The sequence below is a fragment of the Lonchura striata genome, chromosome 4, assembly GCF_050655825.1.
Source record: "Lonchura striata isolate lonStrDom1 chromosome 4, ASM5065582v1, whole genome shotgun sequence".
Lineage (NCBI taxonomy): Eukaryota > Metazoa > Chordata > Aves > Passeriformes > Estrildidae > Lonchura > Lonchura striata.
Window position 1 is genome coordinate 16,488,744 of NC_140706.1, and position 487,587 is coordinate 16,976,330.

A 487,587-nucleotide genomic window follows, 5' to 3' on the forward strand; every position below is an offset into this window, starting at 1 on the left:
GAACAAAATGTATTTTTAATGAAAATAGCTCTCTTTAAGGATTTCCCTTTTCAATAAAACCTTTTCTTTGGAAAATCAACAGATGCCCTTAAGAATTGAAAGGTATTTACTTGCCATAAAAATTGTATTAGAATATGTCAGTATTCTGTGTTTTCTAAGTATCTCTCTTCATGGCAGTTTTGGTGCCTTCTGTAACTAAAGAAATAGTGAAATTTAAAAAAAAAGTCACTTTCCATGCAGTAGCTGCATTATGTCACACATTCAGAGAAAGGTTGTGAAGGAACACATTTCTCTCTGGATATATATTATTAGACCATCCAAGGTCTGTAATATTTTCTTTCCATAAAATTTGCCTTTCCATAGATATATCTGTAGTACCAGAGTAAAATGGTTTTAAAATGCAGCTTTCATAGTACTTAAAAAGTCATAGAGAAGAACAATTCATTACTATTGTTTTGTCCGTGAAAACATGACCTTGTTTTGTTCATTTTGATTCATGGAGTATTTTTAATCTTCAGTCTGGCTGCTTCTTTTAAATGACATAGCTTTATTTAAAAGCTTTGCAAAACAGGAACCAGAATAAGACATGCCTCTGGACTCAGGCTGTTGGCATCAACAGAAAACCTGAAAAGATGTAGGAAGATTTAGAGAACTGAGGCAATGAGACAATGGTCAGATTCTCACATTATAAAAATTAACAATATGGGTTCTTCAGAAAAATATTTAAAATTTAAACAGTTGGGAAAAGGTTAATAAAGGGTGAAGCAAATAGCAAAGCCCAGAAACATGAGCTGAAACTAATGTACACACATTCAAGCATTTTTCAGTCCTGTCCAATCTAGTGTAAATAAACCAAAAGTAAGAGTATATGAATGTTTGTGGAATGAAAATTAGGTACTAAAACTTGGACATCAATAGCATTGCGTAAATCCTTTTACATCCATGTAAATTCTTAAAACATTCTATTAGTAGAGCAGATATGCAGTGACTTTTTAGATTAAATGCACTACAGATGTGGCTGCTGTAATTTCACAGTTTAAGCCTTGGGCATATGGAATTTAAAACAGAACTTCACCACTATAACATTACACATTCAGTTCTTTCTTCACTGAAAAAGCCATGAAGTAGGTACATTAACTCCAAACAATCATTACTTAGCACAGTACTTCTCAGTGCTAGCATTTCTATTTCCTTACTGAAGCATTATGGACTTACGTGGCCCCTATTATTGCAGCTCTCTCAAGCATTTCCTATGTATTTAGCTGCCAAATTACCCTGTGAGACAGAATAAACCCACTTATTCCTGTTTTATGAGATGAGAAAACAGGACTCGGAGGACTGGTGACTTATCTAAGGTCACACAGCAGCAACTTAAATGGGGTCTTCTAAAGCAAAAGGCTCAGTGCCTTTATTTCTGAATGGACCTGATATGCTGCTTGAAATAGTATGTGCATGGTATATCACTAAATACACTATGAAAACAAAGAGCTTACTACAAAGACTAGAGCCTTTTCTCACAAAATATTGATTTCAGAATCTCAAATCTTTCAGAAAATGAAAAAAAACTCTCAACGGTCAACGTAAACCAGGTTGTCTTGGTTCGACAAGACAGGAGTCTGTGAAGGAGGGCTAAAGCCTCCTGTGCAATGGAGAAGGTAAACCCCCTCCCTCCGAATTACCAGGAGTTTTAAATTAAAAGGCTCTCAGGCAAAGATATGGGAATGGGAGTAACAATTCTTTACTAGGAGAAAACTAGATAACAATTTAAAAAGGCAAATGCAATTGGTACAAACAAAAAAACTAGTGATAATGTCCACAACCTGAGGAGTCGGGGTGCTGGTAGTAGTCCGGTGGCAATGATAGCTGCTCCTCTTGCAGTGACTGATGAATTGCAGCTGCAGTGGTGATCTTTAGAAGGGTACAGTTTTCCTCTGAAGATCTGGTGGCAGTGGGGCCGGTCTTCCTCTGCGCCGGGGTTGCCTCCGAGCTCCGCCGCCGTCGCCTCAGCGCGCTCCGGCTGCTTCTCTGCGAGTGCCGCCGAAGAGAGCTGCTTCTCTGGCAATCCCCCAAAGTAAAGAGCTGCTCTGTCCCCAAAAAGGTACCCCCTTATATCCAATAAAAGAGTGCTTGGCTTCCCCCTCTGGGTGAAACATCTCACAATAGGATGGTGTTACGTTACCAGCCCTGCATTGAATCAGACAATGGCCCACTAACAAACCATTACCTCTTCGGAGCAAAACTGGTTATTGGAAAAGATAACAAACCTGCCCAACCTTCAACAGATGGCAAATAGAATACAAGCTTATCTTACAACCCAGGACACAGGTATATCCAGTTTACTTTTCCTTAGAGAAGTAGTTTTTATATAATTGCAAGTCTGCCATGACACATAACACACTAATTATTATTTAAAATATTATTCCATATTTTTAAATTCTTAGTGCCATTCATATCAATACTAAAAATGGGTGCACCTAAAACACAGCTCAGCCCTGAATGGGCAGTACCTTTTGCCTGAGCAGTAGCAGAAAAGGGATTTCCCTGGATGTCCCTAAAACTACACTGCTCTGTGGCACTACAAAAAGCAGTCCTTTACTATTGGCCAGTTTCTCCTCTTTTCCAGTGTACAACAAAATGCTTTATGTGGTCAATTTTTTAAAAAAATTATTTTTCTTGCTAATTAATAACATGCTGTCTATGACTTTTACAGTACTGCCTTAAACCTCTGCTGTGTTATAAACACACACAAGCTGACACACAGAGACAAACACAAACACACACACACCCACTCACCCTTCTGCTACAAAAATTTCCTTTTGAGCTCTGCACCAGCTAAAACCTGTAGAGGTGCCATGTATGTGGGAAAAGCATGGTATCACATAAATTGGTGAACCTGCACCTGCTTTATCTCTGAGAACAAGTCGATGCAGTCAGTGTGCAGTGTCTACTCACGCAGGTGCTCATACAATGCACATGCTCACTGGCCTTTGGGAAAGCATCATAACTAAATCTTTTCATAGTCACTACAGAAAATAATTTGTGATCATTTTTGATAGTTTAGGAAGCGGTCTGCATCACATACATTCTTAAGACTGCTCCAATTTCCATAAATCAATTACTTTCAGCTTAGAAAGTATTTTTTATCCTAGAAACATTAATATAACCAGAATAGACAGGTGCGGTGGTGTGACAGACAGGCAACTACAAATGTCCTGTACACTGGGTAGGATCTACAGTCCCAAATCTTGGCCATAAGAGGAGAAGTTGGAAACAAATATTTGTCCAAAATGTCCAGAAATTTTCAAGGGAGGGTGAAAAGTTCACTCCAAGATTGAGGCTAAACTTCCAGTTTAGCTATCTCAAAAACATGGAAATGAGTTTCACTGAGTAAACAGAATTGAAGTATAAATCTGCACATATAAAAAAATATGTTCTCATTTTATGAAAGTAATACACATTATACTTTTAGCAATCCAAGGACAGAATCAGATACAGTTTTTCTAATAAACAAATGTACAAATTGCCTAAACTTTTTACCAAAACTTTCTAGTTATATTACTATATTTTCCCCACTTAAGATGTTCAGGAAGTTCTCATTCTGGCAGAAGAGAGGTAATAGAATTAAACTGACTTAAAGTAGAACTTGGCTTCCCTGAGATGCAAAGAAGGTGAGAGGTTTTCTATGCAAGTGTTGCCACTGTTCACACAGAGGTGGTGTAAAACTCCCTGAACATAACAGTGCTCAGGAGGTGTGATTATAGATTAAATTCTCATTCCAGGTTACCCTCTATAATCAATTCTCTAAAGACAGCTGGTGCTCAAAGGAAGAAATGTTAGGTTTTCTGACTATCTCTTGCTGAAAACTAGCAGGAAATTAAGTAATCCAAATCTAACTTTAATTTTAGATTGCTAAAGTGAAATTACAGAAAAAGAGGGCAACTATAAAACTGCCAAGCACTTCATTTTGTATTGGGTCCTCTTTTCATATCTACAGTTGACCTACTATGCATCCTTAGTCCAGATACTTCATTTCATCATGCCATTTTGACACCACATCTCTCAGTGTTCTATTAGTGTTTGACCGGCTTCATAGTGCAAATTTGTAGAAGAAAGAGGGTTTCTAACATTTCCCTTTGTTTTATCCTACCTTGAAAATGCAATGCTTAGTAAAAGATTATAAAAAAGCATGAAAAGCAAGATACAGCATAGCATATCTGTTCTGCTGTTTCCTTCCCTAATGAGTATTTTCTGAACGTGCATCATGATATGATTCCACACCAGCAAGAGCTGGTTTCAATTTTTTGCTGTTATGAACACAGTACCCTTAAAAGACATTGTGAATTAATGAAAATTTGTTGAGAGATCAATTAAATTTAGACAGTGTTCAGAATTTTAATTTCCATAAAATAATAGGCATATAATGTTTTCTGTTCAGTGTCTTGCACCTGACAAAACAAATAAAAAAAGAAAAGTAGAAATCATCAGATCTCAATAAGCTCACCCAGCTCTGTGAAGATCTTCAGGGACTAGTAAAATTCATTAATAGGAGAATTATCATGAGAGCACATTCATCCCAAACAAAGACATTTAATTATACCCTGACGTTTTGAACTGTTTGCTTGAAGCAGATTCCAAATCCACTTGAGACTTGGGTATAAAGTTCATCCTGTAAAATAAAGTAATTTGCTAAAAGGTTTATTTTCCTGGGAAAGATGCTTTGCAAAGAGCCTTCCTCCAAAACAAGATTCCTGCAGGGCCAACTCCTCTCCCCAAGCCTCAGGAAACCACCAGTAGCTCTTTGCAAAGTGACATCCAAAAGGCCACACATTGAGTTGGTGACAGAGCCAAGATTGCAAACATGGGATATCCTTGTGTGTTTGTTTTCATTCTCCCAGAATAAAACTTAAAAGAAAGCCTAAAACTGAAAACTCTACTTTGGAAGGGATGAGTAACCATGAGACAAAACTTTCTCTAGCACAAAACACTGGAAGAAATTCAACAAATATTTTAGCTTATGTCTGCTTTGAAGCAGAGGAGGATGTCAGGATATACAGAAGCCCTTTTTGTAGCTGAATCTAAAGTAGGAGAGTACAGGTAACGGGGGAAAGAATTTTACAAAGAGTCTCAAATTTGAATTGTTTGAAACCTATCTGCCTGCTTGAAGTGTTTGTACTGGTATTTTTCTTTTCAGTACTTTACAAATCTATTGAGCTGGCATCATTGTAATGCTAGGAGTGTGTTTACGAATCCATTGCAATGACATTATGTTATGAATACTTTTGTATTAGTTCTATTCTGGTCTCAAAATGTGCATTTAATTGGAGAGGTACTGTTGCTTGCAATACAATCCTTGTAGCAAATACACTTTCGTAAATGTCAAATGAAGACATAAGATGATGTACCTCCAAAATGAATAGAACACATTAAGTTACTGTGGCAGAGCCTTTCATTAATCACTACTGATGGTTAATTAATGTTTTAGTGCCAGTGCTGCATTTGTAAGAAGATGGAGCATATGTAAGGCAATGTCTTGAGACCCCATGCCCACAGTGTTCCAAGACAGACACAAGAAGAGCAGCTCTAGGCAGTCTGAAGCCAGACGTTGCCTCTACCACATTCATTTGATCACCCAGTGGTTGCAGACTGTTTGGTAGGGAAGGGCACCTTGTCAATGGCATGTGTCCTGCAGGCAGTCCCCTGTCATGTTCATTACTGTTGACAGCACCAGTGAGTGCCCTTGTGCTAACGAGAGGGCAGGTAGCTGGCTCCCAGGCATCAGCATGCTGCGCTGCAGGAGGGATCCCTGCTGCCCAGTGCTGACAACTTCTGTGCAGGGCATTTTGTCAATGTTACTGACATCTTGCCTTTTAGGAGTACATCTGGTGTTTGGGAGAATGCTGAAGAGTCATCATAATCTGGGAAGTTGCCTGATGGATAATGAATAATCACAGTGAATAACTCAATGCTTCCCAGGCACTTTTTAACATGCAGGTTCCATATGCAATAAAGAAATAATTAATATCCTATTAAAAAATTCTCAGACAAATACAAGGATACAATAAGGTCTTTATAATTATCAATCACTACTGCTTTGCCCTTGGAGTCCAGCCCAGCTCCAGCTGCCTTTTGCTTTCCTTGCTCTTCTCTCACAGCTTTGACCGACTTCTATTCAGCCCTTGAATTTTAACCCCTGAGACCCCTCTATGTTTTCTAATGGAAATGCTATGGCTTGGTAGCTGTATGTCTCCGTGGTCCTTTCATAAATTTACAAATTATCCAAGTTAGAAAACACAGTGAAGTTCTGTTTGTTACTCTCAGGTGACCTTTCAAATGGGCTTTCAGAGACAAATCTTTCACTCTAGCCTGTGTTTTTTCTTCCCTGAAGGCAGAGTCAGGGGCTGTGTAATGATGACATTAGCATATCCTGCAAGTGCTATCAACTAAGGCAGAAAGGCAGAGGAAATGGAAAGAACAGCTCTACAGTCCTGAATGCATCTCTCACATGCTCCTGCATAGGTGAGTCTATGTTGAACTGTTTTGCTTAGGCCAAACTAAGTCGAAGGGATTTTGTGTTTACTAAAATAATCTGAGCCTAATTAATGCCCTGTAGGTCAATTCATGTAAGTTTACTTTCTCCACTCTTATCAAGCTGAGATGTGCTGCTTAAAAATGGGCCATTTGTGAAAAAAACCCCAAACATATAAATGAAGCATTCAAACAGGTAGAAAACTAAATCCATGACTGTCCCTTTGTATTATTTGGAACATTAAACTACTTTGAAAACTGCAGACGGTCAAATCAATGTTGTCCTGAAGTTTGCAGGGGTGAGAATTATTCATAAATGCTATAAGCCCACATATTATTAGAATAAATACCCCAGTTATTATTAACCAAACTCAAAAATCCTGTAGTGAAATCTCCTGACATGGGAAGAGTAAAACAGCAACCTTAAATCTTTATGTAGACAATAAAGCAAGATTGCGATTTGACTTATCAATCTCCTGCCCTCAGTTTTTTCTTTCTCCAGCAGAAAGAGCTGGGAGTGGAAATCCTGCTCTGTACAGGGTGTAGGACAGGATTTAGCTATGTAAAAAATAGTATTAGCTGATGGAAAGATGCAAGGTCACTGGTATGAGGCTATTTGTCCTTTTTTAGTAGAGGAATTTAGGGTCTTGAAATATAGGTACCATTTTAAGAACTGTTTTGAGGCTCTTGATGAGTCTGAACATGGTACTGAAACTTCATTTCCTAATCCAACTACTAAACAGTATGGCTCACTTTGTTTATGGCTTTTAGGGGCTGGACACCTTCAACTCCATAAGTCTACTTTTCTTCTCCAGGAAGTAACTGTTTGGAGTGGAACTTCAATGACTTTTTTTCAAAAAGCAAGAGTCTGACTTGTCAGATATGACAGTTGGATTGACATGAAGACTTCCCCACCCCAGTAACCTATATGATTGATATTTAATGTCTGTATTCCTACACCTGTCTCCCACCAATCCCTATTTCTTTATGAGTTCAGTAGACATTTCATTGTTACTTGGTCAAAAATTGCTTTCCTAAATTATGTGTTTGATCTTATTTTATAATATGCTGATTTGTGGGTTTTGTTTTCTTTTTTTCATGTGTTATAACCTTTCCTTCTTATGTAGAGTAAATAGAGTAAATAGAGTAAACCTCTAAATAGATGAACTTGGACATTACTAGCCTGAAACTTCCTGCAGATTAGTCATGAATCTTCCTGGCCACATTGTTTTCTATGCAAATTAAAAAATAAAGAAAAAAAAAATCAAAAGCACAAGCATCTTTCAAAACAAAAACGTTTGAAAATATCATAAAAGTGATGTTATAAATCCAAGTTGAGGATACATCTGTGAAATACTTTCTTCAGTGTTTACTGACTAGTGTCAGCTTAGCAGTCATCTCCCAGCAAGCTGTACTGCACTGAGGTTGCTTGCTGTAATCCCAAATGACCTATAAACTTCAATTTTGCTCAGAAACACAATCATCTTTTGTCTCGTTCACATTTTGGTTGCTCTATCAGTAATTGTACAGGCACAATCAAAGAATTATCGTGCGTTCAACTTCACAGGCACAGCGATGATGGTTGCTCTTAGCAATGTGGCTTTAATAGATTTATGGAATGTGTTGTCTTTTTGCGTATGTTGAAAAATAGTAAGAAACAAGGAATTGCATCTTGAAATCATTGTGAAGGTGTCCTCCAGGGTGACTGGGGCATAAACATGAGATATGTTTATTCAGCAGGACCTAATAAATGAATCTGGAAAGTATTGTGTACAGATGGGGGAAAATAAAATAGCAGCACATATGTTGAAAAAGCTTTCCCTGGGCAGGTGTTACTGGCTCCTACCAGGGTGTGATGAGCTCCTGTTCAAGGAAGAGAAGGAGTGGTCTACAGCTGGAATCAAAAAAGTAAACTGTGGCCTGAAGTTGCAAGTGCCTTAATCTTAACTGTATCCACTTCATCCCTAAGGCAGGTGACAGCTTCTCCTGTTTGTCCAAAGTCAGTTCTGGTGTCACTGGCATCATGACCGCCCTGGCAATCCCCCGAAGGCAATTTGCTGTTCAACTTACAGATAAGCTTCACAAGGACTGATAAAGAGTCTGCTGATAGTTCCTGAGATGCTTGGGGATGCAGTAATAGAATCAGCATTGCCTTTTTCTAGTGTTATTTACTGTTCTGGATTTCACTCATTTTGTTTAGTACCTGTAGAATTCAAGAGCTAATGACATGTGGAGGGAGTACTCTTGTCATTGGATGCCTCACTCCTGATCCTCTCAGTTCCACTGTTTTATCCTGGTTCCCTCCCACCTAACAATTCAGCAACCACAAATCAACCTGTCTGTCTTGTACCCAAATAATCTTGATGGTTGTGCTTGGAGACAAGTACCATGGCATATTTCATCTAATCAGTGGGTAGGTATAAAATAGATGTAAATATATTAGAATAATTCCTCTGTTTCTGATGTCTTAGGCAAGTAATGTTCCTTATTCAGTCCATGGGCTAATACTATCCAGTCTGATGTGTTTAATCTTTACTTATAAATCAAACATAGAAAATTAATAAAACACGTTAAGCAACACATATTCCATTTATGCTCATGATCTCTGTTATATTACTAACTTACTAAATTGAGATATTGAAAAAATATAACTGTTTGTATACTAAAATTGAGATAATGAAAAAAGATAGCTGGCACTCTGTTTTCCCTTAATAGAAATAATTCTTTTTCCAATTTTCTTCATACGTTTAACCACCTAGTTGATTTTTATAATATGGTTGTTTCTTTAATACTTGCATAATATAAACTAGCACATATATTTAGTGGATATGTACATATCCAAGCACCAAATAATTCTATTATAACAGACCTAGGCATTAGTTCAGCAAGTCCAGTAATGATGGTAGTGTGAAAACTGGTCTTTCGTAGCTGCACTGGACTGGAGAATCAAACTGATGTGTTTACATCAATGTGCAATCCCATGATTGCTATTAGAGGAAGTACAAACCAATTTAAATAAAAAATATTTCTGGCAATTCTATATACTAGCATGTAGTTCTACAAAGCCAAACTCCCTTCATATCCTTATTCTTCTTTCTGGAAAATATCTTAAAATATATTATTAATATATTAATAATATATTTGGAATTCCTATATCTGATTTGTAATATAAATAATTTTTAATAGACTTGAATGTATGACACCACATTTTGGATATGTCTATTAAGTTTTTTTTTGTCTATTTAAATTCCAGTCAGAAATTATTGCAATTTTAGCTAAATGAAGATAAATTCTGTCAATGAGAGTTCTTTTGTTACTTGCCATAGGCATTTTTTTCTTCATCTTCATAATTCAAATGACTTATCTAAGCATATGAAACTATTTCATACACAGATTCAGACTTTAAAATACAGGAGTATCATGGGAAGTGAGCCTCTGATCCTAAAATGATAACTTTTAGATATATGTGGTTTTCACATTGATAGCAAAAAATTATGGCTGAAATTCCAAAATGCTGGGAGCATTTTTCTGTTTGAGTCTCAGAGGTGTTATTCCCTGTGTGTTCAGTTAGGGCATAGCCAGAGAAAATGAATAATTTCATTATTCTGTCTGCAGAGGCTCTGGGTTAACCCAGAAGTAACCTCTCCCTTGGTGCTGCAGGTTTAACTATTCAGCTACTCACTACAACCCACTCTCTGGCAAGTGGGTTGAAAACTTGTCTTTCATCATCAGTGTTCACAGATTTGTTGGTTCTGTGGTTCATGATGTTCCCTCCTCTGGGTTGTCACCTCACCTGTCCCTGCCAAAAGCAACACACCCTGCCCTGCATTGCACCAGTGCACACCGTCATGAAACTGCTGCAACACTGATCAGCACAATGACAAAAGCACACCAAATACTCTTGGGTCTGGCTATTCAGATCACTGCTGAATGTTACATGGCCTGGGTTTGAAGATTTTGATTGAAAAAGAGGCTTTTCATTCCTTTTTTTCTCCTGATATGTGAAGAATAACAGATATTCTTCTAAAACAGCATTTTTGATAATGAATTTTATTAAACAGAGTCCTCGTACAACTCGTCTTGAAAGAAATGGTATCTTGTGAATAGCAAGTAACACTTTGGGCCAAGTAGAGCTGTATTTAGACCTTAAAAAACACTATCCATAACACAGGATAGGAATGGCAGGTGATTTTGGTTATAGGAAAAGATTAAGCCAAGGGCACGCTGAGGCAAGAAGAGTTCTGACTTCAAGGGCAGGGCAGATTGCCAGGTGGAGTATGTAACTGAGACTAAGAAAGGAAAAATAAGGAATGAAAAAATTCAGTAGTTATATTAAGGCTAGGATACACAAAGTAAAGGAAGAATGCCAGCAGTGTAATGTTAAAGGCAGTCTTCAGTAATTCAGGAGAGCAGTTATATGTCATCTCCCTCCCCTGTACTGAAGGGTCACTACCATGGCCTCAGATTAATTCTTTTATTTCTTTTTGCTGCATTTCTTTGGACAATAAAATATCTTTTCTGGACTGTGAGGATAAATAAACTGAAGATTATGAGGAAGACAGATACTCTAATAGCAGGGCCAATATGGGTAACTTATACACACAGGAGAAAAAAGGCATCCATCAACAGAGCTTGAAGTGGAATCCAACCTGCAGGTATCTATTTCCAAATTTAGCAGTGCAGCTAGTCTAGCTGGGTAATATGGATCTGAAATATATAAGAAGGTAGATTTTGGTCAAAAATCAGAGGAGACACATCAGTGTGACACTGACTTAAAATTATACCTAGAACTATGTTTTCATTATTCAAGATTCCTTTGAGATTCCTATTTGAGAGAGGAATTGAAGGAAAAATATTTAGAAGAAACATTGCATTGTATTTTAAAGTAATAAGCAACTACATTTTGTAATTTGTTAATATATTATCTGCCACTAAACCATACACGGGAAATTGAATTTTTCTGATTATAACAGCAAAATATGCTGCTTCATGAAGATAAATATGTCACTATGTTGTGTGAAAAATGATCAGTAGACACAGATATTAAAGGGAGATTCTCCTCACTTTCTTGTGAGAAGCCAGAGGGTTTTCATCTCATTGTTATAGAAGCTCCCATGAGATGCTTTATGTGATCAGCATATTCACAGTCCCTTTGGGATAACATTTATTATTAGAAAAAGTATTGCAGTATTGAAATCAGAAATAAAAAATTTATAACAGGATTTATGAGTAGAACATGAATCTCTAGTGAATACAAGTACACAGAGAAGTGAATTTATAATAAACTGTATAAAGAAGTACTGTCTTGAATACTTAACATACTCTGGCAAGTTTTGTAAGTAAACTTTTTTGTATTAAATTCCAAAATCAAGGGATCAAGCTGACCTCTAAGACCTAACCTTCCACTATATATATGAAATATCGATTATCCATCTAGGCCTTGACTCAGCAAAGTATTTCAGCGTGAATGTAACTTTTTAAATTCTTCTCTGAGCTCCAGTAAGAACAGCATAATGCAGAATCTTGTTTATTGAACGAGGTAGTAAGTAGTAATTTAATCTGCTTACTTTTGACATTTTTGAAGAAAGAAGTGCTTATAACAAATTTTGATGCTAAGATTTTATTTTCAGATTATTTGTAATAAGTCCTATGGCACTTCTTTAATAAATAGTTAGTCAAGAATATTTCCTTAAATGAGTACCTTCTGCAAATCAATAAAATTGTGCATCTAAATAATCATAAGAAATTACTCATTGAAGCATATTTCAAGGATGAACATGTAAATCCACACAAGGAGTTAAAATGTGTACAAAAAGAGACTGTTCTTCTCTTTACATATAACAATTAATTCTATAAAGAATGGAATGTATTCTATATCTATATAACATATCTATACAGATATAGAAGCTATATCTTCCTGGCAATATTCAAGGGAAGAAAAGTGTTAATCAAAAAATAATCTGCAAGAAGATTATCCTGACAGTTATGAATGACGATATTGTCATAAGAACTTGAATAAAAATTAATTAGGAATAAATTACATAACTAATTATAGTACATTAAATTGTATACAATTTTCTATTATATATTATATAATTATATTAATTACAAGATTAGCAAAATATTATTAAGTTTCATATTTCTTCCTAGAAGTATTATGCTTACAGTGGCCACCAGCTTAATTTTCTCAGTGTTCCTCAGCTCCCTATACTGTGCATCTAAGAAAAATTTCTGCCTTTATGGAAATCAATAGCAAAATGCTAATTGCTAGCAGTGGAGACAGGATTTTGCCCTGGATGAAAAAACTGCATCCAAGGCAGACTTAAGTCCTGTCCCTAGGAAAAGAAAATAGAGGAACCATTTCTGTGGCTCACAGTAAGTCTAACACCTCATGAGCAGATGACTCTATGCTTAGTCTTTCATATACATCCAGCTACACTGTTAAAAGGAAAATTCAGGATATATGGAGCCAGATGTGCTGATGACATGAACTAGCAGCTGCTTAGGAGTCTGAACTGCCATGCCAGACAAAATCTGTCCCATGGAGGTTAGCACAACTGACCTCTGCATGTGTGTGGCTCAAAGTTCCCAGTGGTGAAGCCATCAAAGAAAGCAGGCAGAGCAGCAAGAGTCAAACCCAGAAGAGAACATGGTGCATATCTCAGTCTTCTCTCACTTTTCTGATTCCTTCCCTCTGAATGGCACAATCAATATTATTTTAAACAGCAGCACAGTTAGGAAATGCAGAAGAAAAGAGCAACGCAGTAAATTTTACATAATTTTAACATATTGAGTTTGAGTTACTTGTGGATGAAACAAGAAATATGCTAAAAATACAGGACTAGAAAAAGTAATCAGGAACTGTGCTTTTGTTGCAGAAGAAAATAGTACGCCAGCCACTACATGCTCATCTATTGAAAGTAAAGGATGTCTCACATCATGATATTACCATACAGTGGTAGGCATTTATTTTTGCACTGGTGTTTTTGGTTTTGAATTGAGGTAATTTCAGTTCTGTTGAGGGTGAAACTTAAAAAGGTTGGCAAATGGACTGTTTCAGTGAAAGAACTCATAAGTTATTTTGCTCTGCCAACCTCTTGATTGTAAACAACCTCTGGGAGATTTCTGTAATTCTTTCTGGTCAGCTGGTAAATACCATAAAATCAGCCTCTCACGGTGTTTTTCTGACCTGACTTGTTTGTGGTCCCAAAGAAATCTCAAAAGAGCAAAATGAATAAACAAAATTACTAAAATTTTAGACATCAGGAAAGATATCCATGAGATTAATTTAGAAGACATATTTGGTGTGTGGAGGGTAAATTGCTGTTTTGGCTCTAATATTTACTAGTAATGGAAAGGAGAATTTATGAACTTTTTGGAGTTTTAAGGCTGGTTCTTAAGGTTTTTGGGTAGCTGTTACTGGATCTTGTACATTACTTGCATGAGTTTCTGATTTTTTAGCATTCATCTTTACAACTGAAAATTCCCTTCTAGAAAAGAAAACCCACCCCCGTGGCAGGAGGGTCAGAACTTGATGGTTTTTAAGGTCCCTTCCAACCCAAAAGATCCTAAGATTCCACAACAAGCAATTTTGGAACAGTCCCTCAATTCAAGTGTGTAGCTGCTTCTATGCATCCAGGCTTCTCTGAATAGTGGCCAGAACCTATATTTTGATTCATTCTTCAATTGTTTCCTTTCTCTTCTGTAATCCACAGTTTAGCCTCTGCTGTGCTGGTTTATATTTATTCTGCAGAATAGCTAAACATTCTAATTCTAAAAGAAATCTTCCCATTCTCAACCAAACTGTATGCCAGAGAGGTAAGTAATGAAATAATATACCTTTGCACAGAAGCCAAACATGTGGCAACCACCTGAGAAAGGAGGCTATGAAAGCAAAAGCATGTCCTGCTACTGTAACAAGAGCTTTAAAATATTACAGTTGCCTTCTTGCCTGTAAAAATAAGGCAGGTTTGAGCAATACCCTACAGTAAATAGTTGCTTATTTTCCCATGGAAGTTTTATAACTTTCCTTTGTTTAGGACTTCAAAGACCCCATTTGCTTACTTTTCCAGTGTTTTCATATGCTATAATTTGTAGAATAAAATGAGATTTTTGTGCTTAATGCAGTTAATAATGCCTTGCTAAAAAAAAAAAATCTATACTTTTAGTGCAATATTCATGATTTTAAAACAATATGGATGAATGTACACTTTCAGTTGATATTAAGGATTACATATTACATTAACATGTCTCTATATAAGTATACTGTAAATCAAATAAATTGCTGGTACTGAGACTATAACCTGCTTTGAAAATAAGGGTCATTCCCTAAATCTTACATTACCTCATGGGTAAATTTTATTAAGAACTTTTGTAATTGTCTTTATGTATGTGAAATAAAGTATAACATACATTGCTGCATGTTAAACTGTTACAGGCATATACTGTTACGTTGCTATCTCTTTGTTTTGAGAGAAGCAGAGGTGCACTAAGCTCACCAGGATGACTTTTTGAGGATCACATGATGTAATTTGCAGTCTGATTATAATTCTTTATTGATTCTTGAACTGGTTGACCCTTAAGTTTTGTCTACCTTTTGATTTCCTGCTTGTATTTTAAATTAAAATCCTAAAATCATCTAGAAAAAAGAAAATATTTGTACTGGTCAGACAAAGCCTAAAAAAATAGTAGTAGTGGTATCAGTCAGAGCAGCAGTAATATTAATACTAATTCTATTAGTATCAAAACTTGCTTTAGTACATGAACTATTTCTTTGCCTGTTGTCACCTAAAAATAATCTATGAACATCAGTTAGTGCTGATCAGTGAGAAAACTGATAGAATGATTCTTGATGGCTCAAAAAGGAAGTTTGAATATTTCAATAGAAAAAAATTTAATAAATAGAAGGCACTCTTTCTAATATGGTCTTTCTGTGACCTGAAAGCAGCAGCGAAGCATTAGGCAGTCAAATGGACTGAGCTGCCATTACAGTTAGGGCATTTCCTTCTACTCTTGGACAACATCCTTCTTTTAACAATTCAACTCATTGCTTCCTGTCTTGTGCTAATGGACATGAATGACTAATTAGACCTTAATACAGATATTTGTAGAGGATGTTGTGAGCTCCTGCCTAGATGATTTTATACCTACTTCTCTCTTCTTCCCTTTGGAGTGCTTATGTATCCATTCAAGGGCCTTTCCTGCATCAAGTTATCACAACAATCCATAGACTGTATGGAAGAATTTATTTATTATTATGTATTTTCTTCCCAGTGTCTCCAGGACCTTTTGCCTCTTTAGCTCATTGCCACGAACAAAGCAGAAAAAGAAGGGTTTTATTTAAATGTTTACAACCTCACAATGATTTCTATAAAATGCTCACTTCAAATATGTTGAGCCATTCTTGTATAATGGAGCATTTTTTCTTAGTTTCTGTCTTTTGTTATTTCATTGGAGACAGTGCTCTTACAGAGATAGTAAGTCACTAGGATTAAAAGGATGTGTTATATGTACACATGTAATGAAAAATGGACATTTTGTGTTGAATTCAAAGGGACTCATTTGACATGTAAAGAGGATGGATAGGCCTGACTTGAAATGTATTTCCAACTGTGTATGTTAAGCTTATTTTAAAAACCTTTTTCTCTAGAGAAAACAGCTATACCACATAAAGCAAGATGGCAAAGACATGACAAGTATGCAGAGAGAGCACATCACTAATTAAATCTTCATGGAAGGTTAATCATTTTTTTTTAAATCCATGTTTTAAATATCATGGTTTTTGTCAAGGGCTGAAATATAGGGAGAAGGATTGTACACAGCAATATTTAGTTGTAGTATACAATTCTGTACTTTTCAGCTTTTCAGATTTTCATCTTTCATCTTTCATCTTTCATCTTTCATCTTTCTGTCCCCCATCCCTCGCATCTTCAGTGTAAAAAATTTGTGCATATTCTATTCCATCTTCATACTTGATTGATACTATGGAAGACATAAATTTACTCAAAATATGTGTAGCCAGCAACACAAGGCTGCTTTCCTGAAGAACTGTGCCAAATCAATCAGCTATACAAAAATGTGTTATTGGGCAAAAGGCTGAGATCAACCCACTATTAGTAGAAAGGATACATAAAATACCTCTTGGAAACAAGTCAAACCCAACACCAGCTCCAGCCTATTTCTTAGTCTAGATACTGTGCAGCATTCTAAACTGACTGGGACAATATTTCAAATAGAAACTCCCTTCAGAAAGTGTGTATGTAAAGGAAGGGATGGGTTCTCATATTGTTCCACTTTGTTTATATTTTTTGGTTTTCTGCCTGATTTGCAATATGAAATTAGAGATTTTTAATGTCCATATGAATTACTTATTACTAGTGATAAGACAAACAGAAAATGCAATTGAAAAGTTGGAGACTTTCATTGTACACAATAAAACATGCTGTCAGTTCTTACCACCCTTAGCATCTGTTAAAATTATTACAACATGTCCTATGTAGACAGAAGAATTGTAGCTTTTTATTTTTAATGGAGAAATTGGGGGAAGGTATTCTGTCTTGTTCAGTACTTAATTAGCTCTCTAAAAGTGAGAAACTTCATGTATCCAACTGGTATGAAAAACCATATTGGTTATGAACCAATTCCAAATCACAAGTTCCATTTGGATAATGGCTTAATAGTAAATCAAACACACGTGACATAAACAAGTGTTCTTTATTACAAAGGCTTTGAAGTATAACTTGCATCATAAGCCAAATCTAACACGATGCACAATTTTGCAGACCATGAAAGACAATATGCTCTTTATTCATTTTCCTCATTTTGAACAATGTTATTTTAAAAATTACATGAGAAAACCCAACTATTACCTAATAAGTTTGTTTTGTCCCCTCGAGTGTGGATGTTGAATTGCTCTGAATAGTTTGGTCAGAATTCCAGATCTTAGATAAGATATCTGTATGCAGCTAGGCACTAACTTCTATTTGTCCTGTTTTGACTATGTCCTCTGCATATTGTTAAGTGACACATCTCCTCTAAAGTGCAGAAAATCTTAGATCTTTATCTCTGCTCCTGGGAACTTTCTATAAATATACTTGTCTTATGTTGTGTTGTTTTCTCATCTAGTCTGCAACCAAGATAATAGACAGTCAATATTCAGCATTTAAGCTGGAAAAAAAAAAGTCAAAATTCTTTGGTTAAGCAGTCTGTAAGGTTAAAAAATCAGAGATTCAATACTGGAAAGTTTTCTCAAACTCTCTGGCTGTGGAAGGAGTATTACAGCAGATGTATGTTGTCTGCATGCCATTAATTTTATATTTCTTTCTTTCAAAAATTTGTTTACTTAAGTAAAAACTTCCTCTTGAATGGTCAGGCTTTCCAGACTTAAAATTTGTGAGGTCTGTGGGTTTGCATTTTATCTGTGCTGCATTATCCTTTTAAGGCCTTTTCCAAAGAGGCTAGTTTCATGTCTGTTAATAATTTTTCTTTGCGTGACTGAAGCTAAGAATCACCATTCCAATGCAGTGTGAAAAATATGGCTATGTTTATTATTACCAAGACTATCTTACGAGATAATCTTGTTAATAATGCAAGTCACACCAGTGCACAAGATCTTCTTCCTGAAAAACTTTATTTCCTCTGATGCTTTTTCATCTTATGGGACTACCTTACAACTGTCACTTTATAAATTACTATTAAATTATGCAGAGGAGCTTCTAGACAGGCTTACTGAAAAGTAAATTTTGCTTAATCATCAGTTCTGTAACAGCTTTTATAAAAACTAGGAAAACATATTTTATGCATGTTAATGATGTCACACAGAAAAACCCCCAAAATTGTAGTTATAAAGAGGATCACATACCCTAGGGGAATTAGGAGTCCTAATTCCTCCCCTGGTGCAGGATCCTGCATTTGCTTTTGCTGAATTCAAATGGATTCCTGTCTGCCCATCTCTCCAACATGCCCAGGTCCTTCTGATGGGCTGCACAGCACGCAGGGGTGTTGTCCACTCCTCCCAGCTTTGTGTTGTCAGTGAACTTGCTGAGGAGGATCTGGACCTTCATCTCAGTCACTGATGAAGAAGTTAAACAATAGTGGGCCCAGTACTGAACCTTGGGGAACCCCACTCATGACAGGCCCCCAGGTTGATTACCTGATTACGACCCTCTGGGATCTGCTGTTCAGCCAGGTCTCAGTTCACCTCACTCCCCACTTGTGCAACCCACACTTCCTGAGTTCGCCTATGAGGATGCTGTAGATACAGTGCTGAAGTTGACGTAGACAATGCCCACAATTTTCCACTCATCCATCCAGGTGATTTTTTTCATTCTAAAAGGCAATCTGGTTGGCCAATTATGATTTACCTCCAATTAATGTATGTTGACTACTCTTAATCACCTTATTGTCATCCCCATGATTAGAAATGGCCTCCAGAATGAGGCATTCTGTCACCTTTCCGGGGATTGAGGTGAGGCTGACTGGCAGATAGTTCCCTGGGTTCTTCTTCTTGCCTTTTTAAAGACTGGGGGGACATCTGCTTTTTCTTCTTTTTCTTATCAGAGAGAAAAGGAACTAGAGTTACTACAAAGGGAAAATTTAATAGAGGATTTTTGGAAAACTGAGGTGAAAAAAACCCTAATTTGAGGTATGTATAGTAAAGAAATAAGGAGGGTACCCTTGTGCCCTAGAAACTGTGCAGCATGCAAGTAAGAAATGCTCAGTTCTCCAGGTAATGAAGATTTAGGGCTTTGAATATTCTTTCATCAACAGTGTGCCAGCATTATACAAAGCAGTTCCAAATCAGATTGCCAAGGGCAAAAGAGAATAATGCCTTGTTGTGCACCATTCTAGTCTTTCTGAGAATTTTGATATAACGTGTGAATTTGTGCTTTCTTTGGCTAAGTGATTCATTCACCACAGGAGAGATAGTAAAGGCACCTTTGGCTACTGGAATTCTTCCACAACTTTTAATTTTTTCATATTCATTTTGTTTCAACAAATTGATTCCTGTTTAATGATTCATTTATGGTAGTTGCTTATCAGCAAAAACAATATTCTGACAAGAGAAGCCTTGGATGGTTCTTCCTAACATGTCAGTTGTTACAATACATGCATTGGTTTTATTCCAGCTCGGCTTCCATCTGAACACAACAGGAAGTAACCCTTCCAAATTTTCTTAAACCAGTAATTCTTACTAATGACAGAACTTCCTAATACTGTTTCTGTATGTAGTCCAGGACCATTCAATTTTGTTTCTCAGCAGTTACAGAAAACAATCATAGCTTATATAAAGATCAAGGTGAGTAATGGATATAGCCAAAATCAGCTATGCCCTGAACATGCTGCAGTCAGTGTGAACACAACATAAAGATGATTTAACTGGGCTTATGGGCTTAGCCATTAAATGGAAGGATCAAAGAAGGAGAAGAAGTGTTACATTAGAAAATCTCACAAGGTATTTACAGATGTAATTAAAAAAATTATAGGTAACCTGCAGTCTGTCATTTTGAAAATGTGGGAGAATGAACATGTGAATATCTAGTAGAGGAGTAATACAGAAATAATGGCAAAGAAAGAGTTCACTGATCTCTATAATGACACTTTCCCAAAAACAAAACCAAACCAAATCAAAATACAAAACAAAACAACCACCCAAACAAAAAACTCCCACAAGCAAACAAACAAAAAAACCAAAACAAAAACTCAAACCCTAAACAAATTTACTGAATGTGTATAAAATATATTTTCTTTTCAAAACATATTATCAAAGAACAGGTTTTCATATATTATGTCAATCTTTTATTCTCCCCAGATACTCTTTATTCATAAATGCTTCCAGCATTAAGAATCCTATTTCTTCCTCAATTCCTCATACAGCCATGAGTTTTAAGAGAATATTTTACAATTGGTGTTCAGAAACTGGAGCTCCTGTGTCATTTTGATTGTTTCATTAAGCTGTAGGAAATGAAAATATTTTTTCTTTTTCCCCCCCTTCAAATTCTATTAATGTTTTCTTTCAAAAAATCACAAAAAAACCTTCCTGTGTTTGGAAGCTTCATTCTACTCAATAATATTTGGAGAGAACCAAATCTTCACTTAGTAATGGAGAGAATGTTAACTAATATATACACAAGGCATGCTTTGCCCTTAGGCAGAACATACCCTTCATTCAAAGAAAGAATAGTTGTGAGACATAGTAAGTATATTTGGAGAAGAAGCTTTACAGTCCCCTATAAAAATCACTAGAACAGAAGTGTTCACAAAATGCTGCCTGTAAGCTGACAATGCCCGAGCTAATTCTATCAATTTTTGCTTTTGTATCTCTTAGCAAAACTGATTTCTACCTGAAAATGGGCCACTAAAAATGGATCATCTAAACAAAAAAAATGTGGAAAAACATGCCACTATGACTCCATTTTCCCATCTACCCCATAAATTTCATTTACCAGGTGAATTTTTTAGGACTATTGATTGTCTTTCATTACATGCATATATTTAATCTCATATAATGGTAAATTGATATGGTTATAGTTTTTAGGAATCAACATTATTAATTAGAATTTATTAGCCTTTACAATTATATATTTACAAGTACTTCCAATTAAACACAGTTTATGATTCTACATCCCCATAAATGAAAAGGCTTATCTAGATTTGTCTCTGAATAGATGTGGAAGGCTTGGGATGTATTGTGCCTCAAAGCATGTATCATGCTGTTGTCTCTGATGCTGTCAGCTACTGACACGTCATTAAAGCACTGCTGTCACTTCCTAAGAACCTGGTCTTTAGGGCCTGTCTGACTGTATGTGTGGGCAAGAGCAGTGGCTAGCACGTTGTGGGTGTCACTGGAATACAAATGACTGTGATTCTATTATACGTGGCTCTACTTTTGCTCAGTAATGCAAAATGTTGCATTTTTCGTTATGATTAAGGCTACAGATGTTCTCCATAGCGAGTATTGCATAGGGGGAGGCTGTGCTGAGGGAGTCTAGCAGCTACCTAAAATCTTGTTTTCAGCTGATCATAAAGGACTTTCCAGGGTTATAAATACCACAGGATTCATTGTGCAAATGGGGAAATTGAGGCAAAGAAAGAAGAAGTCAGTGTCAGATGAAGTCAAAAGAAAGTCTCCCTTGTTAGTATAGTGTTGGAAAGAGCAGGAGAAAAAATGGGAACTCTTTCAGTTTAATTTAGATATTTTAAAAATTTCTATATTTCAGCATCAACTGTTATTAGGTCATTCCTACTAGCAAGCTGTATTAAATTTTCTAATTGTTTTGGTACAAATTAGAGTGCATTATTTTTTAAATGTATTTTAAGCATAGTTTTTTTGCATCAAATACATAAGATTAGAACTGATCTCTCATTTTCCTTGTGTAAATCTTGTTGTTTGTTTTAGAAAACAAAATGAAGAACATAAATCTCTTATTCCTACAATAATTTTAACATGAGCGATTTTCAGAATTTAGAAGTACTGAAATAAATGTGTTCTTTACTGGTTTTCCTCAGTCATAAATTTTCACTCATTTTTCTATAAGCGCCACTATTTCTTTTGCTTTCTTCTACTTTTGACATAAATTTGCTATCAATTTGGCTGCCCTCAGTTCAGTAAATGCAAAACTATGCCTCAGTTAGGAGAGGTGTTTTAAATACATTCTTAGCTTAAAGCATGTGTAGGTGGTTTATAGAATATAAAATCGAATTGCAGACTTAGGGTGTACATGTAGATTTGCTTCCTGCCCTGGAAAAAAAAAACTCATTGCTAGTTTCTTCTTTCAAATTCCTTCTTTAAATATATTCCAGCACTTCTCAAATTATTGAAGTTATCAATTTAATACATTCAGAGATTAAAATTGTGTCTGTGAGTACCTTACAAGTTATTTCTTAAAAATACCATATCTGTAGTCTTTTGGGTCCAGACATGTTATATTTTGCAGTATTATAAAAGCCTGGCCACCTGATATAAATGAAACAGAAATATTTTTTTCTACTTTTTTCAGTTGTCTACTACTTGAACATTTTCAATGCACCTTCCTTATGTATATTATAACTTTATCTTTCCTTCTGAAATATTTTGTGCTCAAAATAATATTTTCTTATAGTATTGTTGTCATGAAGTATTCTTTTTAAGACAAAATAATCTGCTGCTTTATTCCTTGGAATGAATTAATCTATCTATGATATGAAATGTTATTTTTTATACACCTGTTCTTTCTTTGCATGGTGGCACTGTAATGCAAATGTTGCTGGGTGACAGGGTGTGGGATAGAGATGGAAAAAGAAATAGTTACTTTATCTATTCCTTCAAGAAAAATAAGTCTGATTTTAATCTGATTTTAATCATTATGTTTTAAAAATTCTTTACATTGACTGGGTTACCATCGATGTCCTATTCCAAAGCCCATTAGAATCCTGTAAGAACCTGTACAGTAACTTTAATAGCTATTGATTAAACCTTTAATAGACAGTATTTTACAGAACTATTTCTGTTTGGTATTCTGAAAATATATTCCTTATTTTACTCCTTCCAAACTGTTTATTACCTTAGAAATAACATGTGATTGGCATATTTAAGATTGCTATTTGAATTACCCTTTTGTACAGTTATAGGCTGCAGAGAGATGTGTCTATTATTGACGTGTATGTTGCTCTGTGGCTACATAATTTGGATATTCTTGCACTAATTGACATAAGTCAGCATGTCTCCTTTCCCCTGCAATATTCAGTGAATGGTAAAAATAATCTTGAAGTAAACAGTAACCTCCAGACTGCACATGAGAATAATCAAGTGGTGTCTGTATGAACATATGCAGAAACAAACATGCAAGTATATCTCAAAGGTTGGAGCCCTTATTAGGGATCAAGATGGCATAGCTTGAGATAGTTACAAGCATAAAAATGGAGCTCTGCCAAACATCTCTATGATGAGCTGCTGGACAACTTGGTGATCTACAAGCTCGTGATAACATTTGCTCATTTCGTCAATTCTCTGTGAGCATTTATTTCTGAGACAAATTCTTATATTTCAGATTTCTTACCATCGCTGAACAAAAGAATGTTTCTGATAATTAACATTACAAAATAACTTTTTCTTCCTTTATTCCAAATTCACATTGTTTTATCATACTAGTACACTTGATGTTGGCTGAAAGATAGTCATAGACAAGTGTGATTTTCTGCATACATGAAATCCTTGCTTTAGAGTCCAAGCTCTAAAACATGGTTATATATAGCAGAAAACAGATGATATGTGGTTCACCTATGTGAACCAGGACTGTATTTAACTTTTGGAAGGGCCCAAGACATTTGGTATCTTAAATACTAACATTAATAACAACATGACATGAAGTTTGGGATAATTTGGGAGATTTTTATGTTACAAAGCTTGTTTATTCTGTCTATTTGTCTCACTCTTAATGAAAGGAAGTGGTTTTGCAAGCATAAGGATACATTAAACAATTCCCATAGAGTCTAAAGACTCTCCCAAACAGTCCAAGACAGTTTTTCTGTAGTATATGTAGCATGTTCTATAGCCTTGCTGATGAACTGTGAAATGAAAATTGTGACCTAAATGTGGTCTTTCTGAAATGCATTTTGTAAAAGAAATAACTGCATCATTGTGTTAGATATCCTGTGCACCAAAATTCATGTTGGCACTGGCATTATTTTGGCATCACAAGTGCCAAAGACTTTTGCTATCTCAGCTTGCCCTTACCTATATATCCTACTCTGAATGTTCATGCCTTGCCCTTTGCCTTGTGAAATGCAACCGCCCACAGTCCCTTGCTGAGGACCAAATCCACAGATGAGTTCAAGCACCTTATTTAACATTTTTTGTGGTTTGGATTTTAAAGCATCATCTGTTTTCCCATTACTAAGAATAGCATTATTTTTGCCAGCAGCATGACCACAATGACTTTTATACTAATTCCTGCTTAAGTCTCATTGCTGTTTAAGCACTTTGCTGATGCCATTTAGTAGTTACAGATCGCTGTTTTCTGAAATGTTCTAGGAGTACAATGGGTCATAGCTCTAAACAAATGCACAAAAAGGAATCTGCATGAGTTATGTATACTATATTGCTCTGTGCAGCTCCCTAAGTGTTTTTATATTATAAAATAATTATATATAGAACTGCACATGTAAATCTCAAGTATCATAGCTTAAATCAAAAGAAAACAATTTTTGAGAGGACAAAACAGTCAGACAACCCATGTCCCAAAATAAATGACCCAGAAACAACTCCAAAACCACCAATGCAGCAGCATCTGGAAACCTGTGAAGAGCCAGATGCTGCTGCAAAAATATCTTCCACAGTTTGACATTTGGTGCTGTGACTGACATCCAACCTACTGTTGTAAATGTAAGGGAACTTACCACCAGTTTACTGCTACTTCTTTTTTGGAAGAGAAAAACACTATATAACATGATTTAAGGCTTCCAAGTAGTTTGTGAGCAGCGGAATGACAGGCAAAACGAACATCTGTAAACAAAAAAACCCAATAATTAAAGCATCTTGCTGTGTACTTCAGCATTTTCAGTCATTTTAACATGAACTCCCACAAAAACTCGAGATCTGACCCTAAGACTTGGCATTAGTTCTCAAGTTTTCTCTGAAGTGCTGTAACAGCATTTTAAACTACACTTGTCAAATTTCAGAAGACCTTGGAAAATGGACTTTGTTTATTGTTACATTTACTAAACCTGCAAATTTACTTACAGTAAAAGTCATTGATTAAAAAAGAATTTTTTTCCTCAGCTTACAATATGTATCACTGGTAATAATTTTTAAATTGTCTTTCTAATTTCACTTTGTTCCCTTGGAAATACTTGCTTTCCCTTACCCAGAAGCAGATCTCTTAGTGAGGCCTTCTCTCTGATCTCCTTTAATTTTACTCATTCTCCTTTCTTCTGAGTTTTTTCTTCTATTATAGTCACCAAAACGACACATCAAGTAGAGAAGAAAGAGACTGACCTTGTTCACATATTGCAAGCAGGGGTTTAGGTAGAAGAGGGTCAGAGTAGGATGAGGAAAAGCAGGCTAAGATGAGTAGGATGAGATAAGCAAGTTAACAGCTGATGTTTTGCTATTAAAAAAAAAACAATGAGCATGCATACAGGAACATTGAGCCAATCTTTTCTGAACTCATTCGAACTAAGATTTAATATTAATTAATAATTTTCTACTTGTTTACAAAATTGCTATGAGTTAAGTAGCCTTGGAAGCCCCTGTGTTTGTTCCATCACCCAACAACAACTATGAAATAACTAAAATGGTTTAGGAAAAAGAATTACAAGAAATCATATAGTCCTGCTTTTGCTCCTGGCAAAAATGTTGCAAATGTGCAGTTCCTGTGGCTCAGCCAAATTGCTGTAACTGGTTAAGCTACAATAAATTCCACAAATGTGTGAGCACCTCGGCTAGCTTGTGTGTGTGGTACAGACACTCACAAGGAGAGGAAAGTAAGGCAAATCCTTACTTGTAGGCATATCAGGAAATTACATTGGCAGATTCTTTACTTTTTTTCTTTCTTTACTTTCTAATTCCCAGTTTCTTTAAACCATTTTAGCCTTGAGTACATGCTCAAAATATTCTGAATGGTGTCCTGAATAATTAGGGGCCACTTATTTTAGCAAGAGGAGGACTGGCAAGTTACTGTATTTCTAGGTAGCAAGGGCTGTACTGAGACTGAGGCTTACTTCATCAAGCTCAATTGTCTTGCTGTTACTCCGTATTTTCCCCATCTGTTAGTAGCCACCTGTTATATCTCATGCTGCTTCCTGATTAGGGCTTCTTCACACCACTGAAATAAAAAATAAATGGCAGTCAAAATAAAAGCAATGAGTTTTTTAGATGCAATGAATAGATACATTATGCCTGCATTCATTTTCCGAGTTAAAAACTAGACAGAACCAAACCAAACCACAGATTTGAGAGACTTTTTTGATGTTTTTTCCCCCAGAACATGAGGTGTCGACAGCCTTACATATTCATTCCTCAGAGCTGATTGTGCTTGGTAAAAATTATGCTAAGATCTTAAAAACTGGCTAATGATCTTTGGTTTCTCAGTTGAGATCTTTTAGAGAGACCTAAATATGCCTTGGAAGAGAAGAAAAAATTGTCCTATAAAAAATCTGAAATCACTAGTCTTTTTTTTTTGAATAATCTTGGTCAAAGAAAACACCCAAAGTAGCAAAAGTCTTAATTAAATGGTTTGGTTTTTAAGCAAAACCCAAATGTTTTCACTGATGAAATGAAAAACAAGATGTTTTCAGACATTCCTGGGACACTAAGATATGAGGGGAAAAAATGGAACTGACCTCATAAACCCAGTTTATGTGGTTGCTTTAATCCAGGGAATGAAACTGAAAAAATGACCCGCCTCCGCACTCTCTACAATGTGCTGTGACTTAAATGCATAGCTGAGTTATAAGTTTCCCAACCAAATTCTCAGAAAAAATACAACAGTGCCAAGAACAACTCCCCATCTCCTGTCTGAACCACAGAAACACATTAGAAGTTTACTTGGCTTTATTGCTTAGATTTTTGGCATTTTCCTTTCTTGTTAAAAAATAAATTTGTTTGTTATTTGACTATACACTCATTTTTGTTTCATTTTTTCAATTTTCTTATGACTGAAGTAAACACACCAAAACAGAACCACAATGGACATTTTTATAAGTACTGCAAATGCACCCTGTGATTCTTTCCTATCTGCAATTTGGAAAACTCCAAGTGGTAGTAAAGAAAGAGTGCCCAGACCAAAAATATGACTGAAATTGGGTAAGATTCATTTTGTACAATGGCCAGCATGGGTAACCTGGGGGTGAAGACTCACCTGGAGGTGAAAGCAGTGGTAACTGAGGCTGCTATTACAGGAACATGCAGAATGCTTCAAGGCCCAGGGAAAACGGGATATTTTGGCCAGTGGACACAGATTCAGGTTTAGAATTTGAAAACTCCATAATGATCACTTGAAGGGCATGAATCATCTGTCTAAGATGCTCAGCAGCCACCTAGTAGGGAACAGGTCTCCTTCCTTGAGACTCAGCACTCCACATGTGCTCCAGTTGTTTGTCGCCACCTGGCAGCTTTCATAGCACTTTGGATATTCCCATTACACACCTTCATGCATAAACTTCCCTGCAACCAGCATCTGGAAAGTCCAAATGCACTGGCTCAGAGTGTGGCTTGGAAAAGTGTTTGCATTGTTGAATTGGAAGCTTTAACCATGGCAGCTGACTGCATGTATCAGGCCAGGCTTTTTCTCCCAGTTGCACTGCAGTCTTTGCTCACATAGGCAAATGCAAAGTCCATGCAAGGACCCATGGATTACTTCCTAGTCACTGCATCTACAAACTGAAATTTACTATCACACCTAGCAGTAAAAACCTTGCCGTCCCAGGCATATTTCATGAAAGTAATATGATTAAAGTCTTCATTCTACCTGAATGTGGCGGAAAAGCATATAGCTTTTGTTGTTGAGCATGGAGTCATAATACTAATATATAATGGAAAAGTCAAGATTGTAGTTCATCATCCTATTCCCAGCTGCCTACATACAGTGCACACAACATTATCATACTTATAATTTATATATTCCCATGTGTCTGCGAGAGCGCTACAGGTCAGAAAAGTTATTGCTCTCCCTCTATATTCCTGCTGGACTGTGTAATCCAAGGCATTTATCTCAATATCATTTTGCAAATTCAGATTCAAACAGGTAAATAGTAGCCATCTCTCACATTAGCTCTACTTGTCTTATTATCTTTTCTAGTATCTTACTTTATCAAGAAACCCACTGCAAGGATGTGTTTCACATGGATGGGTGAAACTGCTACATAGACGGATGGATAAAGAAATTTAATCAATGCTCCTTCATTCATAATATTCATCTTCAAATTAGAATAGTCAGAGAAAAGTTGAATTTAGCCAAACCAATCTGGCTTGAAAACCAGCCTGTGTGAGCCGAAGTATTTTGAGGTACTTCTGATACAATCCCTGCCAAAATTTGTAGTTCATGAAAAATGGAAAAAAAAAAACCCAACCAAAAATCTTGAATCTGAGGAAATGTCAAGTAATTTCTTATTATATCCAGATGGGATTGCTATTCCCTAGTCACTGTCAGTGAACACTAAAAACACAGGGTAGCTAGATGATTGTAAATTAAAATCCTTGTATTTGGGGAGCCAGATTTTCAATTCCTCATAGAGAATCACCTGAGTTTCATTGAAAAAAAGCTGTAAAAGCTGATCTTCCTTTAGGGTCCTAAGTTCTGACTACTAAAGCTTGCTTGTACTGAAAGTCAAATTGGGCTGTGAGGTCCTGTTTGCCCATCCCCATGCAGTAAATACAGTCCAGTGCAGCTGCTGTCTGGGAAGACATCCCAGCTACCTGCCATTCATCCCTCTAGTAGGATCTTGTATTTAGCTGTAACAAAAGGTTATCTTTCTTTTTCTCCTTTTGTGTTTCTGAATTTGTTAGTTTATTTGTCCTCCAGGATGTTCACAGATTTTCCATTCTATGGGTGGGTGGCATGAAAAGACTCAATAAGACCAGTTATTTTACAACATCTTGTCACACAGGTTCATGAACACCTTTCCCTATCCACCAGTTTTACTAATCTACTTATTGAAAAATTCAGCATTCATTAAAGCAGTTGACAAGATAATGTAGAAAAGACAACAGTCTGAGACATTCCAAAAACCTGGGGCTAATACATCAGAATGATTTTGCAATTGGTTGTAGTCTAGCTGATATCTTTGGAGAAAAAAAAAAACCTCAATGACAAACAGATCACATTTCCTAAGAATGTTACTAACAATTAATACAGATTTCAAACCCCTCAAATGCACTTACACACTGAAAGTTAGTACAATACAGCAATTAATAAAATAATATTATAGAAGAAATAAAAAAATCCAGGAAGTTGAGTGGTGAGGAACAGAATGAGAAAAAGGACAGGTACAAGTTACAGCAAGTAGAATACAAGACTTTGAAAAATGAATGAAAAAAATCCAGAAAAATATCAAGAGGAACTTTTACAATATTTTAATATTCCATAGGAGTCCTCAGAGATAATAGGGTAATGTGCAGGATGGCATGCTTAAGGGATGTGGGGACCTTGTTAAGCAACAAGGTTATTGTTTTATGTCAGCCTTCAGCAAATTTTGATGCACCATTAGCAAATCCTTGAGCAATTTTTTTGCAAATATTTAGAGTGAGGCTTTGTCAGATATAAGACGATGGTATGGGAACAGTACAGTTACAACTGTTTTGTTAAACAGACTGATGCTTCAGGACAAGGCTGACTCTGAATCCTTCCTGCCTTATTTTATATTGTGAATATCAGCAAGAGTCTGTGTATTCCAAGCTGTCATGCATGTATTGCCATAGCTGCTCTGTGGTATGGATTTCCTCTGACTAAGAATGTTTTCAGATGACATTTTTCAGGTCACCTTTTTTATCTGATCATATAAATTCCTGAGGGTTTCTTCCTATTAAAAATTCCTGATGTGTCACTTATCCTCTTGGAATAAAAATAGAAACAGGGAATTCTGGTAAATTTATTGCCCATTACTGCTTTTTATTTTTCAAAAATCTTCTGGGTTTGGGTTGGGTTTTGATTTCCAGAATTTGTATTTGGATGAACACTGTAGTTAAGGTCCTAGAGGTTCAATGAATTCATAATTGAGCCCTCTATGAGCAGTTAATGTTACAATGTGAAGACATCACTTCACCTTCAGCTTCCTTATTACTTGTTGTCATTCTGAGGTATTTACATTTTTTCCACCTTACATACTCTTTGTGTACTGTGCTAAGATGATTCTCAGCACACACACTTTCCCAGGTGTGAGTCACATCTTTTGGTGTTGGTTGTCATGCTGGATAAGTATTAGAAAGAATTGTGTTAGCAAAGTCATTTATACCAGCATTTAAACATACAAAAACAGGAATAAACAATGTGTAATTCAAAGATGCATGTAGATACATTTGTCAAATATGTCTGAATTGCACCATTCACTCAGGAGTTGCCTTAATTTAATTCTGCAAACTGCTGTGCTGTATGGAAAGCCTTGACCTCAAACACTTCGTAGTACTCCTTCCCTACATTCTTGGATATTTTTATGCTGTGCACTCTCTTTAGAACAGCAAATTTATAGTGAATGACTGTGCTGCTACACATTAACAGAAACCTTATACAAGAAATGATATTGCTAAAACAATATGCAGTGAGTTATTGCAATAAGTCACCAGGACTCCTTAATATCCATCTGAAAGTCCTGAGCCTTGCTATGCCCTCAAAATACTCTGATCAAGTGCTGTATCAGAAGGCAAGAATCCCACTTCAAGGCACAAAACTCTGAAAAAATTAATGAATAGAATAGAATAGAATAGAATAGAATAGAATAGAATAGAATAGAATTCATTGATTAGTTTTCTTTATAATGAGGTAATAATTGAAGAAATTTTTTCTTCAATAGAACTCTTACAGAACAATAAGAGATGTGTAAAAACTGCAAAGAAAAATTATTTCTTTTGAGGAAATGAGCTCTTTTGAGGAAATAATGATTACCGTATATATTTAGACTAAGTAATTATAATGTGTTATTTCAAATTCTCATTTGTAAAAATCACTCAGATATTTGTTTCAAGCTCATTTTCACAAAAAGGAGAGATAAACTGTATCTGTGCATTAAAAGCATTGATGTATGTGAAGAATTTGCATTATACTGCCAATTACCAGTGTGAAAATATATAAGGGAACCAACTGGGCAGCAATAAGGATAAGATTGTGTGAAATTAAGTATGTGTATGCAAGAATTTGAGATCATGAAGCAGCAAAAATCATAGCTGAGTAGCAGTATTTAGCAGAAGGACTGAAAAATTCAGAGAATTTTGATAAATTAATTGGAGTAAGTGCGGAGGATCAAATTAACATCATCACTGTTCATTGTAATGAAACAATGGGCTGCGCTGATGTGAATAAGGCCTAAATTAAGTTAAATTTCACTAAATAAAAAATTTGCAAAGAAAAACTTTTTTATGGACAGTGCAGTGAGATATTGTATTAATAAAGTGACTCAGGAAAAAACATAGAACGAAGAAGGAAAAAGGGAAAAAAATAAAATTAATGGGAAATTTGAAAATAACAATCTTAAGTTATCCCCTAAAGATAACTTGGAAAGAACAATGTACATATTAATTAAACAGATTAGATTTGTTAAAAGAGTGCCATGTGAAGAAACATTTATCAAGAATAATAAACTAATAAATTGGACTCATTAATCATAGAAGCATAGAATGTTATGGGTTTGAAAAAGACCTTAAAGATCACCTTGCTCCAACTTCCCTACTAGGGGGACACCTTTTATTAGACCAGGTTGCTCAAAGGCCCTTCCAAACTGACCTTTAACACCTCCAGGGATGGGGCAGCTGTAGCTCCTCTGGTGAACCTGCTCCAGGGCCTTACCACGTTCACAGTGAGGAATTTCTTCCTGATATCTAATATTAACCTACTCTGTCAGTTCAAAACCATTCTCCCTTGAGCTGGCACTACATCCTGGTAAATAGTCCCTCTCCCTCTTTCTTGTAGGTCTCTTTTAGGTACTGAAAGACAGCAAAAAATGTCTTCCAGAACCTTCTCTGCTGCAGGCTGAGCAATGCAACCCTCTCAGACTGCTGTCATAGGAGGGCTGTTCCAGCCATCGCATCAGCTTCATGATCTTCTACATATATGTTCATAATAATTATGGATGAAAGATCTATTGTGTGGCTCTACTTTACTTCCCGTCTTTCACTCTTTTGGAAGAAAATGCCTAACAGAATAAAAATTGTAGATATTTTGATGTAAATTATCAAATTAACTACATTTTCCTACTGCATTTTAATATGTGAATGTAGATTTAACAGTGGTTTATTGAGACAAATTGTTTAGAATTACAAATACCCCTTTTCGGAGGGGTATTGTATATATTTCTATGTACAGTGAAAATAAATACATTAGGTATAAATTCTGGTGTTTATGTAAAAAACAGTGATAAATATCTTAAATTTTTGGAAAAATTTTAAGCAAATAAAATCACTGTATAAATCCATATTATGCTATGTGAAGTATGACTAGGAGGAGCATGAGACCAGCATGATAATTCGGCTAGGATAGTATTTATATTTCCCTAATGACAAAGTGGAAGAATACAGTCAATTAAAGGTGTGCCTTCAAGCAAGAGATTAGGTAGATTTTCGTATTTGCTGCATTTAAGGCAATTGGAAGTGTAGCTCTTTCTGTGGCAAATCCTTTTAAACATGGATTAGTTTCAGAATTAAAGAAATTAGTTCTTTCAAAAAGCACTCAGATACAACTTATTTCCTTGATTTGATGGGTTTATAAAATTTTGTAATACTTAGTAAGCTCCACTTAGTTTTGAATCAAAACAATGCAAAATTAAATGACCATGTAACTTTGATTTTAAAATGATAAATACCTTCATGGCTTGCTTAGACCTTCACAAGTGTTTGTATTATCCTAGCCTGAATGTCAAGTTGATAGTAGATCTGGATTTATTGCAAATATTTAAGACAATTTACACAGTCAAAATGAAAAGCTTTTCCAAACACAGAATCTATTTTTAACAACTTGTTGTTTAGCTTTAGCATTTTACACTGCTTAAGCATGTTCAGTGTATGAAGAAGCAAAACATCCCAAGATTAACAGACCTGAGGAGGATCTGACTGTGTTTGCTCCTGATAAAACATGAAAAGGCAGCACCTCCATTGCCCCAGCTGCACAGCACTGCTGTATCTGGCCAGTAACCAGGAAGCCCCAGATATAGGGCAAATAATTTAATTTTTAAAATTTTTGTTTTCCTTTCTTTTTTTTTTTTTACTTTCCTCTTTCAACTTTTTAATTTTTTTCCTTACTTTTTCTACTTTTTCTGCAGCTGTATTTTTAAACAGGAATTAATATTTTATAACTATGCTAGGATAATCCATCATAGTTTTTCTATATTCTATATTAACTCTTTGCTATAAATACAAAAATCATTAATATGACACTATGAACAAGTCCAGGTCCAGAAAGACTGGACTGAAAACTGCAGCAGTATTATACAAGATTATACATTTTCAATAAAGACAACAAGAGAAGGGTTATAATATAACTGCACTTATAATATAACTGTATTTATATATAATATAACTGTATTTATGCATTGTAGACAATCAAATAAGAATAGACATAGGTTTGCTTCATGTTCTAAGTTAGGTAAATCATTTTGTTGACCTTCATTAACAAAATCTGTTTTACTTTTTTGTCATCCTCTATTTTTTTAAGATAAATATTTGGTTTCACCAAAGCTTGTTTGAAATCAATAACTAATTATCTGTAAAAGAAATTTGTTTTGAATGAGTCCCAACAGATGTGGTTTATCATATTCAGTTTTGATTGTTTCTATTTCACATCATAACAGAATGAGATGCCTACAGATTGACTTTGCCAGGTGTAACCATGTAAACAAATGACATGACACAATAGCACTCTGAATAAAAAAAAAAAATAAAAAAAGGAAAAAAAAATAGGCAGCATAATTATCCATATAGTGTTTTGTGTGGTTCTTGTGCTAGGAGTCTCTGATTAAAATAATAATATGACTGCAACATTTACAGCAGAACTGAGTTGAACACAGTCTTGAAAGCCTCACAAGATAAATGCAGGGTTTGGTAACTACACTTACACCGTTACTGATCAAACCAGGCACAGGTCTGTAAAGATGTTGGTACCTGAGTTTCAGCAACACCCATTGAGTAGACCACACAGATTTATCCCAAAAAAGAAAATCAAATATTAGTGCTGTCAGTGAGAACAAGCGTGCGCACTGCAGTTTTCGTAACTGCAGTATCTCCAACAGCCACTGAGGATTTAATCCTTTTTATCAGTGTTTGCCAAATCCTCTGACTTTTGTTGCTCATACAGGAAATTAAAAAGATAAAACTGAAACTAATAAGAGAGCAAAGTATGACCACCTTCTATGATCAATATGCTTAGTCTTGTCATTCAACAGCCAACAACAGTGGGTATTTTTTTTTATGAGATCTGGACTTCTGGGATTTAAGGCACTCATTTCTAAATAAAGTAAATTATATGGGAAAATTCTTTACTCGTCTTATTAGAGGATAAAAAAGAAATGTGAGAAATTCACTGAGCACAAAAAAAAAAAAAAAACCAAACCTCATTTGATCTGAACAATCTTAAATGCTGTACCTGCAATTTTTTTGTGGATGAGATGTGATGTCCTCTTATCTAAATAAGGATTTTTCACACCTTAACACTATCTTTTGGGATTTTGTTTTTATTTTTCCCACCAAGGGAATCTAGACATTGCAAGTCAGAATGACCCAACAGTTTGAGTAGCTCAAAACACTGCAGCTAGATGTTGGCTGATTTTTATGTTTGAGCTACATTTAGCAAAGAAAATATTCAGCAGATTCACACACTTTGTGGATAGCATGGGAAATTAGTTTTTTGTACTTTGTTCTAAAAATTCAAACTCTCCACAAACAAGTTGTTGTTCCTAAGATTAAACTACTCCTATTTCTAGCAGTATTAGTGCGAAGAAACGATACTTCATCCAACTATTATCTATGAAAGTGCCTGCTAATATTTTCACAGAATTCATCAGAATAAGCTAGATAAGAAAGAAGTGTCTTTATTGCTGTCATCTTTAGATAGTATTCAGACTAGTCTTAATTTCTCTGCATTTGTTACCACTTAATTTGCATTTAGACCCACTGGATTTAGGTGGCAAATTCCCAAGAGACCAGAAAAATGTCCTCCAGCGAAGGCACGCCATGCACTTCAGTTCCTGCTGTCTCTGGTGGGTCTGAGAAAAGGCTGGTTTAGATGAACCAGAGAATAGTCACTGGAAAAATAAAGAAATATTCCTGCTTGTCATTCCACCCTCACTTTATTTTCTGAACATAACTAACTGTAGAAGTAAACACATGTTTTGCAGACAAGCTATTTTTGACAATTAGTTTTTTCGGAGTTTAAAATTCAACCCATGGGTCAAACCAGACACCAACATATTGCTCCACAAAGTGCCTCATTGTCCTAGATGCACAGGAAGAAAGCTAAGGTTCAAAGCATGAGTTTAGGACATAACTTTATTAATTTAACTGCTATGCAAACAAGCAGCAATAGCCTGTACAGTATAGGTCATGAATTCTTCTGTAACTATATCCACAACCTACTAGATTCACATAAAACTCTGTCACCCTACAACTGAACCCCAGACCTGTTGCTTCCTTGTCCATTTCTTCCTCAGCATTTTGATATGGACAGAGAGAGGAAAAAGGACTTTCTTGCCATTCTATGTATCAAGAGCCACAAGAGCATCCTCTCTTTTCCTTTAGGGCTGTTTCCAATTGAGCCTGTTCTAGCAATTTCAAATTGTCAGGTAAAAAGACATGGAACAAGTGCAAATTTCACACCTTCTACTCATAAAGTGGAAACTTTTGAAGCTGCAAGTGCTGACTGGAACATTGGGTTCAGGCAGCTTAAAGAAGGCTGCCCATTGGTGTGTGAAACAAGGTACTTCCTTCTGCCAGGGAGAAGCAATTAGTGAAAAGTAGAAAAGATCCAAAGACCCTATGTTGTGGCAGGACAAAGAGTATAAAAGTGCATGAAGCTAGGAGGAGGCAGCTCATGCACTCACTCTCTCATGCAGGAAATGAGACATCCCAGCACAAAAGCATCCATTTCAGTAGGAATTAAAATTGTAGGTATTATAAAGAAAAAATGTTGCCATAATCTTTCCCATAATAAGACATGTAAACATTGCTGTAACATCATATGAAATTAAAATTATAATACATGTAAATTTCAGACCTTTCATAGCTACAAAGCAGTTAAAACTGAGTGACAAGTGCATTGACAGTAAATGATGCAGTTTGTGTTCATGATCTAGTGTAACTATCCAACCAAATTAAAATCCATTGTTTTATTTGACCTTCTTCTATTTATCTGTAAAAAAATAAATTAATATTTCTCACCTTAGTAAAGACTTCTTATTTTGTTTCTTGTCCTGGGAAAAGTAATAATGAATAGACTACTTACCTTTGGGCAGTGGTAATGAAAGGCTGACTTGTACCCACCCATTTCTGTGACCCAGAACTGCAGAATGCTTGCTAATATGCTAGGTCTAATTTTTACCTCTATATTGTCAAATTAAAACTGGATTAAGTACATTTTTATAATTTAAGACTTGCTCCAAAGCATAATATAAGGGAAATTAGTATCTCAATTGATGTCATTAAGCTTGCTCCAAAACATAATGTAAGGGAAAAGAGGCTTTTAATTGATGTCATTCACCTTGGGATCAAATGCAATGAGCAAGCTACAGTTTGCACTTCAAGCATATAATTATTCATATATATATAGCTTAGATAACATCAGAAAAAATATGATCGCAGTTTATTCATCTTAAGCTATAATTGGTTACAACAACAGGTGATTTACCAGTACTATCTAAGCTTTTCTTGACATAGTCCAGAATATATTAAAGTGGCCAGCCTATGTTGCTTCAAAAGAGTGTTAATTATTCCTTAACATTAATATTGCAGAAAGTAGTTAAAAATAAAGTGAATACTTCAGACTTGAATTATAATATGAATGGTATTCCTAGATTATTCCTTATTGTCACATTCAGAGGAAAGATGTTTACACAGAATTGAGACTATGGCATCAATTCATCATCATCTAAAATGAAAACTGAATATGATCTGACAAGGAATTGAAGAGGTAGGTTGGAATATTTGCTCTCTAGAAGACAAGAAATAGATTGAGGATAAAGGCATCCTTTCTCTCCAAGCACAGAGTTGAACCATAAATCTGAGAAAGAATGTCATTATGTCTTATTAGTACTTCTTTGTTCTTAAAAATGAGATTTAGATGATGCATTGAAGTTAGCACAGGTTTCTATTGAGCTGTCCCATTATCTCATGAATATATCATTGCAGTATAGAGAGGAATATATCTAATTTGCCTGAGAAAGGAAAGGGTTGATCATTCCCAAGTGAGCACAAGAGAGAATGATGGAGCTGGTAATAACCAACTAAGTATGTCCTAAGAAATGGCATAATCTGAATTTGGGAATACATTAATTTTGGATATTTCCAGTGTATGATATTTGCCCATTAATTTTAAGACACTTACCCAGCCCAAATAGAAGAAAAAATTTGTGTTATTATTTAAATATATTTTAATTTTATAGCAATTAGATTACTACATCCAGCTGTCTATTTATTAGCTATAATGATAGAATGCTGTGAATTGATAGCTATTTTTATAAAGCCGTGTCTTGATTCTGGCCAGAACAGAGTTAATTTTTGCAGAAGTCAACAGTGGGGGCATGGATAGGACCTGGAGGTTTTCTGTACAAGCTCACCTCATTTCCAGGGGCAGGGGGAGAAGAGTCTCTTTTGAGAAGGGGCTCCTTCCAGCAGAGCAAACGTGTCAGAGGGAGGGGTTGGGTTTGGTAGGTTTCCCAGGTTTGGAGCTGGAGGGAGCAGCTGGGGTAAAGTGTCTGCAGGTGGACGGGGTCAGGTCAAGCTCCACAGTGAGCATTTTGCACGTGAATCACTCTGTCTTTTGTCTTCTTTAATGAATATTGTTGCTGTTACTGTTAATTTTCTTATTTCTTTTTCCAATAAATTCTCTTAATCCATGACCTTCTCTTTTTGCACCCCAAATTCTCCTCTCCAGTCTGCCACAGGGGAGCAGGGAGTGAGAAAGCAGCAGTGGTTTGTAGAGTCTCAGTGGGAACACTAAACTGAGGAGTATCACTCCTAAACCTTGAGCTGTGAGGTCATTGTCCCATCTCAACACATAGAGATTTTAAAGAGGGTAAAAGCCTATATTTTACTCCTCTACAGTGACTCTGCTCAAAGAATTAAGTTCTCATGCATCTTGATAGTTGGGACAGTGAAACTGTGTTTTTCATTTACCTGATGGCAAGTCAGACTTGCGTCAATAATATTAAATGTCTACAAGAAAACTGTTAGAGGTGATGCAAAGATTTTAAGTACTATTAATGCATTCATTCAATTTCTTTATCAATTTCTCACATTTCTAAATATCAAAGCCAAATATTTCATATGCATTACACTGGTGGCAGAACCTTTGAAGAGTAGCTGAGTGTGTCTCAGTCCATCTTAGAGACTGATGAATTATAGCTAGAGACAAGAAAGAGGGAAACCTGTGGAAACACTACCAAAACCAGGTCAAGTGGAGGGCATCTTCCACAGAGCAAACAGTTTACAGTCTTTCAAATCCTGTTGAAAGAGCTATCAGGTCTCAACTAAAATCATCAATGTCTTCATTTATTTTCCATTATCAAGACCTTAAAGAATATTAATCTCCATGAACTCTGGTTTTCTCCTAAGTCTACTTGCTAAAAAAAAAAAAAAAAAAAAAAAAAAGTTGATCCAAACTCTTCCAGAAGAACTTTCTCCTGAAAGCTCTCTCTGGCTTTTGTGCATCTCCTGGATGTAGAGCTGCTTATTAAGACATGGAAAGGTGTTTCAGTACTATGTAGGGTATTGCAGACAAGGGGTCAGTTCTCACACAGCAAATATCACACAAGCCAAATGTTAAACTTAACTGACACATAGAATAGATCCAGCATATCTTGGTATTCTAGACATGTGAGTATCCTAGCCTTGTCTGTATTATGCATTCAAATGGATGGAGATTATAGACAAACAGATATTCTCTAAGTCAAGACAAATTTTCTGGCTTGAAAGATTATATGTTCATGGAAGCCCTATAAATGTATATTTACGCAGCAGAGGAAACTGAAAAGAATAGCTCTTTGGGAAGAGCCTCACATTTCATTTCTGCTAGAAAGTTATTTACAGACAGGGCAGAGAAGAAGAGTTCAATATTTTGTAACAGAAATAGTATAGAACTGATTGTGCAGCATGATCAAATGCATACTAAAAGCAGATGTATATAATATAAAATTACTGCAGAAATTAAAAGGGAAATAAAAAAATCAGTCAAATATTAAGTCATTTATCAGCAGATATTTTCAGTTTTGAGGTAATTATAGTTAAAGGTGAGGTTAGTCCACCATAGAAATTATCCTTATACCTTAAAATCCTTGATTAGACTTTCAGTGAAGACAAAAAAGAACAGAAAAGAGTGCAAAGAAATTCTCCTCCATCCTAGGCAACTAATCTTCATATCAATAAAACAAAACCTGAAATTAACATATTCTTCTATTTCATAGCTGTAAGTGGCAAAACTTGGGAAGATTATCTCAATTTGTTCTTAAATACTAAAGTGAAAATGAAATTCAGTATTCAAAGGAAAATACATAATGCAAAGGAGGAAAAAAAAAAGAAAAAAGTTATCTTTTTACATGCCTCAGTTAAAGGAAATGTCACTCACATTTCCATCCAACATGCTTTGAATCCACCAGGCATTAACTTTTCACTGCAATTTTACCTGCGGCTTTAGTCCCAAGGAATAAAACTATATGAAGATACTGGTTGAAAAATATTCAGTTCAAGATATTTTAGGCATTTTGTGCATTGCTGAAGCATTAAATAGTATACAAAGAAATGTGTGGGATTGTCTGTGTTCTCTCTTTATATAGTTGGACATTTTAAAAAATGACAGTTTCCAGATTTATACTTTTTGTGTAACTGTGTGCAAAAATTAAAAGAAACACTAGTACTGATGTATCTGAAAGAATTTTATAACTGGTGGTCATACATGTTGTAGCTACATTTTTTTGTGGATGAGATGTGATGTCCTCTTAAAGAGTGCATATGAGAAACAGAGCTATTGGGAGGCTCTCCACCACTCTAAGGATTCAGCTGCCTGTGTCCACTTCTCTCCTGCTTTCCATCCTGCCCTCATATTCTCCTCTTGCTTCAGCCATGCTCTTTGTTCTTCCCTGAATATCCTACAATATTTATTGAAAAATATTGTCATTTAATTTTCATTCCTTTCAAGTCAACTATGAACTAAACCTAAAGCTAAACGAGGCAGCTCTGTCATAACACTAAATAAAATTAGATCTCCTGATTACATTCTTTCTCATATGTACTGTTTTAGATTAATACAGCATCTTACATCTCTTAAAACAAAAATGCATTTTTGTCTCTATTTGAAGAGTGCCATTTGGAAAAAAAAAAAAATAGAAAAAACTAAATTACCACAAGATATTTTGGAGATCTGGTAGGAATAAGTAAAAGAAATGTTTACTACTTTGTACCAGCAGAGGTAAAATTCTCTTAAATTCTATTTGTGTCAAGTTTAAAGAAAGTTCACGAGCTTTAAACTAATTTTTGCATATGTCACTCTAATACATAGAACATTATATTAACCAGCTGATCTTTACTTTGGCTTTTCCAGACCATCAGTATTCACTGTTCTAGTTCTTAGTTTCCCTTTTCTTCATCTAAGACAATTTGTTTGCATACATAATATTTATTGGTGGAGTTAGGTCTAATGCCAATATCTTAAAAATGTATAAAATGTATATCTACATTACCACTGGAAAATAGTAAAAAAATGCCCACAGCTTTCATTTATTCTACATGAATCCATAACTTCAGAACATCATGTATAGGACTTCACATTCAATTACATTTAGAAATTTTCCATTTATCTCATAGTTGTCATCAACAAGCTTTGGGTAGAGTAGATTACAGTCATTAAATTATAATTTATAGCTATTAATACTTTAAAACTCAAATATTTCTAAAATGAAGAAATATTTTGAAGGAATAGTCTAAACATCAAAATCTGTACTCCAAAATCTTTTGTAATATGTCACTATTATATGATCAGTTTTGTGAAAATATGAAGAAGAAAAAAAGCATCAGATTAAAACAATTCATCAAAATTTAAAAATGTTTTCCAAACAGACCTCTATATCAATGTTTCAAGTGAAAAAAACACTGGATGAGGATGTTAATAAATTAAACAGAAAAAAAATTTGAAATTTTGGATGCTTTTTGGAATAACTATTCCAAAAGCAAAGTAAATAACTTTGTAGTCATTTATATCTTCTCTAAAACACTGAAATTGATACAGTATACACAACATTTGTTTCTAAAATATTTTAAGGCAGAGGTATTTTGACAATTTGTTGCCAGGTTTTTTAGTAAAATCTAAATGAATCAGAAGCAAACAGATCACTAGATCATGAAAGGGACAGATTCTGAACCTAATTTGGCAGGTATCTGTAAGGGATTTTATTGTATCTTCTAGTGTGAAAACAACAATGATTCACTAAGTAGGAACATCCCAGAATAAGATTAATCAATTGCCAGGGCTGATGGTAGCAACAGTCTCTATACAAACAACCAAAATTATTCTACTTAAAATGTGGATTTTCTTCTTACTACTGTTGTTACGATCACTACATTAGCATCTGAGTGAATGGTCTGTGATTTAGACAACATTCAGATTTTTTTGTAACTCTCTGATCTTAAATGTTATAAAACTATTAATCCAGCTGTTGTCTATACTTTTAGACACAGATATATTTTGATTTTAAAGTTTAGAATATCTCTTTTGAATGTGTAAAAAGTATGAGATTTCAAAATAATCTGTTTTTAGAGACATAAATCTTTCTTAGTCATCTGCATTTACATTTTTGTTTAGGCCGTATTTGTTATTTAATCTGCTAATGTCAGAAGGAACCGCAGTTCCATGAAGCCATGCAGTGATGAATAACACCCCTAATGGAGTTATAAATCGAGACTAATTGGTTTACGTGATTGTTATTAAGTCCCATTTCAGCTAGTTAATGGAATGTTGTTTGGCAAGGGAACAGAGCTAATGTTATCAGATAATTTTCTTTTGAAAATGGCTTAAATTTCAGTCTTCCAGATCCACAGGTTCTAAATAAGTCAGAGCCATTCCTGCAAAAAAAATATCTCTATAATGTGCCAACATAAGTAAATTCCAATGTTATCAATAATGTGGCTTTCATATTTCAGGGCATTTTCACACCCTATCCCCATATCTCACATTGCCTTCAAAAATGGCCAAAATATTCCAATCAGTGAAATATTTCATCAGAAACTTTAATCCCATCTCACAATCACTTGAATGGTTTCAAATGTCACATAATGAACAAATAAATTGACTTTCATGAGAACCAGGTTTGGCAGGAATGCATGAGTGCCTAGTTAAATAAGCAGACCAGGACCCGAGGTGTACTTCTACCCAATTTGCTGTTTTTCAAGTGTAATAGTTACTAAATTAGTATCAAAACATGGACTATTGAAACTTGAAATCAATACCCCAGTGTGATTTGAAATTTGTAGGCTTGCCTGACCATATTAAGGACTTTTTTTTTAATTATCAGTGTAATCCATGGTTACAAAAATATATTGCCAAATCTAATATCTATAAAGCAATCTGTTTGCATCACTGACTGCTGCTTCCTTTCAGTCTTGTTGGTAAGTCTAAGAACACACTGCTTTAAATAGTATAACAAAACTCATGAAGATTAGCAGCACTAACATGGGTTTCCCTGTTTATAAGCATTGACAAGCTTATACTTTATAACACTTGAGTACAAACACCACTAGGATGTAGTACAACGAACACAGGTTTCTTAAAAACCAAGAGTTTAATTATTCCTATGAGCACAAGCAGTAATTAGAACTTACATTAATAAAACACAGAATTAGCTTTTAGGGAACATATATGGTTGTATCTGTGTAAAATGAAGGTGTTCAAAGTTCTGTGTGAGCTGCATGAAAGTATGTCCTGATGGGCAGCTATCTTTGATTGTGGCAGCAGTGTACAGGGAGAGTAGAGGTTCTCAGACAATACATACTCAAACCTAGAAGCTATTTACAGACCACAGCAACATCCTGAAAGCAAATCTGGAGCCAAAGTTTTACATTCTCTCTATAGACATCATCACCAAGCAACCTGGCCTCTGCATGGCACAGCAGCTGTGACTTCTGCTTGGCCTTCAAGTGTAATCCCGCATCGAGTGCATTACAGTGACAGAATTTGGAGGTTGCAATGGCATGGATAACTTTGGAATGGTGAGCACCACAGAGGTAGTTATAACTGTCACAACACACACAAATGCAGGGTGAGGACTTCACCCATGCATGGAATTGGGGGGCACCAGCATTAGGGAGGCATGGAGGAAGGATGACATGAAAGGAATTACTAGAATGGTGACAGGTACTGGGAGAATATTGTAAAATGACACTGACCTTGAAAGATGTTACAATTTCTCCCACAGAAATACATTATAAAAATGTCAGCATCAGCTCAAAACAGAGGGTTCAGTGTTAACTGAGATATACCAGGCCAATCCAACACTTGTTTTATTGTATTTCTATTTATTTAAACCCTGCTTGTTCTTCAGTAGGTCTTTATCCCAATCCCAGTACATGTGACTTGAAATACTCTTATCAATCCTAACATTGTTATATCATTTCAAATTACAAAAATGTGAACTTAATATCTGAAACAATTTGATTGAGAGCAAGAATGGTAAGTATCATGACTGTCTCATTGCCCTATCACACTGTGCTTTTGTATTATGACTTTGTAGATAACAACATTAATTTTTACAAATACAGACACATTAGCAAGAAATGAGTATTAATTTCCTGAGGTATTTTATCCTAAAGACAGGTGTCTTTTACAAAATCTTAATTCCAAACAAATTCAAAGGAACACAGTGCCAAATCTTAACTAAACATTCTGTTCTCAAATCTCAGTTTAACACTCCGTTCTGCTCTATGTCTGATTGTCATCTCCACTTCTCCCAGCAATCAACCAGCATGAAGACTGGCACAGATTCTTACAGAAGGAATTGAGGAAATTATAACTGTTGTTTTTTTTTTTCTCTCTCTCTCTCCCCCTGTTATTGATTTTCACAACTATTTGCAAAGAGGAAGGAAGAAGAAAGAGAGGTTTACATTGGTTCACCAATGAAATTAAACAGAAGGGTTATAAATTTTGTCAACAAATATTTCAAGTTATTCAAGGTTTATGTTTAACCTGTTTTCCCTCCCCCTTTTCTTCGCAGGTTTTCTATTTCTATTATTTTAAATAATTTCTGGATATTTTAGCCATGTCTTCTCTAGCTAAGATCATAAACATTCCTCTTAACTGCCTTGAAACTGAGAGCAACTTCCCAGTTCTCAGGGTAGTATCAAAACTCATATTGTGAAAAACAGCAGAGGATATGGATGAGGAAAGGAGAAAAAGAGATGAGTCATAATAGCTCACACAGGAGGGGAGATTGTTCAAAAGGCTGGGAATTATTTGGAGGAGGGAGGAGGAAAGGGAAACAAGCAATTTATACCACCTTTCTGATTTTTCCCCCGGTACTTAAAAAAAAAAAAAAAACAAACCCAAACAAATAAAAAACCACCACCACAACAAAATCAATCTAATCAAAAATACAAACTCAAACTCTGGAGATGGATTAGAGAGCTCAACAATTTTAATAGTATATTTTTACTTTCACAGATTTATTTTTGTACTAACAATTCCCAGATTATTTAAGTGCTCCTAAATTCCTAATTTTTCCTGAAAGCTACCATAGCTTTTTTATCACAAGTTCATTCATTTGATTGGGTGAGATGACTGAACCTCATTCTTTAAGATACATAGTACCAATATCTTGATCACCACATAACTAGATTGTTGTAGTGCACTTTACATTAAATTGCCTGCTGTCATTTGGAAGTAGTAGGACATATTTCCCATCATTTCCATTTAGCAAATTTACCTACTCTGCAGTGAATGCCACAGATTTTTTTCTAGCTGCAGTTTAGAGTCTTGATATCAGATTTCACAGACACAGTAATTCTGATATTTGCTTATGTGGGTGATTGTGCTTCTTTTTGTGTGATTCTGCACTTCAGTTAGAGGAGATAGGAAGAAGAAATATTTTTAGTGTCCTCAACTCTGTAGCTTCCTTTTGATCCAAATCTTTGATTTGCTGAACCTGAGGAATGTGCTGCACAATTAATCTTTACCTTTTTAGTAGGAACTTGTGCCATGGATGAGTTTGTAAAAAGCAGGGATTTTAGCATCACAGGAATGTCTGTCCTGAGCAAAATAAAACAACAAAAAAAACTGTTTAATGAGTCAACTGAAATTTAAATTTGCTTTTATTTTTAATATTTTGTAACTAAATTTTTAAGCATTCAGAGTAATTTAAAAATATTTTAAAAATCAAAAATAACAGAATAATATATTTTCAAATACTATATTTGTTTCTTCCTCTCATTGGAAGAAAAAATTTATTTAATTTTTTCTCCTCCCTCCCTTGACTCCTGTCCTGAAGGATATTTTGTTTTTCACCTCTGCATTTCTGGATTTTTACTTTTATTCTAGTATGGATGTCATCATCAAATGTTTTCCATTTATTTATGTTAAAACTATTATACTCAGATATGAAAAAGACATGTTGCTTTAATCTATAAAATTTTATTTATTCCTTGAAATTTTTTCTGTTTATAAGTAGAGAGCGAGACAAAAGCACAGCATGAATTGGCAAAATGGGAATGCAGAGCTCCTGGATTTTCTTTTTGTTTCCAGCTATGGTCTGTAATGTTTTGGAAGGACAATCACATATTGCTAGGAAATCAGGAATTTCTGCTTCCTCCTCCCTTGGTCACCTCTCAGCCAACTCCAGTTGCCTCCTGGTCTCTTTTCTGTGGCCCTCCCAGAGGTGGGTGCTCACATTCCAGCTGTGATGCCAGGAGGTTGGCAATGGAAGAGCCAGATGTCTGCAAGTGCCTGAGAAGCCCCAACTACCCCTGTTTGTCCAGCCTCATTCTGTGCCTTGGGGCAATGCTTTAGGAGACATCAGATTTGTGGGACCTGCAAGGGAAAAGCTGAGGTCATTGGATTGTATCATACAACTTGTAAAGATTGGGCTCTAGAGAAGGGAAAACCTGGTTATCCTAAACTGACATAAACTCACCCTGATGAACCAACAGCAACAAACCAACTATGATGGTGCAGCCACAGTTTTCAGCTATGGGGCAAAAACTCAAACAGATGCAAACATGGAGCTTTGAGGGGAACAGAAGTCAGTGATACTTGGAAGTGAAAGTGTGCTTCACTGAAGCTCTACTACCTATGTGTTATTTCCAATAAGTGCACTGCCAGAGAACATAGAGCCTCTCTAAAAAATTAGTTAAAGTCATAAATAAGTCATAAACCTTCCAGCATTGACTGGATCACCCTATTTCGTTGGTTCCTACTATTGTTCCTTCAGAGAATTTTATTATTTAAATGAAATCAGAGAAACTGAATATTTTGCAATACTCCACATTTCTCTGCCAAATTACTGGGAGTGTCTGAGGTCTGGCTAGGAGGAACTAGTAAGGAATCTGGTAAGATTTCTTACAGCTGGTAAGAAATCATACAAGTACAGAAGATGTATGTAAATAGTTTACATCTTTAGTCTGCCTTTATGGACAGCTTGCTGTTACCAACATTATTGTTAGCCATGCTTCCATAAAGTGGAACCAAGTAGGGATATGAAGTATACTGATATTACTGTCACTTGCTAACACAACAGAATGACATTCAATGTAGCAGGGAGCTAGACAGATTAGAGCTGCATATTCAGGAAAAACTGTGTCAGTCTGACTCAGTATTGTAAGTCGCAGGATCAGTTTGAGAATTTAAGAATGTGTGGGAAATGAGATGACATTTAGAACATGGCAGAAAACTTTGTGGAGTGACTGACATGTCTTCAGCAGCAACATTGCCAGTGATCCACACCCACTTCTCTTTTAAGGTATTTGAAGTACACTGAAACTCTTTCTTTATCCCTCAACAAGAATAACCAAGTGAGGGTTCCCTGCAGTCTTCATAATCCTGAAGGGCAAGAATGTCCTCTAGTAAATTCACCATACTGCAACAATGCCAAGAGCCTCTAGAAAGTGAAAAGCTTGGGGGTAGTTAATGGATCAGACAGTCCATGATCCCAACTGACAAGTGCAACTTAGACTTTAAAATATGATGAACAAACAATCCCAGATTAAGCACAGTAATGGCTTGCCTGTTCCCATATTTCCCTGCTGTTGTGATTTTACATGTTACACCATGGCAGCCATGCAAATCGATTACAACTGGAAATGACAACTTTTCCAGTAATGCATATCACCATTGTTTAAAAGATGCAAAAAGCATTCCACAAGTAATATAAAATCTCTTGCTTCATCTCTTTGGTCTCCACAAAGAAAGTAAACTCCCCATGCACACAATTAAACCCATGAGAACCAAATATGAGTACTAAGACACATCATTTAAAAATGTTAACTGTACTGTGTTAGAAATATGGGTACATACAGAAATAACGTTGAAGAATAAACCAGTGAGACACAAACCCTTATACTAACATGAGAAAGGAAATACTAGTATTAGTGGAAAAGAATGCTTTTCAGGTAACTGGGGAGACAATAATAGTGGTTGCATATATAAATCCCATTCTGATCACAAGTATGCACACAATCCTCAGATGCACTGCATTTTGAATGAGAGCCTTTATTAGGAATCAATGGGCAACCCCTAATCTTGTTTGATTTTTCAGTGTATAAAATGAGCCACTGAGTATAGTTTACTTCTTGTAGAGTGTACAAGACATGGTCTACTGCAGGCCTGTTGTTCAGCTATCTTTTCTAATGTAATTAATAAAGCTGTACAGTATTTTCTTTATGAAACTTGTCTTGCAAAGTGTACTATGTGATCTTCTATGATTTGCAAATTTTCTGAGCTTTATTACAATTTTATTGCTATAGAATTAGGCAAATTTAAAATTTTTCACTATTTTTCCCTCCAAAAGGGATATTTATTTCTCAAAATTAGACGGATTTTCATTCTAAAAGAAATCATCTGTATTCTCAGAAACTAGAGGTTTGTTTTTGCTTCCAATTGTGAAAATACATCAACATTAAAAAATGTGTTCACTTCCAAATCATATAAATGGACAAAAAATCCTCAGATTAAACAATTTTTTATTTTATTGCTATATTTTTGTATGCCCAGTAGTCAGAACTCATACAAATATGTCTGATAGGAAACCTTACTGTGACATTACATAACATGACACTCAGCTGTCTTCAAATAAGGCCTTGTCATCCTTATTTCCCTATTCTTAAGCCAGAGATCTAGTAGGGGGCTAGATTTTTTCAGTGACAGGTTTGGAATACATAATACACAATTTTCCTTTGCACTCCCACAGAAGAATCTCATGCCTGCAGTGAACCCCTGGCATATGTAAATATTTAAAATAAATGTACTTCCCTCCTTTAGGCATTTCTTGAAGCTATGGTTTCCAGCCCTGATATCTAATATAAGTTATGATGATTAAATAAATATATTGTGTCTCACCAGTGGATTTCACCATGCACTCTCAGAGGCACCTTCTGCTTATGATGACTATTTAACACACTCTAAAATTCAGGATCCAAAAGGTCAAGTAGGAAAAAGTATTCTCTTCCATCTCCACAATAAACAGTAGGATTTAATCTGCTGACACTTCAGGTGGCCCATAGCTCTATTTCTTTTTTACCTATCCCAAAATAACACCTTTTGATTTTTTTTTTTTTTGTGTAAAGTATCTGTGCCTGAGAATAAAGAAACAAAAACTTTGCTCTGACTTTTCCTGAAACATTGAGGAAAAGGGTTGAGAGCCAGAAAGATTACTTCCTATATTTTACAGAGTGTTACATTTCCCTTACTTGCCTCTATTCAAAATCAGATTTTGGGTAGACAAAACCTATTTTCAGTCCTTAGAAAATTAGAGAACTCTATTTCTCAGGCAAAACTATGGTTGATTAAGATGCCATTAATTTCCATGGCTGCTCTGGTGTTAGGGAATTGATTAGGTGAGATATGACTTCTAAGATCATCTCAGCAAACTGCTTTCAAGGCTGGAGAAGAAGGTTAAAAATTCCAGCCTTGGAAAAAATTTTGTGTGAAAGTCAGCTGCACAGAAACAATCTCATAATCCTCTGTAAATGGTCAAATGTGAGATACTCACTGCTGAGTCTGAGGAGAGATCTGCTTTTAGGGCACTGTTTCTCATACAGTGTCTTTGGTGTGGTTTCAATTTTTTTTTTTTTTTTTTTTTTTTTGTTTTTGGGTTTTTTTTTGTGTTGTCCTACATGCAATCTTGTAATAACTCATAAATAATGTTTTCTGCGGTTGCTCTGTGATAAATAAAAACTAGATTTGAAAAGTAAATGGTCTAAAAAGTTTTTTTAAGCAAATACCTGTACAGGAGCTAATTAGAATAAGAGCTCACTTTTTCTCCTAAACACAGGGTTGAAATTCCCAGGTTCATTTCTAAATACATATGGAGAAACTGCAACAGGGAGAAAGAAAAAAAAAGGCTGCATCACACAGGAGAGATTATATAATTGTAGAGGAAATTTTAAATCACAAATTTTCACAAAGACTGATACAATGCCTGTAATCCTGATCATAATTCATCTTCTATCCTATTAACGACATATTGGTTATGCCATCCTTTCCAAGCTGTGCTGCAAAACAAACTGGGATCATGCTTCATTTGGCAAAGAGCTGGGCAGATTAATTCATAACCAGTGAATCCTACCGTGTCTTGATCATATTATTTTGATACTTAGAAACTTTCAGATGCTTTTTTTTTTTGTTGTAGGTTATAGTCCATAGCTGGGATACATAGTGGGAAAATATATCAAAATAATTTGCAAGTCCTCCTTGTGCTACTTACTACTTTGCTGCTCATTTAGCTATTTGTGGGAAATATGATTGCCCCACCACCAATTTACTCCAGAAGCAGAGTAAATTGCATGAATATATGAATACATTGTTGTACCTGTGATTTTAAAACTATCTGCAGACACAGTCACAAACAAACAAGAAATCAAAATAGCATAACTAGGAAGCGCCATGATATGAGGGCAAAAAGCTGCAGAAAACATAAGAACTGTCAGATTAGGTCACATTAAAAATCCATATAGCCTAGTATCCTTTTTCTTATTGTGGTCAGAAATGAATGAATAGGGAAAGTTTATATGGAATGGAAAATAAAAACATTCCCCATGACTGATGCTAAACCTTCAAGAAATCACTCATCAAAGATCTGGAGTTTTATCCAGACCATGAAGTTTAAAATTTTACCACTGTTTTCTCTACCACATTTTTGAGTAAATTCATATTTTGCCCTTCATAGTATCTCATACCAATGGATTCCTTCATTTCATGACCATTCCTTCACAGTTCTTCTCCATACTATCAGTTTTTCTCAGGTTAGATCCTGAAGAGTATACTGAATAAGGCACAATGGTAGCTTTAAAATGTCTACTTAGTGTCCAGAAGCAGTCTCTGTAAGAAAAAAAAAAAAGCTATAAGCTACTTTGTCACTCTCTCTTTTAATTCCTTCTAAATTTTCCTGGGTATTGATCCTTTAGTAAAATTATTGGAAAAAGTCCTGATTTTATTATTACATTATTGGTTTTATTATTTTATTATTATTACACACAATATGATTTCAAGTGGGAAACGTGTCCCATTCACCCTGATTTTACAGACAGAACAAAAGGCTCTTGCATTTCTATTCAAAGTCTACTTCCTGGGTTTAACGAGGGTTTAAAATCCCTTTATTCAAACAGTATTTTGCAAACCTAAATCTCAAGGCATGAAATTAGTGAATATTTCTCGTAAATCCGCTAATATCCAGACATCCCTTTTCTTTCAAACTATTTGTGAGAACTGAGTAGTTTCCACAGGAAATTATGCAAATATACTGTATAAGCTCTCCAGCACAGCCAGACAGTAAAAATCCTGACTTTCACTCTGGCTGTTCATGTTCTGGGCTTCTCTTCATCAGGCTGCCAGTCTATCCTACAAAGCAAAGTTTTGCAGTGCTGCTAAGTGTCCACTAAAAGCCAAGATAACATCAGTGAGCTTCTTTTACACAAGAGGACTAAGCCCAGAACCAAAAACTCATAGCTATAAGAAGTTTCTGGATTGAAATTGTCTAAAAGTGGTAGCTAAGACTGATGTGAGGATAAATAAATAACTGTGCAGCCATGTTGTGCAGATGTTTCAACTGGATAGATTGTTGGGTCAACAAAATTATGAAATGTCCTAACTTCAGCTCCTTGACACCTTTGATTAAGAAAGAACCCCAAATTATCAAATCTTAATTTAATCTTTCCAATAAGACATGTCTTGAATCATTGTATCACACAGTGTTCATGTAGTAGCACCTGAGATCAAACTGACCATCAGAAGCCAAACATGCATCTTCAGGGTTGTTGTATTTTTAAAAATAAATATTCTTTTTGCATATATGAATGCATTTGTGCTCTCCTAGGTAAATAACTAGAGGTCTTGTAACAGCACAGGAAAAAAAAATAACAGCTGTCCCAAAAGTAACTGCTGACTGTAATAGTCAGTATAAAGGTCATTTTCCCTGGAATTCTTCATTATATTTCCTATTCCAATTGGAAAAGAAATGGGATTTTGTATTGATTTCTCCTGGATAGATGACAGGAAGACATAAATTTTTTACAGTGCTATGTAGAGTTTAAATTTTCTAAAACACAATGTGCAAAAGGATCTATAGAGATCTTCAAAATTTATATATTATACTATTGCTTTCATTCCATAGAAGGCCAAGAAAAGAATCAGTGAAAAGTCTAACAAGGCATTTTTGATTCTTTTTAAAGGTATTCTATTTCTATTTCTATTTATTTGCATTCTTTCTTATCCTTTTTGAAGAATGTGCGGAGAAATGCTTTGTCTCTTTATGTGTTTATTATCTACTTAGTCCTGATAGATGCTAATCTGTAGATTTTCTTTTCCTGGCTTCAAAGATACTTTAGAAGTAGGGTTCTTTTGCAGTGGTGAAAATAAGTTATTCTGTCAATAAGCACATATCACTGAGAGAATTGGAATACTTACTATTCAACATCTTAGTTATTTCACAGGAACCTGGGCAAAGAAACTCCTGAACACTACAAAGATATTTTAATTTAGAATAGCATAGTATATAAAGTAAAAGACATACTGAAAGGCTATCTGGGCCTCAGGGACATTACAGAATCCAGAGTAAGGTTCTTTTTGCTGTGCATGTGGCGAGCTAATCAGCTGAGAAAAAATATCTAAAATACCAGGAGGGCAGAAAGGCAAACTGCTGTTAAGCGGTAGAGAAGTACTGAAGTCAGGTGTGTCTAAATTCCCCTTCTCTGATTTAGATTGTTTTCTCAGGATTGTAGGGAAATTATTTTTTTCTTTAACCCCATATCTTGGTTCTATTATAGCTGTGTAGTGGAACATTGTCGATTCCTCGATTCTATGAGAGAATCAAGCAGGGTGTCCTGCAAAAAGGGCCCAACTTGACTACAAAGGAGCCACGTAGATGAGTAAGAGATTTACTGAACCCTAAACTGATCCTGATCTAGCTTTCCTATCTCTACTGGTTCCTCCCATTTCAAACAACTTTTACCACAGCTTAAAAACTCTGTGTAAATTAATTTTTGTTCTGTTGCTGTTACAAACTTGACGCTGCAAAGCAACAAGCCTGAAATATATATTACTATCCTTGGGATGGCACCATCATTTTTGCTTACTTTCCAGAGCAAATTGTTCGAACTGACTCTCATTGCAATTTATTTCCCTTTCTTGAACGTCTAGGACTAACCTCTGCAACTAATCTCTCCTTGAACCTATTGCCTTACACGCATCTATAGATAAATGTGAATGCAAAATACTTCCATGATGGAGCTCTCACATTCTGACAAAACTTATACAGATTAGCTGCAATAGAAAAAAACCACAAGAAGTAGCAAGATTCCTTAGAGGTAACCCATTAGGTGAAGAAAGTTCCCAAAACTGAGGGAACTCTGAAATTAATCCATGTGTAAAATTCCTTACTTCCATTCTACTCACATGCTCTAAGGCAAAAGCCATGTAGAAGAGTATTCTCATCCTTTCCTCTCAGCTCACAATCTTTCTACACTGAACCCAAACTTTAAAGAAATCCACACAAGAGCTGCACGTTTGGAATGGATCATTTCATGATGAGTACTGTTTTCCTCAGGGAAGTGTTGAAATGACATTTAATCCTTTAAGATAACAAAAGGATACATGACATGGAACTTCCACACCTGTATAAGTGCTGAATCTAACAGCATGTAAAAGCTGATGGTTCAGACTAAAGCAGAAAAAAAGTAGTTTAAATACCTCATCTGTTGTAATGATCCTCTCAAAAGAAGCAGCTGGATGAGGGATCAGGATCAGAACCAGAGCAGTTGGGGTATACGATAAATATTGAACTTCTTGACTCTGAAATACTGGACTTGGGAACTTCAAAACTGTGAAAAGAAAGGCATGTAAAGATAGAATTTTTAGACCATTGTTCTAAACCATCTCTAAGATACTGAACTTCAGTGCATGTCCCAATTTATCTACCTGTCTTTTTTAAAAATGTTTAAGGTGCTAGAGTATCTGAAAACCTTTTTCGTGTTATAATGTGCTATGAGGATCAAATGCAACTTAGAAGCAAAACATTTATGTTAAGAGTAAGAAAATTGTTAATTTTTTCACACCTCTGCAACTTTCAACTGACATGTTGCAACAAACCGAGGACACACTTCATTACTGAAAACCTCACAGATAATAATCTCATTCTTCTCTCACTCATTTTTATGAATTGGCTGCAGAAATTCCTTTTTATGAATTGGCTATGTTCTGCATAGCAAAGCACAAAACTGGCAAAAGCTATTTTCAGCTTAGTCTGTACCTTTGGGTCTGACTTGAAATTATCCACCAGGTGTTTGCTTTGTGTCAAAGTGCTTCCAAATGTGGGGCAATTTACCTTCACATCTCTTTTGTAATTCATCGTTTCATTTAATGTGACTTAGTATTTTCTTTCAGTAGGTTCTGTTTTGAGTATTGTGTTAGCTTACAGAGGAGAAAACTAAAAAGTGCAAGAAGGATCCATTACTTCTACATAACATTAATGATTTTAACTGCAATATAGAAAGGATTTTTTTTTCTGTTTATGTAAAAGAAAAATACAGATGGTGGTTATGTCTAGTAAGTTCACTTATAGATTGTGCTTCCAAAAGATGGCACTTAGCAACTAACTGGAAAACTACTTTTTATTATATGTTTCTGTGAGACAGATAAACATCTCCACAGTTTAAGACCATAAAGAATGTTCAAAAAGCAACACACTTTGTGACTGAGCAGTTGTTTTGTACTTTAATAGTGCTGAAATATAAAAAGGCAATAGCTCTCCTTAAAAATGCCATGCAGTTTTCAAGAATGATAACTGTTCTGCTTGGGTTTTCTTTACTTATGCTTGACATTTTAAAACAGTTATAATTGACATTATAACTGACTACCTGTCAGAATTGAATTGCATTTGGCTGCTAAACAACATTATCTCTATTGATAGTATTGTTCATCACTGACTAACATTGTGTTTGCACTGCTTGAAAACTCATTTAATTAAAAATGGCCAAATGATCAGAGTTTGAGATTTGTTCAGATGTGAAAAACAAGGAAGCTTCTTCCACTGTTCAGCTTAATTTTCAAATTAATTTAGCATGTATGCCCAGCAATTTAGCAAACAGTCTTCAAGGAATATCGGGTCTGGGCTTCTTTCCCCTTTCAATCTTTTCCAGTCTCATCCCATCCTGAGTCACCCTATCCTGAGTTCCCATACCTGTTGACATTATTTCATGCAGCTCTAGAAATTTTCTTTGTGATCATTGCTAAATATTTTAATGAACATTGCAGTACCTGTGGGTAGGCATGTTCACAGTAGAGATCAAGTGTGTAACAGCAGCATGAGAGAACCAAGGCATTTTTATAAGTAAGAAGATACTGGGGGTTGTCCCTAAGGTTGCTCATGTATGTCCTAAAATTATACATGACTGGGGCAAAACAGGATACGCACTGACTTGTGATTCTTGTGGAGGAACAAAATATGAGCAGTGGCTTATCCAGCTTGTAGGAATTATCTTGCTTCTCTCATAGATTGCTGAAACTGCAGCCAAGATCAGGAGTGTATGCTCAATGCTAGGGGAAGAGAACAGTCTGAAGAATGATTTGCATTCAGTACAGACAAAATGAGAAGCTCATGTAAGCTTTACAGACTTTTCCTTCTGGATTTTGTTAGGTCTTGGGTTTTTTGGAGAAAGGTTGTGCTTCCATCACTAGTGCCTCAGAAATATTCCTGCTCTCTGAAGCAGCCTTTTTTCACTGTGGCAAGAGAGGAAGGGCAGGAATTGGTTAGATGAGCAAGCACAGCCACACTGGGTAGTTTTCCAAGTGGTCTGATGGTGACAGAAGCATTCATGTGTGCAGAGCAGCCAGCTGGAGCACTATGCCTGGCAAGGCAATCCTAGGCTCTCCCTATGGCTTATAGATGGGAGATTTTTATCTGCTGGCAGTTCTTGTCTTAAGGACTTGCCAGTAGCATCAGAGAGACTTCAAGTGAAAGAAGGAGCTGCGACTGAAAAGCCAAAGGGCCAGCACTATTTGAGAGCTATAGCTGTGCTGTTCATCATTTGGGCAGTTCTCAAGCTATCCTTGGGAAAATGAGAGGGGTTCTGACTCTGGTCATGGCTGAATATCTGTGTTTTATAGCAGTTTTGTATAGGGTTCCTCTGTGGCAGATGGAAGACTTTCCTGTTGCTTTGAGACAGTGCACTTAACCCTACAGACCCCAGCGCTCCCCACCACTGTCATTTCACAGGTGGCTTCACACAAGATTTTGAGACCCATGCATGGTATTCCATCTCATCAAGTAATAAAATATATGAATTACAGTAATGTCTGCATGAGAACAAAGTAGAGTAAAATATAAGTCTTTCTACCTTAATTTTTTTTTCTATAAACACTCTCTAGGTTGCTATTTTTTCCCCCTCTGGGGCATAGAAATAACTGATCAGGTCATTAAGTTCAACTTAACTGAAGATTATAAAATAATAGCAAAGGTGGATTAATTCCCTGAAGGTGCAACATTTAAGGATTGCTAGACCATAGCAGAATTTATTCATTCAGAAAAAAGTATTTGCTAACAGTCCCAGCATGCTTCCAGTGTTTTAGAAAACATGTTAAAGGAAGCAAGAGCAAATCAATGTTCAGATTTCTATTTCTCACAGATTCTTACCAATTTTTATCTACACGTGGTGCAAAACCCACAAAACACCAAATTTAGCCCAGTTTTCAGGAAAAATACTTTCTTTCTGTATTTTCTCAAATGAGTAAAACAGTAGTATGGCACTAATTTGAGTAAGACTGCGGCTTAGAGGACAGAATTAACTCTTCAATTGATCTTGGAAAATGTGTTTGGACATAAAGCATGAAAGTCTTCTAAAATTATCTTCTGACTTGTAAATGTTTAGAACTACCTCCTGGAATTTTAAATCACTTGGCTCCCTATAGGACTATCTGGTCAGAGGAATTTTGTATTTTCTTCTCACAAAGTTCAGCAAAGGGCTAAGGTTTCTTTGGAGTTCATGAATACTTGCAGGACAAAATAGAGAAATTGCTGCATATTTTAAAAATAATTTCATGTAGTAATTTACTCATTCAGATATACAAATATAAACTTTTTTGATATACCAGCCATTGAGCTATTTTCCTGACTATTCAAAATGAAAAGATTTGCTGCATGTATGGTGGTATTGCCTAGAAAATTCTCTATTTTTTTCTCTCTGCCCAAAATATGCACTGCTTCTGGAGACTACAAACTGGCAATACTTATCAACAGCCCAGAAATTATTATCAACATGTTCCAGGCTGACCATATTATAAGGCTCCAAAAAGTCCTGACTTCTCTGGTAATATGATTGAACTTTCAGAACTTCAGAGGAAGAGCACTTCAGAAATAATAGACCCTCAGACGACAGAGTACAAAAAATAATTTGAATTCATAAACTTGCCATGAGAAATATTTTGAACTGTAAAACAAACAGCAGCAGAAAGTGTATGAAATGCCAAAATGGCAGCCTTCCGATAGAAAGTTTTGCTGGAGGAAGACAGACACAGACTGCACAGCAAGCTGCCACTGCATTATCAGTGTCATTATGTTACTGCTCTGTGGACCAGAGTAACCCCAACCATCTCACAAACAAGGGCAAGAAGGAATAAAGACTATTGTAGTTGATGAAAAGATATTTTTTTCCTTCCCACCCATTTATTTTTCATCTCTCTTCCCCATAGCATCTGCTTTGCAAAGCATTTTTAGTGTTCTTCCAGTGTAAAGAGCCCAGAGGTTTTTTTATGACACCAAGGCCCAGCTATATTTGGCCCAAATTCTTCTCCATTCAGATTCTTCTTTTCCCAAGAGTTTTTTTCTCCTTAGTCATGGACTTGTAGCTATTAAGACTCTCCTCATAAGAGTATTCCTTCCTGATTTATCTACCACAGAAAAATACAGTTAAGATTATATTAAAAGCATGAATTAAATGCCACATTACTAGGCAGCTTGCATCCATGTAGATACTGGCACATGCTGTTACTGTTCTCATTGCAGAACCTTTGTTATTTTCAGTATCTCTCCATCATGCTGCAGTCTGACAGTGCAGACATGCCCTGAGATTGATTAGAAACGGCTGCCTCCACACTTAATTCTCACAGATGTTCCATTCTTTAGCTTCTTCCCTGCCTCTGCTGCAGCCGAGATATCTGGCTATGGCTTGAAGACAAACCTGAGTTACTTTTAAAAATGTTTGAGCATCAATAGCAATATAGAGAGCAACATTAGCTGAATGTCTCAGCAAGTATAAGGACTTGATATGACTCCTGAAATCAACAGCTCAGACATGACCTGCAGGGGCTACAAACACTACCCTGACTTGGGTGATCCTCAAGGTAGATATGTTTTCAAGAGAATTAAATTGGTTTAGTTTGATTTTATTTTTAATCCAGGTGATAGTGAGCTTTCTCTCAGAATCCAACAGATTTTCACTGTGTTCTTGTTCTCCAGGGCACTATCTGTGGGAAGGAATAAGTTACTGTCAGATCATCATCCTCATGTCTTCCTTTGATTATCCTTGCAATCCGGCCGAGTGACTGACATTTGCATTAGAATGGAAACATATATTTTGTTTCTTTACCTTAAGGTTCTACGTTTGTTAGAATTAAAATCCAATTTATTTGAACTCTGCAGTTTTGGGGTAAATCCATTATATTAAAAATCAAGAATTTTAGCTGTTCTAGTGGCTGTCTTTACAAGGAAGATATTTATTTACAAAGGTATGCTTTGAGATAAAATTGTATCAGGCAGCAAAATAAAACCAGGCAATGGATAAACTTGTTTCAAAATGTATTGGAAATTATTGATTTCTTTCAGGTACCAGAAAAACAAACATGAAAAGAAAGATAGTAATCATATACAACATAGCAAGCCTGTACCTTCCCTGATAGTTAATATTTTACCTGAATATTTTATATTAAAGTTGCACATTGTTGTGGTGCAGAGATTTATGTCCTTAATATGCTGTTGGCTTTTTCCAATGAAGAAATGGATATTGGGAAAAAATTATATACTTTATTGATCAGTATTGATTTAAAACACTTTACTATCTGAAAATATCTTTTTATCTCCATATTGATTTTCATGCATGTTAAATAAAACTTTTAAACAATTCAATTGCATAAAAAAATATTGGAGATATATTTTTGGAACCAGCTACTTAAAGCACATAGATAACGAATTTAATTAATTTATTTTAATATTAGATGGCTAATGCACAAGCATTCTTTTTTTAATCACTGTTTTTTAACAGAGAAAAGACTGAAATACCTTTTAAAATATTTTTATGTAACTAGTCTTTCCATAATTCTCTGTTATAATGAATATGAGATATTTTCTGTCCATGCAAAGTATTTAAAATTATTTAAAAATATTGTATTTAAATATATTGTGTAAGACCTTTTACAAAAAACTTCTGATTTTAGCTGAAAGCAACAAACATATTTTTTCTTTTTTAAATCTGAGAGCAAGAATTCGTTTTGCAATTGTGTTTAAAAATATTTCAACAAGAAATAGGAAAAAAAAGTAGACTCTGATTTGCCTAATGCAAATCAGAGGAAAAATACAAAGCCAAACAACAATTAATAGCTATTTAACTATACCAAAACTTCATCCAGCAAAATTTCAGCATTTGCACACTGTCTGCCCAAATCTTAAAAAATTTTGAAACTACTAATATCATTTTTATAAAGTGAAAAATATAACCAATCAGTTTAGTTCAGATGTGAAACTATGAATCTACTCTCTTAGCCAATAGCAGACCATGTTTCACAAAGCATTAGTCAAGATTAGAAGTCACGGCCTTCACTGAATTCCATCCACTGAATTTTTTTTCCCATTGGAAATTCTGCATCTGCTTTGTATATGCAAATGCAGCTGTATCTAGTGAAATATTGTAACAGATTTGCATAAGTGACCATATGAAGGTCTTGGAACAGACTGTTTCATAGTATTTACTCTTCTGAAAGCACAGTTATGTGAATAAGAGGAATGTCTCCAGCCTGCATTTTTGTGTACTTCTATCCTAGAATCAATATCATAATTGGACCACAATCATGGTTCAGGTATGTAGGGCAAGTGAAAAAGTGTAAGAAACAATCACACTGAAGTTCTGTTTCATATCTCTAGTCATCATTTTTCCTTCTACTCATTTAATTGATGCTAAATAAGATTTCTTTTCATATCTTCAAAATCACCTATATAGCTTCATAGCTGATTTTTATAATTGACTGAAAAACTACTAGATAACATACACAGTAGAAACACACACAAATACAAAAATGTTTATTAACTAAATTGCTGCAGGTAGCAGAATGATCTTAATGTACTATGTGTAATACTATGCTACAAATGCTGAGCCAGAAAGCTGGGGCAGAGAGAGATCTAAAGAGCTGTAATTCATAGCTCCTTATCAGTAGACATCCAATATGTACTACATGGTGATGTACCTGACTACTTGTATAAAATAACGATCCTTGACTAAATGTAAAGTTCTTAGTGTTGTGAGAAAGCTGCAGCATTCAAAGGATCTCAGGCAAGAAATGAATCTCTGGCAACAGGAAAATTATAGCTACCTCAGATCTCATTTCACAGTGGAGAAATATGTGAAAATTTATGGCATTTTGCACCGAGATGCTCTGAAAAAAGCATTGAGGTGCTCTGTGAGCTCTAAAAATAATTTTAAATGAGTATCCATAAAGTTCTCCAGATTTTTTGTAAAATCTTTTAATGCAGCATGGTAATTCCAAATAAATTCCTTCAAAAATAGAATAAATAAAAAATTAGCTCCTCAGGTTAACAGTAAGTGGGACTTCATAGAAGCCTATCTATGTCTCCTGGAGAGTAAGAGGTTTTTTTATAGCTCTCTTTCCTACATGCACAAAACCTGGTCTCTGAGTTTTCTGACTTCAATATTTATTTATTTTGCATGCTGTCACAGCACTGAAATATAATGAGATGTATTCTGTTAAAACATTTATACTTGCAAATACACACACAGGACTTTTCCCTGTTAGAAAACCAAGAGTGTAACAGCATCACCAGATCAGCCACAGACCAAATTTGGCTATGAAAATACAGAGTCTTGTTTGATATGCCCAAAGAACTCCATGGCAATGAGTGGACAAATGTCAGCAGCTCCAGCAGACATTTCAAGGGACAGACAGCATCCTCTGCTGCCCTTATGCAGCATGTCCAGAAATGCTCAGAGCGGAAGTTCCCAAGAATTACTCCTCCCCATCTGTGACTCTCTCATGCAGAACTCTGAGAGCAAAAGTCATCTTTATTAGGTTTGGGTAGAACATTAAGTAATATGCATTTGCCCTTGCTTCTCTTCACTGTAGACAAATGTATTAAAAGTAGAAAATAATAAAACAAGTTACTGTAGATATTTCCAAGACAAATTCATGTCAATTCATGGGGCCAAACCAAGTATTTGTGGCAAAATATATAACACAAAATCCTGTCATGCCTTCAGAATATGTATGTATTACCACATGGACTGAGCAGTACTTGAGATGATGAAACTTTTCCACTAAATCCCTGTCTTAGTATGTAATCATGGATTGTAAATGAAAAACATTATCCTTTGGAAGAAATATTATTCATGAGTCAATAGTAGGCATCTCATTTAATTTTAACCTCTTTTTTGTGCTCTTTGTCTTTTCACTGTTTTCAGCAACGGTCTCCTTGGTAATGCCAGTGGTGCTGTTTGCACTGATGTCAGTGGAATTATGCTGATATAAATGGGACCAGGATTAGTTCTGTGACAGGCCAACTATGCTGCAGAACCCTCCAAATGAACAATTATATTGTTGGAACCACATATGCTTTTCCTATGATCATTTCATTTGGTAGACAGTTTCAAACTGTAGCTCTCACTGACAATATTATCAGGAACCTTTCCTTCCCAAATTAGGGAATTTGGAAGAATTCATTAATTTCTGTAAAAATTGATCCTAGGAATTTTTGAGGAAGAGATTAGGTCAGTTATGTTTTTAAAGTGGGGACTTCAAAGAAATAAAAATCATCATCTGAATAAACAGCTAATCACATGTTAACAGAAAGAAAATTGCTAGCAAACTTTTATGAAAAAGGAATCTTGACTTTTGACAACATCTAACAAGCTCAAAACAGAATGCTGCATGGCTAGAATTTTTGCAGTGAGACCTCTGAGGCACTTAGAATTAAGCAAGTGCTAAGAGCTTTATTGGACCTTAGCCAAAATGCTCAGAAACCATGCAGTTTCTCTTAAGACTTGAATACTTTAGAGATATCTTCTATTATATGTATATATTTTATTAGTCACTATCTTTCCCTGATGCTTGTTCAATGTAACAAATAACATTGTACTTAATACATAAGATTTCCCACTGTCAACCTGGAAATGGATAATGAGTTGGAAATTAATAATGGGTTTTTAGCCTGTGAACTTGATTCTTCTCTTCATTTATAATTTTTATGTTATTGGAATTACACAGAAGACTTTTTTGTTCAAAAGGATTTTGCAAAATACATTCTGAAAATTGAAATAAATCATATTGACCTTAGCTTATAGCCTCTGATAATGACTTTTAAATATGTTTTTTCCCTCTGTGCCAATACATTTGTAACCATTTGCATGGTTAATAAACTATTCTTCTTGCAATCTCTGTAATGCTAATATGGTCTATGAGACATGAAAATTATCTAAATATAAGAAGCAAAGTTAGAAAAAAACCCACACCAAAACCCCAACTCCCACCTCCCTGCAGAATTTGTAGTTATAGTGGTAGTTGAGTAGGAACAGGTTAAAGCAAAATCAACATGTCTGTTCATTAAAACAATCTGAATAACTAGAAGTAACCATGGTATCAAATTGGTAATTTAATGCCAATTTCTCTTATCTTTAACAGAAAAACAAGACCAAAAAACACCTACAATTTTTTCTTTCTAATTTATTGTGGATTCACATGCTAGTTCAATTATCCAGGCACTGTCAAGACTGAAAAAAAATACATTTCTCTTTCTTGGTAACCTTTAGCTCAGCACTTCAGAATAATATGTTCACTCTAGTGCAATTAGGCACAATAAATACATGAATGACTATTCTGGTACATTTTACAAAAAGAGAAAGATATTTTTCAAATGAAAAATACTATATTATATGGAATTATCTTTTCTAATTTGCATATGAAAAGAATTTCAAAAGTTTTGATGCATAAACTATCATAGGCAAATCACTCAAAATGCAGACAGATTAAATGAATCTGCAATTTGAAAAAGAAATCTCATGAGGGACTATCTTAGGTGATTCCCTGCCCCTCTACTTGCCATGAATAATTTGAATTGCCCACAGTTACTACTCAGTAACAGGATACTACATTTTGTTCTCATGTTTGGAAGCAGGAGGTTGTCACCACAAAAAATTCCATGACCAACACTTTAACCTATTCCAGATGCTGAGGAAAGCACTAGCTCTCTGATGCCTTAGTTTCCTTAAGTCCATGGGAACAGTGGTAAAAGCTGAGAGACTGGAAATTATCATAGAATCTTTAAGGGCAGAAAAGACCTTTAAGATCATCAAGTTCAACCATCAACCCAGTACCACCACGTTTACCATTGAATTATGTCCTCAAGTCTCATTATCTACATGTTTTTGAACATTTCCAGGGCAGCCTGTCCCAATGCTTGGCAGAACTTTTCATGAAAAGAATCTAATCTGAACCTCCCCTGGAGCAGCTTGGGACATCTCCTCTCATCCCGTCACTTGCTACCTAAGGGAAGAATCCAAGCCACACCTTACTACGACCTCACTTGTCACAATTTTGGAGAACAAAATTGTTTGGGAGTCTTGGGAAAACTCCTCTCAGCCTCCTTTTCTCCAGGCTGAGCACCCCCAGCTCCCTCAGCCACTCCTCCTAAGTCTTGTGCTCCAGATACTTCACCAGCTTTGTTGCCCTATTACTGTCTTGTAGTGAGATATGGGACTGTGAATGGAGAAACTCTAAGTCTTGGCAAAGAATTTAATATTGCCCAGGCTTGGGCAGCACAGTAGCTTCCTACAGTTTAGGAATAGTTGCTGAAAACTTGTCTGGAGAAGTCAAGCTGATAAGGCCCCAACTGTATAGAAAATTAACTATGAACATTTTAAATTAACTTTTTAGATATTAAAAATTTGGATGTATATGTAGCCAAAGATTAAATCATAGAAAAGGGTATGGCTGGAGAGTGTAAAGACAGTTCACTGGAGATTGGCCAGCACAAGAAAATAGCTGGGTAACTGTTCCAGTGCCTCATGTATAGCCCCCTGAAGTCAGTGGGAATGCTTTAAAGGGATTTAAAGTCTGAGAAAGCAAATTAAAAGCACAAATCTGTAAGCAGACATACACTGTCAGTGTGATGGTCAAGGGGTGACACTGTGAAAGAGAATGGTAGACTTTCAAGTGGCCCCAAAAGGAGTGGGTGTAGAACATACATGTGGATTTTCTTCAATTTGTCCTGTGAAGATTTCTGCAGGGAGGACACAGGCCACCTCACAAACCAGGGTCTCTGGGCTTTCACTGGAAGTGAGGAAATCTGCTGTGCCATACACCGAGGGTGACAGCTGCTATCCTGGCTGTCATACAGGGCACTGGAAGAACAGCTCCAGCACTCAGAGCAGAACCTGCTGAAGCTTGTAATCAAGCTTTCTGGTATGGATTAGTACAATCACGTCCTGTGGAGAGTAGGCACAGATGGAGACCTGTAATACATGTTCACTGGTGAGTTACACACACTTGGACAGGGTGCAGCCGACATTACGGTCTTGGATTTGTCAAGAACCACTAAAATTATTATCAATGCATTTCTGTGTCTGACTTGTGCCATATGAAAGAGGAAAACTCTTCAATCCTCTTCACCACTATGAAGCGTATTTTTTAATTCCACAAGGATTTAACCTTTGGGTTTAACTGTGTGCCATACATAGATGTTTGTGGGAATGGACTCCAAATATTTGTCATCAAAGCAAAATAATATATTCTGGTGGAAAAAAAAAATAAAAGATACCCCATGCAAAAGAAGGACCACAATTCAGCACTGTTAACATGGTCTCCTTTTTTTGCAATATAAATGTTACTGGCAACAAAATTTGATTTGCTGGGTAGTATGAGATACAAAGAAGATGGGTGGTACTTCCTCAGAACAAAACCTTGCACAAATGAATTTTCTCTGACAGAAGCTCTGTCTTCCTTGCTAATTTGCAGGAGTATCATTTATTGTACGTCAGTCTCTTTTCCTTTTGCTTTGTCTTTAGGGGAGTTGGGGGGGCAGTATAATACTGCACTCTGTGCATACTTGTATATTTTTAATTGCAATATATTTTAATGAAATATATTTTAACTTATTAGATAGCAGAGAGGAAGCATTTATTTCATTCTAGGAATCAGGATGCACTAAATATTTAGTATTTTCATTTTGGTGTGTTCGTATGGATGAGAAGAAAATTAATATCTGGCTTTAAACTGGTGTGATATATCTGTGAGAAAACTTGCTGAGCTGATTTATGCAGAAATGTGTAAATACATATAAAACCACCCAAACATTGACATGACTAGGCTTGTAATTTTCCTGAGTAGTTCTGACTAGTGGCATGGTTCAGTTTACTGTGACTTCATGTATGCTGATCAAACAAGTAGGAGATTCCTCCTTTGGAGGAAAGAGATCACAATATATTTACACTTCAGCAAGGCAGAAGGACAAGGGTAAGCAGGGAAGAATAGCTCTTCAAGGTTTTGGGTTTTTTCCCTGTCTGTTACATTTGAGATACTCCAGCATATCCTACCAAGTGTCTGGCTGCAGTGTAGAGCTCAGATCTTGGACAAGTACTGTACTGGACCTGCCAGCTCAAGCAGCACTAGATGCCTGTTTAAACTATTTCAATTCCATCTATTTCAATCATAGCTGGAAATCAATATATCTCTCCCCTTGGAAACATCACAGCTGGGTGTTGGCTCAAGGCTTATCTTCCTTCAGAGGGTGGTGGAAAGCTTCAGCCCTGGGCTGAGGGCAGGGTTTCAGTAAGGTAACTTTTAAAAAGAACTTTAAGCAAAAAGGATTTCCAAGTTAATATCCACTGAACACAATTATATATAGCTATTTAGTTCTCATTTTTTCTTCTACAGCTAAATCAAAACCTTTACATAGTTAAAATGCAGCTGTAGAATTTTTTTTTTTCATTCTATCCTCTCCAGACTCAAGGAAAGATAGGTAACAATGTTAGGGCATTTTTCAGTGAGATAGTCTTCAAAACATCTTGGTAAGATGTACTTTGAAAAGGTACATTTCATCTGCAGGATGGGCTGTCGAGAGGAACTATGACTATTTGACCAGCTGGAGTCCTGCCTAGTTGGTCATAGGAAAGAATTATGTGAAGTTATGGGTTACACACAGGAAAATATAAGTATTGCCACTTCCCAAAGCTCTGCTAGAAGCCATGAGACATTTTAAGCTTCTGATACAGACACATCTTACTTAAGGAACACATTTTTAATATGGATTTATTAACAAAATGTGAATAGATTAATCATGTTCAAAGTAAAAATGTTGCCTCTGGGAGTTAAATGCTTTCTGTTCTCAGCCAAATCTGACCTGTATATGGTGCTTGTGTGTTCCAGATACCTAAGAATCACTGCTTTCTGGTGGGAATTCTTTGTAACATGCAGCTTTTATTAAGGTTAGGAGTTCTTGAATCAAATACTGATGTAAATTCTCATCCTAAAAAATGATTAAGAATGCCTGATTTTTTAAAAACCACAATATTTATTTTACTGGAAACATTTGTTTCTCATTTTAAATGTTTTTGCTTTCAGATTGTTCTGCCTTGTGAAGTTTATTTTCTTAGTGTTGATCATTTAATCTTCCATTTTAGGTTTTGTCCCTGAATAGATTGAGAAAAACTTATATGGTTTTTGTTTTAACCAAAACCACAGAATGTGACAGGGCTTGTTAAAGTCTAGTTAACAGACGTGTGCTAATCTCACCTTTTAATTAACTTATTAATCTAATAAATGTCAAAGAAGCCTGCTATTAAATTTTATTTTATGCATAATAATTGAGAAAAGAATAATTTTATATGAGGTTGATAATATCAACCATTTCAAAGTCTAAAGCTAACCAGACATAGAAGTGCATTCTAACAAGGTCCAGCATGTGAGGTTCCCATTCCAGCATCATAAGCAGAGTCAAATTTTCTAGAGCAGATTTATCTGTTTCTGATTGCTATACAAAGTGGATGAATTTAGGGCATAATACCACGGAGAAAAATGAAACTGAGATGCCATATGCATACCTATCTGAAAATGCAACTAATAATTGTTTTTAAAAAATAATAATAAGGGAGTGTTTCCTTTGTGCATTTCTGTATACATTTCTGAATGAGAACATGGTACTTATATTGAATTAATCTAATATAATTTACACTGAGGATTTTATCTTTTTCTTAAGTCATGTAATCTATTTATGAACTACTGAGGCAGTACAAGACCAGCAGGAATCTGCACAAAACTACTGTGGAGAAAGCTGGTGTTTGAATTTGCAAGTGAAGATACAATCAAAGAAGAAAAATTAATAGACCTATATTCAACTCTAATTGATCTTCCTCATGTGCAATATCATGAATCAGTTGTATAGGTAACATTAACCTAAAACATGCTCAAAACATTAAGATAAAATATATTTGCAGAGCTGTTTTGATCCATCAATAAACACAAGTGTTCCATTATTGTTCAGATTTTTTTTATAATAATAATAAAAGTTCCTTTTTTTGAAGGAATATATCATATCATATATATAATAAATTATAATTACCCTTTTATTACATTAATTTGTCCACCCGCCCTTGATATCTTCTTTCACATAAGAACTTCACTGGGCATGAAAGCATAATGAACCTCTGCAGACATCATCTGAAATGTATTAGCCTTAACTGGTGGGTGGTTCTAACTAATAGGTAGAAATAAACACTTTGCCTGGTTTTGGCCTATTCCTCTGGGAGACAAGGACTGATAAGATCAGTAGCAAAATGCTACAATATGTGAATCTGAACATATGCTGCTTGTTTCTGATTAAGGCACAAAGTATAGGGAAGAGAGCAAATATCACTCATCAGCAGTCTGTATATACTTGTATGTGCAAAAACCTATCTATCTCTGTGGATGTATGTAAAATATGTGTGAATCCTGAATGGGGATTAAGGTGAAATCCATGAAGTACCACATATAAATATGACTCACAAAATCATTATGCAGGAAATTACTCTAATGCATATGAGAAAAGATATTAAAGAAATAACTTGCACCTTCAGGTATAGTCCTTGTGATGCTTCCTAGGAAACAGCTCCATCCAAATCTTCTTTGGTTTAGGTCTCTGATGTTCAAGGTGAATGAGTCTGAAGTGGATTTACATTTCTCGAGCGTGACTGAGCTCGTCCTTCGTTTGTTTTTGCACTCTGAAATAGCTTATACAGTGCAGGTTTTTGGGGGTCTTGATAAAACCCACTATTATCTCACAGATATAGTAAGATATATGAGCAACAAAATGGCAACACCCTGGGTTTGTGGCCAGTTCCTTGTCAAATAACTGGAATACTCTCATCTCCATACAACCTTGAGGCATGATTTGCAGAAGAATGACAGTTTTTCCTGTTTGAGGACTTCAGGCCAGATCTGACATACCAAAACCACAGTGCAAGTCATGTTGAAGAAAATAAACAAACAAGGAAAAAGACAGTTCCTACCCTATACTTCTTAATCTGAGCACTCCAGTTTGAATCTGGGAGGTTACTCCTCTTACAGCAGAGATGAAAATCAGATCTAAATTTCTTCAATGCAGCTGGATCTGGTAATTTGATTGAAAATCTTCTCTATCTAATGCTAAAATGCATTGCATTTTCTATGACCTTTTTTTCTTTCAAGCCTGCCAAAGTCCATGGAATCTGCATCAATATAAACAAATGAACTGAAACCAGAGACTAGGAAAATTAGTTACTATCCAGACTCCACACAAGGTTTTTTCAAAAGGCCGGGTAGGTGAGGACTATTTCTCAAGCAGAATATGAGAGGAGGTGAATTCCAGGAAAATCAGTTATACCAAGATTATGAAACCTTCATAAATAAACATAAATAACACTATAGTGACTGATGAAAACAACTGACTGAAGGATAGTTTGCCTGAAGAAAAAGCTCACACAGTTTACAGACATCAAATGAAAACATTTCTTAATACATTCTACGTCCTCTGTCAAACTACATGATCCCTGTTCTTATCAGCATGGATCCTGTAGTGTATCATGGAAAGAGCAAGAAATGGAATGCGATTCTTATCTCTATTTGGGATTGAAAAGCCAATAAATCTCAGAGAAAAGACTACAAGTGAATTATGAGGGCCTTACTGTCCTATCTATACAATACATTTTTCTTGTAAGAATGATGGTGTTGATTTAGAAGTGTGAAGAGAAAAAGAAATGGAAAATACGAAAAAGAAAGTGGGGTGTTTTTATCTCCTACCACAAAAAGTATGCTTACTGTTTTCTTTTCACCTTTCAGGGAAAATTACAAAAGCGCCATTTTATCATTTGTGGAAATTATGATTGTGGTAGAGCAGGCAATTTTTTAATGTGTTTTTGCAGCTTTTTACTTTATAATCATGAATATATAAAATACTGTGTCTAAGCAGGGAGCTTTCTGATCTTCCTGTCCTTGCCACTGTCATAGACATGCTGTGGGTTTGGGCATGAGAATCCCTAAACTCTAGTTGTCCACAAAATCTTGATTATGAAACACTTTGATTCACAGGTCTTCCCAGTCTAGTCAGGCACGTTAAGTGTCCTGCCATGAGATACTTCCTTTGGTCAGTGGGAAAAAGAGATAGCCAGGCCTTCCTAACAAAGAGAAACTTTTAAGAGTAATATTCTTTTATAGTTGCCACATATAAATTTACTTTCCTTTAAAAATACCAAAGTTTCTCATCATTTACTGTCAGTTCAAATATGGAGAATAATCACAGCTGATATAATATGATATAATCAGTACTTACTAAAGTTCGGATAAATGTAGCTGTACCTGTTGAAATGTAAATGTACTTGTTGAATTCCAGAGCCCTCTATGCAATACCCAGGTTACCTATAGCCTTGCTGCCATAAACTTGGATGTCTGCTCAATTACGTAACCCTCTTCTGCCAAATTTCTTCCTTAACAGCTCTGTTATTGATTTCTGAACACAATAAGGATGAGGAGCACAGGTAGTGATTTCCTTGATCTTTCTGGTAACAAGGAACAATATTGATAGGAATAGGCAGATCTCATGGCTCTGAGGATGGTGTAAGGTATGCCTTGGAGAGAGACCCAGATAAATCAGAGGGCTGGGCAATCACTACCATGCTCCTGGGAAGGGCTAATCCTGGATGCATGTACAGACTGAGATGGAATGAGATGGATCCTGGCCAATGGCAAGTTGGGCATGAGCCAGCAGTGCCCTGGCAGCCAGAAGGGCCAGCCCTGTCCTAGGGAGCATCAGCACAGCATGGCCAGCTGGGCAAGGGAGGAATTGTCCTGCTCTGAGCTGGGGCAGCCTCACCTCGAGTCCTGGGGGCAATGTTGGGTGCTGCAATAAGAGATAATAAATTATTAGAGAGCATCCAAAGGAGAGCAAGCGAGGTGGTGAAGGGCTTTGAGGGAAAGATGCATGTGGAGAGGCTGATGTATGTGGAGAGTCTTGGGCTGTTCAGCCTGGAGAAGAGGAGATTGAGGAGACCTCATTGCATTCCCTAGGTTCCTTGTGACAGGAAGAGGAGTCGCAGGCACCGATCTCTTCTCTCTGGTGACTAGGGCCAGATGTGAGGGAATGGCCTGAAGTTTTGTCTTGGGAGGTTTAACTTGGATATTAGAAAAAGATTCTTCACCCAGAGGGTGGTTGGGCACTGGAACAGGCTCCACAGGGCAGTGGTCACAGCACCAAGCCTGACAGAGCTCAAGAAGCATTTGGACAATGCTCTCGAGTACATGGTATGATTCTTGTGGTGGTCCTGCACAGGGACCTGTGAGGTCTCTGAGTTGAACTCAGAGAACCCTTCCAATTCAGCATATTCTGTCATTCTGTGAACTACTATACTTGAATGCCTAAGTGACATTCACGTCTCATTTACAAAAAAAAAAAAAAACAATTACATTTCTGTTAAGTGTGATACTGTGGCTTGTTTTAGTTTAAGAAAAAGCCAGACAAATATTTTTCTAAAGGATTCAACTTTCTTATCAACAATAAAGTACTCTAGAGATGTCCCACAAAATCCTATTATGTTACTAAAATTGCACATTATAATATTGGGATCGGTTCAATTTAGCCTTTGGACTGCAGCTCCAGCATGGGTAGAAGGATTCTGAGATCCTATTTCCATTATTCTCTGTCCAAACCCTTGGGAAATATGCTTAATTTGCAACTTTCAACCAACTTTTCACTGATGCCAGGAACCACAGCAGGATGTTTTCAGGGGGCATGTGAGGAAGGGCTGGTTGAATGTGAGGTCATGATATGAAGTATGTAATCAGCTCCTTTCCAGCTAGAACTCTATCCATTTAAAACATAAAACCTGTGGTTCTGATGACTTTTTTTTCTTTTTATTTTATTTTAAATTGATCTTTTGCTGCAAAGCCAAACCATCTCTCTGTTCTACTTAAACACTCCCCTAGAACAAATGAACATTTTTGCTAAAGCATGAGGATGGTGGAAGAATTATGATTCTGTGGGATAAAATCTCTTTGTTTAAAATAGTTGCCATTTTTTAAAAGAGAAATCAGACACCTTGTTGGTGTTTTCTTATAGTAAACATAAGGTCACTGAGAGGAAACAGGCTAGATGGAAGATCATCATGGTATTAAATTACTTCCATCTGCAAACGCTGTAAATTTTGTAGACATAAAAAGAGAAGTTATGATAAGAACTCTGAAGTGTTGTGTATCTGGACTTTAAAAGTTATTCTGCTAAAGACTTTATTCTACTGCCAAGATTAAGAAACATGAAGTAATGATTCAGGAGTTGGGCTTTGTCAAAGGAATTCTGCTCTAAAAATGTGCTCCATCCTCTTGGATTTTTTTTCATTCTTTATAGGAAATATGATCTTGGATTATTGACTATTTATTATGATTTTGTATATACTATTTTCTTAGTTCTTAGTTTGACACTAGTTCTAAGATCAAGGCTGAGTAAACTTTAGAAAAGTACAAGCTTACTTGCTTTTTCTATTTGTTAATTGTCTCTAAATAGACATAACCTTTTTTGTAATATATCTGAGGCTATGAACCCAAACAATCTGGTTTTTATATACAGATTTCTGCATGTATTGAGTACTCCTATGTGCAACTAAGTTTTCTAAATTTTCTCTCTGTTTCATCACAGCTGTTGGAATCACTCATTTCACGTGGTATTGTCTAGCTTCATGGTTGTGCTTCTAAAACTATATATTTTGAAATTTTCTGGAAGGACTTTTCTGCATTGTCCCATGAAAATAAGTGTTAATGGCTTCTCCAAAAATTTAAAGACATAAAAACACAGGATGAAATTAATGTAGTTCAAAAATTTCGTAGTTCCTGTAGTATTTATTGGAAAAAGATATATGCAGAGCAATAAATAAATTTCAGTTCTTCGAGCATGATAAAAAAATATTTAATCTCAGCTGTGACTTTTTCTTTCTTTGTTTCCTTTGAAGGAATTTACTTACAATTTTTCAAAGGTATCTTTTTATACAAAAGGATTATATGTGTTTTTTTGATTTTTATCAATCAATGAACAACTGCCTGTTTGTTGCAGTTCATTACATGCCCTGAGAAAAGTTGATATGTGAATTAAAGTTTTTTCTCAAAAAGGTCTTGCATACTTGCCTAACAAAATACATTACAAGTATAACAAAAACATATATTCACAGACCACAGATATAAACATTTTACAAGGGCAACTCCCATTCCCGTCTGTCTTCTCTTGTGTATCAAACAAATTACTGCAATGTAACAAAGGAAAGGCTGTTCTTTAAGCTGCTTTTCAATTGGAGCCTTGTCTTTATCTATGCACAGAGAGAACAAAAATGTTTATTTACACATGTGGTTCTTTATAGTCGTTACTCAAAAAGTGCTGCGTACAAACATCTAGGATTTCTCCAGCGAAAGTAACACAAACGCACACATTGAAGATAATGGCTATAGGTGAAAGTTCCATTTGGCAGTTGTCCACACAGCCTGAAGATATTAACAAGGAGACTTTAGAGAGACATGCCAGATTTCTCTTCAACACTACCCAAAACATTGTTACAGAGATGTCTGGCTCCAGGTCCAAGAATTTCCAGCTAAAAAGAACTCCAGGAGTTTTCTTTGATTCTTCTTTGGAGGGGCCCTCAGTAGCCCTCCCAAGGAGATGATGATGAAAGACAGTGATGAAGAAGGTTAGAATTTTTTTTAAGGAAGACCCTCTCCAAAACCTTCAGTCTTGAGGACTAAGCTAAGAAAAAAAGAAGACAATATGTAGACCCAGGAGGCCTTAAAATTGGTGACTCTGCTGCGTTGGGAAACCAGCAGAACTGCACAGTAGGAAAAGAACCATGATTTTTAGTCAGAATCTTTCATTCAAATTTGGCCTTCTTCCTGAAGTATTTTAGGAATATAGAAGATACATTCTGTCTTCTGATTGAATTATTTTATTCTGGCAAACTTCTCTATATTGGTATATGAATAGTTGATCAGATAACAACATTTGAAAAATGCTTACAAGAGAGAATCCCTGAATCTCAGAATATCCAAGTAATTTGAAATAATTTAACACATACCTCCATCTCAAAGTTACCTGTCTCCAAGTTACTATCACCCCTTACCAGGCATGTGCTGTATATTTTTTTTTACTGTGTCTTTAAAAGCAAAGTGAGATGATAGTACAGCAATCAGTATCAAAGCTATGTATGCCTAGAGTCCCTCAGGTTCCACCTGAACACAAAGAAATAGTATAAAAGTTGAGAATGGGGGAAAAGTTAGGGAAAACTCCCCTGTAACTGCTGGGGCTGGTCGATGGGCTGAACCTATCTTCTCCCCCACAGCCTTTTGGGAAAGAATCATACTCTGTGCAGGTTGAATATTTTATTGTGGATTAGAGATTGTCTGTACACTGCTTTGAATACATTTTTGCAATCAGATATTATCACCAACAATCCTTGAATCTTAACCTGCCTCGATTTTATATTAAGAAGGAGTCTTATTCCTTAAACTGTGAGTCCTTCATGGGCGGTAACAGTTGCTGGCAGCAGATACCATACTCAAACTAAAACTAAGACCTGCTGAGGACTCTCCTTTATGCTCAGGGCAGAGTCCTCCCAAAAGGATGCTGACACTGGTTGGCTGCAAGGGTCTCTGCTTATCTTGAGGCATTGACAGACAAATTAAACATTATGGGTCAAGGAAACCTCCCCTCTTCACATGACAAAGTACAAAGTGAAAACTTATACTGAAAAAAATTTACACACATAATTAACTACTTCTCAGAACAATGATCTCTGTATTTCTTTTGTCTTTCCTTCCAGTATCTAATTAATTAGTACAGGTCTTAACATTAGTCAGCTTTCATATATTCACCTTCAAATATTTCTTAATGACATTTCCTCAAGACTAACCTAATTATTGATTGGTACTCAGAAACTGGCAAGCATCAACTATCCCTTTGTAGTGTTTGTCTCCCTTATTCTTCCCACTCCTAAAAAATTAAAAATGTTCTTGTATCTTCTTCAAAACAAATAAAAAATTATATAAACAAGAACTAAAATGTATTAAAAAAACACTAAATATGCACAGAACTGTTCCTGTTTTTCCTCATACCTGCCTTCATATTTATACCCTCATCATCTAGACCTTATTTCATTTTTATTTTTTGAAATCCTTGCTGCACAACAGAGAGTAATTTATCATCCAACTCTTGGAGTTACAAAGCCTTTATTGCAGTCCTCACTCACTATCATGATATGAACATTTAGTATTAACATTTCTTTAATGATTGAACAGCAATTTTAGTCTCCAATCAGATAGAGAACTTTGTTATCCAGAGTTGTCAATGCAGTATCCTAAGTAAAAAGCTAACAATCGGTAAAGCTAACAATCAGTAAATTAATCAATCAATAACAAGTAATCAACACTTTAAATAAACAATTAAAGTAAATATTTTCTTTCTCCCCTAATATCTTAGGCACATGAATACCATAGGCATGCAAAGGCAATAAAAGTTTATTATTAATATTCATGGCTGAAGGGCATTAGGGCATTAGAAAGAAAATGAATGAAAGACATGAAGTGTTTTCATTGCTTGCTCCAAGTCACTGCAGAATTTCACTTTCTGTCTTATTTATTAAGCAAAAGACAAATTACCCTGATGTTAGAGAAATATAGCAGGGGGCATAATGAAACAAATGCCAGTGTAATAAAGTATTTAATGTTGCTTTCCTGTAGATACAATGTAAGTTTTGCTATCACATTTTAAAATAAATAAATAAGTAATTAAGTCAGACTTTGTGGAATCACTTCAGCAATTAAAACTCCTCTTTTTCCTGTCATCTTTAACAATAAAGGTTTACAGCAGCACAAATGTCAGCTCAGTCTTATCACACCTTTGGCAATCTGTGTTTCCTAACTTCAGAGAAATGTAATAAAATGGATGGTTATTATATTTTCTTCATTTTTTAGTAGATTCTAGATATTAATGCTAGTAGAAATCAAAAGATCATCTTGTCTGACCTGCTTTCCATCATAAACCATTACCTTTCATATAGGGACATTATTTTCAACCCTGCTTCTTCACTTTAGTTAAATTTCATTTTCATAAGGCATCTCATCCAGAAACACATCCTCCCTTGATCTGAAGACAATAAAGAAGTCCTGTACAGAATCCACTGTTTCTTTTGACAATTTGTTTATATGTAACCACAAATTTTAAAATTGAGAAAAGGAAGACCCTCGACCAGTCAGACTCATCTTGGGGCCTGGCAAAATCATGGAGCAAATACATCCTACTGTAAGCTGTTCTAAGGCACACAGGAAGTAGGGAGATGATTGGTGACAGCCAGAATGGCTTAACTATGGGTAATTCATGCCTGACAGACTTTGTCACCCTTCTTCAGCATGGTTCTGGTTTTGTTTGGTAAGGGACAAGAAAGTGACACCATCTACTTGGACTTGTGCAAAGCATTTGACACTTTTGTGCGACATCTTTTTCTCTAAACCATAAATAAAGAGATTTGATTGATAGACCACTCAGTGGATACAGAACTGGCTGGATGTTCACACTTAAATCTTGAGGTCAACAGCTCCATATCCAAGTGGAGAGCAGCAATGAGCGGCGTTCCTCAGGTGTTGGTATAGGGACTGAAACTGTTTGACATCATTGTTGGTAAAACAGGGTGACACTGAGTGCACCCTGAGCCAGTTTGCTGATGATACCAGACTGTGTGGTGTGGTTGACACTCTGGAAAGAAGGAACACCATCTAAATGGACCTGGGCAGGCTTAAGAGGTGGGTCTCTGCAAGCCTCATGACATTTAACAAGGCAAAGTGCAAGGTTCTGAATCTAGGACAGGGCAATAAAAGGCATAAATACAGGCTGGGGTAAAGAATGGATTGAGAGCAGTCCTGAGGAGAAAGACTTGGGGTGTTTGTTGACAACAAGTTCAACATGATCTGGTGACGTGCAGTCACAGCCCAGAAAACCAGCCATGTCCTGGGCTGCATCAAAAGCAAGGCAGCCAGCAGGTTGATGGAGGTGTTTGTATCCCTTTTCTCTCGTGGCATCAGAAGCCATCTGGAATACTGCATCAGGCCTGGGGCTACTAATATAAGAATGTGGACCTGCTGGAACAAGTCCAGAGGAAGGCCACAAAGACGATCAGAGGTCTGGAGTGCCTCTCCTATGAAGACCACCTGAGAGTTGCATTGTTCAGACTGGAGAAGAGAAAGCTCCAGGCAAATGTTTTAATGACCCTGTACCTAAAGAAGACTGACGAGAACGCTGGAGAGACATTTTTACAAGGACCTAAAGTCATAGGACAAGGAGTAATGGCTTTAAACTGGCAGAGGATGGGTTTAAATTGAATTTGTAAAGAAATACCTCACTGTGAGGGTGGTGAGGCACTAGAACAGGATGCCCAGAGAAGCTGTAGATGGCCCATTCCTGGAAGTGCTCAAGATCAAGTTGAAGAAGGTATTGAGTAATCTGGTCTGGCAAAGGGTGTCTCTGCCCATGGTCAGGGGGTTGGTATTAGGTGATATAAGATCCCTTCCACCCCAAATCATTCTATGATTCTTCTCTTCCTCCTCTCTGTTGGAGAGACCACATCACCCCTCAGTAGACCAACTTTTCAAAGCAAGTCCCATGGTCTAAGTAGCTGAAGTCCTGTTTGCAGCCCCAGTCCTGCATCCATTTGTTGATTTGCTAGATTATGTTGGCCTTTTAAACCCTTATCTTTGACTGGGAGGTTTGATGACAACACTTCCTACATTCTAGAGTCTGTACCTTTCCCACCCAGAATTCTTCTTGCTATAACTCAGACTCTTCCTGGCTGTATCACCGGTGTCTATGTGAAACAACAGCAACAGATAATGACCAGCAAGCTGTGTGACCCTTCATAGCTTCTTGACAACATCTCTGAAACAAACCCCTGGTGAACAGCACAGCTCTCTAGATAGTGAGGCATGCCATCAAATGGGGACTTTCACACCTTTCAGCTATCACCCATCGCCCTTTCTTAGTTGGGCTACCTGTAATGTGGGGAGCAGATGGGGCTGCTACAGCTTCTCTTCTGAAATGAAAAGTTTTTTGTCTTCCTTCTGCAGACCAGTGAAGTGAGTTTGCAAGGGCATCTCAGGCTTTGGGAGGAAGTTGCTCCCTCGTGAAGGTCTTTGCCATTGCAAGTTTCCATTCTGCAGGTTATTGTCCTGGGTGTGCTGGTGGGAGAGGAGAGTTTTTGGATGTTTGCTGCTCGTGGAACTGCAGGTTCCACAAGCTCGGAACCTGCTATCTCAGTCCTTCTCAGCCTCCCTGTTGCAACATTCTTCTCACCACCTCCTGCAGTTCAGTCATCTGCTGGTCCTCCATGTGTCCCTGACCCCAAGAGAAAGGTTTTGGCCCAGGTCATCCTACCCGGCCATCTCAGAAGAATGATGGGCACACGTCTGAGATCAAAGTCACTGTTCTATCGGGCAACTTTGCACCATCTACCTGGCCATGGCTGATGTCTACGTTCAGATAGACGTACTGAAGGAAGAAGCTGATGGTCAGACCTCATCCTGCAGAAGTGCCCTTGACCTGTGCAGATGGTCACAGCATGGTGTTCAGCTACTGGGTTGTATGTACTTCAAGTCTTTCCTACTGCACTTGTACCATGGAATGTTCCTTCTTCATAGAGGTTCCCTCTTACTCAAACTGCTGTGTGAACCTCCCTAGCTGATGTGCCACACCATTTGCCCAGTCTGGTCATGGTGGTCCTGGTTGCTTGTGCTCCCCAGGGCTGCCTCTGTAGGAGTGAGGGGCAGCCACCATCACTCTTGACCACACAGCTTGACGGCTTCTCTTGTGCATGCTGCCAGTTCCTGGCAGGTCTTGGCACTCCCCTAGCATTCCCTTGGCTCAAGAAGCCCACTTTGGATTCCCAGTTCTGCTGTAAAACATGCCTTCACTGAAGTTAAATTACTTGAAATTCATCTTGAAGTCATATTGAAAAATTCCTACTTCTTATTCACGCTTTTCCATTTAAGTGATCCTCTGCATCAATTATATTCCTAATTTTCATCAGATGTGGTAATCTGCCTTCGAATCGTGGCCTATTTCTGCTATTTCTGCTGATTTTAATTTATTTTCTTACATTAGAATAGAAGTTTTGACCACTATTCAACCATCAATTTCTATCTGAGTGATTATTACATTGTCATTATCTTTTGTGATGGAATTCAATACCATGTGATCCATGCAAATACCTTACAATACCTTTTGTGTTAAAAAATTATCCTCTATAATATTTAAATACTTTAATGCTGTTTTATTACTGCCTGCCTGAAACCTTCAATATTTTCCTGAATGCGAGTCCTCCATTAAATATTTTTTTCTTTCTGCACAGTCTGGACAATGAATAGATCATGGTTTCCATATGAGCGTATGGTCTGTCACAAACTCCTACAGATCTTGCTTTCCAGGCAATGATCATGAGTGTGCTTATTTGCAATTATTCTAGGATCCAACCACCCAAACTATTCATAGTTTTACAATAGAGAATGCCTGTTGTAAGTAATGCCATCTGTTATGTCCTCTGTACATTCCATTTTTTTCTATAAAACTTACATGATTTTAGAATAAAAACTGAATCAGCCCCCCCCAACTGATTTCACTGGCCCCATTCATGTATCACTTTTCTTGCCAATAAGAATTCCAGTTTGCCTTCTTTGTTACCCATTTTCCTACCATCTGGAGACTAAAATCTACCCTTTTCTTTGCGTTCATCATTGTTCATGATGATCCACATCTCATTTTGCATGTTGCCTGCCTTGCTCTTAATTTCATATTTAGCTAGGTCTTTGTGGAGTTTACAGCATAATGGTGCTTGAATGTGACCACAACAAAGATGTGAAATTAATAAGGATGTCCTGAAAACATAATTTCTCTATTCTCTGGTAGAGAAATAATGGTAGTAATGCCCACCTTTTGGATATGAGACTAGCAGCTAGCCCCTGCTGGACTGGAGAATGAGGCAGCTTACTTAAGCCAGAAATCTGCAAAACATGTCAAACAAACATGAGCAGGGAGGTTGTTCCAGATGACACATCGCAGTGCCTTCTAACTTTACCCATTCTGTGTACCATGGCAGAACCTGGTCTGATGCAATTAGGCACTGACTTCCCACCTGACCACTGCCAAGAGCTGCAGAGAAGTAACAAAACTGGGAACATGATTCCAGTGAGTGGGAGGTCAACACAACATCCGTCTTTCTTATCTTCTGCTCATTTGTGCATGACTGCACTTTTTTTCTTTTGCATTGGTCAGTGTCTCAAGCATTTCAGTAATGCTTGCTTCACTGCATGTTTTGTTAGGTTGTCAGATTTCTGTAACTCATTCAGAAATTGTTTTCTTTTAAATGAAGTGGATAAAGTGAATGCAGACTTTTCAGCTCTCATAGTTAAAAGCATGTCTAATAACAACACTAAGGAAAAGATGAGTATGTACATGTTAAGCTTCATTGATAATTACCTGGTATATCTTTTTCCTTAAAGCCTTATAATCTGTCATTGGTATGAACCAATAAATTAGCATTTGATAACACTGTATCAGAGGAATCTGGGTAATATTGCTCACATCTCACCATTAAATATAATGAGAGGCCTAAGTACCCAGTGTTAGAACAAAAAACTGCTTCTGAAGATAATTTCTGAATTCTGCATGTTCATTAAAATATGAATTGAAACCATTGAAGTCCAGGTATTAACAAGTTTAATTACCATTTTTGGTGCTTTAACCCGTGAAACAATCTACCATTCTCTTCCTCTATATTACCCCCACAAAGCACAGTTTTAAGGATGTGGCAAGTGCCAGAGATATGTTTCTCTCTGTGAAACATTCAATGTCACTGCTCCTTAGTAGTCTCTCAGAGCAAGCTGAGATATGGGTACATGGGGCCATCATATTTACAAGAGAGCTCACACAGCAGCAAAATGAGCAGAAACAGGGGATGAGGATATGCTGAGGACTTGCTTCTTCCCAGGCACACACATGCATTGCATTGCAAAAGTACATGGTGATAATGATCATTCAATGAATTAATGAGATCCCTTGATCTTAAACACATACATTTGTGGGTGACAGAGAGTTGTGAGAAAAATTTGTAAAGAAAAGGTGGAATAATATGTGATTATTTGGGTTTTTTAACTGTCAACCTCTACATGATATTTGCATTACGTTATCAAATGAGCAGCAATTAAAATTAAACTATTATATTTTTAAATAGTTATCAAAGCAAACTTAATTTCATGCAGCTAAAAAATTTCACACATTCCAAAATTTCTTTAGTGTGCCTTAATTTACAGGCATTACAATACCTGTAAAGGAGAGGAAATGCTACAGGCAAAACTGGGATTGGAATGGCAAAAGTTGGTAGAAAATAAAGACTTGAAAAAAAGTAGATCTGTCCAAAGAATGATGAAAGACTAAGGAATGAATGGAATTTCCCAGAAACATAAGAGATTATTTGAAATCATTTTGAATGAAAAGCAAAAAGAAAGAGAGTTATTCTATTGAGTTTGCTTAAAGAAACCAAAACAGCTTTCAATTAAAAGTCAGAGCAGACAGGAATTTCTCTACTAAATATTATCCAGCTATTTCTACATCTGGCTTTTCAAATCAGCAAGCAAGGGAATCTACAAGCAGCACATTTTTAACAAGACATGTTAAAAATATGGTTGTGGATGATGTGCAGAACTTACTTTTCCAATGAGAAAAAGAAGAAAAATGCAGAAAACAAAAATTTATTCTCAATACCTGGGAAATATGAAAGCATGATGTGATTCTTTAGTTGCAGAAAAGAGTTCACCTGATAGAGGATTTCAAAATTCCATTGAAAATAATAAAGAGATTTTTGATTAATTCTAACTAGTTTTGGTTATGCTTTAAGCAGGATTTTTAAATATGTTAATAAGCAGGGAAAAATTTACATGGCATAAAATTGGAAAATATGTCCAATACAAAGTGAGAGAGAGACTAATTCCAAATTAGCTGTGTAGGAACAGAAAATTGTCTTTCACAACAGTCTGCAGGAGAGGGAAAATGAAGGAAGTAACAATTCTTTCAATGGTCACCAAAGATGTAGAGCAGAGACCAGGAACACTTCAATTGTTGCACTTTTTTTAGGGCTTCAGATTTCTAAGGTAGTGTATAAGACTGATAGAAGTGAATTATGTGAATTTCTCTGTAATTTTCTTCACAGAAACATCAATGTTAAACTTTGTTTAAACCACATCCAATAAAGACTTGTGGAAACTAATCGACTGTGAAGAGAAGGTTGTAAGATTTTACTGAGGTGCCAGGATACAACTTTGATTAATTAGATATTAAATGACACTCAGTGATTTGACTGGTCATGAATTAATGTCTTTTCTTCCTGTTGATAGGTCTCATACCTCACTTATCACTATGTCAGACGTTTGATATAAGGTATTAAATCATTTTGAACATTTTTTAGATTACTCAATTATAAGCCTTGTGACTGTTTAATCTCATATCATTTGTTTGATGACAGCCCGTTACATTAAAAAGTCTAGAGGAATCTAATGACTCAGTTATGAAAATTTTGCACTTAGTAGCAATTAGCAAGAACACCTGGTTGTAAGTAAAAGACAGAAAAGCAGTTTCTTAGAGATGCCCTCACTGCAGAATAGAAGAAACATCAGGGTTTACAGTGGGCAAAAAAAAAAAAAAATGCAAATCTAGAGATACCAATGAAAAAGGTAGAAAGACACATTGGAGGACAGATCATATTTTATCCTGCTGTGCTCTGTTATGACAAACCATGAGCAGAAATAGTAAAATGACAAAACTATTTGTCCATGGAAATGTCCAGAATTCGCCAGAGTGGATACATTCCCATTCTAAAACAAGTCCAAAATGGTATTTAATGGAGGAGTAAAACCACCAGTGAACATTTTTATTAAACAGGTTATGTGAACACACTAATTTTTCAAGTAGGTAGAAAATTTTCAGCTGTATTAAGGGCCACAGAATTTTGCTTCACTTTGGGAATATATTTTCTTAAGCACAGCTTAGAAATGCAGCCTTTAATCTTGTATTTTAATTGTCTTAAATTGACTAGCTGTGTGCTTATAGATCACCACTGATACCAGTTAGGCCTGCAAGTATTTATGTAGAATGAATGGAAGTACCATGGCTTTTCTGCCAAAAGATGAAAGGCAGGAGAGGAGAAAGAGAGAAGTGTGGTGAGTTCTCCTTATTTTTATTGCATTGCATTGTTTCTGTGAGGGGTCCACAAGGGATCCACAAGCTGCTCCCAGAGGAAAAAATGAGACAAGGAGACCCACACTCATCTGTTGTCCCTGTAGGCCCAGGATCAGCATGTCATGGTATTAATTGCCAGTAAAAAAGAACAAAAACATGTAAGACCATAATTAAATAGGAAAAGTAAAGTAAAATACAATTAAAAATCCGTAATATTAATGACTAATGCAATTGACATCTGGCATCACTTTACATTTATAGAGAGTGATTAAACTGACTAATTGAACTTCTGTTTCTTAATTTTTATGGCAAGGCTTAATAAGTAACATGAAAGCAAAAGAGGTTTTGTTTTTTTAATGTAAATCTACCTATTATTTCTATTATAATTTTCAGGAACTGCTGGAATGATTCATGACCTCGTGAGCTCAGTTGTCCTAAAATATGTAATTTGACTACAAGAACAGTAAAATTGGAGACCAAAATTGTCCTTGATTTTATCCCATTTCACCATACAAACTCAGAAACTTTTTTTCCTTTAATATATTCTTTTTTGCTGCCATAGGATTGATTTCACTTTGTCCAAGTAAAGCCAAAGAGAGGATCTAGGTTTGAGAAAATATTGTGGTAGACCATAGTGTCCAAATTTAATTTCCTTATGTACTGCCAACACAGATCTATGTTATACTATTTTAGAGGCAGACTCTGATTTTGAGCTTTTGATTTCCAGCTGTTCTACTCTTCCTCTCGAGAAAATGTGGTAATCCATCTTGGTGTGCCTAATCTTGAAACAGTTTGAGTTGCAGACTGATTATGATAATCAGAATCTGGAATTAACTGTTTAATATGTTAGGCTAGCAAATGAGATTATAGTTTGATGGTGCATTACATGCATGATCTTCATCCAAGCTGAAGAGGAAATCTACTGTAAACACCACTTAAAATCTCAGCTAATCATGGCTGACCCTGAACTGAGAAGTCCATAACTACTACATCCACAGATAACTTCCTGAAGTATCTTTCATGTATGTAGCTTTGTCTCTGTTTAGATAACTAGGCCAGACTACTAATTTTTACAATAAAAAATTTACCTCCACCCAAATAATGCTAAAAATACAGCTAAACAAATCTTGAGGATTTTTGGCATTCAGCCAGTGGTGAAGGAATACCAAGTAGCACTTAAACTGTGATTCAAAGAGATGCTTCTTACACCAAATACCTGCAAACACAGAGTCCATTACTTCCCTCAGGCCTAATAGGAGACTCTCATTCATTTCCAAACTTCCAGACAACACACGTCTTGCACAATCTCAGAAGAGTACTTTAGAATTATGTAGGATCAAAAAGTGCACAAATATGTTGATATAAAAGGAGAACTGACAAAGCTTTGGTGTTTGGGCTCTATACCACTTCAGTAGTATGGAAACAGGAGAAAGTCTACTCCTTAGGCTGTGTACTTTATACATCATAGCAAAACCAGTTGCTGATGGAAAGATACCCAGTTTGGATACCAAAACATTGTGTTATGTGGTCACATAGGAATCCTTAGCTCAAGCTAAAGATGGTGCATTGCAGAAGAGCATAAAGGTGGGAATGTTTTGAAAACTATATCTCCATGTTGATTTTTTCTAGTCTGGCAATAAGGAAGTCAAAGATAATATGGTAAAGTTATGTGACTGTCTGGGTTCGACAAGACAGGAGTCTGTGAAAGAGGGCAAAGCCTCCTGTGCAATGGAGAACGGCAAACCCCCCTCCCTCTGAATTACCAGGATCTTTAAATTAAAAGGCTCTCAGGCAAAGATATGGGAGTGGGAGTAACAATTCTTTACTAGGAGAAAACTAGACAACAATTTAAAAAGGCAAATGCAATCGGTACAAACAAAACCAGTGAAAGAAAAAGTCCAGAACCTGAGGGGTGCCAGTATCAGTTCTGCTGGGACAATTGCTTCCCTTGCAGTGACTGATGAATTGTAGCTGCAGTGGTGATCTTTAGAAGGGTATAGTTTTCCTCTGAAGATCTGGTGGCAGTGGGGCCGGTCTTCCTCTGCGCCGGGGTTGCCTCCGAGCTCCGCTGCCGTCGCCTCAGCGCGCGCCGGCTGCTTCGCTGCGAGTGCCGCCGAAGAGAGAGAGAGAGAGAGCTGCTTCCCCGGGAATCCCGCGAAGAGAGAGAGAGCTGCTTCTCTCGGAGTCCCGCCCAGAGAGCTGCCTCCTCTCCCCAAAAAGCTACCCCTTTAAACAACAATAGAGTGCTTGGCTTCCCCCCTCTGGGTGGGACCCCTCACGGTGTTACATTTACCAGCCCTGCATTGAATCAGTCAATGGTGTATAAACAAACCATTGCCTCTACAGGGCAAACCATTGTCTCTGAGAGAGAAAACAAAAACCTGTCCAACCGGTTTGCCTTCAACAGATGGCAAATGGAATACAAGCTTATCTTACAACCCAGGACAGTGACATATTGGAATTTCCAGTTAGAAGCTCCAAAAGCTGAAAGATGTATTGCACTGTATCTTCATTAAAAGCAGCAGAGAGCTGTCCTGAGTTTAAATTCTTTATGAAAGGCAATGTAATCTCATATGTCTCCTGCTTCTTGAACTACTAAAGAGAGACTATATTGATCTTTGTCCCAGCAAGCCCTGATATGAAGAGATGACAAAGTAATCCAGTATAACTTCATGCAATGATAAACAAAGGGGTCCCAGGTCTTTTTTCTGGTGTGCACTTACAAGACATAATATTGTGAATAGGGCCAGATTTCTTATTGATGATACCCATGGCAGCATTCAAGAGATAGAATGTTGCTGGAAATAACAGAATATCATGGACTGGCAGGCCATCTCCCAAACAATGCAAGATCTCAACCCTGTTGCAAGGAAGAGTGTTTGGCATAAGGTTGTGACATACATGTGGTTTTGTAGCAATAGAATTTAGTAAGGAATACAAATTCTCCCTTATAAGGCTTGTGACAAATTCTCAACTGAAGTATATGTGGTCTATTTCAAAATAATTATTCTAGGTACTTATATGCAACTCCACATTTAAAAGATGATTCACATTATAGTATCATTACATTAAGAAGAAAAGCAATTCATTTGAAAATAGTTATACAGAGTACATAATTGCCACTCCAGCTGAATCAACACCATCTCAGTATAGTCGTCAAATCCCTAGTGATGCTGGTAGAATGTTAATGTTTGATTCTTGTCTTCTGCTTCTCCTGCACAGGCCCTGAGCCTGGTTTCTCACCTTGCTGTTTCTGCTGTGGACCCTTGTGCCTGGCACCCTTCTCTACCCATCATGCTCAGATGTTTCTTGCAGTGGGCACCACTTTGGTGGATCACCCTTGGCTTCTGGCCCATCTTCCCTCACTGAGCAGCCTGGAACTCATTCTCCCTGGCACACTAGTCCAGGTCCTTTGAAGCTACCAGGAGCAGAGATGTTTATCTACTTCACTTCAAGTTGCCTCTGTGTGAACTTAGAAAAATCTTTTGAGTTTAGGGCTGGGTATGCAGCCACTAAACCTCACACAGACCTTAGTTCTGCAGAATTTTTAATTTCATTTTGGCTTTCTGGGGTTGTTTAACTACTAATTTTTGACTAGATACAGAAGTAGGAAAATTTGGGGGTTTTAACCTTTCTTATGTTTTATTAATGAATTTATGTTTTAGGAAATTAAGTTATTTACATCGCACTTACTCTTCCACCCAAGATGCATGTTCTCTACACAGCAATTCACAATAAAAACATTATAAACTGAAAAAATGCAGATCTGACGAGGTAGTTTATTGCCTTTGGTATGTGATTGCTGAAGTGAAGGAAATATTTGTCACAAGTGTTTCTGCTATAGTTGTGAGAAACCTTATGGGATATTTTCTTAAATGAGGTTAAACTACAGCATGATTAAGATGAACTGTTACTTCATAAATATTCTTAGATGTAAAAAGTGTTGCTTGATAAAAAGGTCCAAATGTATGACAGAGAAATTATGAGGGAAAAAGGAATGTCCTTACTTCAAACAGCTTCCAGCAGCTGTTGAGCAATGATCACCCTGAAGCCTTGTCCTTCAGCAGACCCTCAACTGCTAATCTTGTAGAGCTAGAAATAGGAAAGGCCCCAGAAGAAGAGTGAATGAGACTTCACTTCAGCCGAGAATAACACAGGCAATGTACAGCAGCATCAGTGACTTCTGGATAATTAAGCACCAAGAGATTTCTTACCACTGAGCTGCATGAATGGAAAAAGAGAAGAAATTTCTCATATTGCAGAGCAAGGATAAGAGCTCTTAAAAATGCCAAACCATTTCCTCACCTGGCCTCTATACCATTACACTCACTGAGATGAACAGAGGACATTCCTATTTTGATAAGGGAATATTTCTCCACTGCTGCATCACCTCTGGGTCGGCAGTAGGGCAAGTGTTCAAGAACTGACAGTGAGGATTCTGTGTTTCAGAAGTGCAGCTTTCCATGAGTGCCATAGAGCTTCCTGCCTTTTCTTCTCTTAATGGCCAGAATACAGGACAAGCAGATAAAAGCACACTTTAAAAAAAAATGCTACTTTTTTGTTTTGTGGTTATCTAGCTGACTCCTTTTGCTCTAAACTCTCTTCTTTGGTTCTTGAAAAACCAGATTAGCTGCAAATGTATCATATAATGGTTAAAATAAAGAGCAACAGAATGATGAGTTTAGCAGGGTTATAATGGTGGAAGGGGGATCATCTAAATGTCCTGTATATGTTTCCTTTCTTCTTGTAGTGCTAAGATTCAGAAACCACAACCTTGGCTTGATGATAAAGGGTAAAAGGAAAGAGGAGAACTGTGAAAAAGCTTGCTGGTATTACAATGAATGATATTACAGTTTTGTGACCCAGTTGTGTTTGTTATTTATAAAGGATAGCTTTAAAGTAGTGTTTTAGAAACAAACACAACTGTTGCATTAAAAACATTAATAATAAGATAGCCTTTTTGACTTCTAGTTCACTCCACAAGATTTTGTAAACATGAGGGAAAATATATTATGCCTACTTTTTACTAGACAAAGGTGAAATTTAAAATGAACAAATTAATACCATCTGTTTACAGCATCTCACACTTTGTGTTTTTATCTGTTGGTTTATAGTCATAACAGAATGTTAAATACTCATAGAATGCTGGACTTAACATCTTTGCCTATTAGTGGTTATACCAATATACTTGCCTTTGCTTTTTTAGGAAATATTTTGTTGCCTGTAAGGCATGGAATATGAAATATTTACTGTTTCAAACATTGTGAACTATTAATATATTGCAATATAATTAATAATTAATATTATTAAAAAATTAATAATACAGTGATTACTGTAATGGAACCAGATTTGGTATTCCTATGTTCTGTTCCATTCCTGTGCTCCTGTTTGCTATTTTGGTACACTAATATAGGTAAGACAGGTTTACTGAAGTGTAATATCAGAAAACCATAGTCATTCATTTGTTGATCCATCTTAGAAGGTAGACACCACATTTCCTCTTCAAGAAATGGTAGATTAAAAATTTATTCAATTCATAAAGTAATTAAATAATTTTGGGGAATTGGTGTAGTATAATTTGATTTATATTAGCCTTTGTTTTCATAGTAGGAACAGACAGGGATATTTTGAAAGTTTTTCTAATGGAAATCAGCTATAAATTTATTGTTAGGACCAAAATCAATTGCATGCTTTACCAGAGCCAAAATTTCCATACAGAGAAAATAAATCCTTCCTTCTGCATAAGAGTTACAACAGCACTCCAAGGTCATTTCTACAAAAGAATGCACAGGGAGACACATTGATAGTCATAGTTCAGAGAGGGATTTTCATAATTAGAAAATGCCATAGCACAATTGGCTGCCTTGTCCTACATACACTAAACCCGATGGCAATAAGATGATTTGGACTGGATTTATATTTTAAAATCATTCTACCAGTTATGGCTTTGACAGTAGTATAATTTCATCTTTTACTAGACTATGTTTGTTCATTTGTTTGTTAGGGTTTTTTTCCTGAACTGGTGGGCTTATTTAAAAGTAGTACTGTTAGTAATAATAATATTCTAGTTTTGTAGAGAGGCTTCTTTCAGAACTCTGCTGCTGAAGATGCCAACATTAACAAATGTTTGCTTAATAGTTGTTCGATTTATGTAGGAACACAAGATTCTTTCTATACCCTGGGATTCAACTTTAAAGTTTTTGGTCCTCTTTATATCACAATCCCACAACATTTCTCATGAAAATGGTCTTTTGAGCCTGATGACTTAAAAAAAGAGACAAACTCTTTCTACAGAGGAAAGAAGCTATGTGTACTCAAAACAACAAAGAAATTCTTGTTTTATTTTTTTACTAATAACCTTGCATATATTTGAAGGACTGTGTGTTGAATAAATAGGAATAGACATAATTTTAGACCTCCCAAGAATATGCCCAGCCCTGGTAAAAAATACTGGGTTAGGTTCTGTGACAAATATTTATTGTTAAAATATTTATTATTTTATTAATATTTTTAAATTACAGGGATATAAAAAATTAAAATATGCATCTAAGAACTTATCAGATTATTTTCAAAGTAACTTGAAATATATTTTTTAAATGCTATATAATTTTTCCTTCTTTGGTAATGATTTTGAATGTTTGTTTTGGAATTTAATGGCGCAACATATGCTTCTGTCAGTGATAGATCAACAAACTGTATTTATTCTGAATTGTATGTTCTCCTAGCCCACCACAGCTGAGGTCTGATTGAGACTATAGCCTCAAGTGACTATAAACCAAACAATTATTTTTGAGACTAATGTGTATGCTTCTTAATGATTCACAACATTAAACTCTCACTTGGAAAGACAATCAAGACTCCCTTTTCATTGCTCAAGGCATAAAAATTCTGTGGAACATTTTTTAACATAGTCGTGGGTGACCAAAATGCAATTTAAAACTTCAATGATCTTTGCTCAGGGTTACTTGCTTACTTGTAATTGTTTCCAGAAAGTTTGTTTGGAAATTTGTTAGATTGCATATCACATGCAATAACTCTATATGCCAAATTCACTGCTGTAATACTTGGCACAGCAATTGGTTATGCTTATTTCAACACCACTTAAAATAGCTCTTTATGTAAGCAAGAATAAAGGTGATTTCAGTCTATGGTTCTCTTTTCCACATGTAATAGCATTAAATGAGTTATAGCAGGAGATATTTCTAACAATATATTTTGCAAAATAATGTGGTCATTTTTTCCTCCTTGCTAACAAGAGTAAGCATATTTCTTTTAATTTTGTCTTTCTTTCTTTATTTTTTTTTAAAGTAACCTTTTCATACCTGCAATTGACTTCAGATTATTTGAACAGTTTATCACTTACACATAGAATATATGTGCGAGTTTTCTTACAGCTGAATCTAAAAAAGCTTGGACAATATTTTTTTTTTTTTATTTTAGAGAACAACAATAACAGCAATATAAATATTAAATTTAAATATTAATTTATGAAATAAAATTTATGTTCTTTATTACTGTTCTGAGGCAACAATTGCATGTCTATGGTAACTCCTTCTAATGTCTGAATTTATAGAATCAGACAGTCATTTAGATTTGTACATACCTCTTAAGATCATGTAATCCAAACCTTCTGCTGTCCAAACAAGGACAACTAATGTAGGCTGTCGAGGAGTGTGTCCAGATTGATGATGAATATCTCCATGGCTGGAAACTCCACATCTCTGGGCAACTTGTGCCAGTGGTAACAGCCCATTCAATTTAAAAAACCAAAACATCCTAGTGCACAATGGAATCTCATATATTTTAATCTGTGTTTCTTGCTACTTGTCCCTACTGAAAAGAGTCCAGGCTGAACTGCCAGTACTCTCAACCAGTGCCAGTATCAGTCCCCATTTTCTCAACCTCTCCTTATCTGACAGATACTTCAGTTCTTAACCATATTATCAGCCCAGTCAAGTCTTTCTTGTCCTGGGGATCCCAGAAAAGGGCACAGCACTACAGATGTTTCCAGAAATACTGAGCAGATCATTTCCCTCAATCTGCTGACAACTTCCTTCATCAAGCAGCCCAAGACACTGTTGTTTTCTGTGTTTCGGGTATGTGTCTAAAACAATCTTAATGTGCCACGGCTGTTTTGGTGTTGAGCAGTACTTGTACAGCAACAAAGTTTTCCCCTTTTCTCACACATCCCAGAGAATAGGCCAAGAGTGGACAAAATGTTCAGAGGGGACACCACCTGAAGAACTGATCTAAATTGGCCAAAGTATTCCATGCCATATACTGTGATCCTCAGCAATAAACACTGAGGGGAGATGGTTTCGAGGTAGGTAAAAGTTACTTGGAGGCTGTTTGGGTGTCAGTCTGCTTATGGAGGTGACTACCTTTGCACAATAATTTTCCTTCCTCTTTCCTTCATGTATAAAACTATCTTTACCTTGACTTTATTTTGCTCTTCCTGTCTCAGTGACACTGGGGATGTGAGCAAATAGCTAGGCCATGCTTAGCTTGCTGACCTGAATTCTGAACACGCTGCAAATGTCCATGCTGTTAAGTTGGCATTTCCCATCCCTGCTACAGTTCTGATTTCCAGGTAACAGAAGGTTTAGATAGCCAGATTCAATGGTTTTCTGATACACTGATAAAATACTGCTAAGAGCAATGTGTTTCCAACTGTATACACATTTTATACGAAAATACCTTTCAATAAGGAAGATCCAGATCTTTTAATTAAAAATAATGATAAAGATTTAGTGTGAGCAACCTGCATATCAATTTTGTGCGGTAACAGCCAAGACAATTTACCTTCTTTGTCAAAACAAGTAAAATTGTAGGCAATTTACTAATGTGATTTGCATAACTTTTCAGATTTTGCAGAATAAGTTAACTATGTATTATTATGTATTATTCATAATAATCTAGTGCAGAAACATTATTGTCAGCTAGACACTCTGTTGATCGAGCACTGTCATGTTCACTTCCAAACTAATATTTCTAATTCAAACCTCAGAAATTATTGGTTCAGAAAGAAGTTATAAAAGAAGCCAGGATGGGAAACTTGCCTTTAGAAATCTAGAACTTCTGTAACCTGGAGACACAAATTTAGTTAACCAGTATTACTATTCCCAAAGCTGTACAATAAAAGTTTTGAAGGAAATAAACAAAATTTATATGTTTTTACTGCAAGAGAAATCTGCAAAATTTTTTATCACTTTATTGGTGAAGGAGTTTTATCTGACAGAAAGTATTTCAAAAGAATTTTTAGCTGAAGGAAAGTAAAACCTATTAAATCCAGAATCCTGTATGTGTAGCCAGTCAGGTCAGGAAATTTTAAAAGCAAAGAAAGACAAGTTTTAAATTACTCTTCTTGAAAGTTGAAATCGGGGCAGTTCATCTGAGAATGGCCCTTTTTGAACAGATAAACAATACATTCAAGAACTTTTAAAATAAAATGGTATAATTTAGAGTTATCTACACCTTAAAATAAGGGAATTTAACATAAAAATTAACACTTTTTACAAAAACACAGACGAAACAGGAGTAGAAGCTAAGCCAGAGTTACAAATAAGTAGTGCAAAATCCTTATTGTGAAATAAGGTTTAACAGAAGACAGTCAAGTGCAGAGTAAAACAATTTGATAAGTATTCCTCTGAATAACAAAGGTGAAAGTTACTCTTCGTTTGATGTATTTTATTTCATGACATATCCATTATAAACAAGTTCACATTCCTTATTACATTTCTACAAAGGATTTGGTTTCCAAAAATTGTCTATATATGAGGATGCATTTATTCATACATAGTATTTATTTATACATTTATTTATTTATAGTATTTATTTATTACATTTCTGTGGGAGCAACTGTAGTAGAATGTACTCCCTTGTTTATCTCATATAAAATGGAAAAATAATATAAAAATTGAATATAAACTATGTCTAGTTTCCCCCTTAAATGAGAATGCTTTGTTTGAATATGAAGTATGAATACAATTGTAACATATTTCTGCCTAAAACAAGGAAGACTGGAACACATTTTAAATATCTTCAGTTACAAGGGCTGCATATCACTTGCTGTGTTACATCTTCTAATGAACTCGCACTTGCAATACTCTTTATAAAGATTAGGTCCCTTTCTTACCAATCTTAAAATTTCTGCTATTGACCATAAGCTTTAAATTCCATCTACTCAAAGGTGACAGGGAAAGAACATTTTTCTTAAAAACAATGAACAAATACATTTATATAGAAATAATCTGTTAATTCCTAGGTATAGAATACGTGATTACTTCAAGCACTTGATTTCTAATGTTACTGACACAAGTCCTCCTCTTCTCAGGACTGTGCTGGCTGGAGGATTTACTCTGTGCTACTTGTGTGGCTGGGACTGAGCTCATCTCCATCACAGCACTCTCTATGGTGCTGTGTTTTCTACTTGTTGCCAGAAGAGTGAATATTTTCTGAATATTTAACCCAAATATTCAGATATTCTCTTTCTCTACTAAACTTTCTTATGTCAATGCGCAAATCTCATCTTCTACCTTCTATTTTCTCTTGTCCTCAAAGAAGAGTTGCTTGGTGCAGCTGAGTGGGTGTTGGTCAGGATCAAACTACCAGAGTTGCATGATTTTTAACTGATCTGCAAATATTCTATGGTGGAAGAAGAGCAATACCTCTATTCATAAACAAAGTACAAAAAAAGGTTCTTCAAGTTTTAAAGCTTTTTTTTTTACTTCAACGTTATTTTAAATCACAATGAATTTTTTGGTAAAGAGTCATTCAGAATACGATGGTAAATAGAGCATGACACATTTTAAGCATGATTTTATGGAGTCTACATTGTATCAAATAGCATAACTTTCTCTGACAAGATGTGTTAGAAAGCTTAATGCTGTGTAATCAATCTATTTAAATTTAGTTACAGAAATTAGTGTCCCATAGGACGTTCTTATTTCAAGTTTCAATGTCAGCCTTTATATGAGTGCTACAAAACAGAGAAAGGAAATAGGTGAGAGTTTTTGTAATTTTGGACTATACTGGTTAGGACTTTCCTCTAATATAGCAAATGACAGGATCACTGAATAGGATGAATTAAATGCGAGTGTTGAACAGTGCAAAATAGAATGAAATTTAATAATACAAAGTGAAAAGATGTGCATTCTTTCTATTTTGTGGAGGGAGATTTACAGGCTTCCATGGGTTTGCTTCTTGTAAGAAGACATTATGATGACATTTCAAACAATTTTGGAGGATAAATACCAAGATTCAGGTGAACTACTTATGTTACAAAATAACAGCACCACAAGATCAAAAACATTATGAATAAGTCCTGAATATATTTTGATGACAAATTGGAAGACAGTTTCTAACAATGTGAACAATAAGTGTTTCAACTACATAAGAAAAAATCTTAATGAGCTCAAGACAAAGTTTTATATGCTTATGAAAAGGATGAAAAGAGGTAATAAATAAAGTGTAGAGTCAATCCTCAAATAGAAAATGTAAGTCAAGGGTTTAATTTGAAGTATGGGACACTGGTGTCACAGTCAACAAATATTAGAAGATGGTATAAATCTGTGTAGAGCATAGTCTACTTCCTCAGTTAGTCTGCAAGATATGTTAACAAATTCTTCACCTTTTCTGGGATCTAGAACATAAATTATAACTGCCATCTACTCTGTCTTCCTAAGATACATTAGAGTTCTGATTTTGGTCTTTTATTGTAGGTTTAAATTTGTTATAGGATATTCAGCCTTGCTTCATGGCCAATCTTGTTTGATGCTAAGTGAAGTATATGTTTTGTAGTTCTTCCTAAGTTAGAAATATTTTACATTGTTGCCTATGACTGATAAGTCCTTTGATGCAGGTTCTCTCTTGTGTTCTTTGCCACCAAAGTTCAACTCCATAATGTTAATCATCTATCAAAAATAGTGTCATGTGAAGGATTTTTTCCCAGATAAAAGGAAATTAAATATGAAATAAAAATATAGTGTGTTTATCCTAGATGAGATTTTGTGAAATACTCATCAATATAATACTTTATAGATATTATTATTATTTTTAATGTGGTAATGAAGACATGAGAGGTATTATCAGGAATTCTCTTTACTACATGTGGAATAAGAGCCTAACATAGTCCTTCTTCAAATTTCTAAAAAAAAAATAAAAAATATGAGCACAAACAGCTGAAAAAGTGGTTCTGTGAGATATTGCCTAGTTCAATTTTGGTGTTTTTTTCAGGTTTCCCAGAATAGATGTCTCTTTGGAAAGCCTTACCCAGTTGTTACCTAAGGGACAAGTAGATTTTGGAGTTTAAGTATGACAGATGATTTTACTCATAGTCTAAACAATTTAAAAAATGCTCTAATCACTCAGAATGATTACATATTTAAATACTTGAAAGGTAAATCATCTCTGAGACATAGAAGCTATTAATTTCATTGAATACTTCTTGCTAACATTTAGATACAAATAAGGAAATATGTTTCTTTTACTTGAACTTAACACTCCAGTCAGAAGAGAGAAACCAAAAGGGAAAAAGTACGTCCTAGAAATGCATTCACAGAAGTAAATATCTCTCTGTAATGCTATGCAGAAATTAAAAGAAAACTTTACTTACACTTTCTGAATTTCCTTTTTGTTCCTAAAATATTCCATTTTATACTATTACAAATGATAAATTAAATGTATACATCTTCAAAGGTTACCAGCCATTAAAAAACCCACAAATACCCTTGGCAGTCCTCACAGTACTCTTCAAGCCCAATACAATGCCCCACAAAAACAAACCAACAAAACAAAACCAAACAACAACAAAAAAAAGGCATAAAAATCTTTTATCATTTAAGTTTTGTTCAAACTTATAATTTTTTTTTTTTTTTTTTTTTTTTGGTTATAAGCACAGATTTACAAAGGTAAATATTTGGCATTCATAAAAAAGTCTGCATCAGATGTCTACTCTCCAGCAGGAATACTTAAACAGCTACACAATAATTACTGAATTTGTGAGCATGCGCATCACTGGTCTCAGGACTGCTCAAGCATAACACTTAGGCTTGTCAATAGTTTGAAATTCCCTGAGACCAGTGCTATAGATCTGTCTGTCTGCCTTCTACTCCAGTTTATGACATGAAATTACCTGTCTCCCTGCTCTGCTCAGGGAAGTAGTGGAGTTGGGAATGAAGGAGTGAAGTCAAGCCTAGTAAAAAAAGCAAAGAATGAGGGAATGTGCTTTGAAGTTTGTCTTTTGTTTCTCATTATTTTTTCATCTATTTTAAATGGCAGTAAATTAAATTAATAAGGCAAGTCTGTTTTGCCCATGACAGTAATTGGCAGGTGATCTCCCTCTCTTTATCCTGATACACAGTTTTTCACGTTATTTTCTCCCCCTGCCTTGTTGAGTAGAGTGAGTGAGAGAGCAGCAAGGTGGGCATCTGGCAGCCAGCCAAGGCCAACCCCTTTCAAACTTCAGCTCAGATGTGACTGATTTGTGAAACTCCCAAGAGCTGTGGGTTTGGGTTTTTTCCTGAAGAGGGACAGAGCAAAGGCCATGAAGCTGTTAAATGTTATATACATAACAAACCTTGCACAGGATTCACATGCCAGTGTTTATCAAAGGTATTCAATAGACTGTTAATTGTACTGTGTAAGAGTAAGCATTCTGGATTGACTGTCCCAGATATGTTTTTCCTAAAATAAAAAATTCACACTCATGGCATAGTAAAAAGAACTGGAAAATGCATACTTGTATTTGATCTAACCCTTAGTTTACCTAAAACCACATTTTTTTTATTTAAATAGATGTCTAAAACTTTTAAGTGCTTTTGGGAGAAAAAACTTGGCAATCAAAGAATTTTCCACAGCAGGAAGATCCATCACTCTGAAATAAAGAAGAGAACTGATATCTATTTAAGTGAACAGCCACTTAGACCCAGATTTGCAACAGTATATGAGAGTAGTTTCAATATATTTTGTTTTGTACTTAGTAGAGCCTGAAAATATGTTCTCTTCCATGAGGCATAAAGATAAAATATATACATTTTAAAATAAAATCTAGACATCTATATTAAAAAAGCTATATTCATGGACCTGGAGCTTCTTATCTAAAAGGATTATATTAATTCTCCTTAGCTAGAATTTAAGAATAAATGTGGCAAGACACTAAGTGTAAATGATGGGGTGAAGTAAAAAGCAAAATGCTCTCATGGTAAACTTTGTCACCCTAAGGAAAACATGAGAAATCCAAGTGTTACTTTAATAATTTTATTCCTTCAGATAAATTGATTTTTATTTTACACAGCTTTCAGTATGACAAAATATACTTTAAAAAATATCTTTCTTATTTGTGTTATTATAGTAAACCCACAGGAAATATCTATTAATTTGGGTTTACATTTTTACCTTTTTGCTCAAAAAACAGGTTTGGGTTGAATATAATTTTCTTCGGAAATAACACTCTCAATGACTCACAAGTGATAGTGAACCTGCATTCATTTGAGCTTTTATTTCTATGTCTTAATCTTGGGCAAAAGTTATGCCTTTGGTTTTAACAAAGTGAAGTAATTGGAGTATTAAAGGCACAACACTGGAAAAACAAGATCGCCTGTGTTAATTTTTCTAGTTCAGTTAAAGCTTTGTAGCAAAACTGGTGTTGCACTACACGACACCAATCTTTTTCTGATCAGAAGTTTCTAAGCTTTCTATTTAATAAATTTTTTTTGTGGCTTTTAGTCTTAGAAGAATATGAAGAGCTCTCCTGGGAACTCTCCACTATCCTGAGTTCAGCGAGTTCTTAACTTCTGTTAATGTCTTTGCTGTCTTTCTCTTTTCAATCTTTTTATCCACCAAAAAAAAATTCCATATCCTGGGTTAAATTCAATACTTCTGGTAAGAAAGTTTACAATTCACTATATTCACCTATATCCCATTGAAAAGTCGTCTTCTGTAATGCTACCCTGCACTGTAAAACTACACTGAAGGGCAGGTGAAGGAGTAGGCTAGAAAAGAAACCATTAACAGAAAGGAAGACAGGAAGAAAATTAGAAAATAGTAATTTGAACTACAGACAAAACATAGTTTTTGTTTTTATTGTATGTTCTAACCCATTAGACAGTGATTGTCCTGAGCACTCGGCAAGGGGGAACATTTAGATTCAAACTCAGCCTTGGAGTTTGACCCTAAGCCCATCTCTGTTCCGAATGGAGACTTCAGTCACCCTTCTGTACTGTCCTGGATTCTCCCACTATTCTTACAGATGCACAGAGTACAAAAGTAAATTTTAATTTTCAGTCCTCAAAAGCCTGCCAGAACGAATGCAATGAACTCCTGGGCAAACAGCTGTTGCACTCCTGGTCATGGCAAGCAGGAGTGACGCAGGGCTCACTTCCCAAGGCGTGCTGCCATTCCCTCAGTGATACCTGCAGCAGTGGGGGGAGGAGGGCTGCCCAGCCTGCCAGCAGGCTTTGCCCACTCAGCCCAAACCCAATGCAATTATTTGAGTGAAACATCACTGATCTAAGAAGCACATCTGTATCTGCAATTACTAACATGGTAAAAACAATAGAGACCATATTAGTATGCTGGCTGTGGAGACATAAATGCTCATTATAAAATGTTCAAATGTAATAGAATAAAAACTAAGAAGTGGCTTGTGGTTAAAAGGCTTCCTCCAATCTATTGAAATCAAAAAGTAATAATTTATCTTGGTGGAATTCATTACTTCCCTTCTTTTAACAGAAATGTTGCTTATTAATTTGTTAATCATTAATTAATTAAATTTTTTGTAATAGATGTTTAATATATTTCCAAAGAGTGAAATTTAACATAAACTAGAGGACTTCAGTTTGTATTTGTGCATATGGGTTTTTTTCCACCAAGATGTTGAAATACACCTTTGTAATTTTGTTAGTATTGTCATTGCACTTGCTTTTGTTTTTTATTGTCTGGCGATGCTGCTTCTCTATGTTTGAGGCAATGACTATCCATAGTAAAAAGATATGGACTTTGCCTTCAGAAGAAAATTTAAATAAAGATGATGAACTCAAATGAAAGGCTTTCCTAAGATACAACTTCTGTGAATCTCTGAGGGTCTAAAAATGAAACTTCTAGAATGAGAGATATATGATCCTACAAATGTTGGAATTTCAAGGGAGAAAGACAGCAGGACTGATATTGAGTCAATGCTATTTAAATTCATTCATACCTGTTGTCTTCCCTGAGTCATGTAGTTCTAGTGATTTCTTTTATGTCTTCATTTTTCCCTGCTATGCCATCATATGCTAGGATGATTTTTCAATAAAGAACCCAGCCAGCATATATGAAGCTTTAACTACCACAAGTCCTCAATAGGATTAGAATACTTTAACAGTCACTGCTATGCACCACCAGATAAGGAATATTCAACTCTCTCCAACTTCAACATAGATATAGATTTACTTTGACAGTATTCATAATAATATATTTAAAATATTACTTATGTTACTCAGCAGGCCCACAAAATTAGGGTATTTATTAATAGATAGCTCCATCAGATCCATTATTGGTCATAAAAATCCTATATTAATAACATCTTGATTTTGTGAATGAAAATATAGTTTACATTATCATGTCCACATAATTGCTCTGCAATTTGGTGAGCATGACAATTGATATGTATATATGTGTGTACTCATAAGCATGTCTGTAGATAGATAAACACACATAGAAGCCTTTCCCAATTCCCCAGAAAATACCTGACCTAGCCACTAGACACCAATTTTTGATCTTTCTTCCCTGTCAAGTCTGAACAATATCTGTCTAAAATCATTATCAAAAAACAGTATGACACAAATCTTCTCTCAAACCATTTCATTATACTACAGAATTAGACAGCATTATCTGAACCCTGTCATATTTATTATTAATAATATTAGATATCCAAAATAGGTATTTGAATGTTCTTATGACACTTAACACCTTTCCTTTCAACAAGTGTGCAACTATAACTTTTTTTTCAAAGCACAGTGCACTTAGAGGGTATCCAAGAAATGCCTAATTTTAACCTGTAAAAGGAAGAGTTCAGTTGAGTGAAATGCTGAATTCATACCAATTTTACCTGAAAGTTTCATTCAATGAAAAGATTTAGAGGAAAAAAAGTCAAATTGCTTTATTTTTTTTAATTAAAGATCTAGATAATTTATTCAATTCTGGTTTTATCTTGCTCTGTAAATAAATAAGGAAAGAATCTAGTTCATTAGGTGATCCAAGAAAGTAATATAGTTTTGTCTTTTAGCTATACAATTCACTACTTCATCACAAATCTGTGCTTCATTAAGATCAAGTTGTAGAACATGTGATTTTTTTCCAGAAATGATGTTTTATTTGCCAGCTCACACTGGAGATGTTCTGCACAAAACTGAACTAAAGAGACCAAATCTGAATCCTTGAGGTACCTTTTCTGTTCTTTACTAAACTAGAAGTAACCCAGTGTAACAAGCCAATCTGCTTCCTCTTCATGGATACTTTAGCAATTAATGATTCGTGTTATTTTCCTCAACCTTTTTGGGAATTTCAGGCAACTGAAGGGTATGATCCATCTTTTCATGTCGCAGCCAGGTAAAATAGCAATATTGTATTACATCCCATTGGGGATGTTGCTAGAGAGAAATGAGAAATTGACATGTGGCTGTAATATATGCCAAGGCAGAATTTGCAGCAGTCAATGGACAGAAGATTAAAGTATAGAGAGCTGGAAAGATACCAGCTTTCACAGGTCCTGTTAATAATTCTTGCTTCTTGTCACAGCATTACCACTCTGCAAGAATTCCAGGATATGACTGCACTAAGACCTTGTCCCATCCCTTAAGATGCAGACTACAAAAAATCATTCTTTCCAGCTCAGCTTGATGGACAAATTTCCTCTCAATCTCTTTTTCTTTAACTTGCTCTAACTTGTACCAGCCTTATAAATATGGAAGAGACTGGTAAGCCTAAAATTAAGTCTACCAACTTCATCTGGTTTGCAAGCAAGAGAGAGTGCCCCTCTGCTCTCTCTGTCTGCTCTGTTGCTGTGAACAAAAACAAAAGCAATGTGAATTGTGAGCATCCTTCTCTTGAAACTTGGTGGTGTCAGTGTGGTGCCAATGCAATCTGCATATCTGAGGAACTTCAAAGGATTAAAAAGTGAGTAGAGTGTCTTTCAGTCTTAAATCTGTCACATTAACATCAGTCTGCTTTAGGTTCCCATCTTTGCCTGCTTTTTCATCGAATTCCAGGTAGGACACATCCTATTCTTTCCCCTTTTCCCTAAAAGCAACAGCATGAACACTGAAACATTCAAGGAAAACATCCTCTTTCTTGTACCAGAACAAAAGCAACCTCTAGAAAGTATGAAAAATCACTACAATTAATGTTTTAACTAAAGCTTTCATGTCTTGTAGAGAGCACATTAAATTTCCCAGAAGGAAAAAAGCATTAATAATCTTATTTCCATGTAGAGAAACCCACAATAGAGAACCCAGGTGTAAATACTCCATTGACAAAAATTTAGTCATCAGATTTGAAGAAAAATCTATTTACTAAGAAAATAGAGATTCTTCTAATAGAAAATCCCCTGAGATTCTTCAGGGTCTGGCATTTCAGCAAAATTTTGTTGCTTGCTTGAAGTTAGTAGTAACCCCAAATGTGTCCTCTGGCATCAGAGTAAAACCAGTGTCACACCCCTGTGCTGTGGCACAAATCAATGCAGGAATGTCTCCATAGAACTGTTGCAGTAACAACCACATAATGTAATAAACATGTAATAAATATTTTATAAATAATACTAACTTAGAAACTCACCACCCCCCCCCCCCAAATCTTCTCATTTAAAACTTTCTCTAGAGTATTTATTTTTTTATTTTATTAAAAATCACCACATCTTACAGAATGCTGCAAAAATTGGAAAGGTTCCATAATATCTATTAAAATGTCCTGTACTGGACAGCTTTATGCAAGCTGGTTTTAATTCAACCTATTATAGAGGGGCTTGTCTATAAAAAAATCTTCATGATGCATACTCTGGAAAAACCTGACCTTCCTCTCAAATGAATCCATGCTGCAAGTCTTCCCAGCAAACTTCACTACTTGTATGTGTGGTGGTATGTGTTTAAAACAATTTACTCAAGGTGGTCCTTAAACAAGGCAATCTCAACTCAGAATAAAAATATAAATGTAGTAAGCTGCCTGTAAATAACAAACTAGGGAAAAAAAAACTGAACAAATTCAAAGAGAGGTTTCATTGAAGAAAGTCAGCTAGTTAAAAGCAAAAAGTAGCTTAATGAATACTTATATGCAATAAATTGAAAGTAAATAAATGTCAACTTTATTATGGGAAAGTTCCAAGATATATTTGTGAATCTGGAAATTTTGTGATATTTTATAATCTTTGTTTTTAAAACAGAATATTTTTAAATTTATTAATCTCCTTATTAAAATTCTACATAAAGCTGGAAGCAGGATTTTCTTTACACATTAAAACTAGGCTGCAAATTCTAACCAGAAGACGTCTGGCTAGTTGCAGTACTTCTAAGTAGTCTGTTTTGTGTAGATTCTCTAGTTTTTAATAATACTTGAAAGTGGTATAATGCCAGTTTTCCATTAGTTTGGAAAGTTGTGTTGGAGATTTACAGAGTTTGCCTAAACACAAGTATCTAATGCTCTTTGGGATATCTTTATACCTGATACAGTCAGAGAGGGCCCTTCTGTACAGCTCTAGGATAGCACAAATATTAGTACAGTCCATGCTCAGGCAAGTAAATCGTGCCCTAAAGCCTCTCTCCTCCATCTAATCAAGGTTTTTTTGAAACTTGCAAAAACCTAATACATCTGAAACTTTTGTCTGTCAAATTTTGTTTAAATCTGTCAACAGTTTCAAACACACAGGCATGATGCTGTCGCAGGACTCATTATGAAATCATCTTCAAATGCCACACTGAAATAAAGTCTAAACACTCCAACCCACAAATGTTAGGTTAGCAACAAGCATGAGGAAATAAGCTCTGTTGAACTTCTCAGAGTTCATCTTCAGATGCCCCTCTAACATCTCATTAGTCTTAGCAAGCTGCAGATGCTCACCTAGAACTACAATTGAAGCCCAAGCACCAGTAGGAGTTTCATGGGGTTTTTCTTGGTTTTCCTTTTCATTCTCTTTACACAGCAGTGAATAGTTTGCACTCAGTGTCTGTCCTTACACCTCTTGTGACTCAGACAAGACTGCCTGAACTATTAAAAAAATATGTAAAAAAAACCAAAATATGCTTGCCTTTTAAGGGTTCTTGCTCCTGAAAAGCTCATGCCACATATCTTTTAATATGTTGCTCTTATGTATGGAAAATAGACCTTCACTTCTTTAGGTCCCCAGGTCAACAGTACATCTTACAAAAGGTGGTGGTTATATCATCATCCATAATTTTGTTTTCACAAGGCATCCATGCCTTCTGTTCAGTAACACCTTGTAACATAAATATCAAGTGCCATAAGTTGCTCACTCTCCATGATCCTCAGCAAAACTATGTGGATTTGCTATCTGAGCTAAGATATGTTATTCATTATTTGATTTGAAGATTTTTTTTTAATGAGATATTTTAACCTACCTTGATATGTGACTCACTTGTCTTTCTGACCTAGTCAGCATGACTGGTGCTTGTACATGCTGGTTTTATCAGAGCATTCACACAGAAAGAGGTAATTATGTCAGTACATTACCAATTAATTGATTAACAAGAGCTATTGTGATTAAAAAAAAAAAAGAAAAAAAACCAACAAAGACACAAACATCAAGCCAAAAAAATAAAACAAACTAAACCAAACAACAACAACAACAAACAAACAAAACACACACACACACACACACACACACACACACACACACACACACATTAAAAAACCCAAACGAAACAGAAACAACAAAAAAAGCCCAACATCCAAAACAGTAATTTTGCCATAGTTCCAGTTCTCTTCCCATGATTTGGAAGGTGAAACTAAACAACATACAAGAAACCTGACTGTTTTTTAAGCTAAAAGCTGCAGCCTGTTTTATGGGAATCTTTAACCATAAGCCACATTCTGAGCCCTGTAATTTACTTACACTACTTACTGGGAAGATGGTGTCCCAGGGATTTTAACCTGACATTCAAAGGGTTCCAAGGACTCTTTAATTATTTCCAGAATATTGACAAAAATATATATGGAAGCAAATTGAACAAGAAAAACAGAATGCCCAAACACACTAGTTATTTTACCAACAGGAGGAAGTATGACTTTTTTTTATCACTGGTTTGAAAGATGTGAATGACACTCATTTTCACTGGACTTTCTGTAGTTTAGTTTAGGCTGACAAAGTGGAACAGAAAAATCTCTAAATCTTATTGCTATGTATGAGAGGCTTAAAATTTTAGTCTTAGATTTTATAACAAGAAAGCAAACAAAAGGCCACAGATTTCTTCACTTTGTGCCAGTGAGATCAACTTCTGTTTTCTACACAACAAATTTTTTTCTATTTATTTTATTTTTCTTTTTTTTTGCTGTTAACAAATCCTCTTTATTCTTCTCCCAGGCTTAAAGATCCTATATTTTATTTTAAACCTTGCAGTCTTACTAGTATTTGTTTAAAAAAAATCCATATTTAATTTCCTTTTAAAACTCTGAAAAGTCATCAACACTCATTCTGTTTTTCCCAGGCTGTTGTTTCAGACCAGTTCACCATAATGAGTGCTTGGTACCCAACTCTATAGAGAACCATTTGGATAATTTATGTAAACAGACATAAATATTATATAACATTTTAAAATATTATAATAACAGTGGAACTAGAGGGAGAGATCCTAAGTCAACTGACTTGCCCTCAGGAAATTCCCATCTCTTTCATAGAACCTTGGATAACTGGAAGCACTCCAGCTGCCTCAGTTGAGTACTTAAGAGTTAAGTGGGATGAATCCTGTCCCTATCCTAAGTTTCATACTGAAACACAAAAGTTTTTAAAATAGTCTTTAAAAGAAGAGATATATAATAAAATCTTTCTTACTTGCTCTTTTCTGGGAAAAAAATAAACAACATTACCAGGTTGAGAAACACATTAGAGCATGTAATTAATGGGGCACAATGAGGTCCCAAGTCTTCAATGACCAATTTACACAGTTAAAGACTGGATCTTTTGTAATTAGATGTTTCCTGAATTGATATTTCTCAAGAATAAATTATATTAGCAACTTTTTCCTATTATTTGTCAGACAATATTTTAGTCCTTTTTTTGATACACAAAAGAAAACACATTTTTAAAACAATAAGGTAATAATCTCTGACATTCTCTGCAAATTAAAGCCATATTGTGCTGCGTCTAAGTTGATGCTCAGAACATAGGGCACTAATTTAAAATACTCTGTCTCTACCAATTCAGTTTGGGTTTTTGGCATCTGATTGACAGTGGCACTTTGGTCAGCAGCATGTAAGAAAATGTTTTCTGGACAGACTTCTTATGCACAGATTCTAAACTTATTCTGCAGTCCAGAAAAGACTGCATAAATCACATTTTCTTCTTACTTTTCGTCCTCTCTGGCTTTTCAAAAAGATCTGTTCCTCTCACAGACCCAGAGCTTGGGGATTCACATTCTTTATACTGGTTCTGTTTTCTTATGTATTTATTTTCTTTGCTTCTATTGTCTTCTTCACATGAAAGTTTCGTGATGCACAATTATTTTTAAGACCATACTGGATGATTAGACATTAGTATTAATCTTACATTCAGAGAGTTTATACCATTTTCACAAGGATTATAAGAACCCATGAATAGGCTAATCTAAATACACATATTCTGATAAATATTTCATGAGTTTCAAAGATGAGAGACATCTCTCATTTGCCCTCCTGGTAATAGTGGAGTTAAATTTCAGACAGAGATGACAAGATCATACAAGACAAATTGAGTTCCCCAAAGGTGTGACATGGTGAAAGATCATTCACTTCAAGCCAGGTAGCTGCATTCCAGACCAGCCATTAGTGCTTGCTTTTTTTTTTTTTTTCTTTTTTCTTTTTTTTTTTTGGGGGGGGGTGGGGGAGGAGTTTTTTCAGTTATTATCAGTATTTTGAACAGTAGGCAAAGGCAAACTGAAAACTCAGAGTCAAATTTCAAGGGACACATGCATTTCCTCATTATTATTCCCATTTAAATATAGCTGCACCATTTAAATTGTCATGCTCTGCCTAAATGCTACCTGAAAACCCATTCAAGACATCATTTTTTTTCAAGGTATAATTAATTCCCATGCCTGTGTTTGACAAATTAATTCCTATGCGTGTGTTTGACACTGTGGTTAAATCCTAATTATATCTGAACAAAGCAAGCAAGCAAACAAACAAAAAAAAAGAAAAGGTTTAGGTTTTGATTGAGAGAAACAATTCAGTGAAAAGTTAATATCATCCTCTAGAACTTTGTTTACACCAGCAAGATTTTGCAAGATGCCCATCAGCAGAGGGACCTTCAATCACAGCATACCCCTCCAATTCCCATCCCCTCAGCACCTTGTGCTGTGCAGGCCTTCACTTCTGCACTGGGGGATCTTAAAGGATTTTATTAGAGCCTTCATTATTAGAATGCCTATTAAAATGCACCATAATATAGGGGGATATTATTTATGATATGATATGATATGATATGATATGATATGATATGATATGATATGATATATGATATGATATTATCGTAATATCATATCATATCATATCATATTATACCATATCATGCTTCATCATTATTCTAATTTCAAAATAAAAAGTTACTCTGCTGTCATCCTTCTTGGGCTTTGTATATTCTGTGTATGCATAAGATCTGAAATCACTCATTTGATATTGTTGGTGTTTACTGGGTAAATACTTTTAAAAATCTACTGAAGGCACAATAACTATGAACATCCTATCAAGCAAGGAAAGAGTTAAATACTGTGTCGGACTCAAAGTATAAATGATTGTATCAGCTGAAGTCTGTGTCAAATACGATGTGATTTGCAGAGCTGCACGTGAGAATGTCAACCTTCTTTGTTCCCCTTTGTAGTTTAGTGACAGTGACTTTATACAGTCTAGCAGCAGTGTCATGAATATTCTCAGGAGTACTTGGATGGCATATTCATTGAGAGCTGTACAGTGGATTGCATACAAAACCAACAATATTTTTGAATAATGTTAGTACAACTGTGATATGTCTGCCACCACTTTTCATATTTTAAACTCATTTGTCTCCATTTGAATCTTAGCTATGTTTATCAGAAGCTCTTGTTTCAACTATGATGACATTATTTTCCTGGTAAGAATCTCTGAATTTGTTGAAAGAAATACATTTTAACCTGAAATAACCCCCTTGCTATATAAACAAGGGAAATAGCCACAAAAGAGCTTAATTGAACTTACATATATTTTTGTTCAAAATAAGTTGTCCTTTGGGTCAATCAGCAACCTTAAATGTAGCATCCACAGGAACTCTGAAAAAAGAAGGTTCCGGCTAAATAAGACATGAATTGTCTGTCCAATCTGACAATCTATATAAAAACCATTTAGCAAAACCAAAATGATCTAGTTCTGCTGTGCTCTGTAATTTAAGACATTATAACGAGAAATCACTACAGTAGTGGTTTGGCAGATAAGTACAAGTAAGGGCCTCGTGGTTTTAATGTAAACCTGCAACACAGGAAAAGTGCTTTCTATTTTTGGTCTGGGCACTGACTTTTTCAGTATCCATGGGTAATTTACAGCTCCTGAAGGTGAGTGTCCAGAGATCCCAGTGACTTCATCTGGGATGTGGTCACTCACCTTTTCTGAACAAAATGCCTTCTCTATAGTTTAGTTTTTCTGTCAATGAAATGATGCTTTGAGATGGTCAGTTTGGTGTTAAGCACCCAACTGACCTTTTAACTGTTTGCCTGGGGCACATAAGTAGAATAAAATAGAAAAAAATAGTAAGTTAAATATTCACACAAATTTTCACCATCTATTAATGCCCCTACAAATATGAGATGTGCTGTTGATTTCCCCCTAAAAACTTTGGTGTTATTTTCAATCATTTTTCACAGTAGTGGTTTGTTGGTTGTCCTTTCAGCAATCTTGTATTTTAGGAATGAAGTTCTTCTCCCAGCTCCTCAGAGCAACAATTGAGAAATTATGAATTAGGGGTACAATCCCTCTCCTGTAAACATCTTTCATCTTGTACATCTTGGGATAATACTTTTATAAAAACTTTTTAATAAAATTTTGTTTCCAGTGTTCACTTCCTATATGTGCCTTACATATGGTATCCCACACTCATAAACATATACAATCACACACAGAATGTAGGTGCATTTTTAATTGTACACACATATAAAAATATTTAAATTTAGCCAGCCATTTAACCATAAAAAAGGTTTAAATTTTCATTTATCCCAATGAAAAATGGGGGATATCTGGAGTATTTATTCTACCTTTCTTATCAATTTTAATATAGGTACAGCATTATTTAATTCGCTAGAAATTAATTTATATTGCACTAGTAACATAACTTCAACACAGCCACCTATGACAAAAGATGTGTCAGTACTTAGAAATCTTCTTGTTTGATGTGCCTTTCTTAAGATTCTCATCTGATTTTTGAGGTGCCAATGGTAAAATAACAAATATAGAACATTTTACCAGTTTTGATATTTTAAAACTTCCTCATCACCCTCTCAAAACATTGTCACCTGTAGCTACCCTTGCAAGCAAACATCTTAAAATATGGAACAATATTTTTAAATTTGTGAAACATTCACTGCTAAAACATTGTCTAAATCACTTCAGTGGTTGATATAAGTCTCCCTAGAGAAAAATATTATTAATAAATGTAATTAATTTGGTGAGGCAATATATACAAAGATATGCAAGAGTGAACTTATTAATTTATTTTGAAATAATTATTTACAAATATTCATTTCTGTTCCCAAGACATATTAATGAGTTGGAAAAAATGTTTACATTGTATGATTGGCTGAAAAATAGCTATGGGCTTTTTCCTTAAAAAATAGTACTATTTTTTATGCTGTGAAAGAGAAATGTTAACTTGATTGCACCTGAGTTAATGCAAGAACTACAGCTTTCAGTCAGTCCAAATTACCAATAAATTTACATAAAAATTATTAAATAATTTAGTCTAAAAGAATGTCTGTCAAAAAAAGTGTCATTTTGTCATTTCATTTTCATGTAAGGTTACCTACAGCTAATTTTTAAAAGGGTTGAAAGCTGAATTAGGTTTCAATTTGTTATGCCTGAGATATGTTTATATTTGTCTCACCAAGAGGATTTCTGTTGACTCTATACAATGTAAAATTTTTTTTTTCTGTAAATCTTGTATTTTTTTCATGGCTTTGCAGCTTAGGCTATTTTCTGAGAATATTTTATCCCTATTTTCTAGATTTAAACTGCTCCATCAATAACATGCAATAGATGAGAAAGCATTCCTTTGACGAATGCTTTCTTTCAGAAGGTATCAATTTACTAACTCCATAGAGAATTTCTGCATAGATTGAAAATCTCAACACTCTCAAATGTTGAGAGCAACATTTGAAAAGCATATTTTAATTGCATCCTTTCACCACCATTCTCCAAAAGATTCCTTACACATAATTCTGTCTTTCCATACAATGACTACTGTGAGTTGACAGTAAGAGCATTACTTATTTCTTTTTTTTTATCCCCCATTTTTGGCTTCCTGCTACACATTGCCAATTTTCTGGCATTTGCTTAGATAATTTTATATGGGCAATGTTGACCCAAGATCAAATCATGTTAATGGACTTCATCAAGGGTGATATTCAGTTGCCTAAATGCAGGCACCTTATGCCATTTTTACCCTCTAGGGTATCCAGAATATCTGCAAAGAACTGGCAGATAGGCCATGGGCCCCTCAGGATACCCATGCCTTTCTGGAGAGCCTGGTGGAGGTCTGAGACATATCCTTAGAGGAAAACCCTAAACTAAGGAAGAAACAACATTCCCAATTGTTTTCTCACAACATATATTTGTGAATATCTTATTGAAAATGCACAATGCCATAATTTTATCTGTTATGCAATGTGTAATTATATTTTAAGGTTGTTTGCTGATTCTTCGGATTATGGTCTTATTTAAGGAAATTCAATCCTTATGGAAACACTCAGATCAAATTTAATGCTGATGTCAGTGATGACATAGATACTAGAGCAAGCAATAAAATAGAGAATCTCACTAATATGGATTTCACCATGTTTATGAAATAGAACAGAACCTTCACAGTCTCTTTACAGTTAAACTTACCCCTAACATTTTTCAGCATTATGAGGTCATATAATGAGACAGTGCTGTAGGGTTGTGCTCACTAAAACAGAAAGCCACAGTTATAGAAAGGTTTATGTTAGTAAAAATAAAACAAGACACAAGAGAACTGTTTGCAGATAAAGTATCATTAAGTCACTTACTCATAAAGGCAGTAAGTGACAGCAATAGAAGGTAGAAAACAAGAGATCAGGGTGTAATAAAAGTAAGCCACACTATTTTTGTAGAGTTTCAACATATGTACTGTATGTTTTATGAATTTTAAGCATGAATGTAATTCTGTGCTTGCCTAATTGGGGCTTCAGATTGGCTATGGGCCAGTCAGGACTATAGGGACTCAAAGGCTAATAACACTACAAAAAAGCCTATGTTCTGCACTGCTCGCTATCCATTTTTAGAAAATGAACAGAAAATTTGGGACAGCTATGGTGTGTTGAAGTCTTCTCTTGACATTTGAAGCTAGATGCTATATATGTCCTACTTTTGTATCAATTGGTTACTTCAATTTCAAATATTCCTCTGAAAAAGTAATGGATTTTAAATTTTAGGCTGACAAAAGCAAACCTGTATTGAAGAAAGTGGGTATAGATTTTGCCAGAAAATTTGGGATTGGGACTTTAATGAAAATGATGAATAAATAAAGTAGGTTCTTGGAGATGCATTCTGTTTATCCAAAGTAATAAGACTTTAAGTAGTACTAGAAGTATTAAATACTAAAACTGTTGTAGTTGTAAGCTTTTGTAAATGCAGCTATTTCTTAAACTCCATTTCAGAGCATTGTTTTTTTCTTAAATCTCGCTTTCCTTGGAATCAGAGAAACACAGTTTGCAGAAAACTGAAAATTCATACAGTTAGAAACAGCTAGATTATGAACTTTATCAGTTTATAAAAATTGCAAGTATTTTCATGAGCAACAAAGCTAACAAAGTTTCCTGCAGGTTTACATCCTATATATGGCTTATCCATTGTCACACAAGGTTTGATGTTCACAGCAGTTTTCTCCCACAAAGAATCTTTCTGTCTGATAAACTATCTGAGTTCATGGAACACAAGATACTTTCCTGAATTGAATCCTACACACAACACACAAACATGCAAACAGCAAAAATCTCATAACTGTCAAATCCTTAGGAACTTAGTTTTATACATCTGATCACACACATTTGTTCTTCAGTGTCTGACCCTAATTTTAATTCATTCATTGTTACTATAACCAAGTCACTTTTGGGTTTTCCAAGTCAGTCTCTTGAATAGTGTTCTTTAAAGAGCTAAAATAATTTTTTAAGCTATTTGCAGTACTTTTTCTATAGTGAAGATCATAGGAAAGAGCACAAAGGAAGAGGTACACTTTCTTATTTTACTTTTTTTTTCACCAAGATGTATTAAAATAAAAAGTAAAATCTGAAAAAGTTAAAATGCTGGAAAGGGAAAATTCTGAAGGTGCAGCCAAAAGAGTCTCCTGTGGCTCTCAGATGTACAGCTCTTGTCCTAAGGCTGGAGGACTTAATCTCAAAGATCAAAAAAATAATTCTTTTTTCTTGTTGTAGCGTATTGTCAAAAATGCAAATTAAGCTGTATTTTTCCAGTGACTTTGGCTGTTTAGAACAATATAACACAGGCTATGAACTGTACATTGAGTTCCAAAATGAAATCTAGGAGTAAAGAACTATCTTGGAAGGAAGAACAGGCATGGAAAAGTCAATTTTAATTTAGACATTAATAAAATTATGCTGCGGATATAATCTGTAAACACATATCAAGGATATTGCTATGCACCAGGAGGAGCAATAGCAATGAGTAAATCAATATCAGCAGACTCACTGCTGAGCCATTTTTTTGGTATTCAGATACAGCAGGGGCAGGCCAAAGTATAATTTGGGAAATTATATCTCAGCCAGCATACAATGACATTTTCAATATTCTTCCTGCTCCCTCCTGCCTTGAACTTTTCATTACACCTCCCATTTAGCTCTTTCAGATTGTATTACTGGTAATGCTAATATTTCCATATTTCCTCCAAAGTACATTTTAAAGCAATTATTAGAAACTAGCTTCCTATTTCACTTCTTATATCAAAGTACAAAGTCCATCATTTTAATATAATTAAAAAATCCATTGGCAGTCAAGGCGTGCCACAGATGGAACACTAATCAGTTCATATTTTCCTGATGAGAGGTATGTTTCTGCTCAGTTTTGACCTGAAGAAAGTAAGAAAATGGATAAAATAATTAACCCTACCCTGTTTTTTCTGAGACTGCAAGGAGATGCTATGACACAGTATAAGAGATGCAGAAGCAGCACAGTGACTACTATGTACATGGCAATGAAACAGAAGACAATGACAGGATCAATTACCTCTTCTCCACATGAACTCATGAATCTTGTCTTTCTGGAAGCCTCAAGAATTGTTAATTTCAAATCTAAAGGTTTGGTGAATTTTGCTGGTATTTCGAGTTTGGCTTAGAAAGCAAGATAAATCACAAATACTTTAACAATCGCTGATAGCACAGAGTGTTGTGTGGTTTTTGTTTGTTTCTGGGTTTTTTGTTTGTTTTTTTTTTAAGTTTCACTATATTTGCCTTTCAAAATCCCTGTTTATTTCATGTGTGGGAAAATATGCAATCAGGTTAAACACTGAGTAAACTGATACCAGTAATAAATCTTGTGTCTACAGAATGAATCTTAAGACTAGGGTAAAATAGTAATACATTACCTGATCAATTACAGAAACAAGTAGGATGAAACAGTAAAACAAATACTGGAAATACTAGATGAAAAAGGTTATAAAATGAGTTGGTTTTTTTAGTGTCTTGGAAGTCAGGATATCAGTGTTAGAAGATGAATCAGGCTAAAACATCTACTAGAACTGAGATTCCTGGAATCTCTCTGGGCAGATCAGGACACTTGAAAGGAGTGAGCCAAACATCAAGAAAGGAACGATATAGTCAACACCATTAACAATCATGACTATCACTGCCTTCCCACTATTAATTATAAAGAGATAAGAAAATAGTCAAACCTGAAGGAAAAAAAAAATCTTTTGTTCCACTATTTACACAGCTGTAAACCTTCAAATTCATACTCTTAAAGTTCCAAATGAAATACAATTCATTAATTGCTTCCCAATTCACAAGTAGAGCTTCCAGGAGAGGGCTCCAAAACAACACTAGTACTCAAGGGAAACTGCCCAGACGTCACTGTCCCACGTTGAGAAACAGTTAATTAATTTTAGATTAATTATAGGTCTCATGCTCTTTCTGCCTACAAATTTGAGTGCGGCTTACACTAATATGGAAAAATGAAAGCTATGAGCTAACATGGGCTGTTAATGTTTTGACTTAGCAGCTAAAATGGAAATATAAAAAAGGGATAAAAATCATAATAAACCCTCATTACTATTTTAAATAGTATAATATGTATATATAAATAACATAAATATATATAAGTAACATAAAGAATAAGTAATATAAAATAAGAAAACAATTATTGCCCATATATGTCCCTAAGACATATATTTCTGTGTAAACAAAAGCTGTCTAGTTCTTCTAGGGGAATAACAGGTGACTAGACTGTAGTCAACACTTCATCTGGAAAGAGGGAAGACCAAGGGATCCAGATATACATATGAGATATTTGAAGAGTTTTAGCTAATGATTAAACCAAAATAATAGTTAAACCTTCAAATGAAATATACCTTCAAATGCTTCAATACTTTAAACATTTAAATGGGACATAGATTTAACTGAAATGAAATAATTTAAAGCATGCCATTTTTACTCACTAATTCTTTTACCATAGAGTTTAAGATTTGTTTTAAGCATAGGTATTGAATGGCCAAAATTTGCACTAAGGATATTCAGTCTTAGCCAAGCAAATAACATTTAAATTCAAATTTTGTTAGATGTTCAGTGTTTTGATTCTGTATTTAATTTAGGCCCGGCATAGCATCAGATTCAAGCGGAACAAGGATTTAGGTTTGAAATCAGGATCTAGGGTTTGGCTCTGTCTCCAATTAATTGCGTAAAGCTGGTTCAGGGATTTTTAAAAGTCTCTGCTGAACATTGTGAAAGATGGATGAGGTGAAATTCCCAGGCACAAAAAATAGAGAAGTGTAATATGTTACTGTATAATGTACTAAACTCAGAGACACAGCTTATTCCACTCATATGCAGCCAAAAGAGCCACTGATGCCAAAAATCCCAAGGAAATAAAAGGTTAGTTTTGAATTTTTTGGTTTACTTCCAAATATTTTCCATCTTCTGGCACATAACTAGCCAGAGCATATAAAAAGTGCAGAAACCTAAACACTGAGCCTGCCATGATGACCTCCCATTTATAACACCCTTCATGTGATGGGAAAGGTTTCTCCATGCAGTCCCTCCAGCCTCTGGAGCTGCAGGGGGTGACTGTCTGCTGGACCTCACAGTGAATTTGTCACAAGAATGTACATAGCAGCTTGTAGAAGCAGGCCACAGGGCTTCTTATGAAAGCAAAATGGGACACAAAATGTGCATGCCTGTCATGCACTCATCTGTGAGCAACTGCTCAGAGGTGCAAATTTATGTCAGCTGATGCCTGAAGCAAGAGAAAAGCAGAGTCCCTGACCTGGACTTGTGTCCTTCAGGAACAGTATGTCTCTGCCTCTCTAAGGAGTGTTCTTACCCATACACTTCTCTAGTCTTGTGGAAAGTGCTATTTGTATATTCTGGGGTCTTTATGACAGACTCACCTAGTTTTCAGGTGGTTCATTTCAAGTGAGTCAATGTATGTCTGTGTTTTGAAAACTCCTTGTAGCAACAAGTATAACAGCTGTCCTCCAAGACCTATTTGTGAAGCATGTGCATTTCATTAAAGCTTGTCTCATGATTTACAATGCCATACACAATGTTGTGTTACTGAATGGCTGATCAACTATTTGAAATGCTGAATGTTGAAGAAAAAATACAGACATTAACATTACCAAAAAAAAAAAAAAAAAGGCAAAACCAAAAATAACCAAACAAGAAAGCAAAACAAAATCAAAGGGAAAAGAAAGGAAAAAAAAAAAAAAACAAAACAGAACAAACCAACTTCTCCTAAGAAACCCGCCCATCTATGTCTTTCGAAACATATTTCCTGATTCTTATGAATCCCAAGGTTCATTAGTAGAGGCTAAGATACCTAAAGCATGTTTCTGGGAAAATAGCTATTTCTCTTCAGATGCTTCCAGACTTAAAACCTCACTCATTTAAAATGGTTTTGGATTATTTCAATTCTTCCAGTCAACCATCTATAAGGGCTGAGTTAATCCATCTGAACCCTTCTGCTCATTCCAAATACTATTTAACTTTTTGATCTGACAGTTTAATGCTGTTCCATCACAAAATATATGTTCCCACTGAAAACAAACATTTTTCATATTAGCAATAGAGACAACTTCAAGGGATGAGGTTATCATGAGGCAATTACACCCCAGAGGGATTACAGGCACTTATATCATGATAACCTTATCTTTAGTGTGCCTTATTAAATAATTACAAGACTGCCACAGCCAAATATAAATACCCACAAGCTTCCCAGCCACGGGCTTATCACTAAATAAAGGTAAATGTTTATGTGAGTCTGGCAACCTCTACCACTCATGCTAAAGCATCTAAACAAATCAGCTTTCCATTTAAATGACCCCAGATGCTTAATGTTGAGCTGGTCTTGCTCTAGCATGATGCTTGACATCAGAGTGTGACTTGCACAGAAGACTGAGCTCTTTCTCAAAATTTGAAGAATTTTTTAGATTGGAAAAGATCTCTACAGGTTCACTCACTACATTATAAACCCCTGCCCAAGTCTTCTGATGTGTATAGGTCTGTGCTATAGTATTTATATAAAGAATGTCTCTGACTCAGGAAATCATTGTTTGTCATTCTGTTTCGAGCACTGTTTTCAATACCTGTAATGTTGGTTACCCTATAAAAAGTTAAGCCTCCTCATTCCAGTAGAATGTAGAACTGTGGCAGAACTGTGCAAATGGTACTCCTGGAAAAGTAGAAATTAACATTTCCTATGCATACATATTAGAATTTCAAAACCATTGAATTTGTTCATGTACACAGACTTTTCCTCTCCACTTGCAATTAAAATGTTAGTGACTGAATTTACTGGCAAAACTAAATTTTAAGCTTCAGCCATCTAATACTCACCAAAGATAAATTAACAATGATATGTGATAAATTCACCCTGTACTAGTTGACTTTATGAGTGCAATTAAACAGGAAAATAAATTTCTAAATCTTTCCCAACATTGATTTTTAATGCGTCCAACTATGTAGTCATATTTCTTTTGAAAAAAAATACTTCTTACATTATGCTAACAATGTTAATAAAAGGTGATAATAATAAACCACAGTATGAACAATGTCTCTAGGCTACTCCATTTCAGAAGTGACATTCAGAGGCAACATATTTCCAAACTTCTTACAGAAAGAGATAAATGTCATAAGCAAGTCACAAGAACTGGGACTAGTAAATCAATCTGAGAATGGCTGGCACTGAGAATAGATTAAGTAAAAGCTGTTTGCAGCAAAAGTTTCCCATGTTTCATGGTGCACATAAACCAGTAGATTTTACAGACTGTACAATGAGAAGCAGATTAGGAGCAGAATTCCTTTAGCTATCCCACAGGCAGGAGTGGGAAGAAGAGAAAACTATTCTCATAAATGAGGAACATGGAAAGGGAAAATTAGTTCATGTTCTCTTACAGAATATAAGAAGCACAAAAGTGCCAGGAAGTAAGTGTTTTGTTAAATGGAGAAGGGCCTCTAAACTGTGTTTTTATATCTTCAGTGGTTTATATCTGTAGATGTTAAAACAATTAACCATGTAACCCTTGGAAAATTTTGTAAATGGTGGGAAGTTGCCCCAATAAGCTGTGAAAATTTAACCTAGTTGAAATTTAAATCAAGGTAAAATTATTTGACTCCTTTTGATTTCCTGTCAACAGATCACTGCCTTCTGGGCATGTGACATACATGAACTTTTCGAGTAATTCAACATGCTGATACATTTCCCACATCCAGTAATGATTTGAGATAAAATATAACATTTTATCACCTTCCAGGATAGATCCTACTTGTTAAAATGTACACAATTTTGCAATTAAAATCTATTCTGTACCCAAATGTCCATTTCATAAAGTACATATGCTTATTCTATTCTAAAACAGATCTGGTTAGAAGAGGGACACTTATGTATTGTATTTTTTTCTTTTTCATAAATCCACTGTGCCTAGAACTGATCAACATATCCTTTAATTGCTTACAGACTGACAACTACTGGTGTATTAATCATTCAGCTTGCTCAGTACAACAATGCAATTTACAGGTCTGTGATCCCTTGTGTCCACTTGTTTTCCTTACCAAAAATAACTCATAGTGTAACAGCAATAATTCTGTCCAGGTTGTTGGTTTTCTGGGTTTTTTTTTCAGTTTCTTGAATAGATTCTACTGCAAGAAAATCTCAGAAATAATTGATTGCTATGCTTATGTGTTCATCACATAAGGAGGGTAATAAAGTCTTTCTTGCCTTGAAAACAAAAAATTTTCATGTTATTTCTTATAAAGGACAATTCTGTTTGATTTAAACTAAGATTTCTAAACCTAGGTCATGACCTGATGAACTCCATATTTTTTCCATGTATACAGTAACAACATTTCCTTATTTGTGCCATTCTAGAAAGCTAACTTTGCTTAATTCCCTTCAGAGAGTGGGCAGTACTTTTGTACACCGATAGTAGTTCAAGTATCGAGGAATTAGGTGTGATTTTTTAGGCTGTGACTTTTCATGGCTTAACTTTCCTGTGTCTGCAGTTGACCTGTAGCAAGGAATAATAGCTGCAAGGCTTTATATCTTAAATAAAATATGCAGAATTTTTTGTTATGGATTTGACAATCTTCCAAGTCTAATTTGGCTAGTTTATAGTCTGAAGAAGCCGCATCTGTTATGGAAAAGGAAATAGTAATTTTCTGAAGGCTTTTATCAGTAATACATGATCTCTACTTCTCTTGTCTCAGTTAACTCTGGCTAGCAAAGAATTATAAGATAGGGTCTTTGACTGGGATCTGTAATCTCTTCAGGTTGATGATTCAACTCAGACTATACCTGCCCTATATATGTAACCATTTTCCTCAGAGCAGCCTGCAGTAGGTTTAGAAGGGCAATTAACTTAGTAGGGTTATTCATGTAGTAACTAGTGAAAAAACCTCTACAATAAATAGCAAAATACACTTGAATACACAAAAAAAAAAAAATCAAAAAAACCAAATTAGTAAAACACTGCATGGCTACCTATCTGACAATGTCCATTTAATCCCTAAAACTCCTAATGTACATTTTAAGAAACCAGCATTAAAGTAGGACAATTTATTTTGGATGATGCATGATAAACACATTAAACTTTCAACATGGTGCCTTTCACAATTCAGTCAAATATGGATTTTTTTTCTGTGTTAGCTGGATATTTAGTTCTTTAAAGAACATCCAGTTTCAATGTGTTTTCATTTTTACATTCACTAGAGACCTGTGCAAGGAACTGGAGTACATACATGAAACATTCAGGACCAAATGGACCGGAAAGATTACAACACTAAGGAGGACACCTAAATTAAACATTTATTTAGCGATGATGTAATCTTGTCAAACAAACACACAAGAAAGAATGACTTAAAAAGGGAAAAGATGACATCTAATCTAAGTTTTTTGAAATTGAGGGTTGTTAAAAAAATTCAGAATATTTATCAGCTAATAATGTGTGCAGGCATCACAAGATACTTTATGCATTTAGATATCTATTTTGATTTCAAATGCAGTTGTTTATGTAAGGAACTAATCATCAGTGTGAATAAAATGTTTTCCCCTGTCTCTTCAATTTTTGGTCATTACAGTATAACAGCTAACACATTCACTCAAAGGGAGCACTTTATAGAAAATTTATAACAAATTAGTGGTTTTGAAAACATTACCAGATGCTTGCCTCCAGAGCATATATGTGCTGGTTACCTGCAAGGTAAGTAATCATTCTCAGTTTCATCAGTGTGTAGTTCCAAGACAATTCATTGTTTGGCATCACTGAAGGACAGATTTAAGCATATACAATACACATACTTAAGGTCAGATTTTAGGAAGACTAACATTTAAAGTCATAATGATTTTTTTGGCAGCCAGACTTCATTTGAGCTTAAAGTGGGTACTGGGTCATCTGAAGTTTGAGCTTTGAAGAGTTTTGCTAAGAAGTTTTGAGAATCTGGAGATGAGGTTAAATATATATTTTTACACTAGGATATATGGAATGGTGATTGCTGCAGGACCTGTGCCTGAGTTTAATCTAGCTTTAATTTTTAATACATTATGGATGTGACTTTAATATGTGTATTTAAATTATTAGGCTTTTTAAACTTAAGACAGTAAAAGTTAGCTAAACTTGCAATCTCTTTTGCCTTGAATCAATCCTTATGTACCTAATTTTGTTGCACACCTTGTTTAAAGACATAATTCACTGGGACACAAAACTCCACTTAGGCCAGAGCAACATCTTTCAGTGTCCAGAAATATGGGTCCAAACGATTTTAAACCCCTTCACAGAACCAGTGATGTGTTTTGTCATCTGATAGATGAATCACAAATTAAGTGGAAGATGTAAACCTTCCTACTTATTTTGATATCAAGTGTAGTGGCCTGGAGGTAATACTTTAGTGTGAGAAGAGACTCAATTCTATTATTTACAGGAGACTGTCAGAGCCACTATTGAGTTGAAAGCAGAGCCTTAGTCATCGGGTTTTTTCCTTGAATTTGCCAGAAATTTGGCCCCTCTTCCAGGTGTTTGGGAAATATATTTATGTATATTACGATCAAAACTTATTATCTCAGATTAAACCAGAGAGAAATATCAGAACTTTAATGCATCTCCTGCAGTTGAAACAACCTCTCTCCTCAAGGCCAAAAGAGCCAGAACTTACTTCTTTCCACACTGGGAAACATTACTGATTGTTGTCAATTCTTCAGTTCTTTATTTGCTACTAAGCCTGGATTCTTCAATGAATTTCATCCCCTGTGGCCAAAACCTGTTTAATGTTTTAGCATATGGACATAGAGTATAGGGAAAGTGATTTGATTACTATGTGGTGATTCTCATCACAGTACTCATTGTTTATCAACAACCTCTCTTCAGAAAAAAAAAAAAAAGGAACATTTCAAATCTCAGTAGCTGATCAAATTAAAAAGGCATGGAATGGCACTATTAACATGCATTCAAAAAAAAAAAAAAATTCTTCCATATACAGTCCATGGCAATCAGGTTAAAGCATACTTTTGTCTTGAGTACTGAATCTGTTAGTGCAAACATCAGATCTGGTATTAAAAACACTAAGACAAAGTATGACTAAATTATTTTTCTGTGTAAGGTAAACTGTTACTGTATTTGTACTCTAGAGGAAGAAACAGTTGATTCAGCCTTCATAATTTTCATACACTTTTGGATCTTTTAAATACACATGTGAGAACAATACTTCATAAAATTTGCTATAATTTAATGACAATTAAATCCCTTTTCTCTTATTAAAAAAAAATAGAAAAAAAAACCTTGAATCAATTCCTTCATGTTCTACTACTGGGTTTGCAACTTCACACTCATGCAATGCTGTTCAAGCCTTTTCATGCCTCACCTAGCAGTAGTAATTCAATTCAATGACTCTGTTGTACTCCACATTGCAGAATGTCAGAACTTGTTTCATGCAATGTCAGTCATGTGCTAATTTGACAAATCATTTCAGATTCAAATAGTGAGAATTCCTTTGAGGATATTTAAGCCCAAAGCCCAAAATACGCATTTGCTTCCCAAAACTCATATTTTTTAACCCCAGAACTAGAATGAGCAATGCCAATTTCACTACAGATGTCAATCAAGTTATGTGGGGATTTTTGACCTCACTTCCAGAAGAAAAATATACCCACAGCATACAGACTGTATTCTAAAACATCGGAGGACATTACTAGTTTTAGGATACTGAAAACTCCAAAATTTGAAGAAATATTTTCCCTTCATACTAAAACCCATGACATCTGAAAACACAATCCCTACCTCCCTTTAAAAGTTATGTGAACTAAATATGTTTAGGGGTTTTTTTAATATGGTCCAAAACTTACTAAAGTCCAATATAACATTTCTAATTCTGAAAGACGCATTCATAATTTTATAAGAGGAAAGAAGCTTTTTTCCTATTACTAAATGCCAAATCACAATGCTTTTAAGAAGGAGGCAACAAAAACTAGAACACTGCATTGACCTCTAACTTAGCTTTTATCAGTTATTGATAGCAAAGACCAGCATAAATGTTTGTGTCACAAAAAAAGCTTCAGACTTACAAAATATGCTAAATATCTTAAGCCATACACATTTTTTCCAAGGCAATTAAATCTTACAATCATTTCTTTTTCTGAAGATGTGTCTGATATAGAGACAAACTGGGTAAGAAGTGGATCCTACTTGCCAATGGAAAAATCAAATTTAAAAATCAGTGGATTTGTATTATATAGAAGTTAAACAATGCCTTGAGGGCGCAAGAGCAGAAGGGTGAACTACAGAAGGGCAATTTTCAAAATAATAAATACATTTTAACTCGCTCATAGCAACACAAATCACCTTTCAGTCTTTGGCACTACAAGCAACAACTGCACAGCCACAAGCATTACTTCTCCCAGAGCCATTGATTCCATACACAGCACTTATATCATCCAGGAGCATGACCCTGAAACACGTGCCATGGGATTTATATCAGATGTTAACATGCAGGAAGTTTCACTGCATAATCAAAAATTGAGACCTGTAAAACTAACCTTAAACAGCATTGACAGATCTGTTGTCCATTCAGTTCACTCTCACCTCATGAAGCTAAGTACAATCACATATATTTAAAAGATGTTTTAAAGATGATAAACACCACATAAGTGTTAAAAAGCCCACTAGGGAGCCATCAATTTGAAGAAGGGAATTTAAGAGAAAGCATACATGTATATGTATAAAACAATCTCAGCTAGAGGGAGCATATGATATATATCTAGCATAATCTCTCCAGATTTGTAAAAAACCTCGCACATCAGACTGAAGGGAAGTTGGTTTCCTCTAGCAGACAGCACAGCTGGACATGTATAGTCATAGTAGTTCTACCTTTTGTGGATGGAATATATTACCTTATGGGAAATATTTGCTTTTTCACTAATTACTTGAATCTAATTATACTGTGGGCAAATCCCTGCCCCCTAATAAAATCTTATTTTTTTAAATATGGCTCTTTTCAAGGCCATCTTTAAAAGTAATAATAATAAAAGTTTACTTTGACAGAAGTTTTTGAAATGTCCTTTTCTGCTCATCACTATCTATCATATTTTTTTAGGGTCATGTTTTGTCACATATGACATAACTCAATGTGACATTAGAGTTCACAAGTTAATATACGCCTCTGAGTGAGATTGTCCTATGAGTTTGAGTTAGACCTGTAGAGAGCAGTGTACCAAAAAAGTAGACTGGGTAATGAACAAAACCTTCAGAAGTCCTCAGATAGCTGCTTCAAGGTTCCCTGTGAGGACTTGATTTTCATTTTTCTTCCTGAAGGAAAGCAGAAATTCAATATATTCAGAACCACAAGAGGCCAAATTTCCAACATTTATTTAGGCAGCAGTAAGGATAAAACTTTTATAGGAGCATCCACAAATTTTTATTTATTTTATTTTTACTTTTTATTATTTTTATTTTTAGTTGAAAACATCAAAGTGATTTGTTCTGGAATAAAAAAAAGTTTGTTATTTGAAAAATATGATTCATTCAAGGCCTACCCCATGACTCTGCTTTCTAGTATGTGGTTGATTAACTGCAAAAATCTTGTAAGACCTTTCCCAAACCTTTCCACCACCAGGTCATTCTGCAAAAGAGACACAGATTTCCAAGTAAGCAAAATGTCACAGAATATATCCACAGTTGCCTCACGTGTTCCCAGTCTCTTAACTGGGATTCCAGATTTATTCAGGTTGCAGGCAGACAGCATTGGGATGCTTGCCATGCTTTCTATAATTCACCAGCCTATACACTCATCCTTGAAATAAAAGTTTACATTTGGAATATCTCCAAAAGGAGCAAGGAACAAGAAGATGATGGATCATTCTAGAAAATCCCCTCAGAACAAGGAATGTTTAAGTAAGCATTTCAATAACCAGGACTTCTAGGTTGGTCACCATTTTTCTTGAGAGCAGTACTAGAGTTACCAGAGTGATTCTGGCGGGACCCGAGTTACAGTCATGCAAAGTTCATAGCCAGGTTATACAGCTGCAGCAACCAACAGTTCCTACTGCATCACCTGAAGCTACATTTTCCAAAGGTTATTTCTGCTGAGATAGACATTTCTGATCAGGTACCACTAATCTTCTTGTCTAATAAATAACAAAGCATTTCTTAGCTTGCTGTAAGCCATGCTAAACCTGTCCCATTATCGAAGCTTCAGTCATGCATCATCTCCTCCAACCAAAACCACAGGAGAAAGCATAGAATTTATTTGTGATCTCCACGTTTTCTGTTCCTCTGTATGTTTTGTTAAGGAAAAAAAGCTGTCTCCCAAATAATGAAATCATGACCATCAAAACATTGTTTTCACCAACTGGATATTTCTTTGATTTCACATTCTTCATTTTACTGAGGCATGTACAAGTCTAAGGATTGCAGCTTCTGAGATTGATAAAGGAGCAAAAAGGAAATTTGAGGAAAAAGGAAATTTGAGGAAAAAGGAAATTTGAGGATTGAATCTGAAAACATTGATCTAATTCAGTCTCTGACAGAATTCTATTTTGTTTTTGCAGTTTCACAAGAACCAAAAGATCCCAGTAAGAAAAGCTAGCTTGCTGAGTTTCAGTTGGTTTCCCCAGCTAAGATCCCTATAATTAAAGCAATTTTTCTAGATGTAAATAATGTGAACTAAAATGCATTCCATCAACTCATGGTGAAAAATTAATTTTTAGGTACATGCTACAGTGAAATTAAAATTCAGTTCTAATAAATATACTAAGAAAGAACATTAATATATATATATTATTTGTTTTTAAAAAGACAAAGAGTACTCACATGGTGTCTTCAAGCACTGAAAATGATCTGTAAGAAACTTGTCAGAATTATAGTACAAGGGTTCCTGATTTTTTTAATGTCATTGTACAGCATGGCTAGTGAATTATTTAGTGAATCAAACTGCCCATGGATAATTCAAAACTAGCATCATCTGGATACCAAATCCCTTATCCTAAACCTTCTACCTGTTTTCACAGGATATTTTCTGAAGTAATTAAAAAAAAATTGACCAAAGGTGATTTTCTTACTAGAAAATATCTCAAAGTGGGTTTAAAGAGGAATGCTATAGCACAGGTACTATAGACTTTGAAAGCAGCCCAGAACTGCAATAACTAGGAAAAGAGCAAGCCAGTGAAGAAACCAAGAAAGAAGTAATTCTATCACAAGTAAAAAAGCATAGACAGAAAAAGTAAATGTTTGCATGGTAGCATACAGCAAGGTTGTGTCCGAGTCTGCATTTATGCCTGTTTCTGAGCCTGATTTTTTTTTTTCCGTTTAAGAAAGGGCAATTCCCTTCAAATGACTAGAGTAAGAATAGTAGCTTCCCATTCACACTGAAGGTAACTCTGCACTGTCCACAAATAACTCTAAAATCTCATGTTACTTGTGGAGAAATAGAAAGCAATTTCCCTGTTTTCTCATTGCGTCCTGTAGACCCTAGTTGGCATAACTCCTTATTAAGAGCAAAAATTCACATGAACAAACAAGTATAATGAGGATTCTTACTCTTCCTATTAGGAAGCAATTTTTTTAAAGTAGAAGGTAACATACCAGATGTTTCAAAGAACTATAGAATCAGTGATGTATTCTAACAGGGGGAAAACAAGCATGCAAAGCTCTGCAAGCAATAGGGCCATGAAGATGGAGCATTCCTAGCAGAGTGAAATCATTAGAATAAATACCACCCACTAAATGGCAGTGCTTTGGCAACATAAATCCTGTGGGAATTCTTGGCTTTAAATCCATTATTTTGAATGTAGAAAAAAGCATCTATTAAAAATTACAAGCCTGTACTATTTTCCTCCTGGATGGCTGCAGTTATATATCAATTCTAACATTGGCCTCATTTATAAAGCACTTGCAGTTCCTATTAGCTTTCATCAAAATTGTCATTACTCAAGTTGGTGGTGTTTGTTGGTGATGTCCAAACAGATCTTTATGCCAATGAAGCTGAAACTAAAGAAATAGATATATACTGTATACATGAGGAAGGACAAAGGGGTGGTTCTGCACACTGCCATGCCTGTCTAACACTGCAACACCAACTCTTTGAAATGTAAATGTTTAATAGCTCTTTCAAGGAGAGTAAAAACACCTTTGAAAATCCACTCAGTGAGAAAGCAGCGAATTGCCACCCTGGGAGAGCCTATGGGAGGCATGGGGACAGTGCTGGCATTTTGCCTTAGCTAATAGACATAGCAATGAGATTTCCTACAAGTATTCCACTGTAATCATCCACCACAGAAGGAAAATTGTAATAACCTTCACCATGATTTTTTTTTTTCCTATGGGCACTGGAGGCAGCAAGAGGTTTTTTTCTAGTCTGGCACAAGTAAGCTCTTCTCCAGATAAGAGATTAGCATTGTCTTTCATCTTTGCCTTGACAAATTTAAGAGCTCCTTCCTCTCCAAGGCCAGTAACCACTCTCTGATATGTTGTCTAACTTTCACCAAAGTAGGGAAACCACCCTGCAAGTCTCCTATATTCTCAGGAGTTCTGGTTCCCTCAAATTATTCTATTGAATAGATAGTATTTAATATAAACCATTACTGCTCCAGTAAATATTCATCTGCTGAAAGGAAATTTTTGAAATTAATCTACTGATGTCTTCCTTCCTATTTAAGAAATGTCATGAAGTCAAAAGATGTGAACAAAAATAAAGTCAAAATATGGACATAATCTTGGATTTATGTTCCAGCCTCTGATAAGGCAGTTTCTTACAGATTTATAAATTTAAAAATATTTATGTATTCCAGGATTTGTATGAAGAACAAAATAACAGGCTGCAGCACTCACTTGCAAAGGGCTGTGACTTATCCAATAACATGGCAGTACAACTTTAATACACAGTACACCTTCTCTTTATGGACCATCTGCGTTGCACAATAAGTTTGCTGTAGTATGATCATTTCCATCCTGAGGAAGAAAGAGATTTCTAACCTTAGAAAGATGGCTGCTTTCTTGAATCCCATGGTTATGGTGAAAATCTCATTTTAACAGACACATTATCAGTTCCATCCTTCTGATGGAAAATGTGTGAAGAATTTTTTTTCTATATGTATTGCATTGTTCAGCTCTTATCAGGGTGCCTTGCTTAGTTTTTTGTTTTGTTTTTTTTTTCTTTTGTCGTTTTTTTAAGGATATGGAAATAATTTTTTATATTTTATAATAAAAAATAGTAGAAGTTATAATTAAATAAAAAATTAGTAATTGCTATTTAACTAAAATATTTAGCATTACTTCTGATCTGTAGGGTTTTTTACCAGATTGTAGTTATTCAGAATTCTGTAGAAAAATTAGGCTGATTTCTTTAAGAGTCTACCTTAGTACCCTGGCATGTTCCCTCATGCATTGCCACTGAGTAGGTATTTACAGTGCCATTTGACAGTGCACTTGAGCAAACTCTCACCTCATGCCTCTGCTATTATCAAGGCACAGTAAAATTTAAACACAATCTTTTTATCTGCAGATGAAACAATTATTGAAAATTTATTTTACAATATAAATGGAAAGGGGAAAAAAGTATATTTTTGCTAAAGACCACAGTTATAAAATATTAAATATTGCTCACTGAGCTCAGAAATTCAGATATCAGCAAATAGAAACATAGTCATGCTTTATCATTTCAGCTCTGTCTGGGAAAAAGAATAAAATAATTTTTCTAAATGAACAGAAAAAAACCTGAATTTTTTAATTAAAATTTTGATGCATAGCAGAATATAATTTGGTAATGTTTTTTTCTTGTTGCAGTTATTAGAAACCAGGAAACAGGTGTGCAGAAGATACAGGGCTCAAAATTATAACATAGTAAACCATTAGCATGGAACACATTTCCAGAAGCCTTCTCATTTCATATAAAAGACTGATATCTATTTCTTCCTTTTGTTCAACTAGAATGATTTAAGAATGAGAAAAAATAATGCTTCAAATGGACTAAATTTTCCAGCATGGCATCTGCAGAAATTAAAATCTAGATATATTTCAACTGCACCCTCAATATAATCTTCTAGCATTCATTAAACAAGTGTTTTGGGAGTATGAAGCTGAAATAGTAGTCTGAAAAGTTATATTTTTTCTGGGTCTAGTGGACCTCAGTGATGATCAGTGATGGTAGTGCCATTCCCTGCCATTCCCATGTCTCTAGAATGCCATTTACTGTTCCCATGTAGTTTCTTTGCTACGAAAAACAAACACTGAAATGCCGTGTACATTGTATATTGAAAAATTCACTGAAGATGTACATTGGAGCTGAGAGTTTTGCTTCTGGGCTGTGTATGAACAGCAGCCTCTTACAGCCATTCATCATGCCCCCTTCACTGCAGACCTATTGATCAGGCAGATGCAGGAGAGAATAAACAGAAGTGTAAGCTGTTTCCAGTTACAGGTAAATTGATTCTTTAAATCTGTCAAAGAACAAAACATTCAAAGGCATGACAAGATTTGCAGTCACCATTCAGCCCAAACAAGAATGTTATTTATGTTGTATATTGTGGCAATTCAATTTGCTAAACTGGATATTTGACATTAAAATATAACTCAAGAAAGATTTAAAAGGCCACATTCTGGCATCTTCACTCAAAATGAATAAGGATTTTTCTAGAGGCAGTGAGGCAATCTACAGAACAGAACTAATAGTCTGAATAGTCTGAAGGCAAGCAATATGTTAATGAAGAGTATGATAACAGACTGCAAATATTTTACATTTGTAATCACTGTAGAGTGAAATAAATTATTAACTTTGATTAAATGTGTATTTTATAACAGAAGAGTGTATAGCTAGAAATAATGAAAATAAATTAGAATATATCACAAAGAAACTGCTGACAATTATAGTAATTATGTTATGGGAAATTCTTCAAACTGGGTTCTTGTTACAGAGTAATTACAATCTAGATTGGATAACAAAAATAACAGCAATAAACCTACAAACATGGTACTGGCAGTGAACTGGAGCCAATAATTTATTATACTAGATATTTTCCACCACCATTCCATTAAAGGATATTTGATGGAGGAATGAAGTATCAAAAGAGTGATTGAAATACTGAAATATCAATACCATATTGAAAACTTTTTCATTATGTCACTCACTGAATATTTTATCATTTCAATGTATTTACCAAAAAAACCCTGAAAAACTAAACACCAGCTTGGAAACTTTCTTTGCTGATAAACCAGGCTGAATTCATATTTATGTCTTTTATGTATTCTTTTTCAATAAAACCAAGAGTGTGACAACAACTCGCAAATGAGAATAAACAGTGAGAAGAGAATAATTAGGTTTAGTTATTTTTGTTCATCCCTATAGTGGCAAACAGTGAAAAAACAGTCTGAGTTATGAATATGGATGATATTTTAACTTCACAGGAGGTACAGGATGTACTGCAGTAGAAACCCTTATCCAGCCACAGAACCAATGTTACATGTTGTGAGATCAGACAGCCCATATAGGAACTAACTACTTTAAAAAGGATAAAGGGACAGCATAGTATTCTGGTATTCATGGTATTCTAGTCTGAAAATTCAGTGTAGTGGAACTCTAAACCAACAATACTTTTGTTCAAAAAAATTCTCTTAATATGGCCAACAGAGATGGATAATCCAGTGGATGCAGGGAAATTTGTAGTCAAAATAGTCACTGGATCTTTTGCCCTCAAGCTCCCTCCTGCTGCTAGCAAGGTCATTTCAACTTCCCCACAGTGGATTTACTTCTTTCAAGTACTTGATAAAATGAAGAAAAACTGCAGGTGGTCATTTTCTTCTCTCTTCTATTACTTTTCTTGCTTTCACAGGAAAATTTGAGAGATATTACAAAGAAGATGAAAAGCTTTGAATTCAAATTAATCTAACTTCATCAGTTCTGAGTGATTTCTGAAAACACAGGCTAGAGTTCCATTGGTTTGACTCCAAAACACAGATTTATGGCTCCCTAGGTCCAAACAGTGGGTGTAGCCATGACTGCAGCTCAAAACTACAGTCCCAGAGAAGCAGTCAGTTTCCTGCTCAGAACATTGAGATGTTCAAGACAAGCAAACCAGTGAAGTTAAAACTGATTCTTTTGGGGTTGGGATAGAAGGTTTAAAGAAAAGTAGGCACAAACATTGCATCTGTGCTGCTGAGAGTGATGCAGGGGTACTGCTAAGCCACCTTAAAAGCAGCTAGATGACACGCCAGGAGTGCTGAGGCAACATGGACTTCAAATCACATGTCCAGTTCAGCCCATATGAGAAGCAGAACAAATTATCCAGTAATGAGTTTTTTGCTGCCTTGGTTAAACCATTTCTTATTATGTGTAAAATATGTGAGAGTCTGCAGAGTCAACATGCCCACAGGAAAAACGTGAATGACTTAAATTTAAACTTTGAAGGTAAGAGGCAGAAGTACATCTGAGGCCCTAAGAAGGGTGAAACACTGATAATGTGCAACAATACGTGTGCAGGTGCACATCAGGTGATTCTTTTTTCCAGACCTTAGCTATGAGACCTTGGCAAAAGGTTTTTCTTTCTGCACTTTATTTTAAACTGGGATGAAAGCTTAACTATATCCCATAAATGTTTGAGAAAATTATTGGAACGTTTTGATATCACACCACACCCAAAGCACATAGTACAGAGGATTGGTGAAGGATGCATATGGAAAATCAAAAGAACTGGACAAGTTCCCAGAGCTTTTTCCCAGTGAATTAGAGACCCAAGGTAGATGCCAAAGAATAGTTCTTCCATAAAATATTAGACCCATACTTTTTCAACCCATACTAAGTTATTAATATATGTCATGCCCTTTAGTTAAATTAATGTGAAAAGGTACCTCATTTTTAATTTTGATTTGCTTCAAACTGTGCTTTACTGAATTCACTTGATGCCTCCCTCGCTTTAGTAGTTTGGGGCACAAGGAGCAGTCCTTTCCTTAGCCTCTTCTCCATGTTAATTTGTTTTTGAAAAATATGTTAAATTCTTCACTGATTATTTCATTTTCATTCTAAAATAAGAGATCTAGGAAATCTAAATAGAACCCATATCCAGTCAGCTGTTCTTTGTTGTTTTTCTTATTTTCCTTGTCCAAACTTTTTCAATTCTCACACCCACATTTTTGAGATGCAGGATGAAAACTATGCATAATATGCAAGATGTGCATGTAACAATGCATGTACCCAGTGAAATTACAATGTTTACTATTCTGGGAGTTTTTTGCCATTTTTGTAATTCTTACTGATTTTTCATTATGATCTGTATTTTTTCTTGTGCTAATTTTTCACAGAACCATTATAAATCCAGTATTTAATTACTGAAATATAGATCAGATCTGAGACTATTGTGTACATAAAATTGAGATTCTTGTCCACTGTTTTACATAAGAACTTATTTAAAATTTTTATTCCATTTTATGACTCATTGAAATTTGTATATATCCTCTGCAAATTTTTGATAACACCTCAATTTATTACCTTGATAACTTTATATTTCTAGCAAAAATATTTAAATAATTTTTATTTCCTTTTTCCACATTTAGAAGGGCACATACACAGAACAGATCCCTGTGGGACTTCATTCTATCCTCTATGAAAACTACCACTTTATTTCTGCTCTTCATTTCCTACATCTTAAACCAAGCACATTTAGAACAATTTTTACTTGTTGCTATATTCTTTATCATCCCATGACTATTTTAGGAGCAAAATCTCTTCAATATCCTCATCAAAATGAAACAGATATGACTCAAGAGGAGGTATTTTATTTTAAACCAAAGGTATATCTGAGAGTTATTAGTATTAGAGTGATAAAGACATAAGCAATAACATGAAAAGAACATTAACCAGGCAGTCAGTTATCCCATTGTGGTAACGAGGAGTGAAAGAAAACATCAATAGTGATGAGGATGGTACAACACACAAATGCCTTTAGTAATCTTACCCATTGATAGGAATGTTAAGATATTTAGCTAGAGTGGCTTCTTCCAGGCAATAAAACAGTCATGAATAGCTTTTGACTATGATAATGAAAAGTGTTTAGAATAAATGAAATACTTTAGAGTTTGGAACAACACTAAGATGTATGTCAGAACAGCCACACTTCCATTTGTGAGCTCCACAGAACACAGCCATAATAAGCTCCTGGGGACAATGTGCAGACATCCTAAATCCATAATAAGTTCCTGGGGACAATGTGAAGACATCCCAAACCCAGAGACACTGTTGGGTTGTCAGATAGGAGCAGAACCTGGTAGTCAGAACACAATTTTAAAAGTTTATTTGATATTCATGTTCACAAAACCAATGCAGATTAAATTACATGTTGTTACAGTTGCTCTAGTTATAAATTGTTGCATGGTTATACATAAACTGACTACAAACTAATCACGTGCAGCTAGCAAATAAATTAATACACAGGCATACTATGGCACAATATTTCTATTAGAATAATTTTGCAACTCCTCAAGCTTTCATTATTCTCATGTAAAAGCTCAAAAGAGACATAAATTATCCATCTCTTGTTCCAGATCATTCTCATCACAGTGTGCTCTTGAAATGTAAGGAATTATTTCTTTATATCTAAAGTTCAAATATCATTGAGCAACCAAACAAAATATGCAAATCTTTAATTTCATTCTCTGTGACTTAGAAGATATGGACTCCTGCTATATGTTACACATCTACGTAAATAAATCTGACACAAATTTCTTGTGTCCACTTGACCAAAATTCCATGATTATCATTATAACTATGATTATTATTATACAGTTCAATTAAGGTTTCCTAAAATTGAATTTGTGTATACATATACCTTTAGTGCTTATTCAACAGGAAGATACTGTACTCCTAAACTGAGAAACTCAGTTTTCCCTTTGTAAACTCTGTATTACATTTGTCTGTATTATTGCATGTATCTGAATTCCGTCCATGATGAATGAATTTCAGTTCACCAAAAGTGAGAGCAAAAAGATTATATTCTTGCCTTGCTTTGCCTATCTTCTAGTTTTGAAAAGCTCTGTTTCATTATAAAAATCTTGACATAAATGGATCCTTTGAAAAGAATGTTAAGAATAAATCTTACATTATCAAGGGCAGCTGTCTCTTGTTTGTCTGTGAAAGTAATCTTCCTTCATATCCTGATATCTCAGACATAAGGAAATGATTCACCTTTGACACAAGAGAAAAATGTGTTTAAGTTCTAAGGCTGCATTTTTTGTAACACTGGGACATATGATTGAATTATATACACTGGTATCCGCATAGCCATATGGGTCAAATAATAAAAGTAATTTTGTAGATTAACATAACAAATATTTATATATCTCATTGCTTTTGAAAGTGTGAGTTTCACAAGCATATATTCTGTTTTACTTCAAATTCATGCGGTCCTCTTCCCTGATCTCCCAGGAGCTAAAATAAAACAACAACCAAATATTCTAATAATAAAACTTGTCAGAGAAGTGGACAGATAGGTCTTTTCTGGAAAATAATACTGTTTAAAAACTAAATCTAAGCAAAGTTTTCTGTCATTTCAAAGACAGTGTGCTGTCTTTGACACTATCCACTCCCAAAATCACACTTCTCAGAGAGTGAACTGAATTTGATCTCTAGCAAGTCACTAAGTTTTATGGTTGATATCAGAAAATTAAAAATTCAGCAAAACATGTTACTAAATTCAGTTCAAATTCTCACAATCAATTCATTTAGAGAGATTTAGATGTGAATTTAATGCCACTTCAGAAAACAACCCATGTAATTGTTAAAAAAAAATCAAATAAACAATGAATTTAAGGAACATATGAAAATCACATTTATGGAATGACTTGCAGCAAAGACAAAGTAAAACATCCTAAGCACTTGGAGTAAGAATGGTTGTAAACTGATTGTGCATTCCCAGAGTGCTTGATAATTTAAAAAGAGCAAAAAATATAAGTGGTATGGTTGATTCAATGAACCTTTATTCTTTCTCCATTCCATGTGAAGAATGTCTCAGGACTACAGTGTCCACTTTAGCAAAATAATCTGCCATGAGCTTATATGAAATTCATTTAATGGAATTTTAATGATATTTTACTGACATTTGATAATTATTAGCCATGAGTCACCAACTAGAGCAGAGAAAACGGTAAATAACAATATGGTCAGAAATTTTTTAACCTCTGGGACATTTTCATGAGGGGTGTGTGTGCTAACAGTGTTGTATAGCCAGTCAGAGCAAGGCCAGAAGCTCCTGGCAGCAGAGGAATTGTAGCCTCATTCTGATTAGCATCAAGATGGTAAACAGGATGAAGAAAACAAGCATTTATCTGGCTTCTAAATATATGGTGATTGTGTGTCTTCCCAGGCAATGTTCCTGAGCCATTCCACCATCCACTAGCCCATTTTTTCATCACCATTTCCATTCCAACTCAGAACTTCTATATTCAAAGTGCAATATGGCTTCTATCACTTTGTATATCTAGATCTACAATTCAGAAATTGTAATGTTGTCTTTTCTGAAAGATTTGCCATTTGGGAAATGGTATTCTTTCCCCTCTCTTCAGCTGTGTTAAGGGTAGATTTGCATGAACATAAACTCAGCGCTGTGGACTTTACTGTTATGATCCCAATTCAGCAGACTCCATCAGTGATTGCACTGTTAGCAGTTGTATTCATGTCAGCAGTTGTAGTCAGGAAGATACAATTCAGTATTTCACTGCTGATAACAATGCCAAAGGCAGGTGAAGGCATGTGAAGAAAGGATAAAGGGAGGAGAGTGAAGGGACCTCATTACAGGGGTCTTGGAATAAAAAATATTAGCTCCCAAAGCAATGTGAATCTACTCCATCTTAATCTCTATTATTTGAACTGATGATTTCCTCACTAATCATGAAGTATTTCTGTAGTATTTGTTATTTCAAAAGCTTCATATAGGCATGTCATCATTCCTGATGATAATCCTATCACATATCTAAATAAATGAAAAGCATTGCCCTTTCAGCACAGAAACAGGGTAGGAGTTGCTTCAAAAGGAGGGACATGCTTAACTTCAACTGTACATATTCTAACTTTGCAGAATCAAGGCAATCTATCTAAAAATGTCAACTTTCCAAATAATAGCACAGATTTCTTAGTGGAGAGTTTCAACTAGGAGCATAAACTGCTTTATTGTTTGTTTTGCTTCCACTTCATAACCTTCATGACCTTTGGGAGCACACAGATCCTATAGCTCCTTGTCTCCCAGCAATTAAACTGTTTCTCCAAGTATCCCCCACCAAACATTATCAGACACCATATATCCCCTACACAGAAATTATAGATTTTTTCTATGGTTGCTGAGATCTCAAATAATAGTTTTAAACCATATTTTGCTAGTTATTCCTTACAGGACTACTGAGTGAGGAATCATCTATTGTCAGCTTATCTTCACAAAAGCAATGCAATCTATGAAAAGTTTCTTAGGATGCCTAGTAAAGAAGAATATACTATAGCTGTATCATCAATTGGTCTGAAGACAGAGGAAAATAGTTTTCTTCTCCTTGTTTCAAATGCCACAAAAGTTGGAGAATTATATTGCATTTTGTCATGCTTATATGGAAATGTAGAATGGTTCTCTACTTTACAGATGAAAGGATGCTAAAATATTTTCCAGTTATTAGAACTACTTTTTTAGGATTTCTCATCTGCAGCTTTGGATTCCTTATGCATGACAAAAGTGGAGACGCTAGAGAAACATTTTCAGGGTTTAGTATTTCATTAAGCAGCCTGTTTGTTGTAAATTAAAAAAAAAAAGCACAAACCATATAATATTGAATGCATTGAAGTGTATATCACTGTTTTTTCAGAAAAGAGAAACACTGAAAATACTATTAATAAGTGCAACTACTAAATTAAGGATATGCAAAGTCATAGGAGAAAGATATAAGGAATTTACAGTCAATAGTACATATTTTCATCATCTGATTCAGTCACTTTCTCAGTAAAAAGTGTGACTTTTAAAGAAGTCATAATTGTTACAGAAGGGTTGAAGCTTGTAAAAAAGTTAAATATAGAATGCTTGAGAAATATTGTGTCATGAAAGATTTAAGGATGTATGTATGTATGCTTCTTCAGCTTAATGATAGAAATATGCTCTCAATACCTTAAAACTTGTGATATTTATTATATTCACTGCTGTCACAAACTCAGCAGTGAAATATATATAATAGCTACACATGCATACATACATATGTTCCTTATATAAATAGACTTGCTGAGATTGCAGAGACCTGCTAAATATTCTGCTGAAGCTTCTAATTAAAGTTATTTTCCTTCTATCTGAATATGTTAATATATATTTCTACTACCTATTTATGGTAAGGAAAAAAAGATAATTACATTTTTTTTCATTGCAATACTATTGTTTTAAATTCTGAGTTGACTTCACAATAACTGTGTTGGGAAACTGAGGTCAGAAGATGGTTATCCTAAGGCAATGAATTCTATGTAGTTAATAGACCACATTTTGGAGCTTTTATCAGATTTCTTCTTCCACAGGCATTAACTTGCAGGTTGAACAGGAATCATGTATTCAATGGCTCTGTTGATAGCCTGGCTATGGGAGCAAAAGCAAGTAAGTGATAAGGATGTGTGCATCCCTATGCATTAAATTGGTAAGGTCCAGGCTCAGCGACCTGACACACATGCCTTCTTGAATTTTGGAGGTGACAAGGCTGGAGCAGAAACAACCCCACACACTGTGTCTTCAGAGTCATGCTGCAGACAACCATGATTGCTCAATATCTCTAACCCCCCACTTTAGAATGAACAAGTGCTAGAATGCAAACAAGACCTGGTTACTACCTCATGACCCACATTTTATCACTGAACCATGCTGTAACAAATGCTTCTACCCCTTCAAGTCAAACCCCAGAGCACCTGAGTGTGAGAGGATACATAAAGATGACATGGATATTAACCCAGTCTAAAAGTCTGCTTAGCAATTTTGCTCTACAAATGCTTTGTTGCCATCCTTATTCGGAAACAGGCAACTCATTGAATTACTCGAGTCCACCTAGTCCAGCCAAGGTGTACTTCTCAGGAGACCTTTGAGGAATCCACCTCACACAAACTCTGTTCTGCACTGGTGGTCACAGCCCAAATGTCAGACAGGCATGGTAACAGATGAATAGAGGGCTTCCCATCTGCTCAGAGAATGCCTCTCCTGGATAATATGGAATGGCTCTCTGGATATGGGGCTTCATTGGAAGGAGGAACATCTGAGTAGAGTCAAGGTTTGTGGGAACAGTTCCTCTGTACTTTAGGAGCAGTAAAGATTCAAAGGAAGGTAGCAAAGACTAAGTGAGTAATAAATACAACTTTTTTTTTCTCTGAATACAAGATATACAAAACTTGTTCATGGAGTCAAGATATTCTTTACTTTTGCATGCTACAGCTACAAACCAGGATGAGAATAATCAAAAATGAGTGGTCATTCTGGACAATAAGATAATTTTTATAGTACACAGTTTGCTATATATCAGTAGCTTTTTATGTTTTGTAAAAGGAGGATGAGTTGAGCAGCAATAAGAAAAGCTGGACTGACTATGGGACTTGGGCTGCTGCACTTCGGATCAGGTGAGCCATTCTGGCAGGAAGGAAGATTGCTTCCACCTGAGAACCTGAGAATGCTGAATTTGAGAATTGGCCAGACAGGTTAGCTAAGCAGGGTGAAAGAAAAGACAGTTTAGAGTTCATTGGTTGTAGACTTGTTTGCAGTAAAGCCACAGATAAATCTCAGGGCAAGAAAAGAGAAGAACTATTTTTTAGACCCTGAGAAAATTTAAGCTTTATATCTTCAGAAAGTCTTACAAGCCAACTAGAAAAAAATTATTTTCTTGCAAAGGTACAATGGAGAGCATTCATTGGAAAGGAAAAATTTGCATAGCATCTTTTTAATGAGTGGTATTCTCAACTCTAAAGGTTTTGTCAAATTTATTTAATCTTAACCATTTGCTTTAAAAAAATAATGATTAAAGCAAGCATCTATATTTCAAAGTTTCAGCATTTGAAGTCATGTGATATCATAAAATTCACAGACCCGAAACCAAAAAAAACTAATAAAAACAAACAACTTGAAATGATAACTTTAACTATGTTTCAGTTGCAAGCAGCTAGTTAGTACTAAAGCATCCAAAGTAAACAGAAAAATAAAATTAACCTTTGATATATATATAAAAATTATATTATTATACTATAATATATATCATAGACTATAATGTATTATACACAATTACAAGCAAAGGGCAATAGAGTATTTAGGATGGACCTACATTAGTATGAAGTAAGAAGTTTTGGATGCAGCAGTACCACAGATAGAAATGCTTTCATCTTCATAAATGGTATGATATTGTTTTATACAAACAATATTTGAATCCTGTCCCTAAGATTCGCTAGATAGGTAGATAGATGAACAGATAGATTAATAGATAGTTTGTAACAGAAGAGAAACTAGCAAGTGAAGCAATTGTTTTAGCATGTAAGTAGGTTTTAGTAACACAGATGGTGCTTTTTTGTTGTTGAAAGCATGTTAACTAAACTATTTCCATATGTTGATTTACGTAGTTTTACTGCTGCAGATTGTAACACAGCCCTTGACAAGAGACAAAGCAGATCTCAAAACTCAGGGGGAAGACAGAAAATCACAGCTACTGGTACAAACGAAAAAATGGAAACACTGCTTGCATGTCCAGTGAAGATTGTATAGGTAGAGTCAGAATTTTGTGCTTAAGAGCATTACAATATAGAGTTTTCTTGGTATCAATATATCCTCTAACAGTTCCTGCTGCTGATCTTACAGATTCCCATCAAGACTGTTGAATGACAGTTCTTTCATGCTGCTCTGCAGATCAGGCGTCTGCATCATTACAAGCTTAGGAATCTTCATCTAGGGGATGTTTCTAAATTAATGTTTTCTTGAGGTTTTTTAAATAAGAACAAGGTTCCCAGACACATTCTCCTGTTCCCTGCCCTCATTCTGGAGGAAGACACCCTCTAAGAATTGAAAATCGCTTTGAGCTGGCAAAGCTGTTTTATGGAATAGACAAGTTCATATACATTCAGAAAAACGAGTTTATGGCTCTTAGCATGGAATGTTCAGTAAAGCTACCGAGTGGACATGGAGGAGAAAAAAAATGTGGAACCTCTTCTGAGTTCTCTGAGATTTCCCATACTAGGCTTGCAAAGAAAAAAAGTCTGAAATCAATGGGATTTTTTCTTTTTTAAATTCTTGCTTGCAAAATCATATTTGAGAACAGGAACTAGATATCACTGTCCCTTGTTCCACTTTCTAAATTCTATAATGGAATAGTTTATTCTGTTCTGAAAGGGCTAGTGTTGGTTAACCAGTATTGAAGTGTTTTAATATCTACATGTAATCATCTACCATTCCTTATGAAACAGTATTTTAGAATATAGAACAGATACATTTCTTTCTGGGTCTCTTTTAATTTTCAGGTGACAGTAAATGTTACTGGATCTCATTAGGAAGTGAGAAACAAAATACATCCCCAAATATTTGTTATTTATTTAAACCGTAGGAGGAATGATTTAATATAAATCATTAGGATTTGTCACTTGCATATGATCTCAATGTAAATTAGGAGTAAATATTCCATGACTTAACGTAGCAGACATATGTCTAATTTTGAGCCAGAAGTAAAGTCGTGAGTGGAGGTTGAGTAGAGGCTTTTGTCCTAATGGAGAAAATTAATAAAAAGCAATGCAGTCTCATCTATATAATTATATAGTCTCTTTTATGCAATTTGTTCACAGAAGACTTAAAAATTTATTTTAAAATAATTCAATAGCAATTTCATAAGAAACTTAAATACTATGGCAGAAGCTCAAACTTAGAAGGAAGGGGATAGTTCTATTATCAAAATCTAATGATAGTTTCACCTCCCTGTATTACACATACCCTCATACTATATTATTAATTAGGGATATTATTGACCTCTGGGGAGTTTAAAACAGAACCTTTAAACATACATATTGGAGTGGTAGATGTGTCTGAGAGTATTCAAAATTGTGTTTATAAAAAACATGCTCAGACCATTTGATGTGCAGTACCAGTAAGTCTCCCATTGTTCTCTTAGTATATAAAGCCTGTGGCAATTTGTTCTCACGAGTAAATGGAATAGTAACAGTTCTCCTTGGAATTAAGCAGAATCTTTTTGATTAAATATATTTTTCATAAAGAGATCAATCCGCTAAAAAAAAATTCAGAGCTGTGTTCATAAAATCTTGAAACGCAAAAGGTTTGTGGGATCAATGATGGAGACTTTCATTAAAGCCAGGTACAAGTGAGCTAGTGGTTGGTCACTCCCAGTTTTTGTGTGAAATTATGGGTACCGCCTAGTGCCATCATCTCCCCCTTTAACCACCAGTCTTACATTTATGGAATATCAAACAGATGCAAAAGGAGACACTGAAAGAAAAATGCAGAGGCTAAAAACAGAGTAGTTAGAACACATTGTTCCTTTTGTCCCCTACTTTACACTCCCTATGCCCTCCAGTAAAAGCCCTATTGCAGATTTTGTGAAGATAAGAAGTGAGGCTGGCACAACTCCAATAAACAAATCACTCAAAACTCTCCTTCACCCACACACAGTAATAACACATTTAACATGCTCAAAGTTATTCCCAGGATAAACCTTTTCTTGTGTCCCTCTTTTCTTCTGTCCCTAGCCACAACTACACTCCTACAATATAAAACTTCAGCATGCAAACTCAGATTTGTATGCACTCAGGCTGTCCTCCAAATGGTTCAGGCTGTTTCTCTATGAGTACACTATCTATATGTATATGAAATATCTCAAGTTTCAGTACAGCCTACCAATGGATAATTTGAGCAAAAAAGCAAGACATAAGACTTTTTAGCTTTCTTACTTTTATTTTTTCCAGAGGGGAAGTAGCAAAGGTCTTTTCTGCCCAGGCTAAATCCTCTAGTAAATCAGTTTCTGGTATAGAGTGGAATTCTGCATCACTCTCACATGCTGAAGTGCCTGTGTGAGCTGAGGAAAGTATGTCCACTCTAAACCACTGGAAAAACTGAAGAGGATACTACCAAGCAGCATGTGCTGAGAAAATCTATACTGCATGATAGAAAAAAACGCCATAGGGGTTGGAACATTTTATGGCTATACTGCTAAAAACCATGCACTTGCAATGCAGCCTAATATACTTCAATTCCTTAGTTTGGCTTTAAATTAGGATATAAAGGTGTAGTAATGTTGTAAAAAATTCATTATTGACAGGATTTCTTGATGCCAGTGGTGACATCACATCACATGAAGATGATATCACTTATACGTTATTTCACTTTTACAAATTTGCCAAGGGGAGAATTTTCCTTGATTTTCTCATATTTATTTTACTTAATAAACCACTTCTATATCCTGATGGCCAAGACAGTCAGAGAAGTGAATTGTTCTGACAAGGAATGCCATAAAACATGTTGAGTCCACTAAACCTTAGACCAGTTTCATGTTTTTTGTTGGGTTTTGTTGGGGGTTTGGTTTTTTTTTTTAGATTGGCTTTTCTGGAGGGTTTGCAAGAGGGTGGGAGGTGTATAAGTTGTACAACTACAACTGACTGGAAGAACACAGCACCATCACCACCAGAGAGGATAAGATCTGACTAAAGGAGAGAAAAAGACATTTACAAGAGATATATGTACTACTAGGCAAGAATAAGCAAGGGATTCATGTCACAAGGTGCAAAGAGCTAGCCTGGAGCCATTGACACAGACATATGATATAAGGACCGAAATCTAAGATATAGGTCTATTTTACATATGGCCCTTTGTTTAAGGTTGTGATCAATACTCTTCTCCAAACAGACCACAACATTAGCAATAGTTAAAGTACATGTTCAACCATGCAAGGTCAGTTGTAAAGTCAGCAGCTTAAGTCATGTCAATGAATCATGTGAGTGCAAGACTAGGCAATGTAAGGATTGCTGAGGAATAGATTAACTCACTGTGAGCAGGTGAAGGCTTGGAAATATGCAGCAGACAGCTTCCAAAAGAGACCACTCATATAAAGTAGGAGACTTCTGTTAAAAGAAATTATATTACAGCAGCTAGGTTTTGTGCCTAGTGCCTAAGCCAGTTTATAGCAGGGAGGAAGAAATTCAATGTGAGGTACTCATGGTGCAGAATTTTTTTTTTTTTTTTATTTTTTTTTTTTTTTTTTTGATGCTGGTTCTTCTGTCCCTTAAACTGGCCACTGAACCTGGTTGTTCAAATCTGCCATGTGCAGACAGGTAAAGCAGAACAAAATGGAGCCTGAGGATTTAGGCTGAGAGAGCTGAGAGCTGAAATAACAAGACAACTGAAATACTATTATATGAGGGAGGAACTTGTCCTGCAAAGACAAAGAGGAACAAAGCAAGGGATAGTGATGGCAATATATGTTATATCTCAAGAACATTTTGTCTCTGAAGTGCCAAAAAAATCATGGGCAATGGCAAAGGTGAAAGTAAGGTGTTGCTATAATGGAATCATCCACTGTATATCACCAGAGCCAGAAGAAGGGAATGATGAATTTTGTGAGCAAAAAGAGAAGCCATTCAAACCACCAGGTTTACAAATAAATGTGAATTTGTACAGTCCATTGCAGTGCATTGACCCTGTCTGGATGCCAAGCACCCACCAAAGCTACTCTATCACTCCCCTCCAAGTGGACAGAGGAAAGAAAATATAATGAAAAGTTCATGACTTGAGACAAAGACCAGAAGAGATCACTCAGCAAATATCAATGGCAGAACAGATTCAGCTTGGAGATATTAATTGACTATATTACTAATAAAATCAGAGCAGGTAATGTGAAGTAAAATAAATGTTAAAACAACTTCTTACCTCTCCCTTCTTCCTGAGTTCCTCCTCCTTCCCCAGTGGCACAGGGAGTCAAGGATTGGCATTCATGGTCAGTTCATCACACATTGTTTCTTGCACTGCTCAGGGAGAGGAGCCCTTCTCCAGCTGCAGCAGGAGATTCCTCCCATGGGACACAGTCCTCCATTAGCTCCTTTAGTGTGAGTCCATCTCATGAGCAACAGATCTCTGCAAGCTTCTGCAGCATGGGTCACTCTTCCGTGGGGTACAATCCCTCAGGCACAGCCTGCTCCCATGTGGGTCCCCCAACAGGGTCACAAGTCCTACCAGGAAATCTCCAGTGGAGGCTGCTCCTTTTATGGGCCCACAAGTCCAGGCAGGAGCTTGTTCTAGAGCAGGTTTCCCACAGCTCCAAAACCTGCTTTCAGGCATCCACCTGCTCCAGTGCAGGTGTCATCCATGAGCTGAGGGTGGATTCTGCATCCTTGTGGATCTTCATGAGCTACAGTGATGCAGCTGCTTCTCCATGGTCTTCACCATGGACTGCAGGGGAATTTCAGCTCTGGTGCCTGGAGCACCTCATCCTTTTCTTTCTCCACTTACCTTGGTGTCTGCAGAGTTGTTCCTTTCATGTGTTCTCACACTGCTTTTCTCTGTCTGTAATTAAATATTCACAATTATTTTTTTTTTTCCTTCTTAAATATGTTGCCACAGAGTCATTACTATAATTCCTGATTGGCCAGCAGCCAGTTTGCCTTGGAACCAGGGGGCATTGTCTCTGCTGGACATAAGGGAAGATTCTGACAGCTTCCCACAGAAAGCCACCCCTGTAACTCCCTTCCTACCAAAACCCACACAAACCCAATGCTATTGCAAAGCACAGCACTGTGAGGGCTGCTATGGGAAAATTAACTCAGACTCAATATAAACACTCACTCTCTGAAAAGGAAGATGGCAAAGGGGCCAATTCTTGGTTAATTTGTATGCATTTTAACAACTTCTAAATATAAGAATAGGAGACATCAATGGACAGAAAGTACAGAAAATGGTTAATAACACCTAAATAGAAAATATCTATAGAGAGAGTGAAATTATGAAGTTCATGATCTTTAGGAAAAGAAAAGAGGGACTATAAAAAAGCAAAAATGAGGCATTTACAGAAAGTGGGTTTCTATCAGTTCATAGAACTGATAAACAAGGAGTCCTAGGAGAATAAAAAGAAATTAAAGTGAACTGCCAGTTCCATAAAGAAATAATATTAAGGTCAACAGTGTGAAATATACTATAACAGAAAAAAGATTAGAGGTGCAGTAAGAGATGGGCTTGATGAAATCATGGGCTTTTTGTGAATTTCAAACATAAAAAGAAAGTGGAAACTAGGTTTTGTTACTAAGGTCAAATACAAAAAGCAGAATAAGTGTATACAGAGAGAGCAGGAAGATACAACACAAAACTGAAAACCTTTAACTAGGAAGCTAAATTATATAAATAAATCCTTCCAGAAGAGGAAAGACTGGTTGACTACTTGTTGACTACTTGGTATAGTATAGTGTTATTGAAGGCTGATTCAAGAAAAGTGAGGAGTTATTAATTTTCTTGCAACTTACTCCTGAAAATGTCATAGGGCAGTTCTAATTAATGCAATTATCAGAGGGTAAGACATCTTTATCTAATAAAGAAGGAACAGGTCAGACAGTATCTGAATATTCTCAAAACAGTTGAAGCAGCTGGCCTTCACTGTAGTGCAATTAAAAAGCTGGCTGATGAAATCATGGTATCATTAGTTTTTATCTCTGAGAAATTAGAATGGAGACACAAACACAGTAGAAGAAATAGAAATGTGAAAAGAAGAAGGCAGAAAATAACAGACTAACCAGCTTAACATCAGCCTCTGGAAAAGTACTGGAAGAGCTATTTTGTTTTTTTTAACCAAGACAGAAACACAAGAATTAATAACAGCTGGCATATTTTCAACCAGAAATAATACCAAATCAATTTAATATCTCTCTCCCACAGGCTAGCAAACTATATGGCTAGAAGAAAACCAGCTGATACATAGCTTGACTTCAGCAAATTCTCAGCACTAGTAAAATCTTAGGAAGGAAAGAATGGGCCCAATGAAAATATAAGAAGAAAGATACAAAGCCAGTTGTATTAAATTCTGAAAGCAGTTATGATGAGCTCTGAGACAAAACAAAGGAATGCAATTGTGAAATTCTGCTAGGGTCTGTCCTGAGTTAGTTATGAGCTCTCATTAGTTATGAGCTTATATTTTTATTAAATATGTAGATCGTACGTGGGTGGGAAGACTGCCAGTATAGCTGAGGATATACCTAGGACTCACAACAATCAAGACTAAGTGCAAGGTGTCATTTGAAAGACAGCTCCTAGGTATTAATGCAAGAGGAAAATACCAGCTAGGCAGTAGCAGTAAGTAACTGTTTGAAACCATTTTCAGGTTTGCTGTAGGAAACAGCAGAATTGCCAGTATTTGGTGTTCATTATAAATAGAAAAGAACGTAATATAAAAGAGATTTAGATTTATTTAGATTTATTTAGTTATGAATAGTAAAAACATTTAAATTGAATTTGTCTGGGAAGTTTGTATCTTTCCAATTTCATGAAACAGTGTCTTCAGTCTGAACAAGTTTGTCATCACTGACCTACACAATTCTGTCTTGGACATATCAATGGGCTGAAAGATGTTCTGTGGCTTCATGCCTCCAATCTTATGATTTTATGTCTACCCAGAAGCTATTGCAGCCACCTTCAGCAGCTAAGAGGCAAATGCGTATTGCTCTCCTACGTGAGAATCCAGCTGAGATGCAGGAATGCATGACAGGATCACCATATGCTCCACTCTCTCACAGCTCCTTCCTGCCAGCTCTGAAGCATTCTTCATCCCTTCTGTAAAAACCTTCTGCAGAGGGAGTGCTGATAAGGAGACACCCTGCAGCCGGTGTTGGTAGCTTTCAGCAGATGATGCCTTCAGTACTTGCTCAAAATCTGGATATAAATTTAAGATTCTGCAATATACCTGCAAGCACCAAGCACAACACCCTTGCTGGGTAATTTCACCCAGATACAAGGGTCTATACAAAATTTGAAGAGAGAACAATGTAGAGATGAAAGAGTAGGAAAAAACCTGCAGCAATGCAGGATTTCCTAGTTAATCCAGGTATAGACAGGATGTTCCTGTAGGCACAGCATGCATTTTCTTTGGCATCTCAGTAATCTTCTCAAAGCACCTTTTAAAAGCACTAGAACACCAGTAAATTTTAGCACTGCAGAAATATAAGAAGACAAAAATTACAGTAATATGTTTACCTTTCTTTTAAAAAATATTTTCATGCCAAATCTAACAGAAAAGACCCACTCATCAATCGCAATTAGGAGATATATATTCCTCAAGTATTCAAATAATGAAAAATATATTTTAAATAATTTTCTGATAAATTTGTTACAGGCTATCATTTAGGGTGTGTACACTGCTAAGATACAATAATTAACAAGTTCCTGTCTGCTTTTTCTTGCATCCCTCTAATATCTGAAAATTAATAACAGCCAGTCTTAATTTCCTGTGTGAAGAAAATAAACCTCTTTTTCCAATGGTGTTCTGATTTTGAGCTTTAATATACTGTAGAATATTATTTAAAATGACGAAAGCTGAACAACATTCAGTCTAGACAGAATCTCTACACATGCATGTTATGATAATGGTAACATAACCAGAGGGAATATAAATTCACTGCCTGGGACTTTGTCACAGATATAAAGATCTTCTGGAGAAGGTATGCATATCAAGCCCAAGAATATATGACATTTCTCCACCTCTGCAGGAATCAGTTCATCAGATAATCTTTTTAAGGAAATTCCAGCACTGCAATTTGCCTTTTTGCTTTCAAACAACAATGCAGTAATGCAGAAGCCATGTTCAATGATTCAGAATGATTTAGTTTTCAGGAAGCCCATTAATTTAACCATATTTTCCCATACTTTTCATCACCATGTCCTGTCATCTGGAAATAATAGAAACTTTAGCAATAAATTCCAAAAGCTAAAAAAACCATCCAAGTACAGTTCACGTGGTATTTACTGGCATGATAATGTTAACTCAGACTAACCAAAATTAGAGTTCCTTGGTTAACCTGGATTAGCTTTCTAGTGAAAAGGATACTGAAGTGACAATCAAAAGCAAATGTGTTGTAGTTCTATATTTATTTATATGAAAGGCAGATATATAGAACCTGAAAGAAAAATACATAGAGAGGAAGTATTTTTTGTTGCTGAAAAAATGTATAATCATAATAATAATTAATAATACTCTGTGAATGTAAAATAGGACTAAGAAAGAGAAAGGGGTTCATCATAATTCAAGTGTGATTAAGTTTTCAGTACTGCTCACTCTTAAAAGTGTAGATCAGACAATTTTTTTAATATATGTGATTACTACACACCTTGTAGATTTATATGTCGAACAGTCTGAAAGGAAAAATTGAATCTTTCAGTTGTGTCAATAAATTTATTTTCCCTACAATATTTCTCAGTCAGAATGCCAGCCTAAAATAAAGCAAGACTTTCTAGTCAAAACTCATAACAAAGCTCACATGTTGTTTCCTGTAGCTTAGTTATTAGTAAATATTTTAAAGTTTTGACCATTGGAATGTGTTTCAGATGGATTTAATATTCTCTATAGGCAATTATCTAAAAACCTTTTTTTTCATTTTTTCATTAAAGTGAAAAAAAATCTCTTCACACAATAGGTGGAAAAGAAGATGAAAAGGGTGTTTCCACTGTGCTAATTATGGCTTGAGATTTCTAGGAAATCGCATGAATTAAAAAGTCTCTATACACTGAGCCAGTAATTGAAAGGTAAGTAGCTCCTTGTATTCCCTAGTAAATGTCTCTATGTAAATAAATATGTATACATCCACACACAAATATATGTAGATTTTTGTCTATTTATTTGAGGACAGTCAGACAGACAGATATAGACACACAGATGATGTGTATGACAGGGTCAGACCTGGCATAGCTCAGTTTGGGATAGAATATGAAGCAAAGCAGAGGATAGAACATCTCAGAGTCTCAGTGCCTTCCCTAATTACATGAAACAATGGTGAAATGACTCACAGATGTGAATTATTAATATCCACTAGATATTGATTGTATTAGATCAGTCACAAAGTAGCTGCATCACAAACTTGATCACTGTTATACTTTAAAGTAAAAGAACTTTGAATTCCTTTTCAAATTTTTTTCCAACAATGAAAAAGAAAATGCATAACATAAATCCCCAGGATTATTTGGTTTTGTAATGTGTACTCAGTTCTTTCACACCTTCCTTTACTGTTCTCCTAATTGTTACATATGCCTGTGAAGGTGATGTTGGTTAGCAGAGTGGTCAGTGAATCTGCCCTTAGTATCACTGCTTTCATTGAGGAGGGTGCAGCTACTCTGATCAAAATCCAATTTCTGTAATAGAGAATTTAGTTAAGCTACCTCTCCATTTCCATGCCTGCTATACTTAGACTGTTACAATTCAAACCTGAAGCCCCTTATACTGCTGAATTTTAGGCACATAAGTAATCTACTTGAGAAGAGACTACTTAAATTTAAAGTCATTTCCTAGATTTAGGTCCTACCCAAAACAATATGGAAAAATTGATAGCGTTGTGCAGATGAAAAGAGGGATTTTTCCCTCAGGACTGCAAGTTCAGCACCTTAATCAATAAGCTCCCAAATGCTGAAGAGTGAATAAAGATGAGGAATAAAATATTTTATTTTCTTCTCTATTACTGCTTTAATAGTACTCTCTACTAAAGAAGTTTATTGCCCATGAATACATTTATGCTGATCAGAACACCTAGCATGAAGGACAAGTTAATATATTTTTTTATATAATTCAAGAAACTGAACAGAACAGACTAAAGTGTTTTTGGAGGTATTATATATATATTATGGAACTGGAAGACAATGTCAAATCAGAAACACACAGTGACTTTTTTTAGTTTTATTTGTTTTATTTGCATAATCAATGAATAAAAAAGACATATGAAAACACTATGCAAATGTCTGCTATAAAATAGCTTGTGTTCTATAAAATAATTTTCTTGAATATTACAGCATATATTTTTCTAGAAGGAAAAAGTAATTTATCATAATTATTAGTGAACACTGGAGTAATTTATATTTCACTCTTACTCTCCTGATGAACAGTGGAAACTGAACTAAAATGCACAAAATATGTGAAACTCAATCCAAAGATGTAGGATGGCAATGCTCAGATGCAGAATTGCAAACTGCTCTTTGATTCCTTTGACATTGTATTTAGGGAACTACTTTCATGTTTAAAAGGTAGTCTAAGAATTCTCATTAGAGATTATCATCCATTATTTTTAAGAAGCTTAATACAAAATGAGAATTTGATCACGCATATTTCTCTAAAAATGAAAGGAGAAAATATTCTAAATATTTCTAAAAGATTTTAATTTATGCCATGTGAAAAATGTTGTTTACATTAATCTGAAAAAATCTGGTTTGAAAGGGAAAGAAAATACTCAATTCTTAGTTTACATATCGTGGAGGTCCAATGGCCTGGCCTGGCCAGCAAACCAGCCATAGGTGAGATCAACCGGAAGCCATGGAAAGCAACACCCTAAATTTGGGGACGCTGTTTCAAATTAGGGAGAGTTAAAGTTTGTTCAAACAGGATCGTGGGTGTTACCATGCTCATATGGGTTGCATTGCCCCTTATGGTTGGTTGGAATGTTGCCACAATGTTCCATGTTAATGTATATAAGTTGGGATTGCTCCTTGTTGGAGGGGCGACCCTCTCAATCGCTGCCTGTCCGACATGGACAGAGTGACATTACATGTGACAAATATTTACATTATATACATTTAGCTAAAGAATTCTTTTTAATCCTGACAGTCCTAATGTGTCAACAGAAAGAACCAGTCTCTGAGATACTGGGATCATAGGATTATGCTCAGTTTGAGAATTAATTATCAGGACTTTGAACTGGAGGTAGAGAAGCAGGCTCTATGTTGTGCTGATTGCTCCATGGGCTTATAAAATAAGCAGTTGTATTCCTGGGCAGTTCTCAGCAGCTACAACTCCCTTCTTTTTCTGTGAAGGACTTCCCTAGTGACTCTAAATAGCCAAAATTAATCCGAAGAGACATCTTTTATGTAGAATGCAAAAAATTAGACAAGTTCAGTAACTTAGAGTAAAAATGGGAAATACATGCTCCCAAGAGACACTGAAGTGAGGATGTCACATGCAAGACCATCATCATATACAGAATAAACTGAATTTCCCTGTAAAAATTTTGTAATAAATTCTTATAAATTCTCATATAAGAATTTTCTGTTACATGTGCATTAGTATGCCTAGAAAATACCTCAGTCCTGATGCATAAAAATTTACTGTGAGATCAACTTCTGATCAAATCTTGGGAAATAGCAAAGATTCTGGCAAGGAGTAAGTACAAAATTGTTGAATGAAAAAATGATGAATTAATTTCATCCATTCTAAACCGTCTTCATCTGGTAGCACATGTGATAATTTTCTTGAAGACAATAGATAAAACCATGACAGCCTGGTATGCATGATTTGTATCTACATCACTGAAGAAATCCTTCTTCAGCACAGTGAGCATCCCACAGTGAACACTGTCATCAAAATCAATAGTATAGATGTCTGTGGATAGGCAGATTGCAGGAACCAGATGTTCCTGGATTTTACTCATCCTATGTTCTCAGTGAAGACATAAGCATATGATATCTACATTCCAGATAAAATAACAATTCCATTCTTTACACATAGTTTCATCTTAAATTCCTCCTCAAACTTTGGTTCAGAATACTTGTCCGAGCATACATTCTCACACTGACCTCCTTCTGTGAGCCTTTATTCTGGATTGTTCATGATCCCAAACAACAAGTAGCAGGACAAGAGGAAATGGCCTCAAGTTGGTCCAGGAGAAGTTTAGATGGAATATTAGTAAAACTTTCTTTCCTGAAAGTGTAGTCAAAGACAAAAACTGGCTGCCTAGGGAAGTGGTGGAATCACCATCTCTGGAGGTATTTAAAAGACGGGTAATTGTGGCACTTAGGGAAATGGTTTAGTGGTGGACTTGGCAGCACTGGGTTAATTGTTAAACCCTAATATTAAAGATCTTCTCTAACCTTCATGATTACATGATTCTATGAGATTAAAGTGCTTCTGGCAAGACAAGCTGTTTTCCTCCATAACTGTCATACTTTTTCTTTAAAAAGCAGGAAAGCAAAAGAAGTTGTTCTCACTGGGACCTCCATATTTAAGAGATTTTTCTAAATGACAAGATGGAGCTAAAGGTTACAGCCAGGTGTAAAAAACTACTGACTGCTCTAATGATGGAATAAAATATCTGTACATTAATCTTGTGTTTGTACAAATATGTTGGGTCTTAAACAAAATGTCCATAGTTGTTCAAGCTGCTTACTGACCTGTTCACACTTGCTCTATAGAAAAAATTAAGTAATCTGTTTCTCAAGGCCAATAAAACTCCAACACATTTGAGATGGCCTTAAGTACAGCCACCCAGAGCCAATAGAGACAGACAAAATATTCTTTCCAATCAATTAATAAATAATTGCATGAAAATCGTGTTTTGTCATTTGCAAAGTGATGAATTTACAGATCTCCAGTAGTTCTCAAGGGACAGTAGTTACATTTTGCAGACAGTTACATAATTTATTTCTCCTTATTTTTCACTATTTTGTTCTTGATCTATATATATTATTAAACCATGCCTGACATTCAAATGTACAGTTTCTGGTGAATGTTTATTTCTTCCACAGAGGCTGTGATGCTGTTGCAGTTCTCTGATACCCTTAGTCAAAAATAATTATCTTATGTTTGTTTTAGTGTCCTTTCAGTCTCAATCACCAGCATATGTTTTTTAAGCTACTTAAACTAATTTTTTCCATTTTTGCCTGCACAATGCTTTAAAGTGTCACAGCTACACTTTGTTACTTTCTGCAGTTGAGTCCCAGAAAGTTATAGCTGCATTTTTTCTCTATTCAGTCTTAAAAATTCTATAGTTCTGCAGACATTAAGAGCTTGGGACAGCTTGTGTTACAGGATTCCTACAATACCTGCTTTCTTTGCTAACCAAGTCATTAAGATGTGTAGCTGATTATAGGTTTTAACTCCTAATAGAATCTGCCTACTCTTCATACCACCATTCCATTAGGTACTATTGTTCAAACCTCATATTATAAATGGACAAGTCTTTCACTCAGATATCATTAATCCAGTGCTCCCTCAGAAAAGATATTTAAATCTTTTCACCAACATTCAAGTGTTACTGCTACAGTTTTGTAAATGCTATCCTTCACTTCTGTGTTTGCTTCTTTCCTTGCTATCTTCCTAGAATAGATCCTCACCTTCACTATCTGGGATGTATACACCAATTATAGTGTAAGGAAACCACATGATCATATCTGAATTTCAAATTACCATGATTATTAATCATAAACACAGATATAGTTATTTATTAAATTACTGGTTTGCATGATTAAAAATTACAAATATAGTAATTTGGAGTAGAAAATTTTAAGGGACCCAAGATAAAATCCATACACATGGAATGGGAATTCAGAAAAAATATTTTCAACAATATATATGTAGAATAGTTTTTGGACAAAAAAGGTTAATTTTCTATTCAGCAATTGCACAGCTAATGCCATCTTCATAGCTGGATAAATTTATTTATACTCTTTGTCATTTGTTTAGTTCTTTTTCCTCCAAACAGCAAAATGGTTGACTTGGGGTTTGTTCTACTTTCATCCAGAAGAGAGTTAATTTTTTGCAGTAACCATGAGAGGGCAGAGGCTGGGGCCATGGACGTGGCCTGTAGATTATTCCTTACCCCCTCACCTCATTGTTGGGCACTAGGAAAGGGATGAGATCCCCTTCTGGTGGGAGAAAACACAGCTGGGGAGAAAGAAGAGACCAGTTGGTATTTGTCATGGGCTTTCCTTGTCAATTTTTTTCTTTATCTTATACCTTTTGTTACTAATATTGCTACTGTTACAGTTCCTTTTCTTATCTCATCACTGATTTTAGTAAATTGTTCTTATCTCAACCTGTGATTTCCACCTTTTGTGCCTACAGTTCTCAGCTTCATCCTTCTGGAGAAGGAAGCTGGGAAGGGGGGAGCAAGCAAGCAGTGTCTGCTTTGGGAGAATCTGGATGGGGACACTTATGTACTGTCAGAGTGAAAATAACAAAATCAGCTATAGGCCTTTTAATTAGCAAAGAAATTTTACATTACTTATTAGAAAAAGATAACTTTCTGAAAATACTGATTCCCCTCAACTTTAATTAAGTATGGCCAATATTCAGGAACTGATCAAATTTTTTTTCAATAGAATTTCAATAGAATTTTTTTTCAAATTGTGGTAGAAATGGTTTAATTTCTGACGTAGACATATTTGTAGATTTTGTTCTTACCTTCTTTAAATGAAGGTTTAACCAGGCCGTTTCTTTCCAGTTGTATGAAACCATGATGACTATGATTTTCTGTTAATGATTTTATACAGAAACTTTCATAGATAAATGGAATCGTGATTAGTCTGCTTTGTTACAATAAACACAAATATACTATATCTCACATGGCTCAGGATTCAGTTAAATAAAAGAATATTACATGCTTTTAAAATATGTTTGAAATGGTGGTCCTTTTTTGACAATGAAAAAATGTGGGCTCTTTACCTCATTTTCTTACCCAGGGAACATAACTTCTTGCCTCCTACTGCCCTGGACAATTGTCTCATATTATTCTGTGAAGCACCTACAAAAGAACTTGTGAAAACTGCTAATGCATCACAATACAGGATTTTATAACCTTTTTTGATAATGACTTTGTGATCTGTTGAGTTACTTTTATGTTCTCCTACCTGTAAACATTTTACAGGAAGTTAATTTTGAAAAGATTTCCAAAATTGTAAAGGTACGAGATGTATGTAAAATTTTCAGAGCACAGCAACGCTCCTTTTTTTTTTTTTTTTTTTTTTTTTTTTGGTAATACTGTGTAATACTGTGTTTTTTTACATGCTTCAGCCATCTCTCAGACTGAATTTTATTTAAAAAGGAGTTTTTATTGGTTGAGGTTTTTTTTTTTTTTTACTCTTATACTAGCTTTAATATCACATAGAAACCATATAAATTAACATGGAAAAATATTTTCTTTCCTCACTTTACCTTTTCCTAAAATTCTCTTGAATGAAATATAGTGCCACTTCCCCTCCTTACCTTCAAATGCAGTTTTCCATAGTAAGGTGGAGTGTTCTGTTGAAGCAGAGCTCTGTAAATGTAGAGTAGTAAGAGCTAGAGCTAGTACCCTACATAAATAATCTTTTATTCCACTCACAGGCTCACAGTACAAAATAGAACAGATTTTAGAGTTTTTTGGCAAAGGAATTTATTAAAGCATTTTATAGTATTTACGAAACCAACAGGGCTTTTTCATCACATAAGACCACCTCTGCATGGGCACATGTATATCAAATGTTGATAAGAAATTAATGAACATGCTTTCTTGACACACAGGCACCAACTCCTTAGTCTTCAGGATACTTAAAAAATCTTTGTAAAGGAAGATTTTGTACTTAGATCATGCCCAATCCAGCAGGAAATTCCTCTGTTTCAGGGACCTCTGCCTAACATGCATGCAGCCAATTCTAACTGATTGATATTTATCACTGCTATAATTTGTCACTAGTACAGATTATAATTGAAATAATGTAAATTCACTTTATACTAGGTTTATCTCTGAAAAGGAGATAAAAATACATGTATGTATTTACAAAGAAAAATATTTTCTTTTTCATTCTTTTTTTGATCACAATGAGGAAAATGGCTCTTAAAAGGGGATAACAATCAGAAAATATATGACACTGCATATAATATAAATTATTCAGCTTGGTTAATATGACAATGTCTTAAGTCAGTGTGTCATACTGTTGAGGGCACGATTACTTTCTGCTTACAATCAATCTAGTTTTCCCGAAGTCAAATCTGATGACAATTCATGCGCAGGAAACCTAGCCCATCACTCTTTCACCCATCTTTTCTGAACTGTGATCAAGCTTTTATCTGGCAGCCACAAAGAGGAAACATTACAGAGGTAATCACAAGAAAAAATGTGCAATCAGTCTAGCAAGAATACTGGTAAATTCACATGAATCTGAATCACACATAATACTTTCCTGCCATATTTTTAATCAGATGTACAGAAATCTCAAATGTAAGGGAAGACTGAAGATCTAACACGGCTAGATTTAATAGTAGTGGCAGAAAATGAGGTAAGAACTGAAAATAAAATGAATATTTGATGCAGAAAAATTATTGAATAGACTGCAAAGGCTTCATAAGTGCCATGGTCTTGCAAATATAACTCTGTCATTTTTTATGTGTAGCAATAAAGATTTAGACAGCTAGACAGAGTCATTGCAAAATATGCTTTCAACCCTGAGGTAATTTATATCATTAAAGCATTGCTTCTGATAGACATTTAAGAGGTACAATAGTAGTCACACTTCATATGGTAATATATTGCATCATTGCTAGGATGTAATTGTAGAAAACAACTTGAAGATAAAGAACTTCAAACAAGTGAAGCTTTAAAGTGATTAAATGTATGAATTATTAGCATGTTCAGAAAAATGTTATAATTGCTCTTCACAATTGCCATATGTCCCATTTCCCTATCTGTATACCAAAAACTGTTGATGTGTCTACTAAAACACTTACAAACTTATTACTGACAGCTGTTCATCTGTTGTCTGCTTTCAATTTAATTTAACTTTAGATTTAGGGGGGGAAATTGCACAGATTGTAGATTTCCCAGGAAAAGATGTGTTACCATTTTAATTAAGAGACAAGCATAAATACATAGAATAGAATATTTAATTTACCAATAGTTTCAGTGTAGTCTTCAAGACAGCATGGTTCTATTTTGCTTTCTTACTTATCCTGGGACTTAACAGAAAGCAGTCCTGTAATGGGGGATCATTTGGCAGAAGGAATATCAAAGAGTCATTGAAGTCCAATGAAATGAGAACACTCAGGATTCAGGGACAAAGAGGAGAGGCACAGAGTGCAGTAGTGCCTCAGGGGAGCAGAGCAGAGCCTGAGGTCCCAATGAGTGGCTGCTCTTCTGGGCTCAGCCTGGAACAGGGACAGCCTGGTTTTCCTGGGGTTTCAGCTGCAGCAGGCAAATCTGGCAGAAAGGTCCTAACACTGTGACCAGGGGATAAAAAGAAGCTCCAAACAAAGGACATTTTCATTTATTTAAAGTGACTTCTTGTTGTTGTTGTTGTTGTTGTTGTTGATTTTGGAAGAAAAAAGTTTGTTTTGGCTAGCAAATGAAAATAATCTCATAACCCCAATAAGACTGTGGACCATACAAGAACCCAGACACAGTCTTTTTTTTTTTCAGTTTTTTTCTCTGTGTTCAACAATAACAGGTTCTTTAATATGTAACAAAAAATAACTTGTATTCAGTGTTCTCCCAGTCAGAGAAGTAAATCCTTTACAAAGCCATTGTTTGCATAGCTATGCCTGGAGATAAACAGTGTATCATGGTGCAGCATATACCCTCACCAGAGACCTAGAAGGGTATTAACTTCTTTAACAAATTCAGCTGCTGGGAGTTATGGGAATTTAATGTTGGCTGGCAGATGATAACTTTAATATCCTTTTATAACAGGGAGATGCCTTGCTACTGCAACAAGCTGCATATATAAAAAATACAGTCATTATCACATGAAGCTATTCCACTCACACCCACCCACAAATAGCATCATAAACAGTAAAAATAGTAAATACAGCATAATTACCATGTTTCTGCAGAAAACCTACTCACAAACATCCTATGGGAAGAGAGTCTGGCATGCATCTTAGAATAATTTTGTTCCATTTCATAAACACGACTTAAAATGAAAGATTATCATATTCAAATTCAAAGAGATCAAAATACACAAACCATCAAAGACTGCTCTATCACTAATATTTCATAAATATATTGAATTATTTCTTAGTTTTTTACCAGGGGATCATTCAAATTTATAAGCCCAGATTTTCATGTAACAGTGCCTGGATTCATTTCATATTTAAGGTTGTGTGCCAAAGTGTCCAGACTTGAACATTTTTTTATTTATGCAATGATATAGCCTTTCTCAAATGTACCCCTTTAAACCCTGCAACATATTTGCAACTGAAATTTCATATATCAGTATTTGATTCTGAGTGGAAAAAAAAAAAACCCTGGGTTTGCCCCTGAATTGGCTATATTTAGAAGAATCATAAATTGCTATACAAATAGAGGTTTATTTCCTTTTGGAACAATTATTGTTTACTTGTTTAGATGCCATTAACTATTTCATGATTAGTGCCTTAGCAGACCTTAAAAACTTGGATTGTGTAAGTAAATTGACATTTAAAGTGTCTGTCCAGGTTTACTTTCAAAACTAAACCACTTAATGAAGACAATCAGAAATCTGTTGGGCTCTCAGTAAAATCAGACACAATGCCAGACTGTACATTACCATTTTGAGTACCAGCTTTTGGGCATTATATGCATATGTGGTTTTAATTTTTTTTTATTTTGGTGCTGATTCTGAGTGTGCTGATAGAACTGTCTGTATTTACAGTACCCAGGAATTCAGCGCTGGCCTCAGAGCAGTTTCTTCAGTCAGTCTTAGTATCATACACCTGGTTATAAAAGTGTCTTGTTTCAGAGAGGATTGACTCTGTGCAGCACCAAATGAAGCACCAGCATTGTGCTGGTACAGTGAGGACTATAAACAAGCCCTTATCATCAATTTCTGTCTTCTTTCCAATCAAAGAGTGTTTGTATCAACTATCAAACTGCTGACAAATTGACAGAAAATATCCTAGAAATATGGATTCCATCTGCCTTTAAGGTTGAAGGAGTAATATTGTGCTAATAAGCTGATTGCCCATAGCAGGTAGCTGGAAATGCTCTTATGTGCTTGGAAGGCAAGTAGATGCATGTGAAGTTGGCAAAAAAAAAAAAAAAATTACATAGCATCACCTCTTCCTGAGCTTCTTCAGTAAAAGAAGTGCAATTCTGGTTTGCTTCATTTCCCACTTAATCTTATCTACCTTCTGAGTTTGTTTTTGAGTTAAAATTACATATAAAAGGATGCAAGAGACCAACATAACAGCCTACCCTTGAAAATTTAGTCTGGCCGTGTTTTTATGAAATTTGGTGCTTGAAATATCTTATTAATTCTCTTTGTATTTAGTTACTGGTGGACACTTACTTTTTTTTTTAAACATGTACAATAAAAAGTTGTGGGAATATGGCTTAATTTTAAATTTTCTCATTAAATAAGAGGTTCCATACAGGTGACAATATTAACCTGTTCCAGGCTTATAAAACTGTTTTGCAACACAGATAATACAAAAGTTTTTAATAATCAAAAGGAGAAAACTTTTATGATTTTTACACAGAATATAGGACCAAATTGTAACATAAATAAGTAAAAGCTTACTTCTGGCTGCTTGGCCTGCAGCAGACAAATGCTTTTACCTTGCTCAAAATCCAGTGTTCAGACTTCTTTGAAATTTGCTTCTTCTTCTTTCCAAAAATATGTTCTGTTTTCACAAATATACGCTCCTTCTCTACTCAACAGTAGATATTTCTTTCCAGACTATAACAGGTGTGGTATTGTCCCTGATCCTTGGGTGTTCCAGCTGGATACACCTGACAAGCTCTAGGAGAAGAATCTGTTTGCATGACCTTAGAACTTGATATGTCCAGTGTCTTAACCTCCCCATGATGCAGACAATCATGTTTTGATGGATAGGACTAATGAAACATAATTCTGTAGTTATGAAGCCCCCTTGTGCTAATAGGTGGGTTAAATCTCTTTGAAGCTGGTAGGCATAATAGCAGCTTAGAATAAATGCAGAGCTATTGAACTCTTAAATAGAAACAAATAGCTGAAACAATATGAGCCATGACCAAAATATGGCTACAAGGGAAAACTGCCATGGAAGTGAAGCCATCTGTCAAATAGACAATGTATAGGAGATGTGGTTTGGTAGGAAAAAAAAAAATTACCCAAGGACACTATGACAGAAGCGTCCTTTAATCTATTGTGATTCTCATAAAAAAATGCTGCTTTATAATTTGAGCCCTAATTTTAAAGAAAAAATGATAGGAAAAAGAGCATGGAATGGTGGCCATTTTAATAATAAAAGCTTCCTGCCTTTTTTATTCCTGAAATAAAAATATATACAAACATGTTAAGAAAATTTGCTTGATACTAACTAAGAATTTAGCTCAATTAGAAGAGTTACCAAACATGGATATTTGAAAAAGAAAAAAAAAATTATCTCAGCGGAATATAAATTACATGATAGAATTTTATATTTTCACCTAGAAAATTTATCAACTGGCAGCTAAAAATAACCCCCAAAATAATATTTGAAATACTGTCAGAATTAAATGAAAATAAACATTACAGATTTCAGATATACATAACATCAAATTAACTGATCAGCTATAATGCAAACCTTAAAAGCCTACTTCTAGGAAAAGAAAGAGATCTGATCAGCTACTAAAGACAGATATTTTACTTTAAATTCTCATCTTAGTTATTTTTTAGTAACTTTCCGGAATTTCTCCCTTTAAACTAGCACTAATTATAAAAATATTCCCTTTAGTATAAGGTTACTTCACTAACAATTTGCTAAGGCTTTTTTGTTGCAATTTCTCTAGGCTGTTAACCTTTAATTATTGAGTTGCTATTCTGAATATAAATTATAGATGTTCTTTCCTCTGCATTGGTTTTCAGAATTCTTAAAAGAAGAACTACAAGGGACAATATTCATCTCACACAAAAATATCTTGTCCAGGATAAGACACCACCTACCTCAAGGTCAAATTATGGTTTTGGAATATTACTGCAAAGATGTGAAGGTAGATGTTTACCATTAATAAATGAATAAAACCAAATATTTCTTAATATTTCTTAGTATTTTAGGGAGAAACACTGAAGTATTTAGGGAAGCACTTCATATTTTAGGGAGAAGTTACGTTTCTGCATTTAAAGTTTCCTCTCATTTTACTAGTAGAATATTCACCCTTTAATATTGCTGCTTTAACTTTTAGACAGCTGATTTATATGCAAGAATGCATGAATTGTTTTTATTTAATTTTTATCATTATTCATTCCAAGTACTTAATGAAATGGTAGATTAAGCTGAAGACTAGGCAGTCAGCTCTTCTGAGGAAACTTGGACATACTTGTTCATTAAAAACAGAGACTTGAATATTTCCATAGCTTTCCCTGTAGTGATAAAACAAAAATGCCATAACTCATTTACTTCAGTTTTGCACTGAATTTACACACAATGCTTATTGTTTTGTGTCTTTTCTTTGAGAGGCTTGATTGAGAGGTGGAAGCTCTGCTTCACAATGAATCATAATAATTCTTTCAGTCTTGATTTTTGAAATGGAGTGCACATGTCCAAACACAGAAATGGAGTTAACAGTCTGACTTAACATCAGTTTAAATACATGCATGGATTCACCAGGCTTTGAAGTGACCCTATGAAAAATAATAAATAATAAAGAGACCCTGTCAAAGATAGACTCACTGATTTTAAAAAAAGTTTATAATCTAAATTACAAGCTGTAGACTAAGACCTGATCTAGCATGGACAGAATGGCCAGGAGAAGGTGGTTGCACGTCACCATCCTGGCTGATGGAAAGCTCAGATGTATCGAGTTATCACAGCCTGAGATGGGCTTATACATCCTGCACTTTAGGTGCAAGCTTAGAGTACAGAGAGACTAACTGATATAAAATAGAAGGGTCCATCAGCTAAAAAATACAATTGAGAAAGTATTTCACTCTATACTTACATGAATAATCTTTAGTTCATTTACTATAATCATGCAAAAGTTGAACAGTTTGGATCAGAGAGTGTATAAAATAAGCAAATAGCATTTTTTGTTCTGCAAGAGAAGCAGAGCCACTGTGTTGAAATGGAACAAAGGGAACATATTTGAACTATCCAATTGCACAATACTTCTGTGCTGCAGTTTGTGAAGCCTACAGTAATTTAACACGTCATGAAGCACTTAGAAATGTAATAAAAATCCTGTTTATTACCAGTGCAGCTTGGGGCCAAAGCATTCATGTGAGACTCATCTGATCCTTATAGTTGATGACCTTAGAATCTATCTCCATCAGGAAGAACAAGAAGATTTATTGTTCTAGGGATTTCTATACTTTGCAATATTTTCACAGCCAGATTCTATATAAATATGATTGTTTACTAAAGCTTAGACTCCTCTGTGTGCCTCAAATTGCCCTCTGCAGATCTAATATTCTTTAGGAAAATAAGATTCCACTGCAAGCACAACATTCCCCCCACCCTTTGTCCTGATGATTACTCTCCTCCTGAGGAAACCAAATAATGGATAAGGTTGAGTGCCTTCACTCACAGAATTCAGCACAGAAAATTCATCTGTCAGATAGCACAGCTCTCCTGCTTTGTTCCAAATCACCTCTTAATTTGTCTTCACAAGGGGAAGATATCTAGCCAGCATGTGTGTCGGGGGATGACTGAAGGTAAGTGAAAAAACAGATGAATAGAATAGTTGGGACCTCAGCATGAAAGCTGTAGATAAACCCACACTGCAGAATTTGCTGTGTCTCCAAACTTGTTCTGTTCTAGGAGTTCCTACACAGTGTAGAGGAATTTAATTACCTGAAGCTTCTTTTCAGTATTACAGCTTCCCTTAAACTGTTCTATACAGCATACCATAATAAATACTTCAGCAATGCAAAAGCTGTTGCAAGAGGAACTTGGAGATATTTTCTCACAAGTTCATTTCCATGTTTTCCAAAGTGTTCTCTCAGAAAATTTTTAGTTGTTACAGCTCACCCTTTAGGAAGGGATGGAAAACACTGGAGTCAGGAAAATGACAGCTGATCCATCTGATGCACCTGACACCACATGCTCCTTAGAACAGCTTTTCAGTCAGGATCAGACCACTTTGCTGATTAATAATGCAGCTTAAGGCTGAAGCTAAGGGGATGTGATTATGTATGTTTTCTGACCTCCAACATCTGATTCTATATGGATATAAATATCTATGAAAAACAAGTTATTGATGCAGAAGGCAAAAATATACCTGAAATATGTCTTTGAGCTTCCCATCTAGTGCACCACTACAATCAGGGTAGTTGTCCCTCCACCTAATTCAGTGTCATCATTCTGTCACTCTGGAGCTCGAGTTCCTCATGCTTGTTTCCCATGCTGCATGTGTTCCTGTACAGACACCTGCACTATTTTAGACAACTACAATTTCTTGTTCAGTTTAACCCTGGTGTAACATTAAAGGCTTTACCTCAACTTGTCTAGGATAGTATCTTTCCTTTAAAATGCTGGTTTGTTTCTCCTTTGGTATTTTTTCCACCTTTTTATACTGGTTCTGATTGGGGTGGTGTATAAGAAGCTCTACTGTTCTTTTGAGCAGTAGCTGCTTTTTTTTTTTTACTATAGATAGAACCCAAGTGACAAAGCCTATTGAATTCAATTTGTGCTATATCTATTCAGGAATTAAAAAAAAAAAAAAAAAAAAAAAAAAAAAAAAAACAGCTCAAAAAAAAAAAGTATCACTAAATTATTAATTTGCCTTGAAATCTTCCCTAGTAGTGGATTGATAATTTTTAAAATCTAAGCCAATTTTCTAGCAGCAGTGTAAAACAATCTCAGGTGAGAAAAGCTGATTAAAACTCAAAAAGGGAATTAGAAGATTGTCACCTTGAAATGTCATTAGAATGGGCTACATTCTCTAATTGGGTCTACTATATTTCTGTAGTAAACAAAAATGAGCTGAGGCTGGCATTCCACAAAGGTCCAGTTAATCCAATACACAAAGTTTCATTGTTCTAATAAAAATTTATGACCACAAATACTGAAAGTTTAGAAAAGCAATGGCTAAGATATTTAGCAGTCTTATAATACGTTTAATAATTCATATTTCATTCTGCATTCACTCAATCTTAGGTTTGTAAACATATAAACAAAAGGTAAAAAAAAAACAGCTAGAGAATAAACCCCCTGAATAGAAATAGGAAATGCAGTCACTTTTATACTGATGAATATATCATTTGCAGTGATAAGGAGATAAAAATTGCTAAATTATTAGAAAGAAAATAGCTTATAAACTCAGGCACTGAATTTGAGATGGTTTTGCACGAACATTTTGGCCTTTACCGCTCAGCCTATCTTTTTACTTGCCAACTGCAGTTTTTTTTTAAGTATCCCTCACTGGCAGGTAGAAAAAAACCTGTTAAGTCTTTTGAGTGAGGCAGAAAGGCTCTTTTTTTTTTTTTTGTTGGTTCTTCACTCACATGTATTTCTACAGTGGTGATGTAGAGTTAGAAAAAACATTTTTAAAACACCCAGAAAGCTATGTACTTCCTTAAAACAAACTATTTAAGGAATTTAACAACTTTCCTAAGATCTACCTGTGCACCTCTCCAACTTATATCCAAGGTCTGTTAACATACGTTTTTACTTTTTTTTCCAATAAAGATCAAGATTTGGCTTTCAATATTCTAGTTACACTCCATATCTAGAAAGAAAAAAATGTAGCCCAACACGACACCATTCAGCTGCTGAGGTGTTTTTTACAAACTCTATGTTTAATATTTCTATATTAGGTCACTCCTCTTCCTAAACCTGTATTTTTCAAATCTTAAGTATAGCACTTCTCCAAATGTCTATTTAACCCTTCAAGTTAATTGGTTTCTGTTGGACTTCGTCTATTGTTTTCAAGGAAGCAGCTTAGTTTGGAATTTTGGAGTGTTTTTCTAAAGCTAACATTGAGTTCCTAATCTCTCTTGATTGTTAAATATTAATTTATTGACAGACCACAGTCATTGTGTCATAATAATCTGATATTTCCTGTGCCCAGAGGACCAACAAAAACTGAGTTTTAGGAACAAATGTATGCTGAGCCCTGCAGCGATTCTCTTTTTTTTTTCCATATGTGTTTATATAACTGTTGTGCTTAGCCAGGTCAGGACCCAATTACATTAAGTGCTGTATAAATATTAGCATCCACTTCATCCTTCACAAGGTTCTTGACCACAATGAAAGGTGTGAAAGATCATAAAAAGGAGTAGATTAATTGAGGACCTTGGAGTGATGTCATCATGGTGGTATGTGTAATTTACTGAGTAAAGACAGCACAGTATAGATGGTTCAGATACTGAGATCTGACTAAGGGTTAGTCAAATCCCTTTTTGCTTCCCTTTTTTATGGCTATTCTCTCTCATATATAGCTAACTTCACATCAAGTAATATAGCATCTTACCAGATAATTTATTTCTTCTTTATGCTGTAAATATTTCAGTAGTTTCCTACATGACTTTTATTCAATTATTGCAATAAAGTATTTATTCCACCATCCAATTAAAAACAGCTTCAGTCTGAAAATAACAGTATTCATGCCAGGAAAGCATATCTGAGCCTTTGCTAAGTCTTCCAGCTGTAAGGAATTCATAAAGCTTAATTAAACTCAGGACACAAGCATCAGTGGAATAAAAAGTCTTGAAAGAAAACTGAAAAGTAACAGCTACTTTTTAGTCTGAAAATTAAGGTAAATGGAGGAAAAGTTTCGTATGTGAATAAAATACTTCAATGAACTGTTTATTCTTATTATCTCACATTCCAGCTATACTATTATGTATTAATTGAAAGGTCCTGAAGTTTCCCTTCAGCTTTGAAAGTCTGTCTGCACTCTGTTGAAACTTCCTATAACAATACTCCTCAGTGAATGGCAATATCTTTGCCAGCTGCAGTAACCCAGGGAAACGACTTTCTTGTGTTTCTTCAATTAGTGGAACAGCATTTCCACAAACAGCTGACTGAGGAGCAAAGCTACACCTCACTGGCAACTGGTATAATTAATTATTCCTTGCACTGTGCTTTGGAAACCTCAGACTATGCAAAGGTACCACAGCTAGGTTTCTTTTTTTTTGAGATTTAGGCACAGAAGAGGGATTTTTAGGAAAGTGATCTTTATTTTTATTAGCATGGTGTTGGTCTCATAGCCTTCTTTTCCTTTTCTTTTTTCAATATCAGAATGACATAGGATGCTAATACAAGGTTCATTAATATCTTGCATTGAAAATGGCAAAATACAGCTGTGCATCTAAAATGCAGGTTGAAGACAGTAAAATATATTTTATTCAGTGTTCAAAAGCTTTCAGGCTGAGAAAATAAAGGTTGAAAACTGAAACTGTACAAAATTCAAATATCTTGTGAACTGTTCTAACCCTTCATCTTGATGAACTATTAATGTTCCCTCAATGAAACCTTGCCAAAAATTCCACATATAAAACCATCATTTTATTTCCCAGAGGGAATTCAGAGATTTTTTTTCTTTTGCTAATTTGATACATTCACTTTGTGTTCATTGGCTGTAATAACAGGCTTTCAGGTGACGAGGAATTTTTTTGGATGCTTTAAAAATTAGTTGCCTCTTACCTTAAATCAGATGTTATTTTAATTTTTAATAATGGAATTTCTTGAAAACTTTTAAAACAGGCATTTTTGTTATATTTCCAATCTGCAAATAGATAACAAGAGATACAAGCCTTGTCCCAGTGGAGTGACATTTATATTCAGTCAACAGTATACATGGACTACTTAATTATTCTTATAAATTTTAAATCATGTTTTGCATAAAAATAAAAGCATAACAATACTTCTGTTCAGTTAGTTACTTGATTTTATTCCAAAAACTGTAAATGTCTGTCTTCTTCACTGTCATTTATCATTGTAGGAATTACAAAAAGTTATGATATCTAATAAAAAAAAATACAAATTATATTTTAAACATTATGTAAGTTTAGGTAATTCATCATTCTTTCTTTTCTTGACTTTTAATCTTGTGCTTTTTAAATATTTGTGCTCTAAAGCCAGTTGCTCATAGAAGAGAAGTAACAAAATAGTAGATTTAGATTTACTTCCTTTCCTTCCAAAAAAATTCTTAAGAATTGTCTGTTACTTTGACGCATTAACATTCCCTTGCAAGGCAGGAAAATCTGAAACTCAGCAGTGCTTCTTACTCTGCCTCCAATGGCTAGTGTGCAACTAAAGCAATGTTCTCTCCAGGTGGGACAGGTGAGCTTCAGCACAGTGTGGAAAACGCTGGGGCCAGTTCCTGTGAGGTGACTACTGACAATCCCTGCCTCACGCTCCATCTCTGCTGGGCTGCTGCAACACCAGCTGGAGGAATCCAAAGTGGAGGAGCTCAGCTAGGCTGCCCTCTTCCAGCCATACAGCCTTTTCTAAAGCTCTCTACTACTACAAACTGGCCTCTTCCTAGCACAAAAATACTTAATCTTATGGCTATTTGGATCCAAAATACATAGAAGACCACTGAAAGAATTTTTTTACTCCATCTCCTTGCAGACCGCAGACTAGCCCTGGTGCAGTTACTGATTTTGCTTTCCTTCCTGATCATACTCCTCACTGATGAGAAATCGAATTTCCAAGCCTGGTAATGGAGGACAGGAGTGGTTGCTATGAAGCTCTCTTCACTAGATCACCTATGGAGCAGAGCTGGTGCTGTTTTCTCAGGGAGCTACTTATTCTGCCTGCATGACTGGTTGCTATGGTTCAGAGAAAACAGCAGCTGCTTGAGGAAAGGGAGGGGGAAACTCCAACAAAAGGACATGAAAACCATTAGTCTAAAAAAAATTGATTAACTGTTAGGTAGTGATATCCTGGGTGTATTCCTTTGGCAAAGTTGAGAGAGTAAACAAAAATGATAGGGAAAAATAGACAGGACTATTATTTAATTTTGTTCAGATATGGAAACTTATGTTATTGGTATTATATCTCTTTGAAATATAAATGAACAATCAAAAAGTGACAGCAGAGCAGTTTATCTTTCTATGCCCTTGCTGTTGCTAATAAATAAACAAAGGCATTTGATACAAAATTGCTGTTTCCTATTGGTAGCACTGAAAAAGAAATGTGGTATTTTAGATGCAGCTGTATGGTCACTGTAGGGAAATGCCATTTCTTTCAGAGGAAAAGAATATATCTTGTAAATAGATTAATGCATTTAATATTTTTTTTACCTAAAATAGCATGCTTCCAATATAAAAATAAATAAATTTTAAAAATTATTGAGGAATGTTGTGAAAAATCTCAGCACAACAAAATTTTAGTTTGCACTTTCTTCCATCAACAAGTTGAAATAAAAATCCACAGTATATAATTACAAAAAGTTTTAATTAGTCAATTCTACTCTAATACAAATGAGTTTGAATTTTAAAAAGTGGAAAAACTTAGCAAAGCACTTTCTCATGTAGGAAAAGAGGATTGTATAGAGAAACTCATCAAAAATGAGGCACGAAAAAGAAAAGCTTCTGAGAAGAATAGTTCATGATCCAACTCAGAATTTTAGAAATACTTAATATGTTGCATTGCTATTTTCACATTAAAATTGCAAAGTAAGCTCTCTAATAGTGTCTGAGGGATTTTAAAAAATGGTTTTCAAAGAAAGGCAGTGTGGTATAAAATCCCTTGTAATTTTTTCCTATAAAAATTAGTTAATTATTTGGCCAGTAAAGGGCCAGTTGGACAGCATTTGGTCTTGTAATTTTAGTTGATATTACTGATAAAATTTTCACCACTTTTCTTGGGAAGATATTCCAAACAAACAAACATTTGAGAGCTATTTGGAGATCTGTACCTGAAGAACAGAAGTACTAAAAGTAACTAAAAAGTAGATAGATGATATAACTATCTTTGGAATAAACACACGGCATTTCTTCTGTACTGGAATAAGCATTAAGGACTTAATGTACATCCTACAGTTCTATTCATAGAAATGAAATAACAAATATTTTAGGAGCTGTTTATGCAATAAGGGAACAAAAGTTTAACTGACTCACAGATATCAAGAAATATCAAGGGTGTACTAGTAAAAGGGGTATTTTTTAAATTTCTTGTCTTTAATATTTTTAATATTGGTCAAGTAATTTAAAATTCTTTTGTTGTTGTTCTCAACAATTTTGTTCCACTTGGGATTGACAATAAAAATGTCATTAATTTTAATGATAGTAAAATTAATTCTTTAAAATGTTTATATCCTAGAAATGTGAACTAAAATTTTGAGAAATCTGAGCACACAGAGATTAAATCCTAATTTTTGTTGCTTATTCTCAGTTATGTTTTTTTCATTCTTGTGAGAGTAGTTATCTAAAATGTCAAGTGAATTGTGCAAATATTTTGGGAAAGGAAAATCAGCATGAAGAAGGTGACATAGCTGAATGGGAAAGATGCACAATAGAAACATTTGTTTTACCTTCTAAATTACATAACTTCTCCAGAAATACTTTTCTGACCCATGTAATTCTTCAAATGGTTTTGAAATTAACGCAATACAACTACTTTGTAGCAGAAAACAGTATTAAAATAGAGATACCAGAAGCATTATATTAAGATAAATATTTGGAATGTTCTTCTACCACTCTAAGAGTGCACAGTACACTCTTACTGACACAAGCAAGCTACTGTGGCTACCATGAAAGAGTGGAAAATGGTTTTGAAGAAATTCATCCTGGGAGGAAAACAACCCAAAGGATAGGACTGAAACTTAGGTTATTTAAAATGTTGGTAATTCATGTAAATGTAAATTCACATTGGTAATTCATGTAATCCAGTAAATGTTAGTTTGGAACTATTGAATTTACACTTGAGCTACAAGACAATGAAAACTCTGGAAAGATGAGCAGTGTGGTCAGAAATATTGTAGACAACAGAAGAGCAAGGATGAATCTCTTAGAGAGGCAGTCAAATGATTCCCCAAAACCAGGACTATAAGTCTAACTTTGAAGAGTTCCTTATTTTTACTCAAAACCAAGTTATTGAATACTCCTATTTTTCCTACAATTTCTTTATAGCAGATATTATAAAAAACTGTGATTGTGATATGACCATTCACAATTAATCTCTGGTTAAGAGATGTGAATCTTTTTAATACAGTGAAAACTGCCAAAATTACTTAGGAAATATAAAAGCAATCAAAAACTTCTAAAGTCAAGTGGATTCTCTGAGTTCAGTGCACTTGTAACTAAGCCCTGGTTTTGAAGTCTGCAGAAAGTCTGTGTATATAGAATTTAAGTGTTACAGAATGCTTGTGTTTGTTTTATGATTCCACATCCTTCCACTGTGAAAGCAGTTGATGGGAGTTTATATGGAAAAAAGGAACGATATAAAAGTTTTTGAAACTAAGCAATGTTTTTAATATTAACAAGAAAAAATTGTAGTTGTTTTTTTTATTCCTAAAACATGGTTGATTCAGATAGTCACTATTGTTGGAATAGAGAAAGTAGTGGAATGCGAGCTGATACTTGATGAAAAAAGAAACAAAACAAAACTTGAAATATAATTCAATAGTTAAGGAAGATCACCCCTATATTCTCTCATGCACTAGCATTAGGAATTTATGACTGTCAAAGGAAACGTTGAGAAGCAACAAAGCTGGTTGTTAAGTGCTCTTTTATGAAACCCTCCTTTGGCCACAGAAATTCCTTACTCTCTTTAAAGCTTCACCTTTATTTCACTTTTCCACTCTTTACTTTTTACTTTTTTCCACTTTTCAGCAAAAGTTTTCCATCAAAGAAATAATCATTGTCATAGATAATTTTATTTATTTATTTATTATTTATTTTCACACATAATTCAAATTTAAACTGCTATATCAGATACAGTAAAAGTGGAGATTTTGAACTATTATTAAATAAATACACACTTAAAAAATATTAAGTACAAATGCCAAACCAGTCCTTAATCATCTTTGTATCTGCTTGCCATATTTAATACTCTGGCTGCCAGAAGATTTGCCAAAAGGCATATTAAGCCTTAGAGAGAATGGCACACTTGAGAGTCACAGAAATTTAAATAATCTCCTTATATCCCAAAAATAAAGTGAAAGTGGCAATAAAGTAGAACTTCATAGTCCAAAGAAATTGAGATTAGCTCTGAAGGAGCACCAGGGTGAAAGGGGTTATTTTGATTCATATGACCTTAGAACATTTTGAAATTCCGCTAAGAAAATCCATTAGATTACTAAAAATCTGGGAGAGGAAGAGGAAGGGATTTTTCTTGCCAGTTCTGATTTAGGACATTTTTCAATCTTCTAACAAATTAAAATAGGCAAGTTTAATATGGTGTGATTCTAATCTGCTTTTAATTAAAGCACAACAAATATTTTTAAAGCATGAGAAAGCCTAAAAAACTTTGATTTTAATTTTTCCTACTGTCAGAGGAAGCCAGGCAGACTTTCTGTACTAAATAAACAGTCACTGGCTAAGGTGTTTAAGGATGAAAACCAAAAATAACAATAACAAAAATAACAATGACTCTTGCTAAATTAATAGGAAACATCTGTAATTTGATTTGTATTTCAACTCTTCAGCAAGCTTTGACAAGAAAAAGTGCCCAAAGAACTAACCCTTTGGAGTATGCATTTGTTGCTGAAATTTGCATCTCTGAAACAGTCAAAACAACTTCAGATATGATTTTTACATTTCTAGCAAAGCAAAACATAGAGAAAAATTGAAGAAGTGTCAAGCCAGTTCTTTTCAGGATGTTAAAAGTTCCTGAATAGACAAAGGCATGGGGGAATTTTGTATTTTGTAAATACAAAATGAAGGGAAACCAACACAATGGGCTACAGAGGGAACGCAGTGAATCAGGCTGGAATCCAGCTGTGGTTACGTCCAGTTGAGTACTGTAATGATTACATTATGCAGTCATTCATATTCTCTTCCTGAATTAATATTGGTTACAAGAAGTAGAACCTCTTCAAAAGGAGATTGATATTGATATTTACTCATTCCAGAGTACCCTTCAAGCTAGAAGGTATCATAGTCTCTTGAGACCTAAAAAAGCCAAATTCAAGTCTGCTCTAAATCAAATGTAGAGAGTTTTGGTCCCAGCACTTCAGCAGAGCAGATAAGTGCTCCAGTAACCTTATAGGCTATGTGTAGCAACTGCCTCCTCCAAATATTTTGCAAATTATGTTGAAAGCTGAGGGTGAATCCTTCTGTCTCTTTCCCTATTTCTCTATAGGACATCACGTACAATGAACTGTACTTCATTCTGAATCAGAGACCCACAGAATCATGGAATTAACTAAGTTAGAAAAAGTCTTTGAGATCATCAAGTCCAACCTATGATCTAATACCACCTTGACAACTAGGCCATGGCACTAATTACCACATCCAAGTTTTTTTTGAACACCTCCAGGGTCAATGACTCGACCATCTCTCTTGGCTAACATCATTAGTCACTGGGAAAAAATTAGAGATCATTAAAAAAGAAAAAATACATATTGTTTCTGCTTATTGTAGAAAAAAATACTTACATGGAACCATTAATAAGTACTGACATTTTTAAGTGCTGAAAATGACAGGCATAAAGGAATGGGTTTTTTCATTAATCAAGTCCTTTCTCTGCCATATTCTTTATGGGTGCTGTTTTATATGTGCAGAACCATCTATGCCAGACACCTATCTAAATTTGCATATAAACACAGTAAACACTTTACAAATTAGTTTGTCCTATAATTCTCTGTTTATTAACAAGCCACCCTAGCAAAGAAACATGACTTTGGTCTCATTTGACTGCTGTTCAGAATTGTTTGAGAGCATGAGAACTATTGAGTCCTTCACTTAGCAAAATCGGGGGTTTTTTACTGCTAAGAGATCACAATTAACTACATGGAAAAAAATGCTAAATCTTGCCTCTGAAGAAGGAAGGTTAGATGACTCTTTAAAATAAAATAAAATAAAACATTTAACAATGCTAACATGGATTATATAGTTTGAGATGTTGACTTTCTTGGTAACGGTTGCTATGTTAGGTAATCTGATTTGATGCCATCAACTATAATGAGGAAATATTTCAGGATTATTGCACTTCATTAACAAAGGAATAATGCAGAGACGCTAAACAAGAAAGTACAATGAATTTCAGCAGTCCGATGAGAAGATATACAATGGTGACTTTAAAATTGAAAAAGTCTAAGAAAAAAGCAAGATGGGTGATAATGCAAAGATATTAGGAGCAGATTGCATTTTGGAATCTGTTGCACTAAATTTGACATTGAAACCATTATCAAATGATAGATACAAAACATAACAAACAAATAATCATTATGTCCTCAAGCATTGTTCCATTAACAAGAAAAAATTATTTGGTGGAAATTCACTTATGCTTTATTAACAGATTTCTTCAACATTTCATTGTTCATTAGCCTGTGGACATCAGACATTCTCTGTATGAAAGTTCATTAATAGTCTTTCAGTTCTCCAGCAGCTCTTTATTAATGTTCAGTGGATACTGACTTGATTTTTAGAGGATATATCTACCCACATTTACTGGTCCATCCTTTGTATGTACAAAACTGATATTTAGCTATATTTCATAAGCAGGCCATCATTCAACTGTGATTTTTGTAAATATCTTTTATTACAGTAAATTTTAAAAGCTGTATACATAGCTTGGACATGACCTTGAAGATTCTCAGAATCCATTTTTATCTTTGTTCAAACCCAGTATTACAAAAGTATAAATGAAAAATCTCTTAGCAGTAAGCTTTCTTACAAGATGTGTGTGTCCTTATTTTGGCTGTAATATAAAGAAGATAGTCCTTCAGACTCTGATTCTACAGCTGGTGATCTGATATTCTGGTCATGCAAAAACATGAAACTAAAATATTGATTAAAAGAAAAAAAAAAGAAAAGAAAAGAAGCAATAGCTTACAAATTTTTTGAACTTTTAGAGTATTGTAGATACATCTTTGTTTTTTAAGTCTCATTCAGTTCTTTACATTTTCAAATTAAAATCTTTAAAGAATTTAAAAATTCTTACTACTTCAAATTTTTAGGGTATCTTCATTTATAGGGTATCTTCACTTTTCATTACCATTGTCAATTCACATACCAATAGTTTGTCTATATGACTCCTTTCTTTGAAGTAAACAAATAAAGCTTCTGGTCTTTCTGGCTGTTCAGGCAGTACATCTTACAGGCACTCAAATTAGCTTCTTCCATGAACCACTTCATGGTTTCATATTTTTGAAATGTCAGAGTAAAGGAGATCCTTTATTATGGACATTGTAGTGGTTTAACTTCCTAGTTTAGATTGACATTCAGTCCTACAAAGTCTTCAAAATTTCCTCCAATTATTTTCTTGGCATTTCTATCTTTCACTGCAGTGCAAATCGTTTATGCTGGCAGGAAATTTGCAAATATCATTCCTTTCTTCTAATATTCTCCTTTTATACATACAATACCTCATGCCTCAGTCCTCCTGAAGATATAATAGGTTTTATATCTTTATATTAGGTCTCTTTTCATAAGAAGTCAGAAGTAATTTCTATATCATTCATCTTGTTTTGCTTAAAAAAAATACTTATAAAGATTGTTAGTTTATACATACAGTTCAACTTTTGTGTACTCATTATCCCTTCTTGTATCTGAAATGAATGTATAGGTTTTTTTCCTAAAGAAAGATTAAAAAACTCTTTCTTCATGAAACCACCATGGATTTTTTTTTTTTCTACTTGTTACTTTTCTCCCTCTCTACCAGGTTCTGCTTTAACAACACTTACCTGCCATCAATTTGCTGCTGTCTCTTACTTTCTCATTCAGATGCAGTTCCTGTTCAATAACTCTCAGCTTCTACCTCTGACTGGCAGGAAAGCTGAAGGATGAGCTAGGTACAGCTAGCTCTGCACCTTCTCCCCACTGTCTCAAGATGTCTGAACCACATTTTCAAAAGCTCAAATCTCCACTCTTTGTCATTTATACCCACATATATGTTAGCTGCTTTCCCTTGCCATCTAAATTATCTTATCACTGAGCTGTCTAGGACTCTCTTTAGTGTAACAATTTCATTTCACAGCAAGTACTGCACTTTCCCTGTCAGCCCTTTAATTACAACGTCAGGAAAATTGGTGGAGATTGAGGAGGAAACGACTATTCCTCTCCTGCTTCGGGCGTGCAACTTGTGCGTGTTCGACGGGGGGAGAGTAGATGAAGGCTGGTGGGGGTGAGGAGCAAAGAATCTGCCTAAAAAAATGAAGAGAAAACATTTCTTCTTCTTAACAGGACAATTCTATATAAATTATTATGCTCTTTCCTGGATGTTGAGACTCATACCCAGGAATGTCTCTATATGTCTCTAAAACCATCTATAGTATCATTGATTATCCAGGTACTGCCTATAATTTTGTTGTCAGATTTAAACTTCTTGGAAACAGGCTGCACTAACTTTTCTCTGAATACATTTATCCAAATAATAATATCCCATTATTCTCCTAAGTAAACACTTTACAGATTACATATTTCCCTTATGTGAAGGGCTTTGTTATTCTGTTTCCAACTCTAAAGCTTCTGCTTATTGAAATGATCCTAATATTGGTTAGCTGCATGAGCAGGTACTGCTACTGTCCAGATTCATGGTGAGTTTTCAGTGTTGTAGCTTCCCTCTTCAGTGTAAGTAATGGAGGGGAAATACTTTGCACTGTTGAAGACTCAAGCAGCAAAGCTACAAACACAGAAAGATCTGATGGTTTTTCACTTTCTGTGTCACTAAGCAGAGAAGATAATTTGAAAGGCAGATCTTTTGACCTTCCCTGATACTTTTCTGATAATTATTCAGAGAACATGATGCTGTGCAAGACCCTAATTACGGGTAAGAGATCTTGTCTGTTTAATTTGTAAGGGAGATTTGCAAGTATCAGACCTACAGAAGTTACTGGAAAAGTGATGATGGAAGGATAAATCTATAATTAACAGAGATCAGGATTAAAGGCTCAGGATCTTTTTGCTATTGTTTCTTTCATAGATAACCAAAGAAACAAGCAAACACATGCTATATAAAACATTGTTTACCATTTTTTCCCCATGAACATAATAAATTCTCTTTATTTTCTGTTTGTTGATATTCATCTCACTTCTCATTTTGGTGATGATGTAGTGAATTTTAGATATTTTGAAGTAGAACATTATTCTACCAATATATTTATCAAGAATTAGAAGTTTATGTGTGTGATGTATATGTAAGGATACATATTCAAAACTATTAATTGTTTACTTTAAGAATAACAACGGCCCCCCGCACACTGCAGTGGGTTGACCTGTGCTGGATGTCAGGTCACTCTCTTCCTCAACTGACAGAAGGAAAAAATATGACAAAAACTCATAGATTGAGATAAGGACAGGGACATCACTGAAGAATTACCATTTCAGGCAAAGCAAACTCAATCTTGGAAAATTACTTTCTTAACAATCAAATCAGCATAGGATAATGAGAAATAAACCCAAATCTTAAAACACCCTCCTCTCCCTTCTTCCCAGGCTCAGTTTCACTTATGATTTTGCATCTTTCTCCCCCAGACATCACAGATAGATGTGGAATGTGAGCTGTAGTAACTTCACACATCTTTGCCACTCCTTCCTTCTCAAACTCTTCTCTTGTTGCAGCGTATGGTAGATAGTCCTCCATAAACTTTTCCAATGTGGGTCCTTGCCACAGGTTGCATTTCTTCACAAACTGCTGCAGTGTGGATCCCGCACAGCTCCACAGGTCCAGTGTGAACTTCCCATGGGATCACAGTCTCCTTCAGGCTTGTCTGCTCCAGCATGGGGCTCCTCCATGGGCTGCAAGGGAATCTCAGCTCCCTCTGCTCCAATGCCTGCAATAACTCTTGCCCCTCCTCCTTCACTGACCTTGGTGTCTACAGAGCTGTTCCTCAAATATTCTCACTCCACACTTCCAGTAGCTGTTGCACAGCAGCTCTTTTTACCTTCTTTTGTTATCCCAGAGGCACGACCACCTGATGGGCTCAGCCTTGGCCAGCAATGGCCCTGGCTCTACGGGACATGTGGGCACCTTCTTGCAGTTTCTCAAGAAGCCCCCTCTGAGGTCCCCACTTGTAAAACCTTTCCACGCAAACCCAGTACACACACAGAGCTCATGCAAGATTGTGGTATCCTGAACAAGTATATTGACACAGATGTGAGAAAGCATTAGCCTGTTGTCTCTGTTACAGATGTATATGCAGCAGTGGATGTAAGGAGCATGTTTAGTAGTTGCTGTAATATAATTCTTACTTTAATTGGATGAAATGGACAATAACAGTCACTTTAAAAAAGGTTAAATGTTTAAAATAAATAAATAAATACATAAATAAAATAACGTTATACTAAGCCAAACATAGAATGCATCATATATGATTTATGATATACAAAACACATCAGTACAGCAGTTCTTCCCAGGCTTCAGAGATCACTTAAAGAAAGAAAATTAATCCATAGAATACTGATGATGTAGTCCATGTTAAACTTTATCACAAATAAAATACATTTAATATACATTAAGGAGAAATTGGAGAAATTAGATAGGCTAAGAAGATGCATTAATAAAGCAACATTTGAAACAATAATATTTGACCTCTTATAGGATGTTCAATAACTTAAATATATAATAATTATATTAGCTCTGATTCAGATTATGGATAAAAGTATAATGTGAGCTATTTCCTTTCAAAAAGCTGTCTGTTTTGAATATAATTTGAAGCACACAGCCCTTCTTAGAAAGCTCCTCAAAAGCTTCAGTCCTAGTATATTCTGTTATTTCCCTTTCTTATTTCTGTAGTGTATAGGCTATGCCAGATTCTATTCCTTCATGCAGGATAGGTCTCATAACCAAAGTTAAACATCAGTCCATATGAATTTCTTCATACTCTATGGCTGTGGTCCCCAGTGTAAGATGATGCACTGATCTGTTGCACAGCTCTGCCTTCCCAGAGATGTGTGACTATGCTCAGCTGACATGAAAGTCACAGACCTTGGACTGTATAGGTCTGATTATTCCACGTATAAGTCAAACTACAGTATTGACAAAAGCATTTATTTCTATGCTAGCTTTTGCTGAACTGTGACCAATATTTCCAGCAGAATTAAACTGAGACAAAAAAATCTTCAAACTCTGTTTAATATTAAATAATCTGATGGATCTGAGGGAAACTGAATCCAAAATCAAAATCAAAACCAAAACCAAAACAAAACAAAACAACAAAAAAAACCCCAAACCAAACAACAAAACAAGCAAAAAACCCTATAACCCCCCAAGAAAAAATACAACAATGAAAACCAAGCAAACAAAAACCCCAAACTTTCAACTAATATTAATAGCTTTTGAAAAACAATTAGACATGGTTTTCTTTATATCATACCTTTTGTGAAATATTTCTAAAGATCAGTATGTTATTAATGTTTATGCCTAGAATCTTTATCCTGTTTTACTTTCTTTAGGCTATAGAAGAGATACAATACAGACTACTTTCAAAGCCTAAGGCAAGTAGCAAAGCAATCTACAACTCCTTTGTTTTCTTGAGAGAATTAAATGTTTTTGATCCAAGTTTCTTCCAAAGTTTTGCATAAACAAACAATAGTTTGATTTAGTAACAGCCTAATATCAGATTGTGCCTGGAGATCTGTGGTAATGCCTATTAAATTTACAGATCTTGATCCCAATCCAATGGAAAGACTCCTGCAGACCTGCAAGCAATTAAGACTGGTTCTGTTTTCCTTAAAAGTAGGGAACAGAGAATTTTTTTTTCGGGTGTCCTTAAATCCATATCCTACTTAAACACACAGAGTAGAGGAAAAGCACAAGCCCCAAGAGCAGGGGATGGGCCATCAGCTGGGCCACTCAGATCCTATGCAGTTTTATGGAGCAAAAGCATTGTGCTACACCATTCAGTTATTGACAAACTGTTTTTTCTTCACCTATTTTTTTTTTTTCACCTAATTAAATATAAAAATATAATGAATATAAAACATATATGTTATACATATATGTATAAACATCAATATTTATATATGTTCTATATGTATATATATGTATAAAATATATATGTTGTACATATATGTGTTATACATATAAAATATAGAATATCCTGTACTCAATGTTTACCCAGTATCCCGAGGTTAAAGCAGTTGAAAGTCAGGAATTTGCCTTTGCAGTGAAGATGGCCAGCAGCACAGTGGGCTGTAGTGGTAGGAGTGCAGCCAGCACTCAGGGAGGAATAGTCCCTTCCCGGCTTCTGAAGGATGACCTTCAGTCCTGTGCTCAGTTCTGGGCTCTCCAGTACTGCATGGACCATGCCATGCTGCAGCCAGTGCAGTCAAGGGCTCCCAAGAGGGTGAAGGCACTGAAAGATGTACAAGAAGATGCTGGAGAGCTTCAACCACCTGGCTGGGCATAGGGCAGGCAGAGCCTGCTCTCCTCAGAGAGGCACAGTGAGGGGCATGAGGCAGCAGTCACAAGGTGCAAGATGGGGATTCTGCTTAAATATAAGGACATATTTTTTACACTAAGGGTAATTAAGTTTTGGAAAAGGTTGTGGAAACTGAAGATATTCAAAGCTTGATTGGACTTGGCTTTCTTCAGGCCTGAACTCACCCTCAGAGGAAGCTTTCAGGATAGTGTGACTATGATGATGTCAGTAGTGTAAGGGCTGAGAGGAGGAAGAGGATTTCCTGATCCTACTGAGACCATTGCTTCAGAAAGGGGAGGATGAAATATTTATCCTGTTCAAATATTCATCCATTTCTCAAGAGCGTGCCAGGAAATTAGTCTATCAGCTGTGTCTCTTTGTCCATAAAAAATCTCGTAATTCCTTATTTTAAAGGCAAGTGTCACATTATGCTGGGGATAGGTTCCCTAGATAGATCAGCCAGCCACATACTAATTCTAGTAAGTACATAAGAAAAATATAATCTTGTCAGTCTGATAAAAAAAACCTGTGAGTACTATACCAGTTAGAAAACTTTGTTTGAGCATTATCTTAAGTATTTATTTGCTCTCATAAATATGCCTCAGAGTTCAGGTTTAGAATGTATAAAATTCTGAAGTCTACAGCAAATGGCAATAAACTGCTAACTCTTCCAATAGAACAATTTAACACATACTCTTTGGGACATGCTGAAATACTGTATCTAAACTCCAACAGTGACAGCTGCATGGTGCTTAGTTGCCAGCTGGAGCTAAACCATGTTGCACTGGACAGTATTTGAGTTCTCTTCCTCTCCTGCAGTCTTCTATCACTTTTGTAGAAAATAAAATATTATGACATTTCTGGTCTAATGCCTCAAACTGTCTTTATGTTTCTAGTTGTAGGAAGTTCCTGCTTTTATCCATGTGTGATTTCAAATACATACAGTGTTACGCCCCTCATACTGCTTTCTCTGGATGTAGCATAGGTAAGAGAACATTGGCACTGAGTTTCATTTTATAAAACAATCCTATGAAATAAGCAGGCTATTTAAAATCCTGAAAACTATCCTGCTGGTGACAGCCTGAGATCAGATTACATAGAAAAAGATTTCTCTGGTCAACCTCAGTGCAATGACTGGGGAAGAAGGAGAGAAATATTAGTAGGCCAATTACCATTTTCATTACAATTCCTTTTTATTTACTCCAGTAACTTGTTTTAGCATAATGGCAAGCAATACAATCTAAATGAAAACAAGCTTTGAAAACAAAAGGGATAGCTAATGCCTGTGTAAGTAAATATCTATTACAAATTTTTTCTTACCATCCATGTTCATTACATTCATAGCACAACTAATTTATTGATCATTTGATTCAAATGGACTTTACAGGTATTTTTCTCACCTTACTCAGTTTTAGGAATCTCAACTTGGAGTATGACTGCAACTGACAGGAGTAGTGAAACTGGATGCACTGATGTGCTGAATGCTAAATTTTACGTATAATGGATGTATGTTGTGCAAGTGTCTGTGGGCATATTATCAAAAGCTTAAAAATAAAAAATCACTATATGCATGAATACCTGATGGGTGGTAGTTTTTGGTAAAAAAAAGTTATTTAAGAATCAAAAACTAGTTAAACAGGAATGCCAAAATAATTTCAGAAAATATAATACACAAGATACACAAAGTCCATTTTTTATTACATAGTTACCATGTACTTTCTAGAAATGTGACATTCTGGAATACTTTATAAGATTTTAAAAATTCTAATAGAAATAAAAGAATAGCAGTACTGCTTGTAAATCCACACCTGCAAATTCATTGTTAAAATGAATCCAAATTGTAAAAATATAAAGGACTCATAAAGCTTCTTTAATTTACCTAAACTAGCTATTTTCTTCCACATCTTAAATTATAAATTTAAAAACTTGATCAGACCTGAAGCTAGTTTCTGAAATCTCCTCTGTCTCACTAGATAAAATTTCATTTTCAAACCCAGCATGGGCGACTGGTATATGAGTTTTACATGAGGCTGCCATTATGTCCAAAAAAACTCCAACTGGCCCAGATCTGTGTCCCAGTGATGTCCACTGGGTCACCAGCGAGATGTGATGCTCTGTGGTAGACATAATTTTTTAGAAGAAAACTTATTGGAACTGTTGGAAATTTAGACAGAAAACATTCTGGTAAGGAAATTGATATTCAGAGAGAAGATTATGCAGACCATGATGAGGTGAATAGTACAGCACTGCAGTAATTAGAGCTGTATAGTTACTCTTTCCACCTCTGAACTGTAAGACAGTGATTAGTTTAGTAGATAAGCACAATATAATGCTCCATCTTTGATTAAAGAGGGAGTATGGTTTCATTTGGGTCCTTTTTCAGTGAAATCAAACAGTGTGTCCATTCACTGAACAAGAAAGGAAACTGCAGACATAAAATTATTCACCTTGCAATCTGCCTTCCAGCACTATATTGTCACTGTCAGATTTGCACGTCTTGAGTTTTCCTTGGACTTTTGTTGACTTATTTTTCTGTGCTGCTCAAATTGTTACACTTATGAACATGGTATAAAAAGGTTTTGCAGCAGCACAAATGAAAAAATTGACAAAAGCCATTCTTTCATTTTCTTCTATCTCTACAGAGAAGAAATCAGAAGTACAAAAATATTTTTCCAAGTTATGGGGGTGGGGGAGAGGGAAGATCAAAGTAGAGCTCCCATTAGAGTTGTGATTAATGAAACATATGGTGTGTTGAAATGTTGAAGAATTTATTCCATAATCCCTTGTGGGGTCTCAGCAAATTCCTTTGAGTATGTGACAGACAATCTCATTGTGACAAGGGATTTGAAGAATGGTATCCACCATTATTCTACTACTTCACTTTGGCTTTTCCTGTGCCATTTTAGATGGTCTTATAATTTATGGAACCAGGCCATAAAGATAGTTTCAAGTTTTTTAACATAATACTGGAACAGCCAGTTTGAGTACGAGCAGAAAACAGAATTGTTTTCATGGCAATCAATATTAATGAGAATCATAACATTCCAACATGGTTTTAATTTGCTATCAGGTGAATGGCAGTGATGTAGAATGGCCAAATACTTCCCATCAAGTTATATGGACGAGCTGAAAACTGTGAAGTTCAGCTACTTTTGTAAAATTTAAATATATGCCATATTGGCCTTAAGTTTTTGTAAAACCAGCATTTTCCATGCAATCAGTTTTTGTGAGGTTTTTTAGGAAATTTTTGAGTGGTTTTTTTTTGGCAAATAAGAGGTCAAAGACTTGGCAAAATAAATTCACAGTATTTTTTCTCTATGTTAGACCCAAAATAAACTATTTTAATTGTAGTCTAAATTCTTGTCTGATACAAATATCTGATTCTTACTCAGAAGGCCTTATCTTCTGTTTTGATGTAAAACAAGTTTTTAAAATGAGCTGTTCTGGAAAGAAGAGTTGGATGATGGAGATCCTGAGTCCTCTTGTTTAAACAGAAGAAGGGAGGGAGGGAGGGAAGGAGGGAGGAAGAGAGAGAGGGAAAGAAAATGAACCTTTAATTTCTGTTGTATGCTAGCTGGAAATTTTCCAGTGCATTACTTTTTTTTTTTTTTAATTGGAAATGGCAGTTTGTCAAACTCAGAATATTTATTAGAGGCCTACTGCTCTTCTAAGGAAGGATTTTCATATGAAGCACGGTGAGATCTTATGAAAATCAAAACCCTGGTGATTCAGAAATTTGCACTGAGTAACAAGGACACCAGTTTAAGTCCTTTGTAATTTGCAACAGGGATATAAAAATATGCCACATGAGACACAGATGTACTAGACATACTGACATATATTCATACCTTTTTTTTCTGAATTACATCGCATTTTTTAATCCAAATACAACTTAAAAGAAAATATAAAAACAATTAAGTTTGCTAAAATTTTTCTTACACTTACTTCTATGATTGTTTTTGTACACCTTTGTATCTGAGGAGGTACTTTTTTTGTAGCTTCTCACCAAAGTTTGCCATCAAATCTGAAACTCCTGGTTTGTTTTGGGGTTATTCAGTCCCAGATGACTAAAGATGAGGTAAACTCTAGTTTATAGTCAACTTTCCACCATTATTCAATCTTTTCCAAACACAGACATTTATGCACCAGGAGAATTCACACCATATAGGGAAGGCTGTGACGGAGGCAGAAAACAGAAACTGTGGTTTCCTTAAGGCTCTGCTTGTTCCATTCCACAAAGTGAGAGGCTGAGATGTAGACAGTTGTGCTAAGAAATAGCCAACTTCCAGCTGCAGTTGTTACAGTATTCCATAGCACCGTGAAGAAGGCACAACATTCCTCAGAGTGGAACCTGTAAGTTTGCTGTGAGAACTACTACTGCCTGTGAGATAACTGAGCTGTGAGCTCCAAAGAGACCCACTGTAATCTGTGGTACCATCTAAATAAAAAATCCACTCTACATGAATAAGTAATTTTCTTCACTTAGTGCTGACTTACTTTAGTCTCTTGTGGACTGAAATGAGAAGATGGCACGACATGCTTCTCTGACATATGTATGCATCACTAACTTCCTGAAATAATAAATACACTGCACAACTGCAGTGGAATGGATGGTTCTTAAAATGCACATACATATTTTATAGCCTCATTATAGAAGATTGGCTTTATATTTCTCTTTTAAAGTATTGTATTTTTAGTAAGGTATTTTCCCATTGTGACAGTCCATCTAACAAAATTATGATAATTGGATTTATCAACATATAATTTGTTGCCCTCTGGGTAAAATTCACATGTTCTCTAATGAGCTGATGAGATTTGAATGAATCACATATTTCTTAAGTGTGAGGGAATCAGATATTTTCCAGCAGCATAAGTATATACACTCATAATTATTGTACTTGATTTTATCTGAAATTTAGGAAGGTAGAGAAAGAAAATAACTTCATGTAGTATTTAATTTTAAAACATAACTGCATGCATTAGAAAATCAGACTTGATAAGTTCTAGCAACATGAAGAGTGAGGTTTATACATCAAAAAATATTTTCTTGGAAAACTTGTATCTAAATACAAGTTTTGTATTGTCACAAGGTTGTTTTCCTTAAATCACATGTTAAAGATAGAGCTTGCTGTTGGGAAATTTACCTTCTAAATCACATTTTCCCAAATGCATCATAGCAGCAATTCCTCTTCTTGGAAGAGGACCCAATTAATCAGCCACAGAAAGTCACATTAACTGACTGGCCACTCTAAAAAATGAACTAATTGGGCATGTTTCTTTTACCCAGCTGAGAATAAATATCCCACAGAGTGCTTGAGTGATGATCTGGTATGCCTCCTAACATATTACAGGGGGCAAAGTGACTGAAATATTGTTATGCTATATTACTGGAAGGATTTGTCTGTTTTAACTCAGCCAGCTTGATGTAAGCTGTGTGTGTCATAACTGATGAACAATGATGAGAGAAGAGGGATAAAAACTGATGTCTAGGTTGGTGATGTACAGCACCTTTTCTAATTCATAAAGTAGTGAAATTGATGTAGACCTTTAATAGGGTTTCTAAATATAGATTTTCCAAGTATAACTTCAGGCTTTTATCACAAGGCAAGACAGAAGAAGATATCAGGGAAACAGAAGCAAGTGGAGTGATAAATCCTTTGTCCATTGTCAGATCTTTTTTAATCACAAGGAATTAACTGAGAATTGCTGCGCCCTGTTTTAACCATGAAGTAAGTAATGAAACTGGTAAAACTACCCAATATATTTGTATATTAATAAAAAAAAATCAAACTAATGTTTTCTGTTATGAAACTCTTTCTCTGGCACTGTTGGCTTCTGTTTGCAGATATCAGAAAAAGCTTCATTTGTTAGGGCTCTGAATCTTGTCTTTTCTTACAAGCTGAATTTTATGAGACTTTAGGATTTAGGATTTCTTTCTTTAGGCAGGTTGTTTAAACTTCCTTTGTCAATACCAGGGTTATCAGAATTGGATTTTTTTTTTTTCTTATAATTCTCCAAAACTCTGTTAGGGGTTCATTTTTGTACTTTGGCACCTGACCCTGATCTTCAAGAAAAAATTGATATCAGAGCCAATTACTAGAGGCAAGATAGCTGTGTAGCTGAAGGAGGCTACAGAGGGACTTAGGACATCTGGAAAGATTAATCTCATCTATTCCCCCACAGTTGCCATTTCCACTGCATTAGAGAGGAGCAGACAAGCACCTACTGCCTGTGGAGCTGAGCTGACATAAGGCAGGGCTTAGAACACACCCCTTGTAAATTACTACAGTACCTGAAATTCCCTCCACTCGCTTTTCAAAAAAAGCCCTTCTTGCAAAGCTACTTCCCACTGCTGTTGTAACATCCCAAAGTTGAAGAAGAGGTCTCCAGTATAGCTGTCTGGGATGAATTCTGCTCCTAGACATGTGCATCTGATTCACATCGAGGTCATCATTTTTTGAATCTTAAAAGTAGGTAGTGAAGGAATGTCTTATGTACTCTGAATTGAATCATCTCATAAAAAATAAATGGACAGAATCATCATTAAGGAATACTTAATTTGTTATTGAGGAGTACTGGCACAAATACGAGTCCAGCTTGCTGGCAAGTAATTGATCAGGAAAGCTCTATTGTATGTTTCTTTTTTTTCTTTTTCATTTGCTATCAGCATATTGAACTATCAAATGAAGATTTTCTAAATGTAAATGCCAATTCATGATACTAAAAAAAATATTGCACAAAATACATTATATTGTATTTTCATAAATAGGTGGGACACACAAGGAAATGTTGCACAGTCTTAAATACTCCAAGTATTTAAAATTACTCTACAATCTGAAATTCTTATTAATGTCCCAGAAAAAACAAAACAAAACAAAACAAAACAAAACAAAACAAAACAAAACAAAACTCTTGTTTCTGTAAAAACTTCAGAGGAAGAATAATAAGTTGAGTTTTTTCTAGTGAATTTGTACAGAGCAGAAAGAGCTTTGCCTTTAAAACTATACTTATGGCAATAAAATCCATTTTTCTTAAAAGCAAATAGGTAACACAAGTCATGATGCCCATTACTTATTCATAAGTCTTACACACAGATAAAGCTGCATGTGCATGGGTTAAAAAATTCTACCTTTTGAACTTTTTAACTTAGTTCTCTGTATAAGAAAAAGGATGTACATAGGAAGGAGGTATTATTTCTCTGCTTCTTCACATATTGCAGGGTGTTTCTCATATATCCAAATGAAAGTCTTTTATTAAATGTTTGCCTTTTATATATGTATGAATGTGGCAACTGTTTTCATATCTAGGTAAGTTTATTTGTTTAAATAGCTCCCATATACAGATGAATGACTTGAAAGGAAATAGGAATGCTTGCATGATGGGATATGGCTGCTGAGTGATGTCTGCAGGGACTGCTTAGTGTTGATAAATAACTACGGAATTTGTCTATCAACATTTTGCATAAATGTCAGTCACAGAACTTGTGGTTGGGTTGAGGCAGCCCTGAATGACAATGTATTTCTCATTTATGTACAAGCTTTAAAGGGGAAGAATAGGGAAACAGAGAACTTATCTCAGAGCAGCATACATTTTTTAAATGTAGGTGTCCTCCAGCAGTTTTCTGCAGTTGCTTCCTGTGAGATTTTGCAGAATCCAAACAAAACCCAGATGAAATCATGCCTTTGGCAGGTTAGCAAAGTAATATGAATGTATTCCATGTCTAAAATATTACATTTCAAAGACTTCTTTAAGCCAAGTCTAATATCAGATTTGTCAAATCTATAGGCTCTTAAAAATTCTTAAAAACTGTATATTCAGATGTAAGAGAAGGCTAAACAGAAAATGAACTAAGAGCCTTAAGTTTTACTCTTATACAGACAATTAATAAAATTATATTTAAGAATCTGAAATTCTCAGATACCTCCACAGAGCTGGAACAGTTACAAGAAAAATACTATAAGGATGGAACAGATATTTTGAGAGCCTATATGTCTCCTTGTATTTATATAAAAACAGATCTTTTCATGTTAGAGGGGTCTGAATCAGCTCACCCAAAAAACACATAGAGTAGCACTTTTTTTCTACCAGTGCACAGAGCTCATTCTGGTTTAGCTCTGCCTCCAAAGCAGATAGAAGCATGCATATAATCTTCACAAACAGGCCCTGGTGAGTTGATAAAGCCCAGCCTGATATTATTTCAGATTAGGAGGCCCTCAAGCATTTATTTTTGTATTCAACTTTTCCCTAATTAGTCAACTTAAAATGGACTGAGATTGGTATGCATAATAGCTATGACAACATCTTCATTGCACCAAACAATCTCTTTGCTTTCAAGATCCCTGGTAAGTGATATGTACAGCCTTATCTCTCCTCTCTTTGAAAATGCTGTAAAGCAGGGATAACTTCGGGTCGCTCTTGGTTTACACAAAGAGCAATGAGAACAGAACCAGGACCAAAGGTCTTACAAGTATTGTCTGCCAAACTGCAAAGCTACAAAATGCTACATCACAGAAACTGGCCACCACTGGGCCTGAGAAATTTCAGGAGGCTGGAATTTGTCCTTTCATAATTCCTCATTGTGAGAAGGTTTCTGAGCTTTAAATGACCCAGGACTCATCTTTTCTAGGTGAGCCTCAGAATTTCCAGAGAAAATAAGCTGTGACACTTTGAATCTAATACTCTTGCTATTATATACCACTGCACAAACTGCAAAAAGGGTATGATAATTTTTGTTAGATAATTTAGTTACATTCATATATCCTACAATCCCAATAGAAATAGACCAAGTTAAAGTTTTCTTGTGTGTTAAAGAGGGAAGAAGGTTAATAGCAGAGAAGGTGACTATAATAAAACTAATGGTACTGATCTTCTGTAACAAGACATTTTTCCAGTTGAGACAACTACTGCTTGGTGCTCTGCTTGATGTGGAGTAGTATGATCTTCCCTTTACAAAATTCAGAAGTATTTCAGAGAACCTGGACAATGAAAAAATTTAATATCTCTGAGGAAGGATTTTTGAAAAAAAAAGTAATTTAAGAATGCAATATGTTAATTTATTGTGTACATCTTAATAAATACTCTTTTTATTGAAAAATTTCAAATTCAAATGAAGCCATCAGAACCATGTTTTTAATTAAAGATAGTCTCAATATAAAGAACAAAGTGATTCTTGGTTGCTTTTCCCTTGACATCTGGAAGTGTTTTGTTTTTATTTTTTATCCCAGCTTTCATAATCCTCAGACTTTCTAAACTGTTTTTTCATTGATTGAGGTGGAAGTATTAAATTGAATAGAATGATGATATCTACTGAAAGCTTTTACTTTTACATGCACTAACTGAAGAAAGACTTTGGATATGATAAACAGCATTCAATAATGACTTTATGTTCTGTCATCAATTCTTACCCCAAAGTCAAACACCAAAAAAATATCAAAATGTGCACAAACATGTACACTTCAGTTTAGTGTGCACTTTTTGGTCTGGGGAAATATTTTTTGGAGTAATCTGAAGCTTTAGGAGACAAGTGAAAACCACAGAATTATTCAATTAAAATGACAAGGAAAATAGTTGCTTAGGGTCAGATGGATGCAGGACAACAGTTTCATCTGGTTTCAATATCATGAAAAATGAAAAAATAGCTTTTGGAAGAGTGCATAGGGCCAAGCATTTACTGAGACTGAGTAGTTTACTGATATAATAACTTATAAGTGCCAATGCTGTTCTTACGGTATATTTGTATATCACTAGTAATTTTACTTATTTCAGATAAGCCCTGAGACTGGAAATACTGGAAACACTTCACTTACTCTGTTCTCTACTTAACACTGTTAACATACTCAGTACTTTTCTATATTCCAGTCTCTCCTGAAACTCAAACAAACATCAAAGATGAAACAGGAAACCTGTGGAAGAGACTTACATCTCTTTTTAATGAAGTTTATTTTCAGGTTTGTTACTTTTCAAAATCCTGGATTCTACAGTTGCAGACAAAAAAATCTCCTGAGGAAATAACCAATCACATATCTATGGAATATAATCTCAGATATTAGAATAGCTCAGCCTAAAAGAAACTCCTTGATACATGTTACAAACTAATTATACCTATATATGTATATATCAAATTATTAATTCATGTCATATCACTTTCCTATTTTCTATGTATATATCATTGTAAGATTGATTCTAGATGCATCCTCTTCTCTTATCTGATTAATAATTCACATCATCTATGTGTAAAATTTGGGAGCAAAAGAATTATAATTTTCTTTAAACATTCCATCAGTGATTAAACATGTCAACAAAGATAATTTAATTATAACTTGACTACTATTTCAATTTTATTTGCTTGTTTTTCAACAACAAGAGTGGTGTTTTCTTGTTTTTTTAATATTCCCCTGTAGATATTGTGCAGGGTACAAAATTGTGTTACCTCTAGTAACACTATAACTACGCTGCATCATTATATTTAAAAAAAACTTGCCTTATTACTTAACGTTGCAGTGAAGTAGAAGTCGTGTTCTAACCTGGTTAAACTGAAAAATATGTTTTACACAGATGTATCTAATGTCATTTTCTGACAAAAGAATTTGGTTGAAACCTTAAGAATTATACAAATGCCATTCTAGACCAAGAAAAAAAAATTATGATCTTATTTTACTTTTAAAGTTGTTTCTTTCTGCCTTTTGTTTTCCATTTCTAGATTATAGTTGTCATCTTTTATTCCTTTATAATTTTAAAAGCTTTTATTTAATGTTTCCTTTTTTGTCTCACCAAAGTCTTTTTATATTGTCTCAGTATAAATAAAAGCTTTTATTCAGATTGGAGGAATTTTTTAAATTTTCTCTCTACTGATTCCTTCTGAACATTTTTTTTTCCCATCAAGCCTTGAGAATTAACTAAGAATTTTCTAATTTTTAGTTGAAATCAGCCAAGAAATGCTTTTGATTTGCACATTACAATACCCAACACTCAAGATGTTTGCCCAGAACTTGTCCCCGTGAAGCTGCCTGGGCTGAACTACTTTAGCTGCATCACCACTTCAAAATGTTGGAGGACACTGGAGACCTTCTCTTGCATTTGCTGTTCAGCAGAAATTTGGTTTCTTTGTGAAGACAGCCAGCCCATAAATTTCACATACATTTCCAAGTAATATGGCCTTTAACACCAGAATCTGTTATATAGTGTTAAAGGGGCTTGTCCTCACCACATAATACTTGTGCACAAAAACCAGAGAGGAGAGGACATTTCGTGAGGGGCAGCTCGTTTCCATGCAGGTCCATGCAGCAGTAGCTATTAATATTGCTCCATGGACAGAAACACATGCACACATTTAAATTACCATTATTTTAAATATTCAATTTTAAAATTTCAATTAGGATTGAATATCATCCTCTAACATTCCATTACATGATCCTTTGCCCCTGTCAATTCAATTCACTGTGCCCTGCATGGCAGGCACAATGGGCATCTGTGCAGAGGTGCTGGCAAGTGGTGGTCTGCAGGGATGGCCCTTGGGAGGGGGCACTAGGGCTGCCCCAGACTGCACATTCAGGTCTGCAATGGACCCACTACAGGTGAAATACTGAAAAAAGGACAAAAAACATCGGGGGAGAGAGAAGGAGGGAATAAAGAGGGAGAAACAAAAGCATGGATCCCAGGATGAGAGGAAGGAAGGAGGCACTTCAGACTTGGGAGCAGATATTTCCCTGTAGCTCATGGAGAGGACCACTCTGCTTTTCTTTCAAGCCATGGACTATTTGTACTCAAGTCCCAGGACAGCCTAAAATTTTACACAAATTTGCTGTTTGATGGGGCTTAAGGCAAGCAGCCAGTCAGGACAGGTCCTGTAGACTCTCTTCTTTAAATCCAGTGTACCCTCCTTCAGCTGTGACCCAAAATGCTCCATGCAGAAATAAAGCCACACACAAACTGCAGAAGCCAAGGGGCAGCTCCTGGGGATGCTCTGTCCTGAATCAGCTACCCTCACCCAGGAGTGGTAACGTGAAGTGGTGGCTGTGACCCTTCTGAATCCTGTGGGTGAATGAGGGAAAGAGTTACATTCCTAAAACAAGGCAAATAGTAGTGCCAAGAGTGAGAGTCACTGAGATATCCCCTGCCCTCGGAAACAACCCTCCTCTCCCAAGAGCTCCTGCCCTTGTGGATCTAGCTGGGCATTCTGTACAGCCAGAATAGATATCCACACTATGGTCCATGAAGGACCCACCCTGGAGCAGGGAGATGTTTTCTAAGGAACTGCAGCCACTGGAGATGCCACACTAGAGCAAGTTAAAAGTGTGAGGATGAAGTAGCTGCAGTGGAGAACTGACAGATGGTGCCCACTGATCTCCAGTCCCCCCGCACCACTCAGGGCTGAGAAGAGAACCCTGAAGTGAAGCTGAGTCTGGAAGAAAGATGAGAAAAATTCTTATTTTAATGCTTGTCTCCACTTCTCACAATCCAACGCTATTTGAAGTGACAATAAATTGAATTCATTGAATTAATTTTCCTGATGCCAAGTGTTTCACCCACAGTAGTAGCTGTAATCAATCTCCCTGTTTTTATCTCAACCAATGATCTGTCTCACCCTGTTTTCTGTCTCTCCCCACTTAAGGGGACGAGTGATTGGGTCAGTGAGTGAGCAAAGCAACTGACTGAACAGCTGGGTGGGAGTCTGCCTGTTTGACAAGGCTAACCCACAATGCCCCGTTTAAATTAGCTATCCAGACCTCTTTGGGAACCTGGAATAGTGGCAATCCACACTTATGGGCTATTGGATTTTGGTTTTTGTGTGGGTTTTTTTTTATTGAATTGTTTGCTTCTGTTTCAGTTTTGATTACTTCAGATGGTTTTCTGAGAAGGATCCAAAAAATTCTGGAAGGTGAAGCTGGTTGACAACTTTCAGTCAAGCCAGACCCATGATGTCTGAGGGGACAATGCTAGTGCTTGCAGGTGAGTGTAGGAGACTCACAATGTCCTGAGACATGCTCACTTACTTTTGGCAAGTACAGATTTTTAAATATCATAACATTTTTTAACTTAATTACACTGATGAATGAGAGTGTCCTATGATCAATACAGGAAGACTTTGATCCATTTTTCATAAATGTATAGATTTTTCACCTGTCTCGTAGCAATGATAATGGGAAAGTGCAGGGTTTGTAGGAGTTTTTTTTTTTTTTTCCTTTGGCAAAAAAGGAATGAAATAACTTCATATGACTTAAAAGCATGATAAAACTGGAAGATGGGCTATAGTTACATCACAGAAATGTATTAAGGCATTCCTGAAAAAGTACAAAAGTACATAGTTAGATACTATTGGCTAGGAGCATGTCTTATCTTAAAATCCCTAATGTAATTAGGATTAGTTGGTTTCTGTAACTAAGAAACCACATCAAAGTGACACTGTAAAAGAAATTTACTCCATTACAGGTAATACAGTCACAATGAAATATTTAGGCCCAGCTGACTGTTTTAGATTGATGGAATCTGCCTACATGTGCAAAACAAGTAACTGACACTACTTAGAAGTCAAATTTGTAAGAGACCTAATCTTGGATATGACTGGAAGAGATGCTTACAGCAGATGCATTTATTTGCACAGAATCACCTGCAGCCAGGGGATGGGAGGAGGGTCCTGGTGACAAAATGTCAGACAAAATAAGGAGGAATGGTCCTTGGGTTCTAGAGACACACACGTTCAGCCAGGGTTAGAGTTAACAGAAAGGCTAACTCTGATTCTGATTAATGCCTGAACTCAAATAGTCCCATAAGGCATTAAAATAGGATGTATAACAGACAAACAGGTGTGGTAAATTTTTACTGAAAGAAACCTGAGGCAGTGTTAAACTCTGAAAATGGACAAATGATGAAACTGTGGAAGTGTGATTGGGAAACTCAGACATGGAAGCTACAAGGCCTTGCTTAATAACTGTGGCCATTGGCTTCATGGCCTGCCTCCATACAGAGATGAGCAGGAGCCAGGAAGCAACTGTGATCTCTTAATCTCATCAGTAAAATCCAGATCTTGGATATTTTCCCAAACACTTGACATTTTTTCCCGATCTCTGTTTCCACTGGGGAATTGCCCTTTGTTATCATCAGAGACCTTCTTCTCCCCCTTCTGTTGCCTTTCCCAATCTGCTCCTCATTCTTTTAATCCTTCCCCCTCTCATTTCAGTTCTGATCACCTCATTAGCATTCATCTATCTTCTTTTCCATCCTTGAAAACTATAATCAAATCATCAAATTTATAGACAGACTGTTGGTGACATTGGCCTGCTATAATCTCCAACATTTTTTGGGGTTTATCCATTTGTTTTGTTATTTTTATCCCTTGTTCTGGTCTCTTTCTTTGCCCATACTTTCTTTTTATACAATATAAACCTTTTGGTTGGTGGGCTTTTTTGTTTTAGTGTTTTTTAAAGAATTTGTATAATGTTACACCTGAAAATAAAACTTGAACAACAGTGAATATGATGTGAAAAGATGTAATTTGGAAGGAAAAGAGGTAGCAAAAAGTTTGTAGAAAGGTAAGTCATGGTTCAAATACATCACAGATTCCAAAGCTTGAAAAAAAATCCTTGTTATAATTCAGTCTGAAATAATCTCTGATTGCTTGGCAAGAGCTGGAAGATGTTTTAACTCTGTTTTTTAGAAGAAAAAGCTTCAATCTGTTTTTTAAAATGTGTGGCAGAGATGCACATACATAAACTATTCCAATTCTTAATTAATCTCAGTGCTATAATAAAACACAGTTTTATCCTAGTCTGAAATTGACTATTTTAAACTGTAAGCCATATAAATATTTTATGCATTTATCTGATAAAGAACATTCAAATCAATTTCTCTCCCCCATTAAATATTTTTATGTTGCTACCAGTCCATCTTATAAACTTTTCATATTTATATTCTTTTGTAAAGAAAAGATTATCCAATCTCCTTCCCTCCACTTTTTCCTTGCAATCTCCCACAATTTTCCCTTAGCATTTTATTTACCCATATTAATAATTCAACTATTGAAAAAGTTACTTGATTTTTCAATATCTTTCTGTGGTTAATAGAAGATGTGGAGACTTTCAGGTGTGTTTCTTTCAGGCCTGCCATTATCATTAAATCTGGGATTATGAATATACCCTGAGTTGCATATTTTGGAAAGAGACATTTTAGCTATGTATTACATATACAGAGAGCAGTGTTTTAATGTAATTTCACCTGATTTATATGGGACTAATTTAGATTAATTTTTTTTTTTTTAAAGCAAACTTGCAAGCTGTTGCCATTGATCTAATCTCATTTTAATGCCACTATTTAATTAATACAAACTCTTATCTCCTCTGTTTCAGTGGTCTTGCTGTATTATTGTTAGTATTGTTCATGAGGAAATAGCTGATTCTATAGTTGCTTCTACAAAGTAGAAGGGAAAGGGATATTAAGTATTTTTTCCACAAGGTTGCTGTTTCTCATCTAACTCACACAAATACCACATTCCAGTTCTAACCCTAGTGGTGCCCTCTGGATCTGTTTTGTTAATTCTGTTACTGTATTGACCAAACAAAAACACTTAAGTCTGAAGAATTAAATGCTTAGGATTAGGTCAAGATTATTTTCTTTTGGTGTCATTTTGTATTTAGAAACCAATTATTGCATTATCAGATTAATCTTAAAAACACCCAAAACAACCAAACAAACTAAAAATCCAAACAAACATTTCATAGCTCTTCCAAGTTAGTCTGGACAGCATCTGAGCTTTCTGTTGTGTATGATAAATTTTCATTCTTCCTATTCAGATATGTAATAGTAGATATTATATAGACTATCTTTTATCTATGTAGTTTTTAAAATATATACTAAATTGTAGCAGATTTTTTGGGTGTAAGTAGAGCTACAGAAAGAGAAAAATGAGCTACAGATACTGCTATAAAATCAAGACCTAATTAGAGCATGATTGGAACAACTCACTAACAGATTATGGAGGAATGAATACTAATGATATCTTATACAAAATTGCAGTTGTTTTTATGGAGTACTTCTCATTGAACAAGTTATTAATGTAAATGACCCAAATATAATTTCTCTATATATTCACATATCCAAAGGAAGAACGGATATAAGACACTGTGGTTGGATTGCCTTGTTGCAGTGTCTCAAGACAATAAAATGTTCCTCAGAGACCATTAAAAGTTGACATACAGTGGTTTCCAGGCTGCTCTGGTTTATACTGTGGATATTAAATGGTTCCAGGGCTCTGAAATCAGGACGGCAAAACTTAGAACCATTTCTACCTGTGGAGAGACTGATCTGACTCAGAAATGATAATGCTGTCCAAGTTTATGGGATAGCCATTCATATTTGCATGCAGCTGGAAATCTCAGACACTGAATGTTGTGTAGGAGAAGCATCAATTCAGAAATACTTTTGTATCTTTTCTTCTTCATGTTACCTCTGCACTCACGCTGGTATTCACAAATTTGTTCCTTTCTTTCTATGATCTAAGTTATAAAACCCTTTTAAAAATTGCATTCAACATAGAAGCAGAAATAAAAACATTCTGGAATGCTAGTAATTTTCACTCAGGCATTCATATCTCAGGTAGCTTTGCTGTTTGTTTTTAAGGCCACTGGCTCAGTTCTACTCTTAATGGTTTGTATCAGCTACATAGAAGAATGATATATAGATAGATATAAAAATTCTCTGACACATTATAGTGCCAACATAAAGTCACTTTAGTGAAGAACAGTATAAGTAATATCTGATTATTGCTGGGATTGTAATTGTGTTCTGGCAAAAATCTCTTTCTTCATTAGCAATTGACATTTCTTTATGTGTATTTTTGGAAAATTTTCTATAAACAAGAGAGATTATGATAAATATATATTCATATTTTCTAGTTTTTCCAAATTTTATTAGCCTAGGTGAATCACAGGAAAGGATGCTTGTTGTCATTGACTGAATCTTTAAAATTTAAGCAAATTAGGTAATTAATTTCTTCTATTAAAATAGCTGAAGCATGATTTCACAAAGCCTATTAAAATCAAAACAAATCAAAACAAAAACAAAACAAAAAAAAAAAAAAAAAAAAAAAAACAAAACAAAAAAAAAACCACCCAAAGAGAAGTGAGAATGAGTACAGGAGCAAAATTTGTTTAGCCATTTCTATTTATCCAAAACCAAATTTCTTGAATATCAACTCTGTTCCTAAACCAAATAAACTGCAAGAAATTAGACATAATTTTACAAAATCAAGTGCAGCATACTGTAAATGTGAAAACTAAAATCAAACTAGACTATGTTTTGCAACATTTTCCATGTCCAACATTGTCCAGAAAAGGCTACTTAATTCCACACAGGAAATTCATGCTATATGTCCTACATATATTTGAAACCAGAATATAATTCAAGTCAGTAATGAAGAATGGATTCTTGAAGAAATGGATTCCTGGTAAAATACTGTGTCTCTGTGTTCCCAAGGAAGGTGTTCCTAGAAGTTGGATGTAGTGATGCTAAACATATTGTAATAATTGTGATTAAAACAACATATTTTGAAAATATAAGAAATTAACTAAATATTGCTAATTCAGTTCTCCTGTTCATTTTCTCATATGAAACACTACAGGCAACAGAGATTATTCTTTCCATTTTAACAAATGCTGGACTGCTTCCAGGGCAGGGCTAGATACTATCATATGAACATTGTCATGAGTGGATGTGGTACTTGTGGATATGTCTTAATGGTGAATGTGGTGGTGGTACTAGGTTGGTAGGTGGACTTAAACTTTTAAAGTCTTTTCCAGCTTTAATAATTCCATTATTCCATTAAACGTTTTTTGCTTTAGTTCATTGAGTCTATAACCTGTTGTTTTAGCCTCCAGTTGGTCAATGAAGTGACTTTTTATATCATACAAGTATTTCATTCCTTTTACCATGTAACAAATATTAATACAAATGGGTACAAATAAATTAGGAATCAGAAGACTATTTAATGGATTATCTCCAAAGTGATGTAAATATAATGGGAATATCTGATAAAACTGTTAAGAGTATAAGATTATTTTTTATTGCTCTCCTAAAATTTCTTTTTCTTTGTATTCAAGGACAGTTGAGTCAGTTGGTATCAATGTATAAATATCTTTTTTTATGGATTTTCTTTAAATATTCATCCAGTATCTTTCTGATGAACTTAACATGAACTTTTCCCTTGCATGTAAGTAAATTGCTGAGAGAAAGGAGGTAGGGTAAAGAAAATTACATCTCTTATAATACACAAATGTATTATACCAGAATAATCACAGATGCATTATTCTTTCATGAGGTATATTTTCCAAAATAATAATGCATTTAAGTAGTGCAGCAGAGATTAAATTCCATTTTTATTCTCTTTACTTTATAATTTCTTATGCGTTAAGAATAAAATTTCAAAATTCTTCTTTGAAAAGATCAGAATCTCATTACAAGACATTTCTGAGATAATGGCACCTGTCACGTTCATATTTTGGAGTCACAAAGGTCACTGGTCTTATAATACCAGAGAAATACATTGTTACATCATGCTAAACCATTCACCAAAGACTTTGAGAAAGTAAATCTAAATTTCAGGGTAATGAAGAAATTACTGTTAGAAACCAAAATGGTAACTGCATTGACAATCTAACCAGCACTGACCACATCCACTGCATTTTCTGCAGCCTTGCCCTTCTGTGCCAGAGTTCCCAATTCCTCTTTCAATAATCCTTCATCTCTTTTGCCTACTCTTGCTAGAAGTTTGTTTGCCACTCCCAGTTTCCACCTGTCACCTTCTCTATTTCATACCTATTCCATCAAAGCATCATAAAAATGTCTATGTCATTGTGCCTTACTTACTCTCAAATCTTTTACATATCTGCATCTTATAGTTACCCACATCTGTATTCCCTACCCTCCTCCCTTCTTACCTGTACCTCCATTCCTTGCTCGCTTTCCTTTGACATCTTCCTTTCACTGTTTTCTCATGGAAATAAATAATTCAGGAAGTGAAGATCTCTAAAGTGTTTAGGATAATGAATTGCAATTGCAGGTACAATGCTGTTAAGCAACTGGACACTTGCAATTAGCAATTGATTAGCTGACAATTATGCAGGTAGGTGAAACAGATGGCTGTGTTAATCATATGCAAGAGCTGAATACATTCCTTTCTTTCATTTCTGTGTACACCAAAACTGACTAAACTTTTCCCCTGCTATACAGAAAATCCTCTGCAGCTTTAAAATTGATTAGATAGTTTACAATATGTTCCATACTTCAAGTGAAAAAAGATAAATGATACCGAGCCTTAGCTCTCCTGACTTTACTATATCAGATTTTACAGGTAATGAAACTGAGGGTGAAAAGCCATATGTAAATGTTTTGATAACATTCTTCCCTACAACTTGAGAAGGGTTAGGCAGCTGCCTCATCTCAAATCAGTAAGCATTGAATGTGTCCTTATGAAAAATTAAATTAATGTATGTGTTTACCCTAGCAGCTGTCCCTGCTTATGCTGAAGTCCATAAGGAGACTTTGGCCAAGATCTGTGGAAAAAGGGTCAATCTTATCCCTTATAGTAACTGTTATTCACAGCTTTCTGTCATGATTAAATTGTCTCTTAAAAAAGGAAGGAGTACAAAACACAGAAATAATTTTTTTAAAGGAGAAATGCTAATCCAGTATTCTGAACTGTGTATACATTGCTGATGAAATTTTGCAATTAGCTTATTCTAAGTAGTTGGAGTGAAGTAAAAATTACTGCCTGAATATATTTTAAAGGCATACAGATATTTTAATTACATCTAAACTGTACAAGCACAACAACTTAAAAAAAAAAAATCTATAAGTGTTATTCAAATACTTACTCTCAGAAATCATTTTGGTAATGCCTGCTTCTGTAAAAATATTCCTGCACTGATTGGCTCCATCTGTCAAGGAAACCTATTCCTATTGAGCTAAAACACTAACTTTGTTTCACTTTGATAGGTCAGATCAGCTTCTTTAGCTCCTTTCTTGTGCAACCAGCAAGGGAGGCAGAAGGGTCCTTGTAATACCTTCATGCAACATCCACTTTTCAAATAGGCTTGTATAGAAAGAAAAATGTAATAAAGTGAGTGTTTTTTGCAGTTTAATCTCCTGTAACTCAAAAAGCTGTTGAAACTATTATGATGAAAACTTTTTTCAGGAAGATTTTCTTCCTGGTTCGCAAAACTAAGTTTTAGAATTCAGGACTTTAAAACCCTCCATTTTGAATGGAAATTATTACAATAATTTTATTGTTTTGATGTATATAATACAGATGTCTTTCTGGAATGAAGAAAACAACAACAGCACAGAAACTACTTCAATAATGCCCTAACATTAAATATTACAATTGATAAGTATCATTCCATTCAGGTATTAGCCAGAAATTCAAAACTTTCTTTCAACATAATTTTTTCAATTTCAAATGAATTTTTCAATTGAACTTTCAAAACATTAGTTTTTCACGAGCTTCTCAAAATTATTCTGTAATGTGTATTCTGTGATTTCTGTGCTTTAGAGGGGAAAATTTTGGGTCCGATAATAGGCACTTTATCTAGAAAGCCTGTAGTCTACTATTTTTTTGTTCAGGCTATATCCTAAGGTAATTGACCTGCAACTATATAGATGCTGTCTTCAAATATATATAAATTTTCTTCTTGAATTTCATTTGCTGACAGATCAGATATTTGGAACCCAGTTGAGATTCATGGATATATGCAAGTTTATGCCAGCTGAGTAACAGACCATAATCCACCATCTCTCAGTTTATCAGAAAGTAAAAGACTTCTTTTCACACACCAGTAAAGTCTGCTAAGTGACAACAGTGTATTTATCCAGCACGTCATTTACAAAACCCAAATGCTTAAAATTGAGGAAATGAAATGTTAAGGATGCCATAAATCTTAGTGCTCAGAAGGAGTCTAAACCACCTCTTGCTTAAATCCACATGAGTCTTTCCACTTATTTCAGTCAGAGCTGGATTTAGTCCATAATAAACAAGTATTTTGTCAAATGTGTGGCCAGATATGCCACTAAGGGATGCTGATCTGTGCATATGAATAGCCTAATATGACAGGGGCAGTAGCAAAAGGGTGTTGTATTCTAGACATTTGGTGTAAATAAAAACTCTATGGAGACCCCAGGAAAAACTGCTGTAGTCAAAAAGCACTATTTCCCAACTGTGGGTATCAGCTATCTTTTTCTTCTCTGATTTATAGTACTGCAACACTTATTCAGATCAAAGAATCTGAAACACAAGGGGAAGAGTCTGGCACTTGTTTCTTTTCACCCACCTAGAATCCTTATTATGGAAGGTATGAATGGCCTACCACTTTTCACTGCATGTAATCTATGTACTTCATAACCCTCCAATGACATAAAGCTTTTTTCCAAGCATTTGAATAAATTCACAGCTATGTAGTAAAAAATTGTAGTACAAATTTGTAGTACAAAAATTTTATGTACAAGAGCAGTTTGTCTTTCTCAACATATTGAGTATACTCAGTTTATTTAAACCCATAGAACTATAGTATCTCTTAATCACTTTATGTGAAGTGTTCTTATTCAAAATTAGGAACAATGAAGCTTCCATTGTCTCTACAGAGTTTGCTAATACACAGTAACTTGGAGCACCTTACAGTAACTAACATTAACATAATAACCTTAATATTTTAATTGTAGGCAAAAGCCTTTCAGACTTATTCATTCTATTGCCTAGCAAACTCATTAACAATATGATTAAGAAAAAAGAACTTGAAGGACTCCACGCTTACCTCTTCTGAGGGAGCATAATTGCTTTGCAGTTGTTTTTCTCAAGGATTGTTTTTTAGCATGTCATTAACCTTTCTAAATTCAAATAATGAAGATATGATTAAAATAGAGTAGATATATTCAAGCAGGAGTCAATTTAATAGTTAAAAGATTGCTCTGTACAGATACACTAGATATCTAGTGGCAAAAGCTCTTATGGAAAAGAAGAAGTGGGAGAGGTCCCCACAGAAAGATCATTAAAATGCAGCTGGTCCAAGCCTCTGGATTTCTCAAAAACTATATCAAAGAAATTTGTATCAGGCAGTGACAAAATTAGACTACTGTAACTCAAACACACATTGCTAAAATGATTTTTTTTTCTAGGTAAATGGCAAAGTGGTCCAGTAGATTCAGTTTTCATGACCTTTCTTGAAATAAAAGCTAGTAATCAGGAAAGAAACTTATAGAACTAAATATTCTCCAGAAACATTTGCATAGTAGTATAATCAAATTATAATAGAAATGGTATTTTACAGGAGCATTCTACCTGGTTTTATTTATCCAGACAACAGAGGTTGTTTAACGCTATGATTTTCAACACTGAAACTGATCTATCCAAGAGAATAATAGACACTATCACAATATAATGAAGAATTCCTGTTTTTCTTATACAAATGATAAAGATGTTAGATACAGCTTATATCACAGGAAATCCAGTAACTTCCTTAAGAAATAAAATTAATTGAGTCCCTGAACTTCTAATAATCTTAATATTGCTTTGATGCAACTAGCAGGACAAAAAGAGAAGGTGGTGCAATGTGTATATGTTCATTGTATTTCCAATCTGCTTACCTCCCACCCAGCTGGTGGTTTTATATATTCAATATATTAGCTCTGGCTCAGCACTACAGGCTGCATCTGGCTCCTTAAATCCATACCCAACATATACTGTATTGTATGTTAAGCCTGATCCAGAGCATGATAATTTTTTACATATTTGAACCAAAGCTATAATCTTGAAGCACTCATTGGACATGGGGCCAGACTTCTGGCACATTGGGTTGGCTTACTTTTATCATGAATTTTAATGGTGAAAAAATTGCATCCGTTCCTAACTGCCTTTCAGCTGTTAGTCACTGCTGCATACCAGAAACAGATGGTGAAGAGGAGAGATACTCTTTTTGTAATCTGTTTGTGAACTCAGCTGGGGCAACACTTTGTGGAATAAATGGCAATGTTTCTCTATGCTTGACCTCAATCCCAGCCTCAGCATCCAGTGAAGACTATCTGAGATGGCTCTGGTTGGTTGCAGTGCTGCACTTGGGCTGATAAGCCTCAGTGGAGATGGCACAGTTTTGCATGAAGTTAGTACTTTTGTAGCAATTTCTGTATATATGGAACAATTTTTATTCCAGATAAACCATCCACACTGGCTTGTGCATGCCCATACTTGAGGTGGTCTAGATATGCTCATTCACATGTACAGTAGGCAAGACACTAAGTATTTTTTGTATTTAGGTCTTTCTGAATTTTTATCAGATTTAGTTTTTCAGATATTGTTATGGATGATTCTTATTCCACTTATAAAGTCTGTTCACAGACAGCACCTAGGAAGTGAAGAGGAAAGTTGTCTGTTGAATTTTTCAGATACTGTACTCTGTAATGCTCTGGGGGATAGAACCTTCTGCATGGAAGTGAGGGATTAGCCCTGTGCTGAGAGCAAATCAGCATAGAAAATCGCTTTGGGTAAAGAAATTTCTAAAACTTGGTATCATACAAAGTGGAAAAACAAAAGGTTTATGATTATATATTCACAACTTGAATACAAAAACTTTTTCTGTAAGCCTAAAGAAAACTTTGGAATTTTTTAAATTCAAAACATAACTCAGTATCTGATTAGCCTCACTTGCAATGAGAGTGTCCTTGCTTTATGATACTCAACCTGGAGGTTGTTTCATTCTTCAGGCCCTTTTCAGCCACCTCCTTTTCAGCCAGTCACTTCTCAAACATGTGCAGATGCATGGGATTTACTGTGCTGAATGCAGCACCTTAAAAACTTCAAGGGCTTTCCATAAGTGTGGACCACATATTTCTCAGGGTAATTTTAGACTGAGGCTCTCATAATGTTCAAGTAAACTGTTGCCTTAAATTAAAATAATTCATAGGATACATTTGGTTTGATCATCCAGGTAACTGATGAAAATGTTTGTTAAAAATGTATCAATACTAATGTACTCTGCTGATAGTCCATCTGTGCTGATATTATTTTCTTTGATGTGTGTATTACATTTGATAATATTATTATTGGTTTGTCTTTGATAATTTAAAATAAATTTTTTGCAGGCATCTTATTATTAGTTTGTGGGTTGTAGGGGGTGTTTAGGGACTTTTTTTTGGTTTGTGTTTTTTTTGAGGCTGGTTGGTTATTTGTTTTAATTAACTTATTTCTTATCTAGCCAAAGATGTATTACCAAAGATATTTTATCACCTTCTCTTTCAGCTGGAAAGTAATGTCTTCTGCAACTATAAGCTATTTCTTTGCTCTTTGACTTGACCAATCTCTTTAAGTGACTCTGTGGTCTTTAGGATTCAGACACCCTTGGAAGAAACATCTTCAGTTTCTGTGTTCCTCAGTGTTACTCTGTCTGTCTATGCTTGAACTATGTTTTTGAGAGAAATGGTTGCCCATTTGGTCTGAGGTACCTTTTCATCAGAGGACTTAGATGTATGTCATGAGCTTAAAAATGGTATTATGCAGTTTTATGCTTTTTTGGACTTCCTAGTTCCTTGTAAAATAACTTAAATTTTCATTAAAATCATGATATTCCCTTAACTGGTACCTCAGAAAAATCAAGCCAATCTGGAAAATTCAGACTGGATTCTTTGTTTATCTTCCATCACTATTACCTTTGAAGCTTTTGACACTTAGAGAACACCTTCTTGATGGCTGATGCTCACTTGGTAACTTGGTGCATTTCACAATTACACTGTTAAGCTGTTTATCCATTTCCTAGAGTAGTATTGCTTCTGCTGCCCTGAAAAATACTTAAATTAAGGTTTGAACAACGTTTGCACATATAGGGAATTACGAACATGTTCCTTTAAAAGCTCTTTTCAGTGTACAGCATCTCAGTGTATGTCTTTATTTGTCAGGTGACCTATTCCTAAAAATAAAACTTTGGATTAGTGTTTTGTTCAAAGGGTTTGTATTTGAGTTGTATGTCATGTAAATGATTATTAAGTACTTGAGAATTTTTAGATGAGAATTACTATTTGCTTTCTTTACTTTTAGATAATTGGTCATATTGCCTTTGCTATATGTTCACAACATCATATGCTCTGATTGTTCTATGCAATTTTCTTAAGATTTGGCTTAGACTAACAGTTTGACTAAACACTGAATAGATTTTGGTATCTTCTACTATATCACAGTTATGTATACTTTATTCATATATAATATGAAAGCAGTGCAATTCCCTCAGACTGATAACTTTTATGCTGTTCTTTTCCATGCAGCAAGATTCACATTTAGTTTAGGGAAACCACTGTTCCCTAGACCATAAGTAATTTTCCCCAATTTCTTCAGTGATTATCCATGAATTTTGTATAAGATGAGGAAGGGACTACTTTATCCACAGTATGATTCTTAGATGTAGTGAAATGTAAAGTGCTTTTCTGTGTGATTACTGAGTTAGCCCCTCGGTTTCAGGGAAATCTATTTTTTTATAGTTTTTTATTTTGTTTCCTAATCTTTTATGTTTTCAATTTTGAGCTAATTACTTATTTCAAGTCTTCAGAGGTTTGGAGGAGCAAAAATACTTTTGCTATTTTACTTGGGAAATTTCCCCCCCTGTGACAGCTTTATTATGTTCTTTGGATGGTAGAGCATTTACTTGCTTAATGCAAATTTCCTTTCTTTTATCTGGCATCTGTTTACTGTGCAGCAAATAATTTCTTTGATAATAAATTCATATTTGTAATTAAGACCTCTGGAGCCAAAACTTTATAAAAGCACATGAGACAGAATACAGTCCAAACTATACTATTTTTTTAAGACTGTCATGGGCGTGCAGTGCTACTGAACAAACACAGTTGAATAATCTACTTTTATTTCTCTGTCTAGTGATCACATGGAGAAACTCTGATGTTTCACAAAGATCTTCTTCTTTTGCTTGTTATAATGAATTATATTCTTCACCAAATAAAAAAATTAACTATAAGAAATGACAATGGATTGATACTGATTCTTGTTCTATATTTTCCCTTAGCAGGAACCTTTGTTTTGATATACAGTGTGGAGTGAGATTAGTAGACAGAAAGATACTTGAGGTGCCCCTACTGGAGTTAATCTTTGAAAAGAATTCCTGAAAAATTAATATGGCTGCCTTCTATTTGCACTACAGGGAAACCCAACGTCATTTCAGTAAATCTTGTAGAATATGACTGTGGCTTCTGATGGAATCTTTACATCTGAAGACAATGACTTCTTTATTAAGAGTACAATAGGATTGCTTGATTAAAATGCAGGTATATGAGTTTACTTTTAATTGCAAAGTAATTCTTGTGAAGATACTTCCAAAAATTTTAGATCCATTAACTCATTTGCCTGTGAGAACTTAGAAGAAGAAAAAACAAAACAAAACCCCTACATGTTGTACCTGGATGAGATTATGTGCTTTAGGCTTTTAGAATACAAAAGAAATTAGGACTGTGGATCAAACAATAGCTCACTAAAAATTAATTGCTGTGCATTGTAATTTCAAGGTCCTAAATTCCACCTTTAGGAGTATATGAGAAGAGAATGGTAAATAGTGTCAAAATAAGACTCTATTCAATACAATTTTTATTGACTGTGCTTGGATACACATACTTTCTGATTACACATTTTAAAAAAGAGATGTTAAATATTATGGGTCTTATCTAGGCTTTTTCTTCCCATTCACATTTTATGGATTGGGAGGGGCAACATAATATGCAGAGCTGTTTAAAATTTTAATGTACTTTGAGAAGAGAAACTACTTATAACTAAGAACCTGATTTACATTTTTGCCTATCTGTTTAATTGACTGGACCTTCTGTGAGACTCCTGCCTCACCTGTAGATCTATAACTATAGAAATGTGCAACTCATGTTGACATCAGGGACTTAATTTTCACACTTTGAGAACCAAAGATTGCTTTAAAGAGAAGGGATCTGTCAGAGCAAGTGAGGTGAAAGTGTCTTTGCCAATAGGCTAGCCTACCTGAAGAGAGTTTGAAATTGGGAATAAAAAATAATGATGCTGATGCCCAGTTCAGTAAGAAAGTGGTGAACAGAGTTGCTACCAAAGGGTGCAAGTGTGGACAAGAGAAACCTCTTAATCAAAAAAACTACTCTGAAAAGTAGGCCCTCCTAAGTGTTACACACAAAGGAAATATTTCTGCACTTTTCTTGGGAAATTGGAATGGATGGAGGTGATCTGACATGCCTGTACACAAATGCACACCCTTCACATGAACAAGCAACTGAGATGCATCTTCTGCCTGTGGAAGTGTGACCAGGATTAGCCAGCAGAACAGTCAGTGAGAGCTGTCTGCTACCAGCTGCCTGATCAGGAAGAAGCGGATGAAGCCTTCTTCAGACAACTGGAGGAGGCCTCACATTCATAAGTCCAGGTCTTCCTGGGGACCTTTAACCCTGAGAACTGCTGGAGCATTCCCGGAACACAAGCAGCTTCCAGAACATAAGCAGTTCAGGTCTTCAGCACTACATGCTGGGGGCCAACTGGCCAAAAGCAGCTCTGTAAAGGATCTGGGGGTTCTGTAGAGCAAGAGGTCGATCATGAGATTGCAATAGCAATAGCAATAGCAATAGCAATAGCAATAGCAATAGCAATAGCAATAGCAATGTGTCTTTTTGCAAGAGGGGTCTATCAGCATCCTAGAGTCTACAAGAAAGAGAGTTTCCAGCTGGATGAGGTAGATCCTTCCACTTTAACCACATGTGGAAAGCCATGCCCAGAGCTGTGCTCTTTGTCAGGAGAGATGTGGACGTAGTGGACCAAGTCCAGAGAAGACCCATGCAAATGATTAAGGGCTTGGACCATCCATTGTATAAGGAGAGGATGAGAGAGCTAAAACTGCACAGTGTGGAGGAGAATGAGCTCAGGGAGCCTTATCAGTGTGTATAAATGCATCAGAGGATGAAGATAGAGTATGGGATCAAATACTCAGTGAATGGGCAGGAGGCAATGGGCACAAAGCAAAGCAGAAAAAAAGTTGTTTAAATGGAAATAAATGCCTCCATTTCACTTTTTTCAGTGGTCAAACACTGGAGCAAGTTGCCCAGAAAGGTTGTGGAGACATTAAAAACCTGACTGGGAATATTCCCAGACTAACTGCTCTAGATGACCATTCTTGAGCAGAAGGACTAGATAATTTCCAGAGACAGCATCCATCATCCACTGTTTGGTGATTTTATGAAGCTAATTATTTGCAGAAAATGAAAAATATATCTTGGTATTGTTTATTTTGCAAGCTCATAATCTGAAATAAACTTGCTAAAAATTATGCTTGATTTCCCAGAAAAAAAAAAATCTACTCAGAGTGAAAATATTAAATGAATCTTTATTGAAAAGTTGTGAAACCGTAAACTGAAATATGTAAATACATAAATAAAAATATAGGTACAGTTTTAGAATAAATATTAGCAGGCTTTAGTGTATTGTCACCAAAGAATCATGTGGGTTACCATGAATTAATTAAGGCCATGTCTCAAGATATAAATAAGGCAGGGATCTAACTTTGTTTCACAAATAAAACATTTCCCATTCCTAGGAGACTGTGTGCAGAGATTAAGCACCTGCATAATTTAAAGGAGAGGTAGTTCCATTGGTTTATATAGGTTACTTAATTAAAGTCACATCTAGGCATGTTTATAAATGAAAACTTGTTCAGAAGCACAAATACATCATCTTCAACTTTATGCCTTGCTCTGTAAAATTTCTATTTTTTCCTTCTCTCACAAAATTTCTTGTTGCTAATTCTTTAAAAATTCAATTCTACAATTTTTAATAAATCATTCTAAATATATTTTCTTAAAATATATATACCAATTTTAAATACAATAAATCTGATTTCAAGAAGGTAAGATCTTATAAATATCCAGTCTCAGTTGATTATTTCCTTTCCTTCCTTGAGCTCTCTACTGTGTGGAGATTACAGCTTTGTAGAGCTCAAAATTACATGTAAAAGCAAATCACAGACTAATGGTGCAAACTTACACAGTTTTAATATGCTTCATTGACAACAATATTTTTTCCCTATAAGCTAATTTCAATTTCTACAAGCACCATGTATAGTATTGCATCCTTTTTCATTCAAATCTAACATTTAATTAAAGCTAGCAGTGAATTTTAACTTAAGTAGCAGATTGCAATATATTAATAGCACCCCAAAGAGAATAACTTAAACAGATAAAATTTAGAAGAATAAGAATAAAATACAGATAGTCCAAGATATATTTGCTTTGATAAATAAAAACTAAAAAAGAAAAAAAAATGAAAAACATTGCGAGTGACATTTATGTACTTTTTGCATTAAGCTGGTTGACTGCAAAAGTACATATATACATATTCATATATAGAAATGTTTATATGTGTGTGCATTTGCTTTAAATCAGTTAAAACAACTTTGTCTGAAAAAAAAATAATGGGAAAGAAGTTTCCCTTTTATGTTTCTCTTGCATGGCAGTAATATTTATGCACCATTTCGCTCCTGAAAACTACCCATGACCAGTTTTGAAATGAAATCACTGACCTGTATTAAATCATATTTTTTTCTCAAGTAAACTGTGTCCTGTTTGTGTCCTTCAAGGGAAAATTTGCCATTCTGAATGCATATATGTATCTAATTAGTCACTGCCATGTATGAAACTTTGTCATCTCTGTATTTTGCTGTTCTTTGGTTCAAATCTTTAAAAATGCATATTGAGTAAAGTTTGTTTTGTATACTGCTGGCTTTCCTTGGAGCCAGCAGTTGTGAAACCCTGCTTTGCTCTTTACGGTGAACCTTGCCAAAAATGTTAGTCTGCAATAGTGCCAGGGCTTTCACAGCTGATGGACTAAAAATATGTTTTCTTACTGAAACAGAAATAATCACAAATGCTGAATCTCGAGGCTTTAAAACTGATATTACAACTTCATTGTAAGGATCAAAGCAGACTTGCTTTGTAAATTTGATTAAGTTGCATTTGACAGGAAATGATTGTAAATAAAATATGTTTGGAAAAAATATATGGGTGGCATACTTACTTTAAGTCACCTGTCCCTTTTCTTCAAATTCTTTGCACAAGTGGCCATTGGGATGGAAGGAATGAGATGGATTTGCCAAGCATTTAAGCTCAATGCCCAGCAAAGGTTCTTTGGTGACAACAGCTTGCCCAACAGGAATGCTATGAGGATGGTTTGCTTTGCACCAGTGAAGTGTTGAACCAACAAACATTGAACCCCATGTGCTTCTAGCATCCTAACTGAGATAGATGAGATTCCTAGAAACCTTATGTCTAGCAGTAGGTATTACCATATGGCTCAGAGAGAAGTGCAAGAATTCAGTAATGCAGTGATGGAATAATCTGCTCATATGAGATGCTTTCTCTGAGCATTTTCAAGAGAATGTTCTTGGTATGAGTTCCTATGAGTTCTGCTAAATAATTTATTTTAGTGGCATAATCTTGGAAAGGCTTCACAAATTACATGAAGTGAAAAATAAGGAAAAAATCCTTAACAGAAAGATATTACATCTATAAATGACTGAACCTAGAAAAAAAAAAAAAAGGGGGCTACCTGAAGGGAAAAGAATGCTTTTATATTACCAGAGGAAATTCTGTGTGTAGCTATTAAAACATTTATATAACCTATGATTAGTTATGAGCATATTTTTAAATAAAGAAATGCATTTTGATGTGGAGCCTCTGAATAAAGCTGAAGAGTTTGTTTATTCTAAAAAGCATTTATATAGAAAGACAGCAAAAGACTGCAAGAAGACAATTAGCTGATTTAACTCATTGCTCTCTTAAGTGACTCTTATTTCATTTGTTTCTTCTGATACAGTTCTCTGAATTTTATCAGACTTCTTATCATTAAAATTCTGGAAACTGTAGATAAAAACGTTTTTGAGTAATCAAATTTTACTCATAGCATTTTAAAATAAACTCTTACAAGGATCCTTTTTAATTAAAATGTGTTCCAACTCTTCAATTAGTAAATTAGTACAACCAAAAGTATAATAGAAAAAGAAATAACATATTTTTCTGGATCAACTGGAGAATTTGGAAATGGCTTTCTTAACTGTTGCACCCTTAGCTATTGTTACATTGTTTATGATTTTTAGCTATCCAGCTATGAATATTAATTCATACTAATAGGAAAGTAATAGGATTAATTTGTTACATTATAAGCTACCTCAGAAAATTTACACCGATGGGGAAAATTAAGCAGAAGAAATTAATTCTCTCACTGTTATTCTCTTCATCAGCAAAAACCCAGAAAGGATCACAATGTAGAATGTACCCTTCAAGAGAAAGAGGTACTCCAGCAAAGTACTCAAGTTGCTGTCAAATGTCACATAAACCTTAATTAGTCTGACATAATCTAGCCATTTAAATTAGACACCTGAGGTAGGAGATTATTTAAGTGTAGGAGTACTCCTACGCTTCCCCTCTAGTCAATGAAGAAAGAAAGGCATCACTGAAACATGACTCAGGTTTCAGATAAGATGACTCAGTGTGAAGTCATATATTTCACTTTTTGTTAACTATTTAAGGAAGCACCAGTGTTGTAAATTTGCTGTCTGAAAGTAGATGAGAGAAATCCCTTACTTAAGTATCTAGGCAGCCAAAGAAAAGAGCTGAGCCTTTCCACGGGATGATTCCTTCTACTCTGGGAAAGATTTCTAAGACACACTCTAGAAATGCTCAGCTCTACAGTTGTGCAGGGGAGGCCAAGATGATTAGTTCAGGCTCTAGTAGCACTATACATTAAATAGCTAAAGTTAGGTGAGACTAACATTTTCCTTAGACTAGTTTCTTACCCAAGTGCTTCACTGAAGCTGAAGCTAAGGGGAATGAACCTCACATACGGTGCAAGTGCTAGAGTTCAATCACTTTGTTGGAAGAGGTTTGCTTTGATTTAAGGGATCCATCCACAGTGACTGTTGAGTTTCTGAGGGTCATGCATATTCTTGCATTTTTTCAAGTATTCAAGCATGCCTATAATACCAGAAAAGTGCAAGCCTAAAAACAAAGCTATTCAAAATGTTCAGGCCTCTATAAATGTAGCTACTTGTAAAAGACATCCTTAATCACCTCTCTGCTGCTTATAAGTTTTAATGACCTTTCAAAATGTGGTTACATACGGCCAATTAATGCCCTTATATTTTTTTTCTCTACTAATTTCTTTAACTTTATAGTTTTTGAATCAAAATTGAGCTATTATTAGCTGAGTTATACATTACAGAAATAAATCATACAGTTGAGAAACAAAATCTCTCCGTACGAAATTCTGAAATATCTTTTAATTGTTTCCTCACCGAAGGCAATCTTCTTTCCCCTTCTCAGGCAAACAACATAGATATCCTCCTAACACAGCACTGTGACAGGTGTAGGGCTTCAATGTTGTCAGTTATAATCCTTTATATGTCACACCTTCAATCATGCAATGGGCCATGCATTTTAAACAGAAGTCTGTTTGCTAGTCTGTGGCAACAGAGTGCCAGGACATACACTGTACAACCATATGGGTGTCTCTTTGCAGGACATATGTTGTACATCCTTAGGCACTAAAGCAATTAACAAGCAACTGTAAAGTAAATGTGATCTCCTCTGAAAAGCTCCAGAGCAGCTTTCAGTTTTTACAATTATATTGCTAATTTATGCCATGAAGATATTCAGAATGTCAGAGGCAAATATAGAGATCATAAATGAAAGCAAAACTACGAGGTAAATACAGGTTTATTTTCAGCAACAATTATAGTATTTTTCATGTTAGTAAAGTATTCTGAAACTGAAAATGTTCAAAAAATAGTAGCATTCAAAGGACAACTCAACATAAGTATATAAAAACACAGTAGATGAAAAAGACCGTTTCAAATTTTTATGACGAAGCAAAATCCAATAATGATCATCAGAATTTCTTCTTGTTGGCCAGTGTTTATATAGTACATCATGGGAGAAAACTATTTTTATTTTGCATTTTCTACTGCTGTGGTGAAATCTTCTGTTGAACCTGCTGATGGTCACAGCTCAGCAGAGGCATGGCTGCCACTGCTGCCTGTGCCCAGCTCTGGTCAATACTGGGCTGCTTTGCAGTTGACTTGCGAGCTCATGGTGCAAATGGATCTTCCTGGAAGCTGACCCTGGACCAGTCCCTCCAGGACCTCCTGCTTCCTCCAGCAGCAGCTCTCCAACCCTCTTGTCTCTCCAGTGTCCACCTCTTGGAACTTCCTGATGCTAACAGTGCTGGTGAATAATTATGTACTATAAAAAATTAGTTCTTTTGATTGATTTCCAATCTTTACTTGAATATGCTATATTCCTTTGCTAGAAAAGAACCTCACAGCATGCCTTTTTTTTCCACTATTCATTATTTTTCTCCTATTTTATTACAAAAATTTTACACATTATTTTCCATGTATCGGCAATCTTTTCACCATACTTCATGTACATTTTTTCATACTCTTAATTGCTACTGTTAGCCTTCTCTTAATGTTTTCTAGGTTGTAGTTGGGAAGCTTGTGATCAAATATTCTTATCATGTAAGCCGACAGTATCTCACATGCAATTGAGCAGAAAAAAAAACCATTAAAAATTAGAAATGTATCATTTGACCTCTAGGAAAAGCCTGGTATAGCTATCAGATCATTTGAAGATGAAAAGTAAGATTCAGTGACTGATATTATTGCTTGGTGATACAGTAGATGTTATCCACTGATTTGTTCTGCCCATTGCAGGGACAGAAAATGCCAGTATTTGGGCTGTGAGAAGACTTTCATACCCAAGAGGTGCAGAGCACAAAAGGTTAATGACAGGAAAAGTGAGTGAAATAGGTGCTTATCTTTAATGTGTTTGAAGATAAAAAAACAACAGGCTTGCTAGACTCACTAGCTTTGCTCGTTCTGGTACTGGATTTTATTTTTGGAAAAAAACTTTCTTCTTTAAGACTTCTAATTTGTCCTCTTCAACCACAGTATACAGACAAAGTGTTGAAAGTCACTGCTAATGTTAGCTACACTGGCAGTCCTAATGTTAGCTACATTGCAGAAGAACAACACAGATTAGGAACAGTTTATAACTTTCAATTAAAATAACCATTCTTCTACAGATTCTTTTTGCACTTTGAGAAAAACCTCCTTTGTCATGATCTGAGGCTTCTGTGACATCCCTGGCAACACAGAACACTGACAAGTTTCCATGTTTTACTGTCTGTGAGTGTGTAATCATGGCATCTGAAGGCCCCTGTCAGCAGGTTCACACCTCTGGGTGCCCAAACACAATGATCAGAAGAATGGTACTTGGAAAACTAACCTACTAATGACTGCAATAACAGAGACCTGAGTTTATAAGCTTTGCTTTCTAAAATATCTATTTTTCTAGACTTTTCAGATGTAGCTTAGAAATAACTTTGATTCTAACTACGTATATTTAATGTCTAACTGCACAACAAAAATGCTTAGCTTCCTCACTATTTTGAGCCATCTTATGCTATTTCAAGAAAGTACTTCTGTGTATGAGGAAAAACTATTTACTCCAAAATTAAAAACATGTTTCCACATGGGTGTTCCAGGGTTCTTCTAGGCTGCCAGTTTTAAAAATATTTTGGCTGAAAAAATATGCTGTAGCCTCTGTGAGGTTTCTAAATTATTAAAATATTTTAGCATTTTTCCATGTTTTAGTATTTATTTTTACAAGTAATTTGTCATTTAATTTTATTTTACTTTATGGCTTTAATGTAGCTTCTTACAAAGTTTTCATTTAAAATAAAGATTTGGAGTGTGAAAAACTTACTACTACAAAACTGTTTTATAGATTTATCTGCTAGTGAAATATCTGAAATGCACATGAATTTCAACAGCTAGAAATTAGGCTAAGTACTCTGAAGAAATTCTCTTTCCATGAATGATGAGAGTTTTACCACTGACCTCAATAAGGCCAAGAATTGACATCCTTCTATGTTATAACTCTGAAACACTCCTCTTAAACCAAGAAGATAAGAACTACACTGAATTACGGGAAATAGAAGTATGTTGCATAATATTTATGCAATCTTGTGTAATCTTTATTAAATGAGGAATAAAAATTAACTTAAACACTTGCTTAAATGGTCCAGTGACTTTGATTGGTTTGAAATGGGCAGTATGAAGGATAACTGGAACAGGCAAAAGAGAACTAATGGACAAGAGCAGTAATTTCTATGCATTTCCTAAAACCTTGCAACACTTGGATAAGCTTTTTCTTCTTTCATGTTAGTCACTTCTTGAGCTGAGCAAGGAGTTACTATGATTTTTCTTCTGGAAAGTCTATTAAAAATATTTTTCCATCTCCTCTTCCAGCTACATCTTTGCTCTCTCTTCCTTATCTTCTTCTGGTATTTAGCTCTTATTTTTGTTTTTCTGTCCTTCTAATATCACTCCTTAGTTATCAGCCCTGGCAGCTGAGGATTTAATGTCATTGTTTTTGGAACTACAGGGAAATGCATAATTTATATTTATAAGCAAAAACAATGATCTGTTTTACACCATATCCTCTTTCACCTGAAGTTTAATGACTTACTTCTCTTCAGAAATTTGATGCCTTTTTTCCTCCTTAGCTGTATCAACAGTGGTCTGCCAGGACAGCTTGTAAAAGCAAAACATGAGTGGATGAAAAGAGAATGAGGTACATTGATTTTCCATAGGAATGAGATTTAGATGGATTCCATGATTAGCAGATGAAGAGCATGTTGGTTGTTTGGGGATTTGCTTATTTTGTTGTTTATTTTTGTTTCTTTCTTTGTTTTCTTTTTAGGTTTTGGTTTGATTTGGTTTTTTGGGAGGATGAGGGGCAGTAAGAGTGGATCTCTATTGAAAAAATTTGCCATCCATGATTTGAAGAATCATCTTGAATTTCAGTCTTGGAGTTGTCCTTATCAGAGCCATGCCAAGAGTATATATCCTCTGTCTGAATCTGGATGGGAATCAGACGTGATAAATATTTTTAAAAATGGGGGAGGTTTATCCCTCAGACAACACTGAATTGATGCAAATCTTGTCTACTGCAATTTTGAATCTCTGAATAGAAAGGAGGCTGATGAGTTGTGTGGGACCGTAATAAAGTATAGACAAAGTGGAGCACAAGTTGTGTAATAATGACTAAAGCCTCAAGTCATAGGCACCTCAGGTTGGGCACCAAAGATGTAGTGAAAACTTCATACCCTAATTTCTTAGTGCATAAAGAATGGTGATTAAATAATAGCTCCTCATATAGTTGTAAATATTGGAGAACTGTGTTAGATCTTAGGATGACAAACAGCATGCAAAAACTCAGGACAAAATTCACCATTTTCATTTCAGTCTGTACACACAAAAACAACACAGAGACTGAGAAAAAAACACTGACCACATGACAAAAAACATGGGAAAAGAAAAATACTGTTATTGGCTTAATACCACTGATCTTCAGTACTGAAATAAGTGGAGTCCTGAGGAGAATCTCTTTGCTTTTGTTATCACAATGCATATACTTTGAAGAAACACAGGCACTGGAGTTTTTCCTATGATTCAAACAAACAAAACTGTGATGATTCAGAATCTACTGATTGCAGGTATGTTTGTTTTCCAGCTGTTAACCTCTGTGCTGGTGATCTATAATTCATGGGTTCCACTTAGGATTTCTGGGCTAGATAGAATATCAAAGTATTGCTTTCAATTTACTATAAAGTGTTGAATATTTTGTTCCACCTTCTGCTGGCTACTGACAGTGAATTTTTCTGCTCAGAAAAGCTTCTCTTTAAATCAACACTCCTGTACAATAATATTGTCCCAATGAGAAAATTTAATAATACAAGAAACCAGCATGTTTAAATACATAAATCCCACAGTAGGATAGAGAAACCACAACAAACCAGCAAGCTCCTGCAAGAGCAGCAGTTACTGCACTGAGAGAAGGATCAAGGTGAAGACTGACATATAAATTCACCATTTATTAACTTGAGGAAATTATTTAGTGCAACTCAGGCTGCAAAATGAGAGTGAGTGATAAAATACTGTTTCCAGGTTAAAATAACTCAGGACTCTTGGCAGCTTGAAAATAATTTCCCAACTCTGTCTTATTCTTGTTCTAATAAGCTCCATCCTGATCAAAGGCATTATTTGTTCTGTAGATACTAAAAGATTAGTTCTGGAAAAGTCAGCATTTATAGAAATAGTTAAAAATGGTATTAAGGAGCAAATATTTTACAGAATTTAATTTGCTGTATATATACAGTAAATAATGTCTTGCATTTCATAAAACTTTCTTCCTGCTTCAAATGTAGATGTTAAGTTCTTTTCATTCCTCAACATAGTGTTGAATGGAGAGCTAGGAATTTCTCTGATGTGGCAAAAAGTGTTCTGCACTGGCAACAGGAATTTCTTTGCAAACAAGCTGTGTGGTTAAGCTGTACTTGGTTTTGATTGTTAAATTTTATACACTTATAAAGAGAAAATGGAAGTATTTCTTTCCAAGTGATGGAACTCCTCTTTTGTACTTTATATGAAGTTATGTATATTTATGATTCTCTGAATGTTAGCAGGAGAGCCAAAAGAGGAGCCTCTTACTCAGAATTGAATTAGTATTCTGCCTTAGTACCAGGCCCACTGGGCTGGTGGAAGTGATATATTTCAGATGAGACACATTGTTTTGCATAACTAAATTCTGATGAGAAGTGCCCATGTTATCAGAACACTGGAGTATTTCAAATGATGAGTGAAATTATACCATGATCACATTATCAGAACACTGGAGTATTTCAAATGATGAGCGAAATTAATACATGATCTCTAATCCTACATGAGAGGAACCAGATTTGTCTATATTTTCAGGAAAAAAAAAAAAAGGTATAAAATCTAGATTTCTACAAAAGTATTCCTATGTTTAGAGTTATGCAATTATCTTAGCCTTTGAAACATGAAGTGTTTCAATCCTTCCATGTTTAAAACCTATGTTTGAACCCTCCATTCTTACCTAAAAAAATCCCTAAACCCAACAAACAAAACACCCAAACCTAAATAAAATATTGCCGCCTCAAGTGGATGAAATAATATTCATTATTATATCCTACATTGACAAAACTACTTGTAATCCTCTTTGGCAAACTCAGTATTCTTTAGGTACATCTGCAAGTTACTCCTAGAAGTTAACATACAGAGATAGGCAGGCAATATTGTTCAGTCAAGGAGCTTAAGAGTTTTTTCAAATTACCTTTCTCAATGTATCATTGAATCTTTCTTATCTATTTGTTGTTTCTTTTTTTTTCCCTGCACATTGAATTGTGGTTCCACAATCATTCTGGTCCTTTTTCTTATATCTTAAATTCTTTTGTGCACCTGTCTGTTTTCATACCTGTGCTAACCTTTACGTACTAGTATAGACAACTTGGTCTTTTTCTCAAGAATATTTAGTAGAACTTCAGTTTCACCTCACTCTCACTGGAACCTCAGTCCTTCCTCTCTCTTTATTTCATTTATATAAATATTTTGCCCTTAATTGAGAAAAGCAAAACCAGTTGGTTTTGTGTCTCTTCATTTAAATATTTGGAAATTGATAATTCAATCTAAAATTATATTCTATGACCATTTTTTTTTTCTATCCTTACTTTGTAAAATTGAAAACCATTCTAAACCAGCTAAATAGCCACATGGTTGTTTAGGAATTGTTTCACAATTAAATTTGCTCCCATTGCATTCAGGAATATTTCTTTCTTCAGAATACTAGTTTAAAGCTGTACTAGAACCACAAAGTTTTCAGGGACAATCATTTTCATAGTTCTGAAGATCTTTATCCATTTCTGACTAGCACCCTAGGTGATTGTAAAAAGCTCTCACCAATAACATAGTAAAAGTTCACTTTACATATTTCTCCCAGGTATCCAAAGGTTCTGCTTATAGATGCCTCAGGAATCTGGAGACTGGATTTACATGACTAATTAATTTTGCATTCATTGATTATACCAAAACTGGAGCAGATATTTCACATGAAAATTTGGGTCAGTGTGAGCTCTTTGTTTTTTGATTTTTCTGATTCCCTGTTGCTTGCATGTTGTGCTTTTAGAGAACAGAGCGAAGTGCCACATACACAGAAACAATGAGAGGGGGAGAGGCAAAAATATTTTGGTGAGAACACTGAGTCACCAACATGAGCAGGAATATATTTCATGTTCTTCCTAGATAAATGGCAACAAAATCACAGAGTCCCAGAATATTTGAGTTGAAAGGCACCCACAAGGATCATCGAAGATCAGCTCCTGGCCCTGAACAGAACACCCCAAGAATCACACCATGTGCATGAGAGCGTTGTCCAAATACTTCTTTGACAAGCTTGGTGCTATGACCACTACCCTGGAGAGTCTGTTCCAGTGCCCAACAACCTTCTGGGCACTTCTTCTGATAAAAACCTTCTCCTGATGTAACCTAAATCTTCTCTTGTTATGTAACCTGTATCTCCCCTGACACAGCTTCAGGCCATTCACTTGGGTCCTATCACTGGTCATCACAGAGAAGAGATCAGTGTCTGCCCCTCCTCTTCCTTCATGAGAAATCTGTAACTGCAGTGAAGTCTCACCTCTGTCTCCTCTTGCCCAGGCTGAGCAAGCCAAGTGACCTTAGCTGCTCCTCAAAGAGCTTCCCCTTTAGACCCTTCATCACCCTCATTGCTGTCCTTTGGATGCTCTCTAATAGTTTAATATCTTTTATTGCAGTGCCCAGAACTACCCCAGCACTCGAGATGAGGCTGCCCCAGCTCAGAGCAGAGCAGGACAATCCCTCCCTTGCCCACTGGCCATGCTGTGCCTGATGCCCCCAGGACAGGGCTGGCCCTGCTGGCTGCCAGGGCAGTGCTGGCTCAGGTTCAACTTTCCATCGACCAGGTCCCTTTCCTGGCACTGCTTTCCAGCATCTCATTCCCCAGTCTCAACCTACACCCAGCACCACCTTATCCCAGGTGCAGAATGCAGCACTTGCCCTTTTTAAACTTCATTCAGGCTGTGACTGAGGAGTTAAAATTTGTTTCTGAATAGAATACATCCAGCTGAAAATACATACCAGCTTTTATAGCTAAATTTTATTTCTATAGAAAATTTATTTTGTTATCTATGGAAAGAAACTTGTTTCCAGAAGTATGTCCTCACCATAACAATTTTAAGTAATAAGAGAAAACAAAAGTTTAGCAATGTTCTCTCTAGAATTGACAAAATTTCAATCCTAATCAGATATAATTTAAGTACTTTATGCCATCCTTTGTGGTGATAAAGGAACAAAACAAAGATTACGTACATAAGGAAAATATCATGTTCTAGTAAGTTTTTATATGGTTAGACAAAATCAGGTTATAACAACTTCTTCAAGGATAATTGCCAGAAAAGTTTGAGAGAACTCAGTACTCAACTGTGACATTTTACAAGCCTCCCTTTCTCCAAAATGAACTCACCCCTGAAACCAAACCTTCACCTCTGAAATGTCCAGTGGACTTTGAGTTATGGTGTGGGTTTTAGTTTCCTTTTTTTTGGTTGAGTCTTCAGAGAGGCCAGACAGAAGAGCAGGTCTGGTAGGGCCAACAGAAGGGTGATCAGCAAACAGACCAGCTTTCCCTTACAGAGAGGCAAAAAGGAATAACACAAAGTCTGTCCTTGCTGGTTAAAAATATTTTCCACTTTTTTTTTTTTTTAAGAGAAATATTCATCTTATTTGAACTTGCAGAAAAACATCCTTTTTACTATTAACATATCCATCCATTTGATTGTTATACATCCTGAAAGGAAAGAAAAAAAACCTTTAGTCAACGATGTGGTGAACCTGGAGAAACTCTTTTCAATTACTTTGGGGAAGATATGTTTCTACACTACTGTGAGGAGAAGCTCAGAAAGACTTGGAACAGTCATTATGAAAAGATTAAAAAAACCCAAAGCAAAACAGACTACCATATACCTAAACAAATAGTTGCAGCTTATTCCCTTGTGCCAGGAATAAGTATTCTACCTCTGCTGCTAGATGACAGTGAAAACAAGTTGTGAGTTGCATTGTTGGAACAGGCAAAAGTTAATCTCAAGAAGAAAAGCCATTTTACCCTCAGATTCAGTTAGAACAGAGGAAGCCTGACGAAACGAATGCTGTGAGAAAGGATGTGTTGTCTGTTTATAACTATATCAGGGTGGTAATCCCCAGGGAAGGAAAATAGCAATTTAATTTAAAGTCTAGACATTAACACTGAAACAAATGAGGATAAAGTAGCATGACTCTGCTTGCTGTAAAAATCAGTTTTCTGTTTGCAAAAAGCCAAAACAAAGCCAAACCCAACTCATTTAAAGACTGAGTTTTACTGGTTACTTTCCATAGTAAGAGACTAGATCCTTCACCCTGCAAGGATGCTATTTGTTTAGCACAGATTACCAGTCTTCGTGCAGAAATATCAGCTGCAGTGGTCTGCCCCATGCAAAATGTCAGGCTCAATAATTTGAATAATCCCTTTTAACTAAAGTAGAATGAAGTCTAAGAATTTGCACACTCTAAACTGGGATTTGGATTCTCAAATACAAATTCCACTTAAATTATTACAGATAATTTTTTCATTGAAATAATAATTCTTAATGAAAGTTTTTAAACTGCATTAGGTGGATGAGGTCCCCTGTGTCATCACATGCAAGGTAAGTAATATATTGTGTTCATTAATCTATGTCATAGGAGTATTGAACATACAACAGCTATCACATTTTCTGCATTTGATAGCACCTGAGAGGTCACTGCTAAGGGTTACAGACTTTACTAGCACAAATTATGGGACTTACTGCTAGGTGAAGATGCACCACAATAAATAATCACTTAAATCTGGGTTTCAGATAAATAATAAAATTAATTTATTTATTTGTTGCATAAGAACTTGGGGAAAGGATTGGCAATGTTTTCTGTTTTTTTTTTTTTCTCTGCAGCAGCATTTCTTCCATTCTCCCTATCCCATTTCAGTATTCCATTTTTTAAAATTTCCAAATATTATTTGGAAATTTATCTTCTTAATAGAGGTAGATTTATCCATTTATGTAGTAGTCATCAGATGCTGGTTGGACAGCCTTTCATATAACTCCTTCATTTTCTAAGCAAATTTAGCCTAGCTATCTTGAAATAATGACATGCTGCCATGTAATCTAAGCACAAGTGAAGCAAACAGAACCTGAAAAAAGAAGTGTGCATAGTCCAAGTCTTGTGATATGACTGCCTTCACCTGGCCCCAACACTTCCATTTCTTTCCTTCCCAGATTTTTCTAGACCAAGTCATGAGGTATTGTAAATGTTTCCTCTGAAGGGGTAAATTCTAAAGACATTCTTGCTATACAACAGATCTGCACAAAGTACTTGAAATTATACTTCTTTGAGAAATTAATAAATACACCCTATTCCATTAGAATGATAGTGGAGGGCTTCAAGGTTTACATTTTAAGTTCCTAAAACTCAGGAAAATTTTCAAATAAATTTCCAATCGTGATTTATGGTAAAGCATTCTGAGACTCTAGATAGCTTCACAGGAGCCTAAAGGTTTTACATGTGTGAAATCCATGATCTTAAAAATTTGATAGTTTCCCTTTGATATTGGATAAACCTTAGGTCTCTCAGCTTTAGATTAAGGATACATTTCTGAAATATTTACTACCAGTTGTAATGTTTATTATGGGTGCTGTTTCAGAGAAGTCATGAAGTTTGATCCTTAGCTGCCTTGGAGAAGTTCTACAAACACAGACATGGTCCTGTACCCCCTCCCTGCCACCTTGAGTTTTCTTTAATCCTGTATTTAATTTGGAGTCACTTTGGTTCTAAATTTGGCTAGATAACAACTAAAGAAGATTGCTAGCAACTAAATAAAATCTCATGAACGAAAATATTGTGTAGGTACACTTATAATGTCCAAGTTGCTCTTTAGGCTGTGAAATACCAACACATTTAAATCTTGGAAAATACAAGCTCAAATTCATCAAAGAGACTGTAAAAAAAAAATGTTTGGAAGCAATAGAAGCAAAATATTATTTAAATAATATTTAAACAGGGCTTCCAGTGGATTACACCTATCCCTCTGTTTCTGTTTCAATAGAGAGTTACAGAAAAGCATGGGGGTTTTCTTCATGTTTATTTAGCAAAACAATACATAGTTACCCCATTCTTTTGCTGCAAGTTCAAGTTTTTATTCTCACTGCATATGTTTTCTTTTCTCCAGCATCCTTTTTCTATCCTACATTATTTTTGTGTTCTACTCATGACTTTTTTGCACCTATCATAGCACAATATTCCCCTTCTCTTCTTATTTGAGTGCTAGCATCATCTCTGCATTCCTTGTTCCTGAAGATCTCCACTTGCTTACAGGTAAATAATGAATGAACTTCACATTAGCTTGATCGACAAAATTATCTATTTGACAGTTTTAAAAAATTTTATATTTTTGCCTCTGCTTTCATACATCATATAGACATAAAAATGAAAAGCCAGGGGATTGAGAGAATATCTTTGTTGTATCACTTCACTTCCAAGCACAGTAATACACAGAGCCAGATGTACATTTCAACAGTTATTAATACTGCTACTTCTTTCATGCTCATGAAAAATCACAGCTAAAAAGAATGTGAAAAGACAATTATATAATGTCCTCACTCAGACACTAAATACAGCACATCTGGATAATTCTTGTTTAGTATGCGCTGAATCTCTTTTAAAAGTTTCAGTAAAAATTTGTCTTAGGGACAATGAAAAAAATACCATTATCATTCTTTGCTTTACAGACTGTTATTTACTACCAGCTTTCCTGATCTATAAATCTTCCTTCCTGAAAATTAAGCCCTTTACTGGTTGTGAATATTAACTGAACATTTTTCTTCTTACAGAAACCTTTTAATTTGGGAAAGTATTATCATGTCTTTGCCTCTGTTGTTTATTTGGTCTGAAGTATTTTGCTTGTTTGTTTTTAAAATAGGAAACTTCACTTTTTTTCAAACTTCTTTTCACAGTTCATGTTTGCTTAAATTTATACTCTTTGTATTTTTCCTTGAATTGTCTCTGGTATATTTACAGCATATTTTAGGAATTATGTCCAAAACTGAACGCTTTATCCTACTCATGAAAGCTGACAAAAGCTTACATTAAATTTTAGTAATCAGTAGGAAATTAAGAATGCTTACCTTCCTTATGCAATATATGCCTCATCAGAATGATATCTGCTTTTCTGTAATGGAATCTCCTTTATCATAAGTTTATGATGATATGTTTTCATCTCCATATCCACCTCAGGAGTACTGCTGCCCAGCTGGTCATTTTGCTTTTATGCATTTGAAATTCTTTTCTGAATGTAATGTTCACATCTTCCTTAAGATGTACTAATTACACTTTTTCCAGTTTTATCAAAATCATTTTGAATTGTCATTCTGCTTTGCAAGCTCCTTGTATCCCTTTCCATTCTGCTATCATCTGTTAATAGTTATACTTAATTTTCAATCACTAATGGAATAATTCTTAACAGTTTCTTAACAGTCTTAACAGCTTTTTAAAAGAGTGTACTTTCTTTGGATCTCAGATTGACCATACACTGGATATATAGGCTTTGGAATTTTTTTACCCAGTTAAGTGTCCACGTTCCAGCAATTAGATTTTGACTATATTTAAGCAGATTGCTTAGGAGAATGTTAATGTGCATGGTGGCAAATGGCCTGTTAATATCACCATCTATCATACTTTCCCCTTACCCAGAAGCTAGTTACATTGTCAAAGAAGGAAAACAGATTAGTTTGTAATGTTTTTTCTTGATAAACCTCTGTTGGCCATTTTTCTCTCACCTTATTGACCTCCAGGTATTTACAAATTGATGAGTCATTTGGTTCAGTATCTTTCAGGCACCTTGTAAAGCTACAGTGATGTTCACAGAGCTGATTACGCTCGTCGAGCTCAGTCAGATGTATCTGCAGAGCACGGAGCTTTGTGCGCAGCCACAGTCACTGTTACCAACCTCAGCTGGGAGTAGCAGCTTTTTCTTTTTTGATGTCTGGATCCTGTTCTGAAGATGTTACCTATTATTATTGACTTTGATCTCCTTATGCTAATAGTTCTGATCTTCTTAGCTTTTTGAGTATCCCCTTAGATTACCTTTCAAAGAGTGGAATGTTGTACAAAGAAATCCAGAGCAGAGAAAACTGTCAGTATTTTCTGAAATGGCTGCAGTAATATTTTTGCTCTTCCACTGATGAATGTTTCTAACTCTTTTTCTTTTAATATGTTATGTAGTTCTTTTTTTTTCCCCAGCTTCTTCCTCTATGGAAATATTTTCCCTCCAAATTATGGAAGCGGTTGACAGTTAATTCTGCAACCACAGGGCACTCTGCAGGTTCATATTCCAGCAATGATAGTAGAGTGTGTCTGACAGGCCTCGTCTTCAGACAAATCCAGACATTGGGAGCTCTCCCATGGAAGTGTTTAGATCACAAAGGGAGAGTTTCAATATGCTGGCAGGCAAGACACTCAAGAAAATCAATCTGAATGACTGAAAGGTATGTTTCAAAGGTGGACATGTTGAAAATCAATGAACTCCCCCCTCTAAAAAGGAATAAAAATATTATCTTGTTTATACTTAGAATGCTTCTCTTTGAAAACAAAGTATATTAAATTAAGACCAATTTAGATTTTGAATCAGGTCTGCATAAAGTAGTTCAGCAATATTTAATGCTCTAAAAATTGATTTAGATTTTCTGAGAATTACTACATTAAAAAGATTCGCTGTTTCTTCTCTTTCTGTCTTCTGCAGCACTAAGCACATTGATGGTACTTGAAACAAATAATGAAAAGTGTGGAATGGTTAACATTTCTATCTTCTGGTTTTTGCCTGCCTCGAGTTATATTTTTAAAGGATTTTAGTAGAGGTATAAAAGCACTATGTTAGAATAAGCGTTTTTTAAAATTTTCTGCTGCTTACTAGAAATTTGCAAATTCTTTTTGAAATCCTTTGTAAAGACTTAAAACAACCAAAAGGGAGAAAAGAATAAAAAGCATTTATACACAGAAGCTGATGCACTCCCCTTACACTCACTGAATTCTTTTTCCTTCATCAGTGTAAAAACTGGAGTATCTGCATCTCTGTAAGAGGAAAGATGCCATTATCAGCATTTGAAAACAGTGCAATAATCATATTTACTGAGTGCTGTCTCAACAAATGGATCAAAAACTATAAAGCATTTATAGGCATGTGCACCTTTAGCAATTTTCCTTTGGGCTCACATTCTACACTAAGAGAAGCCAGGAGTAACTTTGTTGGCTTCCACTTCAGCAGATTAACTCAGCTCTAGAATAGCATTTCTGAGAACAGAATTTGTCCTCTTGGTAACGGGCAAAAAGACACAGTAAGCCTCTTGCAGGGATTGTGCAGCAGAGACCCCAGGGATGAAGAGACTCAGCTGGACCCAGCCATATGGAAGAAACGATAGACTCCCTTGGGCATTTCCAAACTACACCTTGCTGAAGGCTTAGTCATCCCTGCTGGGGTTTGTCTTTCTAATGAAAGACAAATCACTTTCACCTATTACTGGAGTCTCAAGAGCTGTTATAAATCGCATGGAACTGAATTCACAAGCAAGGAAGAGCAAAATGAGTTAAAATGTTAAGATGCACATAGTATTTTCCTAGGATTGCAGCAGTTGTGCTGATAATAAACAACACGCTGGGAAATTTTATTAGAAACAGTGTATGTATTAAGAATACAATTTTTTTTTTTTTAAATGGAAGATGTTTTTTAAAGGAGAAGTGTTAACGTTGCTACTCGACATATTTTAATGTATGGAATAACGTTTGCCCCTTTTATTTGATTTTCGAAAGTAACCTATGAGAGATCCTGGTGTGATTCACGCTAAATTTGCAACCAAAGAACATGCCACTACAATCCTTGTCCTCTTTCCCAGACAAGAGGACCCTCGTCGAGACTCCCAAGACATTTCCAAGTGCAGCCAGTGGCGTTTCCGCCCCCTCCCTCTCCAGCAGGACCCTGGTCCCGCTCCCTCCCCTCCCTTCTCCCTCGTGGAGCGCCTGACACGCGCAGGCCAGGGCAGCGTGGCAAACTCCGCGTAGCAACTCCACGCTCCGTGCGGCGGGGAGCGGAGAGGCGCTCCCCGGCCGGGCTGGGGGAACCCGCCTCCCCCGCCTCCCCCGCCGCCGCGCTCCCCCAACTTTCACCCATCGCCGGCGCCGCCGCGCACCCCCCGCCCGCGGCGGCGGTGCCGGGGCCGCGCCGGGGCCGCGCCGGGCGGGCCGGGGCGGGCGGCGGCGCAGCCAGTGAGCGGGCGCGGGGCGCCGCGGGCGGGGCCGGGGGGGCGCGGCCAGGCCGGCCCTATATAGGGCGGCGCGGGGGGCGCACCCGGCTCCGTGGGAGCGGGCGAGGGGCGCCGCGGCGCGCAGCGCGGGGGGCGCCGGGCGGCCGCGTGGGGAGCTCTCGGCGAGGTGCCGGCGGCTCGTTCGGCCGGCGGCCGCGCTCGGGGAGCACTTTCGGCGGTCGGCGGCAGGCACCTTGCGGCGGGGAGGAGAGCCGGCCGGCCTGCGAGCGGCGGTGCTGGCCCATTGTTCAAGCGGAAAGACTCGGGGTGCGAGGGAAGGAGCCCGGCGTGTCGCCTCCATTCTCCCGCTCCCCTCCGCGCCGGAGGAGCGCCGCCGCCAGGGAGCCGAGGGCCGGGCTGTTCGGCACCAGCACCGACAGCTCAGGTGCAGCGGTGGGATCGGGGAAAGAGGCGCCAACCCTTCCCGAGGTGCTGTGCCTCGGAGGGCTCCGGGAGAGGAGGAAAGTTGCTCCCTTTCCTGCAGCAAGCCCAGGAGCTGCTGAACTGGCCTCACCTGGAAGGACTGAGCAGTTCCCATCTCTTCCATCAGGTGCCTTTGCCGCAGCAAAGCCACGGTATCCGGGAGACCACAGGGAGCAGAATAACACCCCTCCCCGCCCCTCCCGCTCTCGCCGCACTTCGCTCGTTATCTGCTCTTGTCTCGCCGTGCTCCCGGGATCACAGGAGGATCTATAACTGTGGTCTGTCACCGAGGAGAAGGTCGTGGATGAACTCCCTTTCCAGCAGGGCAACGAATCACTTCTCGACTGCTTGTTATTACCGTGGTCTAGGACCAGCCCTTTCCTGCTAAACTTGGCTTGGGAGCGTACAGCAGGAGGGGGCGCGGGGGGTGGAGAGCCAAGCCCCACAGCATCTTGTGTGTTTGACTTTTTTTTCCCCTCCCTCCTCCTTCCGTGAGACAGTTTGATGAATGCCTGCGAGAGGGGTATGATTTGCTGAGGCGCCTCTGGCAGGGCGGTGTGTGCGCGGTGTCAGCCCCGCCGCCGCCCCCCGTGGGGCTGTGAGCGGCCCGCGGCGGGGGACGCGCGTGGGAGCGGCTGCAGCGCTGCGCGGGCCGCCGCGCAGGAAGCGCTGCTGGGGCGGACGGGGCTCCGCGGCCTCTCGCGGGGGGGTCAGCGGGGAGTCACGGCTTTGAAAGGGGCGAAGAGGAACATAAGTAGCTCGCCCAACTCTACCGCACCCTGAGACCCTGGGTTTGCTTCGCCATCGCAGGGAGCGTGTGAAGACGAGACCCGAGCGCCGCCTCTCCCGGCCACCGACGGGCTAGCAAGGGACGACCCGGGCGCGGTTCTGCGCCTAGCGAAGTTGCCTTCAGCCGCCGATCGGTGCCACCCGCCTCGCTTTGCCGGGGTTGTTTTCTTGACTTGGCTTTGGATAGAAAGGACTTCGCTGTCTCCGCACCGTGAAAGTTGCCCGAGCGCTCCCCGCGGCGAGGAGGAGGGCGGCGCGCCCCGCGCCTCCCCGGGGCCGAGGCCGGTGGGCCCGGCTGGGCTGCAGCGGGCGGTGATGATGTGCGGCTGGGGGAAGCTCACCCTGCCCCTGGGGCTGCTGCTGGCGATGGCGGGCGCGGTGGCGCCGCAGCCGTGCCCGGCGCAGTGCTCCTGCTCGGGGAGCACCGTGGACTGTCACGGGCTGGCGCTGCGCGGCGTCCCGAGGAACATCCCCCGCAACACCGAGAGGCTGTAAGTAACCCGGCCGGGGTGGCGGCGAGCGTCCCTCGGCCCCCTGCTCCCTTCAGGGCTCCGGCCGCCTGTCGGGCTGAGGTGGCCCCCGGCCTCGGCCTGCTTTAGGGTCCCGACGCCCTTTGGGTGGGGGTTTTCTGTTCCCTTCTCTTGCTGCTGGCCGTGCCCGTTTCACAGCGATGCGCGGAGACACGGAAGAGGTGGGCGCTATTCCCAGCCGCTGCCTTTCATCCCGGGAAGCCGCGGTGAGCAGCGCGGTTCCCGCCTCCGCGGGGAGCGGGGGCGGGCACCACCGCGGCCGGGGAGCGCCCCGGGGCGGCGGCGGAGCGGCCTCTCCCCCCGCCGGCGCCCATTTCCCGTCAAACTTGGCTATTACGGCTCGCCTTCCCCGGGGCAGAGCCGGGCCGCGGCCCCGCCGCGCTCCGCGGGCGTGGGCAGGGAGGCGCGGGCGCGCAGCGCTCCCTGCGCCGCGGAGCCGCGGTGGCCGGCGCGGAGCGGCGGGTGGGGGCGCTGCCCCGGCGCCAGCGCGCATCTGCCGGCGGGCGAGAGCCGCGCTCGCAGGGCACCGGGTCCTGCCGTAACGCTGATCCCTCCCTCCCTCCACCCGCGGCTGGGCTGTCTTCTGGATGTGGCCGGTTATTTATTGTATCAGGCTGCCTTCCAGAGGGGTCCTGAGAGTGGAAGTGGTGTGCGCATTATTTCTTACTCTCTGATAAGTCATTTAAATGTTGGCATGTGAACGCGCGTCTGGAGTGGTGAATTTCACTCGGAAGAGTATCAGGGACACTTTACTCCTGGGACTTGTGTGGTTTCTTTACAGTGGTGTTTTGGCCATATGTGGTATTAAAGTGCTTAAAAACATACTACTCTTTTTTTTTTTTTTTCCCCTAGCTACGTTGAGAATGAGCTATAATTTTTAGAATAGCTTCCATATAATACTGTTTCCTAAAGATTTATCTTGTGAATTGACAAGCCTGGTTTTACTTGTAGTGATTGGAATTGAAAGATGTTTATTTCTTAAGCCCAAAAAGTTACGAAAAAGAGGCATATACTCCAGAAGAAAAAGTAGTATAGAAGTATGATCCGAAATGCTAGGGCCTAAATACGGGTTTCTGTTGCTTCTGAACTTGCTTTGCATTCTGCAGTCAGTATAGCTTTCTGTGCAGCAAGTGGAGAGCTTAGTTTTGGTGAAATCTTATTTCCTGTCACTTACTCCAGCAGTTTGAAACCTTAATGCTTATTTGAAACCTAATATTTGTTATAGGTATTTAAACCCTATGCCACCTTTTTAGCCATACTGGGAAATCTGAAAATTGCTTGAAATGGTGAAAATTGGGGTATTTTTTCAGTCACTTAGTTTTTGTAGCAGTCAAATAACAGTTGTAGCATATCTATATGGTATAACCATACATATGTATTAAGTCTTGTGGTTTTTCTAAATGCAGTTGTAACCCCATTTATAGAGCCTTGAACTCTTCTATTGGTAGAGATTGTAGTTAAAGATAAATATGAGCTTTGTAATGGCAAGCGGAACTGACTTTCCAAAACTCTCCTGCTACAAAGTTTCAAACTACTGTTTTCAAGGTAAATTGGATTTCAGCTGCTTGGAAATTAGGGACTCACATGGTGTTAATTGTAACAATGGTTTGTTGCATTCATTTATATCTCCTAACTTTTGAAAAAGCTGTGCCTGTGAAAACAAAACTATTTAAAAATAGCTTTTGAATGTTTTAATTTTGCTGCTTACAAATTATTCTTCTTAGGGATCTTAATGGAAATAACATCACAAGAATCACAAAGACTGACTTTGCTGGTCTAAGGCACCTTCGAGTTCTGTAAGTTTTCTTTTTCTCTCATTGATAACTCTTAGGACTGATGCTACAGGTTGTAGTTACATTTCAGTTCATTAGCTGGATGGGTTGTCACTTTTTAGCTACTGTATCACTATATCTGAACCTAAAACTGCTCTGCCATGTGTAATACACTGTTATGCACAAGTGAGAAATTCCCTCAAAATGTTTAAATTATGATTTAAGATTATGAGAATTGAGGACTTAATTTAGCACATAGCTTATGAGTAAGAGTTGCTAAAATTGGTTGAATAACCATTGGAGTTACTTTAAGGCTGTAAAATTTGTAGTTCACACTCAAAATGGGCACTCTCAACCAGAACTATAAGAGAGTTAATTAACAAAAATGTTATTCCTTTAGTGAATGCGAAAGCAAGTCCTAGGTGGTTTATTATTGCTCTTCAGTAGTTTCTGGACAAAAAAGAAACTTTACTGCTGAAGTTGAGGGAGGAATTGTTTGGTTGGTTTGTTTGGATGGGTTTTTGTTTTTTTGTGTAATTTTTTTTTCAAGCCTTATCGAGCTTTTTAAATGTGGTTGTAGTTTGTGGGGCTTTTTTTTTTGTTTGGTTTTGTTTTTTGGTTGGGTTTTTCTGTTATTTTCTGAAGGAAATATCTAACTACTTAGCTTATTTGTTAAGGCTGGTTTAATTTGAGTGAGTAGTCTTGTAAAATCCTTTTCTCTCTGAAGTAAATATAACATTGTAGTAATTTTAAATTTTGTTACAAAACAGAGATACTCTTACAGTTACAATCTCTGTGCAGTCTTTCGCTGATGTTTCTCCCAACACCACGGTTCAGAGTTTGTTTTGTTATTCTCATGTGAGACTAGTATCACCTTCGTGCTGTTAGACTGGAGTCTCGCAACTTGCCGAAGGGCAGTGATGTGTGTACATGCAGCCTGTAGGCATGTGTATAGCTTTTTAACTTGTGACTCCTTAAGTAAATGAGCAAATCTAATATCTATTCCTGTTTTTTACCTAAGCTTATTTTTCTTCTTTTGGTTATTTGGGCCCATGTAAATTGTTGGTGACAGGGAGACAGAAAGTTAAAGTGGATGTCAGTCTACAATAGCTCTTGGATTGTTTGAAAGAATGTGTCTGCCTTTGTTAATGCAACAAGTTATCTTAGAGATATTAAAACTTACATCTAAAATTTCTGTATTTCAGTCAGCTCATGGAGAACAAGATTAGTACTATTGAAAGAGGAGCATTCCAAGATTTAAAAGAACTGGAGAGGCTGTAAGTATATTTAATTCTAAAAGTATCAACTTTTGGGGGGTCAAATTAGTTGTGTGTAAAGGTATCAGGCTTCAGGTTTTTTAAGTGCTTTTTTTTTAAATTTGGGACTTCTAGCCTTACAAGAGAAGTAAGAAATTCTCAAGCAGTATTTAAGGGACTCGGTTGGGAGGGAGCATTCAAAAGCAGTCTGGATTCAAAGTGCAAACTGCAATTGTCCCGTCGGATATAGTCTGAATACTATCTAAAATTTTAATGTAAATCTTGAATACATAAGGACTTTTGAGAACTCGGATGCACTAAAAGTAGGATGTTCTCTGACCTGTGTTAGATGTTTTATGCAATGCCTTATTGGAGGTAACTACTGGCTATAAAATGTTTTCTTGTTACATAAGTGATTCAGTTCTCCTCCAGTTTTTATATGATGAAAGCTTTTACAAAGGCTTAGAAAAAATATGAACGATTAGTTTTCAAAAATTTGCATTTGGATTGAAGAAAAAGATTGAATACTGTGGGGAGAGAAGTACTGTGGCAAGAGAAGATGGAACAGAGATGAGAGGACCTTATCTGGTGAAGTTGAAGTACAAACACCTGCTTGGTTGCAGTGAGACCTAGAAAATGAGTAATTCTCAAGCTAGTTTTCAATATGTGCCTTCTTATGTTATTACACGTGAAATGAAAACATTTTTAAATGTATTTTACGACTTGGGATATCGGACTTCTTAAAGGCAGGATGCTGCTTGTTGGACATAGTGTGGAGCCTAGAAAGTATTAATATATATATATTTCTGTAGAACTTTTGTCTTCATTATTAGGCATTGTAGTTGTTGCATTCTCACTATATCACCTTTTCTTTAAGCATGCTTCTGAGGTCTTGCTCAATGTTTCATTTGCTGCTGCTTTAACCTATATAAAAGTATTTATACTATTCTCAATTGAAAAGCAGCACTGGTCTGAACATAGTTTGCCTTATAGTTGCTTTGTATCCACAGCTGCTGTGTGTTTAAAACAAAAACCTCTCAAACCATTATGGTTTGGTTGGTCATAGACAAAGCTGTTCAAGAGAATTAGTAACCACCAGTGTAATTATGATATTTCTATAATAGTTAAAATATCATGTACTTGAGATCATTACCTCATTTTTTCAAATAAGCCAAAGAAACTTTTTGACCTAAAAAATGAATATAGTGCAAATTTTTTTTTAAATAAATTTTAATGGGATTGATTGCTCTTTGGAACAAAAACTGGCTGTGCATTTCTAAGTCGTATTAAAACACTTAATTCAGTGCTTTTTTACAATATATTCTCAATTTTGTACAAATTATAGGGACTTAAAGATGTATTGGAATAATATATGCATATTCTTAAATTTGGTTTATGGTGTCTAGATAAAAAATTAAACATCAGTGTAGTTCATATTGCAAAGTAAATACACATATACAAAACATGAAAAAACATTGAGGGCCACACTTTCACTTTGAATGTGGTTTGACACTAAGATACCAAATGCTTACCAAGTTTTAAAACAGTTTATCAGCAGCCTTATTTCTTAATTATTTCAGAGTAGGATTCTGCTATGTGATTTATTAACAAATTTCAAAATTCAAGGATTTTGATTTTTATTTCTGAAGTATAGAATTGTTTACCAGAGAAAAATGAGATTCAGTAGTTATGGCTTACTTGTCTGATGTGTTTGTATTTTGCCATTACATTGTTTCATTTTTCTTTGGTTTTCCCTTGATACTTGGAAAACAAGAGCTCTTTTCCATTTACATAAGATACTAGTTCTAAAGAGACATTGTGATACTTTTGGCTACGTTGTGAGTTGTATTTGTTCACCCTTCAGCAGGCAAACTATACTATCTGAAAATTTAGTTATTTAGACCTTCAAAGTTAGATTATATTTTGTCTTCAGAGTTATATTGCATCTGCTCCAAAGCTTGTCAGTTTCCTTAATTTGCTGGAATTCAGTTTGTGTAAGGTGTGTGGGTGACTTGTAATTTGAATATATATGCAGGATGTCTTTAAACTGCCCAGCTGTTGGCCAAGAGCAAATATTTCATATTTGCGGGGAAAAGCTGAGAAAATTCTTCTTGTTTACAACTGCCAAGTCCATCTGATGAAGGCACATTGTTATCTGGCAGCCAATTCATCTCCTTGGGGTTTTGAAATCCAAAATGATTTCTCAGGAAACCTGTGGGTACTTATTTCAAGTATTTTCTTTTATACATTAAATAGCAAGCACTTTAAAGCTTTTTAATTTCTTTTCAATGTGTGAGTGTAGCGTGTCACATTTTTACTCCAAGTGTAATGTGCCAAGCTGCTGTCAAAGAATACCTGAAACAGACCTTTTAGCATGCAAGCATAGGCTGTAAGAGAACTTCATGGCAGCTTAAATTAACTCAATTTGTTTTATAAGATTGTTTACATGTAATGCTGCTTATGTTGAAATATCTTGTGCTAGTGTATACAGATTTAATATTGAAAGATATTTCCTGTTCTTCAATACTCTTCATGTGAACAACAGGCTTTCACAGTATCTTCTCTTTTGGGAAAAAAAGAAATGCCCATCTCTCCAAGTGATATCCTGGGGGTTTGTTTGTTTGGGTGGTAGTTTGTTGTTTGTTTCTTGGCTTTTTTGTTTGTTTTTAACTGCAGTCTCAGTTAAATTTTTTCTTAGACCAGTAACTCTGATTTCCGAGGAACTGTTTGGTTGGTTAATGAATTACTTGTGAATACTGACTTATAGGTCTCATAATTCAAAATGCTGGATATCCTCTGCTCCCTTTAATGGAAGGAAAGACCTGAAATGCTTTGCAAAATTAATCTCGGAGAAAAGAAACTTTTGACCTCTTCAGAAGCGATCTGCTTAAGATGGAATTTTATTAAATCCATAAAAATATATCAGGTGGTTTCTCCTATAGCTTAAGAAAATTAATACTTTTAGTATAGTTTGTAGGTTAGTATGTGCACAAAACTATTTCTCACCTATAGACCTAATATGCTGTGCAATGGGAATTTGTGTCACACCAGTGTAATTGTACAAGTGAAACAGAACCCAAGTCTACAGTAAATATTGCTGTAAAAAGTGATCATTATTATAGCAGCCTGATTTAAAGTAAAAGTTTTCAGTTTGCAATAAACAGTTCCGTACTTGTCTGCTACTTAAGGAATAAAAGGAAAAAAACAAGGTGGAAATTAGCAACTTGCTAAGTTTTAGGTTTATGGAAACTTTAGTGGCTGGGGAAACACTGGTGAAGTTGATACTGCTGTAAACCTTTTAGATGGATGCTTCTGTGAGAAGTCTTCAAGTCAAATAAATGTCTATACAGTGCAGTGTTCACTTTAGTTCCCATCTCTGACAGCCTTGAAGGCTCTTAAGTACTGAGCTCTTAAGGCTCCAGTCCAAGCCAGTTTTGTACAGCACCACCTGAGCTGGCATGTCTGCATGATTTTTTCACAGACTGGATACTGAACAGAAGAATTGCATGGTCTGTTTTGTTGTGTAGATGCTCTGTCTGCTGAAACAACCCTCTTTGAGAAATGGGCTGTATGCATTGAAGTTCAGTTGGGACAGCTTGTACCTCTGAGTACATCCTGAAGCAGTGCTAAAAACTCTTGGATTAATTACAGTCTTGACATCTGCAATAATTACATTATTTGCCATCTGCAAGACTTCCTTTATTATCTATAACTTGTGTGAGCCCATGTTCTTGAGCAGGGCCCCTAAAGAGTATATGGCTCTTCAGGAAATGGCAAGTGCCATAGAGAGAGGGTTCGATGTGGCTTCTTAGGTTTTGTGAACTCTCTTACAGAGACCACAGTCATGTGTCAGCTGTGGTTTTCAATATGCTTCATGGCAGGAAGACAGAAAGGGTCAAGACATGGAGGATTTTCACAACACTTATGGATTTCCAGGGACCACTGCTTATTATTGGGGAACAAAACCTTTTGAAACAATTCCTTATGAGAGTGAAATTAAACACTTGTTTCTTCTTTCTTCATAAAGCTGTCATCTTGGGTGTGGTGTTTATACTAGTTGAAATAGTATATTAAGACAGCAAGAGATGAAGATAAACTGAAAGTTTCCACTTTATGAAAACTGACACTGTTAGATGCAGCTTTAAAAATAGATTTTAGTAAGTGTAGGCCATTGTTATCCCCAAGTTCACCTCATTCTCTAGTGTTGAAAATACTTCTCAAAATATGCCAGTGTTTTTATAAACTATTGTCATCTGGAGGGAAGTATAAAATTTTGTTGAAGACAGCTGCCATAGACTGTTGAACCAGTTCTGTAAGAAGCCACTTAAATCTAAAATTTCTTTACAGTTCCATGTACTCTAGAAATAGAGGATTGTCAGGTTTTTGAGGGCTAAATATACTCTTCACATATTTACAGAGAAGAGCAGTTACCTTTTCATTTATAAAAAAAAAAATTGGCAGATAGGAAAAGTTTTCAATCATAATTTTTTTAGCATGTTTTTTAAGCCTAGTAGTTGGGGTTCCATCTCTATTATGCTAGGGTTATGACATGGAAAAAATGTCAGAATAGGAGGAATTTACAGCAATAGTTTCAAAACTAGTCACTTTTTTCTTCCTATATTTATGAATAATCCATTGAGGGAGCAGTATGTCCCTAAAATGCTAATTTAGAGTCTGATTCTGCAGACATTTACCATGTGAATAATTTGGTTTGCATGAGTAGTCTCACTGATTACTCCTGTGAGAAAGGTTACTGTGTGGCCTAAAAAGTTTCCAGGCCAGGACTTTCTATTTTTGATAGTTGAATTAGCAAATTTTATTTTTAAAATGTCTATTTATTATGTTAATAGTTCTAAAGTGTTATCTGTGTAGACTTAAAAAGACAAACAAGGGGGGGAAAACCAAACCCCACAAACCAAGGAAAAATAAGCCACCAATCCCCTCACCAAACCTATTTCTGCTGAAAACTAGTGTGTAGATGGAATGTTACTCTTAAAGGAATAACTTCAACTTCCGAGTTGGTGTCTAAGTTAAATACCCCCACCATACCTCCCCAAAAAACAGCCCCCCTTTGCTACATGATATGAGTAAGCTGGAATCATGAGTTCAAGAAAAGAATGCTGAACATCAAGTTAGTACATGAAGTAGTTTTTAAACTGAAATATATTTTTTTTTCTTACAATACCTATTGATGTAGAATAGAATATTTCAAGAACTAAATGTTTTATTAGGGTTTATTGAATTTTCTAAATTTTTGCAATACAGTTCTACGATGACAAACTGAGGAATTGTCCCTACTTGCTATTTATTTGGGCTCCATCTCCATGAATGCATTAAAACAAGTTATTCAAAGTTAACATGAAGAGAACACTTACTTAGGTGTGTACTTAAAGGTGTTTGAGTAGTACTGTAGTAGTACTCTACTACTGTAGTAGTAGTATTGTTTTGTACATGCTGTGGATGAATAATTTGAAATTTATAGACGTGCCATAGCATCGAAGGAAAAGTATATTTCAACTCTGTAGTTTCAAGAAAAAATTTTCTGCTTAGTAAACAAACTGTAGTACTAGGTGAATTTCTTCACAAGATACAAATCAGTATGTGAAATTACTGTGTGCAGCTGCAGCAAGGGTTTAATTATAACCTCAATATAAAGAAGATCATCTTGTCAAAAATATTAAATGGGCTTCAGTAAAATAAAGTGATGTTTAGTTGTATTTCATGTATTGCAGGGTTAGGGTTATCCATTTGAGCTCTAACTTAGGTAAACGTGGTAAACTATTACACTGCATTAGTAGGTTTTGAAATTACAAAATCAAGTCTGACTTGGGAGTTAACATGATCTCTGAATGTATGGGGTTTTACAGAGCATCTCATCTAACAAAGTCATGCATCACAGGGTAAAGCAAGAAGTGAAATGTTCCATCGAGGGTAAAGACAAATAGAGTTTGTCTTGGGCATAACTGCCCAGCAGGCCTGGGCATTTATCAAGGGCATTAGCAGCTGCTTCAAAATAGACAGGATGAACAAATACTATCCTTTCTGTCTAGTCTAGAAAAGGGCTGTGTTATGTGTGCTCTTTCTTAGGGTACAGACTTACTGCACGTGGGAAAGACTTACTACAGACTTACTCTGATGGGAAAAAGCATGCTGTCCAGAGATTAAAATAAACCTATGTGCTAATTTTTCATTCTGTATTGATGTGTAGCATGAGATTAGTTTTATTCCCAATTGACTAACTCTATCAATAAAATGTAAATTCCAAGTAGAAAAATACTTTTAAAAGAGGAATGACAATATATTCTCTGATTCTTTAAATGTGAGCTGTGTCAATAAATTAATCCTAGAATAAGCAGGTTTGGGCTGAACTTTGAGTTTTGAATCTCATAGCATATAGTCAGTTACAGAAGAGAAGTGTTAGAAATATTTAGATTTCACTTCTCTGAAGCTATATGATTAAAATTTAGCAGCAGGTACTTCTGGATAAAATGTTAAATGTCATCTGGTTTTATGATGCAGTTTTGGTTTTTTAGCTGAAGAAAAATATTACTTCCCCCCCCCCCCCCCCCCAGTTTACAGACACTTAGATGTAAAGGCTAATGTGGAGTTTTAGGATCCCTGGCAAAAATTCTGTGTTAGCAGTATAACTACTATTCATTCCAGGAATCATTTCTGTCACTCTGTCCTAAAAGCACAGCTGATGAACAATATTTCATCTTGTGCTTGATTATAAATTGTGTCAATGAGATCAGTTTTATAGGGATAAAATATTGTGTTATATAGTATAGAAGTTTTACTGAGCTCTTAGATTGTGTTCTTCGCTCTTTAGCTGAAAGTTAGTCTCAAGTTTCTTTTTTCACTGAATGCTGGTCTTCAGTGTGGTGTGCAAGTTCCTTACTGAAGTCTGAGAAGTAATTTTTTTCATTTGGGGTACATTGTGAGCAGTTCTGACTACAGCTATTGGGAAAGTCTAGGATGGACTGCCTCAAACCCGTGGGGCTAATCATGTGCTTGCTTTTTAAGGCTGCTTGATGTTAAAGTTGTCCCCTCCCTGTGGTGTTGGTAATTAATTGCCTGTGTGGCTTCAGTCTGAGCATGTGAGCATTTGAAGAGTTAATTCCTTCACACAGGTGTGTCACAGGTAATGGAAGAATAATGAGCTCAGGTAGAGAGACCTGGTTTTGAACAGCCCTGAAGGGGGTGAAGAGTTATTCCTTGTTAATCATGGATGTGAAAAAATCCTTCTTTTACCTAGTTTTATGTAGTTTAAGGGCAATGAACCACACATTCCTTCTCTTAGGACAGGGAGGAGACCACGAAGCCCGTGATGTTAATCACTTACCAGTGGAATGTGGGACTATATTACATGAATTATACTGTCCATGTGGATTTATAATTTTTTAAGGAAAAGAATTAAAAAATACTACTGTAGTTATTTGGTATTAGCAGGCTTTTGCGAAAGCAACATCGAATATCTTCTTTAAAAATGTCTGTTGAATCAGATAGACAAAGGCTGTTTTTGAAGACAGTATATAAAAGCATGCAGTACTCTAATGGATTGTTAGAAAAATAAATTTTAGCTAAATTTTGATTATAGAACACTACAAAATATTTGATAAAACTAATTCCAAGAGTAATGTTCTTCTAAAAGACTTGTCAATTCCCCCTATTTATTTTTATTATATTTTATTTGTCTGTGTCTTTTCTCATGGGACTCCTTTTATAGGTCTAGAAGTCAAATTGCAGTAAGAAGTCCTGTTTGCTCTTTGCAGACCTTTTAACAAATTCCAGGGCAGGAAGGCTGTTTATTTTTCCCACATCTGTTTTGTGCTCATCCTTTGTGGCATTGTTTGCTGGATGCTCTTCTTTCTTGCTTCCTCTGAAATGGGTAATTTGCACTGTTGCAAAATGGTAAAACTAAATCTGATTCTGTAGAGCTGTTGTACCAAGGATTTTGTTTCAAATGGTGTTTTTTGTTTAGAAGCTGTTTAAAATAGATTCTATAGAGCACTGATATTAAACTTAAAACTGCACATTTTAGTTTTGCTCTTTAAAAATAATATTTATTTCTCACAGAGGAAGTTCTATATTTTTTTAAATACTGATTTATTAGGTGGCAACAGGTGAAAATTGACTTGTCATTACATTTTAATATAGAATATTTAAAAGATTATCTAAGATGCTCCCTATTTTGACTGCAGAAATCATGCTTCTATCTGAAGTTTTACAGATAAATTCCAAAATATATGAGGGATCTGGCTGCAACTTCAATGACCCATACTGTTATAGTATGTCATTTACTATGAAGAGCCTGGCTGAAACTTCATCAGAAGAAACATTTTATTTTCCTATTTTCTTTCATAGTATGTGTTCATTGTGCTGGCTTGTCTTTAATAATAGTCTAGACTGATAGTCAAATATAACATGGCAAAGTCTCCCTTCATTTTTTAAGGCACACCAGCCATTCTGATTTAGTTTGGCAGGATGTCTGTACAGGTGCTCTAGAAAAATACTTGAGTGAGAATTTACTGTGGTAACTTCATGCCAGAAAGACAGTTACAAGCCTATCAGTACTATCTGCAGGCCTTTCTTGTCTTTCTAAGGAATCTGTTCAAACCCTAGCTAAATTCTACCTACTAGATCAGCTTCACCTCCCCTCTTTCTTTGCCTTTTTTCTCCTTTCTTGGAAGTAATCCCAGGTGTTGTCAAAATCATTCTTGTTTTGTCAGATACTTGAATCTCTGTTACTCTACGGAGTAACAGGTTTTAAATATGTAGTATGTTTTATAACTTCTGTTTCCTTCTTTATGTTGTACTTTATAAAATAGAATCCTATGAGTGAGCTTCACAAGATTGTGGAGGCTTGAAGTCTCTGTAGATTGACTAATCCCATGCTACTGATGAACTAAGCATCCATCAGAGCAGGTGTCTGAAGGCTGTTTCCAGTTGCCTCTTGTCCTTTCACGGTGCACTTCTGGCTCAGTTTTCCTTACTTGGGAAGGAAGTGCATCACTTATTTATACACAGGAAGTATTTGTACACAATGAGATCTCTGAGACTTTTCCTCTTCAGGCTAAACAGTCCCAGCTCTCTCAACTTCTTCCAATGTGACAGGTGCTTCAGTTTGCCTCCATCATCTTAACAGTTCTTCCCTGGACTTGGTCCAGTCTCTTGTAGTGGGGAGTCCAGCTCTGGGCACAGCTCTCCAGATGACTCACCAGTGCTGATGTCCTTTACGGGGAGGACCATGTGCCTTTGTTGCCTGCTGGTAACAATTTTAGGATTACAGCCCAGGCCTTCTGTGCAAGAGTACATTGCTGGCTTCATTTGAATTTCTTATTCACATGCACACTAACCTGTTCTCTGTGATGGTTTGTCCTACTGGTGGTTCTCCAGTGTGTTCTTCTCCAGGTTCAGGGCTTTCCATTTCCCGTTTGCCTTTCCAAGTTTCTTTTTCAAGCAATTCTCCATCCTGTTTGTGTTACTCTCAGACAGTGCACAGACCTAGTGCATCAGTCATTCTTTCCAGTTTTGTATCATCTGCAAATATGCTGAGGGTGCAATATGTCCCATCTCCCAGATGGTGAATGAAGTTTTGAATAGTACTGGTTCCATTGCTGACCCTTGGAGTATATCACTTGTGACTGTTCTCCAAATGGACTTCGTGCCCCTGACCACAACTCTTTGAACTTGGTACTTTTGGCAGTTTTCAGTCCACTTCACCATCTGCTTTTGTGGTCTGTACTCTATCAGTTTGTCTGTGAGGACAACCATTATGAATGGCAGTGTCAGAATCTTTACTGAAGTCGAGGTAAACATCTACTGCCTTCCCCATATCTGCCAAGTTTCTTATTCATTGTAGGAGGCTAACAGGCTGGTCAGGCACCATTTTATCAGTGTTATATCTGTGCTGACCACTCCCAGCCATCATGTCCTTACTGTGTCTAGAATAGAAATAGCTTTTATTTTGCCCAATCGCTTCCCCAGGTATTGAGATGAGGCTTCCTAGCCTGCAGTTTCCTGGTTTTTACAGTGTTTTTCATGATTTCTAGTGCTTTTTGTAGGTAGAATTAAGGATAATGACTAAATATTTATAGAAATATATTTTCTGTTGAAACAGTAAGGAATACAGAAAACAGCAGCCTTAGTTTCTGTCTTTCCTTTGTAGTGAAAAAAATTCTTTAAAAAGGCAAAGTATAGACTTTAAGTATAGACTCTTGGCAGCACAAAATACTGTTCTGCATAATGTAGGGAGAATTGATTGGAGTAGGAGAGCAGTGTGGTAATTTTGGACTTGACATCAAACTCACAGGAAAAGAAAATGAAGGACAGCAAATACCTTAGGTTTCAAGTACTGCACACTAACTAGTTCAATGTAGTGCTATAATTGAGAAGCACCTTTCACTGCTTCCTACACAAATAAGAAACTGAGTTTGCAGTAGTGTCCTGCTACTGTTCAGAATTTATTTTTTTCTTACTGAAACAAATAACTAGTTTATATTTGAAATTAAATGAGAAATAACTTAGATGTCTTTTTTTAGCTAGTCATTATTTAGCCTGGAAAGTGGAATCCTGTTTAAGTGGTTCTTGACCTGGGGAAAACCTTGGACATCCAAATGATGTAAGAACAGCCTTGAACTTCTCAGATTTCAGTTTTTACTCATGTGGTTGGTAAACTTGATATTGTTAGGCTTAATGAGATTGAGTAGTTTGCTAGAGAAATTTTCTTTGCAGAGAATTCTTAATGGAAAAACTGGCACAATCTTTTGCTTAGCTCTTAATTCTTGGGCTTTCCTCTCACTTGATGACATGCAAGTCACATTCAGAGACAGCAGTTGCCAGATGTGTTGAAGTTCAGCAGATTGTGGCTTTGGATATGGATGTACAAATATTTTCTGCCTCTGGCAGATATAGCACAATGTTTTTTGTAGAAAAGTAGTGTTGCCTTCCTTTCAGATGGAAGTCGAAGTTATAATTTCTTCTGTTGAGGCAGTAGTAATCACTTATTCTGATCTGTTATTCTCACTCTATATATTAAAATTTCTGGACATCATACTTAAACCAGCTGATTGCAATGATTTGGGTGCTGTGCACTAGCTTTCTGTTTTGAAGAACTTGGATAATTTTGTAAGTGGCTCCTGTATTTCCTGAGCTCATATAGCCTCATATAGACCTTTCCAGAGGATGCATATCCCTGGGATGCATCTTGAAACTACTTAAGGAGCTTTGTGGATTCAGTTGTGAGTAGAAAGTCCTCCTGTGAGAACACAAAGATGTTTGATCACTGACATGTTCTTCCATTTTAAATTGAAATGTAATGTAAACAGGCTTTTATGTTTTTAAAGTTTATATATATTTTGCAAATGAGTTTCACTGAGCTGTTGCATGCTATTTTTAAATGAGTGTAGTAGTTATTTCCTCTGCTGACAAACAGAAGGTGTGGATACACTCCTTTGAAGAATACAATTTCTAAGCTATATGGTGCTGTGTGCTACTATGTGCAGATAGTGTATTTACTTCTCTAGGCTAATTTTGAAGGAGGAATGAAAAAGAATGAATTCTACTGTCAATAATCTTTGTGTGTTGGAAGCATTCAATCCTTTTTCCGAAGCAGTGGCAGTTGGATAAAATGCATCTGTGCCTGTATTTAGGGTTTTGGAAGGCTTTCATTCTCTGTGCACCCAATGGGATAGGCTGTTTCTAATTAAAGAGCACAGCTGATTTATAACTTACTTAAAACAGCTTTTAACTTCAATCAGCTCTCAAGTTATCTTTGAGGGTTTCCTTTTGTTCTACAGGGTCTATGGGTAGAATTGCATCTACTTGAACTAAAATCCATTGGAAACTTAGGTGGGACAAAAGAGCAACCTTCCACTACTTGTGAGGTGGTTATGAGAAACCTTAAGCCAGGCTCATTGCTGTCGTGAGCCATCAAGCATAAATCAAAGTGGGAAGTGTAGCTGCATGTAAGGGCAAAACTTCTTCACTGGGAGGACAGTCAAGCTCTGGAACAGCTCATTTTCCCAGAGAGGCCTTACAGTCTCCTCCACCTTCTCTGGCTGTGTATAGTTGCTACAGTGGGATCAGAAACAAGTTACAGTGAAGGCTGCAAGAAGTCTGAAGCAAATGGATGTGAATTATAGCAATTGTAGCTTACTACATTGTACCCAGTGCAATCATGGTTATTGTGGCTTGAAAACTTGAGGGACACATTGGGATGGATTTGTGGCATGGCCAGACTAAAGTGGGTTAGGATATGTTGCTACTGGGAGCATAGTGTGCTCTTCCTGCAGTGTACCTCTATCTGTCATCATCTACATGTACTCTGGCTGCGTGCAGAAGACAATGTAAAACAGATATATCCCAATTCCAACTAAAACAGCTTGTTGCTCAGAACCACTAGCTCAAATCTAGCCACATTTTTTTGCTTAGCTTAATGTTGTCTTCTTCAAAGAGTTACTTGTTCTTTGTCAGGTCTTACTTTTTATCTGCCTGTTGGTATTGAACTTCCTTTAATGAGTGTTTTCACCTGCTCATTTGTCAAAGGTATTTTTTTTCTTTGTCCTTAAATCCTTTTGTATACTTCTGCCATCATTTTACTTTGAAGATGCTTTTCTAGTCTTTACTGTGTCTAGAAGACTGAGCTCTGGGAGTTTGAAACTGAAGTATTTGAAATACTTTGTATACTTTAGGTAGTATGTGGGCTTTGCTTGAATTTGTTGTGAAGAGCTCGAAAATGTACCCATGTAAGTTTGCCCAATCTCTTTCTAAAGATGCATTCAGCAACAGAAGAAAAAAAATATGTATATTTGAATTGCAGCTTGAAAAATTATATTATATTGGTGCCTCATCTGTTTATTTCTGGACATTACAAAAGGACTTTACAGTCCAAGTTAATACAGTATTAGCAGAGATTCTTTGGTGCACTTTCTGTTGCTCACAGCACTAATGCTTCGTCTCCTCTGAGCTCTCTGCTTGAGAAACACAAATATTTGTAGCTCAGTTGGAAAATTAATAGTCATGGTATGGAACATCTCATCACTGTTTCTTCAGTGCTTCAGTTTGAGCTCCATGTAAGTTCTGGGAGAGCAGTTCAGTTGGTGGAATTGAAATTTCTCGCATTGCCCCAGGGGAAACATGGCCTGCTAGGTAACTGTGCTAAGTGTCTGCCACCACACCTTGAAAGAAGGTGTGCTGGAATGTTTATGGCTCTTTTTACTCAAAACAACTGGAGTTCTTTAAAATCTACAGTCTTGGATTCCATGATCCACTGTGCTTACCTTGGATTTCAGCTTGAGAGAGAAAAGGCGTTGTATCTTTTTCACTCACCCTTGTTTCAGTATGTTCCTGCATTCTAGATAGGTATTATTTCAGACATAATGAAGCATCAGATTACCTGAAAAAGTGGACCTGTTGGGGAACCATGTAAAATAGTGAACCATTTTAAAATAGTAATGTATTTTCTGGACTCCTTGTGTGGCTCTTTCCAAAGATTAGAAACTCTTCATGGTGATCGTTGAATGGGAAACTGTTGCGTACTGTGATACCAGGCTGTTGTTTCAGACTTGCTCTGCATATATTTTTCCCATTCACTTACATTTTCATATAATTTTTTTAGACAGAACTACCTGCTGTAGTCTTGAAAAATGTATTTCAGTGAAGTCTAGTTCTTAAAATCTCCATATAGAAAATTTAGCAAATTTACTCTTGTAAAAGCATCTGCTATAACTTGATAGGTGTAAAGAGTAGCTGAAGTCTCTTTTAGAAGTATAGTAAAAGTTGTATTTCCCATTATTGCCTTTATGAAAATTAGCCATGTTTTATCTTCTTGGTCACAGACAATAAGGAATAGTCAAATTCTTGCTAGAGAAAGCTTAGTTCTAAAAGAATATTTAGGGAGTTGGATAAAGCTATTCAAAGTAAAAGTTACAAAATTCATAAGGGATCAGTAATTTGTGTATTCCTTCAATCTATGTAGAGCTCAAAGAACAAATATCAGAACACCAATTTTGAAGTTCCAAGCTCATGGCGTAGAAACTGTTGAGACATGAGGGTAGTGCTGTTTATTGCTAGTTTAATTAGTGCAACTTGATTTACTGTCCATAACTTAGATTTGAAAGTCTATAGAGTGGGAGATGCACCAGTATGTTAAAGGTATACTCAGCTGTGTGGGGTATGTAGAGTAATAACAAACTCCTCATCAAAGGAGGAGTGTAGGATGCTAAATAGCAGAGCAAGCGTTTCACCTGTGAAATATCCTTCTGAGTGATCCTGTGTGTCCTTGTGAGACTGCATTTAGTGAAAGGCAGCCTGCCTGATTAACTTGATCATCAATTAATATTGTCATTGTACTAGAGAGGCTTTTATGTAATATACAAAAGTTCTACAAAAATACAGATACAGGGTAATTTCATTGCCCTTTCAGTAACAGCTCATCATTATGGTCCAATGTTCAAACTTAATAGATTTATTAAAAAGTGTGAACAGAGATTTTTGTCCTGAGAAACTGATTAGAAACTGACTTTTTAGTCTTTACCCTATGTGCTTTTCCATGTAATTTTGGATCTGTAAAAATAGATTTACAGATTTAAGTCTTTATTTAGGGAGGAGAAGCAGTGAATTAACTTTATTTTTTTAACTTTTTTCTTCATTTGTTTCATTTTCAAAATCTTGTTGGATTGCAAATATAGTTTAGTTTAAAATAATTGTTTTCTACTTCAGTTTTATGGTCTTGGCATGTACTTTTATACATAAACTTACTAAAGGCTAGAAAAAGTCTATTTATATATATTTTTTTTAATGTAGTAGATGCAGAAACAGTAACATGTATCACTTTATTTATGTTGGGATGGTTTTCTTTTTAAGTAGTGTTCAAATCTGAAGTCTTCCAGTAGTCATTAAATTATAACTTTTTCTTTTATATGGAAGATTTTCATTCTACTGATTTGGACATGTGACTTTTAAGATCACAATTTAGGTTTTTTTTGTTGCTGGATTAAGATTTTTTTTTCCTAATTATTAAAATGCATTGTCACTCACCTATCTTATCTCAGTAGTGTAGTCTTTTATTTTTTGGTCTTTCATTTTAGTCTTTTATTTTCTTTCACTCTTAGTTTTTTAATCTCTAAGGATGTGATTTAGCTTTCTTCTACTTAGAGAAATCAGGATTTCTGATGGTTGACTAACAGACGAGAACCTGAAGTTAACCCTGGAGAATTATGGATGTCTAGAACTCAAGAAGCTGACTGCTTGCTTATGATTTGAAGTGTGATAGCAACCCTCTGAGTGCATAAAAATATTTCTCAGATTATTTCACTCTCATCAGTAGTCACATTGAGCTTTAAAGGAGAAAAAACTAAGTGAACTAAACCATGGAGCGATGTAAAATTTGATTTTGAATGTCTCTATGTATCTACATGAGAATTTCTGGAAAGACCATTATATGGAACAATATTTAGGGGAAATTAGCCCAGAGAGGCTAAACAGTTAATTATTTGGGTTCAGCTCTAAGAGTAACAAACAGGAAAATCCGAGCCTTTATGAAATTCTAAAACTTAATTTTTCAAGACTGATGCCCAGTGTATTTTTTCACCTTGTGGAATTTGTTGATAGCAGTTTATTGATGTGGTCTAACCACTGTTAAGATTATATTTATATATATGTGTGTGTATATATGTATATATCGGATAGTCCCATGCAGTCTAGTTTCCATGAGTGCCCTGAATTATTGAGGGATAGTACATTGCAAATTGTGACCTGTGATAAATTTTATGGGACACAACAGTTTGTTCTAGTCAGTTGCTTTGCTTGAATGGCAGGTGGCACATGTGGTGGATGCATTTGTTAAAAACAACCAAAAGACTGTTTTGAATTTAACTTCTTGACTGGGATGTCTGTATCCTCCAGGGCTGTTAGACACAGTAGAAAGAATAATCTTTATCGTATGTTTAGAAAAAACCATGAAGATAGAATATATTTGCCTTGGCTAGTGGTTGTTCTGTTGACTATGTGTATAATACAGAAGGCTTTGATCTTGTCACCTCAGTCTGAGCAGCTGTGACCCTGGGCAGCATGCTCAGTGAGAATCTTCACAGACAAATGGGCACCTTCCAGATTTCATTTGCATTTTTTTCTGTTGTACACACTGATCGAGCTCTATTTCTTTATTTTAGCTTCCTCAAAGTTCCTATCTTTACAGTTAAAGAGAAAAAAATGAATGAAAAAACCTCCTTGTAATGCCAGATATAAGCTTGGGGTTTTTTGACTTCTATTTGATCAGGGTTTCTGTAACAGCTTCCTTTGCTTTTTAAAATTTATATAAATAGTTTATATGGGTCATTAGACCTAATATTATCTTGTTACTGAAAGTATATACATTTGATACATGCTCCCCTGAACATTTTCATGCTCCCAAAATGTCTATCTGGTCCATTATACTAAGAGGAACACAGAGTTGGTGGGGAATTGAATTTACACTGCTGATTTTGTATTTTTAGCTTTTCCATTGTTTACACAGGGTGGAGTCCTGACTTAGTGATTGGTTCACACTGCAGAGATTCAAAATCTTTCATAAAATAGGTAATATGGTCGGTTGGGGGAACCAGAAAATGTAATTAGTCCATGGTAAATTTACTACTGGACCATGTCTCCGCTAATGGACCTTTCTGGTCTTTAAAATCAGCTTGTTACAGCACTGGGATTCCAACTCAAAGTGGTTTCATTGCATTGCTGTAGCATTTGTAATTTAACACAACTTTTTCTTTTTCTTTCCAAAGGCGCCTAAACAGAAATAACCTCCAGTTGCTTTCTGAGCTGCTCTTTCTGGGGACGCCAAAGTTATACAGGCTGTAAGTAGGCATGGCCCAATAACTATTATTTGGGAAAATTTGAACTTGGTCTGTTATTGTGTCTTGCATTACAATTTTTATCTTTTGCCTCACATTGTGCTAGAATGTGTCTTGGAACATTGGTATTTAGTTTAAACTGAGTACTTTCTTTGACTGCTTTGCAAGATTTGTTTTTAAATTTTGTGTTAGCATCTAGGTGAGATACTGATACTTGTATGAGAATATTGTCATTTATTCCCACTTCTGTAAGGAAGTTTTTCTGAAAGAATATTTTGATTTTCCTTATCTCCTGTTTGGTTTTTCTAAAAATTGTTTCTGTGTTAAAAGAACTAAAAAATGCCTTTGGAGATTCTGATCCAGAGATGCAGCACTGTATAAGTGCTTTGGTTTTGTGATGTTCTACTTTTGTGGCTATACACATTTGGCCAGAAAAAAAATAGCATTGGCAAATGCTAGGTCTGTACAGGAGTCTCTCCTGTGTCCTTTCACAGAGAAAACAAAGCTAGGAACTCAAGCTCTGGGAAGAAAAAATGATGAAATGCTTTACCTTAAATAAAAATGGCAACAAATTGAGGAATGAGTTTTTTGTTTTGATTGTATTACTTGGTTTGATGATGTTTTACTCTAGGCAATATTTTACCATTGTCCTTTTTAAGAAGCCACTTAATTCTGTTGCAGTTGAAATGTGGAATAAAGTTTAGAATCTGCTTTGAACAAAATAAATTGTAAGGGGCCTTTAAGTTACAGTATGTGTTATGGGAGGAATAACACATGACAGGCTTTTGCAGGGTTGTACCAGTTCAGCCTGTTTTAATTTAGATATATGTTTGATACATTTCTTCAGACTCCAGGTGAGGTTTCTGCTGTCAAATTTGCTGGTAAATACTGGGTTTCCTCACTTGTGTGCTTAGAAAAAGAAAAGTGAAGTTGGAGGAAAGCAGGATTCCTTGTTTCCCCTTAGTAGATGGAATTATGTTTGAGGAAAAATGTGATGCTTTTTTTAGTTGATTTTTATTTTACTATTGTGAAATAAGTTATTTTCTTATTTCTTATAGCAATATACAATAGCAAACTGAAAATTACTCCTATTATTGTAAACATTTATTTTTGTGTATTTTTATTCCACTGGTTTAGATGTATATTTTGTTTCCAGAAATTCCCTGTAGATCTAATGAGTTTTTAAATGACTAGGCCAGAAAGCTGCTGAAGGCTTTTTTCCTGACAAACAAAAATATTTTGCTCTGCTGAAGTATTATAATATATTCAAATATTTTATTGTATATTAACAATTTAGTCTCTTATAATTTCCATCAGCTGGGATAAAGACATTACCTTTAGCAGGAAGGAGATTAAAGGGATTTATGGTCATTTTATTATTCCACCTACAGTGTAATGGTTGCTACCTAGATACATATATAATACAAATGAGACATTATTTGCAGGCAAAAAATGGATACACACATCAGTCAAAATCATATTTGAATATGTTTTTTTCAGAATTGTGTATTTGATAGATGCTAGTCTTAAATCTATAATGTCCTTTGACAAAAAGCACACAAGTGCTCATAGTGGATAGGGAGGAGAGTAAGAGATCACTGGCTTCACAGTATTAAATTTCCTCTGCCTAAGGGTTATTGTTGATCAGACCATGAAAGTGAATGTCTGGTTATAATGTATTCATGTTTAAAAGAAAATATGAATGGTAGTAAAAAATTACAGCTGCTTAACGCTAAATTTGTAATTTAAAAATGCCAGGCCAGCAAAGGCACTGATATTAGTCAAATGTTTGTGGTTAGTTTCCAGATAATATGTAGTTTGTTCTTTTTGAAGTGTATAAAGTGATTTGGCTTTTTACATGTATCATTGTATAAGCTTAGATGTATTTACATCCAAATAAATATTTTTATAAGGAGAATTAAAGTTTGCTAAACATGATCAATTATATATACTTTTTTTTTTGCTTTGGGTTTAGTATTTATTTTTGGCATTTAACAGCTAATCAAACAATGTGTGTACTGCGAGGTTTCAACATACTATTGAGCTTCTGTGAATAATAATTACCATTTGACCCTTGGCTGTAAATGAGATGCCAGGTGAAGAAGCACATATGCTTGTTGTGTAGGCTAAATGCAATATAAAAGGAGGTTACACTGTATATGAATTATGATTCGACACAGTTGGTTGCCGCCAGTGGCCAGCTATGCTTTCCCTTTGCTGTCTGCTCCAATTTCTCTTTGGACGGGTTGAGAGAGCACTGCGTGTTCAGGTCAAGATGTTTGCCTAGAAATAGTAGTACAGTTGCAGCTGTGTTTGCTGGAGCAGGAGACTAGTTTAAATAGCATTACCATTTATCCAGTCCATTAACAGAACTCTGTAAAATAATACCAACTCTGCATAAACTACAGGACAGTGTAATAAAATTACAAGCACTTGTTGACAGATGGGAAGTGTAAGTAAAGGAAAGCAATAGGCTGAGAATTTAAAAGAGACAGTGCATTATTTTCTGTGTCTAAAGACACTTAATTTCAAAGGTAGTTAAATTATTTTTCAGGCTACTTTCTTTCCAGTTTAGCAGCCTTCCAAGAAATCTCCTGGAACTAGTTAAAATGGATAATTTTAGTCAAAACAGAGGCTGATTTTCCCATTAATAGCTATCTACAAAGGTGTTTTGACATAAATATTTCAGTAGGAAGTAGTTAATTCCAAAAATAGTATGAAGAGTGCTGTAAGGTATATTAATTTTACCTTGCAAGCAATCTCTTAAAGCACAATATACATGAACCTCTGTTTTGGTGCAGTATCATTAAAATAAAGGTGCTGTTTGAAATCCCCTGGGATGATAATTTAAGTTCTTGCTCAACAAAGTAGCATTGCTGCAAGGAGGAGCATTCTTGGCTGACCTGTATGCCCACTCATGCTATGTTGTGTAAAGTCAGGGATGGCACCTTAGCACAATGACCACAGCCTAGTGAGTGCTTATCTGAGGCAAATAGATTTTGACTGCTTACTTTGGCTGGTTAGATCACACTTCATTGATTGCTGTTTGCTGCAGGATACTGAGCTGCAGCTTGGATCCAAGCTGTTTGAAAACTCAGTTTTAAAAAATACCTTTATTAATCAGTGGCATGTAAAGGTTATTGAATTACATGCAGAAAGCTTGACCCTTCTGATTTACATTTCTTGTGCTTGGAATGTGGTTAAGTTTCTTTACTGACTAATATACATAGAAGTTAGGCAATGTTGGCCTTGAAAAAAAAAAATCAACCTTTGTAGTGAATGTTGTCTTATATATGTTTTTCTTTTAATACGTGTACTTGAGAGTACACGCTGTGACTATTTCTTATCTAAAGGAAAAAACCTCCAAAACTTAGTGTAGTCTGATTAATAAACATCAATTTTGAGATGTCTGTTAGTCACTAAAAAAATTCCTAACGATAAATAATTACAGGGAAAAGGTACCAAACATCAAAAAAACTTTAAAGAATTATCTTAGGCCAGAGCAACAGTGGCAACAGCAACGACAAAACATGCCGTATGGGGGGCCCTTGCAAAAATTCCTCCCGAATTAATTTCTGCCAGCTATGATTAAAGTGTGTGGTACTAGATGTGTCTCTCCATAGTTCTCTGCTTCATTTTGCTCCTGGCCTCTGTGGCCCTCGCCGCAATAAATCGCAGAGCGCCGGGCAGGGATGGCAGGCTGCCGTTGCCGGGTGACCGCCGCCCGGGCGCGCCGGTCGTGTCCCGCCCGCCGCCGGCCGGCCCGGGCGGTCCTGCCCGGCCGCTCGGGGCGGCTGCTGCCGGAGGTGCCGCCGCATCCCTCGCTGAGCCTTGTGCTGCTTTTACTTCTGCCGAGAGAGAGAAAAACCGAAAAAAAAAAATCGTAAAACAAACCACATCAGATAGGAAGGGAAGTAAGATGGTGCGTGTAAGGCAACAGAACAAGGTCTTAAAAAATATTTTCAAGTGCTGCACTCCCTATTTAGTGCAATACAGCACCTATTGTTAAGGTGTAATTAATGATTTTGTCATATTTCTTTTAACTGTAATAACGGTAAGTGAGACTATGGTTATAATTTTGTAGAAAAGACACTTCAGTCTGAATCCATTTTAACAACTTCATAAAGGAATCACTTATTAGAAAAATGCTCATTAGCTCAAAGCCTCTGAAATATTCCAACTGCAAACAATTGCTCTGGTTAAATCCAATGAGGAGCAAAAAGGAGTTTCCCCTTTTCAAAAGGCAATATTGAAGAATTTTTCTCATGTTGAGATTAGATTGTTAATGGAACTGCTGTCAGGTAAGTGCAGTGGGCTGGTTTCCACTGTGCTACATTTACATTACAGTGTGGTCCACTTTATTGCAGAGGTGGACTGAATGGACAAAACATTTAAGAAACAGTTATTCACATACGAATTATAAAGCTGTCTTGTTGCTATATGCTCCCCATGATAGTGTGTTGAGGTATTTTACTCACTTGTTTGAGTTTTTATGATTTGGTATGGTGTGTTCTAGCAGCATGCACACAACACAACTCCATTTTTTTTTTTTTAATGTGATAGAATTAAGTCTTATCATTTTAGGGCTAAATGGAAGCAAATAAGTCTTCCCTATATGGTGTCAATCTGGCTTGTGTTTTGACTTGTATATTATTTTTTTTAACAAAGTTGCTTAGTTCAACTACAAGAATGTTTGAATTGTTTTTTTCTAGACAATTCAGTTGGCAAGAATGTAGTTATTCTACTGCTAGCTAGTTTTTAAATACTAGCATTATTTTGTTAGCACTACTCTTAAACTGACCATAGATCTCAGAATGTAACTATATTTCAAAATTATTATTTAGCAAAGACATATGGCATATTAAGATAACTATAATGAGTATAGGTATATGGCTTGGTGGTATTGTAAGCCAGTAATTAAAAAGATATTTTTAATATGAGTAATTACTAATCTTATTTGTAGTGTGCAGGCACACTTACTGGTTTGCTGCATCACTGCATTTTTGCTAACAGGAGTTCCTATTGCTCCAGTATGGAAAGTTTTCAGGGTGAATGTGGTCCCTTATGCTGCATGGCCACTGCCAGTTACATTTCCGGGAGTTTATTTTTGTATAATCCAAGTCAGTAGACAGACCTATCTAATAAGTAAAAGAATTATTGTATATTAAAAATACACTTGTTAAGGTTCATTGCTTGTAAGTATAAACCAAAGTAACTGAGAACATGTTCCCTCTGTGCTAGGTTTGTAATACCTAATTTCTGGCATTAATTTCTGACATGGAAGAATTATAAGATAAACTTTTGTGAGACATTATAAAAACTGTTACTTCTGTTACCTGCTCATTTTTAGTGTAAAGACAAAAGAAAATTGGGAGCTCAAATGCTTTATGCAGTTTGACTTGCATGTCCATCTTTTTTCTGGTCCTATGACTACTTGCTTCTACTTTAAGCTTTTATTCTCTGCTATAATGTTTCAAAATTGAAAATTCTGTAATCTCAAGGTACTGAATAAAACAAAAAACACTACTGTTAGCTTTGCTTCAGACATAAGCATTACAAATATGGCAGGATGGCATCTTAGAGATTTTTGGAAGTGTTACAAAAATGTTTACAATTTATCAGGTAATTGATTTTTTAGCAAAGGAACAAGTATTGCATATATGCATTTGGTGTACAACTTGCAGTAGCTATATCCTAGCAACAGCAAACATTCAGCTGAATGGAAATGTTAATAGAACCAGAATTATCTTTTAAAATGTAGTTAGAAAAATAGAAGTGAAATGAGTTATCACTCTGTGCAATTATTAGACTTCAAACTTCACTATGTTACTCTTCCTGCCCTTTGTTATAGAATCTCTTAATCTGTTGGCCTTTCCTGAGCTATGCTTTCTTTAGGATTTGCATGTCACCTGCTATGGTGCTGTGCAGGAAAAAAAAATATGGCGTACCAAATATACAGAAATCAAGTGATTTGTTGTTACTGGAAATAATAGTAGGAGATTTTTGAAATTGGAAACAAACTATTTTTTTGGGAAATGATGTTTTCTATATGGATGTTTATATTTTTTACTTTTGAGATAATTGGAAGCTCTCTTTGAATTGTGGTTGAATTTTCCTTTATTTAATCATAAAAGGATAATTTTGTTGGTATTTTACAAGTTATATTTCTTTTGCTGTGGGATAAAATGGTCAATTGGATGGACTGCTGGGGCTGTAAGCTAATTTTGATCTGGGAAGAATTAGTGAAAGAATTTTCACTCTTTGTGTAAGCTGCAGTAGTAAGTGATATAGTTGACTAATTTCAGCAAAAGGCATCTATAGGGATATCCATGAGTTGGACTTTGATCCTCATGAGTCCTTCCCAACTCCAGAATACTCTGTGATTCTGTGATGCTTATAATTTTTGGGGCTTTTTTATTATAACAAACACTCCAAAACTGTTCCGTCACTTTTAACCTTAATTGGAAATTCATGTTAAACTACAAACAAACAAAAATATGACTTACAGCAATTCTTCTCAAGCAACATAAATATGTGTTATTTAATTTTTTTTATGCTATTAGCTGCTGGCATTTAAATATATGGAAATATTAATCCTATTAATTACTCAATCCATAGCTCTATTTAAATAGTGTGGTGGTATTCAGAGCAATTGAGAGGTCTACTTTAGCTATTGTGGTTTTGGTGCTTTGACACCAAGAATAAATAATTATCTTCTGTGTTTTTGTTGGAATCAGAGCAGTTAAAGCTAAGAATTGTTTGAATATGAAAATGAGAGTGGCTGGTTTTGGATCACCTGTAATCATACTAATGTCCAGTCTGAATCAGTCCCTGGGTTGTTCCTGGAGGGTTGACCTTGAAAGCTTTGGTAAATCATGATACAGGAAATCATTTAGTCAGGAGTTAAGCAGAAAACTGAAACTCAGTGAAAGAAGTAATGAAAAGTAAAAAAGCATATCAGAGGAATTGCCATTATTATGTGGTGCAGAAAAATGGTGTAAAATGTTATAAAGAGGAGAAGTCTTGGCTTGCACAGAGTGGACATTTTAAGTGCAGCCGTGTCATCTTGATTAAAAAAAAAAGAACAGAAAAGAGGAATAAATCAAGCCAAGGGAAAATCTGAAAGTATAGAGGCTTGTCCCTGTGATGGTAGGTTTCTTCTACAAGTGGAAGATTAAAGCCTAAAGTAACTGAATAGCTGAGAAAAGTCCAAAGAAAAGTTGATTGCTTCCCCTCCAAGAGTTCCAATTGATTTGAAAAAGCCTAATTTAAAGTTCTGTTTGTTCTGTGTCTTAAACCATCAGAATTTTCTTTTAAAACTGGGGGAATGCTCTGGAAGAGAAAGACCCCAAGGATAAAAAGTCATTGCAGGCCAACAATTGTTCCTAATCCTCACAAAATGCTGGAGAAATTAAATTTATTCTTTATTGCTCAAAGTGTTACCTAGGTCACTGGGCGATGGGAAAATTGAACTGGAAGTCGAGTAGGCACAATCTTTGTTTTGTGTCTAGATGCTTAACCTTAGACACGACAAGGCATCTTAGTGTGTTGTGGGAACCTGGTTCAGAGTATTAACACCAGGACGTTTATTACCCTGGATTTATAATGGGCTATGCTGTCAGCAGATGAAAATGTTGTGTTTACATTTCAGTGTTAAATGATCATTTAATTAACACCTAAGAGAAAAAAAAAAAAAAAACCTTGTGAAATTCTTAGCAGCCTTTATTGTTGGTTTCCGTGGAGGCTTTAATATCCAAGTTATGCTGTGGTTGCTTCTATAATACAGCTAGAAAAGACATTTATGAAGGCAATCAAGAAGGACAGACAGTTTAACCCCTTTTGACCCTTCATCCTGAATGTTGATTTATATAGCATTTTAAATGCATTGAATTTGTTTTAAAGCTTCTTTAAAGTTACTCACACATCATTCAAACAACACAATATTTTTCCACCCAAAGTATATATTCGTATACAGAGCACAGTTTTTCTCAGAAAATAACTAATGTATATAGAATTTATCAACAAAAATTTTACTTCAGTTAAAAAAAAGTTCTTATTTTGGCAGATTTATCTATGTGTTCTTGATAAGGATATACAAGCTTCTGTAAGAAAAAAACAAAAAGGAAGTTTGAAACAGACATCATACTGTGTTCTGGTTGTAGTAGCTACTGTCTGAGTTCTTCAAAAAGAATAGGAAATTGGCAAGGGAAAGAACATTGCTACAAAATTGCATATCCACTTTACCCAGTATAGATCTATTTCCATATGTTCCATTGTATCAAAGTCAAGGCTATCTAAAAGATTTAATTTGCTCTGGGTCCTTCATATTGCATTTTGTTGTAATGTTGATCTACAAATGCTTTCTGCAATAATGTCACCCTAGAAAGCATGTTTGAGTAGGTTTTTTTTTCATCCTAGATCTAATGTTAGATTAAATGCTCTTTGTTAAAGAGCAGATGCTTTTCAATTGATGTGCTTTTGCAAACACAATGTAGTAAAAAATTGAAATTACATATAGATTTAGAGGTTGTTTTGGGGGTTGTTTGTTTATTATTTGGTCTTTGCTCAGGGAATAAACTCCACAGTTTTAAATCATGTTAAAAGAATAGTAAGAAAAAGCCTGGCACATCTTAAGTCAATTATTGATGATCTACAAATTTTGTTGTGTTCTTTTTGTTTTTTCCTGATGATCATATCCTTCCCACATTTCATTAACTGAGTTAGAAAACACAGATGGAATCTGCAGATATAGTAAATATTCCTTTTTTTTCCATGCAACTGACATAACTATCTAACACTTGATGGAATATTACAGCTGCAGTGAGACTTCTATCTGCCACTGGAATTTTAATGTTTTTCAAACTTTTCTGAATATATTTATTAAGTTGAAATTTGTTATTCAGATAGAGACTTGCATTTTCTTTTGTCTCAAATATTTGAGCGTTTAGAGTTAAAACAGTGTATTGCAATTTCAGTCCTTTCTTTGGTGTTTTTAATTAAAAAATAATTCTGCAGTATCCATTTCTTAATTGACATGTTGGATGAAGGAACCTTAGGATATGCTTAGGATAGATAAGAAAGGCTTACCCTGTCCTATGCAGAGCTTGCTCTCCTCTCAGTCCTGGTAGGGTTTGTAGGTTTGCTGTGCTGGTGAGTGATGAAGGCAAGCAATGTATGCAGGAAGATTTAGGCTACACTTGCTATGCAGACCAGTGAGCTTCAGCTGAAGCACTGAACTGTTTGGGACTCAGAGGGCTGGTGGGAAGGTCACATACATTATCTAAGTACTAATTAAAGGGACTCTCATTATGGTAAGGAAAGTGCCAATATTCAAAGTGCAATGCTTAGTCTTGGAGAAGAACTGAAGCCAGGGCTGCAGGGATGAACAACCCAGACTGTTGTCCCGATCCTTGTAGCTGTTGTAAGGGCCCTTGGAGCCAGGGCTGGTGGCTTTACTTGGGAAAGGCTGCTCATGAATGCTGAGCGGGCGTATTCTCTCCCCCAGACACTTGAGAGGCCTGCTCTGCTAATGGCTGTTCAGACCCACCTCAGCGAGAATAAAGCTGGGACTTGCAGAGCTCTTTTCATCTTTACAGCCAAGCCCAGGTGCAGGCCCTCCCTGGCTCAAGGGTGTTTAAAGGACCACACTCTGAAGGCTTCTTTCCAGGGCCCTTAGTCTTTAGGGGGAAGAAATAAGGGGGCTGAACTGAGGGGGCAATCCTTTCAGCTAAGCACTCCTTGAGGATTTTCAGGGTAACATGTACAAGAGAGAAAATCTTTGCCTCTTTTCATTTCTTCTTCTGTCCAGACAGTTCAATGGTAGTTTTATTTTTGCTATGAATGTGTAATCCATACAATTGTAAGGAAGGGCTGCTCGTACTTTTTAAGTTAGTGTGTACAAGGAGAGGTTTGGTGGCAGTTGTTCAGTGCTTTTGATACTTTAAAATGGGGAAGATAGAAGAAACACCAACTCTTCTTCTTCCACTTTGTAGCTTTTCGTAGGAGTGGTGGATAGCTGGCAGGGATTTAGATAGTTGACCCTGAAACTACAAAGGTTGCATATGGAGTGGGATAAGACCCACAGGGAAGAGTTGCACTGAAGATAGGATAACAGCTAATATAATGAAGGTGGATTTGTAATAGCAGCTTCTCTGAATGCAAATGTATGGCAGGCTTATTAGAGAGAAAAAAAATGTAAATGTGCATCTAAAATAAAGAAAAAAGAATTTGAAGAGCTTAGCAGAGCTAAAGAAAGGTATTTATATGAAGTTAAAAAAATGGCACTGACACACATGTATGCATCATGAAAGCAGTGATCATTTATGTGACTGGAGAAAATTCCTATTTGGTAGGGACTACTTCGGTGTTAACGTTAAATCTAGTCAATGATTAAGTGATTCTGTCATATTCTCTGTGTTCTTTATGATTTGTGAATTCTTTGCAAAAGGCAAGAGGCTTAATTCCCTTCTAGATTTTAATAACGTCTGTAAATTCAATAGAGCAAATACTTCTGTGTAACTCTCCTATGCCATAAAATCTTATAGCAATAATACTATCCTCATCACTTATGTGCCTGCAACACAATAAAAACAACATTAAAAGCATTACTTTTTTATGTCAGAGTCATTTCTAAAAATGACAAAACAGAGCTTTTGTGGACAGCCTACCAAATCTGTAGAGGAATGCTTTGCCACTTGATCTCTATGACAGTGTTCATGTCAGAGGTGCAGAAGCCAAGACCACTCATTTGGCACAGAGTACAGAGATGTCACATGGCAAAATTTTAGTCTTCTGTGTAAATTTAGCAGATGCCAAATTTAAATTTCAACTATAAAAAAAATCATAACCACAGTGTTGCTTTTCCTTGGCTCATCAGTGAGGACAGCCACACACATTCAGATTTCAGCATTACTCTAAATGCCAATCAGATCATCTCCACTGTTCTGGCTGATAACAGTGGCTCTAAAATAAGAATCTTTCACCATGCTGTACGTCTTGGACTAGGAAATAATCAGAAAACTGTACAACAGTTTTTCTGATCTATAATTAAGATTACTGTTAGTAAAATTTGTTCAACTAGTGTGCTATATTAAGATGAAACAGTTTTACAACATGCAGTGCACTATCACCTTGGAAGTTTTGCATATAAAACTATATACTCTGTTCAAAGCTGCTGGGGTATGGCCAGTTGTGACGTATTCCTGAAGTTTTAGGTATTGGGGTGAAGTATTTATTTGGTTCATTGTTTTGTACTCTGTTGATTGCTGATGTAAACTGTTTAAACAGCACAATGTAAATTTTGGTAGAGGAAATTAAGGGATTTAAATTTAAAGGGATTTAAATTAAAAAAAAGTATACCGGAATTATTTCTTCTGTGGATATGAACTGGACAATATGGGAAAATACAAAATATGGCAAACTAAAGATTGTAATCACTGGGGAAAAAACTATTGGGAGAGACTTTATATAATAGCTGTAAATGTGCAGCATAGAACAACAGCATCACTCTACTTCATGTATCAAAGGCACTGCATGAAGCAGAAAAGAAAATATTTCTAACTTTGTTATGGAGTTTTGCAAAACTGGTGGTGATGTGATTTGCTTTGCTAGTTAATCTCATGGGAAGTTCACTTCAAATGGGTATTTTCCATTTTGTTGCAAAATTAAAAATATTTCAGTAACATTTTGTCTAAACTGAAGTTTTTTCTGTTTTTGTGAATCAGGTTGCAAAATATTTTTTCCTCAAATGAAAGAAAATTGAAATGGATTTGAGTTGTAGGGAAGGCTTTAAAATTAGTATGTGATGTTAGCCTATTATATGAATGGAATAGCAGAATACTGTCAATATCATATGTGCATGTATATTGGGAAGAACAAACAGCAAAACTGGGAGAAATGTAGTTGAATTAAGAAGCTGATTGGTCAAGAAAAGATTTCTTCAGGGAGTTGCAAGTTTTTGAGATGGGTGATCTAAGAATGATTGCTTGGTGTATATTCAGCATTGAAATAAAAAAATAATAATACTACCAGATCCACAAATTCTTATTAAAGAAATGGAACTGTACAATTTGCTGGAATAATAAATTCACAAGATTTAACATTTAGGAGTAACAGGGGTGTTGGATTTTCCCTGTAGTAGCTGAAGATCAAAGCATTTTCTGTGATTTGTTTTGTTCATTGCTGGTCCCCATGCCATTGTTACAAGCTCTCTTCATCGTGATTTTATCCACAAAGGTGCCAAGTGGGAAGAGGAGCATAATTTGTTTTTGCAGTATGAATGCCAGCTTGCAGTGTTGTGTTCTATGTGCTGTATTTGACTGGGGTGGTGAAAAGGATTCAGATGGAGCTGGCAGTGCTGGCCATAGACTCTAGACATGAGTTGGTAGTAGGGAGTAAATTCTGAAACATGAAAAAGCTAACTTTTAACTGAAAGTCACAAATACTTGCAGATCTGCTGATTGCTGATTTGTCTTTTTGTCCAGGGAAGAATGTTTTACAAGAGCTGCAGATTACCATAATTGTAGTGTGGGATTGAGGCCTAGAGAGCCTTTCAGGGCTGGCAGAAGAGTGTATTATTTCACATGCTTACTCTAGAGAAATTTAGATTAAGGTGCATAAGAAGTGTTGCATATATTAAACAAAAGTAGAAAACATTTTGTATTAAAAAACCATAGTTTTGTTCCTCTTGCTGTAGAAGTCTTCAAAGTCTGTTTCCTGAAGTAAAGCACTATTAGCATAACCACTCAGTTTTGTGTATTCCATGGAATAGGAATTTGAGCGTTCACAACTCTGCCATTCCTGCACACAGCAAGGCATCAGTGTGTGATGTGTGGGTGTGCAGATGCATTAGCACTGGTAATTGGGCCTTCACTATTACTGTTTAAAATACCAACATTTTAAGATAAACAAAAGCAACAGCCCCCCCAAAGAAATAAAACAAATCCCAGTCTTTGAGAAGCAAAGAGAAAATTCTAATGAAGGTGGAGATGTCTGTCTTGAAAAAATTTCTCATTTTCTCCTAAAGACAATAGTTAAAAAAAATTGGTAACCATTAAATGTTGCATTATTATTTGATGAATTAGAGACATAAATTTGGAACTTAGCTTAATATCTTCATATAGTGAATAAGAATGTGATGCTGTAGTTTCAGTTTATAGTTCTTTAGAAATGTATAGCTTTTTAACTGTACTTTATTGAAAATGAAGCTTAAACTAGATTCCTGTAACAGTGTTCAGAGCCTCCCTTTTTGCATGATTAGCTGTGTGGAATTGTGTTGTAAGAAAGTCTGCTATTAATGTTTTGTTCACTTGCATCTTTTAATTACAGCTGTATGACTGTATTTGTTCATTGTGTTTTATTTTGGCCTCAAAACTTGAGATTAATTTTCAAATAATTTGCTACATGTGAATGTTGCTGAAAAGTCTTCAATGGTGTAATCTCATTCTTCACAATAATAGTGCAGGTCCCCTATAAATTTGGTAAGTATTTAAAAAAGGGCAAGTAGTTTTGATATGCCTAAAGAAAGATACCAACAGAAGATAATCACTGTACTGCTCAAGTGTAAGGTCATCATCATTTTGTCATGTCCTGGTTAATGAATTTCCCTGGGTATGCTAGGAATGTCTTTCTAAATAACGATATGGAAAACCTATATCTTTCTTTTCATATAGAAAGGAGAATAAACACTGTACAGAAAGCTACAACTAGTAATAAAAAAACCCAAACAACTTGAATTATGCGCAGTGTTTCAGTTGGGTGGTCCAGAAGATTGAAAAGATGTTCTGAATTTGGTTTCTGCTCCTTTACTGGAGGAAAATATTGTATAATCAGAAATCACATTTTAATTGATGTTTTGTTTTGCTTTATTTGCTTAATAACAATATCCCGCTCTGTGTAGTTTTTATCAGCAGTGCTTTTGAGGTTGTGTAATGCTTAGAGAGGATTACACTATGTAAAACTTTCCAAATATGAGAATTTTTTTAAAAAGAAAATGTGGCGTAAATTAGCTAGTTTCAAAAGGAAACTTAGTAACTTTTTTTTGGGGGGGAGGCTGGAAAGCAGGGGGTGTGGTTAAACCATTTGTGATAAACATTCTTTTCTGTCTGTTTTCTGCTTTTTGTTTTGTTTTTTGTTGGGTTTTTTTTTTTATGTTTTATTCAAGATACGAATGTGTAGGAACTGCTCCAGAATGTATGAACTGTAAAGGAAAAGTAAAGAAATACATGTTTATGCTGAAGTTTTATATAGAATTTGTACCCTGAAATAAACCTAGGTAGTGTTTGAACACAGGGGAATTTCTTAAAATAAACACAGCCTTGAAGGGAAAATGTGATAATGACTTGATGATGATGAGTGTCTGCTGTTATGGGTCCAGTGAGATGCAAGTGCCAGCACCCCAGCCTCTACACCACAATCCAAATCATAATGAAGGAATTTGGCAGCTCTGATGCCTTTATGTGAACGTATTACTATGGCTATGAAGATAAATAGTTCCAAAATGGAAATACTAACAAATATTTAGTCATTTCCAAGCAGATTAGAAGGGAAAATAGACATACTGCAGGAACCAAGATAAATAAAAATATATCTTTTGTGTGCATATGTTCCATTCCTGTTTCCCTGGGCTGGTTCTTCCTTTTAAAAATCAGTGTATTTAGACAGGTTATATATATTCCCTTTGCAAAGGTCACATCCCCCTTTCTTGATTTGTTTCAGCTTCCTTCCTTTCCCTCTGTGAATCGCCTCTTATGCAAACATCAGCCCTGATTAAAGTCTAAAGCTTTCGGAAGGTGTTCTGTACCAGGTTGCGGGCTGGTGGGCTGTCCGACCGCCGTAGCCGCAGGAGGAGCAGGAGTTCGCTCGTTCCCAAGGGCAGGCTCCCCCTTGTGGACGCTGAGCCAGCCGCTGCCCGCTCCCCTCAGCTTCCTAGCCTTGTGCTAACTTAACCTGCAATTCCACGTGGGGTTTTTTAAAGTTTGTATCTGTATATAATTCAGAAGCTGGTTGTGGTTTTTTTTTTTTTGTCTGTTTGGGTTTTATTTTGTATCCTCAAGTAATTTTCAAGTCAGACTGACCTGAAAAGTCATAACTCGGAAAGAAGGTTTGAGAGTAGGAAAACTATTGTTAGAACAGAAAGGTCTTAACTTTTTTGTGAATCCTGTTTTTGATGCAGCCTTTGCTGCTTCTTTTTGATAAAAGAAATTTCCATATAGACATATTCTGTTCGCTTTTTTAAAATGTTCTGCTTAGCTTCTCTGCTAAATGAAGTTATGTCCAATAGTGGATGTCTAACAGAGGATACTGATACCACTGTGAGCACTGGCAACTAGGAGGTTATTTCCATCAGGTTCTCCATGTAACTCTAGCAAAGATTAGGGCAGCTGTATTGCTGGGTGGAATGATGTTTCTTCTGCTTGTCTTGAATGACAGTGCAGGAGTTTGCAATGGAATGTGGGCTGTGGCACCTTTTGGAATTTAAAATTCAAAATTTCAAGGTTAGAATTTCAAACTGTGGTAAAGGTAATTTTTTTACCCTCTTCATTTGAGTGCCTGTTTCTTGCAAGGTGTTTAATGCAGCTCATTGAGTAGACTTATTTACACAGGCTTAGGAGGCTTTTCTGCTTGCTCACTAGCCCAGGCTGAAAGACTCATCTGAGATCAAACTGTTGACAGAGGAGGTGCTTTTGGAGCTGCAGATGGCACTGCCAGCATCTTAATGAAATACGGTTCCAAGGGAAGCATATGAAAAATGTAGGAAACAATATTGTAAATTGCATGTGAATCTTGAAAAATAGTGATGTGTCTGTAGATGGAAGATGTGTGTTTTTCATAATGAAGAACTCAATCTTCCTCACTCTTCCATAGTGCCAGCTCTACCCCTGAAGATTCTTAATGGTCTACAATTAATTGATCTGATGACTTTATCAATGTCCTAGTAGTTGACAATTACAGTCTTGTTGGAATATGCTTTTTTTGAAATTCAGAAACCTTCTGGTCCTTCCAGATTCCCTTTTTCCTATCACAGTACTAGCTAGTACTGTTATAATGTACACATGGTTTCCTGGCTGACAGAGCTACTTGTTTGTTCTCAGATTATTCTCAATTGCTGAGTTGTTGTTTGCTAATTTCAATCATTTTCTCAGTGTGAAATGGATAAGATGACTCTAAGAAGGAAATTGCAGACTGTTCATGGTGCAGCTTCACCGAACAGTGAAACTGCATCATGAATTAGCACCAAGAAATTTGGCAAATTATGTAACTACTTTTTTGTATATAGTCACTTGAAAATACAGATTATAATTCCCGGATATGTGCTTTGTGTATAAAATGAAGAAATCCTTGCATGTCTGAATTAAGATGGCTATTGCTTACAAAACCATCATTAGATTGATATTGGGAAAAAAAATGCTACTGTTTCTCCTGCTTTTGTGGAACATTATTTTGTTTGGTCAGCTGCAGGTGGTTTTGTTTCTTTGGGAAATGTGAGCTTGCCAAACCTGAACCCAGAGTCACAGGATGGAGTAATTCAGTACAGAAATTTTTATTTCCTCACCAATACAGACACTGACTGCATATTGCAGTCAAACCTGTAATTTGACAGAGTGCTGGATGAACTTTCCTGGGCAGTCAGGAGGAGCTTTATGCTGGTCAAATCCCTGTTTTACACCTCATGGATCAATGAAAGAAATTGTGTGCAAAGAAATAGAGGATCATTTAATAGATATCAACAGTAATTTCTGATGACATTTGTTCGTGTGTAACTTGTCAGATACCAGGGGATATCATGTTTAGTCATGCTTCTTCCATACTTCTGTTATCAAATTCATCCAATTCTTAGATGCAGTGAAAGGTTTTTGTCTTCTCAATATCTTCAGTATGTTATTTCTCATCACTGTCCTGAACCTCAGCATGCCATTACTTGTTGGTGACTTGTACTGTGAGCTCAGCTGATAGACATTGTGATGCCTATATTGCTGTCTTTTCTACAGAATATGGCATTTTCTCCTGAAAATTCATTTCTGCATTCTTAATGAAAAATCTAGTTAGTCTAGCTTTCTTTACTGTAAATGATTCCAAGATGCTTTGTGTTAAAGAGGGTGTTTTCTTATTTCTCCTATGGGAAACATGCAGTGCAGGAGAAAAACAAATTACTTGCTCACTTTGAAATCACACACAATTACACAGGCTTATCAATAAAATGTTTTAAAAATCCCCCAAGACAAATGAAAATAGTACCTAAAAAATAAACATTTATTATAGCTGTATGGGATTTTTATATCTAACTAATTGCCCAAAGGTAACCATGACATTACATTTTGTTCCTTGTGCATGCTAGCTGCTTTAGTTTGGTAGATTTGCTAAATGTGTCTATTATTGTGTTAAAAATTTTAATTACTTAGGTTTGTGAAACTTCTTCCAAATACAAGGGGTATTTGTAGAAAGCTGGATAGATTGACAAGTGATTGGCAGGGTAAACAGTCTCACTGTGTTCTGATGTGCTATGCTGTGGTGCAATGCTACAGACACCTCATAAGCCTCAGGAAGTAGCTGCAATCCAATTTTTATTAAACTTTTATTGCTAATGTATCTTGACATTATTGTTAATTGGGAAACTAAATGTGCCACTGTTGTCTTTTTCTTCATTTCTTTAGAAACCTTCACTGTTATCTTGCATTCCTAGAAAACTTTAGTGTGACATAACTCAAGAGTGATCTATTTGTTTGTATTAGTAAAATACAGTTTTGGCAAGAGGAAGTTAAGACATTGCACTTTCTCCCATGTTTTCCATAACACTTTATTATTTCTGTAATGTGAAAAATCTTTAAATGACAAAAGCTATGTTTGGTGTGATTCTGCAGAATAACACCTATTCCTTCAAAAACAAGATCCATCTAGTAAATGAACATTAATTTTATGTAGCTCTTCATACTCACCAACAGAGACAGTTTTACCTTTCTCACTCTCTCATTTACCCCGCCATCTGTTCTCTGCAGTGCACCAAAGAAAGAAAAAAAACAAATTAAAAAACCCTCTGGAAAGACAGATAACTTCATTTGGTTTGCCCTTGTTTTGTAGCTTCAAGACAATATTGGTAAATTTGAGGATACAAAGACTATAATGACAAATAATTAGTTTTTCAGCTGAAGACTGTTACTGATATTTGAGTAAAGAAAGATAATTCACATCTTTTGAAAGCTTTGCAGCTTTAACATAATGCCTATATTTTTTAGTGGGAGATCAAAGAGAGCTACTGTAAATATTGGCACAATGCTGCAGCTTGGTCTTGAGGTGTCCCATGTGGGTCACACAGGCACATCTATCGCATCACTCACATCTGGGTGAGGTGGCTCATGCTCTTACCTTGCTGACTGGATCTTTTCTGTGAAACAGGCTCTTTATCTGTTCTTAGACTAAGCCTACCTTTCTGACAAGTGGCCCTCTTTTTCCATACTGCCTGGAGATTTTACCCAGTTGTCAACTTACTTTTTTTCTCCGGTTGAATGTGAACCAAATGGACTATGCCAACTGTGTTAAACTATGGTAAGTCTGTGATAAGAGACCTTGTAGTCAGGATGAAAACTTTCATCCTTTTTTTTGGTGCAGTAAAGTCAAGTGACCAGAACCATCTTAGGATGCTACTGTTTAAAAAAAGCCAAACATTATATTTAGGTTTTTTATCTCTATATTAAATATAGTGATTTCATCTTGCTTCCTAAAGTGTCAGTGAGCTGTTGTAACCTTACCGTATAATTTAAGGCATTTCCACCTCCATAGTGGACTTTGCCTTAAAAATTGTAGCTTTTGTGGTTGTGATAAATGATTCAGCATAGACTGGAGAACTCTGAGTATAGTGCAGAACAAATAGCAGCAAAATGTATTGTGAAAATGTAAAAATGTATTTTAAGAGTGAAATAAATTTTTTTCTTAACACAGTATGTTCTACTATCTTCAGTTGGACATGTCTGTTACTTTGTCCAAGTGTTTTGTTAAGCATTGGTAATACCTGTAGAGCTGGGTCAGGGTTGTTCTGCTCATTTTCTGGAAACTGCTGAACAGAACCAGTGTCTGGAGCTCTCTGGAGGGTGGGGATTTCAAGTAGAAAGCAAAGAAATACACTAGAATTCAGGCCCTTTCCACTGCTGGGGAAGCAAGGCTGCTTCTAGAAACTGGAAGAGAGAGGCTGTGGACAACAAGAACAGAGTGGCTTAAATAAATGAGCTCATTGTAGGATGAGGGATTTTTCATAAGAGATGGGAAATAGAAAAGACCAATCAAACTACAAGTGGAAATTACTGAATTGAGAATACACATGGCAGTTAAGTTCTGGGTATATTTTTTGTGGTTTAGCTAGAGCCTCAGCCTCTTGAATACTTTTTACTTTGGCAGTAGATATTTGGAGAATTTTTATTCAAGCGTTGTTAAATCTTTCATGAAAGATTCCAAGTATTTGAATGACAAAATTATTATGCTTCCTCTAATAACCTAGACCTCCAGAAGGATTTTGTATATTTTTTCTGCATTGTGTGCTTTAATGCCTCTATTATCCAAATATATAATTTAATATGAAAAGTCTGCAAAAGGTTTTAAGCCGTATATCCAAAATTATACATAATGTGCCATAAAGGAACAGGAACTAGCAAAATTTAAAAAATGCATATGAATGTAGAAGGTGGAATTAGTATGGGTAATGCTGGAAATACTAGTAATTCTTGACATCACTTGATTCTGATTGCATTGGTTAAACTGGGCATTTAATTGGTAAATGAATCAGAAATTCACAAATTGGATGAAATTTTAAAAATGCTCTCAGAATCTGTTTTATCTGAGTTAGTAGAATCAGGTTGCCTGAAAAATGATCTCAACAGAAGCTGTTTCCTTAGAGAATTAATTTATTTTATTTCTTTTAGAATAGAAGTAATTTAGTTCTAGAATTTGTATGCCTCAGAACTGTGCTCCTATGCTTTTTAGTCTGTGTTTATGCCTGTGGAAAAGATCTAATAGGTAGCAACTGGTATTCTGTTCTAAAAAATAAATTGTTCTTTGTATCACTAGTTCTATCAATTAGATACATCAATATAAAACTGTATTGTCTTATCATGTTCATGTAAATATCTGCCTGATTTTGAATAAAAAATTTATTGTTGTGTAGTTTGAAGTGTTTGGGGGGAAGGTAGCTCTAATTACAATAGTATTTAATTGTCTGATGAATTATGTTAATCTTCTCTTAGTTTATTCTTGGTAATGTAAAATTACCTTTGATAAAACATGCCCTTAAAATGCCTTTTTTTTCTTTTTCTCCAGTGGAGCATTCTAAAATTTGTTTTTTGGAGAAAAATGCCCTGAACTCTATAGAGAGGTGGAGAATAAAGCAGATTGTTACAGTTACCACTGTAGGAACAGCGTAGTTAGAACGGGGTGGGGCAGAAGGTTAAAAAAAAAAGGTAATTTTTTAAACTTTTCTTCGGTTTTAATGGCCTCTCATTTCATTTTGCCTACTCCAGGGGCTAATATACCTGCTACCTTTCTGGAAGTCTAGGGGGTATCCTGACAGCAAAAAATTGTTTGTACCCCTCTAATTTTAGCTTTCCTTGTTCCTGTCTCCTGAGCCACCACTTCTGCCAGGCTGTGCTTTGAGTTAGGTAACTGACTGAAACTATTTTCTGTGTGTATTTGAGAGATCTGTTCTCAGAGATCCAGATGAAAAGGGCAAGGCTGTAAGGATCATGTCATAAAAGCTTCCTTCTGACTCTTTAAACACATTTAAGGAGATGGAAGCCAAGACAAATGAGCTATTCCCTACAGTATATTATTTGGTTGAGCTTTCTTTGCCACCATCTATCTAAGTGATGGTGACATATTTTTAAAATAAATAATGGAACTCAAATAGTTCAAATGAGTTTGGTAGCTCGAGTGTGCTGATGTGGTAAGTAAGTGTGTATTTCTGCTGGAAGCTCAGTAGGGTAGTCAGAATGAGGGTAAGGCTGTGGAGAGCTTGTGTTGTTACTAAGTTTTTCTCCTCAGGGTGATGCAGCCTAATGTTTTTCACGTTTGTCTTAACAGTGCAAGGCCATGTTGCACTCTAGGAAATCAGTGCACAGTCCTTGGTTTATGCCCTACATTTAAGTGTGTATTGTGTGGAAATGGGACAAGGAGTCTAGCCTTCAGGATAAATGTTGAACAACAAATATGACCTGTGTATCTTTTTTTATTATTCTGTTTTCTACTGCATTCTCATAAATTATGTAAGGAAATAGGATTAGATAAATCTTTACTTATCTTCCTAGCTGAAACTACTCTCTTGGCAACTGCTTAACAGCCAGTTCATTGTTAGGCTGAGAAGGTGGCACAAGTGCTACAAGTACCTAGTAGACCTAGGTCTACTCTGCTCTCACTAGCCAGGTATTGGAGTTATTCTACCTTTAACATGTGGGGTTGGGGTAGGTGGTCAGTGAGTGGGTGCTGCAGGCACCTCGCCTGACACTGGGGTTCATGATGTCTTTAGGGTATTACATAGGTAGTCTGAAATCCACTCATAAAATACAGTGAAGACCAGTGTTGAGAAGGATAAATTAATGCAGAAAGCATACACAAGGTAGCATGGCAAAATAGAACTTGTGAGTGGTTTTGGAGGTCACAGCATAAGTTGAGTCACGGTTCTGTTGCAGAAAAGGCATGTGATCGCTCTAAAGCTCCTGTTGTAATAAGGCTGGATCTTCGGTTTGGTGTTTATCTGTGTCAAGTTTGGGAAACCTTTTTTAAAAATTATTATAGTATTATGGAAACTATAGAAGAAAAAGCCTTTAAAAAGAGCTATAAATGACGTCTACAGAGTTTAGGAAATGTAGCTCCCTAAAATCTTAACATGGTTCAGTTTGCTTATACTACGTGGAAGAGGACTGGACAGTAACAGAAGAATGTTACAGAGCTATTAGCAATTAATTGTTGTTGGTTTTTTTTTTTTATTTTTGTTTGGGTTTTTTTTGTTTTGTTTTTGTTGTTTTGCTTCTCTCCAGCAGCTTTATTTGGAATGTTGAGTTTAATTTGATAACTAGGTAAACTTTTTCTACCAAGGCTAACAAAGCTTTTGGAAAATGGATATTTTAAAGACTGGGTTGATAACATCTAGTAGGGGCTTATTTAGCTGTGTGAACTGATTCTGACTCAGTGATGCTTTCACAAGCTAAGCATTTAGAAAGGTCTTGTCAACATATTTTTTTTTAATTATAAGAAGAATGTTGTAATTTTAATAATTGTTACCATATTTAATATTAAATTATATTTCATCATAATTATTGTGAAATGCTTTCTACAAGAAATTCAGTTAATTCAGTAACACTGAGATATTTTGGATTAAAAATTATTTTTATTTCTTTTTTAGTTTCATCCTGCTAAGCTATAAACTAGGTTACAGAAAAAGCTAAATTATTTATTTTACTGTGATTTCATTCTTATTGCTCTTGTTAATAATGTAACAGAAGAACACAAATTTATTTCTTGAGCTTTTAAAAAGTCTTCACCAACATTTCTTCCCTTAATGGCTATTCATTTTTGATCTGCATGTAAGTTACAGCATCACTGTCTTAAGTGCTCGGGTTTGTCATATTTTCATTCTGTTGTTGAATAAATGAACTCTACCTTCACAAAGTAATGATCAGTTTAGTAGGTGGAACATTTCTTTCATTGAAATTGCTGTGAAAAACTATAGAATGGCTTTTGACAAAGCTAAAGTTAGTGTTCCAGCAGCAACATTGAAATTAGGTGGCTTTTCAACCCCTTCATCAAGCTCCTGCTTTTGACAGAGGCAACATCATTAACAAAGAAGACTGCATTTTACTTTGAGTAGTGCGGAAATTAAAACTTTCTGGAGTACTTCAACAGTGAAAAAGAGGGTAAAAGTCGAAAGAAAGGCTTTACTAATATAAAAAAGGCTTTGTATTTAGTAGAATTATTCTTATAAAGTAGAATAATATATACTTCTATACTTTTCTGCTATGCCTTTTATATATATTAGGGGAAAAAAACCCAAACAGATAATATAAATTGACATTAGAATCATAAAAAATAATATCTAGTGTTTTTAATATTTACTGGCCTTTTACTTTTAAAATCTCACTTGTAAGTAATGCAGCATGTACCACTGAAGAATTTGATAATTTTTAGGCTGTTTGAAGTAAGTTCTAGATATGGCAATTTCTGTAATGAGGAAAAAAGTCCCTAGAATACAAAACAACACAACTTCTCGTATTAATTTGTATATAGAGTATTCTGTTTTCATCCTTCAGGATATTTCACTCAGAGACATGCAAATGTATCATGTTCTTCCCCAAGTACTTTTGAACTGTGATATGTTTTGTATCACTGGTTATCTGTTTCAGATTTTTTATGGTCTAACATGTAGGACTGTTTCCAGAAAAGCAGAGAACTCAGTGTTTTCAGATTAATTTATTTTACTTGCTTACAAATTAATTTTTTTAATTAATTTTCCTTTTCTCTCTGTAGCACTTTTATGACCTCTTTCCTTATTGGTTTCCTTGTCCGAGCATGAGATTTTAAGCTTCTTAGGATGATGAGAGGTACCTGTCTTGTGGGCTTTAAGTAACATTTTCTTACAGCAAACATGGTGTAACTTAGATCTTGACTTGTGATGTTGTAATTGCATTGTGATCCTGATATCTTTTGTACTAGCCAGAAGTCAATTCTTCTGTTTTAATTCCTTAACAATTATTTTGGATTATGATCTCATCTTTACATTTAGTCTCCAGAATACCTGGAAAGATAAAATAATCTCTCTGACACATGGCTTTAGCAATAATTGTTTTTAATTTTAGTGGGAGAGTTTTGATGGGAAGGGTTGTGGTTAGTTAAGTAGCTGGCTATTGATGAAACTGTATACAGTATACTGCTGTGATTTGACTTCTTCCCTGAAGTGTGAAGGTGAGGGAGAATTTCTGATCATGGATTGATATGGAGGACATAAACCAGAAATTATGTCACAGAAATGAAACAAATCTGGGATTCATATTTTAGTGTGTAGTGTACAAGATTGGGTCTATGCTCCTCAGCTTTTTCAAAGTTGGGATGATGCTGACATGAAGAAAGGCAGGAGTGTCATTGCATTATATATTACAGGGAATGTAGTGCCTACAAAGTTGAAGTGCCAACTGAGAATGATTAAGGTTTGTAGTTTGCACCTACATGACTTTTTCTGGAAATCCTGTAATTTTATGGATTTAAATTCTCACAAGTCTTGAGTTGGTGCCCAGGTCCCCATGTTTCCTAGAAACTTGCGATCTGTCAGGGATTGAATTTAGAAAGACAGTAGGAAATGCTGAGGCCAGCAGCCCAGTTTTTCTCTCCCTGCAGATAATTGAGTGATTCTCTCTCCTTTGCTTTCTTACTGGTATAGTTTCTTTTGATATTTGGATGGCCAGGCTTTTAAGAGAAATAAGAGAAAGCTAAATAAAAGTTTTCTTAACAGGAGAAATGGCTTAGATTTACTCACAAGACAAATGGAACATTGCCATTGAAGATTTCTTTATAGATATTCTTGTATCTTGGCAGAGCCCCACCGTGTGTGCCTGGACAAGGCTCTACTCACATACTCAATGGTTGGCATCTATGTTGTTGTCATGTTCAGTTTTGCAAAAGTTGTGCTTCTCAGGAGAAATGTACCTGTGGCTGCAAAGTGGTTTTAATCCTTCTCTCTGGCATTTCAAGACTATTGGTATCTCCTTTTCCCCATTCCTTATACTGAGTATTTGCTTGGTCCTAGAGAGTAGTTTGTAGAAAAGGAGAAATTTAGCTCAGAAACAGCCTGGTGGCTAGGGCAACCTCCTGGGATGAAGAGCATCTAATTTTAAATAACTTTTTGAAAACAGCAATGTGAGAATAACTGCATCCTTGAAACAGAGTGATTTTCTTATGCCTAGCTATATTTTGCCCCAGATTGGTAGTTTGGGGAAGAAATTGCTTCATTTTATAAGGCATTAGTGTGGGTGCAAGTGTCTGAATGTTAGAACTTAGGTGGTCTTGTACATAAATGCCCTTGTTGTGGAGATTTTAGCTGTGTAAAGGATTAGGTTGCAGCTGAGTTGGAAATTTGAGGATATCGGTGACATCTGATGTTGGTACCTGGAACTAATTTTGTGGATTTAGCGCCTGGTGTTTCTAACTAATTGATATTATTTTTTAAAGCCCAGTAGTTGCAGTCTTTTCTACCTAAGAGTCTTCATTATTTCATTATTAAGATTAAAATAACTTTTTATGTTTGTCATATTAAAAGATTTAAATAGCTTACCTGAAAGATGATGCCATCTTAATATATTATAGCTTTAAGATACCAGATTTCTGTCTTTCTCATGTTTCTTTTATTTAATAGAATGGTTTTGGTGGCTATGGAATTCATGACTTACCAGACTGTTATCATACATTCATCCTTTATTGGAATATATTTTTTAAAAAAATCTCATGATCTAATAATTTAGATCCAGATTTTTTTTTTTAAGCAGGAGTTTTTTCCCTCCATATTTAATAAGAGCATTTCTCAAAAAAAAAACATATAGAACTTATTTATAATAACAGTTCACTCTGTGTTTTTAATACTACTAGTAAAATGCTGGAATTTGACAGAGAGCTTTCAGGTGCTAGATTTATTAAGAGCTTGCACTTTTTTTTGCCTTTTTTTTTTTAACTACTTTTGGAAGAAGGCCATCTTGAATTTTATGAGGAGAAATTTGTTATAGTCAAGCCAAGATGTAATATCTGTGATGCAGTGTTAGAAATAGAACTACTAGTTAGAGTGTTTTTTAGGTATTGAAAGGGTTGGTGTTTTTTCAATATATGTATAAGAAATAGCTAAATATCTGTGATTTTGTATGAAATTAGGTGTCTGAATTTTTTTATAATGCCTAAGAATTTATACAAAAGGTGTAGTGTTTCCCTCCTTCTCCCCTCAAAACTTTTTAATGCTCTTTAAATAGCATCACTGAAAGACATCAGAAGTCAGAGATGCAGAGGCCAATCCTAACACTTGATTTTTGCTAACTTCAAAAATAGGCAGCAGCTCCCATCTTCACTCGGCAGCAGCTGACAAGTTTTGTATTTAAATTGCAGTTCCTTCTGCTCACATGAATGAGTTAGACCATTATGCGTGTATCTTCATATATAATCACTCTCTTAATATAAGCAATCCTATTAAATGTTATATCAAAGTAATTTTTCCTCCAAAAATTGGAAATTACCATTACCTTGACAAAGGGTAGTGTTTCTAAATATAAGTACTGTATCACATCTGGAATTTTTATGGTGGTGTGGGATAACTTTGCAGAGCCAGTTAATACAGAAATGAGTTGATGTTCACACGTTTCAAAGCAAAATATAGTTTTTCAAAGACGGGGATAGCTTTGACATTGAACACTTAATTATGCTACTACTACTTCACACTTTCGCTGTGCCTTTCATCCCTGCATTTTCAAGCGTAGAAGCAACATTAGCCTCACAGCATCCATCTTATTGATGTAGGTAACAGTAATAAATCACTTTGAGACCTGGTTTACTTATTTTTGTGAAGTAAGTAAATCGACTTTACCAAAGTATGAAGACTTAAGCAACTGATCAAGAGCTCCACACAGATCTGATTCTCAGCCACAATCTGTATAATAGCTATAGTATATAATTATATATTATACTATACCTTATATAATAAATAATGTAAAATATACAAGTATATATATAATATTATATCTATATAATATAATTAACTTTGTAATATATATTCTCAAAGAAAGATTTGTCTGACTTTGTCTCTTCTTGTGTTACCAAGCTAACTTCAGGTATCTTTGCTTCTCAGTTATTGAACTTCCACCTTTAGGAAAATGTTTTTAACTATACACACATGCATTGACTTTATCTATTTTTTTGTTAGTGGAAACATTTGTAAAAAACAGAAACCAATTTAAGTAGTAAGCAAGCTGACAGGTTGCCTGCTTAGACCACCAGAGCTGCCATGGTTAACAAGCAATCCCAGTAGACTCGTACCTGGAAAATGGATACATCTCCTGGAAGGATTTGACAAGTGGTAACTTGTCATAATATTGATTCTCCCCTACTAAAACAGAGATTTTGTATAAATAGATGGTGCTTAGGACCACACTTGAAAATTCAGAATTAATTTAGTCCAGTGATTTATCCAGCTTGCTAGATTAAATGGTAGTATTTTGCAATAGGTATTTCTGGATAAATTGCATTGGCTTGAACTGATCATATTTTGGTATCTTAATACTAAATTTTTAGGTGTAATCCAAATTATGTGGGTGTACATTCGGGTACTATTTGGATACTCTGATGCCAGCGGAGTTGTGTAGTAAATGTCACTCTTAATGATAGCCCCTATTCAGTGCCATTAAAATATGGATTAGTTGCACATTTTAAGCAATTTGAGTTGACAGAAAGGCTGAGAACAGCCTTTCAGCATGGTGTCACTCCAGTTAGCATCCTCAGGTATTATAGGGTGATATTTTCTTGTGAAGTTGTAGCTTAAATAAAGTGTTTATCCTAGCTGGAATTGCATTGCAAACTGACCCTTGGCACCCTTTTCAGTAGGAACTAACTGAAATGATATGCTGATAGGATGCAGTAATTTGGGCTGATTCTGTTTCCTTCTCTAGGGCATAAGATCAAAAAAAGCAAGTTATTCTCTGCATAACTCCCTTACAATACAAAACCTCAAAAAACCCCCAAACAAATGAAAACCCCAAATACCCAGAGCATTGTGGTATAAAATGAGTTCAAATATAGAAGTAGAACAGGTAGAAAAGATGTGATTCAAATCCACTGACATGTACAGAGATCACCATATGAGAAAACATGTCTGGTTGTAGTCAAAGATGAGTGGATTTGGTCTGAGAGCTCATCTTTCTTTCTCTTCCTAAATTAATTCAGAAATTTTGATACTACTTACTTTATTCAAAAATGTTATCAAAATTATTTTCAAGTAATTGTAACGCTTCAGAATAACATGATGGAGCCTGGTTTCCTGGAAGTATTACAAGAAATACATGTATTTTTCAGAGATCACTTTCACTTATATTTGCCAGTGAAAAAATGTATGTACTTGAGGCTTTGCTATAACGTTTTTGGTGTAGTTAAATAAATAATTTGTGGAAGTCTGAGAAATTATAGAAACACTAACTTGTAGTATGACTATTTTCTTATAGCTCAATGTGTGTCCCCCCATCAAATTATTTCAGATTGTTCAATTAGTAGGAAATTGTGCAAGTAGATGAATATTTGCAATCTCAGTAAATATTTGCCATTTCTCTGCCAGGTGAGTCTTTGATCTGCATCTGTTTTTTTGGATGAGCAAGATGAGTAATACCAAAGTCTTTAAGATTTCTGAGAGCAGGCTATATATCTGGTCTGGTCTCAAGTCTTCTCTGCCACATGCTAGGGATTCTAGATCCCTATATGCAGAAATTTTTATGCTTTTTTTTTTTATTTTAATGCAATTTACTTTAAAAAATGCTGACTTCAAATTATGTTGGTTGAAAATCCTCACTTTTGTAGGGATGTAGAGATAACAATTCAAATAAGGACATACATGAAGAGTAATCTGAATTTTTAGAAGGTTTTAAGGGAAAGAAAAAGGGAAATGTCATTCCTATTCCAAAATTTTACTTTTTTCCTAGTTTACATGAGAATTCATTGTTTCTGTGGGCATGAGCACAGATGTGGATGTTTTATTGCTGAAACCTGTAAATGGAAGTATCTTTAGGCCATGTAGTGTTGTGTGTCAAATTGATAAGACAGTTTAATTCCTTTAAATAAAAAAAAAGAAAAAAGGAAAAATAAGTAACTACTGTCTAGATAAACATAATGATTCATTGTCTTTTATTCCAGTCTTTTTCTTCAACAGATTGTTGTTGTGATTACAGTGGTTTTGATTTTACAGTCATAGACAGTGAAGATCTGCCTGGACAGTGGGAACCCAGAAGGGAACGAGGATGGCTTTCTGTGGCTTTCTCTGTGTTTTTAGTGGCTGGAGGTGGCACTTTGTGCCATGGTCTAGCTGGTTGTCGGTCAAATGTTTGACTCAATGATCGTAGAGTTTTTTCCTAACCAAAGTGACTCTGTGATTCTGTCAGTTCTTAACTGACAAATTCAGTTTTATCAGGTGGAATTCTTGTGGAGCTGTAACACAGGAGATTACTTTTGACCATTTGTAGGCTGCAGTAATTTGCATGCCTGGAATATGAATGCAGTTTGTCATTGCTGGATGTGTGTGGCTTGAATCCTTTTGGCTCCGTCCATCGTACAATAACAGAATGGTTTGGATTGAAAGAGACCTTTGAATGTCATGTAGTCCAACCCCTCTGCAATGATCAGGACATTTTCAACTAGATCAGATTTCTCAGAGCCCCAACCAGCCTGATATGAAACATTTCCAGAATCTACCACCTCTTTGGGCTTTCCATTCCAGTGTTTCACCACCATCACTGTAAGAATTTCTTCCTTTTACCTACTCTGAATTTATAGTCTTTCAGTTTAAAACCATTACTCTTGTCCTGTTTCTGAAGGCAGTACTAAAAAGTCAATCTTAATCTTTCATATAAGCTCTCTTGAAGAACTGAAAAGAAATAATTATATCTGCTTGCAGCCTCTCTTCCCCAGACTGAACAACCCCAACTCCTTCAGCTTGGCATCACAGGAGAGGTGTTCATCCCTCTGATGGATTTTGTTGCCCTTCCTATCTAGACCTGCTCTAACAGATCTGTTTTTCCTGTACTGAAAATGCCTGATGTAGTACTGGATGTAGTACTTCTGGTGGGGTCTCACCAGGATGGAGAAGAGGGGCAGAATTGCCTCCTCAAACTCCGTCCTGCTACTTTTGCTGTTGCTTTTCTGGGCTGCAAGTGCACATTGCTGGGTTGTGTCCAGCTTTTTACCCACCAGTACCCCACGTCCTTCTCTGCAGGGCTGCTCTCAATCCCTTCATCCCTCAGCCTGTACTGATACTGGGGGCTGTCTCCACCAAGTGCAGGAATTTGCACAGTCTGCAGATCTGTACACTCCAAATATGCAGATGCGCTGAAATATTGAGAGATGTGTAGTAATTACTGTAACTTTGGAATAGGAGTCTTTCTCTTGGAATGTGTGGCCAGCAGCCAGGTACTGCATTGACTCTGTTGGAATGTATAATTATTTGAAAGAGTCAGATAGTAGTTCTTAAAGGCTAAGAACTTAAAAGATAGTTGTAATGTTAATTGCATGACTAAAATCACTATTACAATCAAAATACTGCCTTTATTTTGATTGTTTATTAAAAGTATGTATAAATCAATAAAATATGTATAAAGTAAATATATATTTGATTTATTTATTAAAAGTATGTATAAATGTATATGCATCCAAACACAGTGTTCATTGTATTTCAGGAAACACGGCATCTCTGAACACTTAAGTGTGGTTTTATGTTCCTTTTTCACATAAGAGTCAGTTAACATGTGACTGAAATTTTCAGGAGTACTAATGACTGAATGTATTGTCACAAGTCAATTTATATGCAGGTTTTATAGCATAAAACTGAAGCGAACACACAAATGGAAGTAGGGAGTTTTTGACAATACACTTCATGTGCAAAGGCTAAGCAGCTCAAAAACAATGAGGGGAAAAATACAAAGGTTGAAAAGGGAAGAAAATAAAATGGTTAGCTCTATCATATATATATATGAAAAAAATCACATTTTCAATCTGACGCAAGTATTTTGATTAAAACCATCTAAGGACTGCTGTAGGAATACTAATACTTGAACACAGTTTGATTTTTTTAAACACTATCCAATTTTTTTGGCAGATGCCTCTGAAATTCAGATATTCTTTTATGTTAAACAGTAGGTGCCTAATTAGAATAGTTTCAAATTGGAGGAGTTTCAGTGTGAGCAAGAGGAAGCTTCAAAATGTTAAGCTATTCATTTTACTTTGTATAATGTCTTAAAGCAGTGAAATTTGAAGATGGAACTTTTTTTTTTTTAATTGAATCAGTCATTGTGGTGAACAATCCTTGCATGAATATTAAAAGGAAAGCACTGGGAATAGCATGCGTGAGCACGTGTTATGTACCTTTATTTATAGTCTAATGATTTACTTCATCTTTTTACATTACATGATAAGTAATCTTGTTTTGTGATTAACTCATCTATTTTAATTAAATGTTTACATTTTTGTCAAGTTGAATCACATTTTTTTTTTGCTTATACAGTGCCATTATAAAGTATGCTTGTAATAATGACTTGTTTTATGAAGGCAAAATAACAAGCAGAGTAACTATTTGTTCACCATCTCTTTGGAGTGTCTGAGTACTATTGTTGTTCAGACTAGAACCATATTTCAGGAGTAATACTTTGTGTTACTTCAGTGGAAATTGTTTTCAGTAAGTATTTTATAATTTAAGACTGATTGCAGAATACAAAATCAAACCAAGAAAGTTTAGGTTTATTAAATGTTGTTGAATCCTGCCCACAAATGTAAAGCAATCAGAGAATTTGTAGGATAAATCACAGGGGGCTTTTGCTTATAGTGGAGCAACATTGAATTTGAAGCAGTTTCCTCAAAGCTGTGCCCAGGCAGGTGCTGAGGACCAGTGCAGCCCCAGCCAGTGTCTCCCCAGAGACACTGTCCATACAGACTTTAAAGATACTACTTGTTCACTAAAAGTTCATGTGCGTGAATTACATACCCTCTTAAGGATTTGTCTTAATTTCCTCTGCCAAGCTATTAATGTATGTTTTGTTACCCTTTGTAATAATTCAGTAAAAAGTCCTAAACTAATATATCTCTAGGCAGGATTTGAGATGAGGCGGCATGGAAAACCTCTCTATTATGAATGCTTCTTTAGATTTTTGGCCAGGACACACTAGGCAGGATGGGGCTGCAGTCTTCTTTTCACCAGGTTCTGAGCTTAGAGTAGGAAGGTGTTCTTGGCTGATGGGATACCCTTTGCTTCCCTGACTTCCCTTCATCCCACAGGACAATGCATGTCCCAGCTTGTATTCATGGTCAGGTGCTAATTGGGATCAACAGGTAAAACTCCTTAGACTAGGGATTACTAAATTCCATTTTATTCTTTTTGGTACCAACTTGTAAGTTTGTTCTGTAGGTACCAGAAAGAGTCATGCTGGAGTTGTTTCTGTTCATTATCTTTATTGAGTTAGTTCAGTGCTTTGTGCCAAGGGATTAGCAATACAAGGAGTTTTTGTTCTTCTGCCTTGCAATCTGTCTTGATTGATTTTGTCTGTATTATTTACAATCTACACAATTCATTTTTTCATTTCAAATAGTTTTGTCATGTAGGACTTGTATTTCTCTATGCTCAGACCTGAAGAGGAGCTTGTTGCTCGTTTTCCAGCTATCAGAAATTGTGTGCTGAACGCTAACAAAGCCCAGTGGGTTCCTTTTCACACTATGGCCACTTCAGCAGATGGAACATTCTCTTGTTCAAAGAAATAATAGGAAATATTTGACAGATACCTGAAAAATAGACAGTATATGTATTTTCCCACAGAACTGTGTTTAATCTATCTCTTTCTGGTATGCAATATGTATACTCACCCACTCTTCCTTCAGAGATGAGCATATTAAGTTCAGTCACACTTCCCTAACATGAATGAAAGTTAAGTTCTGCTTTCTCTTGCTATTGTTGGAAATAGTTTTGGCCTTTCTTCTTGCCCTTGTAAGCAATTAATTATTTAATTAAGGTACAAAAGAGGAGTCCATATTACTCCTGCATGTCAGTTCTACTTCTGATTGAAAGAGATTAGGAAAGAGAAGTATGTTTTTTCATACAAATATTGTAGAAAATTATTTTAAAGAATAGTAGGAACACTTAGAGGAAAAAAGCACCTTAATATGATGGCGTTTTAATGTCAGATAAGTGGAAATTGCTCCAGTAGAAAATTACATTTTTATGTTATTTTTACTTTTAATAAAATTGATTTTTTTCATGTTAGTAAATAACTAAATGATTAATGAATGCAACAGAATTGAAGCAAGGAGGGAAAATAGTGAATTTTAATTACAGGAATGTTTAACGGTTTTATCAGTACATGTATTTTAGCCTTTTCTGTGTTACTTGGAGAAAGTTAGTATGCTGCTTGAAGACAAATGAACAGGACTGCTCAGGTATATTGAAGAGGAATAGTATAAAGAGGAGTATCAAAGAGACAGGCAGTACCTCCCTCCAGAGCCTCTTGCTGTCTCTTGCCATTAGTCCTAATGCATCCTGTTCAGAGGGACACTGCAGAATGGATGTAGATCCCTGGGTGTGAGCTTTTAAGCCTCCCAAGCTACATATGAAAAATTGTTGTGGAGGGAATTACGTTTATTAACATATTAACACTAAAAATGCTATGTAACTGTACTATCTCTTTTCTGTTATGCATGCTTGTGTCCAAAACGTGTCCTTGAAAACCAAGCATAGGTATTATTCTTTTGGAACAGAATTGTGTTTCTGCTCCTCAGCTCCTACATATTGGAATATAGATACTTTATGATTTTTGTTTCATTGTTACTTTTTGAGTTTTTTTGCTTGCAAAAATTTGTGAGTAGCTTTACAACATAGAGTGTATCTGTAATCAGAGAAACGAGGATATTAGTGTCAATGACACATCTTGGTCTATTTGTATGTGTACTATATATGAGATGTCACAGTGGTTCATAGGGCAAAGAATTGATTCTATGTCAGAAAAAATGCTCTTGGCTACTGCAACCAGTTTCTTCTTTTCTGTTCAGTTTTTTAGAAAATGTAGCAAGAACAAAGGAAACATGATAGCATATAGACAATTTTTTCCCTATCACTTGCAAAAAACTTACTAGATCTTAAGAAATCTTTTTTTTTTCTCCTTTTCTTTTTTAAAAAAATTGTCTTCTGTGTATTTCAAGTGTGAGACTGTTCTGAGCCATGAAATCTAAGAGTGAAACCAAATAGAGTGAATGGAATGAAACCAAATCAAAGAGGTTATATTCTGCCTTTCCCATTTTCTTAACTACATTATTCTCACAGTTAATATTTATCTCATCAGTAGATGAAAAGGTAGCTGGGTGCACAATGTATTTTAAAGAAATTTAGTTGCACATCATCTTCCTGCATAACAATTTTTTTCTTCTGTTTGTTGTTAGTATTTTTGCTGTTCTGTTAAATATGTTTTTTCAATTCAGGAAAAGCTAACTTATTTTAAGAAAATATTGAAGCATCCTGAGTGAGAAAAAGGTAGACTTATAAATGCAACTGTATCCATTCCCCTCCCTTAAAAAAGAAAAAAGCCATCAGGCAGAGAAAGGACAAACCTGGTTATATATATTGAAAATACAAAATGAAGATCAGCTTCTAAATAGGGTGAAGGAGAAAATGTAAACAAGACACCTTATCACAGATGGGAGGAGGAAGAATGCTGAGAAACTTGTCCCTGCTCCAACTTGCTAGAACATAAAACTCTGGTGACTGTTGTCTTTTGTCCATCCTTGAGAGGATCCAGAGCCAGAGGTGCAAAATGTTACAGGAGATACCAAGATCATCCTAGTTTTAAGAGCTTTGAAATTGAAGTTGGTATAAAGATCTTCTACCTTTGTTTAAATTAATTGCCAAATTTACAAATTAGTTGTCAGTACTTAGTCTGAGTCTTTCAAATAAACCCCTAAGAACTAACAAAATTCACTGAATTAATTTTTCCTGTTCTAGGAAAATTATTGTTCCATGTGTGAACTTTATTATACTTATATGTGAACTGTTGTAGTCATAAAAAGGATAGTTTAAATAATGATGCTCTTTTAAAAGTAAACATAGAAGACAAATGTAATAAATCCTGTTCCTGTTAACAGTTTAAAAACACTTCAGAAAACAGAACCTGCCTGCAGTAGTCTGCGTCAAGTATGATTAATGTTAAGTATTAGATTTGCACAGCTTTTCAGTAGCTGATCCAATTTCAGTTCATCATGACAGAATTAAAACAAAAGCAAGCTATATTTAGAAAGCTAAACTATGGAAATGTTGAATAATGCTTTCCTGTTTAGGTGGGTTCTGAAGAAGCTTAGCATTGGGGTTTAAAATAAGCTGTTTCATGCTATTAATATAAAACAATCTTCTCTGCTGAAGAATAGGGTTTCTGAAAAAAGTTAGGATGTTTTCTGTAATATAGATAGTGTATGCAGTGCTTTACTCCTAAATATATCCTATTTACTTTCATAACATTAGAGTTACGCTTACTGCTGTGTCAGAAAACTTGAACTCTTGTATTTACAACTGCAAACAGCAATAAGCATCTTCATCCATAGGAGAGTGTTTGAAAAAAGGTACTTGAAACTAGCTGGGGTAGCATTCCAGATAACAAAGCATGCTCAACCTGGGATTTGTTAATTTTTATTTTTTAAAAAAGTGTTCATTTTTAATTTTGTATGATAAGATAAAATTTAGTGGTGGATTCAGAGAGCTTTAAGAGGAAGAATGGAAAAAAGGCCAAAGGATTCTATTAGTATTTTTAAACTTAAATGAATGAGGTTTGAATTCTGACTAGATAAATGAATGTGTTGAGAAACCTCAGCTTCCACTGACCTTAACAGAAATTTACAGCTCTTAGTGCCTTTGAAAGTCAAGCATTGAACTAAAGATCTAAACCCTCAGCTTTTAACAAGCATACTTGATTCTTCTAGCAGTCATTCCTAAATTCAAGATAATTAATTTTGTTGTGTCTAGAATAAAAGAGAAGACAAGTCTTCCTTTATACCATTTGATCACTTACAGTTATCCATTTTGTCCTTTCTTCAAGTTTGCTGATCTTGTCAGGAGTTCATGATGAGCTTTTAGGGGAGACTATTTGGCTATTTTCATGTATTCTGTATGGGTCTGAAAATGTGAGTCTTTATGAAAAGCATGTAGTGTTTGCCTTGTTCTTACATCAGAAGAATTTTTTCTTTTGTCCATTTTATGCTTGTTTCCAAAGGCTTAAAATGCAAGCTTTGTTTCTGCAATAATGGCTTAGTGTAGGCTTACATTGTTGATCCCCTCAGTAGATGCAATGTAATCCACTTTGGTAATGTGAATTTTTAAACAATCATCAGCCTTTGCTATTAACCCTTCTATACTAATGGTAATACCCTAGAAGAACTACAAAGGCATTTGGTGCTCAAGCTTAACATAAGACTTGAAGGACACTTAATGGCATTTACATTCCTTAGTCTAGTCACAGTGAATTGCTGAGCTGATGTTGAACTTGATTTGTACTGTATTCAATATAAAATAGTTGATTGGGAAGTTGATGCTGAAATAAGACTTTGCAAAGGATTTCTTTGGGAAAATATAAAAAAAAAAATCCTTGAAATGCCCTTTGCAATTAAATGCTACTTGAGGATTCTTCTGTCCCTTGCTTTTGTTTGCTATTTAAATTATTTTTATTTGTCAGTAGTAGACTTCTTAAACTGCTTGAGTTTTTCTCTTTAAACTAGGTAACATTACCTACTGAAAAACCTGCTGTTGTTAAAAATATTCAGTCATGATTTTATTAACCTGTGAGAACATTTTTTTGTTTCTAATATAGGACAACTATTTATGGCGTTCATTTTCCTTTAATTAGTTCTGTTATGTCTTAGTAGCAGATAAAAAAATTTTTCTTTGCGCCTAATGCAATTTTTTAAATTGTAATTTTGCTCCATTTTTTTATCCTTACATACTGACTGTTCTCCTTATCTACCTCTGTTCTTTTTTTGGGAAAACTGATAAGCCAAGTAAAAATTGATGTGATTACAGTGTGTATGACCTTTATTATAAAAAAGAACATGGATGATTGAATTTTGTGTGTTAGCAATCAGAATTACTGCACTGTGTATCAATAGTCCCATTGCAAAGATCTATCAAAATTAATCTGTGTTTGCTGTCTCCCCTTGGAGTATTTTGGATATCTCTTGTGTGTCAGTAAGTTGAAGAGCTCTCTTCTGTTTCAGTGCACTGTGTGAAAACTGCTCCATGTTTCGTGAGATCAAGGTTTTATGAGGTATTGCTGAAGGGTTATTAACAATGTCAGTCACTTAGCTAACATTCTCTCTGCAAAATTAGTAACTCAGTTTTGTGAGTTGGCACCACAATAAAAACAAAAACAAAAAACCCCCCACCAAAACCACCTGGCTTTGTTGAACATCACAATTTAGTATGTTTTTTGTGTTTTGGAAGAGATTAGGAGTAGTGCAAGAGGGGGACCAATTCATCAAGAAACATAGTGTTACTTAGTGCAGGCTTTTACAGTGGTCTTACAGCTTAAAGAACAACTCAAGACAACATGCACCTTCAAAAAAATGTAAGAAAAAGCATTATTGTAGTGTTTTTAGAAACGAGTATAAAATCTTCCAAGGACAGTCAGCCTGAGTAGTTCTGGTTTTACAGTTCCTTTAAACCAGCTGGACGATTGAGAAGGCACAAAAGATATGCTAGGAATAAGGCTTCTTCCCCAAGCAGACTGCTCCAAAAAGGATAGTCATCTTGAAATAAACAATCAAGGAGTCTGCAATAGAGTCAACTAATAGGTTTTATTTTATAGTGGCTTGTAATGGAACAGCTGACAGCAGAAAAAGGGAATTCAGTCAGACTTTTTTCCATAATACAGTATTCACAGTTGGAGAATTACTGCCTGGGTGAGCAATGAATTTTTGTCCTTCCATAACTGGGTCTACATGAAGTGACTTGGCTGTTTGCTACTTGCAGTTATTGAAAACTCAAGTTCCATTACAGAGCTGGGTAGAATTAGTTTAGAAGTTCTGGTCTTATTATTTGCTCTAAAGATATGTCTGTGGACCAGTGTAAAATGTTGCTTTTAAAAGGACATATTTTCTACGTAAGCATATTGAATGTTTTTGGGCAAGTTTTTTGAGTCTTGCTTGAATGTTTTGAAATTGTTGTTTCATAGTGATAAATTGAACATTACAAGTGCATTTTGCTTCCTAAATCCAATGGACTGTTTAGGTTTTAGATCCTGTGTAAATGTATAGGGAATGCTTAATAATATTCTGTCACTTGGTTTAAGAAAATAGTAAAATATGGAACTGAGAAATTGTCAAAACAAAAAACCAAAATGGAGTATGAGTGCCAAAGCATAGGTACTTTGAAAAGGTTTTCCTTACTTTTCCATTATTGTATAATGAATAATACTTACTATTTTTTCTGAACTTTAGAACAAAAAATACTTCTTTAAAAGGCATGATTCAGAACATGAGAAAGTCCATTTAGAGAATATAAAGTTCTTTACAATAAGGTAAGTGGGATAAGCTGTGGAACAGGTCACCTGGGGAAGCACTGGGGTCTCCATCCTTGGGGAATTCAATGCCTGACTGGGCCCAGTGCTAAGCAATGTGCTCGAGCAGACTCTGTTCTGAGGTGGGTTGACTGGATGACCTCCAGAGGTCCTTTCTAACTTCAGCTTCAATGCTGTGATCATAAATACAAATGCTTAACTCTGCAATGAACCAAAGCAAGGAGAGTTTATTTCACCTCTAAGAGAAGTGATTTCATATGCTGATGGCAGGCTCTTGTGTGTGCATTGGTAATATAGTCAAAAGAAAAATAATGTTTAAAAAACAGTAAACATTTTAGGTTAAGGTACTAAAAGATCTGGATTTACGAAGATAGACTGCAAAAAATTAATGGAACAGAGGGATCTTAGAGGAAAAGTGCAATAAGCAGCCAAGAACACAATTAGCAATAATTGTATGCTAACACATAAAGTTTTTGGCTTCTGACTACAGTGAGTAAGTATTTGAAGGAGAGAGAATTATTTTTCAAAAAGAAGCAACTGGCTCATCCCTTTGAAGCAGAATTTTCAGAGTCCAAGTTGGAAAGCAAAAACTGTCTGATGGATATGTGCATTACATTTAAACAGCTTTTAAAACTAGTTACAGAACATATTAAAAAATGTCAAGATAGAATTCATTTCTCAGATACCTGGACAGAATAATTTTACAGCTCCTTCTACACTGTAGAAACTGAAAATATATATTAAAAAAACCTGTGTGTGTTTAATGAAAGTGCTGCTGCATTAGATGGTTGTCAGGTGGTTGTGCCCGTAGCATATGCCCATGGAATTTTCAAAAATTAAATGTAATAGAAACCAATTAGGATTTAATGAAAGATTCCACACACACACTCACCCAAAAGTAAGTTCTGTTTAGGACCATATATACTTTCACATTTGAGTGAAACTTGAGCATTCTGGTGATTATGGGAAAGAAACAATCCTTACAGTGTAAATATCAGTAAATCATTATTTCTTTAAATTTTAGTTTCAAGAAGAGAAATAAAACAATTGAAATAAGCATCTGTTCATTAACTGTATAAATGTTATTCTTTTAGCCAAGGATTATTAATGTCAGGCAATTCTGAGTTGTTTGAATCTCATGATTTAATTTCAGGAAACAAGAGTATAGTTAAGAATTTTGCTACTGTTAATACTTTATGATTTTATTTCTGAAAACAGGTGCAATTTGAATGCCAGTTAAGATAAAGATGCCATGCCTGTTTTACAATGCAACCTGAAAGGACATAGGTTATGGAAGCATTGACAGTAGTTGGAAATATTAGAGAACTTCTGATCTGGGTGACACTGGTCCAGAACAACTTAAATATGAGAAAGATCAAACCTTGGAATTTTGTGGTCTGTGTGAATCTCTATGATAGGATTTCTGAATTTACTGTTACTGTAAGCATGGATATTGTACATTTTTTGTCCCTTGTTGCTCCATCCAGTCTATATATTTGAAGTAAAGATTATTTTCGGAGTCTGTTTATTCTGAGTAAAGATTTATGTAGTACCACTCAAAATGGTTTTCAGTTCCTTAAAGTCTTCCAAGTTGCTACAGCCTTTGGTGAAAGATGCAGAAGATAGGGATGTTTTGGAAAGTATAGCCAAGGGTGATGAGTAGTGAATTGTTTCTGATTTTTTATGTATATTCATTAGAAACTCTGTGTGTAAAAGAGAATACAAATAAATACATTACTTTTCTGCTTTTTTTGAATGCCCACTCTTTATTGTGTTCCTAAGGGCAGTTATTCAAAGCCAATAATAGAAATTGTTAAAGTGTGATGAACTTAATTATGTGGGTTCAGCCTTGTATGATTTGCTAGTAACTGCATAGACAGATAACTGCTTAGTTGTTATCCCACACAAACAAAGGATTACTCATGGAGGAAATCTGATTACCTGAAAGTGATAATCTGGGGTTCCATAAGGTCAAAAACTACTGGAGACTTCAGAAATGGTTGATCACTGGCTGGTCTGTAGAATGGGTAAGATATGCTGGGATGCTCTTTAGTTCCTTCCAAGTCCTTTATTTGCATATTGTAGGTATTGCATTATAACTTAGGAATCATACAGTAGGATATTGTTGCAGTAAGGACTTCAAATTATGATTTTTAATTATACAGCTATTTATTATATGCAGTAAAGAATGAGTTTTAAAGGTATTACTCAGGAAGAATATGAAAGGTTTTAAAGCAAATCGGAAAGAGGCCTTCTTAGCTAGCACTGAAGAAGAATTACAGTATTAGAAACATTTGCAAAGCGTTCTGTTACAGAACATATGGATTCAACATCCCTGGTGTTTTTCCAGCTGGGAGCTTGGCATACTTACTGTGAACTGTTTCTAGCTGCATAATCTAGAGGTCCACAGACTGGTTGAAAGTGACTGCTGATCTACAGTGCCCTTCCTTTTTTTCCAAATGAGGCACTAGCAAAAAAGCAGCAGAGGAATAGAATCTAAGAATCATTTAGGTTGAAAAAGGCCTTTGAGATCACCGAGTCTGTTAACCTAGCGGAGAGGTGAAGAAGGCATTAAGTACCTCAGCCTTTTCCTCATCCTTTGTCAGTGTTTCCCTCCACTTAGCCTACTTTTGTTGCTGATGTATTAACAGAAGGATTTTTTTATTGCCTTTTGCACCACTAGCCAGATTGTTTGGGTTGGGCTTTGCCCCTTGTAATGTTTTCCCTGCACAGCCTCACAACATCCTTGTGGCCTGCCCCTTCTTCTAAAGGTCACAAACTCTCCTTTTTCCTTTAAGTTTCTGCCAGATCATTCTTTCCCACTAGCTTGTCTTTCAGAACATGGGTATGGCCTGTTCCTCTAAGATTTCCTTGAAGAATAAGAATTTGTCATCTCAAATAGATGGAATTTCAAAGATTATGTGTATACCAATGCAATGATGTTGAACTTTTTTGAGGGAATAGGAATCATCAGAGCAAATCGTGGACTGGATGTTAGATTTTTTTACTTTTTCTTTCTTTTTCCTCTTAAACTACAACTTTTAAATGTCTCTTTTCTTCCTATTGTTGCTTTAGTCTGGCTACCATGAGATCCTATCTGCTATCACTCTCCTTTTTATCAAGCTTTCTTTGAAGTACAGATGCTGGTAAATTTATATAAATCCTGTGTATTCTGTGGCACTACTCAGTTCATTAACTGCATATAGATTTCTTTCTTCACATGCTGTAGAAATCGATATTCCAGTAGAAAGGATAGAGAATTGTAGCAGTTCAAAATAGGCGCCCATCCTAATATGCCATTTAGAGAGGTTTAGCTTGGTTGAAAGTATTGATGTGCCATTTGTATAGCATAGTCTGTCCAGCATCTTTGAGCAAAGTTAAATTACAAATGGACCAGGTAAAATTGTGTTAAATACAGATGTATAAATATGTGTACTTATATAAACAATCTGCATAGCTTATTCAGTACTATTCTGACACAGTTCTGTCTCAGAGGCTGGCAAGTTTCTGGCAGGTTTCTCTTGCCATTGTTTATCTTGGGATAGGCATGAATGGCATGGAATGGACATGGGAGAGGTTCTTGATTTTGGTAAAGCGTTATAGTGAGAGTGTTTATGGGTGTCCTTAGCTCAGATTGGAGAAAGTGTTAATACATGGAAAAGTCTTGTCTCTTATTTTGCACTCATTTTTATTATAAATCATACAGATGGTCAAAGCTTAAAAAAAGGGCACCTTTTCTGTATATTCCTGTACTGAAGAATTGTGCATTCACAATATTAATAAATTGAAAAATAATAAATTTAATTGAATTTATAAAATGGGTTTTCCATACCTGTCAACCAGAAGCCCAGTAAGAAGCTTGATCATCATTTCAATTCATAATATCTGAATGAAAATTAGTTCAGGAAACTTTTACTAAAGTTGGAAAGTGCCTGTTTAACACTTCTTGTTTATTAGAAATTGAACAATTTTGGACAAATCCCAAATAATTCCATTTTCATTTTTCATCCATCAGGAACTGTTCTTGATCACATCTCTAATCTCTGTTCAAACCAAACCAGGTAATTTTAGACAAAGCATCAGTGCAGGTGATGAAGCAGTGCTATAAATGACCATATGAACACATAGAAGAGAGTTAATTCTTCACTAAGAAATACATACTAAGATAAATTCAAAGTCAGATGATGTATGCTATGATTTTTCTTAAAGAAGCAGCAAATACTAGTAAACTAGAGGATAGCAATGGTTATACTGTTTCTCCTAGCATTCCTTATTAATTAATCATTTTAATGTCAGAACTGTCAAGCAGATTTTCTGGGCATACAAATAGGGAAAAGCCTTATCAGATGGATGGCATATGTACCTGACGTTTCAGAATAATTAGAAGAGAGAATTAAGATCTTCAATGTGCATTAGCTCTTGCATCTGCCAGGGAGAAGAGTTAATTTATGGGGATAATTGTATATCAGGGCTTGAAAAAGAACAATTACTTATTTAGGGCATTTTGTTCATTTATAAATATTAAAAACTACTTGACACTCGCTACATTGTGACTGTTTATTAGGAAGTATAGACCTGTAAGACAGTAACCTATTTAGTGTGCCTTATTCCTTTGATTCCCTTGTCTGGTCTACATTTGTCAGTAAACATGAGTGCGAGGTGAAAAAATTACTGAATACAAAATTTTTACCATACATTTTCAAAACAGTGTTGTGATTTTCTAGGAGGTAATTGCATGTTAATATGAGGTGCAGAAGAATTTCAGCAGTGATTTGCTAGACAGTGGGTATAATCTTTATTTTACTGTCTCAAAAAGTAGGGGTGAAAGTGTAGAGCTGGTGACTGCTCACCCTAGCCAGTAGACTTTCCAAAGAAAGTCTGTGACTCTCACAACTTTAGTAGCTGGATGATTTGGACATGATCCAAAAATTTTTCTGTCTTAGTGGCATACCAGAGGAGACTATGTGTTGGTGACTTGTATTTCCATAAGTACTGCTTTGTCAGATGCAATTTATCTGCAGATACTGGGAATAAATCTCCTCTTGCATTGCAAGAATGTAACCCAGTTTTTTCCCCTCTTTTAAGCACAAATCATTACTATATTATTTGTATTATGCTTTAGACGCCAGTGGGTTTTTAGAGAAAAGTGGTTTTCTAAGCACTTGGCAGCCATACAGTGCATGCATAGATAATATGGGAAGTAGAGCACAGAGAAACATGTTGACTTGCTCAGTGTCATGCTGCTCATTCATGCTGGTCAGAAGTGCTCATGTTCTTCACAGTTTACTACTGTGGAGTCTACTATGGAGTCAGATTTTAACAGGCTGAAAATAATGCAGTTCTGCTGACAAGATGAAATTGCAGTGTCTGAAAAAGAAAAAAAAAAGGTAACACTACATACACAAATTGTTGTAATTTTTAAAAGTTGAGGAACTATATTCCCTTCAAGGAGAAGGTGAGAGTTCATTGAATGGGGTGAGAATTCATTGGTTTTCAAGACACCTGGTAGTGGTCTGCTAGTCAAAAAGTTACTTGTCAGTTCTTGTTTCTTACTCTCTATAGAAACTGAGATACTTTGGTTTTGTCATGGTAAGAATTTTAGTCTTTCTTTTGAAATGCAGCTTGGGATATAGCTGTGTTCCCAGATTTTAGTCTCTGTCTTTCTGCATGCTTTTTGTTTTGACATGTTTTGTAAACCAGTAGTAGCAGCAACATCAGTTGGAAGTGGTCTTTATTGCATCTTGAAGAAGAGGCATTGACTTGAAGCAGATTGGTCAAGTTGGCTTGACATTAGTCCAAAATATATTTAGGCCCATGTCTTGATTTCAAGTGATAAAAATCTGGGAGTAGCAAGTACATAAGTAAAAATAAATAAATAAACCAAACCAACCAAAACTGCCCAGCTCAGAAGGATTTTCTAGGTGTTTGGCATGTTTGAAATACTGTGTTCTTATCACATAATTTTGCAGGAACCTGATTTTAGTCTCCCACAGATGATAAAATCTCAGTGACTGGGTTTGTGGAATGTAGATATTGTAAACAGTAAATACCCCTTATGAATTTATTTTTCTTCCCTTTTCTTTATGCTTACAGATTCTGGTTTCTTTTTTTCTTTGGTATCAACTCTACAGGTTAGGTACATGAGTCTGAATTCTCCACTCCATTATTATTTTTTTATTCTGATTTACTGATCTTTTTATTCTTAATTTTTTCTTTTATGCTACGTGTTGGTCATCTTCTCTCTCTATTACTCTGTCTTTTTCTATATGGAGAAAGGAAGCTCTGATTTTTTTCTCCCTGATTATCTTCTCGGATCTAGCTTTTAGCAAATTATTCAGGAAACAATTTAACTTAACCTAATCTCCCATTCTCCTTACTTTCCAGGTCCCCCTCCCCCCCCCAAAAAAAAATAAATCCTGGTGGTCTCATCAACACAGGATGAGAAAAAGACAATATCAAACATAACTGATTATTAGAATTACTGTACTTTAATGTGTCATTGAAATAGTAATATTTTCTTGTCTGCAACTTAATCATGTTAGTCTTTAATAACCAATTTGGCTGATGTTCACATTGGCTATCACAGCAATCTGAGGAATTTTGCATTTCCTTAGGTGAAATATGCTTTCAGTGCTATGGGTTGACTTTATTATTACCTTAGATTTGTTTTTATAGGTATTAATTGTGACAGGTATGTCAAAATTCCCTCAATTTAAAACCAATGAAGCAACCAGGGCATGAAAAAAACCTGCCCTCTGTAAAATGAAGTTTTGGTTCTTAGAGCAGGAAACTTTTCATCTGATATAAACAAGAATAGTTTTATATAATATTCAGTAATCTATTAATTCTGAAATTGAAGACATTTATTGAGTATCTTTCTTTCTGTTTTGAAAGACAATTCATGAAATGTTCACGATAGTAAACAACCAAATTCTGACAATTACAATTGAGGTATGGTATCTACTAAAGCATTTTGTGTATTTAGGTAATATTTTTTATAGCATATCCTCCTTGACAAATTATGCTTGATCAGTGTACCCCTTCAATAAGGGTTTTGTATTTGATTTGTTTGGTGTGAACTTTCATTAAAAAATGTTGGTGATCAGTCTTTATTACAAGAAGAAAAAAAAATATTGGATTTTTTAAAATTGTTTTTTCTTCAGTAAGAGAATCATGAAGAAGCAGATCTGCTACAAAGGCCCTATGTGGCATAATTTGCCCTCTTAAATGATCAGATTAAAGAAAAATTGTAATTGCCTTTTGAGTGTATATTTATCTCTGCAATTAGCAATGCTATGCTTAATAAATAAGTTTACCATGGATCCAAATACTTGAATTTTTTGAAGGATGAACAATGGTTAGGTTGTAGAAGTAATAGTCTATCTCAGAATCTGGGTTATATTTTTAAGGTAGCCTTTTGAAGTTGATGTCTGGAGACAGACCAACACTGCTGCTGTTTAAATCAAATAAGTGCTACTAGAGCCATTACTGCTGTTTGATTGCATTTATTTGGAGCTTGCTAGTAGCAGGTGCTAAGTTTATAATTTTCCCAATAGTCTTCTTAGTCCTAGATAAACTGAGTCAATTTTGTACCCAGCTGTTTTTACATGCTTGCTTTTAACAGCTTTCATTTTCACTCTTACTTTATAAAATCACCTAACTTGAAAGGAGGTTAAGGTTCTCCTAGTGAGTTGAATATTTCTCTTGATTCAGTTAGAACTACAATAGTTTTTCCTCTTTGATCAAGTGTTCATTTGATCCATGGGATAGATCATCTTATGACAACAAAACATTCAAGCCTAGCTTCTTCAATATATTAATGCTTTTGCTCTTTTTTTAAGCAAAACGAACATACCTGGAAATTGGCTTACAGCATTTATATGACAAATCACAGAGGTGGTGCAAAAGTATCCATGTATGGATAAAAAGTATGGGGCAAGGAATTAGATGGGGCTTTTGATCCATGAATGGTGGTTGTTATTCTCACATTCCCCACCATCACAGCCTATTGCTTGGAAAAGATGCTATGGAAAATGGGCAGAATTCTTAGCTGTGCCAAGAGTCTCTTTTTATGTATTGATAACACACTTAGGCTTTCAAACATTCATCAGCTCACAGCATAGCTGCCTAGTAATACAATTTAGAGCAGAGCTATTTCTGCAAGATGAGCTTTTTGGGAATTATATGGGGGAATTTACCATGTAAAGCAGATCTGTGCCTTCAAAATGCAATTAAATCTATAATAAATAAACAGGATAAATAAATCTTAAGCAATTGCATGTAGTGATTTGACAGAGTACCTGAGATGAAAACAGCTAATTTTAGCATCTACTTCTATCCCACTAATTCTGAAAGTTTTTGCTTGATTGCTGTCAAAAGTTTTTGTTTCCCAAACACTGTGTTTAACAACTTAAGGACACCTTCTGAAAGGGTACCATTCAACTTATACTCTTTACTTCCCATGGGAAACTATTAATACTGCTCTGTTTTGATTTTTTTCATGTACATGAACTTCAATGCTGTATCTCACAGAACATTTGAAAAATTGCTTTCAGTCAAGGTGTTCACTATCAGCCATTTGTACTTACATAGCGGGTTCTAGCCTTACTGGTTCCAGAACTGTTTTAATTTCATAATAATTGCTACAGAGAAGCAGATACATATTATCAGTCTAGAGTGCCAGATACTTTAATACTTTAATATTATAAATATACATTTATATAGATAGAGTAAGGACATACCCATCTCAATTCTTCTAACCATCTGCCTTCAAATAACATTTTATTGAAATTAATTTAATACCCTATTTATAGCTTATGCTTGTAAAGCAACACATTCAAAATCTGACTAGTAAATCATATGGAAGTCAAAGATGATCTAGGTTTATTCCTCCTGCCACAGGAAGAGATGTCTTTCACTAAATCAGGTTGTTCAAAGCCCTGTCCAGCCAGGCCTTGAACAGTTCCAGGGATAGAGTCTCCACAGCTTCTCTGGGCACCCTGTTCCAGTACCTCGCCACTCTTATAGGAAAGTATTTCTTCCTATTAGCTAATCCAAATTTCTCCTCTTCCTCCTTTTTCCAACTTTGTGTTCCCATGTAAAATGTCAGTCTCCCTCTTTTTTCTAAGCTCTCTTCAAGTACTGAAAAGGCTGCAATGAGGTTTTATTCTTTGCTCCAGCCTAAAAGGCCCCATCTCTCTCAGCCCATCTTCATGAGAGAGGATGCACCATCCCTCTGATTATCTTCATGCCCTCCTCTGGACTTGCTCCAATAAATCCATGTCCTTTCTGTGCTGAGGACTCCAGAACTGGATGCAGTACTCCAGGTGGGTCTCACCAGGGTGGAGAATCCCCTCTCTTTACCTACTGGCCATGCTGGTTTTGATGCAGCCCAGGATACATTTGGTCTTCTGGGCTGCAAGCACACAGACAAGCTGGTCCATGACCATGTCCTTCTCCACTGGGCTTCTGCCAATGACTTTTTCTCTCAGTCTATACCCATGTCTGGAGTGCCATGATCTGGGTGCAGCACATTGCACTTGGACTTGTTGAACTTGAGACTCTAATACACCCACTTCTCAAGTTTTCCCTCTGGATGGCATCCTGTCCTTCAATTGTATTAACTGCACTGCTAAACTTCAGGTCACCTGCAAACTTTCTGAGGATGCTGCTTCCCAGACAGAACCTTGAGGGATGCCACTTATCAGTGATATTTTTATCTATCTTGCATATTTTTTCCTACTTTCAAATCTTTAACTTAACCCCAACACTATATTACTGATTATAATTTATTATTTACCTTCAGATTTATCAGTGTAAACTTTTTGCCAAATGATTATTACCTCCTTGGCAAGAATTTCTTTGCAATTTAATATAATTCTTTGCACGAGTTTGGAAAATAAGAAGTGGTCTCACTATTTGTCATTATTTATTTAGACAGGAATTAACTTCAGCAGAATAGCAAGTGGATAGAATGAGCTGTTTTCATCCAGCTGAAAGTTTAATCTAGCGGAACACTACTGATTGTATTAACTTGACAGGGTTAGTAATTATATTTAGAGAAGGCATATTGTTTCTTTCTGCCATGCTGCATAAAATAAAGGTTTGCTGATTTTTGTTGCAAAAATTGGCCCTTTTTTGTATTGTAATAGTCTAAAAACAAAGTTGAAGTTCCTAGTGGAATCTGATACTCTCTGGGCAACCATTATGGTTTGTAGCAACTGATGTCACATAGATTTCTGAAATTATACATATGTGTTGAACACCCAGAGTTTTCAGGCTTTTTTCCATTTTAATCAAAAACAACTGTGTCATTATTCTGTTCCTTCTCCCTTTTCCAACCAATATTTGGTTTTCTGTTGCATGATTTATGAGTACCTTTTGTAGTCTTTTGTGTTGACAGTGTTTACCCATCTGGGCTGTCTTAATTTTAGTCCAGCATAATGTGTCTTTTGGCTGGTGTGCTCTTTGCTGTCGGTCTCTCTTTCCTGAAATCAAAATGTGTAAGGAATTTAACACCTGTGAAGTGATTCCAGAAGGAGGTAACATTAGTGAATCCATTACTTTCTATTGTTGTTGCAATAAAGTAATAGTTAAGATCAAGAAAAAGTCCAAGCACAATGATTTAACAGTCAGTAGAAGTAATTTAAAGGAATCAGAATTCACTTCTTGTGTAACATAAGTAAAAAAAAAATCAAAGCTCCTTTCTTTGCATAAAGCTAAACCCATTTTCTCTGTACATTTTTGTATTTTACTTTTTGATGGGTGTTTTTCTGTTCTGTGAAAGTTCTATTTTACTAGAAAATAGATGAAATTTTATATAAAAAGGCACACTACATTACAAAAGAAGCTTTTCACAGACACATGAATTCAGTAAGCCAAGTTGCATTTTGAAGCAAAGACATTTAAACATATATGTATTTATATATCCCTTAATTCACAGACTTACCACAGGTTCTAAAATGATACAATAAATCACCTCTTCTTCTGTTTAGTTCCCATTGCACATCAGAAGTAATTCCTGATGATTTGGTGATGGATAGGTATCATTTGGAATTGTTGGATGTCAGTTTTGTCTGTATGGGGTTTGTGTGGCCAGGTTTTGGTAGTGAGTGGGATAGAGGGGCTGCAGGGGCGGCTTCTGCTAGAAACTGCCAGAGGCTGCTGCCATGTCTGAGCCAGTGCCACACTGCCCAGGATGGACCTGCTGCTGGCCAGGGCCAAGCCCATCAGTGTCCTGTGAGAAACCTGTGCTGGAGCAGGCTCCTGGCAGGACCTGTGACCCTGTGGAGAGAAAAAGCTGCTCTGGAGCAGCTTTGATGGCAGAACTTGAGCCCCCCATGGGGGACCCACGCTGTTCCTGGAGGACTGCACCCAGTGGAAGGGACCCCACTGGAGCAGTTCATGGAGAACTGCAGTCCATGCAAAGGACTCGGGCTGGAGAATTAATGAAGGACTGTTTCCATGAGAGAGACCCCGTGCTGCAGCAGGGGAAGGAGTCCTGTGAATTGAGTAGAAAAGCAGCAGCCGAGATACCATTTGATGAGCTGACCCCAGCCCCCATGCACTGTTCCCCTGTGTCCTTGAGGGAGAGGAAGAACTAGAATTTCAGAGTTAAATTCAGCCTGTGGAGGAATGAGAGGAAAGTGTATTAAGATTTGATTTGATTTGTCATTATCTTCCTCTGATTCAACTGGTAATAAATTAAACTAATTTCCCCAAGTCAAGTCTGTTTTGCTCATGACAGTAATTGATGATTGATCTCCCCTACCCTTACCTCGACCCAGGAGCCTGTTGTCTTTTCTCTCCCCTGTGCAATTGAGGAAGGGAGGGATAGAGTGGCTCTGGTGAGTGCCTGGTGTCCAGCTAGGGTCAAACCCCCATTCTGTTTTACCTAGACCATAAGGTTTTTCTTCCCCACATTTGAAATCTTTGATAAATGAAAATGTACATATAAATAATATGATTTTGCTTACATTAATAAAGTGAAATAAAGAAAACTAATTTTCCTCTTCCTTTATTTCTCAACTGTCATTCAGTTTCAATAGGTAGAGATGACTGACAATACATGCTAACACCTAATGAAGAGCAGACGACTCTTTCTGGGAGAAACTTAGCATGGATTGTTTTTTCTCCCAAGTACTCCCATCTGACATCTCTTGAGTGGCTGAACATGTAGTCTTGATTCTCTTTACTTGATGTTCTTGAACTAGGTTTTTTTGTTTGTTTGTTTGTTTTCTTTTAGATAACCAACCTCTTTTTGTAAGCATTTTGGCCTTTCTTTTTAAAAAAATATTTTTAAAAGCAGCTTTACACATTCCACACATTTACTTTTACATATAAATGAGATGGAAATAGTACATGTTTATATAAACTATTTTAAGAGGACTCTCAGTATATTTTCATTTTCCCAAAGAAACAGTAATTCTGTGCTAGTGACTACCTTTTCTTCATTTTAGTGTGGAAAAGATAGAAGAATTTTGAAATCCTAAATTTCTTTCTATGAGCAGTTGATTATAGTACATACTACCTGGTGTGTTGGTGTATTTGCTCACTATATTGAAGGTTTGACACCTGGGTGGGGGGCACTGCAGATTTTTGGGGCTAATACGATTAACGGATTTGTTGTATGCTTGAAGAAACAAATAGGTTGTGCATCTGGTGACTAAACAGATTTTAAAATATTCATGCTGCAGTAATCTGAATCTGATTGATGATGTGACTGTTGATCTGTTTCTTTTCATCAGCTTTATACAAATGTCTAATGATGCCATTCATATGGAAATATTACATTTAAGATGATTTAATTTATGTCAGTGTGGATTACCAAAAAATAAACATCTGGGATTATTTCTTTTTCAAAGTTAACAGGATGCATAAGCAAAATGTTTGAACATTTTGGGCATTAAGTATTTTATAAAAACATAGCTCAATATTGTGCATTAATTATCTTTAACATTAAGATGTGCAAACACTCTTTTGTGCTTTTATCAAGTGCTTTGAGTATATGCAGAAATAAAGGCCTAATCATATAATATTTATAATTTATTCTCAAGAAATTAAGCAAATAAGTAGTCCAAAAAACAACTGGTGAAGTTAAGAAATGCTAGAAATTTGCAGTATAAACATGTTGGTAAATGCAATGACTGGAACAGATTTTGAAAGTATGGTAGGAACAGTGCATGCCTGCCAGTCAACTGCTCAAGGAAATATTATAAATTTCCTTAAATTGTATTGAGAAATTGAGTCCCCTCTTCTGCAGCCAGCAGTATTTCTTGAGGATTTAGTACATGTCTTTAAATTTCTTGATTGCTTTGTCTTTTTCTGTTCAGGCCATGAAGCTTTTAAGCAGTAATCCTCCTGCCTGTGGTTGGTACATTTATGCAGTATGCACTCTTTATCAGTGTAGCAAACCTTAATTACTAGAGGCCCTAAACATTATTTGTGCTTTAAAGCATCCTATAATTTCATTTATTATGACTGGTTATTTCCAAATGGAGACTAGCTGAAAAGCATAATCTTTAATCTTACTGAATTTTATTAGTATCTCCTTGGCGGTTTTCCTTTCTGACTTCTACAGACAAGGTCAGTCTGCGTTTCATCTGTTCCACCTCTCTGTTTGGAAATTTTGAATTTGCTTTAAGGAAGAACACAATGCCATTTGTCCTGTGAAAAATAACTGCAATATTTGTTGCTTGTAGTTTTTTTTTTTAGTGAGTGCATTTTTCAAGTACCTAAGTTGGTACTGAATCATCACAATTTGGACATGATGTAGGATGGGGTTTTTGTTTTCTAATTTCCCGTTTGTGGGCTCGTGAATGAATGACTGGAAGTCTGTGAGATGAGGCTTTGCTCTCACCTGAACCCTGGCACACACAGGTAGCCCAAAGCCTTGCCTTGTTCTAGTAAAGCATCAGTGAAGCAGACACTAACTTTGCCCTGAGATCTCTGTAATCAATGTTTGTATTATATATGTAAAATTACTTACTACAAAAATAAATTTTGATTTCTGTCTATACTGTTTGGATTATAGCACAACTTAATGGTGACATTTCTGTCAATAGGTTTTGGAGAAAAGATAATTAACTTTCTATGTTGACATAGCCATTCAAGAAGTTTCTGAAGTTTATTAATTACAGAGAGCATGTTACTTTGGGAACATGATAGTATTATCTATCATTATGTTGTGCTATCACTTTTGTATTGCTCGTATCTTTAATTTTTGTACAAAATCTAAAGGATATAACATCTGCCCATGTTTGCTGACTGGTCTCCCCATTGCTGCTGGCACAGTATAGGTGTCTATGAATGATAACTGTGTGAGATTTTTATTTGCTTGTTCTCTGTCAATTCCCTTCCAGCTTTGGTGCTTGATTGAATTAGTATGTCATAGTGATTGGTACTTCTTGTGAGTTCACAGATCTGAAAAAAGTATTATTGTAGATTGTTTTGTTCTTTCTCTGCTGAATCTGTCTCATTCCTGCTCAGAATGTAGGAGAGATATTTTTTTTCCTCCACATTGCATTTACAAATTCAGTGGATTAACTGGATTAATTTAATGCATAATTCTTCTCTGATGACATTTTTTCCCATTCATAGAGATAGTCACAACTGTACTAGGTAAAAGTCTAAAAGGGGTATGTGATTTTGTAAGTATGTAAAATGAGGTGTAGCGATTGCACCTAAAAATTTTGTGCTATACAAATATGACAAATTAGAAAAAAGAAAATGTGCTGTTCTTTAAAGAAATAGTTCCCATAAATTATAAGCTTAAGCCATTTCTGTGTTTTAATTTTACTTAGAAGCTTGCTGATAGCATGTAATACCTTTATTGACTTCTGAGCACTGTGTTATCTTTGCAAAATACTCATTATTAGAAAGTAACTTTGAGAGGTAATTCTCAATTAGTTCTCATCACTTTACTCTGAGTTTTGACTGGCCTTGAGTACCTTCTGTAAACCATTGACACATGGTGTCAGGTACAAGAAGCACAGTAGCAGGAAAGAAGTTTTTCACAAGAAAAACTTTTCTCTTTTATAAACAATTCAGAGAAAATCTTATTTTATAGTTTGTAGAGCTTTATATTTCTGAATAATTTTGATGACCTAGCACGTCTTCCTCCTTAGACTGAGTTGGCTGCCTGGTGTTTGGTAGGAGGATATAAGGCAAGAGAGTGAAGATTGCAATTCTCTTCTGGGAAAAGAATAAAGAATATAAATAAAACTGATATTTGCAAAATAGGATATAAAACTCAAAGTAAACCTCTGCTCTATTTATTTTGAAGGATCTAAGGATGGAATTGTCATGTTGCCATATCCAGTTCAAAGCAAAGCACTGAACACATTAGATTTGTTTTTCTTGTGTTTTGAATTCAGCTGACATTTTTATGTTTCTTACAACAAAACATTTTTTGGCTTTAATGATTAATTCAAATTCAGTGCTGAAGGTAGTACTTCCTTATGAGTAAATAAAGTAATCAACTATGGACAAAAATTAAAATGTCATGTGTTGTTATATAATGAGAACTGAACATGTCATGTATCTGCAAGAAAAGGAATAGAGCTTTCTCCCTACAAAGCACATAAGCACTGTTTATCATGAAGTATCGGAAATTAATTTCAAGTAGAGCCTACAGCTTGCAAAGAAAAAAAAAACTTAGAAGTGACAAGACTTAGTGGGCAGTATTTCTGAAATAATAGTGATTTTTTTTTTTTTTCTCCAGCTTTTACTGAGGTATTTACAAGCTTATGAATGCAAATACTGGACATCAAGGCTTCACTGAAGAGAATAAAACTGTAAATTAATGTATTGAAAATAGGTATAAAATTTGGCTGAATTTTTACCAAATAGATATATTAATAGAAAAAAAGGGCGCTTCATTGCAGCTACAAGTCATCAGTGACACTTTGAGTAATCAACTCTAATATTTAGCTTGTCAGTTCTGGATATAAAACAATACCCTTGCATCTAAAAGAGCAAACATGAAAGTGTGCAAACATGAAAGTGAGCTTACAGAAAATCAATGGTCAAAGATGCTGTTGATATACCTTATGCAAGCAATAGGGCTTTTACTTCTGAATTTTTTAAAGTAACTAATTAGGCTGATCAGGCTAAATTTGAACTGTGCCTTGTTAATTGCAAAAAGCTCTTTCTGTTTAGATGATGGTTATGGCTTCATGATGGCTTCACACTTCTGTGTTTTCATACCCCCTTAAGTTTTTAGCTGAAATACTATGCAGAGAAGCAGAAAGGACAGGAATGCTATTTTGACAATCATAGAAGATGTGGAGCTAAAGTACCTACAATACCTATTTCTTTCCTGGTTTTCTTAATTTTTAAATGGATGACTAACAGTAAACACAGGTAAACTCTTCCAGGTGGTGCATGGGAAGTAAATTCAGTGGCAAATGCAGCTGTTTAAAGATGGGCATGCAGCTGCATTCCTAGTCTTGTCCATGCTATTAGGAAGTGGCTTTCCTTGGAGGAGAGGATTAGGAAAGCATCTTCTCAAAATTAAAACTAGACACAGACTTTTCTTACAAGAAGCAAAAGTTTACATTGGGTGTACAACCTCCTCATTATTGCTCTGAAGTAAAAGCTTTGAGCAAAGCTATAATGCTGTGTATTTTTATTCTATGCCAGATTTCTAATAAAAACTATGGCAAATTTGCCATTGTATTACTGCAATTTGATAAAGTCAATATGATTTTCTCACTACTTAACATATATTAATTTTAAGATTGTCACAGGCATTTTATGAGTATCAAAGTATGAGTTACAAAGGAATAAAAAATCTGGAGTAAAGAATTATAAATTTTTCCATATATGGAATATAAATAGTGTTTGATAAAGAATGTGATATAATGTAACCCTAGTTCAAACAAGATGTCTATTTATTGCAAAATTGATTATAAACTCATAAAATAATCTCTCATTGACATATTTCCATTATATTGTGTTATTTGTTCTTCAGAACCTGTGACAACAAAATTGCCTTAGGCATCTAATAAATTTTAGAAGTTAAATTGAAGTTGTGAAGTTGTTCCTGATTTTGCTCATGATATCAAAAGTATTTCTATAGGTGTATTTGTCAGGGAGGGGAGAAAATATTTAGCATTTTGCTTTCTTATTGTCTTTTTTTTTCTCTCCTTACAAATAATTAGTGGTCAGCCGGACCCAGCAAGGAGCCGCCTTTTCCTCCAGATGGTTGTGACATTTGAGTAAACCTTGGAGGATTAAAGGCAGTCTAGTGAGCACTCACTGTAAACTCCTGATGCAATTTGACAGTCCTAATCTGGGTCCTGGGCTGATTAGATGGTAAGAGTGCAAAGCGGGGGAGAAACTCAAGTGCAAGATAACCATTTACTCTGATGAAAGACACTAAGAAAAGCCCTGCATCCTAAGTTTAGACTAAAGATTCTGTACATGTACAAATATGTTAAGTTTTCAAGTATAACTTATGAGCTGTCTGTACAATAACTTCAGTTGGTGTGAAGCTTTTCTGTGTGTCACTGAATGAGCAGAGCTTGATGCAAAAGGTTTTTTTCTGTATATTGAAGAGAATTTGCAAACAATCCAAGTGGTTACATGACGGTAGAAAATACAGAAATTGATCTGAATGAGACACTGAAATCTGATTATGCATCATCACCATCTGCTGTAGCAGGATAATAGAAAGGAAGACAAAGATATAGTCTACCTTTATTTGGAAAAATGGAAAAACTTCATTATATTACACTTTCAATGTATATACATATAAGGATAACTTGTTTGCGTAATGGGAAACAATCAGAAATTATGCTCTTTATTATTATAATGCTAAATATCTAAGATAAATTTAATTTATTATTGTTTTGACTTTGTAAAAATAAGGAAACCATTGCTAAAATTATTTGATTTTTTTTTTTTGTTCTGAATTTTTAAAAGCAGAATATTGAACTTTCAAAAAATGGTATGGCAACAGGTGTAAGTATTCAGCATTGTACATCTTTATTTGTTTTGGCTGAATGAATGTTAAATTGTACTGCTCAACACCTCCTGGTACAAGAACAATGCTTTGAGCCTGGCTTGTATATTTGCCTACTTATCTATAGATTATTTTTACTGCACAGCAGTTGAGTAATTTGTTCCCTTTCCAAGTCTATCAGTCCAGTACTTTATTTTCAAAGGCAAATCTGTTATAGATTTAGTTTTATGATTTCCACGTTCACAATGTTTTTTTTTTCCCTCAAGGTATTTTACTGTTGTAGTTAGAGGTATCACAAAAATATCTGCTGAAAATAGGACATATACTTGATGATTTATTCTTGGAAATGTAATTCTATTGATATTATAGGAAATAAACTAGGGTATTTAGTGCTAAATATATAACTCCTGGCAGTACCAAATATACTGTGAATTTTCAGTTATTTGTTTGCTATTACAAGGTTGTGTGTTTCTGCAAAGCTCAAAAAAAAACTTAATTATGGTTGCTTATTTGCTGAAAAGAAAATCAATTGTACAGAAACTATAAGAGTTCAAAGAAGTCCAGTCAGATTAATTTATTTAATGAAATCTACTATATTATTTCCGTACATACTGAATTTCCTTAACAAACACTTTAATTAAAACATCAGGCTTCTTTTTAAAAAGAATGACACAAGCTTTAAGGCTTATACAAATGGGTCATAAATGCTAATGGCATAAAATTGTACAATTTCATTTCTGGTCGCCCTACATAACATGAATCATATGGAGGCAATATTCAAAAGAAAATGCTTTTTTAGCCGTTTCATTAAAAACCTAGCTGTAAGAAATAACAAAAAATATTTTGCCATATTCTTATGTTTTCTACCTATCGTGCAATTTGAAGTCTAAAACCACTGAGTAGCTGTCTGGCATCCAAGATGTGTCTTCAGAACCACCACCAAGTCACTCAGATGTGTGGGCTGGAATTCTTAGATTTTGAGAAAATCCTCTGTAAGCATGTGATAAGAATGTGAAAAAGACCAAGCTTGACCTACCTTAAACTATCCCAGCAAGGATCTAAATTATAGCTTCAAGGGGTTGAACTGGTTAGGAGTTGTGAATGACTAGCAATCTCCCAGCACCTTGTTATCTTTGCTGTATGCCAGGACTGGGCCTAGACCAATACAGCAAATGTATTCCAAATATCACAGTGCAAAGTTTATTGCTTTAAACAAGTTTCTTAGTCCCTTTACTGTATTATGAAAAAATTGGAGTTAAAGTGATGCAAAAATTAGTCAGTCTGCCCTGCCCTCTGCCCACCCCATTTTCAGGTTTGTTTTTATTTTATTTCTTATCCTATTTAATATAGCCTGTATTTATAGCTGCTGGTGGTGGGAATACAATGGTGTTGCTGCAGGCTTCCCTTTAATGGATCCTTGCCAAAGATAGCCATTGTTCCCATTGCTTGAGGTTGCTCAACTGTGCAAGGTTGCTTGGAAACCTTCTACTGAGTAAAACCTTCCAATCATTTTCCTTTACCTCCCAGGTCATACCAGTTGAGTGCTTAGGGATTCAGAGGAGGATCACAGTCAGTGTGGTTGCTTTTTGTGACCTTTTTGATGTTAAACCAATGACCTCTTAAATGCAGCATTGTAGCATGCACGACTGTCTGGCTAAAAAACAAACACTGCGCTAATCCAAGAGGTAATGTCATCCACAAAAGCAGTTACCTGGTGATTTAAAAAATCCTGGACTAAGGAAAAGGCCTAGCTAGTCATTATGTTCTGCTTTAGGTTAAACCATTGAGAAACACATTAAATTATGCTGTGCTGGTTCATCTCACATGCCATGTGATCAATTCTAAACAAACCTGATGCTCAATATGCCTAGGTTTTCCCTAGCATGCACTTCATTTTATCATGCTATTTCCTTTGCTCACATTGCAGAAATCAATTGTATTTGATCAGCATTTCAGAGTGAATCAGTATTAACTTGAACAAGCTGGAGAACAGGATAAATCAAATCCCATGTTTATTTATATCATTTAGTTTGGTCCACAAATAAGTGACCTAAACAATCTTGCTTCTTTGTCTGTTATGTAAAACCAATTACTCTTTTGAGCAGCTAATATGCTAAATCTTTTCAGTTGGTTTATAAACCATGTTATTTATGTATGTGAGAAGTGCTGAGATTGATGCCTTCTTGGTTGTAGGTATTTCCTTAATACAAAGGATACAAACAGTCTGCTGTAATATTATGTGAATCATTGGCTTGTATTGTATTTTCTTGCTGGGGAATTGAATATTGCCATCACTGTTCTCCAAGTAGCATGAGCTAAAGATCTGTGGGGGGAAAAAAGGTTGCTACATGATAATTTAATCTGTTTTCTATTCTGATAGTTTTCAATTCTCTCTCTGCCACTACTTTGAGATAATAATTTAAGTATTACATTATACATTGCCCTGTGTATTGGGATGTCTCTGCTGACTTGGCTCCATGAGATTTTATGAGTAATATCATGTTGGCACAAACCCTAGGCTATTTAGGTTCCCTTGGAATATATTTACCCTGTGCCTTTCTCTTTTGCCTGACAGCCAGCCTTCTCCGTTCTTCTTAATACTAAACTTTTACTGATGTAACTGACAAATGTTTATTTTTTATACATCCCTTAAACTTTTCTGAACACTGCATGATGTTGGACATTGAGTTCTGAAGTTATTAAAAAAATGAATGAATAATACTTGAAGGATTGGCACTAAAAGATAAATTTCATGTACTCTCTCTTTTCATCTGCACCCAATTTTTTTAATTAGCTCACAGAACCAAAGCAATTGTGTCTTTTCCCAAAAGAGTTTAGGCCAGTTTTAAACTTAAGATAGCAAGTTGGACTGAAATAATAAGAGTTCTCTAGGATATGAAGGAGAGCAGAGGGGCTCTGAGACTTCCTAGTCCGGTTATAAGCACTGCGTAAAATGAAAGACAGAAGTAGATTTAGGATGTGCTTGTTTCTTTCCATCTTACTTGATAGAATAAGGATTGTGTGTTTGGGTTGTTAACCCCCAAGTTTACATAGTCACATGGAAAGTCTAATCATATTTAAGCCAATAACTGTATAATAAAAGCAAAAGCATTTTAAAATGCTTTTTTGTATCTTTTTTAAAAGATACAACAGAGCTAACTGTCCCTCTGTCAGCATGCTGGAAGCTGTCTGGCAATTCCTCATTGATGCAATTCAATAAGATAAGTGGGGGTCCCTAAGCAGAGCAGATTCAGTCTTGCTACAGAATGAGATTCATGGCTGTTTCACCAAATACTGCTAAGTTCTCAAATCAGAAGCCTGACTTATAAGAACATCTTTTGTGTCAGTAGGAACTCCAAAGTGGTTTTGCTATCTGAAAACTGGATTTTGCTATCTTCCAAAGTGATTTGCTGGTGATATTGCCCAGAGCATAGCTCCAGGTTACTGGAATAACCAGCAATTTCTGTAAATGTGTATGGATAAAATGCCATTCTTTGGCTTTTTAGGGTCATCTTCTTTTTCTTTTTTTTCTTTTTTTTTTTTTTCCCCTACTATAATTCGGCTAATTTTGAGTATAGATTTTTGTGTTTTCAGTCTATAACTGTAGTAGTAGCATTTTGTTTTGCTATAGATAGACTTGCAAAATCTTTACTCAGGTCTTTTAACTGGTCTTTCAAGCCCTATGAAACTGATAGCTTAATCAGTATTGTATGAGGCTGGCAATGTAACAGGCTGTGCTCAACTGCAAAGAGTAACATTATAAAATTTGGAACCTCTTTGCTCCTGAGTGGTGCCTGTTAGATTCTTAAAAGATTACAATTTTCTCTCTGCTTGTTCTGTATATTTATGAGATCTAGACATATTTACTTCTTCATCCAAATTAATTTAATTTTTTTTTTCCTGCTTCAAATGGACAAGAGTTTTCAGTATTGGAAAATACAGTTTCAGTTTTAGCAAACTTGGATGGATTTTATCACTACTGCTTCAAGAACCCACAAGTGCTAAATTCAGTCTAATACAGAAAATATTCAACAGTAGTTCTAGCCTGTGAACCATCATGGAGCAGCTGAGCTAAATGGGCAGAAATCCACTCCATACTGGGAATTAGGGACTCACTCTTGAGGGGAAAGAAGAAATATACACATGAAATGCAGACCTGGCAGGACTTACTGGGAATGGGACAGGCACCACATGGAAGCTGTATTTACTGCTTCTATAGCTGCTTTGGAGGCTGTGCAGGGAAGAACTGCAGTGAGTGTAGTATACTACAAAAACTGTAATATAATCCTATCAGTCCAACAGGATTAGCTGCTCAACAGAAGTACAGAGGCTGGACCTTAGAGATAGAAAATTTAGTGCAGAATGGGCAAGAAATTTTAAAAGATGGTCAAGGGGCAGTGTACTGTTCACACTAGTCAAGGGAGATAATGCAGTAATGTAAAAGTACACAAAAGAGGTGAAACTAAGAAAAGAAAAATAATTGATGCAGAGGATTATGTGATTCAACAAGGAAACTGTTGAATAGTTCTTGATCTCAAAACATAGATAATATGCCTTTAGATTTGAGGGAGTTCAGAGATATTTTTGGAAAATCAGAAACAGCAGACGTCTCCAGCATTAAATAATAAAGGAGATAGAGATTATTGTTTTGAAAAACAATTTAGCTTTAGTTTTTTGGTGGCGTTTTTTTTTAAGAGTATTCAGTAAATTTATCTTGTATTAAAGCTACTTCTGTTAAAATGAATTATTTTTAAAAACATTTTTTGTCTTCATACCATTTTATGTAAGAGTCTTTGGAAAGCTCAGTGTAGGAATACAGTTTAAATTTTTGTTCTAGTAGCTTTTCTATTTTAATGTTTGTTTTGCTTTTTAGCTTTTCTTAGACTTTGTTGAGGCTTTTTTTCCCAAAAAGTAGTTTGTGAAAAGAGTTAAGCTATAAGTCTAATTCTTCACAAAACCGCCTTACTTTCAGAGTAAATATAGCACAGGAAGCTATTTGTACTTGGACTTTTGTATAAACCCAGCTAAAGTGATAGTCCATATCAAAATGGCATATCTCTTCTCCAGAGTCACTGAAAGTATTATAGACTATATGCATATATTAAATATTTTTGCTTAGAAAAATGCACTCTTGAGTGAGCAAGAACTCAAGGAGGGGATGAAGATCCCTAGTTCTTTAATCAGTCTGACCCATTGTTTATTTTTATATTCTTGAACTAATTGTCAGGATCCATCTTTATTATTTTTAATTACTAAAAGAATATTTGAGAGAACTTGATAGTATAAGTAGCTCAAACTAAGACATTCAGTATTGAGGATTTCAGCTCAGAATCTAGTGGTGACCCAGGTGAGAAGAGAACATGCTTTATGCATCTGCAAGAGGGGTGAGATGGTGCACTGAGCATAAGGTACACCTGATAGGAATGGTACAGGAGGAGAGATAACAAAGGCATTTATATATTAGAATGTAGGAGAGCACAATGGCAAGAGTATGGAGTGTATGAGAATGACATACTGGCATTCACAAAGAATGACAGTGTGGGAAAGAGAAAGGGTATTAAATGAACTAAGGATAAGAAAAAGGAGGTAGTATAGCAAACCACACGACTGCTGGGTGAAGTACCATTTTGTATTGGGAGTTGAGTCACTTACTGTGATTTCTCAAAAGGAAAGTGTAATTTTGAGTGCCCAGACTCACACTTTGAACACTGAATATTATTTCTCATCATTGCTTTGTATGCATGTAAACACATGAGAATAAAATTGTCACGCTCTATAAAAGTGCAGAAAAATCTCTCTTTTTGCCCTGCTTTGTGGCAAATCAGGTGTATTTGCAGCAATCAAGTCATGTTTGCAAGATAAAACATTATTTAAAGGTGTTCTTTTTTTAGTCACAACTTAGTCATTAACCTAAGAATATCTTGGCATTTGGTGATTGTTTTCAGCTATGTCTCATACACTTCTTTTATTTTAAAAATTTCTAGAATTATCATGGTAATATGTAGTATATTACATGATTATATATATATGTGTTCCTGAGTTTCTTTAAGAATTTCCTGTCATAAAGGTTCTTTAGCCCTCTGGCATTAGGTCTTATATGACACATAGGTCCTAGATGAATTTACTTTTATTGTCAAGTACAACCTCTGAGTAGCACTGTGTCTATTCATACAAGCCAGCTTTGTTTCTGATTATCTATCAAGGAAAGTCTTAACAACCTGCACGGAGGCTTCAATGGTACTTTATTAACACTTGGGAAATTCTCATGTGTCATGAGCTTCATGGCATCATCCACAGACAAGCTCAGAGTCCAGGAGGAGTGTGTATGTAATGCTCTTAGTTTGAAGAAGTACAAGTAGATACAAGGAGATTTAAGTCCTGAATGTCAGCAAGGATTGGAACAAGCAAAAGGGTCAGTAGCAGTCTAACATTTTAGGAAATGTTTTGCACCGACGTCTCACAAGGTCTTATTCCGTTTATTCCAACTGGATTACCTAAGCATGACAAAGTATCCCATAGAGTAACAACAAGTAAAATTGGTCAAGAATAAATACAGCAATAATGTGAAAAAAAAATCTAATAAATTTTTTATGTAGTAGAAAAAATCTGCTCAAAACAAATTCAGGATACTTTTGTAAATGAGTCATTTATTATTAAGTGATTTCACTTCCATTTACTAAAAAACCCCAAGTTAATTTTTCTGCCTATTGGAAAGGAAAACCTGCAATAATTTATTCACTGAAAATAGGAGATCACAGTTACTTCATTTTTTTCTGTCACATACATACATATCCTTGAAAATACTTGATTTTGTCAAGGGAAGGAGAATTTACCTCTTCTATTCCTTGCTATTGAGTTTATTCGTGGACTTGACCTACACTAGTGTTTTGAATTCTGAATAGATTCAGCTGACATCCTTGTAGGATAGAATGGGATTAGTAGGAATGCTGTGGGGAAAAAATGACATATAAATGTATCAAACTATCACCAAAAAAAAAAAAAAAAAGAAGAAAAAGTGTGTATTTCATTGCAGAAATAATATCTTGTAAATCACAGACTACTCATTATAAATTTGAAAGAAAAATGAGTCACTCTGCACCCAAAAGCATATAGATTCTGAATTGTTATAGAAGAGGAGTTTTAAGGAAGGCAGTAATAACTGCATAGTTAGGAATGAAGTTCCATTAATGCTCTGTTTTTAAAATACAACTGCAGTTAAAGATTCATTGTGTGCCAAATTAAAAGGTTCGTTTTTAACTAGAGTAATAGATGATGAAGGCCAGATCAAAGAATTGTCATTAAGTATAACTGTATTCAGAGACCAGAATTTTATGAAGTGATTCCTGCGTTAAACTGAATTTTGTACTTAAATGAGATAAAGCAGTAAAAACAGGCCAAGATAAGAGTTTTCAATTAGCCTCCTTGTCTTTTTGTCCAAAGGAAGAGAAAAGCCAGTGTGTGCTTTTAGGGCTGAAAAGTGGTAGTTAAATGTGCACCTCCCCTTTAAACTGTTTCTGCTCTCTAAGCCTCCATTGTCTGAAACAGTGGGAAGCAAAATTCTCAGTAATCAAAAGATGTAAGGAGGAAAAAATCTGCATTAATACAGATTCCAAATAGCAGTGAATAAAAACCAAGCCACAGATTTTGCTCTTGGATTTGGCCTCCATTATTAGCTGGAATTTGAATTTTTTAATGTCATACTTCTGTTTTTATTGTAATATTTGGTACAGTGAGGAAGCTTTCTGATGGAGAATATTGCAAGTACAGCACATTTGTTGGGAAAAATGTATTTAAATGCATATGAATATAAAACAACTAGAAAAATGGATATTATGAACAGTAAAACGAAGTGAAATTTTGTGGATAGCTCTTGCTCAGATGTCATATACAATTTTGAAATGTCCTGTTTAAAAATAAAAGGAAATCTTTGGGATTAAGTTTTTTTATTAAGTGAGAGAGAAATATTAGAGAACTATTAGCTGTACAGACTAAACAATGACAAGGTTATAAAACAGAATCCAATATGTGTGGTAATTTTTTTATAATGTAAAACACTTGCATAATGTATAGCATACTCTGTAGGTTTAAAAAATGGAAGGTATATTTATTCTACCAGTCTGTACATAAAAAATGAGAAAATAATTTGGGTCATATATTTATCATCATTGCTTTAGATTTTGCACTAGCAAAGAAAGTAAATTTGGAAGAATTTGTATCTGCTTTACTTAATTTTATTCTGTTTTTGTCTTGAGTTTTAGTTGTGTCCCAGAGTGATGAATAAAATTGGGGCCACCTGTTTTCCATTGGGCCTTTTTTAGTTTCTGTAACTTAGTTATACAACATGCAAGTATTCTTATCAGAATTATTTGGAAAGCTGTTGTGAGTTAATAAATATTAAATAAAAGAAATAAAAACCCACTATTCTTTCTAGGTGGCAGGGAAAGCCCTACAAAAATGACTGTTTTATGGTGGAAAATAGTGATGTTTTGTGAAGGAACTTGCTCACTGTCATACAAAAGATGCAGAGTGCTTTAAAAATTAGGTTAAACTATGTTGTTTTACTGACCTACTTCTTTTGCGTTTATGTTGCCAAAGCTTTAATGTGAAGCTTCTCAGCCTCCCTAATTTACCAAAGGCATATTCCACAGAATGTCATGGCCAGAATAAAATCTGGGGGAGTTACCAGGAAGGGAGCCAGTCACTGCTCGGGGTCAGTCACTGGGTGGTGAGCAGTGTACAGCAGTTATTTTGCTTCAGTTTTATTCCTCCTTTCCACTTTCCATTACATTTACTAATATTGCTGTTATTATTGGTAGTATTGTTGACTTTGTTTCAATTATTAAGCTATTCTCTCAACCCCTGAGTTTTCCTTTCCAGTTCTCCCCATGGGGGAGGGCGGAGGGGGAGTGAAGGAGTAGCTCTGTGGTGCTCACTTGCCAGCTGGGCTTAAACCTCAACACTCATGTTTTTGGATGATGTTGGGTAAAAAAACAAGCTGGCTGGTTGTGAATGCTGTTGCACTGGTCAGTTAAAAGCCAAAGGATTCCTGGTAGCTCATGGGGCAGTTTGTGTTTCCAGGCTGTGTGAGCTTCAAGTCCGTGCAGGAAAAGGCTTTCCTTGGCACTCTGCAGGATGGGTTGGAGGCTTCTCTTGCCCAACAAAGCGAAGAAATGGCTTTCTCCTCTCCTAGAGTGCCCATGGAAAAGGCAGTCTACTATGAAATCACACAAGAAAAGGAAGACCTTGGTCTGCTTCCAGTAAATGACCTATGCAGAATTAATATAGGATCACATCTTTATTGAAAAGTTAGGGATATGTAAATAAAAACTGTTGAAAAGATTTTTTGGTAGTCTGAAACACAAACCTTTATCTTGAGGAAAAGAAAGGAGGAAGAGTCATGTGCATGTAAGGTTTATGTGAGGAATATTAAGTCAACTGCATAAATGTCATTTGCTACACTTTTTTTGCAGGATAGTTCTTCGTTTACTGTACTTTTTTTGCAGGGTAGTGCTATACCCTGGACATAATTTTGAAATTAAAGAAAGAAGCTCAAGGAGTCAGGTAGTGTTACTCTCACAGACATGGAGAGAAGGATGTGAGGAAGAATCAAAGGTAGAAAAAAAGATAAATCACGAGTTGAGAGAGAATATTTCTATATTTTTTCCTAAATTTAGAAATAGCATTACTTTCAAAATGTTGTTATTACTGTGGTTATAAAGAAAGGCTTGGTTATAAAGGAATACTTGGGGTTTTTCGATAAAAGCACTTAAACTACATCTTATCACATGGAAAAAAGAACTTTGAAGTGTATCTGTCGTATGTTTTGAAAACAGAAATTTCACTGAAAATCTAATTTAGCCATCAAGAACACTCCAATCCTATTTTAAAATAAAGCTAGGTTTAGTTAAAATAATGCTTTTTAAAATGGAACTTTAACTTATGGGCATTTTTGCAGTTTTGTTTCCCATCAGTTATTGTTTCTTGAAGGAGCATGTGTTTTGTAGTGCTGTAGAATCACAGAATTTGGTTTGGGCTTAAAGACACCTCTTATGATCATCTAGTTCTAACTCCCCTGCCATGTGCAAGGACACTTTCCACTAAACCAAGTTGCTCAAAGCCACTTTCATCGTGGCCTTGAACACCTGTAGGGTGGAGTATCCATAACTTCTCTGGCCAACTTGTTGCACTGTCTCACAACCCTCATTAAAAACAAGTTTCTTCCTTCTATCAATCTAAATATGCCCTCTTTCCATTTGAAGCCATTACCTCTTGTCCTGTCACTACGGCCTTGGTGAAAAGTTTCATTCCTCCTTTCTTACAAGCCCCCTTTTGATGAATGCTTGTGTTAGATAAGATATGGGATGTTGTGGCAGTTGCAGATCAGCTAAAAGCAGCTTCAGCCAGTTTTGTATTTCACAAATCCCTGTTCATGGCTCCCTTTCCTGTCCATGAGTAAAGGCAAGTGGATTGTTGCAGGGAAGGATTTGGCCTCAGCACAGCATGTTGTAATTGGCCGTTTTGTTCTGTTTTGTCCATCACAAGTTTGGTTTACTTTCACATATATTTTTACATTTTTAGATCATAATCAAAAATTTCCCAAAAGCCAGTGATAATCTTTGGACTCTATACTAATTCTTATTTGGATGGTAAACTACATTTTTAAAATGGCATCTTCAGCTAATGTTAAAACTGAAAGATCAGTTTTCATTGATATTTATGATCACAGCCTATTTTGCTGAAAATTTTGTTGAAGGGTGGTTTTTTTTTGTTTGTTTCAGTAAAGCATAGATATGTGCATCTATGTATATCCAGGGATGAGAAATTTACTGTCACCACGTGTTTTCTCCCATCTATTTTGCAAAGAGGTTTTTACAGAAATATCTGGGGTAAGATTTAAAGGGTGAGATCCAGGTGCCTTTGTCATGCTGTATTTAGAGAATAACACATATTCATATTTTTTTTTTTTTTTCAATATCTATTTATTTGTACAAAATGTTTTACATTACAGGGGATGTATCTCCTGTGAAGTTAATGAGGGAAGTATCACCGATAGTTATATGAGCTGGAGTTGAGATTGAGCAAAAAATATGTAGGCCTGTCTCCCTCTACTCTTGAAATCTTTGAAGGCTTTGTATTTTTATATTAAAGTAATTGTAGATTGTTTTTCTTTTCATATAGGATAAAATAGCAACCACCTCTTCAGAGATTTCTAGGACATTTTTAAAATTTTATGTCTCCTAAGATTTGACTGCTGCTAAAACAGGTGTGAAAACTCGTTGCATTAAGACATAAATTTACTTAGTAGCTGTAAATTATATTAATAAATATCTATGAGCTTAAATGTTTTGAACATATTAGAATTAAGTAGGATTAGTGCAATGAGAATTTGAATATTTAAGGAATTTCTTTATCTGCAGGTTAGAAGCAAGAACCTCTGGTCATTATAACCTCTTTATTTCTATCATTTAATTTACCCTTAAAAGTATATACAAAACTTTCCTTTAGCCCATATAAGTGGTAGGTAACACCTGATATAAAGGTTGTGCTTCAGTTTTTTTGTTCTTAACACTCTGCTGTATTTGAATGTTATTCTCTGTTTCTGTATGTGTATGGCCCTGAGCAGATCTGGGAGCTGATAAAGTTAGTGGTCCTGAAGTGTGATTGCACTAAGACCCATTGATGTCAAAGTCCTGTTGAAATGGAATAAAAATTTCCTTAGCCAAGTGTTGTTGTACATTGCATCTGAATTTAATTGCTGGACTGGAAAGACAAGCCCCTGTGAAGCCTAAGGACCAGAGCTGTTCTCTGCAACAAAGACATCTGAATTACAGCTATTCATCTAAGCTCCCTTTAAATCAACTGATAGAAAAAGGAGTCAAAGGTATACATGAATAATGGGTATAATTTCTCTGATGCTGATAAAATCTGAAATTGCTTTGATCATTTGCATCCCATAAATTTTTGTTGCTCTCTGACTATAAAAGAAGCATAGATTAGTCTCCTGTAGAAGTGCACATATTCAGTGGAAGCTCAGCAAGCTACCTTTGCTGCTCCCTTGTTTTTGTCACTAAATATTATCTTGAACTCAGTGGTCCGGTTTCCCTCTAAATATTTGTGGTTAGTTTTGGTGGGGTTTTCTTTAGGTGTTTTTGTTTTGTAGGGTTTTTTGGTTTTTTGTTTTGTTGGTTATTGTTTGGGTTTTCTGTTTTGGTTTTTTTGGTTTTAGTTTTTTTCTGATCTAAAGTGCAAGTTTTCAGTTTTTCTTAGTTTTAGTATAAGCTTGATTTTTAAAAAAATCTTTTGCTTCCTGAAGAGAATGAAAGCATTTTTTAAAAAAGAAGGTTTACAGATCAATCTGTATTGATTGCAGAAAATTAGAGTCCACCTAAGATGAGTAAAAAAGGGATGATATATAGTTGTTGATGTCATGGTTAAAATAAATACCATCTAGTATAGCAAACACAAAGAGTTCACTGGAGCATTCAGGTATAAAGAGCTAGTCTGAATGGCTGTTGGAGGACTGAGTACTGCTGCCTCTGGGATATTTAATACATGCCTTGCATTTTCTCATTTCAGCAGTTCATATGAGCTATATCTAACCCCCAGGGTTTACAGAGGGGAGGTTCATTCTAACTATCAAGTTTGAAGATTAACAGTCTTTTGAATTAGTAGACATCCTGAATGCCTTTGCCCTTTATATGAGGTGTTTTTATTGCTCCATAGCTAAAGTTCCACTTCGTTGCATAAGTGATTAATTTACTTAATCGGCTCTTAGTTCTCTGCTCTGTACATTGTGCCAACAAAATCCAGTTTTCTCTAACCCTTGTGTTCCATTTCATGGCCACTGTATGTTGATTTTTCTTACTGACATTTTCAAAACTTTTTTTTTTTTTTTTGTTTAGGGGTTCATATCTGTTAGCAAACAAACCCCTTTACCAGGAATTCTGAAAAGGGAGGAATGTTTAGGAGTGATTACTTACTTTTTGTTATATTTCTGCGTCGTCATCATCAACTTGCTCAGCAGTGAGCAGGTCTATGCTGGTGATAAAAAGCTTACAGCAACTGGACACATTCATTTCACCTTTTTGCTCCAAACACTGTAATGGGGCCAGGAAGCTCTTTCATGGGAGTGTGCTCCTTGCAAGAGGATTTGGCTATTTCTGGTTTTGAAAAGTGGTTTGGGGAGAAAACGAAGGGAGATGATGGCTTTCCTTGTATCCCAGCAGCTTTGTAAGTGAGCTTTCTGTCCTCACAAAATTCAATGCTCATGAGTCACAGAGGCCCAGAACAGAGTCAACAAAAGAGAAAGTGGCCTTCTGAATCTAAAATGGCATTATATTAGTCATGATAGTTCAGAAGCAAACAATCTTAAAAGTGTAGGAATCTGTGCTTTAAATGCAGTTACATGCAATATTATACAGTGGTCAATGGCTGATACTACCTACAAAATCCAAACTGTAAATGGCCTAACCTTGTTCATTTGACATCAGAAAATCAGTGGTACTTTTCAACCTGCTTTTTATTTAGTTGGTAACTGAGGATCGTGGTAGGCCAGAGGTTACTGCTAAAAAAGGTACTTTTAATCTCCAAATACAGATTACTTGTATCTAAGGTTTTTAGTACTTTTCTGAGGAGCTCTGTAACTGTTAGATAAATCATAAAACCCTTGGAGGTTGTAGTAAGCAATCTAATTTTTAAAAGATAAATAGATTTTAACTTAAAATCAGGATTGTAAGTGGCATGCCTCCTTAGCATTAGGCAGTTTGCAAACAACAGAGGACTTCATTGGAAATGAGTGTGTCATGAGAAGATTGGTCCCTTTGGCTTTATAGCATGTAAGGCTGTCTTTCAGGGTCATGGAGAGAATATGGAATACTTGGGATTTTTCGATAAAAGCACTTAAACTACTTATTAACTTCTTTCACTCTGATGAAGACTGAACAGGAAAAATAGTAAAAGCCTGATACCTGAAACTTTTCTGCTATTAATTTGTGGTTCTTTGTCCTATATTTATCTCACAGTCAATTAAGTTAATTTATTTAATGATATTTCAAGGAATGCTTAATTGTCTGAGGGTTGTCTGATCTTCATTTTGGTGTGGATCTGGCAACCTTACAAAACATTATAACAATGTGATGAAATGTTTGGCAGAAGAGATAAAGTCTACTCCAAAAATATAATTTGAGGCTAAAAGCACTTTTTTTTAAAATCTGTAAACTCTTTCAACATAGGGAAAAAACCCTAATCATTAGATTGCATAAATTGACATAGCTCCAGCAAAATCTATGAGGGAAAGGTAAGTCTTCCTATAGGGCTTCATTTTGTTGCCTGACCTGAAGGAAAAAAATCCCAACACATTTTCTCCAATAAAAATTCAATTTGTGCAGTGTTCATAGAGCAATATTAGTTAATTTTTTTAAAAAATATAGTCCTTTTACCAAGCCTTTATATTATCTGCAAACTCAATTGACAAAATATCCTCAAGTTTTATAAAATGCAAAATGCCTCAGATCACCAAGAGGACTCTTCAGTGTCACAGTAACATGAGATGCAATTTTTTTTCCTGCATTATGCTTTGTTTTAACTCTTCTCAGATCATCTGCTCGAATCTTAAATACACTGTTTATGTATTCATAATGCTGTGGAGCATTGGGAGACATGAGTGTGCAAGGTAGATCTGGCAAAGAAATAAAAAAAAGAAGTATAGCAATTTTTTCTACAGTATTTCTCCATTACATAGGTCACTCTGACTTCTTTCAAAACCCATGATGTCATTATTGCAGGAGAGAGGTCAGAAGGAAAATAGAAATGCTTAACCAAAAAGATGGAATTTTTTATCTTTTCTCCTGAAGGCATTCACATGTGCTGTCTAAACAGATATGTCTCTCATTGATGAAGGTTCTTAAAACTTGTAGCAACTTCTCTTCTCTATGAAAATGATACTTTTTTTTGTTCAAGAAAGAAATCTCCTTTTGGTCTCTGAAAAGAGCTCCTTTATGTACAGTCATTCATGTGTCAACCAGTAGCATTTTACTCATGGTCTATCTATAGCATTTCAGTTAGCAAACTGGAATTTGATTCAAATGCATGCTTCAAAATAGAATAAGAGAATATTTCAATATGACTGTTATTTCCAACTCCAAATTCATATATCTTATATTATTAATTTTTTTAGGCACTGAATACTTGCTGCTGAAAGAAGAATTTGATGGCACTATGAAAAAAAAGCCATTGAGCTGCTTATATTTAGGCACCTATAAATATGCTGATGGACATGCATAAAAAATCTTTCACTGCTGTAAGCTAAATATTAATATTAATAAAGATAAAAGGTTAAGATATCTGTGTACCTTTTAAATTTAAATCACAAATTGTCAATATAATCATAGTTAAGACAAGATGAAGTATTTCTAATGTATAGTAATACATATTAACAAAACCCAGATTGTAATTATTAGACGCTTTTATTTACAGGAAGTGATTTTTTGTTTTCCTGGCATTTTCTGGCATTTTTCTGGCATTTTACTACTTGCATCTTATTTTTCATGTCACATCTTGTATGGTTTTATTCATTGCATGCACATGCTCAGCACCACTCAGAATCAAGTACTGTGGATGCAAAAATTTATGTTTACCAATATTCTCATTCTGGCCAGTTGTGAATGTACTACAAACACATTTATATGATTGCTTAATGCCCCACCCCTGGTTAGTCCATATAAAAATTACTCAGATTGCCAAATATATGTTTTTTCTGTGGATGTTCCATTTTTCAGGGTATCAGCTTGTAGGGAGAACAATTACTCTTGGAAAATAAAAAAAAAAACCAGACTGCTTTTTCCATTATACTTTTTGCTTTAAAAAGCAGATAAGGCAGAACTTCTACACATGCTGTCATGTCATCCTGTCTCTAAAAGTGCATAGAAGGCAGAATCCCATGCTTCTGCTGCATGTTTTTGGTCTCCAGCATAATGTTTAAGTAGAAATTGCATCTAAGTTGCTGTTGACAATGATGAAACCTTTAGTACAACAGTGATCTCCTAATTTGAATGGAGATCTTGGAAGTATCTTTTAATTTAAATTTCAAAAAAATCAAAAAATGCTATGTCTAATGAAGTCATTGGGCATATTTATCTTTGCTTTCGCCTCCAGGTTTCAAATGGAGATTTGAAAAAAAAAAATTCCCTTGGATTAACTAAATAAAGAAATAAAAAATTATTTTTAAAGTATGCTATATTCCTTTTCTCTATATACTGAGCATTTGAACTCAGCTACCGTTGTTATGATAGCTGTGTCCCTCATCTGATTTCTAAAGGTCAGTCTGTGTTATCTTTATCTCTGTAGAGATTTCCTAGGAAAGATCACGACATGGTTCAGTGATCACAGTGGGCTTTTTCCTTCTACAATTTGTAATATTAAAAATACCAGAAGATTACTGTATAGACTTTATCTATGTCCCTTAGTATGTACAAAGAATAGCACAATTGTAGTTGTGCATTGATGTGCAGTGATATGAAACATGAGCAGGATTTGAAAAGGTAGCACTGCCACAAGGAATCTATGAAAAAAACTATGCATATGCATCAGATATAGTGTTCTGGTAATGTCCTGTGGCACTAGTTTTCGTCTCTGAATACAATGGTTAATTAACAAATAACTGTGAAAAACTCCGTTAATAATTTCATTTTGTTTGTTCATTGTACTGGGACCTCAAATCATTGAAATACAGTTTGTTAAATCTGTACGTGAGTGCTGATTACATTTGAGTACTGGATATTTCCATTGTACCTCCTCAGGAGTTTAGATCTTTAAATGACAAAAATTGGTAGTGATTGTTTAGACATATGGCGAAAACCAGAGAAGTAAGTATTGTTTTTTTCTAACTCATCCATCTTGTGTAGGTGTTGCATGTATTGGAAGCTTAGCTCTGGAGAAATTACATTGAAGTATAAATAGAATGTAATGTCTTGATTTTGTGTTTATTTTTAAAATTGGCTTCTCCTTTAATAATTTCTGATACATGTTTAAATCCTCCAGAATATTTTAAATATGTAAAATTTAAAATTATTTAAAAGTTCACAAGGATATTATCATTATATGCTGCAGAAAATGTATTGATCTTTTTAAAGAGTACTGAAAAAGGGTACAGGTTGAACAAAAGATATATTTACACAGAAAATGTTCCTGTAAAATGCATTACAGTGAAGAGAAGGGCTTCAGGGACTAGTAGACACCAGCTTTTTTTGCTTCAAGCAAAGCAGCTGAGTTCTGATTTGGGTCAATGGTGACAGAAACTCCAACAGAGATCCCACACTGAGCCTATTAAAATCAATGTAGCTGTGTCACCATTTAATTGGAGTAAGGATGAGGCCTGTGATGCAGCACTCCCGTGCCTGTGTGCTGTTAGGTTCTGACAGCTCATCATGACCTTCCTTTTTTCAACGCTGAATGTACAAAACAAGCTGAGGTCACTACAGTATGTGTTAGCAAATCTAACTTTTTTCAAGTCTGTTATTTTACTTCAGTGTCATCCTCATCTCTATATTTAGACGTTTTTGATGATTATAACCATCCTTCTGTATTTCTGTAATCCGAGTAGCTTTATGAGCTTCTGTGTCATTTCACGGTTCTGTTTTGTATGGATGTTCCAGCAATTATTTTCTGACCTTTCCATATTTGAGAGGACAGTAGTAGCAGCACTGTGATTTGGGTGCACTTTGTTAGTGTCTAAGTAGTGGGCAGAGGTTGGAGCTGGGAACAACTCTGATCAGAATAACGTGATGTGCAAGAAAGTTTAAGAGTTGCTGTGCACTTTGTTAAGAGGGGAATAAATCTGCTCTTAGAGGATAACCTGCCTAGATTGGGAATACGACTTGCTGGTTATTCCTGCAGCAGAACAGACCAGTAGGTGATTATATTGCAGATCACTGTTCACATGGTGGAAGATTTTGAACAGCTGTGTTTGTTCGGTACCTGTCTGAGGCAGAGCATGGAGTACTTAAGGGCTTGCTACTGCATCTCAGCTGGATACCAAAAATTATATTTTATGGATTTGTCTTCTACTCTGCTGAGAGCTCTGTTAAGAGGATGTGTTTTGGGTTTCCTTTTCCACTTTAGTTTTTCCTTTCTTGTTATTGGCATGGTTTTTAAATTGCTGTGTGCCCTCTGTTGTCTCCTTTAGAGAAGATGCTGTGCTGTCTTTTTTGTTTCTTTATTGATTATTCCATAAAGCCTCTCCCATGAGTATACTGACTTAAATCCAGACAGTTGGGGGCTGAAAATAATGTGGTATTTTGTTCTCATTTATTGATATTAACAGCTCACAACATACATTGTAGGTACTCACGCTAAAAAAACACAATCTGTTTTAAGTTCTGGCAGTAAGGCACAAGCAGGGTAAAAGCTGGATCAAGTTAGGCACTCATGGGAGAATTAGGTCCAGCTAACATTACCTGAATAATGTGATTTGCACTTGATTTCAGAAAGGAAAGACTGTAAATCTGTGTGGTCCTGAGGCCACAGGGATGACGTTGTTCTAATGCATGGTTTTATGAATTGCATTTCAGTGGATAATGCTGGGAGCACAGGGTGCATTAGCACATCATTGCTGTTGATCCCATGTTCACATGATTTGCTACCATGTACTTCTGTGGTCACATTTGGTCTGGTTCATTCTTGCTAAGGATATAATTTCGCATAGTGGTAGATCCAAAATAAAGGAATTTTTATTCTAAATGGTGCAGTTCTGCTTGCTTCTTGATCTCTGGTTGAGTTCGTGATACAGAGAAGGTGGCACACACTGAGATGGACCCACAGACAATCCAAACGGAAACATGATTAGTTTTTCTATAGATCACCAGTCTGATGAGCCTATTTGTTACACCTCATGCACATTTGATATACATTTGTGGATGGACACTGGAGGGAATAGTCCACCGTGAGACGGATTAAGCATGGCATGAAGATTTGCTCTCTGTAATTAAATAAAAGCTGCCAACAATTAGATGCCAGTGTAACACTGTCTATCTTTATTAGTAGTCTGTAGACATGCAGACATATTTGTGCATCCTCATGCCTGTTTCTTTAGTTTTGTGTTACTGATGTAAAACCTGAGCTGATGTTGACTGTGGATATCTATATACACAGCTGTATATACAGATCACATATCTTTATATTTCAAATCACCTAGGTAAGAATAAAGCTTCAACACTGATAGTTGAAAAAATTGCATATGTGAAATCTGTCTAGTGAAGGGAGCTCAAATAAGCATGACTTTTATTTTTATGATTGATTAAATATTCTGCTATATAAATAAGATTGAAATATATCTTAAGACCTTTTGTGCTCTCTGAAAAGAGGTTAATATAATTCAGTATTATTTTGCATACTCCTATTTTTACCGTAGATGTATGTGCATTTTTTTCCAGTTTTTGCGGCATAATAGTGAAACATAAATATTGAAAGATTGGTTTTCAACAGCTTGTGTTTTATACTGAGAATTCTTAATGTGTGCATGGTTCATTCTTTAGAATACCTAAAGAGCAAGGTAAAATGATTCTGAATCACCTCTAAATGGCTGTGAATGGTATGATTTGTGTTGCATATTATTAGGTACTTGGGAAAGCAGAATACATAATTTTCACCTCTTTTCACCTCTCTTTTTACAATGTCTTTCATGTATATACATGTGTGCTGCCTTTTTTGATATTTATTTAAAAGTTTTGGGTTGGTTTCAGAGCACGTTACACAGTATGCCGTAATATTTGAACTGAATAATTCCTAGAATCATAGAATATCCTGAGTTGGAGGGGGACCCATAGTGATCACAGAATCATAGAATGGTCTGGGTTGGAAAAGGCTTTAAAGATCACCTAGATGCAACCACTGTGACATAAACTTCCACCTTGTTAAATTTTCACTGTTTCAAGGGAGACCTTTCACTAGACCTAGTTGCTGAGAGCTTTGTCCAGCCCATCATTGTGAGTGCTGTCCAAATGCTTTTTGAGTTCTGTTAGGCCTGGGGAGCCAGTTCCAATGCCCAGCCACCTTCTGGGTGTAGAACCACTTCCCAATATCCAATTTGAACCTCCACTGACACAGCTTCAGCCCATTCCATTTGTCTCTTCCCTGTGGTGGTCCTGTCAGTGGCCACCACAGGGAAGAGATCAGTGCCTGCCCCTCCTCTTCCCCTCATAAGGAAGCTGTAACTGCATTTAATGTAACTGCATTGAATAATGAGCTCTCCCTTCAGTCTTCTCCAGGCTAAATACAGCCAGTGACCTCAGCAGCTCTACACACAGCTTCCCCTTCAGAGCCTTCCCTGTCCTCATGGCCTCTGTTGGATGCTCTCTCATGGCTTTATATCCCTCTTTTATGGTGGCAGCCACCTGCATGCAGCACTCAGGGTGAGCAGAGTACAGAGCAGAGCAGGCACCTTATTCAAGTGGCTGGTGATTCTTTGTGTAAGCACTCATCAGGATTTGTGCTAAGCTAAAGGAAACTGTAAGGTGGACTGACTATGGACTGCTTCTGTCCCACTCTAAATAGAATTTAACCACTGAAATTTCTAACTCAATCCTACCTGAGAATTTTTTTTTTTTTTGCAAGGCTTATGCACTTTTATACTTTAAGATACTTAGTTGTCCAGAGAGTCTTGCACACAATTTTCAACTTTTTATTTCTGCTTACACTTCCTTATAATCCTGCCTAGTACTTTCTGCTATCCATAGTTAGATTTTTCTTTTTTAAGAATTACATCAGTCATGATTCGTATCAGATTTTCCCATTTTCCTGTTCCATGCTGCATTGTAAGCAACAATGATGGCACACAGATAAGAGCACTGGGAGGAGGCTGAACAATGGTTGTTTTTTGGTTTTAATTACTGATCCTGGTTCTGGAGCACACCCTCATAGACCTGAAATTATTATCTGTTGAGAAATCATTACTCTTAGAGGCATTTAAACTACCTTTTGCAGCTCTTAAGAGCTGACTTTAGGCAGAAAGACATGTTGATAGTGTAGAGTGGATTTCTCTGTGTGTTAGAAGTGATTTCCCTAAGTCAGCCACACATGCCTGTATTAACTGTCAGCCAGATGCATGCTGATTTTGTCACTAGGTGAAAGGACAACATATCTTAAAGTAGTGGAAAAAAATTACAGTGTTGGAGAAAAATAGTGAACTTTGGCAAGAGGTAGAACTCATAAAGACAGTTGCCTCAAAGAGCCCACATGGTTGGCAGGTGAATGGGATCAAGCAGTGTTATTTGCAGTTATGGGTGAAAAGCTTTATTCTCTAGTGTGTGTGTGTTTTTTCTCTGTCTCACCTGAGAATACTTGATAGTAATTTTTCAAACCTGTGGGAACCCCGGGCTTGGTCTGGGGTCTCATGTGGTGGTAAAGTCTCTCCTCCAACCCGTGCTTCCAAAGAAAAACTCTGCAGCCTCTTGTTGCTTGGTCTCAAGGCAGTTTATTGTGAGTTATCTAAAAGATTGCCTTCTCTGGCTGCTGTGGTTTGCTCAGCAGCTCAGGCAGAGACACACACACACCCTGACATCCTCTCTGTCTGCTGTCTTCTTCTTCTCTCCCCCCGCCCAGGGCTGCTGCTATCTTTTATATGATATATTATGTATTACATGTTTATAGTTTTCCCCCAATACCTACTACCTATATTACAAAGCGCTTTTCTACTCTAAACCAATCTGTGAGTGCCAACATCACCAAGAACATGGAGGCAAGGAAGAAGAAGGAGGAGGAACAGGATCAGCCCACTTTCTTCCATCTTAGAACTTCTGACCCCCATGTACAAAGTAAAAACCCCCCTGTACAGGTGCTAAAACCCCCCTGTACAATACTAAAAAATTTTCCCCTCTAGCTTGTAACTACTTCTACTATACTATCTAACCCTTTGTGACTGCTTATTCTACCTTCAAAGTTGGTAATTCATTCCATGGCTCAAACTCAAAATCACAGCTGTATGCAGCTGCCTGACAGGATCTAAAATGCTTCTGGCCAGGGCCTGGAACCTGTAAAAATGTCTGAGAGACATTTTGAGTTCCAACACAAACCTGTTATGAAATGTAGTATACAATTTAAGTTTTCACATAGCCAAAAATGATGCATTGACTCTGCACACTTTAACAGATATATATACTTGATATATAGAATACACTTGATAAAATTTTACATGTATTAAAATGCAGAGGACTAGTTTGTAAAACTTATGTTTATTAGTAGAAACTTTATACTATTTTTTATACAAAAGAATATAAGCATGAAAAGGGAGAGGGGAGAAGGTGTCTTATTCATAGACTTTTGGATACTGAGTACTCTTCTGTCAGCTTTTAGAGTGATAATGTGCTGTCCTCTAGCACCTCAAATATCTGCAGCTTTGGAAGTGAAGAAGCACTTTCTAATTGTCCAACTTTAGATGACTTGATAATTAAACAAAATTACTTGAATAAGGTCAAATGGAGTATTTTTTTATTAACTGATGGAAGTGCAAAGACAAAGTTGGTACAGAGCAATAATGGGTGTAGCAGTAAATTTTGATCCCAGCTGCTTAGGCTTAACTGTCAGCAGTCAAAATTTCAAGAGCAAACACAGGTATTGTAGTGTAGCTTCACTGAGAGCCATTTTTGAGGCAATTAAAGGAGCTGAATTGCCAGTAGCTGCAGAAAGTGAGCAGCAAGAAGCTTTTCACAACATGCACTCCCCTTGATGTGGCATCATGGAGCTCTCCTTCATCCCCATTCCTGTTCAGATTAAAGTCAAGGAGTTAGATATTTGTTGTATGAGAGTTGATTGTTGGCTGTGACTAGATTCTAGAACCAATTAAAAGTAGGTTGTAATAATTACTTTCTGTAACATGATCAGTATCCAATGATAAAGCATAAAGACTAAGGTTTCCTTTAATATTTCACAGTTCTCGTTTTTAATATTTGTATATGCATTTATTGGAAGCTCAGGTAACTACAAGAGCTCAAGAACAGAATACTAGATTACTAGATATTTTCCTTTTAATAATTTAAATTAAGATACACTTTAGATCTATCTATCTATGAGATCTGGTGGGAGTTACCTGGAAGAGGTGCTGATCTGGATTTGGGAGAGTCTGGCATTGGTCACTGGGTGGTGAGCAATTGCATTGTGAAACAATTGATTTTCCCTTTTTACTATCATTAATGTTATAACTTACCATTATTATTGTATCTTACTTTATTTTAAATTATTAAACAGTTCTTATCTCCACATACAAGTTTTATTCTCCTCCCCATTCTACTGGGCCAGGAAGAGAGGGAGGGTTGAGTGAGCAGCTGTGTGGTGCTTAACTTCCAGCTGGGCATAAACCATGGCAATATTTAACCTAGTCAAATCTCCCATGGTGTGGAAGTAGAAACCTGAGAGAATTAATCTGTTTTAGCACTAAACCGAACTTTACATCTCTTTTGGAAAAAAACCATTATTATGAAACCATTAGAAATGAAAAGACTGCTTTTCAAACCATTCTAGTGAAGTCAGTTAATGGTTGCTTGAAAAGCTTCTGTTGGTGAGACACTGCAATGTATTTAGCTGAAGTAAACATTACCATTTCATTTTCAATGTCACAGGATTTGGACCTCAAATATGAGAATACACATACATATGCACACAAATATAGAAATAGACTGATCACACAACAAGAATATTAGGATGCATGCCACACATTCTTTGATAACTGCTGGCACAGGGCTTCAGCACAAGAATTTGAGTTTCTAAAACCACCTGGTTGGTTGAGTTGAAAACCTTTTGAAAAATACATCAAAAAGTTCCTATGGCACTGCAGGGGATACTTACGCACAGAATAAAAGAACTGGTGTAGTGTTCTGTTCAGTGATTCTTAACCCACAAACATTTCTGAATTCTAAAAGTATTTTGACAATTCTTTGTTAAAATACTAATTATTACTTAGCATTTTGCTCTAACTCTTTTAAAGTAAAATAAAAGTCAAAAACTTAGTATTAGATTTCTTTCCTTTTACTTCTGCATCTTTAAAAATAGCTTGTAAAAAGTTATGGATAAATGCACCGTTTCCTGTCCTGAAAAAGAGTGTAGGTGCCTCTGAAATGTAGTAATCTTCTGCATTCTTTTAATATAATTCTGATTATATTCTGAGAGAAATGAAAATGCAAGTGTGTATATGAAATCCAAGGAAGAGGGAGGTTTTACCAGTTCCATGTGAAATGGGGAATAAGATATGGCATATTCTGTAAAGCTATCTGAAGATTGTATGGCACCAAATTACATGGCTGCTATCATTGACTGCAGTAGACTGAATAAATCCAGTTTGAGGTGGGTGTGAGGAAGACCTACAAATTTTTCCTGGGGCATATACAGTGGTTCACATCATTCACACTGAAATCATAAAAAGTTATTACTCTGCATCATTGGTAGTTGCAGAAAGTGTAATGATATTGGGGGTTTACTTTGGGTTTTTCTTCTTTTCTCTTCTACTATGACACATCTAATTTTGTGGAGGTACTTCAGGCTCAAAATTTAAAATCTCAATATAAATTTAAAGCATATTTTTAATTTTGACTCCTTTGTTGAAGTTTATTTTGCAAGAATAGGTAGCATGGTAATCATATAACAAAGGCAGATATTTTCCATATTGTATTGTGAAATAATCTATATATTGCAAACTGTCATTTATATCAGTGTTTCAGTTTTCTCTTAAAGTAAATCAGTATAATTTATTGACTCATCCAAGAACCATCACAATGTTCTTGACACATGAAATTACTTGTGTGAACAATAAGAACACTATGTGATGTGGACATGTAGGCAGACAGGAAAACAGAGAAGAGCTGAGAGCACTAAGTGAAATCCCACTTGTCTCATTGCTGCAAAATTTATAAGCATGACAGATAATATATTTTGGCATAATTCAGTTTTACTGGATGTTTTAGGTAATAAGGAGAATAAAGTTGCAGAATTGGCTAGTATGTTTTTCTCAAGCACCTTAGTGGTTCTTATCTTTCAAAAGGGATGTTAAAAATAAAATTTTATTTAAAAGGCTTTTTTTTTCATGTAAAGACATCATGAAAATCTCCTTTTTCCCCAGTAGCTTTTCCAATTGTTTTTTATTGTTTACTGTTAAAAATGTACCTTGCTTCCTGTAGGTTATCTATCTCCATATTCTAAGTATAGGATCTTCTTTTAAATTTTTTGCAGTGTCAGTGCTCAGTTAACTTTCAGAATGTCTGCTGAGTATGCAACATGAGCATCTGAAGTACTGTCATTAAAGAGCCTGCTTTCTTATTTCATTTAGTTTTCTTCTTTCCACTTTTCTAAAGCAGTATTTTTAAGTACTGGAACTAGAAATAATGTATTTTCAGAACAGTTTATTTTATGCTCTAGGTCAAAGTAATATCACTGCCTGCATTACAGAGGTTACAGAAGTAATTTCTATTAATGACGTTGCCTTTGTCAACTGATCTGATGAGTCCATCACGCATCATGTTTTAACAAGAACTTTTTTCCTGAGAAGTCCATTGATGAGAGCATGCTTCATGTTTGTGTTCTTTTAATAGAATTTCTCTGTCTGCTAGACTGAATTTAAAGTCCATAATCAGGTGGAATTGTGGTCATTACTAAGCAGCAAAGAATCTAGGACCTATAGTATTTTCTAATTAAGTACCCAACATCGTACGATTACCTCGTTATTTAGAGCAAGTTTCCACTTGCATGGTTTAGCTGTCATTTAAAATGATGCCAAATGCAATTGAATTGTGGCCTGACATTTATGAGAGATGTTTTCAAACAGTTGTTTGAGTGGTTCTCAGATGAAGCTTTGGAGTGCAGATTCTATTGTAGATAGAAATAAAGCAATCATCTGAAGTCTGGTGAGCTAATAATTGTTAATAGGCACACAAATGTCTTCACATTAGGGCATTAATAGGGCATTAATTAGTGTTCCTGGTGGCTGTCATATGGAAATACCAGTTGAAAAGGTCAGTTGAACATTCCTACAGTGAGGACAGAAGCCTTTTTATAATTTCTGGAATCTCTTCTTCTCTTCCTTGTAAGAAAACTCAAGAGAATTGGTAGAGAACCTGTGGTATTTTTGTACTGATATTTTTTCACTTGAAGAGAAGATCTGGTTCTGTCAGGATTGATATAATTGACCTAAGGTTACTATTCCACTTCCCATCCTTTCTGCTGTGGTCTGTGACAATGAATTAGGTATCAATGTTTACAAAGCCATCATCTGATATAAACTAACAGTATAACCTGCTATTAGCAAGATTTTCCATACAACTTTCTGTGGCATTATTTCTGCTTCTTTGGAAGACTTTACATTGCAATTATGATGCTTTTATTATATTTACATACTTTCTCTTGATTCACATGAGGCAATCCATGCCTATATTCTCAGTCTCACCTGACACACACTCCTAGAGCTGACAGTTGAGCATGGTGCCTAGAAATATGAAAAAAATTGTGATGTCCTATAAGTTTAGTTTGTTGCCTAGCTAAAGTTTACTTTACACTTACCATGTTGTGTGCACTATCACACCAGTCTTCTTGCCAGAAAGTTTTAAAAGGAATTGAAGTCAGCATCTCTTGAATACCTCTTGAAAAGGTAAGAGTTGTTCAAAACAGCAGTCTTAACAGAGATCAGGTTTTCATAAAACGTGATCACTAGCAATTGCTCCTGTAACGTTACTTTATTTTCTAGTTTCAGTGTTATGTCAGAACAACTGGATAATTGATCAGAGCTAGTCATAGTCTGTATTTGCATCAAAATGCAGATTTCTGGGTTAAAATGAGACAATCATGTTCAAAGGTGCTTCTTTGATACCTTCTCTGTATTATGATCTTACTGGCAGCAGCATTAAAATTAATACTCCAACTGCTAGGACTGACTTTACAATGGATCATCATTGATCCATTGAATTACTTTTAGCCACCACTTATATTTACTGTGTAAAAACACGCAAATTATTTCAAGATGCTGAAAATAAACACAGTTCTTTTAAATTATAAAAAACTAATTACAATAAATTTTACAACATCTACAGGACTTAGAAAAAATTGAAGTATTATTTTTAGAAAGACAATATAAAGAATCTTTACCTAAATGTATCAGTGCGTGATTTTAAATTAAAATAAAATTATCCAATTCTCATGAAAATAAAATTAAATATAACAATCTAAGGATAGTTTTCTGTGGGTATATATTGTGGCTTTAATTTTTTCTAAGGAAATGAGAATGCATTCTCTCATAAATAGGCTGTCTTATTGTTCTGTCCTATTTCAACCTACATGGCTAGAGAGAGAGTGCATGATCAGAGTTTCATAAAAAGGTAAACCTTAAATTTTCTCCATGATCTTTTTTTTTAATGCTGTTCAGGATTGAATCCATTAGGAGCCAAACAAAGCACATCTGTGTTGTTGTCCCTACTGACTGTCAGCATAGAATACATTCAAATACTGCAGCCAGAAGGCGTTTTACAGAAACAGCTTTCAAGATGTGCTCTTGAAATACATTTGTCTACTCATTATGTAACGCTATTTTTTGTCAGTGGGGAGTTCTGTAAATAAAGCATCAAGGTCTAATATTGCAGTAGCTGGTAACAATAAAGTAAAGTAGAACCAAATAACCCACTTTTCTTTACACAGCTTTGTTTACAACTGTGATCAGTAAAGGAAAAAAAAAGTATTTATTTATTTTTATTTTTGCAAAAAACTTGGACTATCTAGAGTGGCTTTGCATCAGAAAATGCAATAATTATTTATAAACATAGCAGGGTTGATGGCAGTTTGTAGATTCAGCTGCCTCATGTTTGACCTATTCAAGTAAGACAACTATATTGCAGCAATATATGCAGATGGAAGGAGTACAGCTGTCTAGAATTTATAGTCCTTTCTGTTCCCAAACTGAGAAGAATTGTTAATCCCAGAGTCCTACTGCAAGATTGGTAAAAATGAGTTCTGTAATTCAGATCCTATATGTTGCGGCAACAAAATGGGTGCTTGAATATTTAGGGGACATGCACAGGACTATAGGTACAAGTTGAGAGTTTAAACAGTCTGTGAGACCATCTTTACTTTTGAAGCATATTCTTTAGCATCAGAAGCCGTGCTTGCAATTTATAAAATCACCATTGAAGTATTCAGTTCGTATTCCAAATATAAAGGGTAAAAACTTGGCAAAAGTTATATATTTGCTTGAAGTGGGGCTTTAAAACTATTTAAATGCTGTTGGTTGCATTATAATGTTATTGCATGGTATAGTAGGAAAAATTTCCTGTTAATTATTTTTGCCACAGATTTGTATAACAATACTATGCATTAAGAATGGAGCATGAAATAATACTGAGTTTCCAGAATATCAAAACACTTTAAAAGAAAAATCCAGCAGGTGCAGCACTGCACTTTGACTTTTCAGAGAAAGGCTTCCTTAAAGGTACTTACCTCATCAATAACTAATTTAAGGAGGAAACATTTTGTTGAGATGAACTTCTTTTGTTCAGGAGCATTCATTAGAGATCTTGCAAAGGTGGGCTGCGTCTGTTGCATTCAAAAGAATGAATCTGGCAGGACAGGCATATCCCCATGGCTATTGAGTACTGCTGCCCTGGTTTTATACTCAATATATGTGCTTTTGGCAAGCCTAACAATAATATCTACTGGATACTGCCTTGCAACTGGGCCTTGAACTTCACTTTTTCAAACCATTGTTGGTGGGACACTGGTTTCTGGATTGGCACTCTGTTAGCCTGATGAACTAATTGACCTAGCAGGGCTCCCTGTGGAATTGCAGCTTCTGCTTAGATCATCAGGAGCACAATTTGTTGTTTCATTTCCTCTTCGAGTCCCATCAGGGAAATTGAATTGTGAAAAGACTACCTACTGGGAGCATTCAGCCCTCATGACTGAATAAGTAACTTTATTTTTTTTGGTACTGTCTTAATTAAGAACAAGAAAGAGACTTTGTTAGGAGGGAGTCTGCTGTGATTTTGATGCAGCTGACTGAGCCCGGTCGCAGGAGCGCTGGATCCCACAGAGCCCCGCGGGCCGGGCCCTGCGCAGGTGCGGAGCTGACACAAAGCTCCAGCCAGCTTGGGGTGCTGCACTGGGGAAACTCATCAAGAGTTACCAGCCCCACACCCGGGCTGAAGTCTGCAGGTAAAACATTCCAGGGGAAGAGATCTAGCTTGTCTAGACTTAATTAGTAACAATAATTAATGCTATTTGCTCGGAGGAGTTCGTAGTTATCTGTGAAAAGATACAAACTTTAAGAGTTTTCTGGACTCTGCAATCCTATGACAGTGTAATGGTATTATTAATAATGATATTATTTTAAGGCTGCCTCGTTTTTCTTAACAGGACACACATATTTATAAAACTCTTGTTTTTTCTGTCCCTGAACTATATTCCATCAAAATACGCTGAAAGGAAATATCTAAATTTTTATCTTTGCAGTATTTGACTTATTCTTCATCAGTGATTTTAAGTTCACTTTTGTGTACAGGTGAAAAATAATGATTTTGTTGTGTCAAATCAAAAATTCCTGGGATTCTTTTAAGGAAACGATTGAATAAATTCTCCTTTTTTAAAGTTTAATGCTGACAAGTCTTTTCAGAATAACAAGTTACAAAGCAAAAAGCATAAGAGAAATAACACTAGAAAGCTATCTTAGTGTGGAGGCAGTTTTTTCAGCATAAACATTCTCTGTTTTCAGATACAAAATTTAACATTCTGAAGTAATAATAGCAAATATCAAATAATACCTTTAGGTTTGTTCTAGGAGGCTAAAGGTAAGGAAAGGTCTCATTAGAAAGGACATATCATTGATTTGCAAATCTGTAGTAATAGTAAAAAGAAATTCACAGGGAGGAATCAAATTTTGTTTTACAGAAGTTCATATTGCTAAGCTTATGGAAGGAAACATTTCCTTTTAAGTGAAGGAAAACTGTGATGTTATGTAATTTTGATTTCTGTGTTGATTTTTAGAGGTTATGGGATGGAGACTGGTATAGAAACCAAGATATTCCCTGCAGCTCAATGAGGGAGGATTTTGTCATCATGAAAAAGGGCAGAGCCATCATTTAAAGTTAGTGGTAAACACTTTAATTTTGTTTGTTCTGGTACCCAAGTTCAGTCTGTGGTAATGTGATGTTGAAGTCAAAAGTCAAGTAATGCTTTCATTTTACTCAGAAATCATACCAAATACAGAAAATGGCTCTAGTTTCCCCTTTATTTTCCTGTTTATTCTGTTTTGTTTTGTATTTTTAATAATATTTCAGCATAATTTCTGAATGTTAGATGTGGCCATGCACAGAAATTCTAAAAGGCATCCAGAGAGCCCTTAACTTGTGTCCATCACTGTCAAGGTGATATGTGGAGTGCCAGCTGCTGTGCTGGGGGAAGGAGTAGGACAGTGAGGCACAGGAAATAGGGAAGTGCAGTGGTACTGGTCTGGGACAACAACAGAGAAGGCAGGGGTAGGATGGTCAGCAAGGCCAGCCTCGTCTCTGTCTCCAAAAGGACTGTGTTTTTTGATATTCCTGAGGAAGACAGAATACGCCTTTCTTCAAAGGCAAAGAATAAAGATACAGCTTAGCTTCTGGAACATAGCATTATTTTGCCATGGTTATTTGCCATAGCCTAAAAGAAAATGTGCTTATTTGGATGTTATAGCTTAAGGAGAACAATTTTCAGAAATTTGTAGGTAGCTATCCTGTGGGTTTCTTGATCGTTCTCTTCCTCTTGAATTCCTGGATTTCATCCATAAAATAGTTAGATACTTCAAAGGAGGAGTGTATCTGAAAAATGTCTTTGGTTGAAAAGGCTGGAAAACTGCATGTGGAACAGAAGACAAGATTAGAATTTAGTGATGGCTATGGTCTATGGCATTTGGTTTCTATTTTTTTTCCTTTATTATTCCAAATATATGTCTGCTGTTGAGTTTCAAAAGACTCACCAACTATGTGGTGGGCAGCTTTCTCTTAGTGTTAAAGCAAACTCCTCTGTATTTGAACCTTTTAGCTAAACAGATTTTCATTTTGATTTGTGGTATTTACAAAGATCTATGAATGTCACACACAGGGAAACCTTCTTTTCAAAGAACATCTGAAGAACATAATTGTTGGCCATGATCAATAAATTTTTCCTATCTGAGTTACATACAATATATGGGGACCTAATCATGTTTTTTTTGCTTACAAAAATGTTCTTATAATTTTCTTTTTACTTGAACGAAAATGACATAAAATACGACAATTCTTTGGCTGCCACGTGAGGAATTGGTACTGCAGAAATTACGTGTATTGAATAATTATATTATATTTGTATAGAATAATGATATTCCATTCATATCGTACAGAAACCAGTGGTTCTCTTGTATGAGAAAATTCACTTCAATTTTCTAAATATTAGTGGAGGCTTTCACTCTTATAAAGTGGTACCATGTACTCATCCCCTTCAAATGCATCTTCAAGGCTAAGCAAGTCTATTGTTAAATAAAATCATTGAATGTCTTTTAAGATTTTAATTTTAGGAAAGTTGAGCAAAAACATCCAGAAACTTATTAAGCGAATAAGCCATGGTTTGAGAATGCATTTTTATCAGAGAATCCTTTTTTTCATTTGGGGAAAGTTGCTAATCTAGGCTTTTTGTGAAGAAGGGGAATGTATGTACGAGTTTTTGTGTCTGTTTACACATATATCTAAATATATATATAAAATACACCTTTATAGGCACACATTTTTAACATGTGGAGCAAGAATTTTTTCCTATATCAAGTTATTTATCAGTTTCATTTAAAAAATCATTATCTCTAGGGTTTATGTGGATAAATTAAACAAATTATTTCACTTTTTCGGCAAATAGATTCGCAATCCAAAATGCCCCTTTGGGATCTGCGGATCCTGAGACTCAGTCTGTGGGTGAACCGTGGCACATTTGAATGAGGAATGATGTGTTTGAAACATATTTAATTATACTTGCTGCTGGATACTCCGGGGCATGACTGGTCTTGGTGAAATTTAGGGAAGACATTCCTTAGCATTACGTTGTCTGTGTTTCTGTCCCAAGTAGTTTTTTGTATTGCTGATACATCTGGCTCCAAATGCTGGAAAATGTGAAGTGAGAGAGAAACTGGCTAGCAGTAGCACACTCTCTGATGGAAGTTTTGAACATGACTTTGGCATTTCCCTGATGGAGACACAGAGACCTCCTTCTCGTTGATAATTTGTATGCTGCATTCAGCATGGCTGGATTATAGAGCTGCAAAGAAAACATGTAGTAAACTACAAGAAACCTCTGCACATGTGATGAAATTTCCCAAACTGTCTCTTTTTGCTACTTGGAAAAAATCTGCATGAAATTGTGTTTTAATTTATGCCAGTAATTTTCAGGCACCAGGATAAGAGTTCTTAAAAATTGCAAAGGAAAAGTAAAGGCAAATAGTTGCTATTGTATAAAAACAAACATTAATGTAAATAATGCTATTAAGAAATCCAGTGTTTGTGCACACAGAAATTTTTGTTGCCAAAGTATTTAATGTTCAATTTTCATTTTTTTCTTCTCTTAAATCAGATACTTTGATCAAAGCAGGCAGGTTGCCAAATAGTTTTTTAATTTATAACAGAAATAATAACATAAAATATTAAGCAATTAAGTTTGAAGCATCTCATAATGAGGTGAAAAACTATATTTAAACAGTGCTGTGAAATGAATTAATTGTTGATGTTTGTGGGATAATTGCAGGGCCTTCTGCGATAGGTAATTTTTCCTATAAGGTCCATGCCATTTACGGTAAAACTTTTTTTGTTTCAGGTATTTAGTTTAGGGTGGTTTTTTTCTCCTGTATTGTAAAGGATTGGTATGCTGTTGGTTTGATAAAGGGAAGTAAGTCAAAGAGAAGAGGATCTTTTATGATATGTATAAATACATATTAAAATTGCAACTTCTTTTTTGTGAGACATTTTTAATTCTAATTTTACGTTCCTCACCAACTCATCTATAAAACAGGATTACATTTCTGCTAAAGTAAAGGTATGAAGTATTGTTTTTAAAAATTACAGTTATGTGAGTGTTAGTGTGTCTGAGAGGACTTTTAAAATGTTATATAGCCATTTGTACAATTCATTGAACCCTCCCTCCTGCCTTACTGGCCAATATAAGTTAATATAACATTATGAATAGGTTATATGTAACAAAACAACCTTATTGTTAAATTACAATACTCTTGGGATTTGTTCAATACTCTTGAGACTGTTCAAAATTACTCTACCACAAGCATATTGTCTCTCCATTTAGATGCAATCTTTCTGTAGTGTGAGAGTTTTGTTTCCCCTGGGGCACCATCATTGGCTCTCTTGGAAGACTTTGGTTGCACGGAAGCTCCACAGACTGGGTAATGTTCATAATCTATGTTATGTGTAGGGGCTTCTTGCACTATGTAAGTGTTCGGCCAAACCTCATATATCAAGCCCCAGTGATATGTTGTTTTGCATTAACACCTAACTGCTTAAGGTTTAGGCATTTTGAGTAATTTTAGTCAAGTAAAAAGAAAGTATCTAAGTGAAAAGATGATGAGGCACTAATTTCTTAGAGTTATTCTTGGATCTTTATTTCTTTCTATTAAAGTTGTTTATTGATTTTTAGCAGGGTTGAAGAAGAATAGGTTTAGAAGTGGAGGAGAGTGATATGAAAGCAAAAGGAGCTTAAATCTGTGCTTTGCTAAATTAGCAGCAGATTTTGGTTTAAATAGCATTGTTGTAAGTACAAATAGATTTTACTGCTGTCACTCCTTAGAGTTTACAGCGTGTAAGGCATAGAACTTAAGAAGAAAATATTCCTAAATTCATGCAAAATAGCATGGACAAGCAAAACTGCTCAAATGTTTTTCCATACTTTTAAATTGTAGGAAAGAAATTTATGATGCAGTGCTTATGGTTTTTTTGAGACTTTGTTGGGACTTCATTACATGTTTTGACTTGAACTGAACATGATTCTTTGCTGTCTCTTTCTTCAATGTTGCTTTAACAACTCCTGTTTTCCTTCTGTTCAGTCTCACAAATATTCAGTACTGAGAAGATCCCTGTTGGTTGTCTGGAGGAATATATTTCATATCACATGTCATATCCCCTGTAGCAAGATGAAATTCCCACAGACATTTAAATGGTTCATACAGAAATAGGTAGTACTCACAGATTTTTTTATCTTGTACTTTCTTTAGTTTTGGTAGGTGGTTCTGTACTCATACAACACTGCTATCACTGTTTCATCAATTAACTGATGTTTCCAACTGATTGGGTAAATATCTCAGATAAGCATTTTAACAAGATTTAATTTAAACTCCAAATTACATTTTCATACAACATTAAGTATCAGTTGCTGTATGAAATAATTCTTTGTTGGAGGTTAATTTGTTTTAAGAATGTGTTTTATGGAAATATTCTGAGCATAATGCATTGAAGTACATTTAATTTTAGACATAGTAAACCATGCTACAGCTTTCTGTGCTAATAGAATTTTGTTCTCTCTTTTGCCTTGATTTGCATTTTTTTAGTTGTTGATAAAGCTCTTTTTTGCCACCTAAATTTTGTTATACCTATGTTAATCTGTATATAGACTTTGGACCAGCACTGGAGAGTTATCCAGGCACAGCTTTGATGATGAGACCTGCATTTTGGTCTTTTCCATGCCACCCTGATGTGGGGATCATCCTGGGTTTGAAAGGAAAATTTGGTACCTGGGCCTTCAGGGGAGAAGCATGCAAGTCAGATGAGGGGCAAAGCTGTCTATTAAACAACAGTAACAGCAATAAAAGTAGGGTTGAATTCCTGACCATCTTTGAGACTTCTGGAATGAATAAGTTAAATTTGCTTTGCTTCCTCTTCACTTTTTTTACTTTAGTCTACCTGAGGTCCTTTCTTGCTGTACCTTGTGAAGTGCTGCTGAGCAATTCTGCCTTCCTTTCAGTTTTTGGTCTTCAGATACTACTGGGTTCACATGAAAAAAGAGTCCTAACATTATTTAGAAGTAGGAATGTTAATCTAAGCAGAAGTAAACTAAGTTGTTTCCAATACATTTATACCTGCATTAGGAATGAAGACCACCCAGTGCAGCAATTTTCAAATTCCAGTGATTGTTACTGAATGTTATTCAAGTAAGGGGGGACGAGCTTTGAGGGAAGGCAGATGATCAGCAGAGTATTGATTTGACCTAAAATGTTTTACTGTAAAGCTGTAATGAAGTAGCTAAATGAGTATTTTTATCCGTCTACCAACTTAACTAATAGCAAAGGACTGTAAACCTTAAACTCATATTTGTATTAATCCAATTCCAGGTGCACACTGCATATTTTTGTAGTAATAAATATTAAGTAGTATATATTTTAAAAAGCAGTGTGTGCCTTAGCATTCTCGGTAGGAAAAAGGAACTCATAAATTTTAGTCCTGGCACTGACGTTGATTCACAGCATTGCTATGGGCAAGTCACTTAACTTCTGTCTGTGTTTCTTTAGCCATAAAATAGAAATAACAGTGCTTATTTTCTTGCCTCCCACAGGAGTTGAAAGAAATTTGAACATTTGTGTAACTCTTCAGAGATTGTTAATTTAATGTCCATTTAAGCTTTTGGCCGTATCCAAGAAAAATATATCCAATGTTATTTTTAGGGAAATTATTTACAACACTTTTACAACTCAATTCTATTTGATATTTTTTCCGAGTAATAATCTTTTTATGATTATAAAAATATGGTGCTTCCTTGTAAATAGGAAAGCTAATTAACTTGATGAAAAAAATGGTCCTATTTCAATTATAAAAAAAATTTAGAACATCAATTTTTTGACTATTCCTTATTTGTAGGCATGTACTTCTGTAGATGACAGTACTGTGAAATCAGAAGAGTATGACCATACAGATTATTGTGTGTACAAGAAAGTGGAATACTACCAATGCATTTTAGTATGTTTCAGTAGTTCAGCTGTAAATGGCTGAAAATAACATTTTTGTTTATTCATGCTGATTTTCGAGGATTGCCTACCGCTTACTTCTTTCCTGAAACATGCATAAATAGTGAAGATTAATTTGGCCTGCAGCTGGATATGGAGACAGGTTCAGAAAGAAGATTATAGGAAGTTCATGTGGCTTTTGGCACATGTGCGTAGAGTGGCAGTTTAAGGTCCACATACATATGTAGAGGGTAAAGAAAGGGATCATAAGGTTGCATTAGTAGAGAAGAATTTGCCCTCAAAATGGTTTTGGCTCAAGTACGAGAGCTTGAGGGGGCATGCAGATGCTTGAGGAGGCATGAAAGAGTAGGTGAAGCAAGGAAAGTTGCATCTTGAATGGAAAACCCACCAGATACACCAAATGAGATTATCATAGGTGTTGGTCCAAGAAGAGCCCAGCTGTGTCAAAATTAATAGCTTTATAATTCAAATGATACATACATACATGCATACATACATAGAAGTACAAAAAGTTCCATAATGTTATCCACTGACAGGTTGATTTAAGCATAAATAAACTTGGTGAGATGATCCATGGCAATTAAAAGTTAGATTTTAGTTCTCCATGCTACTAAAACTTGAGAATGTGAGAATAGAAAAACATGGATCCAGTAGCTGAAAATGGGCATTCCACAAAGTTGGCTAGAAGAATACTAACATCATGAGGTTATTAAATTTCAGGAAATAAAATTTTTCTAAATCTTGAGTTAGACACTGAACAGCAGTCACTCAAAGAGTGAAAAATCATGTCTGTAAAAGAAATGCATGCATTTCAAGATTTATTAAGCTGAGTGTGTCAGGAAATAGTTCTACAAAATGCTAATTTCATTGTGGGGATAAAAAAAAGGAGGAAGATATAGTCACCATGGCTTGATGAAAAGGGCTTGGTTAACTTGGAAAGGCAAGCCACTGCATTAGTTTTTAAAAGAAGATGAGGGGTGAGGGGAAAGGAAGAATAATATGTACTTATGATTTTTGTTAAGAAAAAAATTTCAAAAATAATAGGGATTAGGATATTTGAGTGAGGTTTCCAAAGAGATGTTGCATATTTTCTTTCTCATCATTTCCTGTAATTGAAGTTTGTTAAATCATGTCCTGTTATGTCAGCAGAAATCTAGTCAAAAAAGTATTGGTGAAGACAGTTTGTTTCTGTGACAGAAAGTAAAAACAGCAACAGAATGAGAATGCAAGAGAGTAGATTTTTTTTTTTCTGTTGCTGTTTAAAAAAAGTATTGGAACAATTTTGTAGGAAAACTTGCATTAATAAATATTAATGAGTGTGATGTTCTTGCAAGGTTACGTGTAGGAGCCTAAAATTAGCTGCTGTGATTAATCCAGTATAGGTGCTGTGAATCAGAGGATGAAATCTTGGTTCTGTTGAATTCAGTAATAGAAATCCTGTTGAGTGCATACATTTAAATGCTTACAGGATTAGGCCACTGAAAAAAATATTTTGAAAATTTCAGCATCTATCTGTAAGGTATCATTTGATGACACACCTACAGAATGTCAAAATTAGCATGAATTTGAATGTTTTACTATACCAAGGTCTTCATCATCTGCTGTAGGTTGAATTCATCATTGTACAACAATTTTTTGTAGCTCTGAGAATTGCACATTGAAATCACTGCAAACAGGAAACATTTTAATCCACTGTCAGTCACCACTGAAAGTAGAAGGAGCAAAATGCTTTTGATTTATCCTTGTCTGGCATCACTGAAGTGAGAAACTCTAATGACCTTGAAAGTTAAATCTTGGTACATTTCCAGGTGCATGGGAGGAATGCATCATTTGGGGTAAAACACATCTTAAAATCTGCAAAATTTGACAATTCTTGCTGAAAGTTCTTGATGTAATCTCATATAATGTTGGCAAAGGTCAGTCTTATTTAGGGTCAGCCCTAAAGAAGAGCAGGAATAGACTGAAGGGCCTTGTAAGTCCTGCATGTTCACGTTTTTCTGTTTAGTTTCATGACTATAGGTAGTTCTGAGAAATTACTTCTATTTAAGTTGACCCATGATGTGAGAAAACAGATAAAAAACAAATTCCAAAAAGTTCAAATACTGAGGCTTGAGCATTACTTTGTTCTTCTTTTAATGAGATTGTAGTAATTTGTAATTGGTAATAAGTAAATTGTAATTTAAGAATATTAATTTATTTTCTGTTAATATGTAAGCTGACTTCCAAGGAAAAGACAGTTCAAATGTGTTGCTTTCATTATTTGCTTTAAAGTTAATTTATAATAGTCGTGAAACTGGATATAGAAATAAAAAAAAAGCACAGAATATTGTCAATATTGTAAGATCAAAAGAAAAATGAAAGTCTATCCAATGAGAATTTTTCTTACTCTCATGAAAAGATGGAAAACAATTGCTCATAGATCTGTAATAGAACTTGGTTGTTCATGGTAACAAGACCACATACAAAAGATCCATGCAGCACATAATTTAAACTTAATTTTACGGATGCAGGAAACTGGCCTTTGAAGTGATCTCCATAGAGATTTTATTTGGCTTTCATAATATTTTATAGTCATCTTGATGTCTTGCTTATCTAGTGCCTTAAAGATGTCTAACTGGGATTTATTAAAATTCTACTGGCATATTACCATCCATAGCATTGTTTGGAACTGTATTTTTTATGACCACTCATAATATTTCATTCAAAAATTCTAACCACTATTTTAATTTTCTTTATATTAACTTTGAATCTTTGAAATATTTAACTATGAAAATACAATCTGAAAGAGGATGCAGATGTTAAAAAGTTTCTATTAATGCTGCCTTCCTTTTAGAGCATGATTTAAAGCTTTATTTCAGGCAGCACTCTTTTCCATTGTCTATTCTCAAGTAATTTGGTAACTGTGATTAGGTTTGGGCTTCTCCTTGGAGAAAGATTTCCCTGCAGTGGAGGCTGGGGCACACGAGGCAGGGAGATCTGGGTCTGTTCAGCACAGAGCAGAGCAGGTGGAGGCACACCTTGTCACTTTGTCACGTTGTCACCTTGTCACCTGGCTGCTGAGTGCAGCATCGTGACTGGGGGAGAAGACAGAGCCTTCTCCTCTCACAACTGCTCAGCAGTGGAACAAGAGGCAGTAAGGAAGATGAATATATACAATTCTAATTAGGTAATAGAGGGCAGAAATTTACCACAGAGGATGGCTGAACACTGAAGCAGGTGCCCAGATTGATTATGGGATCTCTTTCCTTGGAGGTGTTCCAAGACCTAACTGGATGTGGTCCTGCACCACCTGATCCCTGGTCTGAGCAGAGAATTGGAGTAGAGACCACCGAATGTCCCGCCGTGACCAAATAATTCTATTTCTATAAGCTGAAATAATACAAAACAGCACTGGAGAATGTGTTAAGTCACCTAACTAATTTAATTGTCAGGTGAGGACTTCTCTTTGCTGAAACTAATTTAAAATAACAAATTCCAGGGTGAAATATATTTATATTATGTCAAAACTATATTATGTGTATGTATCACACGACTCTTAGGTCATTAGTATTTCTAAAACTCCTCTCTTTGTGTATATGATTTCAGAAACCCATATGGTCACATCCTTGCTTGTGCTATTCCTTCTAAAATGGATATTTTTCAATATCTTCAGAATTCTGCATTTGTTATGACTTTGCTTGGTAATTCTTCTCCAGGATAAAACTGGCAAGTTACAGAATGGAAAAATCATTGTCTTTGTATTACTTGCCCATTCTCCCCCACACTTAAGTATCTCACATATGTCCATTAAATAGCATTCTAAAGATTGCAGATGCAGTCATAGTATTTTCTGTAGAGAAAAAAATTCTGGTTTCTAATTAAACTCTTTGAGAAGAGGATTCTTTATTCTTCCACAGAAATTGATTTTGCAAACAGATTTTCGTTATTCCTAGCATATTCAATTTGTGGACAGTTGCAGAAGCTTTACTAAACCCCCTCCTTGCAACTGTGTTTGTAGGTAAGCTGTTTTATGGATTGCATCAATTATTATGTAACACCTGAAGTCAAGAATAAGTTTAAAGAAAATTGTAGTGAATGGATTTATGGCTGGAGACTGACTTGGCAAGGACTGCAAAATATTTGAGTAAAATAATTCTTTAAGTACAATCCTGTCTGGATAGATCTGAAATTTATTTAGAATAAGAATTGTAAATTTACAAGTGCATTTTTGTGAGGTTTTGGAATAATATCATGAGGTTTTGGAATAATATCTTTGAGCTATTGTAAATGCATGCATTTGCTATGACATGCTGAATACAAACATACAGATGCATCTGCATTTATAACAAAAAATTCTGCATGACTACATGATGTAGTTTCTTGTGGTCAATTCTAATTCTGTGGCCAACAAGTGCAGCACTTCAGTCTTAATTCTTTCTCACTAACTTAGAAAGCCTATATCCTGTCATGTGGGAAAATATACCATAATGGTTCACAGATTCACAGTCTGTGAACTGTTTGGGGTATGGGCCTTTGGATATCATACAATTGTATCAAACTTCAAAACTATTTTAGAGTGTAGAATCATGGTTTTTAAATATTGAGATTGTGTTGTTTTGTTTTGGGGTTTTGACAAGTCACTTCCTTGTCTTTTGATACCACTTACTCATTTTATGACAATACAAGTGTTGCCTCCTGTGATCTTCCAACAATGCTGTTCCCTGCAGTAAATCACAATAATTGCGCATTCAGTGCCTCAGCAAGGGAGGACCTTTGGAATCTCATTGAATCATGACAGTTTGAGAAGTGCAATGCCTCAATTTGTGTCTTGGAAACTGATGGATCCTGTAGAAACAGGAATATAATCTGGTTTAAAAATCAAATGCAAAGTCAAATTATGTACTACTGGAATTGGTACAGGGCAACTATGAAATTATTTCTAGACTAGGAAATGAGAAAGAAATTTTGAAACCCAAAGTGCAGGTCTCCTTCATTCAATGGAGTAATTGATACAGAAGCACAAAGAAATAACACAGCCTGGGCATTTTTACCTAGTCTTTAATGAAATGGATATGATATTCCTTATTTCCAGTAAATACTCACGTGCCTATTACAAATCTAAATGAGCTAATGAACACTAGTCCAGTTAATTCACTTATGTGTATAAGCAATATAAGTTTCTGAGCCAGGGCAATAGTTCAGCTGTAGCTTCCAGGGACTGGCAATAAAGTGAATACTTGGCGTGGAAATCTTTCCTGTGCTTTGAAGGCACAGCAGTATTCAGTGCAATCCACTCAGATTCTCAGCCTTCTAGTTTTTGGCATCAGGGTTCAGGTGATGAACACTCTGACTCTGGACATGAGGGATGAAGGCTTGTGTTAAAGCCTGACCCAAGCTGCTGCTTGAGCAAAGCTTTCCAAGTGCTGCTGGTAATCATTTGTGTACAGTTTCCATGAGGAACACTGAGAGCCAGATGTAAGATAACCTCCTGGAGACTGACATTTGAGGGGGATGATAAGAGAGCTGTTTATCTTTTTTTGGCATATACATTGGTAGTGATAAAGATGGGAACATATTGTACAAAACAACTTCAAATACAAAGTGAAACAAAATAATATGTGACTTTTTTTCTCCCAGATAATTGAAGGACTGAGGTCTTTACAGCTGCTTGGAAATCTATTTCTAGAACTAATTCATGAAATGTTTCACTAAGGTGTCTACTGAGGTGGGAATTCTATCTTAACCTATGGAAAAGAACTATAAATAGCATCCTTAAAGTAAAAAAAAAAAAATTATTTATTTAAATCTCAAAGCATGTGAATTGCTGAGGGAGAGACAGCTCTTTTCTGAGTTCACTGGCATGTGCATCATATATCAAGTTTTCTTTGAATTCTATCAACCAAAATTTTTTTCAGTCTAAGAGAAGCATGAATCCTCTCTCAGCTGGTATTTTAACTTCTGATGTTCAGGGTGTTTTAAAAAAATACTATATTTTGTTTATCAACTCCAACTTTTCCAGTGTCTTGTACTTGCATAGATATCCTATGAGGAATAATGTAAATTTTAAATATACTAGGGACTTAGAAAAAAGTCTTATTTATAGGCTGGAAACGTCATGCCTTTAATATTTAAAATCTTTTTCTAGTCTCTATAAAGCTCAGTTAAATAGACCATATATAATTAAACCATTTATATAATTGAAATGCATGGTTTTTTCCTGTCAAAAAGTGTGTGTTTTATTATCCTGTTAAGATCCCCTTTGTTAGTCAGCCATTTGGGTCAAGTTAAGTGGCTTTCACACATAAGTGATCTTTGCAAGCAGGGTAGAAGAGAACTTGCCAGTGTGGTAATAGCTTTAATTATAGATACCACTAACCTGTGGCTTTACAGTCACATTATGTGTTGTCTTTTTTATCTTCCCTAGTCTTTTTTGCTTTAAATTCAGATGTAAATTCTCTGAAATAGTGGATTTTTTCTTTTATGGTAGATTTGTGCAGTGTGTAACACAGTAAAAACAGCTCTGATGTAGAGTTATGAAATAGATAGAAATAGGAATTATGGTTTTATAAAAGTTGGGACAAATAAATAATTCCTGGGTTTCTGCACACTGCACAATTTCAGTGTTCTAGAGTGACTTCTTAATTACTGTGAATTTGACAATGATGGTTTCTCCATGGTACTGATAGGCACTGTCCAAACAGGTACAAATTGTGTGCCCAGAGAGCTCACAAGAGAAATAAAACCAACAGGAAAAGGCTTCCAGCATAGTAGAGCTTCTGTGAGGATAAAGTCATTAATGTTTTAAACACATTTGAGGATTATCAGATAAGGGACATGATGTAAGTGTGAAGTAATAACATATGTATGTGTATTCAAAATGTAAAATACATTAGCACAGTTCTGTTTCCATTAACTGTCTTATGTGTGTTAAGTATTTTCCATAGGGAAATTAATACTCCTTTCCACTCTGCACTGGCATGAAATTTTCAAATGTTATTTAAGGTAGGATCTGGTGACTATTCTCCCGAATTAAAATTTTGATTTTTAAATAGTTAAATAAATCCTTGTGGAATATTATTTTTAGAGAATAACTGTGAAGACTGTTAATAATGGCCAGGAAAAGATATTAAAAATCTCACAGTTATTTTTAGGGACACCTCTTTGTAATAGGAAAAGTTATACTAAAAGATGTTGTGTAATTTAGTATGGAAATACATGGTTTGACTCAGTAGGAATTTGTTAGAGAGTTTCTTACTACCTCCTTTCATTCCTACTTTGATGTATGAGGAGGCATTCCAACAGCTTGGAGGGCCAGCTATGCTGAAGTGATTTCCATGGACAGTTTTACAAGGGTACGATGCACAAGGGTGCTTTTCCCAAGTTTTCCTTCCTCCTCATTCATCCTTGGAAAAAGGAGAAGGGAAATCTCAATGGCACTGTGAAATCTGAAGCTGTGGCTTGTTTTGGGGAGCATTGTCAATTTTACAATACTTTCTCCAATTTATTAGATCTTCAACCTTTTGAAAGGAGTACTGAGGCCTTGCAAGCATCCTCCAAAGAGCTGTTCCTTCTGAAGCCCTCCTGTCCATGATCCTGTCATTTTCCATCTCTTGCCTGAGAAGTTCCGTGGGAGCTTAGAAACCACAACCCTGCTCAAAGCCTCCTTTTTGTGTGTTTTGTGGTCCAAAGGAGCCTCTCAGCAGCTGTTTCATTCTATGTCTATGCCTCTCTCCCTTGGACAAATTTGTTTATGAATTTGTTTCCCATGCTTTCCCTTTAGATTCCTCTAAACAAATATAGAATTTATTTTCAGTCAGGCACTTCCAGGAGATGTAATCTAGGCTTAAAGGAGAAACTAGTGAAATGTAGTATACTTGCCTCTTCCTAGTAGCCTTGGGGCTCCTGGAGAAAATGTCAGTGAGGCCTAATGCTCTGCTGAAATGGTATTTGATTAATGACTTTGATTACATCCTCAAAAAAAACCATTGATGTTGGATTGTTCCTCAAAGTTTTATTGTGACAGTGGCAGTCATCTGCTGTCTTAATGCTTTGAATAAGTCCCAAATTTTGTTAATAATACATCAGAATCTAATAGGAGCTCTGGTTTAGACAGGTCTCTTTTTTGGTTGATACAGATAATATGTGTGAGGTCCCTCCTGATTACACATGTAAGCAGTTTACCTGTGATTGCATGTTGACACATAATCAATAATTTTTTCAGTGCTTTTTTCTCAGTTTCTTTGAGCTGGTAAATATTTGTCTAATCTCTTTGCCATTTTGGGGGGCCAGATTGAAGCACACCTTGATTTCAGTTCAATACCAAGAGCTTGTATGATTCCAATTTAGATACTCAGTGCTTTCAAGAGTCGTATGGTGGCTTGTAGGTAAGATGTTTTCCATTCAAGATAATTTCCCAGGCAGAAGAGATTTTTAACAACTAGAATTAGTAGACTAGTAGATAGCTCTGCTTCCAAATTTTGCAATGTAGATTCAGGCTTTCATTGACAATATATGCCAGAAAGGTGTTTCCCTTCAGTCTTCTGCTTTTCCTTCCAAGGTTTTTGTTCATCCCTTTCTATAGCCTGTGAGAGGCAGGGGATCTGTCCTATTTAAGACTTCACACAAATTACTAAAACACTAAAAACTTCTGAAAATAGTATTTTATTCTGGAGGCTGCATCATCTTAATTGTTACTGCTGGTGGACTATGGCATTTATTTGAAATACATATTTTTAATTTCTGTTTCTGAGCCAGTTTTTATGAAGCTACAGAAAACAGTTCAGTCAATATTAAGCAAATCTATATACTTGCATAAGATATGATTCCATTTTAACTAAATAAGGTTCTTATATAAGTAGTTAGCCTAATTGTCAATGTCTCTACATGCAGTAGAGCTTTCGGTTGGTTTTGGTATGTTTTTTAACTTGTTCAGTAAAATGGTGGTCATTTCTAGAAATCAAGCACAAAATTCTATGATGGAAAATTCTGATGTGATTCAAATTCTCATTATCTTACACTTCACAGTGTCATTAATTAATTAATTAATTAATTAAATTCCTGAGTGTGAAAATTCCTTTTTCAGAGACACAGATTCTTGTAATTCATTCTTCTTTACCCTGAAGTACAACTTAAAAACCTCTATTTATTGGTGTTATAGTGTTCTTTAAAATAGAATGCAGTTAGAGAATGAATTTCAGTATTTCCTAAACTTTTGAAGTAGTGAGGCCTATTACAATCATATAGAATATATTTCCTTGAAATTTTTGAATAAAGTATCATCTCCTATAAATTAAGTTTAAGTAAGATTAAAGCTGAGAGACCAGTAGCTGAAGCATTCTAGCTTGCTAGATTACAAATGTTTAAAGACTTTGATATTAATGTTTAGAAACTACTTTTGTTTAACATTTCAAAAACTTTTCCTCTTGACATATGTATACATGATGTCCTTGGAATCACTATCATACCTCAAAACTAGCTTCATTTTAAGGCGTTTTTCCTTAATGTCTCTCAGTTCAAACTTATTTAACTGTATTTTCTTAATTAAAATGTGTTTAATTTATTACAAATTGAATCCTTTAGGCCAGTACTTGCTAGGCTGACTGCTGCTGCTTGACACTGGACTAAATTTGAAGTTTAAAATGTTTTAGCAGGAATACACTTGGGTTGAATTATGTGGGAGACAGGGTTGTAACTGAGCAGACAGAAAGGTGAGAACTTGTACTGATTGCACTTTGTCTCTAGGTCCCTGCATGTGAAAAGTTTATAATTAAGTTAATCTGAAGAAATGTTTGTGACTCTCTGTTCTCTTTGTTGGAGAGATGCTAGGCACACAAATAAAAATTATTAATTTTCAGCCTTTCATTTACCTTTCCAGTTCAAGTTGTATATTTTTCTAAGGGTTTCAAAAATAAAAATGACAAATAGATTTGTTTTATTCTGTTGTAGACAAGAACAGGAAAGCCTGATAAGCATCTTGTGATTCAGAAATGGAGTGTATCAAATCTGCCACAGGCAAAAATTGATGTGAAGTGATCTGAAATTCCCCTTGGTGTAGTTTCCTGTTTCTTTTGCTGTTTTTGTAAAACTTGCACATGCCCTCCTGGCATATATGACATGTTTTTGCTCTCATTTCAAAATTCATCATTGCTTTGCTTTTCAGGTGCTGGACAGATGACGTATCAGAATCTAGAAGAAATTGCTTTTAGTGTTTTGCTATTGGTATTCCATCAAAGCCTTTGTCTGTCTAAGAAATATGTTAAAAAGATAAATTCAGAATTTTGAGTTTGGTTACTGTTATTTATACATTTTTAAAATTTGTATTTCTCTGATAATTTCAGAAAGATCACTTCTTTAAAAATTATGTTGTTTTTCTTTAGAAATAATTCTGTGGACATACATGCCAAAATTAGACTTGCTTTCTTATGAAGCAGAATACCCTTGACAGTTGTTGAAGGTGCTAACATGACTCTGCTTGGTGTTTTCTTTTCCCTTCTCCCTTATAGCTCATCAGTGTACTTCAGGATAGAGCTATGAAAGCAATTTGCAAGAAACAAAAAGTTTGTACTCTATTGCCAACCTGATGGGCTGAGTGCTCCTCATAAGGCAGAGCTCAATTGAAACCATCACGTGGCTTCTGATGTTGCATGTGAAATGTGAGGGCAATTAGTTTAACATTGTGCAGATACAAGGGATAATTATGCCTTGCAGTACTGCTGAAATCTCCAAAGAGCTTTCATACCAGGATCCTGAAAAGTTGATTGCTAACATGTAGTAAGTAACAAAAGAATTTATACATAAGAAAACAATAACTGAAAAAAACCCTCATAAATTTTCTTAATGATATTTACTCATCACCTCTCTGTGAAATACCTTCCTATTGCTTGTTGGAACAGGTAATTGGGCTGCATTTACTCTAAAAAGTGCTTGGCTACCCATAAAATATATTTGCACAATTGTTATAATATCTGTGGTATGAAACATAATACTTGTCCAAGTGACCATGAAGATATGATTGTTGAATAACAGATTTTCAATCTTTGCTTAGTCAGTTGTGTGACACTGTACAATGCTATTGACATCCAAATAAATAGTCTAAACCTGCCTGGTGTTTAGCTGCATGAGATGGAATTAGCATCCCCAGGGAATGGAGGTGCCTGCTGTAATAGTTGCTGTGATTTAAATCTAAACCCAGGAAGCAACACAGAGAAATAATCCATGAAAGAATGCCTGTTCTTTAAAGAACTGTGCTTTCTCATTCAAGAATTGCAAATTTGTACTGAAGCTAAATCATGCACGAATTTAAATATTTTTCAGATGTTCATTAGAAATGGTACTAGTAGTGCAAAATCCAAATGGAAATGTGTTAAGTTCACACAAGTAGCCCTGTGATGACAATCCTATTGATCTGAGAACATTTTGCTCATTATCTTTTTTTGAACATGCACATCAGGACTGATACTTTCCAGGAACTCGTGAATTGTCAACCAGATTATGAGAGCTAATAGATAACAGCCAAAGCAACTTCATAAAAAATTCTGGAAATAGTACTGTATGTTAAGGTAATGGAATGGGCTCTCTAAATTAATTAAATTTGCAATAACCAAACATCAATGTCTGGCTTTCACTGATAAAACAGCTGTATCTAAGCCATGATGCCTTTATTAAATTTGGGTAAAACAAATGTTCCTCCTAAATCACAAATTTCTCCTATATTTAGCTCTGTTACTGTTAAAATATCCATTTTATCATAATATAGAGGATCATGTTGAACATAGTAATAAAAAGGTCTGTTCTGTAAACAAGTCACCGATTTGCTTATTGCATTTTGAATTTGATATTTACTGTAATTAACAAATTCTTAGCTTCACGCCTGCAAGTACGTTTAAAACCTAATATACTTTATCACTGAAACTTCCATGAGAGAGTTAAATCCTATTTAGTTAAAATATAAAAATATTATGAAACTAGTCAAGATGTTTTGCTCTTCTGTAACACTTTCACTCTTATTAACGGTGGCAAAATTAATAGAGAGCTGTGGCCTATTTTTATCAAGCTTAATTAAAATCCCTAAATTACTTATACTGAATAAATTGTAAAGAACTTACTGCAAATACTGACATCCTTTTAGAATAAAATAATTGTGTCCCTCCATAGTCTCACATAGAAAAGCGTATAAAAGCAGTGGTATAGAAAGGAACTTTTATTTTCTTTTTATTATTTTATTTTCTTTTTATTTAGTTAAAAGGTCCCTATTTCAAAAACAGTAAACTTTTAATATTAATGATGTGTTTAAGAAATGTGAAAGGAGATGTTCTACTGGCTAAATCCTCAAAGTATATGGGAAGGAATGCCAGTCAGATATCCCTCCTATGTTTACTGCCTTCATCAGTATGGGAGGGTAGATATAGTTTAATTGGTTGCTTTAGCTGGTTGATACTGCTGTTAGAGAATTACATGAGATTTATTGACAGATTTGAAAGATATTATTTTTTTTCTGTTGGTCACTTATACATTTTTATACATTTTTTTAAATGTATCTTTTTCTGTCTTGATCATGTAAGTTTAGTTTTTGAATGATCAGATGTTGCATTGAACCAAAATAGGGGGAGAGGTGTTTTAGAAATAGAGTATTATTCAGTAAGTGGACTTGTGCACTAATGGATTTCCTGCATCTTTTTTTTTTTTTTTTCCATGAGGACAAAACATAAGCTAGTGGCTTTTTACCACTTCTGAAAATCCACCCTAAATTTTTTCCAAACTGGAAATATTCAACTTATACGTTTGACTTTTTTTGGTGAGAAAGTGGAGGCTCCCATGGCTGCCCTGCTCCAGCAGGCTTCCTGGGCTGGGGAAGTGGCAGCAGGGAAAGCTTCAGGGAGCATCCCCAGCCCTTCCCTGGGCTGAGGCTGCCAGGCTCCTGGCTGTGTGCCAGGGAATGTGAGCAGAGATGGAGCACTTCCATCAACCTCCTGTGATGTCTTTGTGCCGTTAGTGGAGAATGGGGATCCCTCCCTTAGGGGTGCCTCTGTGGAAAAGCTGTGTAATTCTGGAAGTCATGGTCTAAGAATTTATCCAAAAGCCCAATTAAAAAAAGCTTCAGAGCTAAACAAGCACACAAAATCAACTTCATGCACACACTCCACCCCTCCCAGTCCCACCTTAATATTTTAGTGCAATTTCATTAGAAGGTAATGTGTCCGTAAATTAACAAATGCTGCAATATAAGTAATACATAACAGGTTTTCCCTTTTGAGAAGTTTTTTTGGTCAGCTTTAGGTGAAAGTTTATGTGGCTATTCAGTAGCATTGTATTTTCTAAGTCTTAGCAATTTCTTATCACGTTTTTATATGCGTAGAATTCAACTAAAGCTTTAGAGCCTGAAGTGGTAAGCAGATTTGCATGTTTAAGTGCTGTTGATCCAGCTAATAATTTAAATGAAAAAATTGACTCTGCTGGTGGCGGGAGAGCAGGTCTGAGTGGTAAATAGTATCAAAAGTCTGTGGGATGCCTTTCCAGTCACCTCTTGGGAAATAGACTGTGTTGTTTGTAATTACCATAAAAATATATAGAGTTTGTTGACATTGAAAAGTTAATTAAGTCTCTTAGAGAAAGAGGCAGTGAGATATTGAAGTAGTTGACTCTATCTTCAAGCAGTTGTAAGTTTTGTAATACAGGCTGTCTGTCATATTCAGAGCAGACTGTGGAGCGCAGGAAATGCCCACAGATGCTCTACTAGATGCTCTAGTTTGGCTAGAGAATGGAGTGCTGGATTTTTTCCAGAACTCAGAAAAATCCTGGATGAAGCAGTGTTATTAGAGAATGCCATATCCTCATCTACAATTACTTGGAGAACCAACCTGGGATTTGGGAGACATCAGTTCAGTACACAGCTGACATGGGCTGCTCTCTGACCTTGACTAGGCAGCATGCCAGGGTCAGTCTGTGTGGTTTTCAAGCTTACCTTCCCTAAAACTGAGGTGCTAAGTCCAAACTGCCTTTCAAAATTTCTTGTATTGTCAAATGCAGAGACAAAGATACTCTTCTTCTAAAGGCGTCTTCACTTTTCTGTAGATAATTAAGACTAGATTATCTGGTTTTTATCTGGCTGAACATGGGTGAGATGACTCCCACTGCCATTCCCTTGGTACTGATCCCTTTTTTCCCCTATCTTAAAATGAAATTATTATACTGTATTTATGCACTTTGCAGGGTGAATATTATTTTACTATAAGTGTTAAATATGTATAGTATTTAGGCAACATGGTAATGAAATTCTGTAAATACACAGAAAATATTTTTTTTAGTTACTGCATTTCTTCCAGGTCTACAGTTTCATGCCCATTTAGCTAGATATAATTCTTGGTAGTTTTAGGATTATTGCCAGGGATTTTTCTGTAACCTGACTAAAAAACATATCTGGCACATGGAATATTCCTGGATTTTGGGAAGACTGGCCTGGGTTTTAATATATGACATTAAAGCTTATTATGGTAGAAGAGAAAGTGTCCTTGGCTTTTCATGTCATCTCTCCTAGAAAAGTAGTTTGAATTTTTAAACATATTTCTGATTGATGGTTGATTACTTCTTGGGGTATTTGGCTACACTGCAAATGGCAGAACTGTCTTGTATATAAGGCAATTGATTAAATGCTAATATTTTGTTTTCATCTAGCAATCTGAGGAGGCATTTTAACCTTCTGATAAATTAAAATTAAAAAATAAAATTTTGTTGATCCCATGGGGATCCTCCGGTAATTAAGGAAATCTGTGCAGTACCTCTAGAATCTGAAACCTTCAAACCCAGATGTGACACATGCTCACTAACATCTTCACTATGGTGTTAAGGTGTTTTTAGAGAATGAAATGGGAATCTACGGAACAGAGACAGAAGAGTTCAGCAATTAACTGTATTGGTGTGTTTATTCCAGCAAGGTTAAAAATACTGAACATCCATGTCAGGCAATGAATGTATGGTATCAGTACTGGTACCTTTCTTCCTTCAGTGAATAAAAAAAGTTCTCTGGTCTCATGATGGCCCTGTTAATAAGTTTCAGTTAACCAGTGGGTCTGTGTGGAAAAAAGGAGTAAGGAGTTGAGCACACAGCTCTTCGTTCTGCTCTGAACTGGATCACAGAAATGAAAGCTAATGTAAGGTAGACACACATGAGGCTAAAGTAAAGGTGTAATAAACAGTGCTAGCTTTAGCTTTCATTGAGGAGAGAAGGCTTTTCTGTGCAGTAGGCATTTTCTCATGACACGGATTTTTATTGTTATTTAATGCTGGTTTTAAGTGTGTGTGGTGGCTTTTAATTTGTATCCAGTAATAAAGCCTGTTGAGATCCTTTTACCTTATCAGTACCAGTTGTTCCTTTCATTTAAATCAGCTCTTGCCTTTTGGAACACTGTGGTACCCTTTAAAAAATTGCATATATGTATTTCATAACTCTAATGCACTAGAAGATAGAAGTGTTGGTTTATGTGTAAATTGATTTGTATTTTTAAAGTACTGAAGGGGTTTGTTTTTTTTTTGTTTGTTAGTTTTTTTTTCTGTTTGTTTGGATTTTTTTTGTTGTTTTTTTTTTTTTTGTTTTGAGTCTTTACATTGTAGGTTAAAAAAACTGAAAGCATATGGTAGCAATTTTTTAACCTCTCTACATGAGGTGCTTGTCAACGGAGGTCCATACGTCCAAAGCTAGTTAATAACAGCTGCAGGCCAAAGTTCTTTTAAGAGCTATTGCCGTGTTCCAAGATTCTCAAAGACTTTGAACAAGTGAAGTTGGCCACAAGGGAAAGCAGCAGGTCTGCATTCTGCTTGTTAAGTGAACCCTGTTTGAACGGAAAAAAATGTGGCAGAAAGTCAGAATTTTCATGCTATAAAACTTGACCATAAAATATCAGATAGGATTGGCTAGTAGGCTGCTGTAGTTTAGCCTAAACTAGTCATTTGCTTCAATCTAAAACTTTATTTTGCTGATTGCTTCACTGAAAATCTTTAGGATTTTTTTGATAAAAATTTGGAAGAATAATTATATCATTTAAAAAAAAAAATTCAGAGAATCTGAAAATATAGGAATACAGTTACATTTGCATTTACATTTTATATATAAAAAATATAATGTAGAAAGGAAGAATGTATGTTAAGAAGAAAAAATTGCAGTTCTCTTGACCTTGTGGTGCTTTCTCAGTTTTATATTCCTGTCCATTTTTGCCATGTCCTTTTCCAAGCGGTAGTGAATCATAAGTAAGTGAACTCCCTCTAGACAGCTTTTAGACAGTTTGGAAGTTTCTTGGCAGTTTGGAAGAAATCCAGCCTTTAAATCTGAAATCGCTTTCTCAAAAGATACGGTCTGTATATTTTTGCCTATTGATTGAAAATCTTCATGGTATATTAAAGCCTTTATGAAAAAAAGCTCTTTAGAAGCATTTAGAGGGAACAAGGCTGTCTGGCTGGTTATCTGCCAGTAATAAAGTATCAATAAACAATACTCATCATTGTTGTTCAAGTTGAATATAAGGCAGGATGCTTGACAGGAAATATGTTTTGTGTTCTACACCGGAATGGGGCTGGATCAAAAGCTGAGATTTGCAATGGATTTGTAGGACACTGAGTGCCCCTAGGTGGTCACAGCTAAAAGTACAGCAGGAAAAGCCTCCCCTGTGCACCTGGCTCCTGCTGAGGGACAGCTCACCTCTGCTGGGCACTGGGCACACATCCTGCCCATGGTGGCACATTTTTGGGAGGCGTTACAGTTAAAGAAGCACTTTTTTCCTTTTGCTCATGCTCTGCTTTACAGGAGAACGTTTGTGTGGTATTAATTTTAATCAGGCAATTGCTGACATACTGAAGTGGCAGTCTATCATTACTCCCACTTATGGCTCCAATTTAGCCCTTGTCATTGCAGTTGTCAGTATCAATTGGGGATTAGAGTGGGTTATGACATGCAGAGTGGATGGTCAGTGGATCAGTATCACTTTTCATCCCTTTTTAGCATAATCTTTTTATTATCAAGCAATGATGCAATTTTGTTAGTGATTTTCAGGTTTTTTATATACATAAAATGTTTTGGAGATAAATTGCCTCTGGAATTGTTTTTGAATCCTTTGCATTCCATTTTGCTACAGGATTTGAAATATGTGAGTAATTAAATGACACAGAAATGTAACTACTTCTGAAATACACATTTCTAAAGTTATACAGTCAGTCGTTTTGCAAATGCCTATTTATATAGCAGTGATCCCTAAATAAGATGTGCACTGCGAGATGTACAAAAAAATGTGTCATTGATTTGTCATTGTGAGGAAAGCAAGCATTAATAATGGAATTGTAGAGCAAAATCCCAATAGCAAGATTTTAAAACCAAATGATGGAATGCTATGTATTATTACAATTTATTAGAGTTTTCACCAGATAAATGGTGTCTCAAATCTCCAAGTATGGTATGTGAGAAAAGAAACTTTGTATTTTATCCTAAGAGTTAAGTTTTCACTGACATAGGCATTCCTGCAGGGAAGGAGGGTCAAAAAATAAAGGTAAATCTCTTACTTTCAGAATTCTGGTGGATTTGCTTCTATGGTAACCAGTTAGCCAGAGCTTATTACTCATGTAAAAGAGGAACTGTTTGCATTTTTAAAACCTTCATTTGCAAAACAGCGTGTCTAAATGATAAAGTTAAATTTCTTTCCCAAGACCACAAGTCTTCTTTGTAGGTGGAAACAACTAAGTGTACAGTTTAAAAAGCAAGGGAAAAGGCACTCCTAGGCAGCAGCATCCATCCACGCTAAAAGCAAATATTTGTTTTTAGAGCAGAGAATGGCTGTCCCCGGAGCAGCCAGCTTAGCAAAAGCAGGAATGGAAGGGCAGAGCTCATCTTTTATGGAAGTCAGATAAATTTCATGCTCTTTAACATCAACTGTGACTGCAGGCTTTTCACTGAAGTCTGGCTCCTTCCCCAGTGTGAACAAAATAGGAAAAGTGATTAAAGTTCACTCAGTACTGGACGGCAGGAGGCAACTGCTCTGGTACCTTCAGCTGAGGGAGAGGGCAAGAGGGCTCTTTAATAAGACTTGTGAGGCTTTTTTGAAGAAAAGAAGTACGACTCACAGGGCCTAGAGATGCCTACACTAACATTCATTCATTTCCGGTACTTCATATGGCTTCTTTGACACATTGTAATATTGTCATCCCCTTCATTAAAATGTTCATTATGAAAGGGGAAAGAGAGAAAATGTAACTGGTAACTGGAGTCAAGGGTCAGCAAGTTCAGCTGCGAGCAAAAGACTCAGAGCTGCCTTGGATAATAGCGGCACTTCTGGGGCAGACACGAAAGACTGACAGAAAATGAAAATATGGACCTTACAAATTGTCCTGTCTTGTGATGGACGGAAGTCTTGAGCGTCCTGACAAGTCTTGAAAAGCTGAAGTGGCTAGCACATCTTCCCAGATCCTGCCTTTTGGCTTTTTCCCTCTGCCTCTGTCTCTTTTTCTGTTTCTCCCTGTTTTAAGTTGTGCAATCAGTATTCACACATTCTTATAACTAATAGGATTAGAGGCGTTGCAAAGGGATTTGAACAGGATAATTAGTTTACTGCTAGCCCACAATATAACAGGCAAAACCCCTCTGAGAAAGGCGGACAAAATGGGTCAGAAAATGTGTGGGAAATGAGGTAAGGCCTCTCAAACAGGGCTTCAGTCAGCTGCACCATGATGAAAGGATCCTGGAGTGTTCATTCACTGCTGCAGACCATTGACTTTTTTGGCTTGGCCACCAGAGGTGTCAAGGAAAGAGACCGAGCTGAGCAGTGGGAAGCGTTGCTGGATACGAAGGAGCTGGTTTCAAGTGCTTAAGTGCAATTCAAGGTTCTTTGCCACTAAGTCACATAGAGCAACTCCAGAAAAGTGAGGCAGCCTTTAGCAGTTTACGAAGCTAAGGCTGTAAAAGCAAATCTTGTAAACCTTGGGGTGGATAATATTTCAGAAACAGGCTACTGAGATATTGAATCAAAAAACTTAATGTTTTAACATCTCTCTAGGAATTATCTAAAACATAAATTTTCTAGCAGTGCATTTAAATATATATTTTTCTAGTTTAAGATATGCCAGACGGAAAAAGCCCCCACATCCAGCCCCCCACTGCCCCCACCCGGTGATACTAGCATGGTGCATGAATTACTAAGTGATGGTATTTGGTTTCCAAAGGAGTAGCAGGAAATGCCTCAAAGTTCCTGCCTTTTTTTTTTTTTGCCCTGTGAAACTTGTATGAACCACCAGCGTGATCAAAGCTGCCAGAAGTTGTTAGAAGACATGTCGACTTGGGCCTGCCTGTGTATGATAACTTAGAGGTCCCTCCTCTCCAGTGGAAGAAACAGCAGGAGCTTCTCTAATGAACTGTCCAGCAGCTTTATCTTGCAGTGTATATACAACCAGAGGTGAGAAGAGGTTAATCCATAGGGGAACTAGTTAGAAAAGCAAAGCAAAAAATACCAGGGAGCTGTATGACCAAAATTCAACTTGAAGATGGTTGCTGACACATTTGGTTTCTTTTAATGAAACTCTTCTTTCAATCTGTTGCTTTGTGTGTCAGCTTGTAAATTTTAATACACTTCAGCTGTGGTGCAGCAGTGTGCACTGCATATGCAATACAGAACAATACAGAATGTCATCTTGCTTGTTGCAAAGTGACCTCCTATCCAATTTAAATACCTATATCTTATTTCTAATGGAGATTAGATTCCTAATCTTGAGATTAGTCTCAGTTTTATTTCAGCATGGGGATTTACTGCTATAATCTTTATCTGTTCATAAATGTAAGGAAAACAAAGACATTCACTATTAGACATGTACCTACCTGGCAGCAATATTAAATCCTTATACTGTAATCCTGGCTGTTGTGATTTTCATTGTTAAGCACATTTACACAAAAAAACCCCAACATTTATTTAAAAAAAAAAAAAAAAAAAAAAACAAGACAGTTACTTTTTGTTGTTCAAATGCTTTTTCTGTGTTTCTGTGTTCACAACTGCAAGCTAATATGTCATCTCTGCCTCAACTAAGAATCTCTATTTTGTGTTGCTTACTATTGTATGCATGGGAAAGGAAATCATGCATATTAAAAATATTGTGGGAAACAGACACTGTGAGATGTTTTCTGGTTCTTCAGGACAGGGGTTGTACCATACATACGTTTGTTTCCATAGGAGGGTAATTTCCCACTGGAAGTGATATGTCCCTAATTAAAAAAGTAGAATCAAAACATGAAAACCCAACAAGCAGAAAGTGGTAGAGGTATGCAGAAGTCTCTTCTTCCTGATCTGTAAAAAAATACGTGTTAATCAGTATTATAAATATTAAGGATCTATAATGAAATTTCAGCTAAGTTAAAGGAAAGGAGAAAACAAATGCAGGAGAATAAAATACATATGCTAAAGTTCATCAGAACATTTATTTTTTAGCTTAGATGTAACACTTGAATAAAATCAATATCACCAACACACAGATTTCATTTTGTATGTCATGAATGCTGGTTTTGTATCTGGTAGGTCCTATTCCTTAAGGTACCAGTATTTTAAGTTCTATTTAGAATAAGTTTCTATATAATCTTTTATGTTTGTTTAAACTGTTCAATTAATACAGCTCATTAAAGTTCTGGACACATTTTCAATTCAGATATTTATGTAAAACATATCAGTAAGGAAAATTTGGCTTACTTTAATTATTTATAGATATGGATGGGAAGATGGCTAACAGAGGACAAAAGAGATATAGAAGAGAAACTGAAAAAAAAAATACTGCAGATCCAGGGTTTAATTAGATATTCTGTATCCCTACTGAATGCTGAATTTGATCTTTTCATTTTCACAGATTGCAGACCTTTCATTCTCACCCACAGTCTAGTTAAAATTGATACTAAGGGAAAATATTTAAATATTTCCCTGTTTGGAGCCAATGTTTGTAGACATATCCTCATGACACCTTGGCTCCTTTGATGATTTTGGTGTATTTTTAGTTTACATATGTGAAGCACTCAGTAGCATTGCAGTTCAGTTCTCAGACTTACTCAGTTGCAAGTCAGGGATGAATCCTTATCTGTGTTTACTTTTCCAGGAATATATATACTCTTCCAGTGCATATGTTAACTGCTTTTGATTCCTCTTCAGAATGCTGTTCTTGATAGCACAGTTCCTGTGTTGTTCTACAGGGATGCAGAACTGACACATGATTTGGAAGTATAGTATTATGTTGAATGGTCAGTCTTCCTGAAATACTGATCTTCCACCTCAAAGCTTTCATCTACCTGGCCACTGGAAGAGATTTCTATCTCTGAGGAAAATCTCTTGAACTCATAAGGAGTGCTAGGGAGAAGCATGTGAGACTTTGCAGTTTCCGAAATATTTTTTTTACGAGGGTAACTGAAAACTTGGAAAGATTCACCCCCTTTCCTCAAAAAAAAGCTAAAAAAGCAGTCCCTAACCCCTGAGTTTTCTTAAACAGTAAAGATAATTATATTAAGGACTTGTGCATGGTCCAGTTGTTTGAAATACCAGTTTTGGTGTCACAATAATTAATTATGGGGCATGATGAAAATTTATAGATAGATTGCAGAAAACAATTTTCTTATTTTGCTTGTTTTCTTTCCCCATCTGAGGAGAATTTTGTCCCTTTTCAGATATGCTTAAATTAGGGAAGCCTATGATTTAAATGTGTTTAGTGATGATTTTCTGTAAGTAGTTTGTGATTCAAAGATATATTTCTTCACACACTTAACACTTAACTTGTGAGTAGTTGCAGTGAATGTAATGGGATTTAAGCACATACATTAAATTATACATGCTTCAGTGCTCTCCTGAATTGGCATGAGATTATTTGTATGTTTGTGGTTAATAAGAGTTATGTTCAGTTGAGTTAGTGTAATTTTCCGTCCTGTGTCTTTGAAGGTGCTGTGCCACAGACTATGCAATTCATATTGTCACAGGCCATCTTACAATGTGTAATAGCTTTACCTTTAGCTGATAATTGGGACCTTTGAAGAGTAATGCTTTTGTTTATTTTCAGAATTAGTGGGGATGAGAAGCACTCCATAAGTAAACTTAATTCCTAACCTATGAAAATTAGGATTGGTGGTTGATTTAAAAACAAAGAAACAAAGCCCCTCCCCCACAAAAAAAAAACCAGCAAGCAAAATAAAATAAAAACAAAACAAACAAACAGAAACAAAACAAAGAAACAGCAAAAAGAAACAAAACAAACAAGCAAAAAAACTCCAAAAAAACAGGGAATAATCATTAGAGAATTTGGAGATTTTTGAGTTTTGGGCTTAAATACTCCCTGTTTTTGTGAGTGAGGAATGAGAGGCAGAGGATTGGCTCAGGTATGTCTGAAGGGCAGGGTGAAGATGTGCAATAAGTGGTTTTGCTCCCACTGTTGGAACACATGTTCATTGAAAATAGTTTCACTTGTGAAAATCACAGCAAAACTTGACCTTAAACTTTTCTGCCTCTTTCCAGGACACTTTGAAGAAAAAGTTTCTTCACAGGCATAAATACTGTTAACCACCTCTCTCGTAAATCACCTTAAACACATGGGATAGATAATTCAAACAAAGCTGTGACTGGCCTGAATTCTGAATTTACTATAAACTTGGGTTTAAATTAGGGAAATCAAGTTGTGTGTTTCTTGTGCAGTGGTTAGGATTTGAACCAGGAAATCATGCTGACAATGAAGTGAATGGAAACAGGAGACAGAGTTACTTTGTGGCATTATACATTGTCCTAAATACGTTAGATGTAGAATTCTATAGAAATTTTAGCTCTTTACTGCCATAAAGCTGTGACTTAAGTGATATATATTCAATAATTGCACAGTGTTCTGATTCAAAAAAGTTGAGTAGATTGGAAAGATATTAAAAAATGTATCTTAGTAGGCTTTTTGACAGATGTGATTTAAAAGCTTAGAGAAAGCAATGCACCTGTCACTTTTAATTGCAGAAAGCTTTCCATCTATAAACTTTATTTTGCCAGAGCCTTCTAATGAAAAAGTTCCAGTATCTAATTTAATTTAATTTTCATTGGGTTTGCCAGGAGAGCAATTAATTTTTAGAACTTCCAACTATGAAGCTGTGCTTCAGAAAGCACTCTCTGTATTTTACATACCATTAAGTTGCATCATATGCCTGTCATACCTTAGGAACATCTTGATATCTTTGAAGAAATGTGGCAGTGAAATGTAGACATATTGTCTGTAGCACTAGGTAGGGTTTACAAATACAAATGTTTGTATGATTGGGTTATTCCTATCCATCATTAGATTGCATCTCTCTGGAGCTATAAGTACCTCTGTGCCTGGCAGGCTTATGTTATCACTGATGCATATGGGGACCATGTGTCAGTCTTTCAACAAAGATATATAGCTTTGTGTAGGAGCAGGATTGGATATGCTTGTGTTTCAGCCTCTAAATCAATTTCTGGGACCTTTGCTACAGATGTTTGAAGCTGCAGGTCTGTAAAAAGAGTGTACTGTAATATGAACTGAAACAGAAGAATAAGCATGAGAAAGAATTAGCCATATGGTAAGAGATAGCAAGTGCAGTGGAGCCAATGAAGAAGCAAATTCTCACACCTTCTCAGCTATCTGTGTAAATATAATTTGAATTCAATCACCTCAGAGCTGGTCCCATTCTAAGAGGAGATCTGTTCATACTCAGTTAAAAGAGTGAGTACAGATGTTCCTCCTGTTGTAAGATGAGTGTCCTAGGATTTTGAGCGGGTGGAAGTCTTCCTGGATTCCCTAGAATGGATTCTCACTGAATGCTTTAGCAAAAAGCCTGGATGTATAGTACTGAGATCTTGATCTGTTTAGTGGCTATTATTGATACAGGCACAATGCCATGTGTTTTTGTATTTAGCCTTATTTCTTAAACCCCTTTTTAACTTTTATGCTTCAAACAAAATGCAGTCAATCTAAGTATGTAAACAGTATTTAGTATATTTCTGAATTAGTCCTTAAGCAATACAGAAGCTTATGCATTGTTTGCTGGTTTGGGTTTTGGGGTTTTTTTAAGTAAATTCAGTAGTCTCCTACCATAACATTACCATAACTGTTCTCAGTGTGTATGTGGTCACCTGGACCTCTCTTTTCTGAAATTACCCTTTGGCTCCCTGCAGGAGTGTGTAGTACCTTGTGAATGGAGAAATCAGTGTCACCCTTGCTCATCCTGGGTGTGCTGTGCTCTCATTGCTTTCCAATTGCTTAACTCTCATCCATCCCACCTAGCTGCCTTGTGTGCCCTCATATAGCAAAACACAGCACCCATCCTCCTGAACGAAAAAACCCTCAAACAACAAAAAACAACCACACCCCACACACAATCACTCTTTTCCCTAATTATTACAGCTTCTCAGTGAAATTTTCTGGATAGTTACTTGAGGCAAACTTCCATCAGCTACTTGGGAGAGTATGGATATTGGTTGAAGGGAAAGAATTTAGCAATTTGGAAAAAAAAAGGCTTGAAAGCATACAGATGGAGAAAAAACATCTAAAAGAGGCAGGATGGGTTTTTAAAGTGCAGTTAAGAGAAGTTACTTTTTGATGCTGTCAGTGGAAAAGTGCAGTCCTGGAACAGAAAATCAGCTTTGTAGACTTCAAGCTCAAAAAAATGTCTGAATGGAACTTTTTTCTAGTGCAAGCAGCTGAATTTTTTTTTGCAAGTTCGAGGGGGGGAAAGGGATAAATGTGGCAGAAGTAGCAATAAAATTTAAATTTTGCGTGGATTACATTTTCCTAGAACTTTTTAATGTAATTTACATACTGGTATTGTAGCAACAGCATACAGACAGGGCTACTAAGAAGAAATTGGATTTTTCACGCTCTTGAAACATGGAATGGAGCAGTCTGATTCAGTTTCTTACCCATGTTTGTTCATTTTAAGATTAAGAAATTACTTGTGATTAATTAATTCTGGAATGGCATATTTTCTTTTTATTGCTTATGTACATTTATACCATTTTTATGAGGGTTTTCAACTTTAAATAGCCCCTGAATCCAGCTAGGATGCACTCTTGTTTTACAAACCAGTTGTACTGCCTCTGCAATATTCTCAGCTCCTTTTGTTAGAGGAAAAATACCTCTTGAAATTCTGATTATTTGTATGGCACTGAAAAGGAAAAAGTTGTGGTTACAGAAATTTGGGGGGAAGAGGTTGGAGCAGTCACAGAAAGAGAAGGCAGGCTCAAGAAGGAAGAAAAACTTGGAGCCCTTGAACAGAAGAAACCTGAGGCTTGACACTTCTGGGATGTTGCAGCTAGAGTATTAAAATTTAATTCTGGTCAATGGGAAGTTTTACTTCCAGGGTACCTGAATGTATTTATCAGTAATTACCCTGAAGTTTCTCAACAATTAAAGTTTATTTTTTTTCCTATGAGCTTTTAATTAACTTGAATTAACCAGCACATATATAGTACACAAGAAACAGAATAAACAAACAAACAAAAAAAAATCAGTCTTTCCATTACTCAAATAATTGAGTTTGTTATTACTGTTTTATAGATCATTGTCAGTGAAGTGGAGGAAAATACAAACATACATTTCTTGTCCTTTCATTTATAATTTTCTTACAGAAAAGCTCAAAGTCCTAGTTCTTTGGTGCAGAAGCCCAGTGGTGCTAGTCACTGTATTTTGTTACACAGAATAATGAAAACACCAATGAACCAGCACCCAGTAAAACAAAATAGTTTCTGTGAAAGATATCACAGTCTAAGAAATTACATGTGGATATAAGCAGATGGATGAAGACCAGAAAAACAGTGATATCAAATTGGTCATCTTGATGAGCAGCAATGATTGTAGCTTAGCTGTTGTCAGTTTTTTTAAATCATCTGTGGCAATTCTTTTAATAATTTGCTTTGGTTTCTTTCACTGTTTTAGCATAGTTTTTGGCACTGACAGGCAGCAGCCTTAAAGCATCAGTGCTTCATATATGTTATGCACCTACAAATATCATATAAAGCTAAAACTATACAATAAATCTGTCTTATTAAGCAATCAACCCATCTAGAGAGACAATCCCCAAATTGCATCATTCAACTCAAATGCAGGAAGAGTGAGCACAGTGCTATTCAACATTAACGGTCCACAAGATCTTCTCTAGTTTTTTCTCCAAATTTTTCCCTGTCCCTTGACAAATTGTTCAAGGTTAGTTTTACTGCCAGGAAACACTTGAACTACTCAGGTTATTATCAGAGTAAAAGTTTGGAGCTATTCTTCATGAAAAATGTCTGTGTCCAGGGATGTAATTGTTACTTTTCTGTATTGGAATTGCAGCTCTGTATAATGGGATTGGATCAGGAGTCCACTCTGCTGTTTTAAAGAAGCAGGAATTGCCACAGCTTGCTGAGTGATATTTCAGAAGAGAATATACAGGGTTGTAGACTGTGTAGTGAAACTAGACTATGTACCAGACAACCTTTCAATCAGTTCCTAAAAGTGCATACAGTTTCAATTCCAAAGCAGGTGAAACAATATTAAATATTAAAGACATGTTGACAGCTGCAAACTTGTTCTAAAAAAGAAGTTTTGTTACAGGGAAAAGTAGTGATAGATTTTTTTTAGATACTGTTGAAGAGGTCTTTTGGAAAATTAAATATGCCATCTCATCTATTCTTAATGTGAACAGATCCCCAGCCAAGCCAAATGGATGTTTCAGCCATGCATATGCTGAGTGTCTAATGTACCAGAAGAAGTGAAAGTTACCCAGCAGAATCTTGTTTTATTCTTTTAAAGCTCTTAACTTACAGTGCATTTTCAAGTCTGTCAAGTGTAATAGTTGATTAAAGATTAATCACCAAATCACCTATCAGAGACTAGTAAAATGAAAATAGGAGAATCTTCACTCTTTGCCTACTTAGAAACGCTCTTTTGTGGCCTTGGATGAAAAAAATGACACATTTAAGTTATTTTTTACTTTTCCTTCAATTCCAACATGGTTAAAGGAAAAGGAGAGGAAAATCCATGAATGAAACCCATATCTAACCTAAACCTCCCCTGGCACAGTTTGAAACCATTTCCTCTTGTCCTGTCACTTGTCATGCAGGAGAGGAGACTGATCCGCACCCGACCACAGCTTCCTTCCAGACAGTCATAGAGAGCAATAAGGTTTTCCCTTCTTTTTCTCTGGGCTAAACACCCTCAGCTGCCGCTCATCAGAGTTGTGCTCCAGACCCTTCAGCACCTCCAGCTGCCCTTTGGACACTCTCCAGCCCCTCCACGTCTTTGTTGTGGTGCAGGCCAAGAACTGGGCACAGCCTCACGTGTGGGTAGGAGTCCTCTCCACCCCATACAGCTCTGGAGCTCAGCCTCACGTGTGGGTAGGAGTCCTCTCCACCCCATACAGCCCTGGAGCTCAGCCTCACGTGTGGGTAGGAGTCCTCTCCACCCCACACAGCCCTGGAGCACAGCCTCACGTGTGGGTAGGAGTCCTCTCCACCCCGCACAGCCCTGGAGCACAGCCTCACGTGTGGGTAGGAGTCCTCTCCACCCCATACAGCCCTGGAGCACAGCCTCACGTGTGGGTAGGAGTCCTCTCCACCCCATACAGCCCTGGAGCTCAGCCTCACGTGTGGGTAGGAGTCCTCTCCACCCCATACAGCTCTGGAGCACAGCCTCACGTGTGGGTAGGAGTCCTCTCCACCCCATACAGCTCTGGAGCTCAGCCTCACGTGTGGGTAGGAGTCCTCTCCACCCCATACAGCTCTGGAGCTCAGCCTCACGTGTGGGTAGGAGTCCTCTCCACCCCATACAGCTCTGGAGCTCAGCCTCACGTGTGGGTAGGAGTCCTCTCCACCCCGCACAGCCCTGCAGGGCGCGGTCGGCTCGCACAGCACCGGGTGCTGCTGCTCGCCCTGGCAGGGTCCCCAGCGCTGTTGGGGGCTCGATAAGCAGCAGTCAGCAAATGTCACCCGCTGCCTTCCTGTAGCTTGACCCATTTGAGGCTGTATGGAGGATAAAGAATTGTCACGTTTTTTTCTTTGGGAGGTGAGGGCTTCTTAAGAGCTTCAAGTTTTTCTATGAAAAGGATTATGCCAAAGCCAAATTTGAAGTAGTATTGCAATTCTGTCTGAAACTGTGGGTGGTCCTTTCCTCTGTAAGAGCTACAACGTGTAATTTCCTTTGCTGTTTTGTTTTGGGGTTTTTGTAGTCTAAACAAAAGGGAATTATGTGTTAATTTAGTGGAATAGACCATTAAAGAATGCTTTCCTTTTTAAAAATAATTTCTAAGACTCCAATAAAATACATGTGTGGTCCTAATACTCCTATTTTATTGCACAATTAGCATTTACCCTGCTAGGCCACTCTAGAACAGTAAATAAATGGCGAATCTCCTTAAGCAGTTATTTTCAGTAGTATCAGAGCCTGCAAATTGATTTAAGTACACTTTTGGACACACTGTAGAGTGGAATTGATTTTGCAGCCCATGGGTTAACTTTTCTGCCAAGACAGATATTGGAGGTTTTGGCTTTGTCCAAACCCAAAATATATTCCTATTAAAAAGTAAATGGTCTAGTAGTTGTACTCTGTGCTATTTAGATTCTGCAGAAATCATTGATTGCTGATACTAAAATTATAAATATGTTGTGTATTATATAGCATGGGTATAAAAAGTCAAGCTATTTCTCAAACAAAAGAAAGAAGATTAGCAGAATTTAAATTTTGGATGACTTATACTAAATGTTAAGGTTGAAAGTATTGATAAACTCTGAAGATTGCCAGGCTACCAGTACTACTATTGTGTAGTATGTTACTTTTTCTCTTTTGCTAGATATGTACTGTACTTATACATAAATTATCTCTCCTCTTTAATAAATAAATAGATAAAGTGGATTAAAAGATCTGCTGCTGAAATAATACAGATAATAGTATGCCAAAAGCTATAATAAGAAGTACATTTTGATTCCATAACAGATTTATAAATGGATGACATTTACAAAACCTCAAGCATTAAGAATGAAAGAAGCATGAATGATACAATCAAAAGTGCTATCATTAAAAAATGAGACATGAAAGTGGGTAGGGAAATTCAGTCTGAATATTCTTAGGAAAAAGAAAAAATAAAAAGCATTCCTTACCATGGGAATTGCTGTGACTCTAATAATTCAGTCTGTGTTTCAGTGATGATTGCCCTGTGTTGTGAAATGTGAAATATTCACTTGGGCAATGTAGCACACCATGGCCCGGGGAGTGATCCTGCTTTAGCGTGAGAATAGGTTATGTGCCTACTGTATGCAGCAGCTGAATCTCTAGGGAGTCAACAGAGCAAATGGAAATTAGTGATGCAGAGAGAACCTGCAATTCTGTCATCTAAATCATTCTCATCAGTTTTGTGCTCCTCAGCATGGTCCATGCTACTGTTGATACATACTGCCATGGTTTCCCTGTCTGTAAAAGGAGGTTAATAGTAGCTTTCTCATACATGAAATTTTAATCCTCCTATGGGAAGCAGCAGCAATAATGATTTGCAGAACTAATGTTTGAAATTATAATTTATAGGTTTTATCTTCATAAGGGGATATATGTGTGCCGTAGAGACCTATTAGCTACTGCTGGTATTATTGGACACCTTTTGTATCTTCAATATGAAGATATTTCTCTTCAATATGAAGAGAAATATCTGCAATGATTGTTTTAGTAAAGAACAGAAGAAAAAAACTTACTGAAATTAATGATGGGAAGCTAACTAGTTTATTTCACAGTCAAAAAATAATGGTAGAACAGAATTGTTGATTGATTTTTCAGAACAAGACTTTAGACTGAATTTTTAAGTATATATTTTTAAAAATTTCCTTCTTCAATCATAATTGATCTGTAGATCTGCCAGAAAGCTATGCCTACTAAAAGGACATGACAAGCCATTTGGGTATAAGATTATATTCATGAATAAGTGATGCCATCCTGTAACTTGTTATACAGTAACTGTGTAAAGCTAAAGCCAAGCATGTGTCAGTATTCTAACAATTAACTGGCTAAGCCTCGCTTGACTGATGGGAAAGGTACTTAGTTGTTTGCATGCATTAATGTATTTGCTGAACATGGGATTAAAAATGTTATATTATAATTAAAACATTTGTGTTTGTTTAGTAAGCTTGTGTTGCAATATGATATATTGCTGCCATGACGGAATTCCTAATAGGCTTCAGTAGCTCCAGTTCACCTGACCTACTGATTTAAAGAACTGTCTCTGCAGGATGCTCCCCCTCCATTAACACCACAATGTTCAGTAGCATCTGTATTCTTGGTGACTTTGGACTTTGCTTTCATTTTCATTACATAGTTTTGAAAATAATTTTCATATGTACATATTTTATCCTAATACAATAAAACTTGTGGTTGTCAAAGCATATTTCTGTAGCATCCAGAAAAGGTCTTAGATTAAATTCCTAGTCATGCTGGACCTTTGCAGTTTGTTTGTATAGTGATAAGTGAAGTTTAATGAGCAGGGAAAAAGCCTTGATCAGAACTTTCCTATGTTAAACCCAGACACCTAATACAGAGTAGAAAAATATTTATTCAAATTTTGGAAGTAGAAAATTGGCATTTTAGGAATTAAATCCAAATCAGAGATTCATTGAAACATAAAAAATCTACTTTGGCATTTCATTCTCTCTTCTTTGCATTGGAAAGCCCATGGCTATGGCAGCTTTGCAAACAGAGGCAGCTGCCAGTGTTCATGATAACATGAAATAACCTTTTGCCATACTTCTCTGGAAACATTTCAAGACACACTTGAAACTTGGGGCTGTGGCTCCCTTGTCTTATGCTGTCATGTTGCAGCATGTTCACACCTTCCATATCTCAGATTTTACTACTGGTGTTTTCAGTGCCTCCCACTGAGGCACTTGTTTTCCCTAAGATCAAAGCCAGGGGAATAAATAATAGCTCTGGAATAGATTTGAGGTTTTAGATGATCTGCCTCATTAATGTGATTGTGACTAGAGAAGTATCTCAGACCATGCAAGACCTCACTGATATCTTCATGAAGTCCAGGATCCAGTGAGGGTAGCCTGTGCTAGAGCATGTTTCACAGGCCCTTTCTGCAAGGAGCTTCTTAGTGAGTAGGTAGGGCATGCCTTCTCCCCAACACCTGTATTTTTTAATGTGTACTCAAATGCAGAAATACTGTAGGAACACTGAACAGTACTGAAGAAAAAGCCAATGATAGTCAAAACAGCTGAAATGGACAGGACCATAGGATATTCATAAATTTGATTATTTTCTACTGTTTTAGGATAAATGTCTAACTGATATTTGATTTTCCTTAAAAAAAGTTGTTACTTGTTCCATCAAAATAATCTGATTGACCTAGGTGATATCTGTAGGTCCCATTCAACTGAACTATCCTATTTTAAAATATATTGTTCAGTTTTTCACCATCTTTGTATTCCAAGTGAAATCCCCTGTGTCCAAATTCATATATTTGATTTCCAGTCAAATAATATAAATCATTTTCATTCTTTTTATTTCTTTGAATACCTGGTAGTCTCATTATCTATAAGACTTTTCCACTTTATACAGGCATGGATGATTTAATGCAAAATATAGTAACCTAATGTAAAAAGTGTTGTTTTCCAGTAAAAGAAAAGTACTTAGCAAGGCTTCATTCATGTTACTAATATGTAAATAATTATAAGGATGCCAGTTATGAAATAGCCACTTTCTGAGATGTTTTTATAAACCAGCATAAATAAACTAGTAAGCATTCAGTACTTAGCTGAGCTGAGTATTTCTGCCTTTTCCTTTAAATATCGGGGCACATTACTCATTCCCAGTACTCAGTATTTTGCAAAGTACAGAATGGCAGTATAGATTTATGATATCTGTGGTCAGACACAGAGGGAGGTTAAACCATTGAGGAAAATAAAATTACAAGTAATTAAATTTACAAGCAGGTTTGCCATTTCAAAAGATTTAGCGTTTCAGAATGAGCAATGATTCAGCCACACAACAAAACTGTGATACAGCCTTAAAAGTTCATGATGCAGATATTTTATGTGATGTTTCAATTTATATAATTAAAAATTGAGCACTCCTTTTTAAGGGTATATAGGATATTCAGCTGAGAGCCATATATGGTGAGTAATAAAATAACTGCAATGCAGTACTGTTTGCATTTTTTAAGAGCTGAAACATTCCATCAGGATCATTAATTTCAGTTATCTCAGGGCTTTATCTTCAGGTAAGAAAGCAATACTGTATATAGGTCTTCAAGTTTGGTTTTTTTTTTTCTGAGAACAGGTCAGTATCTTCTATTGGTATGAATTTCAAATGTTCACAGGACTCTAAGCTGTGAGTTTTTTCCCTGATACACCTCTATCTACTAACCAGTAAATATGATAAATGTGCCATTTCCATCCTGTTCTTAAGAAGGATTCAGTAGTAACAAGATTTTTGCAAGGTCTTCCTGCTATTTCTACAAGCTAAATACATTATCATTACCAATGTATTCTTGAAGATAAAAAGTCTGCATACACAAAATGAAGTTGTTGGGGGAGGAAGGGTGGGGAAGAGATGTTTGGGCTTTTTTGGATGGTGTTGTTTTTGTTATTGATATTTTTTCTTAGTTCATTGGTTTGTGAAATGCAGAAATCTACATTCTTTTAGCCATAATTTCAAATTAGACAAGTTAAGTTGCTTTGTCAGAATATCCAAATTAAATCTTTAATCTTTGGAAATCGGTTTAAAAGCTGAAGCATATGTGCTTATCAGAATCCATTGCATGTAAATTGCCTTTATCCAGTTTATTTAAAAATAAATTATATTTTACATAAGCACAGTAATTGCAGAACTTACTTCATCACAAATCTTAGAGAATCTATAGTTGTTCTGTTTTTATTGATCATTTGAATACTTGGATAGACTATGTTAATTATAAAAAGTAATTATTTAAATGCAGCATATTTAGTCTTTGATTTAGAAATACACACCTGACCTTCAAAGAGAGAAAAAATAGTATTCAAATTTTTCAAAACACTGCTGCAATTGGGCAAAAATTCAGAAATCTTTGTGCATTCTTTACTGTGTATCTTCACTTACAGTGGAATTCAGCTTTGTTTGCTTTATGGACTTGGTTTTCTGTTTTTACATTTGAGAGAATGGGGTTGCAGGCAGAATATTACAACTCAGAAGAATGCTTGACATATTTACATATTAAACTTATCTGAAACAATCCACTGCTCCCAGGCTGGTTTGTGTATCTAGAGCAGTGGCGATGCTCATTTGTGTCTCCTCTAAAAAAGTGTCTGTCAGCTGCTGCCACTCTTACTCACCCAGGTGGCTTTTGGTGCCAATCTGCTATTTAACCCCTGTACTACCTTTTAACTTGAGGAAATAAATCTGAGAGTTGTCCTTGAGAACATCTGACATTCAGAGAGACTGAAGTTACACCTGGCCCTGAGCACAGATTTGGTGATGCTGGAGCAAGGAGGAGCAGTGGAGGACTAGGAATGCTCTGACCACCACTGAATGACATAAATGTTACACAAAGTTTCACTAAGGAATTTTCTTGAAAGGTCAGTGTCTAAGGTATTCCCCTTCAGACTTAATAATTTGGAGTATATCTCTCTAGGTGTTATGGAATAAAGTCCAGAACAATTTATTTGAAAGAGGCCTCTATGACAGCTAGAATCTGCATAAAGTTGAATTTTTCAGAACATCTCACTAGATCATTGTGCTCTATTTAAAGAAAGAAATTCTCACATAGCCTTGGCTTTTTCACTCTAGCTGTATTTTTTATTCAATTCTGCTGTTCCAGAGGTATTCTGGATTTTAATGTAAGGTCTGTAGGACCTGGATTTTAATGTAAGGTCTGTAGGACCTGGATTTTAATGTAAGGCTGTAATGTTAATGAAGAATAATTTGTTCCAGTGAAAATATCTTGGTAAGATTGCTACTTTCTAATGTGAATCAGGTTCATGCCTTTTTTAAAAAAATACAGATCTCATCTTATAAAAGTAGGATGTTTTGTTGTATCTTGGCTTAAATATTCTTAGCTGTTCTTAGATATTCTTTCATTTTAGGGGGATCAATTGCCATCATAGAGACTCTATTCAAAGGCTGCCTATTTTTGAAATGGAAGATGAGGCCCACATAGTTACAAGTGCAGCAATATAATGACCATCAGGCTGAAAAGGGAAAAGGAGTTTTGCACCTCTCTTCACTACAGAATATAAGTTGCAAAGTCAAATCAATATAATATAATGGCGTGCAAAATTGTCTGGTTTTATATACAAAATAGATTTTTGCCCCGTTTCCTATGAAAGTCACAATGCACCTTGTGCTGCTTGTGGCCTTTTTTTTTTTTTAACAGTCTAAGAATTGCGGTGGAATGATTTCAAAGATCAATAAAAAAGACCACACGCAGCTTCTGAGTTGTGAAATGTAGTTGTAATTTATACAAGAAGAAAAAGTTGAATGTTTGTTTAAGCCCCTCGAGGTTTTTACAAGGAAACCTTTTTACATTGAGCAGATAAAAACTTGAAGCAATCAATAAATAATTACTAATTTTTTTCCTGCTATAAGGAATTTTTTTTTTTTTTTTTTTTTTTTTGTGAGAAGTAGAATTTAGCAGTGGAGAAATCAACTTACACTTTTGTTACAGAAACAGTTCCAAGTTTCCCAAACCAGCTGATGCATTGCAAAAAAATTACATTTGGAAAACAGCATTTGCCAACCTTACTTAGCTCTCCATATTTAAATGTATGCTTTAAACAATGCCTTGTTCAGCAAGGTTGGGAACCTTTGCAGTCAAGTAGTTTACATTTGAAATCAGCTAAAATTACCAGGGAACACTGTACTTCAGTCTACTTGAGCTTGTGCTACACAGAAATGGTGTTGCCTGTGCTGACCCAGCACTAAATCTAGCATGCAATTTGTTTGTCTCCTGTCTTTAGCATTTACATACACACAGACATACCTGTGCTCGATGCCTCAGTGTATTGTCCATTGAGGAACCTGGCACAGTAGCTGTCATTTGTAAGTCCTTGAATGTGTGCTAAGATTTCCCACAGAAACAAAGATTTTGACCACTGACATTTTCTATTAGATTTTTAAAAATAATTCACAATTGGCCTCAATATTACTCATCTTTCACTTTTTTTAAATTATATAAAATGGTGAGTGATGATACTCTATCAAATACCATGAAAAGCTTAATGCACCATTACCCATTATCTCCTGCAGTATATATTTAAGAGTACAGCAGTGGCTTACATAGATATATACATATATCTGTGTTATAAACTAATCATCGATGATACAAATCACTACTGCTAGTTTAGCCACTTCACACACCATTTTTATATAGGTAAAATGTATTAGCCAATTAAACAGAAATGTAAATATAGATATTTGTTTTTTATGCTTATAAAGGATTTTTTTCCAAGCAAGGAGGCTGTTAAATCATGTTACCGTAACAAATGCTGAAGGCTGCTTTTTCATTCATTGCCACTGAATTTATTGTCAGAGCGCTACAGTCATATCCCATTTCAAGATTACTTAGGTGGCTTCAAAATTAAATCACACCTCACAAATTCTCTTTTTTCATACACAATTAATAATACAAAAATTGGGTCTAGTTCTAAGTATACTTTGCAAGATATTTCAGTGCAATTAGATGCATGAACTATGAAAGATTTAGTAAATAGAAAGTGATTTTCCATAAATTAACAATGAATTGGATAAAACAAAATTGCTGCCAATGTATGTGGAATTATTTTCAAAATAATTACATTGATATAAATTTTATTAAAGTTGGGCAGCATGGGATTTTATAAAGTCCTCAAATTATTTTTTGCAAGTTCATAAATCTGAAAGGGATCTTCAGGAGTGATTGCTCAGAACTGGAAGTATGAGCTCATGCTAGATTATGATTTAGAGAAAGAATATATCAAAGCTATGGCTTCTTATGTCTAATGATTCTTGTTCATTCACTCACTTTGAGCTATATCTCTTATTTCTTAGCACAGGTTTGCAATGTTCCTCTGAAAATTCTCTCATAAAGGTCATCCAAAGATGTCTCTTAGGCTTAAGATAGAGAAACTTTACTTCTTCTAGGATCTGGATTGCATTTGGTGTGCTTTTAGAACAAAGGTCCTGGACTGGTTTTAGTGAAATGAAATCTAGTTAACCACAAGAAAACTGATGTGAAAATGGACTTAAAATCCCTCTGTAGAGACACCTGTACACATCTGATTTGTTTGTACATTTTTATTCAGATGTTCAAGAAAACTTCTTCATATTGTGTATAGATAGGTGTGTCTTGGAAGGCTTCCAAAAGAAGATCTGCTCTCGTAATTTTAATACAGCAAGGTAGATGGGCCCCCTTGCAAAACTTCAAATATTTATGTACTACGTATGACAGGTGTTTTTGGTCCAGGGTAGCAAACTATTGTCTGAGGTAAAACCTTGAAGCTTCATGTGGTATAGATACAGCAATAAAGACTTTAATGTATTGGTCTACTTCTATTGCACTGCATCATTGTTAATAGTGCATAGCATAAATGGAAATTCTGCATCCTAGTTAGCTTTTGTTTTTCTCATTTTCCCTGTGTCCTCTACTACTATCCTCAGTTCTCTAGATTTTATTTACAGTATTGACCTGTGAAGGACAAAAATGTGTCTGGATTTCAAAAAAAAAAAAAAAAAAAGGCTGTTAATTCATACTGATAGCAAAAAACCACTACTGAACATTAATTTTATAAGCATTTTAATAATCATTCTCTTTTAGAAAAGATAATAATTTCAGATAACATGGTACAGCTGATTGTAGAGGGATTTTGGGGAGGAATATTAGTCTGCTGCAGAACATATTTTAATTCCTTCTTTTAAAATATATGATGCTTGACACTAAAACTGAAGTCAGAAACACATTGATCTAAGATATTACACGACTCCATTGTTGTTTCTCAGTAGCTTACTATTTGTTCTATTTGCTGGATTTCTATCTTCCTTACATAAAGCTGAATATACTATCAAACATGGATTTGGAATGCTTGAAAAGTAAAAACACTTCTGCTGGTTTTTTTTTTTATTTTTTGGTATATATGTTGCTATTTTCTAAAGGAACTGCTTAGTGTGACAGAAATAAACAATTTTGACTATAATTGCTACTTTTTTTCTTCAATTACAAATCAGTTAATGTAATAAAATAAGCTTCATTGGAAATATTGACTGAACCATAATAGCTGAATCTCTTTTCATTATACACGAAACTAAATATATATAGCACTTTTACATTTATTTTTTTTTCTTAGTGATCTTAGTGAAAATCAGATTCAAGCAATACCAAGGAAGGCATTCCGAGGAGCAGTAGACATAAAAAATCTGTAAGTATTTTCTTCCTTCCATATATTTTGATGATAATGATTTGTAGATACAATGTTCTTTTTTTTGTATCAGATATCTTTTTTCTAAGAACTGTTATAGCTGCTTAAGGAATATCTGCATAAAACTGATATTTATCATTTGTTTTGGCAAAATACTTCAGCATATCGTAAACATCCTCAAATTGCCTTATGGAGATTGAAAACATTTAAATAGAGTTGAAGACAACATGGCATTATTACTATTAGTTTATGAAACCTGAGTATAATATTTGAATGTCAGGTAATTTGAAACATTTTATGGTTTCATGTGGAAAAAATCATTTTGCCTTGCTTTTAGAAGTTTGTATTTTGTTTGTTTGAATAAAAGAAAGAAAAGTCATGCTATTATCTAGTTTTGCTAGAATATGTTTTTATACTTGTGTGACTATTTTACTTGCTCAGTTTTCTTCTGTTCTCTTTTCTGAATGAAAGATGCTTTCCCAGAGATAGTGATTTTGAAGTTCATGGGCAGGTTGTGAATTCTTATGGTTTCTAAATGTGGAAATATGTGAGTTTCAAGACAAAGCAAAGCAGTGACTCTTCTACTTTCTGTTCAGCGTGGTAAGGCAGTTTAGTGGATTGAACAAGCCGAACAACCTGAAGACTGTGATGAACTTCTGTAGTAGGAAACAATAGGTCATGCACACAAAAGCTGCAGCCCTTGCTGTAAGCCAAGGACTCATCACTTATAAACAACCAACAAAGACACAGGACATACAATAGTAGGTTTCAGAAAGACTACAGAGCTTCCAGTATGATGCAACTGTACAAAAAATGATTGCTTAATCTTATGTGGCATCAATAAATATAGGGAAATATTAGGTTATAGGAGGCTTTCATATAATTCCTGCTGAAATAATTTTTATTAATTGAAGTTTCCAGTGCTAAACTAGAAAGACAAGCATTCTAGTTGTACTACTTCGAAAACAGGAGTGCTCTGTGATTGTGAAGGGAGGGTAGTGATGTATCCTCAGTAGGAGAGGATGGGACAGGAAGCCCTTCACTTTTCTGTCTGCCTGTGATGGAATCCACTTCACTTTGCTGCCTGCAGCACTGCACACAAATTGGTGAGGAAAATGTCTTTTTGAAGATTTAGCAGTATGTCTAAGAATTTGGCTTACTATAGTTCTTCCCTGCAGTGAAATTCTATCATACCTCAGTGGAAAAAATAATTATGTTCAACTCTATTGTGTTCAAAAGCATGCAAGTGCTTGTGATTCTCAAAGTAGCTTGGTTACTTTGTTTAATTGACAGTTTATGAGTTTTTATTCAAAACTAGTCCCTTCACAATGCATGGTCAAAAAGTGGTTTGGCTACAAGAAGGCTGCATTTTTCTGCGTGATCTTTTGTTTTTGAAAATTTATAAGCCACTGAAAGGAACTTTGGTAGTAGAATAGCAGCATCATTGAAAATATTTTAGTGGCAAAGCAGTAGTTTAGAATATAGGTGTACTTATATATTCTAAGAAAATTCCAGCTAAAAACTGCATTAGAATGCTAATCTTTATCTGAGACACTATTTTTGTCTTAGTGTGAATTTCTAAGCTAAGTATCCCGAATTATGTCTGAAACTTGCTTAAAACAGTAGTTCTGCCCTTTAAAGTGTTTCTCTTTTCAGGAGATAATTTTTTAAAAAGTATAAAATCATAAACACTGTAGCATTGCCACAAATTCCAAATCATATCTGTGGCATTTTTTTTTATTGTGATAGGAGAAATACTACAGATATCTCCTCCATACTTGTCCCAGAAAAAAAGAAAAAAAAAAAAAAAAAGAAAAAAAAAAGCTATCAAACCCCTCATCTGAAAATTTCATGATCCCTCTAAAATCACTCTGCAGAATGACCAATGAGTTCATAGGGTGAATTGGGCGGATTCTAGGACAGCATTTATGTAGCTAGATCAACTGTTGTGCCTTTCCACAATATTTGGTGCAGAGAGACAAACCCCAGCCTTCCATCTAGCGTTGGCCATTACTTAGAGAATAAAGTTATAGCAAGAATTTTATAATTTGTATTTCATTATTTTAAAAAAATTAAGGAGAATACTGATACGTGATAGGTATAGAAGGCATCGCTATTCAAATAGGAATTGAACTATCTGTCAGGAGATTGTAGCCAGGTATGTGTCAGTCTCTTTCCCAATTAACAAGAGAATAAGAGGAAATGCCCTAGAGTGGCATTAGGGGAAGCTTAGTTTGGATATGAGGAAATAAGTCTATACTAAAAATTATTTTAAGCTTTGGAATGGGTGGCTAGGGGAAGTGATTGAGTCACCATAAACTGGAGGTATTCAAAAACATGTAGATGTGGCACTAATAGACAGGATTGAGCAGTGGACTTGGCAGTGTCAAGTTTACTGACAGGTTGAACTCCATGATCTTAGAGGTCTTTTCCAACCTAAGTGGTTCTATGAGTCTGTGAAGGTGATTAACCTAAGGTCCAGGAACCAAATACTTGCATATCCTTACTAAGAATTGTCATAAGCAAAATACCATATTTTTTCTAGTTTTGGAAATTTGTTCTAGAAATAGCCTAGTAGCTGAGCATAATGTTAAAGATGTAACTCTTCCAAACTCATCTATGAGATAGGTAAAGGTGAAAAGAGAAAAGAAACCTGTATTAGAGCATACTGTAATATATACATAGATATACATATGCATATATATACACATATATACATATACATATGCATATGCATATACATATACATATACATATACATATACATATATACATATATATATGTTTATATTTTTATATATATATATATGTGTGTGTAACAATAGTTGATTACATCAGTTTCAGTTTAAATTACTGAGCCTTTTCATTAAACATGGAATGATTAATAACCATTCAGAACCATAGCTCTCATAAGCTGCTTTAAAAGTGGTTAACCAATATCACAGAATTTGACTAATAAAGTATTTTATGTTCCTGAATGGAGACTCACCATTCTCTCATTTCCACCAAGTACCTTCATTCTGAATCAGGAATTAGAATATTTTGAAAAGCTTTGTATACTTCTTAGTCTTTGCAGAGCAAAAGGAATGAGATGTTAACTCAGGTAATCTGAAGGAAACTGCTTCCTATAAGTTTGATATTACAACTATAACCTCCTGCAGCATGTTAGCTTTAGAGTCCTCTTGATGTTTCTCAGAAGAATCTGTCTAGTTTCCATAAAATACATCCATGGTGCTTTCTTTCTGGACGTCTTCATGCTCATGGTATAGATTCTGTAGAAGATAAAAGGAAAATGGGCAAGGCATTATGAGAATTGGCAGCATGAGCAACCTGCCACACCCTTGTAGTAAAATGAATAGCAAACCCTGAGAAGCATTCAGGCCTCAGAAATGTTATTTACATCTAATTGGAATTACCCAGTTTCCAATTTGTTATGCCTTTTGTCTTATAAATGGGAAGGGTTTGGCTCAGTCTGAACTCTCACTTGGAGCAGTCTTAGGCAGCAATAAGATGCCTCCTTTCCCCTCTCTCTGATGTCCAAACAAATGCATTTCTTGCAAGCCATCTTCATGTTCCCTTCTTCAACCCTCTCATCTTTTGGCCCTGTTTGGACTCTGTCTTCTACTGGGGAGCCCACCCCAGGTGCAATCTCACAAACTCAGAAGTCATCTCAAAAATGCCAGAGTGTCCCTGGCTTCACTCTCACCAATGCAGCCCAGTTGTTTGTAAAGTATTAAGTTCTTCAGTAAAAATGACAAAAATTGAGAGAAGCTTATGTTGTAGCAGCTCTCCAGACTAGAAACCCAGTATCCATTATTTTGGCTGTTCAAATTTAGAAAAACAAAATAGCTACAGTGTGTCAATTTTTATATTCAAGGAAGTTTTCTTGAATTACTTCAAGAGTAATATACTCTATACATGATAGCTATTGATCTGGGACTTGAGAGCAATTAGGGTGAAATTCTGGAAATACATTTCTGAAAGTTACCTCTAACTTGCTAATTTTTCAGGGAGAAAAGTGTCATTAGATTCTTCAGAGAGCACAGTGGCACCCATTTTTTAAAAATATAAACAGAAATTATCATATAAATGGGAAACTAAACAGATTTTTTCAACATATATGTTAATGAATGTTTCATAACCCTCACTGGTGATCTAGTATTCACATTGGATGTGAGTACTGGAAAGATTATTTAACTTTTCCCAACCTCAGGAATTTTGTTTATATTTAAGATGGTAAAAATGCTTTTGGTGGCCAGTTTACAAGTTTAAATGGGATTGTTTTTCAAACTGGTTGAATTAGGAAGAAAAATAACTGACTTAATAACAAATTTAAGGCACCACTGAAGAAAAAATAGTGCTATGCTCTCCTTTTGAGTAGATTTTGGCCTTATGACTTTTCTATTTCAAATATGTAAAATTTTATAAGATTCCAATTTTCTCTTTCTCTGTGTAATTGATACTTGGCAGAGAATGGAAAGTAATATACCAATATCATGGTGGAATTTTGATGCTAAATATGTGCAATCTCAAAAATACTAGGCTATGTTTTCATCATATCTCATGCAAGAATCTTCTGCCCTGTTTTCTGCCATTTGAGATGCTCTTGGCCTTTTTTTTGACTACTCTCTTTTTTGTGTTCATTTGGGTCCATTTCTTTCCAGCAAGTGGGGGAGACTGTAGCTGTTGTGCCAGGGATAAAGGCTGCAGAGCAGTGTAGTGGCTCCACACATTAAATTGCCTGGGAAAATGAAGAATTAGTGAAGAGGGAGGCAGTCACCAACATCCAATCTAAGACCTTCCCATTATACTAAGTTTTGTCCAAAACTTTAATTGATACTACTTGTTGCCCTTATGCCTATTTTATGCTGATTGTGAAACATTTAAAGCTGCCACTAGAGACATGAATTAATTTTGTATTAATTATTTTTGGGAATTATTGGACCTTTTAAATTTCAATTATTAGTAGTTGAAAAAGAGATTCCTGCTGAAGATGTTCTCATTACTTATTTCTTTTCAGATCACGCATAAAATTCCACTGCCACTGGAAGTATAGTTGTCTATTCATCTGTACAAGTGTGTTCTAAATGCATTGCTTGTCTAAGATATGCTTAAATAATCTAGAATTCAATAAGAAATCTCAATTGGACTGCTAGTCTATTCAGCCACCAGCATTTCAAGTTTACATAAAGAAGGATTTTCACAGGGTGTAGTGAATTATAACTAGCTCTGTGTACATAACTGTGTATGTGTACATACAGATAACTGTGTATGATTAAGATTTTTATTACAATAAAAAATAGCCGTGAAGCCATGAAGAAAAAATAGGTACAGTTTTTTAGTGCCTCCTAAACATCTTGTTGCTAAGCAGGTTTGTGACCCCGTGGCCTTTGGGGAAGAAAAACCAACTTGTTCTTACTGATAGTTAAAATAAATAGCATTTTAATACTATTTTTAAAGTTTTGTTTTCTTTTAAAAAGTTATTTCTTTTAAATCATATAACATTTAGATTTTTGAATCTTTGAATCACATAAAATTTTTTATTTTGTATACATCCTCCTGACATGATGACATTCTTCTGTTTCATTTTTACTTTTTTTTAATATTATTTTCCTCCTGTAAGATAATTCTGGTATTAACCAAGTAGAGTGCTGGACAATTTTCAGACGATTGAGCAATTGAACGATGAACCTTTTAGTTTCTAAAACTTCTAGTTTGTTCAATGAGTATGTGTTACTTGGAAGTAAGTATTAATAGTCATGGGAAACAAGCAGTTCTTTGAAGTTTGATAAAAACTGAATAAATTCTGGCATGATTTTTTGCCTATTTTTTAACTAATTCCTCTGAAATTTTGGATTTGTCTTGAAATTGAAATTGAGAAGTAAGAAATAGGAAACATAACTCAGTTCTGTTGAAAAAAAGTAGTTCTCGCACAAGACCACAGTTTCTTCAAACTGTGAAGAGCAGGAGAGCAAAGCAGACAAATGTTTGAATTGTTCCAACTTTCAGCTTTCTAGGAATGAGTAAAGGAGGTTTCCTCTATCAAAAGTCAGATGACAAAATTTTCCTGTATGAGGGTAGTAGTTTTTAAATGTATGCAGCATCTTCTGTTAGCCATTAAATGTTCTTCTTGTGGGATAACAAAAATTATTTTAAAACATGTTTTTATCATTATCTGGTAGACAACATATGCCAGAAGGGAAGAAAATATAAGTTAGCAACATGTTTCCACAGCGTGAGATATATCCATAAGAGCAATAAATAAACATTTTAAAGTAAGCATATTATTAGTTGAATATTTATTATTCTTACTAACTCTTACTGCTAAACTCACATAAACATTGACATTTTAAGCAGCAGTAGATTAATGCTGCAGGTAGGTAATGCTGCAGACACAGGTGTAAAATCCAGTTAATTCTCTGTGATGATAGAAGGATTTTGAATGTGACAACTGTTGTTTGGTATCTTAAAAGCTTCACAGGAATGGCACTGCTGAAGCTTTGTGAATGTTGGAGGCAGAAAGGAACAGCAGCTTTACAAAAGCATGGGGAGATCCCACATAGAAAAGACCCAAAACAGAGATGGAGCAGGCAGAAAGATGATAAACTGGGGAGAGGGGAAGGATGAGAGTGGGCCAGAGTTGTTCGTCCATGTCTGGTCAGATTTGGTCCTTAGAATGTTCTAATAATTTGAACAGAAGAAAAGCAGCTCATGCAGGAAAAACAGCTAAAATGGAATTAGGGTTATTGGTGTACTCAATAGTTTAGTGGTGAGAAAGGTTTCATTATGAATTGGAGTTTTTTATGTGTTGTTTTGAAAATCATACTTAAACAATAGAACATAATTTAAAATTAGATAAATATGTAATTTTTAATTTCTAGTATTCTTGCTTGTGCCTTAAGCCTTGTAGCTTAATACATACTTGCCTTGTAGCTTAATACATACTTGCTATTGAGAACCAGTTTTATCAAAAAACACAATCACATTGCTTCAGTACATCTGCTAGAAGGGCACCATAAGTTAATGTTATATTGGTTGTGAAATATTGTCCACCTTTCCATTTGGTTTGTAAATTTAGTGTGTATCCTTACCCTTAACCTTTACTTTTACCATAAATTGCTATTCAAGCCAGTCACACAGTCTTCAAACTCATGTCCCTTTCATAGCTTAAAAAAAAAAAAAATATATATATATATATCACACCAATGATATATGTACTTCATGGTGTGTGTCTAATCATTTTTATCATGGTTGTAACTGATGGAAGATAATATAAAACATAAAGACAGTAGCATCTTTCAAAGACAGTAATTTTTAAAACTAGGGAGTATTTTTCCTTTCCCATCTGCAAACTTCCCTTCCTCATGCTGAAACCAATTCATTAGCTCAGTGCAAACAGAGTAATCTTTCTGGTAAGAAGATTTAAATGGAAACAACTCACCCTTCACTAAGGCAGTGATCATGGTGACTCATTAAAGGAAGTCCAAAAGTTTTCAGGATCATCACAACTGTTGCCAGTCTAGTGGAAGAAATCTGCCTTTCAGTTTGTGTAGGACAAGATTTGTTCAAGTGCTTTCTCCGCTTTAAAAGATTTTCCTTTGTGTATAATATGGATGATTTAGAAGAAGCTGTGTCAGCACTGATTTATACATTGACAGCTAAGGGTAATAAGATATGGGCAAACATACAGCTCACCCTTTTACAGATTAACCTGCAGACTGCATTAGGCAAATTTGATGGCATTAAAAGATTTTTCCAATTTGTCTGGAAACAAGTTCTCTTTTGTATTGTGTCAAGGGTAACATTTCATGCCATTGGAGTAATTTAAATAGCTTTGATAAATTGTTTGAGAGGTTATACTGTGTATATATTTTACCATTTTAAAATAAAAAGGCTATTAGCTTAATTATTAAATGAAATTCATTACTAAAAATTGAAGAAGCCGTAGAAAGTAGACCTAAGTATTACAACACTGCAGCACTGGTGTTGTAACATTGCACCAAAATGATTAAGGATCATATTCAGCAACTGATAGTTTGCATTTAGCTTTCAATACACAGAAACACAGGCACTGTTACAATTATGACAATATTTTATTCCCTTGTAGTAGTAATTCAGATGAAACTAGAAAAACTTGATAGAAGTTGGTACATTACATTCAGCAGTGGATCTGATGTTTTATTAATGAAGTAAAATGTTACCATAGATTCAGAAAAATCACAGAAAATGCTTTAGTAGAAGTGTCATTAGCCCTGCTAGCTAATATATAATTGAAGAAGGAAGGGCAGAGTTCATTTGTATTTTGTTCATTTTCTTAGTATTGTTCACACACATTTACTCATATATATTATTTGACACTGACAAGCTACCAGCTTGGAGAAGTTTTTAAAGTGAGGTTTTTTATCACCTTTTCTTTGCAAGTCATGCCCTGAAATTCATAAGACGTTTCAGAATTTATACGGAAAGCTTTTATTAGTAGAGAAAATGTGATTTTATATCTGCATGGTTGTTAATTTAAGTAGACATTTTTAATTGAGCTATATGTACTATATCAATGTTTTGAATTGAAAAGGTAATAATCATCTTCAGAGAAACGAATTAAAATTGTTCATAACTTCATACTTAAGGATTAATAATGTATGGGATGGATTGCTGAGTTTTATGTCTAGAATTCAAGTGCTCCATTACAACATACTATCTGCATATAATTGCAGACAGCACAAAGTCTGTAGAAAACCAGATACTGAAGGCTACAGTATTTTCATTTGAAGCAGAACTAAAGGAGATTAGTAAACAGGTCTGTAAATGCCTCGGACACTGTTATTTCCACATGTAGACCTATTCCAGGAGGTAATTACTGTAAATCCCCTGCATACCCAGGGGTAACACCTCCCACCTGCTCCGGGCATGCACACACACGGGGAGACCCCTAAAACTGTCCCTGGTCCCTGCTGCGGCGGGTGGAATTAACATGCAGCTGGGCTGCTCTGATAAATGGATTCTGTTAGGTCACCGAGGGGATGCGTGTGACATTAAGTGATTTACCGTCCTTTACCTTAATGAAATTGTTTCAGCAAGATGACGCTGAGAGCTTTTAATGGATAGCTTTTCTTGATGTAATGAAATTGCATTCCTTTGGCATTTAATATAAGGTGCAGTTATTATTTACTGGAGCTCTCTCAGCGCTGCTGTTGTGCGCAGACAGTTGAGAACAAAAAGGGATTTCTGTGCAGAATGCAGGCCAGCGGCGGCAGCGATGGCCAGAGCCTTTCCCTTCGCGTGGCCGGCCTCTGCCACCCCTTCGGGAGGCTGCCCTTGCACCTCGCCCTGCCAGCACGCCTCTCCTTACAAATGCCTTCCTAATCTGTTTAACAGGCAACTGGATTACAACCAGATCAGCTGTATTGAAGATGGGGCATTTAGGGCTCTGCGTGACCTGGAAGTGCTGTAAGTATTCCTTGTATCTCTTACTTGTAGCGAGAGCTCAGTATCTGGGGAGTACTAATGTAGCAGCTTATCTGCGAGCTGCAGCCTGGTGTCAGGATGCTCTAGTGAAAAGATGTCTTAAAATAATCCACTCTGATGGGCTATAAAATGGTAAGAAGATATGGAGAGGCATAGATACTCCTTTACTCGCCAAGATGGCCATTAAACATAATAATAATAATAATAATAAAGCCATTGACAGAAACTGTAAGAAAAGAATATATTTCATTTTAAAAAGGGGGAGGGCAACAGTATTAATGAACCCACTTAATTTTGTACATTATCCATTACTGTTGATGTACTGCACATTTTCAGAATTGCTTTTGTTGTATACTCAACATCAATTTGATCTTTTGATCACTGAGACTCAGTGTAAGGAACAATATGCTATATCTATTTGACAATCTGAATGTTTTTCAAGAGGCACTTTCTAGCAAACATTAGTGCTATATGTTAAGATACTTAGCATATCCATGTCAATAGCTTCTTTTTAAAACACTTTATGTTTTATGTGCATAAATACATTTATATGTGTAGGAAAAAATATTTTATTGTGTCACAGAAGATTATTATTGCAACACATCTATGCATACTTTTTTTTCACTTTCTTCAAGTGGCTATCAGTGAGGTTAAAGGTAACAGAATTATCATCTGAGAATAGTTACTATAATGAGCATAGTGCCTTAGTTCTCAAAGAATCTAAGGCACAGGACACATTCCTGAAATATTTGCTCTGTCAGTCAAAATGACACATTTTATTTAGATTTTATTCATTAAGAGAAGTGAAAGAATTTGTGTATCAGTGAGTTACCGTGTTAATTTGAATCACACCTGATAAATCACAGCTTAAAGAGGGTGAGGAAATTTGTTTTGTTGTGTTCAGGGTTTTTGGGTATTTCTAAAAATGTTTTGAAGAACAGAAGCTAATCTAGCAATAGTGTCTGCATGTCTAAGAAACCAAAAAATATGTAAGTAGCTGGTGGTAAAAGTTTTTTATTATTAAACACTAGTTGGTTTTACTTATGGGTGAATGAAACTGGCAGCCAAATTTGATACTATTTTTTTACTTTGCAATCATAGAGTAATAAGCCTATTGTTAACTCTCTGGTATAAAGCCATGTAAAATATAGTGTAGGTTCAATACTACATCTAATTGTTAAGTTGATGATTAGTTGTCTATCAGTAAATGTGATGTTCTCTGAGATTTTTATGTTTGGAACTCTTATATTTGAGAGAATATTTTTTCCAGTGATGGCTTAATCTGCTTACTATGGTTTGGTTTTTGTTTTTTGTTAATATGAGCCTTTTTTTACAAGTGCAAGGGTTAAATGGTTATTAAAAAATAAATAAACAAAATGTCTTCTGCATTTTTTAATGCTTGCAATTTTAGTGTTCTTGAAAGGTCACCCTTGCAGTTGAGGTCAGGGTACAATTTTTTCATTGATTTCAATGAGTGGAAAAAAGAAGAAAGAAACCTCTAAAATAATAGTCTGCTGAAAACTAGGTAGAATTTTTGTGAATGAGAATACATAGTCTATTAGAATTGTTCAAATACACAGCTGAATGTTTGCTCTCTTGAAGTATGTTATGTGATAAAAATTATGTTAAGATTTTTGGCATTTTAAGAAATTGAGATAGAAATTTCAAATACTGCTGAAGGTTTTGTATCAAATTAAGCTTCCTTTACAATGTGGCTTAAAAATGAAAGCTGTGTACATCAGACGACACAGTATATGCACTGAGTAGCAAATAAGACTATGCATATTGTTTTCATTTGGAGTCAATTGTTCTAACTGAGCAGAGAAAGTGGATATTACTTCAAACTTCAAATTTGAGGAAAAGCTTTTAAATAGATTGTAATCCTGTTTAGTAGCAGTATGAAATGCTTATATATAGCAAGTCTTATATATTTGGTTAAATAATTATAGAATTTTAGAGGCTGTTAGTCTTAAAGATACAAAATAGCCTGAATATTCCTCCCCATCAATTTCTGTATTAGTTTTCCTTTGTATTTTTTTTTTTAAGGGAAATCTGCTGTATTTGGGAATGTTGCCATGTTAAAAAAATATTGACATGTTAAAAAAAAAATGGAAAGTGTCTACAAAAAGCCAGTCGTCACAGTCTTTGCTATGGTATATAACATTTAGGTAAAAGTATTGAGCCAACTTCTCTGCAATGAAATTAAGCATTTTTATCATTTCAGAGAAATAGTTATAACAATAATTTAATTCCATATGTATCCCTTACATCAATTCCTATATGTAGTTTTCTTTACCCTGAAAAAATTAATATATAAAAAAAGCATAATATATTAAAAAATAGCAAGGCAAACATCAAACAGGTGAAATTGGAAATTAAAACATTTTTAGATTCACCTTTTCCTAGTAGCTATGGAAATACTGGCTGATTTCCCTTTCCTTCATTGAAAATATATTATTTTAAAATCTTGTAAGAAGTTATGCAGGAAGAACTATAGGAGTCATCATTTACCATGTGGACATGTAAGAAAACTCTGCCACAATTTACTGATATTTCTTCATTAAGACACCTTTTCTGTATGTACCCAGTACCTTGGCCATTTTTTGTTGTTTTACTTTGTTATGTTTTGAAAAGGGGCACGGTTCCTCTATTTTACTTGTTCGGGTTATTTTGGTTTGTTGTTTTTTGTTTGTTTGTTTGTTTTTTAATATTCTTCTCTCTGTATATGTATCCCTGAGAACACACAGGGGAGATCTCTTATGCACAGCAAAGGAAAGATTTAGCACATGGAATGAGTAAGCACACAAAGGTAAAATGCTGCACATTGCACTGGTAATTAATTGCTTGGTTAATGTGGAGATATATATCCTGATCTTGGTCAGGGTGCTATGATTTTACCTTTCTGTGTTTCAAGATCAAACAGTACTGAAAAATTTGTTCAAAATAAGAACAATTACAATAAAGGGAAAAAGAAAATACTTTTCAAAAGGGAGAAAAGCTTTCTTTCAGTGAGTGTTATTATTTATTACTGTTCTAGATACATAGAGCTCATTATCCATTCTGCTCAGATGAGTAATCTCTAAGTCAAATCTGTAAATTCTATTGCTTGCTTTCTTTTTTTGGAGTCATGCTTTTTGGAGTTTGCATTTTATTTGTAGCCTGAAGACAATATTTAACTGCAATTTAATTCATAAAGTTTCTGAATCTTTACAAACTAAATATAATTAATATTATGGGCCTGTGTAGCCAAGAATTGGCTAAGATTTGTTTCTAGTTCCTATCTCAATTTCCCAACACCTTGTCTAAAATATAAATTACCAGTTTGCTAGTGTTGCAATTACTGACTCCCCCATTGTTCATGCAGCTCTGGATTATCTGTAGTAACTCATTCCCTGTAAAACTCAAGCTCAGCCCAGAATTAATATTTTCTAATATTCTTGGAAAAAAAACATTCAGCTCTTGTATCATCTGTCAAAAATCAGACTCTTAGAAGCTAGAAAGCGAAATCAGTATCCTAGAACTGAGACATTTTCTCCAAGGACTCTCTTTTGTACCTCAAGATGTCAAGTTTGGCTTGAATGCCATAGATGTTACCAATATTGGTGGAAGTTCCTTTTGGCTGAATTCTAGGCTACTGTGACTCTTACTTTGGATTGATAATGGTAAAACCATGATATTTTGTTGGGGATTCAACAGGGAGGAAAAATATAACTAAAAGCAGGGAGTTTTTTTCCTGATACACATCCCTAAGAACAGTACACCATGACTTTCATTAACTTGCCTTTTTTTAATGTGACAAAACTCTTAAGATGTTAATATACTTCTTCTTGGCTTTGCAGCACTCTCAACAATAACAACATCACTCGACTATCCGTGGCAAGTTTCAACCATATGCCCAAACTCAGAACATTGTGAGTAGTCCCACTGAAACTGGCTGCCATTTTTATCATTTTTATTTTTACTCCTATTAAGTTTTGTCAGGGATCTATCAATACATATACAGGCAAAGCAAGCATAAGCTCAAATAAAAAATCTTGATGTCTCATGAGTTTGACAAGTGTGAAGTCTGTGTGTGTGTGTCTGTGGAGGCTCATTCTGAAAGGTAAACCTAACAAGTGACTCCAAAGCTACACGGGGGGTTCAGGAGACAATGAAGACGTTGTTTCCTTTTCCATCAACTTTTTTAGGATATGAAATGAATAAGTATTTAAATCGGTTTTATGGCTTCTTCCCAAATGGGATTTCCACAGTGCTGCATTCAGTGACAGAAAAGCTTCACCTTTTTACCAGAAAAATGTGAGGGCAGGGGAATTCATCTTACATGTTACAGCTATATAAAGAAGTAAATTGATGTTTTTTGAAAGTCAAAGATTTGTTTTACTTTGAGCTTTTGAATGGGTCACATTTCATTTTGGAACACTGGAGATTCTTTGATTGACTGTCAGATGTGATAAATGGGAAATCTTTATTCTTTTATTACTGTACTGCTAGCAGACCTAATTAAACTAAACTGGCTTGCCAACATTCTTTGTAACATAAAATTATAGCATCATCCGGTAGTGCTATTATAATTAAAGTTGTGTCAGCATTTACAATAAGGTCCCCATTTTTAGAGGTTATGACTTTGTCAGAGGAACACTTCTAAAACGAAGCACAGTGAAAAGACCATCTGTGTATGCAAGTCATACAGGCTGGAATTATGTTTTGGTATTTTTATACTGACTACAGATAAATCTAGATTGTGTGGACTGGCAAAACTAGGTTTAGTCCAGAGACTTCACTTTTGAACAAATGTTCCAGTGAAGTGAGAATTAAGAATGAATGGAATGTTTCAAACAGAGCTCAAGAGTAGCTGTTAGTGTTAAAGAATTACTTTTACAAAAAAATCTGTCTTGTTTCTTTTACCCATGTTGGGTTGCACAACTGTTCTGAAATCAGTAGGACTATTCACCCAGGTTAACATATGGCTTGTAACTGAAGAACTTCACACAGGTGAGTAGTTCTGTTGATTTCATAACAGAATTGCAACTATTCTTGCTTGGACAAATACAAGAGTACTTAAATAGTGCTGACCATGAACTTTTGGTGACCTCAGGTAGAGTTTGATAATAGAATTTCATTCTGTTCTTCCAGGCCCAAGTCTCTACCTTTCTTGAACTTTCAAATGCACTTTCTGTTTTGAACCATAAAGTACAGTTAATCAAATTAGCAATATTTGCATTTTCTTTGGTTAGGATATTTCATTTTCTGAAAATATATTTTAGAAATGAAATTAACTGGACACACAGAATCCTGGATTATATCTGTGACATCTCATTTGGAGTCAGAATATGCTTGTATAACTATATTGATTTCAGTGGTATTACTTCTGATTTGGGATGGTCTTCATGCCTACAGCTGGCCACAGACTGTGGTGGATGAGTTGTGAGTTGTATTTGCAAAGCACCCAACCAAGAATTAGTACAGGAAAATATATTGTCTTTAATTTCTAGCCATTTATGGGGTGAAAAGGTGTTGGTTAATATTTTAGTTTATGTTGGTTGCACATTTCATGTTGCTTTGCAGATTTATTTTCTAATGGATTACTTAGACTCTTTGTCTGCATTCTGAATTTCCTGCACTTCCTTTCCAGTTATTTAGTCAGGATTAAGCACCTCAGCTAAAAAGGACCAAAATGGCATGTCCCTTTTATGGATGACTCTGAGTAATGATTTGATTTATAGCTGTGGACATCCTTTTCGATAGTTTAAGAAAATATAAGAGCCAGAGAAGAGTAATTTACCTAATTTAGTGCATGCATTTGTCTGATATTTTATCAATGGCAAAGTGCTTTTTGCCACTTGGCAAGGAGCCATGGTCTTGTGTCAGACCACACCAACAAAGAGACAACTTTCTTAATTCCATCACTTGCTTCCATTTGGTCTTTAATTAATTTCAGGGATTGCTTAAAGTGTAGATCCCTAGCAGCCAAAAGCAGCTAATCCCATTTTCTGCTATTAAACAACTAGAGAGGAAATCAGAAAAGAGATATGAAAGAAGGTACTTTATATTGAGTTATTACTCTATCTTGTTCAGAAGAAAATGAGTGTGACCTGCTAAAGGGATCTTTCAGGCTGTTTCTATAGAGACTAATAATGGCCAGACTTACAGATATATCTAATTGGAAACAAAATCTTTTATTAACTTTTTTTTTATGACATTATAGTATTACCACTCTAGGGCAATTTTCTTGAGATATTTTTGTCTTACTCAGTATTTATGGGCATGTGGACTAAAAAGTTATATGTCATCTTTCAAGCTTTCGTATATTTAATTCTTTCTTTTAGACAAGGAACAGAAAACTACAGAAAAGTTAAATTATTAGGAAGGCTTCTTTATTCTTCCAGTTAATTAGACCGCAAATAAAAAGTAAATTGTAATTGTATGGTTTTATTTATTAGCTTGTAACTCCCAGCCTTTCGGTGAAAGACGTAAAAAGTTCCTCATTAACAATCTTATTAATAAATGGGGACAGCTCCTTGCTGAAGGGAGGGCTGGGCAAACTGGCCGCTTTGCTGTTGGTTCTTGCTGACTGGCGGGTGTCGCCGTGTTTGGTTCCGTGCAGCCGCCTTCACTCCAACAACCTGTACTGCGACTGCCACCTGGCCTGGCTGTCGGACTGGCTGCGGCAGCGGCCGCGCGTGGGGCTCTACACGCAGTGCATGGGCCCGTCGCACCTCCGCGGGCACAACGTGGCCGAGGTCCAGAAGCGCGAGTTTGTCTGCAGCGGTAAGAGAAGCGCGGTCCTGCCCTGAGCCACACCTGCTGACACCCCAGGGCTGACTGCCAGCGCTGCGTGTTGGCTTTTGCATTATCCCAGCTTATTAAGAGAAACCTAGTCGGTTTTTTATTGATGTTTGTGGGGGTGCTCGTGTCCTTGCAAATTCTGTGTGATTTTTGTGTTCACATAGATTTTATAGCCTTCTAAAAGTATGATTGTGGGAGAGAGACACCAGAAATTAAATAAAAGGTGTAGTGATTGAGAGCATAAACCTGTTAGTATTAAGGATTTTTTTTTTTTTTAACTTTACAGGTGTATACTTGTTGTTACTTTCTGACTTTTAAGTATTACTCTGTGTCCCTAAGTAACTTTCTGAATTTTATTGTTATGCTTTAATGCAGAAGGTTATTTTTTAATATGAAATAATGAAATGACTAACAGTTCATTACTAATCACATTTTCTCTATTCAATTTTTTTTCCTTTATTTCTATCTTCTAGATGAGGAAGAAGGCAAGTTTATCTTTCTTATTTAAATATTTTTACACTCAGATTGAAAATTTTCTGTAAATTTTGTCTAGTTTCAAGTTTTGCCAAGAGCATTAAAAACCAGCTGCAATATTGCTGTCCTTTCAGTGGTTCAGCAGGGTTTCTCCTGCTGGCTGATTTTCTGCAAACCCCAGAAGCCTATTGCCAAGTATGCCAAAATTTTCTCAGATCTATGTTTCTAAAAGAGTTTTATGGAAGGCACAATATTCTGTCCTTATTAAGTAGCCTCTGACATCGAAGTGTAAGGCACTGCCATCTTCACATGGCAAATGCTAACTGTATTCTTGTCACTAATTCTGCCTTTATGTGCATTTAAAAGGGCTCCTAATAAGATAATTTCATATATCTTACATGTAAATGTTATGGCTGCAGAGCCTGGATGTCAAAAACAGTTTTATAACTTGAACATTATAATGCTGACTATTAGCAAGGGGAATAACCATGTTTTCTCTCTGAATCACTGTATTTTTGCTCAATAAAGATAGGTTAATCATTTCCTTCTTGGTAGTATGAAAAGAATAATGTATTATTAGATTTTATTATTGTTTGTACTTTCATAACACAAACAAAAAAGTGAAGTCAAATTATTATATTGTAAAATTCTGTCTCAGAGAAGCAGAGAATGCTTGGCTTGGAAGTGACTTTAAAGATCATCTTCCAATTCCTCTGCCATGGGCAGGGACACCTTCCACCAGACTAAATTGCTCGAAGCCACATCCAACCTGGCCTAAATATCTTTTCAGCAATTTAGATCTTGGACAGTTGTTGTATGAAGTTTTAAGTGGGAATAGCACTGGCTACAATTTACATTATCATTGTACCCTTCCTATATTAATATGTGACATTATTCTGAGAGAGATCTTATGTTAAATTGTGGTTTCATAGTCAAGAAGTTGTTTCTTTTTTTTCCCTTGAAAATATTTAAACAGTCTATAGCTTTTTATAACTTAATGAAAAAAAGAAAGAAAAGGGTGTCGTACCTTTCTCATCCCTTTATGTCATTCTGTATCATTATGAAACAACTGTTCTGTGTCATTTAATTGATAGAAGAAAGAGTGCATGAATGTATTATAAAATGTGCAGTCTATCTATTTGCAGGGAAATATAATAAGGTTTTTAATTTTTAAAGCATACCTAACTGTGAAATTACTAAGTTTAAAAGGATAAGTTTAAGTTTAATTTTTTTTTAATTAAAATTTTTGATTTTAACATAAGAAATCAGGGGAGAACTCATGTAGACTGGCCACCTGAGTTAGTAAGAATGGCAGATTGTGGGAGGAAGAAATCTGTTGAGCTAAAACAGAGTGAGAGATGTGAAGTCAAAACTTCTATGTATCTTTGTGTGACTGAATGAAAATGTCATTAAATGAATGAAAACTCCAAAATTGTCTACAAGCAATACTTATCTCAAGTACCATATTCAAATAAATATTTCCGGAACAGAACGAAACTGTCAGGTCAAATTCATTGCTCATAGCAAAGTTTATTCCTCTCTCTTGACATGCATTTTTTAATACTATACAACATTCTGAAAACTAAATAAATAAGTAATTAGTTTTCAATAGCATACAATAAATAAAATATATCTGAATAATGGATCACAATCTTCTTAAACAAAATGATTTTCAATAGTTGTTGCTAAAGAAGTTGGAAAATTATGTAGTGCTGTCACAATAGTTAAGCATTTGTCTTTCACCTCTCTGGGTCATATCAACATGTTAGTATGAAATGTGTGTTCAAATAAATACAGTTTGAAAGTATTGATAGGCTACAATATTTATTTTAGAAATTCTGCCTTAAATTTTTCAAGTAAGTGTAAAATGTTGTGCTTTCCTTTACAGGTCACCAGTCCTTTATGGCTCCATCCTGCAGTGTCTTGCACTGCCCTACTGCATGCACCTGTAGCAACAACATTGTGGACTGTCGTGGCAAAGGCCTTACTGAGATCCCAACAAACCTGCCAGAAACCATCACTGAAATGTGTGTAATCTCTCTTCTTTTCCATTAGCTTCCAGAAAATATTTTTTCCCTATGTTATTTGTATATATTTATGCATGGTATGGGGTAGGAATTTTGGTATATACTCAACCTCAGGTATAAAAACAAATAGGTAGTTGTATGACATTTAAGACCTTTATGCTATCTTATGAGTTATTTTTGTATGTGCTACTCATCTTTCATGGGTAAACTGCATTCTGAATTGGTTAAAAAGAGTTTGGGAATCCTTGTTCTTCTACAAGTCAATGGCTTTTCATTGCAGACTTTAAAGCCTGTTGCCTTGAGAGGTGCTTTCTGTTCTGATTTTGGCTGAGATACGATCAGTTTTCTTCATAGTAGCTGGTATGAGGCTAATAGTGTTGATGAAACAGATATTTTCAGTACTGTTGAGTGGTGCTTACACAGAACCGAGGCCTTTTCTGCTCCTTATGCAACTCCACCAGAGAGGCTAGAAAGCATGATGAGTTGGGAGGGGACCCAGCTGGCCCCAGATGACCTAAGGTATATTCTATACCTTGTGGTATCATCTCAGCATGTAAACTTGGGGAAGAACAAGAAGGGTGAGGGGTTCGGAGTGATGGTGTTTGTCTTCCCAAGTCACTGTTACATGTGACAGAGCCCTGCTCTCCTGGAGATGGCTGAACACCTGCCTGCCCTTGGGAAGTGGTGAATTAATTCAGTTCTTTGCTTTGCATTTTTCACATGCAGCTTTTGTTTTACTTGTTACACTGTCTTAGCCCATGAGTTTTTGCAGTTTTAACCTTCTGATTCTCTCCCCCATCCTGTTGTGGCAGAGGTGAGTGAGCAGTTTTGTGAGGCTTAGTTGCCATCTGGAGTTAAACTGTGCCACTCACCTTCAGTCTGTTTATTCATCAGACTTCCTACTAGAGAGGCATATCTTTGTATGAACGATCTGCAATCCACACCACCAATAATAAGTGTTCTGCTCCTCAGAGAGTAGTCTGAGAAGGCAAGACTAAAATGTTGTCATTGTGTTAATACCTTGTACTTTTATACGGAAGAGCATGAGCATCGTTAGTGTCCCATGATATGTCATACACAAAAAGTGCTGTCATGTCCTCACTGTAGAGCAGAGTCACAGCAAAGGTGCTGAGGGGCCACAGTCTCCAAAAGCAAGGTGGCTGAGAGGTTGGGTGGGCACAGTAGGTAAGTTACTGCTGCATTGTCATCTGGGCAGGTGTGCAGCAAAAGCAAAACGTGAGCTTGCTGACAAGATGGGCAGGGGCACAGCAACACGAACACCTTTGTTTTCTGGGATTGGCAGGGGCAGTGTTTTGGAAGGGAAGCTGGGAGTTCCCTTCAGGGAAATAGTGGGAAAGTAGCTGTGATGACAACCTGGTAAGTGAGGTCTGACTAGAAGTAAATGAGTTGGAGAAAACATTCAGAATATAAAGCTTTTGAGTATTTTGATGATACAAGATGATCTTTAATGTTGAAAACTAGGGCTTCACAATGAAATTTTAATTGGCTTGTTGATACCTGACCTGTGGTTTTGAACATTACAGGGTTGGAACTTCTGTGGTTTCTTCTTAGGATGTGGATAATAATCACATCTGTCAGTTCATTATTACTGTTCTTAATACTGACCTGGCTGACCCTATGTGATCCAATGCAGTCATTCAGTTGTGTAATACAAACACTTCTACCTTTCACCACTCTCAGAAAAACCCCTCTGCTTGCAAATAAAGTTACTCTTTCATAAAATCCATTCACAGTGACCAGGAAGGCTGCACAGAACTGTTTTGTTTATTTAATATACCAACATTTTTACTTGCATAAAAGTAAAATGTGCGGGTGGAAAAATTTTGCAAGAAAGAAGTAGGGAGTATGTGTCAAATATTCCTCACTATATTTCTGGTGCTAACCACTGGACTACAGACACTGAAGACTGACTTTTTTTTCAACTATACTTTGCTTAGATATGTAAGAAATGCTCTTGGCTTATAAGCATAGAATGCTGTGTTCTTCAGCATTTTATTGTCCTGGAGAGTAAAAGTAAATGTGTAACAACACCTATTAGTATTAGGCTAAGCATTTAACAGATTGCAAACTGGTGTTTCCTGGCAGGGTAGACATCATTTGGTTTCAGAGTGAGGTTTTTTTCTCATTCTGAGATCCATAATCCATTAGAATATCAAGATATATGTGTGCTCATATACATAGGTACAGTGTATATAGTTCATACTGATACAGTGTACACTGTTATCTGTCTGTATTGTGTCTAGTTCATAGGCTCTGGCTAAATAAAATGCAGATCACAATATTTTGCTCAGGAGATGTAAGAAGAGCTTGAACATTAGAAAATCAAATTTTAGTAATCATTTTGTGTTAAACAAATGCACACCAGTGAATGTTGGTATGGTGACAGAACTGAACTTCAGTGATAGATTTTGAGTAAGTCAGGAGAATACAATATGAGGTATGATTTGAACCATTGGGGTAGACTGACCTTACCATAGAGAGAGTAACACTTTCCTGTTGAATGGAAGGTAGGGAAAGAAATCGAAGGAAGGAAGGAGGGAAGGAAGGGCTCTGAAACTGAGGGATAAACTGAGTAGAAGAATTAAAGCATCATGTATTTGCTGAGCATCACAGGATCGTTTCTGCTTTCTTATCAGTATGTTGAAGAGGAGTTAAAGTTTTCACAATACATTTTGCTGGTTATATGGAGAAAGCTTTATGATATACTTACTGGTTTAGTGTGAAGACAACAAATAGTGGTAGCTGTCTTATGAGTCTCATGGATGGGAGATGTATTTAGCTTTATAGGATAAAAGACTATGAGAGAGAGAGAAGAGGTTGGAAAATGAGTGGTTTATGAAGCAAAAAAGGTTTTACCAATAAAGAGGTGAGGGAAGTTTGACACTGGATCGAACCAGCACTCCACCCTGGCCAGTGGCCCTCATCAGTAGTCCCTAAAGAATATTTTGGAAACAGAAATATACAACTGCAAAAATAAAACATCAGTAGAACAAATATTTTCTTTGCTCCCAATATGTGTTGTGGTTGCTCTGAAACTAGAAAATTTGAAAATCTTTTGGGGAAAAGAAGGGTTTTCTCTTAAGTGTCCAATCTGCTTTAAAACAACTATGTTTAACCGTTCATGTTAAGATAATAAATCTGGGGGAGGGAGTTGTGTTCAAACTCTTCCAGTTTAAAATACATTTTTTAAAGTTTCATAATATTTCTTTGTCTTTGTAGAGGGAAGGAAAATGTAGTCACATACATAATTTGCCCTGTCACCTTCTATTTTGCATGCCATCTTCATTCGTCTCTTCTCTGAACTATTGTTTCAACTCCATTCAATCTTTTTGGATGTCAAAACCTTCCATGTCTTAATTAATCTCCTTTTGTTCCTCTGAATTACTTGTTTTGTAACTTTTTTTTTTTATCTTCAACAACCAGAGTTGAATACAATATTTCAGATGACAGTGAATCATCAGGTTCTTATTAACAGAATTTGAGTTTTCTTTCATTTGCCTTTTGCAACCTAATAATCTCTTGGGTTATTTAATTGCCTGTACATGTTGCACCATGTTTTAACTTGAACTAGCCCTGCAGACCCCTAGGCGTTTTTTTTTAGCTGTTACTATTTTGTCAGGAATAAGAAGTTGGTAAATGTAATCCTATTATCACATCCACAGACATTTTTAACATTGAATCAGATTGTATGTCACGTTTTCATTGTAAAGCTGCTCTATGAAAAACTTCAGTCCTCTCTGCTTTTAACTAAATTTAACTTGCAGGAAGATTGTGACATTCCAGCATTGTTATCATACAATAAGTGTTTTAAAGCTTCCTTTTTTTTTTAAGAAGTCCTCTGCAACTGTTGCTTATAGCAACCCCTTGAGATTAGATTGAAAAGAATGATTGTATCCCACAAAATAATCTGGTTTTTTACTTATTTCCTAGGCGATAATGTTGTCAGTATGCCGAGCTTGAAGAGAGGAGCCTGTGTTGTGAGGGCAGCGTGGGGGGCTCAGGGGCTGCAGGGCAGAGGCAGAGCTGCAGTGAGCTCGGTGTTTGCCATGGCACGCCTCAGTCACCGTGTAAGCACACGCTTTGGCAGGAGCTCCCCAGTTCTAGCGAGAGGGAGAGAGAGAAATCTGCTGGCTCCCTGTTGTTTTCTGAAGGATGTACAGGCTTTAACAGCCAAATCATTATTTATTCACTCATCTTTATAATACCACCAGATTCCTTTGCACACTGCAAGAAAATTAGCTTTATATTTCTAATTTGCCTGCACCAAATATTGTCCAGTCTTTTCAGTACTTTTCATTTTTTGCCAGTCTTTTTCTGCATTTTCATATTAATATTTCCTACTTTATTGATAGAGGCATTAGAAAAATCCACAGTACTTTCAAATTCCCTTATTCTGAATATGTTTCTCTGCCCTCTGTCCCTTGTTTATGAGCTTCATTTGAGGAATCCAGTGCTGAGTACCACCAGCCTGTCATATTGTGCTTCAGCCAGCTTCATGGTACACAAACAGCTCTGTTGCTTACATTTTATCATTCTCTTGTCTTTTTTTAATGTATCTCATATAAATAATGTTTTCCTGTGAAGCTGACATTAAACTTTTTTGTCAACTCTCCTTTATAGAGGTGTTTAAAATCTGACAAATTATTTTTGTGAGATTTTGTTTTTCCACCCGTTTCTGCCTCTTGTATTTATATGGAGAGTAGATTATTTTTAATAAGAATGTAATCCATATTTACTTTTAAAATATCTATAATTCTTTTTTCTTCTTTTTTGAGGTTCCTTTGAAGTTTGTCTTCAAAACAAGCTCATGGTTTTGTGATATTTTGCCAAGTTCCCTGTCCATTTCTGCTGTTCTTTCTCTCTCTGGAAACCTTGACCTCAATCAACACCTGAGTACTCTATAAAACACTGATTTCTTAACTTTGAAAAAATGCCTGATCTGTTTCTGCACAAGAATACTTTGAATTCATTACATTGTCAGTCTGTTTGGGACAATGTTGTGTAAAACCAAGCAATACTAATAATGTTGTTATTCTCTGTCCTTTTGATAAATCTAATGAAATCACAGGTTTTAAGTGTATATTCAATGTTGACAATTGTATGCTTTTTTTTTTCCCCATAGGGGTTTGATAAATTAACTTTTATTTAAATAATGTGTTAAAAAAAGAACCCTTTAAATGGAATATTGATTTTTTTAAGTATTATACATCAGCAGTTTCCATTGAGTAAAATTTTGCATGTTGAAGCTCTGAGTTAGCTCTCTATGGAAAAGTACAAGAAAAGGCTTTATGATTAGTCTAGTAGTGATGTGGCTTTACATTGCCTTGATAGCTCTACTGTCTTGGAATGCTGTTTTAAGATATTAGGAGCTGTCTTCTCAGGCTGATGGCTACTGCCTCTGCAGCAGAGCTGGCAAGGGGAGTATGTGCTTGCACTGCACTGGAGCCTCTCTGTCTCTGAGTTTGGTTGCCTAAACCACTGAGAAGAATTGTTAGCATTGGAAGATGAAGTGGTTGAGGAATGAGCAGGCATCCTGTGATGGTGGGAGCAGGAGGAGGCAGAGCCAGTTGCCAAAATGCCATTTCATTCCAGTTGGATTTGCTGGTGACTGTCAGGATGTTGCTGAGCTGATTTTGTCATACTCTGTCTGACTTCTCAATTGATACACGAGTCAGTTGGCTGGAAGCAGCAATTCCCGCTGCACGGAGGCAGTCAGCAGGCAGTGCACTGTCTGCCAAGTGTCTCCTGGGAAGATGCCTTTAGAAGCAGGACTGCTTATCTCCAAGTAGCTGCCAGGAAAATGGAAGAAGAATAAAACCTGTGGTGTCCTCTATTTTTTCCTTCTGTTTGATAAAGCTTGGAGCAAAATTAATTATTCAGCATCTCAGTAAATGTACTTCTTAATCTGTATTGACTTAATACAATTGTATCTGTATTGGTTACACCCTTTCTCCAAAATGATTCCTCACTTTATTATCTAAATGAGCTCACAGAAAATTAAGAATACCTAAACTTTTCTTTTCAGGATTTATGCAATCAATGTGATAATTTTTGAGAAAGAAATAGTTCATATTACATATGTATTTAAAAAAAAAATTGATTGAGCACCAAAACTGCTCCAGTTTTAGAGAACCTATTAATTTCTGTGAATTCTACAGAAAGCCCAAAAATTAAAAGGGTGCACAGATAATACCTTTGCCTCTGGTTCAAATGAATAGATTTCATACTGTAAGTAACCTGTAGGAAACATTTTGGGAACTTAATTTCCCATAGACTTGTTACTTTAATGTCTCTATTGTAACATTGTGAGGCAAAATTCAATGCCCATAAATAATATGAATACTTTTCCAACTTTGGTTATCCAGTATGCCTTACTTCAGCCTTTTTTTCATCAACTTAAGCAACTTATGATACATTATTCTTTAATTGATCTCAAACATCATAATTTGAGTTGGTTTAGATTTTTTGTTAGAACCTCCCTTCTTTTACAGAAGTTTTTAGGAGATGCCCTTTCATGGGCATGTTCAATCTGTAACACATAACCAATTTAAGTGGCCTCACACAACTAGTGCTTTCCTCCTTTGTCATGCAGCACATGTATTAAAGGAATTAAATGTCATTAAGGTTCAAAACTATTACTTTAATTGGTGCTAGAAATTATAGCCTTTCTAATGGCAATAGCATTTTCAGCCTCTGTGCTGGCATTCCTTCCACATTTTAGTTTTTCATCAAAGATAATCTCTTTTGGCTTGGTTTAATTTCAGAAGGATTCACCTTCTCAAAATTCTTTGAGAATGATTGGCAGAAATAATTCTGGTTCCCTTTGAATAGAGACTCATTTTTTGCCACATGTTCAAACAGACTGTGAGAAGCCCTACAAATATCAACCCAGCAGCAATTCTATTAATTGTACTGGTACCTTATCCCACAGTGCTGTGACAGGTTCTTATTTCAAAAAAGGCTGAAAAGCCATTAATGAGTTAAACCTACCTTCATGAAAGTGCTACTCTTATAGTCTTCTGATTTTCTTTTCTCTTCCATGGCTTGAACCTGTCAAAATGGTAATAAAACTACTTTTCTCACTGTGTTATGTGTAAGTGAAAATAAATAGCTCTGCAATAAGTGTTTCTAAGGGGTGGCAGAGGGGAAGCAGGGGAAGGAGTACCTGTACTAATGACCATAAATTTGTACAAGTGATGACTATTTAAGAAAAGATTGATTATTCCTTCACTTTTTTTATATTAACAAAATCATTAGTCAAAGAAAGGGCTTAATTAAATTATTTTTCTTTTTCAGAAGGGTAGCAGTCACTACCATGGCGTTTTGTGGAGAAGGGAGGTTTGCTGGAGGGAGGGATGTCTGGAGGATGGCACTGTTAAATAAGGAACAGTTTTATAGATAATTCTAGTCTTTGTAACAGGCAGAAAAGACCCTAAACCACATAATATTTGAAATGAAAAAAAAAAAAACATATAGAAGTCAGGGGTTTTAACAATTCACTTTCACAATCCAATGTACTGAAAAGCCCCTGACTTCTTATTACTATGGCCTTCAGGATAAAGTTTTTGTTTCGTGTGAATGGAGCTTTATAGTGTTTGAATACCAAAAGTAGAAACTGTACAGTTGTTTCATGACAACTTTATTTACATTTTCCATGAGTTTCCTAATTTTTTCCCTAAGTCTTGTCTTATCTTGCTATTATGATTTCTGGCTATTTTTCTTCCTGTTTTTATCTTCCCATCTCATTCTTTCTTATATGCTTTCTTATATACTTTGTTTTCATAAGTGTTGATTAATGATTGTGTGTTATGCCAAGCACTCAACTACACTTTTGTGAGCTGTGTTTGAAATTAAGCAGGATTAAAAGCTCCTGAGATTGCTTCTCACAGTAACACTCAGATTATATTAAAGGAGATGGAAGAAAAAAGGAAGTGAAAGGAGAGAAAAAAGAAAAAGAAGAGGAAAGGAGGGAAAAGGAAATGAAATCTGGCAGAACTGATTTTGACAGATGGACTTAACCAAGATAAAGTGATCTGATCACACTGCAGACACTGGGGAAGTGCTTTACATACATGAGGAGTTTTATTTGAGTACTGGGACCTCTGTGTCTGTATCTTTCCCAGTGACGCTTGGCATGTGTACAGTTTCACCATTTCTTTTGTCTTTTAATATTAATCCTTAGATAAAAGTCCAAGGTACAGCCATAAATAAGTAGCAATTGAACAGAGAGACTCTTACAGCAAGATGCAAAGATGTAAGGATGACCTTCTACAGAGGAAAGTCACCTGGAGATGGTTTATGTGCATTTATTGAAGACATTTTAAAGAAACTCATAACAGGGAAGCTCTGAAACATCAGTCATAAGGCAGCTTTCTCTATTTAAACAGCTCAAAGCATAATTTGGCTGTCTGTGTAGCAGGACCCTGTATCTTCATAGCTTGAAAAGAATGAGGAATGCTGTGGAGAGGATGCAATAAGTTACAAGGCATTAAACTCATTATTGGTTTTCTGAGTTAGGTTTGTGTCTGCTTTTTAGTTTAAATAAAAACATTCATCTTCTTAGGACTTGGAATGCCAGTTCATACATGTGATTTACCTCTTAAACAGTTAAGCCATCAGCCAGAATGTTACACATCCAGAAGGAAGGGTTTTTCCAAGTTGTTTCTATATATGCATATCTTTATGTAGTCACTAGTCTTTACAATATTGCTTTTTAGTAGTTTGCTAGAGTTCTCTATAACTATGTCCTCTGTTCTTGAGAAAAAATATATATATGTACCTTTCTGATGTTACTTGAAATAGACAAATCTCTCTGGTCTCAACTATAAAATATTTCAAAATAATTTAATTATTTTTATGGCTCTTTTTGCAACTTTTCTGTTCTATCATGATCTTTTCTTAATTGCTCTCGTAACAAAATTATGACAGCTGTGCCACACAACAAAGATATTGTTAATCGTAGATTCTTCACACATGGCTCTTCACCTGCATGTGTCAAGTGAAAAGATGATGTCTACTTATGGATGAAAAATTAAAGTAATTGCTATAGCATTCATTTGCTTTTGAACAGTGTTGCATACTTTGATAGTAGAAAGCCAGAAAATTGTCAGGTTTTGAATTTTCAGAAGGTGCTGGATTAAAATAAAGTGTGTTGAGTGACACATAAGTAACTAAATGCCCCTTAATAAATTCATGTGGTCTGGCTAATATTTTCTCATCTTTTATTCTAACACTCCAAACTTTTGAGCAACATTATATAGTTGTCCTGATATTAGAATTAGCTTTTCTTAGACATGTTCCTCTTCAATTGTATTTCATGTGTCTTTTTCCTCAAATCTTTCCTTAACTTCTGCCCTACCCAAAGGTTTCTAAAGCCAATGTTTTCAAAATCATTCCTGGCTAATGCAATGGACTGGATAATCAGATTTACACCAGTGGATTATGGAGGCATAGTGAATTTGCAGTGACACCTAGAGCTTTTGCTTCTGTTTTGACTAAAATTTAATGCATTTTGATATCCAAAAGCTTATATCAAATAAGAATAGTACATCATCTTCAGATGCAGTATTATTAGTTATAATGTAGTGCTTACATGCTTATGAGAATTCCTAAGAGTAGGCTTTACATATGGAGGAGGACCAAAAAGGTTCCTAATGAGATGGAAATATCTGCTGCAGAATAGCTGACATGAAAATAAAATTTTAGTATCAATATGCACGGCGACTGTATTTTAAAAAGTCCCTGACTCTGTTTAGTTGGCTAAATATTGCAAATAAGGCCATAAACATTGAAAATATTTCATGAAAATAAACATAATAGTATATTATAATTTTACTAGAAAGGTTTTATGATTTGCCACTCACTGACCTCTGTCTAGACTCATCTGTGTATCAATGTATCACAGTTCTCTTGCTGTGCTTTTCTGTGCTCTTGGGATGGTCATTATTTCTGAGTTAAAGCAGTGTTTATGCTCAGTGCAATAGAAAACAAATGGTTTGTGTGCTTAATCAAAAATTTGGAACTATGCTAAAATTTAAATATCTTTAATATGATATATGCATATAAACACAGAATAACTACATGTAAATAATAAAAAATGCATTATCCATAATGCAGTGTATTGAATAAATGTGAAGCAAATTAAAATGTGGTAGTGAAATCTGCTGAAGTATTAATTTCTTCACCTTAATGTTTAATTTACCAATGCAGATTTCTCTGAACTACCTCTAATTTATCTTTGGTAGTCCTACCTTCATATTTCTTGGGCAAAACTTAAACCATATTCCATTTTACTGCTTCAAAAATAGATGATTTTGCTATTTGATAGCTAATCCTGTCTGCTTAGCACACACAAGAGAAATGATTTGTCATGCTTTTACTCAAATATCTTCCTAATCTGAAAATTACTGTAAATCATGTGGCTTTACGCTTTTTGGAAAACAAAAAAAACCAGCTATTTCATTTGAGTTGTCAGATGTTTCTGTATGTTTAACATCCAGTCTGTTCCTTATTAGCCTGTGTTCTGTGCTGCCATTGTTCTTTGGCTTTCTTCATACCCTTGTGTCCTATCTTGAAAACTAATTAAATTCAGACAACAGGATGATTTCAGGAGTCAAGAGAACATAGAGCCACAGAACAAAACAACCAGACAGAAACGTATGAAAACAGTGCTGTTTTCCAGAAACTAGCAGTAGGTACTGGCCAGAATGAGCACCATTCCACCTCTCGGGGTTTTGTGCAATTTTTTCATGGGTTTTAAGCAGAAGAGGCACCTTGATGGATCTCTCTGATGCTGCCAAGGGAAAGAAAATAACTCGAGCATGGAATAAATTAATATTTTAAATTTAGCATAAAGGGAAGCTGGAGAAGGCCCATGTCACTTTTCCAGAGAAACCCTCGTAGATCTCTGACGGCTGTACCACACTCCAAAGGTGTTATTAATCTTAGATTTTATTTTCACATGTGGTTCTTCACTTCTGATTACTTTTCCACAGCAATTATGTGAGTGAAGTAATTTGAAAAGAAACTATGGATACTGACTTTTCAGTATTTTCTGTTTTGTCATCATTCAAATGTTTCTTTATCAATTACATTTTTAAATACACAGTAAGTAAACAACCATAGAATCTCAGTAAGAAAAACTTTTTAAGTTTTGTGGCAAATTCATTTTGTAAGACCATATACTATTTAGCAGGTAATGAGGACTCCTGTCACCCTGTTGGTCTCACACAATGGGAGGATTTTCAAGGTAGTGTTTCTGCTCTTTTAGAACCTTGCTTGTGATGAGACAAGAGTATAGCAGGATTGTATCTTTTTTTTTTTTTTTTTGTGAATTTAAAACACTTATCTGAACAGCTTGACTAGGTTTGGTAGTATAAGATAAGAACTCCCATCAGAAATGGGCTAATTAGCAAGACTAACTTGACTCTGGGTGACTCAAGCTAATTGCACTGGAGCCACACTGACAGAAGCCAAAGTACTAAGCAAATAATTATTTAACAAGTGGTGAATTTTGCTACAACCTGAACCTGTAACAAGGGAGGAATGTCAAGCCCATCATCATTAGTGATGCTCTAGAGTTCAGAGCATGAAATGGCCCTTTCTGTAATGAAATGCAGGTTTGAGACTTCCTTTTGAGTAAATAAGGTGAATTTTTTAATAGCTTTAGAATTGCAGTTCTTGTTACTTTCTTGATGCAATGCAGACTAAGGAGTTGTCTGTCATTTAAAATCAATCCCCTGAGGAAATATTTGATAGAACAATTAGACTGGATGTTAACAGTTTAGCAAGCTTTAGGGCAACATTGACAGTGATTCTTTATATACAAATATTTAGGAGACTGTCAAACAGATTTATTAATACACAGACTTAGAGCCTGAAAGTAAGAAATACAAGTAATGTAGTCATTCAAAATGCATCTTTTGTTTTGTTAGATGTGGATGATATCACAGATTTCAACAGAATTCTTCTGCTGCTAAGGCTAGAAGTGACATTTAATGGATTTAAGCACTCTAGAGGTGCAGTTATGGAGACACAAAAAAGGTACTTTGTTTAGTAGCCTTAAGGATTCCTCTAGCAAGAGAAATCATTACTGTTTCCTTATTTTAAAAACAAATAAAGAAAACCCAAAATCTGGCAGATGTTGCATGTGATGAAAGATGTGTTGGCTGTGTATTGCAGTTCTTCAGATTCAGGGGCTGTACTCAATCCCATCACTGAAATCTATTTTTTGGTTTTTTGACAGCTGTTTTTGCCATTTACTTTAAAAGCAGATGGGGAAAATGCAAAGAAGAGATGTCAATTTTATTACCATGTATAATCAGCATCTGTGCAATACATCAGACTTATTTCACAGTTTGCACTTTCTCTCTGTAGTAGAATTCTTTTGGGATTTCTTGACAACTTTCTTGAAAGACTTCTTGTAAATTAGGAGATACTGGAATTAAAAGTATAGATTAATTAACTGCTAAAGTCACTTTTCTGTCATCCAAATTTACTTAATCAAGATGTTAGATTCTGATTCCTTAATTATAAAATAATGACTAATTTGCCTCTCTGTATTAAAATTCACGTTTTCTTAAGCAAGATGTTTTATTTTATTTCAGTATTATGAAATGCTTTTTATACATCTCTGATCCCTTCACATATTTAGGTGCAGCACATATTTTTTACCATTCTCTACTGAGAGGGTTTAGTATCTTGTACCCCATCTGCATGATTTAAAGTAAAAATGATTCTGTAGAGAACAGGGTGTTCTCCATTCTCAGTCTGCCCTCCTTCCTGGTGCAGCAGCCTTTCACAGAAATGACTTTTTATGGTGGGAAAATAGGCTAGTTTAAAAGTGTCAGTATAAATAAGCATGTTGTCTGTCTCTGTAAGTGCGGAAGCAGTAATCAGTAATGGTGTGCTGCAGGCTCATGGTACAGAACAGCATCCTCCTGGAAAGTGTCAAGTGATTTACATGTCACAGGGCTCTCTGGGGACCGTGTGGGAAGAATCTGTCTACTGGCTGGGGACCTACTTTGATTTGATTTGATTAGGTTGGAAGTCACAACTGCAGAAGCACCTTTGTTTCTCAGAATAGTAAGTGGTTGTGCATTACAGTGCTGCAGTGATAAGCAGAGGGGAAAGATTTCCAAAGAGAAATGTTCACAGTACATTTCCTAGATAGGAGTGATTAGGGAATAGTCTTCAAAAAAGGTTTCAACTAGTTTGGCAGCATTAAAAGACAGTAAAACACTTATGTATCGATGCAGGACTTCTTTGAAGTGAAACTCTAAAAGGAGATAGAGACTTCATATTAAAAGTATTAATTAGCATTTGTGTGGTGGTGGGCAGAGTACTTCTTTTTACATGAGGCAATGCAAGCTTTGATGAAGAGTGTACTTAACCATTATCTTTGCTTATTAAATATGCTACTAAAATTGACTGTGACTTTTGAAAAAGAAACCACCAAGGCACTGTTTATTCATAAGAAAATGTTATGTTAAATGATGTTAATTCATACAAAAAAATTATTTCATGGAAAAATATTGACTCAAGGGATTTTTTTTTTTGTCTTTGGTGATATAATACTACTTCTGGCCAAGTCATTTGCAAATACTTAATGGCTGACTTTTTCAGTAAGCAGTAATTACAACTCATCCTATTCCAGAATTTAAAATATTTCATTTAATATAAGGAATTAATATAAAGGAGCTTTTAATTACTATGGGTTATGGGTTTTATCAGTAGAATGCAAATTTCCTTTAGATATTAGTCTATCTGTACTTTGTGACTCGGGAATATATCTAATTAGATTTTCTCTGGAATAGTGGATACAAATTTACACTCTGTGAAATTCAGCTGATTCTATGAAGATAAAGCAGAAAATTAGAAGATAACAAAGCTTGAAAATGTGGATTTGATTTACTTTCTTTACAGACAAAATGGGGTATAAAATATTTTTCTTCTGTATTTATATAATCTTACTCTTCCTGTCTTATGTTAATCTCATTTTCTAAAATGTGATGTCTTTCAGTGCCTACACTTCGGCTTAGGTTAAGAAAATGCATACAAATCCTTTATCCAGAAGAGCTTGTAAATATATCCCTGCACTGCACATTCTGTCTGCTAGAATGTACATGTCTCACTAAAAGGAGATGTTAGGTAAAGTTGACATAAAGTTCATTTTCATATCCACCATGGAATTGGTGCTAGAGCTGCTGGGAAGTTAGCTCTCAGAAATATGCTGTAGCAAGGCTGTAGCAAGCTTTTCTTCGGCCCAAGTAATTTGTAGCCAAATTGGACTGCAGTAAATGAAATCTGCTATTTCATCTTCTCATTAAAAATGGCCTACATGGATCTTGTAAAATACTTCAGTTTATAGAATATGTCTTTTTAAGTAAGAGAATAAACTGGAAAATACATTGTGTCCTAATTTATTTAATGCTAGACCTCAAGTTACATGCCTTATCCTACCTAGTTAAGATCATTATATGTTTACAGATATGTGAATGTAGACTGGAACCACTCCAGCACTAGGTTACAAATCTCTATATTTTGGGCTAATAAACAGTTTTTATAAATGAGGCTTGTGATAGCCTTGTGTGGGACCATTACTACTGCAATATCTCTTGCAGACAGAAAGGGACCTGGGGGTGCTGGTCGACAGCCGGTTGGATATGAGCCAGCAATGTGCTTCAATGGCCAAGAAAGCCAATGGCATCCTGGCCTGCATTAGGAATTGTGTGACCAGCAGGAGTAGGGAGGTGATTCTTCCCCTATACTCGGCACTGCTGAGCCCACACCTTGAGTGCTGGGTCCACTTCTGGGCCCCGCAGTTCAGGAAGGACATTGAGATGCTTGAGCACGTCCAGAGGAGGGCAATAAGGCTGGTGAAGGGCTTGGAACACAAGCCCTACAAGGAACGTTTGAGGAAGTTGGGGTTGATCAGCCTGGAGAAGAGGAGGCTTAGAGGTGACCTTATTGCTCTCTACAGCTTCCTGAAGGGAGGTTTTAGACAGGTGGGGGGCGATCCCTTCCACCGGGCAGCAACTGGCAATACAAGAGGACACAGTCTCAAGCTATGTCAGGGAAAGTTTAGGTTGGATATTTGGAAAAAATAGATTAATAAAAGAATAGATTAATAAAAAGAATACATTAATAAAAAAAAAGATTAATAAAATACTGGAATGGTCTTCCTAGGGAGGTGGTAGAATCACCATCACTGGATATGTTTAAAAAAAGACTGGACTTGGCACTTGGTGCTATAGTCTAGTTGTGGTAATAGGGCACAGGTTGGACTTGATGATCTTAGAGGTCTCTTCCAACCTCATTATTTTGTGATTCTGTGTGATTCTTTCCCATATACCCAGAAGCATTTTTCCCTCTCTGGCAACCCAAGACCTCCTCTGTATTATGGCCTAATCCTTCCCTGTCCTTTTCACCACCCCTCTCCTTTCCACTCCTCTGCATATGCCTTATGTGTTTGCCTGTGCTAGATACTTCTTTGGCTGGTTTTCAGAGCTCCACATGCGAGCATTGACAGGTTAGTCCCTGGTGGTTAGGCAGGTGGTTGCTGCCAAACAGAATATGTAACAGGAATGGATGTATGGCAGCCATGCTGGGTTAATTTGAGTTCTCAACTCCTTCCAGTTACTAAAATGAGGAAGTTTTGTTATCTAGAGGGTTTACCTCTCCCTGATTTAGCCACTTGAGTGGAAAAACTATCTTAGCTGATAACCGTGCCTAATCATTATTTTCTGGGAAAACTAAGCTAAGATTTTAATGTAAGGACAGAACATACTTGGGTGTGGCCCAACTTGGTGTTGGCCTTAATTTCAGCAAATTTTTGCTTATTCAGGTGTTTGCCTTCTGCATCTAGCCAGGGGTATAGGAGAGAAGTGACCTTGTTCCTTTGTATCCTGATCAGCACTCCCAGTCTGATGCAAACTGTGTTTCAGGGGTCCAAAAGGCTCAGTCAAGGCAAAGAGTATGAATGAGCATTGTGTTTATGGAAAACGTTTTCCATCTTGTGACATGGGATTCCCCTCAGTGCTTAAAATACCCCTGAAATCTACAGCAAGGTGACAACATTTTCCTAAAAAGGACTAAAAGAGTGGTGATGAAGTGAGATTTTTGTCATCTAGAAGATTTTTTTGGAGCTTTTGGGTTTTTTCCTTGAGTTCATCATAAGACATTCAAAAGCAAGTTCTGATAAGTTAAAGCATTATCAGAGTAAAGAGATTTTAAGTATTAAACATATAAATATCTCTACCTGAAAGAGACTTCATGAAGACAGGAAAAAATAGCTTCAGTTCAGCTGTATCATGATCTCTTGAGAAACTATAAAAAGAAGCAATTTCTGTTAGAATATTTTCTTGGAAAAGCTTACTCTGAATATATGAGCTTATTATTTACACTGCATACACACAGACACTCATATGTCTCAATCAAAACAAAAGTGAAACAGAAGACAATTAATAGGACAAGAGTTAAAAAAATGAGGGCCAACATCTGCATATAGATTTTAAAAGGCCCTTTCACCTTAAATTCTGAGGCAAGGTCCTTGTAAGTTAGAATAATGCAGTAAACGTAAAGATTTTTGATTAATTTTTGTAATATGACTTTGGCATTGTCTTTATGTACATAAATCATAGAGTTGATACCTGTGCATGAAAGAGGACAATAGCTTATTTGATGTGTGCTATGTAGTTTGAATAATCATGGCTTTTCCTGTAGTACTTTTTGTTATTATAGTTTCTTTTGTCCACATGGCAGAAGTTTGCACTGCCATACCCATGATATGCTGGGGTGTGTGAAGAAGCAGCTTCTGGTTTGACTCGTGGGCACCTGGGCCATTGGTCTATATCTGCATTGATTTCCCATATGCAAACCTCTACAAGTTCAAAAACTTCTTGGAAAATGGTTTCCATCAGTAAATTCACACTTTACAGCATGGGAATTTTCAATTACAGTCACTATACGTACAAAGCAAGCGTGGCCAGTAACATTAGCTACAAATTGAAATTAAAATATTTGTTTAAAGAAGTTAGAAGTGTGGCTGTGCAAATCTAGTATTATATATTAAAGAAAATATTTTGTGTACAGCATCTGGAGAAATTGTGTGCATCTTTAAAAACATGGCAGTTGCGTTGTTGCAGGTAGCAACATATATTATTTGGTCTGTAGCAGCATTCCTCTCCCCATTCCCATGGTTTGCATATTTCAATTATTTCATAGAAATCTTTATGCATTTCTGAATAAAAATTACTATGCAAACTGCTATATGTGAATAATACTTTGGGAGTAAATTAAGACTAATTCAAGATTGAAACTCTTGATGACAATTCTGAATTAAATTTTTGAAAAAGCTTTTATGTTCTGAAAATAAGTTGGTTTTTTTATATTAAATAAGGATTTGGTTTTCATTTAAAATATTACTCTCTACAGGTTTAAAAGTTTGGCTGGTTGCTTGGTGGGGGCTTTGAGGTTTTTTTGGTTTAGTTTGGGGTTTTTTTTGGTAATGAAAGAAATCAAAATTATACTGATAAAGAAAGAAAAAGTTATCTTCTTTGTTTAAGTCTATCCCTTCTAGTTTCTTATGGCTTTAATTCTTGTTTAGCTCAGGGGTTGTATTTTTATGTTGCTGTTATTCTTTTGCAGACGGTTAGAACAAAATTCAATCAAGGTCATACCTCCTGGAGCTTTCTCCCCCTATAAAAAGCTTCGAAGAATGTGCGTACCAAATAACTTGCATTTATTTACATACGTGTATATATCTCTCTCAATATTAAAAAAAAAAATCAAGATGGTACAGGGGAACTGCAGTTAATATGTGAGCACTTAAGAAAGTTTGACTGCTAGAAGGCAAACTGATATAGCAGCCTGATGATTGAGATCATATAGCATCTTTGTCATATTAACAATAATTGGGTTTTTACCAAATATTGAAATTGTCTAATGTGCTTTTGCGTAGAAGCAGTATGTTACTGTAGTGAAAATTCTAGTAAAAGAGAAAAGAATGAGGATAATTTCAGATTATTTTTGAGGCTGTATAGCACTGGGGTTGTAGCGAGCAGAGGATTATTAAAAAATGTACTTAAGCAATCAAGAAAAGTAAACATTTTGTCCTTTTTCTCCAAGCGTTTTGAACTATTTTTAACTATGCATTTTGTTTCAGTGTGTTGGAAATTTCAGTGGTTTTATATTAAATTTCTTTGGCAGTGTATCATGTAAATATTTCAGTTTCTCTCTCCCATCCATGCTTAATTCTAATTACATATTATCTTAAAGTTCATTATTTTGAAAATCACTTGAATTAATTGAATCAAATTGTTTTTGTTTCAGTGACCTGAGCAATAACCAGATCTCAGAAGCAGCTCCAGATGCTTTCCAGGGGTTACGTTCACTCAATTCACTGTAGGTATCTGTTTGACCTGTAAACAGAAGCAAATTTCTCTTACTCTTATAGTGAAATTATTTTGCCCTTTTGGATCTGTGCAAAATTTCGCTATAAATTCCATCAATTCTGAAAGTTGTAATAATAATTTCAGAATGATAATGGTAATTGAATATTCTTTTACAATTGGACACTAATAATGGGTGGTGTTTTTTATTAAAAAATTGACTTCAATGCAAAACCAATCATGTCTTTTATTCCCTGGTTAGTTGTTCTTGCAAACAGCAAATCCACATTGCAGGGTCCCTTGGTAAGTCTGTAATCAGTGAGGTGCTGATCCTGCAGAGAGCTCTTTGGGTTACACACCTTTTGGGAAAGTGTGTGATCCTTCTGCCTCACAGGACAACAAGGATATTGCAAGTATCAAATGGTTGTTACTAAATTCCTTTCAGGAAAATGGGAATTCCTCTATTTTTGAAGTCAAAATCCCATAGCATATGCCTTTCATAATGGTAGTTTTGTCTGCTTTATCTCCTGGTACAGAGTCCTCTATGGCAATAAAATCACAGAACTTCCAAAGGGCCTATTTGAAGGACTCTTTTCTCTGCAACTGCTGTGAGTATTTTTTTATTTAGTCTATTTTAGGATCATTCAAAAGGGTAAACATGATGAGAGATTTATGCCAGAAGAAGAACTGGCAGGAAATACCATATGTAAGATCAAAGTACAGTAAAACCAAATTATGTTAAAACCAAAAGAGTCAAGACTCTTGTAGGCCAGCTTGCCATTCATCTACAAATGTGATCATATCAGTTAATGTTTCAGCCTAAAATGACTCAAATGCAGTTATTCTCCCATGTGGAATTTCTAAGGATAAAACTCATAAACATATGATACACTGTAAATGGCAAATGGGGTGTATATAGTTGTGTGGGAACCATAGAAGGAATATTTGTGTGTTTTAAAAAGAGAAAATATATAGTGGAAATGCTATGCAATTGCATTTCTAGTTGCACCCATGAAAGAACAGTATTGGATCACACTGATGACTTCTAATGTTTACTGACACCCTATGCAATTATTTGAATCTTTGAGATTGAGCTGCTAATTTGTTTAACACTTTGGAAATTACCACATGTAACCTTTTCAACCATTGCTGTTTAAATTTTATACTGGAATAAAGAATGCCATGGTAGTAAGTTTATCAAAGATTGTCAATGTTTAGCAGAAGAGGCTGTGCAGTAGATGTACTGTGTAAAATAAATGTGTTAAATAGACAATAAAACAACAGTGGTGGTTTTGAAAGAACTTATCCCACAATAACAGACTTGTTGAGTTAGAGTCTTCTTAAAGAATTTAAAATATCTTCACACATGTTTAGAATTATCTAATGTCCAGACTTCATGAAGTGGTTGGCAAAATGTCAACTAATTGAAGATGGCAAAACAGTAAATATACACAAAGAAAATGAAACTTCTAGCACCACCTAGAGGTTTGCATTTCAATTTACTTTAGTGACAAAATTGGTATAGTGTGGGAAGCTATGCTTTCCTGTTTTCCTTTAAAGATGTTTTAGTAATAAAATATATTTCAGATCTGGTAAAAAAAAAAAAAGGTAAAAGACCTTTCCTAACTCTCAAGTCTGTATTAAAAAAATGTCCCTATCTTAATATACATTACAGATAGTACATTTAGGTCTAAGTAAATTTCTGCTTGTGTGACAAAACTTTTTATCAGAGCATTAGGTTTCAAGTCCACTATTTCATTCCATTTTTGGCTCAAAATGGAAAGAAGTAAAAAGTATTTGGTTATAAAAATGCATTTAAAGGAATGGCTTTTTTTTTTTTTTTTTTTTTTTTCTCTTCAAAAGGACTTGGTTTAGATTGACTTGTTTGTTTTAACACTAAAAGTCTGGGAGGTACAGGGAAGAAAAGGTTCCCTTTGAAGATGCAGAGGAGAAAGGATCCAAGAGAGATTTGGATATATTCCATGCCACCAGTTTTTACTACAACTCTGTTAATGTGGCAGCATGCTGATTAGTAACATATAATTAAAAGTGCCACTGCACATCTCTTCCAGCTAATGAACACAGTGTTCAGTTCCTTTTTTGTTTGTTTATTTATTTGGCAAAGAAACTAGTTTTCCTTGAATATACTTGATTTTTTTGGCTTGTTTCTTTGCACAGTACACAAATACCACAGAGACATTCTACTAGCACATACAAGAAATGTGATTTTAGCTAAATAAATGCAAACATTTAAACTCCAAGTTTCAAATATATAACTTAAATAATACTTCACTGAAATTCCTTATGTCACTGTCAATTATAATTTGTTACTACATCTTTTGTTCTGGTTGCAAAGGTGCACAAAGAATTGTTAAAAATGCTGAAGCTGCGACACAAAATTATTCCTTTCAGTTTTATAATTATCTTTCATTAAACAGGTTATTGAATGCCAACAAGATCAATTGTCTGCGAGTTGATGCATTTCAAGATCTGCACAACTTGAATCTTCTTTCTTTGTATGACAACAAGCTTCAGACCATTGCAAAAGGCACCTTCTCACCCCTACGTGCGATTCAGACCTTGTACGTGTGTTCTTGTTTATGGTTTTCTCAAGTATGACTTCATATTCTACAATGCAGTAAAAGCACTGGGTACTGCTGAGACCAAAGGGAAATAATGCGTGATATTATTGGTTTTTTTGCTTCATGAAAGGCATTTGGCTCAGAACCCATTTATCTGTGACTGCCATCTGAAGTGGCTGGCGGATTACCTTCACACAAACCCCATTGAGACCAGTGGTGCCCGTTGCACCAGCCCCCGCCGTCTGGCAAACAAAAGGATCGGCCAGATCAAAAGCAAGAAATTCCGCTGCTCAGGTAATTTTCTTAGTTCAGCTGCTATTTTTCCTTTATTGGCAAAAAAAAAAAAAAATAGTTGTTATAGAAGTTCTAATGAAAGCAGCTGTCTCTCTACAGAATTATTAAACATCATAGAATTTTTTTTTTAGATCGTTGACTGAATAGAGGGAAATCTGGGAAGTCATAGACTGTTGGATCACGGAACATTACTGTAGTTAACATATTTGGCACTATTTCAGAGTAGCATTAAACCTAACAACGTAAATGTGATATATAAAACTTCAGAATGAAATGCTGAAGTTATTCACTACAAGTATCACCACCATAAATCATTTTTTTAAATTTCCACAGGGCTCTGGATTATGTGAAAGATCTAAAAATTTCTAAGCTAAATATGGAAACAAAACATATTCCTTTTATACATGGAGTTTGCTTCATACTGAAAGTTACTGTTTTCTTTTTCTAATCTTATTCCATTTCCTACTTACATTTCTTTAAATCCTAACTTTTGCCATATGGTATCCAGCTGTTCCAGGTGCATTTCACATTCTACAGTTTATTCAGTCTCAAGTGGAAATACCAGATGAAAACTGTTGTTATCCGTGTTCCGGATACATTTATGACTATTCACACTTTGTTGTTTATCAGCTCTTGTTGTGAATGCACATTTTTTTCACTAAATTATCTGTAGTTAACTGCAGTCCATACTTAATCTAATAAAACTCATTCTTTGCTTGCTGACATTCAGGTGCATCTTCTATTTTTTTTTTTTTTTCTCTCTCTTTATTTAGCTAAAGAACAGTATTTCATTCCAGGTAGGTTTGGCTCTGCAGTAAGATTGACTAACTGCAGATATTCTCTCCCCTTCACCCCAAAAGCAAAATTTGTCATCGCTTTTAGGAAACTGATGCATGTGTATTAACATTAGTCATTACCTGTAGCTATACATAGTTTTCCTTTGTAGAATACTAGTAATTCTGCTTTTTGAATAATAAGAGCTTAGCATGCAGCTCAGTTTACCTTTTTCTGTCTCACAGACTTGCACACAACCTACCAAAGTTATGCCTATACTTACATTATTTAGAAGGTTGCACCTGCTAGTTCATATTTTAACTAATACTTTTACTTACCTTGTACCTTGCCTTTCTGTTGCTACTGTTTTTAAAATGTGGCTCCTGAGCTGCTTTTAAACACAGGGATCCATGCTGCCATCAAAGAGCTAGCACAACTTTAAAGACTAAAACATTCTGCAAATGAACGTTTTCTTGCCTTGCTTTCCTGCTCTACGCTGGCTGCATCTGCTGCTTGCTCACCCTCCTTTTGTTTAGGAAATCACAGTGGAATGCTTGGAAAAGAAAGCTGAAATTCTTAATTAGAATAAGTAATAATTAATTCCGTGGTCACATGCATACAGTGGACCAGAAATACTTTCCATTAAAGAAAATATGACTTTAGAGTTGGGGTGAAATAGTAATTTGCACATGGCTTTAAGCTAAAATACGTCTATGATATTTTTACAAAAGATTTACCAATGTTGGCCCTAGCTCTTTGAAATATGGATATTTCTTTCTTTTACCTGACTTATCAGTTTGTGCACTGTTTTCTTAATTGAAAAAAAATTATTCACTCACATTATATTCATAACAGATTATAAATAACAAATGAGAATAATGCATTTATTGATGAGTTACAGTATGTAATTTGCAATCAGGATTCTGCCATGGTTTTATATGTAGGAAAATATCTACAGTAATTGATTAGGACATCAGTGCACTCCTTCTTTCAAGTACTAAAGGTATATCATCATTGTGCAGTTATCTTAGTTGTTGTCTCTTCAGCTGGTATATTTAGCTCTTCTCCAAATGCTCTGTGAGGTAACACTTAAATTTGCAGAGGTCACGTGAAGTTCTTCAGGCCCTTATACTAATATGTTGTTTTGAATATGAAGAAAAGACAAAATGAAATACCAACTCAGCCAGCAATTTGTCAGCACTAGCATCCACAAAAATGTGTTTTAAAGCAGCATAAAACAGGGGGATTCAATTTCACAAACCTGTAGTGCCACTCAATTCCTTAGAGTGTAGAACAGCTGTATTCCTGCCACAGAGTGACTTCTACTCAACCTTGCCAGCACAACTTTTGCTTGTAAGTTAGAAGTATTCTCTTGCCAGCAAATGTCTTCACAGCCTGGTTATTATATAGCCACTCACACAGTTTAGGCTTATTTACGTACCCTTTAAAAATGCTATTCCTGGGGCAAGGTTGGGGGGTGGGGGGGGGAAAAGAAATTTAATTGCATTTTTAAAAATGGGGTATATACATGCTTCTTGAAATACAGCTTCTGTTGTTTCTCTTTCTATCAGGTTATCAGGGAGAGGCTACCTAAAAATATTTTAGTTGTTGAAGCCATTTTCCCTGAATATTTAATTGTTTAAACTGTTTACACTGATGTACTCTGGATGCAGGAGGAAAAAAAACCAAAACTTATTTTTAGACTTGTTTACTGTGTATTAAATAGTCCTAAAAACACTTCTTTTTACTTAAATGGATACTATAAAATAATCTTAACATTTCTTTAAACACCTAAATATTTTTAGTATTTGTTTTAAATATACCATTTGGAGATGTTGCTCCACAGACAGTATGAAGTCCTAGTAAAATTTCATTATAGTAATTTGGAAGACTAAAGGTTTGCAAGTATTAAATCATTTATTTGAAAAATATAATTTATCTGCTACCTCAATTACTCTATAGCAGTTTCATCATTTGGATTACTAAAACATTTACAGTGGTAGATAACATAGTATCTGATGACTGTTGGGATTTTTTCCCCTCCACTGAGCAATCTGTTTCTCCTTGCTTTGTTTGGTTTATTAAGGATTTAAGTGGCATAGCATGTGTATTTGGCTCGATGATCCTTAACTCAGATTATTCTGCAACTCCTATATATGTTCAGGGAGAAGCTTTTAAAGAACACATTCAAAATAGTGAAGAATAATTCATGGGAGGCATAATCATCATCCTAGATGAAATCTCTAATAAACCCCAATCTTATCTTCATTTTTAAATGCTACTCAAAATGAATTATTCTTTCTTTCTACTGAAGACAATGGCCCTAGCACCATCTTCTAATCAAACGAAAGTTAAGTAGAGAACATGAGAGCTCCGTTCATGTTTTTGTCTTAATTGGCATTACTCTGTCTTTCTTTCCCTCTTGGCTATCTTTACTTTTTCAGGAGTTCACCATTTTGGCTGTAAGTAAAGTTCAGTGTCTGAACTAAATCACAGTGTACCTCCCAGCCCTGATGCACCTTCTACTAGTCTCAGTCTTTTCACCTTTGTCCAAGAAGAACCCACAGGTCCTTTTGGCTTCTCTTTGTTTTCCTTGTTACCCACCCTCAGTTCCTTACCAGATGTTTTTTCCTGATATGTTTAGGATGTTTTCTTTGACTGACTCTGGGAAATGGTGGAGGAAACTTTCAATGTGGTTCTTTTTTTCTCCCTTTTTTTCTTTTTTTATATATATTGTATTTTTATTTAATCTGTGACAGTGATACTGTTACTGTGGCACTGGACATTCAATAATAAGAATGCCATGTCATGTAAGCAAGTATTAAACTTCAAATGCTTCTGTAATTTATACCTACTCCTTCCTCTTTTCCCTTGCTCTTATCCTTGGCCTAATGGATGCAGTTTTGATAACGTAGCGAGATTTTCTGTTGTGCTTGATCTAACCATGTGGTTGTGAGGTATGAGTAAAACATGGTTCTGTCAAGCACCATGGAACGTCACGCAGCTTTCTACAGCATGGCAAGCTGCTGAGGCTTAAGTCAGGATCACACATTTTTTAAATTAAAGCTGAAAACAGGGCTTTCAACTTATTTGTTGAGATGATGTGGAGTATCGGGACTATTAAAAAAAATCACAGAGGTTAATAAAGTCCAGTCAACATTACAAATTTGTAACAACAGAAAGAGAAAAGGTGGCATTCAGGATCTATTTATTCTTGATACAGAGAAAGAAAACAAATTCTAAAACAAACAGTGGCATTTGTTTGATTAGCAATAAACAAGGCTAGATTGGCTGACAATATAATCAGCAGAAAGTACAGCTGTGAAAAGCTCAAGTTAATGTTATCCTGCTATGTGAAGTTGGTCTCAATTTCTTTTTCCAGCATATCTTAAGTCCCTATATTTAACCCTCTCTTGAAGCCCTTGTGTCTGTTCAGTATCACAAAGTTTATCATGCATTTCCCAAGTTGCCCACCCGTTATCTGCATTGCAGACGTCTTTTCAACCCTCTGACAAGAAGAAAATGTTATACTTTATTGACTTAGTATCTGTGTTTTGACTTGAATCTTCTACAGGCACTGAAGATTACAGATCCAAATTAAGTGGAGACTGCTTTGCAGATTTGGCTTGCCCTGAGAAATGTCGCTGTGAAGGGACCACAGTGGACTGCTCCAATCAGAAACTCAACAAAATTCCTGATCACATTCCCCAGTACACAGCAGAGTTGTAAGTTGATCACATAATAAAGGAATATTTACTTACCAAGAAAAACTAAAATTGTTAAATATGAAACAACAGCTTTATTTTTTTGAATATCAAAAATTGAAAGTAACCTCTGTGGTGCACTTCAAAGGATTAAGTATTCATAAAAATAATTTATGCATTATTTCAATACAATGTAGCCTTAAAAATCCATTATAAAGAAATAAGATAACTATTCTATGTTTCTGGTTCTTCAGGACCTGAGCAATCCACTTGGATTTTTTGAAAGATAGTGGGGTTTATTTTGCTTTTAACTGCAGGACAAAGTAGGGCATCTAGTAACCAGAGAGTTGTGTCTTAAAAAGTACTACCTAAATGTTTAAATAGACAAAGATGATTCTTTTTATGCAAAGCATACATTATGTTTGTTGGGCAGGAGACCAGAGGGAGATAAGGCAGACAAACAGGAAAGAGTTGAAAAGATGAGGCAATAATACAATGAATAGAGGTGGGGAGAGAATAACTGAGATTATTACTTGCTTAATAAGTGCCGTATGGGAATTATTTCTAGGCATTACAACCGAAGTAATCTTTAAGGAGGGAGTGAAAGATATAATTAAGGCAGCTTTACAAGGTTTTTCCATGTGCAAAGAATAGTATAAAAGGGAACGCAGAGATGGTTGAAGGATTGGCAGAAAGGTAGATGACAGTGACTGTCGTTGCAGGGCAAAGGTGGAAGGAAATAGCTGGTTTTCCTAGGAGATTCAGTTTAAAGAAAAAGGCAAAATGCTGAGGGACAAAAACCAGACTTTGATTTGATATAGTAAAGAAGTATAGAGATGTGGAGACATTTTGTGATCAAGTTGTCACCTGAAGGGGTGAGATGAGCACCAGGATGGCACACCTCTTAAAAGAGCAGTCCACAGCTGGCATCAAAGCAACACTATGGCAATCAGATATGAAATAATAAGACTATTGTTAAGTATTTGAATATCTGGACAAGAAAAGGGATTTAAAACTGAAATATTTTTGAAACACAAATGGAGACTTTTTTCTGTCTCTAAGCTGGGAGGAGTTGAACTTAGTATTACTATTTTCTGTGCTGATTTTGTCTGGGATAGAGTTAATTCCCTTCACAGTGGATAGTATGGGCTTATGATTTGGAATTGTGCTGAACAGAGGGTTGATAATATGGAGATATTTTTGTTATTGCTGAGCAGGATTTACACGGAGCCAGGGCCTTTTCTACTTTTTGTACTGCCGTGCTGGCAAAGAAGTTGGGGGTGCATGGGAGGCTGGGAGAAGACACAGCCAGACAGGTGACCCAAACTGACCAAAGATATTCTAGACCATGTGACATTGTGCTCAGTGTATAATGGGGAGGAAGAAGGAGGAAGAGTGGGGCATTTGGAGTGATGGCGTTTCTCTTCTCAAGACACAATTGAAGGAGCTCTGCTCTCCTGGGGATGGCTGAACACCTGCGGGACCATGGAGAATAATGAATTAATTTCTTGTTTTTCTTTGCTTGTGTGCATGGCTTTTTATTTCCCTATTGAACTATCTTTATCTCTACCCATGAGTTTTCCAGCTTTTACCCTTCTGGTTCTCTCCCGATCCTGATGGTGGATGAGAGAGCAAGTAGCTGTGTTGAATGCTGAGTTTAAACCACAGCATGTTCTTATTGCAACTCTGAAAATTACAATCCAAGAAAAAAAAATTGATACAGTCTTGTGTGAGGGGAGATCAATTTCATTAGAGAAATATGTTTTATGTTATCTGATATTTTGAGATACAATTGTTTAATTTAAGAATAAAATCTGATGGAATAAGTAATGGGTTAAAGTGTGGGAGGAGATAATAAAGTAGGGGCTGCATAAATGAAATTACTGAACCAAGAGAAGAGGAATGGAGCTGTTGAAATGATTAAGCATGCATTTCTTTGATATTTAGGAGGAATCATGTTTCATTGTCTCTTCTCTGAAGAAATAATAATCTTAATTTACCACTTTAATTGTTTTTTAAGATATTGTCAGGTGTTTTCTTTCTATAATTATAGTTCCTACTTGTTAAATAATCAAGCCTCATCTAGTCTATATTCTAAACACTCAAATTTCAGTTGATAATTTTTTTTTATTAAGTATTTAGTTACAGCACTTCTTTCAGAAAATAGCCAGTCTTCTTTCAAGCTTTTAGTGTATTTAAAAATCCACCATTCTCCTGAGACTGTTATAGAAGTTATTTTCTTTCACTTCTGTTAATTTTTTAATGGGAACTTTTACTTTGAGATGTATTCTACTTCTCTTCAGTTTCCATCATTGCTTCCTTCATATTTTTTTGCTATTAAAGGGCCCTTTTCTTTTCAGCACTCTTCCCAAGTAAGATGGTGCTTAGCTGTAACAAAATCATTATTCAACCTTCTCCTTGTAGGCTGTACAGATTGTTCTTCAAGTCATTTGATGTAATACAAATTTCAACAGTCTTACAAATATTCTAGAGATGGTAGACAAATTATTTCTAAATTTTTTTTTTCTTCTGCAAAAAATCAATTTGCTCTAGCCAAATACATTCTTTTTGTATTTGCCTCACTCATACAAAAGTTACAGCTCTGCCTCTTGTTTTCTCCTGTTATTCCTGGCTTTTGATGCACTGTCTTTGTTGTTTGTCCTGGCACTTCCCAGTCTAGTTCTAGGACCATTCCTTGCTTTCCAGTTTGTGTATTTTCTGGCATGTATGAGAATAGCAGCTAGTTAGCCTTTTTTTTTTTTTTTTTTTTTTTTTTTATCCACAAAATGTGATATAAAAACAGTTGTTAGAGTCAAACTACATTGATACTTGTTAAGGTGATGAGGAGAGCTAGACTAATTTCTGCAGAGTGGAGTTTGGAGTTGAATCTCAGCTTGGAAATGAAGATCAGAACTAAGGAAAAAAGTTGAAAGTTGTCCAAAGGTGGGCAACAAAGATGGTGAAGGGCCTTGAGGAGAAACCACACAAGGAGCAGCTGAGGTCCCTTGGTCTGTTCACTCTGGAGAAGAGGAGACTGAGTAGAGACCTCATTGCAGTTACAACTTCCTTGTGAGGGGAAGAGGAGGGCAGGCACTGATGTCTCCTGTGTGGTGACAGTGACAGGGCCAGGAAGTGAACCCAGGGATCCTTGTGGGTCTCCTCCAACTCAGCATATCCTATGAGTCTCTAAAAAAAAGTATCTATTGTGTAAAGTACAACAGCAATAATACCACAGGGAAAATACCCTGTTTCCTCCAAGTAGCTAGTAGTTTTGTTTTTGTTTTTTTTTTTTAATCTGAAAGTATTAATATCGTTCAAGACAGGTACTTAATTGCAAATGTTAAAAAAAAATATAACCAAACCAACTAACTGCTGCTCTAACCTCCCATTTTGTCACTTGCTCACTGTCTTCCAGAGAAACATTGAATGATCTGTCTAATCTGACAGTAAAGTATTTGATATAAAGTACAAGTCTGTAATTGCACCCCAAAAATAAAATATTTTTCAGGTAGCTTTCTAATATGTAGGAAAATGCAGGAAGCATTTCAGAAATCACTCAAAGTCCCCAGGGGAAATGTTAAATAAGAAATAATTTCAGTCTTATATGTTGATTTTTTTTACAATGATTTTACAGCAGATGATCACCTAACAAGGTAGTTTTAGAAAGCATGAATATCACTGCAGTATAGTATATAGGCTTCCAGGAAGGTTCAGCTATTGTTCAAAAACATGCAATATCTTAGCCATTGTGCTACTAAAACAGAAAAAAATCATCAAATAATCCAGACAAACAGAATATGTAAACATTATGATCAAGTGCTTCTGTTTACTTTTGATTTTGACAATGGTATTCAGTACTTTATTTGAATAAACCAGGTAAAAGTAATTTTAAGATCATTTTCTTGATCTAGTGATTGATGGGTAATAACTATAGTTGCTGTCTTTATCAATGAAGAGCACTGGGTTCAAAAAATAATGTTAAGATACAGAATGGAGATCCCATCACATCTGTAAACATTCCAGTTATCTGTAATAATTTTGATTCTATTGTGTGTGGACTAATTGAAATAAAATAAATACAATTTAAATAAAATTAAGTTAAAATTCTATATATGAAATCAGATAGAACTATAGCACCGGAAATACAAGATTGAGGCATAAGCAGCAAATAGGCAAAGAAAAAAGGATGTGGTTATCATACATATTAAAGATGAAAGAATGCTATTGGGCACTAATGGAAATTTCATTTCAGGATATATGTAAAAGGAATGTAGAATGTAAATTATAGGAAATAATTACTGTACTGTGAATAGCAATAGTAAAGGATCAGCTGGAATACTGTGTTCAAGACTTCATTTTTCAAGATGGATATAATTGCTCAGAAAAAATTCAAGGAGAACAAGGATTGTAGAAACGAAGATTGGAAGGGTTGAAGGCATTTGTGTGAAAGAAACTTGAGGGAGAGACTGTAAATTATTTCTAATAGGTAAAAAATTGTTGCAAAGGATAAATGATCAAATTATTTGCATTTTTCAGTGGGGTTAGACATGTTTGCAGTAAAGCAAGTAAGTATTATTAAAATCAGTTAATGTTTTCATTATCAAGTCATTCTAGATGGTATAGCACTTGAAAAGTATTTGAAGATGTCAGCATTTATAGAATGAGCAGTGGTTCTTTTGTTGATAGGGTAAAGAATAGTCTGTTTAGAGTGTAGAAATAACTTTATTAATTTACAGTGTGCAAGAGTATTTTATGTGGTCCCCCTAAAAATCACATTAGGTCTGATTTTTGGAGATGATAGCATCTTCTGAAATTCATGCTCCTTGTAGTTTAGTGTGTTATACGAATGTTTTGTGTATATACAAAAAACTTCTGTCTTCTTTCAGTTTGGTTCCGTGTTGAAACTGTTCTACAACCATACCTTCAGATTTACAACCTTAATTTCCCTTCTGGCTATCAATGAGAATGAACAGGAGGGAAGGATGAACATACAGCTTTCTTTAATTTTCTAGGGTTTTTTTTTTGTTTTGTTTTGGTTTCGTTTTGTTTTGTTTTAACTTGTCTTGCAATAAGGCAATTCTGAAAAGAATTCTGGATTTAGAATTGTGCTGAATTTCATTTCACAGTGATCTTGTCAGTCGTATCATCTCCTTCCTATTTAACATTTCCATATAAATGCTGGACAGACTCCCTTAATAATACGGCTCCATTAGAGCATATAAAGGATTTGAGACTCATAATTTCTATTTTCTTTCTAAGAGAGGAAATAAGGAGTACTGGGTCAATGCAGGTATTTTTTGAAATGTAGATGGTCCCCTAACCTAGATGCTTTTAAAGGTATAATGTACTGTAAGCCTTGATACCTGTGCAGGAAGGAGAAATGCCCAGCTAGTATTTGTCACTCATTGCATACATTATTACAGAGTTACAAGTCAGCATTTGATGCTGCCTTAAGCAATGTATGTATGCCAGCTGTAGTGGTATTAAGATAAATCATGGTGAGGGAAGTGTTTTCAAATTCATGGGAAGACCTATGCGGTGGGTTTCATTCCCTATTCAAAAGAAGAGTAATTCTTTCATTCTTGTAAATAGTGTTCTGTGAGTACCTCCAGATGTCTGGCAGACTCCACCTGATATCCTTTAAAGAACAGAAGACTAATCTTCAGTGGTTTATATGTCCTTCTAAAGACTTTTATTTATAAGTTGCTATGGAATCCTCCCTTAGTTACATTTTTGTTTGAAAAATTAAAAACATCATCTTGTATTCCTTTTCAGCTTTAGCTGTGTAAAATTTTGTAATCAGGTTTTGAAAATGTCTTTGTACACCTAAGTTTAACTAATGAGAATGTTCTTTTACAGGAATTATCAAAATTAGAAATGTCACTATATAAGGAATTGTTCTGCAGCTACCAGTTAAATATCAGATGTTCAGGGAAACCAGACTGAAAAGTTCACATATTGTGGAACATTCTGTATCAATCCCTGAATATTTTTTTTTTCTGAAATTGATGTAATTTTTTTTTAGGCGACTAAATAACAATGAATTTTCAGTCCTGGAAGCTACTGGAATCTTTAAGAAACTTCCTCAGCTGCGTAAAATGTAAGTCCAAATTCAATGACCTTGTCTATTCAGATAGTGTATTAGCTCCTTGCTGTGACTCTCCACCTTTCTTAGTTCTACTCTACAAAAGATTCAGTTTATTCCAATCAAAAATCAAGAATGGGTTTAAATTAATCCTTGAGGTAGGTTAGAGTTGGCAGCTCTCCTGTATGGGGCTTGGCACTGCCAGCAGCCACTTCCCATGGTGTATAGCCCCAGCACCTTCACAGCAGCATCCAGCCAGCTGGTCTCTTATGCAGCCACAGCAGGGAGATCACAGTATAAGCTGCTTAGAAAAGATTCCAGTAATCTTTTGTAACTTCCTGTATTCTCTTACCAGACGATTTTGCCTCTTTCAGCACATTAAAGACATGCTGTTGATTCTGTGCTTCATTAAATGGTCATTAGGTGAGGGGAATATCAAAATTTAAGTGACTAAGAAACAGTGGTTTGATAGGTCATCCATGTAAGTCCACGTTAACAGTTAATGTTCTGAGAATACTTTATAATCTTACCAATTGCAATTGTTGCTAAAAATAAGACTATGGAAAACTTTTCTTTAGCTTATGTAAAGACACATTTGAAGGTAGATAATTTAGTTAGACTTTGTGACTCTGTGCTCAATCATTTCAAGATTAAACCATACATAAATTTTAAGAAAAATGCAAGTAAAAAGAGATTAGTAGTCACCTAGTGACTAATGTTTACAGTGCACTTTGGAAACATCAAGTATCAATATGAAGTATCAGTGGACAAGGGAAGGGCTGTAGATATCATTTATCAGGATTTCTGTAAAGCCTTTGACATGGGATCCCACAGCATCCTTCTCTCTAAACTGGAGAGAGATGGATTTAATGGGTAGACTTGATGGATAAGAAATTGGACAGCAGCATCCAGAGGGTAATGGTCAGTGGCTCAGATTTCCAAAGACATCAATGACAAATGGTGTCCCTTAAGGATCTGTATTTAATGTCTTCACCAATATATAGTGAAAGTTGTCCCTGCCTACAGCAGAGGAGTTAGAACAAGATAATATTTAAGGTCTTTTCCAACCCAAGACATTCTATGATTGCAGGATTCTATGAAATAAATAAACTTCTTGATGTGTCATACATGCACATGCATACACACACATTTATACATATATCAGATCTTCATATTTAACAAGATTTCTTTTAACTTGAGGAGGTGTTCAAGACAAAAGGGAAAAAAAAGGATGAATATTAATCAGTCTTGGTGTAGAACCTGTTGGAACTCCTAAAGGCTTTAAACTCTGGTTAATTGAAAAGGTAAAAATGAAAAAAAAATAACGAAGAGTTAACTATTTTAATAATACCGCTCCATAACTTCCTAATATAGTTATCAGTTGTTACAACATTCTTCCATTGAGAGAATAATACAATGACTGCTTAAGCATCACTGGAAGAAAGTGAAGTACTGATGTTGCAGAGACACCAATATGAATGAATTCTATATTTTTGTGAAGCTTGTATTTCTTCTGGAGGTTCAAAATAGGTGCAAAGATCTTTCTGCACAGATGACATTGAAAAATTGAGGCCTAAATGTTTCATTGATTTGATGCTTCATCAGTAATAAAGCCTGTGTATGCACTGCAACATTGATTAGCTATGCAACATTAATCTTTAAAATACCTATGTGAAGTGGGTGAAGTAGTATCCATGTTACAGCAAGAACAAAAAAAGGTTTTAGAAATTGAGGGCTTGACATGGACAAGCCATCTGAGATTTAAAATAATGAGTTTCTTGCTTCCAGTCCTCCATGGCACCTTGCAGACTGAACAGCTCCACTGTGAAACTAAATTAAAGCAGTAATTGTGGATGTTGTCTATTTAGAGTTTAGTCAAGCCTTTGACACCCTTTCCCACAGCATTCTCCTTGATAAACTGGCTGTTCATGGCTTGGACGAACATGTACTTCTCTGTGGAAAAGAATGGCTGGATGGTTGGGCCAGAGGGTGGTGAATGAAGATAAATCAAGTGGGCAGACAGTCACAAGTGGTGTTCCCTAGGGCTCAGTATTGGTTGTGTGTCGATTATCTGCATGAGAGGATTAAATTCACTCTCCACAAGTTTGTAAATGGCACCATATTGGGTGGGAGTGTTGGTCTTCTGGAGGGTAGGTAGGTTCTGCAGAGGGATCTGGACTGTCTGGATAGATGGGCCAAGGCCAAGGGTATGAGGTTCAGCAAGTCCAAGTGCTGAGTCCTACACTGTCATAACATCCCCCGGCAGTGCTCAGACTTGGGGAAGAGTGGCTGGAAAATTGCCCAGCAGAAAAGGACCCGGGGATGCTGGTCAACAGCCAGGTGAACATGAACCAGTTTTTGCCCAGGTGGCCAAGAAGACAAATGGCACCTGGCCTGTATCAGCAATAGTGTGGCCAGCGGGACCAGGGCAGTGATTGTCCCTCAGTGCTGTCATTGGCGAGGGCATATCTTGAGTACTTTGTTCAGTTTTGGATTCCTCTCTACCAAAGAGATATTGAGGTGCTGGAAAGTGTCCAGAGAAGAGTAACAAAGCTGCTGGAGGGTATGGAGCCCAAGTGTGGTGAGGAGCAGCTAAGGAAATAGGTTGTTTAGCCTGGAGAAATGGAAGTTCAGGAGGGACCTTATAGCTTTTTACACTGATCTGAAAGGAGGTTGTAGTGAGGTGGGGCTTGTCCATTTTTCCCAGGTGACAAGTAACAAGATGAGAGGAAATGATATCAAATCGCAGCAGAGGAGGTTTAGTTTGCTTTCTCCATGGCTGTCAAGCAGTGGAACAGGTCACTCAGGGAAGTGGAGGTGTTGCCATCCCTGCAGAAATTTAAAAGACTTACGGATACATTTTTGTAATGGACTTTGCACTACTGGATTAGATGCTTGGTCCTGGTGATATTAAAAGTCCTATCCCACCTAACTGATGACATGTTTATATACTTCATCACAGGCAAGGTGTAGTTTACATTTCAGCTAGGCTAGAGAGAGTAGTCAGCACTGAAGATTAAGCCACAACTTAGGGTTTTTTCCCTACAAATATTATCTTTCTTGTTTTGAATTATTTAAACACCGTTCTAGAAATGGCATCAAATAATGCAATGATCTTGTTCCCAACACCATTAATTCCATCAAATAGTCTTTAGCTTTACTTCTATTCGCTTTGTCTCAGAGAATTTTTAAGACCTTTTTAAAAGTCACTAGTGTATTATAACACCTTTTAATGTGAAGCTATGTACTTCTGTAATATGTGTAAATAATTATATGAAACAAAACAAAAGGGCACTAATATGAAAAATATTTAAGGAAATGTGTGCTGTTGCATATGTTTGCTTTTGTGTAAATATAGTACAAATACTACACATTTGGGATGTAATTTCCATATTTCAACTAAAATCGTAAACACTAAGTATTTTGGCAATATTTTAGGTCGTTTTCCCGACATTTTGATCCACTTTGCAAGCAAATTGCAGATACATGCAATTATCTTGTTTATAAACCCTCCTCTGTAACTAATGTCATAAATTATTAACATTTCATGTACTGTTTATATTCACACATTTCCTTTACATATGTTGCTGTTTATACTGTTTTCTTATATTTGTCTATCAAGATAAAATAAATCAGAGGTTAGTTATTCTGTACTCATACAGTATAATTTTGTTATTAATTCATCTAAAAATTCTACAAAGGCTTGAGACCCAAAAAAATATAGTTACTGACAAGATTCAAAATTAGGAAAATATGTTGATATGTGGCAGCAGCATAGTCAGGGTAATTGCCACTATTAAAAAACCATTTTCCAAAGACTACTTTTAAAATCTTTGCTTCCTTAATTAGAAGGGCATTGATTTTGGTTTTTTTTACTGGTTTGAAATTCAATGATGTATTTATATTTTGTTCTTTTATACTACGACTTGACTACTGCATCAAAATTGCATTTGATGATTTTGGAGGTTTTTTCCAAGCTTAGTGGAAAACTAAGATTCTAAGTCTTTCTTGGAATTTATTCAGACTGTAGCATTTAACAGTTAATTTAGGATACTTATAAAAGAAAATCCCCTCAGTTCTTGTCTGTTTGTGTTAATGTGTAATAGAAACCTGAGCAATAACAAGATTACAGATATAGAAGAAGGAGCATTTGATGGGGCCTCTGGTGTGAATGAACTATTGCTCACAAGCAATCGCTTGGAGAGTGTTCAACACAAAATGTTCAAAGGACTAGAAAGTCTCAAAACACTGTAAGTATATTTATTCATGTGTTTTTATTCTTCTTTTCTCACAGGAATTTTTGAGAATAAAAGTGTATCTGTCCTAAAAAATTATTTTGGAGAATTAGCTATGGATTATTCAAAAATATTTTGGTTTTTAGTCCTATTTTACTAGAAGCTATACATTATACTAATTGATTAGTTATTAATTATGGGTATACTGGGTCCTCAAAAGCAATGAAGCCATGGAGAATGGGCAAACATCCAACTTCAGAATGGAAATGGGAATGATCGTCAAAGTAACAGAATTTTGCATGGGAATTACACATTTTACGTAATGGAGTCTGATTCATTTCAGCTCAACCATTACTGGGAATTTTGCTGGAGGAAGAAATTGTTCTGGTGTGTATTGAAATGTGGGAAAAGATTCTCTCCTGAGTAATTTTTTTGTCATTTCAACAGTGAAGACAAGATTAAAAGCACTATTGCTTGAACTAATTTCATTCTTTCCATGAAGCAGTTTAGTTCTTTCCACTCAAAAAAGATGTTTATACAATCTACAGCATCTTGGCCTTCTTCAGAGAGTCTGTCCTACTGATCTGCAGACCAGAGCCAAGATTAAATAGTCTTTGGGGTTTCAGCTGTCTATAGACATCAGGTATTTAAAATAAATCACGTCTACATTTTCTAACCTTGCAGTTAAAGCTGCTAAAACTGTTTAAAGCAGCTAGTCCTAGACAAGAGCAAGGGGGGAAATTGCCATCTTTTAGTGGACAGAGAGGAGAACAACAGACTTCAAAGCTATTAAGTTTTATAGAAATTGGAGAGATTTTAGAATAGCTTAGGATTCTGAAATCTGCACTGTCTTAGAGTCATGCTGAGGAGGAATGCTGATTTCATTTGAATTAAATGCTTTTGAATGCAGTAGAAGTGGTTTCTAGAATCTGTCCTAAGAAAAATGATGTGAAAGGGACCTCAAGAAGAGGTAAGCTGGTACAAGCCTCTGCTCTATATAAATAGCAGCTCTGGAGTCATCATCCTTGGAAACATCAAGAGAGGGCTACTGTGTTTTTTTGATTTGGGGAATTTCAATCAGTTTCATTTCTTGTCAATTAAAAATTCATAGTTACTCCTTCTGGTATTGAAAGAAAAAGAAAGAAAACAACCTGAACATATAGGGAAAACTAGAACAGGTTATGCAAAGAGGTTGTGAGGTCTCATCTGGAGGTACACAGAAGCTATCTGGACACAATCCTGACTAACTCTTTAGGGAAAAACTCTAGGGAACCCTGCTTGAGCAGGATTGTACCAGATGACCTCCAACCTTACCCATTCTGTGATTCTGTGAAGCACCCCTTGCCTCTGTGAAACCTACCCACCCACCCACCTTTGTCTTCCAGCCTGCTCCACACACACTGCACTCAGCCTCTTCAGTGAGGTGACAAGCAGCACAGGGGTCACTGCACTGGTGGTCCCTTCGCTGGCAGCAGCCCCTTTGTAGTCATAGTTCTTGGCCCTCACTCCAGCAGCTGCTTCAGCCCTGGTCCCTGCCCAGGCTAAGCTGAAAAACGCTGATCCTTCTTTCTCAGGATGCTGAGGAGCAACAGGGTGAGCTGTGTGGGAAATGACAGCTTCACAGGGCTGAGCTCTGTCCGCCTGCTCTCGCTGTATGACAACCAGATCACCACCGTGGCACCCGGCTCCTTCGACACGCTGCATTCGCTCTCTACGCTGTAAGCCACGCTCGTCTTTTATCATATTTACATCGCTAGCCTTTGGGGGGCTTTCCCTTAAAACTTTGATGTGTGATTTCACAGCACTTAATAACATTCAGGGACAAAAGCATTTCATAGAGTCAGTTTCGAGAAATTCTGTTTTCTGGACGATCTTGGGCACATGAAGGATATGTTTTCATGGTTTCCAGAAGTGTCTAAGAATGCAGGAAAAACATCCTGCTCACACCCCTCATGGAAGCCCATTTATCTAAACCAGAGTAGAAATCCACATTTCGGGGTAGGCTGCGTACAATCACAGCTGGTTAGATTACCATGCTGTCTGTCCTTCTGCCCTGTGCTACCCAATTACTAGCTTAAATTTCCTTGGCCTGCTGAGAATCTTAATCAGCATGTGTTTTATAAGGAAGTTTCAGTCTCATTTTCTATAAAAAGAAGCATCCTTTTTTTAATTTAAATGTAATATGATTTAAGGGAATTTAAAAGAGTAAGCAAAGCTTCCCCTCAGTTTCATGAAGTGCTGGTTGTAGGTAGCATCATTCAGGAAAACACTTAATGCTCCTTTTACAAGAAAAGTGACACTTTGCATCCAGTTACTAATTTTGCGTATTAAGGATGACATGTTTTTAAATAATGGAATTGTCGATATGTTTGTGCTGAAATAAGGAGATGCCAAAAGTACTGAGGCTTTTAGAAGTAAATTCATTTTTGTAACTGGCATGTAATCAACTTAGCTGTCACTTCAGATAGGAAATTTATTCTCTGGAGCAAATAAAAGATGGAAATCTTGAAATGATAAATTAATGGACTGCCTGTTGTCAGATTAAAGCCAATAATGTAAAGTAGCCAGCCTCCATCTCTGTATGGAATTATTGTGTTATTGGTACGGAGTGGCTTGACATGAAGTCAGGTCTTAGACAGTTTTAAATTATTTCTAAACAAGTTGTATCAAGATTCACCACACAGTGCCTAAATTAAACCTTTCACCCATGGTTTACACACAGGATTTTTTGAAGAACAGTGTTTGAGGTATGTTTTTTTGAAAATAGAAGTAGAATCCTTAGGATGAAAGGATGGTGTCATCTGAGTTAAACTTTTCTGTGGTTCTCAGAAACCTCTTGGCCAATCCCTTCAACTGCAACTGCCACCTTGCATGGCTTGGAGACTGGCTAAGGAAGAAACGCATTGTGACAGGGAACCCTCGCTGCCAAAAACCCTACTTCCTCAAAGAGATTCCGATCCAGGATGTGGCAATTCAGGATTTTACATGTGATGATGGTAAGGAAATTAATATTTGAACCTTTTATAATTTCAGCTTTCCTACAGATAGCTGCATGAATCCCATAGATCCCAAAGTATTTGCACTTAAAGCCCTTCATGCTCAGTTACTATGTCAGTTTAACATTTTTCCACCCAATTTTAGATGATCAGCAAGCACGGGCTGTTGTATATATGCCTTCAAAAGTTTTCCTTGCCTATCTTCACTACTGTAATTAATAATTTAGAAATAGTATAAAAAAATTGATCATATGCTGTTGTACAGATGAGAATATTTTAAAACACTTATGCTTGAATCAAGCACATTTTCAGGTTACTTGATCAAATAACATGACATGTTATGGCTTCATTAACTCTTAATTAAAAGAAATGCTTCTGTCTTGCATACTCACACATATTTCACACGTACTTCCATTTACTGCATTACTTGTTTGTCAATTTTCAGGGCTTTTCAAGTATTTTTTTTTTAAAGAGACTGGTTTTATATAATATTCAAAATATAATACTTTTTTAAGTATTTATTCTTTCTTTAATGATTTTTTCCATCCATATAATAGCATTCTTACCTACTAAAAAACCCATTGTACGAAGTAAAGCATCACCTGAAATGTAAATTTTTGGAATGATGATTTACATAGATGACGTAATTTTTTCCCTACCTTGAGATATTATAATGCTGAAATAATAGTCTGACTTGAAGAAAATCCAGGTGGGCTATTATTGCTAATACTGAAGAGACATTTATTAGCAGTCTTAGTATCTGTTTGTTTTTATTAACCAGGAAATGATGACAATAGCTGTTCTCCCCTGGCCCGCTGCCCTGCAGAATGTACTTGTCTGGACACAGTAGTTCGCTGCAGCAACAAAGGTCTAAAAGCTTTGCCTAAAGGCATCCCAAAAGATGTGACTGAACTGTAAGTGGCATGCTTTTTTTCCCTTTTATGAAAATTAATGTCAGATTTTTATTGTCAGTGTCAAGAATAAGGGCAAAAGAAAATGAAGAATTGAATTTAGTAGATGAGTTGAAATTTGTTTATCTACTGGTTTATAAAGACTTTCATATTATCTTGAGAAACCAGAGGTTGTTTGAATTAGCAATGCTTTGTAAGTTCCAAACCACTCTTAAAAACTATCTGTTACTGAAAATCTTTAAAAAGGTATATGTATAAAATTGTAATCACTCCCACACTTTATATCCCCAGCACTGAACCATTGTATAAGTGTGTGGATATCATGTTACAATGGGTTAAATTAAGGGCAGCGGTGAATCTGATTAATCTCTGATCGCTGGTTAGAAAGGAATGAAGTTCAATTACATGAAAAAGCAAAAATAAAATAATAATATGATTGTGTTCTCATAATGAACATATTTTTTATAACTTTAAATCTTTTTATGTCTAAATCAAGCACCTTAATCCTCTAAATCAATGGCCTTCATCTTTGTCGAGGAGTTAAAAATACCTGGACAGTGCCTTTATGGTACTAATGGAGTAAACTAGGAAAGCTGCTCTTGTGGATTTGTTGCATGTCTAATAAATTAGAGTCTTGTGGGTAAAGTGGCATCTGGTGTCTGTCTTGGCTACAGTGGTCGTAAAGCAGTCGAGTTTAAAATCTCTCCTCTTGCTGTTGAGGAGGAAAAGTGCCAGTAAAACTTCAACTCTGGATATGAGGGGAGCAGACTTCAGGCTGCTCAGGGAGGAAGTAAGATGTCCATGGAAAATGCTTTGGAAGGTACTGAAGTGCATCAGTGCTGGTCACTTTTTAAGTACCACCTCTTAAGAGCTAAAGAGGAAGCAAGTAGAAAATGTCAGAAGCAGGTGAGGCAGAATGCCAGCTTGGCTAAGCAAGGATCTTCTGGAGCTAAGGCAAAAATAAAAAATGTACATCCATGTCGCCCTGTTCTTTTAAAAGTTTTCTATGCCTTCTAATGTTTACATATTTCCACTAGAGTTCTCACACACTATTCATGTAAATAATGATTGTTTTACATTCTTCTTTGTAAGAAGAGAAAATTAATGAACTATTAGTCTAACCAGTGTGGTTGGAGAGGTAGAAATTCCATCCTCCAATCCACTGGTACTTTTAAAATTCTATATATTGCAAGGTCAAAACCAAAACTTCCTCTTTTCCTTTTTTTACATCTTGAGTGAGTCATAAGTTACTTTGCATCATAGTGCAACACATCCAGTGGGTGACATGGGAGGAATACAGAGGTGCTGCTTGTCACTGTAGGAAGAAAATTGGCCCAGTTAGAGCTGAAGCTGGCCAGTACTGATGGGGACAATAAAAAGAGCTTTTTTTGAATATCTTAATAGCAAAAGGCAGCCCAGAAACAACACTGGTCCATTTTTCAATGAATATGGTCACCTCACAAGCAGGGACATAGACAAAGCAGAGATGTTTAATGCTTTCTTCACTTAGATCTTCAGTACCAGTGATTGGCTCTGAGGGTCCCAATTCCCTGAGCTGGAGGACCATGACTGTGAGAATGATTAACACCCAGCCAACCCCAAACTTGCATAGGATTTACTGCTTCTGGCTTTCTCTAAGTCTATAGGGCCTGATGAAATTAATTCAAAAATACTCAAAGAGATGGCTGATGCCATTGCAAGGCATCAATGATTTGTCTGTTCTTGGTAATCTAGAGAGGTCCCAGTCAACTGGAAGCTGGCAAATGTCACAGCTTTTGAGAAGGACAAGAGGATTGACCATGGTAACTACGAGCCAGTCCCTTTCACTTCAGTGTGAAGTAAAATTATGGTGGAGAAAGGTTCTTCTTCAGAGGGTGGTCAGACACTGGAGCAGGCTCCCCAGGGAACTGGTAACAGCACCAAGCCTACCAGAGTCCAAGAAGTGTATGGAAAACGCTCTCAGGCACATGGAGTTACTCTAGGGGCTGTCCTGAGCAGGGCCAGGAGTTGGACTCCATCCTGAGGTGCATTAGCAAAAAGTCAAAGGAAGTGATCCTCCTTCACTGTTCAACCTTGGGAGGCCACTTCCAGAGTATTGTGTTCACTTCTGGTCTCCACAGTTCAAAAAAGACAAGAAGTTACTGGAGAGGGTCCAGTGGAGGCACAAAAGGTGATTAGGGGCTGAGAATCTCTCCTCAGGTGAGGAAGGGCTGTGGGAGCTGGTTAGTCTGGAGAACACTGACAGGGGATCCCATCAATACATGCAAATATTTCAAAGGCTGGTGTCAACAGAACAGTGCCCAGCAACCGGACAAGGACTAATGGCCATAAACTAAGCCACAAGGAGCTGCACCTCAACATGAGGAAGAACTTCTTTGTATTGAGGGTGTCAGAGCACTGGAAAAAACTGCCCAGGGAGGTTGTGGAGTCTTCTCTGCAGACATCCACGTGGATGGGTTCCTGTGAGACCTGCTCTAGGTAACCCTGCCTTGTCATGGTGTTTGGACTGGATGATCTCCAGGGGTCCCTTGCAGTGATGCTGTGATCCTTCCAACTCAGGATATTCTGTGATGCACAGAGTATGATAGTTTTGTGTTATTGCAAAAATATTGGTTTTCATATAATGTGATCTTTTTCACATAGGCAGTTTTATAAAATCTGAACTATTTTATCAATCTATTGAAACATTTCTTCTATGAGAAAAATTGTGAAGATTGCATTTTATGAAAGATACTATTTGAATATGCAGGGGGACAGTAAGATAGAAAAAAAGAGCTTGCTACCTCAGGTATTGTTTGAGGATATTAACTGAACAGGCTGCCCTTAAAATCATACGAGAAAACTTTTATGCACTGAGAAAGGGAAAATATGAACCTGAAAATTGAGATATTAGTTGGTTTTGATTCTTGATCAAATAGGTCACAATATTGAAAGAAATAGAAATTATTTACAGGAAAAAAGTGCTGTTACATATGGCAGGTATTTAATAATGTTTCATAAGGACTGGTTATTGTAGTGCTTTTTCAGAAAACTTCATAACTATGTGTCATAAGTAACTAAAAAATTCTACTGTTTTACGATTTGGTATTATATAGAAGATTCTGAGATGTCCACCATTAGTGTGGTGCTTAATAGCATCTGAAAGTCTTTAGCCATTGATAAATTGAAATTATTAAGACTTCAAATTAGCACACAGGTATATAAACCTATAACTTCATTACATTTTGAGTTTGGTGGCTTTTTTTGTTTCCTCAAAGAGAAGATGACTTTCTTGAATACAGTTCTGGTATAAATACAATTTGGCAATATAAGGTCATCAATGCAATGTAAAACAAAGCAGCTAAAGAGAGATACTTTTGGAATTGCAAACAGAACTCTGTGACTGAAAATTCATTTGTGCTCAATTTTGTATGCTTTAGTGTCTAAGCATGCAATTTAGCATATTTTTCAGAAGAATAAAGGAGGTGGTTCCTGCTAACGATTACACATTGATTGATTCTTCTTGCTTATTAGCATGCATAGCTCTTCTAAGATGTACTTTTCATGTATTTTATAAAATATCTTAATAGTTGCTTCATTTGAACAAGAAGGAATCAGGCAAGTGGATACTTATGGTACTTCAGTTCTAATGAAGCTTAATAATATAACCTAATGTATCCGTTGATAAAAGAATTTCCTCTGAATACTTATTTATTTAAAAATTTTTAAAGTTGGGGGTTTTTTAATAATTTATTACATTAATTTTAATAATTAATTACATAAGCCCACACTCCATTCACAAGCATTACTATAGCGTAAGTATAAAGCTTGTTGCGAAAAATTTGGGATTTGGCAAGCAGCCCTAGAAAGTCCAAGAAAAAAAAAGGAAGGAAGAAATAAAGACAGCCTTTTGATTAGATGCAGATACGTTTTTTGTGAAATTTAACTGTGTTTCAGCTTATCCACTTAGTCAAGACAGAAGTTTCCAAAGATGCTGCAATATGCGTAAAGAAATTAAGCTCAAAATAAAGCTAAAAATGTCTCTATCAAAGACTGCTCTTAGCTCAAGCATGTTGCAAGTATTTGGATGGCAAAAATATCTTCTTTGTATAGGGATAATGAGGGTGTAGTTTCCACTTGGGTTCCAAGAAACATAAGTAATACCACCATCAGCATTTTCCCCAGCTGAGAAACCAATGACCTTTAATCTTCTTGCCACTATCTACTTCATTTCAAACCATCAGGTAAATCCAGCACTTCCTATAATCTCTAAACTACTTGCCCTGGTTACATGGAGAACCTCTCCACTTGTAGTTTGTTATGTCTGGCTGCACCCTGGAAGCTTTTTAGGCAAGGCTTGTTACCTTCCTCTCTCTGTAACACCAATCCCAGTACCGTTTGATAGCTCTGAATCCATTAACTCTAAGGATGAGAAGGTCTCTTATTGAGAATTATGAGCATGGAAGAAGAGTGAGCAATATAATACAGCAGCTGTGAACCTTCAGAGAGGGGGGTAAAAATCTAACTTTTCTAATGAAGGGTAATTGATTACTGTCTTCAGTCACTAACATTCTTCACGGGAATAGGAATGGTGTACTGATGTATCATGAAATTTACAGGGATAAAATAAGAAAGGTGACCTGAACCAAGTGATCAGGCATGACAAACAATTTGCTGTTAGAGCTAAAACCAAACCTTGCTGTTTGCAGTGTAAAGGACTACCTGTGCAATGCCAGAGTCTGTTTCTTTTTATGATAGCTAAAAATCCACAATTAATATGATTTGCAGAAGTGAGATTTACCTTTTCTCTGTAGATGTGTGGGAAATGGAGATGATAAAGACCTCATTTTGTGGAGTAATTTTGAAATAATATAAACTATAATGCAAGAGATGGTTTTTATTATGTTACTTCATAATATGCATTATATATGATACAGTAGCATTTGTATCTTATGCTACAAATCCTCAGTTGTATCTCTAAAAAGCAAAATTTGTAAGCAAGTTTTCTCATAAAATGGAAGAGTGTGCATTCATTTGCTATTAACTATCCTGTCGGATTCTGAGATTACTAGATGAAGATGCTCTTATTTTAATTAAATCCATAATGCTCTTTGTTTCATTTTTCTGGTTTAGTTATTTGGATGGAAATCAGTTTACCCTTGTTCCAAAAGAGCTTTCCAACTACAAGCATTTGACACTCATGTAAGTAGTCTTAAAGCAATGTTCTCTACTAGAATTAAAAGCTAAACAAAATGCCCTACTCAATTATACCTGAATTTATTTGTAAGAAAAAGCATGTAAAATGCATCATATCTTTCAGAAAATACCCAAACATATTTTATAACTGAGGATATTCTATTCTACTTATCACATCCTACATATAATATACATACCTTTTATGAGCATGTGTATTTTGTGCCAGTGATTACATCACAAAATAACAAATCAAAAATTATATTTCACCTCAAAAGATACATAAGGTCTTTTAAAGTCAGAGTAATTTTTTCTCCCGCAGTATATGGTTTTCATGACCCAAGGAGAGAGCTTGTCTAAAATGCCTTGCTGCCAACTCTATTGCTGACTCACTATTTGATTTTAGGCAAAACAGTAGTTGCTCTAAAGTTTATTATCTCTACCTCACGGATGGGTTGAATAAGATTTCTGTACCTTTTAAAGTGTACAGTGAGGAAAAACAGGAAGACTGTAGATGTAAATGCCTGTAATCCCAGCTGTAATTCTATGGTCTTTGTTAGGACTATAAAAATTTATGCCAGTTGAGGCTGAGCTGTGTTACATTCTGAAAGTACTTTGTGGGTTCATTATAATCAGAAAGAAGAGTGGAGGGGAGTAACAGAATCCCTTAAATTTGATTTTTCACTGGGTTTAGTACAATTCAGAAACAAGAACTTGATTTCCTTTATTTACCTCATGCTAGACAAAAGAAGTAACAGTCACAAATTTTTTAAAACCCATACTTTCAAAACTTTTTGTATTTTTCAAATAATACCAGGGAAAAAAAAAACAACAAAAAAACTCTTGCAATATTATCAGGTCTATCCTTTGTAGAACTTGTGGGAAATCTTTGTGAATAGTTTAGGGCAGTTATGAATTGATGAATGGTAAATAGAATGCAAATGAGTATTAACAGTCTACATTTATGAGACCTGCAGGGTACATTATTTTAAAGTCTTCTGTACATTTACTCATACTTCTGCTATGTAGTTGAGAATGTTCCTCAGCTGTGTTTGGAATAAGAAACCACTGTGCATAATCCTGTGGTCAAAAAAAGAAGTCTCCTGAGTTCCAGATTAACAAAGAAAGTTGTTTATTTTTATATTTTTCTTTCTCTTTTGAAAGTATTTCTCTGTTATAGTTGCCTTATATGTTCATTATGAGTCAGTTGTCTTTAATGCTTTCATGAAAATTTCAAGTTGGGAAATATGTGTATTGCATGGCTATTCAACAGTGCTCTTAATATATCAAGGTTCCCTCAAAAAACAAGGGCACTATTTCACCACAAAATACATGAAACAATACTGAAATAGTCAGCATAAAATAAGAAGTAAAGCAGAATATGAGAATAAAGAACAGACAGTATTCACATATAATGCAGCATCTTTGAAGCTACAAGCATACCACTACAGCTTCTGTCATAATTGTGCTTAAGATTTTATTCATTAGAATTTTAAACAAAGACATTTAAACAAAGAAGACATTAGGGCCTTTCCTGGAAATCTAAGTTCTTTATAATAATAGCTCTGGGCTTTGATGTCTTCATCATGTAAGTGTTAAGTAGAGTATTAAATTATATTTACTTAGGTGTCATTAGGGACATGACTAGAATGACTTCCACTTTAAAACATTACTTTCATTTTTGTGCTTGAGTTCATGAAGGATTACATTATTAACTTGGTAGCATGATGAACATTGCTAATGTATTAGAATGCATTGCGTTGCTTTTTCATCTGTCGTGAAATGGAAATGCTTTTTATTCATCAAGCTAAACGCTTGCTGGGCTTGTATATGGCATGTGAAAATAAAAAGAGGTGCTGCTTTAAATAGCTATATCAATGATAATACTACTTCTACTAATGAAAATGTGTCTGTTTAACTTACAGTGTTTTGGGACTAGGGCAGTCATTTTAAGGTCTGAATTTCTGAATTTATTTTTTAGAGATTTAAGTAACAACAGAATCAGCACTCTTTCTAATCAGAGCTTCAGCAACATGACTCAGCTGCTCACCTTGTAAGTTTAACAGTGACTCTTTGGAAGCATTACAGTGGGGTTTTTTTGTCTTGGAAAGAAAGGGTGCTTAGTTGATATTAAAACTTGCTTGGTTTGGAGGCTGTAAAATAACTTGTTTCCTAACTAGCTACATGTGCAAAAGCTGATTTTGGTCATGCTCTGCATAGTTTACTGAATAACTGATTCACTTGCTGACAGCATTTTTGTGTATTTTCAGAATTCTTAGTTACAACCGCCTAAGATGTATTCCTGCACGGACTTTTGATGGGTTGAAATCACTTAGGTTGTTGTAAGTATTATTTTTTAATCATTGCTATTTTCCATAATTTTATTTGTGTACAGAAGATAGCAGAACCATAGGAAGTTGGCAGATTATAAAACCTATCAAACATTTCAGAACTGATAATTATGTAGCCTTAAAAATCTAAGACATGCACTTTTTACTTTTCTGATTTTTAATGTTAGTTGTATTTCTTTTTTTGTATTATATTCTTCCCTGTCGTAAGCATTCAAGTCTAGCAAAAATGCCATATGCATACATTCCTTTAGTATATATCAGGGGTGTTTGCAGTTGAATTTTGAATATTTATATTCCAACAGTAAATTTCTTTGTCTTCTTTATTTAATGTAGGAGTATTTCGAAATCCATGATGTCATGATTAAGTATTGAAAATCAGTAACTTTACTTTTTGGTTGCAAGAAAACTTTCCATTTTACCACTAGGAAAAACATGGTTGACAGGGCAAAAAAATGGACACAGGAAAATAAAGAACAGTCAGTCTCATTTACAGTTTCAGTTAGCCATTATGAAGAAAGCCTGTAAAAATTTATTTTCAAAAGTCCACAGTAGAACATGCAATTTTTGCCTCCATGTGTGTCATTTAAAACCATTTAAGTACTTGTTTGGACTAAATACCTAAAGCATGGCATTATTTAAGTGTGCTTTCATAACTTCAGTTATTCAATAACAATATGGATAATTTCAAGAACTGTAATTCTGTACATGTTAGATATTCATGTAAATGACTTAATTTATAGAAAATGGAGATACTTTTCACAGAACTACAGAATGAGCTCTGTTGAAAGGGACCCACAAGGATCATTAGGTCCAACTCCTGGCCCTGCAAAGCATCATCCCCAAGAGTCACACCATATGCCTGAGAGCATTGCCCAAATGTTTCTTGAGCTCCACCAGACATGGTGCTGTGACTCCTGGGGAGCCTGTTCCAGTGCCCAACCAACCTCTGGTGTTTGGGTAAAGAATCTTTTCCTAATATCCAATCTCAACATATCCTAACTCAGCTTCATTTCCTGGGGTACTGCCACTGGTCACCAGAGAGAAGAGATCAGTGCTTGCCCCTTCTCTTCCTCTCATGAGAAAGTTACAGACTGCAATGAGGTCTCCCCTCAGTCTCCTCCAGGATGAACAGACCAAGTGACCTCAGCCCCTGTTCATACAGCTTCCTCTGAAGGCCCTTCACACCACCATTGGTCTTCTCTGGACACTCTGTATTAGCTTTCCATCTTTCTTATACTGTGGCACCCAAAAACACAATTTTCAAGATGAGGCTGCCCCAGCTCAGAGCAGGAAAATCCCCTCCCTTGCCCACTGGCCATGCTGTGCCTGATGCCCCCAGGACAGGGCTGGCTCTCCTGGCTGCCAGGGCACTGCTGGCTCAAGTTTAACTTCCCACTGACCAGGATGCCCAGATGCCTTTCCTGGCACTCCAGCATCTCATTCCTGGATTCCGTTTGAATCCAGGATTGCCCCATGCCAGATGCAGAATCCAGCACCTGCCCCTGTTGAACTTTATGTGGCTGATGAAACCAGCAGGTTTTTTACAAAAGAAATATCAGTAACAGTAGTGATGCTTAATGAAGTCTTTCATTTTATATCTCTACTATCAAATTTGGACAAAAATGTTAATACTTTTATTAACAGTCAATGTTTGTATGTTCTGTGAATCCATTAAAGATTAAAAAGATCATATGAACATAATTAATGCAAATTTCAGGGAGATGCTGAAAAAATCAGAAACTCTTCTGCTATCTCTAAATCAAATCATTACTTTGTATAATTGTGCTTATTTTTCAATTTTAAAATAATTACTTTACTTGGATTTCTTATGAAGACCCAGGGTGAAAAAAATCAAATGCCAAGTAGGCTGCCAGTTAGAGCTTATAAAAAAATGAAACTACAAACAGTTGGAAACACTGAGGAACTAGAAGAAAAAAATATGTGAAAAGATGAAAACTGTTGAAAGAAGATGAAATTTGCCAAGTTATTCTGATGATTTTTTATGCATTGATGTTATTGTGTTTCTTTTCTCTTTAAGGTCTTTACATGGCAATGATATTTCTGTTGTTCCTGAAGGAGCCTTTAATGATCTTTCAGCATTATCACACCTGTGAGTATTCAGCTGGTATACTGTAGTGGTTTTTTTTATTATTATTATGCTTAGCCAATTTCATAGAGCCAAACAAAGACATAATGTGAAGAAGTTCTCTGGAAGAAGCTTCTGCTTGTGCAGAGGATGTCCACTGGCCAGAGAGCTGGCAGCAGCTCAGCAGAAAAATCCTGGGCCTGCTGCTTGGGCTTCAATTTGAACTTGTCTGCCCTGTGTCCTTATGGCAATGAAGGCTAAAGACACTCTGGGCTAAATTTGGGACTGAGAATACTGATCAGTCCTTTCTCCTTGGCCCTCCTAGGGCCACATCTGGACTGTATGTCCAGTTTCTCCCTTAAAAGCAGATCCCTGTGAACTACAGCAAATTGAGTATAGGGGCAAGCAGGATTGGGAGGTGGCTAGATTGTATGAGCTGTAAGGAAAAACTACAGGAACTGGGCTTATCCAGCCTGAAGAAAGGGATGCCAATGAGAGACCTAAAACTCTTCAAGCCTCTAACGATTACAGCAGTGATGGAGACTCAGAGGTGCACAGTGAAGAATGAGAGTAAAGCATCAAAATCTGCAACAAGGGAAATTCTATTGAACATAATGAAAGATTCTTTACTGTGAGGATGATTCAGCCAGGTTGCCCAAAGAAGCAGGAGAATCTCCATCCCTGGAGATTTTCAGAGCTCGGTTGGAAACAGCCCTGTGGCAACTGTGACTGCCAAAGGTAGCCCTGCTTTGTGCAGAGGGTGAGAATAGATGAAAATGATTCTATTATTCTGTCAGTGTCTTTTTAAATTGAAACTAAAGACATCACATCTGATTTCAGAACATAATTTGAGGCAATAGTTTTCCAGTTTTTAATTTTCATTGTGAACCTAAATTATAAAAAGCTACCTTCTGCAAATCTTGTGGTGTTTATGGATAATTAAGACTTTGAGGAGTATGTTGACTAGTGCCTTTAGATATACCTGGGGGCTTAAGTTTCTGAGTAGCAGAAGTTGTTAAAAACTTAATTATCTGTTTCTCATTCAGTATTGGACATTTACATTTAGCTCTCAGAAATTTCATACTGATTAAGCTTTCACTCATTGATAATTCACTCAAATTCTGCTATTAAACCAATTTATCTGCATGAAATATCAGTAAAACTTGGATAGATTTGCTTGGCTTTTTATCTTTATGGATACCAGTTATCCTTGTTAATGTTTTGATTTTAGCAGAAGAATTGTGTTAGTTCAGGCTGACGTCCACTTTTGCAGACACAGAATGGACAAATTCTAGGTGTTTCAGCTTGCATGGGAAGTTCCTTTTTTTGCTGCTCTGACTTAAGCCTGACTGAACAAATATGTATATTTTCTCGAGTACAGCTTGAATGTATTAAAAAGTTAATATGAGAGGGCTTTCTGCTCAGTGGGGCAGAAAAGAGTGTTTCAGCTCTGATAGTTCCTACTGCTTTTGCTTGCCAAAGACTTTCTTGTATCTCTTGAAGACCCACTGATTCAAAGCTGTGGAAAGTATTGAAACATCTGGAGAAGGAGGATGTTCTAATACAGCCATCTGATAGTGTTTGCACATGTTGAGATTATTTGTTAAAAGTTACGTGATTACTGTATTTCTTGAAAGGAACATGAGTACATCTTTACAGACTAGCACAAGGCTTCAATCCTCCAAATTAACTACACAATGTCTCATTGTTTTCAGAGTTTTAAGAGTACTTCCAGTTTCTAGCAGAGAAAATAAACACTTAAAAATCTGTTACAGAAATTAATTCTAAAAATCTCTAGTTAATTTTTTAATTTAAAAAAATCACAAGGATCATCATTTAAAGAAATGGATTTGCTTTCATAATTAAGCAGTTCTTATGTAACTACCACAAAGCTAGGATAATTTGGTTTTATTTACTTATGCAGCAGAAAACTCTTACAGAATTCTGCACAGATTTGTAACTTCAGTGAGACAGCTCCAAAGAGGAAATAATTAAATCAATTTGGAAGCTTAGAAACAGATGGTTTGTACTAGCCTGAGAGACATAAATTGAAAAGGAAAAATATCAGGGCAGAATTCTGTGGAATTTTCTTGACTACTTCAGAAGAAATACTTTATTCTTGTTATCTTGTTAAATTGCCCAGTTTCACTCGGCTGGTGCAGCTGATCTTCACCGTTTCAAACCAACAGTAAAATAGAGCTAGTTGGTATTAGGTCACCAAAATTCACACATAGTTTTGTTAAGGATATCTACATTTATGGACTGTGTTTCTACTAAAACTATTACTTCTTGATCTAGAACCCAAATCCAAACACTTAGTGCTGTACCAGACATTTTTGTCATGGGAGAGCAGGTTTCTGTCTTGAATAGTTTTTGCCACCCGTTTTCTGGCTTTTTTAAAAAGCAGACATTTAAAACTTGATTCCCTTTTTCATTTGTCTTTTTTCCATAGGGCTATTGGTGCAAATCCTCTTTATTGTGATTGTAATATGCAGTGGCTATCTGACTGGGTAAAATCAGAATACAAAGAACCTGGTATTGCACGTTGTGCTGGTCCTGGAGAAATGGCAGATAAACTTCTTCTCACAACTCCTTCTAAGAAATTTACTTGCCAAGGTACTGTTGGTTTTTTTCTCTTCAAAGTGTCAGTGTTTAATTTTTACAAATAGCTGAGCTGTGAATTAAGAGTGTTTTGTACTCAAAATACATTTATTATAGTATCTTAATGACTCAGCCTTGTCATTATTATTACTCATGCTTAAGGATATAGCCATTGGTTCCATTCAGGAAATGTATTTATTTTAAAGATTTTAATTCCTATCTCTTTTAAAATAAGTAGAGAAAAAAGTCTTTGGGCTTGTAGTACAGTATTCCTCATGATGTACATAGTACATCAAAGTACAGGATGTACACAGGTACTGCCTTGTACTGCCTCAGTCATGAATAGAGTTTAAACATGTACACTTCCCTCAGCATTTTTCCTGCAAGCTGTTCACCATAAAAACTCAATACATCAGTAATCCTTGCAGTCTGCTATTAAATGTATAATATGTCTCTGATATTTCAGAAGAAAGCATGAACAAAACCAGACCAAAAACTAACCAAGATAAAGGTAGATAAGGAATGTGATAACCACTATAGAGGTCTTGATCTAAAATGTTGCAAAAAAGGCAATGTCTCAGGGCATTTCAGTTCATGTTGGTACCAGTGTTGCTGGCATTTATATCACAACTTATATTATTGTCTATTACTTCCCAAGTTCTTTTTCTGAACTGTACTACTACTTTTTAGAAAAGTACCCTTTTACTTACATCAAGCGAGAACTTGGTTTGTTTGCTGTTAAATCTTCCTCTATTCCACTGATTCATCCATTCTTAAATATCTTGAAAACACAGAAGGCTTCCATGTGTCTTTATTTTTCATGGTCCTGATTTAAAAACATTGAAACTCCAATTAAAAAAAATATATATGTGTTCTTATATTTGTAAGCCATTACTAAGCTCATTGTGATTTCTGAGGCATCAGATGAATATGATCTTTAGTCTTGTAGAAGTAACTTATTCTCAGTGTCTAGGTAATCTTGAAGCTGTTTTGACTTATTCATCTTTTAATGTATCTTCAAAGGTGAACTTTATCCCTTTGTCATTTTGTTCTTAAAAATGCAAAGCAGTGGGACTTCGTCAGAGTTTGTCTTATCCAAAATTGTTCTTGAATGCATATTTAATCTATTCAGTCTTTTCTCTTTAGACTTCCTGTCAAAAAGCTTTTTTTTTAATATAAATACCACTGGAAGCTATCTTGTTACTTGTGATGCCAGTGAAATTTTCTCCCTCTTGAAATCCTTCTTGAAGCAGTACATCTCTGAGGTCATGCCAGTGCTCATTGCATATGACACTCATCTGTTGCTGAGTCTCTTAGCCTCATTTTAGATAGGGCATTTGCTGGCCAGTCTGATCATTTCCTTTACCAGTGTCCACTGAACAGTATTGTAGATATGCTGTCGTAGGAATACAACTGAAAGAATATTTGCATGGATTTGAGGAACCTGTTTAATTATTTTCCAGCTTTGTCAGTTTTACAAACTGTATCACATCTCTCTACAATTATTGTTATGTTTCTGTCAGACAATCCAGAAATTATATCTTACTCCCTCTTGCCCATCAGAAAAGATCCTTTATATTTTGTGCAGGGTAAGAGCTGTGTATTTGTTTCACTTCCAAGAATGGAGATCTGGTGTTATGGATACTTTTGAAAGAAAATAATTTTCCTGCCACTGTTCTGTGAAGATGCTCATAATTACAGATTGCAAATCAGCAGCTTTTCAATGACATGATGGTTCTGTAAGGCACTTTGAGTCTGTTGATCAAAGATAAGTAATTTTATCTTTTGCCTACAAGTGAACTGCTGAATAATAGAAATTTAGAAGATGCTATGTTCCTATTAGAACCAAAATTTTTGCCTATGAATAAAAGGGCTGTTTTCAGAATATCTGTTGATGGTCTGCTACTGTATATGCATTTACAGAAGAGTAATGTGCAATTCCCTCTTACCACTATCCATGCATACAACTGATAATGAATTGAGTGCTTGAATTTTACCTACGTAATGAATAGTTCCCAGTGCAAATGGCATTTTACAATGAAGTCTCATCTCAGTCGTAAAGCTTGACAAAAATCACTTTACCTTACTCTAATTTTATGAATTCTTTTACTGCAGGAATCATCCATTAATATTTTCTTCTTCCTGTTGTTTTTTCTATCTATGTGGGAGGGTTTTTTCTTTCCTTTTTTTAATGTGGCCTCTAACAGCTTCTCAATGTTTTACTTTTACCTCTTTATCATCCTTGCCCTGCTTCTAGAGATTCCAGGGCCTTGTGGTTTTCTGATACCAGGTAAGGTTATAAGTAGATCTGGAATGGGTGATCTGCTTAAGAACAGACCTTCTGACCTTCCTTTTGTGTACCTCAAGCAGACTTCTTTCCTAAGACATGCATGCATACTGTTCGTTTTCCCCCGTGATGAATTTACAGATGATTATTCATGATATATCATTAGTACATTGTATGAGCAGTTTTTTTAATTCAAAAGTTTGGGTTTAAAAGCTGAGTTATCTAACTGAAATTGTTACTTCCGTTGCATTGTACTAAAACTGGTGATTTCATTATCAGTGTAAATACTGCTTTAGAGGCCACATGCAAGAGAGCCAGAGCTCAAAGTTTTTCCTGCAACAGGTTTCTTTAGAAGCTGGTTTGAGATTGTTTGTGTCATGGTTTTTCTTAAAACATCTTAGCTATGTGTATATATCTATGTTAATAAAATACTGCTAGTTTTTCTCGGTTTACAAAAGAATTTTTTCCTCAGAGCTTACTCAGGAACATAGATATCTACAATTTGAAAAACTAAACTAACCAAAAGGTTATAAACCAAATTATTTTTGATATACAAGTCTTTTAACACATGCAAGCAGGAAGAAAAAAGGAACAGCATAGTGAAAATGAAAATAGGTTCCAAAACTACCTTTACATTTTTTTTGATCTTACAACTGAAGAATGATAACTCAAAATATTAATTCATATTTGGCACTGCATATATATTTGTTTGAAATAAATCAAGTACAAAATCTGATAATGTTGCTTACTCTCTTTTTTGAGACTTGAGTTCCCATTTTCTGCCTTTGTTTTGGAAGTGAAATTTACAGTGCTAATCCATTTGGAACAAAAGCTTAGTTACTGAATGTTTTTTAATTTGTGCCAATTAATTAGCATTTTATTACATGAAAAGTTGCAAAGAGGATATAATATTCAGAATAAATAGAAGGAAGGATTGACTTCCAGGCTACAGCACAGTATTACAAATTTCTATGTCTATGCCTCTTTCATTTATTTTTTTTTTTTCACAGAGCTTCTTAATATACTCAATAATCAACAATAGTCTAGAGTACAGTTAGGATTTTCTAGCTGTTGATTCTATGATGTTTGTTTCAACTTTTCTACCTCTCCTGTGTGCTGATCTAACAGATACTTTGACCAGGTATAGTTTTCTATTTCAAAATAATGTAAAATTATTTTTATAATTTTACATTATTTTGAAGAGAAAAAAAATTAATAGTCCATAATAATTATGGCTTTGGCAATAAGTGTGTCATCACATATTACCATGTTCTGTGTGCAAGCTGTGACACAGAAGGATACCAGCAACTGCAGATTCAAAAAAAAATTAAAAGGTCACCCACTCTTTGTCTAACACTCCCTACTGAATCCATACAATCACATGGCTTCCTTCCAGACCAGCTCCTTTACAATTAATGTGAGATTAATTTGCAGAGAAAAACAAGAAAGTTATGCAATCTAGGTTTAAAAATAGAACAAAGCCCTATATCTAAGAAAAGCCCTTTTTAGCTTTGAAAACTCTGCAGTTTGGCTCATTTTCTGTAAAACCTGTTATAGAGCAATCAGACAATTGCTCTAATAAGCACCAGGAGTTGTTTTTTTTTTTTGGTTTCTTTTTTTTCCATTTAGAAGAAATCACTGTTTGTTCCTTCAAAGGTGCAGTTCATCTGTGAACCTCTTTGTAGTAGGGGAAATCTGAAATCAAACTGAAGGCAGTATTTTCACCAGGCCATAGAGCTGGAGATATAGAATGTATCTTCATTCTCTTAATAGGCATTTGACAAAGTCACCCATTTTCTCTTACAGTAATCAAACTTCGCTAAATTATTCATACACAGACAGGTGTTTTCTAATTTTTAACAAGCAACCGGTGATTTCTTCAGTTGTTTGACACAAAAAAACAAAGCTTCCTAACTTGAAAATTCACCATAAAGTGGCTGTAAAACCGGGAAACTACAGTGGAAAAAAACCCCAAAAATATCTGTATAACAGAGATAAGATTTGTCTAAGTCAAAGCTCAAGTATGGGTTCTGAAACTTAGGATTTTGTCAATTTCCATTTCTGATTTCTTCCATTATAATCATTAATAGAAGAAGCTAGACTGCACATAGGTTTGAGGTACAGTCTATTATTTGTGGGCTCAACTAACAAAGTAATGCACAGAACTATGGCTGACCCATAAGGAAGAAATAGTATAGATCTATTTATGATGAGATAGCCTGGACAATGCAATTTACATTGCAGTTTGCAGATGTTCAAGGAATTTACAGGTAATTTTACCATTTCATTTTGCCATCTAGGTGATGCTGCAGATAAAAAATATGTTAGAGCAAAAATGCATTTAAAGAAGTGTTCTCAGTAACACCATCATGGGAAGGATTGAAAACTGTGATAGCCCATTTTCTCACTGGCAATTCCTACATAATAACAAAACAAAAGCTGAAATTTTATTCTTCATTTTGCTAATACAAAGGAAATGCAATTATCATGGATCAAAACTGTACAGCTTTCAGAGGATAGGGATATGGGAATCATATGGTGTCAGTCTCTTAACAAAAACTAAAAAGTGATGATTCAATCAAAAATCCAATCCCATTTTTATCTGGCCATCAAAAGAATGGAGGGCAATTCAGCACTTGATTAATATAGAAACACCATAAAGTCAAAAATATAAATTTTATAATTTAAATCAATGTCAGATAGATCCTGTCCAATGTAAATGAATAGTTGCTTGTTTCTGACTTACCAATTTGTATTTTTAAGGGCCCGTGGATGTTAATATTCTTGCAAAGTGTAATCCCTGTTTATCAAATCCATGTAAAAACGATGGAACCTGTAATAATGACCCAGTTGAGTTCTATAGATGTACATGCCCATATGGTTTCAAGGTAGGTATTGCATGAAAAGGAAAAAAGCTCACTGAAATGTAAGCTTATCCTTAAAAACCTTTAAGTATTCATTGTCTCCCTTCCACTAGTGTCTGTATTTTCTTCTTAAATTATAATTGTTGTTCCCTTGTATAATTGTAGGGCCAAGACTGTGATATTCCCATTCATGCTTGCATTAGTAACCCGTGCAACCATGGTGGAACTTGTCATTTGAAAGAAGGAGAAAAAGATGGTTTCTGGTAGGTTTTTAAGTTGTAATAATAGGATAAAAACTACTGAGATTTTTATGGTAAAGTAATGTTGATGTTAATCTTTAGGTTTGCTGGTAAGAGCACCACAAAGACAGATTTTAGCACTTCAGATGTTTTCAGAACATGTTGTCATCCTTGGAAAGCTTCTAGAGCTTTGGATCTGTTAAAAGCAATAACAAATTACTGTGATTTGTTGAGGCATATCAGGTCAAGACAGCATAGTATTGACTCCATTATGTTAATTAATAGCTAGCTAGATCCCTGCTGAAAAAATCTCATAATTCATCTGTTGTTGTGTGTATTACTTCAACAGACAGCATGTAAATGATAAAATGTAAATCCCAGTGAAACAGAAAATTAATGATTCATTTGAAACTCACTATGCCAGCAGATAAACATGCTGTGAGCATTTTTAATCTTGAGTTATTTAATCACACAGTACAATTACTCCAGATGTACTTCATGAATTATGAAATAAAGTTCTTTAGCATTCTTATGTGAGATTATTAGTCATTTAATAATCTACACCTCAAGCTTGTTAGAAATGACACTTCACAAAGATACGATTCATTATCCTGCAATTTGTTATGACATTATTCTTACTTTTAATCCAAATACTGCCCAAGGATTAAATAGTCTTCTATTAAAAATTAAGTGTATATGTCTTAATACTATACCTAAAGAATTTAAATTGACATAGTCATGCCTTAGAATTTTATATTTTTCATTTATTTGTTTGATCACTACATATTTTGAAAACCAAAGCAATCTCATAGTGAAAGCTTCAGAAATTATAGGTAGTGCAAAGTACATGAAAATGTATTTTACATTTACTGTCTATTTTGATGTATTTGTTTTGCAGAAACATGATTACAAGCAAAAAAATAAATTACTGCTTTGTCGAATTTATGTAGGCTTTGGTTTCTCATATGAATGTATGTATATTAAAGAGAGTTTTCTATTGGTGCATTTAACTGAATGATTATGGAAAACTACTATTACATGGTAATCGCTGATTCCACAATATTTTCCATGCATTTAACTTTAAAAAACCAAAATAATCACTTTCCATAAGAAATATAATCTCACAATGTAAATGAAGAATGCTTTTCAAAAGTAATCCTCCATGATTTAATTTATCAGGGTCCTAAAACTAAAGACTAAGATATGACTTTATAAGCATTTTTCTGTAATTTAAAACACAAAATCTGCTTTGAGATTGTTTGATAAAAGGGCTTTTTACATTATATCAACCATGTTCTGTTGTGAAATATTATAATTCTAATGTAATTCTATTAATTGCAGAACTACTTTAATTAATTACAGAACTACTTGTCTGGATTCCTCACCTAAAATGTGGTTATTTGGTTTTCTGTATTACAGGTGCACTTGTGCAGATGGATTTGAAGGTGAAAACTGTGAAGTAAATGTTGATGACTGTGAAGACAATGACTGTGAAAACAATTCTACTTGTGTGGATGGAATTAATAACTATACTTGCCTTTGTCCACCTGAATATACAGGTAGGAGTATAAGAGAAAGCACAGATAATTCAAGAATTCCTAGCAGAAGAGTAATATTTTCACTTTGCAGGTGTATTAGTAGTTACTCTACAACAGACTTAATATCAGGTGTCCTTCCATATTTTTCTCCTGTATGGTTTGTAGTCAAAACTAGATTTAATGTCCACTGATTAATTCCTTTTTTTTTAGTTTTGAAATTACAGCATTTTTGTATTTTAAATGTTATTCAAAATATGCCCCTCCTTACTTTTTGCCTAGACACCCCAGTGGAGGACCTCTGTAGCTGTAGAAATCTGAAAAATAATCTGCTTTTCTACTTAATCCCCATTTTACTATAAAGAATTTGTCTGTGCCATTAGGGAACTGTATTTGGCACCCCTGGATGCTGTCCTGTACTCCACTAGAAATATTAATACCAAGTGTGACGCTTCCTATGCAGAATAAAAATACAAGAGTCTTTTGTTTCTTTCAGTTGGCAGCCAAGCCAAAGAGTATCCTTCTCTTTGTGACAGAGGATCTCTTGCTTGCTGTCATGGTCTCTGTGGGAATGGAGGATAGTTGGAACAGCAGCATGGAGGAAGTAGGATCTATTGTTTGCATTGGTATTTTTTATAGCACTTCTAATTAGATCTATTTTCTATCAGATAGATGACCACTAGAAGAACATTTAGTTTGAATTCATTATGATTTGAAATACATAAAAAATAAATGTAAAATCTACCACAACTTGGGAATTAATTCTACTCAACCATTCTATATGTTTACTTTAATCAATCAAATTTGAGTTCTGGGAAGCTGTAAGGAGGGGTAAATGCATGAATTAATTTTCTTTATTGAAAACCCAACTAAGTCCTTTCTCATCCAAAGTGTTTCCATCAGTAGTTCTACAGACTGTTGGATTGCTCCCCTGTTTCAGGGCATTCAAATTTAAAGTCAGTATTTAAACATTGGGAGTGCACAGCAAGTGAAAATGTTAAAACACAAGCATAAGAAATACAGCTTCAAATTTGCATAGAGGTATTGATCCAGCACTTATTCTGGGTAAATTTTTGATAGAAATTCCTCTATGCAGGATAAGCTACAATATCTAAAGCAATACAAAAGCCAAAAATCCACTAAACAATACGTGGATGATCCATATGTGGAAGGACAGACATAATATTGTAAGAAAAAATACTGTTTTGCCAAGTACCGATACCTTAATACCTAAGTGCAACTGACAATTCAAGCCTTGGAAAGGAATAACAGGTAACAGCCTCAGTAAGTAGAAACAGCAGTTCTCCTACAATTAATATTTCAGGTGTACATGACTCAGGTTCAGCTCCCCTGGGATCAGTTGCTGTCTTCTTTAAGAATGGGTTCAGGTATTCTCTTGTGTAGGCTGGAAGAATGCAAAACAAGGTCACATCAGTCCAGTATTGCTCTTCAGTGTCCTCACGCTAAGAGGTTTCATATACCTATTTCATAGTAGATGATTCACTTGGAAGTGATTTCCTCCTCTGCAGCTTTGCAGGTGCTTTTACCTGTGTTGCTCATTTCTACATTTTCAGCCTTACTTTAGGTGCTTTTAACTATTAGAGTCTTGTTGTTGGATTCACAGTATGCCATGGGATGATGTTTGTATTACAGTTGTGCTTCTTTAGTCAAAATACAAGACATATATTTTTTAATTTTTTCCTATCTGTGCATAATTTTACTATAATCATACAATGAGTTTTACAGCTATAATGCCTGCCATAATATCCACTGAAGTCAGTAAGACACGTGAGTAGGTGAGAGTCTTCTCACCAGCTCTAAAAGAAATCAAAACAATCTATTTCTAATCAGTAAGTTTAAGCCTCCAGTTAAAAACTGTTGAGAATGTGCTCATCAGACTTTTTTCAACACTATTTTTTAAAAGGACACCTTTTTTTAAATGCATCACTAGAGCTTCAACTCATTTTACAGTAGTTGTAGCAAAAATTTAGGTTTTCCATTACACAAAGTACAAAATTCTACAGTACACCATGCAATCTACCATACAAACCATCTAAGAATAGGACACAATGTGTGAGATCTTAAATGATTTTTGAAATTAGTTTTAAGGTGAAAATGTAAAACATTGAACTAACCAAGGGGTCCTCATATCTCTCATCCACAGTCTTACATAATAAATAACCTTTAGTACTAAGAATTAGACTGAAGGTAGTCTGGGCACATCAGGATGTCAAAAGGGTAATGTTCAGAATATAAAGTAATTGTACAGTTTCCTCAAGTGTGTATGAGCTATCAAATAATTTGTAGAACTTTTCTTTTTCTCTGACCTATAACCCGAGTTGAAAGATAAATAACAGAATCCCTGTCAAGTATGTATAGAGTGATTTTCATGGGGAACTTTGTAAACATTTGGATTTTGATATTTGTTCTAACAGGTTAAAGTCATATATGCATATTTCTAATGTTTGCATTTTATGAAAGGATTTTTGACTAAATTAATTCATTCCCTTCTTTAACAATCAGGAAAACAGGCTATATATTAATATTCAGTATATACAAAGATTTTTAAATTCAGAGGTATTGATCTCTAGCTCAGAAAGTCCCTGAGCCATAAGTGGCACAGTGTATATACCAGGAAAATATTACTGCAGGCTTGTTCTAAACTCTTTTAATTAAGTTGAAAATAGTCTCAATTGTTCTTGTTCAACATGTCACAGCATATACGTACTCAACATGGAATTGCACTAGCCTAGAATATTTTCCTGGGTGAACCTGCAAATATGCTTTACATTTCAGCAGCACAGTATAAGGAAGAAAACACCTGAAACATGCTGGTATGAAATGTAAATCATTCTTCTATAAAGTCTTATTTTTATGTGGAGGATTTGTTAGAATCCAAAATGAACTGCAAAGGATGTTGCAGTGTAAAACCTAACAATCTCCTTTTGTCTTTTCTAACAATCCCGTGAAAATCAGCACTTCTCAGCTATATTGTATAATTTAAAACAAGCAATTAGAAAGCTTATTTTGTTGCATAAGAATCAGGAATCTCTTTTGCTCTGCCTCAGTTAAGTTTTACAGCAACCACAGTTACAAGTGGGAAGACAAAGAATGGTATTTGCACTATAATATGAGCTTTCTTAAGATCATAGACTGTAACTGTGACACAACAGTAAGCAAATGGAATCAACAGACTTTCAGGGTTTCTGATGGAACCTGGAGAAATAAAACATTTAAAATACCTCACTATGTCCTGCACTCTTTAATCTTGCTATTCTCTTAACATTACCATCTCCTTTATTTTACCCCCAGTCTAGTAAACTTCAGGTCATTTTATGTACATTCTATAGATTACAGATAATCATTTCTCTTGCTCATTGTCGTCAGTCATTAGATCACAGAGCTAACTGATCCAGAAGTAAAACCTCTCTTACACCACTGGTGGCATGTACTTCTTATCTTTCTGTTTGTTTTGTTCTGCTAGAGGTGAGACTTTGAAGCTTGCTTTGTTTGCTATATCAACCTCTCTGCTGCTATAGTTGTGCATTAGCTGAATGTGCTATGCTGTTGTATTACAATGTAAAAAGTCTTTTGTCTCTTCTGTCTTTGTCACTGCAAGCTGCTAATCTGAATGAAGTGGAGAAAGGTCAGTTGTCTTTTAAGCCTATTTTCACTTACTTTGGTTTCTCACTTTCCTTTTCTTAAAGGTGCATGGATTTAATTTATTACAAATTACCAAATTGTATATAGATATAACTTAGAAAGCTCACTGCAAATCCTGAAATTAGGCACTTGGCTGTTGCTGTGAATACATGTCAAAAAAATGTTGTCAAAGATGCAGATCACTGTGCAGCAATACTTTAATACTGCATTCAATGTCTTTTGTTCAGATGTATTAAAAATTTGTGCAGACATTGATATAGGACTGAAAAAGAGCTTACATTATTGTGTTCTGAAATCCTTATTCTTCTCACCTTAAAACCATCCCTTGGTTCTGTGCTAATATATTCTCTGTCTTACAGCACTGTTCTGCTTTAATATTTTCAGTAGATTGTGTTACTAGAAAATATGCTGGAGTATCAAATGGCAATCATCTTGCTCCTCAATTCTGTGGCTTCTTATTTGCTGTAAATATCTAAAGAAAATGAAATGACCGTATTAATCTGGGGCTATGGTAGAAGAAAGGTAATATTGAAGAGATTTATGACACTAACTTTGGGTGTTTGATTTTTAATTTTTTTTAAGTTTCTGCTTAGCACCTATCGCACTAACAGAGATAAACCATTTTCTCTGCAATCTGATCATATATACAATCTGAGATCTAGCATAATCAATGGCAGCATGTTTATAAAATTGCATATTTAGTTTTAAAAACAAATTAATATTTTTGTGGTATATTTGCCATTAATTTGATACATATATTTTCAGTTCTTGAAGCAATATAATATATTACATATGGTAATAAAAGTATATTAATTATCCATGAAATCACATGTTGTGCAAGACTGCAGTTATATAATCTATATTGCTTAATAACATCTATGTTGATTAATTTAGATATCTGATGAATAATTCCTACAATTTAAACTCCTAGTGTAAATTTTCTCTGTAACTGAAGCAGAGTATAAGATATTTTCAGAAAATTATTCCAGCCACAAGTTTTCCATGCTTAAGCCGTCTTCCATTTAGATATGTTGCTGTATTTGCATTTTATTACTACTCATCAAGACAGCAAAAATAGTCTGCTGTTTTTCTTGTTTATTATCAAGTGTGAACTGTAACATATTAAAATTACTGATTATAGAAAGAACAAATTCCTCACAAATTATCAAACATCCAGGGGATGTGAACTAAGTTTGGGTCCAAAACTAAGCAGATGTATATGTGATACATGTTTATATTCGCTTGACAACTGAACATGAAAGTTACTGATAGTCTACAAGGTACTTGGAGCATCAGTCAGTTTTATCATGCAAGACATCTTTTGAATTGTTACAGTATTAGGGGGAAAAGGGGCCATTTCAAGCAATTATCTCAGTTTATGCAAGCCTTAGACACAACCTTCTTGCCACTGCAATAAAGGAGTTGCATTAGTACTTTGAATTCACTTGGTAATCAGATAAGCACCTTCCTGAAATTTAAGCATGCAACTTATCAAGTGCAAATCATGTGATACCAAACTTGATTAAAAGTTTAGTAATTTCATCAAATTAGATCATAATTTCTATCTTTGTAAGAACTGCATGTGTTACAGATTCGTAGAATAAAGAGATGCATTTGTTATTCTTGCTTTTTATCACTCATAAAATTTCTATTTCATCTAGCTTAATATACGTTAAATTACTATTCTATATTAAAAGCTCAAGTATTGAAATAATTTTACTGCATTTGCATAAAGGGGAAATATACATGATATTCATGGCAAGCTGAGCAACCTGCTTCTGGTTTAATCACTGTCTTTACTCATTCAGGTCGATGATCCACCCTTCTGTTTATTTTAATTGTCTTTTAAAGCTTACCTGCCTAAAAGTTACTGGTATTTTGCTGTGAACAGTGAATGTAAAACAAATGGAAATATTAAACTAAACTAAATTAAACAAAGCCTCATCTTATACTGAGACCCACAAGCACTGGAGATAGCTAAATTACTTAATGCAATCGTGAAAGATGGGAATAGTCCAGCAATTTGATTGTAAAATTAAATTACAAAAAATATTCAGATTATGATTATAAACTGCATACTACTGTCACTGCGAACTTTTGCTAATTCTAAGAAATTTTGTCCCTCATATAGTCAATATTTTGTCTGTATTTTCTGAATAATGAGCTTGAGACCTAAAATAATTTGTGTTGTATACTGCACATCAAACTCAAGACTTAATAAAAATGCAGCAGTTTTCTGTATATAATTTGTTAAATGGCACTGACATTTTCCAACCCCTTCTCCACTCTATTGGCTGTTTGAGTCACAGTATTAAAGTGAGACCTCCAGTCACAGATTCAGATAGTGACACCTAATTAATAAAACATAAACAGTGCAGACTCACAATATATCTTAACTAAGCTCAGAAGATGAAATGGATATATAAGCACACACATAAAATTTTTCTATTCTAGTCTGTGGTATCAAAATATTTGGTATTTTGACTTTGGAAGTGGAAATAAGTCTTCTAGGAAAAACCTGGCTTTTGATAATTAAAACTGACTGACTACTGTTGCTTTTGGATTCTCTGTCTAGCTTTTTGTTGTTGTTTTTGAATATCAAACTCAGCTTTTCTTGCCTGTAATTAGCAATGTGCTATTACTTTAAGAAGCCCACGTCCATTTTTGTTAGAGCTAGCTGTCCTCTTCATTCAGAAATGTAATGACTGACATTGCTTTTTTTTTTTAATTTATTGGCCAATTATTCAAAATAAGAAAGATGTACAGCCTTTTCACCTCATTGCCTTGTTACTCATTATTTGTTGTACTATGTATCTATATAATGGAAAATCCGTAATTAAGGGTCTGTTCAACCTTTAGAAAAGAAGTCTTGGGGAGACATTATCACTCTCTTCCAGTATTTAAAAGGATGGCTGCAAGGAAAATGGATACTCCCTTTTTTTGCAAGGAGAGACATGGAAAAGGGAAGGGTAACAGGTACAAGGTACTCCTGGGGAGATGCCATTTAGAATTAAAAAAGAGGGAAAGTTTTTACAATAAGGACACAGAGCCGTTGGAATAATCTTCCCAGGAAAGTGGTGGATTCTCCAACAGACACTTTTAGGATTCAGCTGGAAAGGGTGCTGGGACATCTTGTCTCTTCTGCTTTTTCCAGGAGATGATCCTTGAGGGATAAACCTGGTATTCTGTGATTAAGTTTTTACTGATTTATAAACTTATCAAGACATAAGAGTGAATTAACACACACAGGAAACACAAACTGAATCTAGCAAGCATACAGCTGTGGTTACCTATCTAAAGTATCATCATTGTATAACAGTATTTCATGATGTTGTCTGACTGTTTAAGTCTACATCATACTCTATGCAAAATCTCAGTAAATATTTGTCTTGAGCTTGGAGGGTCACGTTCATTCATAATTCCACTGGTTTCAATGCTACTCTATACCAGAATTCAGACTTCCTTAGATTAATTAAGCCAGATGTCTTGTGAAAAGAGTTCTTGCTGGTTCTAATTAAACTTTGGAAGCTTTTCACAGGTTTTTTGACACTTTATCCACTACATTTTTTTAAACAAACTAGTCTGTTCCTTATTCTCCTACATATAGAAATGTTCCCATCTTTCAAAAACATAATTACTTAGCCCAACTCTTACAGAGGCCTCAGTTTCAATATTATTAGATGAATAAAAGAATGTTCTCACGCACTGGTGTCAAGCTTCCTTGAATTGAGACTTTTTTCCACAACCTTTTCTGATTATTTTGAAGTATGCACTTTAAACATTGTATAATGTTTCTCAAATCGGAAAACTCTCTAATATTTCCTTCCAGTAAAGCCAAGGGGCCTAACTTGGTAAATCTGTGGGGTTTTTGTCCAGTGAGTGTTTCACTTCCATCACTATCTTTTCATTTCAACAAAATTAACCACTTCTTTTCACCTTGTCTCATTTAAATTCTTAATAACACAATGGTGGTTCAGTATGCTGAGGGAGGAGTTTCTTTACCATGAAACTATATTTTTTCAGTGGTTCATATTCCATATCACATAATTCACTTACCTTTTTTATTAACTTTTTCAGAAACAGTTTTATTTTGGCCATGAGAATGCTCCATTCAGAAAAAGATCTATTAGCATTTATTAATATTAGCAGTTATTATCTATTAGCTGTACAACACCTTGCATTTGGGTTATCTTGCTTTGTTATTCTGGTATTTACATCTTCATTCAGAAATTGAGTATCTGATGTACATATTTGGATTCCATCTTGATTTTTTCTTTATTGATCTTGTGTACAAGTCTGTCTTTAATGCTACTTTTTTTTAATAACTGAAGGTTGTACTGTAAGTAAAGCTAACTTTTTTATGGTCATAGTATTTTTTACATTAGTTTTCTGCTACATGGCCACCATCCTGTTTCCTATTTGCTACTGACTGTTTAACTAAAACTCCAAGAATATGATTCACAATACAATTTGCAAATGCAAGGGAAAAGTTTCCTTACTTTCCTGCTGTCACAGCACAAAAAGTTCTGCTTCTGTGTGTTTTTCTACAGGGTACTCAGATCAAACTCTGACCATAATCTCAAAAATGCCTGGTGATGTTTGATGGTGTTTGCAAGCCATTTGGCTGCAGCATGCCTGGTAGTGTAACACTGATTTTATAATTTGAAGTGAACATTTTTCAAAACAGTAAACCTATTTAAAACTTAAATGCCAAATAATTCAGTAGGATTCACAGCCAAGAAAGAGTGGGAAATAAGGAGATTTCAAGTGCCCCTGAGCACTCCTCAGCTGATTCAGCTTTCAGTATAGTTCTGAAGATATTAGGGCCAGTAACCTATGAATACTAAAATGCAGTGTGCTCTAAGAAATGCTGTATTTTATTTTAATCCTGTATTTTACCTGGGGGAGGATTTACAAAAATGTTCAGACTTAGATACTACTGAGTAAAACTGTTTGCCACTCAAGTTATTTCAGAAATCTGTGCCAATGAAAATAGATCTAAGCCAAATTAATGTCCTGTAGCAAAATCAGTTTAATAAATTGACAGGAATGGTAAGAATGCTTGTTCCTATCATGCCACTCCTAAATTGCCTTTTTCTAGGTAGTTTGATCTTTTTTTCACTGAAGCAATTCTGTGAATGTATAAGAGACAGCAAGCTCCAGCCCTGCTTGGGGGATAGGCTCAATGTGTCACTTTCAGAAGCTCTCTGATAAGCTGTCATATTTAATAATCTTGGGACTATTTAGAGATGCTTCTATAGAAATTTTATTAGTACTGTACAACCACATTTTTTATTACTTGTAGTTGGGGTGTCATGTAGTTTTCAGTTCTGGATGTAATTTAATATACAATATATGCCATAATTAGTTATTTTATAGGTGTGTATCTAAACTATGGGAATGTGCACAAACTAGGTTAAAACAATAGTAATTTTTGCTTATTCCACTCCCATGATCCTTAAAATCTGAACTCATTGTTCCCATACTTACATCTCACTCTTAAACACTGCTGCTCTTTGAAGAGATTTCAGCTTTTACAAGTTCTGCAAATTGACTAAATCCTATGTGAAGACAAAACCCTTTGAAAAGAGAAAGGGATTTGGGTTTTGTTTAATATATCATGGGATGCTAACAATCCCTGGTATTTCAGGATTCTTTGTGCACTGACCTAGTCATAACAGTTGCAGATTTCCAGACTAATAATTCTATTGAGAGCTTGAAGAGGCTTTGAGGGTAGAATTATAATCCTTTGTATTTGTCATCCTCAGTGGTCTCCAATTGATCTCCATTCAATTTCCTACATATATTGACTAAGTCATGTTGCTACTGACAGTCTTCCTGAGGCTATTAAGTGACCTGTTCATGAGGGCTATTTTCTTATGTTATCTTAAACCTTTACAAACCTTTGGTTTGTAGAGAAAACACACTACTTGTAAATCAGGAATGTAGTATTTATTTAATTATTTATTTATTTACTTATTGCTCTTTTTTTTAAAAATCTTTGTGTAGAACCAGTCTGGATCTTTTGAAAAGCTGCAAAATATTTGTCTAGCTGTTTTTTGGCTTGTCCTCTCATTTTTGAAGATGTAGAGGTCCCATGTCTTATTGCACTTAGTATACATTTTTCAGTTGTGTTTTTAACTGGCAATAACTGTCTTTGCTCCTGCTTCAGTTTTGCCTTTTTTCTCTATCCTTGCTTTGATATAGACTGTTCCTCAGCTTTTTATGTTTGTTTGTTTATTTGTCTGCTATATTGTAAGCCACTGCCATGCTCAGCTCAGTAAAACAGGGATGCCAAATATCACCTCTGACAGCAAGTTCAGTTTGAGCAGTGAAAGTGTCTGATCATTCCCTCCTTTCTTCTGCTCTTTTGTTTGTTATTGCAATGTACAGCTCTACTTCTTTTTGCTTGCCAGCTCATATTTTATTACTGAAAGGAAATAAAGGACAGGGACATTCCTACTCCTTCCATAGTTTCAGAGTCTTAACAGACCAGTCAGTCCCTGAATTCAGTAAGCACAGGGTTTATACCTGTTTATTACACATATGTTCTTCATATGGATGCTGGAATAAGTTTGCTGACCTTAAAAACCAGTGAGTACAAGTTTAGGAAGTGCACAATCCATGGTGTCATCTGATAAGTTAATCAGGGAACAAGATATTGCTGATCTGTTTACAAACCTGTGTTTCCTTTTCATAAAGTTATAAATAAAAATAAAAATTAACCATATTAAAATACTTTCTGGATTATAAGACCATTTTGGAAATTAGAGCCACTGCCTCTATCAGCAGGGAAGGATAGACATTTTACATAGATTTCTTTTTCTTTTCTTTTCACAGAACAGATTATAGATAATTATGGTACATTAACAAATGCAAAAAATGGAGTCATATTTAAGGAAAAGTAGAAAACAAGTTTTCATTTTTGGATAATTGGAATTGTATTGACATGCAGTGATATTAACAGGTTTTTTTCAGGTAATAGACTACTTATAGTGATAGTGCAAATCTGGATATATCTGTGTTGTGTGCTTAGAAATAAGAAAAAGAAAAGCATATTGATGGCCTTTTTGTTCTAGTGAGTTCAATCACTAGTCTTGCTATATAGCAGAGCTAGATAAATATTGTAAAAGAAAAATAATTATAAAATTACCATTTATATCCACATATAGATGATTGAAGTTGTACTTGATACTGTTTATAAATGAGTTACCAGGTATATTATTATTTATTTTTGTTATTTCTGTATTGCCATTTATTTATGTATTAATATTTATTATAAAGGTGTTTATTGCTATGTAAAGAAGTATGCATATTTTAAAGTTAGCAAAGGAATTTTATAGCCATTGCTTTTAAAATTCTGTTCATTGCTATTTTCAGGTCACTGTGATATTTTCACTGAATTGAAAACATACATTGTATTTCAGGTGAACTCTGTGAGGAGAAATTAGATTTCTGTGCCCAAAACCTGAATCCTTGCCAGCATGATTCAAAGTGTATCTTAACACCCAAAGGATACAAGTGAGTCTGAAATGTTATTAGAGTCTGACTGAATCAAAGTTTGTATTTTTCTATCCAGCTTAGTTTCCTTTCCTTCTGTTTAAGTGGAATCCAGTTCTATTCTCCAAGTACTAATTTTGATTATTATTAAACCTTATGGCAGAACAGGCCATTATTTTCATGTAAAGCTGCATTTTTATCTTAAGTATGTTTTACTGAATTTCACTGATTTTTCAAAGGTCTAATTGCAACCAGATTTTAAATAGAAACACAGGGTAGTCTTTATGATGGTCTGTGGAAAACCCTTATAGGAGTTTGAGCAGTAGGAAAATAATTGCATTTAATTGAAGTGGAATAATTATATTGCTTTTAAAGAAGTAATTGTGAAAGAGATTATTAGGAAGGCAGACTGAAAGGTATAAAGTAAAGAAGTCCCTCCCCAGGAAAGCTAATCTTTAATTACACCATATCCTTTTCATGATTAATTAGCATGCACAATTGAAAGTTGCTTTAATAGGCTTTAGGTTAATAAATACAGAAAACCTGCAGATTCAAATTGTTCTCACAAGTGCCTGTTTTATGCACAGCATGCTTTTGTTCTAAAATCAGATTGTCATTCCCACTACTTATGAAATGGCATTTTATTTAAACTATCGCATAAAATATTAAATATTCAGTTGAGTGTGAAATTAAGTTGATAGCTTCCAACTGGAAAATAGAAAAAATTGTTTGGTTTCTGCTGTAGTGCATTGTGTTTGTTTTTTTAATATCACTTCAATACACCTAGTTTAGTGTCTTATACTTTACTGTCCAGGTCATTAATCTTTCCTTTACTTTTAAATCATAAAATAGCACATGCAGTATACCTCAAGATGTATCTCAGTCAGACTTTTATTAGGTTGCTTTATATTCTTTTACCCTTATCTTGCTCATACCTGTTGTCAAATAAAACATGAAACATATTTGATTGAAGTGCTAAGTTTAAACTTAGCTATTTATTTAGCTATATGGCTATTTAAAATCACTCTTTCCAGCTTAGAAAAAATTTTAGATAGTAAAAGAAATAACACTGAGGAGGGAATTACAAGATCAAATGAAATTAATTAAAGACATATTAATTTTAAAAAATATCATATGGGTGCATGGATTTGTAATATTTTCCATTAATTTTTGACAGAGTTCTGAGCATTCACTCTGTCCTATATATGAGAATTCCCTGAAGGAATGCCACTAGCATTAGCAATGAGTTTCATATGGAAAAAATAAGCCAAACAAACTAAGAAACAAAAATCATTACATACTCTCCTGAGGATGGGCTGTTTCTGGACCAGTGGGGCTTCAGGGAGGACAGATGATGGGTTTTGAGACTTCTGTTAGTTCACCAACCATGGAGCTATTTTTAGTAAATCAGACTGGTGGAACCTTAGGAGCAAACAAATTATATATAACCTTTAAACTGCATAAATGGGCCATTGGTCTGTTCATAGGTGTTCAGCTGTTCATAACCATCAATACAACCTTCAGAATATTTGTTTTGGTTTCACCAGCCAAGCATATTGATTATGTTTAGTGTTTGCAGCCATGTATAGCATCCTGTAACATTCTGTGTTGCTCATAAATTCACAAAACTGCCTAAATTATTCATGAGGGCTCTCTAGATTTGCACACAGTTCTTCAATATAATGGCAGGTGTGTAAACATTTTAACTAGCAAACGTGTATTCATTGCATATGTAGATTCCCCATCTATTAGTATGATGAAGCTATAAAGTCTTTGCACACAAAGTATTAGTAATGCCTTTTTCCCCTTGATTTTTAAACAATACAGTAGTTCCTTAACTTTGGTTATTAAAACATACTGCGCTATCCAATTTGTCCTGTTTTACAGATGTGATTGCACACCTGGATATGTAGGTGAGCATTGTGATATTGACTTTGACGACTGCCAGGACAACAAATGTAAAAACGGAGCGCAGTGCACTGACGCAGTGAATGGATATACATGTGTTTGCCCAGAAGGGTACAGGTGAGAAAGATCCTAAGGCAGTACAAACATGGATGTCTTCTGTCACACTTGTTTTTTGTTGGAAATACTGATTGTTTTCTGTTTTCATTTAGTGGCTTGTTCTGTGAATTTTCGCCGCCAATGGTTCTACCTCGCACCAGCCCTTGTGATAATTATGAATGTCAAAATGGGGCCCAGTGTATCATAAAAGAAAGTGAACCAATCTGTCAGTGTTTATCAGGCTACCAGGGTGAGAAATGTGAAAAGCTGATTAGTATAAACTTCATCAACAAAGAATCCTATCTGCAAATCCCTTCAGCTAAGATACGCCCCCAAACCAATATCACTCTACAGGTAAGTTTGCTTGTTTTGTGGATTCTCTTTTCTGGAAAAGAGCGTAAATGACTTTTCATGATGTGGGAAATGACCCAAAGTTGTCATTGGCTCACTTAAAGAGCTTTTCACAGTTTGAGCTAAAAATCTAGAAGAGTTAATGCAATAACTCTATTCATATATGCAATAACTTCAATTCATATTGAAGTAGATGAGCTTATTGATAGGAAGAGAAAGATTTTGTCAGGTTGTCCTTCAAAAAAGAATTTTATAATGAAGTAACAGAGTATGGCAGTAAATTCAGAGGTTCACTTAAGACCTCATTTTGATTAAATACCTAATTTTTGTGGTTTCTAAATATTTCTATCTTTTGATTAGATTGCCACAGATGAAGACAGTGGGATCCTGCTGTACAAAGGCGATAAAGATCACATAGCAGTGGAATTGTACCGGGGTAGAGTGAGGGTCAGCTATGACACAGGATCATATCCAGCCTCTGCTATTTACAGGTGAACCTGGATGAAACACATTTGTAACTGAAACAAAACCTACATTCATTACTTCTACCAAAGCCACATTTTTCAATATGTGGCTAAAATAAATATATGCAAATTAATGTGTTGTCAGACACTTAAAACTTCTTGCCAAAAGATGTGATTTGGTTGGCAAGTAACTCTAATGCAGATCTGTCAGACAAATAATATATTATTTGATGCATTAAAACAGAATAAGAGTTAGCTTTCAGCAGAATATTTATACATATGTAAAGCTCCCATGTAGCAGTAGAGGTTTTTCTTAGTTGTAAGTGCCAAATAATTTCCTAATGTTCTGAGTAACATGAAAATCTACACTGCATAAGCAGAAATTAAATAGAAGCTTCTCTTCTCTTCTCTTCTCTTCTCTTCTCTTCTCTTCTCTTCTCTTCTCTTCTCTTCTCTTTTCTCTTCAGGCAGTCATATAATGTGGGATTTTTCCCTGGCAACTGAAGAGAAAGCTAAAAATTTGATTCTGAAAAAAGGCCCTACCTTTGAAAAAGAAATGGCTTTTGCTTTCAAAATCATTAAGAGAAAGAATCTACAGCTGCTTCTGTAGCATAATTTTGAAGGTTTTTTTTTTAAATCATATTTCTCTGGTTCTCTGAAAAATTGCCACCTAAATTTTTTGGGAAGTATTGTATAACTTCACAGTAAAGTATTGTATAACTTCACAGGAATTAGTAAACAGGAATTGCAAGAGTGAGCAGAAAGATGACAGGCATCACTTCCTGACCTTGACTGCCTCTTGGTGCTAAAATTACTTTCAGAAGTAATACTTCCCCTTTACTTTCAGAAGTAAAGGGGAAGTATTAAATCAGTTTTGCTTGAATCTTCTTTTTACTCTATTTACACCTTTTATTGTAAAATTATATATAAGTATATTTGCTTTCTAGAGTTTGTAATAGTGACACTGTTCTGCATTCTATTAGGGACATTTCACCGAAAACAAACTATTTTAATCAATTATTCTACTCCCATTCAAAATAATACTAATTTACTTTTCTATATGGGTTAGGACTCCACAAGAAATCTAGATTCTTTTTTCAGCAGTTTAATTATTTTTGTTAATTTTGATTTCAATAGGTACATCTTTCTAAGAATAAGAAGCAGTAGGATGGGTCATATATAGTTCCAAGTTATTTTGGCTCCCATTTCTTTAATCTATTTAGAATACTTCTTCCCTTTCATAACATATATTTCCTTCTCATAAATTTAATGCTTTCTCTGGCATTATTGAAATATAATAAATACTGGTAATTCACACTTATCAATTATAGTTATCTAGAGAAAGATTGAAAAACAGTACTCACACAGGAAAAAAAACTAAACATAAGCATGGAAGGAGTTAATAACAAAGTGACCAATTAGCAAGAGTCCCAATTAGGTTATTGATACAAAATAGTAAGAAGCATCTCCCCTACATAGTTGATTATCTCTTTTCAACTATGTGACAAATGAAGGATACAAGTGTAGTAAAGAAAGGGACAGGAAATGTAGTGACATGTTACAGTTACAGAATTATTTAGTGAAGCAGATACACACTATTAGTGTTATTATTTTTGTTTCTGTTATTGTTATTAACCTCCATTTCATTTCTGATAAGCATAATGGTGAGTTTCTGAGATATTTGAAAACTATTGTGTAATAGTCCAACTGTAGTGAAGTCTTCTGTTGTTGAGGCAAGGCTGAGGGCATACCTCATCTCTTTCTACAACTGAAAGAAAACTGTAGCCAGGTGAGGTCAAACTCCTCTCTCAAATAACAAGCAATAGGACAAGAGGAAAAGGCCTTAAGTTGCACCAGGAGAGGCTTAGATTGGATATTAAGAAAAATTTCATCACGTACATGGTTGTCAAGCATTGGAACAGACTGCCCAGGGAAGTGGTGTAGTCACCGTTCATGGAGGTATTTAACAGAAGTGTAGATGTGGTACTTAGGGACATTGGCAGTGGATTTGGCAGTGCTGGTTTAGTTGCTAGACTTGATATCTTAAGAGTCTTTTCCAACCTAAATGAGTCTGTGATTTCATCATTCTATATTTCCAAGTTTGTGTATAGGTATATACATGCCTCTAGTGACAGCTCTACAAATTGTGTACTGTTTAATTTCTGTTTCAGGTTCTAGAAAGGATTATGTTGTAGCACATAATCTTTTACACATTTTACTCAAATCCCTTCATTATTTCAAGTTCTTACTGTTTTACCCTCCCAGAATCTGTGTCATATCTCCTGCACTTTTTAAGGTCTTTACCTTCTTTTTATTCATTCATTTGAAGTTGTCTTTCTGTACCTTTGTTACCTATTAAAACTGTCTCCTGGAATGTTTCCAGTCCCTCCTTCTCCCTCCCTTTTGATTCCGTCCTGTCCTCCCAGTCCATGGGAACTGACTGCAGGAAGAGCCATCATCCCAAATGCAGTCGTCAATCAGAGAAACAAGATGATGGCACTGCCAAGGCCAATAAATAATAGTAATTCTTTAGAGATGGTTATTTGGAAAAATTAGATCCACTTGTGTTTTATTCTGCCTGGGCATCCATTTTTAAACGTTAACAAAGAAGGAAAAAAAATCTTTTCATTCTGTAAACTAGTTTTCATCATATATTTATTGGAAATGTGGGACTATTTCTTCCCAGATCATTATTCTTCTACAGAGTACCCAAAGCCTTAAATCAGTTTTTCTTACAGCTTTTCATTACGATATATGCATTCAGCTCTCATATCTCCAAAGGGAAATGGGCTAGAAGTAATGTAAGTGCATTGGCAGGAAATATTGCAGATATGCCTTGAGTTTATTTCCTCTTCAATTTAAACCACACTTACCTAGGAGGGCTTCTCTTTCTGCAGTAAATTTTTACCATTGAAACAGTTTAAAGCAGAGGCTTCTAATAATCACTCTTATCAGGGACACATTCCCTTTACACATTATGGTTTCTATACCCCTGGAATGACCCCTTGTTCTAAAAATGCATTTTCTGTGTTGCTCTTATTCTTCTAAATATTATTGAGTAAAAGGTTTAGAAGTTGTAAGATAAGTTGCCTTGAAACAAGAAGACTACATCAGGGTTTCTTGCTTCCTGAAGTCAAGAAGTTATTTGCACTTTGATTTTTAGCACGTTTTTTTGCCTGGATTCATTGAAATGCGTTTAATAACTTAATCATAGCATCTTTTGTATTGCTTGATCAGATCAAACAAACCTCTTGATACCTGGAATAAATCTTTCTCTGTAGGAATGATAAGGCCTGACCATTCCCTTTCCCCCCATGGAAACTGGCAGTCCCCTTCCCATAAAGTGTTTATTGTGCCAGTGGCTGCTCTGTCGTGTGTTTGCACTCTCAACTAGAGCTGGGTTTATGTAAAGCATGCAATGCATGCTACCATGCAGATCTTTGATCCACAGTGAGCAAAGGCTGTTCACAGAGCTGGTAATAAATGGCTAAGAAGCTATTTAATGTGTCACAGCTGTGAACAAACAAGTGTGCTGCTGATCTGTTCCAGGACAAAAGCAGTTAGATTAATTAAAACATCACTAAAGATGTCTTAAGGTAATTTGCTTGATTTTTGCCTTGAGACTTAGGAACTTAATCCCTTCCAGTTATCCTGCTTTCTCAATGAGAAGAGCTAATTGACTGTGTGACTGTCCATTTCAGGCTATCATACAACTGATTCATTTAAATAACTTTTTTCAAAGGATTAAGCTCACTTATTTGATGGTGCCCTGAAACAAATAAAGGCTTTAATGGGTATGCTTTTAATGCCTGGTCTCTGGACTACAGCTCAGACCTTGCATGCATATATTCAGCTCTGTTTCTCCAGTGGAAATTGAACTACAAGTTATACAAGTACAGTGATATATTCTGTTCCAGAATTGAATAATGATATTGTTCCTTCTCTGATGTAGTTAAACTGTGTTCAAGTGCAGAGTAGTTCCTGCACTTAAGCACTTGCTACATAGATATTGAGGCTGATAAGTACAGCCATTATTTGTGCCTAGCAGCGTGAGTTAGCTTGTCCTTATGCAGGGTAAGTCCCATGCTTGAAACAAACCTTTTCACCTTGAGAACCTTCAGGCATTCTCCTACTAGCGAGTTCATATCTTGTTAGTAAACAGAAGGAAATGGTATGGGAAAAAAAATGGATGGGAAAAAAACCACAACATTCACGTTCACTGTACTAGCCAGAAGGTGAACACACTTAAGTAACCATGCCCAATAAAGACAACAAATAACTTTATTGCAAGTGTCAGTGGAGCTGTCTGGACCAATAATACAATTTTTTCTGGCAAGAGTAAAGTTAGATGTAGGTCCATATTCCATGAAATAGATTTATGTATCAGTGGAGTTGACTCAGACCTTCATACTTGCAAGATATGTAAACCCAATACTCTGCAAAATGTAAGATACACACAGACTTGCATGCAAATGTGATCTGTAAGTAACATTAGAATCACATAGTGGTTTAGGTTGGAAGGGACCTCAAACAATCATGTAGTTCCATCTTCTTTGTGATGGGCAGGGACAGCTTCCACTAGATTAAGTTGTACAAAGCCCCATCCAAACTGATCCTGAGCATTTCCAGTAACAAGTCCACAAATTCGCTGGCAACTTGTCCCGGTGTTTCATATTAATCCACCCTCATATTAAAGAACTCTTTTTTATGTCACTTCTTTTACTTACTAGATTCTGTCTGGTCTGTATCTACCCTCTCTCACTTTAAAACAGTTGGGCTGTGTCCTGTTATTACAGATAGAAAGTCTTTCTCCATATTTCTTATAAGCCCCCTTTCAATATTTAACAGCTGCTTTAAGCTCTTCCCAGAGCATTCTCTTCTCCAGGCTCAACAACCCCAACTCCCTCAGCCTGTCTCCATAGAAAAGGCATTCCAGCTTTGTCATCATTAGTCCAGAAGAAGGGATGTTGTATTGTTTTGGCTTTTAAGCATATGTGCATGTCTTTACACTCCTATGCACTCCTAGAGAAGTTCTGTTCTGAAACCATATTGAACTCTTAAAGGGGAAAAAGGAAAAACTGTTCTAACCTGACTATCAACTATTTATTATTAATGTTTATTTTGCAGTGTGGAAACAATTAATGATGGCAATTTCCATATTGTGGAACTGCTAGCTATGGATCAGATTCTATCTTTATCTATTGATGGAGGAAGCCCCAAGACAATTACCAATTTGTCCAAGCAATCAACTCTGAATTTTGATTCTCCGCTGTATGTAGGAGGTAAGAGGATTTTACTGCTTCTTACTAGAGGTACTATAGATAATTTACAGTGGTAACATGCTTTACAAAACACATTCTTGTGCTTCTTAAATACTCATTCATTGACATAACATTGACATAACACTTTTAAGATGAAACTTTGGCAGTTAATGTCAATAGCTTCAATTTTAAGGAATAATATATCCTCAAACTACACTGATTGCATTTTTATAATTATTTTTATCTTTTATGACTGTAAAATTTTGTAATTTTCTACTGTTATTTAGCCTTTTATTATACCAAATAAGTGTGCTTAACATTGTTTAGCTGCATGAAGATTTAGTAATGCCCATTCAGAAAGTGTAGAATTGTAGCATTCTGTTTTGCTCATTTTACATTCCTATTTCCCTGTACTGATATCTGCAGGAAATGGTAGCAATGTGTAAAGCCATGAAGTATAATTTATGTCTGAGATCTTACTGCTTAGTGCTGATAAGAGTTAGGACACTAGGTAAGAATATGCCCAGACAGTTGCCTCCCTGTATGTGTCAGGGCTTGGGTTTTGTTTGTTTTGAGGAAAAAAAAAAGAAATAATTGTTTATTTAATCGTTTAAATTGGGCAGCTAAAGTATTTGAAAAGTTTTGATCATTTGATGCTATTTTACTCTGTAGAACTATGAGTTCAAACACATTGTTCAAACACTAGCAGTTCCTGATGGATTTCTATGGGCCTGTGCAATCTAGGTAAAAGTCAGAAAATTCAGCCAACACTTAGTGCCTCCTTACTTGGTAGCAAGTCTAAGTTCTTAGGGTTCAGAGATTCAGCATGGTTTTAAAACACTTTTTAAATGCTACATATGGTAGAACATGAAAATATTCTACTTAATTTAACCTTAGACTTAAGCATCTTGCCTCCTTGCAAAAAACTGTGCCATCAGGAGTACATTTGTGGGATGTACTGATGCCTTCAAACAAGGATTGGCTTGTAGAAGCAAATTGCATTTTTTCCTGTGTATCACTTCTGCTTACATAGTGTCCTATGCCACATTTGGAAGAAGGGCTCCTAGAATCTGATGGGACACTGCGTGCTTGCTTACTTGTATTGTCAACATCACTTTGTTTAATGACTGCTGAGGCTAATTGTACTACTTGAAAGCTGAGCTTAGTGCAGAACAATAATCCTCCTGTCTGTTAAAAGCACCTTTTGATGAAATGAGGACAGGCTGCCAACTGTAAACATTTGTTCTGGGCACATTCTTACCACTGTGATGCTGATTTGTGACTTCCTTGCTTCTTCACCCTGCAGATCTCCATTAGGAGAACCATACTAATCTGCATTGTCATCTGCAACGATCAGAAGAATAACTTTTGGAAATAATATTTTCTCTTAGTGGTTTGATACTTAAGAGCAGCAGTCTTTTGCAATCTAATGCATGTTCCTCTCATGTTTATTCTGTTATAATTCTTCACATTCAGGCTCCAAACAGGCAATTATTTCTGCTGTCACAGAAAATGTTGATCCAAAAAATAATTAAAACCAATCATAGAAGCACATTGTAACAAAATAAAGGAAAAAACCCAGTAGGTTGACATTCAGCTCTTAAACTTTCCTCTTCTTTATCTAATTTATCTGTTTATGATTTTTAAAATTCTCAAAATGGGTAATTTTCTCTCTTGTGTCTTTGTATCACCCATCTTTTTGAGATTCAATGATTTTTTTCCTTATCCAACTATATCTGGATTTTTTTAGGGAATTTGATTACGCATTTTTATCAGTTAAGAACTTAAATTCTCACTAGGTTTTTATGCAGTATTTTTGTCTTTGCCAAAGTCTTAGTTTGACACCTAAATCATCATGCAGCTTACACTTACTCTTACCACTTTCCTGCTAAAATGGCATTTCTGATAAGCATCTCCTCAGCTGGCAGACTGAAATTCAGACTTAACAGCAAGCCCTTGTACACTGTCTGCTGTAATTCTCTCTCATTCCCTCTGTACCTGCCTTCCCCTTTTTTTTTTTTTTTTTTTTTAATGTTACTCTTGGGTCACAATATGTAGCTTGGTTTGAAAGGGGTAATTTAACATTATTTTTACCAAACATGAGCTTATTGATTTATACCTTTTGGAGTTTTTTGCCTTTTCCATGTGTATGGCTCTTTTGTGTGGTCAGAATACATGTGCTTATTATTTTTGCAGTTTTTTTCTAACACATTTTAGTAAATCATACTGAAAGTGCATGGCTTGTATAAGAATTCTTAAGGGACAATCTGTTTCTTCTCAAAAACTCTTCAAAGGAGTCATAGACATCACTGATACTTCACATTCTTCTCTTGGAAATTAGAGCATATTTTACTAGTTGAGAGTGGCACCTTCTTTCATGGATGTCCCTATTTCTGAGACAGGTAGAGTATCAGCTGCTTCTCATTTGTGCCTGCTCTGTTCTGGCAGCTTCTAGAATTAGGTACTTGTTTCGACAGTTTTACTGGGTAACTGTTATTTAAGAGAGATTCCTACCATTTATCTCCTTGAACAGTAATTTCAGTGTCCAAAAGCTTAAAAGGGGGTGGGGAACTACTCTCTTACCTTGCCAAAAATAGATCTGAAATATTTTTCTCTATTGTTTCTGTGTTAGTTTTTTCCTAACTGGTAAAGAATCTTGATATAAAAATTATCTAAGAAATATTGCTAAAGAATATAAGCAGGTTTTACACACACTTTGGACTTCTGACATTTGGTATCTTGCTAGAAGCAAAAGTGTATAGGCTGAAAGCTTGTGCATATGTTTGCATTGTGTTTCCAAATGTCTCCCTTATTAGAGAAAATAGACAAAAAATTCTGAATCATGTGTAATATACCACCTATTGCCTGGTACCATACATATGTGCTTATATGGTTCCCAGAAATCACATCTAAGTTTCCTGACACTTTCAAGTATAACATCTAGTTTATCATTGCATTGGTGTGCTTAGTTTTATGAACCTTGTATTTTTACAAAAATTAATTTCAGTGCATCTATTCTGCTGAGATACATTTCTGCTGAGATTCATTTTCGATGAACACTAGCTGAGTGTGGCTTTCAAGGGAGAAAGCTGGGTGAAGGGGCCTTGATGTCTCTGCCCTGTCCCTGGTTTGAGAATATGGCAAGTAGATGTGAAGAAATATAAACTCATTATTGTTTGCAGTCCAAGTCCTTTAATATAATAGTTCAAAGCCTATTTTACAGTTTGACCTTGCCTGGGTGCCAGGTGCCCACCAAAGCCACTCTATCACCCCCTCCTCAACGGGACAGGGAAGAGAAAATGCAATAAAAGCTCTTAAGTTGAGATGCAGACAGGGAGAGAAGCCTCATCAATTACTGATGTGGCAAAACAGACTCAACTTAAAGAAATTAATTTAACGTATTACCAGTCCAAATCACAGTAGGATAAGGAGAGGTGAAACATTTCTTAATGAAACCTTCCCCCCACCCTTCCCTCCTTCTCAGGCTTAACTTTTTCCCCCTCAGCTCTCTATCTCCTTCCTACAAGCAATGCAGGCACATGAGGAATATGGGTATAGTCCGTTCATTGCATTGTTTCTGCCATTGCTTCCTCCTCAGAGAAAGGAGTCCTTCCAGTGTGGGGTCCCTCCCATGGGAGACAGTTCTCCACAAACTGCTTCTACACGGCTTCCTTGTTTCCCATGGGGTCCAGTTCTTCAGGAACAGGCTGCTCCAGCATGAGTCCCCCAGAGGGCCACAAGTCCGAGGAAAACCTGCTCCAGTGGGGGCCCCTTTCTCCACAGGTCCTGCCAGAAGCCTGCTCCAGCACAGGCTTCCCATGGAGTCACAGTCTTCCCTCAAGCATCCACCTGCTCCAGCATGGTCTCCTCCATGGGCTGCAGGTGGATCTCTGCTCCCTGTGAACGTCCATGGGCTGCAGGGGCACAGCTGCCGCACCGTGGGCTGCATTGGAACCTCAGCTCCAGTACCTGGAGATCCTCCTCCCCTCCTGCTTCACTGACCTCAGCGTCTGCAGAGCTGTTCCTCAAATATCCTCTCTGGCCACATCTACACAGTTACTCTTTTGGGCTTTTTCCCTTTATAGATAGGTTATCACATAGCTGTTGCTACCATCACTGACTGGCTTGGCCTAGGCAGACTTAGGTCCATCCTGGAGCCAGCTGGCATTGGCTCTCTTGGACACTGGACACTTCTGGCAGCTTCTCGGAGAAGCCTGGCCACACAAACCCCATACACTTAACTGATAAGATCAAAGAAGATTAGGCTCTTCAACAGTATGGATACTGTTCATTTCTTTAATCACTGAAGCCTAGCACAACGAAATACAATAACCTCTAAATGAAAGGCAGGTCGACTTCATTAGGTTACACAGTATTTCTTCATGACTCTTAACTGTTCAGAGTAATATAGAAAGTTATTAGAAGAACATAGAAAGTTATTAGAACCAGTTTACATGGTTGAGGAGCAACTATGCAGAACATTGTGTCTTTCTTGTCATTATTTAAGTACCAGAATGAAAATTGTTGATTTTGTCTTGGAATAATCCTATGCTACTAATAAGAATATTTATTTTCAGGTAAACAGATCCTTTTTAAGGCTCAGTGTACTTTGATTTCTTTTACTTGAGAACCTCAGGACTCATTTGGGCATTTGTGTATTCATTATTAGAAAGCATTATCTTAAGGACTATCTGCTATAGGCTAGTATGTTGGCAATAAGTTAAAAGAAAATAAAAAGCAGAGGGTAGGAGCAGAAGAACTTCATGTTTACAAGAAAAAGTTTTATAGTAATGTTCCTTCTGAATTATTCTCAAATTATTATAGCAGGATAAGTGCATCACATACAGCTACTGCTCTAATTACACCTGTAACAACTGTAGACTGTGACAGAGGAATTACTCTGAAAATGTCAACGCCGGGGACATTTGCATTATCTAAAAGTGTATACACATGGTAGTTGGATGTTTTGGTTTTTTTAATTGATTGTTTTAGACTCTAATGGCAAACTGTGAATGGCTTTTAGTTTTATTAATCTGGTTTTGCGACATGCTAAACAAAAATATTTTTGTTTTTGGAACCTCAATATGTTAAACTATCCTTTACAAGAAATTTTCCATAGCAAAACTTCACATTTGAAATGTGTATGCTAGTTCCCTTTTGATGAGCTGGTCCTACTAAATTCTTCTGGATTTGAGTATCTTAGCTTATAAAAAAATGACATATCAGCTGCTGAAATTTAACAACCTTTGTTTTTCTGGGATTCAAAAGCTGTGTGCTATCCTGAACTTAAATGCACTAGGTCAAAACCAGGTAAAGCTGACCTTTTCACAGCTCAGAGTTTCCTTTCTGGTGAAGTCTTATATTCATCTCTTAAGCATGACTTAGAGACTTAAGGTTTTGGAGCTGGTTTATATGCATGCCTGACAACCAGGACAATTTTGTTTGGACAAAACAAACAAAATTGACAAAATTGTTTGGAATTTGCTTCTAATTTGAATAGCTAAAAATAATTAATTTAGAAGAAACAGTCCTTTAAAAGTGTTTTAAAAATGGAGAAAATGGTATAGAAAATTGTGAGATTATTACAGTGATTATTATTTGCTATTATTAATTTCCTAGGTATGCCTGTGAAAAATAATATAGCAGCTTTGCGCCAGTCGCCAGGGCAGAATGGCACCAGCTTCCATGGTTGCATCCGTAATCTGTATATCAACAGTGAACTCCAGGACTTCAGAAATGTGCCCCTGCAAGTGGGAATTCTGCCAGGGTGTGAGCCTTGCCATAAGAAGGTTTGTGTGCATGGCACATGCCATGCTACCAGCCAGTCAGGCTTCTCCTGTGAGTGCGAAGGAGGATGGACCGGACCACTGTGTGATCAGCAAACGAACGACCCGTGTATCGGAAATAAGTATGTCCTTCCTCAAGAAAAAGTAGTAGTGTAATATGCACATACGTCTCCTGTTATGTGTATTTTTTTTTTTTTTCATAAAAGTTCACATTTGCAAGAAGCAACATAACCTGGGCATGTAAAAGTGAAAACAGCATCCAGGTTTTAGCATATATTCTTTCCATAAACCTAATGAGGGAAAGGCCCCAGTTCAGGGGAGCAGATTCACATATCCCACTGAAGTTCTGCCTAAAGCCTGGGAGGTGCTCTTGCATACTTCAGTATGGGCTTCTTTTGTAATGAGATGCACTGATCCAACTGTGGGTATGACCCTTGGTACAAAAATAATTTTGAAGTAGTCGCAAATGGAAAAAAACCCTATTTTCTGATTTTCAGTTTTAAAGAATGAGGTAATTAAACCATTAATATTCATAACAATAATATTATCTACTTTGTTTTTGAAAAATGATACAATGTACGTACCTAATATTTTATATTTTCAGAATACCCAGGTTTTAGGAGGAAAATAGATTCCAGTCTTTATGGTGAACTTCTGTTTAAGTCTGAATGTGGCAATTCTGTTTACTGATTTGAGCAGAAAATTTTAGTTTAAATATTTATATATGTCTATAGAAAGATTCTTGTATATAAATGTGTGGGGATATTATATGTTATATATATGTTACATATAATTGTGTGTATGATAGTATTGATTTCTATGCATATTAATCTTTCATATTTACTGTAGAGACAGATTCTATTTGGGTCCATGGACTCCCAGCACAAGAAGATCAGAAACTTCAGAACTTCAAAGTTATTTTGTGCTTATTGATCTTGGGCAACAAGATGCCATTCTGTCTGCCCTTACCACTGTCCTTATTACAGCTTGCTAAACTTTTTTGGGTTTTTTTTTTTCCCTTTTTTTTTTTCTTTTAAAGCAAGCCTGCTTGGGTCTTTTGGCTGCTGCTTCTTTAGTGCAGCATTTGCCTATGTAATTTTTGACTTTTTAGGACCAGTGGCCTTAAGTTTTCTAAGAGATTCTAATAAGATGATTTTCAACTCCCATATAAAATGATGTTTGAATCATCTTTTCACATAGTGAGTGGACAGTCTGACCCTTTAAAGTTTTATACAGCAATTAGCATGCTTTGCAGCACAGTTTTGTTTATATTGGTTATAGACTCTTTCAGTACCTTTAAAGTTTTGAACTCTTCCCAGAGCTAGAGCAGTCAGGTTTTGAAGGATATCATTATAGCATTTAATTTTTTATTGGTCTTTTTTTTAAGCTGTCCTCTTTCACAGTGACTTTTAAGAAAGGTAGTCACAGCAGGTTATAAAAGGCAAATGTGACTTTCTATTTCAATACTTCAGGATTAAAAAAATCATCAAACTGTATCCACAAGTTCTATTGTCAGAAAAGCCAGAGAATTTCTTTAAACTGTCCTTGAAATATTAGATTTCTCATTGTTTCTTATAACTCTGCACATTATCATCCAACCCGAGTGCTTTTTTGCAGCAAAATATGAAAGTATCAGTAGCAAATGTAAGCAGTATCAAAGACAGAAGTAAGTGAGCACAATATTAATTTTTTTTTTGCTCTTTAAAGTATTGGATTTGTTTCAGTTCTATACAGTGCTGTGAGCTTTTAAGAAAGGCAAACCAATTTTTTTTTTTATTTGGAGTAGAGGAGGGCTTCATTGTTCTTTACTTCCTGAGGATTTTCATTCTGTATTTCTTGATTTATCTAAATTGTCTATTGAATAGACAATTTTTTTTTTCCATATAATACCATTTGACATTCTGCTTTATCTGAGCAACAGAATTGTCACTGTGATCTCTGTTTCAAAATGCAGGTGATCTTTTAGAGATGTTGGTCACTATATTTTGCATTCAAGCACCTACATCTAGGTGCTTGAATGCAAAATATAGTGACCAAAGTTTGTTCTCTAGTCAGTAAAGGAATAAGCACATTTCAAAAGAATGAATAAGACCTCAGGTTGTCTAATCATCCTCTAGATAAGCTCATTTCTCCTCATGACTGACTGTGTCTGGAGCTTATGGCAATTATACATCCAACTTGAGTGCCTGACACAGGTACCTAAAATTAGATGAGATGAAACTGTGCCTGAGAGTTTGCACTTAGCTTGATGTTCCTTTCAGTACAGTCTGAAGATGAAATGTAGAGCTTCAAAGAGAAGGTGGAAACAAAAGTATGAGAGTTGGCATTAGCTAAAATTTCATCTTGTAAGTCAAAGCAAAATTTTACCAAAGATCTTGACACAGATTGCTTTGATATCTAATGTCTGTATAGAGTATAGCAGGATGTCAGTGCCAGCTGAGTAACTTTGTAGATCAGATGTCCTAAAAGTGGATGTTTTATAAATGGTGAAAACATTTATGCTGAACATAATGAAAAATAAACAAAAGCTATCTGCCCCATGATACAGTCTAAGCCTTCCATTTTGAATTGCCAAATAACAGTTTTGAAATACCAGACTTCAACCACAGGAGCAATTTTTAATTTTTGTAGAGAATGTAGTTGCTTCAAAATACAGACTAATAGAGAAGTAGGAGGTGCTTAACCTAATAGTTTTATATTTGCAGTTTTTAGTCCCAGATTGGTTATGTTATCCTAAAAATTTCAAAATGAGATGTTGTGTTTTTCAAAATGAGATATTGTATCTTAATAGAATTCTTCTTTTAAGATGACATGTAATTTTAGCTTAATTTTTGCTGGCTTCAAATTGAAATTAATTATTTTATTTTAGATCAAATAGGATTTTTATATTTTTTATTTATTTAGGTGACTGTCATAACATAATAAGGAGGTTGTGAGTTCAAGAGTTGTACATTACAGAGAGGAAAAACATTTGAGAGCACAAACATCAGGAAGGGTGATTTGTATGTTAGGGTTGCATTCCTCCCCACAGAGGAATTTTCACTGTGATCTCCCTAGGAAACAGTATTTAGATAGAAATTTTTTCTATGGAAACAAAGGTTAAAGAGAGTAGAATTATTTTTGGAAGGAAGTTATTGATCCTGTGCTGCCAAATGTGGAAAGGGAAGTAATTTTATTCCAAGTCATTTGTGATGGTTTCAGAAGATGAAATCCCCTGATGCTCAGTTTACAGCTAGGAACAGATAATTAAGCATCCTTTTTTTGGGAAGCACCACCTCTCTCTCCAAGAGAAGTAAGACCAGCTGTGTGTTCCCATACTGTACATCAAAACTTAGCAGATGCAGATTAATTCACAATCTTTTTTGTATTAACAAGATTTGAGCCTGCCCCAAATGTTTATCAAAGCTCAACTGGGAAATTAGCTGCTTTAATTACTTTGGGTGAGACTTGACAATGCACAGCCTCACCTAGGGTGAGGTTTGGTATGAATTCTGGGGAGTGCTGTTGCCTTGCAGGGAAGCACAGAACTGCCTCAGACATTACAATACCCTGCTACTTGCAGTTGGCAACACAGACTAATATAATTGAAGGGAAAACACATGTTCAACTTGAAACTGCCATTGCTTGGGTCAGAATAGTTTTTCTTAGGAAGTGCCTGACCTGTCTTTGTGCTGGGAGCCCTGTATTTCATAAGTGACAATATTGAGTTTCTTTTAAATGATAAACGAACCAGAATTTCAGGTGAGTTTCTTTTTTCTTTTGCTTGATTTTGCTGTGTTCTTCTCAAAAGCATGCTGAAAATTTAGGTAGACAGGAAATGTTTTTAATAACAGTGGCCTGTAAAATTTTTCCATAACACATCTACAGTGGCAATTTTCTGGTGAGAGGGAATTCTGTACTGCAGCTTGTTTTGTATAAACCTGCATACCAATTATAAACCACTTCACTGCATCTCACTGAAAAAGTCCATTAGAAACAAAAGCAATTTCTTCTAAGTACCGTCCAAAGTATTTGTAGTTAATGTTGCTTAGCCTGAACTTTGATGAATAATTTATTTTTATTCTCTTGGGCTTGTTTCCCCTGTAGATGTGTGCATGGTACCTGCTTGCCGATCAATGCATTTTCATACAGTTGTAAATGCCTGCAGGGACATGGGGGAGTCCTCTGTGATGAAGAGGAAATGCTGCTTAACCCCTGCCAATCCATCAAGTGTAAACATGGCAAATGTAGGCTTTCAGGACTTGGGAAACCATATTGCGAATGCAGCAGCGGATACACGGGGGACAGTTGTGATAAAGGTAAAAAAAAGTCATTCATGTTGTTGTGGTCTTAGAAAATAGGCTTTTTTAGTAAAACATGAGCAGCCAAACACATGAACAACCAAAAACATGATCAGTTTTTTTTTTCCACAACACACACATTTGTTGCTTTTTTTTCTACCATATGAATTTATCTTGATGAGAGAAAAACCAAGCCTTTCCCATTTGTTTGCATTTTGAGGATTTTTTCATCAAACGTTTTGCTGTGAAAACATTTCTTTTTTTTTTGCCTTTATTCAGAAACACATTTTTACTATATTTAACTATTACCTTTTACCTGCTGTATCTTTCTGTATTTATTGTTTCTCTACCTTCTGCAACTGAGAAGCCAAATCCAATGATTCTGCTCCTAGTTTTATCACAAACTCTACTTTTGACCTCTCAGCTTCAACTGATTTATCACAGCGAATTATGCAGGTGAGATGGATGAAAACAGGATGACTTTTCCCCCTACCTTTTTCTTTTTCCTTTGTCTATCAAAGCTCTCCCTCTCCCTCTTTTTCCCTTACCCCAGATGGCATTTATTTTGTATTGTACATAGATGTGAATAGAAGAATATGGTTGTAGAACTTTTAACAGATGTCTCATTTTTAGCTGCCTTTATACCTCAGTAATTTATGAAGTTAGCGGAATGTAACTTATATTAAATAAGAGTTTGAATAATATTAAACTCCAGGTCTAATAAATTAAATTGCATGCGCTCTGAAACATTTCCCTATGGTAAACAGAACCAGCTGCAAGCAGTGTAGCAACAGAAGATGTGTATTTTTATAAAAGAGGAAAAGATTTAAGCTTCCAATTTTCTTGTCATTGTAATACCTTCGTATTTATGGTTTACATATACATAATATAAGCTTTACCGAAAATAGGAGGTATAGGGAATGAAACCCAGCATTAATCACATTACGTTTGGAAGAACCACTAGTTTCCAATACAAAGTGTCAGTCAAAATTTAAAATGCCGATCCCAACTGCAATAGTAACACATCTCCCTGTGTTACACATTCTTTGACCTGTGTCTCAAAATTGTATCTCTTATTTTAAAATGTTGTTTCCCACAGAAATCTCTTGTCGAGGGGAACGAATCCGAGATTACTACCAAAAGCAGCAAGGCTATGCTGCGTGCCAGACGACCAAGAAGGTTTCGAGACTAGAATGTAAAGGCGGGTGCTCGGCCGGGCAGTGCTGCGGGCCGCTGCGCAGCAAGCGGCGGAAATACTCCTTCGAGTGCACTGACGGGTCGTCGTTTGTGGACGAGGTGGAAAAAGTGGTGAAGTGTGGCTGTACAAATTGTCCCTCCTAAGTGTCCCTGTCACACTTGTCTTTTGAAAATGTTGTATACTTATTGACCGTGTCGGACTAATTAATGCTTCATAGTGGAAATATTTGAAATATATTGTAAAATACAGAACAGACTTATTTTTATTATGAGAATAAAGACTTTTTCTTCATTGAAAAAAAGATTCAAGTGCTTGAACTGAGACTTCTCATACCCAAGAGGAGCTTTGAAGAAAAAAAAAAAAAAGACCTGGTAACATTGCAGCAGAAATGGGAAACTTTAACAGCTTTTAACATGGATTCTTCTTTATAACATGCTGAAGATACACTGACACTATACACATGTGACTTTCAACTTAACAGCTCAGAGATGAAATACTGACCAGAACACGAGGCTTGTTTTTTCACTTTCGTATCAGTCTATTTTATTGTCTTGACAGACCAGTCCAATCACTTACCTATGGATGAGGAAGCTTTATGAGCAAAAAGAATCAGATTATGCAGAAGTAACAATTGTTCGAAACACATTTTGTCTTTTGGAATTATTAAGCATCTTGAGAAGATGGGGTCTCATTTAATGAATGGGAAATAGGAGATACAAGAATATACTATAATCCTGAAATCTCCTGATGATGTGTACTTTTATATCAGCATGTTAGCAAAAGAAGCGTAAAAAATTGTTTATCTTCCCTTTTACAGTATTAATTTTTTTGTAATATAAATGTTCTGGGGATGATAAAATAGATTATTGATGGATAAATTAGTAATAATATGGATTTCTGTTTCTATGAGTTCTAAACAACTCTATACAGTATTGGGTTTCATTGAGAAATATTTATTGTATCAAAGTACATTGTACTTAACCCTTTTAGGCCATCCCTTTTACTGTTTTTCAATGCTTTAATATATATTAATTTATATTTGTCCCAGTATTTTTGTAATTTTTTTTAAAGGACTTAAAAATCAGGATTTTTTTGCAATAGAACTAACGTAGCATGTCGTCTTGGGGTAAATGTTTTCAGTCTGTTTTTTCCTTTCCATTCCCTTTTACTTTTCCTTAGAATCTGACCACTTGGTGTCATTGAATAGAAAGTGGTGACAATTTGCAGTTTCACATATAGCTGATATTCAGGACACCTTCCAAGGGCCTGTAATATATTACAGAAAATGTCTTTACACTAGATGGCAATTGTAGAGAAGTTAATTTTCCCTATATACAGTACTTACAGAAAATAAGATGGAGTGTAGAAAATTCCATTAGAAGATAGATCTTTATAAATTAATATTCCCATGGAGCTCTTTACCTTTTTTATAAAAAAGAAAAAAAGGCTGTGCTATCAAAAACTGTGATTTTCCCCAAATAATAAAACTACTTTACTGCCCTAATGTTCCCCATGTTAACATGTTGCTGCTAAATTATAATGTAGAACTGGTAATCAATAGTGGGTTGTGTTCTTCTTTCAGCAAAACCCAGGGTACCCTGTAAAAATGCAGATGTTTTTTTCAATTTTATTTTATTATTTTTTTTACAAAAGAGTTAGATGTACATGTGTAATGCAGTGTGCTTTGTCATATTTGGACTGATATCAGTAATGCTACTGATGTTTGTAAATTAAACAGATATTTACTTCATTAACAGCTTTTATTTGTATTCTTCTGATAAGTTTAAATTGTCTAGCAGCCTTTAATTAAACATCTGTTGCAAAGAATATTTGGTAAAAAAAAGAATAAAACCCAACCCTGAATCTAGTGTATTCCTTGCTGAAAATCTGAAGAAGGAATTGACTTGGAATAATTACACCTAGAGGCAGTGACATCTCAAAATGTCTGTGCATTATGAACTCAGATGAACTTATACCAAAACTAAGAAAACTACTTAGAAATACAGTACACTGCAGGAAAAGGCAATTTGAGTCTATCCTAATACTTTAGTGATTATAAAAATGGCAATTTGACAGTTGTTCTAGCAAGTAATATGATTCTTTAGAGGGATTCAGTTTCACTAATCTTTGACTAAGTATTTTAAATTTAAGCAATTGGATGGGATGATACTTAACCAGGTTTATTTTCTCTAATATATTTTTTTACAAATAATTCCATGTTTATTTTTCTTAGTCTTAGTTTCTCAGAATTTGTCTAAATATCCATTGAAACAGCCTTTTGTGTGAGGGCTTCTTTGCAGTTTCTGTGACTGCTAAAAATTCTGCTGTAAATAGGGGTAGCTTTAAGGAGAAAGGAGACGTTTTTGCCTAACATTCCTTAAGCAGTATTCTTGGGTATGGAAAGATCTCTTGGAGCTCAAAGTCCCTGTATGTGGAGCTGGATTGTTTTCTGTCCTCGTATTGACAGAGAAAGATGAACTTTGCAATGGTATTCAAGCAATACTGGCAGCTACTGGTGATCTTGAGGTCATTGAGGGAGGAGCCTTTTGTGGTCTCCAAGCAGAACCAGAAGAATGGAATGGAATGGAATGGAATGGAATGGAATGGAATGGAATGGAATGGAATGGAATGGAA

General features: G+C 35.5%; 1 protein-coding gene and 1 long non-coding RNA gene across 19 annotated transcripts; one reads left to right on the forward strand and one right to left on the reverse strand.

Annotated features, from left to right (window-relative positions):
* Positions 1–210,776: 210,776 nt before the first annotated feature.
* On the reverse strand, positions 210,777–226,005 carry LOC146767549 (uncharacterized). The gene is made up of 2 exons (XR_014955077.1): positions 225,908–226,005; positions 210,777–224,167 (listed from the first exon to the last, which is right to left on the reverse strand). It is a non-coding gene; the product is annotated as an uncharacterized LOC146767549 (long non-coding RNA).
* A 915-nt stretch (positions 226,006–226,920) lies between these two features.
* Positions 226,921–486,816, forward strand: SLIT2 (slit guidance ligand 2). Of its 18 annotated transcripts, none has more exons than XM_085578557.1 (40): positions 226,921–227,096; positions 228,860–228,931; positions 230,113–230,184; positions 246,939–247,010; positions 376,497–376,568; positions 385,944–386,015; positions 389,873–389,944; positions 392,638–392,801; positions 395,182–395,320; positions 412,988–413,059; positions 413,672–413,743; positions 414,267–414,338; positions 416,169–416,312; positions 416,443–416,606; positions 417,380–417,403; positions 419,825–419,842; positions 420,955–421,105; positions 427,110–427,184; positions 431,246–431,419; positions 432,979–433,122; positions 434,234–434,400; positions 435,182–435,314; positions 440,424–440,492; positions 442,465–442,536; positions 442,754–442,825; positions 444,873–444,944; positions 447,373–447,536; positions 452,572–452,696; positions 452,838–452,935; positions 454,331–454,470; positions 458,066–458,092; positions 465,537–465,630; positions 467,497–467,634; positions 467,727–467,967; positions 468,325–468,455; positions 473,556–473,710; positions 479,309–479,597; positions 483,562–483,773; positions 484,123–484,211; positions 484,855–486,816. In XM_085578557.1, exons 1-40 carry the CDS (start codon positions 226,921–226,923, stop codon positions 484,945–484,947), a joined length of 4,602 nt encoding a protein of 1,533 aa, XP_085434683.1. In that variant the 3' UTR covers positions 484,948–486,816. The 18 variants fall into 18 exon arrangements, with proteins under 18 accessions (XP_085434683.1, XP_085434687.1, XP_085434678.1 ...); XM_085578561.1 differs by having other exon boundaries at positions 483,623–483,773; XM_085578552.1 differs by lacking the exon at positions 484,123–484,211.
* The last annotated feature ends 771 nt before the right edge of the window (positions 486,817–487,587 follow it).

Coding starts and splice junctions, on each gene's coding strand:
- SLIT2 (XM_085578552.1), top strand. CDS start 226,921: ATGATGTGCGGCTGGGGGAAGCTCACCCTGCCCCTGGGGCTGCTGCTG. Junction 421,106..427,109: donor CCCCAGTACACAGCAGAGTT/GTAAGTTGATCA, acceptor ATTTTTTTTTAG/GCGACTAAATAACAATGAAT. Junction 468,456..473,555: donor CCAGCCTCTGCTATTTACAG/GTGAACCTGGAT, acceptor TTTATTTTGCAG/TGTGGAAACAATTAATGATG.